The sequence below is a fragment of the Leguminivora glycinivorella genome, chromosome 5, assembly GCF_023078275.1.
Source record: "Leguminivora glycinivorella isolate SPB_JAAS2020 chromosome 5, LegGlyc_1.1, whole genome shotgun sequence".
Lineage (NCBI taxonomy): Eukaryota > Metazoa > Arthropoda > Insecta > Lepidoptera > Tortricidae > Leguminivora > Leguminivora glycinivorella.
The window spans coordinates 13110135-13636241 of record NC_062975.1 but is presented as its reverse complement, the minus strand read 5'-3'; the positions used below and the strand labels follow the sequence as shown (position 1 = coordinate 13636241).

The window sequence follows — 526107 nt, the reverse complement described above, 5'->3', positions numbered from 1 at the left end:
CTGTGCAGTTTCTGTAAAAAGCGGGGCTCCGTCGATATCGCTTTCTGTCTCTGGCGCCTTAGTAATGCTACGGGAAAATTTTGCAACTTTGCACCACTCTAACTCCTAAATTAGTAGGTTTTAAAAAAACTTTAATTTATAAAAGATGCTTATTTTAATGCATTCTTTCTAATAAGAACAAAACACTATGCTAGAAAGAGTGCAGAGGAAGTTCTGTAGGCACATTTACAAACGACTGTACGGATATTACCCATATATGTATCCATCTCTATTCGTAACAGGAATGGTTGGTCTTCAAACTCTAGAAACCAGACGGAAACTGCTGCATATTATGCATTACCGCCAACTGTTTCACCATAGAGTAGATGACGCATCCGTGGCTCCGTGCTAGAGAATGGGGCTGCAAGTGCCAAGAGCGAATGTGGTGGTTGGCATGCCGGGCGCGGTGCCGGCGCGGCGGCGGCGGCGCCTGTTCGCGGCGGCCGGCGCACCGCTCGAGCCCGAGCTGCTCTTAACCGCATCATGTTGGAGACAGACGATATTGACATATTTGCTGATAGTGTTGGTGTGTTTTACAGAAAACTCTTAAGGTTCATAGACTCTACACTCCTTAGGTGATTAATGTAATAACCATAGTTTAACTTTTAAGTGTGTTTGCTTTTATTTATGTCAATTTAACATGTACATAATTATATTACCACATAAGTGCTTTGGTGAAATACTGTTAACTTTTGTGTATTTTTAATAAATAAATAAATAAATAAAAAAACGTGAAAAAAGTCCCAGAATCGGGCCCCTTTTGCTATACTCTGACCGCCCCTGTCTATACTACTGTAATGTTTGACGTTATCACGTTAAACTACCGTCCGTAAACCGACTTTACAGACAAACAATTTTTTTTTGCGTTGTAGTTTCCTCGTTATAGTGAGGGGAAAAGTTTTGTGTTACACTCGGGTGCAAATGTATTTTACTTCTCGTGTGTTACTGTAATTCCACACTCGGCGTTAAAATACAACTTTGCCCCCTTGTATAACAAATAACTATTAAGGACACAAGTACATATAAAGTCAGTTCAGCCTTGCTTGTCCAATATAGTAAACAAACGAAACGTCAAATTTATGGTCAAAGACATCAATTACTAGGGATTGGAAGTGTCGATAAAATGATGTATTAACGATAATTTCGCTGCCGACGTCATCAGAGGATTTTCAATTTTACGTCACACAATATACAGTATGTAAACTAACGAAAACCATTTACTGTAACCCGTAAATGTCCAGGTGATACTGAGAAACTTTTACTATGGGATCAACCCCGAAATCACGAAAATATCTTCTGACAGTTTCATAGGTAGTTTTATTTTATAGTAAGTATTTCCTATGGGAGAGTAAATTTTTATTTCGCGTTTTGGGTGTTGGTCCCATAGTAAAAGTTGCTCTGTGTAACTTAAATATTAACAGGCTTCAGTAAATGGTTTTCGTTGGTTTACATACTGTATATGTTAAAACCAAAATTTAATTATTTTTCGTCACATTTGCAATAATCCTGTGAAAATGCCGCGTCCGCACGCTTGGCACTGGCCGCAAACTTCAAATCTCTACAAACGTTTGGCTTGATTTTGCAAATCAAACGCCGCTATCCACACGCTTGCCAGATCCTTAGTTTGTTGTGAGGAGGCAAGCATGGCAGACATCGAGGTTGTTGTGTCGGCCATACCTAATTCAATTGTTCTATTTACGATTTAAAGGCAATTTGAAATAGAAGAATTATGTTTTGAGGTTACATACGTGTTTACTAAATAAGACAAGTTAATCTGAACAGAGTCTAATTAGTATAAATGTTAACCTAACTGCACCAGAACGAATACTACTATCTTGTTTTTTTTTGTGTGTTTGAAGAATGTTTTCTTAATGTGACCATAAGAATTTCTTTTTTTGCTTTTAGTTCCTTTACTGTTTTATTTAATGCAATTCCATGCATCAGCAACTTTTTTTTTATCCTTATGGTCTTTATTACTTGGGTCCCAAATGCATGGCTCTCCCTGGTAATATTCCAGAAAGTTCAAGATCTCTTGAACTGACCAGTCGTTCATCATTACTTTTTACAGAAGAAACACACAACTGTTCGCCTACAGTGCGCGGACGAGACTGAGTGCGCACAAACATGTGTACGCGTCGCAAGCGCTTGCGGCAAATCTCTTTGACTTGTGACAAAAAACCGACACTGGAACGGATCGGCTACAAGCGCTTGCAAACCCACGCAAACCAAGCCAAACACTCAATCCACACGTTTGAATTTGTGAAGACTTGTAAAGGTTTTAAAATTTTTCCAAGCTAGGTACAGGTACTAACTCTAACGTTAATATCGAGTTGTCATCCCAACATTGCGACTCATAGACAATCTAGACTTCGTAATGTCAAGAGTTTTTTTTTATGTCATCCGTTCGTAATTACAATTATTGATGAAAATCGTTCTAGAAATGATATTATTCAGTGGTTTTTTGATTGATTTCAATATTTTGTGAGTTTATTTAAGTGTATATTAATAACATTTTAAGTGATGGTTAAATGTGTAATTCCAGAGAAAATTGAGATAATGTTTTCCAGCAGTGTTTGTTTACATGATTGGATAAGTATGCCTGAACTGAGTGTACTTACTGTGATAGCAAATTGTGGTTTTGGCGTGATCGTGAAGTGATCATGATCACCAATGAAACGAAATAAATAAGAAGCGATCATTTATTTTTTATAACATAGTCAAAATGTAAATTTTGTAAAGTTTTCAATAAAATATTTAACAATATTACATTAACGTAAATAAATTAAATATAGTTTTACGATAACATTACTTAGACTTACAAGTTACAACTTATAAATATTCTATAATATTTATTTAAGATTCTTCTCATAATATCTACTATATTTCACTAAGGCATTTTATGGTCAACGGTAAAATGCAACGAAGAGGCAAACGCTCCTTTTCGAGACTTTTTTTTTAATATGGGAACTGGGCGGTTTTCAAAATAAATCTCGAATATCGAATTTCACCAGTGTGCGTAGCCGAATGGCAAAAACGCTCACGAAACGAAACGCTCGTAGATATCTATCTCTATCGCTTTTGCGTATTGGCGCGACAGAGCCAGACTACCTTTCGCGGCGTTTCGTTTTCGTTTCGCGTCGTTGAAATGCCATTCGGCTACGGGGCCTGATCTGGACGTGTTTGGGCTCATTCTTCTCAGAATTCGATCCTGACGATGAAAAAATGTGTCCTCTTTTTTTTCATTTACGTCACCATTTTAGTGTTCTGAACTTACTAGGAGCGTGACGTATTGGAAACTCAAATTTTGTATGGAAAATTTATTTTTTTATCGTCGGGATCGAATCATCTCGTGATTCTGAGAAGAATGAGCCCAAACAAGTCCAGATCTGGTGAAATTGGATATTCGAGATTTATTTTGAAAAATGCCCATCTATTGAATTCACTTTCACCAATGGGCGCCATTTGTTATACTAGAATTAGAGTATTTGCCTAATGGCTGCAACTACTTCGATCGACCTTAATTCAATTAAAATAGTTTTTTTTAAATACACTTTCAAATATCAAATTGACACTAGTAACAAAAGATTTAACACTATGCGAAGAAATTCGACATGTAAGATATCTCAATATTTTTAACACCTACCAAAATAATGTAATTAGCGACAGTTACACAACAATAACATTTTACTAATTATTTTGCAATATTAGTTTGGCACAAACTAACAGAGTTCTTTCCGGGCGAATATTTTTTAGAAAGTAAATATAAAATAACGCATTTTTTACATAATTTGTAACAAAATTCGAAATAACAACAATTTGGTTAAAGTAAGAACAGCCGTATCGCATTAAACATACAAAAACACAAATATCTGCTTTAATAATAGGCCCTTGAAATAACAAGTGGAATTATTATTATGAAACAATAACCTGACTGCTTGCATGTATTGAAATGGATTTTATTTGAATAATTTTCATTTGATACTCAAATAGTATAAAAGGAATACAAAAAAATAAAGGAAAACAGTTACAATTAAACAAAAAAACCGTTTCATGTGGTGTACCTACCCTTTTTGGGAATACAGGAGACAGTTTATGTTAATAGAAAAATATGTCACTTAAAATTATTTTCCACCTTTATCTTGAATAAATTTGCTTTATTTCAAGAGGAAATACAATAAAATTATCCCTTTGAGCCTAAAGTAAAAAAATAAATAATAAATAGGTAATCTAGATAAAACTAAATGAATTCCTACATGCTATTTTGGGTAGATACTAAAGTTTTTCTCACTGTTTTCGTGTAGTTCGTAATGTTCATATCCTGAATTTTTCTCAATACTGGTCATTTTAATTTTAAGCACTTAATTTATAAACGATACATTCCTTACTCCTAATAATATCACAAACTTGTTGTGAGTCCCAAAATTAACTTCACTTTTGAGAACTATTTAAAATACAATTTAGTTATTAGACATCAGTTACATAAATAGGCACTCTAAGTTTTATGAAAACAGCAAGCGGCTAAAGAGTCAAGCCTAAAACCAATGCATTTATTTATTTGTAGATTAGCCGGGTCAACATTGACCAAGCAGCCTCGCGAGGCAATGGCTCGCGCGCAAAACGTCCTCATGCGCGCACGTTTGCCGCCTCGCCCGAGCCAATTTGCTCGCCAAGATGACGGCCCTCAGTCAGCTGTTCAAAATCTACATTTAATACAGCCACTCCAGAAACCATACAATAAACACCTATCTTTAAAAATTGCCCCGATATTTTGGACCAACACTTTTTGCAAATGTACTTTGTCTGGAGATTATTATTAGCACCAATTACAAACCAGAACACTTAATTTTTTCATTTTGTAGTTAATTAGTTATTACCTCCAGGGCTCGAAAACCGTTATATTTTTGATACCGGTTTCGTTTATGTATTATAAAAAACGAAGGCTATTCCTTCCACGCAGGTATGACAATGAGTTTAACCCCGAGTTCTTGCTCTTCACGAACCATAAAAATGTCGTTCCGTCTTCTGAAGAAACCAAACAAAAAATTGTTTTTTGTTAGGAATCCATGAACCGGTTTTTAATAAACGAAATAATATAACGTTTTAAGGTCCAATATTAGCTGGTTCTTAACCGGCTTCAAAAAAAGGAGGAGGTACTCAACTTGATTTTTTTTAATATTGGTTTCGAACCCTTGATTCACAGCACACCATTTTGATCCTACAATTACACCCAACATTTATATCGTAAAAAAAGTAACTTGTTAGAGATAATCAAATAAAGTGACTGTTCCATAAATTATCAACAATATAACAATGAATCTGTCTTAGTCTAAATGTATAAAACGCTAATAAACGATAAATTTAGGTTATCCTCAATTTTCTCCAATTGTTACGTAGAATCGCTTACGCTGACGTAGATCGTCTTGCGATAAATGTAGGACGGCAAATTTATTTTCAAAAAGGCACATTCTGATACTATGTGAATACAATAACACAAGTTTAAGGCACATTTGAATAATTAGTAACCACCATAAATATCTAACATTACTTATTTAAATAACATTTGGAATAAATCCAAAATCTTAAATAATATAATATTCTCTACATAGGGTAGATAACTATTTAGCAACAACATTTTGTAGTGTACTTAATTGTGTACTTGCAAGTAACATTTAGTTTCTTTGCCCATGGCTAGACCACATATGCTCTTTGAATGTCTCTCGCATCGTAAATGACCTAGGACAAAGATAGCAGCATAGACGATTGGTTAAGTCAGAGTGCATAAGTCTGACATGGTATTTAAGTGCTGATTGGTTGGAATACTTCATACCGCAATGTGGACAGTCACCACAGATAGCGGCATGGTTTGACTGGTGGGAGACACCCTGAGAAGTAGAAGCACCTACTGATAATCCAGTAACACTTGACATGCCTGCCAGTAATAGTAACGCTTGAGACTGTTCCTGTGAGAATGTATTTTCGGCATCTGTACTGTCTTGCTGCTCTGACAGCAATATTTCCGGTTCATATTCAATCTCTGACTTCGGTGACTGTTTTTCTGGTTTCACTAAAATGTCCTCTCCGGCTACTTTTATAGGGCTCTTTGCTGCAGAGTTGGTTGGTGGAGATTCGATATTTACGTCCTTACTTCGCGATGTACACATATCTGCTATGTTTGACAGTTTCTTGGTTGTTGTATTGTTATTGGCACTGATATCACTTTTAGATGGATTAATTCCTGAAATAACCAGAATAGGTAATTAAATAATAAAAAAAGCATAGCTAAACTGTGTGATATTAATATTATAATCAATAATTCATTTAGTCATACACTATTAACCTAATGACAGCTCCTAGTATGTCTAAAAGATACAATTGAGGATACACTACATTACCTACAATATTTGTCCACCACACACATAAGATTTCACAAATTAGGGCTGTATTGATAAAGGTATAAATGATAAATTCGCATTTTTATTTATGAGAAGTTTTTTTCTTTTCTTGTGCAATAAAGTGTTTTACATCTACTTCTAATATTCAAAACTATGACTAAGTACTATTGAAATAAAAAAAGATAATGATCGATTTTACTAAGTCTTTATCAAGAATAATAAAATTGTGATGTAACTTGCCTCTTATTTGTTTTGCATGCACTTTCATGATTCACAGATATACAATATTTTCCATGCAGAATATAGAATAAAAAAAAATGTAAATTTTGTAGGATTTTATGTGAAATCAATGAATTATGTAAAGTCAATGCTTTATCTACAATCACAAGCCGAAACCTATATTGACGACCGGTCTGGCGCAGTTGGTAGTGACCCTGCCTGCTGCGCCGCGGTCCCGGGTTCGAATCCCGGTAAGGGCATTTATTTGTGTGATGAGCACAGATATTTGTTCCTGAGTCATGGATGTTTTCTATGTATATAAGTATTTATATATTATATATATCGTTGTCTGAGTACCTGCAACACAAGCCTTCTTGAGCTTACCGTGGGACTCAGTCAATCTGTGTAACAAATTTCCTATAATATTTATTTATTTATTTATATAAAATTAGTTTGCAATTTGGCGACTTTTCCAACAACACTTTTTTAGATTTTTAGCATTACTTTTCAATCTATCTCTTTATTGACAATATTTGCTATTTTGGTAGCCTTTTTCTAATACTAAAAGAAAATGGAAGAAAACAATAACACCTGGGATTGAAAGTTAAATTTAAGATTCAAACTAATATTTACCTTGTAGCAAGGACCTGGCAAGCATACTGTTTTCATAATCTGGAAGACTGTCATCATTCTCGGAGTTATTTATGGGTACTGAGATAGGGGATTTGTTGTCATCAATCCGTTCTGTTTTAATTGATAAAGGAATGTTGTCACTTTGAGCCTGAAAAGAAGCAAATATTTTACATTAAAAAAATGTGAAGGGTGGATTTCCTAAATTGCTTTCTATCATGCCAAATCATGTTCAATACATACCAGAAAATAAATAAACTTTTTAACAAAAAATAAAACCGCCTTCATAAATAAGCGTGTTACAAAACACAGAGAAACTAAAAAGCAAAAATAATAGACCTTTGAATTCAGATTTCTTATCGGATTGCAATAATCTAAACATCCAAATTATAAACAAATCAATTATTTTTGTAGTCGGTACCAGACCTGTTCGTCGCCTTGCTATTTCCTGTTTGCCCCACCCAACCATACGCAGGCTGGCCCAGACTCCAAAAATAATTGATTTGTTTATAATTTGGATGTTTAGATTATTGCAGTCCGATAAGAAATCTGAATTCAAAGGTTTATTATTTTTGGTTTTTTAATTTCTCTGTGTTTTATAACACGCTTAATTTTGAAGGCGGTTTTATTTTTTGTTAAAAAGTTTATTTATTTGTTGATTTTTAGTGGTTCCTAGTGATATTATATCTATCAGTCTGAATATCTGTACAGTAGTGAAAGAATTATCCTTTAACTCCTAACCATTGAGGAGTTGACCTTCCATCATCAGCTCAGCCACATAAAATTATTACCATCAGGCGTAAATACTGGTGTACCTTTGAAAAATACACTAAAAACATTACATGTGCCTATAACATTTGAAGAGTTCCCTCGATTTCTCCAAGACCCCATCATCAGACCCCGACTTGGTGCCAATGGGACCATCTCGGGGTTATACCCGTACGATCAAAAAATTTTGTAAATCGGTCCACGATTCTCGGAGATATCGAGTAACATATATACAAAAAAATAATAATAAACATTTTTTTTTAAAAAAATAAAAAAAATAATAAAAAAAATATAAAAAGAATAAAAATATAAAAAAAAATTAAAAAAAACATTCAGTCCAATTGAGAACCTCCTTTTTTTGAAGTCTGTTAAAAAGAATATAAATTCTTGTCTGATTTACCGGTTTATAACAAGAGAAACCGGTTTAAAAACGATAAAAACCGGTTTATAACAACCAATTTATTTCAGTTACATTTTAGGTTCTTACAACATTTGCATTCTTGTCAAAACTGAGAGACCAAACGGAAATAAACCTGTATTTAGCATTTAGCACTACTTTTATTACTGATTCCAAGCCTTGCTTTACACAATACATTAAGTCAGTAATGTAAAAAATAAATACCTGATTCAGTTTAGAGGTTTTCCCATTAGCTATGATGGGTTCTGGGCAGTTTTCTGATTTCTTCTCAACTTTTTTCTCAGCTACAAAAACAGGATTTTCTACCATTAAATGTGATAAATTACTCCTATTGTAAATATCACAAGTTTCTAATAATTTACTCTTTTTGTGACTGTCACCAATGTCATTAGGTTTGTCAGAGGTACTGCTCCTTCTTTTCTTTAAAGCGGGGACTTTTACATCTTTGCTGGTAGCACCAAAGTGTGTTTTTGAAGATATTGTCAACTGTGTATAAAGTTTGTTAGATGTATTTGGGGAAATTACATTTTCTTTCTGTAAATAAATATAAATACATTAATTTATTTTGTTAGCAAATAATAAAAAAATAAATATCTAATTTTAGATTCAAGGATGTTATTAGGAGTTTTTTAGCTAATCTTTAAAATTTAATATTATGGTATGGGTATATTATTATTTTTGTAACTACATTTTCACTAGAATACACATATGATATGTGAATTGGATCTAACAATCTTTGCACCATAGTCAAGTAATTATTTTATAGAGCTTTGTATACTGGATAAATAAAAAATTGTATAAACAAAATCAGTCTCACACAAAAAAATCCCAATATTAGATAAAACTGATATCTGTTTTGTAATTATTTACCTGCTGTGTTACTCCAGTCAATCCTTTAACCTGCAGCAGGGCTGCCGTATGGAGGAACGAAGACAGCTTGCTCTCTTCAATGAATACTTCTCCCTGGTACATGTATGATAGCAAGCTGACAATGTCATCGGCAGATACATCTTTCAGAATTATAACTGGATGCTGACATGGATTTTCCTGTAATAGTATAGTTGTTTGTTATGAAAAATATCTTTTTATCAAAAATACAAAAAAATTTGCTATAAAAAATGATGAATTACATACTGGCAGTATTAGTACTAAAAATGTTGAAAGAAAAAAATAAACAAATATGTAAGTATATAAAATTTTACTAAATGGAAAGATTAATAAAATAAGTAGGTAAACAAATAGGTACGTTCATTCAAATTGCATCATGGCTGTAGCTTGTCCTTGGAAAACATACTTTTACATCAGAGGAGCCGTACAAACTGAACTCCAAGGTTATTAATGTAGCGAGTCATTCACCTTGAATACATTCCTGAAGTACGGACTGCAGGCTGACAGTATAACTTTATGAGCCTTGATATTTCTTCCTTCGCAGGTAAGCGTCACGTCAACTAAATCCTCAGAGCACTTCAATGAGTCCAACGCACTCACTATATTGGTCTGGAAATTGTTCCAACGTAAACAAAACTGATCTGCCATGGTTACGTTTTAGAAAATACTCCTCGCTTCTGACCACCTTTATTTTGACACACGGCAATACGTTTGTTTTTTTAGAAAGGACAATTTACTACATTTTGTTTTATCAGAAACACACATTACACCAATCGTAATTAAACTTTCACTCACAACTGTAACTTTTCGATTCAACAATTTGTTATCGGTCGTATGAAATGCACAAAAATGCAATGAATGACCTCCATTGATTCTTCTTTCACTCGAGGGCGCGCGCGTATCGTGTGTGTTGGTTGCCCTCTATTTAAAACTGTTTAAGCTAATTTAAAAAACGCTGAGGTACATGGAACCTTCCGTTAATAAGATGGTTAGATTGGACAACCTGTATGAAAATTTTCTTATCTGTGGTTCAAAAAGTGTCGTTCTCTTTCTAGAAAACAAATTCGAGACGACTTTTTTTGAAAACTCCTGTCTACTTGACAGCTGGTACTTGACGTATCGAAAAACAGAGCAACGCGGAACGCGGTAACCGGTAACTACGTTCTGCAAAAGTGCAAACAAAACAAATAGCTAATTTAATCTTTATTACCAATCGAGTTCTTTGTATAGAAAACACTAACAACGTCCTTTGTTGCAAATAATATTGAGTGGGATTTCTTGTGACAAGTCTAACGCAGTTTTATTGAAATGGCTAACGATCCTGAAAGGTTCGATACTATGCTGCTAGCGATGGCCCAGCAGCACGAGGGCGGTGTTAAAGATGTAAGTTACATGTAGTTTAACGTGTCTTTACTATTTCTCTGTATAGCTTAAGTCGAGAAACATGACAAAAGCCTTAGTGGTAGAGGTTAGAAACAGTGACTGGTAAATTATGTATTTCTAACAATAACTTCTTCATCCTTCTACTTAGCATATGAAAATGTGAGCATGAATAAGAGCAAATTGCAGCAGTCACACTTGACACATTGATCAATCACTAAACTAGGATTTTTTTATTGGAAAAACCTACCCAGAGCTCAATAGTTTTCACTGTTCGGATTCAGAAAAAAAATACAAAAAGATGGTCAAAGATAATGTACCTCCTGATTACTGTTACTAATTTAAGTTTAAAAAATATATATATATCAATTTTTATTTAATGGTAGAAACTTTGATAAAACTACTAATGTAGAATCTGTTCTTTAGTATTTAGTTTTGTCCTTCACCCAGTCATCTGTAATCATAGTGTAATACATATTAATAAAATTGCAGCTTCTTCACACCATTGTCAGTTTCCTTTCAAGAAAAACTGACTTCTTTACTGGAGGGAAAGATGGAGAATGGGAAAAGGTAAGGAACTTACTATTATATTATTTACTAGCTTTTTCCTGCGGCTTCACTCGCGTTAGAAAGAGACAAAAAGTAGTCTATGTCATTATCCATCCCTTCAATATGTTGCTGTGTTTTACAGTGAAAGATGGGCAAACAAACAGACACACACACTTTCCCATTTATAATATTAGTGTGGATACCATACCCAGTCCTTTTACCATACCTAGTCCTTTTACCATACCTAGTCCTTTAAATAATAGTTTATTTTAATAATACCTGTCTGATCTTAATTTATAATAATTCATGTGCTATGTTGCATACACTAAAGATGTGATTGCGTTTTTAACGCTTCTCCAACCTTACTCTGATTTTTATCCACTTGCCGCATAGCGTTTAAGTAACCATATACATATACAGTACCCTTTGTCACTTGCATTGTAGATGCTTTAAGGGGTTATTTTTATGAAGAATATGCTACCTTTGTCGAGACTACAACACATATTATGATTTTTTGACTAAACCTTATAAATTTGAAGCTTAAAAAGGATTAAACATTCTAGGTTATATGTGTGTTAATACAGAGGAATAAAAGCTTCATTATTTTCATTGTATAAAATAAAACGATGGAAGCGGATTACATCATGAACACAGCGTTCATGCTGAACAGATGGCATCTGTGACAACACACAACAGGTGACGGGGCTGATAGTTTTTAACCCCCAACATAAAAACGACAGGGTGTTATAGGTTTGAAGTGTCAATCTGTCTGTCTGTAGCATCGTAGCTCCCTAACGGATGAACTGATTTAAATTTAGTTTTTTTGTTGGAAACCTGAATTAGTTAGTAGTGTTTTTAGTCATGTTTGATAGAACTCGGTCCACTATGTTGGGTTTTTTTTTTTTCAAAATTTAAATTTTATGGTTATATTTCATGAGTAACTATCGTCCTAACCAAAGACAATCATAATTTATAATCAAATGTTCAATAAAAGCTTTTTATAATTTCAGGTGGTTAAAGATACATTCTATGCCCATGCTACAAAAGCTAAGGAGGCAGCAGATAAAATCAAGAGAGAAAAAGAGGAAGAAGCGAAAAGATTGAAAGATATACAGGCAAAGAAAGAGAAGGAGCGCCTTGTACAAGACTTCGAGCCAGCTAAAGTGGTGGAGCTTACTGACCAAGAAGCAGATAAATTGCAAGCAGACATTGAAATGGAAAAGAACAGTGAGTGATTGAATCTAAATATATAAAAGAAGAAACTGACTGACATATCAGCGCACAGCCAAAACCGCTGGTTCTAGAGATTTCAAATTTGGCATGTGAAAAAGCTAGTGTGTCATATTAATAAAAAGAAAAAAAAAACCATTTTCTACTTATATATATATGTATATATATTTCAAATAATTGACAGGGCATCACAGCTTAAGCCAATACACCGAATAATTAAACTAATTACAACTATAATTACAGAATATGAATTCTACTAGTAATGTAAAATAAAAATCACAAATGTAATAAATAAACAAAACCTCAGACAATTTACATGCAAGTGCTGGGAAGCCTATCGTCCATCTTCTCACAAAACCTCAGACAATGATGTCAAGAGTGCATTAAGCAGTGATAATGCGCGAAGTAAAGGCGAGTTTCTGTGAGATACAGTGCGCGCTGCCGGCACGGCCAGCAGTGGGCGTGTCCGCGGCCTCAAGATGACAGTTCCGGGCAGTCCAAGTCTCCGCGCAATATTCGACAAGCTGTAGTCAGCAAGATGTTGTTTCGCCTTACCTTTAGAGAATTATATCCTAGGCAGCCAAGTAAGAACTTTGTCGGATATAAAAATGGATAATATCCAAATCTTTTTTTTTTTTTAATACAAAAATCGCAAAAAGGTCTTTTGGATTTTCTCCAGAAGTAAGGCGTATGACGACTCGTACGGGTTCCAAATAATAGATGAAGTCTCAAGCTTACCCCTCACCAATGCGTTGAAGACCGAAGCAATGGCTCCGGTGTCACGGAAATCCTTGACCTTGACAATGATTTTGCAATGATTAGAAAATAAAAACTTAATGCACGTTTAAAAGAAATATTCATGTTAATCATTTCATTTCAATTAAGGTTTATATGAAGATAAGTGTGTCTAGTAATCAACTAGCATTTGCCCGCGGCTTCGCTCACGTTAGAAAGAGATACAAAGTGACCTATGTCACTCTCCATCCCTTCAACTATCTCCACTTAAAAAATCACGACAATTCGTCGCTCCGTTTTGCCGTGAAGGACAGACAAACAAACAGACACACAAACAGACACACACACTTTCCCATTTATAAGATTAGTATGGATATACACTGTTGACCTTCGATTTCTTTATTTTCAGAAACGAAAGAAGTAGGAAGCGGCGATGGTGGCGAAAGCAGTGCTGATGCCGACAAACCTGCAGATGAAGAAGAGGATGACCCTAAAGAAAAAGGCAAGCTGAAGCCAAATTCCGGCAACGGTTGCGATCTGGAGCACTACAGGTGGACACAGACTTTGGAAGAGGTTGAGGTAAGTTTTACATAACCATTATACCAGTGATGCAACCTGGCTGCCTGGCTGTGGCTGGCAACCTGTCACTGCAATGTCACAATTTGGATTTCTTTCAACCCCTTTTTGCCAAGAGTGGCTGACTGAAACTTAGTAGTCCATGTGCTGTGCCTACCCCTTTATGGAATACAGGCGTGATTATATGTATGTTATACCAGTGATTCTGAAGAGCCGCTCCCAGGTTGGGGCAGAAGCCTACCTAACAAATTGAGGGTCTTATTCCACGTTCCGTGCACGTTTCAGGGTACGCCCCCAAACAGTTTCTAGGTACTTGACATGGTGCTAGGTGGTGCTAGATGAGCATGGTGGCTTGTTGCATTATGCAGTTGTTGGAATTATTGACTACCTATATGGTTACCTTTCCGCGATTTATCAATGAAGATTGGTGTTTACAGATTTTGGTAAAATCATTTCTATAACAATTGATGCCATTATTTTTATCCAGGATCAAAAGCTTGTATGGGATAAAAAAAATCTGGCTAGAAAATCCTTAAATCGAAAAAACTCTTCCCACGAAATTTTTGTGAAAGTGACAATTTTTGGTTTTGAAATTACCAATGATTCCGTTCCTATCAAGTATGAAGTATAGAGCCATCTTACGGAAATATACTAAGGGCCCATTTAGACGGTACGAGAACTCGCATGTGAGTTTTATTACATTGCGGTATTTGATGGCTGTGCTGAATTGTATGTAAGCTCAACAGCCCGCAATCTTACTAAAATCGCATGCGAGTTCGCATGCCATCTAAATCAGGCCTAAAAAGCCACCCACTACTTAACACACCCATCCTTGCATGTTAGACCACCTTGTTGCTTATGTCGATTTTATTTGATCTTACGAAAGTCGTGTCGTTCAGAATAATATGGCCAATGATATAAGATTAGATATAGATTGAGATACAGGGTGCGGATTCGAATATTATCTAAACACTAAGGAGGAGGTATAACAAAAAAGTACAAAAACACTCATCAGGGATATATTCTGTTTAATTTTATCACAGTTCTTCCTTATTGATATTTTACAATTTATAGTAAAAGTACATTTTCTTGCTAATCTAAGTATACCGAAAGATGTAAATTTTCATGTTTTAATAACGAAAATTTACAACTTTACACTAATCCTTTTTCCCTATTTTGTCTGGGTTAAAACTAATAGCAAAAAAAAAGACTGATTTCACCCTGAAACCTTCAGAATAGATTAAGTATAGTTCTTCTGGTAGCCTTGATTAGATTAAGAACAAAAGAACAATATAAAAACGTACTTCATGTTACGAATCTAGACAACACTAATAGTAATTTCGGTTATTCGTGGACGTTAATTCAACGAGTTAAAGTCCAGAATAAATCCGACAAATCTACCTTCAATTACAAGAAATGACCTTACTAACTATCACTGAAATAATAACAAGATATGCTTAAGAAAAAGGCACCAAAATTCCTAAACGCTACCTTTACATAGCCTTTGATTTCATAAAATTGATACCTTTTTGTTAAACGAGAGTCTGTGTAAGCTAATTCTGCACCGATTTGTTAACAACAAGGTGACGAAACACCTTTATAGGTCCAAATTGTAAAGGGATGAATGGTGACTCTATAAGAAGATCATACCATCTCATACATTAAAATGTGACCGCCTAAGAACGGGCATACACTACACCACACATAGATGGCGCCACAAAAAATGCCTTGTTGCCATCGATTGGCGTTAAGTGTCACTTTCGAGCCATAAATCTATGTCAAAAGTGACACCTAACGCCATCTACAAGTGTAATCGAAAGCTACAAGACATTTTTTTTGTGGCGCCATCTATGTGTGGTATAGTGTATGCGCGTTCTTAGGCGGTCGCATTTTAATGTATGGGATGGTATGATCTTATATTTCATATATGCTTAGACGGACTCTTCCATTCATTCATCCTAGTTTAAAGTATAACAAGAAACCAACAGCAATCAGCAATCACGTCCCAATATATAAATTAACACCCACTAGTTTAAATATGTATTACTAAATTGAACTAAATAAGTTACTGGATTATGATTATGACGATATATTGCACTTATAATTTATAACCAGTGTACATCAAAGCTGCTGAAATTGCGTAAATACATATTTATCTTTCGTGGTGAAAGTTATGTTTTCCAAGGTGGTAAAAGTTGGTTTAAAAGTGGATTCGAGGTCTTGTTCTTTGTTTTCTCTTCTTAAATTGAACACGCTGAATTAGGCGAAGTATTAGAATCTGCGAGATGAAAAACAATTGTTGAGATTCCTCAGAGTATTCGGTTTCTCTTGCCTCAAGTAAAATAAAATTACACTACACGCCTCTCTTACCCCAGCTGACCTTACACCAATTTAGTTCTCTTCATAAAATAGAACCACTGGTACAGAGTTGGATAATGTTAAAAAAGAAATTCAACAACCTACTTAATAGTAAATTACAATACAAAAGCTCCAAATTGTATATATTGACTATGAATACAGGAAGAGTTTAATGGTTTGAAGTGGCAATTTCATACTTATTTTGTTTATGAATGATCACTGGTTAAAAAGATTTGATTTAATGGAGAGTGAGCTAGATATCCCCTGAACTAAAAATACATTTGTAAGAGAATATTTTTAAATCACGGGGGTCTATAGTTCAACTCCTATTTAATCATTTTAAATTATATTTAATATACAATTTACAAGATACATCCATCTAAGACACAGACATACATACTCATACCATCAATAAATAGAACCTGGGCCAGGCCTGGGTAGGTAAGTAAATATCGAGTTGTAACATTTCTAACCATTCATACCATTCATTATGATAAAAATAAGTTTCTGTGAATTAAGATTTCTGCAGAACATTAAAAACGTACATGTGGAAGGTACCTTTGAAGAGATCGTGAATTTTTCATCTTTTTTCTTCACTTGGATAGGAAAAATAAATCCACGGCGGCCCATAGTTCCATTTATTTTACAGTAAATAGATAAACTGCAGTGACTTTATAATTACGTATCTACTTATACATTACTTTTGTAATACTATAACGCGCTGCAGATCCGCTACTGACTTTTATTGCTGACTCTACCTCAATTAAGTACTGATGTACTATCACCTACAAAAGTGCATGGAGAAATTATGAATGATTTCATTGATAAATTCGCCATGCACTTTTGCAGCTGAGAGTACCTACTGTCTAAAAAAATCTAAAATTTCAAAATTTCTTCTTGAGAAACAGTCAAAAACTTCTTATATTTTAATGGAAATTGAAACTTATCAAAAGTAAAGGTTTCTTTCCCGTGAATATTTTATAAAATTTCCGAGAAGTTTTTCAACTTTTTAGAATCATTCGACAAAACTTTTAATTTTGCTGCGTTGAAGACAAGTTGCTGTTGCAAAGAAGTCAGGATTGTGCAGCTACAGAATCTTAAGGCTAAAATTTCTTCTAAGAATACTTGTACATGCCGGTCTCTTTCCGCATTCTCACTGAAAAAAAAAAAAATAATAATTAGTAATTGCACTGTTACTTTATGGTACTATGCTTGTCTAATGCGTTTTCTAGATAATGTAAAAGTGTGTATTTACAATTTTAATATCATTATTACGCTATCTGACAGATCTCAATTTGCTAAATTTAATGACTTGCAAATTTTCGCAAGCAACGACGTATATATGTAAGCAGTATACAATCTACTTGATTAATCATTTATATGCACAGTATACAAGGTGCTCGTGAGGAACCCGCATAACTTGAACCACGCGTTTCTGAGGCCAAAAGAAAGAAAAAATGTTATAGGAATTTGAAAATGTTTGGCCAAAAAAATTTTTCTTTGTGTTTTTTTATTACTTTTTTGGACGTATTTTCACATAAAAAGTAAATTTTATCCATAAAGTTGGCAATTAAAATGAGTTTCTTAATTTCTTTTTCTAAAAATTTTTTGAAGTTTTTCTTGTCACATTTTGACATCTATCAATGACGACTTTGAGACTATGCTCCACAATTGCGCATCAGCGCCGTTAATAAGACCTTTTGTACTGAGTAACAATACGGAAATGTTTTTTTTAATTGGCAATAACTCTGAACCTAGACGAAACCTAGAAAAGTTTATATGACATTCTAGTCTTAAAATGTGACCAGTTATTTGGGTTCCTCGCGAGCACCTTTTATTATTATTAAGTACAAAACACACTGTTTTAAAAATTCAACAACGCCGTCTAGTTACACGTTTCTAAACCACTAATGTGACAAAAATAGGTTCCTGAATAGGTACCTACGTAGGTACTTTAATTAACGTGATCAAATAAGGCGTTTAAATTTGATTTTCTGTAGGGATCGGTATAGGCAGAGCAGAAAAAATCGTTCCTGAAATTTCATTAAGACTAAAAGTTCAGTATTTATTAAGAGGGTCATTCAGTGTTTGTATAAAGAGACATACGACGTTTACTCTCATAAGAAGCTTCGTTTCGTTAAGGGTAAAATAAAATGGGATTAATGCTCACTTTATATCGCGAAAATTAAGTAATCTTTATGTTAATAGTGTATTGCTATTTACGAATGTGCTCAATGTTACATAACATAAGCCACCATATTTAATCCTAAGCGTACATCTCGTTTGTCCAAATCGGATGAAAGTATTTAGGCTTCCGAGGCAACCGCACGTCCTAACATGGATAGCTACATTCGAGAACCTATATTTGACCTGACTTTGGCTTTTCCTCAACTGCAAAAATTCAAGTTCAAATTTATCGTAACTTAAATCGTAAATATATCGTATCGTAACTTAAATCAATCACTTTAGTAGGAGGTAGGACATAGCGAATGATATTCCGCTTTGTGTGGTAGGGCACAGCACAGCGGATATCGTCTCGCTCGAATCTAGAGCAGAGCCCAACTGGGGAAGTACCTCCGCCTTACAGAAGACCGCAGCCAAATAGCACTAGACCCTACTCATAGTGTTGTGTTCCTGCCGGTGAGTAAGGCTGCCAGAGCTCAACGAGGGTGCGGTGTGCTGATGACGGGAGTACTTACGGAACTAACTTGTTCCGTCTATTGTCCTTTGAGTCGTCGGCAACCCGAACACTCCTTGGAACTTGTACACTCCTTTTTGCTGTGTACTTAACACAGCAAAAGGGAGTGTACAAGTTTCTAATGGGGTGGCAACGCGCATGTGACACTGTTTGAGTTGCAGGCGTCCATAGGTTACGGTGACCGCTTTACATCAGGCGGACCGTATACTTGTTTGCCACCGACGTAGTATTAAAAAAAAAAATCGTATCGTAAATTTGATCATGATCAGGTACAATGTAAAAGCTCTTTGTTTTTAATAAAAAAATGTACATAATATCACATTGTAAATTTAACCTGCCTATGCCAGCTTAAGCATGATATTAATCCAGCGGTGTTGTGCAACTTAGTCAACTTACTTTCAACATAACATATAGCAGCGAGAATGCACGCGGAGAAGAGAATCGTCATCGAAATGACGAGGACGGTGATCTGGTGCGAATGGCTACAGCAGCAGGACTTTGGTTCCTTCGTAGTTCGGTGCTTCGTGAACCCATTCACCACGGTAAAATGGGTCGAGCTGGCTATAGACGCCGTGTCCGCCTCAGGTGCTCTTTTCACGTCCTTCCAATAATTTGATTGTAAATCTGGGTCTTTCGTTTCTTCGGGAATTGTGACGACAGCAGTCTCGTAGTTAGATATGCGGCTGTTGCCTAATCTGGGGGGATGGGACTCCGTTGTCCTTCCGTGAATGCGCGCGAGGTGCGCAGCGCTTAGTAGTAGCGAACCCGATGACACGCTCTGCAAAAATGCGGATCAAACATTAGCATATAGAGTATAGACGGAATCTTAAGCTCAAAAGAGTAGGTGGTCTTTAATGTGATTCCGATTACTCTAGATTATCGTGCAAAGGCTAGTAGATATATCAGGCAAACCAGTGTAACTGTGTTACTTCTTACCGATACAAAGAAAAACATCAAATTTGTAACTTAAATCTAGTTTAATATTATTTGGTGTAGGTATTATTTCGGCAACCAACCAACATCTATCTGACTGATTTTTGAAATCATAACAACTAATGTGATGGGTTTTTATTCTTGGGAGCGACTCAGCAGTGCTTACTGGAATAATACTCCAGGAAATGAGTTTAATTCGCATTAAAAGGTTTTATATTCTCATTCTTGCTCATCAAACGACTTAACGATAAGGCTAATTCCGTTCACTTGCGCGTAATAAAAACTAATTCTACGTCTGGTAACTCAAAGGTTACGAGTTTAAGTTCCGAATAAGGTCATTTTAACAAAGTAGGTATTCAGTGTGGTAATTAATAAAATCCTTAGACGTGTCGATCAATAGCTGTCAGGTGCCTAAATAAGGGGATCCTGTCATGCGTAAGGAATGCTTTACAAGAACATGACAGGTAGATCATACCGGACACTGCTTTGGGCAATTTGTGAATCGTATGTTGACCCCGTCCATTATTACCTAATTCTTGCAAAAAACGCTCTTTTTACTGGTTACCTTTGTCTGGTAAATTGATCACAGGTGTGAAAAAATTAGTCACGCAATTATCGATGGTTCCGTATTGAAATTATGGGAACGTGTGTTATAAAGTTATAACATATTATATTTTTATTGCAAGTTTTTTTATCATTCTAAGTTTAACTCTATTTATATTTACCTACTTGTAATCAGACCCTTTTCAGTCTTGAAAACCAGAATAATTTCAAGTTTTTTTTTACTGATTTTTCGATAAAATGATACATGATGAATGGTGCTAGCGGAAAGCTTAAATTTCCTTAACGCCCTCCCTAAACAGCGGAACTCTAACAATCGCACCACTTTTTGTACTACCCAAATTACTAACTTAATGCCGGTGACGTATCGGGGGCGGAACTCCACCATACTTAGCGCATTTTTCTTAAACCAATGATCGCTATGACGTATACTTACGTGGGTGCTGTGGTTACTGGAAGAGCCTTGACTGGAGGCGGAGCCGCCTCGCGAGCGCGAGTCGCTACTGCCCGACAGTGACGGCCGCGGGATGTGCCACTCGTGTGAACAGATCTGCAACAATGATTATTTCTAATTGATTTACTTGTATTGTGTGAACACGCCATTTTGTGTTTAGCGGATTTGGTGCTCTTATCAAGTGCCTAAAGACGCAATGGCTAAAATTGGCGGTTAATCCATACTAATATTATAAATGGGAAAGTGTCAGGCGTTTGTTTGTCCGTCTTTAATGGCAAAAAGGAGCGACGAATTGACGTGATTTTTTAAGTGGAGAGAGTTGAAGGGATGGAGAGTGACATAGGCTACTTTTTGTCTCTTTCTAACGCGAGCGAAGCCGCGGGCAAAAGCTAGTATTTATATAATTTCGACGCACTCAAAATATACATTTTTATGTAAATGTTTAACTTAAAAATATATTACAAACAATTTCAAAGTATGGTATAAAATAGGCTTGGTATACCTTTACGTAACCAAGTCTTTCAGAATGACTCCGTTGACAGAAAATGTAAAAAAACTCTTAATATTCGAGAATCCTAAAAACAAGAATTGCAAACTCAATTTTGTTAAACTATTGACCTTCGATCTGTAACATCGCTATATCACTTGACACTGCAATGGTAATTATTATGTATGTATTTCCAATGAGCTAGAACTTCTGTACAATATGCAAATATTGCGAGATGACTGTTTCTATCTAGGTCAAAACCTAGTTCTTGACAAGTATACCTAAATAGGGGACAACTAGTTCCAGTCTTTGTTCGTGTTTTATATAATCATTGCTTATTACTTTAATATAGCAATACCTACATTAAATAGCTAACATTATCGAATGCTCAATTTGCTGATGGAAATAAAATCGATCGATCATAGATCGGAACATAGATTCATCCAGTTCATTTATAATCAATGCCTATGTTTTGTTACTTTTTTTGTTAACTAGTGCAAAAAAGAGTAATTAATAAACTTAACTTACAAGTGCCATTAATCTTGAGGATCTCTTGTTTCATTATTCAGTCGTCCGAATAATCTGACGCGTTGGTTGGCATATTAATTTAGATTTTTATCTCGATATAGATTTTCTCGTTCGTCGTTAAAACGGATATATAATTAGTTAATTACTAACACATGCCAACCAATGCCATGGTCTAGGTGTACGTGAAATAAATTATGGCATGGAACGAAACATTAAATAATGCGTGCAACTACATAAGTATGGACAAAATAACCTAAAAACAAAATTAAAATTTTGAAAAAAACCCCTACACAGTGGATCGATTTTCATGAAACATAGCTAAGAACACTCCCGACTAACTCAGCTTTCAAACAAAAAAAAACTAAATCTAAATCGGTTCATCCGTTGGGGAGTAACGATGCTACAGACAGACACACACACACACAAACAGACAAACAGACAGACACGTCAAACTTAAACACCCCGTCGTTTTTGCGTCGTGGGTTAGTAATGTTCTGAAACGGTTGCACTTTTTTAGAATGGAATAGGAAGGTAATGACATGATGTACAGTGGCTTAAACATCCTTAAAAGAAATATCTCCTTGTAAACTCGACAAGATGTTCTGAAAAATGTATCTACTTAGTAGTTATCGAGATAAAGTTCGATTGTATTTACATAAATATATACAGAAAGAGGTTGTTATAAAAATCAAATTGAGGCTTTGACATACTTTAAGCGTTCTGTCTAAGTAAACTAATGCATGCAAGTTTCTTCACGCTCGATTTATGAGCAAATAAAAGAACCTTTTTGTGGCTAATGAACAAAACCGTTGCCATAAAAACTGCATATTACCTGTGTTGTTGTGTAACTCAAATAAGCGTAGGTGTTCGTTACGTTACGAATACTTGTATGTTATCAATTCTTCAGCTTCTGTTTGTAGTGTTGGCAACAACTTGTTCTAGTTTTCTTTTAGATTTTTGTGAAGATATTCTGTTTTAGGTAAGAATCGTGGTATATTTTTATCTGTGTAATACGAATAAGGAGAATCAGGAAACGTAGTGTCATTGGAGATTTGAACTGAACATATTTTACTTTAAGCCATATTTGAAACAAGTTCACAAGTGAACAACCCAAAATTTTCATATTCAATAACTCATATATTTAAGTGGCTGGTGATCCTAAGTTTTAGAGAGATCGCCTAATTTATATATTACACAATTCCTAAGTGATTTGGTTGGTATCTATGTAGTGTTTACTAGGTCGCTTGTACAGTATTCAAATTCTTTACCTTATCTTTAACGACGTTGCCTACCAGTTCCTTTCAAACGCCTCACATTAGCCTTTGGTCATAGGTAGTAGAAACTCATCCACATCTGTTCAGTGTACTTTTGTCTGTTAAGTTTCATCAATTACATTTTTGGGTCAAGTTTTGTTCAGAGTCCGATTGATTTTGTCAGATACGGTGTTCAAGGTTCGCGTTCTCTTTATTTGCGGTCTTGTTTCGGCCTCTGACGCAATAAATCTTAAGTTTTGCTTTCGGCTTCATGGTCCTCTTTGTTGCTTTGATCATATGATGGATAGGCATTTTAGGTTTGCCTGTATCTTAATGAATTTCTTTTATAGCCGGGACAAGGTCAAGGCGGAACATTTTCGGATAATGAGGATTACATTGTAAACATGAACTTTGGGGAGGGTTAAGTCAAGTTTGATTACAACGTGATAAAAGGAACACGTTCAACCTAATTAAGCCAACAATTTGTATGTACCTGTTGATCATCTTTAATATAGATTGACCTCGGGGCTCGTAGTAACTGTACCTTTGTTGTGGGAGTGTACAATTATATTTGGTTGCCTGTGGCGATATGCTCGTTTGTGCTTTTAATGAATAAGGGCAGACGGTCGAAGTCTCGTTAGGCCCTTTGTGTCATGTTGCAATCCCTGCAGTTATACTGTTAATTTTACGTTAGTCAATTGTAATAGCCCATTAGCTATGTTGCTATAGCTGGTAAGCTGGCACTTAATTTCCTACATCCTGAATCTTGTCTTTTAGCAGCTGGTTATTCAGATTCTTTTTTGTCATCCGTTAACTTTTACATATTTTTGTAACTGCACATTTCCTCCGATCAAATATGGAGAGTAAATACTCAATGCATCACATTATTGAAAAGATCATGTAAGAAAGTAATTTTGAAATGTACCTATCCTTAGTAAATATCAGTGGGACGTATACCGTCTCCACTCTCCATGTATAGCGGGGTGCGTTGCAAAATGTTTCGCCAAATGCACACAACCGGTTTACAGCTCGATATTCTTGCTTACGAGTTCTGCGACTCAAGCATCCAGTGTTATTACGATTTCTGAGTGTGCATAAGCATTACGGGTCATGAGGTCGCACTTATGTGGTTAATCGTGTAACGTTGTAGCAGTGATAACAAAGGCGTTACGGTATGCGACACGGCGCTATTGAAAACATTATGGCACGCTCCAACGCTTTCGCTCTCAATATGAGGACTTAGTCTAATCAACAAGGTTGTTGATCTAGACAGTGATTATCATGTCTGTAAATGGTAATTTATTTTATCTTAGGTTTTTGGTTGCATCCTCAGATAATTACAAAATCCGTGGTGTAATTCGCATTATCTCCTACACTTCGATTTTCGGCATCCTTTCTTGTGAAATCGTTCACTTAATCTATAATAACTATAACGAGGCGAGCGAAGAATGGTTTCCAACAGAAACTTGAAAAATAAAGACACTTACTCGTAGGAAGGAACAACATACGAAGTTATAAGTTTCGATTATTGATTATTGACCAAAATCGAACCATTGACTGAAACATTCTAAAAAATTAATCTTATATCAGACACTAACAAATCATTATTTGCAATAGGTACCTAGAATAGGTACGTATTTTTAGACCCCGTGATATCGCCTAAATTCGACACAGTTTACCCTGAAATGTCACCTTAACACAACATTTCAACATCACAACATGACAGGAGTATCTTCGTCGAATGTGATAATTGTTGTAACGATATACTATATCCAAATCAGACCGCAGAACACAAAACAGGTGGGAACTCGGCCGTTCCAACCTTTGTCTTGCGATGTAGAAACGCTGTACTTTGTTATTGGCAAAGCATTAGCCAATGTTGTCTTGTCTCACTATTCAACATTTAGAGCCATGACAGATTTCTACCATTTATTTGACGTTTAAATATTTGGGCATTAAGTTAACATGTTTAAATTGTTTAATAACCATGATAGGCGTCACAATCTTCAGTATTTTATTTTATGTAGGATTCTCTTTTCTGATCGTTTTTGTGTTGCTGATTCGTATTTTCATTTGTTTCAAGACGGTCTGCCGTATTTAATAAACAGTTTCTTATTTTTTTATTTTGCTATAACATAATATATACCCATTGCTTTGAAAGCACCTCAATTGTTATCAACTTATCACATTGTTCATGGCTTTAAAGGTCATTGCTCTCAGTAGTATTATCCCCATAATATACATAGATAAACAACCATAGGTCACTCGATTTAAATATAATGCATTAAATTAATTATGCAAGGATATCGCAGTCGGATATATACACGTGCCAGACCTAGTCACGGATGTGTGCACATGATTCAGGTTATAATTGCTATCGGCACGTGGTGCGTCCACGTTTGTGGACCCCTGCACTTGACTGCTTATTTGATATTGCGTCGGTTACATGTGGGCCACGTGAGATGCAAGGTTTATTTGCACTGTATATTCCATTTGCTGATAAACTTTGTTGTATGTTAAAGTGGTACTATGGGTAGGTACTGCGTTGCAAATCTGTAAAATATTTTCAGACCGTCATACGCTGGTAGTGAAAATAATAGGGAATTCATGGTTTTGTTGTGGCCATTCCAGTCTTAAATCTTTAAGTAGGTGTCCAATTCCCACGGATAATTCTTGCCTACGGATGCGTTTGACGTCACGTGTCTAATTGTCTATCTTCAATTTTAGGTTCCGACGTTAAATGTCGTGTTGGATATAGGAAGTGACGTGCGAATGGTTGAAGGTGAACGCTGCAGTAGACAATTGAATGACTATGATCGTGTGCCGTCAATGAGATATAACATGCGTTTTTTTTTTAGAGCGTCTGCCTACGTACTTTAACGGTTCAGTCAACACAATAACAGGTGGACAGATGTTGTGAAACACAAGCGGGACTGCCTAGTCACAGCATAGGTTTCGTCACCAGTACTTCGATGTAAGTACGCGGAAGACTGCATGGGTTCTCACTTAGCCTTTAGACAAAGAAATCACAAATGTGTGACTCTTTTATCGTTTCTACCTTGGATTTGTTGTAGTTAGATGTTGAGCTACCGCAGAAGATGGTTTGTTGTACTATTTTTGTCTTGTTGATTACTATCTACATGTCCTACACAAGAAGATCATAAAATACCACAGGTAGGCGATAACAATATTCGTACTATTGTGACAAATAAACAAAATTCGCAAATACTCTTAACTTCGAAATTGTAAGTCGCAGTGTGTTGCAATGCCTGTTGTACTTCACACAAACTAATGCTTAACAGTAACTAATAAGACTTACCTACTTACATTGTCGTGATTCAGGTATTTTTTAAACTGAACTGTCCTCACGAACTGACCTAATCTTCAGTGGAAACCCCAATTTGGTCATTCCCTCGATAGACGCGGCACCCGCGCAGTGAAGATACTGATACTGCGTAAACTATTCTACTGTCTAGTTATGCAACAGCGGTAATCTTCACGTATCAACAGTCAATGCATGCGCTCGTGTCCATAACGGTTTATTGTAATCACGGAACTTATTTACAGTGGGATCACTATTCCCAAAATCTCACGACCAAGCTGTTATAGCGTGGTACTCCGGTAACTAACTGAGCATTGGCTAGTTTAAACTTACGGGCGGTCCAATACTACTTGCGCTGTCCAACTATACGAGTTACTAAGTAACGATACACTGGTTTATTCAAAAACTACTAACCCTAAGTTTTGCAACTATTGAGAATACGTGTACTACTAGATAGCTAATCTGTAGAATGGCACTGAATGAAAACGAATGTTATGCGTTTTTGTCCACGCTATCGTGAGAAATGTCGTTAAATTGTTACGGCATTTGGGACCTGTGTAATATATATACAAGTATCTATTGTAAGTTTCGTTGGCTCATAACGAAGCACATACATGTCTCACAACACCTAACAACATTCAGTTTGAGTAGTGTTGTTAATTATAAAGATGTAGGAAAAGGACACAGACTAATTACAAAACAATCTGGTTAAAGTTACAGCAGCTCAGCAGCTGGTTGTTTACACAAGGCAGGAGAGAAATTGCGTGTTGTTAAACTTGCTACCAACACCTGGGGCCCGTTTCTCGAAAGGTACAAGCCTTGTATTACAAGTGCGCGAACTGTCAAATCGTATGGGTTGTCATGGAAACACACTTGTAATACAAGGCTTGTACCTTTCGAGAAACGGGCCACTGGTATAATGACACATAAAGAGAGGTACTAACATGAAAAACGAATCGACCAAGCTAAAGGGCTTGAAGTTGAACACGCATGCATTGTTATTTATTTGTACGTTTTTGCAATAAAATTGCGGTAGTAATTGCAACTTCTATTATGTATTATGTTATGTTATGTAACTTAACACTTTCGAAACCGGGCTCTACGCGGCGCTACGACATTTTCGCTACATACGGGGAAACCCATGTAATCGGCTACGCTTCTACGAGCGGTGTGCCCGACAGTCGGGTTCTTGGTAGCGAAATTAAGATGACACGCCATGTCAGTAATTCTTCCGCCTATAATTATAAACCTGCTAAAACAAACAAACAGTTCGTGTTCATATTCTCTTTGTGAAGAGTCTCGAGACTATTAAGAGCACTGATGCAACACATCTATTTAAACGATTACATAAAATATTCAGTTACTCGTGATTAAACAAATTGCTTTTATTCATAGAGGAATTGAATAACTCAAATCTTCTTAGTCTTCGCAACAACTTTCATAATCCCAAACAATGGTTGCTATATTTACTATGATAATTAGTTAACGCCTAACCAAACCATTCTCCTTAAGAAGTGAAAGCGTTCCTTTCCTTGCATCTCACTTCTTGGAACAGTTGAAACACTTTCGGAGATGCAAATGTCACAATGGATAACGGACGGACCGTGGTGATTTTGATTCACACTTAAAAGATTTCTTACAAACCGATCCATTATACGCTTTCTTTTTCACAGAGACAATAATAATGGCTACCGATTTGCATTCTTCGTCAAGTTTCCTTACCATTTTGGTAGATGGTGCCAATACGGTGTCTTGTATGATACTATAACCTCTCTTCCGCCCTTCTTCCTGCGGTGGGTATCGTAGAAGTCAACTCTGGGATATGGGTTCAATTGTAGCATGGCCACGACCTAATTGCTAAAAGTGCCACTGAAACTTAAGCAGTTGTATGCATTCTTCCTACCGCTTTTGGGAATACATTTGTGAATTTTTGTATGTATTAATTAGTACATGACGTGTATGTGTAACTTCTTACTACCAAGAGATAGTAAGAAGTTATACATAGATCAAGAGTTCGCCCTTTTATTCAGACCACACTGAGATCATGTGACCACTCCTGAAGAATATGTTGCTTTTCTCTTCAGTTACTACTATTTATTAGGGCCCATTTAGACGGTACGAGAACTCGCATACAAATTTCATTACATTGCGGTATTTGATGGCTGTGCAAAATTGTATGTAACCTTAACAGCCCGCAATGTAACTGAAATCGCATGCGAATTCGCACGCCGTCTAAATCAGGCTTTAGTCTCTGGAAATTCTCATATCCGTCTCTTCTTTCGAAATACGCCTGTCCAAAGATTTCTGATAATGCACGTCATGGTTCTGTCAGAGACCCTCATTAAAAATGCACATGCCAGAATAACTATGTGCCTCATCAGTCAACTGCATTTTGTTTGTCCGTTACCAGGTATGACAAGATGAAACGTGCGTTTGAGCGTCCAATTATCATATTTTATACGCGATTGCAGGAGTTGTATTATAATCAGTAACGGAGCTGAGGCAAGCACACGCATCCGTCAAGCCATAATAATAGTGATGCCTAGAACAGAAACGACTATACGAAAAGAGATTTAAGCTTATACTGGTTGACTTGACGCAATCGCTTGGCTGCAATAGGAACCCAGCACAGATGCCGCATGCCTCATTGTTCACGCTGGTCACACTGGCTTGATGCTCATGGGCGTCCTTGAACTCAATTGGTTGTATTTATGAAGCTAACGGGAACCGTGTCAATGCAAAGCCGTGGTAGCTGACCGCGTGTTCCCTTTGCTTGAGCGAGGCCGAGTTGTCGAATGCCAGTAATATTAGACCTCAACAATCGTCTTAGACTAAGACTAGCCAATTTATTAGAATCACACCCCAGCTTAAGAACCTACTGATAAAATATGATTTGCTAATAGATGATGAATAATATACCGATGTTCATAATTTCGATGAATTCAAACTGCTACGACTAATCTATCTAATCGTTCCAGCGTAATCGTGCTCTATGTATAGGCAATTTGTTCAAATTATAACATGTGAAGAGTAGTAATTATACCAACTATTGAGCGAATGATGACCTATCTGCCGGACTATTTGATAATAACAAATACATTCCGGAACCATGTGTAGAGTTTTAATTAATGGTTTGAATGTATCGTCTCTATATTTCGTGCTGCATTATTTTAAGTGATTAGCCTCTATTAACGTTTATCTCATACTTATAGTAGATGATATTGTAGAAAAAGTGACCATGAAATGGGCTATATAGCCGGATTCTTCGTTCACTCACGCCATCATGATATCATCATCATTTGCTGACGTCTACAATTTGCTGTTATATTACGTTTAATCGACATGCCGGACTTAATCTTTCGTTATATTTGATTTTTTTGGTAATAGTAATTGTTTTAGTTTTTGCTTCTATGTGCTCATCGACGAATTCCTTATAATTTTTACACGTGGAGATAATAGTATTAGAACTCTTTGTGTTTCATCTTTACAACGAAATTAATAGTCATCATTTTGTCCAGCCTGTTTCTTGTAAAGCGTTACCTTGACGCGTTTAAGTCTTTGTAAGATAGTTCACAATGTTTTCGCTTCCTGACTATCATGTTAACTGAACAACAAATACGTACTCGTCTCCAGCGTTAAATGCGATTAAGGTCACTTCTTTATTAGATTCTGTCCAAATGTATTTCGAATACGGAATCTCAGATAAATTTACATATTATATTGTTTTCTAGGAGACTTAAACAGTTATAAGTTTTAAATAACCTTTAATATTTTTAACTTCTGATTAGCAGAAACGTCTGCAATCGATGCCGTTAGGCTTAGAATAAATTTAAAAGTGGAAAATGTCTGCCCTGGGTGAGACTTGAACTCACGGCCTCTGGATCGATACTCCAGCGCTCTGCCAACTGAGCCACCAAGACTTCAACCAAGCCAGCGAAATTTTCCACTACTAAGGTCAATGGGACCCCTAGCTTGAGCTTGGGAGCTGGCTTGGTTGAAGTCTTGGTGGCTCAGTTGGCAGAGCGCTGGAGTATCGATCCAGAGGCCATGAGTTCAAGTCTCACCCAGGGCAGACATTTTCCACTTTTAAATTTAACCTTTAATATTGTTGCCGAAAACACCGTCGAGTACCACTTCAACTATTAACATTGATATCTATGTAAGAAAATGTCTTGTCCTTGCTGGGAGTGGAAGACCGGTTGGCTTAAAATGACTTTCGCGTGATTCTAACACCATTCCTTTCAAGCATACAGTAGGACAAATTACGAAATAGAATGCTCAAATTGTTTATTAATGTCAAACAACAATCCACAGATCTTGGTCATTACCAAATCAGATGAAAGATGCGTTAATATATAGTGCACACATGCTGGTGTATTTTCGAAAGAGGTAAAACAACGGCCTTCATTTACGTCGTTGCGAACATCGATCGTTCAGTGGCGCGAAAAATTGTAGTTGGTCAAATATTTCATAATCGAAAACCTGTTGCATGTCGTGACAGTCACATGCGTTTTAAGTATGTATCTTAAAAAGTTAAAAATAACCAGTATGACCTTGCATGAAACCATTATTTGAATGCCTGTAAATTTGGAGATAACTCGGGGATATATAATATTACTGGCCCGAATATCAGAAGATAATTTGCTTATACAAGGAATCTGTGCGCGGTGTTTTGTCTTGATTTCCATTTAATGTAACAATCGATCGAGGAATTTGTTAAGAAGGCAGTTGGCAATACTAAAATATAATATTTGACTGGTATCTACAGGTCAAAAAATGCATTAATTAATTCTCCTATATTACGTAGAGACGTTCTGAATAATATACTCTCGATCATTCGGAACACTAATTTGCATTAAGATTGTGTGTTTATTATACAATAATAATATCAGCGAGTGGCGACATCCCGCTCTCAGGGTCTCGGTCATTCAGAGTTCGTTACTGGTTAATCCATGGTTTTTACGTTTCTTTGTCGCGTGTAAATGATAGCAATTACATCATGCGTTACTTTTGTGTCTCAGATCCGTTTGTCGACGGGAATTCCTTTGCAAACAACTTGGATCCGTATCGACTATTGTCTGCTTATAAATCAAACTTCACTGAATACTTGTCTCGTATCTCTTATAAGAACCCGTCAGCCAACGAGCCGTCATTATGCTTGAGCATGAACATTTGTGCGTTTAATTCAGTTTACTTTTTTTACTAGCTTACTGGTAGGCTATTATTTCATTCTGGCTAATTCATTGCAACTCCCAGCTACTATGCTATCTCCATCTGTGTTTTGGGGCCGTTACAACAAAGCTTCTGAAAAGTCTGAAACAACCAGCGTATCTTTGTTTTAATACCCTTATATTCAGATTATCCAATCCTGTCTTCCCTCAGCTTAGCGATCTTGACACGTGCGTCCTAGGTTTTACTTATTTTCGAGTGTTCATTCGACCTCGACCTTGCAACCTCACCCATTCGTAATGAATTACGAAACTAATGAATCTAAAATTTATTTTAAGGAAATTTCCTTTGGCATACTAAACGTTCTCTATGTAGATTTATTCTAAGTTTTCTCAGGATTACCATCTAGGTACGTGTCATGTAAACAAATTCGCGGGCCACTACAGGTTGAGGAAAAAGTTCGTTTACCTTGCTACTGTCTACCCGACACGCTGATCTGTTCGTTCATTTATCAACGAATTCGTGGCAAGATTAAAATGTACGGCCTTGACACGTTTATAAAAAGAATCGCTTCAAGATAAATATATCTTACTTCAATTATGCAATTGCATTGAACACATGTAATTATTTTCTTTGTGTATTATCATTGGCTACGTGTTCATTAACTATCTAGATTGAAACAGACCAATGGCTCGACGGTCATAAATAAGTATGATTTTTGGGTCCTGATTTTGATAATAATTTATAATCGATTATGTTTATTTATATATTGACAAAATCTGTGAATCATAAGACCTCATAGATATATATAGTCACCGACGTTTGCAACTTTGGTTTCACGGAAATTATCGGCTCCTTGACATTGAAACTTTTTGTGCCGTAGTCAAACTGCCGGGAATCTCATCTTGTTATACATACTACAATTTTTGTAGTGTTATTTATGTTAATTGACATAATAATAGATATGAATCTTTTCCAAATCGTATGAAGAGAATGCAGCTTATGACTGTCAAATAGGAGGTAGGAAAAAAATACTTGTTGATAAATAAAATATACCAAGACCAGTTCACATAAAGTTTTCTATACGATCAAATACCTAATAAGGTCGCGTACCAGTGTCGCGCTTTCTTGCAATGCAAGTGCCGACTGACCTACTCAATAATTGCCTATGGCATTATGGCCCAATGACGTATTGAGTCATGTCATGTGTTGTTGTGTGACGCTCGTGACGTAATAATAGCCCTGTGATGATGCGTGAGGGCTTGCAGCGTTGCATCAAGTAATAAAATAAATGGTGCAAATTGTGAAAAGTCAATATAGCAGCATAGTACGTAGTACCTACTAGAAATGTATACACACTGTTCTCAGGTTCTTTAATAAGTATGCACTGAAATCGGGAATGATTTAGTGACCTGGGATTGATTTTTTCTAAAGTGACTGGAACAATACTTATCTAAAATGTATTACCACGTCGTCGTTGCTGAGTCCGTACGTGATCAACTGCACGAATAATATTAGGGGTTTGGCGAGATCCTTGTTAAGATTGTCACCTTATTTACAGCAGTGGATTATCCAATAAGAATGAAGATACTTGGACTAATAATCAATATTTGTAGTATCGGACTCTACACTACGATAGAAACCACTATGTATACTGCTGTGTTGTTTGTCCTTGAGACTAACATGCATACTTGTTTGGTTTACGTAATTATTGTGACGTATAAAATAATGCTACGCATAGGTTCAGTATGGAAAGTATTGACAATGATTCATAAACCTAACTCCGAATGTTTATAAAGCATCTAACTGATAGCAATCGAACTGTATAAATTATACGAATGAACTTTATCACAATCTCTAGGAATGCTGCTAGATCAGCTGTTGACTATGACGCGGCAGCCGACGCTGCGCGGGCGCCGTCTGCATGCATTATCAATTCAACTGTCAAAATAAACTTACTATCATTAATTCGCGCGTAACCCAACGCATAGTGATCAGGTGTCAAATGTTAGAGTTCACGCGAACTATGCACCAAGAGGTACATTTTATTATTGTATTGTAGGTATATTGTAAGTGTACCTACTCCGGGTAAAATTTTCACAAAGTTTATGCTAGTTACTCGCCGCCTCTACGCTGATAGGTATTCAACAGAAATTCGGTCTTAGTCTATGTCTCATTAAAGCTTCAAGCTCCATTATTTTGCACTCACTCTAGCTGACATTTTCACATGTTTTCACATTATTATGTCTTCCTACCGGTCTGCATTACTATTCTGTCATAGTTTTTTTAGTCGCACACACCGCCCGGACTGGATGCGCGCAAGTCCGGGTTTTGTGAAATGTGAAGGCCGTGCGCCTGCGTCGAGGGCAGCTTCGCTCAGTCCCTGTGCCATTTAGCTCGGGCCTAATGGTCGATTGCCCAGGCGCAGCCTCGCCTACTTTCAAAAGCGATCTTTTCATAAACCACTTTGTAAACCATTTGCGCTTTTCTTCCGCTATTCGGCAAGGACTGTCTGCTGTTTGTTATTAATTAAATTCAAATTAACCCACGATGGAATCTTGAACATTTGCGAATCAGCTACCTACAGAATAATTTTAATCTACAAACATTTTAAAAAAAGTCTAGTCGTAAATTTAGAAATATTTTATTACTCAATAGTATTTAATTAGTCAAAAGCAAGTATCCATTACTGGCGTGCCGTCAAATGTTTATACCGCAAAAACATACATTCATTGACCTCAAAACATTGTCGGTAATTTTGGTGATTAGTTTAATGTGCAAAATTTCTTAGTTATAATTACTCTGAAACGCATTATAGTTGAAGGGTTACTTTATCACTAAATGCTGACGCACTTAAACATTAGATTGATTGACAGATGTGCAATGCCTCTAATTATTGCAAATAGCAAATTGCTCACGACATGAACATACAAGACTTTGTCTTCTTTCATTGTAGTATTTATTTATAGCTTCCACAATTAGATATCACCGCTTCTGATTATATTAATCAAACATTTGCCTACAAATAGACTCCTTTTCACACCAATGTTGTTTTTTTTACATCTCAGCGGCATCGGCAAATATGCGATTAATCTAATACCCATTTACGGGTCGTCTAGAAATACGCGGATCTAATCCAGTTTCGCGGCGCCAAAATTTATAATATTTGTTGTTTTCGGTTAGAGTTGTCCTGAATGTTTGCGATACGGCATTCCGGCATACCATTAACTTATAGCGGATGTAGATTTAAAAAGATTTTGGGTTTTTCTTAAACCGTAATTAGATGCATGAAATTGGATATTGGGTTTTTGTAGCGGCTAAAGCTTACTCGGGTGCTCACCGCGTGAATGAATATTGTCAATAGGTATTGTCATTCACACTTCGGCGTGTATTGGTTACTTTAAGTCGATCCCAATTGTGCTAGCATAGAGAGTGGAAGTGTTATTTTAATCGCCATAATTTTATAGATATTTGACGGCTTATACTTATTATTGCATGTGCTGTACTGCCTCTAGTAGTTAGGTACTAGTTTAACTAGTTAGTTACACAAAAGTTATAACTCATAAGCTCCTTTACTCATACTCATTTATTCATACTTAATATGCTTATAGTATTGTCAACATTAATAATTTACCAAATAATTTACCTACTAATTATTTACATTCCATTTATAGACTAATAATTTTCTAAGTTTTCACTAACTACACGAGTTGTCTACTCAACTTTGTTTACAAACTTTTAAACACATATTCGTGTAAATACACCGTTACTAAGTTGTGATTAGAAGTAGTTATTCAACACCTAGGTAGCCATGGCAACCCACTTGTGACAAGAGCCCGGTGTCATCGCACCGTGTATCTAATTGCAAGGGTTCGCGTAAATTAGCACTAGTCCAACCGCTCCCACTTACCGAGCTTTTGGTATCCATTGCTAAGCACTTCCACGCTGTTATCGTTTGGACTGCAACTGCACTGTTATGGTTATGTCACTACACACACTCACTCCACATGTCGGGGTGACTTGCCTCTCTCGCCCTCTCCGTTTGCCGGCGCGACACGCCTGCTCCAAGCGGCAAAGCGACTAGAGTCTGACTGAGAGTGTTGCAACCATCGCCAAGGTTTATATATGAGGTTGCACAGTGTACTTCTCTTAATATTTTTTGCAGGTTATTTGATAAATCTGAAATTATTATAATGTTATTATTTAATAATACTTTATTTGGAAAATAAATCACACATAAAGCTGTTACATTTTTTTATTTCATTCATTCATGCGATTTCGAAACCGGCGTTTTGTACACGCTTGTAAGTATTTTGCAGTTGGATTTACTAAATACTTATCGTTAATGCATTTAATCGTTTAACACAATTATAATTTATCTGCATGTTATTACGAAAATACTTAATAATATTTCTAAATGTTCCATTACTGAAAATGTCAAGGAACCGTTTGACAATAGTACACAATAAAGTAGTTACAAAAAGGTCTGAGCCTACGATTTTAAAAGTTATATTTATATAATTCTCACAATTGAATGCCGTTGCGTTCGACTATTTTTTTTATTGAAATCTGATAAGTCTGTGTTCCTATTAAACATAGTAAATCTTATTTGCTTTTCGTGAGTGCCGACTGCTGTCTGATAATTAATGAAGATCTAGAGTTAATTGTTAACTAATAAACAAATATTCATCATGATTTTAATAGTTCTGCATTATTTCTTAGTAGATTTTATTAACAACTATACCTATAGGAGTATCTTGCTCGACTAATGCTATAAAAGGCTACTGATCCGCTACAGTGTTTAAAGGTCTCCCCACACATATAGCCTTTTAAGTCCTGATTTCCTTTAATACTAACAAAATAAATTCGAATTTTGAAAAACAATGGGATAAATTCAAATTCCAAATTCAATAGTGCAAAAATGAGTGTGAGTTTTAGGAGGATAGAAGCGGAATCAGCAATAGGTGACAGAAAAAATGCTTTATCTCTACGGAATACGAGCGAATAAGAGGTGGTCTAGTTGTCAGGCGCTGGCTGACCCGATACGAGTCGAAGGAAAGACACAAGAGGGTTACTAGGTATTTGAAATATTTTAACAAAATATATATAATAGTCCCGGTGTTTTAAGGCTTGCTCGTGTTTACTGGAGATATCCTTTTACACTGTGACTCGACAAAAATACAAAAATCACGAAACAGATGCAGATTTAAACTATTCTAATTATTGATTCAATTTGAACTAGTAGCACTGTTTAAAACTCCGACTCCGACCCGACTTTGCTTTGTTATAACGCTTTAAAACACTAACCACACAAGTTGTTGGTTACCTTGCTCTACGTGTGTAAGAGCAGTAACTGCAAGTCCTGCAGGAAAACGGTAACGAGCCATACAGAAGCGATGTCACGTCTCCGTCGCGTATGTGGGAGCGAATGACGTGTACCGTTGTTGTCCGAGAGACGAAGCCTTTTGCCTGTGGTTAGTTACCTATCAAAATGTGGCGCCAAACTGGACGTGTTGGGTTGGGATTATTGTTAAGTACTTCGAAAGCTTCGAAGCAAATATGGGCATATAACGCGTTATTCTGGTTACAGACATGCCTATCGAGCCAACTTGAACGTAATTTAATTAGAGTCTGCTTTTGCACATTATGTAAATTTTGTTTTTCATGGCATTTTTACTGTTTTGCGTTAGCTTCTTTAAAAAGTGTTTGAGACATCTGTAAATATTTGATTATGTCTTTACAGTCAAGGGCTTTGCGAGTAGTTTATAAATATATATCACATTTAAATAACAAAATATAATTGTAATAAGAAAGGCTCTCAAAAAAGACCAAGCAATTTAAGTAAACGATTAATTGACTGATTTCGCTTAATTTTAGGTAATTTCTGAAAAAAATTGAACGCGAGTGATACAAAAAACATCTACCATTTATTTAGTCACCGCACACTACAACTAAATAAAAATATGCGCATACATCTACTATACATTATCCGTCGTCGCGGTAGTGAATGAAATACATTGTTTCATACAGAAATTATGGACAAATCCTTGTGAATTTTTTATTAATTTTACGTAAATGTGCGTGCCAAATTTTGTGTACAGACACAGAGCCGTCATATTTCGCGCATTTTTAGTTGACATTGTCATCAGTGACATTTGGCTCTTGACAAGTAATTATTTAAAGATATTGGTTTAGTTAATTCAAGCAGACTCAGAAATAATGACGCATTTTGTCAACAAAGATACATATCGTGTATTTAGACACTGCTAATGTAAATCGAAATGGCGTCTCGGTCAAACGACTGACTATGATGCAGAAGATCGTGGGTTCGAATCCGAAGTTTTTTTTAATCATTTGAACTTTTATGGATTTATTAAGTATTTTTTATTTTTTTAATGGAATATTTGACTATTACTATATTGCTTTCCTATTTTTTATTTTCATACAAAAATACAATACAATCCTTTATTATGCCTTTGTTGATAAAATAAAATATTACACGTCTGGTATAATACATTATACATAGGTCATAGTGTGGGCATAGTATCAGTAAAGTATTGCATTTACTGAGCTGGTTGACCTATGTTATTGTTGTGTGAATGTTTTTCTTCAACAACTAAATGGTTATATACAAGAATATGGGTAGCTTTTGCACATTGTAATTTTTCCTCAGTCACCCGTTGACCACGAACGCTGTAAAGTGTTTGAAACATCGGGATGAATTTTAAACTCATTATACGCGATTTAATCCGTTTTCATAGTTTTTATTTCATGAGTAACTATCGCGGTAACTGAAGACAATATTAACTAAATGGTTACAAATAATAATTATCATCAATATAATCTGGTCCAGGCAGGCAATTATGGTCGCGCGATAAATGATAAAACATCTGGCCGTCCCTATAATCGCACTTACTAATAGTGCGACAGGGACGGCCTGATATTTTATCGTCTATCGCGCGACCATGCTACCCGTGCTGTACTAGCTTTTGCCCGCGGCTTCGCTTGCGTTAGAAAGAGACAAAAGTAGCATATGTCACTCTCCATCCCTTCAACTATCTCCACTTAAAAAACATGTCAATCCGTCGCTCCGTTTGGCCGTGAAAGACGGACAAACAAACAAACACACATTATCTTTGGTGAAACAACGAATTCTTCCACTTCAGATTATAGAGTAACCAGCTTTTCCCATTTATAATAAACTAGCTTTTGACCGCGGCTTCGCTCACGTAAGAAAGAGACAAAAAGTAGCCTATGTCACTCTCCATCCCTTCAACTAAATCCCCTTAAATAATCACGTCAATTCGTCGCTCCGGTTTTGCCGTGAAAGACGGACAAACAAACAGACACACACCCTTTCCCATTTGTAATATTAGTATGGATTTGACATTATTATTTATATTTAATTAGTTATATATGTATAGCCCAATTTCGTCGGGAACAGCGTGTTATGTAATGGCGTCGTTGGTGTACAGTCGTCTGTCACGCCGTGAAGGTGCGTTCGATTCCCAGGATTCTATTAACTTTTTGTATTTTTTTGGATATAAATTTCGTATTTTTTATTGACCGAGCAAGAATGGAGAGCCGAAGGTATCAATTTTATCTTAGAGAACCTATTGATATTTTTATTGATATTTTGATTTTCTATTTATTAAGTTGAGATATAAAACACAACTTTTAATACCCTCGCTAAATATAATATTTTATCGAAATTACTCCTTAGATAAAAAAGTCCACTTGAGTTTTTAAAGCATTACGTTACTCAGTTAACTTATAGCATTTTCATTTACTAATTTAAGATTTCAAAAGCGATTTGAATACCCTTGCTCCATCGAAAATAAACAATTAGAAAAAAAAATCATTCGAATCGTAGTTTAGAAACTAAAATTTATCTATACTTTTTTGGAATTTTTAAAAATATCAGATTAGGATAATTATGTTAGAAATTCTGAGTTCGACGAACCTAAAAATTATTACCATGTAAGAGAATAGGTTTTTAATCTTTTTTGTGGAAAACGCTCAGTAACTACTGTACGAGATCATATACATTTATGTATAATAATAAAACAAAAAATAGTGTCTCATAGTGTTGTGTTCCTGCCGGTGAGTAAGGCTGCCAGAGCTCAACGAGGGTGTGGGGTGCTGACGACGGGAGGACTTACGGAACTAATTTGTTCCGTCTATTGTCCTTTGAGTCGTCGGCAACCCAAACCCTCCTTTGAACTTGTACACTCCTTTTTGCAGCAAAGGGGAGTGTACAAGTTTCTAATGGGGCGGCAACGCGCATGCGACACTCTTTGAGTTGCAGGCGTCCATAGGTTACGGTGACCGCTTTCCATTAGGCGGACCGTATGCTTATTTGCCACCGACGTAGTGTTAAAAAAAAAAGAGAAAAAGTCCTGGATTCGAACCCAGTACTTCCATGCAAATCATGCGATGGCACGTATTTACCGCAAGGCTATTTAAACAAGCTGTCGCCGCGTGAAATTATCGACTAGAAGGAATACAAAAACACTGTTTGTATGTGTGAGTGGTACTTAGAAATAGTGTAAAATAGTAAATTTATCTACATTAAGGGGATTAACGTTACAATGAGAAGTTGAATGTTTGTTGTAATACGTCAATTTTAATATTAAATGTTCGCGAAGCATAATTGAAACTATATAAATGCCTGTACGACTCCACAAAAAAAATAAGACTGGTAATTTGAAGATTAACGCCATCTAACGCAGCCTGACCTTCGGGTAACCTAAGCGAGCCACCTTAAAATAAAAATCTAGTCTGAAATGATTGTGGTACAGGATATACGAATTATAAATTTACCCGTTTTAATATTCAAAATTGTCCAAATTTTACAAATAAGATCGACTGATTCAGCTCTATACGTGCGTTTTTCTAAACGTGCATTAGAGAAAAATTCATAATTAATTTAGTGAGTTAGTTTTCAAAAATCCAGTCTTATAAAAATCAAGATAATAAAAGATGCTCTAACTGGAACTTAAATTAAATAAATCTATCGGATAACGGAAAGTGTAGTATTTCACCGACTAAAACAATCAATTTTACATTCTTTTGACGTTTTTTTTGAAAGCAGCCTTAACATTGCGTTAAACTTGTTAAAATATTAATTTATCTACATAACCGTAATAATTTTTTGTTGGTGTTATTAAAGACTAACGACGAAGTAATAAATCTCTAAACTAATTATCAACATTATTCATTATTATTTATCACATAATCACATAAAAATCTTCACCGTTATAAAATCAATGATGTTATATCATGACGGATTACAAAGGTGGGATTTCTGACTACACCCTGCGTTGTGCAAGCTATGTAACTCGAGGACAGGCTGACCGCTCGCAGAATTATATTACAGGACTCTGAGCTGGCACCACCTTGGGGTATTTACGAAAACATCGTTTACGTGACTGTAACATGTATGCATATCGATTGTATGTGACTCAAAACAAATTTTGATAAGCTGTCTACAGATGACTGCACATAACACTATACCTCAGTCAACGTGGCTTATGGTGGCGATGGCGCGATGGCGAGCTGTCCCTGTCACACCTATCTTTTGCTCGCGGCTTCGCTCGCGTTACATTCGAACATTGCAGAACATGGCTTCCATTTAAGGGATGTGTGTGGTTAAAAAAAGAGATTAAAAAAAAGTAGCTTATCTCACTCTCCACCCCTTCAACTACCTCCAATTAAAAAATCACTTCAATACGTCGCTCCGTTTTACCATGAAAGACGGACAAACAAACAGACACGCACACTTTCCCATTTATAATATTAGTATGGATATATAACAGCTAGTGTTAGAGCACGATTACCTTTTTCGCTACCGCAGATACATAGGCATTAAGTATGTGAAAAATGTATTCACTGTTTATTGCTCTTTACGGTACTTATTTACAAAACATAGTTTACGTGACTGTACCACGTGTATGTCCATAGATTGTACTCAAATAACATTCGATAAGCTGACTGCAGGCCCCGTAGCCGAATGGCATTTCTCCGACGCCAAACGAAAGCGATACGCCGCTGGCTCTGTCGCGCCAATACGCAAGCGCGATAGAGATAGATATCTACTAGCGCTTCGTTTCGTGAGCGTTTCGTGAGCGATTGTGCCATTCGGCTAGCCACCCAGGTGACTGTAGTCAGTCAAAATATGTGGCTTGGCTGTTTCGCTATTGTCACATGGACATTAAGTAAAAATTTATTCACTGTTGACACTGTTCAATGCTCTTGTAAACTATAGTTCTTGTAGTAACGACATTTTCGCTAGATATTGCCAATTTTGACTGGGGTGTAGATTATACTTAAGAACTTACTCTAACTCTTTTTCTTGGTATATGGCATTTATTTCAGTTTGAGCACGTTTTATATGTAGATTTTATGAAATTGTGACTTGTCGAATTAAAGGCTAGCAGCACTACATGAGATCTGATAACTTATTGACTGGCCTATAAGGTCTCGTCTTGTAACATGTGACGTGTAATATTATGTTTTTATAGAATTGACAACGTTTCAAAATTTTCAATGTCCCTAAATCCAAAACCATTTCGAGATATACGCTTGTAGATCACATACATTTTTTTTTATTTTTTTTTGTATTTTTAGTATAAAAAATCTTAAAAATAGTTTAAAGGGGAAGTGACGTCAAATAGCTGATTTAGAGCTGGCACTATAACAAAATCTTCCAGTTGGGATGTCACTTGAGTTTGACAGTGACACTTATCACAGTTCGTAGCAAAGATATTAAAAATTTCATGGCTTAGTCTATGGTTCGTAGTCATTCACTATAGGTTGACAGTGACACATGACAGTCAGACATACCGGACTGTTGTTTGAGCTGACAGTTAAAACTATTTTTTTTAGAAATTATTTTGTCGTTTTCTTAGGTGTATGAAACAACACATGTGACGTCACGAAGCTGTGTCTTGACGTTTGTAACTTACGCTCTTTCTGCTCGAAGTAGTAATAAGAAGGGATTTTCTCATTTAAATAGCAGTTTTTGGAAAAATAAAAAAATACGTGTATCTTTTAGTATTGAGTTCTTTCGAACCAAACAATAAAAAGTAGTAAGGTCAGTGCGGGCAAGACCGGCATAGTTTATTTGAAATAAAGTTTGAGTGGATAAAACTCTATAATTAATGCAGTCTGGCGTAATGCGCATGATCCTATGGGATAGCAAATATTATATTTTACAAAGCTTTTACAGTATTTTGGTGAAGTAAGGTACTTTTAAGTGATAAAAATCACTTTTTTTAAGGCTCGGCGGGTTGACCGTCCTCCCGCGATGAGCACGGAAAAACCGTCTAGTGCTTGTTGTCGCGTAATTTCATATGAGACTAGGTTCCAAAATCATGATCATTGTTATTTTACGTAATAACGGGGCAGAATGTGCTAGATAACTATTAAAATAACGTTGAAATTTTGAACATATAAGCATTTTTCTATTTATAAGGCAAGACCGGCATATGTCCCGTAGATGGGGTTCATAGCCTTTTCTTTTCAGGTCCAGATATTGCATAATACTGATTTTCCAACGAACACCGGCGAATACAATTTAGTCACGATATTACAGGCTCATATAAATCTAACTACTTATCTGTTTTTGAAATTATGTTAATTAAGAAAACGTAATAGGATATTAAGATACGTGAATTAGTTTGGTAACATTTCTTAGCAATGCTTGGTTTTGCTATAGTCACTACAGTATGAATGAATGCGTAATTTTCTTTCATCACACTCGCACACTAAACACTGCGTGTAAAATAAATCACATTTAATGTGATTTTACACGCAGGCGGAGCGTGAGTCATAGAAAAATCGTTCTCCCAAGGGAGTTATGAAATTTCTAGTACCGTATTCAATTTTTTTTATCTTTTTACATATTTTTATGTTGCAAGTGTGATGAAAAACATTGTGTGTAACTCGGGGAGTATGAATATTACAAACTCGAGTCTTGGAGGAGCTGAGTGGTTCTTTTCTGTTCAAGGATTTTATGTTGCCAGTATAACATCTTTATTCAACGAAAAGAGTTTTGACAATATATTTCATGATCGTTTATAAATTGTTGTAGATTAAGTTCGTACTACTAATTTGCAGTAGGTATATTCATTATTAATATTTTGGTAATTTCCTCATAGGTGACGTGAAAAATTGTATATGTCATATGGTAGCAAAATTATTTCCACCTTGAGCGTTAATACTTGAATCCCTCACTACGCTCAGGATTCTAATTTTGAATCCCGAGCGTAGCGTGATTAGAGATTCCTTTACTTCGTTCAGGATTCAATAAACACCCTTTGCCCCATTTTGCTCGATTACGACTTCAAAAACTCATAGTAGAAATTCAGATGTCATTAATACATAAATATTTGTATATTTAATACATAAATATTTGTTTCAGTTATTAAAAATAGCAAACAATATACAAGTCATGTCTATAATACATCTTCCGAAGAATGTATTGATAGAATCTTTTTTTGATGTACTTCCTAAAGTTCCTAAAGCCAGCGTATATATCGACGAGGAAGACGAAATGATTTTACTTGAGAAGTGCACAGTTTGTGCCACTAGTCATAGTTTCGATATGACCCTCTGTGCCTCCAGGGTTCAGTTTCTGCCGTCTGACGAACAACCTTTATTAAATATGTTTTGTCAAGGGTGCGCAAATATTATGTTTTCTGTTTGAATAAATAATTGGATTCAAAATGCTTACTTTTATTTCTAAAAATACATAACTCTTTTGAAATATTTGTCGCCGCATGTTGCACAATCTATACAAACACTACCATCTTAAATATGATGACGAGTAATGCAGTGTAAGTAGGCTTAGTTCTGTTCACCACTTATAATTCTTCACAACTATGTCATTTTTATTTAATACTTTCGAATGATATTAGTAACACCATACGAATCATTACCAAAACTGTATTTCGAAGTTAAAATCAAAAACGGTACAACTATCATAAGCAAAAAAACGTACTTTTATATTGATATTGTTTACACTCGACTTATTTCCAATAAAGCCTAAAAAAGGTTGGCAACTCCTTGTTTATCGTATGCCGGTCTTGCCTTTCTCTTTTATGCCGGACTTTCTGAGTAGGCACAATTTCTAAGTTACATATTTCAGAACATAAAACAAGAAATTGAACGCGTTTTGAGTAGATTAATAGTACTAGTCAGAAAGAACGGTTATTAAATGACTACGTTACATACATGATATACAAATATTCCGACTGCTTCTATTTTAATTTAATTTTTTGCGGAACCATGTTGAACTCGATGTTCGAGTTCGAAACACGAATCAAGTTTATTGTTAACTAGTGTTCGTCCTAGGGATATGTATTCAAGACCAATGGCTTAAGGATGAAAAACTGGTATACCTTCGGAGGTGTGAGAGGCGTAGATATATAAACACAAAAGTTATTGGCAATGTCTTTCCGGGTAGACGGTCTTCCCCACACTGACCTTACTCAAAAATATGAAATGTTGTCAATTTTACCTCTTTTCCGATGTTTCAAATCGCGTCCGACCCGGGATTGACAATGACATTAAATATGTGTAAAAGACGCGAGAATTTAAAATGTTACAAACGAAAATGTAACTATCCAATGCTAAACCTACTTGCTACAGAGTTCGCCAGAGACACAGAAATATTGAATGTCGCGAAGTACTTTTCAACCCCCGACCCCCGACGCAAAAACGACGGGGTGTTATAAGTTTGACGTGTCTGTCTGTCTGTCCGTCTGTCTGTCTGTCTGTCTGTCTGTCTGTCTGTCTGTCTGTCTGTCTGTCTGTCTGTCTGTCTGTCTGTCTGTCTGTCTGTTTGTTTGTTTGTTTGTTTGTCTGTCTGTGTGTGTGTTTGTCTGTGGCATCGTAGCTCCCGAACGGATGAACCGATTTAGATTTAGTTTTTTTTTTGTCTGAAAGCTGAGTTAGTCTGGAGTGTTCTTAGCCATGTTTCATGAAAATTGGTCTACTATGTCGCAGTCGGGGTTTTTTCAAAATTTTAATTTTGTGGTTAGGTTTGCAACATTGTTTTGGAACTCACTGGTCGCCCTCTTGGAACGCGTCGTAGGAGTGTCCCTAAGACGTCTGGGTCATTATCGTAGCATTGCGAGATTAAACGACAATAATTGGGCAATATGCTAACGAAAGGAACATGTCCAACACAGGCAACACAGTAATAAAGTTAACTCGACTCAAATGTATGATTAATGAATGATATATTATATAACCTATCGTTATTTATGTAAAAATAGCATGTAATTGTATGTAAGTTAATATATTATATGTCTAAGGTTTTGATTGATTTTTCAGAATTGGTCTCTTAATGCACCGCCTACAATCTTTTGTTACATTTCGCCTTTTGTACATTAAGTTGTTCTTTTGTGCAATAAAGTTTTAATAAATTTATAATAAGTAAATATATATGTATATCTGAGCGTTCTGTGTTATATACTTTTGAAGATATCATTTTGTACTTAAAAACAATACTGTAACTGAAATCTCATTGCGTAATATTTTTTAACTTGTTTAAGAATCCTTGTAAGACTACTTACAAGAAATCGGATTTCCCTGTAAAATCACTACAGAGGCACTTACATCGGGGCCTGTCAAGTACAAAAATATTTAGTAGAGTCACCTGAAATAATATGTTACACAACAAATATGTAACATGATGGTAGAGCAATAAGAGCGTTCCATGTCGACCGGTCTGGCCTAGTGCGTAGTGACCCTGCCTGCTACGCCGCGGTCCTGGGTTCGAATCCCGATAAGGGCATCTATTTGTGTGATGAACACAGATACTGTTCCTGAGTCATGGATGTTTTCTATTTATATAAGTATCTATTTATCTATATAGCACACATAGTACAAACTAATGCTTAGTTTAGGGCTAGATTGATTTGTGTAAGGTGTCCCTCAATATTTTTTATTTATGTCACATATTTTTACGGCCCTCGAAGAGTAACATAACTGGTGACTAAGTATACATAACTTATTAATATCTTCTTATTTAGATGTTTATTACGAAAATTTTAACTTTAATGGCAACAAAATGCTAAATATAACTTAAATCTTAATGATTTTCGGTTCACTCTTCACAGTTAAAACGAAATCATAAAAATGTTTTGATGTGAAATCTATTTCCTGTTTTTATTCAATTCAAACGTGTATAAAATAATCTTGTTAACAAAATGTTTTCGGTTTTCTTCCATATATATTATTTTTATCATAATACAACACGTATTAAGCAAATTATGTATAATATATTTTTAACTTGTACCATATTACGCATGTTCTAAGTTTAGCGACATATATGACGATAAAAATTTGCATCAAATACATGCGATTAAAATTAAAACCTGATTTCTAACCGGAACAAACAATTGGTCATCAAATAATGGTAACAAATAAATACAGTAATATTTGTGAAGCGCGTGTCTTTTATATATTCGCGTTTCGTGTTAGAGAACTACAAGCGATACAAATTTTCTATTTTATAATACATACGAATGAGCCAGCCCTTCCTACAGCCAGGATTCTGATAAAGACGAGATGCATCTTCTTTAAAAAAATATCTTGTCACCAAAGTTTCAACTGCTAACGCCACAAATACATGACCCACTTTGGATCTTGAGCAGCTAATTATTTTCCATCATACCAATATTTCATCGTTTTTTTTTGCATATGCCGTTTTTCGCCGAATTTCAGATACGATTTCTAGTATCCCTTTCTGCTGAAAAGCTTTTTAGTATTTATATAATAATAATTACTATTTATGTATTCAATACAAAACATATTTCATTACCGAGATGAAAGTTTTCATTCCACATTTTACTCGTAACTTCAGATAGTTACTTTTATGCCCTTATGAGCTTAGGTTACGACAAAGCTTTTAGAGTTCTGCAATATCTGGTCGCTACGTAATCTCTGCACGTTGTAACTTACCTACTCACGTATAAAACATGCCCAGTTGTGAGCTACTACATTTACCTGATTTTACGGCAGAGCCCATGGTCTCATCGGGAGCACAGCCATGTCGCTAGACCAGGCCCCGTAGCCGAATGGCATTTCTGCGACGCGAAACGCCACCGAAACGCCGCAGAAATGTAATCTGGCTCTGTCGCGCCAATAGCGATAGAGATAGACAGGTACGAAAGAGATATTATCGTGAGCATTTCGTGAGCGTTTGTGCATTCGGCTACGCACATAGATCCTCTACCATGACTTTATGACGTTACTCGATAGTAACCGTGTTTCTAGTTGTGGCACTGTTCGCTTTCTCCTTACAATGAATGAATTTTCGAAGGCGTTTACGCTATCGCGAAACATATGGAAAACTCATGGTAGCCAGTCACACAGATAGCGTACTGTACTGTGGTTTCATCTCCATCGTGTCGAAACTTGACAAAGTGTCAAACCATTAACTGTTAATTTATACAGAAGTGCATCTACACTTTTCATGTATCTTGATTTTCCTGAAATAACGCATGCTATATAAGTAAGTACACAGCTAGGCCAAGGCGTCTCCGTAAGTCCGTACATCATACCTACATACGTGTGAACATCTAAACACCTACCACCTACCCAACAATTTGCTACAATTACTGACTCATTCGTGTAAAACTAAATAATAACAGAGTTGATTGACATTTAGGTGTTACGGGTCTTGAGTAATATTTTATTTTTCTGAGTTTGCCAAATCCATGGCCTAGAGATTTTATACTAATCATAGACCTTGTGAGATACTTGAATCAATGTCTTTAAAGTAACGGTCCCAGCCCGTAATGGTTGTGTTGTTTTGACGTAGTCAATGACTTTTCCGTTTAATTTTATAGTATATGCTTCTGTTTTATGATCAAATATTTACGTAAGTCCATTTCAACAAGTGATTTAACTATTACATCACTAAACTTCAGAGATAGGCGAGTTACATTTTGCATTTTCATTGAATAGGCACCTACTGTTTCCCTGTAGAAAGTGTGAAATAGATTTATTAATATCTGGGCAACCGAGCTTCGCTCGGTTCTGTTTCGTATCCTTGACATGTGTCGCCATCTAGTTCAAAAATGAATAGTACCTAATTCGTTTTAGCCTTGACCTGTGTCGCCATCTAGTGTTTGCAATAAATAGTACTTACATCGACCGAAAGAATTCTGTCTTAACAGTACAACTACTGCACACGAGATGGCGCGCGAAGAAAAACGCATGAAAACTCGAAAATTCGCGTTTTCCGGGACCTAAGGATAAGTTAGACCGATTTTTCACCCCCAAAACCCCCACATAACAAATTTCTGCGAAATCGTTAGAGCGGTTTCCGAGATCGTCAGTGTAAATAAATAAATATATAAATTAAATTAAATAAATAAAATATTGCTCGTTTTTAAGATTAAATTGCATATAATATTTTAATAATATTCGTTAGCTGCATATGGAGCGGTAACTGTGGAAATAACTAGGGGAAATCTTTATCCTGCACTTGCAGTGTACATTTTGGCTGCTATGACAACTTTATCAATGATAAATAATTATGGACTTTATCCTTTATGTTTTACCTTGATGAGCGATAAAAAGTCACAGCTCCGAAAACCTTCGGTGATGATTTTCCACGAATTTAATATTGATCTTATTGGAATTCGAAGTATTCATATTTAGGATGAGTCACACGTAGGTTCTTTCCTAATAGTTTACCACCTCCAGAAAAGTCTCATTTGGAGTATGATCAAGTGTGGGCGAGTATTTAACTTACACATTCAGATATAACAAGCGACAGTGAACCAATAAATATTTTTTCTACTCCCGTGTTCTTATTCGTCATTTACAGTGTCGTGCATAGATCGTTAAAACCCTACATAATAGATGCCCGCCCCCGCCCGGCGCCCCGCGCACCCACGCATACAATATAGCTCTTAAAGCATTGTTAGGAAGCCTTTAAGGGATATAGCGGGTTCGCGGGGCGCCGGGGGCTGGCAGTGGGCAGCCGAGCGGGGGCAGTGCGAGCGACAGGGTGAGGCAGGAACAGAGGGGAGGCCGACGCGTCAAAATACAGGAAATAGTGCGAATTTCACGAAAGTTATTCTAGTAAACTATTAAAAAGTAAGTGCATGGTCGTAGAAAAAATATTGTATGCAACGGTGTTTAACTGAGTCAAAAATACTCGTGGCGTCTTAATAACAATTTTCGGCTTCGCCTCAAATTGTTACCCACGCCACTCGTCTTTTTTGGCCTCCTTTAAACGCCTGTTGCATAAAATACTAATCAATTGATTATACAAAAGATTTTCATGATTTTTTTTATGGGTTCTGTACCTATAAAGCAATTCTCATGCAAGACTGGTGCGATTGTAGAGAATCCAGATTCCCATTAAATCGGGGCCGCAATTAGCGGCGCGTGTGAAGGCACCCATTATAGCACAACAGCTTTTATTCACTAAGTATAAGTACCGGCTTTTACTCGAAGACCAGTTTAATATCCAGTTTCGCCATACAATGTTGTCAATGGCAAAGATCGAGCTACACAAGACACTGACACAAAGCGAGTACATACGTTTTATGTATAAAGCAGCACCAAGCCAATCTACGCCACTGACTCGCAAGGTTCGTAAGAGTAATTCATTTGGGCAACAAAAGATTGAAGGCTCGCTTAATCTCCCAGTCGCACGCACTTGTCGGGTTTAATTGGCTTGCAATTATATCATTCACTTACAAAACTTTACTCTATCATTAAAAATCTGCTGCAACTGTTCGTATTTATAATCTGGTGTTGACAGAAATGGTTTTTTAATTGTATTTAAATATTAGCCTTTTAAGCCCGCACTGTATGCTATGATTATCAACCAATTAGCCCCATACGTCTTTTTTTTCTTTTTTTTAACTTTTTTATTAAATAATATTTAAAAAGTTGGAAATTATTCAGCGGTTGAAAAGATAGAGGTACAATGAGAGCTAACAAAATAGTGCAATCACTTGCAAATGTGTGTGACTTGGACTCTCAGAACTTAGCAATTGTCATCTTTCCTTTTAGTGAATCCCATATGCTCCAAGGTCAGAATGAGACTAATTTGGAACCGGACAATGTTGCTATGTGGATACAACAAATGAATGATGATGATTAGCAGAACCATGCGTGGAAATAACTATAAAAACCGAGGCGACATAATATCTACAAATCATGTAGGCGTCGCCTAGAGTTATTTGTAAAATATGAAACGAATTGTAGATTATATAATTTTATTACGCGTACAAAAAAATATGGATAAACTTGTTCTGGATCGTGATTATTATTGTTACGTAAGTCAATATTTATTTAAAACAGTCATGTGACATTTGGCTGTTTTATCAAATTTCTTTTATAGCAACTTATTCCTGTATTGCAAAACCTTTTGTGTCGTCTCATTTATTTTAAACTACGGCATTGAACTGTGTCGCAACTATGTTAACTTAATATTTTTTATACATTACCTTTGCATAACTGAATAATGATCATGGCCAGTTAGAAATCTCTGTTGTTTTTGTTTAGTTTCAACGTCAATAGATATTCGTTAGAATGTGTTGATAAAATCGATTTCCGATAGAGTCCTTAAACTTAATGATCGGCTGTGTATAAAATTGGTTATCTTATAGACCTGCTATAATAAGATTTCGCAATATGGGCGAAGTCTAAATTTGTTCTTGTATTTTCTAACATGGTTTTCCAAACATAAAAGAGGTTGACAAACGAATCTTGATATTGCCGTTCGTTCTGATTTTAGTGTTTAATACTGACGCGCCATTGAATATCCTGCTACAATAATTACTGCTTGTTTTCCGGCGCAAGATGCCGCTTGCTTTGATACAGACTTGCCTTGACCGTCACTTATTTAGGCGCCGTTCAATTATTACGTGAAGACGGGACATCATTAAACAGTAATTTCATGATAATGAGTCACAAATCGTAGTGTCAGGTCCGGTCGCGACGGGAGTCGCGCTCATCGTCCTTGCCAGGAATGCGAGGTCAACACGCCTTCGTCGGTCGCGTTCTTTTGTGGCGTCCTCTTGTGAAACATAATTGTTGTTTTAACGCTCATTCCGTATTCTACACATGCGATTGTCGGTTCATGGGTCACACCTTGTGCTGTCCAAGTCGCGGCCGACTAACGCTAATGTGAAAAGTTGCACAGACGTCAAACTTTGGGCGTACTTCTGTCGCTTTTAGTCAAATTTGACCTGATAACAACATGCAAATCCAATGATAATTGCGGGTTATTCGTTAAATTGGTAATAATGGGTTTTGGCAAGTGGCACTTACTAAATTATATGCTTGTGGCTCTTAGGTATATGTGAACAAAACGGTGATAATGTATTGTAAGTTATTTTTAATTAAATGAAAAACATATTTAAATAAGATAGATCATTTTTGGTAAGTATAAAAAAAATACTAACTTTCTGTTAAGTAATTCGGTACGGCGTAAGTGTTTTTTTTTAATCGCATGGAAAGTATAGAATGTCTATGGCTCGCATAGCTACTTATATTGAAAATTGATGATTGATGAACGTAGCTTTTGTCAGCGGACACCATGTTTAAGTATTCAGGAGTTCTAAAAATACCATCGCTTTAAAAACCGCAACCATCTGTTTTGTTTACCTTTTATGCGATGCTCAATTTTAAACCTACAACAATTACGACTTGTACGTACGTTACTATAATGTCAATTCGCCTACGTACTGCTAATTTGACGTCAATTATGACTTATACAAACTAGATCGTGACGCAATATCGGCCAAATCGGTCGGGTCCGCTTTGAAATGCTATACCCTTATCCTTAACCTTTAAATACCTCAGCGAATTGGCCGTTTCGATTCGTATCCGCGACACGAGTCGCTGTTCAAACTGGAGTACGCACGAATACACAACCGCTATTGTGTGTCACGTCATTATAGCAGGTCTTGTACCTATCAATAAAAAATACAATAACAGTTGATATTATGTCATAGACTCCATAATGGATGACCACATGATGCTTTACACCTTATAGTCCCCAATCAAAATAGACGTCCTCATTTTAAGTCTATAAAATTACTTCAAAGATCCTTAGAGAGTAAGTATAGCATGGACTTGTGGGACTACTTTGTCGTCATCCAAATATGGGACACTGGACTGTGAATTCGTAAAGAAAAGGCAAACAAAACTAAGGTGCAACAAATCAAATCATCTGATCTTTTCCTTATGTAAACATTGTATACACCGGCCCTTTCAATAGTTATTCTAAATGTTAAATAAGATTCTTGATACAAGATTTAAATGGAAATTGTAAGAAACATTAACTCGGGTATTTCCTAACCGCGTATCCTGGTTGGTTTGCATTCAAATTCTATAATGATATCGCCTAAGTTGTTTCCGTTCCCTACATCCTTAATCCGCTTTGGCCAAGCTTCTTAAAGCGTAAAAAAATAATCAAAGGAAAAAGTATACAACAATATGTAATATATGTAATCACTACTAGTATAAAACAAAGTCACTTTTTCTGTCCCTATGTCCCTATGTATGCTTAAATCTTTAAAACTACGCAACGGATTTTGATGCGGTTTTTTTTAATAGATAGAGTGATTGTAGAGGAAGGTTTACATGTAGGTATAGTACCCGTGCGAAGCCGGGGCGGGTCGCTAGTCATTTATATAATTATGGTCCTACGTCTGATATAGGTACCTAGACAAACTTGATAATTACTAGCATAATAACATATTTCTTTTATTTTTATTGTATATTAAGTAATCAAAGCTTCAAATAAGGGCATTTTCAGAATTTGGGTCCAATTGAGCATTTCTTTTTTTTTCGCCACTTTTATGAAATGTGATATTTTGGAAAAAAAATGTGGTATTTCTACTCAGAATCACTAGCTTTTTCAATCCTAGTAGTTAAAAAAATTATCCCATGCGAGTTTTTCTTATTTTGTTACCATTTTCCGTATATGTTGTGTGGGGTAGCAAAAGAGGAAAGTAACAAAAATGTATGGAAATTCTGGGACACTTTTTGTCTCCCAGTGAGATTGAAAGTACTCGTGATTCTGAGTACAATTGACCTAAAATTCCCTAAAAAAAATCAAAATAAAAAAATGCAAAAAAAAGAAATGCTCAATTAGCAAAACTTGTTAACAAAACTTTACTCGCTGTCAGAATTTTTGTTAACAACTTTCGCTAATTGGAGGGTCCCAAATTCTGAAAATACCCATAAGTAAGAAACCGTAAAAGTAATAAAAATGGCCCCAGATAAACATTAAGATCCGTAACTGTATGTAATGTAGGTAATATTATATACCTACCATTTTCTAGGAAGACAGTGTTGCATCTGCTTATAAATACCCTTGAATGATATGTATAAAGGTTACCACACCGTTTATACACGTGTCATCACTCACTCGGGTATGTTTACATGTAAATCTTGTTTCTAAAATAATATCTAATGAATTGAAAAGTTTTCGACCTTTGATGCAACTACGTACCTATTATATTTTAAGTATCTGCTGACCATCATCATGTAAAAAGTTAATCTCTTGTCTTGTTTTCCTATCCTGTGCCAGCTCTCTGACTTTTCGATACGATAGGGCCCTTACTTTTTATACACAAGCTTTTATTCAACTTGCCTTGTTAGCATGTTAGTTTGGGTCAAAACGTAGAAGCTAAATTTGACCCACTTCCCGGTTTCCGATTGAGCTGAAATTTTGCACGCCAACGTGACAATGCAATACTATGGTATCATGTAGCTGATCTGATGATGGAGCAGAAAAGTGGTCATAGGAACTGCTATGAAACGTCGTATCCCCATCGAGTAAGAGGTTTTTAGAAACGTCTCGGAGAGCAGTAGATGACTGTTGAAAGAAAGGTACAGCCGACGATAAAAGCTTGTGCCAAAAATGATTTTTTTGCAAAAATAAACTATTTCTTCCATTTGATCCCTGTAAATAACTGCGTCTGGGCTTTCCAATATCTGTCTTGCGTCTTTGCGTACGCTCCTCCAGAAAAGTTTTGAAGTGGTCGTGTCCTATAAAATACTGACGTTTCATAATTTATTGTTCCCAGCTGCGAGTTCCACTCCGACAAGTGCTGAGACCCCGCGACCTTACCGTGGTGATCACCAAGAAGCACCTCAAAGTGGGCATCAAGGGCCAGCCGCTGATCATCGACGGTGAGCTAGACGCCGAAATCAAGATGGAGGAATCCACCTGGGTGCTACAGGATGGGCGCAACCTGCTTGTTAACTTGGAGAAGGTAGGATTAGTGTTACATTAAATCAGTTTTCACTCTTCGTGCTCGCGAAACTGAAATAAACAAAGCTCTGCAGTTCTCAAAAAGTTTGTACAAAAATTAAGGAAAAAGTTAAATCATTTGTTTTTATTCCTATTTTGTTACCAAGATTTATTGGATGAATTGAGATTTTTTTTGATGAATTGAAAACTTAGAAACTAGATAATCTTAATGACGAAATGAAACTTAGTACTTAGTGTTCTTAATTATAACAATCATCCCGTATATATTTTACGAAAGTTGACTTATATTACTAAATATTACTAACAAAACAGGATCAATTAAAATTTGCTGACGTGGCTATCTGGCTATGTACAAATTTTTTGAGAACTGCTCAGCTAATCGAAACATTTGACTGATCATACATTATGACATATTAATAATACCAGACATCGAGTAGTAACCATAGCCGTATTTGTTTAATCGGATATGGTCAAGTCTAATAACAAAAGGCCGCACAGCACCGCAACCTTGGATTTTTTCACGAAAGTGAGAGAGAGAAAAAAAAACTCTTTTCACCTCAGCAGCTGGAAAGAGCCTACTTTGCTGCTTAAAATCAGTGAGCAAAGTAGCTATTTGCTCACTGCACATAATTATATAGAGGCGTCCGAGGCGCCAGACGGGAGAATGCCACTATTTAGTTATGTACAGTGAAAAAATACTACTTTGCTCACTGATTTGCAGTGTGCAAATAGCTACTTTGCTCACTGATTTTAAGCAGCAAAGTAGGCTCGTAGCAGCTGCTGAGGTGAAATAGTTATTTTTATGCGTGTCACATTTTGGACTTTTACTAAATGTTTTTGAATCCTGCTGAGGTGAAAAGTTGTATGTGCGACATCAGACCAAAGTTATTTACATTTCGTGACTTTTGAATACCTCACTAAATTAGAATCATGAGCGCCCCGCCGGGTGTATTTATGTGCAGTGAGCAAATAGCTACTTTGCTCACTTAATTTAAGCAGCAAAGTTGGCTCTCTCTAGCTGCTGAGGTAATACGAGTTAAGTCCAAAATGTGACACGCGTGAAAAAAACTATTTCACCTCAGCAGCTGCTAAGAGCCTACTTTGCTGCTTAAAATCAGTGAGCAAAGTAGCATTTTTTCACTGTACATAACTAAATAGTGGCATTCTCCCGTCTGGCGCCTCGGACGCCTCTATATAATTATGTGCAGTGAGCAAATAGCTACTTTGCTCACTGATTTTAAGCAGCAAAGTAGGCTCTTTCCAGCTGCTGCGGTGAAAAGAGTTTTTTTTTTCTCTCTCACTTTCGTGAAAAAATCCAAGGTTGCGGTGCTGTGCGGCCTTTTGTTATTAGACTTGACCATATTCGATTAAACAAATACGGCTATGGTTACTACTCGATGGCTGGTATTATTAACATGTCATATGTACGATCAGTCAAATGTTTCGAAAAAATGAATATTCGATGTCATAAGCTTTCGACAAAACGTTATTTCGATGAAATAATGTTTCGATGAATTGTAACTTCGATTGATCAAGCTTTCGTTTAAAAGTAGATTCGACAAAACGTTTTCGGCGAAACAATAATCGGCAAAACATCTTTCGAAATGGCGTAGGTAACCCCCCATTTCGAAAGATGTTTTGCCGATTATTGTTTCGCCGAAAACGTTTTGTCGAATCTACTTTTAAACGAAAGCTTGATCAATCGAAGTTACAATTCATCGAAACATTATTTCATCGAAATAACGTTTTGTCGAAAGCTTATAACATCGAATATTCATTTTTTCGAAACATTTGACTGATCGTACATTATGACATATTAATAATACCAGACATCGAGTAGTAACCATAGCCGTATTTGTTTAATCGAATATGGTCAAGTCTAATAACAAAAAGCCGCACAGCACCGCAACCTTGGATTTTTTCACGAAAGTGAGAGAGAAAAAAAAACTCTTTTCACCTCAGCAGCTGGAAAGAGCCTACTTTGCTGCTTAAAATCAGTGAGCAAAGTAGCTATTTGCTCACTGCACATAATTATATAGAGGCGTCCGAGGCGCCAGACGGGAGAATGCCACTATTTAGTTATGTACAGTGAAAAAATGCTACTTTGCTCACTGATTTGCAGTGTGCAAATAGCTACTTTGCTCACTGATTTTAAGCAGCAAAGTAGGCTCGTAGCAGCTGCTGAGGTGAAATAGTTATTTTTATGCGTGTCACATTTTGGACTTTTACTAAATGTTTTTGAATCCTGCTGAGGTGAAAAGTTGTATGTGCGACATCAGACCAAAGTTATTTACATTTCGTGACTTTTGAATACCTCACTAAATTAGAATCATGAGCGCCCCGCCGGGTGTATTTATGTGCAGTGAGCAAATAGCTACTTTGCTCACTTAATTTAAGCAGCAAAGTTGGCTCTCTCTAGCTGCTGAGGTAATACGAGTTAAGTCCAAAATGTGACACGCGTGAAAAAAACTATTTCACCTCAGCAGCTGCTAAGAGCCTACTTTGCTGCTTAAAATCAGTGAGCAAAGTAGCATTTTTTCACTGTACATAACTGAATAGTGGCATTCTCCCGTCTGGCGCCTCGGACGCCTCTATATAATTATGTGCAGTGAGCAAATAGCTACTTTGCTCACTGATTTTAAGCAGCAAAGTAGGCTCTTTCCAGCTGCTGAGGTGAAAAGAGTTTTTTGTTTCTCGCTCTCACTTTCGTGAAAAAATCCAAGGTCGCGGTGCTGTGCGGCCTTTAGTTATAAGACTTGACCATATTCGATTAAACAAATACGGCTATGGTTACTACTCGATGGCTGGTATTATTAACATGTCATATGTACGATCAGTCAAATGTTTCGAAAAAATGAATATTCGATGTCATAAGCTTTCGACAAAACGTTATTTCGATGAAATAATGTTTCGATGAATTGTAACTTCGATTGATCAAGCTTTCGTTTAAAAGTAGATTCGACAAAACGTTTTCGGCGAAACAATAATCGGCAAAACATCTTTCGAAATGGCGTAGGTAACCCCAGCTAACAAGTCAACTAAATAATTATAAAAAATAGTAAAAAGGCAAAGTAATAGGACCACATATATGTGAATATTTCGAGAAATAGTTGATACCTACCTACACAAATAACTTGAAAGAAAATGCCTCGCTATGATGATTAATAAGCTGTGTTAGTGGGTGACGAATAGCTGTCAAGAGGTTAAAGAACTAAACAAATGGAAATAAATTGTCTTCAAATTGGTTGTCTGTCATATCTTGATCTTTACTATTCTTCAATGTCATAAAACGTTTTAACGTTTGGACTTTTTGATTGAAACCGAATAACGTTATATTTGATTGTAATAAAATTATAAATGCTTAGCATGACGATAGCATATTCTTAATTGATGGTTTCCAAAGATAAAAATGTTTAACGGGAATCTGTGACGTTCGCTAGCGACTGTAACAGAATTTTCGATAAACTGCTGGAGTATGTAGGTGACGGCTTGAGAGTAGGGAAAGTCATCCAGTCAAGTATTCAAATACTATTGTATTCCAAGCTCTCCAAATAGCTTTAACATTTCGCGTTTTGTCTAAAAGCCATCCTCATTAGTTTGACCGACCTTACCTTTTTGTAACCGCTAAGCGCCGTTCCTTTGGCATGTTTTACAAAAATACTGGCATACTACTTATTTTTAATTAACTTAGAACACCTTGTAACACTTTACAGTGAGACTAATTTATTTTGAACGTTACACGCAATTTACGCGAAGCAAGAGTCTTCAATCAATTTTAATGGTTAAGTTTACGGTTAGTAACAACACCGTTATCTTGTTTTAGGTGAACAAAATGAATTGGTGGAGCAGATTAGTCACGACGGATCCTGAAATATCTACAAAGAAAATCAACCCAGGTATGTATTTGTATAAAAAAATAATACCATCTTAATCCGTGTAATCATAGTAAATGATTTCCAAAGCAATTTTAGAGTGCTCGATTTGCCAAACTTCTGAATACAAACTTGGATATGGGTACTCAAAATAGTCAAATATCCATTCAGAAAAAACGACCTCCCACGGCAGTCAAATCCGCAAAGCGACTTTGTTATGGAAACTAGCCTGGCAGGCTTTTTTATATGTCATAATAACTAGTTCTTAATTACATACCTTATATTATCTCAACCGACAAAGTAATTATGCAATAATATTAGTCTCTGTTTATTTTCAATACTGGGATTGGTTTAGACGACGGTTGGTTTGTTATCTTCTTTTTCTTCGTCGAAACGTTGCAGTGTTAAATAATTAATAAGTAAATATTATGTATTACATGACATGAGCGAAGAGAATGCAGCTCTTTGAGATCCACGGATACATGATGACCGACATAGGGGTGTTCCAATCAATTCTCGCGGAACACCTGTCAAAGACTGCTGAATTTGTTTATAGTTTCTTTTATAGATAAATATACAAATTCGGTTGTTTTATTTTCTACTTTTGTTTTGACTTATTTTTTAATAATAAGTTTGTAAATTTATTGTTAATAATGTGAAGTGGCCTAACGGAGCCGACGTAGTCATATGGACCAAGCCTCCAAAATAAATACAGATTTAAAAAAAATGAAATTCTTATGCAGATAAACGGAGTCCCACGGTAAGCTCAAGAATGCGTTTGTGTGTAGGTACCTACTCAGTCAAATTATACACAATATATAAATACCTAAATACATAGAAAACATCCATGACTCCGGAACAAATCGTCGGGTGACAAGCAAAAATTACTAATCAATCTTGTTTTAATACTACTTCGGTTCGAAATGACTGACCTGACTTGGCAGTACTTACTACTTAGTGACTTTTGCTTATTTCCCGACGAAATAGTTCTGCTCATCATAGAAATAAATTCCCTTAGGTACTGGATTTGAACCCAGGACCATTGTATTTGCAGACAGGGTGTGACCACTAAGTAAAACCGGTCTTCAAATGACAGATGATTATGTTATTATTCCAGAACCGTCTAAATTATCTGACCTGGACGGCGAGACCCGCGGGCTGGTGGAGAAGATGATGTATGATCAGAGGCAGAAGGAGATGGGGCTCCCCACCAGCGATGAGCAAAAGAAGCAAGACGTACTCAAAAAGTAAGTTACTGAACAACCTGCACGATTGTCAGCTGATTAAGAGTATACATTGTAGGTAATGTAGATATGTGCTAAACGGGTATCTCTCTTTTTTTACCCAAAATGTGCAAGGTATATTTAATAACAAATTGTAGGTAATGTCACAGTATAATAAAGCGTACTATAGTACAGTATGGCCACTCCCACTCCCCGCTGAAAGTGCCGCCCACCCTCTCTCGGCTACGTAACAGTTACCGCCTGTCAAAAACGCGAACAGCCACCTGTTATATTTCACCCATACAAGCATAGTACCTACACGAGCTTAGACTGTGTGCTAGGAACGCGCCTCTTTCATATATTTGATCGCCAGTGTCCGAATGTGGTAATGTAGATATATTTACCAAACGGGCATTTCTCTTTTTTTACCCAAAATATGCAAGGTGTATATAATTAGCTACTGTCCGAGGTGTTCACCTACCTTGCACTATAACATGGAGTTCTTCAAAAAACCGGTAATAAGGGTTCTCTAAACTTTGTTAAGCCATTTTCTATAGCACATTTAAATGCAATATGAGCATAAGAACTAGCCTGAACGAATGTAATTGAATTAATGATACGAAGTCTATATAGTCGTTGAATTTTTTGATAAAGGCCCTTAATTCGGAAAACTTCATTTTGAGTAGTCAATGGGGGTGGCGCGAGTCATCGGAATGCCAATGTGGCGTCCCGGATCAGACAGTACACGACATCTTTGAGTGTCCCATCACCAAATTTAGCGGAGAATTGGCAGATCTTAAGAGCCTATCGATGACCGCAAATACCGCAATCGATTATCTGAAGTCTGATATTTTAAGCATTTAAAAGTAGAGAAACGTTTTGCCATACGATAAATAAAACTTCATTTTGAAGCATTTTTGTAGATTAACATTTATAAATATTATAGTACATTATTTTAATGGCTTGGGTACCTACACCGCTAGAACTACGAATGCTTGTTACAGTTGTTACTATGTTTCTACCGAGGTAATTGCCGACCCTTTAGAAACCTTTCAGTTAATTACTTTTGATATATGGATAATAAATATATTAAATCGTTCTTTATTTCAGATTCATGGAACAACATCCTGAGATGGACTTCTCAAAGTGCAAATTTAACTAATTTAAGTTAATATAATAGTGTCTTATAAGCACATTTTATATTTATGTTCGTCATGTTATGGTTTATTACTTTTTAATGCCATATATGTACATTAAATTACATGCGAATTTAGTTCCTTATCTATCACAAAAGTGCTGTATATTTTAATTTAATGATACTTAACTGAATCTAAAATGACTTTATTGCGCGTTTGTATTTGTCTATCTGATCTGACTTTCTTTGAGGTTATGTTGCACCAAATCTTTTCTAAACATTTTTATATTAAAGGAAAAAAATGGAAAAATTTACGCTTCCGGCGGGACTTGAACCCGCACCATTTTTGCAATCCGTGCAATGCTCTTACCAATTGAGCTACGGAAGCCACGCCGGACTTCGCAAATCTTTCCATGCCTTTCCTTTTGTACACACGTCTTGGGGTGACGTCTAGCGCCATCTACCGACAGACTATTACATCTTGTAATGTTGTCTTGTAATCTTGTATTGTTTTTTCCTTTAATATAAAAATGTTTAGAATCGTTAGCAGACGTTTCTGCTTAATAAAAATTAATTCAAATCTTTTCTTATTATTAACATTGAACGATTTACGTAACAATCAAAAACATCGCTTACACGCTAAGGTCACTAGCACAAGCGAGCGAATGTTACTTCATAGTGTGATCGTTACTTTGACCACGTACGCCATAACACACACAGGATTGTGTTTATGGCACCGTGGACACTAGTTCCAAGTTCCAACCACTTTTAGTTCCTGCCGTAAAAAGAGTCAAGGCGACATAACGCTGCTGGTTAATCAGTCTGCTAACTATGGATGGTGCAACTGACCCTTAGTATTCAACTATTCATTAAGATATACGAACAATATAAGCAATGACGAGATTATACCTATAAATAATATTAATGTTTTAACTTCAAGGAGCAAATCGAGACATTCGATTAGTCCTAATAATGATGTGTCTGTTAACTGTGGTTGATACAACTGGCCCTAACTAGATTTGGTTCTAATGTAATCTATTTATAATATGTATGGGTAATAAATAGTCAGTTATATAGTATCTTAAATATATATTTAAGGAACTAAATTCTTTAGCTAAATAAATAACCCAACAAGGTTATATTGTCATTACGATACTGATAACTTGAAATAAATACTTCAAGATACATAACATTGTTTCATTCATATTTATGTTTGTCACCGTCAGGTAAAAAAAAACATCTATTATATATAAATCTATTTATTAAAATAACTTGACAAATCAAGTGTGAGGAACTCTTTTACTATTTAAGTGTAAAAGACTGACTACAGATGTTGTGCATAGGTAACTTCCATGATATTTCCTCGGAAATATTCGTATTTGTCATGCTAGTTCGGTTGACGTTAGTACTTCTTGTACTGAGACTGACTGAAATAGCATGAGATGTTCGTGAGTTTCCGTAAAAATACGAAGAAAAAACATTTCGCACTACATCTGTAGATGACTACAATGAGTATTATAATAGCACAGTGTGTGGAAGGGAAATGTTATCCATTATCATATAAATCTGCAATTTCTATCATCATCCTCCTTGCGTTATCCCGGCATTTGCCAATTTCCCCAAAACTGCAATTTCTATGATATTATAATGTTCGAATAAACAATGCATGTCTTCCACTGTGCTCTATCAATAACTTCATTATAATTATAAAACAAATCTATGTGAAGAAGCTAATTTCACACGTTAAGAACAATTTAAATCCCCCTTTAGGTCTATAATAAAACGTAGTGATTCAATACTCTTTGATATCTGAAAGATAATCTCAACCTTTTAGCCAAGGATGTATAATACGGGACAGACAAAGTCTACAATAAAGCGTAGCGTAGCCTTGAAATTTATGGGCGCTGTTTATTCGCAGCCTGGAAGTGGCCAAAATCATATTTTCCCCAAATATTTTTGCGTATTTTTTTGTTGTAAGAACAAATGACATGCTTGTTTATTTTAATATCATGATATCACTTCAATATATGAATAAATAGATTTGTAGGCATCATCAGTGTAGTTATTTATGATAGTAGGTGGCGCTAAAAAAAACGGGGTACGATTCTTAGTATAAAGATTGAAAATCCTATATTTAAAAAAAATATCCTTATAGCAGAATGGATTTACCCAAGTTTGAAGTTAAGCGACAATTAAAATAAATAGTGGTTGTTCTACAGGAAATAACCAAATATCTGAGACTTTATTGCTATAAAATTGCATAATTGACGAAATACCAACGACTTCATAAAATTGCATTAAAACAATAAGTACTTATTCATTATACATTCAAAGTACCGCGCAAAGGTAGCGCCACTAATCACTATAAACACGCCGCCGCGATATGAACGCCTGTGACCAGGGTGCGTAGCCGAATGGCACTAACGCTCACGAAACGCTCACGAAACGAAACGCTAGTAGATATCTATCCCTGTCGCTCTTGCGTATTGGCGGGACAGAGCCGGACTACGTTTCGTTTTCGTTTGGCGTCGGAGAAATTATGCCATTCGGCTACGGGGCCTGGCTACTTTAATCGCTGAGCCCTACAATTTTCAAATTTGCCGCCTTTTTTTACTGACAAGATTTTGTCGACCGTCTATATTTTTATTATGAAAGATTTGAATAATTAAAAAAAAACCCTTCAGTTGAGTATTGGTAGATTTTGTATTGACTGGTATCCCCAAATTTTGACAGTGACATTGGCAATTAGTGCGAGCGAGACACCAACCCACAGAACACCCTCCAACTTTCCCCTCTCACGTGGTCACGCACTTTGGCCAATGTACTCAGTCCGGTTAATTTTTAGGTTCATGCCAACTTGTCAAATGTTCACTGACAGTGACAGTTGAATGTATTTATGCAGCGGTGGCAGGCAAGGCATTACAGTGAAGTGAAATCGAACCGTCAAAAACATATTGTTGATGTAAAACTTCATGAAATTATTGTAAATTCATCATGGTTAGAACAGTGTATTCCCCTGAATACTGCCTTCAGTATCTTGAACAGTATGCGTCAAAAGAAACTTTCGTGATTGGACTTATTCTAGGTCAGGCATGTATCACAAGTTTGTAATCCTCGATAGTTAAGTAATTAAATAAGACTACGCTGTTTATAGAGCAAAAGTACCAATAGTAATAAATATAAATTTACAGACGACAGATTCACGTGAGAATGTTATACATTTGGCTCGTACTCCAGAGGAGAAAAGTCAAGACAATGCTGCGGAAAGCGAGCCATTCTCAGGCCCTGACAAGTCTGAGGTTGTTAAGAGTCTGGCGGGAGTGTCGGAGGCGTGGATAGCAGACCACGCTAAACATGTTACTAGGATGCTGCCCGGAGGGATGTTTGTTCAAGGTATGTTTATGCACTTTGGTTGTAATATTTTAAGTGTATGAATTGCAAGGTGACCTCTGAAATGCAAATTTAGTTTAAGATAACAGTATAAAAAACAGTGTTTCGGGTTTTAATTCGATTTTTTTTGGCTTTTGTCCACTGTAGTGACAGTCAAATGATAAATTATTCAGCATATGGTTTGTACAAGGCAGTGTATTGTTATGAGCTCTTAGAAAAGCATAAGCTAGGCTTTAGCTATCTGTACAGAATGTTCGAAATAGAGGTAAACTTTCAAGTACCATTTTGTATAAATTTATCTGTCAAGTGTCGAGATTGAATTTTTGGTTTATGCTCTGTGCTTTGGTTTGGACCTGGTTTGTGCTTTACAGTTATTTTTGTTTAAACAGGGTGTTATATGTAGTACAGTTGTGTATTTTTTGTTATGTTAGACATTATAAGCTAGCTAAATCCTCAAAAACGATAATTTACTGCTTCATTACAATTTAAATACACATCAATTACAGGTATATTCATCACAAGTGACGAAGATATATTCGATGATCCGAACTGCTTCAGCAGAGTCAAAGCAATATTGAATTATACATACAAGTCGCTCAACACGAATCCTCTCATGTACGGTAACTGCCCTGGGGTAACAGAAAGGCTTGTCCTACACATGTCGACTAGCACAAAAGTTCTCACATGCAAGAGTGTGGAAGTGGGTTCAGTGAAGAATGTATTGACTAGGCCTGTTGATTGGAAATTTTTGCCGAAGCCGCAGCAGTGGCAGAGGCTGGACTGCTACTTTGAATTTGATGATGTTTATCCAGTAATTGTGAAGAAAAGTGGTATTTCTGTTAAACAACAATTCCAAGTAAGTTTGTTTTCAATATTTTAGTTGTATAAGTATGGTTTTGCAGATGCAACAAAACGTAAAGTTTATTCAAACAGTTTTCTTAGGGGATAGAGATGTAGAGATTTTGTTTAGCACAGTTGGCACAGTCGGACTGGTTACAATATTAATAAACTAAGCTTGTGCAATCAGTTGTTACAATTACATTCCTATAACTAAATTATTAAACTCAATTGGCATTTATTAAACTCAATTGGTTGGAGCTGCAGGTTCCTGTCTTGTCAGCATTCCCTCACTATTTTTGTCCAAAGCAGGACATCTGGCAGGATAAAACTTTGAAAATACATTATATATTTTTTATATATAATTTAATTCAGAGATTTGCCTGAAATTACAAAGTTACCTTAAAACATGTTTTAATCTTCCAGCAAATATTGGAATCAGCACAGAAAACAATAGAGTCCAGCGTTATGTTCATAGACGGAGAGCTAAAGACTGGTTCGGAAGCTTTAGAGAATTTGAACAAGAAAAAGAAACCAAAAACAAATGTAAAAGTCACTCAGCAAGAAGCGCTGAAATCCATGCAAGTGTCATTGTTTGTGCCATTTGTAAGTATTCAATTACATTTTCTAATCAAACATCACTAGTGACATCCTATTCTTTCTATGACAACAAGAAGTCATTTCACCATTTTAATACTACCTACCTGCTTACATTTTTTTTGCAAACTGGCAACCCACTCAGCTTCGCATGGGGTTTAAAATTTTAAACATAGAAATGGATCTGAAGTCAATTCTACAGGAAGTTACACATGTCTAAGTTTGACACAATATTACAAAACATATTTAATTTTCAGGAGACCTGTCTCCCAGAATCTGTCGAGTACCTAGAATGCGATGGCAGCATACACTTCAGTGGTGTCGTCTCGTCCAGCGTATTCCTGTACCCTAAAGCGACGGTCAGTGAAGCCATATCCGCGGTCAAACAGGACATAGTGCGGTCACTGGCTTCCCGATTCACTATGCACTGTGATGCCTTGATTGATGACAATCTATTGCCTGAAGGTAAGAAAAAAATATATGTAAACCGTAAATGAACAATATTTGTTCCTCTGTGATATTGTGTTTATTTATTTTTATTTATTTATTGTTATTAATATACAGTGACAAACTTATATCTAACATATAGTCCCACAAAACTCTGGAACAGAATGAGTTTGTCTGTGGGATCAACAGTCTCTCAATTACATAAACATAATTAAATTAACTTAAAGAAAAATCATTAAACTTCTTAAATAATAGATAATATAAATTATTATAATATATATAGGAAATGTTTTTTTAGCATAGTTTTAAATTTGTTTGGGTGCTTTTCACTTCGGATGGCTTCAGGTAAGCTATTGAGCAAATATGGAATACGCTTTTTTAGCGATCTGTCACCAAAATAATTATGAATTCTAGGCACAGATAGCTTACCTGTAGTCACCGACTTAGTGTAATAGCTGTGCCCTATAGGATGTATTGATGATGTATGATGTGTTGTCGGTGATGTTATGTTGTCATCTTGCTATCAGACATGATTGACTGGCATGTTGTCTTTTTGGGAATTAGCAAAATAATATCTTTCTTTTCAGCATGTTTAGTATGAAATTCTGCAAATTAACGTAACGCTTTATCCTATCCATTATTACACAGTTTTAACAGGGACAAAGAGTCCCTGTTAAAACGGAATAGAATGAATACCTAATCTATTTTACCTAAAATAAGAACTGTGCGATGTACAAGGAGTGAAAAATTGTTTAAAAGGAACCTAGATTTAAATACACGAATGAGTCATAAAATAATTGCAATATGTACACATAAGTACATTACCTACATGTTATGGGATCAACAAAAAACTAATTACCAACAAATTGTAATTGACGGTATTGTTATCATAAGATCTAAACTATGAGTGATATACATTAGGTACATAAATTAATCTTACATATGTATATTACTCATACGAAAGGTAGGTTTGGTCGCCGACCTCTATCAAAATCATACATAAGAGTCTTACGACACTGATCGATGGCTGGGTCAGGTAATCTAGGTTTTGCGAAAAAGTAAAAAAGTCTTGACATACCTTATCTTTAAAATCAACCATAAAAACATATGTGGGTGTGTCCCCAGGTGTTCAAGCTAACATACTGTTAATCATTAATCATGGGTTTTTGCTTGAAGCGATGATTAACTTTGACGATAGTTTAAAATATTTATCTTAGTAAAATCAGACGAACAATGTTTCATGAATGTAGCTTAATTAATTATTTACCTATGTTGTTTTGTTTACTGTGCATGTGCACACCTAAAACTGTAATACTAATGCATGCAACTCAGGCGAACTAAGATAGACATAATATATTCAATTTTAAACTAAAAAAAATATGTCGTGTTTTGGTTGTCTATATTAAAAGGTACAACTACAAAGATCTGTCTGAGGACTGATCAGTCTTTTAATCGACGCTTGCTGCGAAAGTACGCGAAATGTTACTTGAGTTGATTAAAGAGGCATATTTTAAGGATTAGGCACCTCTTTTTGCCGCTCCGAGCCCTTTAGCCCTGAATAAGCACATTTCCTACAAAACCCTGGTGGCGGTGTTGTCCATCTTTAAATAATTGCTACGTAGCAATGCGAACTGAACGGAGACGAAATCGCCCGGACACTAAATGTTACCTATTTTTCCAGAGAAAGTCTGCTTCAACGAGCCGCCCCGAAGAGTCCTAGTTCCCGTAGGCTCTCTGTTCCTGTGCGACTACTTGTTCCCCGGCGAAGCACCGGCTGAGGCGCTGCTTTCCGTACGGGAACTGCTGGACCTGCAGATCACTGAGGCAGACGTTGTCTGCGACGTTGAGACACCTGCAGGTAAGACTGCTTCAAGCCTCGAAGAGTGTTGGTTACTGTAGGCTGTTCCAGTGACTACCTGTTACCAGGATAAGTATCTGCTGAGGCGCTCCTATCTGTACGGGAATTGCTGGACCTGCAGATCACTGAAGCAGACGTTGTATGTGACGATGAGACGCCTGCAGGTAAGTGTGCTTCAAGTGAAGAGTGCTGGTTACTGTATGCTGTTCCTGTGACTACTTGTTACCTAAAGAAGTATCTGCTGAGAGACCGTGACGCTTCTAAGGGAACTGCTGGATTCGTTTTAAAATATCCAAAATAGAAAATGTTGTAAATCAATTTTGATAAAAAAGTAATGCGAGGCGTAGGCCGACCGTTATGTTTTTATCTTCATGATTTAATAAAAACCTATAGGTATACGTAAATAAACGTAAACGAAAAAATGACATCAGAATGAAAAATCGCTATTACAGGCTTATAAAATAATCATAACCCTTGTACTTTTACTCCGACCTCGCCATTATGATAGCGTTATACGACCAAATATCCACTTTTATGACAAGAATATTATTAGACAATGGCTGCCGAAGAGAATGAACAGCTTTTATTGAATCCTGTTGCTTTTGCATTCAAATGTACCGGTTTCAAGGAAAAGGTACATTTTCGGTTAAGTTAAGGACTTTCTAACAGATTATTCGTAAGAAAATAATTAATAATACATTTTGTCATTATGAAAGCTACCTACTCCATTAACTGCGGAATTTCGTCGCCCGTAGATACGCCAATGACATACCAAATATGTGATTAATGCCAGCCTAATTGCACAGAATATTTAATAGTAGTAGTACAGAAGGCTCAATCGCGGAGTGAGCGGCTCCTGCTAATAGTCTCATCATCACTCGCACTCAATTACATAGGTATTATGATGGTTACTTTTTTTATGTCCAAATTGAAAATACCAATTCTAATACAACCCTTTTATTTCCAGATACTTCAGAGTTTGATGCCCTCGACCGAGATGCCAGCAGCGAAGAGCTCCTCGCAACTCCCCAAGAAGCCAGCCAATTCATGTACATAACCGGCATTTGTTTCGCCCTGTTCGTCCTTATAGTCTCCATACTGGTGCACTATTACGACACGATAGTTCTGGTCTTGAGCAAGCTGGCGTCCAAGTCTAACTAATTCACTAGTCTAAGGGCCTACCGCGAACCAATCATAATTGGAGTGAAAAAGATGGCCGTGGTAGGCCTTCTAAGCCACAGACAATACAGACAACGCGTTCTGGTACGTTTAGAATGAGCCCGAGATCACTACGCATAGGTGAAATTTGACTTGTGTAATCAGCACAACGAGTTGTATTTTTACACCATTTTATACTAAATACAACATCCCTGTTGACCTAAAGCTCAATCTTTAGTAATATTTTTTGTATTCGAGTACTACATACTTGCAACTAAAACAAGGAGTCGCGCTTCCGAAGTTGCACAAGAACGCTTGTGTGGTGATCTCGATTGTCATTCCTTTGTGTTCTGTCTAGGAGTCTGTGGTCTGTCAACTCGGTACCAACTAAGCAAGCGACAGTGTATAATAGCGTTACCATGAACGTCAAACTCTTATGAAATGAAATCAAACTATGGTACAGCAAGAATCATGAATCCCCGTCTCGACGCTACAGTCAGCGTTCCTGCGTGATCCTGTGAAATGTGGACGTTAACAGAGTACCTAGCTCCGGACACTGTAGTATATTTATATCCGATTCGGTACTGACTTAGCTCATTCTGGTTATGTGACCGATGGTGACAAAACGATTAGCGATCAATTTTGCTTAAATGAATGCCACGTAATAAACGATTTTTAAAAGGCGAACAACGAACCTGCTTTTGACTTTGATGATATAACCAGGCATCGTCAATTTTCTAGAAATTTAGGTGCAGCCTTGTCGCGTTAAAGTATGTTCGAATCTAGCTGGAATAGTTAGAACCTGAAATGATCGCATACCTAAAGAAACGTTTGTATACACTCCTTTATTTCTACCATGCTGCACCGAAATGGCTAGAAAATGTACTCTGTCTAATGTTGACATTAAAAATCACGATAACAAACAAATAAAAACTAAGTTATAGTCAGAAATCGCTCTTACAAAAGTTGCAAATCAGCTATCGTTACTTACTAATCGCTGTTGCTCGGTCAAGTTTATAAAGCCGTATTTGGGAAGTTTCAAACCAATCTGCATTCCATTAACTTGTCGAATATTGAAAAATTCATTCTCTACGTAAATTGCGGTCTAAATATCGTTCCACATTTAAAATTTTACAAGGGACAAGTCAAATTTGAAGGACGCTTAAGATTTCTGCCGTCGAGGAAGAAATATTTCTGTAGCCATAGAACACATAGTCTTATATTAATCAGAGCAAATTAGTTTTCTCGCTCCACTCGGTGAATGATGTCTTTATCGCGAAAAAGATAATCTTGCATTTATTATTCAAGTGAGTAATTAACATAATAATTAGTTATTGATTGATTGATATGCGTAACAACGTTTTAATTTCATGGCATTCGTGATGAGCTTAGGGACCCCGTAAAGTAAAATTCAGCTGAAATATTAATATATGACCGTTTGCTGCACAGTCATTCCTTTCTTTTACTGTAACTTGAACTGGCATGAAATTAAACCGCTTTTACCGATCAGTATTGATGTGAGAAGAATTTTGTATAATGTCAAATTTGAAGCCATAACATTGATAACATGTATTTAGACAGACTAAGAACTTATAAGAACTATATTTAGTTGATTGAATGTTCCATTGAATTATATAGTAATGTACCGAATATAGAAAAGCAATTCATAAGATCAGTAAAATTGGGATATAAAATCTAATACTATCACTAAGGCGTTGATAAAACTTGAAAAACAACTCGTATGTTACTGATACAGATTATCCAATGGAATAAAATGAATTAATTTTATAATTAGAATTAGAAATTTTATTCGTGTGACAAGAGTTGTGTAGGTAATACGGTTATATTTTTATGGCTACTTTTTATGTACAGAGGACAGAGGTTGCTGCGTTGAATTGTGTAATATTACTTATTAAATAACATTTGTTGATTACTTGTTTTATTTACTTCTTGGGTACCTTTAGTGTAAGGCCTGAGTGCGCGCCATGCCGCGTGCTGCAAGTTTTGAGACAGAAGTATATGCAAGAAAGAGATGCAGATATTTGCCACTCACTCTTACCTATAGTGGCGTCTCAAAACTTGCAGCAATAACTTGCTGGTCTAAACTCAGCTATAGAATCGAAGCTCATACAATTGTCCTGAGTCGACTCTGCATAATAGACATGCATGGTTCACACTCCGCCCCGTTGTACGCCCAATATGAGTGTGCACTCGGGCCTTAGACCGTTTTCACATTATCCGATCCGATATCGGATGTCGGAAGAATTTCAACAGAAAAAATCCAAGATGGCACCTGTAATGTATGGGCTATCGGTCCGACATCCGATATCGGATCGGATAATGTGAAAACGCACTTACACAGATTAACTGCGCGACACATACCTATCATATAAATAGGCGATTTAGCATAAAGCCTGATTTAGACGGCGTGCGAACTCGTATGCGATTTTAGTTACTTATGCGGGCTCTTGAGGTTACATACAATTTTGCTTAGCCATCAAATACCGCAATGTAATAAAACTCGTATGCGAGTTCTCGTACCGTCTAAATGGGCCCTAACTTTCATACTCGCTCGCGAGAACGTGCCGTTTTGTATTATTTTCCGGACTTTAGTCAAAAGTCCAACTTTGTCGCTCACCATAAACTAAGGAAGAACTCTTGTTGAAGGAATCTTATACATGTCAAAGCATCCTTATAACAAGCGGACTGCTAGGAAACGATTATTGTTAATACTTAGGGAAGTTGCAGGTAGATAATAGTACATTGTGCAACAAGGGGAGGAACTTGAATATTACTAACGAGAGTAAGTTCAATCGCGAAGGCTTACCGGAGCGATTTAAAGACTAATAGAGTTTGTAATATTCTTACTTAATGTTTTTCATCACACTTGCAATATAAAAATATGTAAAAAGATAAAACAAAAAGTTAAATACGGTACTAGAAATTTCATAACTCCCTTGGGAGAATGATTTTTCTATAACTCACGCTCCGCCTGCGTGCAAAATCACATTTAGTGTGCGAGTGTGATGAAAAAAAATGTACATTACGATGAAAGTTCGTTAAAATTATACTGGAAAAAGTCGTACGATACACGTGAAATTGCAGTAAATGTGCATATGCTCGCAGGTTTCGGTTTCCTCGTATACACCGTGTTTAATAATGGGAAAACATAACAAAGTTTCAGTTTACCTAACCATTAAACATGATCGCCGTTGAGAAAGTGGCCATAAATCACTAACCCGGACCCGGGTTCCGTTACACAGAATAAATACATACTTATATTAGTTTGCCTGACAAAAAAAATCACTGCTAGGAAAGGTCTTCCCAACTGGTAGGTACTTGTTTTTATTTGACCACAGAACAGGAGACGACTTTACAACGGCGACCGCTCGATTTTCGTATGTTTTAAGTTCAATTATAATATCTTCACTTTGATTAGGTACTTATTCCCAATTTCTCGTGCATGTAATTCATCAAGCTTTTTGACGTTGCTTTTTTTTCTGTATTTTTTTTTCAAGTACGAAATATCAAATTTAGCAAATCATTAATACGGTTATTTAACTTTTAAACGTTTATGTTAACTATTAAACGAATTTAATTTAATAAGTTTAATTTCTGGTTTTATACAACTAACATTCACGAAATCTGTAGTTGGTAAACTCTGTCAAACAAGTCTGTCAGTAAATAAGAACAAAGAAAACTATAGGTATCCTTTTCTCTAGCACCCTAAAGAAAAGGATGCATATAGTTTTCTTTGTTCTTATTTACTGACAGACTTGTTTGACAGAGTATAGTTATCACTATAATGTACTGTTTGCAACACCACCGCCACCACGCTCCACGCATGGACCTTCAATAGGGACTGAGCTCACGATTTTTTGCCATACTAAATTGAACCTTATCACCGGTCCAGAAAGGCGTTCGTGTCAGACTAGTAAAAGTGTGTCCACATGAGAGGGTCAAAGTTGGGGCTGGTGTCCCTCTCGCACGTGTGACCAGTGTTAAAGACCTTACTATAGTAGTCGTATTTTTACCTGTATGATAACTAAGTTTATAAACTTCTTAAATTATTTTTGTATTATATCGAGGCAAGGGTATTAATACCTTGTAACGAATTGGTAAGTTATTATTATGAAGCCATGTTCCAAACTCTGGGGAATAAGTTTGGAACAAAAGGAATTAAAACATTGCCTGAATTCATCTCCAAAGGTTTATCACTATAACTGCTATCATTATAACTCAATCTGTACAAACGTCAGTCAAGCAAAGGAATGATTCATACCTTTGGTTAGCAGTGGCTACACTGCATGTATGGAATGACTGTTAGAGCCTTTCTCTAACCGCTGTCCTCGTAGTCTCCACACTGGTCAGCATGACTGGCATCTCAAGATCTGTATTAAAAAGGGGTAACTATGACTTACAAAGTCACTAAATTATCTCTATATAATATCACACATTTAGTTCTATGCAAGTATTATTACAAGGTTAATTTCATGTTATATTCTTTCCATTATAGGTTCTCAAATCTCACTGAAATCATTAATTCCAAGATGCTTATTGAAGTTATTACAGTTCCAACTATTTATCATCATCATCATTATCATGACCATCATCATGTTAGTTCCCTTTGAACTACATAAATGTAGTACTTAAATACATATGTAAAGTATCTCAAAGATACTTTCCAGCCACCATTATGGTGCATCAATATTCATACCAAAGTACTACACAAATAATGCAGTAAATCAGTAAACAAAGTCAATTTCTAACAACATTTGTCTTTCATTATAGTTGCTATTATCTCAACTAATGTATTGAGATATATCAACTCAATTCAGCATATTCAGGATACAAAATTCCACATATGATAGTCAAACTCAATATGAAAGCTTTGTAACCATTCTCTCACAAAGTACACTTCTCAAACATGTCTCTCATAAACACAACTAAGGCAAGTACATTAACACCACACATAGATCAACACATTACAGATTATTAGAGATATTTCATAAACAACAGAACACCTCTGTCGTACACATATTATCAAAGCCACTTATAGTTACATCATAGATGTTTCATAAGCCACAGAACCTCTCTGTGGTAACCACATTATCAAAGCCACTTTTAGGTAAATCATAGGTGTTTCATAAACCACATTATCATATCAGTAATTACTTTCATAAACATGAATTTAACCAACACATGAAAAACCCATAGAGAAATCAGGTAGTTCTTTCATCTGGCACATTACCAAATCCATCTTTATCAAATCATACATTTTCTTAGACACAATATACAAACTTAAAGCTATACATTTACATGGTATGTCACAACGCTCCACACTAGTGGCCAACGCCTGACAAATATCATTATTAGACCCAAAATGTGTATGAAGGTTCGTCAACCCTCTCAGAGTAGCGCTAGTCTGTACACATGCCCGAGGGCCCTTACAGTGATCACCATCTTGGGGGTCCTCCCAGAGGATGCGTGAACCCATGGCCTTCAGGTGTCAGCGGCCAGGTCTCACAAACTCACTGGCGTTTACCAAGGCCTGGGGCGCGACTCCAACCCCAGCCAAACTCATAACTTTCCTCATATTAAATAGATAGCACAATTACTAAGGCTGGACCGCACCCCCAGCCCCCGGTGGCGGTCATACCAGCATCAGGGCTACCCGATGCCTGGTCCCAAACTCGTTGGGGCCGCGCTGACTTACAGCCACGTTGGCTCTTTCCCGCATTCAACATGCGCCATTTTGTGATGCAATCATGTTAACTACATGATCTTTATATGCATAAACGTGTAACAACTCCCTGCCACACTCATTTCAATATATCATCCATAACGGAAACATCATCATTATCATAAAGCTTGTAATAATGTATAGCAATAATCGTCCATCATGAGAAATTAAAGTTATAAGTGAAATGAACAAGAAAGTTTTGGGAGAACCACTCCTCTTTTAAACCTAGAGATATAAAACACCACTTAGCTTTCTTTGGTGACTCGGCTCCCTTTGATGAGCACTGATTCGAATATTAATTTACATAATTAAATTCAACACGCCATAAAGTGACAAACAGGTTTTTACCGGTTTGAATGGAGGCTGTTTCGTTCAGTTGGTAGTGTTGCCAGGTAACTCGCGAAACGTCGCGACACACCCGACGACGAAAGTTTAATGAAAAGGAGTTAGTGTAAGCAACAAGTGGCGGGACCACTCTTTGATCTTCTCCAATTGCTTGGACCGCTGTTGCTCTCTTTTGTCTCTCATCTCTAGGCGTCACTGACTCTATGCCATCTTGTGCAAATCACTCTGACATATTTTCAGAGGTATACATGATTTCTGTTTCATTGATGCCTTCTTCTTAAGCCCATATCCACTTTATTTTATCTCTGAGTACTTAGTATGTTATTATCCACTATCTCTTCCTTTGATCTATTTTCCATTATGTTTCACATCTTCTCTTTGAACCGGTATATCTACTTCTATATCAAGATCCATCATTTCTTCCTCATAGAATGTTTATCATTTAATATATCCTTTGCAGGATCCACAGACACCATTGATTCTCTTATCTCAAGGACACAAATATATAGCAATATATCCTATAAATATAGTATTACCTAATTTGCTTTTGCCACTCTACATTGCCCATTTATTTCTGTAATTAATTTTGATATACGATCAACTTTCTGAGTCTCTCTGTTCTCTTGATTTTTTCTTAATTTGTACATACTATGTCACCAACACAACACGTGGTGCCACCTTAACTTGAACTCTCACTTGTTTATTCTTAACCTCTCACAATTCGAGAGACCCTCCCGCGCTAGAAAAAGAATTGTCAATCATCTGATTGCTCAAACATTTAGATAACAAGAACATCAGGGACAATTTAAGTAACCAAAAATGTAACTTTTCTATGTCATTTAACGGTCCTTTTTCCACATCAGCCGGATTCAATTTGGAGGGTACATAACTTAGATCCAAGTTTATGTTCTTTTATATTCCTTCTATCCCTTTTGCTACAAATAGTGCGAGTAACTTGTTTGACTGCCACCAATAACAGTCTGACTGTTACACTCTAATGTTTGCTTAGTCACCTTTTATTGGGAGATATCTTTTTACATATTATATTAATCTATTTTCTATTGAGATGCCTCATAGTTCTAAACGAACTATTTTTAAATCATCCTTGATTTCTTATGAGAGTCAGTCTATTTCAGTTAATGCCTTTGCTGTATACATTATAGTTAGTATCTCTATGCACTATAGCAGAATATGCAATTACTAATGCATCTATGAAGCCATATATTTGACAAGTTTCTTCACTGGATATATTTCTAGGTAAGTATACCTACATATTTCTTTTGCTACCTCTAATTCTTTAATATAGTTTTCCAGTAAGTTACAATTTCTTTTAATAAGGTAGAGTTCCATCTAATATTTTTATCCATGAAGATTGTAAGAGCAATTTAGCTGGCTAAAAGATAGGCGCTGCAAGCCCACACGGATCATAGATGTAAGCTATGGTATTTAGTATTTCTCTTTTGATGAAAGTATTTTTTGTTGGATTTGTTCTTGATTTAAGTATCTTTGCACATATCACAAACCAATCCTAAAGTTTTTACTGTGCCTTTATTGTTTATTTCTGGAATGATTTTCCAGATCCGTAGGATTTGTATCCATAGAATACGTTTTGTTAATGTTCTCTAGCCATAAAATCTAGTCACATGTCTTATCCTTTTCATTTAGTCCGATTTATAAGAAAGCTTTCTCTATATCAGCTATTTGTTATTCTATGACATCTGAACTTGACCACGAGTTGGATGAGATCTTTTAGCATCAGAGGGCCATGATATAGACTCAATCAAGCTTTTACCTTCTCTACCCTCTGCTGAAACGTTGTACAGTTCTCATGGCCTTTCCCCTCAATGAAATTCCATGGTGGGCCAAAATATATCGAATGGTAAATTTACCTGGCTGTGATTAGGGACAAACTCTATAATCCCTTTATTCAATCGGTCTCGTGGGATTTGTTCATAAATGAGCAGTGCGACTCTCTATAGCCCCTTTCACTTAACTGACTAGGCTACCATTACATGGGCCAATTCGAAGCTTGCAGGTAGACCCGTAGGGTACATACTCATTACACAGCTAGCCAACCGTATAGCGGTTGTTAATAATAGTAGTGGTCTCGTTAATTATTAATAGCTTCTTCGTCTCTATCCGTGCTAGAAGTATCTGTGATACTAATGGATTCTAGTTCTCACACAACTTTTACATTTCCTACATCTAAAGTAGGGTCAGGTTTTGTCAATTTATTCTCATACAGAGTCTGAAAGTAAGTTAAAACCATCAGGTCATTTTGTCTTTATGATCAGGTTTTTCTGATAAGATCTAGCCTAATATAGATTTTCTGAAAATTCTGTTTCTCAGTATTCATAAAGAATAATAATAATAATAAATGAGCAGGCTCGAAAGACCCGAAAATTTTAAACGGAGATGCAAATAATAATAATCACTTCCTATAAGTATGTCAATACGATCTGACAAAGGGTTATCATCTACAAAATTTATCCTTTTATTGTAATTGCTCACATATGTAAGCAGATCTTCTCTGGGACATGATACACTTGGTGTAATTGCTGGTACCATATTGGTAAACAATAATCTTAATACCTATATTTTCAAGCAAATTCTAACCAGTTTACTTTTAATTTCCTTTAGTTGCTCAGTTTCAAATATGAAAAAATAGGCTAATTTTCTGTTCTGTGCTTAAATATAATTTATTTTCAATTCTTTGTGTCATATAACTTCTTTGAGAACTACTGTCCCTCAATAAGTGATATTTATTTCTTGACAATTCCATTCCTTTTTATAGCAGACAATGCAGCTGTTTGTAAAACAGTGGTTCCTTCTCTGTGTATGTGTAAGGTGTTGACAGGTTTTATCTACTATTTGAAAGTCATAGCTTCGGACACAAGGCCTTGCAAGGTATTGCAATGAACGCATTTGACATTTTGATTATATTCTTTTCTCTATGTCTTCCTTTAACACAAATATAGCAGCTGTTTGTTAATTTCTTATACAGTTTTTCATGACCTCATAGATAAGGCAAAATCGCTGTAATGATACATACATACATACAATCACGCCTGTATCCCATAAAGGGGTAGGCAGAGCACATGAAACTACTAAAGCTTCAGGGCCACTCTTGGCAAATAAGGGGTTAAAAGAAAATGAAACTGTGGCATTGCAGTGACAGGTTGCCAACCTCTCGCTACGCCACAATTTAACCCATATCCCATAGTCGCCTTCTACGACACCCACGGGAAGAAAGGGGGTGGTGAAATTCTTAACCCGTCACCACACAGGCAGGCTGTAATAATTGTTTTCACAATTTTCTAGCTTTCCATTTAAGTTGATATTTTATATTTTCACTTTTGGTGTCATAAGGCCTCTTTAAAAAAGGAGAGCCTAAATTTTAATAGGTGATGAAGTATAGATAACCAACCTTAGTTATCAGATTGCTGTCGATATACTCAAAAATAGGTCTGAAAACCCAAGCAAGTGGTTAATATCCATTATGCCACTCTATACAGAGTGAAAGGTTTGAAGATTGGCACAAGACCATAAATGAGATCCAATAACATCTCATATTCTTAACAGTCATTAGGGAAATATTGATCATCATCACTTGAGGTTCATACTCATAGAAAAGTTTCCAGAATATATAATATATGAAGTGAAACTAAGTAAGTTTAAATCTACTTAAGAACTTAGAAAACAACTTGATATTGTTATAATGGCAAGAGAATCCTCTCTCTCTCGTTTCGAGGTCACAAGAAAATTAATAAAACTGAAGAAGTTCAATTACTGAGGTCCTCCATACCTCCTTTAGGTATATTAATTTATCAACATCACATCAGTCCCACTGACTTATACAAGAATGAAACTGGTCCCATCAAGGGGTACCAGTCCAATTAATTTCCCTTAAACTTGTGGAGTATAAACTCAGATAATTTGCTTCGCTTATTAACCCGTAGTTTACTTAATTGTATGTTAGACACCTTTATATTAAATTGTAGAATTAAGGCATTTTCAAATTCAGCTAGTACTTCTTCACCTCCGAGCTGTGAGGTAGGTAGTCACTTTAGAAATTTCATTGGTACTTGTTTGTTTACAATTTTAAAATACTGATAAAGTTCAGTATTTAACCGGTTTATTATAGTGTGTAATTTTTGATGAAATGATGACGCTTTGTTCTGATTTGTTTTTAACTCATGGTATTAGTGCACTTGGTGTCAGTGGTTAACTTCTCTATATTACTAACAAATGTGGATACTTGGGCAAGCAGGCTTTGTTAATATTGGCATAAAATGGTTGATTCCAATAAGAAGTATTTTAACAACGTCAATTATGCGGTTATTTCGTAGTTAACCTTCAGAGTATGGGTTTCTCCTAAGAAACGATATAGAAAATTATCATGTGATTAAATTGTAAATGATGAATCATATCAATATTTCAATTTTATGTGATGTCAAACAGAGCGATTCATAATAACACTGTAATGATGAGTACCTATACTCAATGCGTAAAGATATTTTTAGATGAACACATTCGTACAACACAAATTTGCGTGGAATTTCATTATTTATCATTTGCCAAAAGATGCAAAACTGAACATGTACAAAACGCCTTTATCATTCATATCCCCTGACTTTAAAGTAGTTAAAAGCTTTTACAACACTCACCGAGTCTTTCAACATTTTGCCCCAAGGGCGTTCATATCGCCACAAGGGCGTCCTTGTTAGTGATTAAACCCCAAACCTCTTTGCTGTGCCTGCTTCCCAATGAGCCATAAAACCGAATGTCTGCATTGGGACCACAGTGGCTAGAATTAGCGTAGATTTATCCTGGTACTACCTCCCTGTGTAGAAACGGACTCCCCGTCATATTTTCAGGTAATCAACAAGTAATTTCACTACCTTTATTTATATAAACACATATTTTGCCGGTCACAATATTTACATTTACAATCCTTTAATGTCATATGTCAAAGACAGACGTTCGGAAATCGACTGTTTTTTATGCGTGTTTATCGATCACATCGATTTTTCATTTATGTTTTAAGAACCAATAATTACAGAAAGCAATTATTTGTCCTTTTATTTGTGTATTAATTTTGTTAATGTTTAACATATTTATTAATTTATAATAAGCATTTGAAAATAAAATGTTGTAAGTACTAACAAACCTCGTAAACTTGAGCTCTACAAACTTCGTAAACTTGTACTTATCAAACTTCGTAAACTTGCACCAATTGTCAACCTCACTTTGTCGAACAACAAACAAACATTCTTTATCAATATTTCTACACATAATTGGTATGAAGGGAAATCACAATAAAATAAGTATACAATTCGTACATTCATGCTTAAATAAAAGAGCAATATATCTTTATTATAACACACATAACGTAAATGCTATGCTGCCAATTTCTGTGTCCATCTCGTGGCTATCACTTCTACTCGACGCTAGATGACATTAATAATTTCAAATCAGCTTCTTCTAGTACCTGTTAAACCTATTTTTCGTTAAATTGATGAATGTAGAACACAAATAAATAATTTTAAATGATATGAATCACACATCCCATGAACTGACGTCTTTATGCAATTTCTCAGATACCATAATAGAATTTTAACAAATGAAATGTACTTTTAACTTTATTCTTTCTGTGATTTTGGCAGCGTCTCCCAGCCACTACCAAATATCCCAGACTAACTCAACCAATTTTGTTCCAAACTCTGGGGAATAAGTTTGGAACAAAAGGAATTAAAACATTGCCTGAATTCATCTCCAAAGGTTTATCACTATAACTGCTATCATTATAACTCAATCTGTACAAACGTCAGTCAAGCAAAGGAATGATTCATACCTTTGGTTAGCAGTGGCTACACTGCATGTATGGAATGACTGTTAGAGCCTTTCTCTAACCGCTGTCCTCGTAGTCTCCACACTGGTCAGCATGACTGGCATCTCAAGATCTGTATTAAAAAGGGGTAACTATGACTTACAAAGTCACTAAATTATCTCTATATAATATCACACATTTAGTTCTATGCAAGTATTATTACAAGGTTAATTTCATGTTATATTCTTTCCATTATAGGTTCTCAAATCTCACTGAAATCATTAATTCCAAGATGCTTATTGAAGTTATTACAGTTCCAACTATTTATCATCATCATCATTATCATGACCATCATCATGTTAGTTCCCTTTGAACTACATAAATGTAGTACTTAAATACATATGTAAAGTATCTCAAAGATACTTTCCAGCCACCATTATGGTGCATCAATATTCATACCAAAGTACTACACAAATAATGCAGTAAATCAGTAAACAAAGTCAATTTCTAACAACATTTGTCTTTCATTATAGTTGCTATTATCTCAACTAATGTATTGAGATATATCAACTCAATTCAGCATATTCAGGATACAAAATTCCACATATGATAGTCAAACTCAATATGAAAGCTTTGTAACCATTCTCTCACAAAGTACACTTCTCAAACATGTCTCTCATAAACACAACTAAGGCAAGTACATTAACACCACACATAGATCAACACATTACAGATTATTAGAGATATTTCATAAACAACAGAACACCTCTGTCGTACACATATTATCAAAGCCACTTATAGTTACATCATAGATGTTTCATAAGCCACAGAACCTCTCTGTGGTAACCACATTATCAAAGCCACTTTTAGGTAAATCATAGGTGTTTCATAAACCACATTATCATATCAGTAATTACTTTCATAAACATGAATTTAACCAACACATGAAAAACCCATAGAGAAATCAGGTAGTTCTTTCATCTGGCACATTACCAAATCCATCTTTATCAAATCATACATTTTCTTAGACACAATATACAAACTTAAAGCTATACATTTACATGGTATGTCACAACGCTCCACACTAGTGGCCAACGCCTGACAAATATCATTATTAGACCCAAAATGTGTATGAAGGTTCGTCAACCCTCTCAGAGTAGCGCTAGTCTGTACACATGCCCGAGGGCCCTTACAGTGATCACCATCTTGGGGGTCCTCCCAGAGGATGCGTGAACCCATGGCCTTCAGGTGTCAGCGGCCAGGTCTCACAAACTCACTGGCGTTTACCGAGGCCTGGGGCGCGACTCCAACCCCAGCCAAACTCATAACTTTCCTCATATTAAATAGATAGCACAATTACTAAGGCTGGACCGCACCCCCAGCCCCCGGTGGCGGTCATACCAGCATCAGGGCTACCCGATGCCTGGTCCCAAACTCGTTGGGGCCGCGCTGACTTACAGCCACGTTGGCTCTTTCCCGCATTCAACATGCGCCATTTTGTGATGCAATCATGTTAACTACATGATCTTTATATGCATAAACGTGTAACAACTCCCTGCCACACTCATTTCAATATATCATCCATAACGGAAACATCATCATTATCATAAAGCTTGTAATAATGTATAGCAATAATCGTCCATCATGAGAAATTAAAGTTATAAGTGAAATGAACAAGAAAGTTTTGGGAGAACCACTCCTCTTTTAAACCTAGAGATATAAAACACCACTTAGCTTTCTTTGGTGACTCGGCTCCCTTTGATGAGCACTGATTCGAATATTAATTTACATAATTAAATTCAACACGCCATAAAGTGACAAACAGGTTTTTACCGGTTTGAATGGAGGCTGTTTCGTTCAGTTGGTAGTGTTGCCAGGTAACTCGCGAAACGTCGCGACAAGCCATAAAACCAAAGATTTGCGCAATTAAAAAAAAAAACTTTTAATTGGGTATTAGTAGATTTGGTAGTAACTTTGAATATTGACTGGTATCCCCAACTAATGACAGTAATGACGCCATTCAAATGCCGCTGACAGTGCCAATAAGTGCGAGGGGTACCAGCCCCAACTTTACCCTCTCATGTGGACACACTTTTTGGACTAACTACTCAATCTAGCTTAAGAGGGCTTTCGTGTGAAAAACAGTGAAATCGCAACCGAGCGCTTGATCATACCGTGTGTGGTATCAAATTAAAGGGCTTTGCGAGTAGTTTACAAATATATATCACATTATAGGACTTTTTCTATTTGGTCTAACAAAATATGAGAAAATGTCCAAAAGTGGTAATAATTGTACCGGTGAAGGCTCGTTTTCAAAAAATTGTCAAAAATAAATAATACCAATTTATAATCACTAAGGCATACCAGCAATTTAAGTAAACGTTGCAGATTAATTAAGTACAAAAATTATTTCGATGTGATTTAGATTTTCAAAGAAATTGTCACTTAATTTTAGGTAATTTCTGAAAAAAATTGAATTCATCTTAGCCTCGTTTACTCTTTTTTAAAACCTTATAATCAGAATGTAGTCTGAGAAGTTTGTAGTACAGGGTATATTAATTATAAATTTACCTGTTTTAGTAATCAAAATCGTCCAAATTTCACAAATAAGATCGACTAATTCAGCTCTATACGTGAGTTTTTCTAAACGTGCATTAGAGAAAAAATCATAATTAATTTATTGACTTGGTTTTCAAAAATCCAGTCTTATAAAAATCAAGATAATAAGATGCTCTAACTGAAATTTGAATTAAATAAATCTATTGGATAACGGAAAGTCTAGTATTTCACCGACTAAAACTGTCAATTTTACATTATTTTGACGTTTTTTTTAAAAGCAGCCTTAATATCTTTAAATCTATGGCTCCACGCCGCATCGGGGATTCCCCCGTTCATTCTCAAGACTTACTTAACGGCGAATTTTAATTACCGCGACTCATTTTTTTTTCAGTGGAATTCTAGTTCTAATTCTAATTTATCAGAATTCAAATTCCACTCAAAATAAAATTGGTCAATTAGAATATGGACGATTGCGAATAACCGCCCCAATAAACGTTTGTATACTGGATGCTTATCGAAGTACAATGTACATTATTTTTGACGTGATAACGTCTAATAACTCGTTACTACGGGCAGCATGCACGAAAAAGATGACGTCATTGTCCCGTTTCCCAATATAGCTTAAGCGCCATCTATTGGCGCGCGTTGGAACTAAGCGGCTGATCGATGCGCTCGGTATGGTTGTATAGCGTGTGGCCTGAGTAAAGCACCACAGCTGCGACAGATGGCGCGCCCGTGTTTATTATTTTTGAGTGTTTGTAATTTAAAAACATGAAAGATTGCATTAAAATAAGCATCTTTTATAGAATGAAGTTGTTTAAAAAACCTACTTATTTAGGAGTTAGAGCAGTACGAAGTTGCGAATTTTCCCATAGTATTTACTAAGGCGCCAGAGACTTAACGATGATTTTTTTTACCAATATAACCTATGTTAATATTGATAAATCATATAGAACACGTTTAAATAAGGATGTTTTGTTATATAAACTTTTTCTTCTCCATTAATATTTACTGAGATATTAGGGTTCTAAGATTAGTAAATGGCACTAGCACTTTAATAAAATTAACGCGTGTCTCGCAAACGGTCTAGGATACAAAATGACGACTTTTATATAGGTATAGGTTAGGTTCGTTAGATATCTTCAAACGGCCGAAGGCTCCTATTCTGTGCAGTTTCTGTAATAAGCGGGGCTCCGTCGATATCGCTTTCTGTCTCTGGCGCCTTAGTAATGCTACGGGAAAATTTTGCAACTTTGCACCACTCTAACTCCTAAATTAGTAGATTTAAAAAAAAAACTTTAATTTATAAAAGATGCTTATTTTAATGCATTCCTTCTAATAAGAACAAAACACTATGCTAGAAAGAGTGCAGAGGAAGTTCTGTAGGCACATTTACAAACGACTGTACGGATATTACCCATATATGTATCCATCTCTATTCGTAACAGGAATGGTTGGTCTTCAAACTCTAGAAACCAGACGGAAACTGCTGCATATTATGCATTACCGCCAACTGTTTCACCATAGAGTAAATGACGCATCCGTGCTTGAGAGAATGGGGCTGCAAGTGCCAAGAGCGAATGTGGTGGTTGGCATGCCGAGCGCGGTGCCGGCGCGGCGGCGGCGGCGCCTGTTCGCGGCGGCCGGCGCACCGCTCGAGCCCGAGCTGCTCTTAAGAGGGCTTTCGTGTTAAAAATAGTGAAATCGCAACCGAGCGCTCGATCATACCGTGTGTGGTATCAAATTCAAGGGCTTTGCGAGTAGTTTATAAATACATATCACATTATAGGACTTTTTCTACTTGGTCTAACAAAATATGAGAAAATGTCCAAAAGTGGTAATAATTGTACCGGTGAAGGCTCGTTTTCAAAAAAATGGCAAAAATCAATCATAGCAATTTATAATCACTAAGGCATAACAGCAATTTAAGTAAACGTTGCAGATTAATTTAGGACAAAACTTACTTCGATGTGATGTAGATTTTCAAAGAAATTGTCACTTAATTTTAGGTAATTTCTGAAAAAAATTGAATTCGCCTTAGGCTAGTTTACTCTTTTTCAAAAACTTAAAATAAAAATCTAGTCTGAAATGATTGTGGTACAGGATATACGAATTATAAATTTACCCGTTTTAATATTCAAAATTGTCCAAATTTTACAAATAAGATCGACTGATTCAGCTCTATACGTGCGTTTTTGTAAACGTGCATTAGAGAAAAATTCATAATTAATTTAGTGAGTTAGTTTTCAAAAATTCAGTCTTATAAAAATCAAGATAATAAGATGCTCTAACTGGAACTTGAATTAAATAAATCTATTGGATAACGGAAAGTGTAGTATTTCACCGACTAAAACTATCAATTTTACATTCTTTTGACGTTTTTTTTGAAAGCAGACTTAACCGCATCATGTTGGAGACAGACGATATTGACATATTTGCTGATAGTGTTGGTGTGTTTTACAGAAAACTCTTAAGGTTCATAGACTCTACACTCCTTAGGTGATTAATGTAATAACCATAGTTTAACTTTTAAGTGTGTTTGCTTTTATTCGTTTGTCAATTTAACATGTACATAATTATATTACCACATAAGTGCTTTGGTGAAATACTGTTAACTTTTGTGTATTTTTAATAAATAAATAAATAAATAAAAAAACGTGAAAAAAGTCCCAGAATCGGGCCCCTTTTGCTATACTCTGACCGCCCCTGTCTATACTACTGTAATGTTTGACGTTATCACGTTAAACTACCGTCCGTAAACCGACTTTACAGACAACCAATTTTTATTGAAACGTTTACAACTCACGAAAGGTCGATTGTCACGTCAGTGTCAAAAACGGATAATATTTTTCTCAAATTTTATTAAATTAAATTATTGAACTGGTTAAAATCTGGTAGAGGTATTTTACGGTACCTACAATTTAATAAATGGGGGGGAAAAAATCCATTGACGATCCTGGAGGGACACCTACTCCTATTACAATCCAGAGCCCTCCTTCTCCCGCTGCATTTGTGACTGTTCGCAATAATGAGCTTGATATCGAGGCTAAGAATAAATCCTTATCCCGCATTCCCATTAGCGATCTTAAAATAAGAGTGATGTCTAGATCCCTGTCAAGCTCTCGTCCTCATCTCTCTCAGGCTGGTACAAGTGCCAAGATTGCTAGTCCTAATATAATGGTGGGAATTCCTCTTAAGAATTCCTTTTCTAGTTTACCGCAGATAGTCTCCCAGGAATCACAGGACTCTGAGTTGCCTCTTGGCCAAACTCTGGATTTGAAAGACGAATTGGATAGTAATACCTTCCCAACCCAGCACCCAAAGACAAAATCCAATTCAACAATTAGTCTAAAAGTGAAAAAGATGCTACAGGGACAGGAAGTAAAACTGCCGATGGACTCGGACGATGATTCCGATAACTACAGAAGTGAAGATGATGAGCAATTGATGGAAGTGTCCAGACAATCTACTAAAAGACAAAGGGAAGACGAAAACGGGAGTACAGATGAAGATCGAGGTTGGAATTCTATAGAAAGAAAAAGGAAAAAAGAAAGAAATATCCCAAAGATCCCAACGGATAATGACGCAGCTTGCCTTCAAGTACATGTCTCTAGTAAGGACATTTTGCCGAAACAGTTTGCCATGGCCCGTCTACTTAAAGAATGTAACATTTCAGGCATCTGTGGCGTAAAGTACGTTAACCCTTATAAAGTTCGGATAGATTTTGATAAAAAAGAAAACATGGATAAATTATTTAGTTGCGACAAAATTATTGATAAAGGTTGGGATGTACAAAATTTAATGGAGTCTGGATTGAGTTACGGTATTATTCGAAATGTAGATCTTGATGTGACTGATGAAGATATATTAAAACTAGTGTGTTGCAGTGAAAAGGTAATTTCTGCCAAAAGATTAAATCAAAGGGATAAAAATGATGGTCATTGGTGTCCCAGTGAAGTGGTTCGTCTCTCTTTTAAATGTACAAAGTTGCCCCCCTTCGTGCATGTAGATGGTCTACGGATTAAAGTTGACCCTTACGTGCATCCTGTTATTCGCTGCTATAAATGCTGGAATTTTGGGCATAGCATGAGAAACTGCGCATCGAAGTCGTTTATCTGTCCGAAATGCGGAGGAGACCACCCAAACTGTTCCACAACCTGTTTTGAATGCGTAAACTGCCATGGTAATCACCTTTCTATGGCTAAGATCTGCCCAGTGTACCAAAAGGAACGAAAGCTTCGAGAGATAATGTCTGAACATAGTTGTTCTTATAGAAAGGCATTAGCTATTTATACTGCTCCTATTGACAACCCATGTTCTACAGAGAATCGAAACGTAAGCTCAAGTAGTCACTCGTCCTCACCTTTCCTTCAACATGTCCCTGATAAATCAACCCCAGTCACATCATACAGTACTGCTGTTGCAGAAGGTAAAGTTCTTCGCAATCATAAAGCTCCTGTTCCTGACGCAGTACCTGGTACTAGTGGCACTTCTAATCTTGGACCATTAAAACAAAAGGTGAAAACACAAAAAACTAGCGAAAAAGTGAAGAAATCTGCTGCCGAGCCACCAATGACGGAATTATATCATGGTAATAATGATCAAGGTCATAGTCGGGAAAATGAATGCAAGTTTGATAACACTCAAAACAATGACGGTAATAATCGTAAGACTACAATTGGCGAGCTGTTGAGAAGGGTAAAGGAGGTTATTTTTATTAATAGCATTAGTATTCAGGACAAAATCCAGGGCGTTATTAAATTGTTTGTAGAATGGCTAGTTATTCTGGTGGCAGGATTTTCTCAGATTCAAGCATAATGAAAGGTTTCTTACAATTTGTTAATTATGGCTAGCTCTCGTAAATTAGTTAAATTGAATATCTTGCAATGGAATGCCCAAAGTCTTAGACCAAAACTTTTAACTTTAGAAAATATTTTAATTATGGAAAAAATTCACATCGCAGCGGTGTGTGAGACTTGGCTAGAACCCAGTAGCTCTTTAAAACTAAACAAATTTAATATTTTCCGAAATGACAGAGACGATGCTTACGGTGGTGTGGCCCTTTTAGTCCACAAATCTATAATATGTAAAGCTATAAAAGTAGAAATCAATAACCGAGGTATAGAAATTGCTTGCGTAAAATTATTCAACTGCGATAGACTACAATATATTGTTTCCGTGTACTGCCCTTCATCTGTCCAAACTAGTCATACCGATTGGGAGGAACTTTTCTCAAAATTTAACAGCAACTCATTAATATTAGGGGATTTTAATGGTCATCATACTAACTGGTCGCATAAAGTAGATAGACGTGGTAGTCAAATATATGATTCCGTACTTAGTCATGATCTAGTAACCTTAAACGATGGATCTTCCACTAGGATTCAACTTGTTAACGGGACGCTAAGAGAATCATCTCCTGACATATCACTTATCTCTACTGATATAGCAATAAACTTTAACTGGAAAGTCAGTAACGAATCCCTCGGCAGTGATCATTTGTTAATCCTAATTACAACGGAATGCATGTCTAATCTAAAACCCGCAAAAAAGCGAAATTTTAGTAAAGCTGACTGGTCGGCCTATTCTATGGAGTTGGAAAAGTCTCTTTCTAACTTCATGATCCCTGACGACTGTCAACGTGCGTATGATCAATTTACATTCCAAATTAACAAAGCGGCAGATTTACATATTCCCTTCATTAAATGTTGTCAGAACCCTAGTAGCAAATTTATACCTAAACCATATTGGAATGCCACCTTATCTAAAGTCGTAGCTGAACGTAGACTTGCACTCAGAACCTTTAGGAAAAACCCCATACCTAATAATCTCATAACTTTAAAAAATAAAATTGCCGTTGCACAGAGACTAATACGACAGGCTAAATTCAAATCCTTTCATAATTTTTGTACATCAATCGATAACGCGACTTCATCTAGTGATATGTGGAAGAGAATGAAATGGTTAAAAGGCATTAAGCACCATAACGAATATGTAGATAACGAACGCGCAACCTTATTACTAAAAAGTTTGACACCCGACTTTGTATCTTATGAAAAACCGGTTTTTACTTCTAACAATAATTCTCTAGACTATGCCCTAATAACAGTTCAGGAGTTAGAAAAAAGTATTAAGATATCAGACACTGCTCCCGGGTGTGATGATATTTCTTTTTCAATGCTTCGCCACCTTCCATCCGCAGGTAAAGATATCCTAAAATGCTTGTACAACAGGTTCCTTCTCTATGGGTTCGTTCCGTTACAGTGGCGTGATATTTTCATTATTCCGATCCCTAAACCGGGGTGTGACCCAAATTCCGCGTCATCGTTAAGGCCTATTGCTCTTATGTCATGTATATGTAAAGTATTTCACTCAATAATAAATAAACGGTTAGAGTGGTTTTTTGAGAAAAATGAACTATTCTCTGACTATACCACTGGATTTCGGAAGTCTAGGTCTTGCCTGGATAACCTAAGTTTTTTGATATCATGTATACAAGCGGGGTTTGCGAAGAAGCATGTCTCATTAGGCTGTTTCATTGACATAAAAAACGCCTACAACAATGTCGATATTAGGGAACTGTTATTGATTTTAGATAGACTTGATGTTCATAGGGCAATATGTACTTACCTGTGGAACTTTTTAACTTTCAGGAACTTAAATATAAAGTTAGAAAATTCTATTGCGTGTAGGAGGTCAAGCCAGGGTTTGGGGCAAGGAGACCCACTGTCTCCGTTGTTATTTAATATTGCCACAATTGACATTTGTAAACATATAAATAACGCACATATTTCCCAGTACGCTGATGATTTTGTCATATTTACAACTGGGGCAAACTTACCCGACTCAATAATCTCTCTGCAGTTAGCAATAAATACTTTCTCCGTTATATTAGCGAACCTTGGGTTGGAGATATCATCAGAAAAAACAAAATTGTGCTTGTTCAATTCTGGAAATAAGCCGATAAGACATTGTGTCGATATCAAAATTAATGACACTTATTTAAATGTAGTTGACACTGTTAAATATCTAGGTCTCTGGCTTGATCGTTCCTTGCGGTGGGGTAAGCATATAAATGAGATGTGCGCTAAACTTACTAAGCATATAAATCTAATTAAAGTCCTAGCAGGCGCAGGATGGGGGGTACACCAAAAACATCTTAGACGATTGTATATATCTTTAATTCGAAGCCGAATGGATTACGCTTGTTTCTTGTATGACAGTAGCTGCAAAAAGAACCTTATTAAATTGGACAGGTTGCAGAATCAAGCCTTGAGAGTGATAGGAGGGTATATTAAAACAACCCCAATTCATGTCATGGAAGTGGAGCTTCACCTCCCGCCCCTTGAGATTCGGAGGAAATTCCTAGCAGGAAAATTTTGCCTTAAATTGAAATCCTTTAATAACGGTCCTGGTAATACAACACAAAATCATATACATATTATTAAAAATAGCAGGCATTGGAGTCGGAAAAAGATGCCTTTACTTGTTACGTCTCATGATCAGTTAAAAGACACACCTGTTCACTCCATCAAACAGTTAGAAATGTTTACATTTAATACTTGGATCCACAGCATTGACTTAACTGCCATAATAAAATTTAGGGATAATTTTAAAAAAGCTAAACGAAAGTACGATAGGTTAGAGATAAATAAAATTTGTAGCGAGGTTATAGCAAAATATTCTACATTTCATAAAATTTTTACAGATGGTTCCAAAGCAATGGATAAAAGTATGGCCTTTTTTGATGAAACTAATAGGTCTAATATAAAACTTAAAATAAACTGTAATGTATCCATAATGCATGCGGAACTGATTGCCATTTCTGAAGCGCTTTCTTACGCGAAATCCATAAATTCCATCAAAATAGTAGTTTTCACCGATTCTAAGAGCGCACTGCAACATTTGGCTCGGTGTACCACGACCTTTCGAGGAGTACCGATAGCCTACACAATAATAAAGTTAATCTAGAATTAAAAGATTTGGCAAAAGATGTTATTTTACAGTGGATTCCATCCCATGTAGGTATAATTGGCAATGAAACAGCTGATTTGCTAGCAAAAGAGGCATGCATCGACGGGATCGAATTTTTCTTGCTTCCCCAATATAATGATTGTTTTTATATAGTGAAATTTAACTGTCGCGAATTGTGGAAGGAATATTTTGACAAAAGGTCTCGGGATAAGGGTATCTGGTATAGGACTATTCAGCCACAACCATTTCTTTCCCCTTGGATCGACAACATTGAATTGGGTAGGCAGGACCTAGTTCTACTGTTAAGATTGCGTTCCGGACACATTCCATTAAATAAATTTGGCTTTCTCATGCGCAAAGTGAACACGGAGTTGTGCTCACTCTGTTAATTAAGTCGTTATGTTGCTGTAGAGGCGACATCTTCGTGAAACGAAAAAGCCTCAAATAAAGAATAAAAAAAAAAAAAAAACTCACGAAAAACCGTTACTGTCGTATTATTTGTTCATCTGAATAAAAAACATATTTAGAAAAAAAAACAATGATGGATGCTAGTTTAAAAAAAAACATTTGTTTTTTTTTCTATTTGCAACCCTAACCCTAATACATACTAAAAAAAACTAAAATCCATAATCCTACGGACCACTTTGACAAGTAAGTGTGAACAAATGTTGCCACAGTTTGGCTAGTGTCGTTCTTATCGATATTAAAATTATTATTACATCGTAAATTTAAGGTGCACCCAGACGGTACAATCAAATTGGCGATTTGATATTTTAATCAATATACCAACTTTTTCTGTGATTTCGACAGATCAAAAGGTCTGCAGACTCCTAATTAGATATAAAATGTTAATTTCAAACCAGCAGTAATGTAAATGAAATTTATATATTTATTATGATAATTTATTGAATCTTTATTCTTTACAAATGAATTATTATAATTATTGTGTTATAGCCGAAAGATGGAAAGATTGTGTAAATCACATAATAAAAACCGAGGACAAAATGTTACAACTCGACCATTTAGTGGACAATGTCTCGGATCGTTTTATTATAAATGTAACTGATGATGATGAAGATGACGAAATAACGGAGCCTGGGAATGAATAATATTTTATAATAAAGACTAGTCCTGTTACCGTCGGACAACATATTTAATTTTTTTTGCCTACTGATACCTTTTTATGCTATAAAACTAGTGGGTAAAAACGCATTTTATCTATCCACTACCTCGAAAACCGAACAAACCAAAATGTTTACCTTTTATTTAAAAGTAACATACGTATTTTTTATTTAAACTAGTCTGTTATTTGTACTTTACAACTTGTCGATATATTGTTATCGACATATATATATCCTTCACTATTTTTATTTCACTGTTCCTGGTAACATTTCATCTATCAGTCATTTGTCAATTTAGTCCGCAGGATTGTGGATTTTAGTTTTTACACGAACCTTCATCTATCTATTGTATTCTTTGTTACAGGCCCTGTCAAGTTATTGGAAAGTCTCGCAGAACTCCATTAAGTCGGCAAACTTTTAAAATTGTCGATACACGTGTGGCTCCCGCCCCACTTTTGTTTTCGTTTCGGGTTTGGAATTTTAGTACCCACACATCAGTTAGACGTAGGTTTGTTTACATGTGCGTTCCTGCATAATGTTGGGTTTACTGGATATTTGGTAACGAATTTCGTATTATTGGCCGGAGGGTAAACCGAACTAACAGTAACATGTAAGTGGACCCTACTAGGATTGGTCCAATTTCCTCACGATGTTTTCCCACACGACCACAGGTTTTCTCTTTGGACCTGACCAATATCAAACGCCGGGGTTCGAACCTGCGAACTCCTGATTGAAAGTCGCACGATCTGGACTAATATATACGACCGCTGTCTCACCATCACAAATGTAGGTATACTCTACATATAGCAAATGCGATTAAACCCCTTAATCTCCAGCATAACGGCTGCGTAGCCACGAAATATCAGCACAATGACCCTATTCATATTCCATTCCGGTATAAGATGGCTCTCATTCACTTCGTTTAACCCGGAGCTGCCGGGCTAGTCAAGTGACAATCATTGGCGCTACCGCTACGTGCCGATGAAAATGCAGTGTGGCCCTGTCGCGCCACTTCAGGGTGGCTAGCCGAATGGCACAATCGCTCACGAAACGCTCACGAAACGAAGCGCTAGTAGATATCTATCTCTATCGCGCTTGCGTATTGGCGCGACAGAGCCAGCGGCGTATCGCTTTCGTTTGGCGTCGGAGAAATGCCATTCGGCTACGGGGCCAGAAGAGCGATAGGGAGAGTTAACTATTACTATTAAGCATCGGCGTTTGAGAAGCGTAAGCGAATGTGACGTTGGCTAAGTACCCTCCGATGTTTATTATTAAAGGATATGGACTTTTTTTATTGTCTATATTAATGTAGGTCAGTCCCCAGTTAAATTGATCCCGAAATTCTTACGCACTGCACGCGGGTCGGTCTACTGAAAGTATGTACCTAGCGAATTATTGCAGTAGGTACCTAACTACTCTATTGGGTGAAGATATCCCATCCCATATACCTAGATCATTAGGTGTCATTACATTAGGTACCTACTAAATAACTTTTACTATGGGACCAATCCGAGAATCGCGACAATTATTACTTTCAGGCAAAATGTATTAATTATAATTATATAAAACAACCTAATTTTTTTTTCGCAATTTCAGGGTTGCTCGTATACCAAGGTTGCTCATCACCTATTATTCAACTCATAAATTATTTCAGATGATAAAAGTGCCTTGTATTATATATTTTTTCCCCTGACTAGCTCGGAAACACGTGTTTTGTCATTTAATACCTGCGGGTAAAAACGCATTTTATCCACTAGTGGGTATAAAGTAATTTGACCTTGAATAAAGTAAAATTAACTGCTTTAAAATTGATAAAAGTAGGTGAATCTAACGTAATAACGATGATTTACCACCTGTGGAACTACTGGAAGCAGTGATAAACGCATTTTTTGCGTATACCTACTCTGAAAAACACTCACTTATTTGAATCCTAAGTGTATATTTTCCCTATCTGACCTAGTTAACCCCTTCACGTACCTAATTGGTATTTAAGACCATTATAGTAAGTATCGGATTACACAATTAATGTTCAACTATACCAGTTAATTCCCATTTGCAACATACCGAAGTTTACAACTTTGCCCTTTAACCTTTAACATGACTGCCCATCGCTACATATGTACTTAGAGAAATTAAATAAACAGAGAGTAAACTTAAATAAATAGAGAGTAAACATTAAAATAGACATATACCTACTTATTCTTATATTGACGGAAAACTGTTTTACATGATCATGATTCATGATGCATGTAACTGCGTAAAGTGCGTACTTAAATATCAGGCGCTCGACAAAAATCAATAAGGTAATCACGGTCTGTATACCGGCCAATATTGTAACTTTAATAAAAATAACCGTGAATCATTCAAAACTCTTCAAATAGTTACGCAAAGGTGGACAGTGGACATGTAGGCATAACTATTGTAACTTTTAAATATTTTAGAGTCATATTTCTTTTACTGAACTGTGAATCGATGGGCAAAGTTGTAAAGTTGGCTAAGTATGTTCTTTAATTACTCTTTTGAGGTGGCTAGTGCTACTTCGTCTTTTTACGAAAAATAGGTACAATATTGGGTCCAATGTTACACGTGTGTGGTAAAAACAACAGAAGCTCCATGCGGAAGGTCCAATATTTATTGGGGCTTTGTTGTTAAACCGATTATCTTATCATCTCCCAACAATAAACCAACCGTTGGCAAGAGCACCCCAACGGTAAATCAATCAATCAATCAATCAAAATATTCTTTATTCAAATAGGCTTACAATAAGCACTTTTAAATTGTCAACAATGTACAAAATTCATCTTATTCTAAATATCAGAGCAATTTATTGGTGCAATAAACAATATTGTTTTAAAACTTGAATTAATAAAATGATAGCAATTTAAATTGTATAAAAAATACTAGCCTAAAAACTTCTAGAATAAATTCTAAATGTCAAAATTTTTTTTTATAAAAATACATTGAATTATCAATATCATCATTAATAACATATACAGAGTGGGGCCTGTAACAAAGGCGAAGAATTGAACTGTAGGCTATTCTCCTTATACTGATCAACATTTGTTCAGTGACTTTTAAAAATTATGAAGTCTTAAAATTTTTAATTTTTCATACAAAATAAATATTAGCTTCAATGTACGCCATTATTGTTGTCATTGACGTTGTCTGTCACACTTTAGACTTAACAGAATTCGCAATACATTACCTCTTAGAAAAAACTTTGTAGGGTGATAAAAATCAAAATACAAGTTATTTTTAAAAGTCGCCGAACAAATGTTGATCAGTATAAGGAGAATAGCCTAGAGTTCAATTATTCGCCTTTGTTACAGGCCCCACTCTGTATAATTAATTGTTTTCAAATGCTACTAGGGATGGTTGTCGATGTGCGGAAAATGCCCAATAGAACTAACTAACCAATAACTATTTCTTATTTAGTCTTCGGTGGCTGGTCGTAAATTCAGCCATTTTCATCTCTATCAACTAACAATTAGTTAAGAAGGGAATCGACTTTAACTCTACCAACGTATCAATTAATTGAAGAAATACACATATTTTTCGATAGATGGCGCTGGCTGGACGTAACATATGGTACATTATACAGCCAATAATAAAACACATTTGAAATAATTTAGTGGCGCTAGTGAAGCGTGAGTACCACATGAGTGTGAAAGAGTTAACCTAGAGTTTTGGTTAAACGTCACGCTACGTAACTTGGTCGTTGTTTTATGTTTTGATAGTGGGAAGTGACAACTATGCGCTCATTTATCTATACGAGTTTCAATTGAACGAACAAGTTAGTCGTTAGTTACACGGTTGTTTTAACGGCGTCCAGCGCGTTGTGTGAATAAAGTGATAATTAAATTAGTGCAGGGAGAAATATGAGTGGCAAATTATTGTTAAAACGCATGGTGATGGAAAAATGCGTTAAGTGATAAATTAAACAAACCGGTTCTCGGTTCGCAGTGTGAATATTTGCTTGTAAATCATGGCGTTTTCTCTAAATAAGTTGAAGAACATTCTGAATACAAATCGGGACAGTCAGTTGGCTGGTAGTGGGAGCCTTGAGCCCGAGATCGGGTTCAAGTTGTCGCTTCACCCGGTGTCCAAGAATCTGTACGTGACCGTCATCGGGGCCCGACACCTGCCCTCCTTGTTTGGGTTGAGCCGCGCACATGGATATCTTGTTAAGGTAACTTCCAGGCATTGTTTTGGTTTGCGCCGGAACTTAGCGGAGTTGGAATTTCAATTGTCTCTGGTCTCGGACACTGGTACCTAAGTTTTCGAGTTAATACTAAATCTCAGCAGAGCTTCTGAGCCAATTGTATAAACTTAGATTATCTTGCTCGCGAATAGGAACTTCTAGAATTTAATTAATTAAAATTAACCGTTACATTAGACTATTAACATTAGATAGGTCATATATCAAACATGTACATATAAGTGCTTTGCTGAAACCTACTAAATATTATAAATATAGGCAACATCTTCTTAAATAATAAAATTATAATTTTATAATGTTATGTTATGCGTGACGGTTAGTATTCCAAAAATACGCACTAAGCGTTTCGCTTCAACATTTATTTTGCGAACCGCCAAGGAGTGGAATGCCCTGCCTGAGTCTGTGTTCCCACATGAGTACAATCCAGGTCTCTTTAAAGCAAGAGTAAATAGGTATCTCATAGGTCGTGATCCACCGTAGACCGCATCATCACTTACCATCAGGTGTGATCGTGGTCAAACGTCTGCCTATTCATACTAAAAAAAAAAGATCTACGAAATTACCCGAATGCACCATATTGGTATGACTGAAGTAAATACTAGTCCATACTAATATTATAAATGGGAAAGTGTGTGTGTCTGTATCTGTTTGTTTGTGCGTCTTTCACTGCAAAACGGAGCGACGAATTGGTGTGATTTTTTTAAGCACAGATAGTTGAAGGGATGGAGAGTGACATAGGCTACTTTTTGTCTCTTTCTAACGCGAAGCGGAAAAAGCTGGTTATCTATAGTTAGGCCTACAGCAAATTGCAATTAGCAGATAATTATGTGAAGCCACAAACAGACTGCAAACAAATTAACAAAAAACCTCGGATGACGTAATCGAGTCATTAAACAATGGCAATACAATGTTGGTAAGGTAGCTAGGGACGAGAACGGCAAGCCGTATCCGTTTTTTTGTTTTATATATCCGTTTTTCCGCAACGGTAGGTAGCCAAAGATATTAATTTATATTTATTAGACATAATCTCATAAGATCATTCTACTATGCATGTAGTGACACAACTAATTGCGCGTGAAGTAATTATTTGAAGTTATTAATCAAAGGGATTTTACCATTCGTATCGTATTATTTGTTGGCTCGTCTAGTATAGCAATATCTCACCAAAGTTTATGCGCGTTATCCTTATTTCTAAAATAGAAAGGAATAACTTGGAGTAAGTATTTACCTAACATATTTATGTAACTCTCGCTGCTATGTTGTCGGGGCAGGGGAATTAAATTCTAGTTATTTTTTTCACGTCTGGTTGTATGATTAAATTCTAGGGCCAGTCTAGGCCCCGGGAGATCCGCCCTATCGTTCAAATTATGGGCGAACCGAGATGCTCTGCGAATTACTTCATAGGTATCTAGATGTTTATTTTAATTTATATTACCGGGATAAAGAGCGTGAAAAGTCAGATGGCAGTCGCTTTCGTAAAACTAGTGCCTACGCCAAATCTTGGAATTAGGTGTCAAAGCGAACCCCAGGCTCCCATGAGCCGCGTCAAATGCTGGGTTAACGCAAGGAGGATGAGGACGATGATATAGACCGTGATTACCTTTCTGGTTTTTGTCGAGCTCCCGACATTTCGATGTTGTTGTATTACATCAGCACGGAACACAGTTTGTCCCGTCAGTTTTTATGATGCATTTAAGCTCGTAACTGCGTCGAAATATCGGGAGCTCGACAAAAATCAAAAAGGTAATCACGGTCTATATCCCGATCAATACATATATAAGTCAAATGAAACTAACCGTGAATCATTATAAGATCTTTATTTGCATAGGTACCAATATGTTAGATGGCTAAATAATGTAAATATGTAGGGTACATATACATAATAGTCTCTGGAAAGGGTGTAGCAAAACATTGTTTTCCCCTCACTAGCTCGGAAACACGTGTTTTGTCCTTTAATACCAGCGGGTAAAAACGCATTTTATCCACTAGTGGGTAAAGTAATTTGACCTTGAATAAAGTCAAATTAACTGCTTTAAAATTGATAAAAGTAGGTGAATCTAGTAATAAAGATGATTTACCACCTGTGGAACTACTGGAAGCAGTGATAAACGCATTTTTTGCGTTGTAGTTTCCTCGCTGTAGTGGGGGGAAAAGTTTTGTGTTACACTCGGGTGCAAATGTATTTTACTTCTCGTGTGTTAAAAAACTCGCAAGTTCAGGATTCTATTCTCGAACCACTCGCTTCGCTCGTGGTTCAACTATAGAATCCTTTCACTTGCTCGTTTTTCAATTCCACACTCTGCGTTAAAATACAACTTTGCCCCCTTGTATAACAAATAACTATTAATAAGATCGAATTTATAAGTTAGACGGGTCTGGTATGGCTGCTAAGTACTTTAAATTTAAACAAGACACGAATCTAATTATCAAACCCAACGGCCTTGCGTTATTCATTATTCTAAACAAACATATTCTGATCACGCCATTCAGATATTTTTAGCGCCTCAGGCCCCGTAGCCGAATGGCATTTCTCCGACGCCAAACGAAAGCGATACGTCGCTGGCTCTGTCGCGCCAATACGCAAGCGCGATAGAGATAGATATCTACTAGCGCTTCGTTTCGTGAGCGATTGTGCCATTCGGCTAGCCACCCTGGCCCCGTAGCCGAATGGCATTTCTCCGACGCCAAACGAAAGCGATACGCCGCTGGCTCTGTCGCGCCAATACGCAAGCGCGATAGAGATAGATATCTACTAGCGCTTCGTTTCGTGAGCGTTTCGTGAGCGATTGTGCCATTCGGCTAGCCACCCTGATATAGTACTGTAACTACCGTAACGTAACGCAGTGTGGAATGGGTAATGTAAAATGTTGTAGACCTGTAGTTTGACATAATTTTATACATATGTACATAATAGTACATTGTGCAACAAGGGGAGGAAGTTGAATATTACTAACTCGAGTCTTTAAATCGCTCCGGCAAGCCGTCGCGATTTAACTTATTCTCGTTGGTAATATTCATACTCCCCAAGTTACACACAATGTTTTTCATCACACTCACAATGTAAAAAATATGTAAATAGATGTAAAAAAGTACGGTAAAGTAGATGTACGGTACAAGAAATTTCATTATTCCCTTGGGAGAACGATTTTTCTATAAATCACGCTCCGCCTGCGTGCAATAGCACATTTAAAGTGCGGATGTGATGAAAAATTCCATTATATCATATTATTTCATACAAGTCAATCATACCTAAATATCTAGGTACAGTTGTGGTACAGTCACCGGCATAAAGAAGTGTAATGATATCTGATACCTTGTCGCTTTTAATCGTTTGACAATTTCGGATTACATTTTCAAACAAGACGTTAATACGACAAGGTACAGATATCATCACTTATTTATTATTTATGCCGGTGACTGTAGGTCCTTAATATTTATATAAAACAAATCTGTAAATCTTTAAGCGTCTCTCAGGTTTTCACATAAAACCTTTGGTTTCAAGGAGGAAAGGATGAACCTTTTAAAATAGCATGTTCACATTTGGTTCGAGAAGAAAATAAAATATTATGCTTTTTGTTTCAACTGAAAATAATTCATTAAACGTTCCTAATTACCTAGGCGGGATTTAGAGAAATAAAATTGCAGCTCTTCAAGTAACTCAAAAATATTTTATTAATCCACTTAAAAAATCACGTCAATTCGTCGCTCCGTTTTGCCGTGAAAGTGACAAACAAAAGACGGACAAACAAACAAAGACTGCGCCAAGAGGTACATCACACTTTCCCATTTATAATATGCCTTTAAGATCGACTACCGAACTGGGCTTGCTAAGAAACGGAGGGAGTGGCGTAAGTCGTAGCAAACCGTCTCAATTGGTTGCAAGCTTCCCTTGTCAGCTATGTGGCAAAGTATGTCGCTATCGCATAGGTTGTCGTTATAATTACGTTGAATTTAGTCGGAACGAGTTTTAAGTTCTTTTTTTTATTATAAATGTATATTTCGTTTCCTTTCAACCCCTTTTTGCCAAGAGTGGCACTGAAACTTGAGTAGTTCATGTGCTCTGCCTACCCCTTTATGGGATACGGGCGTGATTGTATGTATATATGTACATAAATATATATTATTAGTAATTGACAAGGAAGGGGGATTGATGAATTTTGTCAGATACTGACATTTTCCTTTGGATAATATCATTTATTTCTGATACAAGTGATTATCATGATTAACATGATTATTATCATGTTGTTTTGTTTTTATTACCCTAAAACATTACTCTGATAAACCTCAAATGAACATTTATGATTCCTATGTGCATGACTTACACATATGTATTTAGTAAGCTCAAAACCAATACCCTTATGTGCACAAAATTAAGAAAAACGTGTATATTTTAATTTTTACCATTTTTTTTTTCACACAATATATTTTTGAAATTTTTTAAACACGAAAATTTAAATGATGTTTGTACCTAATTCTCTTAAAGATTTTTTGTCTCTCCTGAAAAGTAGCTAAAATGCACATAGCGGAATTGGCAATCTCACCGACGATATGGTGCTTAAAACTTTATGACTTGATTGTTACCATGACTTTGAAAAAGTATTTTTAACCCCCGACGCAAAAACGACGGGGTGTTGTAAGTTTGACGTGTCTGTCTGTCTGTCTGTCTGTTTGTCTGTTTGTCTGTCTGTGTGTGTGTCTGTCTGTGGCATCGTAGCTCCCGAACGGATGAACCGATTTGGATTTAGTTTTTTTGTCTGAAAGCTGAGTTAGTCGGGAGTGTTCTTAGCCATGTTTCATTAAAATCGTTCTACTATGTCGCGGTCAGGGGTTTTTCAAAATTTAAATTTTTTCAGTTTTGCGTTTTCTAAGCATGTCGAGAAGGTTTATAGCTAACTAGTTTATAAATACGAAAAAAAATTTTCCCTGATGTTGGAAAGCGTTTGGAGTATTTTCCATTCCAACCATTCACCCAACCAACCATTCAAAATCGCTTCGAAAAACCTTTCTTGACTTGTAAAATACCGTTGCGAAAGTCAAAATCTCATTTTCTGGCCGATTTTTATCATTCCTTCTCATTTTTGTAATAATTATTGTAGACTTTATCATTTCCTTGATAAAATTTAAGATCAAATTCATTTACATCGCCTTCGCCACTCTATAAAAAACCTGTACACTCCTTTTTGTAGACACCATGTAGGTACTTAGTCGATGGAGAAAGCCTTGTCAGAAAAGGAATTCCGGTTATCCCTTTCAGGCTTTCATTTTAAAAACCGCAGATGTGGAAGCGAGAAATTGCAATTAGGAAGATAAAAACGTCTTTTGTAGCACGCGCAATTTACATTATTTTTATAAAACGTTATAGCCTCTTAGATCAAAAAAAAAAGATTTTTTAATGATAATGAGAGTAAAACATTTAAAATAGGTTTAAACACACCTACTGATCAAAACGTGTTACATGTTACTATTTAAATGTGATATAACAATAGTCAGAGATATTTGATTTGGACTCCTTTTTGACAGACAATCGAGAAGAATGGAGAAAGAAGGGGGAGGCCTTTGGGGATAGTTGTTTAGTTTAACCAACGTGCCAACCCCAATACCGTACCCGAGCAAGCGAAATATTCCAAAATTGACTAATCGATGAATTCCATCATCGCAAATATATTCTTTATTAAGAAATTTGTAAGGTGCATTGGGGTAATTCCGAAAGTCGTCTAATTTCGAAAGTCGCAAAAAAATCACCATTATTTCTATCATATCAGGATTCACCTTTCGAAATGATCCGAACATGTCAATCATTCGTAATTACCCTAATGCACCTTACTTACTAATTACGTAGGTTACTTACTAATTAGGTAGGCAAGAACGATATAAATAATACGGGACACACAAAGCCCATTTGCCCATACTAAAAAGCGTACTCCTGAAATGTATAGGATGGGCCTTTTAGGCTAATAGGTGGCGCTAAAAAATCGAAGTACATTCTTAGTATGAAGACTATAAATCCTATATAAATTATCCTCAACTGGTACAAGGAAATAAATTCTTTCTTTGTAAAATAATGTTCTAAAATTCAATGTAATTTGAGTATCGGTAGCCGAAAATTATCGTTAAGTAATAATAATTATTATGCACTAGCAGATACAGATTTCTTAATATTGGCAATTTGCATTTGCGGTCTTGAGTATAGAGAACTTTACAATATTATTAGCACGAGCGGTTAAACTAGCACTTTGTCCCCTTGTTGAACAACTAACTATTCTACCCCATTCTCAAATTATTATTGTTACGGCCCTGACTTAGCACCATGTAACACATAAGTCGCCTCAGGTTTCGAGACGGCAGTTCGCTGCCAACTTATATAAACTGCGAAGCGATGAGCCAAGTCAGGAGTATTATTCCAACGACATATTGATCTGAAAGCCAACATTTTAAACGATAGCTTACCCGAATTTTGCGTAGGTAATATTATTTGAAACTAAAATAAATGCAATATATTATGTTTAAAGAAAAGGACGTGACCAAGGCATCTAGTTTCCTACGGCTGGAAACGAACCAGCATCCACTGCTATCGCAGAGCAGGTGCCTGATGCTGATACATTTTTTTTTATAAAGTGCATTGGGATTGGGGTACTTTCGAAAGTCGTTTAATTTCGAGTCACATAAAAATCAACATTATTTCCACCATATCAAGATTCCCCTTTCGAAATTACCCGATCATTTCTGTGCTTCGAAATTATCCCAATGCACCCTAATGCATTTTGGTTACTGAAGGTTTGTGGCACCGTCTTTGTGGCTAGCTGATAGAATTTACTTATAAATTATGATTTTGAATCATAAATATTGAAAAAATCGATTTAGTTGTTTTATAGTTATAGTCAGTATTTTCTTCGTGTTGGTGTGGTGAACATTTTTGTGTTTCACTCGGTGGCAAATGGCAAAGTTTGAAATCTTTCGCTTGCTCGGGTATCAATATTGGCACGTGCGGTTAAACAACTACTATTATACCATGTAAAACAAATAACTATTATACCATGCACGAAATAAAACATCAGATTATCATAAGAAAAACATGGACAGAAGTTATTTTTAAATCCAATTTCTATTTAATATGTCAGGTAGAAATATATAAAGTAACTGAGTTGACCGTGACGTCACTCAACTCGATTTCATATTATAGCTGCTTTGACTAGGAGGCTAGTAGCCTACTGTTGTATCGGTTAGATCCCCGGTTTGCCACAGAGATCGCCTTACCTACGCTTAGGAATAAGAGTAGGTCAGGTACACATGCTGGCTTCCGGGGCTAAATGCGTATTAGTCGCAGTATCAAACGAGTCTGGATTTGAAAACGAATTTTCTGCAATTGTTGAATTCTTTCTTTGACTGAGCAGACGATAGACCAGGTAACTAGCCGTATATATTAGGCTTTTCATATTAGATTTCCACTATTTAGAAACATCAATACTCATTTTAATCCTTAAATCTAAAAAAATGCTTTGCATAAAAAACGCATCAAAATCAGTTCGCCCGCTGAAATCTCAAGGACAAACACACATAGTCAGAAATATACTGGTCAAACTCGTAACATCACCTTTTTGTAAAAAAAATCATTAGGAATCGTCGGAAAATATTCAAAGTAATATGTAGTTACTCATTACGTTTGATCATTTCGGTTGCATTGGTTATCACGGGCTTATCGCCACACTAAATGTTATCACCGCTTATCTTATTGGCAATTGTAGAACCGATATGCTATCGACGCTGTTGTACGCTCTCAACTGTAGGGTGATAATCATCGTTATCTCTCACTCTTACCCTTTAAGAGTGAGTGAGATGTGGCTAGAGTACCTAATTTAGTAGTAAAGTGAATCAGTTCTAAAATCTTGAATGATTAGAAACGAATTTTGCTTGTTAATTTAATTGTTAATCAAAGTCGGATAATTAATTAGAAATATTAGTCATCATTCAATCATTTAAATAAATTAATTGCTTTTGATTTGACTCATTATTTCATTCAGCTGAACAGAAATATTAACCCTTATTTTGTCTTTATCAATAAATGCTGTCCACAAATGGAAAATATCATGTAGTTTTCATGAAAGACGTATGAATGAGAGGTGATGATTTAATGTTAATTATTTTGAGTGTATGTCGACTGCAAGTTTTTTTCAATTTAAAACATTACAATTTATGTCTCGAATTTTAAAACAACGAATTTTTAAAATAATTTCATTACAATATATTTCTTCCGGAGCGGTATACATATTTATTACACGTTTTGTTTTAAACGAGTCACACAAATCTGCCGCTAAAAAGCAGCTTAAATGAAATCCGACCTCAATTCTCATTTAACAACATTTAAATAACATGAATGCTGCAGTAATCCGGGAAATACAAAATACTTACATAATATTTGTTCGGTGGTAATGCACATGTAATGATGAATTGTTGGTACTAGGAGGACCTGAACCTTTTGGCTGCGCTCTGGATCTAAGGACTTGGGTCACTCGGGCCTTGTCTGTGCCAAAATAATTATTTGTTACTCAATCGTAAATTGATTCAGTTTTGGATAAAAATAGGTATATAAAAGAATAAATGTGTTTGCTGTAAAACTTTTATTTCTCGAGACGAGGACGATTGTTTCTTTTATTGCAAATCTTGTTGAAGACCTCCTGTAATTGAACCTTACTTTGAAATACGAGTACTACTGTATTCTACAACTGTAATAAATACTAAAATACGGCTTTTAACTTTTAAGTACTTACCTGCTATAACTTCTTTATTAGCCGTGTTTATTAAACATTCCAATTTAATTTCAGGTCAAAGTGTTCCCGGGTGACAACAAATTTGAGACGACCCTGCAGGAAAGTTCATGGCCGGTCTGGAACGAAGACTTTAAGTTCCAGCTGAAACAGAAGGAGGCTAAGAAGCCAGACAAACCCGATCTCCAAGGACTAGTTGCCGGCCATTTCCTATCTCTCACAATATATGCGCTACTCGAGCCACCCAAAACAGAATCAGACAAAAGAAAAAGTGCAAAAACGTTAGACAATAAAAAGAACCCTAAAGTAGCAGACCAGGAAGAACCGAAAGCGAAAAGTGGGTTCCTAGAAAAGACATTCGGTAGTTTTAAATCGACGAAAGCAGAGGCGATGGCGCAAAAATCTGTTCTGGAAAAAAGAAGGACAGTCGGAGCAGCGACGTGGAATTTCGATTCGAAGCTGTTCCAGAATGATCTGAAGAATGGTTTAATTGGAACTCCAGATATTTGGAGGCCAATTAATGCGATTGCGAGCGGTCTAGCCGCCGCCGACACGAGAGTGAGTAACTATGTTAATTATTTTATTGCTCGACTAATTTTTAACGCTTTTACTTCCTCGTCGCCCATAGTAATTTTTGAAAACGATATACTATATGGATATAGTTACATTGGGGAAACTGTGAAAATCTGAACTAAAGTTTAACATATAATAACGCTTTTCAACGCACACAAATTGACCACATATTGGGAAATGAACAGTTTCACGGATGGTAATGGTGTGTATTTAATAAACAAATAACACGTAAATTAATTTGCGTTTGATCCGAGAAATGCAATGAGAATTATTATGTATTTGCACCATCGCAATATTCGCAATGTATTTTCTACTAGCTGGAATAGTCATTAAAATATCTTTCTGCACAAACGCATTTAGCCGCTTGTGTATCATAGACGCCAGGAAAATTAATAATCATAAAACAAATTAAATATAATGTGTGTAGGTCGACTCCGCGACTCACTTATTATAAAACAATATTGTTGCACATCACATAAGTAAAGGAAAACATCCGTATTTATCTGCAAGAGCGCCTACTAAGCTAAGTAGGCAGATGTAATCGGCTTACAAAGATATTTCGAGCCTCATTCAAAAACATTTCCAGCAAAACTGTGTTGGATTTACTTTGATCTCAGACTGAAAAAGTAAAAAAAAAAATTTAACTTTTTATTAGGGCATTAATCTCAGTGTTTGTTCTAAAAATGGTATTAAATAAATGTGTAAATGTATTTTATATGAACTTGAATAGCCGATTAGATATTACTCCATAATAGTTATTCAATAAATGTCGTGAATTTTAAAGACACAAGTCGCAAATTATTTTTTATAATTCAGGCTATAGGATGTGCTGCATCATCGTATAGTTTGTTTTTTAAGGTATACTTACTTAATACAAATGATCTTTACGAAGACTTTATTATTTATTAGCTAGTCGGGTTAGCGGCACACGTATACCTAGTAATATTTACAGTCTATTTATAGCACTACGCATACCAAAATTGTATCCAATCAGGGCCAATTAAGTTTCTCAATTGGTGCGAGTAAGGTGTGGTCTGAGTCACCGCATCACGGAGATCGAATAGATCGTGAGTTCAGCCCGGCGTCACAATAGAATAGCTTTGACCTCGACCACTGAATACCTATTACATACCTACCTTAGACGTGTACCTACTTGTAGGACGTCATATGCAGCCAACTGAGTTTTTAGGGTTCTGAGGCAAAATGGCGATATTTCGTCACGTCCGTCTGTCTGACCATATGTCACAGCCATTTTACTTGGATGCTAAAATGAATATTTATGAAGAATAAAGGTATGTATACCTACCTATATTATAAATATGTATAGTGCTGTTGCTTGGGTTGTTAGTAAAATTGTTAAAAGGATCTTTAGCGGCTACTAAGACATGTATAACTTGATAGCAAACATTTTGTACATGTACCACATCAAAAGATAGGAAAAACAATCTTACACTATTTTTTTGGGCAGTCGTGTAATAAAATAATTTTGGTATTTGTTTTGTCAAATAGCTAATTTCGGAACATAATCACCCCGAATTTCGCATCTCTAACTTTTGAACCGGCACATCATTAAATTTTTTTTTAACTTCATCGGTTGCATCATTTTTGAGTTATTATGCAGAACCATCCATTATGCGTGATCCAACACGAATGCGGCCGGGTTTTATTTGAATTATTATAGGTACTGAAATCATAAAATCATTATCGTCTGTTCGCCAACTGCCAAGGCTGTGAGCCTGTGTTTTTATCTTCAAAACGAAACATGCATTAACTTTAGTTGTTACGTGTTGTTTTGGAGTCAAGAGGTTATTCTACGATATTTATAAAGTATTCGTTGTTGTTACATTTTTAGACACTTTAAAATTCTTCCTATTTTAGTACAGTACTTTAAGTACTTACAAAATAATAGAGTAAAACGTACTTATTAGATTTGGCTTAGTTACTTAGCGAAATACAATGTAAAATAAAAATAAGTATTTGAAAAAAAAAATGGCACTAGCTTTTATCGCCGACTGTACCTTTCTTTCAACAGTCATCTACTGCTCTCCGAGATGTTTCTAAAAACCCCTTACTCAATGGGGATACGACGTTTCATAACAGTACCTATGACCACCTTTCTGCTCCATCATCAGATCAGCTCCATGATACCATAATATTACATTGTCACGTGATTTACATGTGTGAAAAATTTCAACTCAATCGGAAACCGGGAAGTGGGTCAAATTTAGCTTCTACGTTTAGACCCAAACTAACATGCTAACAAGGCAAATTGAATAAAAGCTTGTAAAAATCATTCATCATCATTATCATCAATTTAAATGCTCCTACGGTAAATTTAGAATTTAATTTGACGTGATCAGGACCTGTAGTAAATAGTGAATAATACGTTGAGCAAGCTCAACTCAATCGTGAAATTTTAAATCAGTATTTTCTTGTGTTAAATCGTATTTATTTACCTAACAAAATCCTCTTGATACACGTGTAATTCAGGCGCTGTTCTAAGATTTGTCTGCCTGAGTCAGCCATTCTCAAAGTGTGCTCCGCGGACCCCTAGGGCACCGCAAAGCCTCTCTGGGGGCTCCGTGTGAATTTTGGGTACCTGATATGCCACTTCAACTCTCTTCCATAAAACCAAATATTCACCAATTGATAAAAAATAAAAAACAGTTTCATGTAATACCTCACATTAGAATCTAGTGATTAGATTTTACTATCATGATTGCTTATTAAAATAAAGATTGCAATAAAAAAAAAACGGTCAAGTGCGAGTCGGACTCGCTCACCGAGGGTTCCGTACAAACTTTCAATAGTTGAATCATCAAAATGTTATTCATAAAACTCTACTACAGATTTTACTAAATCGAATACGACATCTATCGGCAAATTGAGTAAACTAATGCGCGCGAGCTAGTATGGAAGATGATTTTTATGGAATAATTGTTTATTGCGTGAACCGATTTTAACCATTTTTCCTCTATTTAATAGCAGGTAATTTCATTGTTATTTTGTTAAAAAATACAGGTACAATAAACACCCGCAAGGGTGTTAAAATTGAAAATGTAAATCTGAAAGGTTTTTTATAAATAAATAAAAATACCCATGTTTGGTGAAAATTTCATACATTTACGTTGGTAAACTTCGGAGATAAGGGGGGGGAAACGGTATTTTTTTTTACATTTTCCTTCAAAAGACATTTTTTTCCACAACCAAAAAATTACAAAAAATAGTTTCCAAATTTCATATCGATAGCATAAGTAGTTCTCGAGATATTTAACAATGTGACAGACGGACAGACAGACGGACAGAGTCGCACCATAAGGGTTCCTGTTGTACCTTTTTGGTACGGAACCCTAAAAATTAAGGGTTCCGTCAGATGTTTTACTTTCTAAAAGGGTTCCATGGGAAAATAAGTTTGAGAACCGCTGGCCTGAGTAATTACTGCTTTCACCCTTTGGCTGCCCATACAACCATTTCAGTCGCAAAATCTTCAAATCAGTAACTAACTGTCAAATGTGACATAACGCGTGGTAACGTCGTGCAAACAATGCGACCGTATTGATACAATAACAAAATGTAGTCGTCGTGTGCACTCGTTACGGTAACAAAATGTGTACGAATTTGTGGCTGTCAATGTCACTGTCAGAATGACTTTTAACGACACTTTATTAGTCGACGTTTGCACACATAACGGTAACAACATGTGGACGAATTTGTGGCTGTCATTGTCACTGTCAGAACGGTTTCTGACAGTGACATTGACAGAATTTGTAACACACATGTGTAGGTCTGATTACCGAACTGCTCCTAAACCACTGTATCCGCAAATGACAATCTGAAATACGAAGGTTTCTCAAACTGTCTTGTGAAGTTGTGGACTGGTTGCTTTGAATCATTTAAATATGAGCGAATTAAATAATAATAAACGACGACGACCATTTAAGCACGCTTCGACATTTTATAGAAATGTGGGAAAGTTAAGAAAAGTGCAGAATGATAATACAAATAGATAAGCACTTTATAGTTACTTAATGTATTAAATATATAATTTTTAATTCTTATTGATAAAAATGAAGTGTAGTGTTGCTTTACACAATAAAAGTAGGAATCAAATGAAATAGAGTATTTACTGTGATATTAATAGAATTTCTGTTGCGCAATGATAGTTTTTTTCAGTACAGATGCTGCTTTTTTTAACGCAGTAGTGCGAGCAAATCAAGCAATGATTCATTTCTTGTCTGGTCGAAACTCTTAGCTTAGATTTAGGTACTGAAAATCGTCGTACGATACACGTGCGAAAAGGACATTCACAACTCGTGTCGATTTAAAACACTCCCTTCGTTCGTGTATTAATTTATCGCTACTCGTATCGATTTTCCTCTTTTCCGCACTCGTATCTACAAGTATTTTGTTTGGGTTACAAAAAAAACACATTATTTACTCTACTACGTTTTATTTAAGTCTCTTTAATATTACAAATTTGTAGACACTTATCTATACAAAAATCTTGACAAAAGAAGTACAGATCGCTGAAATTAATGTTGATCGCTGAAATTAATGACGACTACTTCAACAAGTGTAAATTGTGAAATGCCGCAAAATACTAGTTGCTCTATAGAAGACCATAATAATATGATCCCCGATCCTTTACAACCCAGCAGCTCGGTACGCACGTTACAATTTTTTTTTAATCTTCTTTAGTGAGGGAAACTGAGTACGACGGCATATTTAATTGTTTATAAAGTTTGAGGATACCTGGAAAAAATTAATACAAGAAGCCATTTTGAAAATATAATAAATATTCACTGCTTTGGGTCACGCGTGTACGCTGCGACCATTTTGCGACAGTTTGTCGACCGTTTGGTGACCGTTTGGCGACTGTTTTTTACATGGAATATTACCGTCTTAATCCATATTTTAACAACTTTATTGGTTTTCTAGGCATTATTTTTATTATTTCAGTATAGTATATGCACCGGAGCACTAAAACTTCACCAATTAATATACATAACACGCAAACACCGAGTAGTCAATAATATTATTACTGGTTAAACTGAGGTAAATTGATGGCGCGTTGATAAATTTAGACTTATTTTATGAAATCACTCGAGCAATTTAATTGGCCATGGTAATTAGCCCACATTATATTACTTTTACTTTGACATTTTAATGTCAAATGATTTTATTTCTTTTTTACTTTGACGTCTCTGACAGTCGCCATTTGAAAAGAATGAAATGAACGAATGATTTTGGGAAAGTAGTCGCCAAACGGTAACAATGTGTGCACGCGTAGTGCACACTTCTGTCACTTCTGTGACCATTTGTGCCTGTTACCAATCGTCCCCATTTGGGTCGCCGCGACTAAACGTCGACCGTACTGCGACTAAGCATTGAGACCCGAAGACCTGTGTGTACACAAAATAGGAGGATTTGCGTAGGAACGGCGACCGATTATGGTTATATGGGTGACTGACACCTGCAACGTACCAGAAACTAGCTTAGCGAACTGAATAATATGTGTAGGTACGTAATTAGTATGTTGTACCTGGAACAGCAAAGCCCAGAGCCAGTAATTCAACAATGCGACAAGCAGAACACAATCAAGTACTTATTTATTTCCAACGACGATTTAATACGGGACTGACAAAGCCCATACAAAAAAGCGTACCCCTGAAATGTAAGGCCTTTTAGGTTTAAAACTAGATGGCGCTGTTTCGCAGCCTCGAAACGGCCAAAATCATATTTTGCCCAAATATTCTCGCGTTTTTTTTATTTTTTATAAGAACAAATTACATATTATTTCTTTATTTTAATATCATGATATCATTGACATTTTGATAAAAATAATTTGGCGTCATCCATAATTATATTACGTCACAGTGTAAGGGGGTGGGGGGTCATACTAAATGTGACAATCCCTGTTAAAGGGATACAAAAAAGCGTGACATAGGAGGGGGGAGGGGTCCAAAAACCTGAAATTTGGTGTGACGTAATATGTGGATGATCCCTTGTAGGCATCATCAGTGTAGGTAGTTATGATAGTATGAAGTACCTAGGTGGCGCTAAAAATTGAGGTACGTCAAGTGTAAAAATATGGGTGCGTACAACTTAATCAAAAATATGTCCCATAGCACTTTATGTCGGCGGAATAAGGTCTCGGTACATATTTTTGAGCGGATAAAATCGATACGTATTTTTGCACTTGACTGTACCTACGATTCTTAAGTAGTATGAAGATTGTAAATCCTATATAAATCATCCTTGCTCATTTCGGATTTTAATTTGCGGCTATACTGTAGAGAAATATTTTGTAAACTAAAATATCATAGCTACACATACATACATAAACTCACGACTATATTTCCAAAAGGGATAGGCAGATCACAAGAAACTTATTAAGTTTCAGTGGCACTGAAACTTGTGTTGTTTTGTGGCACTGATACTTTTTGGTAAGTTAATACATTTTTTCGTTAAAATATGATTTTAACGAAAAAGTTTATTTATTATATCCAAAAGTAATTTTATACTTACTAGACTGTGGGTTTGTAGAACTGTAGGTACAGGCATGCAGCTCCAAACTAACTACTATTAATCGTGTTCAAAAAGTTTGGTACGAGCTATAATTTTCGAGGGAGCTACAAGAGGACCATTTTAATAGAGCATTTTAATGGTTTATTTCCTGACTATGAGTAACTTATTGAACTAACTTTTGCTGTAGTGTACACTTGTACTGTAGCTCGTAATTACTTTGCGACAACCAATTTAATTCAAAGCCTAGGTCAGACTCACAAGCGGCTTTCAGTAAGTAATATTCGACGACCGGTCTGGCGCAGTTGGTAGTGAGCTGCCTGCTAAGTCGACGGTCCTGGTTTGAATCCCGGTAAGGGCATTTATTTGTGTGATGAACACAGATATTTGTTCCTGAGTCATGGATGTTTTCTATATAAGTATGTATTTATCTTGTAAGTATTTATATCGTCTCCGAGCACTCATACCTAATAGGTACAAGCTTTGCTTAGTTTCTGTGTAAGGTGTGTCCCCAATATATTTATTTTATTTATTTTTATATAAATAATTTTCATAACAATTTCAGGTTAACTTTTACCGACTTGAGAACTTTGCATGAGGAGGTTCTAAATGTATTAAAGTTTTATGTTTCCTGATGTCGAGAAGACAGCTGTTTCTTGTTTTTATATTCCGAAGTTTCGGTTGTTTGCATCGTTAGCAGGCTGCCCTCACGCCAAGATTACTCTCGTGGACGCTGTGTATCGTACAGTAGTTATCCTTCTCTACCACACTTCCGTATTGGCTCGACCGAGTCATTGCGTATCGTACGCCTCGGAGCGTCAATGGTACGTCTGGCTAGAGGCCCTAGTCACCTTCTTCACTCGTCATTATTGCCCAATAGTCCATAGTAGGTAAATTACATACACAACATACGTAAACGATTTTAGAAGGTTACCTAATAGGATTTGGCCACCGATGTCATATACAGGGTGCCCGGTAATTAATGGACAACCTTTTATCCACCAAAAGGGCACCTTATACTGGTCCAGAAAATCTACTTTAAGGTTTAGTAAAAGTCGCCTGGTTTTCGAGATTTTCACACATTTTAAAATTTTAATGGATATTAATGGACAACCTTAAAAACCAAGAGGGCACTTTATACTGGCCCAGAAAATCGACATTAAGGTTTAGTAAAAGTCGCCTGGTTTTCGAATTTTCACACTTTTTAAAATTTTAGGTTGTATTAAAATTTTAAAAAGTGTGAAAATCTCGAAAACCAGGCGACTTTTACCGGACCAGTATAAGGTGCCCTCTTGGTGGTTAAAAGGTTGTCCATTAATTACCGGGCACTCTGTATAATATAGATCAAGCAAGCGTATCTATCTACTTAGCGTGTCAAATGAACAGTAAAATCCTTACTGAGTTGTCCGTCTTTAATTAAAGCTTGCAGCTTTTGGGCGCAAATTTTTGTAAGTTGAAGTCAACAAAAACACTAAAAATGCCCCGTTACGTGATATTTAATTGCAACAACACAAAAATTATGAACACTCGAGGGCCTGAGACATATTTATAATCACAGGCAAGTAACAACTTCAGTACAAAATCTGACACGCTCGCCCCCTATACAAATAGATGAACTTGTTTCGTCTATCCATATCTAGTTCTGTGGATTTGACGATACAGTTCTAAGTCCTAAGCTTTATCCACGGCGAAACCGGAGCCGGTAACACGTGACGTGTACATCATTTACTTTATGTGAGAGGTAAGAGATTGTTTACCTAAAAAACCAATATATCCGCACGTGTCCAAAAAGGTTACATTGGTTTATTTGCGGTTTTCTTTGAAGGATTTGGGATGTATCAGTAATATGTTCTTTTAAAAAGTTCGTGTAAATTAACGTTATTTTGCAAAGTAGGTCGGTACGTGTGTAGGTAATTCTTCTTCAACTGTGTTTATATTTTTCTTTCGTAATAGTATTAGTATAATAGTATTTGATAGGTCAAATCGCACAAAATGCTACTCGTGGCAGACTTTAAATGAAACCTACAATATTTTGTCACGCATTAAAACTTTTAGAACAAAAATGCTGTCTTACATATTGTAAGTTCGGGAGTTTTATTTTGCTGGTCGATTTTTTTATGGGATAGGAGGCAAACGAGCAGAATTTTTTCCCCTCACTAGCTCGGAAACACGTGTTTTGTCCATTAATACCAGCGGGTAAAATCTCATTTTATCCACTAGTGGGTAAAGTAATTTGACCTTGAATACAGTCAAATGAACTGCTTTAAAATTGATAAAAGTAGGTGAATCTAGTAATAAAGATGATTTACCACCTGTGGAACTACTGGAAGCAGTGATAAACGCATTTTTCGCGGTGTAGTTTCCTCGCTATAGTGAGGGGAAAAGTTTTGTGTTACACTCGGGTGCAGATGTATTTTACTTCTCGTGTGTTAAAAAACTCGCAAGTTCAGGATTCTATTCTCGAACCACTCACTTCGCTCGTGGTTCAACTATTTCCTCCTTTCATTTGCTCATTCTTCAATTCCACACTCGGCGTTAAAATACAACTTTGCCCCCTTGTATAACAAATAACTATTCTTTCGTAATAGTATTAGTATAATAGTATTTGATAGGTCAAATCGCACAAAAAGCTACTCGTGGTAGACTTTAAATGAAACCTACAATATTTTGTCACGCATTAAAACTTGTAGAACAAAAATGCTGTCTTACATATTGTAAGTTCGGGAGTTTTATTCTGCTGGTCGATTTTTTTATGGGATAGGAGGCAAACGAGCAGACAAGTCTTGTCCTTTCTCGTGGAATTGTGTGACTGGGTCAACTTTTCACGCCCCTTAACTAGTTGTAAAGTTTATAGTTTTTGGACTAAATATATTAGGTAATTAAATTTCTTTCCACGTCCACAGAGAGAAAACAAAAAGGGCCAACTGGAAGTGACTCTGTTGTACACGACGAGCGAAGATGGCCTCAACGATGTGGTCACGCTGACCGTCAACAGGCTACGATGCAGTGTACTCACTATGCAGGAACAGGAGCAATATAAAGGTAAATATTTATAGTGTAGCTGTGACACGGTGTGACATCAGGAAACCGAAAGATTTTAACTACGCATTTCTGAAGGCAAAATAAAGATAAAATGTTATATGTATGACGTTAAGCAAATTTTGTGTCATTTTTTTTAGCTTTGTTCGATGTATTTTTACATAAGTAAAAAGTAAATGTTATTCCTAAAACTGGCACTTAAAATAAACATATACACACATTTTTTCTAAAAAAAAATACGTTTTTGCAAGGAGTCACTAGTTACTTTTTGACATCTATCAACGAGGATAGTTGAATTATATCCGATAACGCCATCATCGCCATCAAAATAGCGTTTTATTCTGAGAAATAATAATTGTTATTTTTTTAAATGCTTATAACTCTAAAAGTGGGCGAAATCCAGAAAAGTTTATATATTATGACATTTTACCTACTCTTCTAATATGATGAGGAATACGCTGTTAAAATTATTCGGTTTCCTAATGTTACCCCGTGTATACAGAATAAAAAGTGCTAAGTAGATGTAACCTGTTAGTAGGATATTATGCAGGAACAGGAACAATAGTTGAAAGGGGGCTCCTTTCCATTTTAGCATTTTCGCTACCGTATCTTCTTAATGGTAAACTGCGCCCATATGCATAGATCTTCCTAAATGCTAAGTGTAGGTACCTAGATGTTTTGCAGGGCACCATAAATCTTTGCTTTTTCATTTTTAATTAGACTAAAGCCTTCCTTTCAATAACATTTAATTAAGAACAGCGGTTCCAAATTAAATGTCAATCAAGGTACGGGTAAAATTACTAGCAGTAACCGCGAATAGCGCTGCGCCAGTGTGCCTATCCATACCGTGGTTTGGGGTTACTTTGATCAATTTCAAAATTAATTTGTACTTATTTCCGTGAATATCGACTTAAAAAAAAAATAAAAAAAAGACAATGTCGGTTTTTGCTCGTCTACCGATTTCATTAATCATACGGTTTTTATAACAAATGTATCTCTTGAAAAAAAAAATTTAAAGAAGTCATCAACTTTACCTTAATCATCAACCTTATTTGGGGTTACTTTGATACCCCCCGTTTTTTTGATGGATTTCGATAGTAACCCCTATAGGGAGTAAAACTGTAAAACATACGAAAAAAATCCCTTCACAGGTTTAGGTTTTATAAGGATTTTCGAGCATTTGGGGTTACTTTGACAAAGAGAAAGAAGGGCAGTGTAGGAAAAATCAACTTAAGGATGAGCCCCAGGTTTTTTTCCATATTTTCCATGGTATTTATGAAATAAGGTACCATATGACCATAATTTTCTGATGCTTGGCGAATCCATTGTTGGCCTTCGACAACTGTGGAAGAGATCCCTTATGGGGATAAGCTCGCCTTTGTATCTCTATTCCTACAAATTGTATATAAACTGTTGTACACAATAAAATGATTACTACTACTACTACAACTTTAGTGATGGCCCGATTTAAAACCGTTTCTGAGTAGTTCCGATAATTTCGGGAACCCAATCTTTTTTTATATGTTCGCGGCATTATTCTAAAACAATAAAACAAAATCAACTACGAAATCATAAAGAAAAATACATACAATACCTTAATAATCTACAAACCATATTTCGCTGGGTGTCATTGATCAGTGATCAAAGTAAACCCTTATAAGCGATCAATGACACCCCATGCCAGAAAAACCGAAAAATCAAAATGGCTGCCATGAATATCTTTTGTTACAAGAATCGACGTTATAGGCCAATACTTGCCTGATTAAATGAATTACATTAAATTTATCTATTTACTATATAGAACATTGTACATTAGAAGTTATTCAGGCTATAAGTTTTAACAAAAAGTTTTTACACAAAAGTAACAAACACATGAATTTTGCGGGCAAAAGATAGTAGTTTTATATAGCCATACTTTGTACCTACGGAAACTGCAAGTTGTGAGCTATATTGTGGTTACAAAATTGCGAATATAAACTTATTGAGTAATGTCATGTGTGTATTCAGTTACTCATAGGTAAATACAATAGTTTTCAGTACAGATGGTGTTTTTTTTACGCACTAGTGCGAGAAGTGGTTCATTATATGCCAGGTCGAAACTTTGAAGGCTCACCTGTACTGAAAAACGTCGTACGATACACGTGCAAAAAGGAAATTCGTAACTCGTGTCGATTTAAAACACTCCCTTCGGTCGTGTTTTAATTTATCGCCACTCGTTTCGAACTTCCTTTTTTACGCACTTGTATCGTAATGTACTATTACCCAGGCAAACATAGTAATAAATGACAAAGGATAAACATAAAACACAAAGCATGTGTCACCGCTGATTACTTTTCCTAATCTACCAACTACGTGCCTATAGGCCCCGGCTTCTTCAGGTTTCTAATCTTCTTTTATAGGTTCGAAACACGCAAAAAGCACGTTGCACTTTCTTGTTTATGTCCAATCGTTGTGACGTCCGATGAATATAATAAAAAGCGGCCAAGTGTGAGTGGGACTCGCGCATGAAGGATTCCGTACCACTCTATCCCTTAAAACCGGACAAGTGTGAGTGGGACTCGCGCATGAAGGGTTCCGTACCACTCTATCCCTTAAATCCAGGACAAGTGTGAGTGGGACTCGCGCATGAAGGGTTCGCAACCACTCTATCTCTAAAAACCGGCCAAGTGTGAGTGGAACTCGCGCATGAAGGGTTCCGTGCCACTCTTTCTCTAAAAACCGGCCAAGTGTGAGTGGGACTCGCGCATGAAGGGTTCGCAACCACTCTATCTCTAAAAACCTGTCAAGTGTTAGTGGGACTCGCGCATGAAGGGTTCCGTACCACTCTATCTCTAAAAACCGGCCAAGTGTGAGTGGGACTCGCACATGAAGGGTTCCGTACCACTATCTCTAAAAACCGGCCAAGTGTGAGTGGGACTCGCGCATGAAGGGTTCCGTACGACTTTATCTCTAAAAACCGGCCAAGTATGAGTGAGACTCGCGCATGAAGGGTTCCGTACCACTCTATCTCTAAAAACCGGCCAAGTGTGAGTGGGACTCGCGCATAAAGGGTTCCGTACCACTCTATCTCTAAAAACCAAGTGTGAGTGGGACTCGCGCATGAAGGGTTCCGTACCACTCTATCTCTAAAAACCGGCTAAGGGTGAGAGGGACTCGCGCATGAAGGGTTCCGTACCACACTATCTCTAAAAACCGGCCAAGTGTGAGTGAGACTCGCGCATGAAGGGTTCCGTACCACTCTATCTCTAAAAACCGGCTAAGTGTGAGTGGGACTCGCGCATGAAGGGTTCCGTACCACTCTATCTCTAAAAACCGGCCAAGTGTGAGTGGGACTCGCGCATGAAGGGTTCCGTACCACTCTATCTCTAAAAACCGGCTAAGTGTGAGTGGGACTTGCGCATGAAGGGTTCCGTACCACTCTATCTGATCTATCTCTAAAAACCGGACAAGTCTGATTCTATGGGAGCCACTTAAGACGCTACGAGAGCGAAAATTCTAAAATGGAAAGGAGTCCCCCTTTCAATTTGGGAATTTCAGTTAAATATACTAGTGTTATTAACTAGATTTATCGAAAAAAAAAAATGTCCATTAAGAACAACTCAGTTAAAAGATATTGCGAAAAAATCTTTAAAATCGAGGTTCCGCTCTCGACTGTTCCCTCCTCTTTAAAACTTATTTAAACAGAACGAAATTAGTAATAACAATGAAATACAGATTATTTCATTGTTATTACAAATTGTTACCGATCTTGAGTATCACAGCTTTTTTGAGCCATATTGAAAAATGCCGTTTTTAGAAATTTTTGATTGGCTTTAGCGTCTTTTAAAATAAAAATAGCAAAAAAATAAAAGATGGTCCGACACAGATAAAAAAAAAATCTGTGTTGAAAAAATCATTGCTTCAAAAACCAAGGAGGAAGTAGTCGAGAGCGTTTGTATGGGGAATTGACCTGTATCGTATCGTCTTAAATACTTATTCTCGTTTGAATAAAAAGTCAAGTATTATACGCCGCTAACAATTTTCGGTTGAATAAAAAGTCTTCAAGTATTATACGACGCTGACAGAACAATGTTCCAAAGGTATGAGAAGGTTCTCTATGTCTGAAATCCTCGGATTGGTGATGCCGAATTTCTGTCATCTTCATTACGTAATTAAGAATTTCGCATTATCATTTTTTTTAACCTATGACACAAAACGCAAACGATTGGGTGTTATAAGTTTGACGTGTCTGTCTGTTTGTGGATGTGTGTCTGTCTGTGGCATCGTAGCTCCCGAACGGATGAACCGATTTAGATTTCGTTTTTTTGTTTGAAAGCTGAGTTAGTCGGGAGTGTTCTTAGCCATGTTTCATCCGTTTTCACGTCGAGGCATGTATAGTGCTTTTCTCAAACATACAATGAAATAAATAAAAAATGCTCTAAATGACAATATTTTATAAAAAAAAGTTACTTTGCAGGCCTAGGCCTGAAAAATAATATGAAATCCCTTTACAGTCCTCTCGAGTTGTTGCGCCCAAAAAGCGATACTTCCCAGCCCATTTTAAGGAACGTAAAGACAATATTTCATTGCATGTTTGAGAAAAATATGTTTTCTCAAACATGGTATGAAATATTGATGTTATGTGCCTTATAATTGGCAGCGAAGTATGACGTTGCAGGTGCGGCTAGGACGATTGATAGATAATGGAATTTCATACAAACCTTGCAGGCCAAGGCCGGCAAAGTCTTCTTTTTTAATTTCCAAACACAGATAATTGTGACATAACATCCAGGTATTTAGCCAATTAAAAAAAAACTATAAGGGGCTTTATAGACGTGCCGACTGCAACTGGTACGGGCCCTAGACAATATTTGATTTTGGGTGCGTTTTCATACAAAAAAAAATTTTTTTCGTTTTTTTTTTAATTTTTTTTTTAATTTTTTGTTTTTTTATAGGCGTATACGGGGCATTATGGGAACGAAAATTCGATTATTTTTGCGCTACGACGCACCGTTTAGGAGATACAGCCATCCAAAGTTACTATTTTCAGTAGACTTTATTTATTTCATACCATGTTTGAGAAAAGCACTATACATACCTCGGCGGGAAATTTGTCCCGGCCTCTGTAGTAATGTACTATTTTGTTTATTTATTCAACCTGCCTACGCGTATTTTAATTGGAACTATATCCCACACATAACGGTGATCTATGTCCTATAGGCAGGACAAATGTTGTGTCTACAAGGTTATTTTGCAGGTCCGTCAATCGCTCGCGGTCGCGCGTTAAGTACCTACATGCTAGCCGTTCATTCGAATGAACAAGTGGCCGAGGCGCACCACGCGCCCGCCTGTGTAGTCGCGTGGCACATACCTACTATTCTTCTGAGTTTTGCGTAACTTATTAGTATTAGTTAAATAAAGCCTAGGTATTTGTCGTTTTGCGGGCAAGTGACTTATTAATAATCTGTGGTTATTGCCCAATAAATGAAGGTACAAATGGCGGATTTATTGCCGAGGTTCTAGAAGTCAATGTTACACATTTCGGGAGAACAACCCTCGACATTTTTAGTACACCTACATGTTTTTCTTATTTACTGGCCAAGGCCAATTTCTGTTCGAAGGCCACGGAAGCGGTAACTTCGTTTAGCGCAGCGGCCAGAACTGTGACGCTTTCCGGCCGCAGGGCAGAAAATTTAATTTTCGTGTAATATGATATCTGACTCTCATGAGCCTGTTTAATGATGCGTGTAATCACAAAAAGTCAGGGAACGTCGAGAGATATCCAGTCTACTGAGTAATAATCTGATATTACTTGATTACGTCTACTTACATCGTAAACACAACATTAACTAGTATAACATAAAGTCTACTTTTGTAATAAACGCTCAAATATTTCAGGTTAGATATGAGACGGTACGAAATTTTGATATATTGGCTGATGAAATGTGCTTCAGTATTGCTCGTATCGATAGGTACCTTTTTAATACAGTTGCTCAAAAAGTGCCCGTTTTTTGGCTGTTTAACGTGCGAGAAGTTTTTACGCACTAGTGCGTAAAAAGTATGCGTTCGCATTTTACGACTACTTACCGAGCTGTTTTAATATTAGTCTAGTTTACTAAGACGAAATAAAACTATAAACGTACTATTAAGGGACTAATATTATCTCAATTTAATTTAATTACATATTAATATTTTCGTTTAATATTATTAGTTTAGAAATATTATTAGTTTAGAACAGTATTAAGATATATGTATCTAATTTACATTTTGTAACCTCGCCGTAATAATAAATAATATTTAAAACATTGATATTTCCTATGTAATTGTTTACTTTTAGTTATATTAAACATAATTTATAAAATGGTTATCTTCAAAGATACGCCTTTGGGGCGAGGCTCCCCACAGACAGATCTCTTAAAAAAAACTTGTATGCAATACAGGGATTTTGTCACTGAAAAATACCAGTTTAAAACGGTGACTTGCTTATTATTTTCAGTGACAATTTTCTGAATTCGAACGCGTGAGACTCAAAAATCCCCGCAGGTGATATAAGTATATTATATATTTTTATATCTTATAAGGGCGTATAATTTTCTCCTAAAGAACTCGTTAATAATTATTTAAATTCGAGGTGAAGTTCAACAAAGCGGCCAAAAACTTTGGAGTTGTATAGAGAAAGGAGCGTTTTATGAAGAGACAAACTCCGCGTTACGCACGAGTACCTAATTGTGAAGTTAATGCTCTTCAATGTAATCACGATTGTCTGCCTGTCTCATTCATTCTTTATCAACAACAAGCAGATGACGGATTTTTATCAACAACCATTTAGATTACCTACGTTTACATTTTTACAACAAACGGACAAGCGATTTAATATCCACTAACATTCGCAGGTGAATTACTGAAGATTCTAGGCACCGTAGCGTACAGTCACGGACTTTAATTGTTGTTCCACTTCTAGCCGTTCAGATTTGAGGAGTTCGGTTCTGACCATCATCAGCACTTCCACTGCACCAAATGTCGCTGTTCTGGACGTAAGTGCATGCTGTTCTTATAAAAATAGCAAAGTCACTATAAGCGTGCCGTTCAGATTTGAGGAGTTCCGTTCTGACCATCATCAGGAGTTCCACTGCACCAAATGTCACTGTTCTGGACCTACGGGCATGCTGTTCTTATAAAAATACCAAAGTCACTTCACTATAAGCGTGCCGTTCAGATTTGAGGAGTTCCGTTCTGACCGTCATCAGCACTTCCACTGCACCAAATGTCACTGTTCCGTACGTAAATTCATGCTGTTCCTTTAAAAATACAAAAATCACCATATGTATGCCTTTCAGATTTGAGGAGTTCCCTCGATTTCTCCAGAATCCCATCATCAGAACTGGGTTCTGAGAAAAATGGGACCAATCTGTATGCATACACATTCAATCAAAAAAAAAATTTTCAAAATCGGTCCAGTAACGACGGAGATATCGAGGAACAAACATAAAAAAAAAACAAAAAAAAAAACATACAGACGACTTGATAACCGTCCTTCTTGAGAGATATAAGGCGACAGTTAAAAAAAAAAAGTGATTTATCTCGCGGAAATGCCCGACTGTACAATGTTTATTTGTAGGGTTGCGAAAAAAGCACGGCAGTTAGAAAAGTCCATTATCCACTCCGAAATTTCAAAAGTCCAACTCCCAAAATCTAAATATGTATGTTATGTGCTTGTTGTTGAAGGGTTTACGGGATTAATGGCGATGTGTAGGCGAATATTTGATGTTGGGTGTGGTTATCGACGTGAAATATTAATAACTAGCTTTTGCCAGCGGCTTCGCTCGCGTTAGAAAGAGACAAAAAGTAGCCTATGTCACTTTCCATCCTTTCAACTATCTCCACTTAAAAAATCACGTCCATTCGTCGCTCCGTTTTGCCGTGAAAGACAGACAAACAAACAGACACACACACTTTCCCATTTATAATATTAGTATGGATATTGTAGGGTACCGTCTCTATCTGATATATCGGAGTGGGTAAACTGCTTACAAATACGGGAACTCGCACTTTGATAATATATAGGCGGGCGTATTCCGATATTTTGTGCACTCTTTTCCCACGACTGCACAGTGTTCTTTCTTAGTAACATCGCAATGCTCGTTCTTATTAAGTCTTCATACAAAGAATCTTTCTCGGTTTGACCACTGCAGGGAATGCATTGCAGTGAAAAGGCCCCTCGACTCGCGCGATGCTCTTTGCTTATTAAAAAGGAGAGAGTTGTCGTGCGTCTTCAATCATGACACGTCATTGGAAAATAACCGCTACGGCAACGCAGTAGCACATTTTTCAGTGGAACCCGCGGTCTACATTATTATGTGGGAGTCTATTACGAAATGGAAAGTTCAAACTCTTCAAAGTGTTGGGTTGGTAAATAAGATTACTGGAAGGATGTGTGTGCATTATTTCCAATTTTACTTGACCTAGATATGATTCTGACGTATTGACGATGAATTGAGTATTCAGATGCGTATTCGTTTTCGGAATCGCTGATGAGTTTTATCAGGATTATGAGATTCAAATGGAATGAGATTTGATTTATATAAATTACTAGCTTTTGTCCGCGGCTTCGCTCGCGTTACAAAGAGACAAAAAGTAGCCTATGTCACTTTCATCACTTCAACTATCTCCAATCACGTCAATTTATAGCTCCGTTTTCCATGAAAGACGAACAAACAAACAGACACACACAATTTCCCATTTATAATATTAGTATGGATTATTGAGATTGTTATTATATGAATACATATATTTTGACGACCGGTCTGGCTCAGTTGGTAGTAACTAGTAACCCTGCCTGCTAAGTCGCGGTCCTGGGTTCGAAGGCCGATAAGGGTATTTAATTGTGTGATGAGCACAGATATTTGTTTCTGAGTCTATTTATCTATATAAGTTTATCGTCGTCGTCGCTAGCACCCAGTTTGGGGCTAAGTTGGTCTGTGTAAGGTGTCTCCAATATTTATTTATTTCTGTAGGTATAACCTGGGGGCCGATTTTTTTAAACTTGAACCACTCGATTTCGTGATTTTTTTTAAATAATATCTCCGCTACCAGCAATGTCAAAACGAAACGACTAGTCAATAAGTACTAGATTCCAAAATTCTGTCGCTTGTATTTCAAAAACCATTTCACTATTTTCTTCAGTTGTTCAGATCAAATGGCAAAATCGTGCACTCGAGATTCAAAAATCGGCTCCCTGGGAGTGTTCCAAATTACTCTTGACGATGCGATGACATGCCATATCCGTAACGTAAGAAATGTGGATGTATTAATTCGTAATTTGCTATAGCGACCAAGCAGGCAATCATGATCGCGCTATAAATGTTATAACATCAGGGCGTCCCTATCGCATTTACAGATAGTGCGATAGGGACGTAAATAAAAAAAAAATATACGAACGTAAAAGGATCTCTGGTAAACGTCTTCTTACCACTAAATCAGGCAGGCAAGCATGGTCGCACTTGCCTGCCAGTTCATGTCTTACTAATAAAATTGAACTCTGAACAAATTACCATGATTTTATTGATGACGGTGACAAGTCTTATCTTATCAAGTTATCAGTCAGGAAAAGTAAAAACATTATGTCCTATAATATTTATTATTTTATAGGTGCATCGGTAGGTATTTATAGCCATGTACTTGAACCATGATTAATGACCATCAGTGTGCACGTACGATCATCTATCAAAAGGAAAATGATTATGAAGAAATCCGTACAGCGTAAGGGCACGTGAAAAACCATTATTGTACTAACGCCGATATTTTTTCGAGGTTCGCGTAAACATAATACTTATTTGTTATTATCCAAAAGGATTTAGACGCGTGTTGAAAGATTAACGGGAAAGGGTGCTTAAAAGTAAGTGTTTCCATTGTATACTTTTTTAACAAATACAAAAAGTTGGATATGGGATCGCAACAGGATCAAAAATATAAATTTGGATAAAGTTGCATTTCACCCACAAGAGTGCCAAGTAATTTCATTCAAATTTTACCTTGATTTCCGAAGCTGGCTTGCAGAATCGACCTTAAAATGTGACGTTATGTGGGTAAAGGGACATTATTGTCGATGGCGCTTACATCCCTCGTCGTCGTATTAGTACATATAGGAACGATGTTTTAGATTTAGTATTTTCCTTGAGTTGGTGCGGTGAAAAATTATGTTTTTCACTCGATGGCAAAATTTGTTTAACCTTTTTGCCCTGAAACCCTAAGTGACCGGCCACACCAGAGCGTCGCGTGTTGGTCCGCGCCACGCCGCTTCAGTGTAATTCAAAAAACGTCTCCTCAGTACATTTTGTATAGGAAAGACGTAAGACGCGCCCCAGGTGGCGTGGCGGCGGCGGGGCGCGCGCCGCGCCGCTCGGCGGCGCGCTTTACGTCCTTCCTATACAAAATGTTGAGAAGACGCTTTTTTTACACTCAGGTGGCGTTTTGCGCCGAGACGCAACCTGATGTGGCCGGTCCCTAACAATGCTCAAAGTTCACTTTCAATTATGGCACGTGCGGTTAAACAATTTTGCGCCTTTGTAAAACAAATACCTAACTAATTGTTACCTAAATGATTACTATTCCGTACCAAGAAATTCTTAAGGAACTCGTCCTGTATGGAAGTGAGTGCTGGGCCACCAAGACGAATGATGAGAGAAGACTGCATGTGAATGAAATGAGAATGTTGCGATGGATGTGTGGTGTGACAAGACTGGATAGGATTCGGAATGAGTATATAGGAGGAAGCCTGACAGTAGCGCCAGTGACAGAGAAGTTGAGAGGAAGTAGATTAGCATGGTATGGGTATGTATTTAATGCGGAGGGATGAAAGCAATGTTATAAAACGAGTGGTAAATATGAAGGTGGATGGATACAATGGTAGTGGAAGGACTAAGAAAAGATGGATGGAATGTGTGAACAATGATATGAGAGTGAAAGAGTATGGAAATGACGGCTGATAGAGAGGAATGGAGGAAGATGATCTGCTGCGCCGACCCCAAATAATGGGAAAAGGGCAAGGGAATGATGATGAAATTCTTAAGGAACGAGCAGCCAGGCTTGATTGTGTTCAGATTATGATGGATGAGACGAATGTGATGAAAAATCTTTTTTTGCGTGAAGCACACTGTTTTGGTTCAAGCCAAGCGTCTATAGTTGTATCTCAGTTCATACAGAATGATTAATTAAATAATCACCTGTAATAATTTTCGTACTGAATATTTTGATCAAGCTAGAACAAAAACGTTCACTATGGAACTAATCTTAAAACACTAAAATATATTACGTCGGAAAATATCAAGGTTACCTACATTTTTGAAGAAATATGTAAAAATTAAATGCCGCGGCCGTTCCCTTATCTCCGAAGCTTATGGACAAAAATTACGAATTTTTCACAAAACATTGGTATTGTTCTCTTTATTACAAAAATCGTCTTCTCTTGGAAACTTTTTTTTGTCAGTCTTTCAGATTTTAATTTTAACCACCCCTGTGGATGTTCATAACATTATGACGAAGAGATTTACGTAAAACACCGTCTTTCAAATACAATGTTTTCGGCGTTGGTTCCATATCAGAAGGGTTCTGTAGGTGACATCGCAAGCCTCCTTGTGCTTACCGTGGGACTTGGGGCCGGTTGCATCAAACCAACTGTCACCGTTAAAGCGTTCGTTATATGTTATTTTGTATGAGAAGTTCCATAGACGTCTGCTGCGTGACGATGATGTGTCTGTCAAATGTGGTTGATGCAACTGGCCCTTAAACAACATCTGTAAGAAGTTCGCTATAATATGTATTTATTACTTATAAATAAATATGTTACGTGCGAGTGAAAAGTTTAACTTATTCAAATATGAACCATTTATTAACGTGCACTTAATTGACAACATTTCATATTTTCGACTACTACTTTTTATTATTTGGTTCGAAAGAACTGAATATTTAAAGATACACGTATTTTTTTATTTTTCCCAAAAACTGCTATTTTAATGCGAAATTCCCTTTTTATTACTACTTCGAACAGAAAGAGCGTAAGTTACAAACGTCAAGACACAGCTTCGTGACGTCACATGTGTTGTTTCATACACCTAAGAAAACGACAAAATCATTCCTAAAAAAAAGTTTTAACAGTCAGCTTAAACAGTCCGAGATGTCTGACTGTCAAGTGTCACTGTCAACAAAATATTGAATAACTACGAGCTATGGAATGTAGAAGTATAAGGAGAGAAATCTGTCAAAGTAGAACAGTCGAAAATGACGTGTCATTCCCTTATGTATAGGTAGTTTCAACTCAGTTGAGGCCACGCACACTACAACACTGTCATGTAATGAAAACGAGATTTTGAAATTAGTGTTCTTACTGTGTACCGACTGCAGATTCAACAGTGAATTGCAAGAAAGACCAAAAAGTTTCTATTAACTATTTTGTTAAGAATTACGTCTATAGAACAATTTTCAAACAAAACAGAAAATAAAATATCTCGTATGTGATTAATTAATTGTCAGATTATGATTGTAATATTAATCGCAGAAATCAAAGATAATCCATACTAATATTATAAATGGGAAAGTGTGTGTGTCTGTTTGTTTGTCCGTCCTTCACGGCAAAACGGAGTGACGAATCGACGTGATTTTTTAGGTGGAGATAGTTGAAGGGATGATGAATGACATAGGCTACTTTTTGTCTCTTTCTAACGCGAGCGAAGCCGCGGGCAAAAGCTAGTATGTAATAAATTTCAATTTCAATTTATATCGATAGCTGAATACTTATTTGGAAGTGAAATTTCATATGAGATATAAAGTTCACCGGATAATTTAATTTAATAAAATAATATCGTTTGTCCTTAGTAAAATTTTATTCGTGCCACCGCGACTTCTATGTCTGTTTATTAGGTATTTCGTTATCAAACCTCTTTAAATATGATTGAAGTAACTAGCACTCGTTACATCGTAGTCATACCTATTGACAACTGCGTTTTCCAAGAGATAAACCGAAAACCAAAACCTTATAATCAATCCGATGCCAAGTGACGGTGGTTTATTAAAGGATTTGTTCATTATTTTTTACTGCTTTTAATACCATTAATGATAAGTATATCAATAAATAATAATGTTTTTCAAAAATATATTCATCGTTTTTTTTTACATTCACTCACTCATTTAATAAAGTTATTTATTAATAAATAAAGTTATTATTTCATTCATTCATTTTTTTGCAATCAGTACTAATCTTCATTTAGCTGTGTGTGTTATTATTCACTTCAACCTCCGTGGAATTACCTATACCTACCTGCAATTGCAGCGCCTGCACTTCTGAAACTTAAAGCTTTCGCTCCTTACCTCTAATCTCCATACTACGAGCGGTGATAAGTGTCACAGTCAAACTCAAGTGACATCCCTAACCGGAAGATTTTTTTGTTTATAGTGGCAGCTCTGAATAGTCTGAATTGACTATGTGACTTTACTTCCCCTTTAAACTATTTTTAAGATTTTTTTACTAAAAATAAGGAAAAAAATATAAAAAAATATTTTTGTGATCTACTTTTCGATTTAAGGACATTGAAAATTTTGAAACGTTGTCAATTATTGAGGCATTGTAGGTACTAAGGATGCTGGCGATATTTCCTCGCTCTATCGCAATGTTGTGATACTTGTGATTGTTGTGATAGGAAGTCGCCAGCTCTCTGGTAACGTAACTAGAGATGGGTAGTGGGTAAAAACCCGCGGGTAAATACCGGGTATTTACCGGGTTTTTACCCAATGCACCCGTATTTACCCTTTTACACCCGAATGAGTGGGTAAAAACTTTTTAGAATGTAAAACGTATTTTAATTAAGGTTTTCGTTATTATTTTACTTTGATTTACTTCGTATAACATTCTTTGATTCAAATGAAGTAAAAATACTATCTGAATTCTTACTTAATTGAAATTTAGTGTCCAGGTGCTCTGGGCAAAGTTAGATGATAGTGTAATAATGTGCTAACTCGAAGCTTTACTAATGCTTTTAGAAGACTTAGACTACAAGCCGGATAAGTAGAACATAACAGGAACAGTAAAACAAACAGTCAATAGTGTTTAAGTTATTATTTATTAGGTAAGTACAAAATAAATGTCATTTATGAAATAAAGAAATTGTTTATGATATAGGTAATTGAAACATACCTAATCAAGAAATTAAGAATCACGAAAAAAACATACAGTAAAAAATAGGCGCATGGTTTAATAAAAATAATAAAATTGTATTTACTGGCACCGCTGATTCAAGATCGATTTCACTGGCAAGTGGCAAATATCCATAAAAGTCCAATAGATAACGTTAACTTCAAAGTCCATAAACAAAACAAGTGTCGAAGTACGACGTGATGTGATACATTAAGTAAAACGGGAGCAAGTAGTTGTGTGCAGGTCAGATGACAAATAGCAACTGACCTCTCTTGGGGGATCCTAGAGATTTTTTTTGCAAGTTAAGAGAATCCTAGCTACCCGCCTTCTGATTGGCTGCTAGGTATGCTCCAATAACAATAGGTGTCAATTTTAAATACCATGCGGTTCAACGTAGCTGTTTGATAAGATGTAGACGATTTTTTTACAATATAAATCCAGTTTTAATACCAGGTGGTCTAATGAGCGGTATTTTGTTTGATATCCGACTCTTTATGATTGTTCTGTACATTTTTCAATAGATAGTCTTCTATTACTACAATAATATCAGTATAAACTAAGTTTTTAATCATATAGAAGTCATCCTATATTATGGTTTTTATAATAAAAATATCATTCGTGTCGCTTAGAATTATACAAAAATAACCATTTAATAATAAAATATAACGTGATGAAAAGATAAGTGAAGGAAATATCATTTTATTTTAAATTTAATTCGTAATAGTTTTTACCCACCCAATCGGGTATTTATGGGTATTTACTGGGTACTTTGGGTAAATACCCGGTATTTACCCGGTATTTACCCACCCCTACCCATCTCTAAACGTAACGAGTATGACAACCAGGCGCTTCGCGATTTCTGTGAAAAACGTTCGCGCTGGGAACCCACGGACCACGGACCTAGAGTTTCAATGAATTATACAAATATTGTCCCGCTATATTTGCCTTCCGAAAGTATTATAGTTCCGAATGCAAAACATGCACATGTGACGAACGTACCATGAATACAAATCATAGGGTTTTTGGCATCACCTGTGCACAAGTTTACCCCTACAAATATTGCGACAGGTATTTTGTTACCAAGGTAAATCGTTAATAATTATATCTGCCTGTATATCATTAGGTACCTATTTAAATAAATGTAAACAAAATCTACTCTCGAAAGTTTCTTTAGACCAGTTGAGGGTAAATGAAAAGATTATACGACTAAAAAAGGTGGTTAAATTCGCTTGGTTTAGAATTTGGTTGGTTAACAAACAAAATGTAACTACCTTATAATATACAAATTATTTATTTGAAAATTTAAAAATATTTTAAGCGGGTTACTCACGTATTAAGTCGATATAGCGTTCGACATGTTTCGGTTCAATGTCGAACGCTATATCGACTTAATACGTGAGTAACCCGCTTAAAATATTTATAAATATGTATGAGTCTCACGGGAGTTTTATAGTTAAAATACAAATTATTTGTTTACATTTTTATATAGGTAAGTACCTACCTAGTATAGAGTTTTTTTATTATTATTATAAATAGATGGGCTTACTCTTGTCCACGGGCTAGCCAAAGGCAAAGACGCGGCCACGATGGAGTGAGCTCGCCCAGAAGATGCCTGTTCACTCTTGAAGGTTATTGGGTTATATGAGTTCGGAAATATAGCCGCCGGCAAGGAATTCCACTCTTTGGCAGTGCGCATAAGAAATGAAGTAGCAAAACGCTTTGTGCAAATTCGCGGAATATCTACCAGGTAAGGATGGAAACTGGCCGTGCGTCTAAGAGTCCGATGGTAGAATGGGGACGGTGGAATAAGCTCGTGCAGCTGTAAAGCTGTTATGGTATGTTTTGCTCGCAATACAGCTATAGGCAAGCACTTTAAATGATATCCTTTAGATGTCTAGAATCTAATGATATAAATAATATAATTATGTTTGAATTTAGAATTAGCTCGAATGATATCTACACTCGGTATAAATAAACGCGTGTTATACAAGCATTACTGGATCTGCCCTAGGTTGTTGTGAAATATGGTTTTGTTTGTTCAAGAACAAAATTGAAGGAAATTAGAACGAAACAAAAGATAACAAGAGTTTTGAATGATTCACGGTTATTTTCATTAGACTTATATTGACCGGGATATAGGCCGTGATTACCTTTTTTGATTTTTGTCGTGCTCCCGATATTTCGACGCAGTTGCATGCATCATGATCACGGAACGGATTTTTCCGAAAATATCCACTATTAAAGTAGAAACCTCACGCATCTAAGGGTAAATAATAATACATACCTACTTCAGTACTGTTTCATAAAAAGCGGTCAGATATATGACACTTTTTGCTACACTCGCATCTTGGAGGCAGAAAATGTTATATGAGGGGAAAAAATAAACGAGGGGCGGCCGTCACTCTCAGATTTGCTTTCATACTTAAACATTGATTGATTGATTGATTTGATTTATTTGCTAAAATGAAAGCACAGGTACATGTATGCAAATACAGTTTAAAAATCCTTATACTAATATAACAAAATTCTTAAGATAAAAACCAAATTTAAGTATATTAAACTGATTTCAAAATACGTCAGAGATACAATGACATTAAGACATATTTGTCAAGTCTTCATGTTTAGACATAACTACTACTAAAATTTATTTTGTCCATTAATCGTTAAAGAAATGTAATATATCTAGTTTAGCATCTCAAATGATATGAATGTGATCAGCCTCAACTCTGTTAAATTTTTCATACTTATTAGTACCTAATATAGGTACGAAGGGTAAGGCTAAGTGAACCACATAATACATATCTGCTTTCCCTACATCTATAAATTTCAACAAAACATACTAATTTTATATTAATAATGATGAACTAATTCAATAATAGATCAATCTGATAAACTAAATGTCGGTAAAGGAAAACTTTTACACGCAAGTCACGCAGCCAGAGTTTTTTTTTAATTCAGAGACAAACTAGTTTTTTTTCAGGCTTCGACCTAGTTCGGGAGATAGGTATTACTTTGGACCTTGGTGTAGTTGTTAATAGCCTAATAATAAGATTTCTTTTGTCACACTCGCTCGTAAACGGTGCTATTACATGCCTGCATACTGATACGTAATGACCAATTTTGCGGCACACGGGCGGTAAAGTTTATGCCTGGCTGGGGCTTTCCACGAACTGTCAAAAATTACAAGATTTCGAAATATCAGCATAGGTATTTTAATACATTTAGTTTTAAATTTGTTTAATACTTCGCGAGTGTGATGGAAAACATTGTTTATGATTACGGGCGTCTCAAGGATTACAAACTCGAGTTATTAAAGCCAAACGGCCTCTCTTTTCGTAATCCTCCCGCCTCTCCGCCCTTAATACAAAATGCACTATTATACCTATATTTATATAATGTCGTAAAGCTATACTGTGTTAGGTTTATAATTTTTTTGTATATTTCTTGTCTGGTATTGAGGTACAAACAGCGATAAATGCTCACGCCTAAAAATGACTTTTTGGTCATCTGAAGCTCACGCTGATGTCAATAATATTTATACCTACATTATTTAACATAATATCTGCTGAAAATACGCTTCTGCTACAATTTCGGCATGACGTAACTTTTAATTTTGTTTCCAAAATTTAATATTTTTAGATTTTAGTCACTGATGACACGTTAGCGTGTATATCTGTAATAATTGACGGTAAACATGTAATTTCCATCGCGTGACTACCACCGCAATTTACTTGCCTTACTCATAGCTTGACCTTACGAATGACATAGAAACTAAATCTTGTCTTATTTTCTGTTTCAGCTCCGCTGTACTTGAAAGCCACAATATTGGAAGCCAACAAGGCGGAGTGTTATTGGAAAAGTGACAGATTCGTTCCCACTATATCGGCCAGGTGGGACCCGAAATCTGCGACGGTAAAGCTGTCGGTGTTCAGAGCCAGTTTGAGCAAAGTCAGCATTTATATTAGCCTCGGATGCAAGACCAAGATGGCAAAGAAGGAAATACTGGGGAAAGCGACTATTGACGAGAAATCGGTTAATGCGGAAGCGTGGAACGAATGTTTGCGGCAACCAGGCATCCCTAAAACGTTTTGGGTTAACTTTGAGTGAATGAAGAACGAACTTTTTTCGTTTAAAATCTCCGTCCTTAAACCTCTTGTGATAATGTGAGGTTGTATTTTAACTGACGAGTAAAAGGGACATTACAATATTATATGCAACTAACCGAATATCTTTAAGATTAATATTTGACAATGATTATTAAGAGACATCACTCTGTATATGATACTTATGATGAACGGGTAGATTGGGAAATGAATAAACAGTTTGAAATAAACATGTTCATAATAAACATATTTAATAACAGAATAAAGTAAATCAAAGCATGTTCTAAACAAACATAATTTGATGTAATGTTTATTTTAATACATAATTACTCTTAGACGGTTATTACACTGCTGCTACCGAATTTCGTTGTGAAGTACGGAGCGAATTGCGGCAACGACGGCACACTGATGGTTGCAAGGTGACATTTATTATGTCACACTGTTATTGCCTCTTCCCATGAAGAGGCGAAGTCATTATACACCGTGTTTTTTTTTGTTTTCAGTTAAATTCGACTCGTAGCTAGGTTCTGCATATCACTTTTAGTTAAATTCGCAAAAAAAAAATTTTTCATCGTTTTCATACATAATAAATGAATTTATTAGTGTGAGAGACCCTTAAGAATTACATTCAAGTTATTGTCGAGTGATTGACGGAACATGTCAAAACAAATAACATAAGGGATTGGTAAAGGCTGTTACATACGTGTTCAGTATTTCTTAATTTTTTTAATAACTCGATGACCGTGAAAGTTAAGACGCTTGTTTCTTAGAGAAATTAATTGTATTTGATCTAAAGAATCTTCCCTTAAAGTTAACGGAATTCAATAAAAACAGGATGAAGAGAGTTACTGTCAAAGTAAAATGTGTAATCACAGTGCAAAGAATGCCATCTCTCGGCACAAGCTTAAAACTTTTGAATGACGGCCTGATAATCTCTCGAATTTAACTGAAAACAAAAAAAAACACACCTATAATACTCGATCCTCTTAACAGGAAAATCCTCATTTTGAACCTTTTATGTCTTGGAATTCCAGTACCTATTTAAGACGTAATATTTTCACGGTAGTAGTCGCTAGGAGTACCATTGATCTATATAGTATATCTATGACTGGAGATGAGCTTTTGGTAGCTGTCGGTAGAGCCCTGGAGTATCAATCCAGTAGCCGTGAGTTCAAGTCCCACCCATGGTAGTGATTTTTCCCCCTGAAATTCAATTTCAGTTTATAATATTTTAGTAATATCAAACCACAGAGAACCTCCTATAGAGTGGCAGTCTTGTATATTTGGTTCGCGATACGAGTCACCACTGTTTGGGGTGCGAGGAGCGGGCGGGGAATGTGTTAAGCGCGCTGTGATTGGCCGTTTCAAGGACGGCCGACAGTCGCGCCAGATGAAAAGGGACAGAAGTATGACTGTCCCTCTACTGACGCGTAAGTGGCCAATGTAAGTTGACCTATGCCGGCTCTGAATAAATTATAAATATGACTTATTTGTGGAATGTAATGCCGTCTGTTTTTAAATTTGAGCTTCTTGTTACCTTTCCACACCATTTCACACTACAGGTGGACATCTTTAAGGCATCAAAATACCCTTTTCCAATTTTTTTGTGCGAAAAACACGCGCTGCTTTCGGGTCTGTTACTTGGTCGATACTGATCGGGCACGGCGAGCGCCCGCGCTTATATCAGTGCAAATACTAGGAAGGCTGGCCACCGCGAGTCGTCTTGTAATAGATGTCTATAGGGGTTGGTCTGTGTATCAAACAGATTTCGTAAGCAATTTGAGAGAAAACTTAACATTAACTAAAGAAAATTGCAGCAAAGGACCAACTTTCGTGATGGATCACGCGAAACCTATAAGTGCTAGAACCAAAGTGTCAATGAACGATTTGTAGTAAATTTATCAAGGATTACTTTTTTCCTACACGCTTTTTCTGTATCTACAACGGTTTTGTCAGAAATCGCGAAAAACCGCATTTTCGGCTATTTAAGGGGGGGAAGAGGGGTGACGCAGAGGGGGGAAGGATGGGGAGGGTTGATGAAAAATAACTTCGGCCTGTAATGTACATATCCCAATCAAAAAAAATCTTCCATTAATTATGCCAACATTTTCATACATAACTTTCCAGAAGCAACGGACTAATTGGATAGTTTTGAATTCTGAATAAATATGGAAGATGTAAATCTAGTTTTAAGGAACTTATTAAAATAACCAAATGATAAGAAAAGTCCAAGATATGAAAGACGTGAATCTCCAGAGGAGTATTTGTATTAAAATTCTAAGTAAAATATTCAACAGAGCTTTCTTTGACTTGAAATCTGCGTAACGGTATAGACGGTCAATGCTTTTTGGTTGTGCAATGTGCTTGGCACTAAATAAACCACGCAAAATTGAAATTTTCAGTCAATGTTTGTTTAAGCGTTATGGCTCGTTAATGATGCTGCCAACGTTAATACCTCTGCCACACTATGCTCTTCACCCTGCCCTTCGCACTGCTCCTAATCTTGCCGCGATGTTGCCCTCTCGGGCCCCACACTGCCTTACTCGCTCTAGGTTGTTGCCGGCCCTTTGACTCGCGCCAAAAAATCGACAAAATAGGGAGCGGTAGGCATGACGAGGGAGCATGACGAGCGGCATGACGAGTAACGCGGCCACACTATGCCTCTGCCTACTTCCCTCGCTACTTCCCACGCCGCTCGTCGAGTGTGTAGCAGAGGTATATGGTTTAGGAAAGCACATTTTTTTTAGTGCCAAGATTTGGTTGACCGTCTATGTTGGCAGCGATTCGAAACGTTATTAAAAGGTCAACGTTTATGAAGTTTTAACGTTTAGCTACTTCAAACTTGTGAAGGCGAAGCTATCAAAATTGCTGCTAACTTAGTTTGGTGTGACTCTACATGAAATTAGGTCCAGTAATCGTATTACACGCTATATTTCCTTTTATTACATACGATGCTTAGCAACAAAAAAAACAGTGTGCCGATTTTTGAAATTCGAAAGTGCTGACTGTATTTTTTTGTATTTCGATCAATTTCTTTTTTTCACTTCATTATTAGCAATTTAAAATTGGATTCATTGGATTCCCAATTTCAAACGCTCGAAGCTTAAAAATCGATTCCTGGTTTGGAGTGGATCTCGCATTACATTGTTGGTTCATGTTAGGTATAGTAGGAGTGTCTACTTCATTAGGTAAGAAATGACGTTTCCTAAATGTGTTAAAATTTTACAGAATAGAGCATTTACGAGTACCTACCTGTATTAAACGCTGAACGTGATGAATGAATTAATGAATAACTCATAACGCGCCAATATGATTTGAAAATACGAATCATGGCACGCGTGTTTGTGAAGTCCACGATCCACATGTCGTCGTCGAACAAAATATGTGTACAAACAGTATTTTATCGAATCAGTTTGTTGACAGAATTGACTTCTATTGCGCATTCATTTCCACCCTTTTCATATCATACTCGAAACCTATTGTATGATGCACAAAAGTTTGTCATGTCGACTGCCATGTAATACGATATCGAAATAATTTGATTATATAAATGTATTGAGGTGTTCACGTAGTGGCATACAACGTGAACACCGAACAGCATATTTAATAGAAATGGAAACACGTTCCAATTATATTGAAACACGTGCTTCTAGTGGACAATGTGTGACAAACATAAATGACTTCTATTTGGCAACTGATTTAATTAATTTGAAAGCTGAACATAGAAAAATGTTTCATTGACTTTCATTTTAATAGTACGGACTTTATTTAATTAAATATGTTTGCTTTAATTATTTACGACTACACCAATTTTTTTTAATTGCCGCCTGTTCCGGCCAGTCGCCGCAAAATGCGTCGAGGTCATATTTACGCTAATCTACACCAATAAAGAAAGCATTATATTCAGGGCACCTGTGCTTGCTGAGCTGAAGTCCTGGGTTGGAATCCCGATAAGGACATTTATTTCAGTGATTGGCATAAAAATTTACCTGAGTCGTGGACTTTTTAAAATATATTTTGCTTATTACATATATATATATCATTGTCTGAGTACTACCTACAACACAAGTCTTTACTTATACATAGATGCGTAAGGTGCCTCGACTGCAGAATCCATTTGTTGAAGATGTGTTATTGTGACGCACAATACAATTTGGCGTAGTTCAATTTTTTTTTTAATAACCCATGTATCGCCGTCTCATATTAAAGGCCGGCAACGCACCTCCAGCCCTTCAGGTGTTTCGGATGTTCATGGGCGGCAGTGGTCGCTTACTCTCAGGCGCCTGTCTGCTTGATTCGGTCAAGTTGTGTTCGAATGTATGAGAAATAAAAAAAAAAACAGCTAAACTTTAATGTAGTATGGTAAGTAATGGTAAGTGCTTAAAAAAATGCATATAACCTTTTTTGTTCAAAATTTAATAAGAATTAATTCTTTCATAGACATTATTTTCCTAATTCTTATAGTTTTCTCAAAAATTAAGAAAAACCATAAACCGGGACCTATTTCGTGCTAAAAGAGGGTGTTGCGGCAGGGGGACGGTAGGGAACGCTAGTGTGCGCAAATCACTATACCCTAAGCCCCCTAAGGTATCAAACCGCAATACTTTTCATTTGGATTTTTTTTTTTTCAAAAAACACAGCGACCGCATCAGCTCGTTAGCGTATTACATAACAAAAACTTATTAAATTGAAATATCATGCAATTGAGTGGATATTAAATATATCGATAGAGCGGGAATTTCCAAATATAAATTATACTGAGTCGTGTAATTACTAAAATATTACTAGTAGCATTTAATGATAAATAGCAATCAATGTAAACAAAATAAATGTTGAATTGGATGAATCACTGGAATCACATAATTAAGACATTATTTTATGCAGTATTAACATATTAATATGTAGATAGGTACCTAAATATATTCAATACCTATTTAAAATTAAGGTACAGCGAGACAAATCTCGACTGTGGGGCAATTGTAACTCATTTTTTCCATTATGATGTTGAGTTCTACATGTATCCACTGAACACGCCTACCATATATAACCGGTGGACACTCTATTTAATAATGCAAACATTGTAAAGACATGGAAAAAATGGACCAGTAAAGTTACAGTGACGACCGGTCTGGCCTAGCGGGTAGTGACCCTGCCGGCTAAACCGCGGTCCTGGGTTCGAATCCCGGTAAGGGCATTTATTTGTGTGATGTTCGCAGATATTTGTTCCTGATTCATGAATGTTTTCTGTGTACATATAAGTATATATATCTATATTAAATATATCGTTGTCTGAGTACCTACAACACAAGCCTTCATGAGCTTAATGTGGAACTCAGTCAATCTGTGTAAGAATGTCCTATAATATTTATTTATTTATTATTTACATTTGCCCCCAGTCGGGATTTGCCCCGCTGTACCTTATATAAAATTCTAACAACAGTACTACAATAAATAATTTTAATAAAAGAATGAGTAAATTGTAAGATGACAATGGAAACTGACTAATGTTAAATAATATGATAATAACTTCACAAACATCTAATTTATCATTGTGAGTAATGAAGTGTCTTCGTAGTCTTAAGTGCCTTCAAACGTGGCAACTTTACCTTCTGAGGTAAAATAACCATAATTATTATACTAAACTGTTATAGACTAAATAATCTTAAAAATATGAATTCTAAATTGGATTTCTTTAAACCATACATTCCTTAATATCATTATATGAAGTATATTTCTAAGGGCAAAAATATATTAAATAAAATAAAATTTATAAATTGAAATAGATATCATACACGAAAGAAAAAAAAACGACTAGGCCCACTGGTGGCCGAGCCGGGAATCGAACCCGGGTCTTCAGCTTACGCGGCTAACGTCTTTACCACTAGACCACCCGGCAGGGCTGGCGCGTTTTATATATAGTAGTGCGACTACTTGAAAAAAGAACAAATTAAAAAAATATTCAATAAAATAATTTGATTTGTTTCCTAGTTGTAAAATAATATTTGTTTTAATTTATAATGAGCTGATTCTATACTAGACCTATATACTTAGTAAAGTTACCTGAGAAGGCAAAGTTGCCTCTTTTGTTTGACAGTAATGTTGTGTACTTATTGTCATCGTATCTCATCAAATAAAGAGTTTAAACTGATTTAAGAATGCAGTGTAATTAAATGACGACATTGTAATAACATTTTTTTATTCAATTTGTAGCACTTACGATAATATTAATACTTAAGGTGCATTAGGGTAATTCCGAATGACAGAAATGGTGAATGATGGAAATAATGGTGATTTTTATGCGACTTTAGAAATTACCCTAATGCACCTTACTTCAATATTGTTTTACATGACAAAATAAATTATACACTCTTGTATCGGTTTTCTTTATTTTTTACTCGTAAGCGAAAATATTCATATTGTAGTAATTTATGAAATTTGGTTGAGCCCCTTTTCTTACAGGCGAGTTCATAAATATGTGGATATTTTTTCGCCTTATTGCATAGAGTTAAGAGGGCTATCAAGTGAAAAATATTGAAATCGCAACCAAGCGCTTAATCATACCGTGTGTGGTATCAAATTACCTCTAAGATCGACTAATCCAGCACTATACGCGGGTTTTCCTAAACGTGCATCAGAGAAAAAATCGTAATTAATTTAGTGAGTAAGTTTTCAAAAATCCAGTCTGATAAGTATCAAGATAATAAGATGCTCTAAGTGAAACTTGAATTAAATATATCTATTAGATAACGGAAAGTGTAGTATTTCACCGACTAAAACTATCAATTTTACATTATATTGACGTTTTTCTCGAAAGCTGAAGAAATGTATACATATTTATGAACTCGACTGTACAAGAAACGCTCATATCAGCCGATAAGGATCAAAAAAATCCTTCCGCTCTGTAAAGAATACGTAGTCATACAGTGTGTTACTACCAAGTAGGCCTTTTTTAAAGCAGCGTAATATAACATGGTTATTTAATTAAACCATGACCTAAATTTAATTAACAAGTAAAAATTTTGATTTATAAACTTTCTAACAAAAACATTATTGCCAGCAATGTACAGCGCAGACACTTGTCAAATGATAATGACAGCTCATAAGTATTAGCGACGTGCTAACTTCGTAATCGAAGTGGACGCAGTACATTGAATGTGCGGATTTCGGAAAATTATTTTTTCAGTTAATTTTTATAACTATGCTTTTCTGATATACGCAAACGACTGCGAATCGATCATATTATTATTGGTTTTAATTAATGCCCGGGTGGTGGTAACACACTGTACATGTATGTACAGTCGCTATCAGATATATCTGAGCGGCCCGAGTGCGCAAAAGGATGTAAACACGCCTTATCGCCGTGACAATAGGCACAGGCTTATTCGGATATTTGTGAACACCTTGACCGTTCCGATATATCTAATGGCGATTGTATGTGTACAGGGGACTGATTTTTGAATTTCTTTCAAAATCTGCGGGAAAACGACATACCTAATACTATTTTTGAAAAAAGACAGCTAGTAATTTTAAATCTAGTAGTAATGAGTTAGTGACCACTCGTTTCCGATACTGTTAGAAGAATAGTCTACTAAACTCATATCAAAATTGGCACAATAAATGATTGTTTTCTGTAGAATTCGACTTAAAAAACCAATATGAGTATTAAAAGTTTATGGTGATTACGTATTTTTCACTAAAAATGATTAAGTATGTTTTTTTTTTAATATTTTAGACACCGAAAACGCTGTCGGCTATGTAGTGACATAGGACTCATAGCATTCCAACCTAACTCTATGTCGAATCATAAATGACATTTCGGCCTTATATTTAATGAAACAGAAAATGTTGTTTTCCAGCAGAATGACAGCAGATGGCTGATGTTGGTTTTGTCTGATTACATAAAAGTATACTTTAAACATATTTTTTGCGGTTTTTAAGTCATAATAAAATATGTAAATATTTTTTTTCGGTTCATTGAACAGTAATTAATATAAGAGATACTTTAAAAAAGGGTCAAGTAGCCTATTTAAATCGCTAGTAATGGAGATATTGTTGACCAAAATTAACGAAATCGAATGGTCGACACTCAAAAATCGGCCCCATGGTTAGAAATGAATATTAATATGAGCAGTATATCTCGCCAGTAAGTTCTACTCATGTTTAAAGCTGCTACTTGTGAGAACTGCCCAGAAGGTTCCTTTTGACCTGCGGTACATAAATATAACCTAGATTGCCGAGTTGCAAGATGGTAGGTCAGCAGACAGAAATTAAACTTAGTACTTCCATAGAATTGAATGTATTAATATAGCTTGTTTGAAGAAACCTCCCTGGAAACCAAGATAAGCTGGCCGTTATTCAGATTAAATTTTTCAAGAAAACAAGGAAAGAAAAATGTTTAAGACGATACAGGAGGGGTCAATTCTCCATACAAACGCTCTCGACTATTTCCTCCCTGGTTTTTGAAGATAGAGCAATGATTTTTTCAACACAGATTGTTATTATTTTTATCTGTGTCGGACCGTTTTGATTTTCTTGATATTCTTATTTTTAAGACGCTAGGCTAGAGCCCAACAAAACTTTCCAAAAACGGCCTCTTCAAAATTGGTAAAAATTAGCCAAAAAAACTAACGTTCCGACACAGATTAGGTATTTCATTGTTATTCAGATTCTCATATTTTGTTACGATTGATTAAGTTTTGAAGGAGAAACAGTCGAGAGCGGAACCTCGATTTTAAAGATTTTTTCGCAATATCTTTTAACTGAGTTTTTCTGAATAGACAATTTTTTTTCGATAAATCTAGTTAATAACACTAGTACTTATATTTAACTAAAATTCCCAAATTCAAAGGGGGGCTCCTCTCCATTTTAGCATTTTCGCTCCTGTAGCGTCTTAATTTGCAAAGACACGTTCTGGACGTAAGTGCATGCTGTTCTTATAAAAATACCAAAGTCACTATAAGTGTGCCGTTCAGATTTGAGGAGTTCCGTTCTGACCATCATCGGCAGTTCCACTGCACCAAATGTCACTGTTCCGTACGTAAATACATGCTGTTCTTATAAAAACACAAAAATCACCTTATATATGCCTTTCAGAATTGAGTTCCCTTAATTTCTCCAGGATCCCATCATCAGAACTGGGTTTTGATAAAAATGCATATACATTCAATAAAAAGAAAAAATCAAAATTGGTCCAGTAACGACCGAGATATCGTGGAACAAACATAAAAAAAAATACAGACGAATTGAGAACCCCCTTCCTTGGGATTTGGGGCGGCGGTTAAAAAAGTGCGCGGTCAATTTTTTTAAGCAAAAATGCTATTTAAAAATGTCGACAAAAGTAGAAGCTAGATGGTTCAAAGTCATGTCAGGTGGTAACTAGGTATAATGGAAACAAAAAAAAAACAATTCAATAAAGAATCAAGTAACATCAACTAGGATGCAGTCCTAATGCAGGCATTATATGAAAAAATATTATTATAAACGGACATAAAAAAATATCAAAACCTACATTACATAATTTTAATAACATTTCTACGTGATTTCTACACATTGTTTTTAGAAGAACAGAAATTGTTTTGAGAAATATATTTTAGTAATAAGAATATGGTAAAACATTTCTACAACATTTTTTTATCATTTAAGCCCTAACAAGCGATTTGGAAGATTTTTTTTTCTTTCAACTGTTATGAAGTTGATGCGCTTTGTATGTTGTGAGAATAACTTACTATTTCAAAGTATAAGTCATATTGCTTCTCTTCTGAGAAACCAGGGATACGGATTCAAACTAAAACTGCACTTGTGTCCATAGAATTACTCGGTTATTCTTGTGAAATTCTCCAATTAGCGAAATATCAATGAAGATATTTTACTTAAATATAATATAAGTTTGAAAATTTTTGTTTTTCGTGTAGCTTGACACAGTCCTTATTTTAGGTGAGTTTCTGTTGACTGACGGAATTGATGAACTGACGGAAAAGTTTGTTACCTAATCTGATAAATAGCCATTTTGCCTGTTTAGTCAGGTAATTAATGGCAAAAGCGATTATAAGCATAATGAAGCATATTGTTCATATAAAAAATAAAAAAAACACGCAAAAATATTTGGAGAAAATATGATTTTGTCTGTCCCGTATTATATTATGGTCCTTGGCTTAAATGAAGTTAGTAAACTAAAATTTCAATTAGGCAAGATACAAAACATACAAATTGAAGATCATGCTATAGTGGATAGCTGAAGGTATTTACCCAGAGCCCACGGAATCAGTGATAATACGTTACGTGAAGTTCACATTATGAGCTTGGATATCGAAGGTAGGTAACTACTTCAGCGATACGCCGCTGGCTCTGTAGCGCGATAGGGATAGATATCTACTAGCGTTTCGTTTCCATTATTCGGCTACGCACCCAGGTGTTAATAGTAAGGAATCAACTGAGAAACTTTCCAATGGCATGTGGCACTAGGGATCGGTGCAAACTGTTATAGCAGCCGGCCTAGCCGAAGCTACAATGGTTGACGCTACGCGGTAGGTTTGTGTAGTACATGTACTAATAGTACAAAAGACACGATTCCCTGCACTGTACTAGACCGAACTACTCCCAAATGATTCTGCTCTCTAGTATATTTTGTACACTCACACACGCGAAACAGAATAGAAGCGAAAGGAGCGAAGAGCCGAGATGTGACAATGACAGCAAAACGATCCGTGTGATCCGACCGCAACCGAACTGGAACCGACTGACTCGGACCGAGACCGCGCGAAAACGGCCGATCAGCGCTCGGCTAGTAAGTACAAGCGAGCGTTACTGTATGCCATATGCACAATTTGTCTCTCGCTCTCTCGGTGTACTACTGTACTAAATGTCCTAAAATAACGAACTAGTACACTTCGGAGATCGTACTAGTTGGGAGCGATCTTTTCAGTGAACGAGCAGGCACAACTCTACTACGCGGCGATCGAAATGCAGACTGGCTCTGTCTCGCCATTACAGAAGAGACAGCGAGACCTAGCTAGGAAACGCTACAGAGCGTAGGCGATTGTGACTCTGGCTAGGAATCCAGGTACTTAAAGTACTTAGTGTAATTTCGTGGCTCGTTAAACAAGTAACAAGACTGTAGTGAGAGAAACTAATAAGGGAAGAAGTAGGGCGCTCAAATGTCGGTAGAAACTTAACACATTTTGATGTGTGAAATGATTTAGGAAAGTTATCAGCTTTTTAGTGCTCCTTTGCATACAGAGGCATTTCATAATAAAAGCGTTATCAGCTGATGTTGTAGGTATGTTATATAAATCTAAGCGGTAATACATCAACTACAGAAGCTTTTGATAGAGGTTTTACAAATTGGCATATGATGTAACAAACGTAAATGTTTTTCACTTCAAGCTATTGTTAAGAAAGCAGGGGATTAGACTTTTAATACGAGATTATAAAACTTAAGACGATACGGTAGGGGTCAATTCTCCATACAAACGCTCTCGACTATTTCCTCTCTGGTTTTTGAAGATAGAGCAATGATTTTTTCAACACAGATTGTTATTATTTTTATCTGTGTCGGACCGTTTTGATTTTTTTGATATTCTGTTTTTTAAAGACTCTAGAGCCAATCAAAAATTTCCAAAAACGGCCTTTTCCATTGTGGCGCAAAAAACGGTGTGGTACTCAAGATAGGTAACAATTAACCAAAAAAGCTAAACGGTCCGACATAGATTATTTTATTGTTATTCAGATTCTCAAATTTCGTTCCGATTGATTAAGTTTTGAAGGAGGAAAGAGTCGAGAGCGGAACCTCGATTTTAAAGACTTTTTGAAATATCTTTTGACTGAGTTGTTCTTAATGGACAATTTTTTTTCGATAAATCTAGTTAATTTAATAACACTTGTATATTTAACTAAAATTCCCAAGTTGAAAGGGGGGCTCCTTTCCATTTTAGCAGTTTCGCTACCGTATCCTCTTAATATTATAACAAGTATTTTTTTCTGTATAAACTGACTGAACGATCGACTTTCTGATAAAAATACATACATACAACATACATACAATCACGCCTGTATCCCATAAAGGGGTAGGCAGAACAGTAGCAGTAGTAGCAGTAGTAGTAGGGGTAGGGGTGTTCTGATAAAAATATTGCATAAATAGTGGGTTAAGTTAAATATTCCTTTCGTTTTTTTTTCCCAAAATGTAAAAAAATGCTCGAGCGAAAGCAAACTTTGTTCATACACAAATAACAAAAAAAAAAGAAATAATAAGTAATTGAGTTTGGAATAAATGGTCATGTAAATAGGTAGCTGTACAAATATTCACGGCTGTATTCTCAAAAGGGTTACCTAGGTACCTAAACTGTAAAAGTTCTAGAGTCTCTCGTAGCAATAAGGGGTTAAAATTTGAATGATTGAGATCGAAATTGTGATGTAAGTATGAGTTTTTTCCAAATTCTCAACTAGGTATCAATAATAGAAAGGGCGGTTTCATAGATATTTGTTTTACAAGGGGGCAAATTGTAGTTTAACCGCACGTGCCAATATTGATACCCGAGCAAGCAAAAGATTCCAATATCAGTTTTCTAATAGCAAAATTGGGTGTTCTGCATTTTCGCAGAAATATTTTTGGTCAATTTTCATTTGCCAACCAATGTTTGGCCGAAGTTTCATTTTGACAACTAACGTTTAGCAAATTTTTGTATGGCAACTTTTTATTTGGCAGAATTATTGAAAAGCAGATTATTATAATTCATCTAAACGTTTGGCAGACTAATCACTTGTCAAATATTTCACTTGGTCAAACAACTTTTGGACGAATAACGTTTTTCAACGAAACATTAGGCAAGTTACTAATAATTATTAACATCACCCATTCGGAAATAGTTATTTGTTTTACAAGGGGGCAAAGTTGTTGTTTAACCGCACGTGCCAATATTGATACCCGAGCAAGCGAAAGATTCCAGTATTGAACCGCGAGCGTAGCGAGTGGTTCAAAAAGTGGAATCTTGAGTGTTGCGAGGGTTTCAAGGCACAAGGTTAAACAAACTTTGCCGCCGAGTGAAACACAAAATTTTTCACCACACCAACACGAACAAAATATTGACTATAAAACATGAAAATAAATCAAATCTATCAATCTAATCAATAAATATGATTCAAAATCATCATCTACACGTAAATTATACCAGCCGGCTCAAGACATCAAGTTAAAATTTGTATGAAATTACTTTGCACTCTTGTGGATAAAATGCAGTTTTGCTATCTGTTTTCGAATAGCAAAGTAAGCCTTTACCAGTTGGTGTGGTGAAAAGGTACTTTTCTTCCTTTCCTGTTAGGATCCGGAGCAAAGTAGCACTTTTCTGTTCAAGGACTATATTGCCAGCATAATTATATATGACAGAGTCCAGTTAGGTGCGACGACGAGCGAAGCGACCGTGACCAAACCGGAAAAAACTTTATAATATAATAAAAACAAAATTAAACAATATTCTTGTAAAAAAAAGTAATTAGGTAACTATTTAAGAAAATATTTATATAAAAAATATTTATAAAAATATTTATTTATTTAAAAAATATTTTTATCTAAATAAAAATTTCATGCATCCCTGTCAATAAATTAACACCTTCATAGAAGACATGTATTGCATATTTTTCGAAATACGCCATACATATTGTTGTTGTTCAATAAAACATTTGGTACCTATACAATAAATAACTAGTTGTATTATTACGCCAAGCAAAACATTCGAAAACATGAAAGTTTGGTTTTTAAAAATAGGCCTTTTAAAAAAAAGGCCAAACGTTGGCAAATGTGAGGTTGGCAAATAAAAAAAATGATAATTTGGGAAATGAACATTCGGCGGAATAAAATTCGACGAAACGTGAGTTGGGAAGTGATATTCGGCCATACGATTTTCGGTGATAAATAAGAGAACCGCAAAATTGATCTTTATCAGTTGGTGTGGTGAAAAAATTTAAAACCTGAATTTGCGTATTGCTACCTTCATGAAAATATCAGTTGATTAATCTCAGACAGGCGAATTACCACGAAAGCAGCTCAAGTGTCACAGCGGTGTCGAGAAAATATATCGCCGCTGTCACGTGCTCCGCGTGTGGTAACCCGAGGCAGCCCTAGCTCGATAACGCTCGAATATGGTAATACGTCGTAAACATTCTTTATTGCTTTATTATTAGTTAGGGTTGCCCACGGCTTCCGAGCGGCCTATGCAAATGTTGCAGGTTGAACGTAAAATAAAATGTCAGGTTATGTGTTATCAGGGTTTTGGTGATTATACAAAGTTAATATTTCACAAAACAGGAGCGAAACAATTTTAATAGCAAAACTTCCTGTGAGACCGGTGAGACTAACAAATTAATTTTTTTTAAATTAAAATGCTCCCAGTTATTGGGCGAAACTTGTCGAGCAATTTTCGATATTAATTATCTTTGAGGTAAACAAGTTTTTTCCAGGCTTTTTGTAATTACCTATAAAACAGTTAAAGTAGTAATATATAGCTCTAGTAAGTTAACCCTTAAATACATAATTTTTTTTTTTAACGAGAAATTAATAAGTATATGTGATAGACAATGGTTTTCTGACTCTAGGAATAATAATAAAAAAATATTTAACATCGATTTTAACCTAAAATCAGTGTTAGAAGTAAAATAGGCTAAATTTTGTTTATATAAGTATATCATTATTGGTAAAATTTATAAAAAACAATTTTACTATTATACTTAAGAAAGGTACACTAGATGAGAAACCCCTATGATAAAATGTTTAAACATAAAATAGTTACTGACTCTGAAAAAATCGGCCTGTTTTTTCACAGTAATCCGCCATTTTATCTTTATCCTTAATTCTTAAATGCATGTCTTTTTTACATTTTTGGTTGGAAATTGGAAATAATGTTTTTATTTAGTTATGTAGATGTAGGATCTAGGAAAAATAAATAAAAAACGTCCAGGTTATATTTTGGCTAGTTTATTTAAAAATACATACCTATATGCATTGTAGCCAAATGGCAACAATTATGCTTAAACTATCTGAAACGTTTCACAGACTGAAACGTGACTGAATTACTAGTTTTTCAGTGAAAAAAGGTAAAATCTAAGAGAAGTCGAGTCGAGCTGACGGCTTTTGTTATGAGAGCAGGGCTTCCTGAGTTTACTGGGAAACGGTTTTTTACCTGCTTCATTTCAGCAGCGAGAGTGTATTGTTTCCAAGCCATGTACCTATCGATTGCGCGAGCGAGGGTGACCTGAGTTCTCGGAGGAAGCCGCTAGATTTATATGAGTACGTGTATTACTGTAAAAGCCCGAAGTAAGGTAAAACCTATAGGTTCTACGTATAAATAAATCGTAAAATAAATAAATCTAATCTAATCTATAATAAACCACGTAATTAAAAGTGTTTAATTTATATCTGAACAAACAAAATGAAGTCAGTATGTCATTTGTAATAGGTATCTAAATTTATGGTTATTGACTAACCCCCTTATTCATAAACGTACTCTACAGTAATCAAGCCGATAAATTTCGTTTGTCCTTTTCTATCACACCAATACGTCGGAAAAAGGGACAAACGAACTTCATCAGCTTGATAACTTCAGTGTAGGTACATACGTTTATGAATAAGGGGGTTAGTAGATAAAGGTAGAAAATCGAATGTTCATAAAACTACGATACTTTTTCCCGGAGTACATGAAAGGTAAACATATTGTACACATTGGCCGTAAGTATCCGAGTCACGATTAAAGTACCTATGCAAGGGATTCAGGAGAAAAATGGGCATTATTTGAAATAAATATTAAACCATTATTCCCGACGCATTTGACTTTACAAGCAAAATAAATTATTCACCCACCAATCCAACAACCGACATTTCATTCTATATATTTAGAATCAAATAAAGACCTTTGTCTTAAAATTCGTGAGAGCTTAGATTAGAATTTAACGGCCGTGGAAACGCAGCGGTTGTACCTAATACCTTCCTTAAGTCTTGTTTGAATCTCCTTTAAGATTGTCGCGTTTCGGAGTACCCTCCTATAGTGCCAACCCTCGACCTAATCCGAAATATAAATACGTCATATATTCAGTTTAGACAGGATACATATCGTCTAGAAATTGTCTCTGCGATATACAGAGTGGGGCCTGTAACAAAGGCGAATAATTGAACTGTAGGCTATTCTCCTTATACTGATCAACATTTGTTCAGTGACTTTTAAAAATTATGAAGTCTTCAAATTTTTAATTTTTCATACAAAATAAATATTAGCTTCAATGTACGCCATTATTGTTGTCATTGACGTTGTCTGTCACACTTTAGACTTAACAGAATTCGCAATACATTACCTCTTAGAAAAAACTTTCAGGGGTGATAAAAATCAAAATACAAGTTATTTTTAAAAGTCGCCGAACAAATGTTGATCAGTATAAGGAGAATAGCCTAGATTTCAATTCTTCGCCTTTGTTACAGGCCCCACTCTGTATATTTACTTAGACATTATTGTTTAAAAACTTCATTATCTTTGTAGTTTTAATAGCCATTTCTGTATACGTTAAAAAATAATTTGAACCTTAACCACAGAATATATAATAGTACAAGTACAGAAGGCTCACTCCTTTGATGTTCACAAAATTCCGCCATTCTAAATTATTACCTACATTAACAAACGGCGAGCAGCCGACATTGAATTCTATTGCGCCGCGCGAAGGTCGTCACCACTGAATGGGCCGCGAACTCGCGGCCGTCGGCATGTACTAGTAGCGCGGCTATAGAGTCGCGGAGTGAGCCACTTAAACTAAAGATGGCGGCTAAAGCAGATACCCTTTGAGGTCGAAAACAAAACTTATACTTTTCAACAGCAGTTAGACTACATCCTATGCAATACAAATTAAAACGATCCAAAATACCTGCTTACTGAACTGACACACATTCCGCTAGTTAATAACTCACATCTGAGCGTGCAATAAACTTCGAAGTAGCATAATTTCCTAGAAATCATATTTAATATTATCTAACTAATCCAACTCGTCGGAATTTGATTTATTTTCAAAATCACCGATCTAATCTGATTATCAAATATTTGACTTATAAATTGTCGGCTATCAAAAATGTCGTCGATATCTGGTAAATTACAATTTCAACTGTAACATTTCACTGTCCATTGAAGATAACGATATTGGAAAAATGCCTAGATTAATGAGGTCTGATACGTGATACAGGCTTACTTTTTCATGAAAATTTAATGATCGTTACAAGGGAAGGCCTTTTATTATTCTTGAACAATGATAAGATTGACATGGCATGGCATTGTACTTTATTTTACATATACCTCACCTGCATCCTATCCAGAATTTTAACAATTTATTTAGTTAAATTTAACATACCTATAAATAGCCCCCTGAGAGAAATTTTACCTTTAGCTATGTTTATGTAGAAAAGCCAAACTCTTATGGAAAATATACACGTATATGACACAGAGTACCTAAATTCTAAGAAAATATCTAATGGGTATTTAACATTTAATAACCTAACCACAAAATTAAAATTTTGAAAAAACCACCGACCGCGTCATAGTAGACCGATTTTCATGAAACATGGCTAAGAACACTCCCGACTAACTCAGCTTTGAGACAAAAAAAACTAAATCTAAATCGGTTCATCCTTTCGGGAGCTACGATGTCACAGACAGACACACACACAGACAGACAAACAGACAGACAGACACACAGACACGTCAAACTTATAACACCCCGTCGTTTTTGCGTCGGGGGTTAAAAAAAACACTAATATCACACGGTTGTGATCAGTACTACTACTGATGTAGGTATTATCCATAATTTGCACGTTGTTAGTCTTCTAAGGGCCTATTTAGACGGTACGAGAACTCGCATACGAGTTTTATTACATTGCGGTATTTGATGGCTGTGCAAAATTGTATGTACCCTCAATAGCCCGCAATGTAACTAAAATCGCATGCGAGTTCGCACGCCGTCTAAATCAGGTCATCAGGCCTTATTTACTTTGACATTATCGTCTTCTCCCGACCGGCCCCTTGTTACTTATCGCTTAGATAGCTTACAAGCAAGTAAGCAAGTAGCATCTTAATTCAGCGCCTTTTTTTGTCGCATTATATTTGAATATTTTACGAAGAACTTGACATTAGAAATTTAAGCTTGTATTTAAGAAAATATTTTTACTTCGTTTTTCAATAAGTAGGTAGTTCTAAACCAATATTAAAAGCGAATAAATACGCAGCTTATATAGAAAAAACGTATAGTTATAGTTTTACAAGACTTAAAAATCATTATATGTAAAAAATATCAACTTTATTCGATAATTTACTATCCAAAGATGACAATGACGCGGCCCGGAGCACGAATGAATCGACTGAAAAGATTGTAATAAATATTTTTTTGCTGTCCTTCATTGCACCTTACTTTCAGCACAAATTTAATTTTATTCATTATAAAACGTTATGGAAGTTAAGACAAAGTCCTTATGGAGGATCTCTGCCGTCCCTGGTAAGTAATTAAATCATAATAACAAAAGCTCAAGATGCTGTTTATTTTATTAATTATCACAATTACTTATTGTGAAAACATATTTTAAGGAAATGAGTTTGAAACGGGCTTAGCTGGGCACGTAGCAAAAACTTTAATCGGTCTCGCTCCTAAAGTTGCAAAGTATTCCTCCGACTTTTCAAGGATGGTGTTATCTTGTGATCTCGGAGTAGATCCAAACGACGAGAAACCATCGAATCGTCCTTGAAACGTTGGAGGTTAGTTCTTAATAACCTAACCACAAAATTAAAATTTTGAAAAAACCACCGACATAGTGGACCGATTTTCATGAAACATGGTTAAGGACACTCCCGAGTAACTCAGCTTTCAGAAAAAAAAAACGAAATCTAAATGGGCACACACACACAGACAGACAGACAAAGAGACAAACAGATACGTCAAACTCCCCGTCGTTTTTGCATTAGGGGTTAAAACTTGGTTATAGGCGACGAAGTCCCGTTTGCAATTTTAAATATACATCCGCGACATTTAGTACATGCACTAAGTAGGTATTTTTCGGAAAACCCACGGAAAATAAAATTAGTTGACTGAAATTAATTTCGTGGCAATACTTTTACTAGTTACTGGCACTTTTTTTTTGTCTATGCAACTTTAACATCCACCCGCCTTCGTCAGTTTTCCGTGATCATGATGCATGCAACTGCGTCGAAATATCGGGAGCTCGACAAAAATCAAAAAGGTAATCACGGTCTATCCCGGTCAATATAAGTCTAGCACTTTTTGTCAAAAACAATATTTTAGCAATGCATGTACCTATTCATTTCAAGAAAACAAATAATTTCCTTGTCCTACGTGGTTTTTTATGCAATTATGTGTTTAAATGCGTCGCGAAAATATAGCGTCTCGAAAGTACGCACTGCGATGCTGATTGCGTTCACGAAAATAATTATTTCACAAAATTACTTTCGCATATATCAAAACTACTGTGTCCACTGCAGTAAAATTGATTTCAACATCTACGACACTAATCTAGTAATGTCTGTAAATCAAGCATCACACGTTTGGGCCATTTTTTTTAAAGTTGTCCACCCCACTTTTTTTTTAGATTTGGAATTTTTTATGGGTTTTCCACTCAGAATCGCGAGCTCTTTCAATCCTAATAGAAGAAAAAAAGTGTCCCAAGGTTTTATCCAATTCTTTTACCACTTTTTCATACATTTTGTATGGCGGTAACGGAATGGAAGGTTCGAAAAAATGTATGGAAATCTTGGGACATTTTTTTTCTCCTACCAGGATCGAAAGAGCTCTCGATTCTGAGTATGAATCGCGTAAAAAATACCCATGTTGCAAAAAAGTGGGGTGGACAACTTTGAAAAAAATGGCCCGTTTACTGTCAGGGGACATGATTTTGTATGACGATAGTGCAATATGTATCGCTGGCAGTGAATGTGTTAACCCGCCCACGTCCTTCCGGTTAAATAGCTAGCGGACTCTTTTAGAGCCTGACGAGCCTGTCTCCATTGAACACATAATATATGTTACATCTGTTGGTTGAACACATACGGCCCTCTAATAAAGTAAACCAACAAGCGTATCGTATGCGTACCTCTTCTCTCGCGGCGCAAAAAAGGGACAGTTGCCCGTGCAAAATTATTTAAGGAGCGATATTATTATGGCCCTGAGGCAAAAAAGATTCGAGGCCCCTGATGTAACTGACAAAGTGGGACGTTTTACTAAACACATTCACATATTTCGATACCGCCGTTCATTGCCGCAGACATAAAGTAACGTCATTTGGAAGGGATGAATAAAATAAAGGGGCTACTGCAAATAAATGCGAGAAATGTTCTTCATGTAGGTATATGCATATTTAAAATCGTGCCAGCTCTTCGGCTTTTCCAGATCAGTAAGCTTAACTACTTTTCATGGACTCCGTCATATAATGAAAACACAGTCGTTGACTGTATTGTGTAGGAAATAATTGCCTATATTTCTTATTTATGAACAAACTGTGCAAGTTAAAACTTAAAAGTACAGAGGTTTTATTTATGCCTATGCTGATATTCGGCTGTTGTATTTTGGGATGATAGCTGGGACGAAATTAGGAATACTGCGGACCCGGGCTTGCTACCATTGCTCGCTAGCTGCAAACTAATTTACTTAGCCTAAATAAGTTAGTGACAAATATCTATCTATAATAGCAGCCTTTAAAGCGCCCGTCTTCGGACATAGGCCTCCTTTCCATTCCCCCACGCTTGACTGACAAATATTTATAGTAAATTTCAATGAGGTCGAGTGCACAAAATATCTTGGTATAATGATTGATCAGCGTCTTACCTGGGATGCGAAGGGAATCGAACCCGGGATTCCAGCTATGATGGCTGACGTGCTTACCGCAACACCAGGCCCGGTTTATAATTTATATAATATAGTAGTGTAGTTAGAAGTAGTGTAGTTAGAGGAAGAAACTATACTGTACACAAATAATGACAGTGCACAATAGCGCATGAGGCGAAATACCTATTGTGTGGAATTCGAATTGCGTAGAATCGCGAAGAGGAAGAAACTATACTGTATACAAATAATGACTGTGCACAATATCGAATGAGGTGAAATACCTATTGCCTCGAATTCGGATTGCGTAGAATTGCGAATAGGAAGAAACTATTCTGTACACAAATAATGGCTGTACACAAAAGCGAATGAGGCGAAATACCTATTGTGTGGAACTTAGATTGTGCAGAATTGCGAACAGGAAGAATCGCTACTGTACACAAATAATGGCTGTGCACAGAAGCAAATGAGGCGAAATACCTATTGTGTGCAATTCAGAATGTGCAGAATTTCGAACAGGAAGAATCGCCACTGTTCACAAGTAATTACTGTCAACAATAGCGAATGAGACGAATTGTCCAGAATTGCGAATAGGAAAAAGTGACATTGGCAAGAACGTCGCATAATCCAATGTAATGATGTACTGTCAAATGTAAACTCTTTGAAAGCAGCTTACGCTAAGTTGTAAATGAGTTTGTGTTACGGAAGCGTTATCTAAATATATTGACAAGTTTTGAACTTACGAATTACTAACTAGGGCGAGAGTTTCTTTTTTAGCTTTGGTTGTTCCTGTGATTACATAACCAAAATCTAAAAAATTGCTTTGCTATTTGCGGGTTAGGGAAGTAATTTTCTAGATTTTGATTATCATGGATTTCCGAAAAGTAATGCCCGATTCCATCGATGAATTGTGATAATATGTTCATTTATAATTAATATTATAATACTCTACATAAGTAATTTACGTGACTGGTGCACAATAAGAGGCACTAGATATGAGGGTTGCTTTGAGCTTATTATTAATTCCCAAGTATTTTAATACCGAATTATGTATGTCCATAAAAAACAAATGAATTGTATAAAAAGACGTACCTCTGAACCATAAAGAAACATTTTACCCCTTCGATGGTACCACAACTTTAGTCAAAAATGAGACATGCAGTTATGAAGAAATTGGCGCCCTCATTTATTGAATTTATTTTTATTTTAAGTTGCACCGTCGAAATACGGAAGTGATCTGTTGTTCTGATATAGAGCCAAAACAGAAAGGCCCAATACAAATAGTTTCCGATAAACTTAGGCGTTTTGAGGACGCGGACGATATATTTCCGGCATTTATGTGCAAGCTGGTTACCAAGAAAACGTTCGTAAGCATTTCGTAGCGTTTTGATCGCCACGTAACGTCAACAATTGACACTTCGGCTAGGTCGGCTGTTCTGATCATCGAAATAAGACGAGATTTTTAGTTTATATTAAGATACAGCGGGGCAAATCTCGACTTGGGGGCAATTTTAACTAATCCATTTTTTCCATTGATTCCATTCTATGATGTTGAGTTCTACATGTATCCACTGATCACGCCTACCATATATAACCGGTGTACACTCTAATTAATACATTTGCTCCCCAGTCACCCCAGTCAAGATTTGGCCCGCTGTATGTACCTTACTTGCATCAGGCAGACATGTGTCATGTATAATTTGAGTTTAATTTTTTTAATATTGTCTTCGGTTACCGCGATAGTTACTCATGAAATAAAACTATGGAAACGGATTAAATCGCGTATAATGAATTTAACATACATCCCGACGTTTCGAACTCTTTACAGGGTTCGTGGTCAACGGGTGACTGAGGAAAAATTACAATGTACAAAAGCTGCCCACGTAGAAGAAATATTAACGAACCATGATCACAAATAATATAGATTTCTAAGGCAGGTTCACACACTATTAATAAAGCTAGTTATACAATATAAAAAAAAATACCATTACTATGTTAAAAAATAATTAACCAATTAATCTACACAAAATTGACAAAGAACAAACTGCAAATGTCCAACACCATACAACACAAATGCCTCACAGCCTTCGTCGTGCTTGTTCCATTATCAGATGTACTACTGGATCCCAAGCCGGTGGTAAAGTAAAGCCATCTTCTCTATTAAAGTTTGGATATTTCTTGATCTCAATGGCCTCTCGCAACATTCTGGGTATATATCGCTTCTCCTTAGCCAGAACCAGAGGCTTGTCAAACTTTATAGCATGATTGACTTTATCCATGACATGTTCAGAGACTGCAGACCTTTGCCGACGGTGCTTGACATCCGCTATGAAATGACAAACTCCTCTACAAAATGCGGGAGTGTACAGGCTAGACTGTGAGTTCAACCTGTCATATGTGGGACAGACACTTATTTTATTTATAGGAAAGGCTTTCAAATGTCAGTTGCAGCTGTTTATTGTTGTTAATTTATAACATTTTTAACGAAGCGCGTACTTCATAACAGCTTCAGTAATGTGGCAGCAAATGTGGTCACATACAGTAGCGGCAATATCAGTCAACAACGACTCGAGCAACATACTTGTACTGCAGTTGATTTTACCAAAGAAAAAGCTTTATATAAAAAAATCAATATTATTATTCTTACACAGATTGTCTGAGTCCCACATCAGTAAGGTCAAGAAGGCTTGTGTTGTGGGTACTCAGACAGAGATATACAATAATATACAAAATATAAAATATAGACAAAACATCCATAAGGAATAAATATTTGTGCTTATCACACAGGTATGCCTATATCGAGATTCGAACCCAGCCCGTCGTCGTCGGCTTAGCGGGCAGTTTCATTAATCTACCGATCGTCAAAAAGCTTATAATTATTTTTGGCATATAATTAACCGGGCAACTAAAATATTAAACGGGAAGTTAGGTTGGGCATACAATAATATAATTTGGCTGTGTTTTAATATTGTGGCGACAAAAAAAATATATGAGCCTCAAATATTAAGCATCATTATTATTGAAAAAACGGCAGCAAATTTCAAGCGACAAAAATATTGCCGAGGAACATTAAACAATACTTTGGCGACTAAAATAATAATTGGCACCTAGTATTGTAAAGCGTAAGATTTTTAATATTTGTAGTCATATAGATGTTAGCACCTAAATAATTATACTTAGCTCATCGTTTGAAGTAGTATTTAAATTGCGGAGGCAATTAAAAAAAATTAATGGGAAGTATGTTTTTTTAAAAACACATAAAATCGTTTTTTTATGAAAACGGGTTGATGGTTGCTACGTACCGATGGTCTCATCGGAAGATCAGCGCTGGAAGTCACCAGCAACACGCTGAGGTGAGGCCATTTAGTCTAGAGCCAATTTGGCCACAAGTCGTCTCCTTCACGATTTTCGTCGACATCTCTTCTAAATACCTAAAACAGGTATGGATATGTTCCTCGTTCTCTCCAGATTACGAATTGACCTGTTTTAGTTTAAGGAGGGGGGGACGGGTCGAGAAAAAGGGGGAAAGATGGCGACCGACCATCATAGATGTTTATTCACATCTCGAGTCCTATGGCACCAATCTGTTCGTGCGAGGTGTCATTTGAAAGCTTATTAAACCTACTTTAATTGTTTTCAAATAACTATGCTCATAAAAGTAACCGTTTAGGAAATATTTGAAAATATGTGTTTTTTTATCGCGCATGAATTGCACAAGTACTAGTAAAAAATGCGTCTAACTCAATAAACAATAACTTTACCGCAATTGATGTTATTATAAAATTTTTGCGTCTATTCATGCTCTTTCTAAAATTATAAGTTTTATTGGTATATGATAATATATAACCATGTAATTAAGAATTTTGTTTGGCAGGGGTTATCCTCCAGGTCGCATAAACGGGCGCTGACCGTAGTAAAGTATTCAATATTTTTGAGGTCTTATTTTATGGATCCATATGTGAGAGGTATCGTTTGAAAGAGAATTAAACCTACTATAATTGTTTATACATAACTATAGTATTAAAGGTAGCTGTTTACATAATATTTGAAAATATGTGTTTTTTATCGAACATGAATCGCACAAGTACTGGTAAAAAATGCTTCTAAGTCAATAAACAATAACGTTACCGCAATTGATGTTATTATAAAATTTACGCGACTATTCATGAGCTTTCTAAAAATATAAGTTTTATTGGTAAGTGATAATATAACCATTAAATTACGAATTTTGTTTCGTAGTGGTCACTCCGCCGGTCGCATAAAAATGAGCGCTGACCGTAGTAAAGTATTCAATATTTTTAAGTTCCTTTTTTACGGATCCATATGTAAGAGGTATCATTTGAAAGAAAATTAAACCTACTATAATTATTTTTGAATAACTATAGTTATAAAGGTAGCTGTTTACAAAATATTTGAAAACATGAGTTTTTTTTTCGAGCACGAGTTGCACATATACAGATAAAAAATGCTTCTAACTTAATAAACCATAACTTTACCGCAATTAATGTTATTATAAAATTTACGCGAAATTTCACGCGCTTTCTAAAAATATAAGTTTTTTTGGTGTATGATAATATATGACCAAGTAATTACGAATTTGGTTTAGCAGGGGTCACTGCGCCCTGTCACGATATTGGGTGCTGACTGACCGTCGCCAAATTTTCTACGTTACTCAGATCCTATTTTATTGATAAATTTGTGAGAGGTATCATTTGAAAGCATATTATGCGTACTATCTTTATTTCTAATATTTCAAGTCGAAACTGTAGAAGTTTACAAAATATTTGATTAGTAATATGTGTATTTTACTGTGCATTAATAGCATTGGCATTGATAAGACACGCTTCTAGCTCAATAAATTATAGTTTTCCGCAATTGAAATAATAACAAAATAAACGGAAAATGTATGACTTACACAAAAAATAAGTTTGGTTTGTATTGCATAAACAATTAATTTGAATTTGTTCAGCTCACCTACTGCGCACCATCATATAAATGGATGTCCACCGTCGTTGCCTTTTTTCATGATTTTTCAGATTTTATTTCACTAATCGTATATTCATAATAAATATAATCTATCACGTATCGAATTTACTTATATACTTAATTGATCAGTAAAATAAAATCTGTAAAATGATGAAAAAATTAAGGCAACGGCGGTGGACATCCGTTTATATGACGATTGACTGTGCGCAGTGGGTATGGTGGACAAATTAACATTAATTGTTTAAGCAAAACTAACAAAACTCATTTTTTGTAAAGGCCATACATTTTGCGGTTCATTTCGTTATTATATCAATTGCGAAAAAATATAATTTATTGAGATAGAAGCATGTTTCACTCGTATCAGTGCGAATGCTATTCATATACAGTAAAAATACACATATTGTCAAATATTTTGTAAACTTCTACAATTACGACTAAAATTATTAAAAAGTAACGATAGTACGCATAATATCCTTTCAAATGATACATCTCACAAATTGATCGCTAAAATAGGATCTGAGAAATACATAAAATTAGGCGACGGTTAGCACCTATTTACGTCACGGGGGTGCAGTGACACCTGCTAAACCAAATTCGTAATTACTTGGTTGTATAATATCATACATCAATAAAACTTATATTTTTAGAAAGCATATGAAATGTCCTGTAAATCTTATCCTAACATTATTTGCGGTAAAGTTATTGTTTATTGGTCATGCACCAAGATACAATCTTAAAAATTATGAAAATTGAAAACGGCAACGAAAATGGTCATCCATGTATATGACGGTGCGCAGTGAGTATGATGGATAAATTAACATTAATTGTTCATGCAATACTGACAAAATTTATTATTTGAAAAGGTCATACATTTCGCCGTTTATTTTGTTATTATATCAATTGCGGAAAAAATATAATTCATTGAGCTAGAAGCATGTTTTACTCACATCGGTTCCAATGCATATTTTCAAATATTTTGTTAGCTACTACAGTTACAACTAAAATTATTGAGAACTAATGCATGATAGTACGCATAATATGCTTTTCTCAAACATGCAATGAAATATTGTCTTTACGTTCCTTAAAATGGGCTGGGAAGTAGCTTTTTGGGCGCAACAACTCGAGAGGACTGTAAAGGGATTTCATATTATAGGCCTAGGCCTGCAAAGTAACTTTTTTTTATAAAATATTGTCCTTTAGAGCATTTTTTTTTATTTCATTGTATGTTTGAGAAAAGCACTATACATGCGGCGTGAAAACGGATATCCCTATCCGGCCTCGCTACGCTCGCTGCCGTATATACCCACTTCGGAAATCCTCATTTTCCCGGCCTCTGATGTAATGTACTATTCAAAAGATTCCTGTAAAATAAAATAGGATCTGAAAAATATAGAAAATTTGGCGACGGTCAGCATCCATACGTGGCCGGGCGCTGTGGCCCCTACTTAACCATATTTGTAATTACTTGGTTATATAATATTATACACCAATAAAACTTATGTTATTAGAAAGCGCACGAAATTCCGCGTAAATCTTATACTAACATCAATTCCGGAAAAGTTGTTGTTTATTGATTAAGAAGCATTTTTTACCAGTAGGTACTTACTTGTGCGACTCATGGTCTATAAAACACATATTTTCAAATATTTTCTAAACAGCTACCTTTATGATTATAGTTATTTGTAAAAAAATATAGTAGGTTTAATTAGCATATTTGTAAAAAAACGATAGCGCCCATTTCTGCGACCGGGCATATGGATCTGTAAAATAGGACCTCGTAAAATATTGAATACTTTACTACGGTCGAGAGCATTTCGCCACAAAAACTCCATTTCTGCGACCGGGCGAAAGAAGTGACTGCACACGAGATCATGAAAACTAATTCGCGTTTTCCGGGACCTAAGGAAATTCGTGCGAAATTACATCGTGTGTAAATAAATATATATATAAATAAATAAATTAAATATATATATCGTTTAAAAGTATAAGATATACCAATGAAACTTATATTTTTAGAAAGAGCATGAATAGACGCAAAAATTTTATAATAACATCTTCATCATAAATTGCGGTAAAGTTATTGTTTATTGAGTTAGACGCATTTTTTCTAGTACTTGTGCAATTCATGCGCGATAAAAAAACACATATTTTCAAATATTTCGTAAACGGTTACTTTTATGAGTATAGTTATTTATAATGAATTAAAGTAGGTTTAATAAGCTTTCAAACGACACCTTGCACGAACAGATTGGTGCCATAGGACTCGAGATGTGAATAAATATCTATGATGGTCGGCCGCCATCTTTCTCCCCCTTTTTCTCAACCCGTCCCCCCTCCTTAAACTAAAACAGGTCAATTCGTAATCTGGAGATAACGAGGAACACATCCATACCTGTTTTAGGTATTTAGAAGAGATGTCGACGACTTTTTGTAAAAGAGGTCGTTTGGTCCCTGACTAATCCGTAAACCACGAGTAGTATTTAAATTCATCTATAAGGAAACGCGTACCATATTATTTTATAATAAGTACACAGCAAAAAGGAGTGTATAACCTTCTAATGGGTCGGTAACGCGCATATGATACCCCTTGAGTTGCAGGCGTCCATAGGTTACGGTGACCACTTTCCATCAGGCCGATCGTATATCGTATAAAAAAAAATACCGTGATAATCTTATAGTATAATATTAGAGGTACAAGAGCAGAATTATTTTCTGCTAGCAGAAAAGTGGGTTAAGGTTAGATTATTTTTAGGGTTCCGTAGCCAAAATGGCAAAAACGGAACCCTTATAGTTTCGTCATGTCCGTCTGTCCGTCTGTCCGTCTGTCCGTCTGTCCGTCTGTCCGTCTGTCACAGCCGATTTACTCGGAAACTATAAGTACTACAGTGATGAAATTTGATGGGAATATGTGTTGTATGAACCGCTACAAAATTTTGACACTAAATAGTAAAAAAAAGAATTGGGGGTGGGGCCCCCATACATGTAACTGAGGGATGAAAATTTTTTTTTCGATGTACATACCCGTGTGGGGTATCAATGGAAAGGTCTTTTAAAATGATATAAAGTTTTCTAAAAAACATTTTTCTTAAAGTGAACGGTTTTTGAGATATCAGCTCTCAAAGTCGTAAAAAGTATGTCCCCCCCCCTCTATTTTTATAACTACGGGGTATAAAATTCTAAAAAAAATAGAGGTGATGCATGCTAATTAACTCTTTCAACGATTTTTGGTTTGATCAAAGTATCTCTTATAGTTTTTGAGATAGGTTGATTTAACTGTAATTTTTATTTGCTGCTACGGAACCCTTTGTGCGCGAGCCCGACTCGCACTTGGCCGGTTTTTTAGTAGAATTATAAGTCCTACCAAATTTGCTATGGCATAATTCTTAGGTACTTTGTATGAACAAAACAACGATAGCAAAAAGGAAATGAAATACAGGCCCAGAGGCACCGTTAGGTACGACGACGAGCGAAGCGAGGAGGAGTGTTAGGTATCTTGCATCCCCAACACAGAAAACTCATTATCAAAACAGAAATAGGAAGAAGATGGACAACTTTTTACTGCCTAAATATTATGCAAACAAGAATCTACGGAAATACTCTTAATTTAGAAGATTATTTTGCTCATTAACATTATGCCAGCATAAGATTCGATATTATAAAATCTGCGGAACGATTTATGAAAAGGCATATTCTGAGTAAGGTTTTCCTGCCAAAAAAATGAATCTTTCAGAGTGATGTTAAGACTGCGTATGACCGGCCTTAGATTCGATAGAGTAAACGTCATGAAAAGTTAAATTCATTGTATAGAGTCGAAGTTGCCAGCACCCCCAAACACCTAATTTCTTACCCATAAGTATAATATTTTGTCGACCATTATATTTTATAAGAATTCTTTTTTTTATTAAAATGACAGCTCAGGTGATGAGTGCCGATGTATAAATTTTAAATATAATTTTATGTTAATTTGCTATATAAATATTTTAAAAGAACTGTATATTTTATATTAATAGATAGCCGTTTTCCGATTAAACTGTATCTCTTAAATTGTTTCCAATATAATAATTCAGTTGCCAAATAAATAGTTGGTACTCGCATCTGAATAAACCGTAGCCGTAATGACATTAAAATGCTGTCTCATATTGAAATAATTTGAGGCCCCATTTTAGTCGCCAAACTATTATTTTTGATACCCATTTCTATGGTTATTTAGTCGCCCGGTTAAATACGTGCCATTATTTTTTCCCCTCACTATTTAGCTCGGAAACACGTGTTTTGTCCTTTAATACCAGCGGGTAAAAACGCATTTTATCCACTAGTAGGTAAAGTAATTTGACCTTGAATAAAGTCAAATTAACTGCTTTAAAATTGATAAAAGTAGGCGAATCTAGTAATAATGATGACTTACCACCTGTGGAACTCCTGGATGCAGTGATAAACGTATTTTTTGCGTTGTAGTTTCCTCGCTATAGTCAGGGGGAAAGTTTTGTATTACACTCGGGTGCAAATGTATTTTACTTCTCGTGAGTTAAACAACTCGCAAGCTCAGGATTCTATTCTCGAACCACTCGCTTCGCTCGTGGTTCAACTATAGAATCCTTTCACTTGCTCGTTTTTCAATTCCACACTCGGCGTTAAAATACAACTTTGCCCCCTTGCCTTGCCTCCAAATAACTATAATGTGGCATAGAGCATAGATCCACTTATTAACAGCTTTATGTTTTATGGTTCCGCTCAGCGACTAGTTCGCGGATATTGGAACAGTAATTATTTGCTAATCATTAGATATTAATTTGCATTAATCTACAAGCGATAGCTTTCTCATTGTTTAATTATTCAGCTTCACCCTTTAACCTTATTACCGGTCGATAACAATGTTTTTGATAACTCTCTGACCCTCTTATTTCACTGTAGGCGTTTTAATTTCAATCGTATTCTGCTTAAATTAGAGTATCATTGGAGTTTGGCAGAAGAATTAAAAATCGGCACGTTTAGTTTTAAAGAGAGTTAAGTTTAGAGAACGAGTTACGTCTTAGTCCCTTTTATCGCCGTGCTTCCTTCCTCGTCTCGATCTCAGAGCTAAACATGTTACTGTTATTGCACTAGCCACAAATGAGCGAGCCTGCTCATTGAGCCCAGTATAACTGACGATCTTTGAAGACCCATATTTATAACTGATTCTGAGGTCGAGTTGAACTGGTTATCTAAGTTGCCCATGAACTCTAACCGTCTGCACCATACCACAGCACCCAACTGTACAAATATTTAATTGCGCCGGTCATTGCGCCTTTCGGGGGCTAGCCATGGTTACATAACTTGTGATAACGAAACTTTTAGCGTTCCTCCATCGCTATTCACTGTTAGGGCGATAGTGATAGTTGCATCTCGTTTTCTATAGAGCGTATAGGCGATAGGCACGTTGCCTACGCGGCCTGTTATCACCCGCGGAAACGTTTACGGTGCCGCCTGCTTCATTTAATCGGTTAACGGTTACATTTGAATGCCGTAATCAGTGATTAATAGTTATTGAAAGCTAGTTTAGCGGAATAACGTGGGTTTGCAAAAAAAGAGAGTCATAGACCTGTGGGTAGGGTCTGTACAGTCGAGGTCAAAAATACCTTTACAGTTGAGTGTTACAAAAATACCTTTACATTTAAATAATTTTACACACTGCATGACAAAAATATGCTTCCAACACACATGACAGATTCATCTTTTCACTTATCGCACCAAAGTTCAGTTTACAATCTGTCTTCCATAGAAACATTGTCACAAATTGCGACATAATAGGTTTACATTGCATGTTACAGAATAAGATTTCCTGTGAATGTGCCGTAAATATGTTTACATTTGCAGTAACATTATAAACTTTGCGTTCTTGCTTACTTACGTTTACTTACACCTATTGCTACATAAATATCTTTATAGATTTCATTAGGATTTGATTCTTAATTTGAATAATGACAATCATCGAAAACAGTACCATACTGTCAAATAACCTATCTCTTTCATTCGTCGTGTTTGGCCTAGTTATTATCCTCTCGATGAGTTATTGATGATTGTGCAAAAAAGTACAGTTTGCAATAAAAGCCTGTACAGTCAGCGTCATAACCTTGGTAGCATTGGAAATAGCAGAGTTGGGCAAAAAGTAAACGACTAACGATTAACGATTAAATAAGATGATTAATTAGTTTTAATCGATTGGAAAGGACGATTAATTAGTTGTAATCGAAGATCTTCGATTAACGTTAATCGCGAATAAATTTATCGTCGACTAATTTTGACAACTGATTTTTTTAATCGACTAATTAGTCGAATAAAAAGTTAATCGATTAATACCTATCTCTGATAAAAAAAAGCCGAATAGTTAATTGATTTTAATCGCACTGTATGGTCGGAGAAATTTCTGAGATCCAGGATTTAATAATGCCACGCACAATTGTCAGCTATCTGACGTATGTGAGGTTCTTATTTCTTGTGACCTTGAATGTGAAAACTATAACAAATAGTTTTTAATTCATGTCTTTTATATCCACATGAATGAGTTAAAAAAATACTATTCTGCATTGGAAACCAGTTTACAAAATAGAATTTTTATTTTTATTAGAAAGCGGCCGAAGGGGCAATACCACAGACACGTTAAACCTACAAGAATAAGACCTTTTTTGGAGTCGATTATAAAGCCGATATTGATATTTATGACGATATGATGTCATTATTCAAATTATGAACAGACCAATCAAATCTGTAAAGATGTTTATGTAGCAATAGGTGTAAGCAAACGAAAAGTAAGCAAGAACGTAAAGTTTATAATGTTACTGCATTTGTAAACATATTTACGGCACAGTCACAGGAAATCTTATTCTGTAACATGCAATGTAAACCTATTATGTCACAATTTGTGACAATGTTTCTATGGAAGACAGATTGTAAACTGAACTTTGGTGCGATAAATGAAAAGATGAATCTGTCATGTGTGTTGGAAGCATATTTTTGTCATGCAGTGTATAAAATTATTTAAATGTAAAGGTATTTTTGTAACACTCAACTGTAAAGGTATTTTTGACCTCGACTGTACACGTAGAAGTGGCAATGTATTTTTATGAGAAATGTAATGCTACGATTGAATACATAACGATCTTTAATAGCCAACGTTCTAAAAATATATGTATATATGGTTTTCATGTGAAAAGGAAGATCGTAAGTAAGAGGATGAAGTTCGATTTCAATAGAATCTGCATTTCGTATTAGCAAAGACATATGTAACTCCGTATAGACAGATAAAGTCTAAGATAAAACGTACCTCAAAACCATACAGAAAAAGGTACGGTGACCTAGATGGCGATACACCTTTGGGGACGCTCGGCTAGATGGCGCTAATATTAATATGTATTTGACATTTTAGCACACATCAAGCTAAGAATATGGGCCAAATTGTCAGAACTGAGGTTCAAAAGTTTTAAGCCTGTGTCGAGAGATTGTCTGTCTATGCACTGTGATTACACATTTTACTTCGACAGTAACTCTCTATAATACTCGATCTACTTTGGTATTAGTAACATAGTTGTAAAGCTTTCTAAAGACTAATAGATATTTCAGTTTCATGATCATTATACTTGTTAGTTGCTCATAAATAAACTACACGTGAAGTCATCAAATATGTAGTTTAGTACCGCAAAATGTATGTATAACCCGAAGATGAAACTAGTGTTAAATTTACGTTAATTGTTTACCATCTACAGTTTGAAACTGATCAAGCCCGTAGAGAACGTAAGCAAACTGTTGTATTTGATCAGCCTGCCACTGCTCGGAGTCCCTACAGTATATTCCCTAAATTCAGGTGTAACTAATTATAGTGCATGATTATTTTGTTATAAGTAATTATATATTTTAGAAAAAATAACAAATGTCGACCGTACTTCCTATATTTGGGTTGGCATCTAAGCAGGTGAATCTCGATATTACAAGTTTTGCATAAGAACGGGATGCAAAAACGACCACAATTGCAGAAAATATATCTCAAAACAACATGATAGCAATATAACTACTTTGCAAAAGGTATTAAAAAGGTTTAGAATAAAACTACTAGTTTGCAAAAGGAAATGTATAATAATTATATCTTTGTCGAAATAAAAAAACGTATAATATCTTTGTCGAAAACAGCAACACTCAGTTCCATACACAGTGACAAGTATGACAATTTGACCTCTAAATTTAACACCCGTAAGGAAGGTTCATAATATGAATAGGTTAAAACGTTTTGTTGGTACACTTGGTCGAATCCAGACATGATACAATCAATATGTGCTATATATGTGCTCAATTATTTATTCATTTTTGAATGATGCTTAAATTTACAGTTAGTTATACATACATATTATATGGTTGTGCGAAAAATCTATTTCTACCGCTCAGTATCAAGTTTCTTAGTTATTAAAATAAATAAATATTTGAAAATTTTTCGGCACTGTTTGTCTTTTCTGTATTCCATGTATATTTTGGTGTAATGACTGTTTGTCAAAAAATGTCGATTGTCGAATAAAGTCTCAGGTATGTAATAACATACCTACCTAAACAAAAGAAAACTTATCCCAAAGTAAGGAATCTCCATAAAGGTCAACTCTCTGTATTTGGTCGTATATGGTATAGCGAGTCGCGCCTGGGCCTTGCGCGCGCGCCGCCGGCAGTACTGATCTAGTCCTAGCTGTGTTCGGGAGTAGCCCCCATACTCTGTGTGTGATAGTGATCTGTCTCGTGGTTCGCGAGTGCATAGTGAGATGACAATTCGGTGAGGTAACTATAAACTATTTCACTTTGGTTACTACTTTTATTAATGCTTTGTGACAATTATGATGGTTTATTTCTATTTACTAATTATTTTGATACTAGTCATTTATAACTAGAAATATTTACAAAGATATTGCAAGGCTACACGAGCGTTAAATTTCCTGTAAGTACAATTTCATTTCAAATGATTTCCTTCATTTCGAATTCAATTCATTTCATTTCAAATTATCCTATGACTTCAAAGAAAACGATTATTAAACATTCCTACAACGTTAAGCACTGATAACTTGGTAAGCTGTTCGTATTAAAGCTTTGAAAACCGCTGCGGGGCCGAAATTTATTCCGGCATTTCAAAAATTCGCGTAATTTGGATCCGCATCCGCAACTACCGTTCAGCTGCAAGCAATTTTTCGCAGCGTTCGCCAACGCTCTGCAAGTGATGGTGCGCGATTAACACTTTCGCTACCAAGAACCCGACTGTCGGGCACACCGCTCGTAGAAGCGTAGCCGATTACATGGGTTTCCCCGTATGTAGCGAAAATGTCGTAGCGCCGCGTAGAGCCCGGTTTCGAAAGTGTAAAATGGCTTATAACCTTTTGGGGCCGGAAGCTGTTTATAAAATGGGCGTAAAAATGAGTGTGGAGGGTTCTCGTGGGACTAATTAATATACATACATTCATAAACCCTCGCCTGTATTCTCACGGTTTGATGCCCGTTGGATAAAAACACATACAATGTAAACTCACGCCGCACATACGTAGGTAATCTAAAGAGGGATAGGCAAATCACTTAAAACTGTTCAATCACACAAAATACTAATAGGTGTAATTAAAAGGTGTAATAAAAAGGACCATTCAAACTTTGCATAGTGACTTTTGAGGTCATAATGAATAACTTTTACTATGGGACCAATGCAGAAGTCGCGAAAAAAAATTGGCTGTTCCATAGAAATGAGCGGCATCATGACCTTGACAGTCGAAATGTATGAAACAGCCGGGTTTTTTTTTGCGATTTCAGCATTGGTCCCATAGTAAAAGTTATTCATTATGACCTCAAAAACCACATTTATTATATTGTGCTATCGGGTTTCAATATTAATAGAATTTAATTTAATTAGCGAAGCGAAATGCCTTTACTGTGGTAGAGACACGACTATTTGTGCTTAATAAATAAAGAATATCAAAGCAGATTGGACTTAATATAATATGGGTCTTTCTTTTTACTCATTGTCACAGGTGTTTCTGCAGGTTCACTATTGTCTTACAGAAACTTTTTTCGCATATACCTATTTGTTTCGTATAATAATTCTTGGCAGAAGTCACATATGGCAGAAACACCTAACGCAGAATATGCTTTGGCATTAATCATTTCGCAGATTTTTGTAATACCGAATCGTATGTTGTCATAATGTTGATGTTGATGTTCTAGACGAATGATACTTTCGCAGATAATATTTTTGTATAATATTTAGGCGGTATAAAGTTATCCTTCTCCTTCCAATTAGCTTTTTGATAGCGAATCGGTTGTATTGGGGTGCAAGATACCTAACACTCCTCCTCGCTTCGCTCGTCGTCGTACCTAACGGTGGCTCTGTACCAGTATTTCCTTTTTGTTAGCGTGTCATAAGGTAACTGTACACTATTCCGGGATAGTAAAATGTGGTACATTATTCCGGGATACTTTGGTTTTTGTCGCAAAATAAGGAAACTATCAGTAAAATCTTAATTTAAGGCAGTATTTTATTAACTATAGATCAAATAGAATCGAAAAAGTCGATTTTCGAATATCTATCATATCTTTTGAAGCCGTGAGGTACCTCCAAACGCGTCAGTCGCAACCACGCAGTGATTTCTATGGGCGTGTTTGACGGTGAGCTTAACGCGGCAGCGGAACTTCTTAAGGGTTTACTGTGATGCCGGTAAGTTTATTTATATTAAATTTGTATCATAATTGTCTTATAGTTATTAAAAGACATTTATATCATCTTTTCAAATTAATTTAAAGCATATTTTAATTAAAATACCCGCTCCCGGAATAATGTACACCATTTTGACGCGGTGTACATAATTGCGGGAGTATCCCGGAATAACGGAAACACAGTCCGCAATGTTTTTATGTTTTATTACTATTTGCGGTGAAGTATATTTATATATTTGATGTAAATTTATTGAGTAAAGATTACAGATTATAGTGACATAATTACGGTACATATATTTTTTAGATTTTAGTCTCATAATTGAGTACGAAATGTATACTCGTTGAGTAATACGTGCGAAATATTGGAGTGTGGCATCGACATTAAATTTGTTTTATTTCACAAAATTAAAGCACAAAGGTTACTTATTTCGATGTTTTGAGTGTAATTGTTATATAATCTTCCAATGTACTAAGAAAAAAATCTTGTTTGTCTTTTAATATAGCCTTCGTTTTGACTGCCGTAATTAAGTGCACGATTTTATATGAGTGTATCTTATTCCGGTATGCCTATATAAAGTATATTAAAATATAAAAACACAAAATAAGGTATAGAGACCCGACTATTATGTTTTTAAACTTCCTTAGTTAGCTAAAAATCTTTATACCGCATATTGGTTTGTCCGTCAGTCAGCTAAAATTTACATGAGGATAATATATAATAGGATAGACATATATAAATATAAAATAATACAAATTAGTCAGACAGTCAATCTGTGTAAGAACGGCCTATAATATTTATTTATTGAGTACTATTTATTTATATATAAGTACATACTTGAATAACGTATCACCACCATATATGTATACGGTGTATCTCAGTGATCACCAGTACCAAAAAACTGAAATTTTCACGAGTACCGTGCAATTTTTATAACCGGCAATAGCTTCTGGATTATAATTAAATTTTGAAAAAAAAACCCCGACATTGTAAAGCGTTTTTCATCAAACATGGCTAAGAACACTCTCGACTAATTCAGCTTTCAAACGAAAAAAACTAATCTAATTTGGTTCATCCATTCGAAAGCGATGCCTTAGACAGACAGTAAAACTTATAACACCCTGTCATTATATCATACAATAGTTATACCGTAAAATATCATATTTCCCATCCCACCCCAACCCATCAAAACATTGCCAATTATAAAATATACACTCTGTATAAGCATCTATCAAAACGATATGTGCATTTATATATTTATGTAAACAATATTTTTAATTCGTTTTTTTACATTATGCTTCAACAACGTGGATTATATAGGTATCCCGTAATTACGTACAACGACTCCCGGAATTGAAGCCATACCAAAATTGTATCCCGGAATAATGGGCAAACTAAGGGTTAAGTAAAACAACGGTAATTTCTATAAATTAGAAGTTACGATGCAAAATAGTGTCTTAAATCCATCGTAGAAGACTTATCCTTAAAATAAAATAATTAGCACGACTAGAAACTTCACATTTTTTTTACAATCCTCACTCAAAGTAGGAAACGTCTTAAGTTCCCGTAATATGGGACAGTTACCTTAATTACGATTATTATGGTACCTAAAATTACGCTAAATTAAATTCGACCAAAGTAATGTTCTGCAAACCAATATTCTACCAAATGTGTGGTATACGTGGTAGTAATAATTCCAACTAAGTTTTCTGCAAAATTACTATTCGAAGTGTGTTTCTGACCAAAAATATTCTGCCAGATGAGGGTAATCCGTTTCTGCAAGTTTATACATTTGCTACTTCTTACTCGTATTTAGTACATTTAAGAACTCTGAATAAACACTGCTTAAAAAGGTCTTTGAATTTCACTTAGGTACCCGTATTGACTATAGTAACAAACGAAGTACTTAATAACTGTTCTAAACGAGGAACTTTATGAAAAGTGGCGTGTGAACTTGTGAAGTTTAGTGTCAATCAAAATAATTTGGATTTCGTATAATTCAATCATTACTGCAAAAAGGTATGCGATGGAAATTTTACCGTTAAAAGAATATTAGTTTAATGGAGTATTTTAAGTGCGCCCTCGATTTATACCTGTTTTGAATAAAATAAATAAATATAATTTAATACAATAACATTATTGGCACCATAGTTTCTACTATGAATCCAAGAAGTAAAACATACGCTTTTGTAGTTCGACTATGTCACTTATCATACGCATTCACTGCCATAAGCCCGCCATTGTTGATTCAATTAGGGTTGCATGAGACTTTAACTATGATCCAGTTTAATTTATAAGTTCTTTATATAGAAAACAATACTTGTTTTCAATGTTTTACTATAGAAAGATCTTCTAAACAGTTTTTTTTTATAAAACATATAGTAAACTTAGCTATAACGCTATTGTGTTTTAAAAGAGATACCGAAACCATTATTCCACAGTTTTGTGATATAAAAGAGTAATTGTGACGTATACGGCGATGAGATATAAAAGGCATTAGAAAACGACTATTAACGCTTTTCAAAGCTATATAAACGTATCCTGAAAACTTCATTATACAGCAAAATAGCTCTATAATGGTATTCATATCACTACTACAGTGTTAAATACTGTAGCAGTGTTTTCCAAAGCCACTATATCCCAAAATAGTGGTATAGTTAGGTTTTAATTTCTGTTAAAATACGACTACTAAAAATACTATAAGCGGCTTGTTGGGAACCTTAATAGCGCAAATTGATAGCACAACAGTGATTCCTAACACTATTATACAATAATATTGTTCTTTAGTAGGTTATTTGATCCTGTTATAGACCAGGCCTATAGCGGCTCTATAAAATGGTGATATAAACGTTTACATCACTTCCTAATAACACCTTTTAGCTGTATAACACAACAACTATAGCGGCTTGTCGGGAACCTTAAGACGCTACGATACCCCTCATTTCTCCATACAAACGCTCTCGCCTGTTTCCTCTCTGGTTTTTGAAGCTAGATCAATGGTTTTTTCAACACAGACTTTTATTATCAATATCTGTGTCGGACCGTTTTGCTTTTTTTGATATTTTTGTTTTAAAAGGAATTAGAGCCTCTCAAAGTTGGCCAAAACGGCTTAATTGAATTTGCCAGAAAGAAAGGCGTGGTATTCAAAACTGAGATCAATTATCCAAAAAAACGAAACGGTCCGACACAGATAATTTCCTTGTCATTCTGATTTCCAAATTTCGTAACGATTGGTTAAGTTTTGGAGGAGGAAACAGTCGAGAGCGGAACCTCGATTTTTGCAGTTTTTACGCGGGATTTCGCGCCTGAGCTGCAGTTGTCCCTATCGCACCAAATTTAGGGGCGGGGCTAAGTTTTTATATACGTACACTAAAATAAAGTGATGGGAAATACTCGACATCTAATGTCGATAATCTAGTGATGTGAAAAGTTATCGATATACTACGTCGAAATATCGACATACCGTGTTTGACGAACTTTTTAGTTAGAAATACGTACTATTATATGTTCATATTTAAAATTGGTGGTCCAAAAAAGGCCAGTCTGCTCCGAGACCACGGGGACAATGCCGTCCTTGAAACGTCGGAGGTTAGTGTTTAAAACATAGTAAATACGCGATTAAGTCCCGTTTGCAATTTTAAATATGTGTAAAAATCGTGAAAGTTTGAATCTGTATTATATATTCTGTGGAAATACTAAGTCCATATTTTTATAAGTATAGGTACGTAACAATTGCATATAGGTATTACTAGTAACAATTATAAAGTTATGCTGTATTTTACGATAGATTCCACGAATATTAGGCAACTATTTGGTATTCGGTCTTTTCAGCCATTTTGCCGAAAATTTGGTATTCGGTCATCATTGTTTATTTATTACTATTCTGCCGAACACCAATTAGGTAAGTAGTTATATTAGTCATATTATATGTACTTTTTTACACACAATAAAAACAGACATAATATTAATAATTTAAGTCATGTTTTAAAATATTTAAAAAAACGATGGGCCTTATTTAGTAATACATAGTTTGTTCAGGTTGGTACCAGTACCTGCCCTTAATAAGGCCCAGTGCTTATATTTCTTCTAAGTTTTATCAATCATGCCGTTTTGTATATTTTCTTCGCAGACATAGAATCAAAAAATGCCCTAAATAGTTACTTCTCTAAATAAGGCCCATCGCTCGCTTCTTAAGTTTTATAACTTTGTGTAAACATTGTGTTCATGAATTCAATCATCAATTTTTGTGATAAGTATTTATACTACGGTCTGTCGTCTAAAACACATTTATTCAGGACTATGCATTTAGGATATGGCACTCTAAATTAGAGGGGTTCAAGTCTTAACAAGCAGTGCGTCAAGGTCAATGTGGTCAAGATAGGCAGACTTTATTTAATATTAAGTTTAAAGGGACAAAATTAGGTACTTAATTAAAGTAGTGTGGGGTAGCCTGCTGTCCTACGGGGCAATAAATATTATAATGTATTGTGTTTATGTGTATTGTGTATCATAAGTACTGGGCGTTTGCGGGGTCGCCTTCCACTCTGAGGCCACCACTCAAATACTGGCGCTGTTGATAGCTCATCTTTGAAGATTATATCCGATCCATCTCTATTTCCGCAGCGCTACTTCTTGGTATCGAAGGTTGTGAACATGTGGACACATGGGCGGAATGGGCCTTATTTCATACCTACATCAAATAAGACCCATAGTTTTTCTGTTTAATAATACTTACTTTTTACTTTTTTACTTACTGCACGAAATTTTTGAACCATTTACACTTATCAAGTTATAAAATGTACATAACATTTCGAAACTTAATAGCCGGGCCTTGTTTGCATTGACATTACATATGCCCTTAGTAGGTAGATGAAATGAGTATTACCAACGTTTTAATTCTGCGGTAACAAAAATGCTTTGCCTTTAAATAATAAAAGTATATAAAGTATCTATACGTTTAAATAGCCTAGGTTTAAATATAGCTGGAAAATTAGTTAAGCATTTTTATGGTTGGTATGCATGTTGGTAACCACGAAAAAATGCACATTTTATTACATTATGATTATGGTAAGTAATTAAATAATTATATAAATATTGGGGACACCTTACACAGATCAACTTAGCCCCAAACTAAGCAAAGCTTGTACTATGGGTGCTAGGCGACTATATAGCGCAGGACACCATCGCGAGCGCAGACTTCTGGCCGAAAGGTGTGGTTTTTCGGCGATTCCGGGGCCACTTGCCGAAGCCTACACCGGGGCAAACGATGCAACGGAGCCACGCTGTTACGTCATCTCCCAAATAAATTGTTTAGTTTTAAACTTTATTGTTTGTTTTTTTTTTCATGTTCTTACTTACTATTTTTTTTTCTTTTTTGTTATCTAAGTTTCGTGACGCATTGGTTTTACTGTAATGTCATGTAAACATGTTTTTACTAATAAATAAATAAATAATAAATACTTAAATAGATAACATACATACATACAATCACGCCTGTATCCCATAAAGGGGTAGGCAGAACACATGAAACTACTAAAGCTTCAGTGCCACTCTTGGCAAATAAGGGGTTGAAAGAAAACGAAACTGTGACATTGCAGTGACAGGTTGCCAGCCTCTCGCCTACGCCACAATTTAACCCATATCCCATAGATAAATACAAAACCATACTTAAATAGATAAATACATACTTATATACATAGAAAACATCCATGACTCAGGAACAAATATCTGTGCTCATTACACAAATAAATACCCTTACCGGGATTCGACGAACAACGAACGACGACGGGAATCGAAGACAACATTAAAATTAGGTAGTTAATTAAAGTACTTTGAAGTAACCTGCTGTCCTACGGGATAATAGTACATTACGATACAAGTGCGTAAAAAAGGAAGTTCGAAACGAGTGGCGATAAATTAAAACACGACCGAAGGGAGTGTTTTAAATCGACACGAGTTACGAATTTCCTTTTCGCACGTGTATCGTACGACGTTTTTCAGTACAGATGAGTACAGTACATATAATGAACCACTTCTCGCACTAGTGCGTAAAAAAACACCATCTGTACTTTTTATTCTTTTCCTTCTGGCGACCGTCCTTTGTCACCCATGTTTCACAACTAAAGAGTAAGACGAAATTGACGAGTGAAGATGCTCTGACTGAAACAATTACTTTTCATATTATTAATGTTTACCATTACACACAGAGCACAATCTCATCGGTAAATATTGACAATTTTACTTTATTTCGACGTGCGTTTATCATAGCGCTCTTGAATAATACGATTTTGTAAAGAAAATATCTCCTAGATACATACTATCAATTGTGTCGCTTAGTTTCAAACTTGGGTACTTAAATCCATTCTGCTTTAAGATTGAATATATTAAAAATATATATTAACCTTGTAGCAGAATGGATTTATCCAGGTTTGAAGTTAAGCGACACAATTACGCTTAATTCAGTATGTAAGAAATCCATATTTTTTGTTAAGTTACTGATGGGCCTTATTTCATACATGCAGCAATTTGGGAAAAGTGCACCTACTTAATGCACAATTGCACATGGACCCAATTTTTGACCCATTTACACTTATCTAATTATAAAATGTACATAACATTTCGAGACTTTTAACCGGGCCTTATTTGTATGTAGATTACTGATGCCCTTAGTTGGTAGATGAAATGAGTGTTATATACGTTTTAATTCTATGGTAACATAAATGCTGATATGTAAGTATAAATAAGTTTTAAATAATAAAAATATCAAAAGTATCTATACGTTTAAGTACCGATACCTAGGTTTAAATTTAGCTGGCAAATTAGTTAAGCATTTTTATGGTTGGTCTTGTTCTGTGCTAAGCCTTGTATTTCTAATGCTAGGTAGGTAATATGTATACACAACCCTAGAAAATTAGAAATTAAGATGCATGTGTAGCTTTCCATCTGAAAAAGGTCCTTATGCTTCATTATGCAATAAGATTTTGTTTGGCAGATTTTTTGTTAGAATTCTGCTAAAAAGTTCTAATTACCTTGGAACATAATCCGGTGTCTGGTAATATAATAGGTACCAAATTGTTACCTAGTTAAATTTTCCTACGCTGTCACTTCTGTCAAACATGTGCAAAAAAAAGAATAAGATTCACATACATTTTTGGTAGGTAGATACTGTCAACCAATTATGTAGAATCCTAGGCCACTCTAGAACCCTGTCGTATTGACACCGTCATTTATTTGCTACAGAAGTCAGTTTTACTTTTACTGTGAAAGGGTCTAGATTGGCCAATGACCTAGGATTCAGATTAATTGGTTGATTGTACGTACCTACTCCTATAATATGGCTTCTCTTTGAAATCGAAAAGGTTTTAGCTTTTTACATACCGAATAACTTTATTTCGCTAACAATGTGACTCTTAAAAGAAATCATCTTTTAAGATAATCACATTATGTATAAGATAAGGAATTGTTTCTACGATTCCTTAAAACATTACAAATTTGCATTTTAGTCAAATCAGTACACTTAATATCTTCACGGAGTCCAAAACATTATGCATCAGAAGTCCGAAACTAGACAAATATAGAGAGCGCTTGAGCGCGAGTAAGTACTTGTGCCGGCGGTGGACGCGGGTGTGTGCGTGCGCCACGTGCACGCACACAGGGCCTCTCTGTGGGTGCCGCCCCCGTCAGCGCGACGGCGATAAAGACCTAAAAATCTCAAATTTGAATTCGTGCTTCGGTATCGTATCCTCTTAATAGCGTAAATTGATTGCATAACAGTGATTTCTAACACCATTATATAATAATATTGTTCTATAGTAGTCATATTTGATCCTGTTATACACCAGGACTATAGCGGCTCTATAAAATGGTGATATAAACGTTTTTATCACTTCCTAATAACACCTTTTAGCTATATAACGCAACAACTATAGCGGCTTGTCGGGAACCTTAATAGCGCAAATTGATTGCATAACAGTGATTTCTAACACCATTATATAATAATATTGTTATATAGTAGTCATATTTGATCCTGTTATAGACCAGGCCTATAGCGGCTCTATAAAATGGTGATATAAACGTTTACATCACTTCCTAATAACACCTTTTTGCTGTATAACGCAACAACTATAGCGGCTTGTCGGGAACCTTAATAGCGCAAATTGATTGCATAACAGTGATTTCTAACACCATTATATAATAATATTGTTCTATAGTAGTCATATTTGATCCTGTTATAGACCAGGCCTATAGCGGCTCTATAAAATGGTGATATAAACGTTTACATCACTTCCTAATAACACCTTTTAGCTGTATAACGCAACAACTATAGCGGCTTGTCGGGAACCTTAATAGCGCAAATTGATTGCATAGCAGTGATTCCTAACACCATTATACAATAATATAGATCTATAGTAGTCATATTTGATCCTGTTATAGACCAGGCCTATAGCGGCTCTATAAAATGGTGATATAAACGTTTACATCACTTCCTAATAACACCTTTTAGCGGTATAAGCTTATAGAGCTAAAAGGTGTTACTGGAGGCTTTTATACGACAAGCGGTCACGCCGAAAACCTTTATACGACATCTATAGTAGCTTTTGGCGTCGAAAACCAAAATTATAGCACTAAAATGTTACTTGGGTCACACTACCTCAATTTACTGTGAAAGGTCAGTGACCCTTAATTTTTTTCAAGAGTGTTATTTTGAGTTTGTAGTCAACTACTGACCTCCTTCGAGAAATTAAAACTCTAAAAAGGGTAGCATACAAGAAGACAGAGAAAGAATACGCGTCATCTAGCTTTCCTTCTCTGTTCATGTCTCATGTGAATTTAATTTACTTACCTAAATATGTAGATAACGTTCCTTACTCAGTTGATTGTTTACCTAGGTGTATTTCAAATTACTTTGCACTTCATTTTGCGTTATTTTTCTACATTTAGATAAAAAGTCGTCAGCCTGCCTATCTCTGCAAAACATTAATCAAAGACGCGTGTGAAGGCCGATACCTCCAGGCAGACAATTATGGTCGCGTGATAAATGATAAAACATCAGGCTGTCCCTATCGCACTATTTGTAAGTGCGATAGGGACGGCACGATGTTTTTATCATTTATCGCGCGACCATGATTGCCCTGCAGGTCTTCAGAGGCCTGCACGGGAAGCATGGTCGCGCGATAGACGATAAAATATCAGGCCGTCCCTATCGCACTTACAAATAGTGCGATAGGGACGGCCTGCTATTTTATCACTTATCGCGCGACCATAATTGCCTGCCTGTGCTGCGCATTACGTATATACAGGTAGTATTAAAGACTATCAGATATTTTCTTTATTCTTTTTGGTCGTTAGGTTTTTTATCATTTATTTTAATACAGAAATAAAGCATAGTGTATAAAATTAAACCTAATGAATAGAGTACAGAGCTAGTAGCAGTCAAGTCAAAGACACAAAGAAAGACAAGGAATATCGACGCATATCTTATCCAATACCGATACCGCCATCGCCATCTGCATCTTCTCATCATCTGACTCTTGATCTTACCCAATTTCCGAGTCTCTTCTCTTAATTTCAGTTCCTTGAGTTGAAAATGTTGAAACTCATACTTAGTATTAAATAAAACACAAATACATATAAAAATCACAATATAATTTTAAATTATGGCTTAGGCCCTGTACCAGTTGCAGTCGCCACGTCTGTAAAGCCCCTTGTAGTTTCTTTTAAATGGCTAAATACCTAGATGTCATGTCATAAACATCTGTGATGTAACTGAAAATTAAAAAACATCGCTCAAAGATAAGGTTTAAATTAGCATGGCAAAAAATACAGTGCAGTCAAAATACCATCAAAATACGAAAAAGCATATGTCAATGTCAATATCACTGCCGTATGCCCTATTTCAGGCCATAAGGGCTGTTTTCTCAACATACATACATACAATCACGCCTGTATCCCATAAAGGGGTAGGCAGAACACATGAAACTACTTAGCTTCAGTGCCACTCTTGGCAAATAAGGGGTTGAAAGAAAACGAAACTGTGTCAAATATGAAAAAATCTCAAAAGCAGAACTTTAAAAAGACTTTCTAGGAAAATTATTTTGAACATGATATGTAGAACAATTTTTAAAAGTTGTACAAAAAAATCTGAACTAAGTTTGTAACTATATGAAAAGCATTTTTTATCTTAGATTGCATATTTTAGTATCGAAACGAATTTTCTTTCAAATAAAAAGAGAATTATTAGAATAGGTTGACGGTGTCTACCGTAAACTGGGGTTACATTGACCGATTTGGGAATTTAAACTTCTCTAGTTTCTACATTTAATGGGTATTTTTACCCATTAAATGTAGGAGTAAGAGAACTATAAATTCCAAAATTGGTCAACCTGCTAAAAATCTAAAAAGGTAACAAAATAAGTGATATCAGGATTATTGTTTTCTGTCACGATGCCTGCACGTATCAAATGTTTCTTTTTAACCCAGTGGTTGACTGGTAGAGAATGCCTTAAGGTATTATGTCCACCATTTGTACTTAGTGTTTTATGTGCAATAAAGAATAAATAAATAAATAAAATAATGTACGCAGAAAAAAAAATGATGTGATCAAACTTAAACTGACATTGGGGTTACTTTGATACACTATATTTTTATAATGATAATCGAATGTATTCCCTTATAAAAGTATTTTATCTCAAGAAAAGATAAAAAAAATGGTTCACAGAGTCAAATATTACAACTCTTTAACGCTATTTTGAGGTTACTTTGATCAAGAATAAAAATTACCATCTTCAAAAAACCAACTTTATTTGCAATTGTTTCAATATTTATCATAAGAAGAGATCCAATTATCAGCCTCAACTCAACAAGTACCGTGACATAATCAGACAATAATCAACTATGTGTCATTATGGTCAATGTTACCCCATGCAAGTGATCAAAGACACCCCACAGAGTAAATCATTAGTAGTAAATACCTAGTTTGACTTTATGATACAAAATTCAATACAATGGTATAGATAAACACATTTCTGGCAAGCTAATATTCACTGTGAACCTTTTTCTTTAATACCCAATTCGTTAGTTTAGAAGTTTATTTAAACATGAAAAATAGCAACAAACTATGCTTTTTTTTTGACACGTTATCCGCACTGCCCACGACAATACTTACTTATTCACCGCGTCAGAGCACCATCTAACTATAGAGGTTGGTTAAGGGTTATGATATGTGTAGATTTCATTACCGACTACTCATAACATATCGATATAAATCCTTATTTTTTTGGTCAAATAAATATAATATGCTCGTGACAGGTCATATTTTGTTCGCAATCCGAAAGAGTCAACCCTAGCACTTTTCCCTATTCACCCCCTTCCCGACCCTATTCACCCCAACGTTAGGGTGAGCGAAAATTACTAAATAAAACGTCATATTTTCAAAGACAAACCAAAGTTCACACTGTCGGAAGATTTTTTGTGTAAAAAAATTAGCATGGCACATATAAAAAAACTGCTATCGACGTTCAAAAGTCGGTTTTGGCTCTATTCACTATAAATTACGTTAGTTTATACCCGTTCCGACCCCATGAACCCAAAATCTTCAGAAAACGATGTACTATGTAGCCCAATTTTAATTGGTATTTTGGAGGTAACTAGTAAAAATAATTTAGTTTTACAATTGTGCGAAAATAGATTCTCATTTGGCCGGTTTAACCTGGCCTGGTGGCCTAGTGGTAATAAAGTTAGCTGCGTGAGCTGAAGGCCCGGATTCGATTTCCGGCTCAGCCACCGTGGGCCTTGTCGTTTTTTTCTTTCGTGTATGATATCTATTTAAATATATGTATGTATGTATGTATGTGGACACTTTATTGTACAAGTACATAAGACAAGTTAGGACATAAAAATAAAGTATAGTTATGATGTACAAAGGCGATCTTATCCCTATAAGGGATCTCATCCAACCTTTGAGCGAATTGAAAATTTATTATTTATATGAACCTGAAAAAGAACAAATCAAAAATTATTCAATAAAATAAACTTTTTAACAAAAAAAAACTGCCTACCAGACCTGTTCGTCGCCTTGCTATTGCCTGTTTGCCCCACCCAACCATACACAGGCTGGTACCGACTCCAAAAATAATTGATTTGTTTATAATTTGGATGTTTAGATTATTGCAATACGATAAGAAATCTGAATTCAAAGGTTTATTATTTTTTGATTTTTAGTTTCTCCGTGTTTTGTAACGCGCTTATTTTTGAAGGCGGTTTTAATTTTTTTTGTTAAAAAGTTTATTTATTTGTTGATTTTTAGTGGTTCCTATTCATATTATATGTATCAGTCCGAATATATGCACACTAGTGAAAGAATTATCCTTTAACTCCTAACCATTGAGGAGTTGACCTTCCATCATCAGGCGTAAATACTGGTGTACCTTTGAAAAATACACTAAAAACATTACATGTGCCTATAACATTTGAAGAGTTCCCTCGATTTCTCCAGGATCCCATCATCAGACCCCGACTTGGTGCCAATGGGACCATCTCGGGGCTATACCCGTACGATCAAAAAAAAAATTTTGAAAATTGGTCCACAATTCTCGGAGATATCGAGTAACATACATACAAAAAAAAAACATTCAGTCGAATTGAGAACCTCCTCCTTTTTTGAAGTCGGTTAAAAATAATTTTATTTCTTCCCTAGTTGTATAGTTTCATACTTATGATTTTTATTTTAAAGTAATCCGTTTATATTATAGCAACCATGGGTGATTTTTGCGGACTTAAGTAGAAACGTAGAGGTTGACAGAGGTGTGATTAATATTTCTAAGTGTTAATTTCTTGTATCTAGTCTAACTACGAAGCAATACATTGACGTATAAATTGCGTCCATATACAGAGAGGTCATTCATAAAAATATCACTTTAGGTAACAAGTTATATATCTTTTATACAATGTGACAAGCATTGACCATACATCCCAATTCACCCCTCATCCGACCCTAATCCCCCCCTTCGTAAACCTATTCACCCCCTTTGCGACCCGATTCCCCCCATTCCTGATCCCATTCACCCCTCAGGCCGTGGATATTTATTCATCCCGTAAAAATTCCAAAACACAGTTGCATCGCTTTCTTCATGAAAACCATTATAAAAATGAAAATATGTCTTATGATTTTCTGTTATACATAAACTTTAGAAGTGTATACACATTCAAAAGGATAATGAACGATTAAAATAAGTAAAAATCCAATAAATTTTAACGTCAACTTTGACAGACATGAAACTGTAAATATATTACTTTCCTACTTTGATTGCGGAAAATAGAAGGAATATGTCAAGAAATATAATAACATTATATACCCCCGGAACCCTTTTCACCCCAAATTACGGTATTTATTAAATTGTCATTATGTAAAATGTCGGAAACTACGGAACCCTACACTGACGCGCTCTTGATCGGTTTTTCTTCTTAATGCTATTTAAGAGATAATAAAAAATTACACCTCCCAATTTATAATAAGCTTTTTTTGCAAAAATTTCATTTTTGGCACAAGCTATTATCGCCGACTTTACCTTTCTTTCAACAATCATCTATTGCTCTCCGAGACATTTCTAAAAAACCCTGACTCAATGGGGATACGACGTTTCATAACAGAGTTCCTATGATCACCTTTCTGCTCCATCATCAGATTAGCTCCATGATACCATAATATTGCATTGTCACTTGATTTACACATGTGTGCAAAATTTCAGCTCAATCGGAAACCGAAAAGTGGGTCAAATTTAGCTTCTACGTTTTGACTCAAACTAACATACCTACTAACAAGGCACGTTGAATAAAAACTTGTATAAAGGCTTCTGATACTAGATTTGCAATAAGTTTACTTGTCATAATTTAAGAACAGATGAGACAGACATATCCAATGACAAGTCTACACCGTTTTCATGAACTGTCAAATCACCTCATACAACTTACGGCTGTAAGGCAACCAGGTAGGGTTTGTTATTGCACTTTAATTACATATTAATGATTTCTATCCCGTAAGATATATATTTGCTTAAACAATGGATAGATATTTATGCGGATGAGAGTGAGTGTAATTTAGGTTTTTATAAGGAATCAAAGCAAAAATTTTTAAGCGACCCGATCAGATATTTATCCGGATAAGGACCCTCTCACATCTACCGTCTTGCAATCGTAGCGTCGGGCCAACTATATGGCTAAGCCGGGCTGACGCGGCGTCTTTTTCCATACAGTTGGCCCGACGCTACGCTCGCGAGACGCTAGAAAGAGAGACGATGTTTTTGACGGTCACGCAGCATCACCAATTTTTGCCGGGAACATGTCGTCATATACTTATGGCCCCCTATAGAAAATCAGATATCTTTGCACGGCCGTTCATAGTCATTGTATGCTGGTCACCAGCTGGTATTCCATGAATATTTGGTCTAGTTGAGTGGAGAAGTGCCATTTAAAACAAGCGCTTTCTAAACAACGATGTATTTAGGTACTTTATAATTATTATTGTTTTCAACTTACGGTTACGTGTTCGCGGTATGCACAGAGTAAATCTTTAATGAAATTGAGACATTGTTTTATATATACAATTAAATTTGAACCAGAAGCACTATACTTATACCCGCTCGCATTCCCTTTTTTCTATTCTAAGTAAGAATCAATTAATAAGTATCTAAATATGTATGGATAAATTAAATTGTAATTGTTTACATACAACCTGTGAAATTTAGTTGACAAAATTTGACGTAGGTGCTGTCATATATATTTTTAAAATGACGTACTGTTAATACCAGCGTAATGAAAATGTATTCCAATGAGTAAAAGAAAACATGAAACTTTTTTCAATTTAACCGAACTAGAATGAAATCATTTATACTCATTCGGTTGTGTTCGTTATTTTCCTTAATTGGTTACCTTTATAGCGGTCTAGGTATATAATAGTATAAATTCACCTTTAAGCTTAGTAAATAAGGTAATGAAGAGTACACACATAATGAAGCTCCATTTTTAAATAGCTATTTGTTACAATCTTAAACATTTTTCGACGCATTATGTACATAAGTTCAATCGAGTGGCACTTAGGCATTTTGACATTAGCTAATAGTTTAGCTAGTGTCCTAAATATGACATCCGTCTCTCTAAAAATAGTCCTAACTTCGCAACATGGCGCACTTAAATATTTCTCGTCAGGATTTATAATACTTTTACCTTATTTTGTAAGAATATTAGTGATAAGAAAAAAAAATTAAGTAAAGAAAATAAAATGTAAAATGGAACTCAGCAGCAATAAGCAGACTCAATAAACAGAAATGTTCCTTAATACTGTGATATTTTAAACATTCGTCCGCATTTTTAGGGTTCCGTAGTCAACTAGGAACCCTTATAGTTTCGCCATGTCTGTCGGTCCGACCGTCCGTCCGTCCGTCCGTCCGTCCGCGGATAATCTCAGTGACCGTTAGCACTAGAAAGCTGAAATTTGGTACCAATATGTATATTAATAATCACGCCGACAAAGTGCAAAAATAAAAAGTGGAAAAAAAAATGTTTTATTAGGGTAGCCCCTCTACACGTAAAGTGGGGAGTTTTTTTTTATTGCAATCCTAACGTATGATATATTGTTGGATAGGTATTTAAAAATGAATAAGGGTTTACTAAAATCGTTTTTTGATAATATTCATATTTTCGGAAATAATCGCTCCTAAAGGAAAAGAAAATGTGTGTCCCCCCCCTCTAACTTTTGAACCATATGTTTAAAAAATATGAAAAAAATCACAAAAGTAGAACTTTATAAAGACTTTCTAGGAAAATTGTTTTGAACTTGATAGGTTCAGTAGTTTTTGAGGAAAATACGGAAAACTACGGAACTCTACACTGAGCGTGGCCCGACACGCTCTTAGCCTGTTTTTTTCATCATCGTGCCTCGTGTATTAGGTCAGGTCCATTAAGGCATAAAAACATTAAGCAATGCTTGACATTCAGATTTCTTTTTATTGTGAACCTCATTTACACGAGTAAGCGTGATGAAAAATATATAATACTATGGTATCACTGCATGATCTCACTGAGTAGACAATCCTGGTTGGTACTAGTAATAATAAAACAAAATGAAAATGAAATATTTATTTTTCAAGTAGGCATATTACAATGCGCATATGAACGTCAAATAAAGCTACGCCGGCTCTAACCCTATACGCCTTAGCTTCGAGAAGATTTCAGAAATGAAAAGTTGTATCGTGAACTACAAAGTATACATACATGGGTTTGGGTTTTAATATTTTGAATAGTTTGAATAAAATTAGAAGTTTATTGATATCGTAAGTAGCTCTTGTAAAATAAAAATAGAAAAAGGTCACACGTGTTACATATACTTTTCGTAATACCGTTTTTTTTACGCGTGAGTCGCTTACTCGCTCGAACGCGTGTACATTTTCACTATATTTGGGCTTATTCCCGCTTACACGAGCTTGAAGAATAAAACCGCCCTTAAGACGCAACCATACAAACAACCTTGACTATATCCTCCCTGGTTTTTGAAGCTAGACCAAGGATTTTTTCAAGACAGATTGTTATTTTTATCTGTGCCGGACTGTTTTACTTTTTTTGATAATTTTATTTTTAAAGACGCTAGAGCCCATCAATTTTTTTTCAAAAACGGCCTTAGTATTAAGGCGCAAAAAAGGTGTGATTTTCAAGATAGGTAACAATTAGCCAAAAAAATCAAACGGTCCGACACAGATTATTTTATCAAATACATGAAATCAACATGTTTGGATTTACCTTTGACTTTCCTAAAAATTCAAGAGAGATTTTAATTTCTAACTAACAAAAACAAAAGGTATGACCAAAAAACATAAAATAAAATTGTTCAACATTGATGCCAAAAATTGGTACCTAAATTTGTTCAACTTTGATGCCATAGAAAAAATTACCTGTGAAGTAGTTATGAGATACTATTTTGCTTAAAGACGATGTTGTATGTTGGTGTATCATAATATCAATGGATTAAGTTCGAAGGTCATTGGCGCAGGTATGCCCCTTAAGAAATAAGCAGTAAAACAAACCGGCCAAGAGCGTGTCGGGCCACGCTCAGCGTAGGGTTCCGTAGTTTTCTGTATTTTTCTCAAAAACTACTGAACCTATCAAGTTCAAAACAATTTTCCTAGAAAGTCTTTATAAAGTTCTACTTTTGTGATTTTTTTCATATTTTTAATATGAAATAAACATATGGTTCAAAAGTTAGAGGGCCCCCCCCTCTAACTTTTGAACCATACTTTTTTTTCCGACGCACTTTTTTTTCCTTTAGGAGCGATCATTTCCGAAAATATAAATATTATCAAAAAACGATCTTAGTAAACCCTTATTCATTTTTAAATACCTATCCAACAATATATCACACGTTGGGGTTGGAATGAAAAAAAATCAGCCCCCACTTTACATGTGGGGGGGGGGTACCCTAATAAAACATTTTTTTCCATTTTTTATTTTTGGACTTTGTTGGCGTGATTGATATACATATTGGTACCAAATTTCAGCTTTCTAGTGCTAACGGTTACTGAGATTATCCGCGGACGGACGGACGGACGGACGGACAGACAGACATGGCGAAACTATAAGAGTTCCTAGTTGACTACGGAACCCTAAAAAAGCATTTTGAGTTGTTCGCACTTATCCTGTGAAAATAAGTACTATCAGCTGCAAAAGTGCATGGCGAATTTATCAATGAATTCATTCATAATTTCTCCATGCACTTTTGCAGGTGAGCAATTCCCGTTAAGTTTGTACATTTGGATCACGTCTCCGATTTTGATAAAAATTGGTAGGCTGATAGAGTCCATGATGCTGAGCAAGATCCACTAGATTTCCTAAAATGTCCTATGTAGTTTGTTTGAAACCTTCCTTTTTTGTTACCAGATTCGGTAACAGAAACGGAACGTTTCACACAATCAACCTAGGACAGTTTGGGAAACCTAGTGGATCTTGCTCAGCATCATGGACCTAGGACCAATTTTTATCCAAATCGGAGACGTGATCCAAATGTGGGTACAAACTTAACGGAACTATATGAAGTTTTTTTTTTTTAATACTACGTCGGTGGCAAACAAGCATACGGCCCGCCTGATGTAAAGCGGTCACCGTGACCTATGGACGCCTGCAACTCAAACAGTGTCACATGCGCGTTGCCACATCCGTATTGTTGTAATAACAATGTGACTCCGTGAAATACAGTGAAAGTTATTAAGTCTAAGGAAAAACATACATCGGAACCATGGAGAAAAAAATATGCTCCTTTAGGGCCAGTTGCATCAACCATATTTGACAGACACATCATCGTCACGCAGCAGACGTCTATGGAACTTCCCATACAATAAAATTTAACGAACGCTTTAACGGTGACAGACGGTTTGGTGCAACCGACCCTTAGTTGATGCCCGGTAAGGTGACGCTAAAAGATGTAGTGCGAAAAGAGTTTCCTTCGTATTTTTCCGGAAACATTCGTTTTTATCATGCTAGTTCAGACAGTGTCCGTAGGTCTTGTACTGAGACTGACTGAAATAGCATGACGCGTTCATACATTTCCGTCAAAATGCGAAGGAAAATCTTTTTCAGTACATCTGTATGTATATTTAACAATTTAACAATTGTCTATGTATATGTCATATACCTAGTAAAAAATAAAGTTTTAATGTCTCATTTAATTTAACTTTCACAAACATTATCTGTACCTAACCATTCTCTTTGGTATTATTATCTGGGCGACCGAGCTTCGCTCGGTTCTATTTTAATATATCACGTCTTTAGATAAAAAGAAACTCTTATAAATACAAAACAAAAAAAGGACAAAAAACAAAAACTTAATTTCTGGCCGGGATTCGAAACCTTCACACCTACGATCTATCTGCGTACATTAGACCGGCCTCATACGACTGAGCTAAGCGGAATCGATGCGCGCGCGGCGAAATTAAGGACCATATTTTATGTTTACAAACGCGAAAGAAAAACTCATGAAAACTCGAAAATTCGCGTTTTCCGGGATCTAAGGCTACGCTAGATCGATTTTTCACCCCCGAAAACCCTCACATAACAAATTTCAGCGAAATCGTTAGAGCGGTTTCCGAGATCGTCGGTATATATAAATAAATAAATAAAGAAATAAATATACAAGAATTGCTCGTTTAATAGTATAAGATAAGTTAAAGCGGTGGCTCATAATATGTCTGAGATTTACACAATAATATCTGACAGTAGGTACGCGACTAGATAATATTATCCTCAACACCTACATATTGTTATCCTCCGTCAAATACATTCCAGTGACAACGACATTCAGTTATTGGTTTTAAAAACATCATTGTTTTGTTGGAGGTTATTTCCCATTACGAAGGCAAAATATAATAAAGAGTGACATCGTACAGTATGGCCACTCCCGCTCCCCGCTAAATGTGCCGCCCATTCGCTCTCGGTTACCGCACAGTTACAGCCTGTCAAAAACGCGAACAGTCGACCCATCATATCTCACTCATGTTACGTGTTCACTACTCGTGTAGAATCTTAGAATGTGTGCGTAGTAACGCGCCTCTTTCATATATTGATGATCGCTTCTGTCCGAGATGTGACGAAGGCTACGGTGACCGCGTAAAATAAATATCCTAGTAAAGTTTTCACAACACTTATTTATTGCTTGTTATGTCTAATTTCTGAGATTTTTTTGAGATTTAATATTATATTTTTCACCCAGTCTCTCAGCCCAGTCTCACAGATATAATAGTTATTTGTTTTACAAGGGGGCAACGTTGTTGTTTAACCGCACTTGCCGATTTTGATACCCGAGCAAGCGAAAGATTCCAATATTGAACCGCGATCGTAGCGAGTGGTTTAAAAAGTGGAATCTTGAGCGTTGCGAGGGTTTCAAGGCACGAAGGTTAAACAAACTTTTCCGCCGAGTGAAACACAAAATGTTTCACCACACCAACACTATAAAACATCAAATTAAATTAAATCCACCGATTTATTAAATATTTATAATTCAAAATCATCATTTATAGGTAAATTTTATCAGCTAGCCTAAGACATCAAGTTAAAATTTGTATGAAGTTACTTTGCACTCTTGTGAATAAAATGCAATTTTGCAATCTGTTTTCGAATAGCAAAGTACCTAAGCCTTTACCCGTTGGTGTAGTGAAAATGATATCAAAGCCATGTTGCGATAATTAGTGGTACAAGTATCTGGAACCATCTCCCTTAATAATATTTTTATGATCAATCTGGAAATGATCTAAGCGGACGATAGGCCGTAATTTTATGGCGACATAAATTCATTTTCGCTCGAGCGGAATATCTACTGGCGTTCGTTTCCAATTAATTTATGTAATTTATGCAACACTGAAGCGAATGTAGGCCTGAATAGGTGAAGGAAAACATAGTGAGGAAACCGGACTAATTCCAGTAAGGTCTAGTTTACCCTTCGGGTTGGAAGGTCAGATGGCAGTCGCTGTCGTAAAAACTAGTGCCTACGCTAAATCTTGGAATTAGTTGTCAAAGCGGACCCCAGGCTCCCACAAGCAGTGGCCAATGCCGAGATAATGCAAGGAGGATGATGACTGCACAGTGAAGACATTAATCTCGGAATTGACCAAATATGAATAGTATACCTATTGAAGCCGTTTACCTGACTCAACTTACTGAAAGGACACAATACTACTCATGACTAGGTAGTGTGGTTTTGAGCTTTAGCCTGTCCGTAAGAAAGCTATTACTGCGTAATCTTCACGTCTTCTCTCACTCTCTCCATAGATTAAATATAAGAGGATTATATAATTGATTTACATTAATTTCCATATTTAGAGTACCTAGTCTCTTAATATTTTTTTAATGAATACTTTTGCATGTTAAATTGTATCTTGTTTTTAATGCATGTTGATTATAAGATGTAATGTATTGTTTTGATACTCCCATCCAACTGAGGGGGGAATGAAATCTTCTCGAGGCTGAGGCGTAGGGCTAGAGCCGGCGCCAGATTTATTTGACGTTCATATGCGCATTGTAATATGCCTACTTGAAAAATAAATATTTAATTTCATTTTTATTTTCTCTTCTCTTCGTGACCAACAAAATAGTCCCGACGGAAGACTAGCGCTGACTCTTGGGTTAGGATTTATATGTTTCATCATTCTCCTTGCCTTATCCCGACTTTTGCTACGGCTCACAGGAGCCTGGGGTCGGCTTTGACAACTAATCCCAAGATTTGGCGTAAGCACTTAGTTTTACGAAAGCGACTGCCGTCTGACCTTCCAACCCGAAGGATAACTAGGCCTTATTGGAATTAGTCCGGTTTCCTCACGATGTTTTCCTTCACCAAAAAGCGACAGGCAAATATCAAATGACATTTCGCACATAAGTTCCGAAAAACTCATTGGTACGAGCCGGGGTTCGAACCCGCGACCTCCGGATCGAAAGTCGCACGTTATTACCACTAGGCCACCAGCCCTTAGCATTTATATGTTTAATTTAATTTAATTTAATTGTTGTTTCTGTTTTTGTACTTGTGTATGTTTTTATTATTGATCATGATCACATTAAAATGCAATATTTTTAAATCCCTTTTTGCAATCGATTACTTGTAGATTGGCGTTAAATATCACTTTCGAGCCACAAATCTATGTTGTAAGTGACACTTAACGCCATCTACATATGTACATTACATTCATGGATGTTTTCTATTTATATGTATATGTATTTGTGTATTATATATCGTTGTCTGCGTATACTCACATTGGAGAGTGACAGGCTACTTTTTGTCACTTTTTATCCCTGTCACTTTCTATCCCTTCAACTGTCTCTACTTAAAAATCACGTCAAACCGTCGCTCCGTTTTGCCGTGAAAGACGGTAAATTATCTGTCGTGTTATATAATCAAATGGCCGCAGCCTAGCTGAAATGACAATCGTTGCCACTAGACGCGGTTCAAAACGCAGTCTGGCTCTGTCACGCCAATATGGAGGAGCGATAGAGATAGGTAGACAGATAAGTAGAGCGATAGAGGTAGATATTATCGTAAGCGTGTGTACATTTGGCTGCGTACCTACACCTACCCAGGAAAACCTGGTGACCATGCAGAGGTAGTGATGCGTGAGTTTACGACCGTGTGCGTTGGGTCGCGACTATTGAGGTACCTAAACCTCTACTAGGAGTTTTTGACATTTCATAATATGCTTGATAGTATATAGGTAGTGTTTTAGTTTATTTATGTAAGGATTGCTAACGGACAATCACGTCTACACTATACACATAGAAACAAAGAAATGTGAAACAATATCAGATGCTCAGTCACTTAGTGTCGCAGACGATAGGTTGTATATCTGTCTACTTTTTATACCTTTTATTTATGGTTTTTTACAATGACGTTTATGTATATATTTTTGTTTTCTCGTTTGATGTTTTTAGTTGTCAATATATATATTTTAGCTGGAAGCCGGTTGTTTGGTCTCGCTCTCCCTGTGATATCTTTATGTCCACAATCCTGGACACTTAGACTTGGATATACATATTTATTATAAATTTGGATAGTTAGTGCGTTTTCACATTATTCGATCCGACATCGGATGTAGGAACGATATCCCATACATTACAGACGCCATCTTGGATTTTTTTCCATTGAAATCCTTCCGGTGCGCGATTTCAATGACATTGCGGACTGTAGAGTTACATAAAACTCAGCACACTAATCAAATATCGCAAAGTAATAAAATAAAACTCGCATGCGAGTTTTCGCACCGAGCCCTTATGCGTGTCGAACAAGGCCCAGCCAACGTCACATTCACTTACGCTTTGTAAGCATATTGTAGCTAGCTCTCCCTATCTCTCTTCTGTAGTGGCGCGACAGAGCCAGACTGCGTTCCGATCGCCCAGATTTAGTGTTAACGACTGTCCCTTCGGCAAGGTCCCACTGCGTTGCGAGGTACCTATTGGCCACTATTTTCCGGACAAGTGCGTGTGATTTACTGTTATCGGTAGCTGAATCACCACACCCGTCATTATTGGGAAGTATATCGTTCGCACGGTCAGGATTTTAGGGCATCTTCGCGGTCATAAAGTGACCTTCAGTTACTATTTGAGAATTAAAAAAATTCGTAAAAAACAGTTGAAGTAAGTAGTTATATCGGTACTTTGTAATTATAATGCTGTTTAAAACACTACATTTGGTATCTCTGTGGGCATCTGTTTAGTAGTTATTGGTTTAATTATCTCTGAATTTTTACAAAACATATAATCATGTGCTCACTCAGTTCTCACAAACTACCAACGAAAACAGTGAATATATTGAAGAATTAAAAAATATAACTGCTAGGCTTGAAAAAACACTAGGTTGAAGAAGAAGAACCATTGATTATTCAGATTACGATTGTATCCAAATATCGGTACTTTGTAATTATAATGCTGTTTAAAACACTACATTTGGTATACAACCTCTTTTTATTGATTTCCGTTAACTTTAAGGGAACGTTTTTTAAGATAATTATAATTAATTTATCTAAGAAACAAAATGTTACTGAAAAGACTACTGTTAGAGTTATTAAAAAATAAATTGAACGATTCATGAAGTGTAGGTACCACTAACTCATCACGACACACTTCAATAGGCAATTCTGTAGGTACTTAAAATATTTTTCATCACACCAACTGATAAAGGCTTTCTTTGCTATTCGAAAACAGATAGCAAAATTGCATTTTATCCACAAGGGGGCAAAGTAATTTCATACAAATTTTAACTCGAAGTCTTAATCTGGCTGCTAGATTTTACCTATAAATGATGATTTTGAATCATAAATATTGAATAAATTGATGGATTTCATTTATTTTGATGTTTTATAGACAGTATTTTGTTCGTGTTGGTGTGGTGAAAAATTTTGTGTTTCACTCGGTGGCAAAGTTTGTTTAACCTTCGTGCCTTGATACCCTCGCAACGCTCAAGATTCCACTTTTTGAACCACTCGCTACGCTCGCGGTTCAATATTGGAATCTTTCGCTTGCTCGGGTATCAATATTGGCACGTGCGGTTAAACAACTACTTTGCCCCCTTGTAAAACAAATAACAATTATGCCATGCACGAAATAAAGCAACAGATAATTATAAGAAAAATAGGGACAGAAGTTATTCTTTACTCCAATTTATATTTTATAAATCAGATAGAAATATATAAAGTAAATCAGTTGTCCGTGACGTCGCTGAAATCGATTTCATATTAATTCCATATTAGCAAGTCGTTCGTTGTAAGTTCTTAAAAAGAAGCTGATTGGAGGAAAGTAGACAGATGTGTCAAAAAGAGGATCTCAAAGCTCAGAGAAAATTCGTACGTCGTAGATAGGTATCTAAATCCGTAATCGATCTCCTGTACTGCATTTGAATTCTAAATAAGTACGGAATTCGATTTGAAAATACTTTAGAAGGTAGGTACGATGTAAATTGAGTCGACGTTTCCTTGATGTCGGAAAAAGGGGATGCTATAAGAAATTAAGGAAAGTAATATACATTTGATTAAACTGATTGAAGACCCCATGCAGTTTATTTATTTATGTTCGTTAGTGTTATTCTGTAATCAGGAATGAAAACACATTATATAAACACATTCCTGTCGGTGAGTAAGACTGCCAGAGCTCAACGAGGGTGCGGTGTGCTGATGACGGGAGGACTTACGGAACTAACTTGTTCCGTTTATTGTCCTTTGAGTCGTCGGGTAGTGACACTCCTTTTTGCTGTGTACTTAACACAGCAAAAGGGAATGTACAAGTTTCTAATGGGGTGGCAATGCGCATGTGACACTGTTTGAGTTGCAGGCGTCCATAGGTTACGGTGACCGCTTTACATCAGGCGGGCCGTATACTTGTTTGCCACCGACGTAGAAAAAAAAAAAAAAACATTATAACGACCGGTCTGGCTCAGTCGGTAGTGACCCTGCCTGCTAAGCCGCGGTCCTGGGTTCGAATCCCGGTAAGGGCATTTATTTGTGCGATGAGCACAGATGTTTGTTCCTGAGTCATGGATGTTTTCTATGTATATAAGTATGTATTTATCTATTTAAGTATGTGTATCGTCGCTTAGAACCCATAGTACAAGCTTTGCTTAGTTTGGGGCTAAGTTGATCTGTGTAAGGTGTCCCCAATATTTATTTATTTATTATTTATTTAAATGAGTTTGAAAATCTTGGCTGGTGATGAGATATGTACATACATTGAATAAGATCATTAGGTCATTAGGAGGGTATTAGAACAACAAGTAGAAGAATATTGTTTCTATGCTACCAGTCCTTTAAGAATGCATTATCTTTGCTGCTGAAGTTAATACCTACATGAGATAATGAAATATATAGCATTTAGCACAACTGCTTTAAGTATATAGGAGTTTACTACATTATTGCAGGAAACTTCGAATGTCTTGGGTATAAAGAACTTTTTGCCATCAATTACAGTACCTATTGTAGATGGATTTATTTTGTGCTGCAGAGTTGTGGTAAGGCAAATGTTAAGATCAATGTCCACGGTGGGCAATTATCTCTTTGTTAAAATTCTAATGAAAACAAAATACGATTGTTACGTCTGTCTCATTAACTTGGTTAATTTGACAAACTAACGATAGCATAAAGATAACAGTCCTGCCATTAAACGATACGTAATGAAAGGAGGGTTTATACGACCCTGTCGGTATGTAGGTACCTACATGTATGTATACATATACTACGAGTTAGTGAACCTACCCACTAGATAAGGTTTAGTAGATTAAGAGAATGAGGATTTTAAAGAGTTACAGCGTTTTTGAAAATCACAATACGAATAAAACTACATAGTTATTTTGTCACAGTTTCGTTTTCTTTCAACCCCTTATTTGCCAAGAGTGGCACTGTAACTTTAGCAGTTTCATGTGCTCTGCCTACCCCTTTATGGGAAACAGGCGTGATTGCATGTATGTGTATTTATGTAGTTATTTTGAGTGTTTCCTGTATTTGAGTTTTAAAAAATATTGATATGCAGGATTATTCGTATTGTTACTACATGTACTACTACTGGATATTATGCCTCAAACTGTTTCCGTTTACGAAAAAAATTAAAAAAAAGAAATTTTGTTTTTTATTTTTTTCTTTAAAACCGCGTATCCGATTGACTTGTTCTTTGGATATTTTATAAATATTTTAGGGATACATCAATTAAAAAAAAATTAACTTCCTGACTTTTTGTTAAGTACATTTTTTTTTAAATTTATGTTTTAAATATTTTTTTTTACCACATACGAGTTAGCGACACCTACTATATTTTCATATAATAATCGCCATTTTATACTCTATTACATATATTTTTATCAAAAATATTAGTTTGGATCAACAATGTCAAAATAAGTTATTTATATATTACTAGTATTACCCTTTAGTACGTTGCTCCTGGAACTATGTATGAAAATTTTGGCATAATTAATGGAAGATTTTTTTTTAATTGGGGTATGTAGATTATAGGCCGAAGTTATTTTTCATCAACCCTCCCCACCCCTCCCCCTCTGCGTCACCCCTCTACCCCCCCTTAAACAGACGAAAATGCGATTTTTCTCGATTTCGGACAAAACCGATGAAGATACAGAAAAAGCGTGTAGAAACGAAGTAATCCTTAATGAATTTACTACAAATCTCTCATAAACACTTTAGTGCTAGCACTTATAGTTTTCGCGCAATCCGTCACGAAAGTCGCTCCTTTCTGCAATTTTCTTTAATGAATGATAAGTGTTCTCCCAAAATGCTTATGAAATTTGTTTGATACGACTAAAATATTGTAAACTCATGACTATAATAAAATTAAGGGGATAAATCACTACCATGGATGGGACTTGAACTCACGGCTTCCGGATAGAAACTCGAGGGCTCTACCAACTGAGCCACCAAAAGCTCATTCCTAGTTTCTAGCGAATCTTTCAGCTTTCTACTATATGAATCAATGGTACCCCTAGCGTCATTTATCTATCATATCTATCAATCTAGAGGCCGTGAGTTCAAGTCCCGCCCATGGTAGTGATTTTTTCCCCCTGAAATTCATTCTGAGTTTATAATATTTTAGTACTATCAAACCGACGATTTCGTAAGCATTTAAGGAGAAAACTTATCATTCATTAAAGAAAATCGCAGAAAGGAGCAACTTTCGTGACGGATTGCGCGAAAATTATAAGTGCTAGCACTAAAGTGTTTATGAGAGATTTGTAGTAAATTTATTAAGAATTACTTCGTTCCTACACGCTTTTTCTGTATCTTCATCGGTTTTGTCAGAAATCGAGAAAAATCGCATTTTCGGCTCTTTAAGGGGGGGTAGAGGGGTGACGCAGAGGGGGAGGGGTGGGGAGGATTGATGAAAAATAACTTCGGCCTATAATCTACATATCCCAATTTAAAAAAAATCTTCCATTAATTATGCCAAAATTTTCATACATCACTTTCCAGGAGCAACGTACTAAAGGGTAATACTAGTAATATATTTTATAACTTATTTTGACATTGTTGATCCAAACTAATATTTTTGATAAAAATATATGTAATAGAGTATAAAATGGCGATTATTATATGAAAATATAGTAGGTGTCGCTAACTCGTATGTGGTAAAAAAAAATTATTTAAAACATAAATTAAAAAAAAAATGTACTTAACAAAAAGTCAGGAAGTTAATTTTTTTTTAATTGATGTATCCCTAATATATCTATAAAATATCCAAAGAACAAGTCAATCGGATACGCGGTTTTAAAGAAAAAAATAAAAAACATTTTTTTTTTTAATTTTTTTCGTAAACGGAAATAGTTTGAGGCATAATATCCAGTAGTAGTACATGTAGTAACAATACGAATAATCCTGCATATCAATATTTCATATTTAGCCAGGGGCGATTTTACCATGGCAGTCCGGCCAGGCCCTTTAAAACTCAAATACAGGAAACACTCAAAATAACTACATAAATACACATACATGCAATCACGCCTGTTTCCCATAAAGGGGTAGGCAGAGCACATGAAACTGCTAAAGTTACAGTGCCACTCTTGGCAAATAAGGGGTTGAAAGAAAACGAAACTGTGACAAAATAACTATGTAGTCTTATTCGTATTGTGATTTTCAAAAACGCTGTAACTCTTTAAAATCCTCATTCTCTTAATCTACTAAACCTTATCTAGTGGGTAGGTTCACTAACTCGTAGTATATGTATACATACATGTAGGTACCTACATACCGACAGGGTCGTATAAACCCTCCTTTCATTACGTATCGTTTAATGGCAGGACTGTTATCTTTATGCTATCGTTAGTTTGTCAAATTAACCAAGTTAATGAGACAGACGTAACAATCGTATTTTGTTTTCATTAGAATTTTAACAAAGAGATAATTGCCCACCGTGGACATTGATCTTAACATTTGCCTTACCACAACTCTGCAGCAAAAAATAAATCCATCTACAATAGGTACTGTAATTGATGGCAAAAAGTTCTTTATACCCAAGACATTCGAAGTTTCCTGCAATAATGTAGTAAACTCCTATGTGATACGCCGATATGTGGGCAAAACAAGCTATCCTTAATGGATCAGACTCACACAACATGGTTCTCGCATCCGATTTAATGATTAAAGCTCACCGTGATTTGAGAGATGACTGGCAGAAACTATGGGACGCTTCCCGACGCCATGTTGGAAAACATTATGGAAACATACAACCAATTATTCCATATAAACCATGGTTCTTCCGCTTCCGTTCAGCTACTAAATGGGCCACGTCTACACTCTGTCGTCTCCGATTAGGTCACGTCTGTACTCCGGTGTTCCTTGCCAAAATTAGGGTTCGGGATAGTTCCCTGTGCGAATGCGGGCTTGACGAAGGAACTCCTGATCACATTTTCTTTTCGTGCAGCAGGCTTAAACACTCGATGTACGACATTTTACCGAAAGACATCCCTCGCCCTATCAATTTTCAAACGCTCCTGGTCCTCATGGACCCTCCCATTACCGCATTGCTTCTCAAACACATTCAAGAAAATAACATTAAACTTTAAATTCTTTTCTTATTCTATTACTAACATAATATTATATTGTCAATAATTGACAATCTCTTATTTCTCCTTATGTTGGCATGCTTACTAACTGTCAAAACTGCCGCCCTTTCTCGCTCTTCTCTCTAATAAACTGTACATTCGTCCTGTGCTGTCTGTGATGTCCTTAACATTAAATGTTTTTTGTTTTAGGTTTCCAGCTCCTTTCCTACCACAAAATTTTCACCGAACATTCTTATCGTGCGTTGTATGTCTATAACGTCGTCATTGGCAAAATCCCTCCTGCCAAAAGAGGGGAAAGCCACAAATTAAAATAAAAAAAAAAATCCTGCATATCAATATTTCATATTTAGCCAGGGGCGATTTTACCATGGCAGTCCGGCCAGGCCCTTTACACGCAAGTGAAAAAAAAATAGTCGCTCCATAAGGGTTCCCTTTGTACCTTTATGTTACGTATTAGGGTTCCGTAACAAAAAAGTACAAACCATCATATGTCAAAAATGTTATTTGATATTTTTTTTGTAATAATTTAGCATCAAATGCTGCATCGGAGAACCATTTGGGACGCCGTGGTGGACGGTCGTGTCCGGAGCAAGTCTCATAAACGCGTAAAAACCCATCGAAACAATAGACACCCATAGCGCCAGATCCCAAATGCAACCGCTGCACGTGCATCTAAATACCGCCGTCGCGCCCCGACCCGACCAGAGCTCCCGCGACGCGTTGTACCTAACTTCAGACTTTTGTGACAGTAGTGTTAAAATGTATAGAGCTTATAGTTTTCGCGTTACGAGTGTGCCGTGTGTTTTCTTATTTACTCAATTTATAGAGACAGTGCGAGACCAAAAACACCCAGTAGCATCCAAACAGACAATCCGCAGTACGAGTTACGAGCTTCTTCCCGCACCACAAGCGTGTGCAGTGTGTTTACATACTTACAGTGACAGTTGCTCAATTTTTAGAGACAGTGTTAGATTAAATACCTATACTTAGGAGTACTTAGTAGCGAATCAAGTCAAGTGCCGGTGGCTCTCGTCGCCGCGCCGCCCATACCCAACCTGGGCCCGGCGCCTACTACCCAACGTCGAGAAGCAGCGGCTGATGCTAACTACACCTTCATTGCGACCAAATTGGTGAGCTCGTTCCATCTCTGTTGTCTTACTTAGCGCTAACACCGGTGCTCCTAGGTTTAGGTGCCTATTTAACTAGATTTAGCTTGACCAAGTTGTTAAGCCTCAACGAAAGGGATATCAGCTGATTACAATTATACGCCCAGTTTAGCTAATTATACACATTGTGCCTAATTTATATAACGCGACTATTTATTTACTATTTAATAAGCACAACACATAGTATGCTTGTATTCCACATAGTTCAATCTAATGGTAATTATTTATTTGTTTCTAGGCAAGGTAACAAAATGTAAATCGGATACAAATATCATGTAACTGTACTAAACATATATACTTAATACTAAATTTACATTTTAAGAATAACCAAGCGAAACATTCAATAATGTATACCTATCATTTGTACACGCTATCATTTTAAGTAACTTATTATTATTACACCTACCTAACTTTGATTTCAAATCTATAATCTAGCATCGACTTATCAGTTTTAAATTAATGAATCGAGAACAAAAGTTAACATTGACTCGCAGAACCGTTGAGCGATATAGCCGTGACGTTACCATAATTATACCTATCTTAGTAACTAGGTAGGTAAGACAGGTCACATAGTCCAGGTACCTCAATTAAACTGTATTACCTAAAATTTCCACTACGCAATTTCCATGGCCCGGGTATTAGAAGCGGGCCGCACAGTTCATATTAGTTAATTAAGTTATGTGTCTAGAACTAGCGCTATAATACGGTTCTGCACTAGACAGGAAAGTTGATTTAAGAAGGCCTGTTGGTCTCAATAAAACCGATAGCGATGTCTATTTGACCAGGTTGTCAGCATTAAAATTACCATTGCTTTTGCGCTGTATAACACTTTATATCATACCTTTGGTACCGTTTTAAGTAAGAACTGTAACGAAATATCTTAGTTTGGAAAACATACCTATAATAGTGTGGATACTAACTTCACTTTACTTAGCTTTACATAATGGCACCTTAGGTACTTACTCAACCCCCAATGATACATTGCTAGCTGGAAATACCAAACAAGTATCTGAGACTCAAAAAAAAGGAAAAAAACACGGGCTGTTTTCTTGAACTATCTGGGCAACTTTTACAACATAACACATTGCACTTCCAAATCATAAACCAAGCCAATAACTTCCCATTAAAGAAAAGGATAAATTACTTTCTTAAAAAAACCAAGACAATTTCCTTGTAAAGACGCACACATCTGGCCTCCAGTCACCGCTATTCTGCCAAACACGGTCAAAAAGGATATAAATTATGCAATACTCTATTGATATAGGGTTGTTTAACGGCCGGCTGCCCGACCATAGTACTTATAACTGCAAACCCCATTAAATCTTTTCATCCAAATGTCTTTCCAAATTCCTGACGCAAATTTATAACTAAGACAATAAGCCCCATCTGGCATTCGAACCCACGCTACCTACTAGAGAAAAAAATAGCAATCGCTTTTATTACCAGACCAGGCTAAACCGGCCAACTATATTAAACTATATTTTTATTCTCTCAGTTTTAGGTACCTACATGAATACATACGGGCGCGATCTAGTGTTGTGGTACTTGTGGTAGTCAAAATAGTAGGTACTAACAGAAGTATAGTACTTATTAAGTGATTTCGAGTGTAGATGAAGTGACTATTACTACCATAATTTGTCGTTGTTACGAGTATTATCTGTGCTATCCTTAAGTGAACTTGTGTATCTAATGCTATATGTGTTGTGGTGAATGGATGCACCGTGAAAGTATGGGCCTAAAATTGTGAGGGTCTTTTATGAGCTTGAAGAAATAGATGTCACAAGAAGATACCAAAGAAATACATAAACCCTTATTTGCCTAAATGGTAATACATAGTTGCATCAGCGCTTTAAAACGTTATTCATTCTTAATTATCCCATCAGCGGACGTGTTATCAAACTTATCGCCGTAGACGTCTACAACCAGCAACACTATTACATTACTCTGCACTTACCCACTACAGGACAACGTTACTGGAGCCCTTATTACTTCGCCAAGTCTGCTCATATTATGGACACTCAAACTGTTTGTACTAAACCTCACGTGTTTGTGTCGTCTGTCAAGAAATAAGAAATACATCGAGTTCACAAAGAATGACATGAAATGAAACTATCAACGAGAATAAGCAACAGAAAAAATAACTTATTATCTGAACAGTGCTCAACTCAACCCTCTTCGTAGTTATTACATAGGTACCTACTCTGTCTCTTCTTCTTCTCATCATCAAGAATGCGCTGCGCAGCCGGTTGAACAAAACTGAGAACTGTGCTACAATATCTTCAGAATGCTGGCCCCAGTTTTATTTTACAGTGAAAGCAGTTACAGTGTGAAATATTTACCAAATTTAACAATTACTTAGTTACGTTTTGATTTTTTAGTGTCATTTGTTTAGTTAACGTATAGTAAAGTGTTGTGGGTGATCCTAACAGTGGCAATGTAGCAATCAACCAATATTTACACACTTCACGCGTAGAGACTACTTATGGAAGAATTAAGACAAAGAAGAATAATATACATGGGATCCGTGGAGTTATAGAAAACTACCGATATACTCCACTATCGCTGAAATAACACAACTACAACGTGCAACGACATCAAGCTGGCTCTGAAACCGTAAAAGAAGACGGGAGAAGCCCCTCCGATCCGAATCGAAGACGAAGAAATGACAAGTGAGACAAAGGGGAGGGTGTATTTTAAATGCAGTCACATATCCTCACACCTAATATTTATTACACACCAAGTATAGTATTTATCTACCCAACGCTGACTTTACGATGCCTTGTATTCGGGTCGGCTCCAAATTTCCCGTCTCTCCTACTATCCTGACTGCAAACCCTACACTCCCAACCCTATCTACTGGGTGCTCTGGTGTCTTGGACAGGCTGCGGGGGCCTACGGCGGGGCAGCAGGGGTTGCTGCGTAATGAGCCGGTTTGCAAACGTACTCTGTCTGATTCTGCGTTCGAGTCTTAGTCGGTGAGATGTGACGCAGACATATCCAACGACTCGCTGCCTCTTAGGCTCAATCATCAGAGTCACGTGAGCCCACAGCGCTATTGCGTATCAAAATCTCCTCCCCCTATAGTCTCCCCTTCCTAGTCCTTGCAGCAGGATCTGCTGGCTGGAGTTACCCCCTGAATCTGAATCTGAATCTGAATTTAGCATCAAATGCTGCATCAAAACTAAAATATGAAAATTGCTTCTCAAAAGACACAATTTTATTTTGAAGGAAATCTGCGATTTTTTTTTCTATTACTAAAATTCTAACACGGCACTTGGGGTACGATTGACTAAGTTTTGATGGAGGAAACAGTCGAGAGCGGAACCTCGAGTTTAAAGATTATTCGCAATATCTTTTATCTGAGTTGTTCTGAATGGATAATTTTTTTTTCGATAAATCTAGTTAATAACACTAGTGTAATTATTTAACTGAAATTCCCAAATTAAATGGGGGCTCCTTTCCATGGTAGCATTTGCTCCTGTAGCGCCTTAAGGCCAAGTGCTGAAATTTGTCGCTCGACAAAGGTACCGTTGCAGTCCCGGAGAAAAAGGAATTCTTATTAGAACCCAAATTACTTTCAGCTCGAGAACAACGTAATGGTCAGTCGAGTAATGCTGTTGGTCAGTTTTCCCTTTCTTTATTTAGTTAGGGCAAGTTAAGGTAACAAAGTTTAGAAGTAATGAGGATTTCGACCAACACAAAAAGTTAGAACATATCAGGTTAATTGGTATATTACTTAAAGATACTGCTGTTACTAAGTTTAAATAACTACTACCGCATTTGCTACTTTTATTTAAACTTCCCGTTTAAAGCGAAAACTAAACCTTATTGGATTTTATTGATTTTTTATACACGGTGTAACATGTGGAAACCGAAAGATTTTAACTACGCATTTCTGAGGGCAAAATAAAGACAAAATGTTAAATGACTTCAAGCAAATTTCGCCATATAAATTTTTTTTTCTGTAATTTGTTTTTGGATGTATTTTCACATAAAAAGTAAATTTTATTCGTAAAACTGGCACTTAAAATAAAAAATTACATTTTTTTAATACAACAATACTTTTTTGCAATGAGTCACCAGTTATTTTTTGATATCTATCAACGAGGATAGTTAGATTATGTCCGAACACAGCATCATGTCCATCAAAACAGCGTTTTGTTCCGAGAAATTATAATTAATTGATATTTTTTTAAATGGTTATAACTCTGAAACTACGAGTAAGTAGGCGGAATCTAGAAAAGTTTATTCGACATTTTAGTATTCTAATATGATGAGGAATACGCTGTTTAAATTATTCGGGTTCCTCATGACTGTTACACTGTGTACCCATAATAGTAAATAATACCTACCTACGGGCGTTATTTTTTCGTTGAAATGTATACTCATCGGTACATTCCAGTGTAAGCGTATATAAATTCTTTTCCAAAAATATTTAAAGCGCTTCGGTGTTGTTGGTCTAAATAACGTAAACAAATATAAATTCCAACCTACGTCAAAGAATTCCGTTACCATTTTTTTTTATGAAACGCATCGAAAACTTTGTACCTATCTAAACTGAATAAAATATAAAAGTAAATTGCAAAAGAGAATATGTTTACTTTTTTGTCACAAAGAATGAAAATGTTATTTAGGAGGGTTCGTAACAAAGTGTTTAAATTTTGTTTTTGTTTAAAATATATTTTTAACTTCAGTAGTGATCGGTCTTTGGATGCCACACTGCGGTATGGCCGGTATGTCAAATTGAAATATGGATAAGCCGTTAAGCCCGCCATACCTATTTGAAATAGCAAAAATAAAATATTTTTTATTCGTATTCGAACAATGCTTTTAAGACTTCACTGTGATACGATAACGATCATTCAATACGAATCTTTCTGTGGTGAAACCAAAAATTTGAAGGATAACGCGCACTAGACTAATGGCCCCAAGCTGCTTGTAGCTCCATTATTTATCCACCGTCTAACTCATCTAGAGTATTCATCTTTTAATCTGATGGTTACTTTTTTTTAAATTGAATTTTTAATTTTCTGTACAACTCTACTTGACTTTTAGCTCTACACTCAATAAAATAATTGCTAACTACCATCATAAACCATTAAACTATTTATTTGTGTACGTTACTGCAACGACATAAGGTTTACTAAGATGTCACTGTAAAACACTATAAAGCTTTGTCACAGTAAACTTCAAATTGGACAGGTAATCGCAGTAAGCAAATTTAAACCCAATATTCAAAATGACAAGGTTGCAATTAGGTACGAGTTCAATTTGTTATGACTTATGATAAACATTAAGATGAAATTGACAAACAATGTCAAACTCTTAGCGGAAAAAATAATCGTCCAAGTAACTTAGCTTAGTATTAACACTTTCGCTAAGAAGAAATGACAAACACCGCTCGTAGAAGCGTAGCGATTACAATGTAGCGAAAATCGTAGCGCCAAGTAGACCAGTTTCGAAAGTGTTAATACCCCCATATACTGAAAAAGGTAAACAACCTCTAGCAATGCGATATACACAATGTTGTATTACGAATACAATAGAATAGGCACATAAAAAATAACTAATAATACTAATTTAAATAAAAATATTACCCCCATCAAGATATAGCTCAATCGATTCTACTCTCGATTCTGAACAAACGGTTTTCAGGTTTTTAGTGCTAAGTGAAACACGGTGTATAAAGTTTTTATAAAGATCCACTTTTGTGATTTATTTTATATTTTTTAAGGTTATGGTTCAAAATATAGAGGGGGGAGGCACATTTTTTTACTTTAGGTAGGGGGGGGTTGTGTACCCTAATAAAACATGTTTTCCCATTTTTTATTTTTGCACTTGGTTGGCGTGATTGATATACTTACATATTAGTACCAAATTTCACCTTTCTAGTGCTAACGGCTACTGAGATTATCCGCGGACGGACAGACAGACATGGCGAAACTATAACATATTTGTTGCGAATAACACTTCTTAACTAACATAACTTGTGTTTTTTTCTGGTACACACTAAGTTGAAATTCATGACGAATTCTAAATATTATAGTGAATTTCAAAAAGAAAGTCAGCATAAATATGAAGGAGGACCTTTCCATATGTCTGAATCGAAAACTCATGGATGTGCATTATTCTGAGCCTGACCTACGGCGCTCAGACTTGGTCTTTAACTAGTTTAACTAATGCTCAAAAGCTTTCCATTAAGGATTGCCAGAGAGCGTCGGCATCAAACTGACTGACAGGATTAGTAACTCCATCATGCGCTCTAAAACCGAAGAAATCATAAAATGGATGGAGTAGAAAAATTTGAAAAATAAATAAATTATGTGCGTTTTTGTTGCGTACCGTAAATACCTAATTAAACTACCAACAGGACAGGACAGTCTTTGAACAGAAAAGTGCCAATTTGAGGGGTAAAATCCCCTTAAAAGAGTAAAAGTTCCTTTTGATGTGAAAAAGTTTTATCTTTGAACTCTTCCCCATAGGTGTCCTTAACTTCTTAAGTGCCAGGATTTTTACGGTTCCGTACCAAAAAGGTAGGTACTAAAGGAACCCTTATGGTGACGCTCTGTCCGTCTGTTTAAATAGTTTTCTCGTACTCCTGACCCGAGTTCCGGCTTACGAGCGATTTATTCGTTAAGCTATTTTCGTTTACTTTATCAACTTGCAACTGCTATGTTTATTAGGGTGGTCCACATTTGTATGGAAGAAAAATAAATATGACTAATCCTTTCTCCACATGGTTCCCTTTGTTCTATTATGAATTAGTAGTTTATGTACCAAATTTTAACCCATTTGCTCATTATTTACAGGTCGCTCAAGATACATTTAAAATTGGATATCTCCTATAATAAAATAAAAACCGAAATAATTAAAACATTGCAAACTGCCCGGTTCATGTTTTATTTAGCTCTAATGAAATAGGGAAAAATATAATTAAACCATTAAAATACCTCCAAGTAAGATTTTTTCTTTAGTCAAGTTCATTTCATACATTTCAGTATGGCATTATTGCTTTATTTTGAGCGACCTCTAAATAAAGTCTGATTGTTCTCAAAATTGGTTGACATGATTTTAATAAGTTTTCGTGTAGAAATAACCATGTGGAGCTCAAACAATAAAAAATTTTTTTTTTGGACCACCCTAATGTTTATTTTGTGTCTCGAGTGGACGCACGTCCAAATCGCCAGGGAGCTTTGTATGAGGTAGAAGTACCATTGATCGACACGCTAATGCCCATTAGAGTGAAAGTGCCATCTACTAGGTAACTAGAACACAAACAATTATGTAGAACGATTGTACGCATACTACAGAGGGTATCTTGCTAAATGTAGGTACTAACATTATTTCTAATTGTGTCGCTTAACTTCAAACTCGTGTAAGGTACAGCGGGGCAAATCCCAACTGGGGGACAATTGTAACAGATCCATTTTTCCATTCATAATTCCATATATTAATAGTATTCATAATTCATAATACTTTATTGCAACCATGGTAATAATGATAGGTGTTACAGTTAATAAATTATTTCACATGGGCCCTATTACACTATTAAGTTGAGTTCCACATGTATCCACTGAACACGCGTGCTACATAGAACCAAACAGAGTAAAACAAAAAAAAAATAGATCGGTTGCATTTCCCCCCAGTCGAAATTGTCCTGTACCTTAAATCCATTCTGCTATAAGGTTGATTCTTTTTTAGATATATATATATATATATATATATATATATATATATATATATATATATACTTATATTTTTTTCAGATATATTTATATATAATCAACCTTAAAGCAAAATGGATTTACCAGAGTTTGAAGTAGATAAGCGACACATTTTTAAGCTAATGTTCAACACAATATTTAATTGTTATGAATGAATAAAGAAGAATACAGAAGAATAGCTGTCGAGGACTGGAACTTTTACTTTACCCACCTAGTTGACTTTCTCATTCGCGGAATATTTACTATCACGACTATTATTAGATTCATTAATACACTTTTTTTTTTGTTGTTGTTATCTATTGATGTTATCTTATCTTTCCTGTTTACTCTTAGATGTTTGCGATAATGTTGCTAATTAATGATATATCTTGCTTGTAACATATTCAATCTAATTAAGAGATGCTCTAGGGCAGAAAGGAGTCAATGGAGATAGGGACTATTCCGACTATTGAATGATAGATACTTTCTTTTAAATACGTACATTATGTACATTAACAAATGAAAAGCTAAATATCGTCACTACTTTTAAAAAATCTCGTATCTCACGCTGTTCCTCAAAGTTAAAACGCAGTAAGTCTATATGCATTCCATACATACTTACTACAATTTTCTTTTCATTGACAGACGAAGATACAAGTTTTTTTTTAAAGTAGTGACGATATGTATTTACCACAAAGGAATCAGGTAAAACAACAATCATTATTTTTTGAATAATATGAATGATATACAACCTGATTTTATTGATTTTCGTTAACTTTATGAAAAGGTTATTTAGCCACTCTACTGCTTAAAATTTTAGATTTTCAATAGAAAATGAAGGTGACAGCTGGTAGCTACAGCTACCAAAAGCAACTGAGTGGATAGGTCAATCACATTTTGTTTTGCACTATGTTATCCAGTTTTTCAAAGAATAAATTTGATGGTTCAACAAGAAGTTTCTAACTATTAGTACTTATTAATTTTAACATGTGCCGTCGAATACTTGATGTTATTGTTAAGGTTACGTTCTCTCACACTTAGTAAATCAGTTATTATGTATGAGAACGTCCGGGGTTCCTGTTAATGAACCGAAAAATGTCGAGTCGAATTTAACGGAAAAAAAAAACACGGTGTATATGTAGATATATGAACATTCTAATTAAAGTTATAACAATAAGTTGATTACTTATTAATAATACCAGAGTGCCTAAAATGATGGATGAATTAGGTACGATCCTGTGTCCACCGATATAAAAAATGGTACTATTATTTATATTCTTATTTATTTAAAACAATCCGTTTATCCCGTCTATTTTAATAACAACATTTCTTGATAGAATATAAACCCGTTACACATATTCTCCCGTTAAAATTGCCTCTAAACTATATGTAGGTAGATCATGATGATTCAAATTTACACTTTAATGTTGTAATACAAAAGAACTCGTCCTCGACGTGAATGACACGAACTTTTTTTTAAATTATTATAAGTATTTGTGGGATTAGTAATTCAATTCAATTACCAAAAAAATCTATAAACATGTAATGCTATGGTAAAATGTTAGGTGCTCTAAAAATTGTATTTCTTTTATAGATGCCGAGTTCAGCTGGGGATTGACATTGTGCCAAAGAATATGAAGCGGACATGCACACTAGTATTATCTCTTTTAATATTGACGGAAATTACAGCCACGTATTATGTGAGTACCTCTCGATGCACTCAATACATCACTATGTAACGTCAAAGCTGCGCGATCATGCATAGCCAATGCAACTGACAACTTACCTTCCATAAAAAACGTCTGGCAGTTTGCCAAATTGAAATATCCCCGCTTGATCAACTGGCGCACCCATTGTATGGAAAATAGAAGTTGAAAAGAGTAACCTAGTTGCCCTAAATGGCCACAAATTGCTGTCGTAAATCACAATTGCCTATTGTTGAAATGTCGTTTAATAGCGAGAGATTTATCAATTCCTTTTCAGGCTGGAGTAGAAACGGCAGACATGAGTGCACATAATTATGTTGAGAGCAGGAACAAAGTTAAATTAAGGCATAAAAAAGGAAGTGACAACGGGATCCCAACTGGTAAGGATTTATACCTTCTTGTCAAATTATAATTTGAGTTTTTATGGTTACGGCAATATAAAAAGTTACCAAATGGGGATGACACGAATAAAACAATAGGTAATAAAAAAGTAACCTATTGTGGGTTATTATCCAGGTGACATGAATTTGAATTCCGGCTGCACGGAGAGCCTTATTCAGAGAACACCGTTTTTGAAAACGTCAGCGAAAAAATAATTTCAACTTAAGTCGAGAGCGAGCACTGTAAGTAAAGTAAGTCAGCACTTATTCCAGGTGTTAAATATGGAGTGCAATGGACTTTATTCCGAAATATGCAGTTGGAGGTCAACATGATATCGAAGTTTCATTAAATATGGGTTAGAAAGTAACAAACAAAAAAACTCAGACCAAAAATAATGAAACAAAATTTACGGAATAGATTGCACGATTGGCAGATCCCTTCAAAAGGCCATTTCTCATTTTGTGGTAACGTTATAACAACATCAATTTATCGACTTCTTGAAGCAAGCGCTTGCAGTCCTTTAGTTGAAACTTCCAAGAATTGAAAAAAGCAAGCGATGACATCCGATATCGGATCGGATAATTAAACGCTTCTTGCAGACGTCAATTCGGTTTCCGTTGTAGTAGTACAGCGATACCTATATAGTGTTATTGGTAAGTAACTTTGTTAAAAAACTAGTATTGAAGACTTTAAAATCCTATAGATTTGCAATATTTTAAGCTTCGAGAGTTGAAGGCTTGAACTCGAGGTAAGGAACCTTCTACCTTAATGATGCAAGCTGTTAATACGCTCTTAAGAGTAAGTCTTTAAGACTCGGGCTTTACAGAAGTCTCAAGCAGAACTCGGGTATTTTGTACTTTGAATGCCTGAACCGAAGGTTCAGAGCTCAAACATGAACGCTCGAATCCCATTTATTATGAACTAGCTTTTGCCCGCATCATTCATCTGTAACGAACCGTAATCAAACAACTTTCATCACGTTGAGTACAACCGTAGATTCATTAATTATTTGAATATTTCTCACGAAAGTTTAACGTGTATAACTTTCATCACTGTATTTTTGTATTCTGAATGAGGTCCCTGGATGGCGTGGAGCGCGTGGAGTGGATGCAGGGACGGGCGACGCTCGCGGCGGAGGCGCTGTGTGCGGCGGCGGCGCTGCGGCGAGGCACTGCAGGTCCAAGTCGCAAGGTGGGATTACAATAACAGCTTGAGTTTAAGTTACAACTTGGCTCAGTTTTGCGAGACTTGACTCAGCTCATTCTTCTGTTTTGAATTGAGTTTGACTCGAAATTACTCGATTTCGAATATTGCAGTGTACGTAGCCGAGTGCACAAACGCTCACGACAATAGGCTACTACTCATATCGAATTTGGCACAATAAATAATTGTCTTCTGTAGTATTTGGCATAAAACAACAATATTTATAGATTTTGAGCATGAAAAGTGTATGACGACTACTTATTTTGGATTAAAAATGTGTGTATTTTTTTATTTATTTTGGCCACCGAAAACGCTGTCAGGGATGTAGTGACGTCATCGAATTCGAACCTTACTGCATGTCAAAACAATCACTGACATATTGAACTTAATGCCATCATGGTTTAAAAGTCAGAAAATGTTGTTTTCGAGTAGAATAACCTGATGCACAGATAATCAATAGATTAACATGACTGTGTTGTTTTCGCCTGATTACGTAAAACGTTTTTAAGTGTTAATAAAATATGGTAACATTTTATTTCGGTTAATTGGGCGGTACTTAATCATATAAGACAGACTTTAAAAAAGGGTCAAGTAGCATTGTCTCTCATCGCTCTTGCGTATTAGCGCGACAGAGCCAGACTACATTGTTGTAGTGTTTCGGTGGCGTTTTGCGTCGCAGAAACGCCTTTCGGCTACGAGGCCAGGCCCAGAGTACCGAGTCAATGTCACAATCGTTTTCGCTAATATCTTTAGGTACCGAAGCTAGCTGCCGCGCCAATACGCTACAGAGAATAAAAGCGATTGTGGCTAGGTACCCTGATGTGTAGTCTCCAGTGTGACACGCTCTGAATTTCCGTACAAAAATGTACATAACACCGTCAATAATTAGTAAGTTCTATATACAAAATTGTTACAAGTAGTTAGAAAGGGTACCTACGTATGAACTTTAAAAACTTTTATAATTATAAAACTGTACATTCAAATGTTTCCCGCGATAGTAGAAGAAATGATTGCGTCATAATTTTCTGTAGGCAGAATACTTTACAAATAAGTACATAAATGTATAATCTTAATGATTATGACTTCCAAAGTCTCGAGTCTAAACCAACACTCAGTGGGATATTAAGTAAGAAAACACTCTCATATTATTTTTTCCTTTTAAAGTAGAATGAAGATTTATAAAAACAAAGTCTACGCTAAAGTTATAAATATACTTGTAAAGAAGTAGGCGCTACTGAGAAAGCATATTTGATATTTAATATGAAAATATAATCTGCCTGCCGAGCATCGTACCGACTTCGAATAACTGAATCTCTAATTGGCTTATTACTCGTTTGAATGGAATAACTATCTGATTTACGTGTACCTGTATATTTGATTCGGTGAAAACGGTAGTAACGGTACTATTAAAGGAAGTTTTTTATAAATACAATTTCGATTACATACTACATATTATGGGATTATGGGCTTTATAATATTCAGCACTTTTTGGGAAAAACTAAGATATGACGAATCATCAATAATATTTATTTAGTGTATATTTTATTTATTAGGTATTTGTGGTGTATTTTATTTTATAGGCCATAATTGTTTAAAATAAAATCTGTTTTTGTTTTTGAACTACCCTTAAACTTAAGTAACTTCGCGAGATAATACGCTATCTGAAAATTATCGCTGTTTAGTGAGAAGCGCATATCTTACTGTTTTGATATTTAGGTACGGTTAGCCAAAAAAGTGGTTTAGGTACCACTTTTCGAGTCTATTTTTAAACACATAAGGTCAAAATGTGGTAAACCACTTTTTTGGCTGCCTGTACATGTTTGTTAGTTTTGCTGGTACCTTAAGATGCAAAAGGAGAGACAATGTTAAATAGGAATATTTTCCTTTCCGTGTTATTGAATAGATTTATAGGAAAAATTGTGTGTTAAGAACAATAAATGGGCGAAAAAATCTATAATATTTATGTAAGTAAAAAATAAATAATATCGAGATGCCGTTCTCGACAGCTTCCTCCTCAAAACTGAAACCAATCGTAACTAAATTTGAGAATTTGAATAACAATGAAACAATCTGTGTCAGATTGTTTAGTTTTGTTGGCTAATTGTTATCATTTTTGAATATGACACTTTTTTGCGACATAATAAAATAAGCCGTTTTTGATGGGGTCTAGCGTTTTTAAAAGTAAAAATACAAACATCATATAAAATTCAACAGTTAGACACAGGTTAAAATAATAATAATCTGTGTTGAAAAAAATATTGCTCTAGCTTGAAAACCAAGGAGAAAGTACTCATGAGTAGAGATCGGATTTCAGGTAGCGATTTAAATATTAATATGTTATATCTTTTTTCACGATAAACATGTCAGGGTGCAATTTGACAAAAACACAAACTTCGTATATATAAATTGAGTGCACTGTTAACAATTTTAGGTTGATAAAAGGATACACACAAGAAGTTCTACGAGGCATATTGCAGACTGCTCTGATACATTGTTTTTGCGCTACGTGGGTATTCTTTACAAACGATGAATTCCCCCAGATTAATATACCATACCTTAGACTGGATACCACAAAAGCATGGTATGCCATTATGGCAGTTTTCATATCCGTAATGCGTGTCAATCGCCATAATACATATACAAATCTATTTATTCTCGAGCACACTTTATCGATATGATTCTTCCACGTACATCGATCATCCAAAATAAAACCTAGGAATTTTGTGGTATCACATTCTACGAGCCTCTGTCCATTATATGTTATGTCTAATTTCTCCTTCTTTCCTCTTCTATTAATGAATTGTATGTACTTTGTTTTCTCAATATTAATTTTTAAATTATTGTCATTCAACCATTTAATAATATCAGCAATAGCATCGTTAATAATATTCTCATAATTTTGATTATTTATATCACTAATAACAATTGAAATATCGTCTGCAAATAAGGTACAAAAGTGACTTGTAATTAGAGGTAAGTCATTAATATATAAAAGGAACAATAAAGGTCCAAGAATAGTCCCTTGAGGTACTCCAACCTTATTACATAACATGTTTGATCTATAATTCCGCTGAGTTTTCTCATCATCTGAGCCTGCTATTTCTACTATTTGGTGTCGATTGCTAAGATAGCTCTCAATCCACAAATTTACCAGTCCCCTAATACCATAGGTTTCACATTTCTTAAGTAATAATTTATGCGATACATGGTCAAACGCTTTGGACATATCAAAGAAAATTGCAACGGTTTTATGTCCTTTATCAACATTATCAACTATATTGTTAATTAAATTAAACGTGGCTAATGTGGTAGATTTACCCTTTTGGAATCCATGCTGGTTGTCACTCAATATTCCACTTTTTTTAACAAAAGATATCAACCTGGTATACATGGCTTTCTCCAAGATTTTAGCGAAAATTGGTATAAGGGTAATTGGTCTATAATTACCAGGACAGTTTTTATCTCCTGTTTTAAAAATAGGTTTTACAATGGAAATCTTTAATTTATCAGGAAATACTCCCTGTAAAAAGCTTAGATTAATTAAATATGAGAGCACAGGAGCAATAATGTCACTTGTCGACTTGACTATATGTGTAGGAATGTCGTCATAGCCAACAGAGCCGGTGGTTTTCAGTTTTTTTATGATATTAATTACTTCTATTGAGTCTATGGGAAAAATATACATGTTAGAATTGTTGAATTTAAGGTCGTGGTCATAGTAATTAACATTATTAAACAAATTAGCATTATTATGAGTGGAGTCAATGAAAAAATTATTAAATACATTTGCAATATCACTTGGTTTATCTATTATACGGTTATTGTATGTAAGCTTATCAATCAATTTGTTCTTCTTATTGCCTTTACCAGTATTCTCATTAATGATTTCCCAGCTAGTTTTCGAGATATTTGTAGAATTATTTAGTCTTGCCTTATTAACTAACTTTCTAGATGCTAATATACATTTTTTCAACAATTTATTGTATTTATTATATTTTAATTTATTTTCAATCGTCTTGTCTTTATAAAACCTATATCTTAACTGTCTTTTAGTCTTAAGGGCCTTTCGCAATCCCTTGGTAATCCATTTAGTAGAATGTTCTGTTTTTTTAGCTTTCACTTTACAAATTGGAAAACACAGATTAAATAACAATGTATACATATCGTAAAAATTATTAAAAGCAATATTAGCGTTCGGTTCAGAATACACGTCATTCCATGATAGGCATGTTAAAGTATGACGGAATTTTTCAACAAGTTCATGGCTAAAGTCTCTTTTCATGTGATAGTCGTAAGGGGGTGGAATATATTTTCCCGGCTTTTTTATTTGAAGTATTTGTCCTGTGTTATGATCAGACAGCTCTAACGGAAGCACTTCACCTAATGCGTCCGGAACATTTGATAATATCTGATCAATGCACGTATTCAGTCTTGTGGGTAAATTAATATGAGCTTTAAAATTGTAGTTTCGGATAATGTTGCTGAAATCATCCAATTGTTGAGACGGCTTCAAAAAGTCTATATTGAAATCGCCGGCAATAATTATTTGCTTTCTTGTTTTTGTCACAACAATTTTTAGCAAAGCATCCAATTTATTGAGAAATAAAATATAACTACAATTTGGAATCCTGTAAATACAAATTACAATACAATTGAGGTGCTTTATTTCAACTCCACAAACTTCAAAGAAAAATTCTGCTTTTAATTCATCAAGAAAGTTAAGAGGCTTCGTTTCTAAATGATCTCTACACAAGATACAGGTACCTCCCCTCTTTTTTGACCTCGAGAAATATGCTACCAATTCAAAACCCTCAATGTTAATATTTGCTTCGTCTCTTAGGGTCGAATATGGATATGACTGGCATAATTTATTATTTTTTCTACACACAAAAAATGTATCGGAACATAAAAGTAAACCCTTTCTGGATGCTTTTGTGAATATTGGGCAAAAATTATGATGATAATAAATAAAAAAAAATGTTTTTTAATGTTTTAAATAGATTGTTCTTCTTCTTTAATATTTCTTCTGCACAATTGCACAGTAAAAACTTTTATTACGACTCAAAGAATAGAAACCTGAAAATAATTCGTTTCCTGTATACAAAGTCCTTTATTTAGAATAAAATACTTTTCTTTAAAATTAAATTTGTTGCAAAAATAACATTATTTTAATGTAATTATTCAACGAAGTTTGGGGTGTGCGATGTAATAATAATAGATTGCAAGACCTTATTATAAACCACATGACATGTATTTAAAAAGTTGGACTAGCCATGTAGCCATATCCATATTAATATTTAAATCGCTATCTGAAATCCGCTCTCAGTCATGAGCGTTAATATGGAGAATTTACCCCTCCTCCTCACTTCTATTTCCACATTTCGTAGTTAAATAAATCAGAGACCGACCCAGTTCCACGTCCAATTATTTCGTATCCGAAATTCGGTGAATCTCTATACCTGCACTATTTGTTTACAAACATACCGTGTTGACAGTTACTTTGTTTACAGCTGCGAGATCCCGGGAAGCCTCGTGCCACCTGCGTCTCCGTCGCTGCATATACAATCAGTAAGCATTCTGTACTAGTTTACATACATACATACAATCACGCCTGTATCCCATAAAGGGGTAGGCAGAACACATGAAACTACTAAAGCTTCAGTGCCACTCTTGGCAAATAAGGGTTGAAAGAAAACGAAACTGTGACATTGCAGTGACAGGTTGCCAGCCTCTCGCCTACGCCACAATTTAACCCATATCCCATAGTCACCTTCTACGACACCCACGGGAAAAAGGGGTGGTGAAATTCTTAACCCTTCGCCACACAGGCTACTAGTTAAAATTGTAAATTACCTACAGCATCCACGTTTGAATAACTGTGAAATGAATAACTATGAATATGTAACATAATGCACTGTGACTTGGTCCCTAGGAAAATAATCCATACTAATATTATAAATGGGAAAGTGTGTGTATCTGACGGCAAAACGGAGCGACGAATTGACGTGATTTTTTAAGTGGAGATAAATGAAGGGATGGAGAGTGACATAGGATACTTTTTGTCTCTTTCAAACCCCCCATTTCCCTAAAATGACTGGTGGATGTTTGTATGAAGCATTCCACAATTTTCGAATTTAACGCGAGCGAAGCCGCGGGTAAAAGCTAGTATCTTATAAATAAATATTCTGTTGCTGTATTTGACTATAAGTCTTCTCTTGGGTCGCGTACGTAACCACCGGAGTTCTATTTTATTAAATCGTGGTTTTAGAAAGAATTTCCCATTTTGAGGTACGGAACTCTAAAAACTCGAAAATGCGCTTCTAGCGGGATCTAAGACTAAGCTAGATCATTTTCATCCCCAAACACAACAAATTTCTGCGAAATCGTAACAGCTGTTTATGAGATCGCCGGTATATGAATAAATATGATAAATAACTTAATAAATAAATATACAAGAATTAGTTGTCACAGCGGACCCCAGGGTCCCATGCGCCGTGGGAAATGCCGGGAGAACGCAAGGAGGATGATGAAATAAATATACAGAATTGCTTTAAGGCTTAAGGCCCACTTGCACCAACCACTTAACTCAGGGTTAGTGGGCTGTCAACTGTCAAATTCCATATAAAATGGCGGGTTAACCCTCGGGTTAACACTCCATTTTCGTTGGTGCAAGTGGCCCTAAAGGTATTAGATAGATTATAAATTATCCTCATCACACGATGTTCCATATCAGGGGATCGATTTTTGAATTTCGAAAGCACGAATTTGCCGTTCGAAAGTGCAAAAGGAGTTGCGCACACTTACAGACATCAAAATACATATTATAATAATTCATGCCACAGCAACAAACACAGTTTAAATATCAGTACAGCAAGTAACAAATAAACAATGTAGATAGAGAACAAAACATGCAAACTGTGAATAGATGAATGTGACATTCGAGCAAATATTTGCTCGATTCAATTTCTGAATGCTTGACAACAATAGTAATACTTAAATATTACGAGTATTCTGAACGAATGTATTGAATAAATATATTAGAAATTCAACTTTTGCTCCATTGTTAACACTTTCGCTACCAAGAACCCGACTGTCGGGTACACCGCTCGTAGAAGCGTAGCCGATTACATGGGTTTCCCCGTATGTAGCGAAAATGTCGTAGCGCCGCGTAGAGCCCGGTTTCGAAAGTGTTAACCCTTAGAACGTTTTCACATTATCCGATCCGATATCGGATGTTGGAAGGATTTCAATGGAAAAAATCCAAGATGGCGCCTGTAATGTATGGGGTATCAGTCCGACATCCGATATAGGATCGGATAATGTGAAAACGCACTTAAAGTTACTCTCTTCTGTCGTTTAACCCACGAGTATTTCGATTTATAACAATATTTTTAGAGATCAATAAACTTAAAATCTAATACATAACAAGATGGTTTACCCTTTTAACGTAAGAATTTGTTTTAATTGGTAACTCACACACTAATATCCGTAGTTGGCAGGTATTATGAATTATACTAACCCTCTATAAATTCTATCATCTAACAATTATTTTTTCAGCCCAGATCTGAGTCTGCCACTAATCATTGAATTTCCTCTTCGTAATCTTCTCCTTTTTATATTGACGTGAAGCTGGCAAACATGTCTCAAGACGATTGCCATAATTAAAAAAAACCTTAAAGACACTTCGAAAGCAGCGACTTTATAAAGAAAAACTGTGTCGCTTAATTTCAAACTTAGGTAAATCCATTATTCAGTTTAAGGTTGAGCATAAAAATATACAATCTGAAAAATAATCAACCTTAACTCCTCGAGTGCCAGATTGATTTTTGAGTCGTTGGAATTTTGATTATACCTATACTAATTAATCAAATTTCAAATTTTATTGACGTAATCGGCCGGGAGTCGCCTGGTACTAAGGTAGTAAGGTAAGTAAGTACTAAGGTAAGGTTATAGCAGAATCGATTTACCCATTTACCCGAGTTTGAACAACTATGGTTTTTACCCAGTCTCTTTAACCTTTTAACCGCCAGAAATTTTTGATCGAGCGTGCTCGTGTCGCCACCGACAGGTATTGTACCACGCAGAGTAAGGTTGGCATAGTTATGGGAGTTATAAATGGGCTGTAAAAACCAAATCAGATCTTTGTCTTATTTATCAAACTATGGCGGAATGAGCTGGATATGTGATGTCTTATATATCAGACTCTGGCGGTTAAAGGGTTAAATGTCACATGAGAAAAGTTATGCCAAAATAGCACACTTACACTTCGATTATATTTGTAAAATTTATTTATACATAGGTTATAATATACTTAGATTTTACTCTGCGAATGTTAAGCGTAAGTTAAGTTATGAATTATCCAGTTTGCCTAGTACCCAAAACGCTGATGGGTCCACAATCACGGAACAATAAAGTTTAAAAATATCGAACAAAATTCAGTTCAATATTTTTTTCAATTCATTGAAGTACCTACATAATTGATTTTCTTACAGATCCAAAGCCGCCAATTAGACATAAATGAGGACGTCCAGAAAAGGTTCCGCGGTTTCTCGCCGTGGACTCCATGGAGCTCCTGTTCCCGACGGTGTACTACCGTCAGAAAAAGGTACATTTTGTTCTTACCCTTCTGTGGATCCTATGACTAATAGTGCATAGACACCTGTCTTTGTATACTGCGTCTCTAGTCTAGGATTCTCTAAATGTAATCAGGAAAAGGTAGCAGCAGCGGCCGATCCATACAAGCCGATTCCCACAGGCTTGCCTAAAATTGATTAGGTACTTAGACTTATATTGACCGGGATATAGACCGTGATTACCTTTTTGATTTTTGTCGAGCTCCCGATATTTCGACGCAGTTGCATGCATCATGATCACGGAAAACCGGTCAATATAAGTCTAATGAAAATAACCGTGAATCATTCAAAACTCTTATTGATTAGGTACTTGTATAGTAACTAACTACTACCTAACCTACTAGATTTCTTTCTCAGTGTTGCCTAGCAGACAATTTTCACCAGCCGCCACTGAGAGGTAGTTCTTCCAGCCTGCTACAACATTCTCACTGTAAGATTATAATTAGTTACAAAGGAAATAAATTAACATAGACCGTGCGCGTTGGAGAGGCTGCGATCTTGTGTAAAATCTAACTTGCACCAAGGATAATTTATATTATAGGATTTACAATCTTCATACTAATCGTACCCTGATTTTTAGTGCCACCTATTAAATACTATCATACGTGTTACTACACTGATGATGGCTACAATTTTTTTTTTTAATGTGTATTGACTTGATATCATGATATTAAAATAAAGAAGCATGTCATTTGTTAAAAACATTAAATAAATGTCATATACAAAGAAAAAGTGCCTTGTGAAGTTTGAAAGTGCGAGCCTTCGGGAATGTCATATACTTGGAAATTTCGACCCTTGCCTTCGTGTACCGATGGCCGAGTGGTTCAGGCATTCGCCCGGTAAGCGGAGTACGCTGGTTCGATTCCAGGTCACTTTTTCTTTGTATATGACATTTATTTAATGTTTATTTATTACACACATTTAATCAGAGACCATATTCTCAAATCCGCAACGCAGGCTTCGTCAACTGAATACAAAATCCGTTATTAGCTACAAGCTTCGTCAAAAAGTAAGACAATGGAAAATCCGCAACATGCATCGTCAATAATTTAAGAGCGTTATAACATTTCGGCGTCGGGCGAAATTAGGTATTTTACCCGCCGCGCGAGCCCAATATGCCGACCCTTTCTAGCACGTCTTATCACTCGCTCGCACTACGATAATGGACAAAACAATCTTGATCCTTTCTATGGAATTTTGATAACAACCACAATCTACTATCTCGATATAAACTTTTGATTTCTAATAAACATTATTTTGTACGAAAATACTAGAATGTAGCGCAAAATAATATCAATTATGTTAAAATTTATTTAAAAAATTAATTATAAAAGTAGATCCCATCCCAAATATTTGCTTTTGTTATATGAAAATTACTGTAATGCTGTATTATGATTACCTCTGTAATCCATTCCTTTGGAATCGGTATAATATAGATTCCTGTAATATGGATTCCTCGGTAATCAAGTACTTAAGTATTTTGAATCCCACTTTACTTCGATTCCAGGCTTATTTACTTTACTTCTTTATGTCACTCAAATTGTTTTTGGTTTACATGTCATTCTAGCATTTTCACTTTCATATTTCAAGTGCATATACCACGAGTATAGGTTTTCGGGTGTGCTGATTTAAAAATTAATGACCGATTTGGAATCTGTCATTGCTGACTGTCACTTTGACACAAAAGTCGTCATGGGTGTCGTAAAATAGGTTTTAGGGGGTGCTGATTCCAAAATTAATGACCAATGTGAAATCTGACATTGCTGACTGTCACTTTGACACAAAAGTCGTCATGGATGTCGTCAAATAGGTTTGCAGGGGTGCTGATTCCAAAATTAATGAACAATGTGGAATCTGACATTGCTGACTGTCACTTTGACACAAAAGTCGTCATGGGTGTCGTAAAATTGGTTTTAGGGGGTGCTAATTCCAAAATTAATGACCAATATGGAATCTAACATTGCCGACTGCCACTTTGACACAAAAGTCATCATGGGTGTCGTAAAATAGGTTTTAGGGAGTGCTGATTCCAAAAATAATGACCAATGTGGAATCTAACATTGCTGACTGTCACTTTGACACAAAAGTCGTCATGGGTGTCGTCAAATAGGTTTCCGGAGGTGCTGATTTGAAAATTAATGACCGATTTGGAATCTTGACATTGCTGACTGTCACTTTGACACAAAAGTCGTCATAGGTGTCGTCAAAAAGGTTTCGGGGGTGCTGATTCCAAAATTAATAACTATTTTGGAATCTCACAGTGCTAATTGTCATTTTGACACAAAAGGAATCATGGGTGTAGTCAAATAGTTTTAGGGGGTACTGATTCCAAAATTAATGAAATGATTTAAAAAGTCATGACCGATTTGGAACCTGACATTGCACAGTACCCCTGGAAACCTATTTGACAACACCCATAACGACTTTTATGTCAAAGTGACAGTCAGCAATATCAGATTCCAAATTGATCATTAATATTGAGATCAGTACCCATGAAAACCTATTTTACGACACCCATGACAACTTTTGTGTCAAAGTGACAGTCAGCAATGTCAGATTCCACATTGGTCATTAATTTTGGAATCAGCACCCCTAAAACCTATTTTACGACACCCATGACGACTTTTGTGTCAAAGTGACAGTCAGCAATGTCAGATTCCAAATTGGTCATTAATTTTGGAATCAGCACCCCTAAAACCTATTTTACGACACCCATGACGACTTTTGTGTCAGAGTGACAGTCAGCAACGTCAGATTGAACATTGGTCATTAATTTTGATATCAGCACCCCCTAAAACCTATTTTACGACACCCATGACGACTTTTGTGTCAAAGTGACAGTCAGCAATGTCAGATTCCACATTGGTCATTAATTTTGGAATCAGCACCCCCTAAAACCTATTTTACGACACCCATGACGACTTTTGTGTCAAAGTGACAGTCAGCAATGTCAGATTCCACATTGGTCATTAATTTTGGAATCAGCACCCCTAAAACCTATTTTACGACACCCATGACGACTTTTGTGTCAAAGTGACAGTCAGCAATGTCAGATTCCACATTGGTCATTAATTTTGGAATCAGCACCCCTAAAACCTATTTTACGACACCCATGATGACTTTTGTGTCAAAGTGACAGTCAGCAATCTGAGGTACTACATATTTGTAATCTGAAAGTAATCAAGTCAATAATTTCAGTTATTTTGAATCGACTATGATTCCGAATTATTGGTAATAGTAATTATTGTATAGATGATTAGTGATTCCTTTACATGTAATGGTAATTTACCGTTTCACTTGATTACATTACAAGTAATCTGACACCCAGTAGTGGATTACAAAGTAAAATCAAGTAATCGTGTAATCCGGAATCGATTACGATTTCCCCATCTCTGGGTTTAGTTATATGGTTCATTGGTACTGGTGACCACCATCTGGCTCCATCATCAGACCCTGAGTACCACCTCTTGTCAAAGGTCTTGTTGAGACGAACCCAACGAGCCTAAACACGAAGTCGTTTACTTACATGGTTCACTGGTACTGGTGACCACCTTCTGGCTCCATCATCAGATCCCGAGTACCATCTTGATATGTCTTATCATCTTGACCGTATTGTAATTTTTACATATTTATCATCATAACGTTGTAATACTTTAACATTCAAACATAACAAAATATTACAAAAGCAAATATTTACGGATCTAGGATCAAATTCGTTGGTCGCTGTTTACACACACACAATGCGAGGATAGCCCGTGTATAAACAAGGCGTCCGACCCACACAACGATAAATATTCTCGACGTTTGCGATCAGAACTCGGAGAGCGAAGTGACATACGTCTCACCTATACGAGCTCCGGCGCGGCACTGAAATCGCAGGCGTCCGTCGCCGGTCAAATAGCGACAGGAAGGCTAATTTTCAAAAAATTGGCAAAAAATCATTATATAATATTATAACGACAAATGGATAACAGCAATTTAAGCAGATTGTACAGATTATTTATATACTAAAATAACTTCGATAACATGTAGATTTTCGGAGAAATGATCACTTGTTTCAATGTATTTTCAAGACAAAATTGAGTTCGTTTTACTTTCAATTTCTCAATTTCAAAGGATTAAATGATAAATATTGTTTAATGGGCCTTAAGTACAAGATATTTGGAACTTAAATTTACCTCATTTATGAGAGTGAGCTTATCAAATTGTTGATAATAAGAGCTCCGAATTCTGTGCTTCACGCGGTTTTTCCTAAACGAGCATCAGGAAAACAATCATTACTAATTGAAAAAGCTTTTTTTTCCATATGTTTTTTAATTAACCGACAGTTAATAAGATGTTCTAACTAAAACAAGTACTTTCACTGTCTTTTAGTATGAGTAAAGTGTACAATTTTGTCGATAAATATTGTGCATTTTACAATATATCGCCTTTTTTTGTCATAGCGCTCTTAATGTTTATAACATAATGGTAGTGTTACTACTTAAAAAAATACAAGTTAAAATATTTTCTATGACAATAATTTAATTTGTTCTTAGAGTATGTCATTTGTTCTTAGAAAAATAAAAATACGCAAACATATTTGGGGAAAATATGATTTTTGCCACTTCCAGGCTGCAAAACAGCGTCATCTAGTTTTAAGCCTAAAAGGCCCATACATTTCAGGGGTACGCTTTTTTTGTATGGTCTTTGTCTGTCCCGTATTATACCGCCGGTGCTTGCACATTGCCTCTTTACGTCAACGCAAGTATCACTCATCTACAGTTAAATAGTATACTCTTTATTATACTGTGGTTGAGTTGTTATAAAATAAATAAATAAATAAATAAATATTATAGGACATTCTTACACAGATTGACTGAGGCCCACGGTAAGCTCAAGAAGGCTTGTGTTGTGGGTACTCAGACAACGATATATATATATATATAAATACATATATACATAGAAAACATCCATGACTCGGGAACAAATATCTGTGCTCATCACACAAATAAATGCCCTTACCGGGATTCGAACCCGGGACCGCGGCGTAGCAGGCAGGGTCACTACCGACTGCGCCAGACCGGTGTTATACATAGGAGGTACTACCATCTTTATTAAATAATATATTGTGAGTGACAAATGTCAGGTGATAGGTATAAAAAGTTCAAAACAATTTTCCTAGAAAATATATTATAACAGTGCACACAAATCATGAAATAAAACTATGGAAACGGATTAAATCGCGTATAATGAATTTAAAATACATCCCGACGTTTCGAACTCTTTACAGCGTTCGTGGTCAACGGGTGACTGAGGAAAAATTAAAATGTGCAAAAGCTACCCACTTACAAGAAATATTAACGAACCATGACCACAAATAAAATAGATTTCTAAGGCAGGTTCACACACTATTAATAAAGCTAGTTATACAATATTCAAAAAATTTTACCATTACTCTGTTAAAAAATAATTAACCAATTAATCTACACAAAATTGACAAAGAAACAAACTGCAAATGTCCAACACCATACAACACAAATGCCTCACAGCCTTCGTCGTGCTTGTTCCATTATCAGATGTACTACTGGATCCCAAGCCGGTGGTAAAGTAAAGCCATCCTCTCTATTAAAGTTTGGATATTTCTTGATCTCAATGGCCTCTCGCAACATTCTGGGTATATATCGCTTCTCCTTAGCGAGAACCAGAGGCTTGTCAAACTTTATAGCATGATTGACTTTATCCATGACATGTTCAGAGACTGCAGACCTTTGCCGACGGTGCTTGACATCCGCTATGTGTTCCTTCACCCGTGTGGAAATGCTTCGTTTCGTCTGTCCCACATATGACAGGCCGCACTCACAGTCTAGCCTGTACACTCCCGCGCTTTGTAGAGGAGTTTGACATTTCACAGGCCTCAGGAATTGGGACATCTTCTCCCTTTCCCCCTTCTCCCTTTCTCCCTTTTCTCCCTTTTGTTAGAGGGGTCACAGATAGGATCAGCCACATCTTGAAACGGGCTTCTATTAAAACTTATTTCAAGCCTATGAAGAAGATGTCCCAATTCCTGAGGCCTGTGAAATGTCAAACTCCTCTACAAAGCGCGGGAGTGTACAGGCTAGACTGTGAGTGCGGCCTGTCATATGTGGGACAGACGAAACGAAGCATTTCCACACGGGTGAAGGAACACATAGCGGATGTCAAGCACCGTCGGCAAAGGTCTGCAGTCTCTGAACATGTCATGGATAAAGTCAATCATGCTATACAGTTTGACAAGCCTCTGGTTCTCGCTAAGGAGAAGCGATATATACCCAGAATGTTGCGAGAGGCCATTGAGATCAAGAAATATCCAAGAAATATTTCATGAGTAACTATCGCGGTAACCGAAGACAATATTAGTGCACACAAATGTTTGTGAAATAGTAGATTACATACCAAGCCTCAGATCTCATGTTTGTTGACCTCGGCTCCGCCTCGGCCGATAATTAGTTGTAATCTGAAAGATTTACTTTACTGGCCAAGGTATACTATTTTTCTGTTAGATGGAGCCGGAAAGCGGTAAATTCGTCCGGAGGGCAGAAAAGGTAGTTTATAACATAAACAGATCCAATTTATATCTTACTAGGCTTTGCCCGCAGCCTCGCTCGTATTAAATTCGAAAATTGCGGTATTCTCCATACAAACTTCTTTTCCCCATTTCAGGGAAGTGGAGGGTTAGAAAGAGACAAAAAGTAGCCTATGTCACTCTCCATCTCTTCAAATGTCTTCACTTAAAAAATCACGTCATTTCATCGCTCCGTTTTGCCGTGAAAGACAGACAAAGAAACAGAGACACACACTTTCCCATTTATATTATTAGTATGGATATGGATGGATTTAGGTATGTTTTTGTTTTAAACTCTGCAGGGCTATTAACAGGCATTTAAAAGTTTCTATCTTTTAAACGGAACGCAGTGAAGGCGGAGATAAGCTGAAACTGCTACGCTGTGTTCTTATTTACGAGAAACGTACTAAAACTCTTATCGCTTACGGAGACGGCGGCGATAAATCTTTTCATGGTATAAGCTGTGCAGTTTAAATTAAAAACAAAAAGGAAAATTATGAACTATTTAAAGGGAATGCAAAAAAAGAAGGAAAATAAATGTTATCAAATTATCTGTATTTCAAAAAAAGGATGCAATTAAATATGAAACATGAACATAGGACGATCTTATGTCAATTTTATTTGTACTTCTTCTAGTACAAATTTTTTTAATGTAGGTACCTATTTGATACTCGTACCAATATGACGTTCTTGATGATTTAATTAAACTTTTATTCGCATTGTTATTTATTTTGCTTGTATTTTTTATTTTTCTTCTACAGCTACACCTTCTTTCTACAAATAGTAATTTAACCTGAACTGTAAACTTTAATTATGTTATTTGCGTGTATTGTAAGATGAATAAAACCAAAAACATATTTAACTCCGTATAGACAGCTACAGTCTAAGAAAAAAACGTAACTCAGAACCATATAGAAATAGGTATGGTGGCCTAGATGGCGTTACACCTTTGGGGGACGCTCGGATAGATGGCGCTAATATTAATATTTGACATTTTAACACATATCAAGCTTAGAATATGGGCCAAATTGTCAAAACTGAGGTTTCAAAGTTTAGCTTGTGTCGAGAGATGGCAGTGCATAGGCACTGTGATTACATATTTTACGTTGACAGTAGGGCTTCCAATACCGGGATCCCGGTATCTCGGGATCCCGCCTTTTTTTTGGCCCATTTCAATACCGGTATTTAATTTAGCAATACCGGGATCCCGGTATTTTTAAAAACTAACAAATTATGCCAAATTAACGTAAATTACTCATCAAAAACGTAAAATTTCTGCATCATGATGGTCACTACACGCGTAAATCTTGCTTGCTGCTCTCTTTTCTCGATTTGACACATTCTCTGTTTGGTGTTTTTGCAAGATTTGTATGAAAATGATAGTTTTTTCGATGAATACCCAGATAAAGAATTAAAGTTACGCGTCAAAAGCATTCATTGAGGAGGGTCTGCCGCGAACAGTTTTTGACACATTTGTCGCACTTGTGACTTCGCACGTAAGTGTGACAGAAAAGTAACACGTCAAACGTAGTTGTAATAGGCCATAGATCCTCTGTAAACAAATCGCCTTGATGCATCTATATTGGTTAATGCAAACGAACTATCGTATACCGTAGCTACTCTAATTTCACTGTTGTCCGTGTGCGTTAGTGTGTTGAACTCTAGCTGAAAATTTTGCCGTAACATTCCCGATAGTAACGAAATAGGGAACTCACTACTCAACTATCAAAATGAGGAAAATTACTTTTCTTATACGTAAATGAAGTGTTCTTATTCCGCGAAGTAATCTTTTTGATTTTGATTATCATGGATTTCCGCAAAGTAATGTGTGATTCCATAGATTATTTCTTAATGTGATTTTTAATAATCTATGTCGGACAATTTAGCTTTTTTTTTATAAATGGGCTTACTCTTGGCCACAGACTAGCCAAAGCAGAGTCAAAGACGTGGCCTACGATGGAGTGAGCTCGCCCAGAAGATGCCTGTTCACTCTTGATTTGAAGGTTGCCGGGTTATATGAGCTCGGAAATATAGCCGCCGGCAAGGAATTCCACTCCTTGGCAGTGCGCATAAGAAAAGAAGAAGCAAAGCGCTTCGTGCGGATTCTTGGCTAATTATTGAATGATTTGGTGGATTTATTTTATAGTAGTGCTTTAGCGCCTCTAGCGCCACGAAAAACAAAAATACCACTAAATTGTACCATAGGTATTGATTACAATGTGTTTAAAAAAAATCATCTCATGTTCTAATTTCAAAAGTCAATGATGAAACTATAGAGTGTGTGTAATCGAGAAATGCTCTTAATGCTTATTATTTAATAAAGTGATAGTGATATTATAGTTAAATCTACAGTACAATTATACCATTAACACCGACTATAAAATGTAACACTGCATGAATGAGACACAGCTTCCTAGTATCATAGCCATATTAAAGAAGAGGCGACTGAGGTGGCTCGGGCATGTGTATCGAATGGAGCGGACTCGTTTGCCGCGTCAAATCTTGCTGGAAGAGGTTGCAGATGCAAAGAGACCGGTCGGACGGCCAATGCTGCGCTTTAAAGATTGCGTGAAGCGTGACATAGTCACATTTGATATTCCATGCAACCAGTGGCAACGACTGGCCGAGAACCGACCCACGTGGCGCCGTGTTATCCATGACGGTCAATCCAAGCACGCCAATGCCTGGTTTTTCTCCTTGAATTATAAACGCATGAGGCGTCACGAGCAGGCCTCTAACCCCCACCCATCTGGGGGAGCATACACCTGCTGCGTGTGCGGACGAGGGATCCTCTCTTGAATTGGGCTATACGGCCAGTCGCAAGGATGCTGCTTGAATCGTCTGTTATAGAAATGAAATGAAATGAAATTAAATGAAATGAAATGAAATGAAATGAAAAATATTTATTAATAACAATTGTTACATGTCGATGGAATGGTGTATAAGTAAAATAAGTTATTATATTATATTATTAATTACAACATTAATTAATAAATTACAATTTGTCAACGATTGGTAGACTAAAAAAATCGTCATACGAGTAGAATGACTCTTGCGTTAGCCACATCTTAAGTCTGACCTTGAAAGCCGCTGTGGATGTGAGTAGATGCAAAGGCCTGTTATTATTAAAATGTAAAAGGTTCTATTCCGCACGAGCTTAAAGAGAACGATTTGGCAAAAAACATGGTTTGCTATGGCCGCGTCTTCTTGCAAAATGTCCGATCTGGAGGCGATATCTAACTTACAGAATCACCTGAGTATAGATCTGGCGCTCTTTCCCGCTTGATTTTATACTGCGTCCTCAGTCCCATTCACAACAAAAATAAAGAGCACAGGGCGTAGCCGTTTGAACTATGTAGGTATACTTAAAAACAATAAAAGTTGAGCCGACTTGGCCACATAAGTTTGAAAAACCGTTTTGGGTCAAAATCGAAACTTTTTAAGTTGGAAATGTAATCGATTTGACCCATTTGTAAGAATTGTAAGTCGGATTAGCAAGATTCTGCTGTAGTATAACATGCATGAAAATTAACAAACGAGATTTTGAATAAAATTTGTTATTTTAAGCAAATTATTTGGTTTTTATATTTTCCTGATTTCAATACCGGGATCCCGGGATCCCGGTATTGAAATCGCCAATACCGGAATGAATACCGGTATTGGAGAATGTCCGGTATTTGGAAGCCCTAGTTGACAGTAACTCTCTATAAACTTGATCCTCTTTGATAAAACTAAACTAACTCAAGCTTTAGCAAAATAATACTGTTGCTATGAGTTTCAAATAAAATATGTATATCTTTAGCTCATGTTATATTATTTCTGTATAAAATGCCCGTGACCGTTTTGCCCGAGACCATATCCGTTTTGCCCTCAAAGAAAGCCGACTTTAGCACAAAGTAGTCTTTCTTAACACTGATTTAAATTTTCACCATTATTACACATAATTATTTTTAAAATCGGGACTTAATCGCGGATTAAACTGACCTCCAACGTTTCAAGGACGGCGTTGTCCCCGTGGTCTCGGAGAAGACTGGCTTGAAATGACATTAACACCTTCTGACAGCCGCGCGAGTTTTTCGAACTACCCGCACGTCGCACTTGGTTTTGATTATCAACTTGAACTGTTTGCGCACTAGGGATGTTACTCTGTCGACATCACGTCGACATACAACACTGAAAACAGTCTTTATTAGTTGGATGGCAAAGAATTATCTAGAAAGAATCATACATACGTACTTACATCTCAACATGTACCAAATCCATAAGTACATTACTTGACGTCGTGTGAAATGGTAAGACATAGGTAAGACACATAAATAGATGGCTGTGTAACCAAATTATTGTCGGTGCGAATTAAAAAATCGCTATGTGTTTTTCACGATTTTTCGATTATTTCTTATTTTGATCCCCTTTTAAAGTGTTCGTCGACCCATGAAACAATTTTTTTGATATCTTTATTAGTTTTGAAAATAGGATATCCGCCATCTGCAAACGGAACCAAATTGCGACAAAAAAGTAGCTATGTAGCACATAGTAAAAATAATTTACTCGATTTCCGTGTGCCAACTGGTAAAGGGCCTCTTGAATCTCTTGTATCTTCCAAAATGGATGAGATTTTTCCGGAGATAAAAATTACATTCTGTAGGTAATTATTGATGCAGGTACTGCCGGCGGTCGGCATTATGTGGGCGGAAGGTGATCCGGCAAAGCGCCCTCTGTTACCTGGAGGGCAGTTTCTGCCACCGCTGGATCCGCAGCCGCATGCGCCGCAAGGACCCAGGTGAACTTGCACATAGGTACTCTAACTTTACCTAACCTAGTTTTTAATTTAATACCAAAGACATATGTAACTCCGTATAGACAGATAAAATCTAAGAAAAAAACGTACCTCAAAACCATACAGAAAAAGGTACGGTGACCTAGATGGCGATACACCTTTGGCGCTAATATTAATATTTGACATTTAACACATAACAAGTAAGCTAAGAATATGGGCCAAATTGTCAAAATTGAGGTTCAAAGTTTTATGCCTGTGTCGAGAGATGGCAGCCTATGCACTGTGATTACACATTTTACTTTGACAGTAACTCTCTATAAAATTCGATCCTTTTGATGACCCAAAGTGAGTCTTGGCCTTCAACACAAGAGCACGCAACTTTACACGGCCCAGTGCGACTCACACCAGCCCTCGCCCACGCCTATAGTTCACGGCGAATTTTTTAACATTTCGTATGAGACCTTAAAACCCTCACAATGCTCGAAATTCGACTACGCTCGCGTTTCAAATGTTTCAATATTGGAATCTTTCGCTTGCTCGGGTATCAATATTGGCACGTGCGGTTAAACAACAAATAACTATTCCGACAAATATTGTTTGATTGTAATTCAGATTTCCAAATTTAGTTTGAAGAAGGAAACTGTTTTCAAATGACCGTCCTCGCCTCTACAAATCTTTTTAGGGAATTAATTAATTTTTCGTACCTAAGAAATATGATATACATACTACTTACATATTATGTAGAATGTTGATCAATATTCCTTACGAATGTTGATCAATATTTCTTCACGGATAAAATCTCATTTATAGATTTCTAATGAAGAATTTATTTTGCATCTATTTCCGCGCAAATAAATCCAACTACCTACTGCTAGAATCAAAACGATATTAGAAATTTTGATTAATACAAAATAACAACAAGAGCTTCAGATCTTTATGAATGTTATGATTTTTATCATAAAATAGTAGATTTATTTTTCTCGTAAAGATTTATTAAATTTGCCTTTACTCGAGTTAAATACTCCACTATTCATTTTAAATACGAGTAATGGTTATTTATGGAATGAAGCACTCTTCATCCCACTGGATATAATTGATATAGAATGGAAAATAAAAAAATAAACCATTTAAAAATAATAATGAAAAAAGAAAATATTCCAGTGTAGGTCTTTTTCTGCACACTACAGAAGTAGTTTACAAGTATTTAAAAGGTCGGTTGCGTATCGGATCCATAGACGACGGTCACAGCTTACATACAACATGGAACGTATGCTTCTTTGCAACCGTCGTGGCATAAAAAAACAATTTTTATAACAACAACGACACATTTTCACAGCATGATAAATAAAAACCATATTAATGTTTTGTCTCAGAAAAAACCGCCCCCAACAAGCACTCACACGTAGTGGAAACGATGCCACCGCCAGCGCTAGCGATCCACCCTGAAGACTCTCGGGTTACACCCGACGTGAAACTCGAATGTGGCAGATTAGGGCGGCGTGAAACAGTGCGCGCGCGGTTGCGCGGCATGCTGCGGATTATAGGTGGCAGACCGGCGCCGCCCGGGAAGTGGCCGTGGCAGGTCGCCGTACTGAACCGGTATAAGGTAAGTGATATTTAAATGATACCAATATCTATTTAACAAGCGATACACGGCAACAAACTACCCAGAAGACTCTCGGGTTACACCCGACGTAAACTCGAATATGGCAGATTAGGGCGGCGTGAAACAGCGCGCGCGCGGGTGCCCGGCATGCTGCGGATTATAGGCGGCAGACCGGCGCCGCCCGGAAAGTGGTCATGTCAGGTCGACTGTGTTGGAACCTATGTAAACTACATGTTCTATATCATAGATATTACCCACTGGTTGTTTGTATAGCAACGTATTTTTGAAATTACTTTTGACTGTTCTACTTCACTCTTATTATGTCATCCACGGAATAAACACACTTTTACCTAATTAAAGTGGTTTTCCTCTAATAAGGTAGCATACCGTTAGGTTACAGTCGCTTTAATGTAAAGAAAGCGTCTGTGGAGTGTTTGTGTGCGTTGTTCTTTATATCGCAAAAAGTTACGCGCACGATATCCCAAAATCGAGATGGCGACGTCCAGTTCGGGGGCGGCTATAGTTCCAGCTATTGAAAAACTAAATGGCATGGGGAACTACGGGTCATGGAAATTCATGATCAAGATGATCCTGATCCAGGAAGATTTGTGGGAGTGCGTCGAGAGCGATGACGGTAAGAAACCTAATTGCGAAGATAAAAAGAAGCAACAGAAAGCACTGGCTCGCATCTGTCTGAGCTTATAAACCCTGCAGTGATCACGCACGTGCGTAACGCAACTACCGCACGGGAGGCGTGGGTGAGTCTTCAGGCTGCGTACGAAGACAGGGGTCTTTGCCGGAGACTGGGTTTAATGCGGCAGTTATTTGGGATGAAACTACAAGAGTGTCCCAGTATGGAATCGTATCTTACGAAGATATGTGATGTCGCACAGCAACTAACCGACATCGAAGCTCCGCTGAACGACGAGTTCCTAGCTGTGATCATGTTAAGTGGGCTCATATCCGACTACGACCCACTGATAATGGCGCTAGAGAACTGCAGTGTGAAATTGTCGAGCGAGCTGGTAAAACAAAAGCTATTACAAGAACATCAGCGCCGGACCAACGGAACGGACACTGGCGGTGGTTCCGTGATGGTGGCGAAACGACGTGACGAAAAGACGATAAAATGTTACCGCTGCAAAAAGCTGGGTCACATTTCCAAGAATTGTCCAGAAAACAGGAAGACGAAAGGACCCGTTGCCAAAGATATGGCAAATATGCTGAGCGCGCTGTCGGTGGACGTGAAGAGGGACTTCTGGTACGTCGACTCGGGTGCGTCGAGCCATTTCTGCAACCGGAGGGACATCCTTGACGACTTCGTTCCGGATACGAGCTTGGAAGTCACGGTGGCGAACGGCGATAGACTTTGTAGTGCGGGTCGTGGCAGTACCGAACTGCATGTTAAAGACGGTATAAAAACTCTTTGTAACGTAGTTAATATTCCGAGCTTGTCATGTAATTTGATATTTGTCAGTGTCTTAGCGTCAAAAGGTTTTAAAATTGTTTTTGGCTTTACCCTTTACCTCCCATGGGTGTCGTAAATGGGCTATGGGGTATGGGTTCTATTGTGGTGTGGGCGATAAGCTAACCTATTACTACATGTAATCGTCAAGGAAAATGACTAATGTAAGGAAAAAGTACAGCCCCCCAAACGGTTACTAAAACATATTTAAAAATATTTTAAGCGGGTTACTCACGTATTAAGTCGATATAGCGTTCGACATGTTTCGATTCCGAGAACCTTTTTCAAGAGTAGCGGTCGAGAGCGCGACGCATACTGGCGCTTCTATTGCTGAGGACAGGCGCAGGGGGGTCGGCGGCGCGGGCGACGTCACCGTGGCACCACTATGTTACTTTTCAAAAGCAGGTCATCATTACGCTTAAATTTAGAAATTTCGACATCTTAATCAATCAGTGGTTTCGGTGCCACCTAGTTGGAAAACAGTTCTAGGCACTACGTCGGTCCCCAGTGTAAACGCACCCTTAACTAGTGACGTAATAAGTGTTGTGTGCAATCCTACATACACTACAAAAACTACATAGTTTTTCGTGAAATTTATGATATCGAATAACGTTGTAAAAACTCCTGGTTACCACACTGCTTTGCCTCGTAAATAGGATTTGTACCGCGCACTCGTTGAGAAAATTGCTACAGATTGAATTTTAGATATTCCAGGCCGCTTCCCTCTCCCAAAAATATTCAGGTATAGGTAATATTTATGTTGACGTAAAACTGTGGCCGCTTCAGCACTACATTTCAGCTTCACAACTAAATTTGTGTTACACTACAAATTGTGCTAAATAAAGAAAACACTCAACGGGCTAAAGTACGTTTTTAGGATTCCGTTTACCCCAAACAGGAAAAACGGAAACTTTATAGGATCACTCGTGCGTCTGTCTGTCCGTCTGTCAAAGCCAATTTTCTCCAAAACTACTGAAAAGATTAAGTTGAAAATTGTCACACATATGTTATTCTGTGACCCAAAGATGGACATGTAATTTAAATTAAGAAAATTTATTTTAGGGGGTAAAAGTGAAAATTAAAAATCATTTTTTTTTAACTTAATTGTGATATACAATACATATCAAATGAAAGAGCTATAAGTATTTAAAAAAAAAATCAATTTTTAGTAAGTACCTAATTTTCAAGTAATTTAAGAAAATTTGTCTCCGAAACTACTAAGCGTCAAATTTTCAAAAAAATACACGAGAGAGCCGTCAATCTATAGATTACAAGAAAACCTATTAGAAATCTACAGTCAAGCGTAAGTCGGACATAAAAGAAAAAAAAACTCAAATTACGAATTTCACTCACTGCCGCTGCAAGGAGTTACCAAATCTCTTGAAATTGTGTGAGCGCATTTGAATATTACATATAAATTCATCTCTGTTTCGTTTTTTTTTGAAGTTCGCCAAAATGACTTAAGTGCCTTCAAAAAAGGAGGCGCTTAAGCGCTTGTTGTGGTGTACGGAACTTACAACGCGAGTACAGCTCGCACTTGGATGGTTTTTATTTTATTATAATGTGGAAACGCGTGTGTTACATAATACGCGCGCGACCGTTAATAATTAATTAGGCCAAAATCGAAGCGTCGAACGCGTGAGTTCAAGTAAACAGTAAATCGCAAAACACAATATTGTATTTTTCCCCTCACTAGCTCGGAAACACGTGTTTTGTCCTTTAATACCAGCGGGTAAAAACGCATTTTATCCACTAGTGGGTAAAGTAATTTGACCTTGAATAAAGTCAAATTAACTGCTTTAAAATTGATAAAAGTAGGTGAATCTAGTAATAAAGATGATTTACCACCTGTGGAACTACTGAAAGCAGTGATAAACGCATTTTTTGCCTTGTAGTTTCCTCGCTATAGTGAGGGGAAAAGTTTTGTGTTACACTCGGGTGCAAATCTATTTTACTTCTAGTGTTTTAAAAACTCGCAAGTTCAGGATTCTGTTCTCGAACCACTCGCTTCGCTCGTGGTTCAACTATAGAATCCTTTCACTTGCTCGTTTTTCAATTCCACACTCGGCGTTAAAATACAACTTTGCCCCCTTGTATAACAAATAACTATTTTTAATGCATCCATACGGCCATCGCTGCGTTTATCACAAAAACCAACCACGCGCTTTAATATGAGAAAATGTGAACAAACACATTAAACACAATGACATTTGGTCTAGAAACAAAGACTTTCTGAGTGTAGACCAAATATTACTTGAAGAGTACCTTCAGACGTTTTCATTGCGTATTCGGGTCCGTACTTTAGGCTAATCGCCTATAAAGAAAGAAATGTCCGGTCATGTTTGGTTCGATTTGTCCAAATCAGCCGAATGTTTACTGTTCCACATAATAATATTTTCAATATACAGGGTGTAAAGCTAATACGGGCAAATCTCTTAACGGTGGTGAGTATAGGATACGGTCCATTTTTTTTCAAAGTTGACCACCCCACTTTTTTTTTTTGGATTTTTTTATGTGGTTTCCACTCAGAGTCGCGAGCTCTTTAGTGTCCCAAGGATTTTTCCCATTCCGTTACCATTTTTTCATACATTTTGTATGGCGGTAACGGAATGGAAGGTTTGAAAATGTACGGATATCTTGGGACATTTTTTTCTGCTATCAGGAACGAAAGACCTCGCGATTCTAAGTATGAATCGCGTAAAAAATACCCATGTTACAAAAAGTGGGATGGACAACTTGAAAAAAAAAAAATGGCTCATCTGCTCTTAATACTCAGCCTCGCATGATAAATGAAAGGGTGCATCCGAATGTAGATATTCGGCGAAAATTTGTGATGCAATCTCTCGCCATCCAAAGAAAATGACGACACCGTCACGAATGTTCGTCGAATACCTTTATGTACGGATGTAGCATAACCTCCGTGGCGGATGTGATACAATAATGTTATTTACTGCCTGAAAAAGAAGTGCCGTTTTCATACATATATCGATATTTTGATAAAGACGAAACTACTATGTTACTTTTTGATTTCTACTCTTTTTTGCCTCTGTTGGTCACAAACCATTCATTCATCGTTATCGTTACGCGGATTCTGCCGAAAAATGCACTATGCACCTGCACTAGCTAAGATATTATCCTTCCAATAAAGCAGCGGAGTTATTGTGTTTTGTACTAGGTCATTTCTCAAAATTTTGCCACCCCCACCTGTCAGTACGTTTATGTTAGAACTTTTTTTTTAGTATACAATATCTTCATAAATAAATTATCAATACATATTAAAAGACAGTTTTTACATAGAGGCCTGATGCTTTGAAATCGATTTATTTTATATTAATGAAATAAATAATAATTGTAACTAAGTTTTGTCGTTCACCTTCCGTGTCCCAACGCGGAGTACTCATGTTTCGAGTTGTTAAAAGTACACAAATTATTAACTTTACTTACCTTTATTGCTGTATTTTATTTGCATATATCCTTAACTTTTAAAACTAGAGTATCTGATAGTAATATTACACTTATGTTCCAAGTTATTTGGCTTTAAAGTTTGTCCACGGCCGTTTTTGTCGTTGACCTGTCGAGACAAACTCGCAAGCACTGTGCGATCCCTACTCCACCTCTGCCGCCCCACCCCACATGAATCGAAGCCGCCAGTATCGGCCATCACCTGTAAGCAACGGCACGTGCTCACTACGCCGTGATTAGAAAATAGAAATTTTTAATTACCTCGAACGGGAGTTTGTAACGGGTAAGTAGTCGTTATTCTGTCAATCATAAACTGGTTATTGTTTGAGATAATGCATTAACTGTAACATATGTTTCGTATTTTGTTGCTTATTTTTAGGTGCCTAAATATTTAGTTCGTTTGGCAAATACTTTTTGAGTTTTGGCGAAATAACTGGCATTTTGTCGGTCACCTGTGCATCGTTCACCTGGCTAAAATAGGCAAGTGAACGACATTTTGGGACAGGGTGATGACAATAATGATAAATTTAACAATCGTAATAATACTTTTTTACACCTTCAATATTTGTTTTGTGCGTTAAATGAGAAAAGTATTACTGTTATATCGGTTTAGGCTGCATTTCTCAAAGGATTGTTGCTTTTTTGTGGTGTGTGTCCTTCACCTGTGCGATAAAGCCAGGTGAACGATTCAGTGACAGGAAACCGACACGTCGATCACTTGTCATAAGGCAGATGAACCATTACGAGGGGCGATCAATCGGATCAATAAGTAATGATTAATGAGTATTAAAACATAATCTAGAATATGAGTATTATGATAATAATAATAATGAGTATCCTTATATTTTTATAATTAAAAGTAACTCTTCTGTGATTTATTTACATATTTTAATTTTTTCATTTGTTTTTTGCCCCCTTTAAAAAATGAAATATTAATTATAGTCTAAATACCGTGTAAGTAAGCAAGTGATTGCTTGAAGTGAAGTCACTTCATTATACTTCAGAGTAGCTATTATATTATAATTTTATTTAAAGGTCGGGTATAAAATATTAATGACCCCCTTCCTTGAGATTTGGGCGGCGGTTAAAAACTATTATAATGCTGATGGGCAGGTGAATGACGTCCATATCAGGTGAATGACCACCAAACTACAGGTGATCGACTACGGACGCAGGTTAGCGACGCTTGTCGTTAACTTGTCAAATGTGTCATACAAATTTGTATTAATTTGTCGTTAACCTGCTGCTGTTGTCGATAACCTGTGTATATTTATCCTTCACCTGATCATGATGTCGTTCACCTGAATTTTAATCGATTATAACTTCTAAAATAATTAATTGATATCGGTGCCTTTGACATTTTTGAAATGTTTGAGACGCATTCAAACGATCCCTACAATTTTTTTTTTTTAAATGCGACATTTAAAAAAAAGCAAATCTTTCACCTGTCGGTGGCAAAATTTTGAGAAATGGCCACTACCTGTCCCTTGCTACAAAAGCATCGTCACAATCGCTGAGGCGTTTCGTAAGCCAGACTGAGTTGCGATCGCCACGTAGCGTCAACTATTGTCACCTACGGCGCCCTCATGCTTAAAGAATCGGGTCGCGGTCCAAAGCTGGTGGTTATGATGGGGATTTCCAGAATTTTGGACCCCCCAATGAGCGTAAGTTGTTAACAAAACCGGTCAAGAGCGTGTCGGGCCACGCTCAGTGTAGGGTTCCGTAGTTTTCCGTATTTTTCTCAAAAACTACTGAACCTATCAAGTTCAAAACAATTTTCCTAGAAAGTCTTTATAAAGTTCTACTTTTGTGATTTTTTTCATATTTTTTGAACATATGGTTCAAAAGTTAGAGGGGGGGGACGCACTTTTTTTTCCTTTAGGAGCGATTATTTCCGAAAATATTAATATTATCAAAAAACGATCTTAGTAAACCCTTATTCATTTTTAAATACCTATCCAACAATATATCACACGTCGGGGTTCGAATGAAAAAAAAATCAGCCCCCACTTTACATGTATGGGGGGTACCCTAATAAAACATTTTTTCCCATTTTTTATTTTTGCACTTTGTCGGCGTGATTGATATACATATTGGTACCAAATTTCAGCTTTCTAGTGCTAACGGTTACTGAGATTATCCGCGGACGGACGGACGGACGGACGGACGGACGGACGGACGGACGGACGGACGGACGGACGGACGGACGGACGGACAGACAGACATGGCGAAACTATAAGGGTTCCTAGTTGACTACGGAACCCTAAAAATTAACTCACTATCAGTTTTGTTTTGTGACGATAATTAAGCATGAAATTTCAATAAAAATATTGTTTTAATTGTGTTAATTACATAAACTTTAAGCGATAATCTACATTCAGAACGTGAAAAAAGTAAATTTTTAAACAGATTTTATGCTTGATTGTCGTCACAAAACTGATAGCGAGTTAATTTTTGTTAGCAACTTATGCTAATTGGGGAGACCCAAATTCTGAAAATGCCTTGATGTATTTTCAAATTCATCTAATTTCAGTTATGATTTTTTTCACAGGAAGCATTCTGTGGAGGTACGCTCATATCGCTCCGATGGGTAGTGACGGCGGCGCACTGCGTTCGGAAGCGACTTTACGTACGTCTCGGAGAGCACGACTTGCTTCTGCGGAGCCGCGGTGAACTCGAAATGAGGGTCACTGAAGCTGTCATACATCCTCTGTATGACCCCGACACGGTCGTCAACGATGTCGCGATGCTAAGGTGAGACAATAAAAATACACTTGCACACCCACTATAAATAAACTAGGAAATTAGCGGCAATGGCACTTTAATTTATCAGTAACTAGCTTTTTCCCGCGGCTTCGCCCGCGTACTAAAATGAATCTTATTCAAACGTTAAATTTTGGACCCCCATTTCACCCCTTAGAATGTGAATTTTGAAAAATCCTTTCTTAGTGCTCCTCTACACCTTATACGGAAGCTACGTGCCAAATTTGGAAAATCTAGGACCAGTGGGTTCGGTTCTGCGTATCAACGTCAGTCAGCCTGTCAGTCAGTCAGTTTCTTGTTTTATTATAGATAGATAAAAAGAGGTGCGAATGTAATGCAAATTTTGTAGGAAAAAGAACGATACGACATTTTAAAAATGTTCTGTACTTTCACCAGACTCATCGATTATAAAAAAATCTTATAAAGAAATTGAATCCAGATTACAGCAATATATCTCAATAAATTACTTCTGATTACGACAGGGACATATATTATAGGTATATTGTAATGAAACAATACGTTCTAGTACCTAATTTTAATTTAAGGAAGAATAATGTGACATAAATACAGACAGACAGAGTTGCTTCATAAGGGTTTGCTTTTTACCTTTTTTTGTACGGAACCCTAAAAAAAAATGAATAAAACAACAAAAAACATATTTAGGGTTCCAAAAAGGTACAAAAGGAACCCTTATTCTATCAAATCCGAATCGAAGCCACATTTTCTTGTTCTAAATACTTAAATTATGAATTTATACATTTATAGTCCCTCTTATGACCTATTTGGATAGCTTAACCTATAATGGAACAAAGGAAATGGCAACTATAAAATGGCAAGATACTCCTTTGTTACACCAAGTAATGGATTTATGCACCGACTAATAGAGTGGAAAGACATCTCCGGCATACTGGAAGAATAGCTTCATTTATCAATAAATGGTTTGATTTGCTGCTGTGTGAAATAGAACGAAACTGATTTGTGACTTGAACTTTCGTATGGATCATACAACGGCATTGATATGGTTTTCTAATTTCTTACATTCAGCACGCGCAAAGGCATTGTCACCTCATCTGCATTAAATTTCACAAACGACATTTCGGTCACTTAAAAAAGATAATTAGTAAATAATACGAAATAAAAATAAAAGAACCACCTTTCCGTGATTGTTATAATGTATTCTATCAGAAAAATATATTACTTATTAATTATATTATATTATTAATTATACCAAGAAAATATACTAGTCTATATTTAAGTTATCTTCTCGAGTATTTTTTCTAAAATAATTTTGCTAAATCTGTTTTAGGTTGCCCGGCCCCGCCCGTTTGGATATGGGGCATGGTATCGCCTGTTTACCGGGCGAGCAGCAGACCCTGGCACCACACACTAGCTGCGTAATCCTTGGCTGGGGCAAGAAGAGGTCTACTGACGTCCACGGCACTAGGATATTGCATGAAGCACAGGTCAGAAGATAAGAACTACGTGTACATTAGGGCGTATATCAAAAAGATCAATCGTTGATGCTCGGTGGCGCATCGTAGTTAATTAAATTTGCCTTCTCTTTTTATTTTCCGTGCGACACAACAATAAAGTCACTCACAGGTCGAGCGTGATTAAATCGTCGACTGCCACGGAGTGTCAGTAATAGTACTAAGGCTTGAGGGGCAGAATCCTTACTAGTAGGGGGAAATTAGCTAAAATTACGGCATAATTAATGGAAGGTTTTTTTAAATTGAAATATGTACGTTATAGACTGAAGTTATTTTTCATCAACCCTCCCCACTCCTCCCCCCTCTGCGTCACCCCTCTACCCTCCCTTAAAGTGCCGAAAATGCGGTTTTTCTCGATTTCTGACAAAACTGTTGAAGATACAGGAAAAGCGTGTAGGAACGAAGTAATCCTTAATAAATTTACTACAAATCATTCATTAACACTTTGGTTCTAGCACTTATAGATTTCGCGTGATCCGTCACGAAAGTTGGTCCTTTGCTGCAATTTTCTTTAATGAATGTTAAGTTTTCGCCCAAAATGCTTACGAAATCGTCGAAATTTGTTTGATATGACTAAAATATTGTAACCCATGACTAAAATAAAATTAAGGGGGAAAAATCACTACCATGGGTGGAATTTCCAATATGTCTTGGAATTCCAGTAACTATTTAAGACGTAATATTTTCACGGTAGTAGTCGCTAGGAGTACCATTGATTCATATAGTATATCGATGACTGGGGATGAGCTTTTGGTAGCTGTTGGTAGAGCCCTGGAGTTTCAATCCAGATGCCGTGAGTTCAAGTTCCACCCATGGTAGTGATTTTTCCCTCTGAAATTCATTTTCAGTTTATAATATTTTAGTAATATCAAACAGATTTCGTAAGCAATTTGGGAGAAAACTTAACATTCACTAAAGAAAATTGCAGCAAAGGACCAACTTTCGTGATGGATCACGCGAAAACTATAAGTGCTAGAACCAAAGTGTCAATGAATGATTTGTAGTAAATTTATTAAGGATTACTTTGTTCCTACACGCTTTTTCTGTATCTGCAACGGTTTTGTCAGAAATCACGAAAAACCGCATTTTCGGCTATTTAAGGGGGGGAAGAGGGGTGACGCAGAGGGGGGAGAGATGGGGAGGGTTGATGAAAAATAACTTCGGCCTATAATGTACATATCCCAATCAAAAAAAATCTTCCATTAATTATGCCAATATTTTCATACATAACTTTCCAGAAGCAACGGACTATACGATAAGTTTAGTTTTTGATGTTATAGAATACGTTACTAGAAACGCACGGATATTGAGGTAACTTTCTGCGTAAATGAATATAATTTCGTGACCTTCAGGTTACCAAGGGCCGTTTAGGTATACTGTAACCGATACAAGAAATGATCATTGTGCTTTCTGATAAGTGGCCGATTTTATCTGCTTGTTACGTCATACTAGGGGAAAAACGGTAAACCACCTTGGCCTTAAATAAAAAGAGATCATAGAAGCCAACTCTTATCACCGTTCCTACTACCCAGGACAAGAAGAGACGAACTAACTTTACTAGTAATAGTAGTTATCATTCATCAACAACAACATTGATTTTGTACATAGGTATTTAGGAAGAATGGATCCCCCACCTTTCCAAACAAATTTCTATGCAAACTGAACCAAACCGCACGTCACAAATTTTAATTACGAGTACACCAAGCGCGGATCCAGCTTCGTGCCCAGGGGGGGGGGGTCACGTGGTAAAGGCCCGGGGCCCCAGGGGTAGGTCACGTGGTCTATTTGTATGGCCAACTTGGGCTCCAGGGGGGGTCATGACCCCCATGACCCCCCCCCTGGATCCGCGCATGGAGTACACTGTTAGACAACTAAATTGCTAGAGGATATTGCATAACCCGTAGCAAATGGGAACTGTAAGCTATTCAGATTACTTTTTCCAATTCAGATAACCTGACAGTCGTTTGAATTGGTTTATGTCACCTAGTATTTACAGAACTATTTATTTTGTTCTATTGAGAATGTTAGGTTTAAACACGGTATAAAAATATGCATAACCGGTGCGGCGTTTAGTCACTTTAGTCAGTATGGTGAGACCGATGTAATTTCAACTCAAATGTAATGTAATATGAACCTTAAGGGTTCAATATTTCCGGCATGGCCGCCCTTGAATCCAGACCGTAGCGAGAGCTTTCAAGATGGCTTTCCACGCCTAATGAGCGATTCAAATGACGCAACCATACATTGCTCGGTTAATGTAAAATGGGCCTTTTTTTTTCAAAGTTGTCCTCCCCACTTTTTTGTAACATGGGTATTTTTACGCGATTCATACCAGAATTCGCCGAGGTCTTTCTATCCTGATAGGAGAAAAAAATATACAAGATTTCATACATTTTTCAACCCTTCCATTCCGTTACCGCCTTACAAAATGTATGAAAAAATGGTAACGGAATGGGAAAATACCCCTGGACACTTTTTTGTCCTATTAGGATTGAAAGAGTTCGCGATTCTGAGTGGAAACCGCATAAAAATTTCCAAATCCAAAAAAAAAGGGATGGACACCTTTGAAAAAAAATTGGGCCAAATGACACATTGAGTGTTATGACGAAATTGTTAAAAAACGCCTATCTGTATCACGATTATAAGTGTATGTTTTTACATAAAAGATTAATAAATATCAATTAGTAGATCCGTATTCAAGAATAAGCTGCTTTCTTGAGTTTCTGAAAAATTTCACTTTTTCTCTTTGTGTTTGCAATGGCTTCTTCTTAGCATCCCAAGTACCTAGCCAACGTCACAATCGCTTACGCTTCGTAAGCGTATCGTAGCTTACTCTCCCTATCGCTGTTCTGTGTTACAGTTAGTGAAGCGACAGAGCCAAACTGCGTTTCGAACTTCACGTATTAGCATCAACGATTGCTACTTCGGCTAGGTCGGAAGATCGATATCGAAAGTAATAAAAAACCTTTTCCCCTCACTAGCTCGGAAACACGTGTTTTGTCCTTTAATACCAGCGGGTAAAAACGCATTTTATCCACTAGTGGATAAAGTGATTTGACCTTGAATATAGTCAAATTTTCTGCTTTAAAATTGATAAAACTGGGTGAAGCTAGTGATTAAGATGATTTACCACCTGTAGAACTACTGGAAGCCGTGATAAACGCGTTTTTTGCGTTGTACTTTCCTCGCTATAATGAGGGGAAAAGTTTTGTGTTACACTAGGGTGCAAATGTATTTTACTTTTCGTTTGTTAAAAAACTCGCATGTTCAGGATTCTATTCTCGAACCACTCGCTTCGCTCGTGGTTTAACTATAGAATCCTTACACTTGCTCGTTTTTCAATTCCACACTCGGCGTTAAAATACAGCTTTGCCCGGGGTTGTATAACAAATAACTATAGTGCATCATGGACTATCAACTATCTTGCAGTTTTTTTGTTGTAGCTCTATAATGCTGTAGTGGAAATGCATTCATAAAACTCATTAACAATAAAAACGAATGTCTGGTATGTATTAGCCGAGCAAATACGTGTACTCTGCCAAAACAAAAGAAACATTGGATTTGGAATTTAAGTGGAAGAGAGCCAAAAAACAGTTGAATGTATGTTACAATCAGTTTTTTCTTGTGCCAATCTGACACGCAATAACTGATACAAATGCATATAATTTTGTGTTGAGACAGTCGTGGTAAAACTTTCAAGTGCAAAGTTGGAATACTCCACTTTATGGAAATTTCGGCTGCTTAGAAATTATGTCAGGCCACAGAATACGAGAGTAAAATAACAAAGTTTTTAAGTTCTGACATGTTGGAGCTGTAATTTTGAGGGGTATATATGATGCGCAGGTTTACCAACAAATTGCGAGCTATGTATTCGTAAGAATTATTTAATGCGTATGAGTATTCCTGAATATCAAAGTATGAATAAAAAGGAAAATACATATGAAAATAATTGCTTTTGTTTCGTGTAATGAACTTTTAAATGGTGAATATGGTGAAAGACGGACGGTGAAAGACTACCTGACTTTAGAGGGTAGTCAACAGTACTTTCCTTCATGCTCCGTAGCGTATATATATATAGTCTGATCAAAAAGATTATAAATTAAAAAGTGGCAGCATAGTAGTGCCGTCCCGTTTTCTCAAACATGTTGATTTGAAAGGGATGATACTAAAATGCTGCCACTTTTTAATTTCTACTCTTTCTGGTCAGACTGTACTTAGTTGTGTCCCTTGTGCTGCGACACACAGTTACGTATCCCAATACTCCACGGAACGTGAACGGGAACGTGAAGATACAATATACTCTTGCCTACAGGCCTGATAGTCAGCTGAAAAGAAATCGTTTTACTGATTTTCAGTGTGCGTAGCCGAATGCACAAACGCCCACGAAACGCTCACGATAATATCTCTTTCGTATCTCGATCGGTCTTGCGTAATGGCGCGATAGAGCCAGACTACATTTATGCGGCGTTTCGCGTGGTATAAATGCCATTCGGCTACGGGGAATGATAGTAAATAGTGCATCGTGCACTGTCACCTTCTTAGTTTTATAGTTAAGTTATCCTTTGCCAGGTTTCAACTATTCAGCAAGGCGTGTGCCGGCGCTCGTACTGGCAGTACGCGATCACTGACAACATGGTATGCGCGGGACGCGGGCGCCGCGACTCTTGCGCGGGCGACTCAGGAGGCCCGCTGCTGTGTAGGGGACAAGACGCACGCTACTACTTACAGGCAAGTTGGTGACTTACAGTAACAGGTGCCGTAGCCGAATAGTAGCTAGTAGTCTGGCTCTGTCGCATCAATACGCAAGAGCGATAGAGATAGATATCTACGAGCGTTTCGTTTCGTGAGCGTTTGTGCTATTCGGCTACGCACCCTGTTCTAGGGAACGTTCTCAGGTGAGAATATTGCCTGTAGTAAATTAAGAATAACTGTTTAAGACACTGTGGACAGTTGGACACGCGATCACAGACAACATGGAGTGTAGGGGACAAGAATCGCGCTATTCCTTACAAACAAGTTTGACATCTGCTTTAGATGCCATATTCTCTTTCGATATCGATTACCATAGTCCAGAACTCCTCTTTATTTTCAGTACTTCTGCCTAGCGCGGCAGCGTCTATTCCCGTCCAGCTCTTAAGGTTATCCATCCCGGTTGTTTGACTAGTGACACTAATAATAAAACCGAACCAAAAAGTAACTAATTGAAACTACGACATCACGGATATATATGTTTTTTTTTTTTTTTTTTTATTTTTTTTTGTATGTATGTTATTCGATATCTCCGAGAATCGTGGACCGATTTTCAAAATTTTTTTTTGATCGAACCGGTATAACCCCGAGATGGTCCCATTGGCACCAAGTCAGGGTCTGATGATGGGATCCTGGAGAAATCGAGGGAACTCTTCAAATGTTATAGGCACATGTAATGTTTTTAGTCTATTTTTCAAAGGTACACCAGTATTTACGTCTGATGGTAATAATTTTATGTGGCTGAGCTGATGATGGAAGGTCAACTCCTCAATGGTTAGGAGTTAAAGGATAATTATTTCACTACTGTACATGTATTCAGACTGATACATATAATATCACTAGGAACCACTAAAAATCAACAAATAAATAAACTTTTTAACAAAAAATAAAACCACCTTCAAAAATAAGCGCGTTACAAAACACGGAGAAACTAAAAAGCCAAAAATAATAAACCTTTCAATTCAGATTTCTTATCGTATTGCAATAAGCTAAACATCCAAATTATAAACAAATCAATTATTTTTGGAGTCGGTACCAGCCTGTGTATGGTTGGATGGGGCAAACAGGCAATAGCAAGGCGACGAACAGGTCTGGTACCGACTACAAAAATAATTGATTTGTTTATAATTTGGATGTTTAGCTTATTGCAATACGATAAGAAATCTGAATTGAAAGGTTTATTATTTTTGGCTTTTTAGTTTCTCCGTGTTTTGTAACGCGCTTATTTTTGAAGGCGGTTTTATTTTTTCATGTTTGAGTTTTTGATTTTGAATTGCATCAGTTTTGCAAATCATAATTTAAAGTTTATTTTCTTTTCAATTAGTAGGGCTAGATCCCCCCTTTAAGTTACCTAAAACCGTGTTATGACTATAGAACACAATTAAATTTATAGCATATTTTTTAAATTGCTATTTTTCTTAAAAATGAATAATTTATGAGTTAATACGCTTTTCATGGTTAAGGTGTCAACATTAATTATTATAAATGCTTGTTTTAGGAAAATAAAAGGCCGTGAACGTTTATTTGTGAAAATGGTCACGGAAACTGGAAAAGAAAATATTACCCGTAATATTCCTTCTTATGACACAGAATCACAACAGATGAAAGACACATTAGAAGACGATTTACCTGTGTTCACTGCTCAATCGGAACCAAAACTATCAGCCGACTGTCATGTTCCCGATCATTCCGATAACCTCCTAAAACTCGTCAATCGGCCAGGAGTGCTTTTCATCACTCGCAGATAATTTCCAGGGAATTGCAGCTATGCTCGCTGCAATTCCCTGGAAATTATCTGAAAAAAATCCTTTTTCTACTCCCGAACTGTTATTCGTCATTTAAAGGGTCGTGCACAGATTTTTCAAACCCTGCATAAAAGTCTATTTTATTCCCTAAAGCCAGCGTCCGTCGGCTTGCCGCGCATGCGCGCAGTATTCAAAAAACTGAAAACGAATTGTTTGCCTCTGTAACTATGGCAACGGATTGTTAAAAAGATATTGCGCGCATGCGCGGGAAGGCTTTGGGCAGCTGAGCTGACAGTGCAAACCTTTGCGTCAAAATACAGGAAACAGTGTGAATTTCACGAAAGTTATTCAAGATAATTACTTAAAAACTAAGTGCCTGGTCGTAGAAAAAGTATTGTATGCAACGGTGTTTAACTGAGTCAAAAAATACTCGTGGCGTCTTAATAACAATTTTCGGCTTCGCCTCAAATTGTTACCCACGCCACTCGTCTGTTTTGACCTCCATTAAACGACTTTTGCATAAAATACTACTATCGGCTGCGAAAAAGAAAGACATACAATATTTAATTGATATATAATATATATGCTATTCCTGGCCAATATTACGAATCCTATTATAACAATGTTTTAGAGTACGATATACTTATCTAATAACCTATTCTTGATTTAACTATTTTATAAAGTTTTTAATTTTGTTACTAGTAGGTACTGTTGATTTTGATTACTTTTTGATCTCGTTTATGCCATAGGTATTATGAGACTGCATTGATTGTAAGAGTACTTTATGTTCTAATACAGTAAGGGTTTTATTGTTAATAAATCTATAAGGTTTAGGATCTCTAACGCCGTGTCTTGCGTGGGCGACGGTCGCGCGACCGTCGCCGTCGCGTCTCATACTTCCATATCGATAAGGTTTCATTTCGTATGCGTCGCATCGCCGTCGCGCGACCGTCGCCCACGCAAGCCACGGCTTAAGTATAAAGTAAATGCTTGTAATCATTTAATTTTTTTCCGAAAAGTCTACAGTAGTGTAGTAATTGTGATATATTTCATAGCATATTTTTTTAGATAATTAGTATTTAAAGCATTTTAGTTTATCTATAACTCAAAAAGAAGAGAGTACATTAAGTATTTTTTCTATAATTAAGGTAAGAAAATTGTTACGATTATCGTAGAGGTAACATAAGTTGATAATAAGAAATAATAAATATATTGTATAACAAAATATAAAGTTTTTTTTTATAATTTTCCTTATAAACCATTCAACTCTAACTTGTACTCCTATTTTGATGAATTGTGCAAAATAAATTAACTCTAAAAGTAAGGTGCAAAACAGTTTTAACTAAAAATTTTTAAGACAATGAAACGTCATTCCAAATAATTCGTAAAAACTGTAACAACTAGGAAAATGCATTTGTAGACTTACTTACTTAATTTAAAACTATTTACTAAAAAACAATTAACCTATGAACTAGACCTGTGACATAAAATTTAACTAAAGAGCTTGTATCTTAATTAGTTTTTCCAAAACAACATTTTTATCTTTTTTGAAAAAAGTGCTTTTTTGAGTTAATACTCTTTTGATCTAGGTGTGCGATATGTAATATCAATTGCCTATTATGTTATGCGCAGTTGCGTAGGGTACGTGCAGTAAAGTTGTGCTGTGGCTTGTTATGCGTAATACAAGTATAACATTGTCGACGTTGCTTTTATATTAGAGATATACCGACTAGTTAATAGTCGGGAAAGCCGACTATCCCAGATTTATAGTCGATACTTCGATAGGCAATTAGTCGTTGGCTAGTGAAGCGGACTCTCAAGGTTTTTAACGGCTAGTGTTTGATAGTAGCTGAATATAATATTAATGGTTAATATCGTACAGGGACATATCGCTTAACACTGCTTTTAATAATTAGACTTTTAATAATTAACTGTAAATAATTCCTACCTCTTAGTCCCAATGTGAGAGACATTATTGGAGTAAAATAGCCATATTAAATATTCATAACCAAAAGGCTATTAATATGTAGCATAATGATTATAGTAGGTACAAGGGCCCTGTCCTCAGCTACCAATTTTACTGCAAATAATGTTCGCTTTTAGAGGCCCTATAATATAGGGATATTAGGGGTACATAGGTAGGTAGTCTTAAGAAGCGTTAGAGCCTTTACGTGTCATGATAGTTAGTACCTAGTTACCTAGATAACATAAAATTATAATCGAGTTCAATACCGTAACTATGCGTTACAGAATAAAGGAAATTCGGAGCGAGTGACGGTAAATAAAGACACGACCGAAAGAAGGGCTTTCAATGATATTAACACGCATTGCGAATATAGGGGAAGGTTGCTATCATTGGACCACTTAACTTTACTGCTCTTTAATTCGTAGATTTTTCTTCAAAAAATAAAACTACTTTGAGAAGTTTTAATTCTTGACATCTATTTATGAATTACCTTATTCACAATAAAAAAAGTCGCCTTCATTATGCGTAACTCTATTTCGGGAAGCGAGGCGCGACTGAGGTTACGGGGTGGCCCAAGGTGAGGCCTAAGGTCACCTTGTATCTTACTGGATTCCATCTAGCACGATTAGATTTAGAAATATTTAAGTGGTCCAATCAAAACACTGGTGCAATGATCGCAACCTTCCCCTATTTGTACGAGCAGTTAATACTACATTAACATTACAGTATATACAAACGACTGTTAAATTAAATTACCTTCGACATAGCCACGTGTAAGTCTTAATAAATAAAATAAGTTTTATTTCAAGCAACACGTACAGGTTGTACAAATGAACACCCATATATCAATAAAATGTTGCGTCTGTAGTTGGAATCGGCATTGGCAAAGAGAATCAGTCTAATAGCTTGTTTTCAAAGTACATTTTGTATCCACAGTAGGTAATCACTGCCACCTACTTTCCAATACAAGATTGATACTTTTAGAACCTCGGTTAAAAATTTGACCCCTGTGTTTGACCCTTACTCTTACTGTTTTACCGATATGTGTCTTTGTTAAAAATAACGAACTAAGACTTATATTCATATTTTGTAATTATTATACGCATAACTTATCAGCAAAATACCCTCCTTTACGTCACACGGTCGGATATTACGAGTCTTACTTAGGATAATATCTAAAGCGAAATAACAGTGAAATGCGATTATCACGTCTTGAAGAAAAGCCCCTGGATTTTTGTGGCCTTCTTCCAAATTGTGTACAAAATTTACATCCACCGCAGGATTTTGTTGTGGACTTTAGTACATTTTACAGTTATAGCTTATAATATTACGGGCAGTAGAAATTTTGGTCTAAATTTTTCTTACATTTTTTAAACTTTATCACAATGAACCCACTATTCAAGCTCGAAAGAAAAAGCTATATTTTGAATGGAACTGACGTTACTGACTTAAATTGTAATAAAATAAAAGTAACAAATAATTTTTAATTGCTTTGTGCGGGAAAAAATTGGCAAAGGAAATTCTATTTATTTTGCGTGCTATCGTGGCAACTGTAATCTATTAATTAAAAACTATCTCGTGTATTTTTTTGAAAATTTTATTAATAAAAAAAATTTTTTTGAAATACTTATAAAAAGCTCTTTCATTTGATATGTAACACAATATAGTTCTAGAAACTTTGATTTTTAATTTTCACTTTTATCCCCCAAAAGTGGTCCTTATAATTGAATTTTCTTAATTTAAATTACATGTCCGTCTTTGGGTCACAGGTTTACATATGTGTGCTAAATTTCAAGTTAATTGGTTCGGTAGTTTCTGAAAAATTGGCTGTGACAGACGGACAGACAGACACATGAGTGATCCTATAAGGGTTCCGTTTTTCCTTTTTGAGGTACTGAACCCTAAAAAATAATTACTCTTAATAACACCTGAAAAATTATTATACTGAATACATACAGCGTATGGAATCCACACACTGTATGTATTGCGTAGAGGCCGAGCTTGTCACATTTTGTATTGTCATTGTTACTTAGGTACATGTAATAAGAAATAATAGAAATAATATAATAATATAATAATAAGAAATAATATAATATAAACCTTGAAGTGTTCATAATTTTTGTGTCGTTTTGTTTTTAAAGTTTTGATGATTTTTTATGTTTCCGTTAACTTTCACGTATAACATTGAGTCCTGTGCGGGACTGACTACCTATACATTTTCACTGAATTCGGGCACGCTATGTGAATAGATGCGTTTGCTTGATCTATAGTATACTAGCTTTTGCCCGCGGCTTCGCTCGCGTTAGAAAGAGACAAAAAGTAGCCTATGTCACTCTCCATCCCTTCAACTATCTCCACTTAAAAATCATGATAATTTGTCGCTCCGTTTTGCTGTGAAGGACGGACAAACAAACAGACACACACACTTTCGCATTTATAATATTAGTATGGATACGGATAGCTAGGTATTTTTTTTTTGCTTTATAGGTCATTGGACTTATACCATTTTAAAAATATACCGATAGAAACATGCATATTAAAGTAATATAGGGCTTGGAATTCACTGCCTTAATATGTATAAATATGTTTGGAGTTCTTGGACTTTAAGGTCCTCGTTAGGAGGCCCGCGATGGTTTAATCAAAGTTTATATGCAGAACTGTTCGTATCACACAGTTTTCTAGTCACCTCATAGTATTTTATGCAACTGGCGTTTAAGTGAGGTCAAAAAAGATGAGTGGCGTTAATAAAGACGCCACGAGTATTTTTTTACTCAGTTAAACACCGTTGCATACAATACTTTTTCTACGACCATGCACTTACTTTTTCATAGTTTTCTAGAATAACTTTCGTGAAATTCGCATTGATTCCTGTATTTTGCCTTGTCGGCCTCCCCTTTGCTCTTGCCTCACCCTGTCGCTCGCACTCCCCCGCGCCGCCGTCAACCCCCGGCCGGCGCCGCGCGCCCGCTTTATCCTTTAATGGCTTCCTAACAATGCTTTAAGAGCTATGTATATATATAGTATGCGTGGGTGCGCGGGGCGCCGGGCCCCGGCTGGCAACTTTTATGTAGGGTTTTAAAGATCTATGCACGACACTGTAAATGACGAATAACACTACGGGAGTAGAAAAAAGTAGTTTAAATTTTATTCTCATTTATGACATGAGCGGCACAGAAAAATAAGTCAGCACGTCAGCTTGGCAAGCTTGAGACTTGAGACTTTAAGCTCCGCAAGTATATTCCTGATTGGAGAAATGGCTGCAACGCCAACTGACTAAATTAAATAGAAATGACACTTTTGGCTCCGTTTCGGTTTGTAATTTATTATTATTATTCATACTATCTTTTGTCCGCGGCTTCGCTCAGGTTAAAAAGAGACAAAAAGTAGCCTATGTCAGTCTCCATCCCTTCAACTATCTCCACTTAAAAATCACGTCAATTCGTCGCTCCGTTTTGCCGTGAAAGACGGACAAACAAACAGACACACACACTTTCCCATTTACAATATTAGTATGGATGTGGCGTTCTGTGCTCTTTCGGAACTGCAATTTTAAAGAATAGCGCAGGTTAACCGCTTCTGTATCAAGAGTGACTACTGCGCTAGCGGTAGTTTTATAAGGGTTACTTGCACCACCGAAAATGGAGTGTTAACCTGAGGTTAACCCATCATTTTATATGAAATTTGACAGTTGACTGCCCACTAACCTTGAGTTAAGCGAGTGGTGCAAGTGGCCCTTAGGGATTTATAAGGCTTTGGGATTTTTAATGATAAGTATATTGGCTTTATTTGTGATTGATTGTATTTCATAGTCAATCCTTTATTTAAAGTGCAACCTTTGTGAAGAATTAAGGGGGTTATTACAGAGCCTCAAGAGTCTTTAATTATTTATACTTCATCAGCAATAGGGATGAATATCTGTTGAAAACACATAATTAGATTTTGCTACTTGCTGCGTATTTGTCCTTTCCGCCACCATCCGCCTTACCTACAGCTTAACCCGTTATTCATAAACGTTTAATAAAGTTAATAAGCCGCTAATAATCGTTTGTCCCTTTCTGTATTGCTATGATAGAAAGGGACAAATGCATTTTAGCGGCTTATCAAATTTAATAAACGCTTATGAATGGGTCAATTTAAACAAAGGCATATGTAACTCCGTAATATAGACAGATAAAGTCTAAGAAAAAAACGTACCTCAGAACCATAGAGAAAAAGGTACGGTGGGCTAGATGGCAATACACCTTTGGGGGACTCTCGGCTAGATGGCGCTAGTAATGATGTTTGACATTTTAACACATATCGAGCTAATAATATGGGCCAAATTGTCAAAACTGAGGTTCAAAAGTTTTAAGCCTGTGTCGAGAGATGGCAGTCTATGAACTGTGACTACACATTTTTCTTTGGCAGTAACTCTCTAGAAACGATGCTCTTTGATTTAAATTAGCTGATCCTAATGGCGACAGTAAAATTCAAATTTTCTCAAACAGCTTATAAGGGTGTTTGTTTTGTTTAAGAAGATTAATGGCGATGACAAGCTTAACAAAGTTTCAAGTACTTACGTACCTCTTTATGACGTATCAACACCAACAAATGGCGTGGTTTCTTAAGAGGGGGTAGAGCAGGGAGAATTTTCAGAATCTGTCAAATTACCCCATTACACACACAAACACCCTTCACTCACACTACCTCAATTTACTGTGAAAGGTCAGTGACCGTTAATTTTTTTCAAGAGTGTTATTTTGAGTTTGTAGTCAACTACTGACCTCCTTTGAGAAATTAAAACTGTAAAAAAGGTAGCATACAAGAAGACAGAGAAAAAATACGCATCATCTAGCTTTCCTTCTCTGTTCATGTCTCATGTGACTTAAATTTACCTAAATATGTAGATAACGTTCCTTATTCAATTGATTGTTTATCTAGGTGTATTTCAAATTACTTTGCACTTCATTTTGCGTTACTTTTCTATACTTAGATAAAAAATCGTCAGCCTGCCTATCCCCGCAAACATTATTCAAAGACGTGTGTGAAGGGCTAAAGGCCGATATCTCCAGGCAAACAATTATGGTCGCGTGATAAATGATAAACCATCAGCCCTATCACACACTATTTGTAAGTGCGATAGGGACGGCCCGATGTTATACCATTTATCGCGCGACCATGATTGCCCTGCCGGTCTTCGGAGGCCTGTGCTGTGCATTACGTATATGCGGGGTGTATTAAAGACTAACAGATAGGTACTTTATTCTTTTTGGTCGTTAGGTTTTTTATCAATTTATCATTTATTTTGATACAAAAATAAAGTATGTGTATAAAATAAAAACCTAATGAATAGAGTACAGCTAGCAGCAGTCATGTCAGAGACACAAAGAAAGACAGGGAATATCGACGCATATCTTATCTTATCCAATACTGCCATCGGCATCTGCATCAGACTCTTGATCTTACCCAATTTCCGAGTCCCTTCTCTTAATTTCAGTTCCTTGAGTTGAAAATGTTGAAACTCATACTTAGTATTAAATAAACCACAAATACATATAAAAATCACAATATAATTTTAAATTATGGCTTAGGCCCTGTACCAGTTGCAGTCGCCACGTCTGTAAAGCCCCTTGTAGTTTCTTTTAAATGGAAAAATACCTAGATGTCATGTCATACACATCTGTGATGTAACTGAAAATTAAAAAACATCGCTTAGAGATAAGGTTCAAATTAGCATGGCAAAAAATACAGTGCAGTCAAAATACCATCAAAATACGAAAAAGCATATGTCAATGTCAATATCACTGCCGTATGCCGTATTTCAGGCCATAAGGGCTGTTTTCTCAAATATGAAAAAATCTCAAAAGCAGAACTTTAAATAGTATTTTATGCAACAGGCGTTTAAAGGAGATCAAAAAAGACGAGTGGCGTGGGTAACAATTTGAGGCGAAGCCGAAAATTGTTATTAAGACGCCACGAGTATTTTTTGACTCAGTTAAACACCGTTGCATACAATACTTTTTCTACGACCATGCACTTAGTTTTTAATAGGTTTCTCGAATAACTTTCGTGAAATTCACACTGTTTCCTGTATTTTGACGCAAAGGTTTGCACTGTCAGCTCAGCTGCCCAAAGCCTTCCCGCGCACGCGCGCCGTATCGTTATAAGGCGTTGCCATGGTTACAGAGCCAAACAAGCCGGCGGACACTGGCTTTGGGGAATAGACTTTTATGTAGGGTTTTAAAGATCTATGCACGAACCTGTAAATGACGAATAATAGTTCGGGAATAGAAAAAAGACTTTCTAGGAAAATTATTTTGAACTTGATAGGTAGAACAATTTTTAAAAGTTGTACAAAAAAAATCTGAACTAAGTTTGTAACTATATGAAAAGCATTTTTTATCTTAGATTGCATATTTTATATACATATTATCGTAACGAATTTTCTTTCAAATAAAAAGAGAATTATTAGAATAGGTTGACGGTGTCTACCGTAAACTGGGGTTACATTGACCAATTTGGGAATTTAAACGTAACGTAACTAAGGAAGAAAAAAATGGGACCATCAACTTTTTCAGTCTTTTCCTGCTAAAAAGCTAACAAGGTAACAAAATAAGTGATATCAGGATTATTGTTTTCTGTCACAATGCCTGCACGTATGAAATGTTTCTTTTTAACCCAGTGGTTGACTGGTAGAGAATGCCTTAAGGCATTATGTCCACCATTTGTACTTATTTTTTATGTGCAATAAGGAATAAATAAATAAAATAATGTACGCAGAAAAAAAACGATGTGATCAAACATAAACTGACATTGGGGTTACTTTGATACACTATATATTTTTTTAATGATAATCGAATGTAATCCCTTACAAAAGTATTTTATGTCAAGAAAAGATAAAAAAAATGGTTCGCAGTCAAATATTACAACTCTTTAACGCTATTTTGGGGTTACTTTGATCAAGAATAAAAATTAACATCTTCGAAAAACCAACTTTTTTTGCAATTATTTCAATATTTATCACAAGAAGCGATCAAATTATCAGCCTCAACAAGTACCGTGACAAAATCAGACAATAATTAACTATGTGTCATTATGGTCAATGTTACCCCATGCAAGTGATCAAAGACACCCCACAGAGTAAATCATTACTTAGTAGTAAATACCTAGTTTGACTTTATGATATAAAATTCAATACAATGGTATAGCTAAACACATTTCTGGCAACCTAATATTCACTGTGAACCTTTTACTTTAATACCCACTACGTTAGTTTATAAGTTTATTTAAACATGAAAAATAGCAATAAACTATGCTTATATTTTGACACGTTATCCGCACTGCCCACGACCATACTTACTTATTCACCGCGTCAGAGCACCATCTAACTATAAAGGTTGGTTAAGGGTTATCATAATATGTGTAGATTTCATTACCGACCACTCATAACATATTTAATCCTTATTTTTTGGTAAAATAAATATAATACGCTCGTGACAGGTCATATTTTGTTCGCAATCCGAAAGAGTCAACCCTTTTCCCTATTCACCCCCTTCCCGACCCTATTCACTCCAACGTTAGGGTGAGCGAAAATTACTAAATAAAACGACATATTTTCAAAGACAAACCGAAGTTCACACTGCCGGAAGATTTTTTTGTATAAAAAATTAGCATGGCACATATAAAAAAACGGCTATCGACGTTCAAAAGTCGGTTTTGGCCCAATTCACCATAAATTACGTTAGTTATACCCGTTCCCCGTTCCGACGATGTACCCATTTTGAACTAGTAAAAATAATTTAGTTTTACCGAAAATAAAATCTTCAGAAATAACGATGTTACTATATGTACCAATAGTATATCAATCACCCAATGCAAAAATTTATTTGGTATTTTGATTTTTTTTTTTTCATTCGAACCCCAAGGATAATTGTTGGAGTAAAAAAATAATTTAGTTTTACAATTGTGTCCCCCCCCTCTAACTTTTGAAAATAAATTCACAAAAGTCATCTGGCCGGTTCAGTAGTTTTTTTTAACCTGGCCTGGTGGCCTAGTGGTAATAACGTTAGCTGCGTAAGCTGAAGACCCGGATTCGATTCCCGGCTCAGCCACCGTGGGCCTTGTCGTTTTTTCTTTCGTGTATGATATCTATTTCAATATATGTATGTATGTATGTGAACACTTTATTGTATATAAGACAAGTTAGGACATAAAAATACAGTATAGTTATGATGTACAAAGGCGAACTTATCCCTATAAGGGATCTCTTCCAACCTTTGAGCGAATTGAAAATGTATTATTTATATAAACTTGAAAAAGAACAAATCAAAAATGATTCAATAAAATAATTTTATTTCTTCCCTAGTTGTATAGTTTCATACTTATGATTTTTATTTTAAAGTAATCCGTCTATATTATAGCAACCATGGGTGATTTTTGCGGACTTAAGTAGAAACGTGGAGGTAGACAGAAGTGTGATTAACATTTCTAAGTGTTAATTTCTTGTATCTAGTCTAACTACGAAGCAATACATTGACGTATAAATTGCGTCCATATACAGAGAGGTCATTCATAAAAATACCACTTTAGGTAAGTTATTGTATACAATGTGACAAGCATTGACCACACATCCCAATTCACCCCTCTTCCGACCCTAATCAGCCCCTTCGTAAACCTATTCACCCCCTTTGCGACCCGATTCCCCCCATTCCTGATCCCATTCACCCTCAGGCCGCGGATATTTATTCATCCCGTAAAAATTCCCCAACACAGTTGCATCGCTTTCTTCATGAAAACCATTATAAAAATGAAAATATGTCTTATGATTTTCTGTTATACATAAACTTTAGAAGTGTATACACATTCAAAAGGATAATAAACGATTAAAATGAGTAAAAATCCAATTAATTTGAACGTCAACTTTGACAGACATGAAACTGTAAATAAAAATGTGTGGCTTGCACATTTTCACTGTAATTTTAAATATGTAACACATTTTTTTTTAGTAACATATTGTGTATAATACTTTTCATTCAACAGATAACTGTTATTGGCCTAAGACTATGTAAAAATACCTATGTAAGTTGAATATTTACGGCTGTTGTCCTAAATACCAATAATAATAATAAAAAAAAACATAATATATTATTTTCCTACTTTGATTGCGGAAAATAGAAGTCAAGAAATATAATAACATTATATACCCCCGGAACCCTTTTCACCCCAAATTACGGTATTTATTAAATTGTCAAGAGTGAACAGGCATCTTCCGGGCGAGCTCACTCCATCGTAGGCCACGTCTTTGCCTTTGGCTAGTCTGTGGTCAAGAGTAAGCCCATTTATAATTTAAAAAAAAAAACCGGCCAAGAGCGTGTCGGGCCACGCTCAGTGTAGGGTTCCGTAGTTTTCCGTATTTTTCTCAAAAACTACTGAACCTATCAAGTTCAAAACAATTTTCCTAGAAAGTTTTTATAAAGTTCTACTATTGTGATTTTTTTCATATTTTTGAACGTAGGGTTCAAAAGTTAGAGGGGGGACGCACTTTTTTTCCTTTACAAGCGATTATTTCCGAAACTATTAATATTATCAAAAAACGATCTTAGTAAACCCTTTTTCATTTTTAAATACCTATCCAACAATATATCACACGTTGGGGTTGGAATTAAAAAAAATCTCAGCCCCCACCCTAATAAAACATTTTTTTTCATTTTTTATTTTTGCACTTTGTTGGCGTGATTGATATACATATTGGTACCAAATTTCAGCTTTCTAGTGCTTACGGTTACTGAGATTATCCGTGGACGGACGGACGGACGGACAGACAGACATGGCGAAACTATAAGGGTTCCTAGTTGACTACGGAACCCTAAAAATTGTCATTATGTAAAATGTCGGAAACTACGAAACCCTACATTGACGCGCTCTTGGTAGATTTTTCTTCTTAATGCTATGTAAGAGATAATAAAAAATTACACCTCCCAATTTATAATAAGTTTTTTTTGCAAAAAAAATATTTATTGCTCTCCGAGACATTTTTAAAAACCCCTGACTCAATGGGTATACGACGTTTCATAACAGAGTTCCTATGATCACCTTTCTGCTCCATCATCAGATTAGCTCCATGATACCATAATATTGCATTGTCACTTGATTTACATAGGTGTGCAAAATTTCAGCTCAATTGGAAACCGGAAAGTGGGTCAAATTTAGCTTCTACGTTTTGACTCAAACTAACATACCTACTAACAAGGCAAGTTGAATAAAAGCTTGTATAAAGGCTCGTTTTCGTGAACTGTCAAATCACCTCATACAATTTACGGCTGTAAGGCAACCAGGTAGGGTTTATTATTGCACTTTAATTACATATTAATGATTTCTAGCCCGTAAGATATATATTTGCTTTAACAATGGATAGATATTTATGCGGGTGAAAGTGTAATTTAGGTTTTTATAAAGAATCAAATATTTTTAAGCGACCCGATCAGATATGTATGCGGATAAGGACCCTCCCACATCTACCGTCTCGCGATCGTAGCGTCGGGCCAACTGTATGGCTAAGCCGCGCTGACGCGGCGTCTTTTTCCATACAGTTGGCCCGACGCTATACGCTCGCGAGACGCTAGAAAGAGAGACGATGTTTTTGCCGGTCACGGAGCATCACAAATTTTTGCCGGGAACATGTCGTCATATACTTATGTTATGGCCCACTATAGAAAATCAGATATTTTTGCACGGCTGTTCATAGTCATTTATGCTGGTCACCAGCTGGTGTTCCATGAATATTTGGTTTAGTTGAGTGGAGAAGTGCCATTCAAAACAAGCGCTTTGTAAACAACGATGTATTTAGGTGATTTATAATTATTATTGTTTTCAACTTACGGTTACGTGTTCGCGGTATGCACAGAGTAAATCTTTAATGAAATTGAGTCATTTTTTTATATACACAATTAAATTTGAACCAGAAGCACTATACCTATACCCGCTCGCATTCCCCTTTTTTCTATTCTAAGTAAGAATCGATTAATACGTATCTGAATATGTATGAATAAATTAAATTGTAATTGTTTACATACAACCTGTGAAGTTTGGTTGACAAAATTTGACGTAGGTACTGTCATATATATTTTTAAAATGACGTACTGTTAATACCAGCGTAATGAAAATGTATTCCAATGAGTAAAACAAAACATTAAACTTTTTTCAATTTAACCTAACTAGAATGAAATCATTTATACTCATTCGGTTGTGTTCGTTATTTTCTTTGATAATGTGATATATTTTTATTTATTTTTTATGCACAAGCCATGCACCTTTAAATTTTAAATGAGATTGGATCTCCACCTGACATATTTGATTTACCCTATTTATTTTGAGCACAGTTTTACACTGGTATGGTTTTTCGTGTACGTACACTATTTTCTGTCAAAATATTTGTCAAATTTAATTGTCAACGCGGAGCGACCGGCGACACGTCTGCCACCGACGAGCCGCTCACGGCATCTAATCGAAAGGAGAATTCTGACAGCAATGGCGAATGTATGGAAATTTTACGAAAGTTTAAATTTAAGGTAAAATTTCTTTGTTGCCTTTGAGAGGAAAAATATAAAAAACCTCAAAACTTCTAGTCCATTTATCTGGCTTTTAGAATCACTTAATGTTATAACTAAAGTATTGAATTTTTTAACAAAGTTTACTAAACGGCGACATACGTTTTTCTCATTTTAGGTCAACTTTGCGTGGGTTTATTTATTATACCTTTAATAATTAGAGATTCTGAATAGTCAAAAGTTGTAGACACACTCTTTAAGATAATAACTCCATTTATTTTATTTCATTTAATTTAGAAATGTGAGCAGCATTTGTTAAACGCCGAATGCACTTTTCGAGGATTTCGTACGACCCCCTCTTAATAGATACAATTGTGAGTAGGTAGTTACTTGTGTAGACTGGTCTGCGATGCTTTTGCATTTTTTAAATATATATCTATAGGTAAATAATTATGTAATTTTCTCATTAAGCGATATGTTAAATTTCATTGACAAAATAATAGTTACTTGTTTTACAAGGGGGCAAAGTTGTTGTTTAACCGCACGTGCCAATATTGATACCCGAGCAAGCGAAAGATTCCAACATTGAACCGAGAGCGTAACGAGTGGTTCATAAATTGGAATCTTGAGCGTTGCGAGGGTTTCAAGGCACGTAAGGTTAAACAAACTTTGCTACAGAGTGAAATACAAAATTTTTCACCACACCAACACGAACAAAAAACTGACTATAAAACACCAAACTAAATGAGATTTGATCAATTTATTCAATATTTATGATTCAAAATAATTATTTATAGGTAAATTCTACCAGCCAGCTCAAGGCATCAATTTAAAACTTGTATGAAATTTGCACTCTTGTGGATAAAATACAATTTTGGTATCCGTTTTCGAATAGCAAAATTGATCTTTACCAGTTGGTGTGGTGAAAAAATTATTTCATATTACCTTACTAACAATATAGTGTTCTTGATGGTCCATAAATCTGTAAATAAAAATGTGACTGACCGTTATTTAAAGAGTATTAAATGAATTCGGTGCTTTCAAGATAAACCGGGGCAACGGAAAATAAGTTCTGCCATAATTCCTTGGCTTAGCCGCGAAACTACCTTAGCGGGGAACGGCAGTAACTTTACTACATAATCACTGGCTGAACAAATATTTTTAACGTGTGACCTTTAAGAGCTGGATTTGTACCAATTCCGTACTAATATTATAAATGGGAAAGTGTGTGTTTCTGTTTGTTTGTCCGTTTTTCACGGCAAAACGGAGCGACGAATTGACGTGTTTTTTAATTGGAGATACTTGAAGCGATGGAGAGTGACATAGGCTAATTGTTGTCTCTTTCTAACCCCCCACTTCCCTAAAAGGGGGGATGGAAGTTTGTATGGAGCATACTGCAATTTTCGAATTTGACGCAAGCGAAGCCGCGGGCAAAAACTAGTATAATATAAATCCGGAAAAGAGAAAATGTAGTCTAAGAAAAAACCGACCGACCTCGGCATCATACAGAAAAATATATGTTCTTTATTTAAACGAAAACATATTTTTCTTTGTCTTAACCGAGTGTCGAGAGATGGCAGTAAATGCCACTTGACTCCACTCGCCATATTTGTACTAAGGAAAATTTAAAAAGGCACTGTCTCAAGTAAAAGTCAAACTCGTCACTTCTCCGTCAGTATGTCTAGGGACAATAAAATTACTGTAAGAAATTTTTATACGTCTTCAGTGTTTTTGTTTTCAGTTTAAGTTTCGTATAAATGGGCCATGTCCCAAGATTTCCATACATTTTTCAAGCCTTCCATTCCGTTACCGCCATACAAAATCTGTGAAAAAATGGTAACGGAATAGGAAAAAAAACCTTGGGACACTTTTTTTCTCCTAATAGGATTGAAAGAGCTCGCGATTCTGAGTGGAAACCACATAAAAATTTCCAAATCCAACAAAATGCCTTTGTAAAGACACATTGACGTCCTACCTAACACGGTGAAATAAAAATTTGGCTGTTTCATTCATTTCTATCGCAGGGTAATTCTCAAAATAGTGGCATCGTACCCTGCCATCACGTTTTTGAATAGAAAGTATGCGAAATATATAATTTTCACATATAATTAAAATTTTCATAAGTAGGCATTAACGTGACACATCGAGGCCAACACATATTTTTTCTATAAATATAATACTTTTGTAAAAAAAAAAAAAAAAAATAAAGAAGACCGTTTTCTACTGTACCCTGCCTTGTCACAACGCGACACTGCTCAAGTTTTCGCTCTATAGATTATTAAATTGCAGTTTTATGATAATAAAATATCGTTTTTTGTAGAGAATAGACTACTATATTCTTAAATATACGTTGCACGGGATGTTTCGATTACTTTTGAACACTAATTTTCACCTTCAAAGTTTGTCCAGCGATATTTTCTCCATATCCTGTGCGTCCGCGGTATTGCACCTCACTCACACACAGAAAGTCTTATTGAGGCCCTAATATACGTAAAACACGTAGCCAGTATGGTTCTAGCCGCCGGTGTAAAGGTTTGTGCTGCGGTCTTGTGGTTAGAAGTTTTCAAAGTGTGACGTTCGGAGTTTGTAACAGGTATGTCCACTTTATTCTGGCATGATTATTTTAAAATATTAATACGGCAGTTTTTTTACCAGTAACATTTTAATGTTGTATTGAAGTATAACTATGTATATTAAAATTATGACAGTTGTATTATCAACAGTTTCGGAGATAATATCTAGTTAATCGGATTTTCACTACACCCTGTGTAACTTTATCCTGCCATCACTCTGCAGGGTAAAGTGACTGTTGACAGGATAAAGAAATACAAGTAAAAAAAGCTATTTTGACATGGTTTTTACTAACTTGCAATGTATGTATGTATGTATGTTTGTATGTATGTTGAGGTCAAATCTTGCAACCCAATTTGAAGCAGAAATATTCAACCGACTGAGCTGAAATTTTGTATACACGCTTCGGATGACGTTCGCATATAAGCGCCGATATGGGGCATTGGGTCCTTCGATATTGGGCAATAGTCTGCTCAGCGCCGAAGCAGTCCCGACGAGGCTAGGAACCAATTTGATAAAATCTTCCTCGGAGTACCAATTTTGGTTTGAATTTAAGCCCAAGTACTTAATTTGGGGCGTAAGAGGGACCGCCTCACCGCCAATAGGCAAGGCAACATCCCTATCGCTCTTGCATATAGGCATTACAGAACCAGATTGCATTTCGATCGGCGTATAGCGTCAACGATTATCATTTTGGCTAGGTCGGCAGCAATCACTTTCTTCGGACAGAAGCCAACCTTTCCTTCGAAAACCACGTCATCGGTCGTGGCAAGTAACACCGCAAGCCCAAACAAATTAATGCGCCTAACTGTGAGCTCAGTTGCCACTGTGGCTCTCCTTATTATCCTGGTACTTTCTTCCCCTCACGGCTACTATTGTGTCATCGGCATAACAAATGGTGATCATGCGGAGAAGTTGGACTACTCTGATAGCCAAGTCAAAGCCAATGCTCCAGAGCAGGCGCCCAGTACCGACCCCTGTGGAAAACTGTGGGTAGGTTATGATTATTATGAATATGCATGTGGGTAAGCCGGTAGGAACACCACACTCCATTCGTCTTTCTAGGCATCTTCCTCCTGATTCATTGAGCAGTACTCTATCTGCAAGGTAATGCCCTATGGTGAATGATGATCTTCAAATAGAAAGGCGCATCGTGGAAGCAATGCGCCTATTTTATTACCACATAAGGAAGAAAGCCGAAGTAATTGGCAATGTCAAGAGATACTGCGATAGCTCCCTGCCTTTTCTCTGCTACCAGACCGCTGTATTTATGCAGCGCATCAATTGCGTCTATCGCTCCTCCCAGAACCCGATCTCTGATGTTTGGGCACGTGTCTTTCAAAATGCGTGCACAGCAGTAGATGAGACTTACGATGATGCGCTCAACATCGTGCCAGTTTCATCTAGGAGGGCAATGGGACGGTATCCTAAGGGACAGTCAGCTGGACTACCCTTTTTTCGAAAGGCACAGTCTGCCCACCTTCCAACGAGAATTTATACCCTCTCGGAGGCAGTCGTCAATGTGGCCACGTAATCTACTTCCAAGATGTTTAAAGAGCCAAGGCACACCGTCCGGCTCTAGAGTGGCCCTCATTTTAAATACTGACCTCATTATCTCGACATATGTTACCAAGGAGACATCAAGGAGACGAACCAACTCTTCCACTGGGGCAGCCATTGCAGGCATTACATGCACAAGTACAACTCACATTGTGAATCATGATATGTGCTTTGTTGTTTCAAGACTGTGATTGTAGGTACTTATTTATTTATTCTTTATTACATAAAATTATTACATAAAAAAGTACAAAATGGTGTACATAATGCCTTAAGGCATTCTCTACCAGTCAAACACTGCAGGCATCGTGACTGAAAATAATAATCAGATATCACTTACTGTACTTCAACTGTTTTGAATAAAAAATAATGGATATTGTTTAAAAAAATACTTTTTTTTGCTTTTGTCTCTACTTAAAGAAAAAAAATTGAATCCTAACGAAATCATAATAGTCGATATACGTTGAATTATTAGTGGTAAACTTGTTTTTGTATTCAAACTCTCTTTATCCTGCCACGTTTTCCCTGCTACCCTGTCTATTCACTTTCTCCTGTATGTCTAAAATTTCAACTCGCTATAAGTTCTACGTTTTTACGACTATTTCGTTCCCTCCTGCAAATTCCGTATCATTGATGCACTCAAAAACATATTTAAATCCAAAAAGGTACAAAAAACCATTTTCATTTTTTTTCATTCACTTTACCCTGACGGTGCCACTTTTTTGAGAACGAACCCGCAGCATTTTGGTCCCATAGTAAAAGTTGTTCAATATGAAGCGAAAGCAAGTGAATGATGAAATGACGGATGATAGGGAGGTATGGAAGCGGAAGACATGCTGCGCCGACCCCAAATGAATGGGATAAGGGCAGGCGAATGATGAGTAAAAGTTGTTCATTATGACCTCAAAAGTCACTGTAAAGTTTGAACCATCTTTGAACGGTCCTTTTTAACCCCCGATGCAAAAACGACGGGGTGTTATAAGTTTGACGTGTCTGTCTGTTTGTTTGTGTCGTCTGTCTGTCTATCTATTTGTCTGTCTGTCTGTGTGTGTGTCTGTCTGTGGCATCGTAGCTCCCGAGCGGATGAACCGATTTAGATTTAGTTTTTTTTTGTCTGAAAGCTGAGTTAATCGGGGGTGTTCTTAGCCATATTTCATGAAAATCGGTCTACTATGTCGCGGTCGGGGGTTTTTTCAAAATTTTAATTTTGTGGTTATGATTTGTTTTAGAGGACCTAGAAAGTGAATAAACATGAACATTATAAGTATTTACAAAAATAAATTACTTACCTTATTATTTCAACCTGTAGAGGTCTCTGCTGAAAGAGAAAATATTTTTTAATTTAACTTTTTGTTTTTCAAAAAACATGACAACCCCTTTTTTACTTACTTCTACTTCAAAATTTACGGAAATTGTTAAAACGAAAATGCGAAAACGGAGTGTTTGTCAATGTGAAACTTGTGACACTGCCAACGAAGTGTCCAAGATGTCCAAGTTTAAATTATCTGGTACGAGTTTACAAGCTGACATCTAAATGGAGTGAAGGAAGGTCAGAAAGTAAAGGCTCATTCAGACGGTACGCCAACTCGCATGCGATTTTCCTTGCATTGAGGAAGGTCAGAAAGTAAAAGGTCATTCTGATGGTGCGCTAAATTGCATACGATATTCGTTTCGTTGCGAACTGCTGAGTTAAGGTTAGATAGGGGTTTTCGGGATATTTAACCAGGTAGAAGATCAGACATTGTTTTTAAAAAGTGCCAAAATCGAATGATTCATTTACTTAGCATTCCAATATCACTCAACTATGTATATCGTCACTACTTTAAAAAAAACTTGTATCTTCGTCTGTCAATGAAAAGAAAATTGTAGTAAGTATGTATGGAATTCATATAGACTTACTGCGTTTTAACTTTGAGGAGCAGCGTGAGATACGAGATTTTTTCAAAGTAGTGACGATATGTATAAAACTGAAAATAAATATTATACATATTTACCGTTCAAGTCTCCCACCTGGTCAATAGGCCCCCCGAACTCATCCTAAATAAATTAGCTTTCCAGTCAAATATCGCATGCGAGTTATTTCACCTTGTCCGTTAATGCCCGTTGCGGCCCGTTGGCTCTAAGGATTATTACTGTTTATAGCAAGGTCGTGTTAAAACAAGATCAAAATCTTAAATAATTATGTAGTCAACATTAGCCTTCTAAACAACAGTTGCGTGCGGCATGATAATTTGAGAGCGCCAACACTAACCATAATTTAATTTTCACCGAGTTTAGGTATTTAGGTTGTCACAGATTGATCAATTTCAACGTTTGTATACAAGTATAGCTTCATTTGAATGTTTCAAGTAGTATAATAATATGGTGACTAAATGAAATCTCTGATTCTTTGTAACAAAATAATAAAATTAGTGAAATGAAACTAAAATTACCCTAAAATCACTTTTCCTATCGATTCAATATGAATCAGTCAAAAATAACTTTTCCTGTGTCCTAATTACTTCCAACTTGCGCAGTTAACATATTTTTAAATTAAGACTACTTTCCTAATATCGCTAACAGACGTTTCTGCATGATAAAAAATACAGTTTGCGCAGTTAAGTTTTTTTTAAACATATCAAATGTTTACCAAATTAAGCTTTAAAAACTAGGAAAAACTCTGAGAGTACAGATTTAGAACGTACTGATTACGATTAAGTTTGTGACATTTCAAGTATTAAATTTCACTGAATAAACTAACTGAATTGCACTCAGTCTGCATTGTTTATCAGACGCTAAGTGGTGATTGTTATGATACTGTTGTATCAACAAACAATCCATCAGGCCCCAGTAACTCCAGGTGATGAGTAACCAACAAAATATCAAGTCTACGTTATTATTTCCTGGTATGCGAGGGCCGATCTCAAAGTTATTAACTATTAAACCACAGTACACTGTACAGAGCAGTGTTGGATAATTGATCATAAATGTTCGCGTTCGTTAGGCGTCGATGCGTCTAAACTTAAACTAATATTTTATATTCATAAACAAATCTACACCACCTTTGTAACTAACGAAACATCCCCCAAACAGCCATGAATATAAGCAGCTTAAAACTTTCAAATTGCCCTCGTCTTGAACACCGAGTTGTACCTAAAGAATTCTAGTCATATTATTACCGAGTAGGCCCTGTAACAAAAGCAAAAAATGAAACTGTAGGCTATACTCCTTTTTCCATCGCTCTTATTCTTCTTCTTTTCACATCCCATTTGTTCAGCGACTTTTAAAAATAAATTTAGATTTTCATCACCCTTGAAGGGTTTTTTCCTAAGAGGTATGTTGTAATGCAGAGAACCAAATGTAATAGCTGTGAAATTCATGAGAAAACATTATGTTTCGTTTCTGAACGATTTTTTTAGATAAGCAATGTTCTCTAAACGTCCCCTTGTCGTACGAGTATTTGAAAGTAGATAAGACGAAACTGAGACGGTCAAGGATGGGAATGAATCGTTCCCATTTGTACAACCCTTTCTCCCTGTCCATAGAATGGGGACAAATAGTATCGTGTATTCATAGAAAATATTCGTAGATCAGGAGCAACTACTTGTGATAAATCCTTGCAGGATTCAAATCTGCGACTTCAATAGTAGGTGTACGTACTAACTACGGTTGTAGGCCATCAAATTAAAATCTTGATGGAGATACCTTTCTCTTATTTCCTGCAGTTTTCTTTAATGAAAGTGCGATGAAGCATTTTCCATAAAATTCACAATAGAGCTCTGCCCAGAGCTGCCAGACCTTCCTAATTTTCACAAGGATGAAATTTTGGGATAATGTAGAGTTAGTATCGACATTTAATGTCGGCTAATTTTCTAGTTTGGCCCGACGGCCATTATTCAGACAAAGGGTGACTACAGGTTACTCCTCAAGTCGACATCAACATGAAGTCTTAAAAAATTGAGGGATACGAATTGTAATATCAACGCCGATAAAAATGATTGCATTTAGTTACACATGTCCAGCAAATTCAAATCATATAAGCGTCCTTTTCATCAACATTTACTGTTATATTCATATCAGCATCACAGCAGCACCTTTTATTTATGGGTTTTGATGTTCCAGGGGATCACGAGTTTCGGCGACGGCTGCGGCAAACGGGGCAAGTACGGGATCTACACCCGCACCGCCGGTTACGTCGCCTGGATCAACAATGTTATGGACAATAAATATTTCGATGACTAACTTAACTACACCACCGATGTAAAATATTCATGAATATAGTACAATAGAGAACTTGAATGTACTTAAATATATTTATACTAGCTTTTTCCCGCGGCTTCGCTCGCGTTAGAAAGAGATAAAAAATAGCCTATGTCACTCTCCATCCTTTCAACTATCTCCACTTAAAAAATCACGTCAATTGGTCGCTCCGTTTTGCCGTGAAAGACGGACAAACAAACAGACACACACATAGGATAGACGGTCAACCAAATCTTGGCACTTAAAAATGCCGCAAAATTCTCTGCAGAAATTAAACCTTCGCCCCTACATTTTTAATCAATTTTTAAGTGTTATGGCTTGTCGATGATTCCGTCGACGTCAAGGTGTAGTGTAGGCAGTGGTCCACTGGTTCACCGCTGGGCGAGTAACTACAAACATCGCCGTGTCTCTTTTATTTACACGGGAGTGATTATCTTTTGTCCGTTTTTATAGCTGATGATAGCTCATAGTTTAATATACTTATAGCTCGCGTTGGGATCAGTGCCTTGGGAAGGCATGCGTTTTATGAAAACAATGGACCGGTGAGCGCTACATTTTTAGAATTTTCCGCCATTTCTTAGTGCAAAGATTTGGTTGATCGCTTCTATCATGCACGAAAGAAGCTATCAGATAGTTATAGCGAAAACATGATCAGTGCTTATTTTTAAAACCAATTTTTATTTAAAAGTGGGGTTGAAAGATATAAAATAAAGAATTGACGGTGACGTCACTCAACTCGATTTAATAATAATTAAAGAGCGGACGATAATGGACGATTATGTTCAATATGGGGACGAAAGCAAAAATGGATAAACGCCAAAAAAGATTTATTATTTACCAAACAAAATTTTCTCATACTTAGTAAAGTATGAGAAAATTTTGTTTGGTAAATAATAATCTTTTTTTCTTTTTCTTTTTAGAGGTATATGAAAGTAAAGTATAAGAAATTGGAGAGTAGTAACTCTTCGATTTCTTATACTTTACTTTCATATACCTCTCAGGTAAGTACAGAAAAATCGAGAACATTCCTTAAGACTCTACGGGAGCGAAAATGCTAAAATGGAAAGGAGTCCCTCTTTCAATTTGGGAATTTCAGTTAAATAGAGGTATAAAAAAAGGTCCATTAAGAACAATTCAGTTAAAAGATATTGCGAAAAAATCTTTAAAATCGAGGTTCCGCTCTCGACTGTTTCCTCCTTCAAAACTTATTTAAACTGAACGAAATTTGAGAATCTGAATAACAATGAAAATAATCTGTATCGGACCGTTTAGATTTTTTGGTTAATTGTTACCGATCTTGAGTATCACACCTTTTTTTGAGCCATATTGAAAAATGCCGTTTTTAGAAATTTTTGATTGGCTCTCGCGTCTTTTAAATTAAAAATAACAATAAAAAACAAAACGGTACGACACAGATAAAAATAATAATAATCTGTGTTGAAAAAATCATTGCTCTATCTTCAAAAACCAGGGAAGAAATAGTCGAGAGCGTTTGTATGGAAAATTGACCTGTATCGTATCGTCTTAAACTATAGGGACTGAAATGACAAAAAAACTGATTGCCTCTGTAACTTCTCAACCACTTTTTAACTTCTTATAAAATTACACTTAAATTAGTTTTCTTATATTTTAATATCATGTCTGTTCACGAAGTTTCAAGTCACCGACAAAAAAATGTAAAACTTCTTTCTAATTATAAACATTTTAAGATATTTTTTAACCGACTTCAAAAAAGGAGGAGGTTCTCAATTCGACTGAATTTTTTTTTTTTTTTTTTTTTTTTTGTATGTTATGTTTTGATAGTACGTGTAGGCTGAGTTTTGGATGCCAGCGAACCTCAATACCCTGCAAAATTTGTGGAGCAAATACAATTATTTTTAACCCCCGACGCAAAAACGACGAAGTGTTATAAGTTTGGCGTGTCTGCCTGTCTGTCTGTCTGTCTGTCTGTCTGTCTGTCTGTCTGTCTGTCTGTGTGTGTGTCTGTGATTAAGTTTTTTTCTGTTTGAAAGCTGAGTTAGTCGGGAGTGTTCTTAGCCATGTTTCATGAAAATCGTTCCAGTATGTCGCGGTCGGGGATTTTTTCAAAATTTTAATTTTGTGGTTATTATTACAGTGCACAAGGACTTTCGACGGGGGGACAATTTTAACGAATCGAAATAATTTCCGTTAATGTGTGTGACACCATAATGTGTCGACTGAACAGGTGGTTAATAGACTTAATATGTACCTAGTTTAAAACGTGGAAAATATTTCCATTACTTGAAATTGTCCCCCAGTCGAAATTGTCCCGGTGCACCTTAAATGTTTTTCGATTTCGTATCGTTCCGTAAAAGGTACAAAAGGAACCCTTATGGTGCGACTCTGTCCGTCTGTCACATTACTAAATATCTCGAGAACTACTAATGCTATCGATATGAAATTTGGAATAGTTATGAACATCGTTAACCATTCGTTAATATTAATTATAGAAAATGGCCAAAATGAGAGGAGAGCAAAGTATAAATGTCAAGTTACTAGGTCGAGTGGGCTGTCGTCAGAAAGAGCTCAAACTGTACAATGTACATGTCAAAACAATTTTTTGTATTTTTTTTCGAGGAAAAAAAAAATGTTTGAAGGAAAATGTAAAAAAGTACTGCCCTTCTTATCATCGAAGTTTACCAACGAAAATTCATGAAATGACCTAACATGGCTGTTATAAGAAATATTACAGGATTTTTTTTTATTAATAAAAAAACCTTTCAGCTTTACATTTTCAATTTCACCACCCTTGCGGGTGTTTATTGTACCTGTATTTTTTACAGAATAACAATGAAAGTAACCGCTTTCAAATAGAGGAAAAATGGTTAAAATCGGTTCACGCAATAAATAACTAACCCGTAAAAATCACCTTCCATACTTTGAGCTCGTGCATATTAGTTTACTTAATTTTCCGATAGATGTCGCTGTACGTTGAACGCTCATTTCCTACATCGCGTTTTTCCTGATATAATGGGGTAACGTCAGGAGCGTCCTTACGATATGTCGTAAACTATTGAATTCGAATTGTCCTAATTTTCTTTGGACGTTGTCTAATCATAAAATTGTATATTAAATTATTACTTGTTATGTGAGAAATTGAGCCTTGAGGGATTTATTTAAGTCTATAGAGTTATATGTTAACATTTCATGATTCAACTTTTGAAAGTTTGTACGGAATCCTCGGTGGGCGAGTCCGATTCGCACTTTGCCGGTATTTTGTAAGTAATCACACCTACGGCACATTAATTGTAACCAGAAATGGATACCTTGATAAAAATAACTTCACCCCCAATCGCTTGTCTGCCCGCTGGCACCCAAGCCACGTCCTTACATCGGATTAACCATCAAATTAACTGAAGCCCTGGAGCAATATTTTAATCTTAAATTTGATTTTATTTTAATGCGACTTTCATAATATTAATGTTTGCGCCGCGCCGTTTTGCGTTACGTTTTAACACTATGTCACATCGTGCGTGCGTTTGTTATGCTTACGCCGTGTCTTGCGTGAGCAACGGTCGCGCGAGCGTCGCCGTCGCGTCTCATACTTCCATATCGATAAGGTTTGATTTCGTATGCGTCGCATCGCCGTCGCGTGACCATCGCGCGACCGTCGCCCACGCAAGCCACGGCGTTAGGGTTCGGAAATTCGCCGGCGTTTATACCTAAAACTCAGCCAGTATGGAGTCGGCTATTACAAAAAAATATCGTTTTCATTATTTGTGTCCCGCGATCCAGGAATTGTAAAAATCGACAGAAAAAAAATTATAAATGCAAAATTATTTAGATTAAGAGAACACAAATTTAAAAATTTTGTTACCGTACCCAGACGTCGCGGAATCTACAGCAAAAAACCCATAATTTATGAAAAGGAACAACTAAAATATTCATTACCTAATTGCAATACAGCATTTAGTCTCTTACAGTTAACTTAATTACGTATGTATTTGTATATTATAATTTTGTATACTAAATTCTGGTATTTCGAAAAATCCTAGGTATATATATGTAATTAACAAAATTAAAAGGAGTCCGCCTCCATACTACGCAACATCAACGCGGTTTAAGTACTGAGGCCGAATTTTAGGTATAAAATCCGCCGAATTTCCGAACCCGTTAGTGCGTTTTCACATTGTCCGATCCGATATCGGACGTAGGACCGATACCCCATACATTACACGCGCCATCTGGGATTTTTACATTCTGACATCCGCTATCGGATCAGATAATGTGAAAACGGACTTATGCTGTATTAATTTAAGCATCTGAGTTATTTCGCGTAGTAAGACGTGAGCGAGCTGTGGAGTCGACATTAGACGTAAATTGAACTCATATTTATACTAGATATTATTATTATAAAGACCACGGAGGGGAAGACAGAGGCGCGCGTTAATGGGCCACGTTGAAGGGAAGTTAATGTGACGTATCAGGAACTTAAAAATAAAGCGAGAGAGAAGAACGGACTGGCGATTACTCCACAGATAAGAGCCTAGCTCTTAAACATATGCTAATGAAATGATACTTATAATAAAACCCCAAAAATATTACCATAAAAGTTGTTTTAAATTTACGATCGGGAAAATTTGATAAATTTTACATGGCATACTAAAAATTCAATTTCGAGTTTTTTTTTTAATTTATTAGCCCATACGTGCCCAACTCATATATTTTTTCCCCTATTTTTTGAGGTGACAACCTTATCGTTTACTTATTTTAATGAGTAGCAGACTGTTTTAGTGGGTCGAATACGACCGTATGGGCACATATTGGTTAGGAAGTCTATTTAAGTATTGTATAAACTTGTTTAAACCCCCTATTTCTGATTGGTATCATTCAGGTGTTTTGTTTTTGATAAAGCTGAACGAGGAGCACGATTCAGATTTTCGTTTTGTTTTGATACTACTTTGAGCCAAAATTAGATCTTTTGTCTCATGTACATGCATCAATAAGAACATATTTTTGCATAAAAGCAGCGTGACTCAGGAGACCGTAACCATGGCAATAACAGACAAGAAAAAGTTGATTCGACCAAGTAAGCGGTATACCTCTAGAGTATAGCGAATCTACATGCTTGGTTTTTGCCACACACCAAACACCGTATTCCAACATTTCGAACACGACATCCACACGCTTGGCGAACGTACCTGTTTGTCGAATACACCTTTGATTCGTAAAAAAAAATGACATTGATGGTCATCATTGACAAATAGTAAACAGATAACCTAACCACAAAATTAAAATTTTAAAAAAACTTCCGACCACGACATAGTAGACCTATCTTTCATGAAAAATGGCTAAGAACAATCCCGACTAACTCAGCTTTCAGACAAAAAAAAATCTTAATCGGTTCATCCGTTCGAGAGCTACGATGCTACAGACAGACACACACACAGACAGACAGACAAACAGACAGATAGACAGACAGACACGTCAAACTTATAACATCCCTTCGTTTTTGCGTCGGGGGTTAAAAAATACTTCTCACATGGGCTGGGAAGTATCTTTATTAAAGGCCTGGTAACTTTTTTTTATAAAATATTGTCCTTTAAGCATTTTTTAAATATTTTCACAAATCGCATTTAATCAATAATATATGCTTACTGTGTCAAATGTTTTTTTTAGATAAATATAAATAAACGGTTCCTGTGATGTACTAAACTTGATTGATTCAATTATGGCAAATTGGAAAATCCATCAAATTTGAATGAGAGGCATCTCCATAAAACAGTAAATTAATTACTGAACAATGTGTGAGCCCACCTACGCCAAAACGTGACGGCATTGGCAGTTAGCGTGCATAATATCTGGAAGAGGATCAACAATATTATTTGACCATGGCCACAAATTTAGTAATAACAGCATCTAAAACGCTATTTCTACTCCGGTACTTTTATTTGTCATTTACAAGGCCATACCGCCATACCTCTACATACATGGTATTCATAATTTCTTGTTTAATTTTTCATTATACGATTACAAAGTTCTGTTTTATGTCTGTCTGTCTGTCTGTCTGTTTGTCTATCTGCCTGTGTGTGTGTGTCTGTCTGTGGCATCGTAGCTCCCGAACGGATGAACCGATTTAGATTTAGTTATTTTGTCTGAAAGCTCAGTTATAGTCGGAAGTGTTCTTAGCCATGTTTCATGAAAATCGGTCTACTATGTCGCAGTCGAAGGTTTTCTCAAAATTTTAATTTTGTGGTTAAGTTCGTTACACAAGTATGCACGATGATTTACGCAAACGGGATAATTTTAATAGTGCTTTTATGAAACAAAACGGTGTGCTTTTTTTGTCACGGTAATGTCACAATTTGGATTTCTTTCAACTCAAGAGTGGCACTGGAACTTGAGTAGTTCACGTGCTCTGCCTACCCCTTTATGGGATACAGGCGTGATTATACAGCGCGTAAACCTAATAAGGGCGATAAATGAAACCAGGCATATAATTCAATATTATTATCATTAATTAAGAGGTGTTTTTGAGTTACTCTTAATTTTCACCCCATAATGAATTTTTGAAAAATTTCCCAGCAGCAATGTACTGTAAACGTGGTTGCGATGACAATCAATGACAACTGTCAACGAGCGTTTAACGCGAGTGTGTTTGTATTACATTGCGGGCTGAATTATTTTGTATGGATAAAAAAAAATATTTCAATTTTAAGTAAAAGTTATCTAATTCAATTTTTTATGTCCTATACTCACCACCGTTAAGAGGTTCACCCGTATTAGGTTTACACCCTGTATGGATGTATGTATGTATGCTTTTATTTAATCATCGGAGCTCCATTTCGAACATGTCAGACAATGCAATTAAACTCAGTCGTGCCGTGGAGCCACGAAACTGAATACGAAAACTAAAACCATAACTTCAAGTCTGTAATTAGGATTTAGTTATTATAAAAATGGGTGTGACATTATCAAGTATGATAAAACCCCTTTTTAACCACCGAAGCAAGAACGACGATGTTATAAGTTTGAAGTGTCTGTCTGTCTGTTTTTCTGTTTGTCTGTGTGTGTGTCTGTCTGCGGCATCGTAGCTCCCGAACGGGTGAAACGATTTAGATTTAGTTTTTTTTTGTTTGAAAGCTGAGTTAGTTGGGAGTTTTCTTAGCAGAATTTCATGAAAATCGGACCACTGTGACGCGGCCGGGGGTTTTTTCGGAAATAAAGATTTAAAAGCAGCTAGCGCCTACCTACTTTTCCGTCGGTGGCAAAGAAGCATACCGATCGCCTAAGCGGTCTCCGTAACCTATGGATGACTGCAACTCCAAAAATAACGTATGCGTTGCTGACTGTAACATTCTACCACCTCGTTGAGCTCTGGTAACCTAACTCGCCAACAGCAACAAACAAAACAATGTAAGTACAGTCTAGTGTTATTTATAACGATATCATATCGTCACTACTTTAAAAAAAAAACTTGTATCTTCGTTTGTCAATGAAAAGAAAATTGTCGTAAGTATGTATGGAATGCATATAGACTTACGGCGTTTTAACTTTGAGGAGCAGAGTGAGATACGAGGTTTTTTCAAAGTAGTGACGATATGTAGTAAGCGTTTGTGCATTTGTCTGCGTACCCTGGAGGTAGGTACTGCCCTAGTCGGGCCATTCACAATGCCTAATGGCTCATCCATAGCACCCATACCTCTCTTTTGGATGTAGTTAACGGAGATACCCGGATCTACATTCCAGCTGTAGACATGACGTTTTAATAAAAATTTGTTTTCATTTTGACACAAAAACCATACTTAAGAGTATGTGCATTATATTATTTGTATTGTGTACTGTATTAAAACCACCAGCTAGTTGCATCAACCATACAGTTAACAGACACATCTGAGCAGTTTCCGTCAACTTTGTACAAGGCCACGTCAGCAAATTTTAATTGATCCTACTTTGTTACCAACATGTCGACTTTCGTAAGATATATACAGGATAATTGTTATAATTAAGAAAATTTAGATACTAGAGAACCTTAATGACGAAATAAAACTTACTAATATCTCAATTCGTCAAAAAAATCTTGGTAACAAATTAGGAATAATAAAAACAAATTTAACTTTTTCCTTAATTTTTGTACAAACATTTCCAGAACTCATCAACGTCATGTAGCAGAAGTTTATGGAAAGTCCAAGGAAATCCCCATACTTTACAAAAAGTTTAGCGAACGTTAAATTCGGTGACAGACGGTTTGGTGCAACGTGCAACTGGCCCTAAGATTTATATTTGCTGGCTTACACCGGATATTTGTTTCCTTTGTGCAGGTGCTTGACATTTCAGTATTTGCCAAATGGCGATCAAAAGGTTAATGAACCTTAGAAATAGCTGACGATACATTTACAAAATACTTGTGAAATAAAATACACACCGAAATAAGATCAAATGCCTGTCCAATGTCTAATTTCCTACACCGAGATGTAAAAAGATATATTTAATCGTATGGCATTAATTTAAAAATAGGCAATTATTTCTACACTACAATTTAAATTCAAAAGATATATTATAAAACCATATACAAGTTCGTTATTTCAGTTATAGTATACAAATTTTCACAAAGGAGCAGAAATATGAGTAAGGACGCCAAAATTGTCAGCGGAGCGAAATTCCACGGAACGCTGCAACCGAATAGAATTATTCAAAGAAAACATATTTTGTTACGAAATGAAAAGACGTGCATGGAGAGTATTACAAAACCGCCAAGAGGGTTATGTTTGAAATTTACTGAATCCACGGATTATTATTTGTTCCGTGGCTCGGTAGCTAGCTGTAAACTGTATCAAAGAATATGCAATATGTAAACTATATAGACAGATAAAGTCAAATGCGTTGCCGATTTATCGTAGCCTGAATTTAACACCCAACCTACGCATTACACCATCCCTTTTGGCTTCCCAGCTCAATCTGATCGGTGATATAACCTCGTCAAATTAAAGCGAAAATACGCAATCAGGGGAATAGGAATTAAAATAAAATATTTTATGTAGTGCACGCAATATAGTAATTTTAATTCCATTTAAACAAATCGTTTTGACAGTTCTTAAAAGGAAGCTGACTGAAACTTAAATTTGACCTGAGAAACTAGCCTATTACTTCCTACCTAGACCATTTTTTGTTGTTATTATAAATCGGCTTAGTCTTGGCCACAATCTAGCCAAAGGCCTCAGTGGCCTAAGATGAAGCCAATACCAATTTACTGTTAACTACAGACAAATGCGTGGACATGAAACGCAAAGCAAATACAAGCAATGTAAGTTTAATTTCAGTTTACACAATTTCAACATTTTACAAAAGATGAACTCAAATAAATTATACAACACGAGTTCCTTAAAAACGTGTAAATCAGATACCTAAACGAAAAATGTACACCTACTCGATTGCTTACTTTGAATTTTCCATGCCGCTTCACCCAATTATTTCACAATTGAGCGTCAACAATGTAATAGCAAAGCAAATTCCGTTTCCGAATAAGAAATCTTCTTTTTCTTGTAAATTATCATATAAAAATAACGGTTCTTTTAAGTACAGACAAAGTTATAAATGTGTACAGTCAAGGAATTCAATTTCCGATTTCCTGGATTCTGGTTTAATATCGTATATCAATCTAACACCATAACAGCTAGCTAAAGCACGATGTTGCTTTGATATGTCGCAACGATATATCAAAGAAATGTGTAGGGAATTAAATATTGTGACTATTGTACAGTCAGCATCAAATTTGTCGTTAAATACTTTTGTTACCATAAAAATGTAGATATGTTCCGATATATTTGGCTGGCTGTCACAGTATATTTGATGCTGACTATTGCGCGGAACGGCCTCTATACAATTGACTCCGGACAAATTATGATACTAGCCGTACCATTACGTACTGTTTGTTTGTATTACTGCAAAGAATTATGCTACATTCGACGAATTTTCGCTATTGTATACGAGATACGACAACTTGGTTAGTTTATTAGATAAATATTATCATATTGTTACATGTTATTAAATATGTTTAAGTCTTCTATAGCCAAACTATAAGCGAACGTGCTGTCGACAAAACGCAACTATTATTGTAGCCCCAAGGAAAGTGTGATAGTAATATAGGAAGCATTTCAATGTTATAGAAGAAGTGTTTTTCACATAGCTAGTGGACAGAACAAGCAAAAACTGTGACTGAATATTTTTCGGTACGAAAATGTAATAAACATGAGAGACTGCATTTTATGTTATTTCTATTAAGTTCATAACAAAAGTTATCACTGTCTATATGTCTATAGGGATTTCCACGTCTTCATGTTCATGCGCCACATCTGTTATCCATGGGAGGAGCCGCCACACACCCGTGTACTGCGCCGACTGACTGCCCCAGGAACGACGCTCTTCCTGGAAACGATTCACAAACATAGTCGAATTGTAGGGGGTAGGGCATAGCGAATTGTAGGGGGTAGATTCCGCTTTGTGTGGTAGGGCACAGCACAGCGGATATCATCTCGCTCGAATCTAGAGCAGAGCCCAACTGGGGTAGTACCTCCGCCTTACAGAAGACCGCAGCCAAATAGCACTATACCCTACTCATAGTGTTGTGTTCCTACCGGTGAGTAAGGCTGCCAGAGCTCAACGAGGGTGCGGTGTGCTGATGACGGGAGGACTTACGGAACTGACTTATTCCGTCTATTGTCCTTTGAGTCGTCGGCAACCCGAACCCTCCTTGGAACTTGTGCACTCCTTTTTACTGTGTATTTAACACAGCAAAAGGGAATGTACAAGTTTCTAATGGGGTGGCAACGCGCATGTGATACTCTTTGAGTTGCAGGCGTCCATAGGTTACGGTGACCGCTTTCGATCAGGCGGGCCGTACGCTTGTTTGCCACCGACGTAGTATTAAAAAAAAAAGTGTAACTGATACACTAGAAAGTACCCAATACAGTCAATATTATGATTGTAGCCCCCGTACATAATGCTCTCAGCCTGTCATTTTCGATCGTTGAAAAAATTACCTTGACATTTAAAACAATAGATCAAACCGACAGAAATGCAGTATAGCTCTGTCGCGCCAATACGCAAGAGCGATAGAGATAGATAGCTCTGCTACGAAACAGATACCATCGTGATCATTTGTGCGTTCGCCTACGCACACTATACCTGGATGATATCAGCCTGCCAGTTGATCGAAAAAGGTAACAGTGGCGATTAAATGACAGGTGAATATCCTCCAACGCACTAGCTGCGTAGCCAATATGCCAAATGCCAATAGTTTAAGCTAATTAGTCGTGTATAAGAGCGATAGAAACACTAAAGCGTTATAAGAGCTACTGTGTAATAGAAACGTTAGTTCCTCGTATCATTATTTTCATTCGCATTTTTCCCCATCAGAGTTTTTCCCGTTTATGAATGTTGCCGATTCGCACGGGCGATTCGGATGGTGTTACATACTTCCTCAATTAGATTTTCCTTTTCAATAACCTACCATTACACTTTACATCTTGGATAGAAAGCGACGAGGTTTACAAGTGTAATAAAAAAAAATTGTCAAACTCCCTACCGCGAAATACAGGGTGTTTTTTTTAGAGGTATAGAACTTTAATTTGGCAACACTTTTTTAATTGGCGGTAATTTTGTAAACTGTAAAGTGATTTGTGTTTAGTTTGGTTTGGCATTTCAAGATTGAATAAATAGGCGCTTTGACAACGCTTCCAGATTGTGAAAATTTATTTTGAAAATCATGGATCTGTTCCAAAGACTTCGTCGATTTTCATAAGCGAATTTTGTTTAGCGATGAAGCTCACTTTTGCTTCAATGGATTCGTCAAAAAACAAAACTGCCACATTTCGTGTGATGATAATCCTCAAGCCTATGTTGAGACACCGTTACATCCAGAAAAACTGACCGTTTGGTGTGCTTTATGGCCTGGTGAAATAATTGGTCCGTACTTCTTTAAAAACGATGCTGGCCAGAACGTTACGGTCAATGGTGACCGCTATAGGGCCATGATTACTGATTTTTTCGTTCAACCATTGAACGATCATGATGTGCAGGAACTGTGGTTCCAACAAGACGGGGCAACATGCCACACAGCTCGTGCCACAGTTAACTTATTGAAGGAAACATTTGGTGATCGCATAATTTCACGTTTCGGGCGCTTCGGCCCCGTGAATTAGCCTCCAAGATCGTGCGATTTAACGCCACTCGACTATATTCTGTGGGGATATGTGAAGTCTCTAGTCTACGACGATAAACCCGAAACCGCGTTGACCACTTGAAGGACAACATTTGCCGCGTTCTTGCCGATATACGGCTACAAATGTCGGTAAAAGTAATCGAAAACTGGACCTCCAGATTAGACTACGTCCGAGCCAGCCGTGGCGGTCATATGCCAGAAGTTATATTCAAATTATAATGCCAGAAAATTGTCTATCGAATAAAGTTAATTTCATGTCAGTTGAAAAATATCATCTTTGTTTTATTCCATTTCAAAGTTCTACACCTCAAAAAAAAACACCCTTTAGTAGACCGATTTTCATGAAACAGCATGCTAAGAACACTCCCGACTAACTCAGCTTTCAGACAAAAAAAAACTAAATCTTATTTTTTTTTACTACTAACTAAACGTTACTCCGTTCGGGAGCTACGATGCCACAGACAGACACACACACAGACAGACAGACAGACAAACAGACAGACAGACAGACAGACACGTCAAACTTATAACACCCCGTCCTTTTTGCGTCGGGGGTTAAAAACCAAACACTATAAAAATAAAAGAATGTTTAATATTTAAGTATTTACATATAAAGAGGACAAAAATACGACTATAAATTTTGCTACTGAGGTAAGGGGTTTTAATCGACATACCTACTCATTCGCATTCGCTTTCCACAAACAAAAAGCTGTTGCGGTTCATTGAGTCACTCGTGTCGTGTCTTGTCATTACACGTGTCTGACGTGTCCGAATTTATCTAGTTTCCAATATTTGTTTTCACTTAATAAATATTAAAACTTTGTTTAATACAGAAATCACGTAAATAACTAAATAACATGCTTTCAAACATGAGGTTTGCGTGATTTCTGTATCAAAGTTTTTCTATTAACTGTTATGTTTATCGTAGTCTATGCAAGCGTAAACGGAAAATCGTACAATAATAACACTGAGTGGCGCCATATTGTATTACAACTTTGATAATGGCCTATGGAATTCGTACATTTTGCCTTACATTAAATGAGATGATTCTGTTCTTTTTTCTTTGCTATTGATGAAAATGGTAATATCAAATCCAAGTTTTCGGTCTTGGAATCCCTTCTGAATTACTTTGGACTTTTGAATCAAATTGGGTATTTTTATAACGTCACTAAATAATACCCAATTCATTCCCCATACCAGCTCTGGTTTTTAGGGTTCCTTCATGCAAAATACATGGAAATCGTTTTTTTCGTGTTTATAATATTTTTTAGATGTTATGGAAAAAGTCACTAGGTGTACAGATCTTTGAATAGACAATGATTGAAATTAATTCATGGTGGATCATGATGACTTGGTGGACAGAACTTGAGGTGTTGGTGGTTCCAGCATCGGTGGCGAAAAAAATATTAATTTATTATATAGCCCGTAATAATAATGTTCAGTAAGTATGTATAAATAAATAAATATAAATAATAAATATTATATGACATTCTTCCACAGATTGACTGAGGCCCACGGTAAGCTCAAGAAGGCTTGTGTTGTGGGTACTCAGATAACGATATAGAGGTATATAATATACAAATATACATAGAAAACATCCATGACTCAGGAAAAATATCTGTGCTCATCACAGTCATCACACAAATAAATGCCCTTACCGGGATTCGAACCCGGGACCGCCGCGTAGCAGGCAGGGTCACTACCGACTGCGCCAGACCGGTCGTCAAAAAAATACACAATTTGTCTTGGGAGTTTTGTCACCACAATAACTACCTATTGTTTAAGTATTGTACATATTGGCTTCGTGCGAAGTGCATGGAGGGGGTAAGCAAAGCGATCGCAGTGCTTGCGGTGGTCAAAATTGATACTGATTGTGGTTGTCATCTATCAAAACTCATAAAATATAATACAATGTGTAATGTTTGATATGGGGCATCAATGTTGTTTCGTTGTTAATTCAATACGCTGTTAGTATTTTTCCTACCGCAAAAGATTATGCTTAAAGATTCAGGCCTAGGGAATACACATGGCAATATGAAATTAGGAAACGCGCCATAAAAATAAATTAAATTCGTATTAGACTTATATTCCTATTTTGAATTAGCTAGACTTATTGTAAACAATATTGTAAAAATGCCATTGCTATAAAAAAAGTTTACAAGTTTATTAACATTCAAGAACCCGACTGTCGGGTATTAAAAATGCCGATATTTTACAAGCGCCGCGTAGAGCCCGGTTTCGAAAGTGTTAAAAATCTTTACATATTCCATTACACAAATAATGATTCTGTTTAAACGAAAATAAATTTCAACACATAACGTTTTGGTACATTTATTGAAATTGGTATCACTGTGGAAATGTACCTGTGGAAATGTACCTGAACGACCAAGCAGCGGGCCGCTAAGCATTATTTTTCAGCAACTTTCGAGACTAGGTGGTACTGAATTTGAATGGCTAATTAAAACCGTCAAACCGTCTTCAAATACAATGGTGCATAATAAGGTGGTTATAAATTTAATTATTTGCTCTGTATGTATCTGACATGACCGAACTTCGTCCATTTTGGACCGATTTTTATTTTGACTTGCATGTTATGGGATCACAACATAATATAACAGTCATCGTGTTCGATCGATTCACGATTTTAAGTAGGTATGTTATTAAAGAGAACGTTAATAACTGGTTAAAAGTTATTTGTTTTTCTGTCGGCCCTTACTTTAAGAACCCCTGACTTGATCTGCACGTGTTACTTTGACAGTGAAAACAGTTTGTTTACGTTTATTCCGTTCAATTCGTAATGGGAAATAGTAGACTAACACCAGTATTCCAATCTTTGTTACAACTAAAATAGATTTTTTTTTTACCAATAACCCTTCCTACAGTCAGAAGACAGTGTTGTGTCAGCCAATTTAAGCGAATAATAGTCAAGGCGCCGGCGGAGCACGGAACGGAATTCATTTAAGCATAATTGCTGACTAAGATAATTGCAAGCTACCGAATGCTTTGACTGGGCGGGCCAACTGGATTTTCGATTAACATCAAAGTACTATTATACCGGACCACCGATTAACTGGGGTGGTATGTTATTACAGTTAGCAATGGAATAGTTCAAAAGCTTGGCTTATGAAGCCAATCTGAATTTATCAAATAATTCCATTAGTGGCCAACGAGAGTGAAAATTATGAATTGAAAACATACATTGAAAATAATAAATAGTCAATTAATTTTTTTTCTATCCAGGGTGGCTAGCCGAATGGCACAATCGCTCACGAAACGCTCATGAAACGAAGCGCTAGTAGATATCTATCTCTATCGCGCTTGCGTATTCGCGCGACAGAGCCAGCGGCGTATCGCTTTCGTTTGGCGTCGGAGAAATGCCATTCGGCTACGGGGCCTGGTAGCCGAATATGCATTTCTACGACGCGAAACGAAAACGAAACTCCGCGAAAGGTAGTCTGTCAATACGCAATACGCATATATATGGCGCCAATACGCAAGAGCAATAGAGATAGATATCTACGAGCATTTCGTTTCGTGAGCATTTCGTAAGCGTTTGTGCATTCGGCTACGCACGCTGTTTCAAATTTTACGTTTCTTGTGTGTACAGTTGGATTAGAAAGTTTGAATAGAAGACGCTTTCGGTATTCCATTCCTTTTTATTATTTCTACTTCAACATTGAATAAAATAAGTACCTACGTATAGCTTTCAGTACAACCAGTGACAAATGTGACAATACCTACTTAATACCAGTTATCCTTGCCAGCGCCAGTAAGAGATAAATGGAGTTTTAACTACGGTCTATTAAAAAAAACCTGTAACTATCTACTACTGCAGTCCCCCTGGTGTGCCCTGGTGGTAAACCTGTCACCGTAGCTTATGGACGCTTTCAACTCCAGAAGTATTAATTGGGCGTTGCTGACCCTTTAGAAATCAGAACCGATAGCATAGTCGCACTATTAGTAAGTGCGATAGGGATGGCCTTACGTTATATAGTTTATCACGCGACCGTGCTTACCTGCCAGGACACTGCTTTTTTGACATCTCCATACTGTAAAACTTCGGGAAAACCTAGACAGAGCTCACTCCAAAGCGGAGCGCACGAAGATAGTAGTAATTACTCTTAAACCGCACAGTGCGAGATCATGTAGGCTCCAGGTCGTGAGGATAAACAGGCATGCATGAATGCCTCATACCTCATACTAGTTCTGACTCTCTTCAACAGTCTAGCGTCATACATACCTGCAAGTAAAGAGCGTAGCGATCATCTTCCCGCCGATGAGTTCACCGTGAACGAAGGCGTTTACTTCTCCAGAGTACCCCGGCAGGAACAGTAGGCCTAGCACATGATTGCCGCGAGAGTATGTCGCCGCGAGATAGATGACACGTCTTCTTCTAACTGTATTAATGGCACAAGGACGGGTAGTCTATCTCGCGGCATCTTGTGCTAACCCTGCAGACATAGGTGCAAAAGACATTATCGGCGACTGTCACCTTCATTTCGTCGGGCAGAAGCTATTTAATACCAACAATTTAAGCAGGGAGCGGGCGCGTGCAGGTTTTGACTTGTTTCGTAGTAGGTGCAACGAGGAACCCTTATAGGACGCACCGACACGATAAACTATATCAAATTAGAGATGCAACGAATAGTTGTTTCACGCCGGATACCGGATAATGGAAAAAAATATTCGGCCTAACTATGGGGGCTGAATTTTTTGGTATCCAACCGCCGAATATTCGGACAGTATTTAAAAATGAATAAGGGTTTACCTATTTAATACCAACAATTTAAGCAGGGAGCGGGCGCGTCGTGCAAAAGTAGTTTTGAATTGTTTTGTTTCGTAGTGAATTTCGCGCGGAGTCCGTTTTTGTTTGAATGTTTATTTTTTTTAATAATAAACGGCTATGATTATAAGTATTATAACCGTAACTGTTTTTTCTTACATTTAATTTTTTTACTCCAAAATCATTAATCAACAATAGCACATCCGGTATCCGGCCGAATATTAAAATAAGGGCCGAATAGGCAATACCGAATAGTAACCGAATATTCGGTGCATCTCTATATTAAATTAATTATTGTGCTAGTAGCAGCAATAAACATACATACCTGCAAGTAAAGAGCGATCATCTTCCCGCCCACTAGCAACATTCCTCCGTGCACGGAGTCATTCTCTTCCCCAGAATACACCGGCAGGAGAAGACAGTACACATTTTCGGCGCCACTGTCGCCTTGTTGTTTCGTTGTACTGCATATCAAACACATGCATGGAAATTTTTATGTGGTTTCCACTCAGAATCGCGAGCTCTTTCGATCATAATAGGAAGAAAAGTGTCTCAAGGTTTTTTTCCATTCCGTTACCATTTTTTCATACATTTTGTATGGCGGTAACGGAGTGGAAGGTTTGAAAATCTATGAAAATCTTGGGATATTTTTTTTTCTCCTATCAGGATCTGGAGAGACCTCGCGATTCTGAGTATAAATCGCGTAAAAATATTCATATTACACAGAAAGTGGGGTGGACAACTTTGAAAAAATGGCCCACCTATAGGGAACTTGACTGTAGTTAAAATAAAATATTTTATATCATTCACGAAATAAAGCATCAGATAATTATACGAAAAACATGGACAGAACTTATTTTTAAATCCAATTTCTATTTAATAAGTCAGGTAGAAATATATAAAGTAACTGAGTTGACCGTGACGTCAGTCAATTCTATTTCATATAAATTCCATATTATCAAGTCGTTCAACTTCGTTTTGACAGTTCTTAAAAAGAAGCTGATTTGACTAGGAGGCAAGTAGCCTATTTTATTTAGTTTGGGTTGAAATTCGTGAGGTTAAAGCTCTGATACGATATAGTTACCTGAATGTGGTACTTCCCGGGCATGTGTCGTGATATACTAAGGCTTCGTATACCGTTAGTGGACAGTGTGGTATCTCCTCAGTCGCATATTGGGACCCGTATCTGAATTATAAGAATAAAAACGTTAATTTTCTTTTAATTTCATCTTATACAAATTGTGTGTAATTGTACAAGTCTACCCATACACCCTGTTTTTATTGATTTTTGTTTATTTTAACCTCTCGTGTGCCGGAACGTGGATCGTATTGAACTTTAATTTAAAATTAATTAGAATTCAATATCTACAAACGTGGATCCACGTTCCGGAATACGAAAGGTTAAGGAGGGTGTATGTTGTATGTCTTAACTCTATGGCCCGAAACATGCCGTGAGTACAACTAAAATTAAATAAAGTTAAATATTTTTTAAATATGTCCCACGAAAGTTTAACGTCTATTACCAAAATGTATTTTTAACCCCCGACGCAAAAACGACGGGGTGTTATAAGTTTGACGTGTCTGTCTGTCTGTCTGTCAGGACTCTGTCTGTCCGTCCGTCCGTCCGTCCGTCCGTCCGTCCGTCCGTCCGTCCGTCCGTCCGTCCGTCCGTCCGTCCGTCCGTCCGTCCGTCCGTCCGTCCGTCCGTCCGTCCGTCCGTCCGTCCGTCCGTCCGTCCGTCCGTCCGTCCGTGCGTGCGTGCGTACGTGCGTGCGTGCGTGCGTGCGTGCGTGCGTGCGTGAGTGCGTGCGTGCGTGCGTGCGTGCGTGCGTCCGTCCGTCCGTGCGTGGGTGCGTGCGTGCGTGCGTGTGTGTGTGGGTGGGTGTGTGTGTGTGGCATCGTAGCTCCCGAACGGATGAGCCGATTTCAATTTAGTTTTTTTTGTTTGAAAGCTGAGTAAGTCGGGAGTGTTCTTAGCCATGTTTCATGAAAATCGGTCACTATGTCGGGGGTTTTTCAAAATTTTAATTTTGTGGTTAGGTTATAATATCTGAACTCGACTAGAACAGTTATTATTTGTTTTACTTACTAATTATATTTGTTTTGACTTGCGCCTTCGGGTAACTAACTACTTCGGGTACTAACTGGAAGGTAACTTTTATGTTACGGAACAAAATCTTTACAAAATGCGATATACTAGAGGTCGGGTTACATCAAACCGTCTGTCACCACCAAAGCGTTCGTTAAATTTTCCTGTATGGGAAGTGGATTACCATTATCTTGCATAATTTTTTTTGTCATATTTTACCTTCGCATAGCAACGCTTGGCAGAATCCTCTTTTCGCAGAATGACTTTTTGCATTAATTTCTTAGAATACTGTCATTTTGCAGAATTATTTAAAGCAGAGTAATACAATGGCATAATGGTAAATTGTATATAGTCGTATAATCGATTAAGTGTTTTGTCGAGAATTGTGTCGCATCCTATTGACTTGGCATTCTGTCATTTCGCACAATTGTCGTAGGCAGAATAATACATTGGCATAATGTTGAAGAGCAGAATAATGCAGAATAATGTCATTATCAGGTTTTCTGGTTTTATTTATCCTCCTCGCTTTTTTACATTATAAATTTCTGTGTCGTGGGTACTTTTCTGGATGGATTCTAACCTAATCTATATTTACTAACACTGTCAACACGACGTCGCACCTAAACCGACTCTGTGACATATACGATTTCTGTGTCGTGTGAGTATTTTGTCTGGATGGGGTTCTAACCTAATGAACATTTCTGGCAACATTACAGTCAGCAACATGAGTATTATGCGACATAAAATGCTGCAAAATTAAAGTCGACGATATTAGCAGTATGCTATTACTAATTCGGTGAAATGTAATGTATACTACACATAATTCTGCTATCCAGAATTCTGCCAAATAAATAATATGCGATGTGACAGTTATGCTATTTGTACAATTATGCAAAAGTATCATTCGGGTAAAAATGTTTCTGCGAAAGCTGCTATGCCAAATGTATTTCGGACAATCGATATTCTGCAAGATAAAGGGAACCCCTTTTATTAATGACCCAGCGACGTGTTGAATTTGATGAAAATAAAAGAAAGCTAAGCTTAGGCTAGTCTGTGGCCAAGAATAAGCCCTTTTATAATAATACTAGCTTTTGCACACGGCTTCGCTCGCGTTAGAAAACTTAGAAAGAGACAAAAAGTAGCCTATGTCACTCTCCATCCCTTCAAATATCTCCTCATACAAAATCACACCAATGCGTCGCTCCGTTTTGCCATGAAAGACGGACAAACGAACAGACAAACACACTTTCCCATTTAGAGGTATAATATTAGTATGGATTTAAAAAAAAACACGGAAACACCTGTCCAAGCCCCAGCCTACTGCCTGAGCCATAGAACCCGCCGAGCTTGCGAAGAACTGATGTGACATCATCGCGACTGGTGTCCAGCCAGGGCAAGATGTCGACATTGAACTTACAACTTGGATCAACCCTGAAAACACCACAAAATCTGTGCTAAATCCGTACATGTTTTTTATCTTTAAAATTGCAAATGGGACTGAAATGCGTATAACTATGTTTTTATCACCAAGTGCTGAGCATAACCCTCTCTTCTACGAACTATGTTTTTCAGCGAACCTTCGAAGTTCGCTGGTCACTGTAATCTCAAGAAGAATCAACATCAATAAATTGATTGAGAAAAAACTGGTGACACAGTCATTGGATTAAAAATAGACATAGTTAGGACTCGCTGGCATGGTAGAAGTGATAGAACAAAATTTACGCTTGTTTAATTTGTTAGAAAAGTTGATTTATTAAGTGCGAGCAAGAGTATGCAAATACAATTCCAAGGAACTAACTAAACTAAACTAACTATTTTGGCTGAACAATTTAAAGTGAATCCTGGCAGGCAATTATGGTCGCGCGATAAATGATAAAACATCTGGCCGTCCCTATCGCACTATTAGTAAGTGCCTGGTATTTTATCGTCTATCAGTCAATAAGGAAAAAAAAATCATAGGTCCAGAAGTTAATTATAATTACAAAGGTTTGGAGATTGATGATTCCACCTACCTATTGCTGTGATTACGTTGAGATGCTAATTTTTAACCATTCATCTATTGTTAACTATTCAAATTGAAGTTTAATACATTATTCAACCTGCTTATCAAGTGCTCTCACTGACATTACTAAAAATGGCCTTCTTCTTTGGGATTCCAAGAATCGACGTAGGCACATGACAAGGCACCACATAAGGTTTTTTTTAATTGGGCGAGACAAAAGTTAACAAACGGTTTATACACGTAAATTACATTACCTACGTTAAAAAGGAGTCGTCTAACTTTATCCCTTAGATTGAAATTCGGGTGCAACAGTATTCTTTTGACGTATGCGATGCGCTCAGGCGAACGCCAGTGTACTCCGCAGTATGTCACATACGCCGATCTGTCGTCGATTGAGTATTCCAAGTTGTGTCGTGATAGACAAGACCCGGCAGCTAGAAGCCAGTGCGGACTTATGCCTGATGCATCGCAATGTGTCTGAAAAAAAAAAGATATCTCTAAAGATCGTTCAAGGATCAGTTTTTAACGATGATTGTTTCATGATAGGAAATAGACATTCTAGAAAATGTCTAAACCCATCTTGCTGGCAGGATGCGACGTACTTCTATGCGTCTGGTGTTTGCAGGTTCCCACGGGTGGCGGTAATCGTTTGACGTTTACCATTACGTGCTTAAACTACTGGTAATTCTCCTACATCATGAAACAAAAAAAAAATGTGTTCTAAAGCGATTCTCAATTAGTCTTCTACAGTTAAATATTGCAAACATATTTTTCATGGTACTGCTATAATTACCTATTACATAAGAGTAATTTAATGTGAATATTTTACCTGTTTTGGTTCATATACGTAAACCGACGCAAAAGGATAGCTGGACCATTGAGCTACGAAAGTTTTCGTTAAAGGTTCTGTTTTAGAAAATACAACGTTAAGTGTTTGGCTGTATTTTTTTGAAGTAGCACGTGATTCCGAAGTATAATTTTTTGGGATTGGGCTTAAAATATTTCCATGACCATCCGATTTAAAAGACCTCTTTCTGAAATACTTATACCTCTCTAAGTTTGCTTTATTCATATTATCAAGACGCCAAAATTTACTAGGAATGTTACTTTCTTCGTTGATTATTTTATCTGTTACGTTCTCAGTTATCGACACAATCTCTGGAATTTTCGAACTATGATAATCACTGTCATCATTTAATTTCAATTCTTTCTTCGTAGGCCGTAAGGTGTTAGTATCATACAATTCAAAGAATTTGATTCGGTCACCAAGAGTTGTGAAGGCAGTGGTTGTTGCAGATGTCGTTGATTGTACCGGTAAATTTACAGTAGTTTTTTGTGCTTGGGAATCTTTTATAGATACTTTTACAGTTGGAAGCGTTCCGTTTAAATAGGTTTTATTTTTAATTACACCATTTAATCCGATATCATTAACCATTTTATCCGGTTTTTTAATTTTAAAATCGATAAATGCTTGGTCATATGAGAATAAAGAAGAATCTTGAATAATTTTTTGGGTTTTTGAAATGGGTAACAATTCCTGTTCATTGTATGGATCGACAATACGATATGAAGCAGAAGAAGAGCGCAAAGTGGAAGGTGGCTTAGTCTTGTAGCCACGCCATGAAGCTCTCCTGTTATGAGTGTCTACTCTGTTAAATCTTTTTAAACTAGTATTCTTGACTTGGCTTGAATCTTCGGCTAAATAATCGAATTCTATTTGACTCGGTGTACTCGATACATGCTTGTGACGGGAAACCGTCTTAGCATAGTGTGATCTTTTAAAATGGTCAGTGGACGTTTTTACATCAGGAAGAGTTTTTGGTCTTCGCCAGTGATAGGTGATTTCTTTGTGATTATATGGGTTGGTTGCACGCTGAATACCATGTAACACAGGATATTGTGATCTTCTAAAATTTCTGTCCCTAAGCTCGAATGCAAGACATTCAACAACTGCTTGAGATAAATAAATAATAAACAAATAATTTGCAATATGATATAGCCCCATTTTTAATGGGGTTAAAATTATTTGTTTTAAGAAAACACATTATTTTAAACTAAGACGTTTTTGATTCAGCGATTCATTTTATATATAAATACTCAACATTTTTTTATTTCATTGATAGTTAACAATGACATTATAATGACATGAGACATGATAGAATGGCAGTGGTAAAGCCAGGTTAGAAGGTTCAGAAACTTCCGTAAGTAGTTTTAAATAAAGAGGTTTTCGTTAATTTTAATATATAACGGTGATTTAAATAAATCCTGGCGACGAATAACCTTATATGAAACTAGCCGATTATAGCCAGGGTCTGCTTTTTTACTTCCTATTTTGTTTTGTTTGCGCTGTTCTGGGACTCATCTACACTCCACTACTCTATAAAAGAATTCTTACACGACAAAGATTTCTAAACATTGAATATAATTATATAAAGCCTGTCATATTTGTATGACTATTGTCAGGAGGGCACTGTTATTCTGATGTATGGAGTGACAGTTCAGTATTAATGTAATTGTATATGTATATATCTGTTACCATGTGTATATATGCATTTAATTCTTTTAGTGGTTGTACATTTTTCAATTTGTCATTCATCGTTAATTCGCTTCTACTAATTTCCTCAAAGGTTGACGGTTGGAACAGATCCCATTAAGGGATAAGTCCGCCTACATTGTATATTACTGACTCTGTAACTGTGTCTCTTTTGTTTCCTTTATGTACAATAAAGCTTATACATACATACATACATATACATATAGTATGAAGGAAAATAGTTCTAATTAAATTAGAACTATTTCTGCGTAGTCAATATCATAATGCTGCATAATGATAAGCTTGTGATAAGCAAGTATTTTATCTCGCCAGACGGCGCCTGTGCAAGATTATCTTTGTGTGCAAGTGCCTAGGCATGTCACTGACATTCGTATGTGAGAGGGAGAACATATCATCTTCTCGCTCTCACGTATGAAATTCTTTCTGTGCAATGGACTCAAGAATGGACTAATATTAGAGTGGCGCCATATTTGAGTATGCCTCAGTGACAGGCCTCCTCAATATATGACCTCAAAAATGTTTTTAGGCTTTCAAATGTTTGATAAAGTATATTAATATTAACCTTTTTTCTAATGTCTTTTTTTAATGACATCGAGACTTCCTGGTTTTTAAAATTGACAGTTAGGATAAATAAATCAAACTGTTCTCAAATTAAGGATTAATGAACTAAATTGCTTGTAAAATTTACATATTTACAAAATTTATATAGGAAAGTTGCGAACTAACTTAGTACAAGAATCTAAAAAGTGAAGAAATACTTGGTATGTAATTTAAAAAATAATAATTCCATGCAGCACTCAACAGCACCTGCGCAGACCGTGTCTCAAGGACTTTTGGTATTTTAATTTGCAAGGAATAACACGCTAGTGTTATATTTAGCCTATCGTCCTTTTCGCACTTTCTGTACGTGCGAATAGGACGATAGACCTTATCATGCGACCTCCTGCACCGATAGCATGGTCGCGCGATAAACGATAAAATATAAGGCCGTCCCATATCGCACTTACAAATAGTACTAATATGTATTCTGTGAAATAGTGCGAAAGGGACGGCCGACATATCATTTATCGCGCGACCATGATTGTCTGCCTGGACACCATAAGTGTGTAGTGGAATTTACAAGACTGCAGAAGTTATTTCCCCCGGTTGTCAGTATTCTGCTGGCTGTTCTAATTGGGCTTTAAGTTGTAATGCAATAGCAAAGTGGTGAAGCATTTCCACAGAACAACCGGCGGTCTGTGAACCGTTTAGATTCAGATTATATCTACATCAAATAAGCTTCTTAAAAACCTTAATGCTATTTCTAAACTCCTGTCTTTTATTTTTATTTGAAATAATAATGAGTTAGAAACACCATTGTTATTCTCATCTAGGTACATGAATAAATATAAATAAATAATATAATATACAAGTGGTGGTGATTTGAGCTTTTGAGCACACACCTTGAGAGATTGGATCCATATTATTTATGTCTCCTCTCTGTCCCCAAACGACAACTAGCAATTGTACTTGACCTAGCTACAATACAAAGCCTTTGACTTCACACGCTAATGGGCAATCAGTTGACTGTTTTATATACCTGAAGAAATGATAAATAATGATGAGAAAGGAAGCCTACCAGGCAGATTTTATTTTGTCGTCGTAGTTTTTCTCTAAATGCGGGAATATTAATTTACTTTTTCTACTCAGAATTATGAGCACTTTGAATTCCGCAGGAGAAAAAAAATGTCTTACTTTTTTTCTACTGAGTTACAATCTAAAAAAGAAATTGAAGTCACCTACATACTAAAAATTGGCTCATCAGACAGACGGAACGGTTGTTTGCTAATGGAATTACAAATACATAGGACAAAATAATGTAGCCAGTTGTTTTTTATTTCGGCCTTTCTTTTAAACTGTATAATTTAAATGTTCTGATGTCTTACAAAACAATTACGACGGGCACAGCTAAATAATAAAGGTCAAGGTTTGAATTTTATTGCATTCCTAATTGTATAAATTACAATTCAAATCAAAATTTTCCTAAATTATGTTACAAGATAAAACTTTTCGCTACCAAGGAAATGTACATTTTTACACAACATTAAACATGTTAATATTGATTTTAGCGACAAAACAATAATAAAGTAATTTCTAAAAGAAGCTTCACGTGAATCTCTGAAATCGAAGCTTTCAGAGTTAATTATTTTTATACAGGGCCCAGGGTGTATTTTGATAGCGGGTCAGTAAGGGCAGCTATGAGATGCCGTAGTCCTACGTGAAAATGGTCTAAGGAGACCATCCATACATTTCAAATTGATGAAAAATTGCATTTACAGATTTTGGAAAAAACATAGGTACAGGGTGCGAAAAAAGGGCATTTTTGACGCCAATTGATCCCATTCCTATCCAGGATCAAAAGCTTGTATAGGACCAAAAAAAATTCCGGCTAGAAAAGTCACAAATTGCGAAAAACTTTTCCCATACATTTTTTTTTTTTCGTATGGTGTTTTTTGATGCCAATCGATTCCATTCCTATTCAGTATCAAAACTTGCTTAGGGGTCAACTCACGGCAATGCACTAAAAACCCACAAATCAATGGCTACATTTTACTAATATGGGGAAAATATCGAAAAAGTTTTCTTCAATTTATGTCTCTTTAGTACATTACCGCAAGTTGAGCCTAAAGAAACTATAGATACTAAATAGGAATGGAATCGATTGGCATCATAAAAACACCATCTGGAAAAAAAATTTTTTCGTACAAATTGTATAAGAAAAGTTTTTCGCGATTTGTGACTTTTCTAGCCGGAAACTTTTTTTTGGTCCCATACAAGCTTTTGATCCTTGATAGGAATGGGATCGATTGGCGTCAAAAACAAAAGTTTGTCAAAAATGCCCTTTTTCTCGCACCCTGTATGTTTTTTCCAAAATCTGTAAATGCCATTTTTCATCAATTTGAAATCGATGGATGGTCCCCTTAGACCATTTTCACGTAGGACTACGGCATCTCATAGCTGCCCTTACTGACCCGCTATCAAAATACACCCTGTATAATAGAGAAGAATTGCCTTATTTATTCCCAATTTATAACTTTTAGGTTTTTATGAGTCACAAACCTAATGAAAAGTTAATATTCTCAGACTTTCACTTAACTTTTACTTATTTTATTTTGTGAGTTGAATTTTACTGCTATTTTCACGCTGGACTGAAGGAAAATTTATAATGTGGCTTTTGACCGATCCTTTGTACTTGTTGGGCCCACTTGCACCAATCACTTAACTCAGGGTTAGTGGGCTGTCATCTGTCAAATTCCATATAAAAGTGGTTGGTTTTATAAAATAAAGTATTCACATGTCAACTTGATAAGTAAAAATATAATCTGTTCTACCTAGTATATTTTGGTAATATTTAATATTGCTGCATTGCCGGTAGAACGTTGGTATTTATTTGAACGTATGCGATCATAAAACAGACATAACGCTCCCAATAAATTCCGGAAGACCCTAATTTGTCAATATCTAATGTTCATGATGAACGTAAATGCACGGTGTGCCACGAGTGTATCGTATAATTTTAACAGCGTATTTCTGATAACATTAAAATCAACAACTCAGTGTTATTTATTTGTACAAAATGCTTTGATAGCGATATCGACATTATTTAACTTCCCAAAAATACAAAATTTATTTTAGATGTCAGTTTTATGAATAACATTTACTTTGAAGGTTAAAATAGATAAAAAAATACTAAAATATAAATACTGTAAGAGATTTCGAAAAAAATTGTCTGGCGAAATTTGATTCAAGTCTTTTTCTTCTTATGGCCTCAGAAACACGTGTTTAAAATCTCTCGGGTCCCTCATATTACACTGTGTAGGTACATAATATCATTAATATCGGTTTTATCATCTAACAAGTTTCTCTCTTAGCGGCATTATATGCCTGAAATAAGTCTCGCATTTTGAACACTTAATTTATCTTACCACCTATTGATTTTTTATACCACGTCGGTGCTAAACAGGTACACGGCCCGCCTGATGGAAAGCGGTCACCGTAACCTATGGACGCCTGCAACTCAAGGGACACTTGTTTTACACTCCTTCTTGGAAGAACCATACTGTAGTTCAACGTAAATACCTCTGCAGGGAGCTCATTCCGCAGCCGGAGCGCCCGCGGGAGGAAATTCCTCTGAAACCGCACGGTGTGCGATCATTTAGGTTGCAAGGTGTGTGGATGAGCGGTGCGATGATGAAAAGTGGACGTTGGCATCATGTCAAACAGTTCCTCAGACCACAACCCATTGTACAGACGATAGAACACACATACTTAAGCAGGATTGATTCACAAGTTTATTTCAACTTTTTATTGTGGATGCCTAATGAGGTTGTAAATATTTCCAGCTGGCAAGATGAATGCGGTTCCAATAGCGGTGAATAAAGCAGCAATGCGAAAGTATGAAGACTTGGAAATCCCCTGTGAAAGTATCCTGGCTTCGTATGTTTGGGTAGATAGCAGCGGCATTGACCTTCGATCCAAAGACAGAACCTTTGACTACGTTCCCAAAAAACCAAAAGGTGAGATCACATGAAAAAATATTTTAGGTGGGTTGGGGGTTACTCACGTAAAATTAAACCAAAATAACGCTCGACATATTTTTAATTAAAACAAAAATTGAAAAATTCACACCTACGGCAGGACTTTCGGTTCTCCATTTTACGTCCTTCTCATAATATAGATTGATATAGGTTTCTACTAATTAATTGTTTTAACTGATTTTAGCCAAAGTAACTCTATAGTATGTTGATAGTTTAGGTGCGGTCCAGTAAGAAAGCACACTGAATGATCAGGGGCCCGTTTCTCGAAAGGTACAAGCCTTGTATTACAAGTGTGTTTCCATGACAACCCATACGATTTGACAGTTCGCGCACTTGTAATACAAGGCTTGTAGGTACTTTTCGAGAAACGGGCCCCAGATGTCGATACTGCAGGTCATCGTCAATGATCCGTACCTGAAACAGTTTATACAATAACCTCAAAGTGGCGCAACCTGATGTAATAAAATAACTTAGCCTCCACAACAGTGATGCGCAATATTGCCCGAGCAGCCGAATTATCTTTTGTGAACGAAACATTCTTAAGTCATAATCATAACATAACTGTAGGTATAACAATAATTTTACCAGCTTTTAATTTTATAAGCCCTAACATAAAAAAACCCTAACATAAAGTTCTGTGCTTTTTTTTAAATGTAATCTTGTTATATTGGTGAACAATAAAAAATATTTGTATTGTATTGTATTGTATTGTATAAAGGAAAAAGACGTCAAATCCATGACAACGCTTGGTTTAGGGCACCAGCAAGGAAGCGTTCCAAGCGTTATCAGCACGATACCTGTTCGCCACGGGCACACTACACCTGCCAGAGTTGTGGTCGTGTTTGCTGCTCCCGTATCGGCTTAGGTACAATCACCCAATTGGAACCCTAGGCCACTCTACAACCATGTCAAAATGATAAGCAGTAAGAGATTTCTTACAATCTGATTTATAACGTCACTATGACATAGTTCTACAGTGGACTAGGGTTCCAATTGGTTGACTGTACACAGCCACGAAAAACGTTGTCGTCCCACGTGGCACTGATTGAATAGTCTGTTATAGACTTGAGGGCCAATGATGATGATGATGATGAACATAAAGTAACAGAATTGACGTCCTCAAATTAAGGTTAATGTTAGTATCGCAATTTACTCGATCCTACACAAGCCTACATGCCCCTGCCTATTCCCTCTTATCAGTTCTATCAATCTTATTGACCAATAACCACCAATATACCTCGGTTCATATCTATTGTGTTCAGTGTTGTTCACCCATTTTTATTAAAGCCAAAGTTATCATAAACAACTATAAAGATTAACTTATCTGCGCTGTCCAGGCTTGTAGGAAGAGAGTCAAACAGTGAGGGTTTTTAACCTACTTCTTTACCCCGAACGAGAAGGTTATTCGAGTTCGTGTTTATTGGATTTGGTAAACGTAAGTTACAACTTCTAAAGCTACGCTATCATGACAAATAATATGACGTTAATTGACTTTTTACCGATCACACCAAACCTATAGCTATATAATATTAAAACAAACAACGATCACAAAAAAAAAACAAAAACGTGTACCGTATTAATAGTTCACTGTGTATGACTTATAGACATTAAACTTCGTGAGACATATTAAAACATTTAATGAATCTACGGCTACGACTAGCTGTCACGTGAACTCCTATATGCCTGAAGAGGGGCTCCAAAATTGGCCCTAAACATGTCGCAGCAGTAGCGATATAATAAGGTGAGTACAACCGTAGATTCATTAAATATGTATATAACTTTAACGAGGGTTGACCTGGAAAATTCCCGGAAAAAGAGGGCAAGGTCGCCCAGAGTGGAGAAAGCACAGTGGAAAAAGAGGCGGCATCAGTTGGCCTCGGCTGGGCGGAGCTGGAGGAGGCCGCGCTGGACCGCTAACAATGGAAATCCCTTCTGAAAGCCCTATGTCCCTGATGAGGGATAACAGGATATCATCTTCATCATCATCATGACTTCATGAGTTTTGCTTCTCACCTAACAAAATATAATTTAAAAATATCAATTATTTCCCAGACTTACCAATCTGGTACTACGACGGCAGCAACACCGGCCAGGCGTCTCCCGACAACTGCGACACGTACATCTTCCCGCAGAGAATCTACCACGACCCGTTCCGCCGCGGCAGCCACATCATGGTGCTGGCGGACACTTACCAGCACGATTACCAGCCCACACGTTAGTAAACATTTATTTTCACTACACCAACTGTTAAAGGCTTACTTGGCGAAAACAGATAGCAAAATTTCATTTTATCCACAAGAGTACAAAGTAACAGTTTCGTTTTCTTTCAACCCCTTATTTGCCAAGAGTGGCACTGAAACCTGAGTAGTTTCATGTGCTCTGCCTACCCCTTCATGGGACACAGGCGTGATTGTATGTATGTATGTAGTACAAAGTAATTTCATATAAATTTTAACTTGATTTTTTAAGAAGCTACGGCTACTTGTTACCAATTTTGAATACGATACCTTTTTTTGCGCCATAATCATGCATAAGGCCGTTTTTGGAATTTTTTGATGGGCTCTAGCGTCTTTAAAAATAAGAATATCAAAAAAATCAAAACGATCCGACACAGAGAAAAATAATAATAATCTGTGTTGAAAAAAATCATTGCTTCAATCTTCAAAAACCAGGGAGGAAATAGTTGAGAGCGTTTGTATGGAGAATCGACCCCTCCTCTATCGTCTTAAGCTAACTGGTAGAATTTTATTTACCTATAAATGGTGATTTTGAATCATAAACATTGGATAAATTGATGAATTTAATTTAGTTTTATGTTTTATAGTCAGTATTTTGTTCGTGTCGGTGTGGTGGAAAATTTTGTGTTTCACTCGGTGGCAAAGTTTGTTTAACCTTCGTGTCTTGAAACCGTCGCAACGCTTAAATTACACTTTTAAATATTGGAATCTTTCGCTTGCTCAAATAACTATTAATCCACAACCCGTCTAAACTATTTAATGGTAAAGGCTCTCTCGATTCTTCGTGAACTGATCAGAAAATTGCATTTAATCCACAAGAGTGCAAAGTATAGGTTCAGTTAATGTATGGGTGAATCACTTTTTTCTTGCTTGTTATTGCCATGGTTACGGTCCCCTGGGTCACCCTGGTTTTATGCAAAATTATGCTACTTTAATTATGCAAACATGCAAGTAGTCCCTGTTTGTAGATGGCCCATTAAGAAAGGGATGTATTAACAACAGAAAAATGCTTGTTTGCATAGTTTAAATAGCATAATTTTGCATAAAACTAGGGTGACCCAGGGGACCGTAACCATGGCAATAACAAGCAAGAAAAAGGTGATTCACCCGTATAGTACATAGAATCGCGTCCAGTGGCATCAGAACTGGAGTAAATATATATACATGGATATTATACATAATAAATAAAATTGTGTCGCAGCAGGATTTTAACAGAGCTTCTTATATGCAGCATCGAACCGTCGTAAAGCGTGCTTGTTGTCATGCGAGAAGACCGACGTTGAAGAGCCTTGGTTCGGTTTCAACCAGGAGTTCTTCCTCACGACCACAGACAACCGGCCACTGGGCTGGCCGCCTGGGGGCTTCCCGTCCCCGCCCGGCCCGTACTACTGCGCTATAGGCGCCAATAAAATCGTGGCTAGAGACCTCATGGAAGCATTTTACAGGTACCTACTTAAATATTCCTTGCTAAGCGGGTCCACACAGACCAAGCAGCATTGCGAGATAATTTCCTCGCACGTGTCTTGGGTAAAATAGCCGCGCGGCGTGATTGCCTTGGCCCTGAAAGTATTGCCTTAATTGCGACGCTGTTCAGTCTGTGTGGACACGCCTATCAATTCATTTCGCCCTAAAGTCAAAAGCACGTGGCATCATAAATATTTAATGTATTCAAAAAATTAGAACGGGTAGCATCGTAATCGGGTGGCCTAGTTATTAAGGCGTGAGTCATAATAAATCTTGTCGCTGCTAAATTTCTTTGGTACCCGAGTACAATGTGTTATTTCAGCCACTGAAAACCTTAGACTCCTTACGATGTATACAGATCGATCATATCACAGAATATAAAACATATTAATCATGTAATACTCGATTTTACATGTAATACCTACTCACGTAAAATTGTTGAAGATCGCTCGACATGTTTCGCTCCGTAACGAGGAGCATTTTCATTGAGCACGCGCGATGCCGACGGTATCCTGACGCATAAGATTCTCCGTTTACTATGGCATTACATAATTTTTGGTGGTTGTTTACAATTTAAAGTGAACGTTTGAGTAAAACCGCTATATGCTGGTACAGTCATCGGCATAAATATGTGATGATTTCTATACCTTGTCACATTAACGTCTTGTTTGAAATGTCATGCGAAATTGTCAAACAAGTTAAAGCGACAAGGTACAGAAATCATCACTTATTTATGCCGGTGACTGTATTGTATATTTTAGGTTATATGATGTAACACGTTTTACATTCCGAGCCATCGCTCTATAATAATTACGAGCATCGATCTTAATAAGACAGCATAAATACTATTTTTTACGATTTACGAGCATAAATATTATTCTTTTGAATATTGGTGACTAAAATACACACGTGACTAAAATATTATTATAAATAAAGCCTATCCTCTGGTTTGACAGTTCCATAGGTTTTCGACCAAATTGTAACCTAAATTGCAACCCCAAGTAAATGTAACTATGAAATCTTGCTCGTTATGCGCGCAATATCTAAGTTATGGCTCAAAGACAAACTGTAATAATTCATGATGGCTAAACTTCGTCACAGAACTTAAGATTGCCTAAAGTTAGTAGCCTAATTGTCAAATGAAATGAAACATTTCACTGAATGTACCTATAGAATATTGAAATATTTATCTCTATCGCTCTTGCGTATTGGCGCAACAGAGCCAGACTACAGCTGCGGCGTTTCGGTGGCGTTTCGCGTCGCAGATATGCCATTCGGCTACGGGGCCTGGCATGAGTGCTCGCGGCGGGTAGACTTGACTAGACATGTCGCCAATGACGATAATATTAACGTGGGTAATATGTCTCACGAAAGTATAACGTTTACGAATGGCACAAACGCTAACGAAACGCTCATGAAACGAAACACTCTTAGATCTATCTCTATCGCTCTTGCGTATTAGCGTGACAAAGCAAGACTACCTTTCGCGGCGTTTCGTTTTCGTTTCGCGTCGGAGAAATGCCATTCGGCTACGGGGCCTGATATTGTCTTCGGTTACCGCGATAGTTGCTCATGAAATAAAACTATATGGAAACGGATTCTCCAGATATACTCCGTTTCCATTTATTTCAATTACAATTACGTATGGCTATTTGGTGTAAAAATAATTGATGTTTCAAGACCAGCAATTACAAGTGCACGCGAAGTCCATTACACGTGTCATTTGAGCTGAATTGCTCCCGCTATACACATTTGCGTTGCCATTTAACTGAAAGTCGCTGGCGCAGCACAAAGTTTTGTCTGAACTTTCTAAGAAAGGCTATTATTAACAATTATCAAGCAAATGTTCTGGTGTTTCATAATTGCACTTTTTACTGTAGCATTGTGTAGGTAAAAATATAGACACAAACCATGTATAACTGTTTGTGTGTTTAATTTTGAATATTTCACACATTTTCATAACAAAAAGAGAGACTACACGTTAAAAATTGGCTGACCTTGTACAGAACCAAACACTTTATGATATACGTACAAAAGAATAAAACCGGTCATTAATCTGTCAGCCATGTATTTTGACTAATGAGTAGAGTTTGTGAATTCAGGACTTGTAAAGTTAGATGTTTGGCTCTACATGGGTTTTGGTAACGATAGGTCAGCGTTATTGTCTTGACTTGGCAACATTTTAATTATTAATTTTACTGTCCTACACCTAAGTATACCTATAAAACCTTTTAGACTTAGGTATACATATATATTAACTTAGTTACTTGAAATATTTTAACATGCGATCCATTACAGGCCTTGGGTAATCTTGGGTACCAACTTAAAAGACCCTTTTTAGTGTTTAAAACAAACGACAACTCGTGTAATAAACGATTAGGTCTGTGGCATGCTCTTGACAGGCCGCGTTGGCCCAGAATTAATAACCTAGGCTCGAACTGTGCCATCATTATTAACGAGCCTCGATGCATGTTTTCGTCTACTCGTCATATTTAGCTTTCTACTTTTTTAATACAAATACTTATTAATAACATAGTCATATGAGTATGAGAACACATACTGTAACATAATATATTCCGAAGCCCGAATTCCAGTGATATGCAATTGCTTGGCTGAGCGCACTGAATATTGACATTTAGTTTAAGACAAAAAAATCGTGAGTTCAAACCTCATCGCCATCCTGTAGTCCTAAAAATTCTGTACAGGAAAAAAATACAAAAAGATAGTCATACAGGGTGGTCTTTTTTGAGACCAGTGCCCTATTATAAAGGGTTAAATTGTAATTATATTTTAATGTGTATTCTCTGACATTCAAATAAATGCCTGTTTTTTTTTTGTATGCCATACGATTAAATCAATGAAGTGACATGCAATAAAATAAAAAAAAATACATTCAGAACGGCTGAGGATGTAAACATAATTATATTTTCTCAGTTTCAGCAATGAAAGTCTCATGCTATTTTATTAAATACTATTCCTAAATATTACTGGTTTGTTTGATGTATAAAACAAAATATTTATGTTATAACAAGATGAACTCCAATGTATCGGGGCTAGTATTACTTTAAATAATATGTTACTCTCGACAGATGTTGCCTCTACGCTGGCGTCAGTTTGAACGGTATCAATCCCGGCACAACTCCATCTCAGTGGAATTTCCAGGTATGAATATAATTTGTATCCACTGACTTAAATTTTTCGAGGTTTACTCGTTATTTAGACTAAGTACCAGTTCGACAAACTCGCGCAGCTAGCTATGTTAATGTAAATTTACCCAGTTTTCTCCGCGACCACGAAGACAACGCCGTCCTATAAAAGAGTAGAAATAAAAAAGTGGCAACATCGTAGTGTCACCCCGTTTTATCACACATATTGATTTGAAAGGGACGACTGTAATGTTGCCATTTCTTAATTTCTACTCTTTTTAGTCAGACTGTAACATGTTCACAAACATAGTAAGATCCCATACAAAATGTTTTCCTGGTGCCATTTCTCAAAAGTCTCTCGTCGAACTAACTGTCCATGAACGCGTTAAAATCTTAATTTTACGCGATTCGGTCCCGTAGAAGTGACAGTGAGTAATAACATTTTTATTCCCTGCGATTATTGTGCAGGCAAAATGGAGCCCAGCCATTACGCGCTTGTTGGCGGCCAGAAAAGAAAATAGCTCCGCGTGTTTAAGAACGCCGAAGAAGTGTAATCTTGACAAATTGTGTGCTTGTTTGTTAAGGCAACAAGGAAATGTCACGCAAATATGCTGTGATAAAGAAGTACAAAAACCACATTATGTTGATAATAGGACAGTGGTGTTTTGGTTATTTATGACACTATGCACTAGTGCGGAAAAGAGAAAATTCGGAACAGGTGGTGATAAATTAAAATACGTCCGCAGGGAGAGAGGAATCGTTAGAATGCCCTGGTTTAGTGAATTTTTTAAATCAGGTTGCTGAATTCCGCAATCTGGCCGAATCCATCACTTAAGGAGCAACAAGATCCGGTCACTTAGATTTCTGAATTCGTTGTGAAATGGACGTTATATTGTTACACTTTTTATTAGATATTACTGTTAAGTTTTATTTTATTGTTAAAAACATCAAAAGCCAGAAAAATCTGTCATGTAATTAACTTATTATCACATGCCTATAAAATCGAATCGGAGAGATTATTAAACGATGTAGTCGCGATTTTCTAGTTTTATATCCTCTCGAACTGCATGAGTTTTAAAACTTTAAATGAGGAGTGACTTTTTAAAATGACTTATTTCTATAAATCAACAGAGGTTATTTTTATGTCTTCCTAGAGAAATAACCCTTGTTGATTAATAGAAATAAGTCCTTTTGAAAAGTCACTCCTACTCAAATGTAACTCCGTTTCTACGAAACCCATCCCAATCACACAATGATGTCAGAGACAAGCTGCGTTCCTGTTTTATCCATACTAATTTTATAAATGGGAAAGTGTGTGTCTGTTTGTTTGTCCGTCTTTCACGGCAAAACGGAGCGACGAATTGACGTGATTTTTTAAGTGGAGATAGTTAAAGGGATGGATAGTGACATAGGCTACTTTTTGTCTCTTTCTAACGCAAACGAAACCGCGGGCAAAAGCTAGTAGGGTTATAAAGCAATCACATCACATATATTTGTAGAATTTTTTTTCGTCCAGAGATCAGCTTTATGTATTTAATTGAATTTATAACTGGAGTGTGGCTTAGCGATAAGAGCGTACGGCTTTCAATCCGAAGTACCAATTAGCTTTCTAGAACTGAAATGTACAAAAGGGTACTTTTAATTTGCCAGTCGCTTTTCGGTGAAGGATAACATCGTGAGGTAATATTATAAATAAATAAATATTATAGGACGTTTGTTACACAGATTGACTGAGTCCCACGGTAAGCTCAAGAAGGAATGAAGGAATTAAGGAGGATTGTAGGAATTACAGTTAGCTGAAGAGTGGGAAGGTCAGCTGGCAGCAGCTGATGCTTTATAAAAAATAGTGTCTTCACCAAATCCTAGGTTTAAAACCAAATCGGACATAATGCATAGTTGCAGAAAAAGTAAAACATTCGTAGTGTAAGAGAGACGGCTTATTGGTGAAGGGCATCCATATATTTAAAACACTCTTTATATCAATATCTTTTTATTTCAAGGGAGTTAAATCACAAACAATTATTCCCAAGCGCTGCTTCTATTCGAATGGCCCGTCAAGTGTTCGTTCTCCTTGACGTTTATCTATTATTATAAATTCAAATCGGGGACTGCCAGTCACCGAATATCAAAAATATCAAAATTCTGTAAAAGGTTTCATTCCGTATATATTATGAAACCTCTTACAGTAGCGAGTGACTGATATATGGGTACAGTTGTGGTCTGGGCGATGGGCTGGCAACCTGTCACTGTGTTACAAACAATTTGAGGTTTTGAATCCAGGAAACACCAACCCCTATTATTATTATTTGTATTATCTTACTACAGGTTGGGCCAAGTCCTGGCATCAGATCGGCGGACGACCTGTGGATGGCGCGGTACATTTTGGCGCGGCTCGCCGAGGAGTACAGCACGGTGGCTTGTTTCGACCCGCAGCCTATACCCGACTGGCCTGGCAACGGCACCTTCTGTTACTTCTCCACCAAGGATATGCGGGAAGAGGACGGTATACTGTAAGTATATGATATGTGTCGCTTAACTTCAAACTTGGGTCCAAATCCATTCTGCTTTAAGGTTGATTATGTATAAAAATATAAATAATCAACCTTTTAGCGGAATGGATTTACCCGAGTTTGAATTTATTATTGTTTGGTGATTCACACGCATTAGGGGTAATTTTTTTTTCGTATTTTGGTCGGTTTGGTTCGAAAACATAGAGTTTCATTCATTCCATTTATGCCAGCTCTTTTGAATCGACCATGTAGCCTCAATAATAAATATCTTTTAACAAAACTAACATTTTTTACAATTAAAAGATATTTAATAAGTAAAGCTTACTACTGTGTACAAGATTTTTGAAACGAAAATGAGATGTTTGTTTTTAGTTACATATTTATTTTTATCTTTCATTTCACATGCAATTTAACATTTTCGTTTTCAAAATGAACGGTAATAATCACTTTTTAAACTAATTGAACCGATTCAATGGCGCATGAGAAATAAATATTGATAAAATGAAGATTATGAATGAGATCGTAATATTAATTGACCACAATGTGCAATTGTGCACCTTTGTTTGTAGCAAAGTTAATATTCGCATGCAAGCAAATTAAACAGCCACTATACCTCGTTTCAACTTTTCGTCTGCGGTTTTCATTTTATTTATATGTATAATACAAAGGTATGTAGGTTCATCAACTAATTTATAGTTCACCCCGCATGGAATACTCGCTTACGGCAAAACTAACCAACCCAATCAGCAGTAATATCAACTTGTATTTTTATATACAGCGTGTAAGCGAAATACGGAAATACTTTGATCGATTTTGCTCACCTCATTTAGAATTTATCTAAGTCCTAAAAAGAATTCATTCCATTATTCCATCATTCATGGTGTTATAACCATCAATCACAATTTAGTCCAATTAATTTTGTGTTAGCTAGTGACCCTGTATAGTGTGCTGACGGGTTAAGAATTTCAGTATCCCCTTTTCTTCCATAAGTGTCGTAGAAGTCAGGTGATGCGTGAGATCAGGTTAAAAGAAACAAATTCGAACTTCGGTGTGTTGCTTGCTCGATCCATCATGTTGCTTGCTCGATCGATGTTCGATCGTTTCTTTTGTGAAGATATTTAAATGAACCAAAACATTACAATGGGTTATAAGGTCAGCGTAAAAAGGGAAACTCATCCCGTTTCATTATTGGCCCCTTCTGTGATGCAAATCGAGTGAACCTACGCTGTTCAATTTGCCTGTTAGCGGAGTCTGTTTTTATTTACCTGTACGTACACAAAAGCTTCCTGCGGTTCAGAACACACACGGGTACGTACTTATATGTTTAAGTACTTTCAAATGAACAGTCTGATATGTATATCAGAGAAGATGCATTTCGCTTAAATAAACATAAGGCAACGGCGGCTATCAACGCGGGTATCGAAATCGACGTCCATTTCATAGGCAAACCGATCAATTTCTTAAAAAAAGTTACTCACACAAAGGAAGCTTGTATAGTTGACTAACGCACATATAGGCGCTAGAGTGTGTGAATGTAAGAAGACGCTCGCTGTTTGTCAGTTTTTGCTACGGGGGCGCAAGAAGAGGTTGTGTCATAGTAACGCGTGACGCCACACCTAAGTGAACTCCAATCTCATTTAGTAGTTTACGTAATAATTATGGCAAATAGGTGAATGTTATGCATCTGAAATTATTGTTTATAGTTTTCTACATGACTTCTGAGTACTTTTTACGTATTGTTTAGCCTGGAAATGTGTTTAAAGTGGAAATTAAAAGACAGCGGTGAAAGGTGCCATTTCGTGAGTAGATTCTATTACTGTGGCATACACAGTAATAGTTCAAGTAGTGATATTAGTTCTTTATGCTTTATTTTAAGTATATGTGATCAGTTATGTAATGTCTTACAGTTGTTCCGATATTGTTATTGATGATCTTGGTTGTTTGACGCTGTCAAAGTACTATTTACGTGGTATGGAAAATATTCAACAATTTTAGCGAAAACTTAATTACTGATTTCGTAGTTTCTATGAAAACCGTTAATTTGTCAATTTTTTTAAACATTGAGATAAAGTCTGATGTTTACTTACCAGTTATGTAAATTTGGTTTTAATCCAAGGTTGCAATATTTTATTTTGATTTTGAATGCAAATACATCTGTATGACATTGTTTTTATTGGTCGGAATTAGATTTTATAATACTCCAAATTATGCCTATTACCGATGGTATGATCAGATAACCCTCGGTAATAGAATATATAGGAATCTATTACCGATCCATGCAATATTTGTTTGGGTCAGTAGGTAATAGGTTCCTATAGAAGTATCTATTACCGAGCGACATATTAGTCTTGTATCAACATATGACATTTAGTGTACCATAAGTGGATGGTGATAAGCAATAATGTGTCAACCCACACGCCAACCATTTTGAGAAAATGGCGTCTAAAGATTTTTTCTCATTTTTTTGTGTTTCTCATAAAAAAAATTGTTTTTTATATAGATTGTTGTGTTTTTCAGCTATAATACGTTCAGTAGTAGTGATTATTGTAGCTTAATTTCAAAACAAACTTCAATTTGACGAAATAATGCCCTTTTCTTTTATTGCGAATTGTTCGACGACGTCAAACTTTTTCAAGACTGTGTTATGATACTTAACCCACTTTTGCTAATTGTTTAAAAATATCTATGAGTCTTAAATAAACATGTTAAAGCACATAAATTGTTATTGTAAAATACTCTACCTATGCATATTTTTAACTTTATAAGTGTTAAGTAACATATCAGTCATGGTCACTTATGTTATTAGGTATAAATAATAAAATAATAATAAATATTATAGGACATTCTTACACAGATTGACTGAGACCCACGGTAAGCTCAAGAAGGCTTGTGTTGTGGGTACTTAGGCAACGATATATATAATATATAAATACTTATATACATAGAAAACATCCATGACTCAGGAACAAATATCTGTGCTCATCACACAAATAAATGCCCTTACCGGGATTCGAACCCGGGACCGCGGCGTAGCAGGCAGGGTCACTACCGACTGCGCCAGACCGGTCGTCATGTAGGAATCAATACATTATTTATTAATCAAAACTTTTAATGATTTTTCTACTCCCGAACTGTTATCCGTCATTTACAGGATTGTGCGTATCGAAAAAACTGAAAACGCATTGTTTGGTTCTGTAATCATGGCAACGCATTGCATTAACGATACTGCGTGCGTGCGCGGGAAGGCTTTGGGCAGCTGAGCTGACAGTGCAAACCTTTGCAATACAGGAAACAGTGTGAATTTCGCGAGAATTATTTAAAAAAACTATTAAAAACTAAGTGCATGGTCGTTGTAAAAGTATTGTATGCAATGGTGTTTAACTGACTCCAAAATACTCGTGGAAAGTACGCCACTCATATTTCTTGACCTCCTTTAAACGCCTGTTGAATAAAATACTATAAATTAACTATTAGAGTAATGATCATTTCTAGACACATATTTAAATTATCTGTGCTTTTTCAACAAAAAATCGTTACAAAAATCAAATAATCATCTTTTAAAAAAACAAACTACTTATCTAAAATATACAACAAAATATTTTTTTACGCTAAGAAATAGACTAAGTCATTTAAATTATGAATAACTCATGACTTGTACAAGAACAAAACATAAAATATCTTTAACAAAATAATAAACTACCATTCAGTAAGTATTCAAAAATCAAACAATATTTTTATGCATACATTAATACGTCTTAATGTAATTAGTAATTATAAAAAAATAGTAGCTTATATTAGATTTTTATATAAACACGTATTTGTAAAAAATGTTTGCAAATTATAATAACGAATATGTATATTCATGACTTAAAATGTTCAATTTCGTACTGAATTTACTATTCATGTGCAAAAATATACTAATGGACTAAGTCATAACTTATTCAAACATAAATTAATATGAACAGTTATATTTTACAATATAGTGTCATGGTACTTACACCAAAAACGAACAATTTATGACCCGAATATAATTTAACAATAATGACTTATGTTTTATAACACGGGTCGTAGCATAAAACAACGAATAAAATATCATTTTGCAATAATCATTCAAGTCTCATAGTGGGTAACTATGTCATTTTTTGCGTTTTGCAAGAATGAGTCAAGTGTAAAAAAATCGTTGAGTCAACCCTCATAACACATTATTGTAATTTAAATATGTCTTCTGCCAATTACTATAATAAGTTAAGGTTCTTGACACATTAATGCAAAACAGGCAACACACGATATAGGATTTGTGTTAACCTATTTTTTTACTTTTGGGATAGTAAAAATTTTCAAAATGAAAAGGTCATTTTTGCAAATAGAAGTTTAAAAATCCAGCTATAACATGGCATTAAAATCTCATTTTTTTAGTTTTTGTGGGTTGACACATTATTGCTTATCACCATCCAAGTACAGATTTCTTAGGTAAAATTGAGTCTTATGTGGGTATTCATAAATGAGGATGGTATAGGTATATGTATTTGTCATAATTTGTATATTCAACCCTCGGTATTAAGCTCCGAATTTTGAGATGGGTTTCTATTTACCGATGGCAAAAAAACACTGTCATTCATACCCTCGGAAATGAAAGCTCAATTCGCGTTAATAGACAGCAGCCTGTTCATTACCACGGTAATAGAAAATTTAGGTACCTATGTTGGATTTAATAATTATTTGATGACATATAATAAACTAAAATTATCCAAAATCTCTTCAAAACTAAGAGTTCAATAAATACTCTTCCATAAAAAAATTATTTGTAGTCACTGATGAGCTTTGATACCCTTAATTTTTTGGATTCTTTTGAAATCCTTAACCTTAAATATGAACAGTGTTCGGAATAAAAATTAAAAGGGGATGTAAAAAATTCATACAATTTCGCTTCGCGCATAAGGGGTAAGATATAAATTTGACGTCAATTTGTGATATCTATATTTATATTATATCGTTTTATAGGAATACGATCGATCACGTATGTACGCGCCAGGAGAACTTCCACGAAATTTCAATTAAAAGTTGAAATTAGTTTATTCTTTCAGGAAATTCAATTAAACAAGTCTATTTTAGGTTAAAATGCCCGTTCGTTAAAACATATAATAACGCGAATTATTTAAATTTAAATCACGAAATTGAAATATACATAAATTACTTATTCTATGATACATTTTACGATTGTGTAAACAGAACATTGATTAATGCAGTTTGGAAAAGAGTTCAAACTATTTTACTATGTTGAAATACGGGATGTGAAGGGTCCAGACCAAGGATGATTTATATAGGATTTACTATTTTCATACTAAGAATCGTACCTCGATTTTTTAGCGCCAACTATTAAATACTATCATAACTACATTGATGATGCCTACAATTTTTTTTTAAATGTGTATAAAATAAATGAAAATGCATATAAAAACGCAAAAATATGTGGGAAAAATATGATTTCAGTCACTTCCAGGCTGCGAAACATCACCATCTACTAAAAAGCCCATACATTTCAAGGATTTGCTTTTTTCTATGGACTTTGTCAGTCCCGTATTACATCGTTCTTGATCCCTTTCTATCGCTTTGCAGCAATAGTGATTTCCTGTCGCTCCCTATACTGGAGGGCCGGGCCGTTCTGCCATCATCATATTGATCCCTTGAGTCGTGGTGTTGGGAAGCTGTGTCACGATTTCGATAGCCTTGCCGATCGTACAGTCAACCATTTAGAATCCTAGGCCACTCTAGAACCCTGTCGTATTGACAACATGCTTTATGTGCTATTAGAAGTGAGTTTGACTTTTACCATGAAAGGGTTCTACAGTGGCCTAGGATTTAGATTGGTTGACTGTACCTAAACGTTATTTTAAACGTCAAATTATATTATATATATTATTAATCTAAATATTAAAAAGAAGAAATTTACTGACTGACGTATCAACAGCCAAAACCGCTGGTCCTAGAAATTCCAAATTTGGCACATAGGTTCCTTATAAGGTGCACGACGAGCACTAAGAAAGGATTTTTCAAAATTCACCACCTAAGGGGATGAAGTGGGGGTCCAAAGTTTGTATGGGATAAGATTAAATTAATACGCGGTCGAAACCGCGGGAAAAAGCTAGTGTAATTACAATGTTTTAGTTAACGCATGCAGAGGCTCTAAAAATACGTAATATATCTTGGCCTGACTCTACCAGCTATCAGCAGTAAATATCTACCAAAGAGGATCGAGTGTTATAGAGTTACTGTCAAAGTAAAATGTGTAATCACAGAGCATAGACTGCCATCTCTCGACACAGGCTTTTGAACGTCAGATTTGACAATTTGGCCCATATTCTTAGTTTGATTTGTGTTAAAATGTCAAATATGAATATTAGCGCCATCTAGCCGAGCGTCACCCAAAGGTGTAACGCCATTTAGGCCACGGTACCTTTTTGTCTATGGCTTTGAGGTACGTTTTTTTCTTAGACTTTATTCGTCTATACGGAGTTACATATGTCTTTGATATCTACTGAATAAACCTCTTATAATGAGGATGCACACTGACATTTTATCCCGCCAGGCGGCGCCTGTGCAAGTATCTAGGCATGTCACTGTCATTTATATGTGTAAAAAAAAATATCTTCTCGCTGTCACGTATGGATGAACTAATAAGGTGGCGCCATCTGTCATAACCAAATTTTTTGAGTGTGCCGTAACGAGGCATTTTTTATGTTTTGGTTGACTTCAACCTCATTTGAACCGCGTATCTGTGTTGTAGGGTGATAGAGCGTGCGATCGACAAGTTGTCCCGGCGGCACGGCGTACACATCAACGAGTACGACGCCAACAATGGCGCCGACAACGTCAAGAGGCTCACTGGGAAACTTCAAATCTCTCATATCAAAGACTTTACTGCAGGTAACTAAACTCTTTCCATTAGAGCATACACTGACGACCGGTCTGGCCTAGCGGGTAGTGACCCTGCCTGCTAAGCCGCTGTTCCTGAGTTCCAATCCCAGTAAGGGCATTTATTTGTGTGACGAGCACAAATATTTTTGTTCTTGAGTCATGGATGTTTTCTATGTATATATGTAGTTGTATATTATATATATCGTTGTCTGAGTACCCACAATACAAGCCTTCTTGAGCTTACCGTGAGGTTCAGTTAATCTGTGTAAAAAATGTCCTATAATATTTATTTATTTATTTATACACAGTGTAACATAAGGAAACCGGAAATTTTTAACTACGCAGTTATGAGGACAAAATAAAGATAAAATGTTATATGACTTATAAACTGAAATAGATATCATACACTAAAGGAAAAGCGATCAAGCCCACTAGTGGCCAAAAACAAATCAAAAAACATTTGATAATAGTTATTTGTTATACAAGGGGGCAAAGTTGTATTTTAACGCCGAGTGTGGAATTGAAAAACGAGCAAGTGAAAAGGTTCTATAGTTGAACCACGAGCGAAGCGAGTGGTTCGAGAATAGAATCCTGAACTTGCGAGTTTTTTAAAACACGAGAAGTAAAATACATTTGCACCCGAGTGTAACACAAAACTTTTCCCCTCACTATAGCGAGGAAACTACAACGCAAAAAATGCGTTTTCCCCTCACAAGCTCGGAAATACGTGTTTTGTCCTTTAATACCAGCGGGTAAAAACGCATTTTATCCACTAGTGGGTAAAGTAATTTGACCTTGAATAAAGTCAAATTAAATGCTTTAAAATGGATAAAAGTAGGTGAATCTAGTAATAAAGATGATTTACCACCTGTGGAACTACTGGAAGCAGTGATAAACGCATTTTTTGCGTTGTAGTTTCCTCGCTATAGTGAGGGGAAAAGTTTTGTGTTACACTCGGGTGCAAATGTATTTTACTTCTCGTGTGTTAAAAAACTCGCAAGTTCAGGATTCTATTCTTGAACCACTCGCTTCGCTCGTGGTTCAACTATAGAATCCTTTCACTTGCTCGTTTTTCAATTCCACACTCGGCGTTAAAATACAACTTTGCCCCCTTGTATAACAAATAACTATTATCACTGCTTCCAGTAGTTCCACAGGTGGTAAATCATCTTTATTACTAGATTCACCTACTTTTATCAATTTTAAAGCAGTTAATTTGACTTTATTCAAGGTCAAATTACTTTACCCACTAGTGGATTAAATGCGTTTTTACCCGCTGGTATTAAAGGACAAAACACGTGTTTCCGAGCTAGTGAGGGGAAAAATTATTTTTGATCCCTACATCGATGTTATATGACGTCGAGCAAATTTCGCAAAATATTGTTGTGTAATTTTATTAGGATGTATTTTCAAACAAAAAATAAATGTTATTCGTAAAACTGTTACTTTTTGATATATTACAACGAGGAGTTAGATTATGTCCGATAACGGCATCATCGCCATCAAAACAGCGTTTTGTTCTGAAAAATAATAAGTAATTGTTTTTTTTTTAATGCTTATACACAGATAGAAAATATCTCTTCAACCAAAGAAACCTATTTGAACCAAGAGATATCCAGTTTCCCATATCAGGAAGATTTTAATTACTTGATATAAAACATAAAATGTCTCGATGTTTATTACTTGCACTAACCATTTTATATCTTAACATGATTAGCAAAACAATCTTTTTTTAAAAACTTAATCATTTATTCCAAGAGCGTAAACGTTTTGTTCAGTGATAATTATTACTCAGAAGCAAATCAGCAAGTTCTTAAAAACAAGTATAATATTTCTTGGTTCTAAGTAATAAAATTATTGTATTAAGAGTTATGACGGTTTTCGGTTAAGAGTTATGCATAATTAAAGTAAAAGTTAATGTTTCTTGGGGTGAAACAATTAGTTACTTACACCAAATATATACATTTTTCATTTTAAAAGTTCTGACGGTATTAGATGAAGATTTACATGTTTGAAGTTAGATTTAATGTTTCTTGGGGTGAAACAGTAAGTATCTTAAACCAAATATACTTACTTCTTGGATGTAATTTATCTTATTTCATTTAAAATATATAATTTCTTGAAATGAAATTTTATATTTCTTAGATTGAGTAAATAATGTTTGTAGCGGGGGTGCGCGCGGGGAGAGAAGGGAAAGCCGAAATGACGTGAGAGGTGTGTATTATGTTCAATAACCCGTACGTTACAAGCTTATAACTCAGAACGAAGACGAGTTCCCCAGCCAGTTAGAGAGAGAGAGAGAACTGGAGCGGAAGCACGTTTAGGATAGTCCTCAATAATAGCGCGTAGTTCCCAGAGGGAAGCAGGGGGCTATTATGTCGGAATTTGTATTCCTATGATTCGATACATATCAAGTTCCAACCGGCGAGCCTAACCAAATCGGGAAAAATCTTAACACCGCGATGTACGAATTCTATGGGCTGGGGTCAGCGCCATCTAGCGGGTTTTTTGGTAACTAAGCCGGTGTCGCCGCTCGGCGCGCGAACTAAATCTTGAAGCAAAACTTTATTATTTTTCGATCTAAACGTGTTGATTCTCAAATGGAACTTGTAGGCATTAAATCAAGAATTTGTGATATGAAGCCAAGAATGTAATAAATCTTGACCTAAGTCCGTGTTGATTTTTTATTTAAAACCTGCTCGAATTATGAATGAAGTCTATAAGCATCAAACCAAGAATTATTATAATCAAGCCAAGATTGTTCTAAATCTTGAAGTAAAACCTTGATATTTTTTGATTTGAACTTGTTGATTCTCAAATGGAGCTTGTAGACATTAAATTAAGAATTTGTGACACAAAGCCAAGAACTTAATAAATCTTGACATAAATCTGTGTTTATTTTTGTTTTAAGTTATTCTGGAACTTTGAATGTAGTTGCAAAGCATCAAATCAAGAACTATTAAAATCAAGCCAAGATTGAACTAAATCTTGACGTAAAACCGTGTATTTTTTTTTATTTAAACTTTTATGTCTTGACTGTAGAACGTAAAAGTTAAATTAAGAAATTATGATTTCCTATTAAAAACGCAGAATTCTTGTAGTTAAATTGTGGTGTATCTTCTTTTAACAGGTTTTTATTTTTGATTTGATAAAGGTTACTTGAACCAAAGACGTTTTTTAAGAACTAGCATATTCATACTAAAACGGTGTAATATTTTGTTGCAAATAAATACTTCTTTGATTCAAATCTGTCCTATTTGTACCAAATGTATATAAAGTTACGACTGAACAATTTTGATTCTTCTTTGAAAAAGGAATATCCCTTTAGGTTAAGACCATGTTATTAGATGAAGAATTATATTATTCCTTTTAAATAACAGTGTTTGAGAGAGTTTTCCGTCTTAAATTAAAATATCTTTTCTATCTGTGTAGGTAACTCTGAATGTAGGCGAAATCCAGAAAAGTTTGTATGACATTTTACTCTCCTAATATGAAGAGAAATACGCTGTTATTAATTATTAGGTTTCCTCTTGCTACACCAATGTACCTATAATAGAAAGCGAACAAGCAACCGGCAGACGAGTCACAGTTTTGTGTGATGACATGACTCGCTGGTGGTTCTCATGTATACACATCAGTTACACACATGGAAATAATGCGACTGTATTGCGCAATAGCTCAATAGAAGCGACCACCTCGTCAGCGCGCGCGCGCGTGTGTGTGTGTGTGTGTGTGTGTGTGTGTGTGTGTGTGTGTGTGTGTGTGTGTGTGTGTGTGTGTGTGTGTGTGTGTGTGTGTGTGTGTGTGTGTGTGTGTGTGTGTGTGTGTGTGTGTGTGTGTGTGTGTGTGTGTGTGTGTGTGTGTGTGTTGGTTCAAGAACTTGCAACAAGATTCAATGCAAATCGTTCGGCATGTCCGATCTCCTTCCTTCCTTTAACTGTGCTGTTTCCCTTCACGTGTATTGCAAGAAAAAATCAGGCGTTTCGACAAGTTACCAATCGCCAGACCAAAATCCAGATCGATAAGTTGGGCATATTCTATTGTAAGTACCTTGTTTTTTTTACAAAAAAAAAAACTATTTATATAATTATAATTAAACTGAAATAGTTACAGAAGAACGAAGAGAATAATTTCTTAGAGCACTATTATTACATATCTAAATCGTAGGCTATTAGAACTATGTTTGAAACTAATTAAATTTGTAATGATTTAACATCTCAAAATGAAAATATCGCCAGTATACTAGACCAAGTAAAAATGTAACCCAAAATACATAGAAGTTTATGGTGAGTCCCTCTGACATCACAAATGTTACATTTTCTTACAGAATTTGTCCCCATTTCAATAAAAACCAGAGTTATTTTATCAAACACCAAACACACAATGAAAATTACATTTTCTCAAACATGCAATGAAATATTGTCTTTACGTTCCTTAAAATGGGCTGGGAAGTATCGCTTTTTGGGCGCAACAACTCGAGAGGACTGTAAAGGGATTTCATATTATTTTTTAGGCCTAGGCCTGCAAAGTAACTTTTTTTTATAAAATATTGTCCTTTAGTTTTTTTATTTCATTGTATGTTTGAGAAAAGCACTATACATGCCTCGGCGTGAAAACGGATTCCCGGCCTCGTATCCCTATACCCACTTGGCCGGAAATCCTCATTTTCCCGGCCTCTGATGTAATGTACTATTAAGTTACTGCTATCACGACTAATCATTTCACGTTTTGTCGGCACAAAGAGCTCGCACGAGCCCATCGCTTGATGTAGTTTTGATGGGCTAAAAATTACCTTTCACATTTCAGTTGGTTACACATCAAAAACTCTGCATTTCTCTATTCAACTTTCAATGGTGGTTCATTACTTGGACACGATTGCATCAATCAAAATGGTCCAATTTTAGTGCTGCAAGTAGTGTTGTGAATTTAAGCTTTGAGGCGTAAAATACAAAACTCGACTCGCGACTTCTGAGTCCTAAAGCCTCGAACCTTAAAGCCTCCACCATATAAGCCTCAACCTTATAAGTTTGCGTTGCTGCTTACGAGCACAGAATCCTCGAGTCTTTAGTCCTCAAGCTTTAAAGACTCCTAAGCTTTGAAGGTTTAAGTCTATAAGGTTTGTAGCATTTAAGTCTTAAGAGCTTTTAATAAACTAGATCCTAAGGTCAACAGAAGTAAAAAAAACAGGCCAAGTGCGAGTCGGACTCGCCCACTGAGAGCTCCGTACTTTTTAGTATCCTGAGATACATGAGATACAGCGTGGTGACGTGACCGGGCAGACGGATATCTGAGTCTTAGTAATAGACTTACGTTTTTACCCATTGTGTACGGAACCCTAAAATCTACCAAACCGACACCGTCAAATTAAGGGTTAAAAATAAATACTATCTGCCTATAAAGCTCGTTGTTTGAGCTCTTAAAGCTTGACACAGGCCTTCGAGGTTTAGGGGGCTTGAGCTCTCTATGAAGCCCGAGTCTTAAAGACTCACTCTTAAGAGCTCATAAAAAGCTTGAGTCGTTAAGGTTCTGAACCGTTTCTGAGCTAAAACCTTTAACGCTTGAGTCTTTAAAGCGTGAACCTTTAGGGTTTGCAAGTCTTTAAGGTTTAAAAGTCTTCAAGACTAGTCTTATAACAACACTAGCTGCAAGTAGTTAAATGAACCCTATTAACTATGCTGTAGCGTTCAAATTTTAAAACAGTAGGTACTTAGATGTGAGGTCGTAGAAGTAAGTAATTCAAATACGCCATCAACTTACAACTCAAAGCTCATTTTTCAATGGAGAAAATTAGAAGAAGAATCATCATCTCCTCCTAGCTGTTTTCGGTTACGGCGACTGCATTTTATAGATGAGAGCGTCGCTGCTGTGCTCTCAGGTGACTGACGAAGCTAATTTTTGCTACGAATGTGCGACCACACTCGCGGCAGGTCAGCACCCCCGACATAATTGTAGGTAATAGCCACAGGTGGTCTGGCTTTTAGCTCGTCGCGCTTAGCGTCGAGTTCTGTGTGCCTTCTAGCTTCAAACTGACGCACCTGTGTCTGCACGGTATGCCTCCACCGTGGGCGATCACTGGCCAGACTCTCTCAAGTCGTTGGCTCTATATGAACTCTCTTCATATGTCGCTTCAACACATCTTTGAACCGCAAAAATTGGCCGCCTTGCTTCCGCTTACCATTTTGCAGTTCGCTGTAGAAGATGCGTTTGGCGACTCGGTCTTGGGACATGCGGGAGATATGACCGCACCATCGCAGCTGTCGTCTCATAAGGTAACTACTCCGGCGACATCGGCACGCCTAAGGATCTCCGTGTTCCTAACACGGTCGGACCAGTGGACACCCATAATGTCGCGGAGGCACCTAAGATGGAAGCTATCCAAAGACCAAATATGCTTACGATAATAAGAAAACATTTATTGACACACACAGAAAGATAGAACATTTATAAATATGTTAAAAATAAGAAAAACAATTTGCACGCATGCCAAAAGGAACGGGCTCAACATAATTATAGTGCGTATGCCATTTTATTACAAATTGACCGCGCAGCGCTGATTTTCAGTCCGTCCCCTTTTCTGAACCAAGTATGCGGTCTGCGGTGTAGGTATTTATTTGACATTGACAGTATTGATGCTTTTAATTTTATTAATAAATTTATTGAATGAATTATAAATACCATGTATATCCAACTAGAATCGTTTTCATGTAAAATGATGAAAAAGCGAGTCCATAAGGCTGACCTGTCAAAAAGTTATTAAGTCTTTTGTATACCTATTCAGTTTATGTATGTATGTATGTAAACACTTTATTGTACAGACTTTATTGTTAGACAGTTTTTTTTTTTTTTTTTATGAAATAGGCAGCAAACGAGCAGACGAGCCGCCTGATGGAAAGCAGTCATCGCCGCCCATGGACATATTATAAGCAACATCAGGGGAGTCACCTATGCGTTGCCGACCTTTAAGAACCCTAAATACCTGCTTCTTGAAGAACCCCATGTCATAGCGCAAGGGGAACACCTCAGAAGGTAGCTCATTCCACAACTTGCATGTTCTGGGCAAAAATGAGCGAGAGGCCCGTAGTTTAGGTACCTTTATTGCACATTAAAATAAAGTACAGTGCCTTTTTAAAGCATTCTCTACCAGTGAACCAATGAGCTAATAAGCTTCGAATTGTATGAGTCCTAACTTTACAAAATGTTCACTTTATTGAAAAAACGTGGCTTAGCCGTTTCGTTACTACAAAAACATTAAAAAAAAACTGAGTCATTTGAATACATTTCTTACCTAATGCAGATATGATGGCAGCGAAACGGCCAATCCCTTATACCCTGATTTGAATGTTGTGGGGTGATAACCTAGAAAACCTGAAAAAAAAATATATCTACATTTTACATGTACATGTGTGTGTGTGTGTGTGTGTGTGTGTGTGTGTGTGTGTGTGTGTGTGTGTGTGTGTGTGTGTGTTGTATTTTGTTGTTTTTGTACGATTGTACGTTGTAGCTTACATACCAAATTTTCAGAAACATTCTAGGACATCTAGAAGTAATTTAGAAGTCTGATGATCATCAGTTTGCCAGTCAGTGATGAAATCGGGATTGTGCGCTTCACTTGGGTTCGTCTTGGCGGGAGCGCTAACGTGCCCCCCTCCCCCCGTTCTGAGGGAAACTGTCCATTGAATTGAGTTCCAAAATACACGAGTACTTATTATAACGACCCAAATCGTATTCATTTTGATAACACAATAATTGACATTATCGTAACTGATATAATTATGATTTTAACTTTAGATATCGAAAAGAAACGTTACATGAGAGACTTTGAACTGGAGGGCGATTTTTGAATTTCGCATACGGGATTTTGTCACTAAAATACCGGTTGAAAACGGTCAATTGCTTATTATTTTCAGTGACAATTTTCTGAATTCGAACGCGTGAGACTCAAAAATCGGCCCGCTGCGCGCTGGTTATAAATTATACTGTGGCTTTGAACAGATGGAGGTATATTGATTTTGTCTTTTAATTAATTAACGTTTTGTATGCTTCTGTCATAACTTTTGCATGTTTGAGTTGAGTACCTATACATGGGGCAGATCTGCTCCCGAGCGAAATGGTTAATATTATACTTCTCTCATTAAAATATAATAACAACCTAACAACGACACAATTACAATAAACAATGACATAACAATAATATGTTTACGTTGTATTATTACCAGGGCCCGTAACTTTCATGCCGATGACATAAATTTGACGTCACGCGGCATATAGGATGATTCAAGAGTTTTATTTAATAATTAATCATTATTCATCAATCATTTTAATCATGACTTCAAAACTAATCTATTCATACGTGATATAATTAATACTTACTTGATACGTGAAAAGTAAATTAAATTATTTGTTTATTTTTTATACACACATTTTATTAAATAGTTTTGTTATCATATTTCAATAAATAATTAAAATTAAACAAATTGTTTCCTTTTCGTTTCACGTATCAAGTAGGTATTAATTATTCCACGTATGAATAGCTTACTTTTGAAGTCATTTGTACATGATTAAATTAATTAATGAAGAATGATTAATTATTACAATAAAACTATTTGAATCATTCTATATGCAGCGTGACGTCAAATTGATGTCATTGGCATGAAAGTTACGGGCCCTGATTATTACGATTGAATGATAATCTATAATCCGCACACGAGTCGGATAAAGTCTCACTCTCGGGGGTTGGAAATTATGGAAATTGTGCTATCATGAAATACGTTGGGAAATGTCACGTAGGTCGGAATTAAGTTGATGTGTTATGCTAATAATTTAGAATTGTTCTGAATTCGCGTCAGACCAGACCAAGCTAGCAACGAGCTAAGTAGCTTAGCAACGATTTCATTAGGCTGTTATTTTTTAACCCCCGACGCAAAACGAACGGGGTGTTAAAGTTTGACGTGTTTGTCTGTGTGTGTCTCTGGCTGTCTGTCTGTGTGTGTGTCTGTCTGTGGCATCGGAGCTCCCGAACGGATGAACCGATTTGGATTTAGTTTTTTTTGTCTGAAAGCTGAGTAATTCGGGAGTGTTCTTAGCCATGTTTCATGAAAATCGGTCTACTATGTCGCGGTCGGGGGTTTTTTCAAAATTTTAATTTTGTGGTTTGGTTATTTTTAGGTTAGTTAAAAAACCTGTTCACTGGTTTTCAGCCGGCCGTAAACATCAACAAGACGGAGGCAAGAGGGAGAAGGGGGGAGATTTCAATTTTTTCATGGCGACATGATCATTCTACAACACAACAGCCAGTGTTTTGCATTAAGTGACGCACGGGCGTAATATAATGTATGCTTATTGATTAGATAAGTAGCAGAAAGTAACAAGTCACAAAATCACACTTATTGATAGATTCCAAAAAGTATGAAGAAACGCCCGGTGCGCTTTGCTAAAAACGCTTCAACATCCCCCTCGGACAGATGACAATATATTAACAAAAAGTGACTACTTCCCACCACGATTGCTTCGGGAGTAGTAGACCATCGTCGTCTATTGATGTGTAGACCGTAAATGAGGTGAAAGATTCGAAAAAAATAAAAGTGTTTCTTTTTCCAACAATATACTAGTTGAACTTATATTACTTACAACAACATATTGCTATAAGATGTAATCGGACTTGTTTGTGTCAGTTCTCGATAATACTTATATTCCTATACCCGTCCGTCACAGTACAATTGTAGGGTCATAATAACAAAAACGGAACCCTTCTTAAAGACTGGACAGATGGATATGACAGGACATACGTGTCAAAGGGCTTACGACGGCCACCTCTGGAAGGCCAAACAGAATATCCCTCGTTCATGCCTTAGCCACTGGTCCCACCTGCACCGCGAGCTAGTAAGCTATGACTTATGAGCTATCGGCTATAAAAACGAACAAAAGCACTCCCGTGGAAATAACAGAGACACGGCGATATTGATAGGTCACCGCTGGGCGAGTAACTATACCTAAACATCGCCGACGCCGTGACTCTTTTATTTACGCGGGAGTGATTATCTTTTTTTCGTTTTTATAGCCGACTAGCTTTTGCCAGCGGCTTCGCTCGCGTTAAATTCGAAAATTACAGAATGCTCCATACAACGTTCACCCCCCATTTTAAGGAAGGGGGGGGTTAAAAGAGACAAAAAGTAGATATGTCACTCTCCATCCCTTCAACTATCTCCACTTAAAAAATCACGACAACTCGTCGATTCGTTTTGCCGTGAAAGGCGGACAAACAAAGAGACACACACACTTTCCCAGTTATATTAATATTAGTATGGATACTTAGCTCATAGCTTACTAGCTCGCGGTGGGACCAGTGCCTTACAGATTTGTAATTATTATTAGTTTTTCTATTGTTATATTGGTGAAGGAAAACATCGTGAGGAGGACTAATTGCAATAAGGCCTAGTTACCCTTTGGATTGGAAGGTCAGATGGCAGTCGCTTTCGTAATACTAGCGCCTACACCAAATCTTGGGGTTAGTTGTCACAGCGGAGTAGCGGACCCCAGGCTCCCATGGGCCGTGGCGAGTGCCGGGATAACGAAAAGGGGATGATGATTCGTATTTCTATTGTTACTTTTGTATTCAAGGTATGCAAAAAATAGTATTTATCTAGATTATTCTAGATGAGATGTATCATGTCATTTATTGGCTCACCTTTGTTAACTTTACGATTTTTCTTTGCTGGAAAGATGCAGCGTGATGCAGATGTTGATTGTTTGTTGAAGGTGTCGCCAACCGAAGCTGCAGCGTCAGGATTCCTCGGCAGGTAGCGGAGGACAAGAAAGGGTACCTGGAAGACCGGCGACCTGCCGCCAACGCGGACCCCTACCGGGTCATAAACATTATGCTCAGGACTTGCATCATGGACGAATAGCAGAGCTGAGTAGCAGAGATATGATATTTGCTGAAGATATAATATAGAAAACAAGAAAATTTCAAAGGAAACAAGGTAATAGGCTACTTGCCTCCTAGTCAAATCAGCTTCTTTTTAAGAACTGTCAAAACGAATTTTAACGACTTGCTAATATGGAATTTATATGAAATCGAATTGAGTGACGTCACGGTCAACTCAGTTACTTTTTTATATTTCTACCTGACTTATTAAATATAAATTGGATTTAAAAATAACTTCTGTCCATGTTTTCTTATAATTATCTGATGCTTTACTTCGTGCATGGTATAATTTTTTTTATTTTAACTACAGTCAAGTTCCCTATTTCTAATATTATCTTCGGTTACCGCGATAGTTACTTTTTTACTACTAGGGAATTTCTCATAATATTTACCCTCATAACAAATATTATCGGTAAATACTAAATCCCTTGTGACAAAAAGTTACACACATGTGCATAACACATACCGAATGTATTATTGGAATGCTTTGATTACACTCGTGCACATAGGTAGGTATAGAATTTGACACACTTTGATGAAAATTATCTGATGTTTGTCGTAGTGAAAATTTCGGAAACTGATGGTCCGTGTGGCCCAGCAAAGCCCTAAAGTTTCAACTTTGTAAGCTTCCATATTCAATGTAAAATCGGAAATTAAATCCTATGAAATCACTTTATGAATGAATGAATGAATGAATGAATGAATATTTTTATTTCGTGCAACCATGGACACATATGTTATTAGTAGGACTTACAAACTAAGGGGTTAGTGCATACAATATTAAATTTAAAACAACACAACACTCATTGGGGAATGCAATCCCTCGCAGTGCGCTAAATAGGGACAGTCAACCCTGCCCGCTATCATTTGTAGGATGCTGTTGGGGCTGACGCGTACCCTGCGCACCAGGGATGCTGCACGCGCACGCATGAGACGAGGCCCTCAGAATCGAAATAACTTCTCGAAGTTTTAATTGCTAATGCCATATTGAAAAGTAAAAGTTTTATAACTTCGTCCGAGTAGAAATGTGTCAAATATATATTGCATTCAAAATTTTGTAAAATTATGCGGATACTTTTTTTTAAAGCCAAGTGATCTGAAATTAATGTTCTCTGTTTTGATCTTCAAGACAGATTATTACTAGATTTGTGTCGCTTAACTTTAAACTCAGGTAAATTCATTATGCTTTCAGGTTTATTTTGTATAAAGATGTATATATTATTTGAAAAAGAATCAACCTTATAGCAGAATAGATTTACCCGACTTTGAAGTTAAGCGACAAATTTTAGCCTCAGTTAGACGGAGAATGAACTCGTATGCGATTTTAGATACTCTGCGGCCTATTGACTTTACATTTTATGAAGCTGTCCGATCAAATAACGCATTGTAATGAGATTCGTATGCGAATTCTCGTACCGTTTAAGTCAGCCCCTAAACATGTTTTCCATTGTTTTTTCGCACACGCAAATGTTATTACGTCTGTATGTATGTACTTTGTATTGTGTTTGGTGGCAAACATTTATTTGTAGGATGATTCAATAAATAATGTGCCAATTCATTTGTCTATTTTTATTTGGATAAATATAAAATAAAATAATGTATTTTTTATGACCTGCATTTCTAAAGGAAGTAATAAAATAAAATTTTGCTTAACTTAGGCAACAAATAACGTTGATTGGCATAAACGAGTATATTTTATTCTGATTTACGCTGGTTAAAGTTCGATTTATCCTTTAAAATCAGGCCAGTTTTAATTATTCTGGAGAGTGCAAAGTATACTCACAGTCCACGTCTTTTAGCGCCATATGAAAATATTGTTTACGACCTGTAGTAGGTATATCTCAGTAATCTCTCTATAGCTATATGTTGATGGGACTAAGACAGTCGCATTTTGTTCGCTACGTACATCTACGGACTACAAACAATGGGCGCGTTGGCTACGGGGTACTTTTGGTTTAGGTTGCTACGGAAATGTGACGAGACTCAATATTTTGGAAACCCTCTTGACTCAGAAGTGTGGATACTATTTTTACCGTGACTAAACGTAATAAATATAAATTATACCGGTGCGCGAACCAGGCTTAAAAACTATATTTATTATTACTTGTAGATTAGGTAGATTAGCACATTGTAGGTAACTTTTCCTTAGTCACCTGTTGACTACAAAATGACCGCTGTAAAGGGTTCGAAACGTCCAGTATACATATTACATGTTCATTTTACGAGATATAGGTAATCCCTTTTACAGTTTTATTTGATTCGAGATAATTTATTTTGACATTATTTCGCCCAACAAGAGGCGCACAATTTAATGATGGCTTATCTTTAACACTTTCGAAACCGGGCTCTACGCGGCGCTACGACATTTTCGCTACATACGGGGAAACCCATGTAATCGGCTACGCTTCTACGAGCGGTGTGCCCGACAGTCGGGTTCTTGGTAGCGAAAGTGTTAAGACAGTTATGAAGTTATCTGACTTCTGATATGGTTGACGAAGACTGACATTATCCTTATAAAAAAACAGACAAAATATTTTTTCTTCAATACTGACTGTAGGTCTTTTAACGGTGATATTTTTATATGATATTAATAATGGTCTGTCAGCGAGTTTTTCCGCGTAGTTGGATTAATGCCACTGTTTGATAGTTGTAAATTTAGTCACGTTGTAATACTATTCATACTTATTAAGTAAGTAAGTAATGAAACCAAACACCGACCGACCGACTGGTGGCCGCCCAGTGGTTCTACCAAGGTATCGCTGGCAGGACAGTGTGGCGGCGGATCTGCATTAGTATCACATCATTGGAGGCTTCACTTTGGACCACTGAGCCAAAATAGTTTACAATGAAGTCCTGATCTTGTGCGTAGTAGCCCTAATTTGTAGACGGTTTACTTATATGGATATTATTCGCACATACCTATAGATATTCCTTGAACACTCGTGATGGCCCTTTCATTTCCCATGTATATAGCATATGCATAGCGAGAAATGTTATCAACTTATCACAAACATTCGTGGAATCCCTATACTCATTATGTCTGGATGCACACTCATTAAAGGAACGAAATCGTTGCAGGCGATTGAAAACCAGGAAAATTAATGTCTTCATAAAAACAAAACTCAGTGTAAAAATACCTCAAGAGTCAGTTTATTTCATTGAAATTCAATATCCCCAGTTAACGACTGTTTGATTCTTCGTAAATAGTTTTATGTCTGTCTATAAAATCACAATGTGCACTTGCGTTTCTTTTCCTCCAACTGTTACTAAAATAACAAATATCAATAAAACTGCGAACAGAGTTGTGAATGTTTATTTTCACGTGAAGTATATTTTCTTGACTATATATAGTATATATACAATATACATAACACATCTTCTACATCTTGTAGGTTCCTTGAATTTACATGAAGAACAAGTTTTTGCACTAAAACTATTATTTTATACAATCGAAAGTTTTCTGAAGGTAGTGTTCGTAATACATAAGTTACATAACTTTAAAATCCTGTAGTAGATAGCTATAACATATAGAATTATTTTTGCGGTTCTAAATATCCTGTCTTATCTTATCTCATTTTTGATAAGGAGACTATGGAGGTACTCGTACATTCATGGACAAAAAAAATTAACAAGCTCAAAGAGCCTATACATAAATGTATTAGGTATAGGATAGAGAAACTAATAATGTCGAAACACTTTTTGGCACTCAAATAGACGTAAACACGGAATTGATAAAACATGCACTTAATTGTACTGATCAAATATGAAAACTCCATTTTAAATCTTGTTTAATTTATTGTGTCCTTAATGTATCTATTATGTGTTTGATGGTACTTGTGAATATCAGAGGTGAGAAGTTCTTATGACAGTTTAAAAGTGCCAGAAAAATGCCTGCCTCTGGTTAGATCATTTTCAAAAGAAACGTTTATTGACCATAACAACTTTTCTGTCTTCCAAGTAAAAAGTCTCACCCAAGGCAGTCATTTTCCAGTTTTCAATTTACGAGTAGTCTAAGCCTAGTGGCATCGATTGCAGACACAGATGTCATATATACCATAGATCAAGCAAACGTATCTACTTAGCGTGTCAAATGAACTCAGTGAAATCCACTGAGTTGTCCGTCTTTACTCGCAGCTTGCAGCTTTCGGGCGTCAATTTTTGTAAGTTGAAGTCAACCAAAACATAAAAAATGCCTCGTTACGTGATATTCAATTGCAACAACACAAAAATTATGAACAATCAAGAGCCTGAGACATATTTAAAATTACGGGCAAGAATCAACTTCAGTACAAAATTTGACACGCTCGGCCCTATACAAATATATGAATTTGTTTCTTCTATCTAAATTAAGTTCTGTGATTGCAGACGTTTCTGCTTGTCATAATTTTAAATTTATGGGTAAAAATATTAATACTATTTCCCCCAGTTAACGACTGCTCGATTCTCAGTAGTAAATAGTTTTATCGCTGTCTATAAAATCACAAGGTGTGCACTTGCGTTCTTTTTTTCCTCAAACGGTTGTGAATGTTTATTTTCATGTGTAAGAAATTATACTTCTTAAAAACATCCACATAAATAGCCAGTGAGCTCTGAGTGAGTGAGCATAAATAGCCAGTGAGCTCTGAGTGAGCATAAACAGCCAGTGAGCTCTGAGTGAGTGAGCAGTAAGTGAGTGAAGGAATGGAATGCGCTCCCACCATCTGTATCCCCGAAAAATACGACCTCGGTCTCTTTAAAGCAAGAGTGGTTATTACTGAATCGGCGAGCTCCATTTTAGACTCTGTCTTCACTTTCCACCAGGTGTGACTAGGGTCAATCGCTGAACAGACAACAATAAAAAAAATCCGACAATAGGGGTGTTTATTGTTTTACTGCTATTTTTACATAATCCAACTCACTTTTCCTTTCACGAAACTTTTGCAATTGCGTCGAATCTTTCTAAGAAAACAGTTCTATTGTCCATAGGGCAATAACGAAACTTGATAGCGATATCTAAGATAGAATAACAGGCTACTTACTAGAAGTGGTATGGCGAGTTGCCAGATTTTACTCGCCAAGATTTTCAGTCGCCTTTGATGCAAGGCTTTTCTTATCTATAGAAATGCTAATACGAGGTTAACTTGATAAATTTTAATTAACATTTTCGGTACTTTATTGCGCTTTAAGCATCTAGAGTCTCGTAATAAATGTTTCTTTCTTTACTAACGACGTATTTAAATTTTAATTAGTGTTTATCATGGACTGTCAGAACCTAGTAGTAGTGTAGTAGATGACGTAGACGAATGTGTGTGACGTTATCATCACCACTTTTCTATTATAAAAATATATGACTGATAGTGATAGCCATGTTTGCTAACATACCATAGAAATACTATTGAGGTGTTTTAGAGAAAAAGTGGTACCACAGTATGATGATCAAGTAGAGTAGCTAAGATACGATTATCTGTATCGTTGAGTAAGAATATGGTATGCTTGAAGTGTACAGAATGGCATAGGATATGCTTAAACCTTTCGTCTATACTTTTTTCTACATCTATGGGATTTATTGGTTCGATCAAAATTGTCAAAACTGACGGTAATCTAGATCGAATTTATGTTACTTATAATTAAAACCTAGCTTGAAAAAGAAAGACTTAGAGGAGTTAGAGGCGTTTAACTCGTACATATATTGAACAATTAAAGTAGACTATTGTAGCGATCCGTCAGTTCAGACGAAATACTCTATTGCAACGCAAATGAATTAGTGGTTATCCACATCGTTACGTTAGATTTATAGCGGAATAATTCACAGCATTCTATTCTTGTGTTCCGTACAGTCTAGTTTCACTTTATCAGAAAACATGCATTAACCTAAATTCTTACAAACTACACTGTTTACAATATAATGTGGAATTATACAGTCTTTTGCAAACAATAAATAATAATAAATATTTGTATATTATACTAACAGATTAAGTACCATTTTGCTGTACAGAATTAAACGTATTGATTAGAATTATCGTAGTTTTAAACGTTGTGACACTTGGTGTCAATTACAATTAGTGTAACAAATCACATTTCTTATCGACTATATGTACTAATGCGTAGTTTATGACAAAAATCACATTTATTGTATGGAAAGTTCATTTACACTTTATCATCATAGGATATGTCTGTGAACTCGACAATGTTGCTGTTGGGGAAGATGTACAGCTCTCCTATTCTCTCGTCACCTACGGGTAGTTCGCTTCTGGGTATTTTCGTTTCTAGTTGTCGACTGCCATTTAACGTTTGATTCAAATTGTGAGCAACATCCTTCGTTGATCTGAGTCCGCTTTCCCTCTGCGAGTCCTGGTTTCGGATGCAGTGACAGGAGGAGCGGGGGGTGCGCGAGCCGCCGATGGGCGCTAGGCTGACTGATTTTCTCGTCGAGTACACGCTGCGTTCATTCGTCGAACGGAATGATAAGACGCGCGTGCGATAGGACTGTCCATCCTAGGAGAAAATAATGGGTTGTCAATATTTTTTGTGGCTAAGGAAAACTTTTCTAATACTATCATACAACTAACTATACTATAATTTCCTTGTATTTTATAGATTACCTTACTGATAGTCCGACTAGCCGATTAATGATTCGCAGGCAACTAACGATTCGCCGAATGTCGTTTCGCAGTGTGATCGAATTGTTGATGACACTTTTGGTGGACTAACGATAACGTTACGTAGACTCTTGATTTGCATAATATAAGTCTTTTCAGTTATGTGTAAATTCTCAGAACTTTTATTGGACAGTTGTCATTTGTCTGAGTATTATTTTTGTAGATACTAGAATATCAACTCAGTCATATGAGAGATGTTCTGAAGATCAAAATCAATATCAAATTATCATTCGATATAATTTAATTGTGTTTCGGTCGATGCTTTTCCGATTTGATTCCGACTGGTTTTATCAAAGGATTATTTTACGAATAGTAAATATATTATGCGTATCAATGCTGTACGTAACCGAATGCACAAACGCTCACGAAACGCTCACGTTAATACCTCTTTCGTAAATCTTTATCGCTCTTGATTTTTGATTATTGGCGCGACGGCGCGACAGAGCCAGACTACATTTCTGCGGCGTTTCGGTGGCGTTTCGCGTCGCCGTCGACTACGGGGCCTGCTTACTTAATTTTGAAAAAGATTATTAAACGTAATGAGATTCTGCTAATTGTTTTTCGACCAAAAAAGGCGTCGACGAATCGTTGACGGCGCGGCGTACCGAAAATCGGAGTATTTTTTCTCGGAATATCAATAGGGCAGACAAATGCTATGTAGGGCGTAAGTAAAAGTGCGCCTTTTGAGCCAGAGATTGATGATGGCTGCTTGCGTGGGATGGGATAGCATCTGTCGCACACACCCTAGAATTCTTCATTTCGCTCATTGTTCACATTTTATTTCATTATAGATATACCGCTTTAAGTAAAAATACGATGCTAGTGAAAGTACGAAAATCTTTACAAAATCGGAATTAGTTAAATTACACAACATTCCTTAAAAGCGTTTTCATAAAGAAAAAATACCTCACTGAAACGTTTTGCTTTCTTAGCGAGATACTTATTACTAAATTCCCAGACGTACAAAACTAAAATGTTTACCTTAATCTTATACTTTTAAACGAGCAATTCTTGTATATTTATTTATTTATACCGATAATCTCGGAAACCGCTCTAACGATTTCGCTGAAATTTGTTATGTGGGGGATTTCGGGGGTGAAAAATCGATCTAGCGTAGCCTTAGATCCCGGAAAACGCGAATTTTTGAGTTTTCATGAGTTTTTCTTTCGCGTTAGTAAACGTAAAATATGGTCGTTAATTTCGCCGCGCGTGCATCGATTCCGCTTAGCACAGTCGTACGAGGTCGGTCTAATGTACGCAGATAGATTGTAGGTGTCAGGGTTTCGAATCCCGGCCAGAAATTAAGTTTTTGTTTTTTGTCTTTTTTTTGTTTTTGTATTTATAAGAGTTTTTTTTTATCTAAAGACGTGATATATTAAAATAGAACCGAGCGAAGCTCGGTCGCCCAGATATTAATGACTTAAGAGCCGTTAAATTACCTACTGCGTGATAAATTTCGTACTTAGTATTGAAAATAATGCCTTGAATAGTACTGTCAGCATTGTCAAGAGGGTGCTGTTAATCAACTTATGTACAGAAAACGGCCAGAATGCATATCGGTTTTGCGTCTTCATAGAGCGTTGTCTCTTTCTTGCTTATGTGACGTTAATTGTCTCTTTCCAAAGACCTATGTGCATTCCTTATGGCCGTTTACTGTATGTGGTGATTAAATATTGGGTTGGTAAGAAAGTAATGAGCGATCGATTGAATTCCACATAAAATTTTTGAGAGAGTTCTAGAATCTTCTATGGTCGAAAGTATATAAAGGGCGAGTCGCACAGTTTCTCGTCAGTCATTCACTAGCTGTCGCCGAGCTAATATAAGGAAGAAAATGGACGAATTAAAAGTGCATGTAAGGCATTGCTTACTATATGAATTTCAGTCTGGCCATTCAGCCGCCGAAGCAGTGCGTAATATATGTCAGCGTGTTGCTCCTGAAGTTGTGTCTGAGGCCACGGCGAAACGATGGTTCCAGCGGTTTCGTAGTGGCGACTTTTCATTATCAGATCAACCTAAGTCTGGTCGACCGGTGAAGATTGATGTAGTCAAATTAAAAACCTTAATTGAAGGAGATCCGAGGCTAACGAGTCGTACTCTTGCTACCAAGTTAGGCTGCTCTCATGTCACCATAGAAACACATTTACACGAGTTGGGAAAAAACTACAAATACAGTGTTTGGATACCGCACGAACTTGATAGAGATCAACTAAACCGCCGTGCCGATATCTGCATACAACTTCTGTCTTTTCGCCGCACATTCAACTGGCTGGACCATCTTATCACTGGAGATGAAAAATGGGTCTTATATATAAATCACACACTCAAACGTCAGTGGCTAGCTCCAAACGAAAAAGGAATAGAGGCACCAAAAACAGAGCCTCACCCGAAAAAAGTTATGCTGTCCGTTTGGTGGGATATTCATGGTATTATTCACTGGGAACTCCTACCAAGTGGAATGACTGTTACCGCATCAGTATACTGTAATCAGCTTGAAAATTTAAACCAAAAAATCTGTCAGAATCGTCCACAGCATGCTAAAGTTTTTTTCTTACACGACAATGCTCGCCCACACATTGCAAAAGTGACTCGGCTAAAGCTATTGGAGCTAGGTTGGAAAGTGATACCTCATCCACCCTACTCTCCAGACTTGGCACCTACGGATTACGCATTGTTCAGATCGCTAAGCAATGCCTTGAATGAAAAAAAGTTCGATGATCAAGCCCATCTACGACAGTACATAGCTGAGTTTTTTGAATCTAAACCTAAGAACTTCTTCGCCGATGCTATTCATTCTTTACCAGAACGATGGAGACAAGTAGTAGATAACGAAGGCCGTTATATTTTTGATAAATGATTAAAATAATAAATTAAATAAAAGTTACAATATTGGTTATGATTCGCTCATTACTTTCTTACCAACCCAATATATTATTCTAATATGGAAAAAATAGCTCTCTAAAAATTCCGCAACATGGCACGTAGTCCTATATTCCGGGTCAGGCAGGCTTTATCCTTTCATCTATGGCTTGCCATATATTTGAATATGGATTTAAATATGTATTAAGTACCTACTTACCTCGTAACTGTCAAATCGCATTGGCTTTTTTCCAAACGTAAATCGCTGCTTAAACTCCTTTTTGAACTTTTCCTGTAACAAAAAAAATGGATCAATTATCTTATCTTACATTTCTGCAAGTTTTATAAAACAATTATGATATCTTACTTGTTCAGTAATAAAATTAATCAGATAACATCCATACTAAATCCATACTAATATTATAAATGGGAAAGTCTGTGTGTGTCTGTGTGTCTGTCCGTCTTTCACGGCAAAACGGAGCTACGAATTGACGTAATTTTTGAATGGAGTAAGTTGAAGGGATGGAGAGTGACATAGGTTACCATTTGTCTCTTTCTAACACGAGCAAAGCCGTGGGCAAAAGCTAGTTTTATATAATCTGGATTTTACAGGTTGCGAAATAAAAACAGGTGCGGTCATTTTTCTATGCAAACCTACTCGACAGTTTTCCCTGTAAATTTTTTGAATAAAGATTAATATGTAGGTACTTAGGTATTAGCAATATCTTCCCTGTCAGACAATTTTATTTGTGTTTGATTTCATTTTTTAGGGTTCCGTAGTCAACTAGGAACCCTTATAGTTTCGCCATGTCTGTCTGTCCGTCCGTCCGTCCGTCCGTCCGCGGATAATCTCAGTAACCGTTAGCACTAGAAAGCTGAAATTTGGTACCAATATGTATATCAATCACGCCAATAAAGTGCAAAAATAAAAAATGGAAAAAAATGTTTTATTAGGGTACCCCCCATACAAGTAAAGTGGGGGCTGATATTTTTTTTCATTCCAACCCCAACGTGTGATATATTGTTGGATAGGTATTGAAAAATGAATAAGGGTTTACTGAGATCGTTTTTTGATAATATTAATATTTTCGGATATAATCGCTCCTAAAGGAAAAAAAAGTGCGTCCCCCCCCTCTAACTTTTGAACCATATGTTTAAAAAACCGGCCAAGTGCGAGTCGGACTCGCCCACCGAGGGTTCCGTACCTACAAAACTTTTACGTTACTCACATAATTCTAAAGACTGGGCTAGGCTAGAAGTATAGGTTCTCTAATGAGCATAATTGTGTTTAGCGTCACCTCTCGACGAATTCGCGAACTAATTAGCACAGCTTGCATGAGGTCTTTTATAATGTTAACCAAATTCAACATTTTTTATTTTATTTTAAAGTAGGTTTTTTATGTAAAATTTCGTAGCTATAAATTTTAACACCCTTATTCATAAACGTACACTAAAGTATCCAGCCGATAAAGTTCGTTTGTCCCTTTCTATCACACCAATACGTCGGAAAGGGACAAACGAAATTTATCGGCTTGATAACTTTAGTGTACGTTTATGAATAACGGGGTAAGTAAGTATGGTAAACATCAAAACCGGCCAAGAGCGTGTCGGGCCACGCTCAGTGTAGGGTTCCGTAGTTTTCCGTATTTTTCTCAAAAACTACTGAACCTATCAAGTTCAAAACAATTTTCCTAGAAAGTATTTATAAAGTTCTGCTTTTGTGATTTTTTTTCATATTTTTTAAACATATGGTTCAAAAGTTAGAGGGGGGGGACGCACTTTTTTTTCCTTTAGGAGCGATTATTTCCGAAAATATTCATATTATCAAAAAACAATCTTAGCAAACCCTTATTCATTTTTTAATACCTATCCAACAATATATCACACGTTGGGGTTGGAATGAAAAAAAATATCAGCCCCCACTTTACATGTAGGGGGGGGTACCCTAATAAAACATTTTTTTCCATTTTTTATTTTTGCACTTTGTTGGCGTGATTGATATACATATTGGTACCAAATTTCAGCTTTCTAGTGCTAACGGTTACTGAGATTATCCGCGGCCGGACGGACGGACGGACGGACGGACGGACGGACGGACGGACAGACAGACATGGCGAAACTATAAGGGTTCCTAGTTGGCTACGGAACCCTAAAAAAGGGTGAGTAAAACAATCTGAAAGGTTCTAAGTTTTACTTAAAGGTTTTTAGGGTTCCGTAGTCAACTAGGAACCCTTATAGTTTCGCCATGTCTGTCTGTCCGTCCGTCCGTCCGTCCGTCCGTCCGTCCGTCCGTCCGTCCGCGGATAATCTCAGTAACCGTTAGCACTAGAAAGCTGAAATTTGGTACCAATATGTATATCAATCACGCCAACAAAGTGCAAAAATAAAAAATGGAAAAAAATGTTTTATTAGGGTACCCTCCCCCTTACATGTAAAGTGGGGGCTGATATTTTTTTTCATTCCAACCCCAACGTGTGATATATTGTTGGATAGGTATTAAAAAATGAATGAGGGTTTACTAAGATCGTTTTTTGATAATATTAATATTTTCGGAAATAATCGCTCCTAAAGGAAAAAAAAGTGCGTCCCCCCCCTCTAACTTTTGAACCATAAGTTTAAAAAATATGAAAAAAATCACAAATGTAGAACTTTATAAATACTTTCTAGGAAAATTGTTTTGAACTTGATAGGTTCAGTAGTTTTTGAGAAAAATACGGAAAACTACGGAACCCTACATTGAGCGTGGCCCGACACGCTCTTGGCCGGTTTTTTAATCTAATCCAAATTTGGTTATGGTAGCTGAAAAAGTATACGTATGTATAACCACAGAATATATAATAGTACAAGTAGTATAACGCAAGTTTCTAGCGGGAAATTACTAAATAAATATTATTTAGAATACATTATCTATTGTTGTATTTTGCCTTGGACCTTGTAGTACCAATAGATAGGTAATTATTGATATATGGCAAAACGAAGGAAATTGTTTACACCTCCGCAAATAAGTATCTAATGATAATTTTTAATTTACCATGTTACTTCACGTAAAAATGTCTATTGAGTTTCTGCCACAGACCACCATGTGGTTTCTGCATATTCTGCGCTGTGCATAGAATTTGCAGAGACATTGCAGAGAGCGCACGCGGACACCGGCGCGGCGCCAGTGGACGCGTCTGTGTGCGTGAGCTAGGTATGCATACAACTACAACTGCTGTAGGCACCGCCCCCCTCAGTAGATCTATGCGATAACATCGATTTAAACTTCCCTATAGCCTCGTGGCGCCCACCGTACAAAATTTTTGCTAGGGAATTTTGATTCTTATTGTACTTGAGATTGAATTCAATTTCAGTTACTCGAAAAATTTTAGAAACAAAAGAAATTATATTTTATTTGTTTACATGAGAGTTAAAATTCCATTGAAACCATTATGTACTTTAGAAACACAGAGAACCTCCTTTGGGGTTGGTCTGTGTACCGCAATCTGAGGCGCTGAATGTTTTAAGACTGTGCACACTTACGCCGTGTCTTGCGTGGTCGCGCGCGACCGTCGCCGTCACTTCTCATCGCATCGTCTACTTTCATATCGATAAGGTTTGATTTCGTATGCGCCGCATCGCCGTCGCGCGACCATCGCGCGACCGTCGCCCACGCAAGCCATCGGCTTATCAGTCGCGGTCGTCAGCCGCGTCCGTCAGACGCGTCCCATAATTTGTTTCAAGCTTTATACCTACACAAGTTTTCCTTTCAATAGCAATAGCTAACGTAACGCTTGGCTTGAGTACTAAAAACTGTATAGTTAAATTAATGAAATATGTATAAGTAGGATATTGAAATCTTCTTTCTTCGTCGAGCCATCACAGCTAACTTTAACTTACAAACGGTCTTAAGCACCTGCACTTCTGAAGGCGCTTAAGTCATTTTTGCTAATAAAAAAAAGCCACAACGTTCTATGAACATTGGTCAAGTGCGAGTCGGTTTTCGACTTTTCCATACAAAGAACTCATGAGCGCCTGAACGACTATGATGGCAAAGTTAACGTTTCGCACTTTCAAGACTTTACGTATATATCTCGGAAACGATAAAAGATAGAGCAAAATGGACTTCAGATTTGGGCTTTCGGTGGCACAAATTCTATGTTTTCGTCAACAGAGACCTTTTTTTGGACCGATTTGAATAAAATTTTGCTCAGCCAATTTATAAATGGTCTTAAGCGCCTCCTTTTTAGTAGGAACTTAAGTCATTTTGTACAAATGAAAAAAAAATTGAACAAGTTCTAAAAAGAAAAAGACAGAAATGAATTTCTTTATACCTGTCCAACGCGCTTACACAATTTTAAGACGTTTAGTAACTACTTGCAGCGGCAGTGAGTGAAATTCGTAATCTGAGTTTTTTCTCTTAAGTCCGACTTACGCTTGACTGTGGATTTCTAATAGGTTTTCCTGTAATCTACAGGGAGAGGGCTATCTCGTGTATTTTTTTGAAAATTTTACGCTAAGTAGTTTCGGAGATAAGGGGGGGAATGGTCATTTTTTGCTTATTTTCTTAAATTACTTCTAAATTACCAAAACAAAAAATATAAAAAAATGGTTTCCATACATTCGTGACTAATGAACAGGGGCACCTTTACATCACAGACCAGCCAAATCATGAGCAATACAAATAAAACATTTTTCTAGGACCTTTACTCAACTAGGATATTTACTCAACGATCATGATTTTTTTAGGCTCCAGGTAGCTAGCCAAAGTAACAATGGCTTACGCTTCGTTAGTGTGTCGCAGCTCTCTCTCTCTGTCACACCAATATAGAGGAGCAATAGACAGAGAAAACTGCGAAACTATACGTAGCGTAAGTGATTGCACACTTCTTTGCCTGGTGTTAGAAAATATACAACCAACTTCGGTGTCGACGCGACACGTTTTAATATCGAAATTCCAGGTTTAGTTATTGCTCGTTTACGACACCCCACGTGCCAGAAGCGAGCATAAATTACTTGCGATAAATACCGATGCTAGCGAAATTAATTGTCAAATGAACCTTAAGATACCGTGCGATTAATAAGAAAATGTAACCTGCGCTGCGCAACGACATTGATTAATTTTACGCACACAGCTACGAACACGAAAAAAAAGTTATGTACAATTATACTAAAAGGAATCATTCACGTGACATATCGTCACTACTTTTAAAAAAACTTGTATCTTCGTCTGTCAATGAAAATAAAATTGTAGTAAGTATGTATGGAATGCATATAGACTTACTGCGTTTTAACTTTGAGGAGAAGCATGAGATACGAGATTTTTAAAGTAGTGACGATATATTTATTTATTAGCTTTTGCCCGTGGCTTCGCTCGCGTTAGAAGTAGCCCATGTCACTCTACATCTCTTCAACTACCTATATCCACTTTAAAAAATTACGCCAATTCGTCGCTCCGTTTTACCGTGAAAGACGGACAAACAAACAGACACTTAAACTTTCCCATATATAATACTAGCTTTTTGCCCGCGGCTTCGCTCGCTTTAGAAAGAGACAAAAGGTATCCTATGTCACTCTCCATTCCTTCAACTATCTCCACTTAAACGGTTAACATTTTGTTTCGTTATAAAAGCATCTAAACTATCACCTCAAAAGTGTTGGACGGGAGACGTTGACTAAATTATTTAATACGTCTTTATTTGGCTTTTGGCATTCCTCAATCTGCCAAAGAAGCTACATCTGGGGCCCATTTCTCAAAACTTAAAGTTACAAGTTACAAACGGAAGTCTCTTTCCAACTTGTCATATTAGACATTGACAACCACTTGTAAATTATAACTTGTTTAATAAGTAATCGGGCGGGCCCCAGGGGCTCATTTCTCGAAAGGTACAAGCCTTGTATTACAAGTGCGCGAACTGTTAAATCGTATGGGTTGTCATGGAAACACACTTGTAATACAAGGCTTGTACCTTTCGAAAAACGGGCCACTGGTATCCGCGAGCATATTGACCCTTAACCACTTTAGTTTTCATCTGGGACGCGATTGGTGATGTAAACCTGTTCCTGTCACGTGGTCAATGACATGTTGATCAGTGTAGATAAATCGTTAGCAAATGAGTGATTAGGTATTTTATGCAATCTAATATGTAAGTTTTTTCGCAAAAAAAAAAAACATTTTTAGCACAAGCTTTTATAGCCGACTGTACTTTTTTTCAACGCTCATCTACTGCGTTTCTAAAAACCTCTTATTCGAGGGATACATCATTTCATTACAGTTCCTATGGCCACCTTTCTGCTCCTTCATCAGATCAGATCCATGATTCCATAATATTGCATTGTCACGTGAATCCATACTAATATTATAAATGGGAAAGTGTGTGTGTCTGTTTGTTTGTCCGTCTTTCACGGCAAAATGGAGCGATGAATTGACGTAATTTTTTAAGTGGAGATAGTTGAAGCGATGGAGAGTGACATAGGCTATTTTTTGTCTCTTTCTAACGCGAGCGAAGCCGCGGGCAAAAACTAGTTACATATATATGTGTGCAAAATTTCAGCTTAATTGGTTAAAGATATCTGCTTCAAAATTGTCTCACAAAGGTTTTGCTGTAACTTTATTACTAACGCCAAAAGGTAGTCCATACTTACATTGTAAATAGCGTAGATAAAGGGGTTATAACACGAGTTACTCATGGCCAGCCAGTCGAAACAGAAGAATATCACGTTTATGTATCTGTATCTGAAACAAAAAAGTCGTTTAAAATTAAAACATAAAAGACAACGCAAAATATGCAACTACGAGTATTCTAATTTAAAAAAAAACATTCAGTCGAATTGAGAACCTCCTCCTTTTTTTGAAGTCGGTTAATAAGGTGCGTATTACGGCAGTGATTAGGTAGGTATAGTCAAGTATGAAACAATAATATGGGTGTACAAAAGTTCCTCAAAAATGTATTCCATGGCTCTTAAAGTAAGAGCCTTAATTTTACACTTTTGTGCATCCATATTCTTGACACTAATAAGTAAAATAATTTGCCCCGAGGTTTTTGGTGCGGTACTAGCCAAAAAATGGTAATTGATTGTAAAAAGAGAAACTATTTCAACTAAATACATTTTTGAGATAACTATGAATTTTAAATTAATACTCCATATTGTGTCAAGTTAACTAAAGAACATTTTTGCAGACTGTACGAAGCCCTAATCAAAAGTAAAACTTCATCATGTTTGTTTGCCCTATGTAAATAAATATTCAATTGCGTATTTCATAAACTTACTCGTTTATTGAAGGGAAGAAAGATTGAAGCAATAAATAGCTCTGCAGAGGAAGCCAGCAGAGCGCAAACAGCGCCACGACCAACACCAGCATTTTTATAACCTGAACGAGAAATGTAAAACATGATTTATTAGCTTTAAATAATGATTTATTTGCAATATGCGTGGTTTACGCCAGCTCTTTATTTGTTTTAACTTCCTGATGACCGGTACCTATATTATATTACGTAGTAAACAAAGTCGCCCCAATTATTATTTAAATCGTGGCATCTTTTAGAGAGTTTGCAAATTCCGAGAACCTATCATCGATCCTTACTTAGTCGCTGCAACTATAATCTCGAAAGATGATGTGGCCAATGATTATGATGATGAAAATCATACATACATACAATATATACATAAAATCATGCCTGTATCCCATAAAGGGGTAGGCAGAGCACATGAAACCACTAAAGCTTCAGGGCCACTCTTGGCAAATAAGGGGTTAAAAGAAAACAAAACTGTGGCATTGCAGTGAAAGGTTGCCATGCCTACACCACAATTTAACCCATATCCCAATACAACACCCACGGGAAGAAAGGGGGTGGTGAAATTCTTAACCCGTCACCACGCAGGCAGGCAGGGGATGAAAATCAATCATCAGAAATTCTATTACTCGTAGTAAAGTTTGCTCAGGTTGGTACCTAAAATGAGGCTCATTGCTTATATTTTTCCGAAATTTTATTTAACTACCTGTTTTGTGCATTTTCCGCGGATGTGCAATTAATATATTGTATACTTGTATAGTGAACTAATTAAGTTAAAATACTGTACTAAATAATGCTTATCACTAATAAGGTTAGTACATATGTAGTGCGAAAAGGGTTTCCTTCGGAAACGTTCGTATTTGTCATATATACTAGTTCAGTCAATGTCAGTACATCTTGTACTGAGACTCACTGAAATAGCATGACACGTTCGTACGTTTCCGTAATAATACGAAGGCAACTCTTTTCGCACTAAACCTGTACCTACGTCCCGCGCGTGACGATACCACTGTGCGACGACGTTTGCACACTCGTAGTGTTTTTGAGACAGAATGAAAACTACACTTGCAAGAACACACTCGAGCGTTAAACCAATTCATCACATTATTATTAAAGCTTAAAATTTGACGGCTCCATAACAAAATCACGATTTAATGCCTATCTGATTGAAATAACAGGTTTTATTTCCGTAAACATTGTAATACCGATCTATTAATGCCTATCTTGCATTTTAATATCAATTACGAGTTCCAAATTTCCATATAAAATTACTGGGTATTGATTATATACAAGGGATTTCATTAAATAAGAATACTTAATTCCAGGGTTGAGTTATTAGGTACTGAGATAAAGGAAATAAACACACGCGATCGCCAAATCTTCCGTCGCTAGCCTGCAAGCCTAGCCGAAGTGAAAATAGTTGACGTGATCGAACCGCAGTCTGGCTCTGTCGGGCCCACGGTCGGGCCACTACAAAACAGCAATAGGGAGATCTAGGTACTCTGTATAGTCAAGCAATTGGAACCCTAGGCCACTGTAGAACTGTCATAGTGACGTTAATCAGATTGTAAGAAATCTCTTACTGCTTATTATTTTGACATGGTTGTAGGGTATGGCCTAGGGTTCCAATTGGTTGACTGTTGTACCATTTCAAATGTCTTGATTGTACACCGACAAAATTATGTCAACAACTCAATATTAACACGAAAGGGACGACCACTCCGAAACCGGTTTCCATACAAATCCTCATTTTCCTCTCCATACGTTGACGTTTTTTGTATAATTTTTTTTTTTTTTTTTTTATTCCTTAGTAAATAATTATAACTTTACAGTGGGTATGTTGTACATAAAAATAGGGTAGGAAACAATTCCTCCGTACTAGTAAAAACTGTATGACGGCAGGAAGCACCACCTCTCCCGGATTAGGTACGTAAAAAATAATCTTAGACAAGACGCAATATACAAGACAATAGGTGTCTATGCACAATTAGTTATAGGATACAAAAATTATCTGTTTAAGGTATGAAAATAATATATGTAGTGTGTGTCAGTGTGTGTGTGTGTGTGGTGTGTGTGTGTGTGTGTGTGTGTGTGTGTGTGTGTGTGTGTGTGTGTGCGTGCGTGCGTGCGTGCGTGTGTGCGTGTGCGTGTGCGTGTGCGTGTGCGTGTGTGTGTGTGTGTGTGTGTGTGTGTGTGCGCGCGCGCAATTATGTTTACATGATTTGATCAACACTATTCTCCTTAGTTTGAGTTGGAGATTTTTTGTTTATTGTAATAAATTACAAGTGCGTGCAAGTGTATATTATATTATTGAATGGTTTAATTATCCACATATAAAATGATAGGGCATGGCTACGGTTAAAACCACATCAAATTAAATAAAATTATTTACCTCTATAATAATGTTAATATTAAAGTAGTTCGTTTACATGGAGGTCCGATCATCCCCTATCCTCTTAAACGAGGAAAGTTGGCGTCTTGACTTTGTTAAGATTCTAATAAGGCAAGAGTAATAAGGAACGAAGGAAGTAGTCATTAGATAACTAATTAAATCTTTAATCAACATATTAAATTTGATGAAAAATTAAACGAAATAGAGCGAAATATTAAAATTTTCAAATATAAGGTCAACAGGGATGAATGCGTCTCTTGAAATTTTTTTCTAAACGTTTTCGTAAACCTTTGTTGACCATACTTAGAACATAACGTAACAGGGTTTTAATAGTTGTAAAATGTTTATAAAATTTCATCGCAGATAATTAAATGCTGTACATTATTATAAGCCCAAAATACGCCCTGGGCAATCATCCCATATCACCTAAGGTTGGAAAAATAAATAATTATGTATTACTGAATGTCGTCGAAGTTCTCATTTGCACAGTGCACACCGAATGGTTATCCAAGGTTTTTTTCTTTTTATATGAAACTCGCTCGTAGAATCAATTATCATCATCAAACTACTACGGGCCCCTTTATTAACCGTGTAATCATTGACGCTCTGTATCCTTTAGAAATGTTCTCTCTCTATCTCTTTTCCATATTGACGTGACAGAGCCAGTCTTTGCGTACCTATTGTTCGGCTCGTTGCGCCAACGATTGTATATTTGGCTAGAAGGCCAGTTTATCGAAGTTAACTAAGTTAATGTTTTGTGTATAGTATCTTTTTCAGTTTATAATTTATATAGAGTAGTATTACTACTTGTAATTGTGTGTTATTGCAGCATTCAAATAAAGCTTCTATCTATCTATCTACTTAAAAAAAACAAATCAAAAAATATTTAATAAAATAATTTGATTTGTTCCGTACATCGATAGATGGCAGCACCATCTCTCTCGCTATATCGTAATCCTGCAAATGGATTCATATAGGAGGTACAAGCCCAAATTGCTCGCCCTTAGAGTTGGTCAAAGGCGCCTAGCCTTCAGAGATAACATACTCTAGAGAAATTTCGACGGGTACCTCGGCGGTCGAGGTGGTGTAGCGGTTTATCACGTCAGCCGCGTTAGCTGGAGACCCGGGTTCGATTCCCGGCTTCGCCACCAGTGGGCTTGATCGCTTTTTATTTATTATTTTGTGTGGTATCTATTTCAGTTTATAATGTTTTGAAACTTATGCATCTGTGATGCAGCTGAAAACTGAATAGGTACGTCTTTTTAGTAACAGTGCTCCAAACGTCCATACCTACCGGCCTGGCCATTAACAAGCTTTGATTCAATGTGATTCAATTATTCCGCGCAGAAAGGTAGTCCATTAACGACTTGTATGAATTAAAGTGATCAATATACTATGTATATAAATCGTTTTGAAGCAGAGAGTCCCCGTGTGCTGACTTGTTAAGAATTTCACCACCCCCTTTGCTCCCGTGGGTGTTATCTTAAAATATGACTGATAGGACCATAAGATATGAGTACCATTTGATACATACAATGGTTGATTAGGCGATTGCCTAGCAACCTGTCACTGCAGTGACACAATTTAGTCCCTTTATTTTCAACAGTGGCACTGAAACTTAAGTAGTTTCATTTGCTATGCCTACTTTTTTTAGGAATGCAGGTGTGAGTTGATGTATTATTTACTGGTTAGGTATGTACGTGCGTGCAAAATCTTTTCGTTGCGTTAATATTTTATACTGGCAACATAAAGTCCTTAAACCGAAAAGTGTCACTTTGCTTGCCCCTGACAGAGAAGAAAAGTTTTTTTCCGAATATGTGGTGTGAAAAAACATTTTAGATTTGTCGCACTTTTCTGAAATATTTTGGTATTATTTAAGTATTTACTCACTTAGGTACTTAAAACAAGGTTATTTTTATTTAGCCCGATGGAATTAAGCATTCATGAAATTTGTAGATATTTTTTTGTTCTAACAAACCTCGCTTCTTCTAGGCTCACTAAGTCATGGGTTTTCTATGTATATAAGTATTTATATATTATATATATCGTTGTCTGAGTACCCACAACAAAAGACGCGAAGGCTTGTAATGACAGAGCCTTGATAGAACTCGCAATGAATTTCAATAAATGATCCAGTTTTTCCTATTTCAGCAAAAAGTAAATTTCAATCAGTAACCCATAATTTACTCCCGTGTACCCTTTACTGAAAAAGGGTATATTTACTTGAAGCGTAGGGTTAATTATGATAAATGGTTTTTAGGCTTTCTTAGTAGTATTAGACCGCAATAAATAAAGACGCACCTTCTAAAAATAGGCCACCGGTGTATCAAGCAGGGCACTGCTCGTGAAGCGCGTCACGATTTTCATAAAAGAAAGATAGGTTTGATCCAAAACTCGTCCCTATAACTCGTTTTCCACGTGTTTCGAAACAACAGTGGATATATTGTATTCCTATTGTATATAACTGGTTTACCCAAGATTATAGACAACTTTTTGCACTGTTCCTGCCCCGTTTTAACATTTATTATAATAACTTGCCATAACCTAATCTCGTACGATATTCATTACGTGTTAAAGTATACTCGTACATAGTAATGAGGAACTTTTAGGTACTATGGGACCAACTTCGCAGAAAAACCTCTCTCATTACGTAGAAAATTTCAAGGTTAGAGAGCCTAAAAATACGGTCAACCAATTGTCACATTGACACCGTGCTTTAATTGCCTAATAAGTAATGTTGATGTTTATTGTGAAATGGTTCCTCAGTGGCCTAGGATTTAAATTGGTTGACTGTACATCCAATTCCTTTTCACAATGCTGACTTTCACCCCATAGTCAGATGACCTATATATTCACCCCTATATGTCACTCGCTCGCGGTCGCGCGTTAAGTACCTACACGCTAGCCGTTCATTCGAATGAACAAGTAGCCGAGGGGCGCCACGCGCCCGCCTGTGAAGTCGTGTGGCACCTACCTACTATTATTTTGAGTTTTACGTAGTAACTTATTAGTATTAGTTAAATAAAGCGTAGGTATTTGTCGTTTTGCGGGTATGTGAAGGATCTGTTACGTTAGTAATTTATTAATTATCTGTGCCTATACATATAAACAAGCAGTATAACAAGCGACTCACCTTTTTCTTGTTCTTCATGTGATTCGCGTCCCGTGTTTCCAGTGCGTTCCCTGGCGCTCGCGCACCCCACAGTTTTAGGGACATGTGTGCGTACGCGAACGTTATTACACATAAAGGGATGATGTACTGGAAAATAAATGGTTTATTAGTTTTCTGCTTTGCCATTGTTTATTATGACGGCTTCACATGATTGGTGTTTGCTACAAATACTAATCAATCACATGCCAAATACCACCCAATGTGCCGCGCGGTTTGACGGACCGAAGAACTAGCAAAAAGCAAGTAAAAAGCAACTATAATCTCATTCGTATGTGTTATTAGTTACTTATAGTTGCGGTGTGTGAAGCCTCCTTTAAGATTTAATGTTAAAAAACCGGCCAAGAGCGTGTCGGGCCACGCTCAGTGTAGAGTTCCGTAGTTTTAATTTTTAAATACCTATCTAGCAATATATCACACGTTAGGGTTGAAATGAAAAACAAAACACTCCCCACTTTACTCGTACGTGTAGGGCGAGTGGGGGTTATCCTAATAACACATTTTTTTACACTTTTTATTTCACCACTTTGTCGGCGTGATTGATATACATATTGGTACCAAATTTTTTAGCTTGCTAACGGTCTCTGAGATGGACGGACCGATGGACAGACATGGCGAAACTATAAGGGTTCCTTAGTTGACTAGTGAACCCCTAAAAAGGCGCCATTAGGATTTAGGGCTCATTACGAAACATTTAAATTTAGGCCACGCACCGAAAAACGGCAAGCTAAGAAATATATTCTTTTACTTAAGTTCAAGGCGAAAGATGTTATGCCGGTTGGTATATTGAATTCCCTGTTTTTATTGAATTCCGTTAACTTTAAGGGAAGGTTCTTTAGATCAAATGCAATTAATTCTTAGAAACTAGCGTCTTAACTCTTACGGTTATTGAGTTATTAAAAAAATAGAAATAATTACTGACCACGTGTGTGACAGCCTTACCACTTCCTAATGTTATTCGTTTTGTCATGTGCCCCCAATCACTTGACACTAACTTGAATATAGACCCTAATTAATTCATTTATTATGTATGAAAACGATTAAATTTTTTTTTGGTGAATTTAACTAAAAGTGTGATATACAGGATGGTTCCTGATAACGAATCTAACGACGTGTCGAATTTAACGGAAAACAAAAAACACGGTGTATACTATATCGAGACGTCCTAAGTAAATTCCAATTTACACAGGAACACGTTTTCAACAGCACGTAAAGTTCTTATGTACAGTGTTAATTTTAAGGAATTTATAAATAAAGAAATAAAGTCGAGTTCATAAATATAATTATGTATATTTCGTCACCTTAACTCATTGCAAAAAGGTGAAAAAATGTACACATATTTATGAACACGACTGTACTGTCGAACAGTTCTAGTATTACTGCTAATGTTCTATTGGGTTGGTAAGAAAGTAATGAGCGATCGATTGAATTCCACATAAAATTTTTGAGAGAGTTCTAGAATCTTCTATGGTCGAAAGTATATAAAGGGCGAGTCGCACAGTTTCTCGTCAGTCATTCACTAGCTGTCGCCGAGCTAATATAAGGAAGAAAATGGACGAATTAAAAGTGCATGTAAGGCATTGCTTACTATATGAATTTCAGTCTGGCCATTCAGCCGCCGAAGCAGTGCGTAATATATGTCAGCGTGTTGCTCCTGAAGTTGTGTCTGAGGCCACGGCGAAACGATGGTTCCAGCGGTTTCGTAGTGGCGACTTTTCATTATCAGATCAACCTAAGTCTGGTCGACCGGTGAAGATTGATGTAGCCAAATTAAAAACCTTAATTGAAGGAGATCCGAGGCTAACGAGTCGTACTCTTGCTACCGAGTTAGGCTGCTCTCATGTCACCATAGAAACACATTTACACGAGTTGAGAAAAAACTACAAATACAGTGTTTGGATACCGCACGAACTTGATAGAAATCAACTAAACCGCCGTGCCGATATCTGCATACAACTTCTGTCTTTTCGCCGCACATTCAACTGGTTGGACCATCTTATCACTGGAGATGAAAAATGGGTCTTATATATAAATCACACGCAAACGTCAGTGGCTAGCTCCAAACGAAAAAGGAATAGAGGCACCAAAAACAGAGCCTCACCCGAAAAAAGTTATGCTGTCCGTTTGGTGGGATATTCATGGTATTATTCACTGGGAACTCCTACCAAGTGGAATGACTGTTACCGCATCAGTATACTGTAATCAGCTTGAAAATTTAAACCAAAAAATCTGTCAGAATCGTCCACAGCATGCTAAAGTTTTTTCTTACTCGACAATGCTCGCCCACACATTGCAAAAGTGACTCGGCTAAAGCTATTGGAGCTAGGTTGGAAAGTGATACCTCATCCATCGTACTCTCCAGACTTGGCACCTACGGATTACGCATTGTTCAGATCGCTAAGCAATGCCTTGAATGAAAAAAAGTTCGATGATCAAGCCCATCTACGACAGTACATAGCTGAGTTTTTTGAATCTAAACCTAAGAACTTCTTCGCCGATGCTATTCATTCTTTACCAGAACGATGGAGACAAGTAGTAGATAACGAAGGCCGTTATATTTTTGATAAATAATTAAAATAATAAATTAAATAAAAATTACAATATTGGTTATGATTCGCTCATTACTTTCTTACCAACCCAATATTTGGACTACCTCTACCTACCTACGTAGATATACACAAACAAATAATGATATTTTATAAAATAGCGTACAATACCAAGGACGACAATCTCATACAAAAAAGTGTAACCCTGAACTGCATGGACTTTTAGGGATAAAACTAGATGGCGCTGTTTAACAGCTTGAAAGTGGCAAAAATCATATTTTCACCAATATTTTTGCGTGTTTTTAATTTATTTTAAGAACAAATGACACAATATGTTTCTTTATTTTAATATCATAATATCATTTCAATAGGTAGGTACACATTTTCATAAAAATAGGTATTTAATAGGTGGCGCTAACAAATGGAGTTACGATTGTTAGTATGAAAATTGTTAATCCTTTATAAATCATCCTTGATCATTTTCAAGATGAGAATTTAAAGAGAATTTCTAACTACTGATTAGCAGAAACATCTGCAATCGATGCCACTAGGCTTAGAATAAATTTAAAATTGGAAAAGTTTAACACTCTTAGATGTCGCTACGAGTCCCATTGACTTTAGTGGTGGAAAATTTCGCTGTCTTGGTTGAAGTTCTGATGGCTCAGTTGGCAGAGCGCTGGAGTATCGATCCAGTGACCGTGAGTTCAAGTCTCACCCAATGCAGACATTTCCCACTTTTAAATTTATTTTAAAATTTACAACATTCGTAGGAAAGCAACATAACTTACCTGGCAAATGTATAATAACAGTCGATAAATTGCCAAGGAATGTAATCCAAATTCACTAGGAGCACAAAATGGTTTCTTGTACAACAGCTTCGTAACTGTAACCAAATAAGAATAAGAATAGTTTATTGCCTTTTACATAAAATACCATAACAAATCAGAATACATTAATGCATATTAATATTATAAATGGGAAAGTGTGTGTGTCTGTTTGTTTGTCCGTCTTTCACGTCAAAACGAAGCGACGAATTGAAGTGTTTTTTTTAATGTAGAGATAGTTGAAGGGACATATGCTACTTTTTGTCTCTTTATAACCCCCGACTTCCCTAAAATGGGGGGTAGACGTTTATATGGATAATTCCTCAATTTTCGAATTTAACGCAAGCGAAGCCGCGGGCAAAAGCTAGTGATTTACAAATTGTACAAAAAATTAAATATTGAATGAATGAAATATTGTTATTTTGAATTTTACATGTTTGATTATTAAGGAGATCCTGGTTCGGTCTTTCGTTACTATGGAACCAACCTCCCAAATTCGTAAAGGTCATCTAAAATGTGTGAAACGGCCAATGTTTTAGCAATCTCAGGGTTAGTCTAACCATAAAAGTTGTTAATTATGACCTTATTTATTTACCCTGAAAATTATCGCAGGTGACTAAAAAGGGGGCGGTTGAGCGAGGAATTACTTCCTTAAAGATAAAATAAGCTGTCTTATAATAACAAGAATCATAATCAAAAGTATAACGCCGTGGCTTGCGTGGGCGACGGTCGCGCGATGGTCGCGCGACGGCGATGCGACGCATACGAAATCAAACCTTATCGATATGGAAGGATGAGACGCGACGGCGACGGTCGCACGACCGTCGCCCACGCAAGACACGGCGTAACAACTTCCATTGTAATAAGTGAATAATCTGTGAAATTTGTGAATTTATCGAAACTAAGGACCTGTTGCATCAATCACATTTGACAGACACATCATCGACACGCAGCAGAAGTGTATGGAACTTCTCATACAATAAAATTTAACGAATGTTTTAACTAGTGATGTGCAAGTTGCGGAAACTTTCAAAAAAATCTTGAATTTCTTGAAAAATTCACGAAACTTTCACGAAAAATAAAGGGAATTAAAATTTATGAAATGGAAATTTTCCGAAGTTTTCTTATGTCAAAGTTTCAGAATTTTGGAAACTTTCCGTCGGCACATCAGTAGTTTTAACGGTGGCAGACGGTTTGGTGCAATCGGCCCTAAGGGCACGGTCGTAGAAAAATTATTGTATGCAGCGGTGTTTCACTGAGTCAAAATATACTCGTGGCGTCTTCATTAGAAATTTTCGGCTTTGCTTCAAATTGTTACCCACGCAATTCGCCTTTTTTAACCTCTTTTAAACGCCAAAAGCATACCTCGGTTTAGTTTGAATTTTTGTCGTTATTAGTGAACGGTTTACCTGGGTCCTGTTCCGGTACCAAAGTCACCTCCCACGACATGGCCATGGGCGCCGCAAGCAGGAACGCCATCACCCATATCAAAACTATTATAACTTTTGCCACCCTCTTAGAAGTGTGTGCACTGCAACAAAGAAATAACAAACATTAAAAAGTTTAAAAAAATTAAAAAATCCCCAACATAGTGGACCGATTTTCATGAAACATGGCTAAGAACACTCCCGACTAACTCAGCTTTCAAACAAAATAAACTAAATCTAAATCGGTTCATCCGTTCCGGAGCTACGATGCCACAGACAGACACACACAGACAGACAGACAGACAGACATACAGACAGACAGACATGTCAAACTTATAACACCATCGTTTATGCGTCGGGGGTTAAAAAGATATCGTATACCAAAGAAAAAGCGGTCAAGTCCACTGGCGGCGGAGCCAGGACTCGAACCCGGGTCTTCAGCTTACGTGGCTAACGTGCTCACTACACTACCTCAACCGCCAAAGAATATACATGTTCATAACGTAGGTATGTGCTTAATTTATTGATGTCATCTTGTTATTATTGGTGAACAATAATATTTTCACCACACCAACTGATAAAGGCTTACTTTGCTATTCGAAAACAGATAGAAAATTGCATTTTATCCACAAGAGTGCAAAGTAATTTCATACAAATTTTAACTTGATATCTTGAGCTGGCTGGTAGAAATGACCTATAAATGATGATTTTGAATTATAAATATTGAACAAATTAATAGATTTGATTTAGTTTGATGTTTTATAGTCAGTATTTTGTTCGTGTTGGTGTGGTGAAAAATTTTGTGTTTCACTCGGCGGCAAAGTTTGTTTAACCTTCGTGCCTTGAAACCCTCGCAACGCTCAAGATTCCACTTTTTGAACCACTCGCTACGCTCGCGGTTCAATATTGGAATCTTTCGCTTGCTCGGGCTTCAATATTGGCACGTGCGGTTAAACAACAACTTTGCCCCCTTGTAAAACAAATAACTATTGTTTTGTATTGTTGGTACACAGTATCTCTAGGGATTGCAATCCGATACGGTTCTTTTTTGGAGCAACCGGATACGGTAAACAAAAATTACTTTACATAGGTATGTATTTTAGACAACGAACGAAAGGTTTGAGTAGAACAAAGAATACAGGGTAAAATAAGCAGGACCAGCCATATACTTTGCGTAAGTAGTGACTTTTGAGGTCATATTGAACCACTTTTAGTATGAGGACGGGATGCCGCTCATTTCTATGGAGTGAAAAAATGCCTATATGTATCTGTTATTACTTATTATTAAAACCACATTAAGAACACTAAGGATTTTGAATTCTGAGTTGGTGCATAAACATAATTCCCAGCAAAACTAGAAAATCAATCTCATAAATATTTTTATGTTTTTCTAAGTATCTTAGCATATTATATCATAGATTAAATATAACAAGATCATACCATCCCATACATTAAAATGCAACCGCCTAAGACCGCGCTTACACTCCACCACACATAGATGGCGCCACAAAAAAAATGTCTTGTAGCTTTCGATTATACTTGTAGATGGCGTTAAGTGTCACTTTTGACATAGATTTATAGCTCGGAAATCTACAAATAATCGGTGGCAACAAGGCATTTTTTTGTGGCGCCATCTATGTGTGGTGGAGTGTAAGCGCGTTCGTAGGCGGTCGCATTTTAATGTATGGGATGTTATGATCTTGTTATATTTAATTTATGATTATATCAAGTCGCAATGGAACGTTAAGAGGCCTTATTCCCTAAATACCGCTCATGAATTTAGTACTTTTTCAGTGTGATGTAACGTAAATCATAATATTTTCTCTCTGTTACTTTCTTTAACAGGGCTATTGTGATCTAATCCATACTAATATTATAAATGGGAAAGTGTGTGTGTCTGTTTGTTTGTCCGTCTTTCACGGTAAAACGGAGCGACGAATTGACGTGATTTTTTTAGTGGAGATGGTTGAAGGGATGGAGAGCGACATAGGCTACTTTTTGTCTCTTCCTAACGCGAGCGAAGCCGCGGGAAAAAGCTAGTAACATATAATTTAGATGTAAGCCTTGAATTTTTATGGATAAATCTTAACTCAACAATCACTTGAAATTGACCAAATTTACTATACGCAATTGACGCAATAAATTCATGTTTTGGCTCAACTTAAGATCAAAGTATATATATAATAATCAACAGTTAAAATTACCTGTACTTTCTTCACAATGTAAGCGAAGTGAAGTATTTTTCCAAGGCGTAAGGCCTCTTAAAATAACTCGCATACTAGTTTAATTACAATGCGACATTCGATCCACCAACTGGATTGATAGTTGTAATCTCGATAACAGACAAATTCCAGAATGTATCTAAAATCGCATGTTCTGTACCAACACATAAATTGGCCTTGTTTCTGGACCTTTCGTGTTTCTCCGTTAGTACTTCTACGAATAATCTTATATCTTAATTAACGTGACATTACCTACGGTGATTATGATTACTTAGAGATAATATAAAGAAATAATTCAGGTACCTACATGAAGTCTAATAAAGCTAAGATTTTTACAGAAATAAAGCCAGGTCTCTCACGGAAAGCATTAGGAAGCGCCTACTCTGGACCTTTGAGCTCTTGGCTATAGAGCGCCTGAACACAAAAGATTGCAGAATTCGGCGCCAAAACATCTTATCAGCGAGTACAGTAAACCAGGACCCTTTACGAATTCTATGACAAGGCATTAGCCACTGCGACCCTCAATCAATCATTATGCCCCATTGCGTAATCTTTGAAGCGATTTATTTTATTCAGTAGTCTATTTTTTGATGAAAACCCAATGAAAATCTAAATACAAAGGAATAATTGTAATATGGTATTCGGAACCAGAACAAACCGTCATAATCTGTAGATTTACTATGATGAAAAAATAATTATGAAATAAAAGGGACTATAAGAAACATTGCAGCGAAAACATGAACCTGGAAAGAAGAACTTGTTATGTATACTGTTCTTAATATTCCATAAACGTTATTTTTTTTTTTCAAAAATAAATAAAAAATCCAGCGGCGTGTTAATAAAACTGGAATCAGATTTTTATAAAATATACGAGTAGGAAAATTATTTGATCTTGTTTTAGTACATTATTTTCTAACACTGTTTACAAAAATACATAAAAAGGTTTATTGTATCTGTCTTTACTTTCAACTTTTACTTTCAAATATTGGTCGGGTTAAAAAAATATGAATGCATTTTGTTATAATAATAACCTAACCACAAAATTAAAATTTTGAAAAAACCCCCGACCGCGACCTAGTGGACCGATTTTCATGAAACATGGCTAAGAACACTCCCGACTATTTAACTCAGCTTTCAGATAAAAAAAACTAAATCAAAATCGGTTCATCCGTTCGAGCGCTACGATGCCACAGACAGACACACACACAAACAGACAGACAAACAGACAGACAGACAGACATACACACAGACAGACACGTCAAACTTATAACACCCCTTCGTTTTTGCGTCGGGGGTTAAAAATAGCAAAAAACACTGAATGCTATTATTCTAAAAAGACATTAAATTTATTTTCATGTATTATTTAACACTTTCGAAACCGGGCTCTACGCGGCGCTACGACATTTTCGCTACATACGGGGAAACCCATGTAATCGGCTACGCTTCTACGAGCGGTGTGCCCGACAGTCGGGTTCTTGGTAGCGAAAGTGTTAAACCAAAAAGCAACTATATTTTTTTCTAAAATACGTATATCGGTACGAATAAAAACGCAGTATATACTGTGACAGTTGATGGTGGCGGCAAAGTTTTTGTAAATAAATTTATAATAAAACAGGAAAATAAGCAACATAGCGTCTCTTTACTATGCATTTCTATACCCCGTTTCCTGTACATGATACTATGTAGAAAAGAAAATCGTGTTTTGCGTAGACACCAAAACCTTATCATTTTTTATCAGAATTTTGGAAGTGCCAGCGCATTATGTAAAAGCTACTTGAATAACTAAATATAATATTGCCTAACAATTTTTATCGTGTTATTGTTATCTGTGTGTTTTAGATACAGGTATGATGAATACGAGCATATTAACATATAGAGGATCATCATAGTGATTACGAGTAGGTATCGATATTGTCCATCTATACCGCAGTATAATAAAGAGTACTATCCTACAGTATGGCCACTCCCGCTCCCCGCTGAAAGTGCCGCCCACCCCCTCTCGGTTACCTCAAAGTTACCGCTTGTCAAAAACACGAACAGTCGACCAGTCATATTTCACTCATACAAGCATAGTACGCGTTCACCTACACGAGCTAAGATATATTTGATCGCCAGTGTCCGAGGTGTATCTATACAGTGATGTTGTAGCTAGGTAACTCTAAGGGCCAGTTGCATCAACTACAGGTAACAGCCACATCATCAACGTCAAGCCCCGAATTCATGGTAAACATTTTGTTGAGCAACGTTGTTGAATCAACCGGTTGCAGAGATTCTGGCAAAATGTTGCAGGCAACAGTGCATGTTGCCGAGTTGCTGAATGCATGTTGCTGTGTTTCCGCTTAGTGATCAAAAACATCGCGGATAGTTCTGCAACTTTTGTATAAAAATAGGTGACGAATGTTTTTGTCGCTTATTTTGCTACTGATGGACCAATTAATGAGGGTTTTCTGAATCGTTGTTATGCCAGGCGGCGATACTGAGACATCATTCATCATTTTGACAGCAAACTTCAAAATCCACCAATCCAATAAAATGACGATTTAATATAATTGATGGATTTAGAAGTTTTTTCTTTGTTAGTTGATTTAAATGTTTTGTGGCTTTAGGTTATGTGCGATAGATATACAAGAGAGCACAACAACAAGACTCCTTCAGGCAACATTTTCACGCGGTCTAGCGTGTGGACTGTGGACTGAAGGTCATACCGTAAACAAAGTTTCCAGCAATTTTGTGCTAGTTGATCAACAAAGTTGATCAGTTGATCAACAAAGTTGATCAACTGATGCTCAACAAATGTTTACCATTTCACTACAGATTGCCTGCGATAAGACCGCCTGTTGTTACCTAGTTTTAATCGTTTTATTAAGCTTCCTACCGTTATTTGAAGCCTATTTTATTATATTTGAGAGAGCAATCCTGTTAACAGATGACGTAGCGGTTCACATATTAGCTGACAGTAGTCGCCATTATCCCCACCACCAGTTTTATCCCCTCACCACCGGGCGGTGGCGCCTACGGGCGCCGTTTGCCTCATTGGCGTTCTGTTCTTCGGAGCGTACGGTTCACTACAAAAAATTCTTAGAATTTCTGAGATTCTTAGAATTTTTTGTAAGTAAAAAATATGTAATATTTTACAAAATATTTCATATTTTAACGGTTTTACCGTTCGATTATAAATAATAAAACGTGACGGACATCCTTGTCCGTCGCAATATTTTTAGATAAGCTGACATTTCGAGCGCAGCGAAGGCGTCGCGGTAAGTAAGCGACGAGCATTTGTTTTACTTTATTTACAGTGAATCGGTTCGCCATAAGCACGGATCAGGTCATTGAGAATTGAGACAGTTTAAATTAGACCAGGATTTCATAAATTGTTCGTTAGTTATAAAAAGAAAGGCGCATCTTTGTCGTCATAATTTATAAGTTGTTAAATGGTCGCGGTCTCATTCCTGAATGAGCATATTTTGCAGAAACGTCTGTTTGATGCAAAGTTTACGTTCTTAACGGTTGCTAAGTAATTAAACTTTTTGCACAAGCCTACGCAAGGATAAAGTGCATCCTATTAGGATACTTGATTACTATTTTGTGAGGGACGCTTAAATTTTTATGACCTGATATTTTCCGTGCATATCCCCAGTATTATTACTATGCAGGCTATGGCGTGTAACAGTGATTGCTTTCAAAATTTTGATAGTCTCGCAAGAAGCTAAGATGCAATTCATTAACGATTAAGTAGATAAAACCTAGGACACGTTTAAAACCTTGTTGTATCAACTTGTAAAGGTTCTAGTGTCATATTGGATTCCCTATTGGGGTCCGGTCTATTATGTTATTTTCTTCATTCTTAATTAAAGAGTGCCTACTATTGATGCATCGTTCTAAGTGTAAGCGTTGAATAAAATTCCGGTACTAATAATAATAATAGACTTGCTGGAAGTTTGCTACTCTAGCTAAAGTAAAAGATTTTGAGTGAAACCCCCGTATGTGATATAAAATTGTAACGTGATATACATGCTTTTCTATGTCTAAAAAATGTCTATTTCACCCTATGTCTATAGTGTGAGGTCTGAGATTTACCAGAATAACCATTATTATTTAAAGTAGGTACCTACTCTGTTGTAAATTACCACATACAGGAGAGTCACTATTGATCTTTTGCTTCTATCCAAATAGGATTTATAAATAAATAGTAAGTAGCTGTCTGCTGATTTAAGTACACAAGTTGTTGTGCAATAAATTTATTATTATTCTGCTGCGCAAGCAGATGTGTTGACTATGCAGTATTTGTATCAGCCCATATCCTAGATTTGGCGTTACAAAGAAAAGACCCGAAATTTGTTTTTTATTCGAATACCTACTCTAATAATTTCCGCTTGCGCAAGGCGTAAAGAGACATCATTATAATAACATTGTTGCTTGGGATATCCATTGAGACCATTTGCGAGGCTGGGAAAATGTTAGCGGGAAATCCGTGTAAATAGGAAAGTTTCCGCCAAGCCTATGTATCTAATCTTAATTACTCGTACTTCCGTCTGCGCAAGACGTGTAAGTATTTCTACTTACCCAACAAATAATAAGCCTGCGCAAGGCCTTTGTTTGTTATTTTTTGTTATTTGACTGCTACACTAGCAGACGAAATAAAAGAAAGGAGCCTATGAGACTACCTATCTAGTGTAATGAATTACCAATAATATAGCAAGCCCGTCCTGGCCTGCGCAATGTAGCGTGATCATAGAACTTGCCTTTTTATAAAATTTTATCTGCCATTCCATAATATTCATAATTTGCCTGCGTAAGGCGTGTGAATATTATGAATATATTGTGAATATTCAGCCAACGAAACATAATCTCTGAAGAGATTTTGGCCGTCACGGCTATAGCCTCCGCAGGGCGTGTTAAACTTACAACTCAGCTCTCTGCTAGAACTATCAGGAACCGGATATTCTTAAATTAATGTAAACAGCATTCTTAAACTGTTTTTGCAGGGTTTAAGTAGGTAAGCAAGATATGATAAAACATATGTATTAGCCTGTTACATATCGCTAAACAAGTGCTTTGATAATGCAAGTAGTATTTGCTTCGGCAGTACATATACTTAAATTGGAATGACAGAATATTAGCATAGCCCCTGCGTATAGGGAAGACCTGCAAAGTGGTTAATTAAGCGTCTGGCCATATTACAATAACATAAATATAGGTATGCTTCCGCAAAGCAACCACAAGTCATATACTGTGTATTATTGCGTATCGGGCTACTACCACGAAAACGCATGCTATTAAGTAAATATACATTTCAAATACAAATCATCATATTCATGAAATATCTAACCTAACCTAACCTATTCAGCCGCCAGCGACTAGCTAAGCGAACTTACCGGTCAATGGCTCCTTTCAACCACATATGTATTGCCGGCTCCGCTAGCAGCGTGAAGCTCGCACTAGCGCTGAAACCAGCACCAGGGGCGGCTCACTCCGCATTTCTTCCATACATTGCTTTTTAAAGTTGCCAGTTACATCCAAGTTACATCCATGGCTTTTTAAAGTTGCCAGAAATCGCTGCAACCAGGTGGTAAGAGCGGCGAAACGACGTTACATACACGACAACATTACGACTTCTTCACCCGCGGACACATGGAAATTTCTTCGGTCACTCGGAATTGGTAAAACCAAGGCCGATGTTGACTCACTTCCTTTTTCTCTTGATCATTTAAATTTACATTTTTCTCAGACACCCGTTCTCAATTCTTTAATAAAATTCAAAACCTTGTGTTATATCGCATCTTTACCTTTCCCAAATGTTGACACTTTTACATTCACCTCTGTCACTGAAGATGAGATCAAAAAGATAGTTATGTCGGTTAGGTCTAAAGCGGTTGGACACGATAATGTGAGTAGAGTCATGATCACCCTTACTCTCGACTGCATTTTGCCTATTCTCACACATATTGTCAACACTTCTCTGCTCTCTGGGGTCTTTCCTTCATGCTGGCGGAGGGCCTTTGTCATTCCACTACCTAAATTATCTAACCCTAGTTCAGTCAATCATTTTCGGCCTATCTCCATTCTACCTTTTCTATCAAAAATTCTTGAGGCAGCAGCTCATAGTCAAATTTCTAAATTTATTCATAGTAATAACCTGCTCTCTTCTTTTCAATCGGGATTTCGATCTGGTCACGGAAACGGCATGGAAAATTCGAGAGTAACGGTGTTGGTGCTCATTGATTTTTCCAATGCGTTCAATGCGGTGGATCATGACTTACTTGTTGCGATTCTTTCTCATCTGAAAGTCTCGCCAAAATCGACCGAGTGGTTTGTGTCCTACCTTGCTGACCGTGCTCAGGCAGTCAAATCCAGTTGTTCCTTATCTGCCTGGTGTGATCTGAACACTGGAGTACCACAAGGTGGGATTCTTTCTCCTCTCTTATTCTCCGTCTTCATTGATCAAATCACCTCCAAAATCCGTAGCTCTTACCACTTGTATGCAGATGACCTGCAGCTGTACACTCAAGCTCCTGTAGAAGACATAGACTCTGCCATTTCGCTGATTAATGACGACCTGGATCACATAGCTGAATGGTCCAGTAGCTTCGGTATCAGCGTCAATCCAGCGAAATGTCAGGCTATTGTTTTAGGAAGCCAACATCAGCTGGTAAAGCTCGGTGCTGTTGCCGTTGCACCGATCCTGTTTGATGGCACCGTCATTCCAATATCTAAGCAAGTGAAAGATCTCGGCCTTGTTTTAGACTGTTTAGTGCTCGGCGTAGTAAATAGTTGTGTTTTTTGGAAACTCTTTCTTTTTGTTTTTGGAGTAATTCTAGGAGTTTTCTCGCAAATATGTGTAAGCTTATTAATTTTTGTTGAATATTCACTTATAGTTTTCTTCAATGAGGAATTTTCTAAAAGTAAGTTTTCGATTTCCCGCTCTGCACTTAGTAATTTTTGTTCTAAACTTGCTATTTTCTCATCCATTGTTTCTAACTTTAAGTACATGCTTTCGACGACTTCAGGGCAACTTCTGTTTATTTTAGACACTGATGATGATGAAGAGAGCGGTGAAGAGAGCCGTGAATCTTCTAACTCTGTATCTTCTGAGTCTGGTAGCGACTCAAAGGAGTTCTGTGTCGGTACGTTGATTACTTCTTTCTGATAAGAAGTACTGGGCGTCGAATTATGTTTTTGTATGTCCGGTGACTGTAGCGGTGTCGTGTGATTCAGGTCTGTATTTGTTTTGGTAGGTGTAAGGTGAGCTGGGTCCCTCAAACTATCATTGGTACTTGGAGATGGGAGCTCTTGAATGTCAAGTGCCAAGTTTTTTCCTTGTCCAGAAGTGTCGCTGGGTGCTGGTAAATTGGAAGTATTTTTATTGAGTACTGGTATACTTGATGATGACGGTTGTTCTTGTATATTCGACTTGGTATTTTTCTTACAACTTTTATTTATGTGTTGATTAAGTGTTTTTTTTTGTGCCATTTTTGCTGTACACGACTTGCATCTCCATTTCTCCCTTGACTCCTCACTCATTAAGTTATACAATTTCTGGGAAAAACCCGCACAATCGAATTCATAACTATTAGAACATACTGAACATAGAGCAGTTGTTTTTATGTCAACATACGATTTACACTTGAAACAGCATACTAATGCCATCTTGCGGCGCCTGCTTAAATCGCTTGATGTTGGGTTTTGGTGCTTTATCTTTGTTTTTGATGCCATATTGTTAATCTTTCTGGTAATTAGCACCTTTTTCAATAGATGTCACTATATTGTAGTTCTAAAATATTTCCTTAGATGGCGCTTAAATAAACTTTGTCGACGAAAATCGATGTCTTTCATATGGCAATAATTTCAAGTGTCAAAGTGTGACAGTTTGACAGTCTAGCAATGTCATTGTTCAGCTTACCCTTGTTTACGATGTTCGATATTCGTAATTTGTATTTTAACGGCTAATTAGTGATTATGTTTGGTGAAAAACTATGTTTGATAATCGTAGACACTTTTGTGCAGTCCGTGAGTATATTTTGGAACATTTGACTCATAAATTCCACTGAAAGTAGTTCTTATTATTGTTAATATAACACTATACTGTCACTGATTTTTGTTCGTCTTGACACTCAACCTCGTATTGTTCCGTAAGGATAACATTGTTCGTGGATTTTTAGCACTTAACTTATGCAATTATATCACTTCTCAGTCCAAAACACTTATACATTTTTTATTTTCACGAAAATATTGCGTATTCGATGTCACCGTGGCTAGTGTTGCCTAGAAACTCGATTTCGATTTATCTTCGGCCTACGCAAATACGACCACATTTCTTCATATCGTCGCCAGTTAAATTGGCTTTCCATTCGTCGTCGTAGGTCTTTTAGAATCCTGAGCATGTTATTCTCCATTTTGTTCGAGCCCTACTCTCCCAGTTATCTGAAATGTAAATTCACTTTCATTACCCCCCGTCCAGGCTGTGAACTACGTTCCTCCCGCTCTCTCAAACTCTCCATTCCTTCTCACCGTTCTGGTTTCGTCTCTAACTCCTTCGCCGTCGAGGCAATCCGCCTTTGGAATTCTCTCCCCCTCTCTATTCGACAAGCCCCAAGCAAACTCGTTTTCAAACGACTGCTCCGCAAGCATCTTCTGGCAGAAGAATTCAAATAATGTTCACCATCATATATATGTAATTATATATATTAGTCTATCTTTATATAAATTTATATAAGTATTAGTATTCAACCTGAGTTTAGTAAATTTATGTTTGATGTCACGATTATATTTGTCTCTGTTAGCTATTATTTCTCCTGCGCCAACATATATGTCTCTGTTTAACCCAATGGTTGACTGGTAGAGAATGCCTTTTGGCATTAAGTCCGCCATTTGTACATGTTTCTTTAGTTGTGCAATAAAGTTTAAATAAATAATAAAATAATAATAATACATTCCGGTGGCCGCGAGTTCGCGGCTCATAAAGTTTGACGACCTTGTCGCTGCGCAATAGAACTCAATGTCGTATGCAGTCCATTGACAGGTTGTTGACAGTGAGCCTTCTGTACTTGTACTTTTATATATTCTGTGCCAGCACCAAATCAATGACTTTGAATACAAGTCACGTGGAACGGGATGAGCCTAGTTCCTTATTAAATAAAGGTTGGATTAGTGGGTGTAATCTTCGTAATCCAGCTTGCCTGGTAAAAGTGGTAAATAACCAAATTGTTCCTATATCTAAGATTGTGGTAATCTATACTGGAACTGAGTAATTGGCTTGCAAAAACCTGACAATTTGTGTTGACTATCAAATTCACGTCATCAAAGACTCAGATCTTTAACCCTTTATTAATTTCCTATGAGTTAGACACTTCACTTCCTTCTGTGGACATAATAATATATAAGGTTGTACCCCGCTGTATGTGAATATAACGTTGGAATTCTTTAACCTTCCACGTATAATATATATAAGAACAATTTGGATGTTTACCGTATGTAAATACCTATGACCCACATAGGGTATGATATGATCAGAGATGAATAAAATTTATCTGTACGGTACCTGTCCGAACGACAATAAGCCATGCTATACAAGGCTTTTAAATCAAATGATTGATATCGATTCCAAATCAAGAACCTTCTAGATTTCCTAGACAACTTGTCTAACATCCCACAGAAACCCGCTCTCTGGGTAAGAAGGAGGCCAAAGTTCTTTTCGAGAAAAGGGATGCACCGTAATCCTAAATGTGACGTTAGAAGAATGTACCTACAACATGTACCTCTTCATTAGCTTGAATCTGCTCCTAACGCTAAAAGACGGCTCTTTAAGATTTTTAGTATCAAACACTAATTATTCTGGGACCTTCATTCAGGCAAATAACCGCGAAGGTTATTGCTGCAAGAATATTACCAATGTTCAACAAGAACTGATCGCCGAGTCTGCCTACATTCTTCCCTTGTTTTTGACAAAAATAAGTTATGAATTATTTAGTGTCTTGCTTGGCTACTCGTCTAAAATACATAAAATGTACTAATATTAGAGCTATGCGCCTGTGACATAACTAATTTATGGGGCCAAATCAATGCTAAAATCTATTTTGGAACTATTTTTAGTCTTGTTTCAAATATAACTAAAACTTCAGTTAGGCCTACAGTCCAAATTATTTATTTATCTTACCATAATGGGTATCCAGCAGATATAGTTGGTACTTATATATTACAATGATAAGTGAAAACCAGTGTTTTTCTAGCTATACTACAACTTATTAGCAAAGGTAGTGCTGCTTACCATATCAACCCAACTAATTGCAAATACGTATATATGTACAACAAAATGAAACCACTTATAGGGTGGTACATATTAAAAATGGACTGAAACGAAAATCTTATAAATTAAAAGATAATTTATTGTCTAAATAGCTGCGCTCTGTATACTACTATTATCCACCTTTAGGTGGGCACATGAAATTCGTCTTTTGTTCGTATATGCCAACTTAAATCAGCCTGGAAATACAATGCATGTACATACTGTGACATCACGCAATGATCACCTTTGTTCAAATTTGTACGTACACACTTGACATTGTTTAGCCATTATATGCTAACAACAAAGTAAGGAAATATTGTAGTCGATTTTATATATCTTCAAGGGAGATCCCGTTGTTTTTGTAAAATGTTGTATAAGTGCACTTGATTCCTCATAAAGACTATAAGAACTTTCAAATAAATATTAATACAAAGGAATAAGCCATGAAGATAATTTTGTGTCTGTAACGTAACCTAAACAGTATTATGCCTTAGTTATACTGAGATCTATAGATCTAACATATATGCTTTGCTGTGATAAAGATAAATAGCATTGTGGCTTGTAATGCCTCAACAAGATTTCACTTTCTTTTTGCGAAGTAGATCGATGCATAATGATAAAGGATCCTGAAATTAATAGAAACAGACAATACCGAAAATTATGATTTGATGGGTGAAATGAAATAAAAATATGAACTCGCTTTTAGAAATAAGATTTAATCTTATAACTTGATTCACATTGATTTATTAAAAATACAGTATTCACAAAAATAGTAACATGTATCACTGCAGATTCCACTTGGTTGAATTGAAATGATTCACCCACACACGCAGATTATTAAGTGCACTAGTTGTTTCCACCAGTTTCACTAATGATGAGGAATTAATCACATTGGCGTTATGCGGGCCACCAGGCGGTCACAGACAGGTCTCAAATATAATAAAATAGGCTTCAAATAACGGTAGGAAGCTTAATACTTAGCAGCGTTTTACCTTACAATAAAACGCATATTAAGCGATGTACCTTATTTGAAGCCTATAGTTTTTAGGCCGCCAGTGGCTAAAGTACTCCGTTGCAATACACCACTTTACTTTTATTACACCCATGGAGGGTAGGTTTAACTCACTAATGTATTTTATCACCTTCACCATTCAGGTTGCAAAATCCAACACCTATACACTCCAATGTATACTGATATGTCCCTGTTTTTATTTAAAATGTACATAATTAAAATAATTATTGCAACCTTTTTAGTAAATTGTACACTTATTGCAACTTTGTTTTGGTTATAATTTGAGAACCAATGAGGCAAACGGCGCCCGTAGGCGCCACCGCCCGGTGGTGAGGGGATAAAACTGGTGGTGGGGATAATGGCGACTACTGTCAGCTAATATGTGAACCGCTACGTCATCTGTTAACAGGATTGCTCTCTCAAATATAATAAAATAGGCTTCAAATAAGGTACTTCGCTTAATATGCGTTTTATTGTAAGGTAAAACGCTGCTATTAATGTAATCTCCCTTTAATAAGTGGTGCACAATAAAGTATATTATTATTATATTTCTTCCATTTTTTTTCTCGGCTTTCACCGGTGTACTGAAATGCACGGGCCTAAGCCAAGTGCAGCTCAGGTGAGTATAATATCTAATATATCATAAGGTAACGTCAGTATTCGTGTCCCTATTAGTCGTAAGAGTCTCCAAGTTTATGGTAAATGCGTGGTTAGTCACTAGTGGGGTTGGTCTGGTTGCAGCAGCAGATGTTTCTTGATCAGTTTGTAAGAATTTTCTTACAATGCGACATGTGTTGAGAATGACGGCTTTCTGGAGGAGATGGAATGTTTTGGGTGGTAATTTTAAGGTTTTTAATGATTGGTGCAGCTGTTTAGGAATTAGGCCTGTAGAGGATAAAACAATCGGTACTATTATCACTTTCTGGAGATGCCATATCCGGATAATTTCGTCTTTCAGTTCAATATATTTGCTAAGTTTTTCGGCTATGGTGTTTTGTAAGTTATGTGTATTAGGAACGGCTATGTCAATGAGGTATCCAGTTTTGCAAGTTTTGTCTATGAGTGTGATGTCAGGTCTGTTGTGATGGGTAGTTCGGTCAGTAAGGATGGTTCGGTCATAGTATAGTTTGGCTGTCGAGTTGTCCAATACACTTTCAGGTTTATATTTGTAATATGGTTCTATTTGGGTAATGAATTGTTCTTGAATACTTCTTTTAAATCTTCTTCTTTGAAATCCTTCCGACATCCGATATCGGATCGGATAATGTGAAAATGGACTAAGGGCATTATCTGTACGAGTATGATGATTCATTATTATTTATTAATTTAAATATTTATTTATATCTTATGTCTCACGACAAATATTTTTTGCTGGAAGAATAGATTACTCCAGAAAATATCTAATGTATCTGGCGATCATGAAAATAGGAGGATAATAGTGTCAACTGTATTGCGGTCTCAAATGTCAAAAAAGATGTCGCACCGGATTATTTACCTTTGCCGCAGTTGGATTACATTATTTACCACAAGCTTTTTCCCGCAGCTTCGCTCGCATTAGAAAGAGACAAAAAGTAGCCTACGTCCCACTCTCCATCCCTTCAACTATCTCCACTTAAAAAATCACGTCAATTCGTCGTTCCGTTTTGCCGTGAAGGACGGACAAACAAACAGACACACACACTCCCATATTATAATATTAGTATGGATATCAATATTGTCTGTTATACTTACAGAGCAATGTTAGTCTCGCCTCTGAAAGCTTCTTCGAATAATGTTCCTTTTTAATATCGTATTCACTGGAGCGGAAAAATCTAGCGTCAATCGTAAAAAGAACAATAAAATTATCATTTCTTCCTGTTCCCAACGCCAGTGGATTTATTTTATTGCCCTTCATTATGTTTATGGGCTGAGGTATCTCAAGGGCTGAACACGCTTTGATAGTAAGAGATAACCTTATTACGATCTATATGAGAGGAGGTTTTGTCTCTATCATAGACCACGCATTTTTTCTAATCGGATTAAATGTAAGAAAAACCAATCAAATACTGTATGTTCTCGTATGTGGTGAAATACTGAATCAATACTGAAGAAATTTGATACAGAGATACCTAAGTCCTGGGGAAGGACAATAACAGGTTTTATTTCGAAAAATTAAAAATAATCTCACGTTTGCTCCAAAAGTGACAAAATAATGGTAATTTACTAATGCAGAAGACGTCGCGGCCAAGACCTTGTTATGCCTATGGATTATTATACCACGACATGTCGAAAAAACGGCATGTATTGTGATCAATAAATGGAATGGGTACAAGGTACGATTAGAGAGTATAGGGCTTGTGTCATCCGTATAGTAACCACTTGTGTAAATAATTTATCAGAGAAAACCTACTTCTTTACGCTAACCACCCATTTTACAAATATTACCCATTACGTAATATACGTGCTTAGGCCCTATTTAAACACAGTTTTTGTATATTTTTAAGTTGTAAATTAAATCGATCTTAAAATATTACATGAATACGGTCCTGGGTTCGAATCCCGGTAAGGGCATTTATTTGTGTGATGAGCACAGATATTTGTTCCTGAGTCATGGATGTTTTCTATGTATATAAGTATGTATTTATCTATTTAAGTATTGTATATCGTCGCTTAGCACCCATAGTACAAGCTTTGCTTAGTTTGGGGCTAAGTTGATCTGAGCTTTATTTGACGTTCATATGCGCATTGTAATATGCCTACTTGAAAAATAAATATTTCATTTTCATTTTCATTTCATTTTCATTTTCATTTGTGTAAGGTGTCCCCAATATTTATATTATTATATTATACGAAATCCTCGAAAAGTGCATTCGGCGTTTAACAAATGCTGCTCACATTTCTAAATTAAATGATATAAAATAAATGTAGTTATTATCTTAAAGAGTGTGTCTACAACTTTTGACTATTCACAATCTCCAATTATTAACGGTGTAATAACTAAACCCACACAAAGTTGACCTAAAATGAGAAAAACGTATGTCGCCGTTTAGTAAACTTTGTTAAAAAAATTCAATACTTTAGTTATAACATTAAGTGATTCTAAAAGCCAGATAAATGGACTAGAAGTTTTGAGGTTTTTTATATTTTTCCTCTCAAAGGCAACAAAGAAATTTTACCTTAAATTTAAACTATCGTAAAATTTCCATACATTCGCCATTGCTGTCAGAATTCTCCTTTCGATTAGACGCCCTGAGCGGCTCATCGGAGGCAGACGTGTCGCCGGTCGCTCCGCGTTGACGTTTAAATTTGACAAATATTTTGACAGAAAATAGTGTACGTACACGAAAAACCATACCAGTGTAAAACTGTGCTCAAAATAAATAGGGTAAATCAATAATGTCAGGTGGAGATCCAATCTCATTTAAAGTTTAAAGGTGCATGGCTTGTGCATAAAAAATAAATAAAAATATATCACATTATTAAAGAAAATAACGAACACAACCGAATGAGTATAAATGATTTCATTCTAGTTCGGTTAAATTGAAAAAAGTTTCATGTTTTCTTTTACTCATCGGAATACATTTTCATTACGCTGGTATTAACAGTACGTCATTTTAAAAATATATATGACAGCACCTACGTCAAATTTTGTCAACCAAACTTCACAGGTTGTATGTAAACAATTACAATTTAATTTATTCATACATATATTCAGATAATTATTAACTGATTCTTACTTAGAATAGAAAAAAGGGGAATGCGAGCGGGTATAATAGGTTTAGTGGTTCTAGTTCAAATTTAATTGTATATATAAAAAAATGTCTCAATTTCATTAAAGATTTACTCTGTGCATACCACGAACACGTAACCGTAAGTTGAAAACAATAATAATTATAAAGTACCTAAATATATTGTTGTTTAGAAAGTTAACGCTCGTTTTGAATGGTACTTCTCCACTCAACTAGACTAGACCAAATATTCATGGAACAGTCACCAGCATAATTATATGACTATGAACGGCCGTGCAAAAATATCTAATTTTCTATAAGGGACCATAAGTATATGACGACATATTCCCGGCAAAAATTTGTGATGCTCCGTGACCGGCAAAAACATCGTCTCTCTTTCTAGCGTCTCGCGAGCGTAGCGTCGGGCCAACTGTATGGAAAAAGACGCCGCGTCGGCGCGGCTTAGCCATACAGTTGGCCCGACGCTACGATTGCTAGACGGCAGATGTGGGGAGTGTCCTTATCCGCAGAAATATCTGTATGATCGGGTAGCTTAAAAATATTTGATTCCTTATAAATAAAAATCTAAATTACACTCTCACTCGCATAAATATCTATCCATTGTTAAAGCAAATATATATCTTACGGGCTAGAAATCATTAATATGTAATTAAAGTGCAATAACAAACCCTACCTTAGTTGCCTTAGAGCGGTAAATTGTATGAGGTGATTTGACATCTCACGAAACACGTGAAAGTCAGTGCATATGTCTGTCTCATCTGTTGATAAACTATGACAAGTAAACTTATTACAAATCTGATATCAGAAGCCTTTTTACAAGCTTTTATTCAACTTGCCTTGTTAGTATTTATCTTAGTTTGGGCCAAAACGTAGAAGCTAAATTTGACCCGCTTTCCGATTTGCGATTGAGCTGAAATTTTGCACACTTATGTAAATCACGTGCCAATGCAATATTCTGGTATCATGGAGGTGATCTGATGATGGAGCAGAAAGGTGGTCAGAGGAACTCTGTTATGAAACGTCGTATCCCCATTGAGTAAGTGGTATTTAGAGACATCTCGGAGAGCAATAGATGATTTTTGAAAGAAAGGTACAGTCGGCTAAGGTAAAGCCTGTGCCAAAAATGATTTTTTTGCAAAAAAACTTATTATAAATTGGGAGGTGAATTTTTATATTATTTTATATAAGAAAAACCGGCCAAGAGCGCATCGGACCACGGTCAGTGTAGGGTTCCGTTCCGTACTTTCCGACATTTTACATATTGACAATTTAATAAATACCGTAATTTGGGGTGAATAGGGTTCCCGGGGTATATAATGCTATTATATTTAAATAATATATTTTATGATTTATGTAAATAATATATTTACAGACATGAAAATGTCTGTCAAAGTAGGCATTCAAATTTATTGGATTTTTTACTCATTTTAACTTCATTTTTGTGTGAAATTTTGCTAAGAATTTGTTCATTATCCTTTTGAATGTAGTGTATACCTATACTTCTAAAGTTTATGTTTAACAGAAAATCATAAGACATATTTTCATTTTTATAATGGTTTTCATGAAGAAAGCGATGCAACTGTGTTGGGGAACTTTTACGGGATGAACAAATATCCGCGGCCTGAGGGGTGAATAGGATCAATAATGGGGGAAACGGGTCGTAAAGGGGTGAATAGGTTTACGAAGGGGGTGATTAGGGTCGGAAGAGGGGTGAATTGGGATGTGTAGTCAATGGTTGTCAAATTGTATAAAAGATATATAACTTACCTAAAGTGATGTTTTTATGAATGACCTCTCTGTATATGGACGCAATTTATACGTCAATGTATTGCTTCGTAGTTAGACTAGATACAATAAATTAACATTTAGAAATGTTAATCACACTTCTGTCAACCACAAGTCAACGTTTCTACTTAAGTCCACAAAAATCACCCATGGTTGCTATAATATAAACGGATTACTTTAAAATAAAAATCATAAGTATGAAACTATACATCTAGGGAAGAAATAAAATTATTTTATTGAATAATTTTTGATTTGTTATTTTCAAGTTTATATAAATAATAAATTCTCAATTCGCTCAAAGGTTGGAAGAGATCCCTTATAGGTATAAGTTCGCCTTTGTACACCATAACTATACTGTATTTTTATGTCCTAACTTGTCTTATGTACAATAAAGTGTTCACATACATACATACATAAATTGAAATAGATATCATACACGAAAGAAAAAACGATAAGGCCCACTGGTGGCCGAGCCGGGAATCGAACCCGGGTCTTCAGCTTACGCAGCTAACGTCATTACCACTAGGCCACCCGCCCGCCGTGTGGTACCCGACGAAATTTCTCTAGTGTATGTTATCTCTGATAGGCACATTTTGACCACCTCGTATAAGTCGTATATGAATCTTTAAGGCCCTTTTGCACCAACCACTTAACTCAGGGTCAGTGGGCTGTCAACTGTCAAATTCCATGTAAAATGGTGGGTTAACCCTCAGGTTAACCCTCCATATTCGTTGGTGCAAGCGGCACTTAGAGGATTAGGGTATAGCGAGAGAGATGGCGGGTTCGATTCCCGGCTCAGCCACCAGGAGGCCTTGTCGTTCTTACTTTCGTGCGTGATATCTATTTCAATGCATAAGTATGAAAACGGTTATGACTTTATTTTCAAGTAAGTAATTTTTGCTGATAAACTTTTTTTTCGGCATTCAATTTTGTAAGGTATGCTCCCAGTCGAAGATCAGCGCTGATGAAGAGGCACCAAAGAAAACACGTCCGTTCCATACAAGATTTATTAGCAGAGAGCGAAAATATAACCTACCCACAATCAGTCGGCGCCTAATTACTAAACTACCCACATTTGTCACAAATTTATTTCAAAAATACTTAAGTCATTATCAGTTTGCCGTTAATATTTGTGGGCTATTAAATTGGACCAGGAGTGATATTTAAAAAAAAACTATACATTTATAACCTTTTGAATTTTGGAATTCGGTTAAAAAATCCGGCCAAATGAGAATCTATTTTCGCACAATTGTAAAACTAAATTATCTTTACTAGTTACCTCCAAAATACTAAATGAAATGACATCTATTGCGACTTAAGTAGTTTGCATAAATTAGTTACCCAATTCACCTAGGATGGCGCTGTACTTTGGGCTACTTAGTACATCATTTTCTGAAGATTTTGGGTTCATGGGGTCGAAACGGGTATGAACTAACTTAATTTGTGGTGAATAGGGCCAAAACCGACTTTTGAACGTCGATAGCAGTTTTTTTATATGTGCCATGATAATTTTTTACACAAAAAATCTTCTAGCGGTATGAACTCCGGGTTGTCTTTGAAAATATGTCGTTTTATTTAGTAATTTTCGCTCACCCTAACGTTGGGGTGAATGGGGTCGGGAAGGGGGTGAATAGGGAAAAGTGCTAGGGTTGACTTTTTTGGATTACGAACAAAACCTGACCTGTCACGAGCATATTATATTTATTTTATCAAAAAATAAGGAACTAATATGTTATGAGTAGTCGGTAATGTATTAATAAAATAAATTTATCGAAATCTAGACATATGATAACCCTAAACCAACCTTTATAGTTATATGGTGCTCTGACGCAGTGAACAAGTAAGTATGGTCGTGGGCAGTGCGGATAACGTGTCAAAATATAAGCATAGTTTGTTGCTATTTTTCATGTTTAAATAACTTCTAAACTAACGTAGTGGGTATTAAAGTAAAAGGTTCACAGTGAACATTAGCTTGCCAGACATGTGTTTAGCTATACCATTGTATTGAGTGTTGTATCATAAAGTCAAACTAGGCATTTATTACTAATTATTTACTATGTGGGGTGTCTTTGATCACTTGCATGGGGTAACATTGACCATAATGACACATAGTTGATTATTGTCTGATTATGTCACGGTACTTGTTGAGACTGATAATTTGATCTCTTCTTGTGATAAATATTGAAACAATTGCAAATAAAGTTGGTTTTTCGAAGATGGTAATTTTTATTTTTAATCAAAGTAACCCCAAAATAGCGTTAAAGAGTTGTAATATTTGACTCTGCGAACCGTTTTTTATCTTTTCTTGAGATAAAATACTTTTGTAAGGGATTACATTCGATTACCATTAAAAAAATACATAGGGTATCAAAGTAACCCCAATGTCAGTTTAAGTTTGATAACATCGTTTTTTTTTGCGTACATTATTTTGTTACCTTTCTATATTTTTAGCAGGAAAAGACTAAAAAAGTTGATGGTCCCATTTTTTTCTTTCTTTGTTACGTTACATTGACCAACACATTTAATGGGTAAAAATACCCATTAAATGTAGAAGCTAGAGAAGTTTAAATTCCCAAATTGGTCAATGTAACCCCAGTTTACGGCAGACACCGTGAACCTTTTCTAATAATTCTCTTTTTATTTGAAAGAAAAATCGTTACGATACTAAAATATGCAATCTGAGATAAAAAAATGCTTTTCATATAGTTACAAACTTAGTTCAGAATTTTTTTCTGTAAAACTTTTATAAATTGTTCTACCTATCAAGTTCAAAATAATTTTCCTAGAAAGTCTTAATAAAGTTCTGCTTTTGAGATTTTTTCATATTTGAGAAAACAGCCCTTATTGCCTGAAATACGGCGACATTGATATTTGCTTTTTCGTATTTTGATGGTATTTTGACTGCACTGTTGTATTTTTTGCCATGCTAATTTGAACCTTATCTCTGAGCGATGTTTTTTAATTTTCAGTCACGTCACAGATGTTTATGACATAACATCTAGGTATTTAGCCATTTAAAAGAAACTACAAGTGGCTTTACAGACGTGGCGACTGCAACTGGTACAGGGCCTAAGCCATAATTTAAAATTATATTGTGATTTAATATGTATTTGTGTTTTATTTAATGCTAAGTATGAGTTTCAACATTTTCAACTCAAGAAACTGAAATTAAGAGAAGAGACTAGGAAATTGGGTAAGATCAAGAGTCTGATGCAGATAGCGATGGCGGTATTGGATATGATAAGATATGCGTCGATATTCCCTGTCTTCCTTTGGGTCTCTGACTTGACTGCTGCTAGCTGTACTCTATTCATTAGGTTTTTATTTTATACACATGCTTTATTTTTGTATAAACTAAATGATAAAAAAGCGAAGCTAAAACGACCAAAAAGAATAAAGAAAATATCTGATAGTCTTTAATACAACCCGCATATACGTAATGCACAGCTCAGGCCTCTGAAGACCTGCAGGGCAATCATGGTCGCGCGATAAATGATAAAACATCGGACCGTCCCTATCGCACTTACAAATAAAGCGATAGGGCTGATGTTTTATCATTTAGCACGCGACCATAATTGTTTGCCTGGAGGTATCGGCCTTCACACACGTCTTTGAAAAATGTTTGCGGGGATAGGCAGGCTGACGATTTTTAATCTAAGTATAGAAAAGTAACGCAAAATGAAGTGCAAAGTAATTTGAAATACACCTAGGTAAACAATGAACTGAGTAAGGAACGTTATCTACATATTAAGGTAAATTAAAGTCACATGAGACATGGACAGAGAAGGAAAGCTAGATGACGCGTATTTTTTCTCTGTCTTCTTGTATGCTACCTTTTTTACAGTTTTAATTTCTCAAAGGACTAGTTGACTACAAACTCAAAATAACACTCTTGAAAAAAATTAAGGGTCACTGACCTTTCACAGTAAATTGAGGTAGTGTGAGTGAAGGGTGTTTGTGTGTGTAATGGGGTAATTTGACAGATTCTGAAAATTCTCCCTGCTCTACCCCCTCTTAACTTATATTTAGGTACCTACTACATGTACATCAAAGAAAGAGCTTTAAAGATCAACGATAAAAAGTTCATATGGTGTACGTGCTTTAGTGCATTTTCTAGCAGGTATAATCTATACATATACTATGTGAATATTATCTACTTATGTATTTCTTGAAGTTTAAAATGATCACGAAGAATTTTGCGAATACGTTCTACAAAAGTAAGGGCTGTGGTGGCCTAGTGGTAATAGCGTGCGACTTTCGATCCGGAGGTCGCGGGTTCGAACCCCGGCTCGTACCAATGAGTTTTTCGGAACGTATGTGCGAAATGTCATTTGATATTTGCCAGTCGCTTTTTGGTGAAGGAAAACATTGTGAGGAAACCGGTCTAATTCCAATAAGGCCTAGTTATCCTTCGGGTTGGAAAGTCAGATGGCAGTCGCTTTCGTAAAACTAAGTGCCTACGCCAAATCTTGGAATTAGTTGTCAAAGCCGACCCCAGGCTCCTGTAAGCCGTAGCAAAAGCCGGGATAAGGCAAGGAGGATGTTCGTCGCCGTCGCGTCTCATACTTCCATATCGATAAGGTTTGATTTCGTATACGTCGCATCGCCGTCGCGCGACCATCGCGCAACCGTCGCCCACGCAAGCCACGGCGTAACAAAAATAAATAAAAAAAGCAAAACAATAAGTATTATCAAATTTAATACTTAATACTGATTTCAACTTTCATGCTCCCCTCATCTGTATTCCCGGGCGAATACAATCTGGGTGAATTCAAGTCAAGAGTGAATAGGCTGTTGCTGAACCAGTGAGCTACAACCTCGGCCTTGTCGTCACTTTCCATCAGGTGCGACTAAGGTCAATCACTGGCCAGTTTATAATAATAAAAAAAAATGATTATTATACAACATTATTTTAAATCGAGACTTAATCGCGTATGACTACATAATTATTAAACTCCCTCCCTGAAACGTTGGAGGTCAGTTTAATATGTAGTCATTATGTATGCGATTAATGCATAATGTTTTTTACAAACTTCACATCCAATATATTAATTGTTCGAAGTTTTCATTAATAATAGACTTAGATTTAGACTAGAATATTTGACAACAAAATATATTAGATATAACAGGGAGAAAACATTTGGGTAACGATCATTATAACTTAATCGTAAAACTGAACAAAATGTATTGTCCCACCATTACAAATTCCTAAAACTGAATTTTAAAAAGCTAAGTTTTCTTCGAACCGAGTTGAGAATGACAACCTATAGAGAAGAACATTCGAACACATGAAAGCATCCATACTAATATATAAATAGGAAAGTCTGTGTGTCTGCTTGTTTGTCCGTCTTTCGCGGCAAAACGGAGCGATGACTTGACGTGATTTTTTAAGTGGAGATAGTTGAAGGGATGGAGAGTGACATAGGCTACATTTTGTCTCTTTCTAACGCGAGCGAAGCCTTGGGCAAAAGCTAATTTTTTATAAACGAAACATTGTACTAAGGTTTAGTCAACACCTGTGAATACAAAAAATAAGAAGATAAAAATAAAACCGCCTTCAAAAAAAGCGTGTTACAAAACACGGAGAAACTAAAAAGCCAAAACTAATAAACCTTCGAATTCAGATTTCTTATCGGATTGCAATAATCTTAACATCCAAATTATAAACAAATCAATTATTTTTGTAGTCGGTACCAGACCTGTTCGTCGCCTTGCTATTTCCTGTTTGCCCCACCCAACCATACGCAGGCTGGCCCCGACTCCAAAAATAATTGATTTGTTTATAATTTGGATGTTTAGATTATTGCAATCCGATAAGAAATCTGAATTCGAAGGTTTATTATTTTTGGCTTTTTAGTTTCTCCGTGTTTTGTAACACGCTTTTTTTGAAGGCGGTTTTATTTTTTGTTAAAAAGTTAATTTATTTGTTGATTTTTAGTGGTTCCTAGTGATATTATATGTATCAGTCCGAATATGTGTACAGTAGTGAAAGAATTATCCTTTAACTCCTAACCGTTGAGGAGTTGACCTTCCATCATCAGCTCAGCCACATAAAATTATTACCATCAGGCGTAAATACTGGTGTACCTTTGAAAAATACACTAAGAACATTACATGTGCCTGTAACATTTGAAGAGTTCCCTCGATTTCTCCAAGATCCCATCACCAGACCCCGACTTGGTGCCAATGGGACCATCTCGGGGTTATACCCGTTCAATCAAAAAAAAAAAATTTTGAAAATCGGTCCACGATCCTCGGAGATATCGAGTAACATACATACAAAAAAAAAAAAACATTCAGTCGAATTGTGAGAACCTCCTCCTTTTTTGAAGTCGGTTAAAAATAGAACCAAGGCATAATCTTAAAGGTATTCTTAGGTGTTACTCCGGGGACAACACTGAAAATTCCCCATCCGAGAACCCTCTCGGGACGCCATTGGCTAGTAAAAGGCCCATACTTACCGCCCTAGAAGGCCACTCAATTTACCCAAACTCGCACATAAACCTCAAAAAACCCGGATTACTCCTCAGTCTTCACATTACTTCGTCAACGTTCAAAATACCAAGTTACATTGAGAATTTCGTTAAGTTATTTCGTAGAAAATTATTAACAAAATACAAAGGTCACTTTTTAACATTTGCAACCAGGTTATAAGCATATCTCAACAGGGAACGGTTTGCGGTTTGCATATTTGCTACAACAATGCCAGCATTCAGAAGCGAAATAATAAGGTCAATACGGTTAAGTGTGTTATAGGGAGAAATGTGTCTGGCCTTCACATTTGGACTGTTTAAACCAATGATCAGTGTTAATTGAGAGTTCATACGTTTACCACTAATCGTGAGTAGCAAGTAGCAAAAGTATGAACTCGCAAAAACTCCTGTGACAATGAGAAGAAAGGTTAAACGATAAGGCCAGATACACTTCCGCTTATGACACAATTACCCGTATAGACCTTATAGGTAAGTAAGTATCTATCATTTTGAAATCAACGCATAATGAGCATAATTTTTATTTTTCATTTCTAATTTCCTACGCCAATACGAGGCAAATATTTACTGTAGATCAAACGAAACCAAATTCATATATATACACCGTGTTTCACTTAACACTAAAAACCTGAAAACCGTTTGTTCAGAATCGAGAGTAGAATCGATTGAGCTATATCTTGATGGGGGTAATATTTTTTGTTTCAATTTGTATTATTAGTTATTTTTTACGTGCCTATTCTACTAATTCGTAATACAACATTGTGCATATCACATTGCTAGGGGTTGTATACCTTTTTCAGTATTTAGGGGTATTAATAATGGCTGGTTACGTGGACGATTATTTTTTCCGCTACGAATTTGACGTTGTGTGTCAGTTTAATTTTAATGTTTATCATAAGTCATAACAAATTGAACTCCAACCAAATTACAACCTTGTCATTTTGAATGTTAGGTTTAAATTTGCTTACTGCGATTACCTGTCCAATTTGAAGTTTACTGTGACAAAGCTTAAGTGCTTTACAGTGACATAGCTGCCTATTGTTAAACCTTATGTCGTTGCAGTAACGTACACAAATAAATAGTTTGAAGGTTTATGATGGTAGCTAGCAATTATTTTATTGAGTGTAGAGTTAAAAGTCGAGTAGAGCTGTACAGAAAATGAAAACTTCAATTTAAAAAAATAATAATCATCAGATTAAAAGATGGACACTCTAGACACGTTTGAAAAAATGAAAATCAGTTGGGGTGTCTGAGGTTTTGAGTGATACCGGAAACACGGTGTAAAAGTCAATTCTATGATAATTAAATTAATAAATAAGGAAAAATTCAAAATTGCCAACAGATTTGCTGTACCTTAAATGTTGACAACATAGCTTATTACTCATCAGTTTTTGAACAGCCAAGAGAGCCTTTTCCAGTACATTTGTTGAGTGTTCTTTTATTTAATTAGGCTAGAGGTTAGTCTTACAATGCACATTCACCGGTATAAATAAGTGATGATATCTGTACCTTGTCGTATTAACGTCTTGTTTGAAATGTCATACGAAATTGTCAAACGATTAAAAGCGACAAGGTACCAGATATCAACACTTTTTTTATGCCGGTGACTGTACCTACTCTTATTAGGGTTCCGTAGTCAACTAGGAACCCTTATAGTTTCGCCATGTCTGTCTGTCCGTCCGTCCGTCCGTCCGTCCGTCCGTCCGTCCGTCCGTCCGTCCGCGGATAATCTCAGTAACCGTTAGCACTAGAAAGCTGAAATTTGGTACCAATATGTATATCAATCACGCCAACAAAGTGCAAAAATAAAAAATGGAAAAAAATATTTTATTAGGGTACCCCCCCTACATGTAAAGTGGGGGCTGATATTTTTTTTCATTCCAACCGCAACGTGTGATATATTGTTGGATAGGTATTTAAAAATTAATAAGGGTTTACTAAGATCGTTTTTTGATAATATTAATATTTTCGGAAATAATCGCTCCTAAAGGAAAAAAAAGTGCGTCCCCCCCCCCTCTAACTTTTGAACCATAAGTTTAAAAAATATGAAAAAAATCACAAAAGTAGAACTTTATAAAGACTTTCTAGGAAAATTGTTTTGAACTTGATAGGTTCAGTAGTTTTTGAGAAAAATAATTTTTACTCAATGTCACAGGTGTTGTTGCGAGTTCATACTTTTGCTACTGCTACTCACGATTAGTGGTAAACGAATGAACTCTCAACTATAGCCTGACAAGTTTTTATTTGACCCTCGCCGCGTTGCGGATTTTTAGCTGAACTAATTTATTTTACTGGCAAGGATTACTATTTGACACCCGTCGTCGAAAGTCATGGAATGTCAGTGATGTAAACAAGAAGTAAATATTTTAAATTTTCTAACAATATCATCGCAATTTTTCCCAAAATAATTATAGAAGTGATTCATCAAAATAGCCCAGTTCATTTTAGATTCCATTAACTCTCAAATAGTCCTTACACCCTGGCGGGTGCTGCCTCTGGGTGTGTCCCATACATTTCATTTAAGTGTCGAAAGGGCCTCTACGCGTTGGCTTCGGCCCCGCGCACGCCTCTCAAAGGTCCGGAACACCATTGTTCCGTGATGGGAAAAACATACAAATAAAAGTGAAAATAACCTGATAAATTACGTACAACAAAAAGGATGAAGGATTTCACAGCATTTCGATACCAATGTTCTGAAATCGGTTGTTGACACGTCCGGCATTGACAGTTTAATAGTGCGGTTCTCCTGTATTGATTAGTTGGTTTCGCGTTTAGCCTAATATATTTTTTGTTCTTATTTAAGGTGTCTGTAGCTCTGCCGTGAAAAATATTTATAGAATTAAGGATGCCGTTCCTGCTGCCACTGATCATTGGTTTTAAGAGTTCAAATGTGAAGGCTAGACACACTTCTCCTTATGACACACTTACCCGTATTGACCTTATGAAAAATGTATATAATTTTTGGTTCTAGTACAACCATTCAGTGGCCCTGTTCACTTTCTCCATACAATCAATGTCATTATCCGTATTCTAAAACGTCAAAAACTCACTGTAGGGACTGTAGTCTGTGTACAGTAGACTACAAAGAGATGTATCCATCTTTCACCTTATTGCATTGTAATAAGGTGAAAAAGTGGATACATCTCTTTGTAGTCAACTGTACAAACGAGTACATAAATATAAAGCAATAATGGGTGCTCGTAGACACCTGTGCTCAGTACAACTGCTGCAGTTAGATAAATAACCAGTCGTTTGTAACATTCTCAAACGCCATCCGGTTCACAGGTTTTGGCAATCATGGCTTAATAGCGAAAATTTTGCGCAAACTGCCCTCCATGTCTCTTAAATCGACGTAATCTTTTATTAAATTCTACCTCATTTCGTTTTATTGACAAATTGAAAAAAACCGGCCAAGAGCGTGTCGGGCCACGCTCAGTGTAGGGTTCCGTAGTTTTCCGTATTTTTCTCAAAAACTACTAAACCTATCAAGTTCAAAATAATTTTCCTAGAAAGTCTTTATAAAGTTCTACTTTTGTGTTTTTTTTTTTTCATATTTTTTTTAAACATATGGTGCATGCATCCTTCGAGAGTAAAGGAATTAGAATAAATGTCAGTAAGACGAAAGTAATGGTATTTGAAAGAGATGAAATTATGACAGATTGCAAAATTAAGATCGATAATGAAAGTTTGGAACAAGTGAAAGAGTTTGTGTATTTGGGAACGTTGTTTACAAGGGACGGTAAACATGGAAAGGATATTGAAAGGAGAGTGAATGCTGGGAATAGAGTGAATGGAGGACTAAACGCTTTTATGGCCAGCCAGAAAGTGTCGCAAAAAGCACGCCTGGCGGTGCATAGAGGAGTTTTAGTGCCTACACTTATACTTATACACTTATACTACTCTTATTAAGACATCAAAGTCAAGTGAATGCCGTGGAAATGAGAGCGTTAAGAAGCATGGCTGGTGTGAAGTTGAGTGATAGGATCAGAAATAGCGTGATAAGAGAGAAGTGTGGAGTGGATGTAGATGTGGTGACAAAGATTGAGATGGGTATGTTAAGGTGGTTCGGGCATGTAGAGAGGATGGATCCGTCTGTCCGTCCGTCCGTCCGCGGATAATCTCAGTAACCGTTAGCACTAGAAAGCTGAAATTTGGTACCAATATGTTATCAATCACACCAACAAAGTGCAAAAATAAAAAATGGAAAAAATCTTTTATTTGGGTTGAAAAAAAATATCCTCCCCCACTTTACATGTAGGGGGGGTCTACATGTAAAGTGGGGGATGATATTTTTTTTTCATTCCAACCGCAACGTGTGATATATTGTTGGATAGGTATTTAAAAATTAATAAGGGTTTTCTAAAATAGTATTTGATAATATTAATATTTTCGGAAATAATCGCTCCTAAAGGAAAAAAAAATTCGTCCCCCCCGCTCTAACTTTTGAACCATATGTTTAAAAAATATGAAAAAAATCACAAAAGTAGAACTTCATAAAGACTTTCTAGGAAAATTGTTTTGAACTTGATAGGTTCAGTACTTTTTGAGAAAAGTACGGAAAACTACGGAACCCTACACTGAGCGTGGCCGGACACGCTCTTGGCCGGTTTTTCAAGTAATCACACTACTATATATATATCATACACGAAAGAAAAAACGGCAAGGCCCACTGGTGGCCGAGCCGGGAATCGAACCTGGGTCTTCAGCTTACGCGGCTAACGTCTTTACCACTAGACGCCCGCCGTGGTACCCGACGAAATTTCTCTAGTGTAGGTATGTTATCTCTGATAAGGCTAGGCGCATTTTGACCAACTCTAAGGGCGAATAGATACATTCGGTTAATATGTTCAAGTAAAACATTTTCAATTACATTTATTATGAAAAGTCCTTGACAATCGAAACATTTACCATGGTTGCCAAATACTATTCAATATACTCTATGGTTGCCAATATTATTTGTAATGAAACTAATGAAACTGGTTAACGAATGTTTGATGTTCCTGATTTAACATTTCCATAAAGGTAATAAAGGACCAAGGATCTGCCATTCCCACTGGGTTCGGGAATATTTTAATTTAGGTACTCATTCGGATTTGGCCCTTTCTGCAATTGTATTAATGCAATAAGGTCATAAAATTCGTAACTCGGCGTTGTCACATTTTATTTGTGTCCTGCCGATATCGTCAGGCAAGAGAGACACTGAGCCCCTTTAGTAATTATTACACTTTTGTCCGTTCCATGAGTTTTACAGATACGAGTTTGATTGTATGAGAAAGTGAACAACCTTCAAACCGTTTACTGAAACTAGACGTTACATTCCTTGACATTCTCGTTAGTTACTCACTAATTTTAGGTATTTAAAAGTCATGCTAGCCACAATAATCAACAATCTTTAATTATATATGGTGACAGGAAGTAACAGTATAACGTGGTCTGTTAATGGATATCAGGCCCCGTAGCCGAATGCCATTTCAGCGGCGCTAAACGCCGCAGATGTTCAATCTATCTCTTTCGCTCTTGCGTATTGGCGCGACAGAGCCAGACTGCATTTCTGCGGTGTTTGGCGTCGCAGAAATGCCATAAGGCTTCGGGGCCAGGTATTCTTAATTACCGACATCACGCACGTGAGCTAAGTTTATTATAAATCGATTATTTAACGGTAAAGTTTGAAGGTAACAAAGTTATTTAGAAATAGATCCTGTAGTACAATAATTTACTAAAAGTCCTTGAGGGTACCTGTGTTGGGGGTGTATGTAGAGGGTTGAAGGTTGAAGGTAACATTTTCCTATTATTGTGCATACTTCGAATATGAGCACGAGTAGCAGTATGATAAATTTTGTACTTTTGTACCCAGCGGGGGATGAACAATTATATAATGGTCATAAAAATATCGAGTACAGTGTAACAGGGCCAAGTTGTCCACCCCACTTTTTTGTAACATGAGTATTTTTACGCGATTAACTTAGAATCGCGAGCTCTTTCGATCCTGATAGGAGAAAAAAAAAGGTCCCAAGATTTCCATACATTTTTTCAAACCTTCCATTCCGTTACCGCCATACAAAATGTATGAAAAAATGGTAACGGAATGGAAAAAACCTTGGGACACTTTTTTTCTCCTATTAGAATTGAAAGAGCTCGCGATTCTGAGTGGAAACCACATACAACTTCCAAATCCAAAAAAAAAGTGAGGTGGACAACTTTGAAAAAAATGGCCCAACAATGTAATCAAGTATCCAATCAAGTATCAATGTAAAAAGTAAACGCTGTAAAGAGCTCGAATCGTCGGGATGTATTTTAAATTCATTATACGCGATATAATCCGTTTCCATAGTTTTATTTCATACACATTATAGTTTAAAAAATAAATTAGTGTCTACACTAAATCTTGGGATTAGTTGCCAAAACGGATCCAAGCCGTAGTAACAATATTGGGAAATGCTAGGAAGAAGAAGACATGTTATACAACAGTAGTTTAAATAGTCTACTAGAAATTACTAACTACTGCTAACTACTAAATAGGTTGTACTAAGTTAGTACCTATAAACGACTAGCTTTTGCCCCCCGGCTTCACTCGCTTTAAATTTGCAAATTGCGGAATGCTCCATACATACTTCCAGCCCTCATTTTGGAGGATTAGAAAGAGACAAAAATTAGCCTATGCGACTCTCCATCCCTTCGGCTATCTTCACTTAAAAAATTACGTCAATTCGTAGCTCAGTATGGATTAAATATAAATTAACATTTAATTTGCTTAGTTACAGCCGGCCGGGCCATTTTTTTTTTTCAAAGTTGTCCACCCCACTTTTTAGGGTTCCGTAGTCAACTAGGAACCCTTATAGTTTCGCCATGTCTGTCCGTCCGTCCGTCCGCGGATAATCTCAGTAACCGTTAGCACTAGAAAGCTGAAATTTAGTACCAATATGTATATTAATCACGCCAACAAAGTGCAAAAATAAAAAATGGAAAAAAATGTTTTATTAGGGTACCCCCCCTACATGTAAAGTGGGGGCTGATATTTTTTTTCATTCCAACCCCAACGTGCGATATATTGTTAGATAGGTATTTAAAAATTAATAAGGGTTTACTAATATCGTTTTTTGATAATATTAATATTTTCGGAAATAATCGCTCCTAAAGGGAAAAAAGTGCGTCCCCCCCCTCTAACTTTTGAACCATATTATGTTTAAAAAATATGAAAAAAAAATCACAAAAGTAGAACTTTATAAAGACTTTCTAGGAAAATTATTTTGAACTTGATAGGTTCAGTAGTTTTTGAGAAAAATACGGAAAACTACGGAACCCTACACTGAGCGTGGCCCGACACGCTCTTGGCCGGTTTTTTACGCTTAGAATCGCGAGCTCTTTCAATCCTAAAAGGAAAAAAAAAGTTTCCCAAGGTTTTTTTCCCATTCCGTTACCATTATTTCATACATTTTGTATGGAGGTAACGGAATGGAAGGTTTGAAAAATGTAGGTATGGAAATCTTGGGACATTTTTTTTCTCCTATCAGGATCGAAAGACCTCGCGTTTCTGAGTATGAATCGCGTAAAAATACCTATGTTACAAAAAAAGTGGGGTGGACAACTTTGAAAAAAATGGCCCAATGGACTTTGTCAAGTCAATAAAAACGTTTAAGACCTATTAATGAGTAATCACTTTTTAGCCATCCTTTGAATTCAACCCACCAATACTATTTTTTTTAAATCCACGTCGGTGGCAAACAGGCACACGGTCCGCCTGATGGAAAGCGGTGACCGTAACCTATGGACCGCGCCTGCAACTCAAGGGGTGTCACATACGCGTTGCCGACCCATTAGAAACTTGATTATCTAGTCAATGTCAACAATGGTGTTTTTAGCACAATATGTATGCATTCATACTTTTTCTACAGTTTTGGTCCCGATTTACAATTATATCATATAAAATACCTAATATTTTTACTTTCAAGTAGGTATCGGCGAGCAATAGTTACCTATCTGTAATCCATACTAATATTATAAATAGGGAATTGTGTGTGTCTGTTTGTCTGTCCGTCTTTCACGGCAAAACGGAGCGACGAATTGACGTGATTTTTTTAGGGGACATAGTTTAAGGGATGGAGAGTGACATAGGCTACTTTTTGTCTCTTTCTAACACGAGCGAAGCGACGGGCAAAAGCTAGTATTAATAATTTCAAAAGGTTAACAATAACAATACTCAACTGCCTCAGTATTTTAACTAAGTGTCCTTGACACACGAGCTACTGTATGGATCCTAAGATTGAACCGCGAGCGACACGATTGGTTCTAAAATAGACTGTTAACCCATTCAGTGCTAATCACGATACGTCGTTCTGCCTCTACCACACATTTTTGCTACATACGGGGAAATCCATGCCATCGGCTACGACCGTAGCGCTATATTGTAATTACTCGTAGTTTATAGCGGTGAATGTGTAAGTATGGGACTAGGGTCATAATTTGTTTGTATTAGATAGCTTATTTAACGTAGATTTAGAATCTGTCCTTAACTGTATACCTGCCATAAGGGCCCTTTAGCCATGGACGGTCACATTTTTGCTACTCCCGAATTGTTTGTTATTCGTCATTTACACTTTACAGGGTAGTGCATAGTTCTTTAAAACCCTACATAAAATTCTATTTATTACGCGCGCAGTTACGAAAAAATTGAAAAAGCATTATTTTGTTCTGTGAGCATGGCAACGTGTTGTTTTATAACGTTACTGCGCGCGTGTGCGGGAAGCCGGCGGAGGATGGCTTTGGGCAGCTGGCTCGAGAGTCACGCGCTAGCAGTGCAAACCTTTGCTTCAAAATACAGGAAACAGTGTGAGTTTCACGAAAGTTATTCTAAAAAACTATTAAAAACTAAGAGCATGGTCGTAGAAAAAGACGTACCTATTCTATGCCACGGTGTTTAACTGAGTCAAAAAATACTCGTGGCGTTTTTATTAACAATTTTCTGCTTCGCCTCAAATTGTTACCCACGCCACTCGTCTTATTTGATCTTTTAAACGCCGGTTGCATAAAATACTATTTTCTGTAACGTTCTCGACAGTGCGAGTCACGTATTCTGAAACGTCAAAAACACAAAGTAAAGGCGCTGTTGCGTTTTGAATTGTGTTATGTTTACATAGGAAGGAATTCAAATCCGCAACCAAGAAACGTTAGTTTACACAGTTGACGTGGCGTGGGCTACATCAAGGCACACCTAGACCTATATTGCAAACAGTAAAATGCTCTAATGTAATTGAGCCGTAAAGCTATTATCAGTCTGTCTGTAGCTTTGAGTAAGGAATATTACGGCAATATTCTGCCGTCAGATTGCTATCTGACAATCACACACACCTTAGTAGGTATGTGTGATTGTGGTTGTGTGATCCACAGTGAAACTTTTGATTACGTGTACTACGGCTTGTCGTAACCGATTAATTAGCCAATCTTTTCCTGCGACGGAGGAGATATCGTCTATCCGCTTTTTTTGGGGTTTTCCTGGGTGCCCCCGTCCTACCGGTCCGGTCCATTTTGTTGCTTCTGGGGTCCATCTTTTGTCCCCATATCTGGATTCATGGTAACAATACAAAGGCAAATCTTTTCGTACTACATTTGTATATAGTTTACCTGAGAGGAGTGATGATGGCTCGATGCCGATCAATGGCGATGGCTGTCAATGTGAACACGCTGACGTTGACATTCAGAGCCTGCACGAACGGGCAGAAAGGGCACATAAAGTGTGGGAGCAGCCATCGCTGCAACAGCGCGGCTTGGAACTGGGGACAAAACAATAGATACATATTTACATACACATCCCAATAACGATAATACGGGACTGACAAAGCCGATACAAAAAAGCGTACGTAAGCAATTCCCGAAAAGTTTGTACATTTCGATCACGTCTTCGATTTAGATAAAAATTGGTAGGCTGTGATGCTGAGTAAGATCCATTAAGTTTCTCAAAATGTCCTAGGTCGTTTGTATGAAACATGATGAAACCTTCCTTTTTTGTTACCAGATATCTATACATTTTCTTCTGTGCATTAGAAAGCTAAATCACTCTTCATCCCTGAACTGCTGAAAAACTCCGGTTTTGTAGGTGTGCTTTCTATGCGTTAGTAGGTACTTTTATTTATTCTGTGCTACAGTATAGAAAACTACGGTAGCTGTAATCTTGACGAAGAAGAAATAACAGCAATGGCTTACAGTACACGCCAAAAAACAGAATTGTTTATGTCCCTACTTTACAATGGTAAATCTAACGGTGCACTATAAACCTACCTCTATAAATTTAGAATTAGCATATCTCTTCGTCTCTTAGGGAGGTTGCACACTGCGACCTTTGGAAGCGATACAATATGGATGTAGTTTTTCTTCTTGGGTATAGTTTTATTCTGCACTAGGTACTTGTATCACGGTATAGCCGCAATTTACAATCCTATTACGAACCTTAATTAGCTCCAGAGACTGTATGGGTCCAAGTATCTTTGTACAAGCCAAACGTTATAAATATACCTAGATATTTTTGTGGCACGAACGTCAAGTTGTAAGTGCATGACAAAATAAAAACATCGACAATCCATTTATCGATAAAATAGCCTTACATAAGGTTAATAATTATCCCTAATAATAACCTCTAAAATCTTGAATAATAATGTAATAACTTATGTAAACTATTAAAATATGGTTCGTTTTATTATTATTGTCCATTTATTTTCAAACCTGTAACATTTGTATAAATCATTAATGTTATATACACCTGAATTCAAGCCTATGAATTTAGGTGTATATAACGTTAATGTCTCCCTAAACGGGGTAGGCAGAGCACATGCTTTTAGGGAAACATTGTTTCATGTGAAACTACTTAAGACCACAGCAATAATTAATAACATAATTATAATAATGAATGACATATTATAATGTAAGATATCGATGATCTAAATATCGGAAGGAAGTCACTAGTGTCACTTCGTTCGTGCTTAAAAAATATCTAGGTATAGACTTATATTGACCGGGATATAGACCGTGATTACCTTTTTGATTTTTGTCGAGCTCCCGATATTAACCCGAGACTCGATAAAAACCGGTGAAGTCAGAATTGAACAAACGTAGTGACACTGTGAGTGTAGTGTGTTTGGACAGACCATCGAGTGTGAATGCGACCAGTGGTAACGCTGAAAGTGAACGCAGCCAACGCGCGGGAAGGAGGGTAGATCGCGCGCTGTCTATGCAACTTTAACATCCACCCGCCTTCGTCAGTTTTCCGTGATCATTATGCATGCAACTGCGTCGAAATATCGGGAGCTCGACAAAAATCAAAAAGGTAATCACGGTCTATATCCCGGTCAATATAAGTCTAATGAAAATAACCGTGAATCATTCAAAACTCTTATCTAGGTATAGTTATAAATATATAAAATTTACAGTACATAATAATAAGTACTTATAGACCTTTGTTAGCGTCTTACATTACGATAAAAATCTGAAAAAGACGAAATTATATACCTCTAGTTTAATTTAGAAAACCGGACTGTTTTAAATCGTCACTAGTTGCAAAGTACTTCTTTGTACGTGTATTGTCTGACGATAGGCACATAAGTCACTCATTTTTAACCCCCGACGCAAAAACGAAGGGGTGTTATAAGTTTGACGTGTCTGTCTGTGTGTATGTCTGTCTGTCTGTCTGTCTGTCTGTCTGTTTGTCTGTCTGTCTATGTGTGTGTCTGTCTGTGGCCTCGTATCTCTCGAACGGATGAACCGATTTTGATTTAGTTTTTTTTGTCTGAAAGCTGAGTTAGTCGGGAGTATTCTTAGCCATGTTTCATGAAAATCGGTCCACTAGGTCGCGGTCGGGGGTTTTTTCAAAATTTTAATTTTGTGGTTAGGTTATTATAAGTAGAAAGTAGCACTGTGTGTACTGCAAAGACATACCAGAAAAAGTTACGGTGGCCTAGATGCCGGTACACCTTTAGGGGACGCTCGGCTAGATGTCGCTAATAGGTATTAATATTTGACATTTTAACACAGTCATATCAAGCTAAGAATATGGACCAAATTGTCAAAACTGAGGTTCAAAAGTTTTAAGCCTGTGTCAAGAGATGGCAGTTTATGCAATGCTTCGACAGTAACTCTTTTTAATACGCAATCCTCTTTGGTATACTGTAAATATTTTAAGACGTTGGGTTATGAACTGGACTGAACCCACAAAAACGATAGCCGATCGAATCTGATCTCCTAACCCAGAGGGGCAGTTAGGTTTTTCCTATTGGATTAGTCCGGTTTCCTCGCGCCGCTTTCAATTAGAGAAAACCTTCCGGTATCTACTATCTAGCCCATATTTCGTTCATAAAATCTGAGACACTGGCACCAGATGAACATACTATAACTTATTAAATCTAATTATTATATATATGCGAGAATTCGTCAAACCTTTTTGGTGGTGTGAAAATAATGGCAATAAGAACCAAGTACTCGTCCTCATGAATAACACGATCTTTAATTACTGTCGTCTCGTCTGTCATCTTCAGGGAGCGTACTTTTCATGCCGATGACATTAATCTGACGTCACGCTCCATATAGGGTGATCCCAAATAGTTTTATTGTAAATTATTAATCATTAGTCGTCAATCATTTTAATCGTATACAAATTACTTCAAATACAGTAGTCCATTTACATGTGGCATAAATAATACCTACTTGAAATGTGAAACGTAAATAAAATTATTTGATTTGTTTTTATAAATAAATTTAGAAGAAAACACGGAAAGCACACACACATCACAAACAGGATAAAAAGTTGCAAAAAAGTACACAATTTAAAATAAGACAATATTTCCAGAGTTTATAAATTATACATTAAAATAAAGGGAACAAGACAATGACAAACATTTTTAAGTGTGAACGCGACCATAATTTAACGTCAACAGCTAACAGCATCTGTGGCAACACACCAATGACGTATAGCTGTCAGCTGAAGAAGCTTTAATTAAATAGTATTGTTAACAACACATTACAATAAATACGTAGAAAAGAGAATTTCTCTCTAACGTAAAGCACACCATCCTTCTTGCATTCATTACCATGAAAAGAAATTCATAACTTAAAATGATTGATGACTAATGATTAATAATTAACAATAAAACAATTTGTGATCACCCTATATGGAGCGTGACGTCAAATTGATGTCATCGGCACGAAAAGTACGCTCCCTGGTCATCTTCAATCCAACTGAGTTCCATTGTGCTATCCGACCGTTGAGTTAGAATACTTAATATCGAAAGGAGTTGGCATACGGGAAAAAATGGTGCAGGACTGCAATGCAATGTCAGTAAACACTTGTTGTGCAAGAATTTGAGACAAGCGTTGTGTCTTTGCGGCTAGACGCACGCGTAATGAGTGCACTTTTCGGAAGATCAGCGCAGCCGCCAGCAACATGCTGAGACCATTTCATGTCACTTGTATTACCTATGACATGGAATTTGATTGTAGGAATGATGTTTTTTGTGTATTGTATGATTTCTAATTGTATGCTGCTTACGAATAATATATGAAGTTAAAGGATTATTCGTGGTTTTATTCGGAGATTTTAGAGAAAGAAAACTAGCGTTCTTGACTAACGGTATATTTCGTGTATATTTTACAGCATTTGACAACAAAGTGACAGATGACAAGTAAAAAGGCACCAGAGGCGACGAATTAAAAAAAAAAAGCTTGGCTGCGTTCTAAAACAACTTAACAGAAGTGTTCCACCAAGACGTATTCTAAGAAACGAGAATGTACAATCGAAATTGTGCGAATTGCCTTATCTAGGCTTTTGAAATCTTTGCACTTTTGTCTGTCTCTGAGAAACCAACTGAGCCAAAAAAATGTGTTCCATTGTGCTATGCGGCGTTTTACTGAGGAATTCCCTTAAGTCACATTTACACGTACCGTACCCGAAATCCCGACTGGTAAAATCCAATAAGGAAAATCGGGTTAAAATTGTATTTCAGAAAATTGGCCGTACCTTTTAAGGAGTGGGAAAAGTGACTTAATAAACCTTCCTTCCGCCGACGTTAACTATTTTGGTCTTTACTAGCGCTATTTAAAAGGGCACGAAAATAGATTATTTTTTTGCTATACGGCACTCGGTTAAGGATATACAGATCCTTAAAGATTTATTTTTAACCGCCCTCTCAAATTTCTCAAAAGAAGGTGGTTCTCTATTCGTCTGTACTTTTTTTTTAATGTTTGTTCCTCGATATCTCCGTCGTTACTGGACCGATTTTGAAATTATTTTTTTTTGATTGAATGTATATGCATACAGATTGGTTCCATTTTTCTCAGAACTCAGTTCTGATGATGGGATCCTGGAGAAATCGAGGGAACTCCTCAAATCTGAAAGGCATACATATGGCGATTTTCGTGTTTTTAAAGGAACAGCATGCATTTACGTACGGAACAGTGACATTTGGTGCACTGGAACTGCTGATGATGGTCAGAACGGAACTCCTCAAATCTGAACGGCACGCATATAGTGACTTTGGTATTTTTATAAGAACCGCATGCACTTACGTCCAGAACAGTGACATTTGGTGCAGTGAAACTCCAGATGATGGTCAGAACCGAATTCCTCAAATCTGAACGGCACACTTATAGTGACTTTGGTATTCTTATAAGAACAGCATTCATTTAAGTTCAGAACAGTAACATTTATTTAGTTATATTTGTTAAGCATATTATTGACTTTTCAAGTCAAATTTTGTCAAGCTTCGATTTCTTATAATTGATGAAACTCCTCAAACCTTAACGGTACCTATACGTATATTCATTTTTGTTGCCATCAAATAATTAAAGCATTAAAAGCAGTTTAAAAAAATACCTACACCTTTCTACATAATCCAACATTCGCAAGTAGCTTTCACCAGAACCCGGCGGCGGTTTTTTTTTCTTAAACATTATTAATAGAAATAGTTCTTTTGTCATTAAAAAATTATATCTAAACCATTCATCGTAGCACAAAAACCCCACAACTAGCGATAAAAACACACATGAAAATTACAACAAAACGGAATATCTACAACTTTAAGCAAATATTGCGTCGTGACCCGTCTGTATCGGCCTTTATAGTTTTTTTACACATAAATATCTGTGAAATGAAAAATAAAACTCCCGGCTTAGGCCATCCATTTTGTATGATACTTATTTACTACAGTTCTCTCGAATTGCTCCGCCGAATTGTGATACATTATATACTACAAACGTAATGGCAATCATTTCATTGCATGTCTGTGTCTGTGATTTTTTTCGTACCGTATTAAATGTTTTTAGCAGATACAGTTTAAGGCGAAAAGTATCTAACGTACCTGAAACGGCATAGCAAACAGCCCAATGACGATGTCAGCCAGTGCCAAGTTCGCTATGTAACAGTTGGTGACGCTCTGCATCCGCCTCGAGATGGCCACCACCCGCATCACGAGGCAGTTGCTAACAGTTTATAACGTACCTGAAATGGCACAGCAAACAGCCCAATGACGATGTCAGCCAGTACCAAGTTCGCTATGTAACAGTTGGTGACGCTCTGCATTCGTCTCGACGTGGCCACTATCCACATCACGAGTAAGTTGCCGAAAGTTTCTAACGTACCAGAAACAGCACAGCAAACAGCCCAATGACGATTTTAGCCAGAGCCAAGTTCGCTATGTAACAGTTGATGACGCTCTGAATGCGTCTCGACGTGGCAACCACCCACATCAAGAGGCAGCCACCCACATCAAGAGGCAGTTGCCGACAGTATCTAAAGTACCTGAAACGGCACAGAAAATAGCCCAATGACGATGTCAGCCAGTGCCAAGTTCGCTATGTAACAGTTGCTGACGCTCTGCATGCGTCTCGACGAGGCCACCACCCATATCACGAGACAGTTGCCGACAGTGTCTAACGTACCTGAAACGGCACAGCAAACATCCCAATGACGATGTCAGCAATGCCAAGTTCGGTATGTAACAGTTGCTGACGCTCTGCATCCGCCTCGAGGTGGCCACCACCCACAACACGAGTCAGTTGCCGACAGTCTCTAACGTACCTGAAACGGCACAGCAAACAGCCCAATGACGATGTCAGCCAGTGCCAAGTTCGCTATGTAACAGTTGGTGACGCTCTGCATCCGCCTCGAGGTGGCCACCACCCACATCACGAGGAAGTTGCCGACGACGGCGAGCACCGATATCGAGCCGTAGAGGAACGATAGCAGCACGATCATGCCAGTCGGCACATCGTACAGTGTTTCTGAAACAATATTAATTAAATATATCTTTACTTGTAAAATTCAGTCTTTTACAACTCTAAAATTATTCTAAATTTCTTTTTTCTTTGTAATAGTTTATGCTTTCTTTATGTATTAAGTAAAGTTAGTAATAATATGACATTTAGAGACTATACTATACATCTCTAACTCTACATCAGTGTATAACTACTTTGCTTATGATTAGGCTTAGGACTTTACTGTGGTTCTAAAATCCGTGGAGTCGCCATATGAAAAATTTTCAAAGTCAAAGTCAAAGTCCAACAGTATGATGTCACATTAAATATAAATATTTATACACACTGTCACATCGTCACTGAGTTCATTTTAATCGAACGTAGTTGATTTTATCTTAATAGTAATTTTTTGGTATTATTATATAGGATTATGATAAAATTTACTAATAAATAACATTATTAGTTAATATTAACTACGTTCGATTAAAATTAACTAGGTAACGTTGTGACAGTATGTATAAATACTTATATTTAATATGACATCATACTGTTGGACTTTGACTATGACTTGAAAATTTTTTATATGTCGACACCACGGATTTTAGAACCACGGTATGCCATAAAAAGTCCTAAGCCTACTTATGATTAATTTTTAGTTGTTAATATTTATATTAATTTCATTTGTTTAACTTTAATGAATACTCTGTAATGTTGACATGTATAAGTGCCCCTGTGGCCTATTTGCTGAATAAATGATTTTGTATTTTGTATAATAAAGATAATATCTTAAAATGTAATATTGTCTTCGGTTACCGCGATAGTTACTCATGAAATAAAACTATGGAAACGGATTAAATCGCGTATAATGAATTTAAAATACATCCCGACGTTTCGAACTCTTTACAGCGTTCGTGGTCAACGGGTGACTGAGGAAAAATTAAAATGTGCAAAAGCTACCCACTTACAAGAAATATTAACGAACCATGACCACAAATAATATAGATTTCTAAGGCAGGTTCACACACTATTAATAAAGCCAGTTATACAATATTCAAAAAATTTTACCATTACTCTGTATCGGGATGTATTTTAAATTCATTATACGCGATTTAATCCGTTGCCATAGTTTTATTTCATCTTAAAATGTGTTAAGAAAGTTTAAACTTTCATAACACAACTAGGGAACAAATCAAATTATTTTATTGAATATTTTTCGATTTGTTCTTTTTTCAAGTAGTCACACTACTATATATAAATTATAAATTTATATATAATATGGGGGGTGGTCTAGTGGTGAGGACGTTAGCCGCGTAAGCTGAAGACCCGGGTTCGATTCCCGGCTCGGCCACCAGTGGGCCCTGTCGTTTTTTCTTTCGTGTATGATATCTATTTAAATTTATAATTTCATAACACATTTTAAAATATTGAATGCACTGGGTTTAGCCGCCGCGAGCACTCCTATATGCCTGAAGGTGGCCTCCAAAGTTGACCCCGAACATCGCAGTAGTAGCAATATATAACGTGAGTGCTACCGTTGATTCATTAAATAATAAAGATATCTGTTATTTTTTCGGTATATATAAGTATGAGTGCAATGAAAATTTTTAAAATCCTTTTCATTTTCTCGATAAAATAAAATGCTTTTCCCCTCACTAGCTCGGAAACACGCGTTTGTCCTTTAATACCAGCGGGTAAAAACGCATTTTATCCACTAGTGGGTAAAGTAATTTGACCTTGAATAAAGTCAAATTAACTGCTTTAAAATTGATAAAAGCAGGTGAATCTAGTAATAAAGATGATTTACCACCTGTGGAACTACTGCAAGCAGTGATAAACGCATTTTTTGCGTTGTAGTTTCCTCGCTATAGTAAGGGGAAAAGTTTTGTGTTACACTCGGGTGCAAATGTATTTTACTTCTCGTGTGTTAAAAAACTATAGAATCCTTTCACTTGCTCGTTTTTCAATTCCACACTCGGCGTTAAAATACAACTTTGCCCCCTTGTATAACAAATAACTATTTTTGTCTTTTCTCTGGCCGGAATGCGTCAAATTTCAGGTCGCTGCGCTAAACGAAAGTACCGCTTCCAGGCTCCGTCAAACAGAAAAATAGTAGGTAAGTGTGCACAGTTGCACACCTTGGCCAGTAATTAAGAAAGCTTCAGATCACATGTTTGTTTACCTCAGCTCCGCCTCGGCCGACAAGTACATATGATTGACACATTTTTTACTTTACTGGTGTAGGTATGTAATTTACTATTAATTGCACACGTACAAAAACAGTGCAAAACAGACTTCATACAGATAATTAATACATCAAACATTTCAATGCGTAAAGAGTTGCCTTCGTATTGTTACGGAAACGTACGAACGTGTCATGCTACTTCAGTCAGGCTCAGTACAAGATGTACTGACCACGGTGCCCGATTGATATTCCGAAATAAAATACGCCGATTTTCGATACGCCGACAACGATTCGCCGACGTCTGTTTTGGCCGAATAACGATTGGAAAATTCTCGTTTCGCATAATATTCGTTCGTAAACGGAGTCGGTAGGTAGAAATTTGATACGCCGATTTACTTTTCGACGAATAATCATTTAGTAATTGTAAAAATTGGCCGACACAAAATTGGTCGAAACACAATTACACCGGTCAAATCTTACATGAAAATCGGCTAAAAAAACAAAGTGTGATGTAAAGCTGGATTTTTGGTATGTTATTTGGAGTCCTTGGGGGAATGTAAGACTATGTTTTGCAAGCAAAAAAAAAGTGTGCTAACTTCGTAATTTAAAAAAAAAAGTAAAAAAATCGGACTTTTTTTGGTTTTTATTTTTTTATTAAAAAACTATGCGTTTTTGGTCAAAAGTTGCTTTATAATGTTGAAAGCGCATTAAATTTCAAACAGTTTGACATCTTTTTTATCAATGTCCGTCAAATAGTTTTCGAGATATGAAGCGTCAAAAAAGGTTAATTTTTGACGCATTTATAAAATGTAGCGTTTTGCCAATATTTTTGGACAAATATCTGCAAAATACTTCATTATATGATATATATTGCAATACAATAAAATAAATTTATTTTGCTTTAGTTTTAGTGCAAGTAAAAGTCAGTAAGAAGAATAGTTACTTTGGTAAACAAAAAAAAAATCTATAAATAGAGAAGCCAAGAGTCTGGTAGATTGGTTAAGGTATTAGTTTACGCTAAAAGTTTTAGGTTGAAAGTGCTATCTATTCGATCTTACTTTCTTTGATATCCGTTTATCTGATAAAATTGTCTAAGCTAACTTTGCATCGATTTGACTATTACTAATGAAGAAATAAAATACAGTAAAATTTTGAAGTTTAGTAAATTAATTTAATTTATTTATTATATCAGACAACAAAGGGCCCATAATGGTTAGTACTTATACATTATTGGATATTTTAAAAACTACCTGTTAGTATAACATAAACAAAAAGTCGACACAATAATACAACAATAAAACACTCACCTAGTGGCCTAAATTAGAAAAATAAAACAGAATTAGTTACATTTTACTTTTTCCTTTTTGAGGGTCCTGGTTCTGCATCTTGATGGCACAACTCCTGTAGTGATAGAAAGTCCACTTGAGTTGTATTTGACCACCGATTGCTGTGGAATAAACTACGGGAACGGAAAGCGCCCACGCCAATTATTAAGATACTGGAGAAGTGGTATTCCCAGCAGAAGAACGTAGTAAGATGGAAGTCAACTCTGTCCACAGCCAGCGGGCTAAACTGTGGCGTGAGACAAGGAGGCAGTATGTCTCCGGCTCTCTTCAGCGTGTACATGGATGGGCTGTCGCAGGCTTTGACCAGTACCGAGGTTGGCTGTTCCATCAATGGGCAAATGATAAATCACATCGCATATGCAGACGATAATATATGGTCCTACTAGCACCATCTGTGGGAGCTATGCGTAAGATACTTGCAGAATGCGAGAGATACGCCAGCCAGCATAACATGAGATACAATCCGGACAAGTCTGAATTTATGCTCATGGAGGCAGCACATATGCCCACACATGTACCACCTCTTTTGCTTGATGGAGTTCAATTGCGGAGAGTACACGAAGTCAGATATCTTGGTCACATCTTGTCCAGTTTAAAAGACCAGGAGGACATAGAAAGGCAGAGGCGAGCCACCGCAGTAAGGGCAAACCTGTTGGCTAGAAGATTCGCCAAATGTAGTGACAACGCAAAACTAGTGACAGCGCAAAAAGACAGCTGTTCCTCAGTGTATACTGTCGAGTTATGGTTCGACTACACCTGCGCGGCGGTGAGAGACCTGCGCGTGCAATACAACACATACTATGTAGTCTATGTACTGATATTTCGTTAAACGGAGAATACTATGATTCGGGCACGACCACGACAAACGACAACGCTCGTGAGATTGCATCGATGTTATTGACCCTCAGTGATATGCTTTAAAAACCAGTCCGTACAAGAACAATTTCGGAACAATCTGATTCAATTAATGAGGGTTTTCTACTCGTAAATATTTTTTTCCGCCAAGCGTCGATCCTGAGGTCTTTTTGACCGTAAACTTAACTAACTAAATAAATGTTGATTTGATATACGCAAATATGTGACTGAGTAATACTTGAACAGCCCCCAAATAATCATAATTCATTCTCCGCTACACCTCCTGTAAATATATGTAAACTATCCCATTTGGCCATTACCATCCATCGATTATTTCTGATCCAGTTATACTAGACTTACGATATAATCCTATTTTTTTAAATAACTGGCACACTTTTGGTCTTAAATGAAAGCTAGTGAAATTTTCTACATTTTTATTTTACAATTTATGTAATAGCCTGAGTTGTTTTGCTGATATCTGTCTCAAAATATTAGCAAAATGAATATTTTCATAGAAAGGGGAAAAATGTTCTTTTTTTGACGCTTCATATCTCAAAAAATATTTGACGGACATTGATACAAAAGATGTCAAACTGTTTGGAATTTAATGCGCTTTCAACATTACAAAGCAACTTTTGACCAAAAATGCATAGTTTTTTAATAAAACGGCAAATACCAAAAAAAGTCTGATTTTTTTACTTTTTTTTTTTAAATTACGAAGTTAGCACACCATTTTTTTGCTTGCAAAATATAGTCCTACATTCCCCCAAGGACCCCAAATAACATACCAAAAATGCAGCTTTACATCACACTTTGTTTTTTTATTTCTCTTTTTGACCAGTGTAAATAGGTCGAGTGATCATTTGGTATTTTTTTTTTGGTGAGTTGGCTGGAGCCTGGAACTTGCGTACAAAGTGTTCTTCGGATTCAAAAATCTAGTTGTTAGATAGTTTGTATGAGTAATTCACATTTATTTCATTTACTTATTTATATTAATCATCATGTTCTGATTCCAAGGATTAATTTCAGTAAATGATGTATTGTTGTTTTCAATTCACCAATTTTTTTCAAGAACATAATGTTGCCAGTATATGTAAATTTCACATTATACATTGTTTAAGAACCCCCCCCCCCCTCCATTCTTCCCGTGGGTGTCGAGGAGGTCGACTGTGGGGTATGGGTTAAATTGTGGCGCTGTCACTGCAATGTCACAATCTGCATTTCTTTCAACCCCTTTTTGCCCCAAGAGTGGCACTGAAACTTAATAGTTCATTTGCTCTACCTACCCCTTTATGGGCTACAGGCGTGATTATATGTATACTGTATGAATGTAAAAAAAAAGTGTCTATGGAGTGCGTAATTTTTTTACAACAGCGATAATTCAGCGATTTCTTGTTTTTGATCTTATTTGTTGTATGTAATTACTTTATGTGCACAATAAAGAATATTATTATTATTTGTATCTCCGTTTAAAACTCTCGGGTCTTTCGAGCCCGGTCATTTATAAGGCGTGCGTGGGGATATAGATCCAACACGTAGAGGCCGTTTGGAGAGCTTTGATGTCATGAAGAACGCCTGCTGGAACCCATTCACGGGTACATGAATAGATACCCGTGAACTGGTTTCAGCAGGCATTGATAGTTTGATTATTCGGCTAAACGGCATTCGGCATTGACTGAACATTAGTATGACCACAAATACTGAACGTTTACGAACGTTTCCGAAAGAAACCCTTTTCGCACTACGTATGTACATTTCATCCATCTCCGATAAATAACTGACAGGAGTAATACTTATGTATGTATGTAGTAAAACTAGTACCTACGGATAATACAGCTATGACTACATTATTTCATGTAAAACCGTAGCTCACAACTAGCGACGTGCCCATCTTGGTAATTTACCAGATTTGTATAGGGAAACTTACTTCCCGGGAAATATAAATTACCGTATTTTACAGAGAAAGGCACATCGCTACTTACAATTTTACAAACCTATATTTACGATGTCCATTTAAAATGTAGGTTTATCGTAAGGTTCTGCTTCCGCCATTGTTTTGCCAATATTTTTAGACAAATATCTGCAAAATACTTCATGATATGATATATATTGCAATATAACATTGTATAAAATTTATTTTGCTTTAGTTTTAGTGCAAATAAAGGTCAGTAAGTCGAATAGTTACTTTGGTAAACAAAAAAAAATCTATAAATAGAGAAGCCAAGAGTCTGGTAGATGGGTTAAGGTAAAATAGTTTACGCTAAAAGTTACAGGTTGAATGTGCTATCTATTCGATCTTACTTTCTTTGATATCCGTTTATCTGAAAAAAATTGTCTAAGCTAACTTTGCATCGATTTGACTATTACTAATGAAGAAATAAAATACAGTAAAATTTTGAAGTTTAGTAAATTAGAAAAATAAAACAGAATTAGTTACATTTTACTTTTTCCTTTTTGAGGGTCCTGGTTCTGCATCTTGATGGCACAACTCCTGTAGTGATAGAAAATCCACTTGAGTTGTATTTGACCACCAATTGCTGTGGAATAAACTACGGGAACGGAAAGCGCCCACGCCAATTATTAAGATACTGGAGAAGTGGTATTCCCAGCAGAAGAACGTAGTAAGATGGAAGTCAACTCTGTCCACAGCCAGCGGGCTAAACTGTGGCGTGAGACAAGGAGGCAGTATGTCTCCGGCTCTCTTCAGCGTATACATGGATGGGCTGTCGCAGGCTTTGACCAGTACCGAGGTTGGCTGCTCCATCAATGGGCAAATGATAAATCACATCGCATATGCAGACGATATGGTCCTACTAGCACCATCTGTGGGAGCTATGCGTAAGTTACTTGCAGAATGCGAGAGATACACCAGCCAGCATAACATGAGATACAATCCGGACAAGTCTGAATTTATGCTCATGGAGGCAGCACATATGCCCACACATGTACCACCTCTTTTGCTTGATGGAGTTCAATTGCGGAGAGTACACGAAGTCAAATATCTTGGCCACATCTTTTTGTCCAGTTTAAAAGACCAGGAGGACATAGAAAGGCAGAGGCGAGCCACCGCAGTAAGGGCAAACATGTTGGCTAGAAGATTCGCCAAATGTAGCGTAAAAAGACAGCTGTTCCTCAGTTTTTGTACAAGCGTGTATACTGTCGAGTTATGGTCCGACTACACCTACGCGGCGGTGAGAGACCTGCGCGTGCAATACAACACATACTATGTACTGATATTTCGTTAAACGGAGAATACTATGATTCGGGCACGTCCACGACAACGCTCGTGAGATTGCATCGATGTTATTGACCCTCAGTGATATGACTGATATGCTTTAAAAACCAGTCCGTACAAGAACAATTTCGGAACAATCTGATTCAATTAATGAGGGTTTTCTACTCGTAAATATTTTTTTCCGCCAAGCGGCGATCCTGAGGTCTTTCTGACCGTAAACTTAACTTACTTAATAAATGTTGATTTGATATACGCAAATATGTGTCTGAGTAATACTTGAACAGCCCCCAAATAATAATAATTCGTTCTCCTCTACGCCTCCTGTAAGTTTACATAAAACTATCCCATTTGGCCATTACCATCCACCGATTATTTCTGATCCAGTTATACTAGACTTATGATATAATCCTATTTTTTTTAAATAACTGGCACTCTTTTGGTCTTAAATGAAAGCTAGTGAAATTTCCTACAATTTTATTTTACAATTTATGTAATAGCCTGAGTTGTTTTGCTGATATCTGTCTCAAAATATTAGCAAAACGAATATTTTCATAGAAAGGGGAAAAAAATGCTCTTTTTTTGACGCTTCATATCTCAAAAAATATTTGACGGACATTGATAAAAAAGATGTCCAACTGTTTGAAATTTAATGCGCTTTCAACATTACAAAGCAACTTTTGGCCAAAAATGCATAGTTTTTTAATAAAACGGCAAAAACCAAAAAAAGTCTGATTTTTTTACTTTTTTTTTTAAATTACGAAGTTAGCACACCATTTTTTTGCTTGCAAAATATAGTCCTATATTCCCCCAAGGACCCCATTGGCCTCGTATTTTTTTTTCTTTAGGCGATATCATAAATTCCGGGGTAAAAAAGTATTCGCCAACCCATCTACGTGTTCCCTTCTATTCACTAGGTTAGGTCACGAATGAAGCGAAATGACCTATCTTCTCGAAATGCTTCACGTTTTCTATACCTTAGGTTTTGATTAAGCCGAATAGGTAAATATGTCAGCAGTAGTAAAAAGTGAAAAGAAAGTTTATGATAGGTACCTACTTATTTAAAAAAATGATATCTCGCTCGCTTATCACCTGATGATCAACTAAATTTTAAGAGATTTTCAGAAGTTAAACTGATATTATAGAACCAACAGAAGCATAACTACTTAATATGAAAATTTGAACTTTTTACGCCTTCTGTGATATTTTTAAAAACCCCCAAAACAACCCAATATTTTGGATAGTTCTGAGATTTTTATATAGGACTGAGTTATGTATTTATGTAACAACAACTATTTACTTATTAGAATGTCCCCAAAAAAAAATGGAAAATATACCGCTATTTTAGTTTGGAGTCGATATCATTTTATCATAAATAATTTACCTGTTGCAAAATCGGTTAAACTACCTTCAAAATAATTGTAGAACTAAATCTAATATCTACTGTAAACTAAAACTAACTGAGCAAAAGCAAAACATTTCCTAACAAATGAAGCTTATAAAGGATTTATTATTATTATGTACCTTTGCTTAACTTTCCGGAAATGTACTAAGTACTTACATGGAGAGATGACACAAATGAAAATCCATGCGAAGCAACAAATTCCTCGTTTTATCCCCGCGGATATATTTGCCTGAAAGCTGCAGTAGCTTCAGTAAATATTTAAGGTAAATATGTAAGGTCAGTGTGGAGAAGACCGTCTACCCGGAAAGACCGTCTATTGACTATAACTTTTTGTTTATATATCTTTATCTACGCCTCTTACACCTCCGAAGGTATACCAGTTTTTCATCCTTAATCCATTGGTCTTCAATACATATCACTAGTTAACAATAAACATGATTCGTGTTTCGAACTCGAACATCAAGTTCAACATGGTTCCGCAAAAAATTAAAATAAAATAGAAGCAGTCGGAATGTCCCCACCTTACAGATTTAAATACTGTCGACATCAATAGTAGCGGAAAAATAAAACATGCTGAATGTACCTGACATCCTAAATAACGTTCCGACATACGAGTAAGGGTAAATGAATATATATAGTTCGTGGTCAGTAAGTTTAATTATTTTTTCTATGAATATCTCCTTTTGTTACGCGGTTACAGGATGATACTTATTTAGGAATCGTTATTTGATCCGCTACTTTCATAGCACTAATGTTTCTATACGACAATGTATGACTGATATCTAGTTATCTAGTTGGTAATCAGAATCACTTCAGTTGGTAATCAGAGTCACAGGGACAACATGCGATCGACGGATGCCCCTTAAACTTAAGGGGAAAATCTATAAGACGATCGTAAGGCCTGTTGTATTGTATGGATCTGAATGCTGGGCGACAAAGGTGGAGGATGAAAGGAGAGTGCACGTAGCGGAAATGAGAATGTTGAGATGGATGTGTGGAGTGACCAGAATGGATCGGATCAGGAATGAGTATATTAGGGGAAGTTTGAAAGTTGCGCCTATAACGGAAAAGATGAGGAGTGGCAGGTTGGCGTGGTACGGTCATGTAATGAGGAGGGATGAGTGTCATATAGGCAAAAGAATGTTGGAGATGAATGTTGATGGATGGAGAGGGAGGGGTAAACCCAAACAACGATGGATGGACTGTGTGAAAGAGGACATGAAAAAGAAAGATGTGAGTGTTGAGATGACGAAAGATAGGGGAGAATGGAAGAGGAAGACATGTTGTACCGACCCCACATAACGTGGGATAAGGGTAGGAGGAAGAAGAATAAAATTGGACAGAAAAAGCGGTATCTCGATACTGATTGAAGATCGAGCAGTATCGTCATCATTCTCTTGCCCTTATCCCAGTCACTTGGGGTCGGCGCAGCAAGTCTTTCTCTTCCATACATCTATATCACTCGTCATCTCATCATTAACTTGTTTTAGTTCCATATCATGTCTCACACAGTCCATCCACCTCTTCTTCGGTTTTCCTCTCCCGGTACTTCCATGTAAATAGACATATTTGCACCATCTGTGCTGTGGTCATTTACCATCAAGCGACTAGTCCGCTCGTTTGCCTCCTATCTCATAAAAACCTTAGTGTCTATTTTTTTAATAAAGGTATACCTACCTATAATCTACACCGTGTTTTTATTGAATTCCATTAACTTCGGTAGTTATATAGTTAGGTTCATTATAGGGAACAGAATAGCATAGTTATTTGTTCTTAATTCAAGAAAGAAAGAAAAGGCATTTTCAAGGCATTCACATTTTTTTTTCTATAAAACCACCATACACCTGCGATAGATGTAACATTAATCTGCTGTTGAGAAACGGGCTTTATGTGTTCGATATGAGATATTTGACATGTCGTAGTTTTGACACTTAGTAGAGTTAATTGTAAAGCCCGTTTCTCAACAGCAATTGATGTAACATCTATCGCAGGTGTATAGTTTTTTTTTAAAACAAAATACGAATTTAAGAAAAGCAACTATGCCATTCTGTTTCCTATAATTGACCTAGATGCCCAAGTCAAGGCTAAAGGAATTCAATAAAAACACGGTGTATACCTACTAAAAACTTTGTAATTTACGAACAATATTTTGTAATTTACGAACCAAAACGAATAACAATACATACTACAATACGATACAACATACCTACGACTTCATAAAATTGTGCTCTGTCCGTGCAATCAACAAATAGGCTACTTGATCCTTTTTTAGGGTTCCGTAGTCAACTAGGAACCCTTATAGTTTCGCCATGTCTGTCTGTCCGTCCGTCCGTCCGTCCGTCCGTCCGTCCGTCCGTCCGTCCGTCCGTCCGTCCGTCCGTCCGTCCGTCCGCGGATAATCTCAGTAACCGTTAGCACTAGAAAGCTGAAATTTGGTACCAATATGTATATCAATCACGCCAACAAAGTGCAAAAATAAAAAATTGAAAGAAATGTTTTATTAGGGTACCCCCCCTACATGTAAAGTGGGGGCTGATATTTTTTTTCATTCCAACCCCAACGTGTGATATGTTGTTGGATAGGTATTTAAAAATGAATAAGGGTTTACTAAGATCGGTTTTTGATAGTATTAATATTTTCGGAAATAATCGCTCCTAAAAGAAAAAAAGTGCGTCCCCCCCCCTCTAACTTTTGAACCATATGTTTAAAAAATATGAAAAAAATCACAAAAGTAGAACTTTATAAAGACTTTCTAGGAAAATTGTTTTGAACTTGATAGGTTCAGTAGTTTTTGAGAAAAATACGGAAAACTACGGAACCCTACACTGAGCGTGGCCCGACACGCTCTTGGCCGGTTTTTTATAGTTTGTTTTATAATTATTATTACTTACTGTCCAATTAACCGAAAAAAAATATCACTATATTTTATTATGACTTAAAACCGAAATTTTTTTTTAAAGAATACTTTTACGTAACCAGGTAGAAACAACATCAGCCATGTTATCTGATAGATTTTCTGTGAATGAAGTCATTGAGTGCGATAACAACACTTTAAGTACGCGGCATAAAGGTCATTATTTCAGTGATTGATTTGACATGAATTTTATGACGTCACTACATGGCCGACAGCATTTTCGGTGGCCACATATTTTTATTATTATTACAAGCCTATATTGTGTCCCACTGCTGGGCAAAGGCCTCCCCCTTAGATTTCTACTCGTCCCGGTTCTGGGCGATCTCCGGCCAGTTGCCACATTAAATATCCAAAATCATTAAATATTGGTTTCTTATGTCAAATATTACAGAAAATCATTGATTGTGTCAAATTAGATATGAGTCTAGTATCCTATACAAGCTATATTAAAACGCACAAATGAAGTCTTTGCAAAGTAAGTAAACGAATATTTGCAAGAGTTGTAAAATGTACTGCAGTCATGTCAAAGGTTATATAAATACAGCACCATCATAAAGTTTAAATAATTACTAAGATACTACATATATTGGATATGACTCTCAAATCGAATACAATTAAGTAACATTATTTAACCTGTTTTCCGACACTTCTAGCATTTTCTACCCGGTTGCACTGGCCGTAAACACGGAAGTTTTAAGTGATATACAGGGTGTAACAAAAATGGTGGTGATCCGTTTAAGGGCGTATTCAGTATCGTATTCTCATCAGGAAAAAGTAGGATAAAAATTTTTTTTCGCAAAAAAATTTTTTATCTTTGTATGGAGATTCGACCGATTCGCGCAGCCCGGCTGTATGAGCCGGGCTGCGCGAATCGGTCGAATCTCCAAAGTGAAAATTTTTTTAGCGAAAAAAAAATTTTCTTCTACTTTTTCCTGATAAGAATACTTACGATACGCCCTTAAACGGATCACCACCATTTTTGTTACACTCTGTATGTACCTACTAATACTAAGGTACTAACCCAGTGTAGTATTTGTGCCATTTTGACCCAAGTAATCTTCGAAAAAAATGCTTCTCGGCCAGTCCGCGTCGTCATCTTGCGAAGAACTGGTTGTACTGTAAAGAAAAAACATTTAATTAATAATCGAACACAACTTCATTGTGAAAGTCATATAATTAACTTGCTTTTTCCCGCGGCTTCGCCCGCATATTCATCTAATCTTGTTTTCCCATACAAACTTTGGACCCCCATGTCACCCCATTAGAGGTGAATTTTGAAAAATCCTTTCTTTGTGCTCCTCTACACCTTATAAGGAACCTACATGCCAGAATCTCCAGGACCAGCGGTTTCGATATGTCAGTCTGTCATTTTATTTTATATAATTTAGACATTTTCATTAATTTCATTTAGGGGATCACGGAAGCGGCTTTCATTCACAATCCAACCTGTGAATGACACTGTGCGAGCGTGATAGCAATATAATTACATACCTACGTACAATAGAAATAACAAGCGAATCTCAATGAAGGAAAATTCACTTTTAAAAAATGTACCTATTACGTATTATTAAGTCAAAACTCTAAGTATGTTGTACCGAAGTGCTTAACCAAATCCCATTAGAAAAACAAAAAATGTAAACAAATACGACATCTTTTTAGGCATATTATTGACATCTTATGTAATAATATATTATAGTTTAAATTGCTTTTTTTCACCAACAGACCCGCGGCCCTGCGCCGCGTTCCTGGGTTCAAATCAAGGTAAGTGCATTTTTTGTTGATGAGCTCACACATTTGTTCCGGAGACATGAATATTTTCTGTCTGTAATTTTTGTGTAGTACCTATATATCGTTGTCAGATTACCTACCCACAACCAAAGACATATATTATAACTCCGTATAGACAGATAAAGTCTAAGAAAAAAACGTACCTCAGTACCACACAGAAAAATGTACGGTGGCCTAGATGGCATTACACCTTTGGGGTACGCTCAGCTAGATGGCTCTAATATTAATATTTGACATTTTAAAACATATCAAGCTAAGAATATGGGCCAAATTGTCAAAACTGAGGTTCAAAAGTTTTAAGGCTGAGTCAAGAGATGGCAGTCACTGTGATTACACATTTTACTTCGACAGTAACTCTCTATAACACTCGATCCTCTTTGCCACAACACAAGCCTTCTTGAGCTCACCTGAGTCAACCTGTGAAAGAATGCACGAATGTTATATTAGAATAGAATAGAATAGAAAATATTTATTTGGCATACAGATACATAATAAAAACAAGTACATAATACTTAATAACTAGTACACCAAATAGGATGCCACTCAGCGAATACCGTGTCTTATAGACGCGGCACTATTATTTTATATGTCATTAATATTTTTATTTTACTTTTAACATTTTCATGTATGATTATTTATTTCGCTATTATACTATTAAAACTTCATTAACATCTATCTTAACAAAATAAAATGAAACATGTTAAGTGTATTTCATTTCCAACTAACGAATGACATCAAACAGTGCAGGATACGAAGTTTTGAAGTTAAATTAGTTTGTTCGCATTATTAATTTTTTTCTTGGACTTCGAGTTTCGTTTAAGTTCGTTGATTGATTTTTGTAGCTTCGGTTCTATTGACACCTAATGGACTTAGGCTTCGCAGTGATATTGTTTTTTTAGACCTATTTCCAGCCTTTCCAATTTGGCCTAAATTTGTTTGTTGAGGGTATTCAATTTCGCAATCGGCTTTAAGGGGAGGTACAGGAGGGTACATCTGTGTTAAGACGATACGGTAGGGGTCAATTCTCCATACAAATGCTCTCGACTATTTCCTCCCTGGTTTTTGAAGATAGAGCAATTATTTTTTTCAACACAGATTGTTATATTTAAAAATATTTTAAGCGGGTTACTCACGTATTAAGTCGATATAGCGTTCGACATGTTTCGGTTCAGTATGCGTCGCGCTCTCGACATGTAAAGGCGGGGTGTCGCTACTCTTGAGAAAGGTTCTCGAAATTGAACCGAAACATGTCGAACGCTATATCGACTTAATACGTGAGTAACCCGCTTAAAATATTTTTAAATATGTATGAGTCTCACGGGAGTTTTACAGATTGTTATTATGTTTATCTGTGTCGGACCGTGTTGATTTTTTTGATATTCTGCTTTTTAAAGCTTCTAGAGCCAATCAAAAAATTCCAAAAATGGCCTTTTTCATTGTGGCGCAAAAAAAGGTGTGATACTCAAGATTGATAACAATTAACCAAAAAACCGGCCATTAGCGTGTCGGGCCACGCTCAGTGTAGAGTTACTAAACCTATCAAGTTCAAAATAATTTTCCTAGAAAGTCTTTATAAAGTTGTACTTTTGTGATTTTTTTCATATTTTTTAAACATTTGGGTTAAAAGTTAGAGGGGGGGACACTTTTTTTTTTCTTTAGGAGCGATTATTTCCGAAAATATTAATATTATCAAAAAACGGTGTTAGTAAACCCTAATTCATTTTTAAATATCTATCCAACAATATATGACACGTTGGGGTTGGAATGAAAAAAAAAATCAGTCCCCACTTTACATTTTTTTCCACTTTTTATTTTACCACTTTGTCGGCGTGATTTACATACATTTGGTACCAAATTTCAGTTTTCTAGTGCTTACGGTTACTGAGATTATCCGCGGACGGACGGACGGACGGACAGACAGACATGGCGAAACTATAAGTTGACTACGGAACCCTAAAAAGCTAAACGGTCCGACATAGATTCATTCTTATTCAGATTCTCAAATTTCGTTCTGATTGATTAAGTTTTGAAGATGGGAAGTGTCGAGAGCGGAACCTCGATTTTAAAGATTTTTTTGAAATAAGTATCTTTTGACTGAGTTGTTCTTAATGGACAATTTTTTTTCGATAAATCTATACTCCGTTTCTTTTAAGATTAGAATTATCTGTCAAACGGGTAAACGAAGAAGCAGTGGTCGTAAACATTCCTTCTTCGATTTCGGCCGATACCACTGATTTCTCTGAACTTATGCACATGCTGTATGTAGATAGTGACAGTGACGTTTAAAAATAGAGCATAGTGTGAGAACTCTGCCTCTTTAGGTTTTTTAATGTACAACCTTTCCATGAAAAATTGCACACACAATTTTTTAAAATTCTTAGCTTTCCATCTTACAATATAAATTAACCAAAGTTATGTTTCTTATCTGTTCACAACGCTGAGTAATGTATGTGTTAATAAAACATGATAATAAATAAGAGATATTTATTAACTCGTATTCACTGTTCGATCCGCAGAATGTGCCCGATAAAAAACCTTATATCTCGTTCTTGACAGGTCTCTCTAATGCTAAAAAAAACGAAGTATAGTTAATAACACTTGTATATTTAACTAAAATTCCCAAGTTGAAAGGGGGCTCCTTTCAACTTGGGAATTTTAGTATTTTCGCTACCGTATCCTCTAGCCAAGGTATACAGCCGAATGGCACAAACGCTCACGAAACGAAACGCTCGTAGATATCTATCTCTATCGCTCTTGCGTATTGGCGCGACAGAGCCAGACTACCTTTCGCGGCGTTCCGTTTTCGTTTCGCGTCGTAGAAATTCCATTCGGCTACGGCACCTGTAGTGTCTACAGTAGACGCTATCGCATTGGTATCTTGTTAAGATATCTGTAAGATGTATTAAATATATTCAACAGTAGCTATGGAATGGAAAAATGCAGGCTGTTTATAACACTTGTAGGCTGCCAGGTAAATTTCGAATCAGAAACCTTGTCAGACAATATTGACCACAAAACGGCAGAAATTAATGGTGTGTTATGACTTCAGATTCTAAATATGACGAGCTCTGGCTTAATTTACAAAATTTCAATGTTTTCAGTTATTGATCGTTTTCTTTTGATAATGCAATGTGCATTTTCCAAACTTACATGATCAATGATCATACCAAAAACTATGAAATTCACCGTGTCGGTTATTTACAACCTGTAACTACGAATCACTATCAACTTAGGTACGAGGTGCGGTCCAAAAGTTTCCGGCCAAAATTTTATTTTTAGTTTTTAATATAGGTAGTCTTCCTCTGTCAAAACGCACTTTTCAAATCTCTTTAAAAGCTTCCCCATCACCTAATAAAAATAATAAAGATTTTTGTCCTCAAAATCGGCCTAAACCGCACTCGGTCACTTCGTCAGATATTTTTTTTCTACTTCAGTCTACCTTAAGTTTTTAGAACAAATAATAATCACTTTTTTTTCACACACGAATTTTTTTGAAGACACAATTCGTCATAGCAACCTTGTAAAATAAAGCAGCGTGAACGGGGAAATTGTCGCGGAGATGCCTTTGTCTTCTGCTAAATTTTTAAAGACTATTATGCATAATCTGCTATCGTAACTGGACAAAAAATATTTACCTATATTTATTATCTGCTTTTTACCGTAGCCTACCCTTCTTTAATGTAAATCGTTAGAATTTCGTGACAACCCTAGAATACCGTAGCCTTTATCTTTTTTGGGCATTTTGTGACCGAGGTTGTTCTAGGCGCCTTTTCACCATGACGTTGTCACTCCATTAATTTTCTTTTGTATAGAGTATCGTCTTACATAACCATGGTTTCATCTACAGTAGCAATTGCATTCATAAAACTCGCTACGCGGTGTCTATGCTGGTCTCTAGTTTCATGAACTCACGGTTTTTCACTCATCTCGCTTTATAAACTCTTCCGCTATATTTGTCGGGCCAGAGACATTTGGACTGCACCTCGTTCTTTTTTAACCACCCGCCAAAATCTCAAGACGGGGGGGGGGGTCACAATTTGTCTGTAGGTATGTTTTTTTTTTTGATGTTTGTTATTCGGTATCTCCGTCGCTAGTGGACCGATTTTGAATTTTTTTTATTGAATGTATATACAGTGAAACCTGGTTAAGTGGGACCTGGATAAGTGAGAAACCTCTTTAGTTGGGACCCAAGGTGTGGTCCCGACGCTTTCGCACCGATTTACCTCTATTAGTGAGACAATACAGACCTCTATAAGTGAGATAAGCCTTTTCGATTTTATAGTCACATTTCCCTCTATTAGTGAGACAGAGTGTGTATTTTACCTCTGTTACTGAGACTATATTTGAAATGTATATGAACTTAATTGTTTGATAAGAATGTTATAAAAAAAATTACCTCTGTGTCTGAGACACAGTAAATCTATGACCTCTGTAACTTGGACTTCGTTGAAAATCTACTTCCATATTTTAAAAAATTCTTAACCTATCTTTAAATTACGCGATTGATCCTTTTAATTATGTAAAATAACCAAGAAAACCCTTAAACTCATCTGAACACAAAAAGTATCTCGATAATTTACATAAAAATATTTAAAAAAAATACATTCATAATATACCTATAAAAGTTTTAAGACACAATGACGTTAGAGTCTTATATTTTATTTCAATACAAGGCTTATTTACCTTTTCTTTTAAGTAGTATGCAACTAATAATAACTATATGCAAAACACCTTATTTATCACCTCTATAACTGGCATACCCTCTATTCTGGCCTCTATTAGTGATACCCTCTGTAAATGAGACAAACATTTTATTATGCCTGTCTAACTGAGACCCTGAATAAGTGGAATACCTCTTTAAGTGAGATAAATTTTGTCGTCCCTTGAAGTCTCACTTATCCAGGTTTCACTGTACCATACGGAATAGTCCCATTTTTATCAAAACCCAGTTTTGATGATGGGATCCTGGAGAAATCGAGGGAACTCCTCAAATCTTAAAGTATATACAAATAGTGATTTTTGTGTTTTTATAACAACAGCATGCATTTACGTTCGGAACAGTGACACTCGGTGCAGTGGAACCTGCTGATGATGATCAAAACGTAACTTCTCAAATCTGAACGGCACACGTATTAATGACTTTACTTTGGTATTTTTATACGAACATCATTCATTTACGTTCATAACAGTGACATATGGTGCAGTGGAACTGCTGATGATGGTCATAACGGAACTCTACAAATCTGAACGTCACACTTAGTGACTTATATACGTATACGTATATTCATTTATGTTTTCATCAAATAATCAAAGATTGAACAAGTGAAAGAGTTTGTGTATTTGGGAACGTTGTTTACAAGGGACGGTAAACATGGAAAAGATATTGAAAGGAGAGTGAATGCTGGGAATAGAGTGAATGGAGCACTAAACACTTTTATGGGCAGCCAGAAAGATCGCCTGGCGGTGCATAGAGGAGTTTTAGTACCTACACTTATGTATGGTAGTGAAAGTTGGGTGTGGGAGAAAAGACATCAAAGTCAAGTGAATGCCGTGGAAATGAGAGCGTTAAGAAGCATGGCTGATGGTGTGAAGTTGAGTGATAGGATCAGAAATAGCGTGATAAGAGAGAAGTGTGGTGTAGTGTATAGATGCTTAAGTATATTATGATTCATGTAACTCTCTATATATATTCCGTAGGTTAAGGCTCATATTCCAGTATTAAATCATACTTCAAAGAGACAAGTTGTTTCCATCAACCAACCTCCTTACATGGCGACCCTGCCGACGCAGTTCGTTGCGCGCCGCCATGACTATCGCGCGCGAAAGCGTTAACGTTAAATAGAATATTATCATAGTTGCAAGGACGAACTACATCATTTTACACATAACGGCGAGATGGGATCTTCGCAAACAAAAGAAGAGGTCGTTATAGCCCAGAATGCTGCCGGGGGCTCCAGCAACAACGCTGAGGTGGTCAAGAGTATAAATACCACAAATTGTCTGCTCGTCGTGGTGGTATGCATTTTTGGTATCATTTGCTTGGGTGCTGCATACTACATGTACCGGAAATGCCACAAACGGTGGATCCGCGAGGAGATACGTGGACACGCATTGAGAAGGTCAATTTTTCGCCGAACGCCCAAATCAGAAAACGAAGTTTAATTCAGATTTGAACATTTAGAAACAAACATTATTTTCATAAAACAATACAGCCAGAATATAGTGCAGTGAAAAGTGTTGTGTTGTGCGCGATGATCGTCTGTACCGAATGTACTCGTATGTACATACCGCACCGGACTGTGAGTAACATGAGACTTAATTGATTTATAATTAGTGTTGTTTAGGTATTGTTAAGGCGAATGATATTCTAATTTTAATAATGTTTTAGTATGGCAGAAGAGTTATTAGCTTTAATTGAACAATTAACTGCTATAAGAAAATATTTGATTAAAATCGGTCCTAAGAGAAGGGAAGGACCAGTTGTTAAAAATAAATTAATTGAGGCACAAACTGTACTTTCTGATTATACTAGTTTTTTGGATAGCTTAGAAGAAATAAAAGATAGCATAACGCAAGATGATCTTATAACTATAAAAGAATTGTGTAGTCAATTTGACAAATTGTATGCGGAGATTATAGAATTGTGTAACGAAAATAACGGGTCCAATAATTCAATCGAAATGGAGAAGTTTAACTTAAAAACGGCTTTGAGTCTATTACCAGTTATGAAAGATGATATTAATGAGATACAAAATTTAATTGACGGTATTGAATATTATCAATCGCTTTTGGATAGTGAGTCGAAAACAAAATTGGTAACCTTCGTCTTGAAAAGTAGACTATCGCCTTCAGCTAAACTTAAGTTGCTACCACAGTATAGTAGTGTTAAAGCGTTACTCTCGGACATGAAAAATGAACTTTTACCGAAAAAATCTGTGCCAAGTTTGCAAAAACAACTTTTGAATTTGAAACAAAATGAACTTTCTATTGACGATTATGGTAAACAATTAGCGGAAATGTTTGTCGATCTTACTTTGTGTCAGGCAGGCGACAATGTCGATAACTATAAGGTGCTACGACCCTTAAATGAACGTCAGGCCATTCAGAGCTTTGCGGATGGGCTGCGCAATCGCAGGCTTAGTACTATCATCGCTGCCAGAAATTTTACTACACTAAAAGATGCGGTTCAAGCTGCTATTGATTACGATCGCTCCACACCAAGTGCGAGTACATCAGGTGAAGGACTGTTGACCATTGCCCGTCACCATAATTATAATCCAAGGTATTTCAGAGGCCCATTATCCTCACACGCTAGAGGACACCGTGGTAGGTCACACTCTGCATCGACCCGCGGACAACCATCGGGCCGGTACGGGACCAGTAGTCGACAGCGAGGCACGGGACGAGGCTTCCACCCTGCGGCTACTAGAGGACCAACGAGGCCCTACCACCAGAACAGAGGTAGGTCCCAATTTTATTATAACAAAAATATTAGAAACAATGGGATACCTAACCAACAGCAAGTACATGTCATGACGGACAATAACAGGAGTAATAGCGAAAATACATTTTTTCGTGACTAAAGAATACATTTTAATAAATAGTAACAAGAAACATAGTTATGTAGAATTATCTATAGGTAATAATAACGATATCTCTACGCAATTTTTAATAGACACGGGCTCTACTATATGCGCTATAAAATATAAGTACATACGTAACCAGAATATTCCAATCCATAACGATAATGTAGTAGTCAGCGGACTAGGTGGCAAAGTCCAACCTATCGGATATGTTTACTTAAACCTTAATTATGGAGAGCATAGCCTTAATCAAAAGTGTTATGTTTTTAATTCCTTGCCATGTACGGCTGGCGGTATCTTAGGACATGACTTTTTTAGAAAGTACACGTCCACTATAGACTACTATAATTACACTTTGACTTTAAGGAACCGCTTAGATTATAAAATAATACTACCGCTATTTATAGAGGATGACAACCGTTTGACGGTACCGGCTAGGTCGGAAACTATACGTTATATACGGACGAATATGGCAGAGGAATGTGTGGTGTGTGCAAACGAGATTCAACCCGGATTGTTTATGGCTAGTGCGTTAGTGAAACCTAACAATGGCAAGATACCTATTCGTTTGCTTAATACCACTGATAATGATTTGACTATTAACCATTTAAATCCAACTATTCACAGGGCAAGTGACTACGATGTGTGTATGTTTGGCGAAACGCACAAAAATGCAGAACGGGTTAAAAATATGTTTTCTCATTTGAAAATTAGTCACTTAAATAAAGAGGAACAAATTTCAATTGAAAAATTGTGTGCCAAATACTGTGATATTTTTTATTTACCAGGGGACAAGTTAACTACGACCAATATATACAAGCATAAAATTACTTTGAAAAAGGATGTACAACCTGTGTATGTCAAACCATATAGGCTACCGCACTCGCAACAAGGAGAAATACAAAAACAATTAGATAACATGTTAGAACAGGGTATTATAGAGCCGTGCAGAAGCGAGTGGTCAAGCCCAATATTATTAGTTCCTAAAAAATCGGATAACAATGGAAACAAAAAATGGCGATTAGTAGTAGATTACCGTAAACTTAATAATTGTATAACAGACGATAAATTTCCCCTTCCCAACATCACAGAGATATTAGATTCGTTATCCGGTAGTATTTATTTCACTCATTTGGACTTAAATCAGGGATATTACAACGTTGAATTAGAACCAGACAGTAGAAAATATACAGCTTTCGGTGGAGGCAGGTGGCAAATGACCAGAATGCCCCAAGGTTGTAAAACCAGTCCAAATTCATTCTCTCGGATGATGACAATGGCCATGGCTGGATTAACTTATCAAAAATGCTTTGTTTACTTAGATGATCTCATAATTTTTGGCCGTAATTTAAATGAACACAACAAAAATTTACAGGATGTTTTTGAAAGACTTAGAAGCGTAAATTTAAAATTAAATCCGGAAAAATGCGACTTTTTGCGTAAAGATTTACTATATCTAGGACATGTCGTATCAGGTGACGGAGTGTTGCCAGATCCATCTAAAATAGAAATTATGAAAAATTATCCAGTTCCAAAAAGCACAGACGAGGTGAAACGATTCGTGGCTTTCGCAAATTATTACCGAAAATTCATCCCGAATTTTGCTGAAAAAGCTTATTACTTAAACTTGTTATGTCGCAAAAACGTTAAGTTTCAATGGGATAATAATTGTCAAAAAGCATTCGATAGTCTTAAAGATTGCATGACGTCACCTCCAGTTTTACAGTATCCTGATTTTTCGGAGAAAAATGAATTTCACGTACAAACAGATGCTTCCAAATTTTCAATAGGTGCAATTTTATCAAATTCTAATGGATTACCGGTAGCTTACGCCAGTAGAAGTTTAAATAAAGCGGAAATACAATACCCCACAGTGGAGAAGGAATTACTCGCTGTGGTTTGGGCAGTTAAGCATTTTAGACCGTATTTGTATGGTCGTAAATTTAAAATTTGTACGGATCATAAACCTCTTGTGTACTTATTTAATATGAAGGATCCCTCTAGTAGGTTATTGAAGTTCAGACTAGCAATGGAGGAGTACGATTACGTGGTTGAATATGTGAAAGGGAAGGACAATGTGGCTGCAGACGCGTTGTCCAGGATACGTATTACGTCAGAAGAGTTGAAAGAGATGAATGAACAGGTGATCAACGTGATAACTAGAGCTCAGAGAAGGAGGATGGATGCGGTATCTCGGGTTGATATGGTTTCTACTGACGACAGGTCTGATCAACCAAGAGTTGTAGCAACACATAACAAACCGAAAGATTCCGTTGAATTGAGATTTTTAGATATAAAAAGTATAGACAAGTTAAAAAGAGAGAAACTAATAAATCGCGAGAGTAAAACATTAAGTTACAGTAAAGAAAACAAGACTATTTATATAAAACAAGTATCTCCATCACAACTGACGCGAGCCGCTTTTGTGAGAGAACTTTGTGACTTTTGTAAGGAAATTAATGTAGATGAGATTTATTTTATTAAAAATGAAAACAATGACATATTTGTCAAAAAGTTAGTAAGTGAAATAAAAAATATGGTAAACTGGTCCGGACCACGACTAACTATATTGAATAAAGTGAAACGAATAAACGACAAGGACGATAAAAGAGTCATACTCAATGATTTTCACCTTTTACCCACGAGTGGCCACGCGGGTGCTAGGAGAATGTATAATAACATCAAAAAGTACTATTACTGGCCTGGACTTGAAAGCGATATAAAGCAGTTCATAAGTAAGTGTGAAAAATGCCAGCGCCAAAAATATACGGTTCACATAAAAGAACCTATGGTAGTGACTACAACAGCGCATACCGCGTTTGAAAAAATATTTCTAGACATAGTGGGCCCTCTAGATAAGGATAGTTATAATAATTCATATATTCTTACGATACAATGCGAATTATCTAAATATGTTTGTGCGTATCCCCTTGTCTCTAAAACTTCCACAGCAGTTGCCAAATGTTTTGTAAACAATTTCATTCTTCAACATGGCATACCAAACACCATAGCAACCGACAGAGGCACCGAATTTATTTCCGCAACGATGAAAGAGGTATGTAAAATATTAAAAATTAATCAAATTAACTCTACAGCTTATCATCACCAATCAATTGGATCTTTAGAAAATTCCCACAAACACTTAGGTGCGTTTTTACGCATACAGACCGATAATCACCCCGAAGCTTGGAGCGAATGGCTTCCATTTTGGAGCTTCGCTTACAACACATCAGTACATTCTGAAACAAAGTTCACCCCTTTCGAATTGGTCTACGGTAAACAGTGTAATTTACCATCTAACTTAGTTACATCCATAGACCCACTGTATAACTACGACGATTATCCGAAAGAATTAAAGTATCGATTACAAGTTACACAGCAGGAGGCACGTGACAATTTACTATCAAGTAAATTACAGCGTAAACTCAGGTACGACTCCTATATAAACCCAATCATTTATAAACCTAACGATCAAATTTTAATAAAAAATGAAACTGGTAATAAACTCCAAAGCTTATATTCAGGACCATATGTTGTATTAAAAGATATCTCACCCAATGTAAAAATAATGAAAAATGGTAAAATTGATGTAATTCACAAAAACAGGACAAAACTTTTTAAACCATGAAACCCATGATACATTGTTAATATATTATAATATGTACTTACTTACTGTCTGTTAATTTGTTTACTGTGGTTCATACAGAACATACTCGTAAATGTATTAGTAATTAGATATCAGTAATCAGAGCTATGATGTCTGCATTATTGTAAACATACAACTCTAACTAAACATATGCATTCCTATGCACTTAGATTAAAAATATATACATGATTGTTGAATTAATTACTGATAAGTTCGAAAAAAAAATACTTGTACAATTTTTTTTCTCTTTTCCTCCGTGGGAGATGTAGTGTATAGATGCTTAAGTATATTATGATTCATGTAACTCTCTATATATATTCCGTAGGTTAAGGCTCATATTCCAGTATTAAATCATACTTCAAAGAGACAAGTTGTTTCCATCAACCAACCTCCTTACAGTGGCGTGGATGTAGATGTGGTGACAAAGATTGAGATGGGTATGTTAAGGTGGTTCGGGCATGTAGAGAGGATGGATGAGAGGAGAGTAACGAAGAAAGTATATGAAAAAAGAGTGAAAGGGTCAGTTGGAAGTGGAAGACCTAGGCGAACTTTTCTTGTTCAAATCGGGGAAATATTTGAAAAAGGCCAGGTCAAAAGTACTCGAAACCGACGAGCGTGTATGAGAAACGTAATGAAAGTGTGTGAAGCGAAAGTGGTTTGTCAGGATCGTAGTAAATGGAAATTCGTGATCTCTGCCTACCCCTCTGGAAAACAGGCGTGATTGTATGTATGTATGTATGTATGTATCAAAGATTTACATTAAAAGCAGTTTAAAAAAATACACATTTCTACATAATCCAACATTCGCAAACAGTACCTTTCACCAGAACCCCAAAAGCGGCGGTTTTTTTTATTAAAAATTATTAATTCTTGAAAGTTACGTAGCACTGGGATCCTTTTAATTTACCGAAGATTTTTTTGTCGAATTTCATTTCCCAAACGAATTTTGCCAACTACACGTTTGTCAACTCAATCTTTCCCATAATAACATTTGACAACGTTAAAATCCGTCAAATGATAATTTCCCAAACTGTTGTAATGCAACTTTTATAACCCCAACTGTTAATTTCGCAAATGTTTCACTTTGACTAGAAAAGTTTGCTCAACTCTACTTTCGTCAAATTAATTACTGGACAAAATTATTTAGTCAAATAATTTGTTTAGTAAAAAAATTTTTCCTTTAAAACACACCATGCAAAACCACTTTTTGACAAGTGTTTTAACATGATTGTTTTCATTTACCGAATTTCATTTCCCAAACAGATTTTAACTACTTACACGTTTGCTTCCCACAAACACTTTTGACGAAAATACCATAATTATGACGAGTCAAATAATCTTTAAAAACCTAAACATAGCCTAAAAACCTAAAAGTAGGTTAAGGTTAGGTTGGAACTGCGACCCCCACACAAAACTGTTGCCAAGAAAGTAGGTTTAGGTTAGGTTGGAACTGCGACCCCCACACAAAACTGTTGCTAAGAAAGTAGGTTTAGGTTAGGTCAGAACTGCGACCCCCACACAAAACTTTGCTAAGAAAGTAGGTTTATGTTAGGTTGGAACTGCGACCCCCACACAAAACTCTTGCTAAGAAAGTAGGTTTAGGTTAGGTTGGAACTGCGACCATCACACAAAACTGTTGCTAAGACAGTAGGTTTAGGTTAGGTTAGAACTGCGACCCCCACACAAAACTGTTCCTAAGAAAGTAGGTTTAGGTTAGGTTAGAACTGCAACCCCCACACAAAACTGTTGCGAAGAAAGTAGGTTTAGGTTAGGTTAAAACTGCGATCCCTACACAAAACTGTTGCGAAGAAAGTAGGTTTAGGTTAGGTTAGAACTGCGATCCCTACACAAAACTGTTGCTAAGAAAGTAGGTTTAGGTTAGGTTAGAACTGCGACCCCCACACAAAATGTTGCTAAAAAAGTAGGTTTAGGTTAGGTTAGAACTGCGACCCCCACACAAAACTGTTGCGAAGAAAGTAGGTTTAGGTTAGGTTAGAACTGCGACCCCCACACAAAACTGTTGCTTAGAAAGTAGGTTTAGGTTAGGTTAGAACTGCGACCCCCACACAAAACTTTGCTAAGAAAGTAGGTTTGGGTTAGGTTAGAACTGCGAGCCCCACACAAAACTGTTGCTAAGAAAGTAGGTTTACGTTAGGTTAGAACTGCGACCCCCACACAATGTTGCTAAAAAAGTAGGTTTAGGTTAGGTTAGAACTGCGACCCCCACACAAAACTGTTGCGAAGAAAGTAGGTTTAGGTTAGGTTAGAACTGCGACCCCCACACAAAACTGTTGCTAAGAAAGTAGGTTTAGGTTAGGTTAGAACTGCGACCCCCACACAAAACTTTGCTAAGAAAGTAGGTTTAGGTTAGGTTGGACCTGCGACCCCCACACAAAACTGTTGCTAAGAAAGTAGGTTTAGGTTAGGTTAGAAGTGCGGCCCCCACACAAAACTGTTGCTAAGAAAGTAGGTTTAGGTTAGAACTGCGACCCCCACACAAAACTTTGCTAAGAAAGTAGGTTTAGGTTAGGTTGGAACTGCGACCCCCACACAAAACTGTTGCTAAGAAAGTAGGTTTAGGTTAGGTTAAAACTGCGACCCCCACACAAAATGTTGGTAAGAAAGTAGGTTTAGGTTAGGTTAGAACTGCGATCCCCACACAAAATGTTGCTAAAAAAGTAAGTTTATTTCGAATACATTAAGATTTGGTAATATAAAAAAATGTCAAAGTAAATGTTGTTTATTTATATTTTTTTCAACTACTCGGTTTGAGTAAACAAGGTTTGTTAAAATAAAAAATGCCCAAGAAATGTTTTACCAAATGTTAGATTTGGCTTTTTTTCTGTTGGGATAATATTGGTTGGCAATTAATCATTTTGATTAATTGAAGTTTGGTAAAATGAACATTGCCAAAGTAAGGAAATGTCTAAATATTTATTTGGATATCATTATTTTGGCAAATATGTATATGTCACACGATAAGTTGGGAAATGATGAGTTGCCTTTTAAATTTTTGGGATACATTGTTTGGGATGTGAAAATCTGGCAAATAACTTTCGGTAATACATTAGTAACCCGTAGCACTACGGTTTGATCAACTTTTCTGTAGGTATGGTTTTCGAACTACAAACCAAAAACTGAAAACGAGCAAAAATTTACTAGTAAACACTCGGATGGTGCAATCTCGGATTACACATCACCCAAAAAAGGCGCAAAATATCGAGTTGCGGGAAATTTTCCAAACTATAACTACTTACAAAACAATAGAATACCCGTGTTTTGACCCATTTTGTCTTCGGTTGCAATATTTTTAAGTGAAACCCATAAGATAAATTTTGACAATTGAAATAACTGGCGCGGATTTATACCAGAAACAAACAAAACTCATGCTATTCTTACGGGATTCAGATAAAAATGCTGCCAGCAAAATCAAAGCGTTCGGAATGCTCGGAGCAATCCCCATTTAAGAGAATTGTGGAGGTATTAAGACAATTAGGGGAGTGAAATCTTAGAAAAAAAAAACTGGCTTACGTGCGCAGATACGTGTATGCATGGAATATTGTAGGTATATATGATTATTATTGTATTATTATGATACACCAACAAAAGCGTCTTATCTTTCAAAGTTGAAGGGGTGTGTAATGATTGGTATAACTTTTTTTGGTATAGAAACATTTGATATAACAACATTTGATATATATTTAAAGGATATAATCACTTATTTGACATAATTAACATTTGGTATAACCACAAAATATCTACTTTTATTTTGTATAATCATTATTTCGTATAACATTTATTTATAATAACCGTTATATGGTATAACTATCTATTGATATACGACTAGTATAGTATAAATTGCAAACAGTAAAATATTTCTTGAATTAATTTTATTCTTTTTTGAAGGGATCACAGTTCTAACCTAACCTAACCTTTTTTTCTGATAGCAGTACATATGTTTAAGGGTCATAGTTCAAACCTAACCTAACCTATTTTTCTGGTAGCAGCACGTTGTGTGTAGGGGAGTCACAGTTCTAACCCAATCTACTTTTCTGGTAAATGATGGATCTAATTTATTGTACATTATTTTTATTCTGACTGTGCTCTAGAAAGAGTTTGTGTTATACCATTTATTTATTATAGGAAATAAGCATTATACTCAAAGTATGTTAGAATAAATGTTATTCGAAAAAATGATCATTATATCAAATGAGAATTATACAATTTGTTAGTATATTATTTGTTGTTATATGATTCAACAATTATATCAAATGATCGTTATAACGACTAAAAACATATCAAAAAAAGTTATATCGATCGATACGCACCCCTGCCGGCCTACCCGAAATGGCAATCTTCTTCGCTACTACGTCGCGATCGACACGCAACTGGCTCTGTCGCTCCAATACGGGAGATTATATTACGTCGCTTTATTCTTCAGATATAAACACAACATGTAGTACTTTTCAATGTACTGGCAACTTCGCACTTGTCAAATATAAAAAACAAAACTGATTTCCGTTTCCTGTGGGTACTCCAGCGCTAGCTACCGTGGCAGCGTGCCCTCATTCTTTTCTTGTGCGCGGCAACGAACGCACGCTTCCTACTTTAAACAAGTCTCAACACGTACGTGCTGCACAATGCCGAAAAGAAATGCAGACGATAGAATTCAGCGTTATCATGCTAAAATAAGGAAATTACAACGAGAACGACAACGATTGCGTCGTATGGTTGTGTACTCATCCTCATCTGACTCCGAGGACAATTTGGGTAAGTAAAACAAGTTATTACTAAAAAGTGATCATTGTTAAGTGTTGACGACATCTTTAAGCTTTCCTGGAGGTTAACTGCGGGTTAACACGACGGTTAAGCATGATGCTCTGAAAAATAAGCTGGAGGCTGACTGCGGGTCAGCACGAATGCGTTAAATTTTGAACATCCATTTAAAAGTGTCGATTAATGTTCCTCTTATTCGATTACAATCGAGTTTTACGGCATCTGTAAGCTTCCCGGGAGGTTAACTGCGGGTTAACACGACGGTTAAGCATGATGACCTGAGAAATAACCTGGAGACTGACTGCGGGTCAGAACGAAGGTTTAAAATTTTAACATGTTCCGTTTCTTTTGCTGTGCTTATGAACAAAATATATATATTTTTTATTAAATACCCTCTTTTTCTCCTGTTTTTAGAAAACGGAGCACAAAACGTAGAGGAACATAATGAGGACGTGTTAATGGAGGCCGAGGGCGCCGAGCCAGCGATGCCCGCTCCCTTCATGCTCGAGGAGCCTGACGCGCCGGAGCCGCCCGCGCCGGAGCTGCCCGCGCCCGCCCTGCCCCCGGGCGACGAGGCCGACGGGGATCCGGAGAACATCGTGGCGGCCGTATCTGAACTCGATCCAGAATTGCTATTAGCCTTGGGTGACCCCTCAGATGACACTCCTGTCTATGGCTCAGATATCCATGAAAATCTCGCTAAACGATGGCTTCCCATACTTAAAAAAGGCATGCCTAAAGATACAAAAGAGCAGCTTTTAAAGGATTATACGGTGCCGGCTAACTGTAAGTTACTAAAAGCGCCCACCTTAAACGCGGAGATATCTGCCGCTATTGCCGAGACAGTGAGGTCTCGAGATAAGAAACTCCAATCTAAACAAGATCAACTCGGCTTAGGCATCACTGCCGTCAATCGAGCCATGGATATTTTACTAACCGGTGATGATAAAGTACAAGCCGTTAAAATTTTATCTGACGGTTGCCGAATACTCTCAGATCTCCACTTCGTCGAGACACAAGTGAGGACAAAACTTATCACTCCGGGATTGGACAAAGCTTTCCTCTCCGTCATACAGGATCAAGAACGAGACGAAACTCTATTTGGCGTAAAAATATCAGAAAAAATAAAAGCATCAAGGGTCATCGAAAAACAAGGATTGCAAATTAAAAAGGCTTTCGTTCCTAAAGCGTCCACGTCAAACACATCATTTCAAACAGCACGGCCGCGCCAGCCGGGAAACTGGCCGGGCCCTCCTCGCTTCGCGTCGGCGAACAGGGGGGGGCACAGCTGGCCGTACCGGGCGCCGCCGCCATACTACCCGCCGCCCTATCGCCGCGCGCCGCAAGCTCAGCCAGCGGCGAGGCGCCAACCGACGCCGGCGACCAACAACAACGTGCAAAAACGAGGCAGTAACTCAGGTACATGCGGGTAGATTACAACATTACTATGATTGTTGGTTAGACATTACTAGCAACCCTGTTGTGTTAGATTGGATTCGTAATGGTTATCGAATACCTTTTGCTAGAAAAGTCGTCCAAACGAACCCTCCACACAATTGTTTTTCAGCCAAGGAAAAACGGGATATGGCAAAAGCTATCGATAACTTATTAGAATTGGGGGCCATTTCAAAATGTGATCCTTTGTCCGATGAGTTTATATCGAATATTTTTTTGACCAAAAAGTCTAATGGTGGCTATAGATTCATTCTTAACCTTAAACGACTAAATAAATTCGTCATTAATGACCATTTTAAAATGGAGGATTTTAGAACGGCATCAAAACTGATCCCTCTTAATGGATTTATGGCCACTATAGATTTGAAAGAATCTTACTTGCTAGTGCCCGTAGCTAGACCTCACCGCAAGTATCTCAGATTCCATTTTAATGATATTACCTATGAGTTTACGGCTGTTCCCTATGGTTTGTCGTCGGCCCCAAGAACCTTCACTAAAATCATGAAAGAGGTGGTCTCTCATTTAAGAAGTTTGGGCCATAAGTCAGTGATATACTTAGACGATATATTATGTATAGGTAATACTTATAATGAGTGTTTAGCTAACGTTAATGCAACACTCAGTTTACTAAACTGTTTGGGTTTCGTAGTTAACTACGAGAAGAGTTGCCTATCGCCTACACAGAACTGTAAATTTCTTGGCTTTATATATAACTCAATTGATATGTCGATTTCACTTCCCTCGGACAAACGTAACAATATATTACAATTGGTAAAAAGGTTTTCTCATCTGCCATGTTGCACTATTAGAGATTTGGCTCACCTGATAGGTAATCTAACTTCGGCTTGCCCAGCCGTTAAATACGGTTGGTTATACACCAAATCTTTAGAACGAGAAAAATATCTCGCCCTTATGGAACATGACAGATATGACTCAAAAATAAAATTATCCGCGGACATCCTGCCTGACTTGCAATGGTGGGCTAACAACATATTGTCTACATTTAACCCACTCACGACACCTAATTTCGAATTAGAGATTTTTACAGACGCATCCCGAACTGGTTGGGGCGCGTTCTGTAATAATAATCGTATAAACGGTGGATGGAAAGACAGCGAAATTAGTTCTCACATTAATTATCTGGAACTACTGGCCGTCTTTCTTGGACTTAAAAGTTTTGCACGTGATAAACGAAATTGTAATATATTATTACGTATCGATAATACCACAGCAATAAGCTATGTGAATCGAATGGGCGGTATACAATTTCAACATTTAAACGCCCTGACCAAAAGTATATGGCAATGGTGCGAGGAGCGAGGTATATGGCTATTTGCTTCGTATATTAATACGAAAGATAACGTAGAAGCTGATCAAGAGTCTCGAAGAAATAATCCTGACATAGAATGGCAATTAACCAGCTCTGAATATCACAGAATAGTAGAGGCCTTTGGTGAGCCGACAATAGATCTCTTCGCTTCTCGCACTAATGCAAAATGTGACACTTACGTCTCCTGGAAACCAGATCCTGACGCTGTTGCAGTTGACGCATTTACTATAGACTGGAAACACCTAGAATTTTACGCATTTCCACCATGTTCTCTCATTTTGAAATGTATCCAAAAAATTATAAACGATAAGGCAGAGGGTATCTTGGTTTTCCCAATTTGGCCTTCCCAGCCATGGTTTCCCCTACTTAAAAGCATACTGCAGTCGAATATTATAAACTTTATTCCAACGTTTCATTCGTCCTCTTCCAGGACCCCACGTCGCCTACAGACGCAGTTTACCCTGGGTGCCGCGAAGCTCTCGGGAAAGCATTTACATCAAGAGGAACTCCAGAGGCGGCACTAGAAATAATGATTAATTCTCTCGCTAATAGCACACTACTGCAGTATGGTGTTACCTATAAATCTTGGTGGCAATTCTGTCAGGCTCATTGTTTGGATCCTTATAAAAGTACATCTTCAAATGTAATGCTTTTTCTAACGGAACGTTTTCACAAAGGAGATGGCTACGGTTCTTTAAATAGTCATCGCTCGGCACTGTCACTGCTACTGGGCAGCGACCTAGGTTCAGATGTTCAAATTAAACGACTACTTAAAGGTGTTTATAAGCTAAGACCAGCTCTCCCAAAATATTCAAATACGTGGGACCCTCAGATAGTTCTTAACTATATCGGAAAGTGGATACCCAATAGAACTCTCTCTATTGAACAAATTACTAAAAAGCTAGTAGTTCTCTTAGCTTTGTGTACTGCACACCGTGTGCAAACACTCTCGCTCATTAAATTGGAGAATATTGTGATACGTCCTTCTGGAATCGAAATCGGTATCACGGATGTAATCAAAACATCCGCGGCCGGACGTGAACAGCCAGTGCTCTTCTTACCTTATTTTAATGAAAATAGCGCTATTTGTCCAGCTACAATTGTAGAAGATTATATTTTTGTAACAAATAGTTTAAGACCTGAATCCGTTGATAACAGATTAATATTGACGTACCAAAGACCACATAAGCCAGCCACTGCTCAATCCATCAGCAGATGGATTAAACAGGTGCTGGGGGCAAGCGGCGTGGACGTGGCAACGTTCAGCGCGCATAGCACGCGGCACGCTGCTACGTCCACGGCGTGGGCCTCCGGTATTTCTCTAGATACCATCAGGAAGACTGCTGGCTGGTCTAGTTCGTCAGAAACTTTCGCGAAGTTTTATAATCGCCCTATAAAACAAGTTGAGGATAATTTTGCGAAATCCGTGTTAATTAATAGAAAATCACAGGATGAGTCCTCTTAACAAAGTGTATTAATAATGTTGCGATTTTAATCAAACTATGTATGTGCCTAATGATAAGTTGATTAAGACTGAATATTAATAAGATATAAGTTGAATAATATGGTAATAAAAACCTTCTCCTGATAAACAATGTTTGTATTTTATGTTACCCACAAAATTTTCATCTCTGAACATCTACATGTTGTGTTTATATCTGAAGAATAAAGCGACGTAATATAATATAAGATCAAACGAACTTAACAAGTGAAGTTCGATCGATATTATATAAGTACGCTTTATTCGAAGATATAAGGTCCCACCCGCCCTATTCTTATAACCCACTGCGAAAATTTTGTATTGTGGGTACTCTCTCTGAAATAATGAGGGCACGCTGCCACGGTAGCTAGCGCTGGAGTACCCACAGGAAACGGAAATCAGTTTTGTTTTTTATATTTGACAAGTGCGAAGTTGCCAGTACATTGAAAAGTACTACATGTTGTGTTTATATCTTCGAATAAAGCGTACTTATATAATATCGATCGAACTTCACTTGTTAAGTTCGTTTGATCTTATATTATTGGCTGCATGCGATTAACTGCGGATGTCTTAATCTTATCTGTAATGTTAATAATATATTTCTTATTACATTTATGAACATTACTTAGCTTGATTAACGATAAGGTTTGCACACGGTGTGCCGTAACTAATGCCAAAATAGTTATTAACTTCCTAGAAAGATGCTCGTAACGATACCAACAACTTAAATGATTAAGAACGATTGAAGGGTCCCAAGTAAAAACATAATATCGTGGATTTGGAGACCGCAGTTTGTATACTCCCGTCATAAAACGTTTCACGGTTGGATTATTTATAACATTATTATTCAATATTAATGACAAAACTGCTTTCGCAGTATTAATTGATCCAAATTGACAACCTTGATTAAAAAGTAATGTGAAATAATCTAATACTTCTGCTACGCCGACATCAAAAATATCATAACATTTTTCTTTACAAAATATATACCATTTCTTTAAATCTATATAATATAAAGCTACAACCCGACTGACATTTTTCCAAAAATAGGCAGAGGGGGTTTTTGCGGGTGGCAGTGTTTGATGTGGTCGTATAGAGTTTGGTCCTGCGACCCCGGATAGATCAGACCGTCGGTCTACCGGTTCCGGGTAAAAAAATGTTGGACGGCCTGGCCAAACGGCTGGAGTTAGCCGGGGAGTGTTCGACCAAATGTCATAGAGGACCCTGGGCAGTTTTTGACGCCGCCATTTTTTTTTCAAAATGGCCGACTTTTTTTTTTGACAATTTTTCAAATTTATCGTAGAGTGCTCAAATTTTGGTCGTAGAATCTCCAAGCGGCCTTGATTCGAATGAAATAAAAAAAAATTGAAAAGTGCTACAAATGTGGGAAAACTGGCCACTTTTATTTTGTATGGCAACTTTTAAACCGTAAGAGATAGCCGGGGGGTGCTCGACCAAATGTCATACAGGTATCCGAGTAGAAAAAAGTTGCATTAAAAAAAATTCAAAATGGCCGACTTTTTTTTTTGAAAAATTTCAAAATGGTCTTAGGGCGCTGAAATTTGGCACATGGGTGGAAGGTCGCCCCAAGATTTGTATTCAAAAAGAAAATTTTGAAAAATTCAAAATGGCGGCCTTTGAGGGCCAATTGAAATTTGAATGGAGGTTTTTCTTTTAATTACCATAGCTCCGTAACGGTACAAAGAAGTGAAAAGTGCTCAAACAAATGTTATACAGTCACCCGAGGTCCATCGAATGGCAGTAAAAAAAAATCAAAATGGCCGACTTTTTTTTTTGAAAAATTTCAAAATGGTTCGAGCGCGCTGAAATTTTGCACACGGGTAGACAGCCACCCCAAGATTAGTATACAAAAAGAAAATTTTGAAAAATTCAAAATGGCGCCCTTTGAAGGCCAATTGAAATTTGTATGGAGGTCCTTTTTTTAAATCCCCATAGCTCCGTAACGGTAGGGAAAAGGTTAATAGTGCTTGAACTAATGTTGTACAGTTATCTGAGGTCCATCGAATGGCATTTACAAAATTTCAAAATGGCCGACTTTGAAATTTTTTTTTTTATTTTCGGTCCGAGCGCGTTCAAATTTGGCACGTGGTAAGAACGGGGGCCAAAAATAGAAATGAGAAAAAAAAAATTGGAAAAGTCAAAAACGGTGGCGAGAGGGGACAAAGTCAAATTTCCCTACCAGTTTGTATGGAGGTTTTTTTTTAAATCCCCATAGCTCCGTAACGGTAGGAAAAAGGTTAATAATGCTTAAACTAATGTTGTACAGTTATCTGAGGTCCATCGAATGGCATTTACAAAATTTCAAAATGGCCGACTTTGAAATTTTTTTTTTTATTTTCGGTCCGAGCGCGTTCAAATTTGGCAAGTGGTAAGAACGGGGGCCAAAAATAGAAATGAGAAAAAAAAATTTTTGGAAAAGTCAAAAACGACGGCGAGAGGGGACAAAGTCAAATTTCCCTACCAGCCTGAGGGAGCGTTCTACAGCCCGACGGTCATTGCTCCGGTCCAAGTTCCGAGCTGCGTACAGACAGTGCTCCCAAGCAAGAAAATATAAGTAAAAGTGTCTAAAAAGCGACGCGGCGGGCCGGCGGCCGCAGGCCGGAGGTCCAACTTCCCTACAAATCCTGCAATCCCCACAGTAACTACGCGGAGGGCCGAAGGCCCGGAGCGTGTCTGACAGGCTCCCAAGTACGCGAAGGCCGCAGGCCGAGCTGCGGGCAGAGTGCTCCCAAGCACGCGAAGGCCGCAGGCCGAGCTGCGTGCAGACTGATCTCCCAAGAAAACAATAACAAAAAGTATCTAAATAAGCGAAGCGGCGGGCCAAAGGCCCGACGCGGAGCTTCGAAACCCAGCGAAGGCCGAAGGCCGAGCTCCGCGTAGGGCCGAAGGCCCGGAGCGTCCCTGATCGGCTCGCCGGCGGACCGGGAAGTTGGAGCTTAAACACGACCCAATAGTAAAAGTGTCTTAGAGAAGCGAAACGACGGGCCGGAGGCCGCAGGCCGCAGGCCAGTCGTGAGCTTCTCAAGACACTTTTACTATTGGGTCGTGTTTAAGCTCCAACTTCCCTACAACCCCCACAGTAACTACGCGGAGGGCCGAAGGCCGGAGCGTGTCTGAGAGGCTCCCAAGCACGCGAAGGCCGTAGGCCGAGCTGCGGGCAGAGTGCTCCCAAGCACGCGAAGGCCGCAGGCCGAGCTGCGTACAGACTGTGCTCCCAAGCAAAACAATAACAAAAAGTATCTTAACAAGCGAAGCGGCGGGCCGAAGGCCCGACGCGGAGCTTCGAAACCCAGCGAAGGCCGAAGGCCGAGCTCCGCGTAGGGCCGAAGGCCCGGAGCGTCCCTGATAGACTCGCCGGCGGACCGGGAAGTTGGAGCTTAAACACGACCCAATAGTAAAAGTGTCTTAGAGAAGCGAAACGATGGGCCGGAGGCCGCAGGCCGTAGGCCCGTCGTGAGCTTCTCAAGACACTTTTACTATTGGGTCGTGTTTAAGCTCCAACTTCCCTACAAACCCCACAGTAACTACGCGGAGGGCCGAAGGCCCGGAGCGTGTCTGACAGGCTCCCAAGCACGCGAGGCCGCAGGCCGAGCTGCGGGCAGAGAGTGCTCCCAAGCACGCAAGGCTAAAGCAAACAAGCAAAGCAATAAATCAAAAAAGCATAGCTCAAAAACAAAAAGCAAAAGCAAAACACAAAAACAAAAAGCAAAAGCAAAACACAAAAACAAAAAGCAAAAGCATAAGCAAAGCACAAAAGCAAAACAAAAAAAGAACACCGCGGGGCCCTCGGGCCCCGCGCACCTTTAAAAAACTAGTCTATATAATATAAAGCTACAACCCGACTGACATTTTTCCAAAAATAGGCAGAAGGGGGATTTGAAGGTGGCAGTGTTTGGTGTGGTCGTATAGAGTTTGGTCCTGCGACCCCGGATAGATCAGACCGTCGGTCTACCGGTTCCGGGTAAAAAAATGTCGGACGGCCTGGCCAAACGGCTGGAGTTAGCCGGGGAGTGTTCGACCAAATGTCATAGAGGACCCTGGGCAGTTTTTGACGCCGCCATTTTTTTTTCAAAATGGCCGACTTTTTTTTTTGACGATTTTTCAAGTTTGTCGTAGAGAGCTCAAATTTTGGTCATAGAATCTCCAAGCGGCCTCGATTCGAATGAAATAAAAAAAAAATTGAAAAGTGCTACAAATGTGGGAAAACTGGCCACTTTTATTTTGTATGGCAACTTTTAAACCGTAAGAGATAGCCGGGGGGTGCTCGACCAAATGTCATACAGGTATCCGAGTAGAAAAAAGTTGCATTAAAAAAAAATCAAAATGGCCGACTTTTTTTTTTGAAAATTTTCAAAATGGTCCTAGCGCGCTGAGATTTGGCACACGGGTGGACGGTCGCGCTAAGATTAGTATTCAAAAAGAAAATTTTGAAAAATTCAAAATGGCGGCCTTTGAGGGCCAATTGAAATTTGAATGGAGGTTTTTCTTTTAATTCCCATAGCTCCGTAACGGTACAAAGAAGTGAAAAGTGCTCAAACAAATGTTATACAGTCACCTGAGATCCATCGAATGGCATTAAAAAAAAATCAAAATGGCCGACTTTTTTTTTTGAAAAATTTCAAAATGGTCCGAGCGCGCTGAAATTTTGCACACGGGTGGACAGCCACCCTAAGATTAGTATACAAAAAGAAAATTTTGAAAAATTCAAAATGGCGCCCTTTGAAGGTCAATTGAAATTTGTATGGAGGTCTTTTTTTTTAATCCCCATAGCTCCGTAACGGTAGGGAAAAGGTTAAAAGTGCTTGAACTAATGTTGTACAGTTATCTGAGGTCAATCGAATGGCATTTACAAAATTTCAAAATGGCCGACTTTGAAATTTTTTTTTTTTATTTTCGGTCCGAGCGCGTTTAAATTTGGCACGTGGTAAGAACGGGAGCCAAAAATAGAAATGAAAAAAAAAATTTGGAAAAGTCAAAAACGGTGGCGAGAGGGGACAAAGTCAAATTTCCCTACCAGTTTGTATGGAGGTTTTTTTTTAAATCCCCATAGGTCCGTAACGGTAGGAAAAAGGTTAATAGTGCTTAAACTAATGTTGTACAGTTATCTGAGGTCCATCGAATGGCATTTACAAAATTCCAAAATGGCCGACTTTGAAAATTTTTTTTTTATTTTCGGTCCGAGCGCGTTCAAATTTGGGACTTGGTAAGAACGAAGGGCCAAAAATAGAAATGAGAAAAAAAAATTTTTGGAAAAGTCAAAAACGGCGGCGAGAGGGGACAAAGTCAAATTTCCCTACCAGCCTGAGGGAGCGTTCTACAGCCCGACGGTCATTGCTCCGGTCCAAGTTCCGAGCTGCGTACAGACAGTGCTCCCAAGCAAGAAAATATAAGTAAAAGTGTCTAAAAAGCGACGCGGCGGGCCGGAGGCCGCAGGCCGGAGGTCCAACTTCCCTACAAATCTTACAATCCCCACAGTAACTACGCGGAGGGCCGAAGGCCCGGAGCGTGTCTGACAGGCTCCCAAGTACGCGAAGGCCGCAGGCCGAGCTGCGGGCAGAGTGCTCCCAAGCACGCGAAGGCCGCAGGCCGAGCTGCGTGCAGACTGTGCTCCCAAGAAAACAATAACAAAAAGTATCTTAACAAGCGAAGCGGCGGGCCGAAGGCCCGACGCGGAGCTTCGAAACCCAGCGAAGGCCGAAGGCCGAGCTCCGCGTAGGGCCGAAGGCCCGGAGCGTCCCTGATCGGCTCGCCGGCGGACCGGGAAGTTGGAGCTTAAATACGACCCAATAGTAAAAGTGTCTTAGAGAAGCGAAACGACGGGCCGGAGGCCGCAGGCACTTCTCAAGACACTTTTACTATTGGGGCGTGTTTAAGCTCCAACTTCCCCACAACCCCCACAGTAACTACGCGGAGGGCCGAAGGCCCGGAGCGTGTCTGAGAGACTCCCAAGCACGCGAAGGCCGCAGGCCGAGCTGCGGGCAGAGAGTGCTCCCAAGCACGCGAAGGCCGCAGGCCGAGCTGCGTACAGACTGTGCTCCCAAGCGAAACAATAACAAAAAGTATCTTAACAAGCGAAGCGGCGGGCCGAAGGCCCGACGCGGAGCTTCGAAACCCAGCGAAGGCCGAAGGCCGAGCTCCGCGTAAGGGCGAAGGCCCGGAGCGTCCCTGATCGGCTCGCCGGCGGACCGGGAAGTTGGAGCTTAAACACGACCCAATAGTAAAAGTGTCTTAGAGAAGCGAAACGACGGGCCGGAGGCCGCAGGCCGCATGCCCGTCGTGAGCTTCTCAAGACACTTTTACTATTGGGTCGTGTTTAAGCTCCAACTTCCCTACAACCCCCACAGTAACTACGCGGAGGGCCGAAGGCCCGGAGCGTGTCTGACAGGCTCCCAAGCACGCGAGGCCGCAGGCCGAGCTGCGGGCAGAGAGTGCTCCCAAGCACGCAAAGGCTAAAGCAAAAAAGCAAACAAGCAAAGCAATAAATCAAAAAAGCATAGCTCAAAAACAAAAAGCAAAAGTAAAACACAAAAACAAAAAGCAAAAGCATAAGCAAAACACGAAGAGCAAAGCACAAAAACAAAAAAAGAACACCGCGGGGCCCTCGGGCCCCGCGCACCTTTAAAAAACTAGTCTATATAATATAAAGCTACAACCCGACTGACATTTTTCAAAAAATAGGCAGAAGGGGGATTTGAAGGTGGCAGTGTTTGGTGTGGTCGTATAGAGTCTGGTCCTGCGACCCGGGATAGATCAGACCGTCGGTCTACCGGTTCCGGGTAAAAAAATGTTGGACGGCCTGGCCAAACGGCTGGAGTTAGCCGGGGAGTGTTCGACCAAATGTCATAGAGGACCCTGGGCAGTTTTTGACGCTGCCATTTTTTTTTCAAAATGGCCGACTTTTTTTTTGACGATTTTTCAAGTTTGTCGTAGAGAGCTCAAATTTTGGTCATAGAATCTCCAAGCGGCCTTGATTCGAATGAAATAAAAAAAAATTGAAAAATGCTACAAATGTGGGAAAACTGGCCACTTTTATTTTGTATGGCAACTTTTAAACCGTAAGAGATAGCCGGGGGGTGCTCGACCAAATGTCATACAGGTATCCGAGTAGAAAAAAGTTGCATTAAAAAAAAATCAAAATGGCCGACTTTTTTTTTGAAAATTTTCAAAATGGTCCTAGCGCGCTGAGATTAGGCACACGGGTGGACGGTCGCGCTAAGATTAGTATTCAAAAAGAAAATTTTGAAAAATTCAAAATGGCGGCCTTTGAGGGCCAATTGAAATTTGAATGGAGGTTTTTCTTTTAATTACCATAGCTCCGTAACGGTACAAAGAAGTGAAAAGTGCTCAAACAAATGTTATACAGTCACTCGAGGTCCATCGAATGGCATTAAAAAAAAATCAAAATGGCCGACTTTTTTTTTGAAAAATTTCAAAATGGTCCGAGCGCGCTGAAATTTTGCACACGGGTAGACAGCCACCCCAAGATTAGTATACAAAAAGAAAATTTTGATAAATTCAAAATGGCGCCCTTTGAAGGCCAATTGAAATTTGTATGGAGGTCCTTTTTTTAAATCCCCATAGCTCCGTAACGGTAGGGAAAAGGTTAATAGTGCTTGAACTAATGTTGTACAGTTATCTGAGGTCCATCGAATGGCATTTACAAAATTTCAAAATGGCCGACTTTGAAAATTTTTTTTTTATTTTCGGTCCGAGCGCGTTCAAATTTGGCACGTGGTAAGAACGGGGGCCAAAAATAGAAATGAGAAAAAAAAATTTGGAAAAGTCAAAAACGGTGGCGAGAGGTGACAAAGTCAAATTTCCCTACCAGTTTGTATGGAGGTTTTTTTTTAAATCCCCATAGCTCCGTAACGGTAGGAAAAAGGTTAATAGTGCTTAAACTAATGTTGTATAGTTATCTGAGGTCCATCGAATGGCATTTACAAAATTTCAAAATGGCCGACTTTGAAATTTTTTTTTTTATTTTCGGTCCGAGCGCATTCAAATTTGGCACGTGGTAAGAACGGGGGCCAAAAATAGAAATGAGAAAAAAAATTTGGAAAAGTCAAAAACGGTGGCGAGAGGGGACAAAGTCAAATTTCCCTACCAGTTTGTATGGAGGTTTTTTTTTAAATCCCCATAGCTTCGGAACGGTAGGAAAAAGGTTAATAGTGCTTAAACTAATGTTGTACAGTTATCTCAGGTCCATCGAATGGCATTTACAAAATTTCAAAATGACCGACTTTGAAATTTATTTTTTTTTATTTTCGGTCCGAGCGCGTTCAAATTTGGCACGTGGTAAGAGCGGGGGCCAAAAATAGAAATGAGAAAAAAATTTTTTGGAAAAGTCAAAAACAGCGGCGAGAGGGGACAAAGTCAAATTTCCCTACCAGCCTGAGGGAGCGTTCTACAGCCCGACGGTCATTGCTCCGGTCCAAGTTCCGAGCTGCGTACAGATAGTGCTCCCAAGCAAGAAAATATAAGTAAAAGTGTCTAAAAAGCGACGCGGCGGGCCGGAGGCCGCAGGCCGGAGGTCCAACTTCCCTACAAATCCTACAATCCCCACAGTAACTACGCGGAGGGCCGAAGGCCGGAGCGTGTCTGACAGGCTCCCAAGTACGCGAAGGCCGCAGGCCGAGCTGCGGGCAGAGTGCTCCCAAGCACGCGAAGGCCGCAGGCCGAGCTGCGTGCAGACTGTGCTCCCAAGAAAACAATAACAAAAAGTATCTAAATAAGCGAAGCGGCGGGCCAAAGGCCCGACGCGGAGCTTCGAAACCAGCGAAGGCCGAAGGCCGAGTTCCGCGTAGGGCCGAAGGCCCGGAGCGTCCCTGATCGGCTCGCCGGCGGACCGGGAAGTTGGAGTTTAAACACGTTACACGACCCAATAGTAAAAGTGTCTTAGAGAAGCGAAACGACGGGCCGGAGGCCGCAGGCCGCAGGCCCGTCGTGAGCGTCTCAAGACACTTTTAATATTGGGTCGTGTTTAAGCTCCAACTTACCTACAAATCTTACAGTAACTACGCGGAGCGTGCCTGAGAGGCTTCCAAGCACGCGAAGGCCGCAGGCCGAGCTGCGGGCAGAGTGCTCCCAAGCACGCGAAGGCCGCAGGCCGAGCTGCGTACAGACTGTGCTCCCAAGCAGAAAAATAATTAAAAGTATTAAGCGTAGCGGCGGGCCGAAGGCCCGACGCGGAGCTTCGAAATCCAGCGAAGGCCGAAGGCCGAGCTCCGCGTAGGGCCGAAGGCCCGGAGCGTCCCTGATCGGCTCGCCGGCGGACCGGGAAGTTGGAGCTTAAACACGACCCAATAGTAAAAGTGTCTTAGAGAAGCGAAACGACGGGCCGGAGGCCGCAGGCCGCAGGCCCGTCGTGAGCTTCTCAAGACACTTTTACTATTGGGTCGTGTTTAAGCTCCAACTTCCCTACAACCCCCACAGTAACTACGTGGAGGGCCGAAGGCCCGGAGCGTGTCTGAGAGACTCCCAAGCACGCGAAGGCCGTAGGCCGAGCTGCGGGCAGAGTGCTCCCAAGCACGCGAAGGCCGCAGGCCGAGCTGCGTACAGACTGTGCTCCCAAGCAGAAGAATAATTAAAAGTATCTTAACAAGCGAAGCGGCGGGCCGAAGGCCCGACGCGGAGCTTCGGAACCCAGCGAAGGCCGAAGGCCGAGCTCCGCGTAGGGCCGAAGGCCCGGAGCGTCCCTGATCGGCTCGCCGGCGGTCCGGGAAGTTGGAGCTTAAACACGACCCAATAGTAAAAGTGTCTTAGAGAAGCGAAACGTGAGCTTCTCAAGACACTTTTACTATTGGGTTGTGTTTAAGCTCCAACTTCCCTACAACCCCCACAGTAACTACGCGGAGGGCCGAAGGCCGGAGCGTGTCTGACAGGCTCCCAAGCACGCGAGGCCGCAGGCCGAGCTGCGGGCAGAGAGTGCTCACAAGCACGCAAAGGCTAAAGCAAAAAAGCAAACAAGCAAAGCAATAAATCAAACAAGCAAAGCACAAAAACAAAAAGCAAAAGCAAAACACAAAAACAAAAAGCAAAAGCAAAAGCAAAAAACAAAAAAGCAAACACAAAAAACAAAAAAGAACACCGCGGGGCCCTCGGGCCCCGCGCACCTTTAAAAAACTAGTAACAATTATATTGCTTAAGTGTGGTTTCTGTAAGTGACGCTAGCATGATGTCTGCCGCTTCTGCAGGAGTGCCTTGCCTCATGAACGCCGCCCGGACAACACTCCGGCAACCAGGGTAAGGCTCCTGTGCAGCTTGTGTTCGACACTGTAAGGGGAGGACAATAAATTTGGTTTAGGTGGGAGTTCTATTCGTTCAGAAATCAATAATCTCTCAAAAAGAGGAAACCCGGGTTGTGTAGGCCATAGTGGCACGACAACAATGCTCTCCGCTTTATCTGTTATTATCTTTTGCAACATCCTAAGTATTAGACAAAATGGTGGAAAAGCGTAAAAGAAATACGACGACCAAGATATGGTAAACGCGTCGATATTGTACGCGTCAGGATCACGATGCCACGAAACAAATCTAGTACATTTTTTGTTTATTCGACTCGCAAAGAGGTCAATCTCTGGACTTTTGTTTAAAAAATTACAAATTTTCCGAAAGGCACTGTCGACTAGCTCCCACTCAATGTCTGCATGTTTCCGGCGTGATTCTGCATCTATATCGTTGTTTTCTGAACGAACATACGAAGCAAATATATGTATGTCGCGTTCCTCGCACCATTGCCATATCTGTCGGCTTAATTCACTCAGATGTGGGAATCGAACACCACCCATGTGATTGATATATGAAATCGCAGTGGTATTGTCTATCCTTAGCAAAATCTCACAATTTTTGTAATCTTTAGCAAATATTTTTAAACCAAAAAACGCGGCAGTTAACTCTAGACAATTAATGTGTTGCCCAAGCTCATGACTGGACCACTGACCACTGGCTGTCATATCTGAGCAACTTGCTCCCCAGACTGTTAGCGACGCATCAGAAAATATCTCTAATTGATAATTTCCTGTCTTGATCGGATTACTACATGTTTCTATATTATATATCCACCAATCTAGATCATCATCTAAGCTACCCGGAATGCTAATGTACTCGTATTGATCATAGTCATCATTTTTACTTAAATAAAGAAATTTGATTCTTTCCAATCTCTTAGTATACAACCAGCCGTATGGTACTGCCGGACAAACAGAAACTAATAATCCTATCAAATGTGCGAAATTACGAAGTTTACATCTTCGAATGGATTTAAAGTATAAAAGTTCGTCTTTAATCCTCTCTCGTTTTTCGCATGGAATATTAATTGTCAAATTTGCAGAATTGAAACTAAACCCAAGAAAATTTGCCGTTCGACTTGGTGTACCTATTGATTTAGCAACATTTATTGTAAATCCTAATGATTCTAACAAGTCTTTCGTTACATTAAAGTTATGTAAACAGTTAGAATACGTGTCACCGAAGAGTAACAAGTCGTCTAAGTAAATGACTGATAAAAAACCTTGATTGCGCAAAAACTGCACAACAGGACGCATTAACTTCGTGAATATGTTTTGTTTTTCCAAAGAAATCGTAAATATTTTCTGTAATCAGGATCAATATTTATCGCAAAATAGGCGTCTTTCAAATCTATTGAACACATGTAAGCGTTTTGTGATTAAAGTCTCATTGCTGTCCTATAATCTTCGAGTTTGAAGTGCGGGGTACATATAAACTTATTCAATGATTTTAAATTTAGAATGAATCTATTTTTTCCATTACTCTTTTTAATAAGAAAAATACTGGACAAGAATTGATCCTGACACGGATCACATTCTTGTATGGCACCAGCACTAATAAGTTTTTTGACTTCCTCGTTCATAATCGTCTCGTGTGCAACCGACTCGGGTTTGTTAACAGGAATATTCTATTGAGATATACAATCCGATATTGGAATACGCACACCACGGACCCAAGACAATACGGTGGGATCCTTGGTAATGCCTAACCATACTTTATAAAAGAATTGAAGTCTACCAGCCTGAGGTTGTGTATCAGCATCCGATGCTAGCGGCGCGAGGTCCGGGCGTGCGGCCGCGGCGGCGGCGCTCGGCGGTCGCTCGCGCGGCGGGACGGCGGCGGCGGTCTGCGCCCGCCACGCGTGTAGCTCGTCCTCGCTGGCGTCTGGCGACTCTGGCGAGGCGGCGGCCGCGACGCCGACGACGGCTGCCCCCTCCAGTTTAAAGCCCTCGATGTCGACGGTCCTGCTCCTGCCTGTTGGTGCTTGGGCGTCCATTTAGGCTTTGTGACAGTCGGTCTCAATTCTGCTCCGGTTTTAGTCATTGCTTTTATTGACTTCAGACTTTCTTGTAAGTCTTTACCAAAAAGCAAACTATCGCGCTTTAAGTCCTTAATATTATCCTTGATCTCCTTATTTAAACTAGGCACCAAGAAATTACGCCTGCTCTGAGTCTCTGAAAAATGTAAGTGACATAATAGTCTACCTGTATCGCTCAGTGACTTTATGATCCCCTGTTTGTTGTTGTCTAAAGTTGAATCTGTTGTCAAGATATTCGACAATGTATTGGCAACTCCTGTTATAATAGTCGAGAGCAACCTTTGCTTGTCACTTAGAATATTATCCCGTTTTAAAACATTATCATTACACGCGACCTTAATCTCGGGATTGAGTATAGGAGCTTGCGCTAATTTTAAATTTTCTGGTATTTCGTAACGTTTTAAAATATCATTCTTAATATCGTCCTTCATACCATTAACTAGAATGTCGGACCATCTCGTCGAGATATCGTCGTGAATGCAAGGACCAAATGTTTCTTCTTTTACGGGCTCATCGCCCAACAAACATAATAAACCGGGATTAAGCGCGGTCACAATTGGCGTAGATTCTTGTAAACCAATTTGTTCACCGGTCACCTGTGTGGTGGTAGCTGCGGATGTAGGCGCGGGAGCGGGCGCAGCCGGCGTGGTGGTCGCGGCCGCGGGCGCGCACGCCGGCGCGGCGGCGGCGGCGGGTGCGGGAGGGGGCGCGGGGGCCGGCGCGTCCACCGCGCGGGGCCCGGCGGCGCTTCCATTCTGTATGACCACCGATCGCAGCCCGCCAGCAGCAGGCAGCGCACCCGACGTTGAAGCACCGGCCTCATCATCGGTTAAGTCGTATACAGTATTGTTGGTCAAGGGATTCTATAACAATACGGTCAAATAGCCTTCACAATGCTGCTCTAATTTCAGCAACAAAAAATAAGTGTCCATTATCTTTGACCCTTATCTCTAGACATGATGTTTTCAATCAGAGACCAACGCTTATACTGGTCAGACATCATAAGCGGCTCGGTGATCTTTGTGAATTGCCCATTTGGTAGGGTAATAGGTAGTGTTTCTACCGCCTACTTCCTCGATGTTGGATGTTATACTATAACTACGTACGTATCTACATACGTATCTACATATCTATATACTTACGTATAAAATAGTACATATAAGCCGTTGTAATTAACGTAATTAATGTTCTTAAACATATAGGCAGTCGTGCTACAGTCTCGCGGACTGTAGTCTAGACTGATAGCATTGACAATTCGCCGCAACCAGGTATTTTACCTATAGTATTCCGGCATAGCCTCACGGACTGATGCTCTAGGAATATATGTGCTTCCCTTTTACACAGCGATCAACCTCTCGGATTGAACTGAAGGTATAAGTTAGGGTCGGTAATAGCCTTACAGACTATACTCATTGCACAATGTATCTATTTAATAAAACAAAGCTGGCATGTACATAAAACACATTCTATCAAATGATTAGACGAAGATAACTGAAAATCTTACCTTCATATTAATTATCTGTATATGAGGACGTACTAGGGCTATAACTACGATGACGGCGCCTGCGACGAATCTTCAATCTTTTCCTCTCGAGACTTCGGATTTTTCTTTCCAAGTAATCTTCCTCATCTTCCTCACGATGTTTGCGTTTTCCCATTTTATCCGCAAACACAAAACACTACACTAAACTTAGTAAAAACACAATTATTTCACTAACAAAGGAAAAGTACGTGCACGATGGCCGCCACACAAAACGTGTATGAAATACCCCCAATTTAGGCGAGATATTTTTTTGTTAAAAATGTTACTCTAAAATTGTGTACGATGGCAGCACATTCGCGTGCTACTACATGTAAAGTACAGTGTAATCACGAAGGGCGAATCACAGAAGTTTAATTGCAAATAATATGAACATTGACATAAAATGATAAGTAAATATAATAATACGTTAATTTTACCTATTTTTTTAAATAAGATCTTAATTTCCATTGTCATCATAGTTACATTTTTCAAATTTGCAGTCTTTTTTACAAGCTTTTATTTTAGGAAAAAAATTTGCTTGACCGTCTATTTAAATTGGGATAACCCTTGGAGTATTCATAAACCTAATTTTCAATTATTACATCATTAGACTTCTTATTATCGGTTGTCAATATTTTCTATAATAGCTTTAGTAAAATATGAAATCTATCTTATCGACAAATGACAATGTGGTAATTTTAATTGAAGACGTCACCCTTGCTTTGTTTTATCAATGTCTTTCAGATTTATACGAAAATTATTATTTTACGTGCCATTTATGCCAACAAAATATATCATAAACGTTTACTGCCTTGCACTTTACCCATCGCTTGCACGCACGTTACCCTCAGCTCAACAAAAACGCAATAGCCTAACAATATAAGTATAAGTATAGTTATACATATATATACATCTACTTTTTCGGTTCAAGTCTGTAAGTAGTTATTTATTACTGAATTACTATTAAGTAACTACTAAATAGAAGGTATGTAGTTCGAGAAGTTTGCTTTCGTATTTTCAGGGAACCTCACGACTGTGTTACATGATACGTACGTCTCAGTATTTACAAGAAGTTTAGTACTTCGTTGACCGAACTAGCACGACAAATACGACTGTTTCCGAGAAAATACGATTTTATTTATCTTATAAACTAATATTATAAATGGGAAAGTGTGCGTGTCTGTTTGCTTGACCGTCTTTCACGGCAAAACGTTGCGACAAATTGACGTGATTTTTTAAATGGTTGTTTCGGAAACTCATTTCGAGAGCTTTCTAAGTGCACACTGAGTATAAGAATCTTGAAAACGGTCAAAATTCACGAAGTTGCGTGTCCTTTTTGGGACACCCTGTATATGTGTATGATGCTTTTTAGGAGTAAGTATAATATCTAGTTTACAAAGTCTATTCACAACTTTTTTAGACTAAGCGTTATCAATCATGTTCTTGTACTTAGAACGACTTTGTAATACTTTCCAAGTTAGGACATACACGCATGGATATTGTTTGTTATACCTGTAAGGAAAGAAAGTCAGATTGCTTGAATTGGAATTTATATTTTTCTATTTGGTAGGTATTGTACTTCTTTAATATCTTCCATATAAATATATATCAATAACAAATTCATGCTAGGTGAAATAAGTCCAGTTCTGTTAATATCTAAGACCATAATATCAGCTCATTAAGAATGTACAAAATTATTTTTTAATTTTATACAGTATGTTACCACGAAGTGAGCTTTTTAGTGCGCTAAAGGAGCTTAATTTAACATAGTTAGTTATTACTTTATAAACTTTTTAACAAAAAAATAATTGCCAGCAATGTACAGCACAGTCACTAAACTTGTTAAGTAAGAGCAATAAATAAAGACAACTACGCACTACACGTTTTTCTGCTTCGGAAAATTAATTTTGCAGTTAATTTAAATAACTATGATTTGCTGATATACGCAAACGAGTGATTATGGCTCATATATTATATTGTTATAATTATAAATGCCTGTATGATGGTAACACACAATGACAATGACTTCACATGTTCATTCAGACCTTTTTAAAAATAAATAAACAAAATACTTTCAGTTAAAAATAGCCTTGTTTTTTGTATTTATGGCTACCCTATAGGTACTATTCAGCTAAATAAACTCATTAGCACTTTTACAAAGCCCGTCTGCCAAACTCTTGACTGATGGCGCATTATGTAATCAGTACGTCAAGTGATATTGATATATGGCTTAAGCCAACTCAAGTAGGTATGGGCTCGCCCTCGGGCATATGAAAACGCGGTAAAAACCACACCCCACGAAGCTAGCAAAGTCATAACCTTACCTTCTACCATGAAATCTACCCAACGAAATAGTAAACTCGCACAGCAACACAATCTTTAAAACTAAAGAATTTGCTAATCGTGCAGACCTATGACCATAAATAATTCTATAGACCAAATCCCTGTAACGTGTGTTGAAAACTTGTGCAAGTAGGAAGGGTACATAAGTACCTATGTATATTTTTAATTCATGTTTTATTAGATGGCAATAACTATGTCTGACCTGTAATTTTTTTATTAATAAATTGATTACGATTATGAGTTTTTGACGTTTTAGAATACATTGATCGATAGCGTAAACGCTACGAAAAACCGGCCAAGTGCGAGTCGGACTCGCGCACCGAGGGTTCCGTACAAACCTGATGTAACTAAAAATTTATGGTTTTCGTAATTTTTCCTTTATCTATGCTATAAGACGTTGCTTCGTACCAAATTTCAAGATTCTGAGTTCACGGGAAGCACCCTGTAGGTTTTGATTCCCTTGCAAGTGTCGAAAATTTGCGGCATAAACGGCTGTATCTTTTGATTGCGTTGGCTTAGAAGTTTGATCTTTTCACAGCTTCAAGGGACAGTAGACCTGAGTAATTGATATAAATTTCAGCTTCATACCTCCACGCGTTCCTGAGAAAAAGGGTCTTGACAGACGGACGGACGGACGGACAGACGGACAACAAAGTGATCCTATAAGGGTTCCGTTTTTTCCTTTTGAGGTACGGAACCCTAAAAATGTATGCAATTTTATGATCTAACAAGTACCTAATCGTTTGGAGGCGCTTTTGACTTTCTACACACATAAAATAGAAATAGAAAACATTTATATAATATAAAATAGAGATTCGTGACAAGTGACAGCAGAAATTATACACATAATACAAAAAGACAGGTACATATACACCACATACAATTTGCCACGAAATGGTCCCGACTCAGAAAAATCACGCCTGTGTCCTTAAAAGGGGAGCAGACGAAACTGCTCAAGGTTTTAGTGCCACTTTTAGCAATTTGTAATATTGCAATAATAGGTTGCTTGCCTGTAGCTCACACTACAATAAAATTAATCCTATACCCCACAGCCGACTTACACCGTGGTTGTCTCACGGGAAGAATGGGGATGGGGGTGGTAAAATTCTTTTCACCACACCAACTGGTAAAGGGTCTCTTTGCTATTTGAAAACAGATAGCAAAATTTAATTTTATCCACAAGAGTGCAAAGTAATTTCATACAAATTTTAACTTGTTGTCTTATGCTGGCTGGTAGATTTTGCCTACAAATAATGATTTTGAATCATAAATATTGAATAAATTGATGGATTTGATTTAATTTGATGTTTTATAGTCAATATTTTGTTCATGCTCGTGTGGTGAAAAATTGTGGCTTTCACTCGCGGTGGCAAAGTTTGTTTAACATTCGTGCCTTGAAACCCTCGCAACGCTCAAGATTCCACTTTTTCCAATATTGGAGTATTTCGATTGCTCGGGTATCAATATTGGTACGTGTAGTAGTTAAACAACAACTTTGCCCCCTTGTAAAACAAATAACTATAATCCGTCATTATCGTCACTACATAGGGACATACTCTTATATTTTACACTTTCTCCATATACATAGACGTTTGCACTATCGAGTAAGTATTCTAAAACATTGAAAACTCATGGTAAGCACTCTCTAATGAACATGAACAAACCCACAATAGATTGATAAGTAAGTACTACGGGTAGTCTCTTGCTGTTATATAGGTACAGGGTGTATTTTGATAGCGGGTCAGTAAGGGCAGCTATGAGATTCCGTGGTCCTACGCGAAAATGGTCTAAAAATACCTTCCTCGATTTCAAATTGATGAGAAATGGCATTTACAGATTTTGGAAAAAAAAAACAGGCTGCGAGAAAACTTTCATTTTTGACAAACTTTATTTGACGACAATCCATCCTAGGATCAAAAGCTTGTATGGGAGCAAAAAAAAATTCCAGCTAGAAAAGTCACAAATCGCGAAAAACTTTTCCCATACAATTTGTGTTAAAGGCATATTCCTTACAAATTGTTAAAATGAAGTAACTTAAAAATTAAAATAAAAAGCTGTGTTTCATACACGACAAATTATAAAATATTTTAAACGGTATCCTGAAAAGGGAATGCAAATTGTTTAATACAAAGGCGATTTCGCTTACAATAAAGTAACAAGTAGCACATTGACACAGGTAATAAAAAAAAATAAAGTAGGTAGCACCTAAACATTTTTACTGAAAATAATATTTGTATTTCACAAAAGATAAAGAAAAGTGATGTTTGCACAAATCTTAAATGCAAGAGCCTGGTCTGACAAGTAGGTAGGTAGGTACGGTACAGCCAGCACCCGACGTAAAGTTTCAGACAGAATTAATGTAAAGTATTCTAGTGCCTTTCTTTCTCACAGCTTGGAAATCGCGTGTCACTTTTCATAGAAATTTACACATCGTCCCGTCCGGGCCCGTCTCGATTGGTTCAGACTCTAGACATACCTTTGAACAAAATCTCCATTTCTGAGTGGCATAAAGTTTTGTTCCATTGTTTCATACGCTACTTCGTCCCTAATCGTTCGTGCTTACTGTACTGATATGTACATAATTTACCTATGTCAGCTAGTAACAACGTGTGAGACTTCGTTTGCTTCGAGAGATCTCGGCCTGACATCGCTCCAAGCAAATTTCCCATCGCGTGAACATCCACATATATGATTAGTTACTTGGTTTAAAATAGGCGAATTACTTAGATAGAGCACTCGATTCGACTCCGAACCGCTGTTAATATTCGGTTTTCTATGAACATTATTTTCTGAACGGCGCGGTGGTAACTGATTAGAGCACGATTCTATTTTTTGAACTTTTTACGGTTTTGTGCTTTAGAAAATCAATCACGCCGGTTGCCTCTAGCAATGTCGCAGCGATCCAAAACCGATCTGTCAATTAAAACCGAAATAAATTACACATATGAAAGAAAAAGTGACCAAGTCCTCTGGTGCCTGAGGCTGGAATCGAACCAGCGTACATTAGAATCGATCTGTCAATGTTTGAGACGATTTTGGTTGAAACAATTACAATTTTTACATTGGAAGATTGGTCTCATATCGCTGTGGTATTTGTTTAGGTATACAGCTGGAAATGCAAAGCGTACAGAAGATGCGCGCTACACTAAAGCGTAAGTCAAGGTCGTATCACAATATATACCGCAACAAATTATATAATTAGAACTAATTCACGGCTACAAGTTCCTCCAGTGGCATTAGAATTTAGAACTGTAAGCCCACTTGCACCAACCATTTAACTCAGAGTTAGTGGGCTGTCAACTGTCAAATTCCATATAAAAAGGGTTATCCCACAATTTTCGTTGGTGCAAGTGGCCCTAAATAGATGGAGCAGCTAGAAACAACTAGGTATGTAATTGTTTACCTTTAGATATCGCGGCGGACGATCTCGGAAAATATTTACATCACGATGTTACTTCGTTTTCTATTTACTTCGGCATTATTGAAATAAACGTACCTAGGTATGATTTATACAAATTACTGTTTACATGATTTACGGTCTAAGATCTCAAAAGTATGTATTGACTAGATTCGGAAATGTGATGATGAAAGAAGATGATGATATTGATGATTAGATAGGCTTCGTTACATATATTTCCCAAGTAATTAATTGTCAGAGTATTATTTGTTTCTTTATTGTATGTAACAAGAAAATCGTAAGAAAAGTTCCATATTGCCTGGATTTGTGAGACGCTGACCTATTTGGCCGTTTAAGTGGAAATTAGTATTACAGCTTCTTTGCTGTGTATGTAGATTGAAACGGCAGGCAGGGAGGAGGTAATTAATATTCGCATCCAAAAATGCATATCGACCGGCCCGTAGGGTAGACAGCGTTGAGGTTGAGGCGGATCTGCAGTAGCTTCAACTTTGCTATTTTTTGTATTGGAAAACCATAGAATTTTGCTGCGAGACATTAATGTTTCTGTTAAGTATGGTTGATGCAAACTGACCCTAAGATACTCTTTGATTGGTTAAAATAAGGTGGCTAGTTAGTTATATGTATACGAATATTTCTGCAATAAAGCTTCTTACTTTCTTAGCCCATTATTTAATGGTTTTAATGAACAGCTATAATTAAGAAAAAAAAGGTTTTTATTTCCTATATTTGTCAAAATCTAAACCTTTATTTTACTGAAGAACATAAGACAAACACATCTCAACAGAGCGTTTATTATTCCGTAAATTTCCCGGATCATTTGCGAAAATTCATGTGAAAAAGCGCAGTTTGTGAGTTTCATGCACCATAAATAATATAGTTTTTTGTTTTTAACTTCTAAACTGTAGCAGCAAATTAGTGAGAACTAACGAAACTATGTTGTATAAAAAATATGTGACATTATAATTAGGTGTATTAAAATATCTTTTTTTTTTCCTGTCTTTTTTTGTCTGTTAATAAGAAGCTCTGAAATAAAATAGGTCTACTAACGTTTGATATTGGGGTCTATTTAATACTCGTATCAGATTTCAATCAGTATTATTAGATTAGGTAAGTTAGAAAGTTTGGCACACGCAACGTCGATTTATCAAAAAGCAGATCATTCCTAAGTCGTAAAAACGGACATTACTTATTTGTATGCGCAGATTGGTGGATTAATAGCCTATTTGTGAAGGTTGTGGTCACAGCAGCTGACGCGACGCCCGGTCATATTCTATTTAGTGTAGCACAGATCTTTTGTTGCTCATCAACGCTGGGTGGTTCTTTTGTTGAATTTACGACGGCTATATTGGAAGTTTCTGTCGGTGTATTGTCCACGTTTAACCCAGCCTGAGCTAACGCAGACGCACGCAACATACAAGATCTATAGGAAATTTTCTTTGGTACATTGAGTTGTAACACTGTAACTATCTGTTCATACTATATTTACATGATACTGTGTGTGTACTTATGAATATCATTGCATTCATCTTTAAAATAGTTATGCTAAAATATTGTTACTACTGGATTACACTAAGTTACAGTGCCAAAATCTATCAGTGCAGAGCTACTCAACTTACGTAATACGCTACTGTTGAAATTTTATATTTAGGGTATCGCTGTTCTTAAGTAATCTTATTTTTCCCACGTACACCTAATATCTAATTATCTTAACTCAATAAATACACCTAATTATCTTAACTCAATGCTATTGCCTTTTTTCGAGACATTTATTTTGCCAGTTTCAGTAATTTACTGTGTTATTGATTTGTCATCGGAATTCCTTAAATATTATTTATTTATTTATTTAATCTTTATTGCACAACAAAATAAGGTACAAATGGCGCACTTAATGCTTCAAGGCATTTTCTAAATATGTACGATAATCATACCAAAGTTTCCCAACCAAATGTCGAGAAGTCAACAAATACAAACGATATTTTAATTTAAAAAAAGCATGTAATATCTTTATTTTTGTGTGTAATATGTTGTTTTCTATAATTTTGTTCATGTTACCTGTCGTGATTGTTTTTCACCGAATGGTTTCACCGGAAGATCAGCGCTGGAAGTCGCCAGCAATATGCTGAGGTTAAACCATTTCATGGCACCTTCTCGTTTTTATGTGTTCCTATTTGTAATATTTTTCTCTTTTGTGTGTTTACGAATAAAATTTATTCTATTCTATTCTATTCTATTCTATATTCACTGATTATAGGAGTATAAATGAAATATTTATTATACCATGGTGTAAGTAAAATAACATACCTACTTGGCAGTCTTGGCACTGATAGCCTATTTTTATAATATTTAATGATATATTATTAAATTGTTAATACTTACTTATTACCGATTTTCGATTGTAACTTATAAGTTACTTATAAGTTATTTAATTTCAATGTCATTTTAAAGTACCTATTACAAACTTTCCTAATACTTGTGCCATTGATATTAGTAGTAGTAGTAGTAATACACTTTATTGTACAAAAATAAAAACACATATAACAGGAAAAAAAATAACACACAAATCATTTGTACAAAGGCGAACTCATCCCACTAAGAGATTTCTTCCAGTTAACCTTAATTCAGTTAAGGGAGAATTGGAGACGGTAGACTTACCTAAGCTAAACCTATACCTAACCTACACAAACTATAGCAATACAGAAATATATTCTATCATCGGAAACATTAATTTCGTTCCCGTTGTTTACATAAATTTAACATCACTTGCCTTGAATCCATGTTGAGATAAGGGGTCACAGCGGAGACTTTAATCGTAGCTGATAACAGGTAGATCTGGTAGGTCCTTTGTTCTTGCAGCGAGGCCTTTGCGGCCTACCGTGATAACACACAACACACACTCGGCACTGGCTACGGGGTATTTACACTATGATTAACACAGTTAGACTCACAACCAAAGTTGACTTTGCACAGATTTTTTAACCTTGCCACTTCTGAAAGAAATTATTTCTGCAAACTTTGGTCTCATTTATCACCTTATTTAAACACTTATAAAGTTCACTGTTATCACTAAAATTTTGAACCACATATCTCTCTTAAAGCTCATTAAAATCTAACATAATTAATTAATCTACTTATGTTTCAGACACCTATATGATATGACATATAAGCAAAGTCGAGTAAAACTTTATCATCTATTTTTTTAAATAGATATTTTAACTATGTACAGTGTTATTTATTACCACAGCCAAATTATTTAATATTTTACTTCAAACTTAGTATGTCGTTTAGGCGGGAAGTGTCTGAAAGTTTTCAGACATCCGTCGGCGGGTCGGCGCAAACGATATGCCGCGTCGCTTGGCAAGCCGCGACTGACGCTGTTCGCTTTAATACACCCACCCTTTGGTAAACAACGCTCACAAAACATTTCCCCACAGGAAAAGTCATTACATTTTTACTGCACACAAGAGAAGAATGAAAGAAATGTCAGAATCTCGCTGCAATTAAAGAATGCAATTTTTATTTTATACGTAAAGTGTAAGTACGAAAGAACGAAACGTACGGATAAGTTTTGCTGAATTTGTACATTGACTTTAGTACAATAAAATTATTACAGTGACTTCAAATAATAATTATTAATAAATAATATTGTTTACTTGTTTATACAGATTATGTTTATTCTTTAAAGCTTTATTGCACTAACACATAAAATAAATTCCGTTCAAACTTTGTATAGTGACTTTTGAGGCCATAACGAACAACCTTCATTATGGGACCAATGCTGAAATCGCGAAAAAAAAAAAAAAGTTGTTCATTATGATCTCAAGTCATTATGCAAAGTTAATACGGTCATTTTTATTTCACCGTGTATATAATTACTTGGTCTGGACAAAATACAGAGCAGCGTAGCCTTAGTGCGTTTTCACATTATCCGACCCGATATCGGACGTCGGACCATTCCATTGAAATCCTTCCGACATCCGATATCGTGAAAACGGACAGACTAAGGCCCTTAAAATAGCCTAAAAAGGCAAAGTAATCAAGTTCTCATGGAACAATAATTAGGAAAATAATTAAATGTCTTACAACGCTTTCATTTCTTAGCTCTCATCAATTATTTATTCATAATAGTGAGGTGTCTTTTGGTCGAAATGTCTTCTGAAAACTATCACAATTTGATTTAATATATTTATTATTTCCCTCGACTAGACCATTGTTACCCTACCCAGCTACCTGGCAGTGTCATGTACACCTTTTCCTTGTGTCTCATACTGATAGGTATTTTATAATTAATTTTTAGTATAACTTTGTAATCATATGGATTGCGATTCTAACCTAACCTAACCTAATTAAAATACCTAACTTTTCCATTCGTAACCTAACCAAATTTAATTAAAACCTACTCTTAGTTAACCTAAGTAGTCTAGACTTACCTTTATGAAACCTAACTGAGTTTCACCTACTTTTACTTTTATTTCTATAAATGTAGGTATTTATGAAATGTATTATAATTACGTTTTAACTTAAGAACTTCTGAGTTACATTTAAGTTTATCCAAATACCTAAACTTAACGATCCTATCTAGCGTATCTTTCTTTTTCTCGAATATTTATGATATCTTATACCTATTTCTATCATACATCTCTTTGTTGTATTACCAAATTTGTACATATGATTAATAAGTCAATTTTTTGATTACGTCTTAATAAAAGTTAATTTCCCATCTTATCAAACTTTTTTTTTTTTTACATATATTTCAATGTTTTGTATCTGAATAAACCTCGGTAATTTTGTGAAGTTGCGTTTTTGCTTAATTGCTTTATTTATTGTACCTTCTTTGAATAATTTACTTACCTATGTCTATTATTATTTTTTATGACTTGTGTATTGTTTAAGAGAATGCATACTTTCAATAAACTTGTTACGACGTGAGAAACTGAGAACCGGTTAAAACATGTTTAAGGCTAATTCTATGTGAATAAAAATGTCTTTTGTGCATTTTTAAAGATAATATATATTTATTGTTTCCGCTTATTTGAATAATTCGGGTTTTGGGTAAAGAGATCCTTCGACGAACATGTCAAGGCATGATACTTTCTATTCATATTTAACAAAGAGCATTAACTGGTGTAAACATGTTTTAGACTAACGCACCGGTAATTCTTGTGACTTGAATTTATTATTGTAACAACTTAGTTGCTTTATTATAGATGTTTATTGTATTGTAAAATGACAAAAAGTTTATTGTTTGCGTTCAGGTATAAGATGAACTGGTTGAAACAAGATTTATGGTACGTTCCCCTGCTCTCTACCATATTACGAGTATAAAAGCCAAAGAGAGTCGAGGCTGAATAAGTATTCCTGTAGAGGCAGCCTTCTGTACCAGAGCTCCTTGTATCTAGTGTGGTATATAGAGAAGTGGAGTGTGCGTTCAAAAGTGAAGTGTTTATAGACAGATCCAACAATGGACGTGAGTATGTTTTTCTTTTTAAATTACTGTAACCCATATTGCCTTTTTATAATATTGTTTCGTCTAGTGTTCTTTGTATTTAATTAATAGAATTGTTAATAGTTTTTAAAATATTGTCTTTCATTGTTTCAGTTCTCTGAAAATACTTTCAAGAACTATTACTACCCGGAAAATCAGGGTGATTCAACCGATGAGGAAGGTACAGCTGGTTTCAAAGTTAAGCAAGCCCTCGCAAAGAAACGTCCTGGAAATAATATTGACAGCTTCTTTGAACGACCTAAAAAGCAGTGTAAAACCTTGAAACGGTCTTCGAATGTAAGCAAAAGTTCGCCAGAAGGCGTGGCTAATTTATCATCTGGACAAGATGATGGGGCGTATTCATCTCACTTAATTAAAATAGAGATATATGATATGCAAACAATCAAAAACATCCCAGCCACGGAACACTGGAAGCACGCGGACGTCAGACTGAAGTATTTTGCGTTGGAAGACGACTTGGAATTACAAAATACGCGAAATATTGTATATAATATTACAAAACAATTAGCTTCTAAGGACACATGTGTAAAATATTTTATAGATAATAAGAAACAGTGATAAATATAATTTTTAACGATAGCAGTAGGATAGTGTTAAAGTGTTTCACATTTCTTATCTTTCCTTTTTATGATTTAAGTAAATTTCCTTGTAAGATATTCTTTTGCATTGTTTCACATTCCAAACAAAATAAATAAGAAATAAAATGGTGTCAAATGTCTGTAGTTTTATAAAGGTTACTATGTGAGAATTCAAAATAAAAATCATTATTACCAGTACACGTATTTTTATTTATTTCACAAAAAGGTCTTAAACATATTTCGTAATACTAGATCATTACATAAAGAATTATCAGAAAACAAGTTAAGCATATGTTTCATAGATTTTCCATGAAACTTAAAATACAAATAAACTAAACAATATTCACCACAAACAGAAGTGAAATGGTTTTGAAGTGATTTATTATTGTAAAACCACCGTCTCGTATTTCTATCTAGAAATGACTTATGATAACCGGAAGGTTTCCTGCCAAAGGAGTCAAAATATTCACCTACACCATTTACATCAATGTGTATAGCAACCCAATGGGAACCCGGTTTTGAATCAGGGTCCAAATTACTGACAATAAAGGTAGGTAGATTAACCCGAATAGGTATTTTGTTGGCAGCAAAAACATTTGAATTAAACAATGGGTTTAGTTTCCTCATACAAAATTGAATTTCTTTAGTATCCATAGTTAAGTAACATATACAAATTATTGATGATCATGCAAACAATGATGAATTCCAAATAAAATAAATTAAAGAGAACGGGGTATTTATATGTTTCTTAACTATTGTAATCTACAGATACATCACGATTTTTATTTATTTCAATTATATTATCAAATTCTGCATACACAATACAATTAATGGTACTAGTTAGAGCGGAATCAAAACGTACTTCTATCCGAACGCTACCATGTCTAACAAGATTCCAGTGTGAAGTTGAATTAGCAGATAAATCAGGAGTTAAATCAAAACACAATAAACAATAACCTTGACCAAAATCTGTTCTGCTTATTCCATTACCCTCGTTATGGAAATGAATACCAGTTCCAGAAAATAGAGTGTGATATGCTGCTGCTATTGTACCAGAACTAAATGAAGGTTGTAATGTTTTAGAAGGAACTTCATGACCATCTACGAACAAACTAAATGAATTCATATTATAATGTTGAAAATTAAACGGATTTAATGCTAAATTACCATTAAAACCTGAATTTGATACAAATCCAATAATACATCTTTTAGGAATTTGTCCGAGAAATATATTATCTAATGTTTTACCCTGAACCCCCGTTGGTATTGTGAGAACCTTAACTTCTGCCCTCGTAATGGGGTACTTCGCAGTTGTTGTGGCTAATACTTTTTGATGGGCTAACAAAACACTAGGATTGATTCTCGTTCTCCTTACAATGAGGCTGGCATCCATTATTTGTACTTTGAATTTTTTATCTTGGTGGCAAATAAGATTGAATGATTCTTTTGAGCGAACTAACTTAATACGTAGTTCTACACCATTTATTAAGAATTTCTCTTGATTAAATATATCACCATGTAAATGACCAATCATTTCTACTTCCTTACTCTCCTTGATAAATTCCAGCCTTTTGTTAAACCCTTTGTTGTTAACGTCAACAGTATCCATATAGCCCGGCGTATCTTCATACCACAATCCACAAGTAAGATGAGTTGTTTTGGCTGCTGGTCCGTAGTTGAGAAGATTTTCCATATAAGCACGGTAGGCATATGTATTGTTTGGTGGTGATATGAGTTTTTGATTTAAATATACATCAAGTTGATTAAAAAGAGAATGTAACCAGTTATTGGTGGGTCCAACTGCAGCATCTGCTTTTAATTTAGTACCATCTTGGTTCAACACTTTAGCAGTAATGTGTATCATTGTGTGTGATAGATCTATGTAGTCATCACCTGATCCAGGTACTTGAAATTCGATTGGACCGTCATCGCTTAAAGATGAAATTTGTTTATAATGAATCCACTGTCCGCTTTCAATGCTTGTTTGAGTTGATGGAAGGGCAAATATATCTAATTCAGATTTCGCACACTCACATGAATGATTATGTAAAAATGACATTATTTAGTTTGAAAATATATCGTTATTTATATCTTTTTTATTTTTTTACTTCCTCTTCGTCGCGATGCTTTTAGAGCAATGAGCGGTTCCCTTCTTTTATTGGACATTTTATACCCAGATCCTGACATAAGGGAATCAATTTTTTCATCGGCCTTTCTTTTCAGGTTTGCACTTGCTTCCTTGAATCGTGATCGTATGGAACTGTCTATAGGGCGAGCATTTACCATATCAGATAAGAGTCCAACTCCTGCTCCTAAAGTTTCTTTTCCAATGGTTCTTAAACCACTAGATAATAAAGGGAGTACGGATCTAAATAGTCCTCCCAAAAAACTGCCTATACCATGTCCTCTTTGATATGGAACTCCCTTATAGACAATTCCTACACCAGAGCCGGCTTGGTGTGAATAATAATGTTCGTAAGGACAAGAGGTTGATGATCTGTTATACATCATTTTACACGTTGAAAGTGTAGTTTCACGCAAGAAGACCCAAATTGAAATGGTACTCTGACACCGGTTGTTGTTCTTATATCTATTTCAATTGTATCAAACTCTCTTCGTAAAACTGGTACATAGTGAGCAGGTGAGAAAATATGTGTTTTATAAGCTCCATAAATGAACTTAGTTGGATCTAAAGGTATTATTCTAAGTAACGATGTTATAACATCTCCAACTACTTGTGGATGAATGATATCTGTATAAACAAATATTTGAGATGGTAAACCTAAATATAAATTTGCTGGGTTTTTTCCCAATGTGATTTGTTTCAAATTTGTTCTTGGTTTAAAACCCATTTGAAGACTTAGTATTGGAGTTGTTATGATAGAAGTGATATCTTTATTTGATGTTGTTACTCCTATCATTTTTGTTAGTTCATCATAACGAAATTTAACATTATTTTTTAACTGAGGGTTTTCATTAAACGCTTGAAGAAAGTGATCTATATTATCGTAAGTAGTGGCTGGTATATGAGCTTTTATATCCACAATTTTTGAAGTCTTGTCAGCAGGCGAAAACACTTTTTCTTTATATAAATTATGTTTTCATGCTCTTGTACATTATACATAGAACAAGGGTATTGAAATTCCACCAAACCAACTACCCATTCTCCATCCAATTTAATGGTCTTTGGTAATTTTGTTAAAAAATGTGCAGTCGTATTATCTGTGTAATAATCGGATGAACTATTACTTAACAAAGTTAAATAAAAGCTATTATCACTCATATTTTCTTTAAGCTTGATTCAGGTATCCAAGAATTAAATTTATTAGGATAACCTTGCCACTTCACTAGTATTTCCTTTCTGCCAGCAACTCGACGTGAACGTAATATTTTATCAATTTTATACTCGTTGGAGGGGAGGTAAGTTACTTTTTGTATTTCTTTTGAATAAAACGTCCCAATTATGCGTTCGCCTTCCAAATCCCTTAGTGTATAAACAATCCGAGGAGATCTTTTAATAATTGAATTAATTATAAATATTTCATCACTCCAATTACTTTCGTAACCTTTTTGAAATATATGTTTGTATTTAGTGATTCTAACATGATCTCCTACGTTTAGTTTTGCAGTTTCTGGTGAGATTTGTCTATCTGTATTGCGATCATATAAATTACACCAAACAGTCATAATATTATTAGAGTTAACATCAACTGGACACATTTTTATGCTTGAATGATAGCTGTGGTTGTAAGAATAAAGAAGATCTTGTAGAACATTTATGTAATTATATGTATTCTTATGAGTGAAGTAACGCCACATTTTCGTTTTAAGAGTTCTCTGGAACCTTTCTACTATACTTGCTTTAATATCAGGGTTATTAGTGGTATAATAATTAATATTTTTACTTTTGAAATAATCTCTTACCACCTTTGAAACGAATTCCGTACCTTTATCAGATTGGATATGACGAGGAACTGAGTTGGCTTCAGTAAATATGCTTTCAAAACAATGTTTAACTGTTGCTGAATCCTTCTTCTTCATGGCTCTTGCAAAAGCATATTTACTGAATACACGAGTACAAAAATCATCTGCAAAAACTATAAATTGGGAAAGATGGACTCCTTATTAGATATTAACAGAATCTACTATGATATCTCTCATCCCGCTGGTTATAGCAGTTTAAATAATTTAACAAAGGAAATGAAAGGTCAAATGAATAAAGAAGATGTAAAAAAATGGTTACAATCTCAAGACACGTATACACTACATAAACCTGTTCATAGGCGGTTTACTAGAAATAGATACATTCTATCTAACTTTAATGAACTTTGGCAAGCTGATTTGAGTGACATGAGTACATATAGTCAATTTAATGATGGTTACAAATATATTCTTTGTGTTATCGATGTATTCAGTAAATATGCTTTTGCAAGAGCCATGAAGAAGAAGGATTCAGCAACAGTTAAACATTGTTTTGAAAGCATATTTACTGAAGCCAACTCAGTTCCTCGTCATATCCAATCTGATAAAGGTACGGAATTCGTTTCAAAGGTGGTAAGAGATTATTTCAAAAGTAAAAATATTAATTATTATACCACTAATAACCCTGATATTAAAGCAAGTATAGTAGAAAGGTTCCAGAGAACTCTTAAAACGAAAATGTGGCGTTACTTCACTCATAAGAATACATATAATTACATAAATGTTCTACAAGATCTTCTTTATTCTTACAACCACAGCTATCATTCAAGCATAAAAATGTGTCCAGTTGATGTTAACTCTAATAATATTATGACTGTTTGGTGTAATTTATATGATCGCAATACAGATAGACAAATCTCACCAGAAACTGCAAAACTAAACGTAGGAGATCATGTTAGAATCACTAAATACAAACATATATTTCAAAAAGGTTACGAAAGTAATTGGAGTGATGAAATATTTATAATTAATTCAACTAGTTTTTTAAAGGTGCGCGGGGCCCGAGGGCCCCGCGGTGTTCTTTCGTGCTTTGCTTTATTGTTTTTTGCTTTGCTTTATGTTTTTTGCTTTGCTTGTTTGATTTATTGCTTTGCTTGTTTGCTTTTTTGCTTTAGCCTTTGCGTGCTTGTGAGCACTCTCTGCCCGCAGCTCGGCCTACGGCCTCGCGTGCTTGGGAGCCTGTCAGACACGCTCCGGGCCTTCGGCCCTCCGCGTAGTTACTGTGGGCGTTGTAGGGAAGTTGGAGCTTAAACACGACCCAATAGTAAAAGTGTCTTGAGAAGCTCACGACGGGCCTGCGGCCTGCGGCCTCCGACCCGTCGTTTCGCTTCTCTAAGACACTTTTACTATTGGGTCGTGTTTAAGCTCCAACTTCCCGGTCCGCCAGAGAGCCGATCAGGGACGCTCCGGGCCTTCGGCCCTACGCGGAGCTCGGCCTTCGGCCTTCGCTGGGTTTCGTTTCGAAGCTCCGCGTCGGGCCTTCGGCCCGCCGCGTCGCTTTTTAGACACTTTGTTTATCGTTCTGCTTGGGAGCACAGTCTGTACGCAGCTCGGCCTGCGGCCTTCGCGTGCTTGGGAACACTCTGCCCGCAGCTCGGCCTGCGGCCTTCGCGTGCTTGGAAGCCTCTCAGGCACGCTCCGGGCCTTCGGCCCTCCGCGTAGTTACTGTAAGAGTTGTAGGTAAGTTGGAGCTTAAACACGACCCAATATTAAAAGTGTCTTGAGAATTTATTGCTTTGCTTGTTTGCTTTAGCCTTTGCGTGCTTGGGAGCACTCTCTGCCCGCAGCTCGGCCTACGGCCTCGCGTGCTTGGGAGCCTGTCAGACACGCTCCGGGCCTTCGGCCCTCCGCGTAGTTACTGTGGGCGTTGTAGGGAAGTTGGAGTTTAAACACGACCCAATAGTAAAAGTGTCTTGAGAAGCTCACGACGGGCCTGCGGCCTGCGGCCTCCGACCCGCCTTTTCGCTTCTCTAAGACACTTTTACTATTGGGTCGTGTTTAAACTCCAACTTCCCGGTCCGCCGGCGAGCCGATCAGGGACGCTCCGGGCCTTCGGCCCTACGCGGAGCTCGGCCTTCGGCCTTCGCTGGGTTTCGAAGCTCCGCGTCGGGCCTTTGGCCCGCCGCTTCGCTTATTTAGATACTTTTTGTTATTGTTTTCTTGGGAGCACAGTCTGCACACAGCTCGGCCTGCGGCCTTCGCGTGCTTGGGAGCACTCTGCCCGCAGCTCGGCCTGCGGCCTTCGCGTACTTGGGAGCCTGTCAGACACGCTCCGGGCCTTCGGCCCTCCGCGTAGTTACTGTGGGGATTGTAGGATTTGTAGGGAAGTTGGGCCTCCGGCCTGCGGCCTCCGGCCCGCCGCGTCGCTTTTTAGACACTTTTACTTATATTTTCTTGCTTGGGAGCACTGTCTGTACGCAGCTCGGAACTTGGACCGGAGCAATGACCGTCGGGCTGTAGAACGCTCGGAAATTTGACTTTGTCCCCTCTCGCCACTGTTTTTGACTTTTCCAAAAATATTTTTTTCTCATTTCTTTTTTTGGCCCCCGCTCTTACCACGTGCCAAATTTGAACGCGCTCGGACCGAAAATAAAAAAAAAAAAAATTTCAAAGTCGGCCATTTTGAAATTTTGTAAATGCCATTCGATGGACCTCAGATAACTGTACAACATTAGTTTAAGCACTATTAACCTTTTTCCTACCGTTACGGAGCTATGGGGATTTAAAAAAAAACCTCCATACAAACTGGTAGGGAAATTTGACTTTGTCCCCTCTCGCCACCGTTTTTGACTTTTCCAAATTTTTTTTTTTTCATTTCTATTTTTGGCCCCCGTTCTTACCACGTGCCAAATTTGAACGCGCTCGGACCGAAAATAAAAAAAAAAAATTTCAAAGTCGGCCATTTTGAAATTTTGTAAATGCCATTCGATGGACCTCAGATAACTGTACAACATTAGTTCAAGCACTATCAACCTTGTCCCTACCGTTACGGAGCTATGGGGATTTAAAAAAAGGACCTCCATACAAATTTCAATTGGCCTTCAAAGGGCGCCATTTTGAATTTTTCAAAATTTTCTTTTTGTATACTAATCTTGGGGTGGCTGTCTACCCGTGTGCAAAATTTCAGCGCGCTCGGACCATTTTGAAATTTTTCAAAAAAAAAAGTCGGCCATTTTGATTTTTTTTTAATGCCATTCGATGGACCTCGGGTGACTCTATAACATTTGTTTGAGCACTTTTCACTTCCTTGTACCGTTACGGAGCCATGGCGATTAAAAAAAAAATCTCCATGCAAATTTCAATTGGCCCTCAAAGGCCGCCATTTTGAATTTTTCAAAATTTTCTTTTTGAATATAAATCTTGGGGCCACGTTCCACCCGTGTGCCAAATCTCAGCGCGCTAGGACCATTTTGAAATTTTTCAAAAAAAAAAAGTCGGCCATTTTGAATTTTTTTTAATGCAACTTTTTCTACTCGGATACCTGTATGACATTTGGTCGAGCACCCCCGGCTATCTCTTACGGTTTAAAAGTTGCCATACAAAATAAAAGTGGCCAGTTTTCCCACATTTGTAGCACTTTTCAAATTTTTTTTATTTCATTCGAATCAAGGCCGCTTGGAGATTCTACGACCAAAATTTGAGCACTCCACGATAAATTTGAAAAATTGTCAAAAAAAAAAGTCGGCCATTTTGAAAAAAAAATGGCGGCGTCAAAAACTGCCCAGGGTCCTCTATGACATTTGGTCGAACTATCCCCGGCTAACTCCAGCCGATTGGCCAGGCCGTCCAACATTTTTTTACCCGGAACCGGTAGACCGACGGTCTGATCTATCCGGGGTCGCAGGACCAAACTCTATACGACCACACCAAACACTGCCACCTTCAAATCCCCCTTCTGCCTATTTTTGGAAAAATGTCAGTCGGGTTGTAGCTTTATATTATATAGACTAGTTTTTTAAAGGTGCGCGGGGCCCGAGGGCCCCGCGGTGTTCTTTTTTTGTTTTGCTTTTGTGCTTTGCTTATGCTTTTGCTTTTTGTTTTTGGTTTTGAGCTATGCTTTTTGTTTTTGTCCTTTGCTTGTTTGATTTATTGCTTTGCTTGTTTGCTTTTTGCTTTAGCCTTTGCGTGCTTGGGAGCACTCTCTGCCCGCAGCTCGGCCTGCGGCCTCGCGTGCTTGGGAGCCTGTCAGACACGCTCCGGGCCTTCGGCCCTCCGCGTAGTTACTGTGGGTGTTGTAGGGAAGTTGGAGCTTAAACACGACCCAATAGTAAAAGTGTCATGAGAAGCTCACGACGGGCCTGCGGCCTGCGGCCTCCGGCCCGTCGTTTCGCTTCTCTAAGACACTTTTACTATTGGGTCGTGTTTAAGCTCCAACTTCCCGGTCCGCCGGCGAGCCGATCAGGGACGCTCCGGGCCTTCGGCCCTACGCGGAGCTCGGCCTTCGGCCTTCGCTTGGTTTCGAAGCTCCGCGTCGGGCCTTCGGCCCGCCGCTTCGCTTATTTAGATACCTTTTGTTATTGTTTTGCTTGGGAGCACAGTCTGTACGCAGCTCGGCCTGCGGCCTTCGCGTGCTTGGGAGCACTCTGCCCGCAGCTCGGCCTGCGGCCTTCGCGTGCTTGGGAGCCTCTGAGACACGCTCCGGGCCTTCGGCCCTCCGCGTAGTTACTGTGGGGGTTGTAGGGAAGTTGGAGCTTAAACACGACCCAATAGTAAAAGTGTCTTGAGAAGCTCACGACGGGCCTACGGCCTGCGGCCTGCGGCCCGTCGTTTCGCTTCTCTAAGACACTTTTACTATTGGGTCGTGTTTAAGCTCCAACTTCCCGGTCCGCCAGAGAGCCGATCAGGGACGCTCCGGGCCTTCGGCCCTACGCGGAGCTCGGCCTTCGGCCTTCGCTGGGTTTCGTTTCGAAGCTCCGCGTCGGGCCTTCGGCCCGCCGCGTCGCTTTTTAGACACTTTGATTATCGTTCTGCTTGGGAGCACAGTCTGTACGCAGCTCGGCCTGCGGCCTTCGCGTGCTTGGGAGCACTCTGCCCGCAGCTCGGCCTGCGGCCTTCGCGTGCTTGGAAGCCTCTCAGGCACGCTCCGCGTAGTTACTGTGAGATTTGTAGGTAAGTTGGAGCTTAAACACGACCCAATATTAAAAGTGTCTTGAGAAGCTCACGACGGGCCTGCGGCCTGCGGCCTCCGGCCCGTCGTTTCGCTTCTCTAAGACACTTTTACTATTGGGTCGTGTTTAAACTCCAACTTCCCGGTCCGCCGGCGAGCCGATCAGGGACGCTCCGGGCCTTCGGCCCTACGCGGAGCTCGGCCTTCGGCCTTCGCTGGGTTTCGAAGCTCCGCGTCGGGCCTTTGGCCCGCCGCTTCGCTTATTTAGATACTTTTTGTTATTGTTTTCTTGGGAGCACAGTCTGCACGCAGCTCGGCCTGCGGCCTTCGCGTGCTTGGGAGCACTCTGCCCGCAGCTCGGCCTGCGCCTGCGGCCTTCGCGTACTTGGGAGCCTGTCAGACACGCTCCGGGCCTTCGGCCCTCCGCGTAGTTACTGTGGGGATTGTAGGATTTGTAGGGAAGTTGGACCTCCGGCCATGCGCGGATCCGGGGGGGGTCATGGGGGTCATGACCCCCCCCTGGAGCCTAAGTTGGCCATACAAATAGACCACGTGACCCCCTCCTGGGGCCCCGGGCCTTTACCACGTGACCCCCCCTGGGCACGAAGCTGGATCCGCGCTTGCCTCCGGCCCGCCGCGTCGCTTTTTAGACACTTTTACTTATATTTTTTTGCTTGGGAGCACTGTCTGTACGCAGCTCGGAACTTGGACCGGAGCAATGACCGTCGGGCTGTAGAACGCTCCCTCAGGCTGGTAGGGAAATTTGACTTTGTCCCCTCTCGCCGCTGTTTTTGACTTTTCCAAAAATTTTTTTTTCTCATTTCTATTTTTGGCCCCCGCTCTTACCACGTGCCAAATTTGAACGCGCTCGGACCGAAAATAAAAAAAATTAATTTCAAAGTCGGCCATTTTGAAATTTTGTAAATGCCATTCGATGGATCTCAGATAACTGTACAACATTAGTTTAAGCACTATTAACCTTTTTCCTACCGTTACGGAGCTATGGGGATTTAAAAAAAAACTTCCATACAAACTGGTAGGGAAATTTGACTTTGTCCCCTCTCGCCACCGTTTTTGACTTTTCCACATTTTTTTTTTCTCATTTCTATTTTTGGCCCCCGTTCTTACCACGTGCCAAATTTGAACGCGCTCGGACCGAAAATAAAAAAAAAAAATTTAAAAGTCGGCCATTTTGAAATTTTGTAAATGCCATTCGATGGACCTCAGATAACTGTACAACATTAGTTCAAGCACTTTTAACCTTTTCCCTACCGTTACGGAGCTATGGGGATTAAAAAAAAAGACCTCCATACAAATTTAAATTGGCCTTCAATGGGCGCCATTTTGAATTTTTTAAAATTTTCTTTTTGTATACTAATCTTGGGGTGGCTGTCTATCCGTGTGCAAAATTTCAGCGCGCTCGGACCATTTTGAAATTTTTCAAAAAAAAAAGTCGGCCATTTTGATTTTTTTTTAGTGCCATTCGATGGACCTCGGGTGACTGTATAACATTTGTTTGAGCACTTTTCACTTCTTTGTACCGTTACGGAGCTATGGTAATTAAAAGAAAAACCTCCATTCAAATTTCAATTGGCCCTCAAAGGCCGCCATTTTGAATTTTTCAAAATTTTCTTTTTGAATACTAATCTTAGCGCGACCGTCCACCAGTGTGCCAAATCTCAGCGCGCTAGGACCATTTTGAAAATTTTCAAAAAAAAAAGTCGGCCATTTTGATTTTTTTTTAATGCAACTTTTTTCTACTCGGATACCTGTATGACATTTGGTCGAGCACCCCCCGGCTATCTCTTACGGTTTAAAAGTTGCCATACAAAATAAAAGTGGCCAGTTTTCCCACATTTGTAGCACTTTTCAATTTTTTTTTATTTCATTCGAATCAAGGCCGCTTGGAGATTCTACGACCAAAATTTGAGCACTCCACGATAAATTTGAAAAATCGTCAAAAAAAAAGTCGGCCATTTTGAAAAAAAAAATGGCGGCGTCAAAAACTGCCCAGGGTCCTCTATGACATTTGGTCGAACACTCTCCGGCTAACTCCAGCCGTTTGGCCAGGCCATCCAACATTTTTTTACCCGGAACCGGTAGACCGACGGTCTGATCTATCCGGGGTCGCAGGACCAAACTCTATATGACCACACCAAACACTGCCACCTTCAAATCCCCCTTCTGCCTATTTTTTGAAAAATGTCAGTCGGGTTGTAGCTTTATATTATATAGACTAGTTTTTTAAAGGTGCGCGGGGCCCGAGGGCCCCGCGGTGTTCTTTTTTGTTTTTTGTGTTTGCTTTTTTGTTTTTTGCTTTTGCTTTTGCTTTTTGTTTTTGTGTTTTGCTTTTGCTTTTTGTTTTTGTGCTTTGCTTGTTTGATTTATTGCTTTGCTTGTTTGCTTTTTTGCTTTAGCCTTTGCGTGCTTGTGAGCACTCTCTGCCCGCAGCTCGGCCTGCGGCCTCGCGTGCTTGGGAGCCTGTCAGACACGCTCCGGGCCTTCGGCCCTCCGCGTAGTTACTGTGGGGGTTGTAGGGAAGTTGGAGCTTAAACACAACCCAATAGTAAAAGTGTCTTGAGAAGCTCACGTTTCGCTTCTCTAAGACACTTTTACTATTGGGTCGTGTTTAAGCTCCAACTTCCCGGACCGCCGGCGAGCCGATCAGGGACGCTCCGGGCCTTCGGCCCTACGCGGAGCTCGGCCTTCGGCCTTCGCTGGGTTCGAAGCTCCGCGTCGGGCCTTCGGCCCGCCGCTTCGCTTGTTAAGATACTTTTAATTATTCTTCTGCTTGGGAGCACAGTCTGTACGCAGCTCGGCCTGCGGCCTTCGCGTGCTTGGGAGCACTCTGCCCGCAGCTCGGCCTACGGCCTTCGCGTGCTTGGGAGTCTCTCAGACACGCTCCGGGCCTTCGGCCCTCCACGTAGTTACTGTGGGGGTTGTAGGGAAGTTGGAGCTTAAACACGACCCAATAGTAAAAGTGTCTTGAGAAGCTCACGACGGGCCTGCGGCCTGCGGCCTCCGGCCCGTCGTTTCGCTTCTCTAAGACACTTTTACTATTGGGTCGTGTTTAAGCTCCAACTTCCCGGTCCGCCGGCGAGCCGATCAGGGACGCTCCGGGCCTTCGGCCCTACGCGGAGCTCGGCCTTCGGCCTTCGCTGGATTTCGAAGCTCCGCGTCGGGCCTTCGGCCCGCCGCTACGCTTAATACTTTTAATTATTTTTCTGCTTGGGAGCACAGTCTGTACGCAGCTCGGCCTGCGGCCTTCGCGTGCTTGGGAGCACTCTGCCCGCAGCTCGGCCTGCGGCCTTCGCGTGCTTGGAAGCCTCTCAGGCACGCTCCGCGTAGTTACTGTAAGATTTGTAGGTAAGTTGGAGCTTAAACACGACCCAATATTAAAAGTGTCTTGAGACGCTCACGACGGGCCTGCGGCCTGCGGCCTCCGGCCCGTCGTTTCGCTTCTCTAAGACACTTTTACTATTGGGTCGTGTAACGTGTTTAAACTCCAACTTCCCGGTCCGCCGGCGAGCCGATCAGGGACGCTCCGGGCCTTCGGCCCTACGCGGAACTCGGCCTTCGGCCTTCGCTGGGTTTCGAAGCTCCGCGTCGGGCCTTTGGCCCGCCGCTTCGCTTATTTAGATACTTTTTGTTATTGTTTTCTTGGGAGCACAGTCTGCACGCAGCTCGGCCTGCGGCCTTCGCGTGCTTGGGAGCACTCTGCCCGCAGCTCGGCCTGCGGCCTTCGCGTACTTGGGAGCCTGTCAGACACGCTCCGGGCCTTCGGCCCTCCGCGTAGTTACTGTGGGGATTGTAGGATTTGTAGGGAAGTTGGACCTCCGGCCTGCGGCCTCCGGCCCGCCGCGTCGCTTTTTAGACACTTTTACTTATATTTTCTTGCTTGGGAGCACTATCTGTACGCAGCTCGGAACTTGGACCGGAGCAATGACCGTCGGGCTGTAGAACGCTCCCTCAGGCTGGTAGGGAAATTTGACTTTGTCCCCTCTCGCCGCTGTTTTTGACTTTTCCAAAAAAATTTTTTTCTCATTTCTATTTTTGGCCCCCGCTCTTACCACGTGCCAAATTTGAACGCGCTCGGACCGAAAATAAAAAAAAATAAATTTCAAAGTCGGTCATTTTGAAATTTTGTAAATGCCATTCGATGGACCTGAGATAACTGTACAACATTAGTTTAAGCACTATTAACCTTTTTCCTACCGTTCCGAAGCTATGGGGATTTAAAAAAAAACCTCCATACAAACTGGTAGGGAAATTTGACTTTGTCCCCTCTCGCCACCGTTTTTGACTTTTCCAAATTTTTTTTTTCTCATTTCTATTTTTGGCCCCCGTTCTTACCACGTGCCAAATTTGAATGCGCTCGGACCGAAAATAAAAAAAAAAAATTTCAAAGTCGGCCATTTTGAAATTTTGTAAATGCCATTCGATGGACCTCAGATAACTATACAACATTAGTTTAAGCACTATTAACCTTTTTCCTACCGTTACGGAGCTATGGGGATTTAAAAAAAAACCTCCATACAAACTGGTAGGGAAATTTGACTTTGTCACCTCTCGCCACCGTTTTTGACTTTTCCAAATTTTTTTTTTCTCATTTCTATTTTTGGCCCCCGTTCTTACCACGTGCCAAATTTGAACGCGCTCGGACCGAAAATAAAAAAAAAAATTTTCAAAGTCGGCCATTTTGAAATTTTGTAAATGCCATTCGATGGACCTCAGATAACTGTACAACATTAGTTCAAGCACTATTAACCTTTTCCCTACCGTTACGGAGCTATGGGGATTTAAAAAAAGGACCTCCATACAAATTTCAATTGGCCTTCAAAGGGCGCCATTTTGAATTTATCAAAATTTTCTTTTTGTATACTAATCTTGGGGTGGCTGTCTACCCGTGTGCAAAATTTCAGCGCGCTCGGACCATTTTGAAATTTTTCAAAAAAAAAAGTCGGCCATTTTGATTTTTTTTTAATGCCATTCGATGGACCTCGAGTGACTGTATAACATTTGTTTGAGCACTTTTCACTTCTTTGTACCGTTACGGAGCTATGGTAATTAAAAGAAAAACCTCCATTCAAATTTCAATTGGCCCTCAAAGGCCGCCATTTTGAATTTTTCAAAATTTTCTTTTTGAATACTAATCTTAGCGCGACCGTCCACCCGTGTGCCTAATCTCAGCGCGCTAGGACCATTTTGAAAATTTTCAAAAAAAAAGTCGGCCATTTTGATTTTTTTTTAATGCAACTTTTTTCTACTCGGATACCTGTATGACATTTGGTCGAGCACCCCCCGGCTATCTCTTACGGTTTAAAAGTTGCCATACAAAATAAAAGTGGCCAGTTTTCCCACATTTGTAGCATTTTTCAATTTTTTTTTATTTCATTCGAATCAAGGCCGCTTGGAGATTCTATGACCAAAATTTGAGCTCTCTACGACAAACTTGAAAAATCGTCAAAAAAAAAAGTCGGCCATTTTGAAAAAAAAATGGCAGCGTCAAAAACTGCCCAGGGTCCTCTATGACATTTGGTCGAACACTCCCCGGCTAACTCCAGCCGTTTGGCCAGGCCGTCCAACATTTTTTTACCCGGAACCGGTAGACCGACGGTCTGATCTATCCCGGGTCGCAGGACCAGACTCTATACGACCACACCAAACACTGCCACCTTCAAATCCCCCTTCTGCCTATTTTTTGAAAAATGTCAGTCGGGTTGTAGCTTTATATTATATAGATTATTAAAAGATCTCCTCGGATTGTTTATACACTAAGGGATTTGGAAGGCGAACGCATAATTGGGACGTTTTATTCAAAAGAAATACAAAAAGTAACTTACCTCCCCTCCAACGAGTATAAAATTGATAAAATATTACGTTCACGTCGAGTTGCTGGCAGAAAGGAAATACTAGTGAAGTGGCAAGGTTATCCTAATAAATTTAATTCTTGGATACCTGAATCAAGCTTAAAGAAAATATGAGTGATAATAGCTTTTATTTAACTTTGTTAAGTAATAGTTCATCCGATTATTACACAGATAATACGACTGCACATTTTTTAACAAAATTACCAAAGACCATTAAATTGGATGGAGAATGGGTAGTTGGTTTGGTGGAATTTCAATACCCTTGTTCTATGTATAATGTACAAGAGCATGAAAACATAATTTATATAAAGAAAAAAGTGTTTTCGCCTGCTGACAAGACTTCAAAAATTGTGGATATAAAAGCTCATATACCAGCCACTACTTACGATAATATAGATCACTTTCTTCAAGCGTTTAATGAAAACCCTCAGTTAAAAAATAATGTTAAATTTCGTTATGATGAACTAACAAAAATGATAGGAGTAACAACATCAAATAAAGATATCACTTCTATCATAACAACTCCAATACTAAGTCTTCAAATGGGTTTTAAACCAAGAACAAATTTGAAACAAATCACATTGGGAAAAAACCCAGCAAATTTATATTTAGGTTTACCATCTCAAATATTTGTTTATACAGATATCATTCATCCACAAGTAGTTGGAGATGTTATAACATCGTTACTTAGAATAATACCTTTAGATCCAACTAAGTTCATTTATGGAGCTTATAAAACACATATTTTCTCACCTGCTCACTATGTACCAGTTTTACGAAGAGAGTTTGATACAATTGAAATAGATATAAGAACAACAACCGGTGTCAGAGTACCATTTCAATTTGGGTCTTCTTGCGTGAAACTACACTTTCAACGTGTAAAATGATGTATAACAGATCATCAACCTCTTGTCCTTACGAACATTATTATTCACACCAAGCCGGCTCTGGTGTAGGAATTGTCTATAAGGGAGTTCCATATCAAAGAGGACATGGTATAGGCAGTTTTTTGGGAGGACTATTTAGATCCGTACTCCCTTTATTATCTAGTGGTTTAAGAACCATTGGAAAAGAAACTTTAGGAGCAGGAGTTGGACTCTTATCTGATATGGTAAATGCTCGCCCTATAGACAGTTCCATACGATCACGATTCAAGGAAGCAAGTGCAAACCTGAAAAGAAAGGCCGATGAAAAAATTGATTCCCTTATGTCAGGATCTGGGTATAAAATGTCCAATAAAAGAAGGGAACCGCTCATTGCTCTAAAAGCATCGCGACGAAGAGGAAGTAAAAAAATAAAAAAGATATAAATAACGATATATTTTCAAACTAAATAATGTCATTTTTACATAATCATTCATGTGAGTGTGCGAAATCTGAATTAGATATATTTGCCCTTCCATCAACTCAAACAAGCATTGAAAGCGGACAGTGGATTCATTATAAACCAATTTCATCTTTAAGCGATGACGGTCCAATCGAATTTCAAGTACCTGGATCAGGTGATGACTACATAGATCTATCACACACAATGATACACATTACTGCTAAAGTGTTGAACCAAGATGGTACTAAATTAAAAGCAGATGCTGCAGTTGGACCCACCAATAACTGGTTACATTCTCTTTTTAATCAACTTGATGTATATTTAAATCAAAAACTCATATCACCACCAAACAATACATATGCCTACCGTGCTTATATGGAAAATCTTCTCAACTACGGACCAGCAGCCAAAACAACTCATCTTACTTGTGGATTGTGGTATGAAGATACGCCGGGCTATATGGATACTGTTGACGTTAACAACAAAGGGTTTAACAAAAGGCTGGAATTTATCAAGGAGAGTAAGGAAGTAGAAATGATTGGTCATTTACATGGTGATATATTTAATCAAGAGAAATTCTTAATAAATGGTGTAGAACTACGTATTAAGTTAGTTCGCTCAAAAGAATCATTCAATCTTATTTGCCACCAAGATAAAAAATTCAAAGTACAAATAATGGATGCCAGCCTCATTGTAAGGAGAACGAGAATCAATCCTAGTGTTTTGTTAGCCCATCAAAAAGTATTAGCCACAACAACTGCGAAGTACCCCATTACGAGGGCAGAAGTTAAGGTTCTCACAATACCAACGGGGGTTCAGGGTAAAACATTAGATAATATATTTCTCGGACAAATTCCTAAAAGATGTATTATTGGATTTGTATCAAATTCAGGTTTTAATGGTAATTTAGCATTAAATCCGTTTAATTTTCAACATTATAATATGAATTCATTTAGTTTGTTCGTAGATGGTCATGAAGTTCCTTCTAAAACATTACAACCTTCATTTAGTTCTGGTACAATAGCAGCAGCATATCACACTCTATTTTCTGGAACTGGTATTCATTTCCATAACGAGGGTAATGGAATAAGCAGAACAGATTTTGGTCAAGGTTATTGTTTATTGTGTTTTGATTTAACTCCTGATTTATCTGCTAATTCAACTTCACACTGGAATCTTGTTAGACATGGTAGCGTTCGGATAGAAGTACGTTTTGATTCCGCTCTAACTAGTACCATTAATTGTATTGTGTATGCAGAATTTGATAATATAATTGAAATAAATAAAAATCGTGATGTATCTGTAGATTACAATAGTTAAGAAACATATAAATACCCCGTTCTCTTTAATTTATTTTATTTGGAATTCATCATTGTTTGCATGATCATCAATAATTTGTATATGTTACTTAACTATGGATACTAAAGAAATTCAATTTTGTATGAGGAAACTAAACCCATTGTTTAATTCAAATGTTTTTGCTGCCAACAAAATACCTATTCGGGTTAATCTACCTACCTTTATTGTCAGTAATTTGGACCCTGATTCAAAACCGGGTTCCCATTGGGTTGCTATACACATTGATGTAAATGGTGTAGGTGAATATTTTGACTCCTTTGGCAGGAAACCTTCCGGTTATCATAAGTCATTTCTAGATAGAAATACGAGACGGTGGTTTTACAATAATAAATCACTTCAAAACCATTTCACTTCTGTTTGTGGTGAATATTGTTTAGTTTATTTGTATTTTAAGTTTCATGGAAAATCTATGAAACATATGCTTAACTTGTTTTCTGATAATTCTTTATGTAATGATCTAGTATTACGAAATATGTTTAAGACCTTTTTTGTGAAATAAATAAAAATACGTGTACTGGTAATAATGATTTTTATTTTGAATTCTCACATAGTAACCTTTATAAAACTACAGACATTTGACACCATTTTATTTCTTATTTATTTTGTTTGGAATGTGAAACAATGCAAAAGAATATCTTACAAGGAAATTTACTTAAATCATAAAAAGGAAAGATAAGAAATGTGAAACACTTTAACACTATCCTACTGCTATCGTTAAAAATTATATTTATCACTGTTTCTTATTATCTATAAAATATTTTACACATGTGTCCTTAGAAGCTAATTGTTTTGTAATATTATATACAATATTTCGCGTATTTTGTAATTCCAAGTCGTCTTCCAACGCAAAATACTTCAGTCTGACGTCCGCGTGCTTCCAGTGTTCCGTGGCTGGGATGTTTTTGATTGTTTGCATATCATATATCTCTATTTTAATTAAGTGAGATGAATACGCCCCATCATCTTGTCCAGATGATAAATTAGCCACGCCTTCTGGCGAACTTTTGCTTACATTCGAAGACCGTTTCAAGGTTTTACACTGCTTTTTAGGTCGTTCAAAGAAGCTGTCAATATTATTTCCAGGACGTTTCTTTGCGAGGGCTTGCTTAACTTTGAAACCAGCTGTACCTTCCTCATCGGTTGAATCACCCTGATTTTCCGGGTAGTAATAGTTCTTGAAAGTATTTTCAGAGAACTGAAACAATGAAAGACAATATTTTAAAAACTATTAACAATTCTATTAATTAAATACAAAGAACACTAGACGAAACAATATTATAAAAAGGCAATATGGGTTACAGTAATTTAAAAAGAAAAACATACTCACGTCCATTGTTGGATCTGTCTATAAACACTTCACTTTTGAACGCACACTCCACTTCTCTATATACCACACTAGATACAAGGAGCTCTGGTACAGAAGGCTGCCTCTACAGGAATACTTATTCAGCCTCGACTCTCTTTGGCTTTTATACTCGTAATATGGTAGAGAGCAGGGGAACGTACCATAAATCTTGTTTCAACCAGTTCATCTTATACCTGAACGCAAACAATAAACTTTTTGTCATTTTACAATACAATAAACATCTATAATAAAGCAACTAAGTTGTTACAATAATAAATTCAAGTCACAAGAATTACCGGTGCGTTAGTCTAAAACATGTTTACACCAGTTAATGCTCTTTGTTAAATATGAATAGAAAGTATCATGCCTTGACATGTTCGTCGAAGGATCTCTTTACCCAAAACCCGAATTATTCAAATAAGCGGAAACAATAAATATATATTATCTTTAAAAATGCACAAAAGACATTTTTATTCACATAGAATTAGCCTTAAACATGTTTTAACCGGTTCTCAGTTTCTCACGTCGTAACAAGTTTATTGAAAGTATGCATTCTCTTAAACAATACACAAGTCATAAAAAATAATAATAGACATAGGTAAGTAAATTATTCAAAGAAGGTACAATAAATAAAGCAATTAAGCAAAAACGCAACTTCACAAAATTACCGAGGTTTATTCAGATACAAAACATTGAAATATATGTAAAAAAAAAAAAAAAAGTTTGATAAGATGGGAAATTAACTTTTATTAAGACGTAATCAAAAAATTGACTTATTAATCATATGTACAAATTTGGTAATACAACAAAGAGATGTATGATAGAAATAGGTATAAGATATCATAAATATTCGAGAAAAAGAAAGATACGCTAGATAGGATCGTTAAGTTTAGGTATTTGGATAAACTTAAATGTAACTCAGAAGTTCTTAAGTTAAAACGTAATTATAATACATTTCATAAATACCTACATTTATAGAAATAAAAGTAAAAGTAGGTGAAACTCAGTTAGGTTTCATAAAGGTAAGTCTAGACTACTTAGGTTAACTAAGAGTAGGTTTTAATTAAATTTGGTTAGGTTACGAATGGAAAAGTTAGGTATTTTAATTAGGTTAGGTTAGGTTAGAATCGCAATCCATATGATTACCCTCGTGTCACGGAATTATTACCTACCTAGTTATGTACATTATCACGGAATTATTTAGTAGAGATTATGACATATATTCAGTCGTTTTTAAACTTGAGCGGTTCAATTTCAGTTATTTTTAAACGTTTTCATATAATATGTTATATCAAGTTTTTAGAGAAAATGCTAAAGTGATATGCCTAAATATATTTGTAACCTACTTATAACCCTTTCTTTTGATATCACAGGAATTTGCAATTAAAGGACTTGGAATATCGAATCACGGAAATGAACAACATATTGTTTTTTTTTTTCCATTTCCCGTTTCGCTCAATATTTTATCGTTTGATGTAATAAAATACGTGTATAATTTAGATCTCAGTATTCTTAGTCTGTAACTTGTGCTCGATGGTTCCCGATACAAACCAAAAGCAATTGTCTCCTTTAGAGAAATCACTAATAGCATGAGGTTTCTCAAACATCACATTGTTTCAACTAACCTCGATGTCCTCTAAGTATTTGAAATGCAAAACAATTTTGCACAGTATTCAAAACGATTAAATACAAATTGTACATTTTATAATTACTTTCCCATTCTCTATTCAATATTTGTGTTTGTTACCCATTATTTGGGCCATTTTTTTCAAAGTTGTCCACCCCACTTTTTTTGTAACAAGGGTATTTTTTACGCGATTATTACTCAGAATCGTGAGGTCTTTCGATCCTGATAGGAAAAAAATTCCCAAGATTCCCATACATTTTTTCGAACCTTCCATTTCGTTACCGCCATACAAAATGTATGAAAAAATGGTAACGGAATGGGGAAAAAACCTAGGGACACTTTTTTTCTCCTATTAAAATTGAAAGAGCTCGCGATTCTGAGTGGAAACCACCTAAAAATTTCCAAATCCAAAAAAAGTGGGGTGGACAATTTTAAAAATAATGGCCCATTTATGATAAAAATACTCATTTTCTGTTTTCGTTGAACACGTCAACGCAGATTTCCAATTTTTAGTAATTACCTAATTGTAAATTGTTGGTTATCTTTTATTCACAATCCATAGGTTTTTAACTTTACGAAATTCGCACAGCAACTGAATAAAATGCAGCAGCTGATTTTGATGTAGAATACATTAATTTGCGCAACGAGTTTAAAATTTATTTCTTTGAACTTTTCAAGTCACGGTGGGTTATTTCGCTTCTTATAAACACAGACAAGTACTAATTTTATTCTCGAGGAAACCATATTTTATGCTAATATAGTAAGATATGGCGTTTAAACAGTCTTATTTATTTTGTTGATCGTAAAGTTATTCTTTAACTGATTTTAACAGTATTGAAGTCATTCCTTATTTTTAGCGATTGCGTTTGAATTTAAGATGAAATTATGGAATACGATTAGATAAATCGTATTCTCATATATTTTTGTATTAAAAAAGACTACGCAACCGTAATACGGTCCGGAATCACACCTCGGACACTGGCGATCAAATATATGAAAGGGGCGCGTTCCTAGCACACTTTCTAAAATCGTGTAGGTGAAAGCGTACCATGCTTGTATGAGTGAGATATGACAGGTCGACTGATAGCGTTTTTGACAGGCGGTAACTGTGAGGTAACCGAGAGGGGTGGGCGGCACTTTCAGCGGGGAGCGAGAGTGGCCATACTGTACTGTTTATTATACTGTGCCGGGCCCTTCCGCAGGGGATGTACTTGGAGCCCTTGGGGGGACTTTTCTTAGGTAGACATCTATAGATACTTTATTATTTTATTTTACAGTTTAATTTATATTTACAAGTAGTTTTAATTCTATGTAAATCTAAATCAATATGTATTTGTTAATAAATAAAGACTCATCGAAAAATTGTATTTTAATACGTGTAAAAAGTTATCTCTAGTACGATATGGATCAAGTCAGTGTCAAAATTAATTTTTCACCACACCAACTGTTAAAGGCTTACTTTGCTATTCGAAAACAGATAGCGCAAAGTAATTTCATACAAATTTTAACTTGATGTCTTAAGCTGGCTGGTAGAATTTACCTATGAATGATGATTTTGAATCATAAATATTGAATAAATTGATAGATTTGATTTAACTTGATGTTCTATAGTTAGTATTTTGTTCGTGTTGGTGTGGTGAAAAATGTTGTGTTTCACTCGGTGGCAAAGTTTGTTTAACCTACGTGCCTTGAAACCCTCGCAACGCTCAAGATTCCACTTTTTGAACCAGTCGCTACGCTCGCGGTTCAATATTGGAATCTTTCGCTTGCTCGGGTATCAATATTAGCACGTGCGGTTAAACAACTACTTTGCCCCCTTGTAAAACAAATGACTATTACAGTATTAGTTCGTAAAGTTGTACGTACATTAACAGAACTGTCATGTCGAGACTTCAAAGGGCCTTATGTACTGTAAAACGAAGTACAATAGGTATGCACACGTGCGAAAAAAGGATTCGTAACTTGTATTGATTTACAAATACACTACAATCATGTAGTATGTATTCGGTACTGATAGTACTTTTTTTCCCGCACTAGTGCGCAAAGTAGGTAGTTCATTTATTGTCAGGTCGAAACTTCAGAGGGCCATGTGTACTGAAGAACGTCATCTAAGAACCTTTCTTCAAACAAATTAGATTAGTATACACGTGCGAAAAGGAAATTCATAACTTATATCGCTTTAAACCAAAGGGGGTGTCTTTGGACGTGTTTTAATTTATCGCAACTCGTTTCGAAATTGCTCTTTTCCGCGCTTAAGTATATCGTAATGTAATAATTTGTTTGAAGAAAGGTTCTTAGATGAACTGCCTAAAATAGTAAGACTAGCTTTCGCCCACGACTTCGCTCACGTTAAATTCGAAAATTGCGGAATGCTCCATACAAACTTCCACCCCTTATTTTGAGGAAGTGGGGGGTTAAAAAAAGAGAAAAAGCAGCCTATGTCACTCTCCATCCCTTTAACTATCTCCACATAAAAATCACTTCAATTCGTCGCTCAGTTTTACCGTGAAAGACGGACAAACAAACAGACATACACTTTCCCATTTATAATATTAAGTATGGATTTTATTGGGTACCGAAATTACCTAAATACAAAATACATACAAAAATAAACTACTTATGATACACGTAAACAAGAATGGCGAAACGAATATACAATGGAAGGTAGAAGGTGAATGATTGTTTTTTATTTTCAGATAAAAATTGTCAGGAAGTAAGTTACACAATTTGTAACCTTCAGTAAGTTCCTAAAATGCAGGTGGAATACTGATTTTTCCGCACCGTGCTCCGGCAATGAATATAAATCAATAAAGTGTCGCGGACTATGCCAACTAAAATCCTCAATACACTCTGAAAATGAAGGAAATGCATTTAGGTACCTACATTCCATTTTGGTAGAAAATGTAGGTCATGTTTGTTGTGGAGTTCACGCATTGAACATTCCTTGAGTACAGCCACAGATCAGATATCAACAGGCGCTAATAGCGATAATTCAATATTTTTTATGCGACTTGTACACGAGTGTTTTAATGCTTAATTATGTACAGTTACATACATAATTTTATCCACATCCGTATAATCAGTTTTCTACAATATGTACATAGTCTAATCAGGTTAGGTAGCCGAATGGCTCAAACGCTCACGAAACGAAACGCTCGTAGATATCTATCTCTATCGCTCGTGCGTATTGGCGCGACAGAGCCAGACTAACTTTCGCGGCCTTTCGTTTTCGTTTCGCGTCGCAGAAATGCCATTCGGCTACGGCACCACGTAAGAAAGAGGTAATATGAACTATCACATGCATTGTATGATGAAACTGAACACTGAACACCGTTCTAAAAGGTTACAAATGACAATTGTGCCGAAAATGAGAGTAATTTCTCGCCGCCCTGGCCGCAGCCAACGCTCGCGCCGAGTCATCATCTCGCGTACTCAATGAAAATGCTCCTCGTTACGGAGCGAAACATGTAGAGCGTTTTTCGACTTTTTACACGCGAGTGACCCGGTTTATAATATGTTCAATAACGAAGAGCACGCAGTCTGTGGATTTCGGAAATTTTATAATGCCACTTTGCTGTTATTCAAATACTTAACTATGATTTGCTTATACATAAGCAAACCATTGTTAGTGGATCATTTATTATTCGTAAACTTGCTAATCCGGTGGGAGGGTGGGAAAATTAATTGCATGTAAAAAATACGCAAGTAATTATAACAGGTTAGCACTGATTGATTTGCACGTTATCTATTCGCGGATTAGCAAAGGAAAGTTCTAGTTTACGATTAACATGGATTTCCGCAAAGTAACGCCTGATTCCATCGATCATTTATTATTATCGGATTTAGGTTAAAGACCGCATATATCGTTGTCTGAGTACTTACAACACAAGCCTTCTTGAGCATACCGTGGGGCTTAGTCGATCTTTGTAAGAAGTTCTGTAATATTCATTGATTGTTATAAAATTTATAAAACATAAAAAACTTACAGTACAGAATAGTTCTGTTCGCGTTGAAAACAGCGTTACTGTCAATCCATTACAGATCCTAAAGCAAATAATTATTATGCATTACTGCAAAAAAAAATCAAGGTATTGAAATATTTATACTTTTGAATTATAAACCGGTGTGACCAAGTGTGTTATTTTCGTTTACAATGTTTATTCAGTAAGGATAGTCCGGAATTTCGTCAGATTTAAGAACAAATTTTAGGTAATATATCCGAGTTATGTAACATACAACAATAGATTGCTAATGGATCATATTATTATCGGTTTTATTAGATGCCTCCATTATGGTAGCACACTGCATATTTATTTTCTTTTTATTTATTTACTGTCAACATCTTACATAAAAACTTGAATATAAATGCAATGTCCCCCAAAACTGTTTGCACAGTTTGACTGTGGGATCTGGGTGTAGTTATACTCAGAGTACAGACCTGTCGTTGTCATAGTTCATTCATAAACATCATAGAGAAACAATAAAATCGTCACTACTTTTAAAAAAACTTGTATCTTCGTCTGTCAATGAAAAGAAAATTGTAGTAAGTATGTATGGAATGCATATAGACTTACTGCGTTTTAACTTTGAGGAACAGCGTGAGATACGAGATTTTTTAAAAGTAGTGACGAAATATATCATAACAATTGTGCCCGTTACGACAGTGCAATCAGGTGCAATAATATCAATAAAATACCCCATTTATAGCACTTCAAATACTTACACATACACTGCCTAGGGGCCGGAGCAATCGCATTTCCATCCGGTGTACCGTGTTAAGGAGTCTAAACGGCCCATATTTTTACTACTGTCTGTGGCCCGCAACTATTGAAGTCTAACGTGTGAGTAAGACAGAGATACCAATACTTGTCTGTCACATATTATATTATGTACAATGAAAATATAACCCAGTAAGAAGCACCTTTACGCAATCGCGCATATTTGGGAATGAAAACAAATAACATAACAAAAAAATATTACGTGATTTAGTGTGTAGTTGTAGTTGTCATGTGATTTACTTTTTTAAGGATACCTACTTCTTCAGTAGATGTTTTAGAAGTAAGTTACAATTATAAAAACCAGGAACTCACATAGCTTATTGACTCACATAGTTATAGGTCTTATGAAATAAAGGCTTGCTCTTTATTTAGTTCATGGATCTATACTACTCCTTGTAATATCTATGATAAGTTTTATAATGAATAATCCATACGATTCGGCATTTGCCATATAATTAACAATCCATACGATGTTGAATTTGCCACGAGGAAACCAAAAATCAAAAGTGTTATAAATAATTCAAATATACTTACCTAATTATTTGTGACATGCGCCCGTATCCCAAAAGGGTTAGTGTATTAAAATCTCATTATTTGTCGCCATTTTGATAACAACGGAGAGTATTGTTGATAATTTGGTTGGCAAACAAGGTCCAGAACCCCTCAAACCCGTTCAGCTATCTGCTGAGTAGCGGACGTCATCTATTTGGTTAACTGGTTAATTGTACAATCAATAGATTTTAGATGGCCTTATGGGATAGAGAACCAACATTTAAAACAACTGACTGACTCAAGTCCCTAAATGTGGCTACTACCTAATTTTAAGACCTGTGCGTGCATATGCATACCAGCAGGCATGATAAAACTGATAAAACATCAGGTCGTCCCTATCGTATTATTTGTAAGAGCGAAAGAAACGGCCTGATGTTTTATCATTTATCGCGCGACCATGCTTGCCTGCCAGAGTGTGTAGACAAACAGAAGTTACAAATCGGTCGTGCTCTGTAGCGTATCGTAGTTATCTCTCTCTACGTAAACTACGAATATATAAAATTGATAAATTTGTTTAACATTTATGATTAAAAATCATCGTTTAAACGTAAGTCGACCAGCCAGCCTGGCGCAAGTTAAAATTTGCATGAAATTACTTAGCAGTTAGCACTTTTGTGGATAAAATGCAACTTCCTTGTCAGTTTTCAAAATATCAAGATGTTTTTAAAAATATCAGTTGGTGTTGTAAAAAGTCATTTACACAAAATTAGCTACTCTAAAACAACACTATCCTTGGTATTTCTAAGATGTAAATACCTTAACTTCTTAAAACTTTTAATTGATTAAATAGCTCTAATTTATTACTCGTAGAGGTCTCTTACGGGGAATAAAAGTTTCCTGAAAAGTTAAGTACTTAAAACAGAAACAAATTAGTTTCGAAGAATGTTTGTCAGTGTTTTCAGACTCAGTATTTCAAGGTTTCAGTTATAGTACATGAAGTTTAAATTAAACTTCATGTACTATAACTGAAATTCAAGTACTATAATTAGGAAGTGGCATAAAATAAAATTTATTTTATGCCACTTCCTAATTACATGTACTTACGAAAACATTTGAGTTGCACTTTTTGAAACGAAATATATGTAGATAATAGTATATTACGATACAAGTGCGTAAAAAAGGAAGTTCGAAACGAGTGGCGATAAATTAAAACACGACCGAGGGAGTGTTTTAAATCGACACGAGTTACGAATTTCCTTTTCGCACGTGTATCGTACGACGTTTTTCAGTACAGATAGCACTCCGAAGTTTTGACCTGGCATATAATGAACCACTTCTCGCACTAGTGCGTAAAAAAAATATCATCTGTACTGAAAAAGACTCTTATATAAAAAAGACTTCCTTAAAACTATATAAGACATTTTCCTTAAAACTATTGTCGCCGCGAGATATGTACTGTATTAATATAGGAAGTTTCTACAAGACAACTACGGCATCTACGCTTGGTCACCAGAGGGAAGAAAGAGTCCCGGCATCTACGCTTGGTCACCAGAGGAGAGACGGCCAACGACTGTTACAAAACAGTCACGTAGTTTCGGTGCGTAAAATTCCGGTGAATTGAAAACTTTGTCCTTTTTTTTAATAATAAAAAGTACTCTTTTGTAAGTTTTTTAACATACAATCGAATTACTTTACTTTTGCACATTTATTTTCATTAGAGTTGTTGTTGTTCAGATATTTTTGAACGCGTAACCTCGTAAGTGAGTAGATGTAAACGAGTAGAATTGTAAACTGTAGAATTTCACGCACACTTTCGTAAACAACTATAAATACTGTCACTGGTTTAAATTACAAAGTTTTCCAAACACATATAAAATATAAATGGTTCATTATTGCATAGTTTACACATTAGAAATGTCGACAAAGGGAACGAGATATATTGCTATGTGGTCAGTGCAGTGGTCATAATGAAACAGCGAGTAGTATTTTTTATTTTTTACTTCGTTTTGGCTGAAGGTAAATATCATATATAGTACATAATCATTTTAAGGTGAAATACCCCATAATGGACGGTGATGCCATTATGGACAAAAAAACACAAATCCTTAAAATTAAGTATCTAAAATTAGTTTCTAAAAACTGACGGCTATGTACCATAAACTAGAGTTGTAGAGCTGTTTCATTTTGAAGTTTCAATTAATTCGGTTATTTCTGAAGGATTTGGCGACAAGATAAAATTCATCAGTTTACTGAAAAAAATATCAAGACGAATTCTTAGTAATGTTGCTAAGAGAGTTGAGTTCATGTATAAAATAATAAAAAAATAATACTCGGTGTAAACTTGAATGCGTTTTACTTACTGCATTAAGCATGAGATAAGGTATAAAACATACTAGTTTGTTGCTCCAAATATATAAAGAAATGGCGTTATTTTGCGAGTGTCCATTACTGGAACCGAAAAACTGCCTACCTCCTATGATGGACAAGGAACAATTTACAAAACCAAAATTTACAAGAAACAATCCTATGTTAAAATAACTCAAACTAATTGTATTTATGGTATATAAAATTGACTCATTGGGTATCAGTTGGCTTTAAAAGTAAAATTTTAAACTTATTTCACTGTCCATAATGGGGGATCCATTACTGGAGAACTGCCGTCCATAATTGGAGAAAAAACACCTAGTTTCAATTTGTTAAGTATGAAAAAACTATTAGGAGTATCCATTCTGAAATACGCTTGAAATGTAAAAGAAGGATAGGGCATTCAAGATTTAACACGCTTAGCGGTAGAATTTTTACATTTATGAGTGAAATATCAAAAACAGGCGAAGATTTTCCTTAAACTGTCCATGATTGGGTCCGTTACCTTATATATTTTGATAAAAATTCTTTATATAGGTACTCGTAGTATTGTGTAAAAATTTCTTGTTCTTATGAAAAATTTCAGTCAAATTCGTTTTATTCTACACTGGTACCTTAGTGCGTTTTCACATTATCCGATCCGATATCGGATGTAGAAAGGATTTCAAAGGAAAAAATAAAAGATAGCGGCTTAAATGTATGGGATATCGGTCCGACATCCGATATCGGATCGGATAATGTGAAAACGCACTTACTTAGCGAATTAATCACCATGGTATGTTATTAAGCAAGCGTCTATTTTATTTAACCAAGAAGTTATATAACCCAGTACCTTAATACTTCGCTTTGCTTTCAACGAGTAAACTAGCAAATTTTAGAATCCATCAACTCTCAACACCATGCACACTTTTAGGGGGTGCCTCTACAAATATTAATAAAATACGAATAGTACAGAACGATTTACATAAAATGATTAATAAGCACGTGTGTAGTGTTACGAAAAGGCAATTAACATTTTAATTGGTTGAAACTTATTTGCAGATCGTTATCACATATATTTGTTTATATTTCGATACTTCGACAAATATTAAACACAGGCACTCTTAATTTGCCATAGGTAGGTACTGCAATTCAAATTACTTCTTCACCAAAATTCAATCTTATCGCAGTATACTTGAGTACATCATACGATGGTTATTTAAGTCGAATATTACAAGATACGAAGGCATAATATATAAAAAAAAAAAATTGCTGATTTCCAAAAAACTAACTCATCAATTAAGTCTCTTAATTCCGTTCTTGGTAAAACATATATAGGGAAAAGGGAAGGTTCCCATTCAACGAGCATTAATCTTTTATCCTGAGGCACAGTGTAGGATACTTCCGCATCCCGGGGGAGTATTTTGTCCCTCGTAATATGTGGGACATACAGGAAAAACCTATTGGTTTGAGACATGTAGCTTACGCCGCATTACCAAAGACATAATTATGTAACTGCGTAAAAGACAAATAATGTCTAAGAAAAAAACATACGTCGGAACCTTAAAAACATTTAGGGCCCATTTAGACGGTACGAGAACTCGCATACGAGTTTTATTACATTGCGGCAGGTATTTGATGGCTGTTCAAAATTGTATGTAACCTCAATAGCCCCCAATGTAACTAAAATCGCTTGCGAGTTCGCACGCCGTCTAAATCAGACCTTATTCTCACATCACATGGCACCACACTTTTGGTTGATTTTCGGATAGAAGATCGCTAATGTTAATCTATACTTTATTAACCGACTTCAAAAAAGGAGGAGGCTCTCAATTAGACTGAATGTTTTTTTTTACCTTATAATATAATAAATGGGAAAGTGTGTGTGTCTGTTTGTTTGTCCGTCTGTCACGGAAAACGGGACGACGAATTAACGTGTTTTTTTTAAGTGAAGATAGTTGAAGGGATGGAGAAAGACATAAGCTACTTTTTGTGACTTTCCAAAACCCCGCTTCCCTAAACTGGGAGGTTCAAGTGTGTATGGAACTTTGTCCAATTTTCAAAACTGATGTTTAAATGTTTTAATCCTGTGTCGAGACTCAAGAGATGTCAGCCTATATTTTTTACATTTATTACAAGGTCCACCCGCTATAGGTACTATGGCTACCTACACATTTTTCTTTAAAAGTAATTATCTATAGGTATACCTACTCAATTTTGTTTGGCATTACGCACGACCATATTCCGTAATATTGATATGTACATTCGGAAACGAATATCATTGAAACTCGATACTAATTTCGTGCTTAACTAGTAACTACGTTTATTTTTGCCCCTGTTTGTTATGATGTTACATTATAGGAAAATCGTTAAAAACGGCTAAGCGTGTCAAGCTGTTATTTTTCTTAATTTAAATATACCTACGTTTAAATCAATACTTACCGTGGTAAAAGTTTTTCCCTCCTAATTTTTAGTGACCAACTAACTATCAGCATAGATTAAATATAATAAGATCATACCATCCCATACATTAAAATGCGACCGCCTAAGACCGCGCTTACACTCCACCACACATAGATGGCGCCACAAAAAAATATCTTGTAGCTTTCGATTATACTTGTAGATGGCGTTAAGTGTCACTTTTGACATAGATTTACGGTATAACACTTTAAGTTCTCGCGCTTTGTACACATATTGGGAAAAAAGGTAAAAATAATGTTAATTAATCGCGTTTGACCTGTGTGTGACTTTAAATATAGATTTACGGCTCGGAATTGACACTTAATGCCAATCTACAAATAATCGGTGGCAACAAGGCATATTTTGTGGCGCCATCTATGTGTGGTGGAGTGTAAGTGCGTTCGTAGGCGGTCGCATTTTAATGTATGGGATGATATGATCTTGTTATATTTAATTTATGCTATCAGTCATATTGTCGTAACGAAAAAGTGGTGTCATGATGACGTCACAAACTACCCGTCGTCTAGGGGGTTCTACAGCTTCAATCTATGCGGAAACCAAATGAAAATCCCGAGTGTAGTGTAAGAGTGCCTTTCCACCAGAGACGTGCTACGCTACGTTGCTATGGATGTATCTGATATCCACCAATCTGCTTAGTCGGACCCGGTCCCACTAGAGCTATGCTTTGTGGAACAATAAATATGATTGGTGCATATCAAACATATCCACGTAGCTCATTTATGATGCAAAGGTACCCTAAAGCAGCGGTACAAAAGCCTACATATGAAGTTGCGTGGTCGCGGTCAGTGACGCCTAGAACTTAACGAAGTTACTTGTCGGCAGAATAAAATTATAAATTTAAACTAAAATGTCATTAGTATTTACTTCAAAGGTCCTTGTTATTTTTTTTTTTCCTTTGTGTTTATTAGTAATCGTAACTATAACAATTAATTACAATGAAATTACACATAATTTAACCTAACATAATTAAACCTTGACAAATTAAATTAAGAACAGTAAATCTACCGAACAAAGTAAATTACACTTTAAAGAGCCCGTTTAGATTAAGATAAAGAGCTATAAAATAACAGTACCTTACACTTTTACCTTATTAATGGAAATTGCATTGAGATTTATTATTATAGAGTTCCTACACCTATAAAGTACATCTACTTTACAGGGTATTTCAATGAACCCTGTATACCGCTGTCTGGCCTAGTTGATAGTGACCCTGCCTGCTAAACCAGTGGCCCTGGATTCGAATCCCGGTAGGGGTTGTTTGTGCTACAGTAAATGTGTGATTAGCACAAATATTTATTTCTGACTCACGGACGTTTTCTGTACATCTTTGTCTAAGTACCTAAACGTCTAGAAGCCAAGTTGTGGTAGACCGTCTAGTAGTCGGTTATTGAAAGGATTATAGTTTGTATCATCAAAGAGTTCGATATGCACACCCGATATTTTAACATCAACAGGTAACAAATTTAATAAAGATAAAGAATAACTAACCTAAACCTAATAAAACCATTCGAATGCGTGTTTAACCCTGCATATTTACAGTATCATTTCATTGCTTACATAATTTTCTATTTATTTTTAGTTACATATCACTCATATCAGCAACCTTCACTATTCCTGTACTGGGTCAGTATGACCTATGCCGCTGTGAATGTGTTAAATGGCTACTATAGTGTCACTTTTGTCGATATCACGACATAATTGTCGGCAGTAGTTACATATGTGCGGCGTTGGGCAGCAGTTACATATTTGAGTCGCTTATATGTACATATGAGTATAAGGAGCTGTATAAATATATAAGCTTTCTAAATATAATATTATATAACTGCCTTATTGATGCTTCTGGTGACCGGAGCCCTAGCGAATCAGCATTACTATCCAGCGGGGTAATGGACCAGCCTTTTAAGTACTATACCTTAACGACCAGGATATTATTTTTTATTTAGTTATTTATTATAATATTCCTTTCGATAGTTACTCATGAAATAAAACTATGGAAATGGATTATATCGCGTATAATGAATTTACAATTCATCCCTACGTTTCGAACACTTTACAGCATTCGTAGTCAACGGGGTGGGTCGGGTTAAATTTTTTTTTCTATGATTTAACAATATTAGTATTTGTTATACCTAGTCATTTTCATGAAGGTAAAGTTTCAGTTCACAGAATTCATTTCATTAAAATTTTGTGAAAATATATCTATGGTTTCTGAGTAAAATGGCTGAGACATACGGACAGACAGGACCTGACGCAACTAAAAGTGTTCCGTTTTTATTATACCATCTAGGCACTGAACCTTAAAAACGACGGAAATCAGATATTGATCTAAAATTAGATGGTCCTTCTGAAGACTCAAGTAATAGATACACTTTATTTGGCTTTGACATCAACATCATCAATCACGGCGTAGGTCATTAAATCACATCGTTATCGAAAGAATCAATTAAATGTGATAATGAAGTGAGCTTTTATACGATCACTACCTATGGGCAAAGTGGATCGAGTAATATAGAGAGTTACTGTCAAAGTAAAATGTGTAATCACAGTGCATAGACTGCCATCTCTCGACACAAGCTTAAAACTTTGAACTTAGTTTTGACAATTTGGCACATATTGTTAGCTTGATATGTGTTAAAATGTCAAATATTAATATTATAGCCATCTAGCTGAGCGTTCTCCAAAGGTGTAACGCCATCGGCATCTAGGCCACCGTACCTTTTTCTCTAGGGCTTTGAGGTAGGTTGTTTTGTTAGACTTTATCCGTCTATACGGAGTTACATATGTCTTTGCTATGGGATAATTCATCCGTAGTGCGTATTACACGCAGAAAGTTCCCATTCGCACGAATTCTCATAATTTTAACTTCCTGTTTGCTTTACTGATCGTCTGCTTATTTTCGTGTATGCCACTGGATATGAGTGGTGGTATAGTATATATCTATACCACTATATACACTGGTGAATTAGTTTTTAATAAACAATATTGGATACGTCCACAATGGTCACTTATTCCGGTTCTATGCTAGCTTCATCCAGCATCTTGTGGAGCCTTAGGCATTGGTCCCACCGCGAGCTAGTAAGCTATGAGCTTATCGGCTATAAAAACGAACAAAAGATAAGAACTCCCGTGCAAATAAAAGAGACAAGGCGATTTTAATAGCTCACCGCTGGGCGAGTAACTATATAAACATCGCCGTGTTTCTTTTATTTACACGGGAGTGATTATCTTTTGTTCGTTTTTATAGCCGGTAGCTCATAGCTTACTAGCTCGCGATGGGACCAGTGCCTTAAAAGGTTGATAGGATCCCGCGAATTTCCGAATGTCCTCATAGGATTAATATCATTGCTATACTCAATGACCTAACGTGCACCGGGCGCTACAATCGCTCTATTTTTCTGAAAGTTTCGGCTACCAATTCGTAAGCCAAATTTGGCTGCCAGTACCACCACTCAGCCTGGCAATATACAATATTGTTTTTCTACTCCAGCACTTAAATCTGTCAATTAGATTATTGTCAGCGGTATCCAAATTAAGTTCATTTGAGTAACGATGAGAAAGTCTATTTGTCTATAGGTTCATAGGATTACTGCTAACAGTAATCATATGAATATAGGAGTTCTGTTAATTTTTTTTTAAAAGCACAACTTCCATTTATCAGGTATGTTTTCATTTACAGTAATATGTAACTTTTAATAAATAATTAGGTTCATAATTTAAATCAAGATGAAAAAATAAACTTAAATGCGTTTTACATATCAGATATTGCAAAACAAAGGTAAAAATCATAAGTTTATCCAATAATTTTACATTCGACATTTAAATATTCTTGAACGCAACCACATTTTTCGTAATTGAAAACCGGCTTATTTTCTATTTCTCTTGTCTATGGTATGTTTGACATTTGTAAATTTACTTATCACGAAACTATTTGAACTATTTCGGTGGTGTGTAGTTTGTTTTAAAAGGCCCCTCTAAAGAATCGCAAAGCGATGTTCTTTGGAGGGAAAAACCATAGTCGCCACGCTTCGCAAGCGGGTTGGGGACCGCAGTAGCTGTAAATACATCCTCGACGGACGCTGCTGCCCATCCGTCGGTTTTATTTTATTTATCCCTTTGTCGCCTCTTACGACACCCACGGGAGGTGATGGGGTGGTACTATTCTCAGCCTGCACCACACAGTAATCTGCATAGTTTTAATTAAAGGTAAAATGCCAAAAATTCACACCTCCGGTAGGACTCGAACCTGCGACCACCTACATTGCGCGTTCCAGCCGGCTATGACCGTCTTAGCTAACTTCGCTAAGTATCGCTCACAGACGTTTATGCATGATAAAAATATAAGTGTATTCAACTCATAGTCATAGTACTTTATTCAATAACAATATATATTGTGTTTTGAATATACATATTATGTACATACGAGTACATGAAAAGAGAGAAAAACATTCAATGAAATAAAAAATCAGTCACATAAAGATTTTTTTTTTTTAGGTACAATGTAGGTAGAAAACTTAAATAATAAATGTCCATGGGCGGCGATGACTGCTTCCCATCAGGCGGCTCGCCTGCTCGTTTGCTGCCTATTTCATAAAAAAACCTCCTCCTTATCGTTTCCGGTGTTTAACTACCCATAATCCTTACGGCATTACCCAGTTGGATGGATTATGGATAAATTGCACCAAAGAAGATTCGGCGCGGGGTCGTCCCCTCACCTTAGACAGTGCTGAGTTCGCAAGATGGAATTTGGACTTTCTCCTATCAACCTTTTTAAAAGTTTTTAAATTGTTTTCTACAAAAGTTAACTGAATAAATAAACGTTATTGTAACTAAAATATTAAGCTTGCAAATGCATGGAGTTGACTTGTCTTATCTATTAACATGTTCAATGTGAAATTATATTAAGACAACAAACTGTGTTCTGAGTGTCGCGAAATTACATCAAAACGTTTTATTATTTCTCAAACTTACGTCGTGGTGACAGGTTAAGAATTTCACCACCCCCTTTCTTCCCGTGGGTGTCGTAGAAGACGACTGTGGGATGCGGGTTAAATTGTGGCGTAGGCCACGCGTAGGCGAAAGGCTGGCAACCTGTCACTGCAATGTCACAGTTTCGTTTTCTTTCAACCCCTTATTTGCCAAGAGTGGCACTGAAGCTTTAGTAGTTTCATGTGTTCTGCCTACCCCTTTATGGGATACAGGCGTGATTGTATGTATGTATGTATGTACGTCGTTTAGGTTGGTTTGTTTCTCTTTACTCCTATTAACCAAATAACAGTAATACCATTTAAACTTTCCGTCTTCAACGAAAGGGGTATTCATTGCTATTATCAATGTTGTTTCCACGAGGCTTCGGTACAAACCAATGTCGATTTCAAATTGATATTATGTATTAATCAGAATCATTTTAACAGAAACCGTCACAAATACCAAGAATTACGATAGGTGCTGAATAGGTAAACATGATAAGTAAGTTAACCGTTTTTTTAACATGAAATGTATTTTCGATAACCATCATAATAAGTTGTTTACGGCGTGGAAACCTTGACTCTTCTTAATGGATATTCATCGGAAACCATATCAAAAGGGAACAAACAACAGAAAACGAAAATAAATGATTCGTATCCATTAATCTCGGTTTACTCAAATTAAACCGAATAGCTAAAAATAGAATAAAAACGTAGAAAATGACATAATTATGTGACCTTTTTAACTATAAGCTACCACATTGTAGCTTATAGTCACCATATGGACGAAATTTGCACGTATCTTTATACGAATTACCTGTTAAATAGAGCGTCTTTAATATGGGGACAGCACATATAAACATGGAATTTCTTTCAAATCTGTTTAGTTATTACAGTTTCAAACCATGATAAACTTTGTTAAACTTTTCGCGGATCCCGTTCGTTAGAAAGTTTTTTGTTTGTTTAGTTCTGAAGGCGGAAGACGAAAAATACATTACATTTGTATATTTTTGTTCGCAAAAGACTTGTACCCTACTTATATTAACTTAAATAACTGAATGGTGAATTAAAGTAAACTTATGTGATAAAAATCACTTTTTTTAAGGCTCGGCGGGTTAACCGTCCCCACGCGCTGAGTACGGAATGACCGTTTAGTGTTCGTTGTCGCGTAATTTCATATGGAAATAAGTATCAAAATCATGTTAATTGCTATATTCTGTAATAACAAGGAGTAATGTGATAGATATTAAAACAAATATAACGTTGATATTTTCAACATATCATTATTTTTCTATATATAAGACAAGACCGTCATATGTCCCGTAAATGAGCTTGATAACCTTCTTTTTTCAGGTCCACACAAAAGCAAAGCCGAAACTTATAATTAAAATTAATCTACAACACCCGTTTAAACTCGACTTATTTCCCATAAAGTCTAAAAAGGTGCCTTACTCTTATATGCCGGTCTTTCCGACTAGGCACTATTTCGAAGTTACATATTTCAGGGCGTAAAACTATAAATTGAACGCTTTTTAAGCGCATTGATTGTACTTGACAGGAAGAACGATTATTAAATTACTACGTTACATACATAATGCACAAATATTCCAACAGCTTCTATTTTTTTTTCCGCAACCTTGTTGAACTCGATGGTCGAGTTCGAAACACGAATCAAGTTTTTTTGTTAACTAGTGTTCGTCCTAGGGATGAAAAACTGGTATACCTTCGGAGGTGTAAGAAGTGATCGATACATAGTTAAATACAAAAGTTATATTCACTAGACGGTCTTTCTGGGTAGATGGTTTTCCCCGCACTGACCTTACTTTACATTATAATTATACACTTACTGCCCTCTTTTTACGTGATAAATGACTTACATTATAGTTGTAAACATCCTTATTCAAGAGCTTGATTGACAACTTATCCTTTCGTTTTCATGTCTAAAGTCAGATTAATGTATTTCCAGCAGCCTTTTATGTCGAACAGACATGAATAGAAAAAGCCAGTCACTTTCCTATAGATAACCGTCTTTAGGTGACCAACTAAAAGCTACCTTTTATCCCTTTCAACCCGGCTACTTTACTTTACAGTAACACTTCGAATTATATTTCTTGTAGTTATACTTACCTATACATAGCAGTTATACCTACCTATCGTTCATTATTTGATCAGTATTCCAGTTAACTGGCGCCCAATGCTCCTTGACGGCCTGTGAAGTGCTGGACATGGTGGCTCGAGGAACACAGGGCCAAAATCCTAAGGGCCATGCGGCCTGTGTCGAAGACATACAGTGGAGACAGCTGGACCGCCGACTACGCGCTATTGAACAACCAAGTGAGCATATGTATACAAATAAGTATTAAAGATAAAGAGATATTTATTTGCGAAAATGTAGTGTTAACCATAGGTGGACAGAATTAATAATGTGCGTACATTTTGCTTGAAGAAGCATGCAAAATATTCTTATAAGCTAGGTACTAAATCTAAACATTATATACAAAAGTATGTTGTAAGTACAAGCCTAGTCTAAACATATTATACAATTATAAAATAGACATTATTAATTCAATTATTTATATTAAAATTCTGATTACTTTTAATTCATATATTGAAATTCATATTATTATTAAAATCCTATTATTATTCATTCATTTACAGATGCTAAATATTCGTCTATTCTATAAAAGCATTTTTCTAAACAAAATTTATACAATTTACAATTAATACTTATACTATCAGTGACCGGTCTGATCTAGCGCGTAATGACCCTGCCTGCTAAGTCGCGGTCCTGGCAGGCAATCATGGTCGCGCGATAAATGATAAAACATCAGGCCGTCCCTATCGCACTATTTGTAAGTTCGAGAGGGACGACCTCAAGTTTCATCATAATTATTATCATTCGTCGCGCGACCATGCTTGCCTGCCTGGATTCGAATCCCAGTAAGGGCAGTCATTTGTGTGATGAGTACAGATATTTCTTACCGAATCATGGATCTTTTTTTATGTAAGTATATTTGTATATTACATAATATCGTTGTCTATGTACCCACAACTAGGGCATGCTCCCGGTATTTCCCGGTTCTCGATTTCCCGGGAAATCCCGGTAATCTTATGGTGGCCAAAGAACCGGGACTGAAAATTAGGAACCGGTGCTCCCGGTTTATAAATATCCGTTTTTTTTTTATTGCATCTGCATTTGTATTTGTGCAATGGCATTTTTAATATTTGTAAATTATTAGTAAAGTTGAATCTGACAAGATAAACATGATAATTCCATGCTGATACGCAAATTACGCAATAATGTGTTATCCCACATGAATTTGGCAATAAAATGTCAACTTTAATCATCGAAATTTGAGTTGACATCTTATTGCGAAATGCATGCATGCATTGCATGTGTATCAGCATCCAATTATTGGATGACAACATTAGGTCAACTTTGTACAATGCCACGTATCAGCATACCAACAATTAATTGCAAATAATGCAATTTGCAACATTGCTTGCAAACCATGCTACTATTGTACTTCCTTACATGTATAACGTAAACAAACCACAGTATAAGGTATAGGGCAAAAATTTGCAATCCAATGTGCTAATTCTCTCAAAACACACAGACAGATGGAGAGAATCGCGCCATAAGGGTTGTTTTTGAATCTTTTTGGTATGGAACCCTAAAAATACTAAGAGCCGGGAAAGAACCGGGACTCCCGGTTCCAGTCCCACTTAGAACCGGGAAATGAAATTCTTGGAACCGGTCCGGTTCAGCATGCCCTACCCACAACACAAGTCTACTTGAGCTTGCCGTATTAAGTATTCTTATAACTATCGATCATTGTAAAGAGGTCTTCAATGGAAATGATGTTTGACGACCCGTCTGGCCTAGCGCGTAGTGACCCTGCCTGCTATGCCGCGGCCCCGGGTTCGAATCCCGGTAAGGGCATTTATTTGTGTGATGAGCACAGATATTTGTTCCTGAGTCATGGATGTTTTCTATGTGTATATAAGTATTTGTATATTATATACATCGTTGTCTGAGTACCCACAACACAATCCTTCTTGAGCTTACCGTGGGGCTCAGTCAATCTGTGTAAGAATGTCCTATAATATTCATATTTTTTTTTTTTTTTATTAAATGATTGAAATGATACATTACTAAAATCATTCTTAGAGTGTGAGGAGTGTCACCTGACCCTTGGTCATCTCTGATCGTAATAAACTCATTCTTAATAGGTATACAAAGACGTTTTCTTGTACATTACGAAAACTTACTTTTATACCTAATAAATAATGCATCATCAGAAGACCTTGTAATTTTAAGACTCTCAAACTGATTTATGACCCGTAAAAGCTTTATTTATTATTTTAGGGTAAAAGAGGTTTATAACTAAACGTAATAAACTGTAATTTATTTTTAAAAGCTTAGGTAGCTTTTATTATGTACCTGTTAATTATGTATTGGTATTTTTAACTCCCGACGCAAAAACGACGGGGTGTTATAAGTTTGACGTGTCTATCTGTCTGTCTATCTGTTTGTGTGTGTGTCTGTTTCTCTGTCTGTCTGATCTGTTTGTGTGTGTGTCTGTATGTGGCATCGTAGCTCCCCAACGGATGTACCGATTTTGATTTCGTTTTTTTTGTTTGAAAGCCGAGTTGGTCAGAAGTGTTCTTAGCCATGTTTCATGAAAATCGGTCACTATGTCGGGGGCCTTTTCAAAATTTTAATTTTGTGGTTATTACAACACCGTATTAACCATTCGCATACAAATCAGGATACAAACCTCGGATTGATTAAATTTAGAGTTAGATGATCGAGTCCTTTGACTCTAAATGTGAAAAACGCTCTCGATTATTTCCGCCCTGGTTTTTGAAGATAGAGCAATGATTTTTTCAACACAGATTATTATTATTTTTATCTCTGTCGGACCGTTTTGATTTTTTTGGTATTTTTATTTTAAAAGACGCTAGAGCCAATCAAAAATTTCTAAAAACGGCCTTTTTCAATATGGCTCAAAAAAAGGTATGATACTCAAGATCGGTAACAATTAGCCAAAAAATCTAAACGGTCCGACACAGATTATTTCGTTGTTATTCAAATTTTCCAATTTCGTTCCGTTAAATAAGTTTTGAAGGAGGAAACAGTCGAGAGCGGAACCTCGATTTTAAAGATTTTTTCGCAATATCTTTTAACTGAGTTGTTCTTAATGGTCATTTTTTTTTCGATAAATCTAGTTAATAACACTAGTATATATTTAACTGAAATTCCCGAATTAAAAGGGGGACTTCTTTCCATTTTATCATTTTCGCTCCCGTAGCGTCTTAATTAATGTTAAATATTGTGCCAACATCCCATTACAACATGCTAATTACTAAATTTATTTTCTCTCAATTTTACTGTCTAATAAGGAAGTTAGAATTATTTTGCCTAAAACACTTATTTTACTTTATTTTACAATATAATGAATGAACTTGCATGTTGTTAAACTTACCGTAGGGCGTTTTTATTTCAAGATACAAGTACTAAGTTTCCACTAGTGTTTCAATATCCTCATTTCCCTCTTACTCGTATTTGTTCACAGCATGGACGATTAGCGTTTCTCAATCCCGCTGGCGACAATGCGGGAAAAGCGTGTGTCGCTGTGATGTGGCTCGCCGGTCGCTCAACTGCTGGCGTGCTGGCCTCACCACCCTCACAAGTGATCTACTGGTCCCGTCCGACCTTGTCAGCATGTAGGTAATCTTAGTGCAGTTGATGCATGTGCAGATGACTTTACCATAATTTGACGTCTTCAACATGTTAACAACGGAAAAACAACAAGAAAAGCGGGGGCGGCTTGACGTAGCTTGGCAGTAACTCAACTACTATTGGGTTGTTGTTCTTGTTGTAGTCCTAAGGCACCACAGAGGTGCAAAGGGCCTTCACAAGCTCGCGCCATGCCTTCCTATCTTCAGCGACCCTCGTGGCCTTGCTCCAGCTCAAACCAGCCGCTCCTATTTAGCTCATTTTCGACGGACCGCTTTCATGAGTGGACAGGGCGCCCGGGGCCACGGCTTGCATTTTGCGGTTTCCAGTCGAGAGCAATGCTTGCGTTATTTATTTCCACTCTCCTAAAGTGTGTCCAATCTATCTCCATTTTCGTGTCGCAATTTCCTCGTCAATGAGTGTACTATGGGTTAGCCACACATAATTATGGTCTTATTGCGTTTTTTTATTATTAATTTTACAAGAAAGAGTTTACTACTACTTATCGCCACGGATCTTGTCAGTACGTATGTAAGTACTTTATGAGCAAACGTTGAACAGGGTGAGCTATTTACCTTGTAATTTTATATACTTATCTTACATATTATAAGGCAAATGGATCACCTTTTCAGAGCTCCGGAAATGAAATTCGCTGAACTGGCGTGCTGATCCTTCTATCCTAACAAGTGGCCTTTTGATCTCATCTGATTCAACATAATATGTCAATACAAGGAAAATATCAGTACATAATAACAACACGATGATAACGTGTGTTTTGCCGTTACGACATAGTAAATAGGTGTATAAAAAATACGGTTATACTGAACCTAAATAGAAATGAAAAAAAAAATCTTTGAAGCCAGATAAAAATAAAAAGTACGGCAACTACGTTCAAAGTTTTTCGCGTAATTTAATACACGGTATAACATGACACGAGTAACCCGAAAGAATTTAATTCTTTAATTTTTCTTATTCTTCATTGCGTTTAAATAGTATAATTATTTTTACATCATATACTATTTTTCGAGAATTTGTCTAGTCAGAGTCACCAATTGAAAAAAAAAACGTTCTGTTTCTAACTGAAAAACGCCTACTTAAGGTAACATTATGAGGTGTAGTTTTAATATATGTATAAATAGGTACCTAAATGTAAGAACGTTTTGAAGAAATGATGATGATGGCATTATTTTACATTTCAGCGATCTGGGCACAAATAAGCTGCGCACGCTTCACAAAACAACGTTTAAGGGTATGAGGTCGCTGAGTGAATTGGACATGTTTGATAACCATGTGGAATACCTGCCGGCCGGCATTTTCGACTCCCTCGTTAGTCTGAGGATACTGTGAGTACGGGCCCAGAGAACGACAGCTTAGAGAACGACAGCTTAATATCTTAATATTTAGTTAATAGCAGTAAAATGAGTGAAAAATGGCAGATTGTTGACAAATAAAAGCACTTGAACTTAAGTGAAGAAAATACAAGTATGGAAGTGTACTCGCTCCTGTTTTTTTTTTTCTATAAATTGTCAACGTTACTGGAGACTGACAAATTTGATGAGCACAAACCTTCACCGTAACCGAAGACAATACCAATTTGTTCATTTGTTTACCTATTCATAATTTAATGACTTGTTTTTTTTCAGACGGCTACAAAGAAATTTTCTAGAGGAAATAGACAGCGAAACTTTCCGAGCCACTAAGAAATTATTCCATGTAGATATATCTAACAACTTCCTTTATACGCTGCCTGAAAAGTTATTCGCCAATAACTCATATCTAGAAACCCTCGATATTTCAAATAATCAAGTCGTTTATATACCGTCAGACAGCTTTATAGGATTGGAATCTCTGCGCATTTTAGATTTATCTAGTAACAAAATACAACAAATCCAAAACGGCACGTTTTTGCTGAGAACCTTAGTTATCTTGAAGTTGTCAGAAAATAGAATCGCTAATATTACTGAGAACGCCTTTGAAAGTCTCGGTTCATTGGAGACGTTGCTGCTGGATAAAAACAACCTGGAAAATATTCCAGAACAGTTATTTAGCAAGCTCAGCTGTCTCATTTACTTGGATTTGTCGGATAACAACTTACAAAGCGTAAGTCTGTCTCTTTTTTATTGGTGTGATCTCTAATTGCTAAGTTTCTCCTTGAAACATTGGATTTTGTGATTGGTATTGAGTTTGTGTCGATTTTGACAGTGGAGCATTCAATAAAATTGTCTATCGTTGTCCGTTAATGTACTCGGATGTACATGTTTACATATTGACTCGTGCATTAATCTAGAAACTTATATTGTTTCAGCTAACAGGTGGGGAATTTGAAAACCTAAAGCACTTAAGAAACTTGGATTTGAAAGGCAACTCTTTGACAGTTCTCCCAGACTACACATTTTCTAATTGCTCAAAACTTGAAAAGCTCGATTTATCTAAAAACAAGCTGCGCTTTTTAAATATAACAAGTTTTCATGGGTTGGACAACTTGAGCTCTTTAATGCTTTCAGAGAATAAACTCTATGAAGTACACTTCAAAACTTTCTCGATGCTAAAGAACCTCACAACATTGTAAGTAATCATTAATAAGCATTATATGTACACTAGCTATGTATATCGTTCCTTTGTTTTTTTCTGTGACTGAAATGTAAATAAATAAATAAAATAGTTTATTTGCCAAAAAAGTTTCACATGTGTGTGTGTTACCTTTGACCACCACACTAGGCTAGGCCTGTCTCGTGGAGTCAGTCCAGAGATTTCCATTTACATCATTACATTTTTCCTACGCTGAAGCAACATTCTAATGTATTATACGTATTTTTTTCTATTTAGATATTTAGACGGAAACATGTTCCCATCCCTGCCATCCCGCACATTGGACTATATGCCAAAGTTAGCAATCGTAAAGCTATCGGGGAACCCTTGGCATTGCGACTGCCACACACTGTATATATCGGCGTAAGTATCTAACGGTCTCTTTCTCAACAGTCAAAATATTTAATTGAACCCGTAATTGGGCGTGAGGATGTCAAAATTTAATCATATCTGAAACTTTTCAAACATAGATAATGTTCCTCTGAAATATACTTCTTGTGCCCAATTAAGGGTTAACGAGACGCAGTTTACAAATAGGTAATAATAAATCTTAAATTTTTCTCATACAAACATTCCACATCTAATTTAAAATTTGAAACAACATATCAGTTATCTTTCCCTTGTTTCATGTAAGTTTATTAGTAGCAATTAATAATTTAAGGTAGGCACCTAAATGTAGAATAAATTCATGCAGTTCACTTAAAAATAAATACTTAGTTTTTGTAGAAACAATGGTACGAGTACATTATTTAGATAAATATTATAATTACTTCCTGTGCGCAATTTGAAATGATTAATATTTGACGTTTGCGTGTTTGACTTTGATGGAGCCTACACCATAATGAAAGCTACGTACATTCGTCAAACTCCGTTACGCACGTTACAGATGGGTGCGGCTAAACGAGATGAAAATATGGGACTACTCTCCAACATGCGTGTCGCCCTGGTATTTAGAGGGGCATTTCCTGAGGAAACTGAAGTTCCCAGAGCTGTGCTCAGGACAATGGGCTAGCATGGTCAACTTATCCCCTCGCCTGCCTATACAACAACTCCTCTCCCTCAATGTGACAGTGAACAGAAAACCGCAAGAAAGCATGGAACCGAATCACGACGTCACCACTATTGATCCTTGGCATTGAAGCGACCTCTATGATGTATTTGTTCAAGACGGCTTAGGACTACTTATTGTTATTTCATTTAGCACTATTGTCGTGAATACAGGCCATTTACAGGCGATAAACTAAGTGGCCTTGTTTGTTTCAGTGCCAATAACAATGTTTTTTCTTGTTACAAGAAACGACAGCGTCGGTTTAGAAAGTTATTGAGCGCCCTGCCTAAAGTGCCTACAATAGTTTGGCGTTTAGAAATGAGTTGTACCTCTAATTTATATATTTCTGTTATAAAATTTAAAAAAAGAGTACAATGGAGATGTTTTAGTAACTAACAAAGTCAAACAAGCGACTCACATATCAGAATCAGCACAGGCTTCATCATAATTGCAAATTGCAAAGAGAAGAAAACGTTATAGTAAAGTTCTGTTATTTTACTATATAATTAAATCTTCAATTTAATATCCTAGCGACAGTCCACAACAATGATGAATACATTTTTTCTCTTGTTTAAATTTTGTAAGTCCAAACTATCCCGCAGACAGCTTTGGGTATCGGAGACAATATTGTTAAATGCGCGTGATTGAGCTTCAAAGAATAAATATGAAATGTTGAGTTAAATACGAGTACCTATCTATAACCCAAGTGAAAAATGCATGAACTTTCAACCTAAGTTTATCATAGTTTGTTTTTATTATTAATTAGGTCAGTATTAAATATAATGCACTTTTTTCAATGTTTTACTCTTTCCTTCCTTTCAAAGGTTTTTCCCCAAAAACACACATCACATTAATGTATATTATCAGCAGTAGCTGCTGTAGATACCATTTTTTATATTATCATATCAAGCGCAAATTATGCATAGATCAATTACACCGATATCAGTAACAACAAAGCTAACTGACTTCTAAATACCGATCACGTAGTGTCATATTACCTTGTTATCATCAAAGAATTTTCGGACAAATCTATTAATACAAAAACTTATTTAAGTAACACATGACGTCGCTACTAACTTAACAAACAACTATGGTGCAGCGGGGCAAATCTCGACTGGGGGCAAATGTAACTGGTCCATTTTTTCCATGTTTTATAATGTTTGAATTATTAAATAGAGTGTCCATTGGTTATATATGGTACATGTAGAACTGAACATCATAGTCTAATAATGGAAAAAATGGATTAGTTACAATTGCCCCCCAGTCGTGACTTGCCCCGCTGTACCTTACCTAAATGCACACCGATAAATAAATTACATGTCATCTCTTACTAATAAGCAAACCATAGACCATGGACTTTCAATAGGGACTGAGCTCACACTTTTTTTGCCATACTAAATTGAACTTTATTACCGGTGCAGAAAGGCGTTCTTATCAGACTAGTAAAAGTGTGTCCACATGAGAGGGTCAAAGTTGGGGCTGGTGTCCCTCTCGCACGTGTGACCAGTGTTAAAGAGATTACTATAGTAGTAGTATTTTACCTGTATGATAACTAACTTTATAAACTTCTTAAATTATTTTTTCTCAAACATGCAATAAAATATTGTCTTTACGTTCCTTAAAATGGGCTGGGAAGTATCGCTTTTTGGGCGCAACAACTCGAGAGGACTGTAAAGGGATTTCATATTATTTTTTAGGCCTAGGCCTGCAAAGTAACTTTTTTTTATAAAATATTGTCCTTTAGAGCATTTTTTTTTATTTCATTGTATGTTTGAGAAAAGCACTATACATGCCTCGGCGTGAAAACGGATTCCCGGCCTCGTATCCCTATCCGTTTATACCCACTTGGCCGGAAATCCTCATTTTCCCGGCCTCTGATGTAATGTACTATTGTATTACATCGAGGCAAGGATATTAATACCTTGTAACGAATTGGTAAGTCATTATTATGAAGCCATAAAACCAAAAATTTGAGCAATTAAAAAAACCTTTAATTCGGTATTAGTAGATTTGGTAGTAACTTTGAATATTGACTGGTATCCCCAAATAATGACAGTGATGACGTCATTCAAGTTATTTTGACAGTGGCAATAAGTGCGAGAGGGACACCAGCCCCAACTTTACCCTCTCATGTGGACACACTTTTTGGCCTAACAACTCAATCTAGCTTAATAATATATAAATATATGCCATAGACGGCATAGACATATTTTTTGTTGGTTATCTATAAGTAGTATGAGAATTTTGAGTCGAAATCCAGTCGATAGTAGGTATTTCTAGAAAAAAACATTCTATAAAAAAGTGCTTGATCATAGAAAAACTATTGTTTGGAACGTTATTTGATTGAGTCAAAAATAGCCGTTTTAATATTTTTAAGCTTTGGCTAAAATTGTTACCAACGCCACTCGCCTTTTTTGACCTCTCTAAAACAACCGTTGCATAAAATAAAGATCGATGAAATTATGACGTTTACTTAACTCTTGCGGAAGCGGGGCTATCAAAGTCGTTGTCAACTTATCTTGGCCTGCCTCACGCACACACACACAAACTCACACCCGTATTCCCAAATGGGGTAGACAGTGCCACTCTTGGCAATTAAGATACAAAGCAATACAAAACAATACAAAGCATTTATTCATGACTAGCTTTTGCCGTGGGGGCTAAATTGCAGTGGGGGTTAAAAGAGACAAAAAGTAGCCTATGTCACTCTCCATCCCTTCAACAACATATCTCCACTTAAAAAATCACGTCAATTAGACGCTCTGTTTTCCCGTGAAAGACTGACAAACAAACAGACACACACACTTTCCCATTTATATTAGTATGGATGGATAATAACCTAACCACAAAATTAAAATTTTGAAAAATCCCCCGACCGCGACACAGTGGACCGATTTTCATGAAACATGGCTAAGAACACTCCCGACGAATTCAGCTTTCAAACAAAAAAACTAAATCAAAATCGGTTCATCCGTTCGAGAGCTACGATGCCACAGACAGACACACACACAGACAGACAGACAGACAGACAGACAAACAGACAGACAGACAGACACGTCAAACTTATGACACCCCATCATTTTTGCGTCGGGGGTTAAATGTTTCGTAACTATATATCCCATCAAACGTGAATGTGGGCTTTATTTGATACCTACACATAATGTTAGGGTACTATGTAATTTAATAGGTATACATGAAAACAACATTACCTAGATCTGAAAACCATTATTCGATATCATGCGTGATTTCATCGATTATCATTCAAAAACAAATACATAATTATCACATTTGTCGCATTTCCAATGTTATCACTTCATTATCGCTCAACTTCCTCTTAAATGATATCAATCGATTGATAATAATGATTATCTTACACGAAGTTAGTTCCATATACATTTTTGTACACTTTGACGTACACAGTACAGTTTTTAATTTTACAACATTGTGTAATACATTATATTCTATTTATAAAAGTGAATTATCGAAACTGAATGATCGTTCACCAATAGGCAATAAACGCTAGAACGTTTACCGAAGTGGCCAGTTTTGTGTAATTTTATTGAAAATGTTTTCTAAATAATGGTAATCGAAATAAAATGGGATTTAGGATGAATTTTTTATTCATCGGGTGCCTTCTGGCATCGATATACAGCAGTAATGGTAAGTATTGATTTTATTTATATTTTTAGTTTGAATAGTATTCGGTCACCAGACCATTAAAAAATAATTTAACAGGAAGCTGTGACTACTTTTTGGTGCAAATAGGTTACAAAATGAACGAACGAGTCGTAAAAAAATATGAATAAAACATTTAATACATACTCGTTCACTAACTTCATTGAAATATTAATGCCTATTACGAGAATACGGCACGCAAACTCGCATACGACGTTAGTTACATTGCGGACTCTTGAGTTAAGAGTTTCAACGGACCAACCAAACACCGCAATGTACTAAAACTCGTATTCCAGTTCTCGCACCGTGTAAAAGGTTTTATGGAAAATACGAGTACTTAAACAGTGCGGTAACCTAATAGCTTTCGGAGCAAATACTTAGGCTCGTTGTAATTCAATGAAGGGGCATCTATAGTAAAAGCCGACATATCTGAAACCGCAAACCTTTTAAGGCCTAGACCTAGTATTTGCCTTCCGAAGTCACTACAGTAAAATATTATATTTACTATTTGTACTTGTATTTGTATTTGTATTTTATTTGTACTATATACTATAATAGTATATAGTACCCACCTACGCTCATGCTATTAAAGCCACTTAATAGTAGTTTCCCGGTAAAAACTACCTGTATTATGATTTATGAATAAAAAACCCCGTTTGAAATACGGTAAACCGTAAGTAACCTAGGGGCCGATTCTGAATTTCGAACGTACGTTTTCCACTTACTAGTGGTGCTATAAATAAATTGTTATTGTGCACTGTGAGTGTTAACTACCTAATATTCAAAAGTCGCCTGGTTTCATACCCGAGTCATTGAACCTACTATAATAGTAGCGCATTTGTTTAATTTGAGAACGTAACGCAGCACGTTTAATTTCAATAATACCGGAACTCTGACATGATAAACTTTATTAGGTTCCATAGTAAGCTCAAGAAGGCCGTGTTAGGAAAACTACGAATCGAAATAAAAAGTAAACACTGTAATAATATATTTTATTTCACAAACTTTCATGAACGTAGATGTAGGGAACAAATCAAATTATTTTATTAAATCTTTTTTGATTTGTTTTTTTTAAGTAGTACCTAACACTACTATATATAAATTATAAACTGAAATAGATACCATATACTAAAGAAAAAGCGATTAAGCCCACTGGTGGTGAAGCCGGGAATCGAACCCGGGTCTCCAGCTATCTTGGCTGACGTGTTCGACCGCTACACCACCCCGACCGCCGGCGAAGCCGCGTGCGCGGCGGCACGTTAGCCAAGATAGCTGGAGACCCGGGTTCGATTCCTGGCTTCACCACCAGTGGGCTTGATCGCTTTTTCTTTAGTGTATGGTATCTATTTCAGTTTATAATTTCATGAACGTAATTGAGATGATTTAGATACGAATAAATAGAACGGATAAAATCATTTCGCAAGTTCCCACGACATCGACACGCGCTTGTATTACGTATCTTAATACGGGAAATAAATATTTATTGCATAAATAAATAAAACAAATAAAAACATGATAAAACTACTTAAAACTAAATACCTAACCTACTTATAAATAAAAAAATTGGCCTAAATCGCCGTCAATGGGCAAGGTACCCAGAAGGCTGGCAGCATTTCCACGCTGTATAGCGATACTTATACGTTGCGCGAAATACTGGCCAGCCCTCTGGTCGCCTGAGGTCTCTATCAGGCGAGACGACAAATCCTTATACAAATGACGGGCACTGGGCCCCCATGGCCCCAAGGTCTTAACGCCAAACGCCGCAAATATGTAGCTGGTTCCTAGGGTGTTCGTATCTTAATTAAATATCGTTAATATAAATTATACCCGTGTGGTGACGGGTTAAGAATTTCACCACCCCCTTTCTTCCCGTAGGTGTCGTAGAAGTCGACTGTGGGATATGGGTTAAATTGTGGCGTAGGCGAGAGGCTGGCAACCTGTCACTGCAATGTCATAATTTGGATTTCTTTCAACCCCTTTTTGCTAAGAGTGGCACTGAAACTTAGTAGTTCATGTGCTCTGCCTACCCCTTTATGGGATACAGGCGTGATTATGTGTGTTATGTGTGTGTGTATAAATTATAATAAACGAAGGAGTTATAACTATACTTTTCATCTACGTCATCCCATTGAAAAGAGCCATGACAGCCAATTTCTAAACTAAATTCAATTTCTTTATGAGGATAACAATAGGGGATATTACTCAAAATTCTACTAAGTGTGTCTCTAGTACATTAAGAAGGTCCTTCCGTGAGCGTTGGTGGGTCAGTAGTATGTATAATACGCTACGTGTATAAATGTAATATTGTATAAGTATATTTAAATTATTTAAATCTTTTTAACCTTGGCTCAGATGCAGTAATTAGCGTTACTATCTCATATGCATACTGCGTAAGAGGTCTTTAGACCCCCTACCGCATCTTAAAAAAGAAGCATACTACAAGGTTTAAATGGTTGGCGATTGGCGACATGAATAGTGTTAGAACATAATTTAATTACCTAAATAAATTCTTTATAATCCTCAGGCCCAATGTTTGTTTACCATCATATAAAAAATAATTATGTCAATTTTGTGTACTTATATAAATTATGATATTACAAAAACGTACCTCAGCAGTTCTCAAAAAGTTTATACAAAACATAAGGAAAAAGTTAAATTTGTTTTTTTTATTCCTATTTTGTTACCAAGATTTTTTTGATGAATTCAGATTTTAGTAAGTTTTATTTCGTTATCAAGGTTCTCTAGTATCTATATTTTCTTAATTATAACAATTATCCCGTATATGTGTATCTTACGAAAGTCGACTTATATTACTAAATGTTAGTAACAAAATAGGATCAATTAAAATTTGCTGACGTGACTATGTACAAACTTTTTGAGAACTGCTGACCTATTGAATGTTTACAGGATGTACAATGGAAGGTGTCATTACGTGGCAGTTGCCGATTACCGTTCGCATCGAGGATTATTATGAAGGCATTGTTTTGCAACGGCAGGTTACTAATATTGGAGGTAAGATTGTGCGATTGATTGATAAGTATATAAGAGCAGCCGGCGTATCATGCTGCCAATTTTATCACTTATCCACGTGGATAAAGCATCCATCACGCTTTAGCAAGTATGTCAGTGTCAGAGTGACAGATGTCTTATCCACGTGGATAAGTGATAAAATTGGCAGCATGATACGCCGGCTGCCAGCGTATTATGATTCCAATTTTATCACTTATCCACGTGGATAAAGCATCCGTCACGCTTTGGCAAGTATGTCAGTGTGAGAGTGACAGTTGTCTTATCCACGTGGACAAGTGATAAAATTGGAAGCATGATACGCCGGCTGAGTAGTTACAAAATGAAGTCGGTTAATAAAAACAAATAAAAAACGTCCTTCTTTCTAGCGTCATCCCGGCATTTTGCCACGGCTCATGATAAACTCATACTAGTTACCCAGCAACCTTCAAACTAGGGTGAACAGGCACTTAGCAGACGTTTCTGCTTAATAAAAATTAAACTCATACTAGTTACCCAGCAACCTTCAAACTAGGGTGAACAGGCACTTGGGCAAACTCCCTTCATCGTAGGCTACGTCTTCGCTTCGGCCAGTATGTCGCCATGACTAGGCCTATTTATAATACTGAAACCAAAAAAAAATCGCCTGGAGTCAGCCTTGCAACCAATTCCAAGATTTGGCGTAGACACTATAAGTTTTTAACTTTTTACGAAAGCGACGCGACGGTCATCCTACCCTTCCAGCCCAGAGTTATAGGCCCAATTGAGGTTATTCCAGTTTCCTCACGATGTTTTAATTCACTGAAAAGATTAAAAGTCGCACACATTTAACGCTAAGCCAGAGCAGCGCTAAAAAAACAAATATGTTTCAAAGTACTTACATAATTTAGTTATAATTAGGTACATACAGTTGGATTTAGAAACATTTTTGCAAGCCAACATTCCAAAAATATATGTTTTTACACATCCTGTCATTGTGTTAGTAACGTGTAAATATATTTATGGCATGTTGCCTTTCAACATTTTTGTGAACTCGACTGTACGTCCTATAACAACCACTCACATCACTCTGATGAATCTACCAAGCGTTTACTTTATTTATTCGTGGTAAAGGAAAATATTGATAATCAGGCCAAGATAACTAAATAGAAAACATCTAATGAAGAACGTGTTAGTGTACACAATAGATAAATAAATAAGGGAAGAGTGGTAACTCCATACATCAGTAAATGCGGATCATTTGTAGTGACATCTAGCGACAATCACGCGTCAGTCACGCGTCAAATAGCATAAATGATCAGTACCTTTACTCGATACTAGGTGACAACAGTGTCTCGTCAGCCAAAAATTTAATATTAGAACAGTTTACAACTTATATTACAAGCAGAAGGAATTGAAAACAGAATACTGATTAATACTATTGTAATATTAGCTAAAAATTGGTAAGCATTAGACTCTTCGTTCGTCGCGACATCTATTGACACTTGTCACTTGACACTTGTGTGCTACTTAGCAGTACTGATAATTTCCGCTATTTGATGCGTGATTGACGCGCGATTGTCGCTAGATGTCACTACAAATAACCCGCATTACTGATGTATGGAGTTAAAACTTTTCCCTTACTTAATCCTTTATGGTGTACTACTACACTACACCTACGACGTTCAAAATAATTTGGGAACGACTTTGATAAAAGCCCGCCTCTGTTACAGAGGCTCTGTAAAGGTTAAGTAAACATGCCCCGTAGCCGAATGGCATTTCTGCGACGCGAAACGAAATCGAAACGCCGCAGAAAGGTAGTCTGGCTCTGTCGCGCCAATACCTACGCAAGAGCGCTAGAGGTATATAGCTACGAAAGAGATATTAACGTGAGCGTTTGTGCATTCGGCTACGCTACAGTTCAAATAACATTTGGGCTGGCGAGTCTGTCAAAATCGTTCCCAACTTATTTCGGACTTTCTAACACGTTCTTCATTAGAAGTTTTCCTTTTCGTCTAATTCAATCAAAAATATCTTTCATTTGCAATTTATGAAAGTAATTTTGCTCGTAATTTGATTTGTGAAGTAATAAAATGAAATTATGTTATAGACTGCGTTTGTTTGCACCTCGACCGTTAATTACAATGCTTGTTTTCAACCGTAATAAAGTACTTATTGAATCCAGTACTTTAACAAACTTAGCGAAATATTTTTCTACTAAATGCAGTAAAATAAACTCTGTAAATGTATGTATGTGTTATATTTTCAATAAATAAGAGTAACAGTCAAGTCAAGCCTGATAACGGCGTAGGAACTGTGACGTAATAAAGTCGGCAGTAGGTAAATACCTACATACGAAAATATTTTTTTTTAAATCATACAAGAAAACCACTTTGTGCCAACCAACCAAACCAAACCAGGCTTTGTGATTAGTTATGAAATATAAAGCATACCTACTACCTATTTTCTTTACTTGGTCTAACAAATTATCAAAAAACGTTCAGAAATATCATAATTCAGTTTCACTTTAAATTATCCATTCCATTGAAAACGATTATATTAGTTTATAATACAGAAAATTACTCCTACTATGTGCTTTATTCCACCTACTTACTAATAACTAATCAAATACCTACCTAATCAGGTATGTACACACAATGTGGTATGGTTTTTTACTAGATACATTTTATTTTATTTCTAGTATTTTACGTCACAGTATCAGATATGTTAAAAAACAAAAAAATGCTTAAAGACCTTTCGACAAAGTAGCGTCCTACTAAATATAGAAGGCTCGATATATCCTATTTTTAGGATATACTTAAATAATTCGGTCATTACAGCCACATTACGTAATTACGTTTTCTAATAAAACCATATTATCTGGAACCAGGAAAATCTAAAAGTAATTTCCTATATTTAGTAAGTATAAGTAATATTACGTCATAAAAATCTTTCAAATTTTCCACTTCTCAAATAGGTCTAATTTTATTAACCTTACTAGGAAATCGAAGACCAGGCGTACGAGCATGGTCGTGTGATTAATGATAAAACATAAGGCCGTCCCTATCGCTTTTACAAATAATGCAATAGGGCCGGCCTGATGTTCCATCATTTATCGCACGACCATGCTTGCCTACCAGGAGAAATCCATACTAATATCATAAATGGGAAAGTGTGTGTATCTGTTTGTTTGCCCGTCTTTCACGGCAAAATGGAGCGCCGAATTGACGTGATTTTTAAGTGGAGATAGTTGAAGGGATAGAGATTGACATAGGCTACTTTTTGTCTCTTTCTAACCCGCAGGAAAAAGCTAGTAATCGATAAAATTGTTTCAGGTTTCACGCTTACATCGTCCAGTGATCTAAACGCAGGCCCATACATAGTAGCATCACTAGAAGATTCCGCATTCGTCCTCCGTACAAACGACGCGTACCGGCTGTTCGAGGAACACGAGACTGCGGACCTTATTAGCCTAACATACGCCTTTACTTGTACGAATGGACAGACTCCGTCGTCTCCTCTTGTAAGTATCTGAGTCTTCAAAGGGAAAAATACCTTTTATGCAACCCTAAACTTCCGTAAAGATATGTTGATAGGTACTTTGTATATATGCCGGTGCACTTTAGCCGTGTTTGTCTACCATTTCCTATTTTCCTCTCTCAGTTTTTCTAAGGTTAGCTGGAAGAGATCCCATAAAGGGATAAGCTCGTCTTTGTACGTAACCGTTATAATTATTTACTGTACTTCATGTAATTTGTTCTGTGCAATAAAGTGTTTACTACTACTACTACTACTTACCTACTACTTCCGGGGTAACTAGCCGCGATAGAATGATCATTATATGTCGTTGACTAGGTATTTGAGTAACTTAACTCATGTCTCATTATTAGTTTTACAATTAGCATCAAAGGTTTAGTAAGTATTCATAGTATTGGTTAATGTGGTATTTGCGAAATTGTATTGTATAGTTATTAAAAAGTGTTGTAAACTAGTGGGTAATAAAAAACTTTATCAATCAATACAAATCAGTATTTTATGTAAACCGTTGTTTTAAATATTTCAAAAGAAGACGAATGGTGACGGTTAACAATTACAGACGAAGCCTAAAATTTTTATTTATTCAAACATATACATTTTTCTTTTTTAAAGTTACTCGCCAAACTGCTCATGGAGTTTGTTGGCGAGACATTCGTGGATCACTCATCAGTCAAACATTGCTCCACATTAAAGAAATATAATATTTTTCAGACAATCCGTATAGAAATAAACGACAACAACAACAATCCGCCTCTATGGAAAACTCCAGACACAGCCGCATCAGAAACCACCACATACGATTTCACCATCGCCACGCCCGTGCCGCCCGGATTCCTCATTACAAACTGCGTCAGTGATATAATCGTTCGAGATATCGATCTCACTACGTACAGAATCGATTTTATCATCGAGGACAATCCTTATATCGCTATCGAGTATGATGAGGCGGCCTCGACAGATCCTAAAGAGTTTAAAGCTGTATTGAAGAGCACGGCATTTATAAGATCTATTCCTCAGCCGATGGTTCTGACAATCAGTGCTACGGTGAGTGTCAAACAGCTACTAAGGAATTAGGTTAAGTAGAGCTTTTCATCTTCAAGAACGGACGTCTGTTAATGTCTTTTGATTAATTGATAGCAGTTTATTGATTGATCAAAAGCAAGGTTAATCCGATAAAGGAGAATAAATCCGATGAGATACACTAAACGGACTTGAAAGCCATATTTAAAAATACGGATATACATTAGTCATTTTTTTATTTGTAATGAAGTATTTAATGTGTGTTTTTATTATATTCGTATTTGAATTACATCCAATTCTTTTTTCCAGTTACTAGTAATGAAGTAATTAATCTACCAGAAATCTGATAATTGCCACGAAATTTCTCAATAGCTTCTACAGTTCTTACATGTACCAGTCCAGTGTAAAAATATGAGTGTGCAAAAGTTACTCAAAAATATGTCCTATGCCAGCTCTTAATTCATCGACATAAGAACAAAACTTAAGGGGTATATTTTTGAGCAACTTTTGTAAAACCCATATTTTTACATATGACTGAACAATACGATAGAAGCCGTATTGGAAATGGGCTAAGTAAATTAAAATGCACACAGCGATTTATATGATTGAATTTATTATCGCAAAATAATATTAAGGTGTGTTTCTATACTGAGCTAGCGAGAGACTAACTTTAAAAACTTATGAAGTAAAGGTCCTTAAGATAACAAACAGAGGGCTGTTGTATTCCGTTCAGTTATGTCACTATGAGTAAAAGAGAAAGCATTCAAACTACACAAGTTAGAATGTGACAGATTTAGTTTTGTAAACTCCAACACGCCCCCTCAAAAATAAATCTATAATTAATACATTTATATAATACAATAGGTACAATACACCACACAACATGAGAAACACACCTGTCATTGTCTGGGAACATATTGACCAACATTTGTTCAAAGAGTTAGGGAAACCCAGGAAAACCTAACTAGGTCAAGAACTTTCATACTTAATACTAGTAAACTTATGATTATGTCAAGAGCACATTAATACTATTTTGTTTATAACACTAGTTGACACATAATATATCAGTTATGTATTAAAGGTTTATAGATAATTGAGTAATATACATTTAGTCTAAATGTAGTTTTCTATTTCAAACAATTTTAATCCAAGTTCTTATCATATTACAGTTCATTAATTTTAATACACAAATATATTTGTTTGAATGTTTAACTTAATTAGTGTATTTACATAATAATACCAATTTTTTCTCTCATTGCGGAAAAACGCACATTCGGCAATGGTTTTGTTAATATGTCAGCAAGCTGGTCACCTGTAGAAACATAAATCATTTTAATAACATTATTTTCTACTTGTTCTCGGGAAAAGTGATATTTAATGTCTATATGTTTTGACCGCTTGTGACTTGTTGGGTTGTTTGCAATACTTATACACCCATTGTTATCCTCATATATGGGAATAGCACCAGTTATTTCAATATTTATGCTGCAAATTAAAGATTTTAACCAAAGAGCTTCTCTGACAGCTTCAAATAGAGCCATATATTCAGCTTCGGTCGAAGAAGCTGCGACTGTCAACTGCCTCTTTGTTTGCCAGCAAATAGTGCATTGTTCAAAAAGTTTAAATAAATACCCAGTGGTACTTTTACGACTCACTTCATCACTTCCCCAATCACTATCAACAAAGCCACTTAATACTTGTGTAAACTTGCTACGTGAGAACGTCAACTTCAATTCTTTGGTACCCTTCAAATAACGTAACACCCTCTTTAAATATAACCAAAGTGTATGAGTCTCTTTGTTAGCAAATCTACTTAGAATATTAACAACAAAGCTTAAGTCTGGCCGAGTGCACACCATAATATACATCAAGCACCCGATTACGTTACGACAAGGCGCTTTTGTTTTTTCTGTTGAACATAACGCCTTAAAATCCACTTTACACTCTAAGGGCGTACTAATCGGGTTACAGTTATTCATATTGAACTTATCTAAAACCGTATTTATGTACATTGTTTGGTCTAATGTAATTGTACTGTCGCAACGTTCAATTCTAATTCCTAAGAAACATTTTATTTCATTAAGGTCAACCATTTTAAATTTACACTTTAAGTAATTTTTGAATTCATTCATGGTTTTCAAATCTGCAGTGGCTATTAATAGATCATCTACATAAAGTACAACATAAATATTTCTTCGAATGTCACCTGCATCTAAAAAATAGATACATCGATCAGCTGACGAGTATCGAAAACCCTTTTCAATCAAAGCTTGCTCAAACGTTTGAAACCAACAACGCGCAGATTGTTTCAGTCAATATAAGGCTTTATTTAGTTTGCAAACTAAATTATTTGGATTTGGTATTCCTTCTGGAACTTTCATGTAAATGTCTTCCTTTAATGTCCCATTCAAAAAGGCTGTTTTTCCATCCATATGATGTACCAACAAATTATACTGATTCGCAAATGCTAAAATCAATCTAAAGCTTGATATTCTTGCTACTGGGGCAAAAGTTTCATTGTAATCAATCAAATATTCCTGACTGAAACCGCGGGCAACTAAACGTGCTTTATATTTTACAGGTTTTCCAAACTCATCATTTTTAAGTGCAAAAACCCATTTACAATCAACTATATTTTTGTTAACTGGTTTTTGTACAAGTGTCCAAGTTACATTCTCTGTAAGAGATTGAATTTCGTCCTTCATTGCATTTTCCCACAGATGTTTATCTTGTCTCGACTGAATTTCATGATATGATGTAGGTATTTTACATGTAAGTGATTTAGCGTACAGTAAATAACTACTCGAAATATCGTCCTCGTTTTCGTCATAAGATACAACAGGCATATTTTTAATTCTATCACTCCTTCTTAATTGAGGTGGTGTAGTTTCAGTAAAAGATTCATGTGACCGAGAGTTAGACATTTTAAGAAAAATTGAATTTTCATTTTGCTCAGACTCATGTGGCCTAGATTTAGACTTTTCGGAAAACTTCCGAATGTCAGTTACATTTCCAGTTCCGAGATCAAACCCATGTGGCCTAAAATCAGACTTTTCGGAAAACTCCCGAATGTCTATCGAATTTCCATTTCCCTCAAACTCATGTGGCCCAAAATCAGACTTTTCGAAAAACTCCCGAACGTCCATCAAATTTCCATTTCCCTCAAGCTCAGATGGCTGATAATCAGACTTTTCAGGAAAACTCTGAATGTCCATAATGGAATTTTTAGCAGACGCACATGGTTGATAAGTAGACTTTTCAGGAAAACTCTGAATGTCTATATTGGAATTTCTTACAGACTCACATGGTTGATAACCAGACTTTTCAGAAAAACTCTGAATGTCTATCTTGGAATTACCTCCTAGCTCACATGGTCTACTTGATAAAAAATTAATTTCGTCAACAATTACATCTCTGGCTTTCACAAATCTTTTATTAGACACTTCCCACACTTTATAACCATTAGGTTCATAACCCACTAATATACCTTTTATAGATTTATCACTAAATTTATGTTTTCTGGTCTTATCAACATAATAAACAGTTGAACCGAATATTTTTAAATGTTTTAGTTCAGGTTTTTTGCCATGCCATAATTCAAATGGTGTTTTGGACATTTTGAGCGCTTTAGTAGGACTAATATTGAGAAGATACGTGCAAGTAAGTATAGCCTCACCCCAAAACGATGTATCTAACTTAGCCCCTGAAATCATAGCACGACTGCGTTCTGTCATAGTTCTTATCATCCTCTCTGCCTTGCCATTTAAAGCAGGAGTATGTGGCACTGTCAAGTGATAAGTAATACCTTTATGACTACAAAATTTTTTCATTTCGTTTGAAATATATTCACCGCCATTGTCACAATAGAGATTGACGATCTTTAAATTAAAATGAGCTTCACATTTAGAAACATAGTCACAAAATGCAGAAAAAACATCTGACTTATTAGCTATTAAGTATGTCGCTAAGTAGTGTGTGTATTCGTCAATAAAGATAACAAAATATTTTTTTCCGTCAAGTGTTGTAGGAGTGATAGGACCACAAACATCTGTGTGAATATTAAATAAAGGTCGCTGAACTATTTTTGACTTAGAACTGTTAAATGGTAAACATGCTTGTTTTCCATATATGCAAGCTTCACATAATGTATTTTCAAGAGTAACATTTTTTATTTTTTGTACATCAGAAAATAATTCCTTATTTTGGATTTCAGTAAATTTTGATTTACCTATATGACCCAATCTTTGATGCCACAATTTGTAATTGTTTTTTACATTTGTATTTGATGTATTTTTAGCAATAAATGCACAATTGTCTAAAACAAAATGTATTCCTAAAAGATTATTTAAACACTCACCACTTAGCACCATCTCACCCTTGCGGTAAATTTTTACCGATCCGTCATGGCTGAAAATGATTGTCATACCAGCGTCTTGCATCTTTTTCACCGACAGTAGATTGTATGGAACTTCCGGGCTGAAGAGCACGTCTTGTAGAACACCCTTGACACCAATATTACTTGTAACTGCGATGTTTCCTCTCTTTGTTGCACGTATAAATGATCCGCATTTTGCAATTGTAATGTTTATGGGATTTTCTAATGTCTCAAAATGTTGTGCCAAGTCTTCTCTATTGATAATATGATCCGACGCTCCGGAGTCCAAAACAAAAGTAATATTACTGTCATCGTTTTGAGTGCTTGAGACTTGTTCGTTTTGAGTGCTTGAGACTTGTTCGTTACCATTTCTAACCATAAAAGCAAATCCTGGTATTTGTGTCTTTTGTGATTTATTTGCTGTTTGAGCTGTTTTGCTATTATGTAAAACATATTTAGTACAGTTCTTTTTAATATGTCCAAATTTTTGACAAAAATAACACTTTAGTTTCTTTTTGTATGTGGTATTCAATTTTGGTCGATTTCGCTCCGAAGTAAGATTGTTTTTAATAAATTTCGAATGCTTCCATGTATGCTTGCGTATTGGTTTACAATCTGTATAAGGAATATGAGCTTGTAGTACTTTAATATCTTGATTTATTTCATGTGACTTCACTTCATGATCTAAAAGTCTAGTTTTGACAAATTCTAGGTTTTGTTCATTTTCTGCCATCGTTTCAATTGCTGTTGTAACACCATCGTAACGTTTTGTCAGTGTCATAAATAAATATGTAATTTTGTCAACTTCCTGCAACTTAGACCCAGCTGCTAATAACTCGCATATCAAACTATCAAACACTTGAAAATGTTGTGTTAATGACATGCCCTCTTCCAGTTTTAAATTAAGTAGCCGTTTCTTTAATGCTAGCTGCGTCGCAATGCTTTTTCTTTGGTAAATCGAGTCTAATTTAGCAAATAAGCCTTTAGCTGTTTTTTCGTCGTATGAAATTCCAATTAAAGAATCGGCTAAGTATTCAATTAAAGCACTTCTAGCCTTCTGATTCTTCTTAGCCCATTTTTTGTCTGGATTCTCAGGTATTTCTTCGTCGATAACTGAAAGCACTTTTAAGTCACTTAATAAATTTCTAATTCGAAACTTCCACACACTATATTTCTTGCCACTAAAAGGTTCAATGTTTCTTTTTATTTTTGAATTACTCATTGTCACTTAAAATCACTGTTATGGACTAAACCACTTATTACAAAAGTCTAGTTTTTCGTCACTGGGCCCATAACCTATTGGAAATGGGCTAAGTAAATTAAAATGCACACAGCGATTTATATGATTGAATTTATTATCGCAAAATAATATTAAGGTGTGTTTCTATACTGAGCTAGCGAGAGACTAACTTTAAAAACTTATGAAGTAAAGGTCCTTAAGATAACAAACAGAGGGCTGTTGTATTCCGTTCAGTTATGTCACTATGAGTAAAAGAGAAAGCATTCAAACTACACAAGTTAGAATGTGACAGATTTAGTTTTGTAAACTCCAACAAGCCGTACTCGTTAAACACCGAGATTTATTCGAAAATACATTTTAATAATGAAATAAAACTATGGATCGGATTTTATCGCATATAATGAATTTACAATTCATCCCGACGTTTCAAACACTCTACAGCATTCGTGGTCCACGGGTGACTGAGGAAAAATTACAATGTGCAAAAGCTACCCACATACAAGAAATATTAATGAACCATGACCACAAATAATATAGTTTTTTTTTTTAGATTTTTAGTTTTATTTCATTAGTAACTATCGCGGTAACATCTTAAAAACCTTAAAAAAAATTACAGGACGTCGACCTCACTGACGACCCTCCTATAACACGAAGCACGACAGTTACGATACACGGTAGTACTGATTTCGAGTTGCCCCTCGAGCCGGTCTTCAGTCAAGCGTTCTACTTAGCAAGTTATACTGAAAACAACCAAGTCACTGTGGAACAACCGATCACATTGGAACAAGGCTATGACGAACTCGTGCAGTTTAGTTTGGAAGGAGGTATTATACACCACATTAACATAGTTTTGCTAACTCTGCATTCATCGTGTACAAAAACCTTTGGACATACCAAAGTAAATTAAATCTTATTTATACTGGAATAAAGACTCGTAATTTGTTTATTTTTTCATATAACCGGTATATTTGTCATTTCAATTTACCCTATAATACCGTTCAACCCGTGGAGGTTAAAATATATGGAAGCAGTTGGTAAATACTGTTACGGCCATACCTAAAACGCATATCAACTGACGGCGGCGCGTGACCTTCATCCTGGCGCGCGCATAGCGACCCGCGCAGCACATCCCCGGCTGCGCTGCCCTACCACGAGTCAACCTACGTCACAATACGTCACATGCATCATCATCGCGCCATCTCACCGGCAGCCAATGACATGCATGTACGCGATATGTCGTGATCACCAACCAATGGTGTCGCGGCTCGTCATCTCTTCGAGCCCCAATGAAGATCGACGATGACATTCACTTTCGCTTTCTCACCTTTGCTACCACGTAGCACATACCTAACTTCTACTTTGCTCATTTTATGTAAATTTTAATTAAGTAAAAAAAAAAAAACATGTAAAAATCCCGGATTAAATCACTTAATTCGAAGAACCCGCTGCCTTCGTCATTTCATCAACCTGCCATCCACATCAGCGCAAATCCTGGCCATCAGCCCCAACGTATGTCTATACATAATTTTGGTCCTTCGAACCGGATGTCGACCAGCCTTGGACCCACGGATTGGATGTGAGAACGCATCGGCAGAGTGCTGCAACGACCAAAAGCTTCGGCAGCGGTGAAGATCTTCGGTGAGACGAGCCAACCTACCTTTACCTACCTTTCCCTATAACGCTTGCGTCATATCGTGCTTTTCTCAATTCCAGTGCTTGTGCTTTCGTTGTGACCCTATCGCACATCGTCAAGTCGACCTTCGCAAAAGTCTGCAAGCAACTCGCGTCAGCTTTGCTGCTGGCTGCCTTGCTGTGCTCGACCTGGGTGGTGATTGCAACTGTAAGTACTTAGCGCCTGCCTTTATTCGATTCGCAAAATGACTGGCAAAGACGATGTAGTGTTTCACGCCGCGTTAGGTCCTAATCAAGAAACGGACACAGAAACAATTAAACAATTAAATCGTAGGCGTGGTTCCGTAAAGTGTAGGCTAACTAATTTCAAAAAGTTCGCGAGTACGTATGAGGGTTTAACTTTGTCCGATACCCAGCGCACGGAGCTCAGTTTACGCATGCAAGGGGCTCAGGGTATTTTTGATGATTTTACTGACATTCATAATCAGTTAGAAAGTTTAATTCCCGATAGCGAAATGAATTCACTTTTTGAAACCAGAGAGGCGTTCGAAAGCGAATATTACGCGATTTTAGCTAAGACGCAATGTATGGTGAAATGTTCGGAGAAAGCTAACGAACCTAAAATGCAAGCTTCTAATAATCTAGCGCAAACGGTGCGGCTCCCCGTCATTTCCTTGCCTACTTTCGACGGATCTTATGAACACTGGTTACAATTCCGCGACACATTTTCATCGCTAGTGCATAACTCGCAAGAAATAACCAGCATTCAAAAGTTCCATTATTTAAAGTCATCGCTAAAGGGTAATGCGCTACTTGTTATCGATTCGCTTGAGTTTTCGGCAGACAATTACGCGATTGCTTGGGAATTGCTATTAAACCGCTATGATAATAGTAGATTGCTAGTACACAATCACGTAAAAGCTTTATTTTCCATACAATCGCTCAATAAAGAATCGCCGGCACTGTTAAGAAAGCTTTTAGACACAGTTTTAAAAAATTTACGCGCTTTAAAGCTGCTCGGTGAGCCCACAGAAAGCTGGGACACACTTATCATTTATTTAGTTGTTTCCAAATTAGATTCCACAACCGAACGTGAGTGGGAACAATATAAAAGCACTTTGTTACCAGTGTCGAACGAAAACAAAACCGCGCTTAAGGTAGATGATTTGCTTAAATTCATTCGCGACCGCGCCGATATGTTAGAAACATTATTGGTTACGCACAGCCGGTCTAACTTAAATAGCACTTATCCGCCGCACGATGCTAAAAAATCAAACACACATAACGCGCACACGGCTCCCAAGGTTCACTACAATGTTGTTACCGAAAAGTCCGTAGACAAATCTCACTCTAAACAAACACCAATTAAGAAGTTATGTTCTATGTGCAATGGTAAACATCCTTTGTACTCGTGTCAAGCATTTATTGATTTAAATATGCAAGATAAATTAAAATTGGTACGCGATAAAAGTTTGTGTGAGAATTGTTTACGAACTGGACATGCGCCTAGTGAATGTCGGTACGGCCCGTGTAGGAAGTGTAACAAGAAACATAATTCCATAATTCACGAGGACGAGAAGGATGAAGCCAGTGACAAGCGCTCCGTGGCACTGCTGGCGACAGACATCGCGCCAAGGTCGCCCGCTTCCTCCTCCTCGATCCCTGATAACAACATCGCACACGCACAACACGTATTGCAGGTATCGAACGCACACATAGATGAAGATGTATACGCGCGATTGTCTTCCAGGCGTCCTGTAATACTAGCCACCGCCCTTGTCGAAATTCCAGATAATTACGGTAATTATCATAAAACGCGAGTGATTCTCGATAACGGTAGCGAAGGTTGTTTAATTACCGAAGCGTTGTGCGACAAATTAAATCCGCAAACTTTACAGTCCACTGAAGAATTAAACGGTATAGGTAATTTAGCTACACATAGTTCGCGAGTATGTGAGATCGAAATAAATTCCCTTGTTACCGATTTTAAGGCGCGATTACAATGTAGGGTTTTACCGCGATTAACCTCATCGTTGCCTACGTTTCCGAGCAAACGTAACCACTTCCGCATTCCAGACAACGTAAGTCTGGCAGATCCTAACTTTTATGAAAGTCGGCCCGTCGAGGTACTCATAGGAGCTGACCTATTCTGGGAGCTCCTCGAAGGTCTAGTTAAGATAACGCGCTTAACTAACGGTGCATACTTAATAAATACGCAGTTAGGCTGGATAGTTTCGGGTCCTGTTTCCTCTAACGCGCGCAGCACAAAGCCTATTAATTGTAATTTCGCGCAATCTATTGACATGCCATCATTAGATACTCAATTACGTAGGTTTTGGGAAATAGAGGAGATACAGTCCAACACCAAGTTGTACGATACGCGAAGCGAAGAAGAAATGGCATGCGAAGACCATTTCGTCAAAACTACCACCCGTCTCGAGGATGGTAGGTTTTGTGTGCAGCTCCCTCTCAAGGAGCCCCCCGAGTCTCTCGGCGACTCTTTCGCGCAAGCAAAAAGACGCTTTATGTCGTTAGAAAAACGTCTCAGTCTCGACCCCATATATAAAGGCATGTACAGTGACTTTATAAAAGAGTATCTCGCGTTAGGTCATATGAAACGAGTTAATACCTACGGAACCCCCAATTACTTTTTGGCCCACCACGGAATTTATCGTGCACATGCGCAAAAAACACGTCTGCGAGTTGTTTTCGACGCTAGCGCCCCCACGACCAGTGGCAAATCACTGAACGACATACAAATGGTAGGTGCGCCTATACAAGGTGATTTGGTCGCGATCTTGCTTAGGTTCCGCGAGAATAGGTATGTTGCATGTGCCGATATCGAAAAGCATTACAGACAAGTTTTAATTGACGAATCTCAGCGCGATTTACAACTCATTCTATGGCGCGATAAGCCGAGCGACGACCTTGACATATATCAGCTGAGCACCGTAACATATGGCACGGCGGCCGCAGCCTTCCTCAGTTGCAGGTGTCTCAAACAGTTGGCGCTCGAATGTACTGACCCCGAAGTAGCTAGGACAATTAGGGACGATTTTTATGTAGACGACTTTATTTCGGGATCGTCTTCAATTCCCGAATTGTTACGAATTTGTGACGAAACCGCGAAAGTTTTAAATTCTGGCTGCTTCCCATTACGAAAGTGGGTTTTTAATTTCGAGTGTACCGATAAACGTTACAACGACGACGATACGTCTAAGGAATTATCACTAGGCGAACACGCGCATAGTAAAACTTTAGGTCTCGGTTGGTACAATAAAAGTGACGAATTGTTCTATCATACGCGACACGAACAAAATGCGAAACCTGTCACAAAACGCATTATATTGTCCACCGCATCGCAGGTTTTCGATCCCCTCGGATTATTAAGCCCTATGATAATTATCGCCAAATGTTTACTACAACGGTTGTTTTTATTAAAGGTTGATTGGGATGCAGCTGTTCCCGATGACGTCACACAAGCCTGGCATCGTTTCGTAAACAACCTGGCTATCTTACCTAGCATTCGCATACCACGTCATGTTATGTGTAATGACCCTATATGTATAGATTTACATATATTTACAGACGCGAGTCAAGTAGCGTATGGTACTTGCGCTTTTGTACGGACAATTGATAAGCAATCAGCTGTTACCGTTCAGCTGCTTTGCTCGAAAAGTAAAGTGGCCCCAATTTCCCCTCCGCTGAGTACGCCTCGGTTGGAGCTGTCCGCGTGTTTGTTTATTGGGCGCTAAACTATTTAATAAAATTAAAGAATCGTTCCGCGCGAAATTCAATCAAGTAATATTTCATACCGATTCAACAATTGCATTGAGCTGGCTCCGAATGCAGCCTAATTTACTAAAACCTTTCGTTCAGAACAGGGTTGCACAAATCCACGAAATTACGAAAGAATATTCGTGGCATCACGTTAGTGGCAAGTGCAATCCGGCCGATTTGGTTTCCAGGGGCGTGCAGTTGGACGCACTTCGCACCTCCTCTCTGTGGTGGAATGGCCCTGATTTCCTCCATGATGTTAATTACAATGCTCAGTCTGTAGATCCGTCATTGCTGCCAGACGAGTCTCAAATACCCGAACGTAAAACTAATCCTATGACTAGTCTGGTATGCAACGATAACAATAATACATTGTTTACATTCGACAGGTTTTCTCAGTTCAATCGCATGCAACGCGCGGCCGCGTACGTGCTTCGCTTCATTCATAACGCGCGCAACAAGGATGCACGTCGGCGTCGTACGGGCGCGCTCACTGTAGATGAACTGAGGCAATCTGAGATAGTACTCTCGCGCTTATCACAATTAGAGTCATTATCGGACGTTCGCGACGAGTTGACAAGGAACAAATGTATCGCAAAGGGTTTTTTAGCTAAACTAAATTTGTTCATTGACAACAATAACCTAATTAGAGTCGGCGGGCGGCTTGCAAATTCGGCTAGGTTTGATTACAATAAAAAACATCCGATATTGCTCTCTAGTAAACATCAGTTTACAATTTTATTGTTCCGATTTGAACATAAACGATTATTACACGCTGGACCGCAGCATATATTGTTCTCGCTTCGCGAGGCCTGGTGGCCTATAAGCGGTAGGAACCTGGCAAGAAAAGTGGTTCACAATTGTGTACTTTGCGTTCGTTTTAAGGGTAAAACGTTAACTCCTATAATGGGTAATTTACCTACAGAGCGATTGGAACCCGGGTTCGCATTTGTAAATTGCGCTGTGGACTACGGAGGTCCATTTCATATTTTAAACCGGAAAGGTCGGGGAGCCACGACTATCAAGGCGTATTTATGTATATTTATATGCTTTGCTACGCGCGCAGTTCATTTAGAGTTGGTTACCGATCTCTCTTCAGAAGCATACCTACTGGCGTTGAAAAGGTTCATTTCGCGTCGCGGTAAACCTTCAAAAATATTTTCCGACAACGGACGGAACTTCGTAGGTCTCATGAACGACTTTTCAAAGTTTTTAAAATCGTGTTCTGGCGAAATAAAAGAGTACGCACTACGCACTCTCGCAACAGATTGAATTTATTATGACGCCACCTTATGCTAGTCATTTTGCTGGTCTAGTCGAGGCTGGTGTTAAGAGTTGCAAACATCACTTGCGACGTGTGATAGGTGATGTTAAATTAACCTATGAACATTTTAGCACGATTTTGACCCAATGCGAAGCCATCCTTAATTCCAGGCCCTTAAGCCCTTTGTCCTCTGACCCGCAAGACTACACTCCTTTAACCCCCGCTCACTTCCTGGTTGGACGTCCGCTGACAGCTCCTGCGTGCGCTGACCTCGTCGACGCCCCCGCACAGCGCCTGTCACGATACCAGCAAGTGGAGCAAATGCGACAACATTTCTGGGCCCGGTGGTCGAAGGAGTTCATATCCGAGCTGCAGGTCAGGACAAAATGGACGAAGAATATGGACGACTTAAAAGTGGACACCCTCGTTTTGATCAAGGAGGACCACACTCCGCCCCTCAAGTGGAGCTTAGGGCGGATCACCAAGACTTTCCCGGGCAAGGACGGCGTTTCCCGAGTAGCCGATATACGCACCTCTCGCGGCACTGTACGCCGAGCCTTTTCGAAAATTTGCCCGCTACCTACGCATGATGACTGACGTCGCTGCCTCATCTTCACGTTGGAAGCCAGCACTTCCAAGGCCGGGAGCTTATGTTACGGCCATACCTAAAACGCATATCAACTGACGGCGGCGCGTGACCTTCATCCTGGCGCGCGCATAGCGACCCGCGCAGCACATCCCCGGCTGCGCTGCCCTACCACGAGTCAACCTACGTCACAATACGTCACATGCATCATCATCGCGCCATCTCACCGGCAGCCAATGACATGCATGTACGCGATATGTCGTGATCGCCAACCAATGGTGTCGCGGCTCGTCATCTCTTCGAGCCGCAATGAAGATCGACGATGACATTCACTTTCGCTTTCTCACCTTTGCTACCACGTAGCACATACCTAACTTCTACTTTGCTCATTTTATGTAAATTTTAATTAAGTAAAAAAAAAAAACATGTAAAAATCCCGGATTAAATCACTTAATTCGAAGAACCCGCTGCCTTCGTCATTTCATCAACCTGCCATCCACATCAGCGCAAATCCTGGCCATCAGCCCCAACGTATGTCTATACGCGCAGACAATACAATCACTAAAAAGAGTGATAATAAAATGCCCAACCAAATTAGCACAACCGAATGTAGCTGGGTTTTTCGATTCACTAAGCAAATTATTTGAATATTTATTAGAACTACTGTTGTTCAATCCCAACGTACTGAGACTTAAATCTGTACTAAAAGTAACTTCCGACTAATATTCATTTGTTTTACAATGGGGTAAAATCCCAAGCGTGCGACCAATTAGGTACAATTACAAGCTTCGAAAAGTGGAATCTTGACAAGGCACGAGCCGAGTAAGCACAAACTTTTTCACCACACCAACACGAGGAAAATACTTAACTGTAAAACATCAAACTAAATCAAAACGAACCTTGTTAAACGTGTATGACAAAATCATAATTTAAATGTCAATTCTACAAGGCAGTTTTGGACTTAGATTTTTAATTTGTATGTCATTTGCACAGTTTTCACTCTTGTGGATACAATGCAACTTTCTTATTTGTTGATGAAGAATCAAGAGAGCATTTATCAGTTGGAGTGGAGAAAAGAAAATTCAACCCTAATGAAATTGTGTTAATATTTTTACAGATTACGCTGCTGATCATTTCGCTATAACGGTCAACGGCAATCTAGTAACTTTGTCAGTCACAAATGCGTTGCCAGCGGCGTTACAGGAAGGGCAGATTTACTTAGTGGTTCAGGCTTCTCGGGAATACACGAGTGGAGCGTCCGCTCCCATTATTATAAAGTTACCTGAAGGTGAGAGAACTACCTCATTACTATATAATTCATAATTGACACTATAAGTGGTATATACAGATTGTGGTTCTGGGAACACTGTGATTTTCGGTCAGTTAGCGGGCTGCAAGCAAAAATTGATCCTTGTAAAAAAACACTGTTGCGGCTTAAATACGCGCGTTAAATGTCCGAGATGAACCACTGGCAATATTAGAATTTGGTAGAGTACTACAGAAATGCCCAGGTACTTTCGAACTATATTTTCAATGAACCACTGACGGTTCTTTATGATTACTGACTTGACCATTGAAATGCTTTAAGCCATTCTTCATTGTTCCATGAAAACATACCTAAGTACAAATGGTATGGTATCTATATTTAACATTTAAAAAGTTCCATCTAGCGGTGAATTAAATCACTAATATGTAAGGTACAGCAGAGCAATTTCGACTGGGGGACAATTTCAACTAATCATTTGCCTTATAGCATTATATGGCAATTGAAAAACAATTGAAAAAAAATACCAAC

The 526107-nt window shown here is 36.8% G+C and overlaps 10 protein-coding genes across 13 annotated transcripts; 6 read left to right on the top strand and 4 right to left on the bottom strand.

Annotated features, from left to right (window-relative positions):
* Positions 1 to 3116: 3116 nt before the first annotated feature.
* On the bottom strand, positions 3117 to 10237 carry LOC125226555 (broad-complex core protein isoforms 1/2/3/4/5-like). Its single transcript, XM_048130549.1, has 5 exons — positions 9823 to 10237; positions 9337 to 9513; positions 8671 to 9000; positions 7284 to 7431; positions 3117 to 6274 (listed from the first exon to the last, which is right to left on the bottom strand). Exons 1-5 carry the CDS (start codon positions 10000 to 10002, stop codon positions 5709 to 5711), a joined length of 1401 nt encoding a protein of 466 aa, XP_047986506.1. The 5' UTR covers positions 10003 to 10237; the 3' UTR covers positions 3117 to 5708.
* Positions 10238 to 10438: 201 nt separating this feature from the next.
* LOC125226355 (nuclear migration protein nudC) lies at positions 10439 to 61349 on the top strand. Its single transcript, XM_048130316.1, has 8 exons — positions 10439 to 10737; positions 11227 to 11304; positions 12294 to 12510; positions 13658 to 13827; positions 54666 to 54854; positions 58677 to 58749; positions 59843 to 59972; positions 61059 to 61349. The coding sequence occupies exons 1-8, from the start codon at positions 10663 to 10665 to the stop codon at positions 61108 to 61110; spliced, it is 984 nt and encodes a 327-aa protein (XP_047986273.1). The 5' UTR covers positions 10439 to 10662; the 3' UTR covers positions 61111 to 61349.
* On the bottom strand, positions 17063 to 35671 carry LOC125226356. Its single transcript, XM_048130317.1, has 4 exons — positions 35498 to 35671; positions 20811 to 20924; positions 19277 to 19658; positions 17063 to 17338 (listed from the first exon to the last, which is right to left on the bottom strand). Exons 1-4 carry the CDS (start codon positions 35513 to 35515, stop codon positions 17298 to 17300), a joined length of 555 nt encoding a protein of 184 aa, XP_047986274.1. The 5' UTR covers positions 35516 to 35671; the 3' UTR covers positions 17063 to 17297.
* Positions 61350 to 63981: 2632 nt separating the features above from the next.
* LOC125226483 (protein odr-4 homolog) lies at positions 63982 to 71300 on the top strand. Its single transcript, XM_048130469.1, has 7 exons — positions 63982 to 64173; positions 64275 to 64476; positions 64980 to 65329; positions 65737 to 65916; positions 66165 to 66372; positions 68036 to 68212; positions 69180 to 71300. The coding sequence occupies exons 1-7, from the start codon at positions 64078 to 64080 to the stop codon at positions 69371 to 69373; spliced, it is 1407 nt and encodes a 468-aa protein (XP_047986426.1). The 5' UTR covers positions 63982 to 64077; the 3' UTR covers positions 69374 to 71300.
* A 25424-nt stretch (positions 71301 to 96724) lies between these two features.
* LOC125226349 lies at positions 96725 to 134919 on the top strand. Its single transcript, XM_048130310.1, has 4 exons — positions 96725 to 97131; positions 105981 to 106481; positions 115925 to 116063; positions 134024 to 134919. The coding sequence occupies exons 1-4, from the start codon at positions 96928 to 96930 to the stop codon at positions 134329 to 134331; spliced, it is 1152 nt and encodes a 383-aa protein (XP_047986267.1). The 5' UTR covers positions 96725 to 96927; the 3' UTR covers positions 134332 to 134919.
* Positions 134920 to 168859: 33940 nt separating this feature from the next.
* Positions 168860 to 271705, top strand: LOC125226587 (vitamin K-dependent protein C). Of its 2 annotated transcripts, none has more exons than XM_048130591.1 (12): positions 168860 to 168944; positions 210385 to 210490; positions 210774 to 210876; positions 211954 to 212068; positions 217591 to 217648; positions 220573 to 220685; positions 231958 to 232076; positions 233447 to 233679; positions 241158 to 241360; positions 242676 to 242832; positions 247429 to 247587; positions 271074 to 271704. In XM_048130591.1, exons 2-12 carry the CDS (start codon positions 210425 to 210427, stop codon positions 271191 to 271193), a joined length of 1446 nt encoding a protein of 481 aa, XP_047986548.1. In that variant the 5' UTR covers positions 168860 to 168944; positions 210385 to 210424; the 3' UTR covers positions 271194 to 271704. The 2 variants fall into 2 exon arrangements, with proteins under 2 accessions (XP_047986548.1, XP_047986547.1); XM_048130590.1 differs by having other exon boundaries at positions 168914 to 168939; positions 271074 to 271705.
* A 9772-nt stretch (positions 271706 to 281477) lies between these two features.
* LOC125226520 (kallikrein-15-like) lies at positions 281478 to 293338 on the bottom strand. The gene is made up of 6 exons (XM_048130506.1): positions 293096 to 293338; positions 292521 to 292743; positions 291566 to 291695; positions 289260 to 289361; positions 288501 to 288639; positions 281478 to 281597 (listed from the first exon to the last, which is right to left on the bottom strand). Exons 1-6 carry the CDS (start codon positions 293336 to 293338, stop codon positions 281478 to 281480), a joined length of 957 nt encoding a protein of 318 aa, XP_047986463.1.
* A 2122-nt stretch (positions 293339 to 295460) lies between these two features.
* On the top strand, positions 295461 to 326766 carry LOC125226381 (glutamine synthetase 2 cytoplasmic-like). The gene is made up of 8 exons (XM_048130353.1): positions 295461 to 295581; positions 299203 to 299376; positions 301450 to 301611; positions 302866 to 303079; positions 306188 to 306260; positions 308570 to 308754; positions 315539 to 315678; positions 326425 to 326766. Exons 2-8 carry the CDS (start codon positions 299211 to 299213, stop codon positions 326571 to 326573), a joined length of 1089 nt encoding a protein of 362 aa, XP_047986310.1. The 5' UTR covers positions 295461 to 295581; positions 299203 to 299210; the 3' UTR covers positions 326574 to 326766.
* Positions 326767 to 330897: 4131 nt separating this feature from the next.
* Positions 330898 to 452428, bottom strand: LOC125226072 (RYamide receptor-like). Of its 3 annotated transcripts, XM_048129912.1 has the most exons (11): positions 451852 to 452428; positions 408422 to 408516; positions 395291 to 395493; positions 388855 to 389003; positions 353699 to 353820; positions 352254 to 352348; positions 348884 to 349009; positions 343335 to 343435; positions 342709 to 342799; positions 336308 to 336379; positions 330898 to 333067 (listed from the first exon to the last, which is right to left on the bottom strand). In XM_048129912.1, exons 1-11 carry the CDS (start codon positions 451860 to 451862, stop codon positions 332720 to 332722), a joined length of 1413 nt encoding a protein of 470 aa, XP_047985869.1. In that variant the 5' UTR covers positions 451863 to 452428; the 3' UTR covers positions 330898 to 332719. The 3 variants fall into 3 exon arrangements, with proteins under 3 accessions (XP_047985869.1, XP_047985868.1, XP_047985870.1); XM_048129911.1 differs by lacking the exon at positions 451852 to 452428 and having other exon boundaries at positions 408422 to 408533; XM_048129913.1 differs by lacking the exons at positions 395291 to 395493; positions 408422 to 408516; positions 451852 to 452428 and adding an exon at positions 394572 to 394687.
* Positions 452429 to 493017: 40589 nt separating this feature from the next.
* Positions 493018 to 500938, top strand: LOC125226651 (slit homolog 1 protein-like). The gene is made up of 7 exons (XM_048130695.1): positions 493018 to 493175; positions 496421 to 496571; positions 497784 to 497927; positions 498228 to 498684; positions 498890 to 499149; positions 499411 to 499536; positions 500060 to 500938. The coding sequence occupies exons 1-7, from the start codon at positions 493067 to 493069 to the stop codon at positions 500310 to 500312; spliced, it is 1500 nt and encodes a 499-aa protein (XP_047986652.1). The 5' UTR covers positions 493018 to 493066; the 3' UTR covers positions 500313 to 500938.
* Positions 500939 to 526107: the final 25169 nt, after the last annotated feature.

Bases quoted from the DNA above. Each gene is read 5' to 3' on its own strand.
- LOC125226555 (XM_048130549.1), bottom strand. From the start codon at position 10,002: ATGGCAGATCAGTTTTGTTTACGTTGGAACAATTTCCAGACCAATATA. The intron at 9,514-9,822 runs GTGAATGACTCG...ATACTATTACAG, and splicing joins ACTTCAGGAATGTATTCAAG to GAAAATCCATGTCAGCATCC. The intron at 9,001-9,336 runs GTAAATAATTAC...ATTTATTTACAG, and splicing joins TGACTGGAGTAACACAGCAG to AAAGAAAATGTAATTTCCCC.
- LOC125226355 (XM_048130316.1), top strand. From the start codon at position 10,663: ATGGCTAACGATCCTGAAAGGTTCGATACTATGCTGCTAGCGATGGCC. The intron at 58,750-59,842 runs GTATGTATTTGT...TTATTATTCCAG, and splicing joins TACAAAGAAAATCAACCCAG to AACCGTCTAAATTATCTGAC. The intron at 59,973-61,058 runs GTAAGTTACTGA...TCTTTATTTCAG, and splicing joins AAGCAAGACGTACTCAAAAA to ATTCATGGAACAACATCCTG.
- LOC125226356 (XM_048130317.1), bottom strand. The intron at 19,659-20,810 runs GTAAGTATACGT...GCATTTTTGCAG, and splicing joins CCAGTAACCACAGCACCCAC to AGCGTGTCATCGGGTTCGCT. The intron at 17,339-19,276 runs GTAAGTTGACTA...TTTTTTTTTCAG, and splicing joins TGCTATATGTTATGTTGAAA to TGAGAATGCGGAAAGAGACC.
- LOC125226483 (XM_048130469.1), top strand. From the start codon at position 64,078: ATGGTTAGAACAGTGTATTCCCCTGAATACTGCCTTCAGTATCTTGAA. The intron at 64,174-64,274 runs GCATGTATCACA...ATAAATTTACAG, and splicing joins TTGGACTTATTCTAGGTCAG to ACGACAGATTCACGTGAGAA. The intron at 66,373-68,035 runs GTAAGAAAAAAA...CTATTTTTCCAG, and splicing joins TGACAATCTATTGCCTGAAG to AGAAAGTCTGCTTCAACGAG.
- LOC125226349 (XM_048130310.1), top strand. From the start codon at position 96,928: ATGGCGTTTTCTCTAAATAAGTTGAAGAACATTCTGAATACAAATCGG. The intron at 106,482-115,924 runs GTGAGTAACTAT...CCACGTCCACAG, and splicing joins TAGCCGCCGCCGACACGAGA to AGAGAAAACAAAAAGGGCCA. The intron at 116,064-134,023 runs GTAAATATTTAT...TTTCTGTTTCAG, and splicing joins GGAACAGGAGCAATATAAAG to CTCCGCTGTACTTGAAAGCC.
- LOC125226587 (XM_048130590.1), top strand. The intron at 232,077-233,446 runs GTGAACTTGCAC...GTTTTGTCTCAG, and splicing joins CATGCGCCGCAAGGACCCAG to AAAAAACCGCCCCCAACAAG. The intron at 241,361-242,675 runs GTGAGACAATAA...AATCTGTTTTAG, and splicing joins AACGATGTCGCGATGCTAAG to GTTGCCCGGCCCCGCCCGTT.
- LOC125226520 (XM_048130506.1), bottom strand. From the start codon at position 293,338: ATGAATAAAGCAAACTTAGAGAGGTATAAGTATTTCAGAAAGAGGTCT. The intron at 292,744-293,095 runs GTAAAATATTCA...TTTTTTTTTCAG, and splicing joins ACGTATATGAACCAAAACAG to ACACATTGCGATGCATCAGG. The intron at 288,640-289,259 runs GTAACTATATCG...TTTGATATGCAG, and splicing joins CCGGGAAGTACCACATTCAG to TACAACGAAACAACAAGGCG.
- LOC125226381 (XM_048130353.1), top strand. From the start codon at position 299,211: ATGAATGCGGTTCCAATAGCGGTGAATAAAGCAGCAATGCGAAAGTAT. The intron at 306,261-308,569 runs GTATGAATATAA...ATCTTACTACAG, and splicing joins CATCTCAGTGGAATTTCCAG to GTTGGGCCAAGTCCTGGCAT. The intron at 315,679-326,424 runs GTAACTAAACTC...TGTTTGTTGAAG, and splicing joins TATCAAAGACTTTACTGCAG to GTGTCGCCAACCGAAGCTGC.
- LOC125226072 (XM_048129911.1), bottom strand. From the start codon at position 408,533: ATGTTTTTTCTTTACAGTACAACCAGTTCTTCGCAAGATGACGACGCG. The intron at 395,494-408,421 runs GTTAGTACCTTA...ATATTGTTTCAG, and splicing joins TGGCACAAATACTACACTGG to AAACACTGTACGATGTGCCG. The intron at 389,004-395,290 runs GTACGTTAGAGA...TTTTGTCCCCAG, and splicing joins TGTTTGCTGTGCCGTTTCAG to TTCCAAGCCGCGCTGTTGCA.
- LOC125226651 (XM_048130695.1), top strand. From the start codon at position 493,067: ATGGTGGCTCGAGGAACACAGGGCCAAAATCCTAAGGGCCATGCGGCC. The intron at 499,150-499,410 runs GTAAGTAATCAT...TTTTCTATTTAG, and splicing joins CTAAAGAACCTCACAACATT to ATATTTAGACGGAAACATGT. The intron at 499,537-500,059 runs GTAAGTATCTAA...CGCACGTTACAG, and splicing joins CACACACTGTATATATCGGC to ATGGGTGCGGCTAAACGAGA.